We start from the raw sequence: 576,716 nt of genomic DNA, 5'->3' as shown, positions 1-576,716 counted from the left end.
TGTCAAGAGTCAGCACTGTCTTTCCGTTGGAAGGACAACACTACTTCTTGAAGACTGCATGGAAATCCACTACTTCCGTGTGCATTTTCTTTTACTGCTCAGACATTGAGAGAAAGACTGCTATTTTACTGTGATGAACGATCAGGACTGTCTTTATGGACTGTGAGAAAATTTTAGCTTTCGGCCAACATTGTATCAATAAGTGTGTGCATTTGATTTCTTTGTTACTGTAATTATAATTATGAAAATTTTTTTCAAATCTGTATTGGCCAGTGCCCAAAACAATTTGTAAAATTTTTTGTGGGGACCATGGGGCTATGTAAGTAGCCTGTTTAGGTTTTCTTATTGTTATCGCCACGTAGCGCTCTGTATGAAAATCACTGGCTGTGCTAGTTTGCATTGTTGTCTGCCATTGCAGTGTTGGGCAGCTGGATGTTAACAGCGCGTAGCGTTGCGCAGTTGGAGGTGAGCCTCCAGCAGTGGTGGATGTGGGGAGAGAAATGGCGGAGTTTTGAAATTTGTAAGACTGGATGTCAAGTACTGCTATGTATATTATGACTTTTGAACACTATTAAGGTAAATACATTGTTTGTTCTCAATCAAAATCTTTCATTTGCTAACTATGCCTGTCAGTAGTTAGTGCCTTCAGTAGTTTGAATCTTTTATTTAGCTGGCAGTAGTGGCGCTCGCTGTATTGCAGTAGTTCGAGTAACGAAGTTTTTTGTGAGGTAAGTGATTTGTGAAAAGTATAGGTTAATGTTAGTCTGGGCCATTCTTTTGTAGGGATTTTTGAAAGTCAGATTGCGTTGCGCTAAAAATATTGTGTGTCAGTTTAAGCACAGTCCTTTATAATTGTTCTAAGAGGACGTTTCAAGTTCTAAGTTCAAAGGGACTAATGACCTCAGAAGTTAAGTCCCATAGTGCTCAGAGCCATTTGAATCATTTGAAATCGTTACAGTTACTTTACACTAGCGACGGGATTTTATTTGAATGCCACTTACATTAGAGCATAATATTTGTAGAGTAAAGTACTGAAAACATACTTACGTAAACGGTAAGATTTTGTCGTCATGTATTTAATATTCTTGTAGATTTATACGTACATTAGAATATATTTGAAATCCAAAGTCGGATTAATTAGTTCTCTGGCTGTTATTGGCTAGCACCATACACTACATATTTCTGCCTCACTGCGAGCCTGGGAATTAGCTAGGGCTGATCACTGACAGAAAGGGCAGAGAGGCCTCGCGTTCCTCAGAAGCCACTATCGGTTAAGAAGGAGGTGGGAAGTGTCTTGTCGTATGCTGAAGGGCCAGACATTTGTTACCCTGAAAGAGAATAGCTCTTGGTGGTGTTGGTTCATGATGCTAGAAGCCGCAGATATCCCACAGCTAGGACAGAGCAGGAGGGAGGTGCTCTGTGGCGAGACGAAAAAATTTGAGAATAGCGTACCTTGAGAAGGAGCTTCGGGGGCGGAAGAATACGATAGGACATCCTTTTAGGGCGAAGGAATGCACGTGGTTACAAACGATGCTTGCGAGCAAACCTCTGTGGAATCTTCTCACGGGCAGCACCAGAGCACGCCCCAGCCGAAGAAAGCAGAAATGTGTTGGGGAGCGGAAATGGAGCCTTCGGGAAATTTTTCTGAAGGGAGTATGAGCTTCAGATGATTGTCTGGCAGACTCATAAGGCATGTAGTGAGAGGTAATGTTTTTGTAACGGCTGCTAGGATTCGTCGCCTGGAGCGCAAACCTAGATCTACATCCACAACTACATTTATACTCCGCAAGCCACCCAACGGTGTGTGGTGCAGGGCTCTTTACGTGCCACTGTCATTACCTCCCTTTCCTATTCCAGTCGCGTATGGTTCGCGGGAAGAACGACTGCCTGAAAGCCTCCGTGCGCTCTGGAATCTCTCTAATTTTACATTCGCGATCTCCTCGGGAGGTATAAGTAGGGGGAAGCAATATATTCGATACCTCATCCAGAAACGTACCCTCTCGAAACCTGGACAGTAAGCTACACCACGATGCAGAGCGCCTCTCTTGCAGAGTCTACCACTTAAGTTTGCTAAACATCTCCGTAACGCTATCACGCTTACCAGATAACCCTGTGACGAAACGCGCCGCTCTTCTTTGGATCTTCTCCATCGCCTCTGTGAACCCGACCTGGTACGGATCCCACACTGATGAGCAATACTCAACTATAGGTCGAAAGAGTGTTTTGTAAGCCACCTCCTTTGTTGATGGACTACATTTTCCAAGGACTCTCCCAATGAATCTCAACCTGGCACCCCCCTTACCAACAATTAATTTTATATGATCATTCCACTTCAAATCGTTCCGTACGCATACTCCCAGATATTTTACAGAAGTAACTGCTACCAGTGTTTGTTCCTCTATCACATGATCATACAACAAAGGATCCTTCTTTCTATGTATTCGCAATACATTACATTTGTCTATGGTACGAGTCAGTTGCCACTCCCAGCAGCAAGTGCCTATCCGCTGCATATCTTCCTGCATTTCGCTGCAATTTTCTAATGCTGCAACTTCTCTGTATACTACCGCAACATCCGCGAAAAGCTGCATGGAACATCCGACACTATCTACTGGGTCATTTATATATATTGTGAAAAGCAATGATCCCATAACACTCCCCTGTGGCACGCCAGAGGTTACTTTAACGTCTGTAGACGTCTCTCCATTGAGAACAAACTCTGTGTTCTGTTTGCTAAATCTCTTCAATCCAGCCTCACAGCTGGTCTGGTATTCCGTAGACTCTTGTTTATGAGGCGACTGCGGAACTGTATCAAACGCCTTCCGGAAGTCAAGGAAAATTGCATCTACCTAGAAGCCTGTATCTAATATTTTCTGGGTCTCATGAACAAATAAAGCGAGTTGGGTCTCACACGATCGCTGATTCCGGAATCCATGTTGATTCCTACAGAGTAGATTCTGTGTTTCCAGAAATGGCATGATACGCGAGCAAAAAACATGTTCTAAAACTCTACAACAGATCGATGTCAGAGATATAGGCCTATAGTTTTGCGCATCTGCTCGACGACCCTTTTGAAAACTGCAACTACCTGTGCTCTTTTCCTATCATTTCGAACCTTCCGTTCCTCTAGTGACTTGCGGTACACGGCTGGTAGGAGGCGGGGGGAGGGGGGGGGGCAAGTTCTTTCGCGTACTCTGTGTAGAATCGAATTGGTATCCCGTCAGGTCCAGTGGACTTTCCTCTGTTGAGTGATTTCAGTTTCTTTTCTATTCCTTGGACACTTACTTCGATGTCAGCCATTTTTTCGTTCGTGCGAGGATTTAGAGGAGGAACTGCAGTGCGGTCTTCCTCTGTGAAACAGCTTTGGGAAAAGGTGTTTAGTATTTCAGCTTTACGCGTGTCATCCTCTGTTTCAGTGCCATCATCATCCCGGAGTGTCTGGATATGCTGTTTCGAGCCACTTATTGATTTAACGCAAGACCAGAACTTCCTATGATTTTCTGTCAAGTCGGCACATAGAATTTTACTTTCGAATTCACTGAACGCTTCACGCACAGCACTCCTTACGCAAACTTTGACATCGTTTAGCTTCTATTTGTCAGAGAGGTTTTGGCTGCGTTTAAATTTGCAGTGAAGCTCTCTTTGCTTTCGCAGTAGTTTCCTGACTTTGATGTTCAACCACGGTGGGTTTTCCCGTCCCTCACAATTTTACTCGGCGAATACCTGTCTAAAACGCATTTTACGATTGCCTTGAACATTTCCCATAAACACTGAACATCGTTGGTGTCGTAACAGAAATTATCGTTTTGATCTGTTAGGTAGTCTGAAACCTGCCTCCTATTACTCTTGCTGAACAGATAAACCTTCCTCCCTTTTCATATTCCTCTTTACTTCCATATTCAAGGATGCTGCAACGGCCTTATGATCACTGATTCCCCGTTCTGCGCTTACAGAGCCGAAAAGTTCGGGTCTGTTGGTTATCAGTAGGTCCATGATGTTATCTCCACGAATCGGTTCTCTGTTTAATTACTCGAGGTAATTTTCGGATAGTGCATTCAGTGCTCTGTCCCTACCACCCGTCCTAAACATCTGAGTGTTCCAGTCTATCTGGTAAATTGAAATCTCCCCTAATACTATAACATGCTGTGGAAATTTATTTGAAATGTACACTCCTGGAAATTGAAATAAGAACACCGTGAATTCATTGTCCCAGGAAGGGGAAACTTTATTGACACATTCCTGGGGTCAGATACATCACGTGATCACACTGACAGAACCACAGGCACATAGACACAGGCAACAGAGCATGCACAATGTCGGCACTAGTACAGTGTATATCCACCTTTCGCAGCAATGCAGGCTGCTATTCTCCCATGGAGACGATCGTAGAGATGCTGGATGTAGTCCTGTGGAACGGCTTGCCATGCCATTTCCACCTGGCGCCTCAGTTGGACCAGCGTTCGTGCTGGACGTGCAGACCGCGTGAGACGACGCTTCATCCAGTCCCAAACATGCTCAATGGGGGACAGATCCGGAGATCTTGCTGGCCAGGGTAGTTGACTTACACCTTCTAGAGCACGTTGGGTGGCACGGGATACATGCGGACGTGCATTGTCCTGTTGGAACAGCAAGTTCCCTTGCCGGTCTAGGAATGGTAGAACGATGGCTTCGATGACGGTTTGGATGTACCGTGCACTATTCAGTGTCCCCTCGACGATCACCAGTGGTGTACGGCCAGTGTAGGAGATCGCTCCCCACACCATGATGCCGGGTGTTGGCCCTGTGTGCCTCGGTCGTATGCAGTCCTGATTGTGGCGCTCACCTGCACGGCGCCAAACACGCATACGACCATCATTGGCACCAAGGCAGAAGCGACTCTCATCGCTGAAGACGACACGTCTCCATTCGTCCCTCCATTCACGCCTGTCGCGACACCACTGGAGGCGGGCTGCACGATGTTGGGGCGTGAGCGGAAGACGGCCTAACGGTGTGCGGGACCGTAGCCCAGCTTCATGGAGACGGTTGCGAATGGTCCTCGCCGATACCCCAGGAGCAACAGTGTCCCTAATTTGCTGGGAAGTGGCGGTGCGGTCCCCTACGGCACTGCGTAGGATCCTACGGTCTTGGCGTGCATCCGTGCGTCGCTGCGGTCCGGTCCCAGGTCGACGGGCACGTGCACCTTCCGCCGACCACTGGCGACAACATCGATGTACTGTGGAGACCTCACGCCCCACGTGTTGAGCAATTCGGCGGTACGTCCACCCGGCCTCCCGCATGCCCACTATACGCCCTCGCTCAAAGTCCGTCAACTGCACATACGGTTCACGTCCACGCTGTCGCGGCATGCTACCAGTGTTAAAAGACTGCGATGGAGCTCCGTATGCCACGGCAAACTGGCTGACACTGACGGCGGCGGTGCACAAATGCTGCGCAGCTAGCGCCATTCGACGGCCAACACCGCGGTTCCTGGTGTGTCCACTGTGCCGTGCGTGTGATCATTGCTTGTACAGCCCTCTCGCAGTGTCCGGAGCAAGTATGGTGTCAATGTGTTCTTTTTTCCATTTCCAGGAGTGTATTCCAGATTTTCTCTCAGTTGTTCTGCCACTAATGCTCCTGAGTCCGGAGGTAGGTAAAAGGAGCCAATTATTAACCTAGCTCGGTTGTTGAGTATAACCTCCTCCCATAATAATTCACAGTAACTATCCACTTGTATTTCACTACAGGATAAACTAGTACTAACAGCGACAAACACGCCTCCACCGGTTGCATGCAATCTATCCTTTATAAACTCCGTTTGTGCCTTTGTAAAAATTCGGCAGAATGTATCTCTGGCTTCAGCCAGCTTTCCTTACCTATAACAATTTCAACTTCGGTGCTTTCTATCAGTGCTTGAAGTGCCGGTACTTTACCAACGCAGTTTCGACAGTTTACAATTACAATACCGATTCCTGCTTGGTCCCCACATGTCCTGACTTTGCCTCGCACCCTTTGAGGCTGTTGCCCTTTCTGTACTTGCCCGAGGCCATCTAACCTAAAAAAATCCCAGTCCACTACACACAACCCCTGCTACCCGTGTAGCCGCCTGCTGTGAGTAGAAGACTCCTGACCTATCCAGCGGAACCCGAAACCCTGCCACCCTATGGTGCAAGTCGAGGAATCTGCAGCCCACACGGTCCCAGAACCGTCTCAGCATCTGATTCAGATCCTCCACTCGGCTCTGTATCAAAGGTCCGCAGTCAATCCTGTCGACGATGCTGCAGATGGTGAGCTCTGCTTTCCTCTCGCTAGCGAGACTGGCAGTCTACATCAAATCAGATAGCCGCCGGAAGCCAGAGAGGATTTCCTCCGATCCATAGCGACACACATCATTGGTGCCGACATGAGCCACCACCTGCAGATGGGTGCCGCGTGTGTAGCTGGGAGTGGCATATGGTGGGAGAATAAAGAATTCCATGCCAGTAGCGATCGACGCACTAGCCTCTGAACATCGTTAGAACGAACTTCACTCGCGATAGCAATAGAGGAGTAGATGAGTGTCAAATTTTAATAAGTGTTGCTTTCTCACGGGGAGTGCGTGAGCCGTTCCTCTGAGACAGAGTAGTTATTCTGTTTCCTCGAGTGACGATTCTTAAGCTCTCTGTGGAATTTGAAAGACATTAAATTGCATCTTTACGGGAGAATACTTGAGTGGAATTTCTCTTCCCGTCTAGGGCGTACTCCAGTTTGTCGGACAGGGAAACAGTCACAGTGAATGTGTTAAGTTTCATTTGCTTGTCCTCCGAGCTTTTTTCTGAAAGTGCCAGTCGAGGTGTAGGTCCTCAGTTTCTCATCTCTTATAAGAATCAGCCTACTTTGTGTCCATCTAATCACAGGGAGACACAGTCGAAAGTCAAACATACGTTCTGCCAATTTCGAAATTAGATGTAGGGTAGGATTCGATAATGCGTATTACACATTTGCCTAACTTTTGCCTTCTACCCGTCTTTTTAAGAATTAGCAAGTTATAGTATCCCGCTGTAATTCATTCCAGTAGCACCCCGATAAGAATGACTGGTTTAATATGTTAAACTGAAGTGAGGTGCAATCGCAACCCGATACTTAGTTTTACCGAAGTTCTAAACGAAGCTGTCAATGGCACGGTCAATTTAATCATTTGCAGGCGTGAGAATTCCAGTGCGGAGGCCACATTATGCAATTACACATGCACACGTCATATTTTATACACATTAGGGGTTTACACTTATTTATTTTCAAAGTACATATTGGTACATGTACGTAATTGAGTATACTCACGAGGATAACGAATTTCAAATTGCATGGGATTTACGTATTTAAAAGAGACGACAATTAGACATTTCATGCTGACTCTGCTGACGTTATGAAGTTGGTAAAGGTTACAAATATTTTAAAATTCATATACAAATAAATTAAAATATCCCTTCTTTCAGTAGTTGACTTACTTCTGTCGTATCTCTAAAGGCTCATTAAAATGACTAAGGACTACCTTCAACTAAATGTATATGACAGAAGAAGGCTAATGTTGCGACATGATTCGTCAAAAAATTAGTTTATTAACCCTCGCAATTCAGTGCGTGGACTGAAGGGGTACTTTATGAAAGCTCTTCGAAATATTGTAATGTAGTCTTTTACGTCGTATTTTAAAACTGTGTAAAAAGTATGTTTTAAGGATTTCCTACGCCAGATTCCACAATTGTTTTCACGTTTTCAGTAAAGATTCAGTAGAATATTTAACTCTTTGTAATGAATGTGACTTATTGCAACAGATGACATATTCTTATTTTTAATGTTCAGGACCCTTCTCACTCATCTATATATCTTTAAAAAGTATGTTGAGAATGAAAGCCAACGATAATTTATGAAAGTTGTTTCCTTTTTTTAAATTTTTTATGATTGTTCTAAAGTACCTCTTGCCTCGATATATATATTACACAAAATGTGTTGTTTTCATGTTCTGGAACTTACTTGTACATGAATGCTTATTTGAAAACTATATTGTTAGCAAAAGATAACAACACTTAACGAAATGTGTTTGATTTTCTTTATTTTTTGTGGTTGGTATAAAGTACAACACTCACTTTTAGTATTACACATTATTGTAAATGCTTTGGTATTCCTACAATTAAGATTGAAGAACGTAAGAAATTTAAAATTACGACACATGAAATTTTCGCATTTAATCAAGACTGCAAACAGACCATTCATTTTAGGAACGATAACACCTTTGTGTTCGTGATGAGTCACTGCTGTTACGCGTAAGAGGCCACATATCTAAAACTAAGCACTGTTCCAACGTGACATAGACAATAAAATAAAATAAAATTACCATTTTAACAGTAGTTAAGGTGGCAAGCCCAAAATACCTGCGCTCGTTGAGATACTTGTTTTAATAACAGCATTTATTTTCATTACGAATCTGCATTTTATAGTTTTCGAAGCTACTTATTAAAAAATTCTTTTCAGATCCTGCCCCAAAAGGTAGAGCAGAATGTTAAAGTAATTACCTGTTGTAAAGTCAGAGACTTTTCAGCCAAATACCAGGCAGTTGGTAGTGAGGCAGGAGAATGCGACATTGAGCGAGATGCTGCAGTGGTTAGCACGCTGTACTCGCATTCGGGAGGACGACCGTTCAAACCCGCGTCCGGCCATCCCAATTTAGGTTTTCCATGATTTCGCCAAATCGCTTCAGCCAAATGCCGGGATAGATCCTTTGAAAGGACGCGGCCGACTTCAATCCCCATCCTTCCCTAGTCTGATGGGACCGTTGACCTCGTTGTTTGGTCCTCTCTTTCAAATCAACCAACCAATGCAAATTGGCGACATTAGGTAGGAAATTCAAAGTTCTGGCGTTTGCCTTGCAACCAAGGGAAAGATCCCGAATACCTTTATCAGAACAGGGGGATAAGAATTACTTTTATTTTTGGGACGATAAATTCCAGACAAAAAATTTGAAGCCTAGTCTACGTGCATTTGTGTATGTGTATATAGAGTGAAAGTCAACGACCTTCTCACGTTGTGCAGCCCATCTACACTGCAGATGAATTGTGGTCTGCGCTAGATGTCGTTCGTTATTCATTTACAAAATAGCAGAACAGGCCTGCTACTTGCACTGTCTCATTTCCTAGTCTAACGCCCCTAGCAGCGTCGTATTTAGTGCACTGAATTCCATTAGCCTACACCAAGCAGATAACCATTCGTTTACTAAATTATCATCCCTGCTAACATCAGAATTTCATACTGTGTGTTCCTGTCAGTATCGTCAAAAGCCCTCCTTAAATCTATAGATGCTGTAAATGTATGCTTGCCTTTTTTTAAAATTTGTTCAGTGATAAGCCTAAGTGTCAGTATTGTTTCAAGTGTTCCGGAGCCCAAACTGATCCTCTCTGAACCTTCTACCAGTCTCACCTTCTTCTGCAAAGAAATCATGTTAATATTTCGTAACTATGGCTTATTAAATTGATGGTTTGATAACGTTCGCACCTGTCAGTACCATCCTGCTTGGAATAGGGATTGTTACATTCTTCTCGATGTCTGATGGTCTTCCGCCCCTCTCATATATCTTGTATACCGGTGGAATAATTTTGTCATGACTGATTCTCCCAAGGATCTCAGTAATTGTCAGAAAATAACCTCTACGCCAGGTGATTTGTTTCTACGTAGGTCTTTTAGTGCTCTGTCAGATTCTTCTCTTAGTATCGCATCTACTATCTGATACCCATGTACTTTCTCCTCTCTTTCCATGAGACTGACTACAAGTTCCTCCCCTATGTACACTCCTTCCACCTTTGTGGTTTCCCTTCTTTGCTTAGTACGGCTTGCATCTGCACCCTTAATATGCATGCAGCTGTATCCCTTGTGCCCAAATTTTTCTTTAATTTTCCTATAGACATGCATGCTCCTGCAGCTTCTCATTTCTTCTTGTTTCTACATCCAGTGTTCAGCCTAGGAAGATACAGGGTTTGCCATCATAATGCAATGAAAACAGGTAGCTCAAAATATACATAGGCACAGCATAAATAAGTATAAACTTTAGATGTTTAGTGCTCCGTACATTTTAGATATTTGTTGAAGGACGTCATCTAAGAATCGTGAGCTGCGCTCATATCCTATCGTTTAATGTATACATAGTTGTAATTGGGCAATGCGTATCTGCATGCTAAACATCATAAAGAATGAATAACTGACACGCATTTCATTGATATAAAAATACATAACGTTAAGTGGGCTTATGTTCTTGCTTTTATGTGTACTATTGTTACGCTGTAGAAAGTGGTGTACATAGAGTTGCTGGTACCTTGCATCACATGTCACTGATGATGAATTGTGTAACTGATTACTAGTTCGGCTAACAAATATTTTAAGTGTGTCTCATGGGGTCTACAGTAAGTCTATTAACAAATACATACGTATATTTTATGAAGAGTGGATAATGTGTAGAAGATAGATATATATTACAGCATGATTCGAGGCCTGTCCTAATTTTCCTAAAATAATTTCACTTTTAGACAGTTGTCCTATGTTGTAAACAAACGACTGTGATACAGTCCAATGTCAATTGCCTTAAAACAGTCTGAGACTACATGATTTCACAACATTGATAAACAGCTTTGTATTCAGAAGGTCTGGGTTTGACCACTGGTATATGTAATTTTCATAAATATCAATCAATTACAACGAAAATTTTCTTTGGAAGACCTGCACATACCAAAGTGCATCCTATTGTACTAAGCTCTGTAGATGTACATTTGTTGCTTTGACGCTCAACGATGTCTAACTTCCGTAAATCTAAATGAAAATTTCACAATACCACAGGGTATATGTTGAGACGTGTTATAAGAACCTTTAACTTCATTCAACTTTCATTTTATTCAAGAACTTTTACGCAAGCGTGACATGTAAGACACTCATCTGGTACAGGACACAAAATATTCCCCAGTTCTTCGACAAGCCTATGGAATATACTTCGATCATAAGCTGCCTGATGCTATGTACACTCCTGGAAATGGAAAAAAGAACACCGGTGTGTCAGACCCACCATACTTGCTCCGGACACTGCGAGATGGCTGTACAAGCAATGATCACACGCACGGCACAGCGGACACACCAGGAACCGCGGTGTTGGCCGTCGAATGGCGCTAGCTGCGCAGCATTTGTGCACTGCCGCCATCAGTGTCAGCCAGTTTGCCGTGGCATACGGAGCTCCATCGCAGTCTTTTAACACTGGTAGCATGCCGCGACAGCGTGGACGTGAACCGTATGTGCAGTTGACGGACATTGAGCGAGGGCGTATAGTGGGCATGCGGGAGGCCGGTTGGACGTACCGCCGAATTGCTCAACACGTGGGGCGTGAGGTCTCCACAGTACATCGATGTTGTCGCCAGTGGTCGGCGGAAGGTGCACGTGCCCGTCGACCTGGGACCGGACCGCAGCGACGCACGGATGCACGCCAAGACCGTAGGATCCTACGCAGTGCCGTAGGGGACCGCACCGCCAATTCCCAGCAAATTAGGGATACTGTTGCTCCTGGGGTATCGGCGAGGACCATTCGCAACCGTCTCCATGAAGCTGGGCTACGGTCCCGCACACCGTTAGGCCGTCTTCCGCTCATGCCCCAACATCGTGCAGCCCGCCTCCAGTGGTGTCGCGACAGGCGTGAATGGAGGGACGAATGGAGACGTGTCGTCTTCAGCGATGAGAGTCGCTTCTGCCTTGGTGCCAATGATGGTCGTATGCGTGTTTGGCGCCGTGCAGGAGAGCGCCACAATCAGGACTGCATACGACCGAGGCACACAGGGCCAACACCCGGCATCATGGTGTGGGGAGCGATCTCCTACACTGGCCGTACACCACTGGTGATCGTCGAGGGGACACTGAATAGTGCACGGTACATCCAAACCGTCATCGAAGCCATCGTTCTACCATTCCTAGACCGGCAAGGGAACTTGCTGTTCCAACAGGACAATGCACGTCCGCATGTATCCCGTGCCACCCAACGTGCTCTAGAAGGTGTAAGTCAACTACCCTGGCCAGCAAGATCTCCGGATCTGTCCCCCATTGAGCATGTTTGGGACTGGATGAAGCGTCGTCTCACGCGGTCTGCACGTCCAGCACGAACGCTGGTCCAACTGAGGCGCCAGGTGGAAATGGCATGGCAAGCCGTTCCACAGGACTACATCCAGCATCTCTACGATCGTCTCCATGGGAGAATAGCAGCCTGCATTGCTGCGAAAGGTGGATATACACTGTACTAGTGCCGACATTGTGCATGCTCTGTTGCCTGTGTCTATGTGCCTGTGGTTCTGTCAGTGTGATCATGTGATGTATCTGACCACAGGAATGTGTCAATAAAGTTTCCCCTTCCTGGGACAATGAATTCACGGTGTTCTTATTTCAATTTCCAGGAGTGTAGAAATGAATCCAGCATGATAGGAAAAATTCCATACTACTGTATCGTGACCTGTCACACAGCTTTCTGCAAACTGCGATTTCTTATTATACAAATCAAAATATGTAGTCTTGTATTAATACCCTTGGTCGACACAATTCTCGATTCAAATACCACCACATTAATGAAACTTTGATAGAATGCTAGAGTCTGACAGAACCACCATGCAGAAAAGAACTGTCTAAGACTTTATGAAATCATACTTTAAGTTCAGACATCACTACTGAACCTCAGGAGTTCACAATGCAAAATAACATTTAGATATTACCACCAGTTTAGCACTTCCGCTGCTACGAGGAACCCCGTTGCAAACTGTCTTCACAGGCGAAACCTGTCTCACCTGGTACTGTTGTATATGCTAACCACATCCTGGAGAAACATTGTATTTACACGTCGAAAGTCAGTCTCACCCAGTAATCGATGTGTTAGCTGGTGAGGCTAAGCGATGGGGCTTAAACCTCGATATAACAAACATGATGTTTCAAGAGTTCAAAAATGCATTCTTGAAAGAGTATTGGTCAGAGCAGAAAGAAGAATGTGTATGGCGCGATTTCGTAGTGTCGAGGCCATACAATGTAAACACGCACGGCTCCATGAAAGAATTTTGTGAAAACTGGATCCGCAAATTTGAATATTTGCGCGATCGGAAAACTGAATCGGAGATTGCCTGGGGGCTATGGCAGAAGCTTCCAGATGACTCCAAGAGATACATCAGCGGTAGTTCGATACGATTGCAGCGTTTTTAGAGATAGTAGAAGGCGAAAACAATTGGCGGAATAACAATTACCACCACAGTCACAACCTGAACAATAACAATAACCATGGCAATAATGGTAGCAACCACCATGGTAATAACAATCCACAGCACTGTAACAATAATGGTCATACTAACAATGACCACAACTGTAGAAATTGTAGGGGCCAGTATCAAGTAAATATGGTACGTGGTCCTTGGAGGAATGATAGTAGAAATGAGCGGAATGATACATCAAGGCAGTCTAGTTGCAACAGGTCTGTCGAAATTAGGGAAACAACTCGCCGCGCCGGTTAGGTGCCCACCGGGCATGGGGAGACCTTGGTGGCCCAAACGAAAACCTAGACAATACCGCTATGATAAATATGAAAGGATAAATAATTCAGCGATGGGAGAATGTGCGAGAGAGTAAAGAGAGCGACGCACCTAGAATAATGATAAATGACTGGAAACGGCAGGCGACGCACATGCCACTGCTTGCAAAAGTAATAATGATGTTAGTGTACCGGTAGGGGATAATTCACACGGATCACAAGGCTCTCGCTTATCTAAAGGATTGTCGTTTACTGCATGAAAGACTGACACGGTGGACTCTTTTCTTGCAGCAGTTTTACTATGACATTTGTTACGTGAGAGGATCAGACAACTGTATAGTAGACGCACTGTCACGGTTGCCTGAAATCGATCATCGGCTTGTGGAGGACGAGTCTGAAGTCGTACTGAAATTGTACTGCTTTCAAGATGTAGAAGGTCGTAAAAGAGTAGAGAGCATCGGTAAAAACATGCCAGTAACATGATACATTGTGTGTGCTGTAAGTAGTCAGTGATATACAGTTGATTAATATATGTGTGAATTTAGTCAGCCCAGCTGGGACCCAGCCCCATTGGCATGCGACACTTCTTGTGTAGTGGATCATTTTAGCACATGGACACACCACACACAGGCAGCGAGGTAATATGTCCAAGTAACAACAGTGCATAGCTGTAATTGTGAAATTTGTAATTTGCTATAGAGGCAAATAACAGTAAGTAGGAAGTGAACATACATACGTCGATGAAATGAAGTGAAATGTCGTGTGGCTAGGACCTCCCGTCGGGTAGACCGGTCGCCTGGAGCAAGTCTTTTGAATTGACGCCGCTTCGGTGACTTGCGCGTCGATGGGTATGATATGATGATGATGAAGACAACACAACACCCAGTCCCTGAGCGGAGAAAATCTCCGACCCAGCCTGGAATCGAACCTGGGCCCTTTAGCATGGCATTCCGTCACGCTGACCATTCAGCCACAGAGGTGGAGTCATACGTAGATGCTGACAGCAAATTATAAGCCAAATATAACTTTTCATGGCAGAACTTATTCATTGTTCAGTTCCTCGCATTATTGTCTACATATTTTCGATGTACAACGAAACAGGTGGTTTGTCACCCACACTCAGAGCAAAAATGACGACGTGTATGATTCCGATGGAGTGACATCTTTGAGAACTGAACACAACAAAACTTACTGAGCCAGGCAAAAATAACCTACACACAAAATTCACAACCACGCGAGGTTTCTTATCAAAAAACACTAAAACACACACACACACACACACACACACACACACACACACACACATACACAAAAGCGTGCAGCCTATCCAAAAACCAGGGTGCAACATTATAAATACTCTAGATAAAAATCAGTATGAGCTATCCACTATCATAACGCAAAAAAACCTTTAACTTGCATACAAAATCACAACCATTATGTGTTTCTAAAATGCACACAAACAACGCCCAATCAAAATACGCTGAACAAAACAAAATGCTCAGTCACGTGAGTTTCGAGATAGAAAACATTTAAATCCAAAACCAATATTTGGAGGGTTCGATTTAATTCAAAAGTTCCCAGTCATTTGTCACTCCTACGCAACCGTCATTATGTGACTAACAACAACACCTAAGTCTCTTGAGATCAGGAAAAGAAAGTAAGTCCAGTCATCCAAAGCCCGCTGTCACACAGCCAGGACAACAGAGCCATAAGCATGCTCAACAACAAAAATCAACCATTCACTTCAGAAAGTAATAAACAAGATAACTGCTGCTTGTCAGATCAACATACTGCACAAAGGTCACATTAGAAAACTAGCAGTAGGGCCAATAAATCTCCTTCTTACTGATGTCACGAAGAAATATAACCAAAAATTATTCAGTATGTGAATGAAAACCGTGATACTACAACACTAAACACCAAACCATCAACAGTTGAAAGAACAGCCTGCTCTGACATAAATGTTCCGTACATTAAACATACACTCCTGGAAATGGAAAAAAGAACACATTGACACCGGTGTGTCAGACCCACCATACTTGCTCCGGACACTGCGAGAGGGCTGTACAAGCAATGATCACACGCACGGCACAGCGGACACACCAGGAACCGCGGTGCTGGCCGTCGAATGGCACTAGCTGCGCAGCATTTGTGCACCGCCGCCGTCAGTGTCAGCCAGTTTGCCGTGGCATACGGAGCTCCATCGCAGTCTTTAACACTGGTAGCATGCCGCGACAGCGTGGACGTGAACCGTATGTGCAGTTGACGGACTTTGAGCGAGGGCGTATAGTGGGCATGCGGGAGGCCGGGTGGACGTACCGCCGAATTGCTCAACGCGTGGGGCGTGAGGTATCCAAAATACATCGATGTTGTCGCCAGTGGTTGGCGGAAGGTGCACGTGCCCGTCGACCTGGGACCGGACCGCAGCGACGCACGGATGCACGCCAAGACCGTAGGATCCTACGCAGTGCCGTAGGGGACCGCACCGCCACTTCCCAGCAAATTAGGGACACTGTTGCTCCTGGGGTATCGGCGAGGACCATTCGCAACCGTCTCCATGAAGCTGGGCTACGGTCCCGCACACCGTTAGGCCGTCTTCCGCTCACGCCCCAACATCGTGCAGCCCGCCTCCAGTGGTGTCGCGACAGGCGTGAATGGAGGGACGAATGGAGACGTGTCGTCTTCAGCGATGAGAGTCGCTTCTGCCTTGGTGCCAATGATGGTCGTATGCGTGTTTGGCGCCGTGCAGGTGAGCGCCACAATCAGGACTGCATACGACCGCGGCACACAGGGCCAACACCCGGCATCATGGTGTGGGGAGCGATCTCCTACAATGGCCGTACACCACTGGTGATCGTCGAGGGGACACTGAATAGTGCACGGTACATCCAAACCGTCATCGAACCCATCGTTCTACCATTCCTAGACCGGCAAGGGAACTTGCTGTTCCAACAGGACAATGCACGTCCGCATGTATCCCGTGCCATCCAACGTGCTCTAGAAGGTGTAAGTCAACTACCCTGGCCAGCAAGATCTCCGGATCTGTCCCCCATTGAGCATGTTTGGGACTGGATGAAGCGTCGTCTCACGCGGTCTGCACGTCCAGCACGAACGCTGGTCCAACTGAGGCGCCAGGTGGAAATGGCATGGCAAGCCGTTCCACAGGACTACATCCAGCATCTCTACGATCGTCTCCATGGGAGAATAGCAGCCTGCATTGCTGCGAAAGGTGGATATACACTGTACTAGTGCCGACATTGTGCATGCTCTGTTGCCTGTGTCTATGTGCCTGTGGTTCTATCAGTGTGATCATGTGATGTATCTGACCCCAGGAATGTGTTAATAAAGTTTCCCCTTCCTGGGACAGTGAATTCACGGTGTTCTTATTTCAATTTCCAGGAGTGTAGTAACACCAGACAAGTGAAACTATAGTAACGAAATAAAAATGGGGCAGTGCGTATGGAAGACTACTGAATATCTGTGAAGAGTCAAACGTCAGACCTCAAGCTGTTTTCATACGATACTGAAAGCCTGTACTAAATAGAAATGGGTCTGCATTCATCTCTCAAACCAACACCATTGAGCACTTCAGTGCACGATGTATGTGACATCAGATACTGTTTGTTAGTTCAAAGATGTAGTCATTCAATCAAAGGAATTGATAATTTTTGGTCACAGTATGTGTTCCAAAATCCTACTGCAAATCAACGTTCATCTATGGGTCTGTAATTCAACGGATTACTTCTATTTCGTTTCTTGGATATTGGTGCTACTTCCCCGGATTTATGTACAGATCTTTGGATGAGCGAACGGTTGTATGTGATTACCAGTTATGGGGATATTGTATCAGCATACTCTGAAAGAAAATTAAATGTTATGCAATCTGGACTGGAAGCCTTGCCTTTATTAAGTGATTTAAGCTGCTTTGCTACATAGAGGACATCTACCTCTACGTTACTCATGTTGGCAGTTATTCTTGATTCGAATTCTGGAATATTTGCTTCGTCTTCTTTGATAAAGGAATTTCGGAAAAACATGTTTACTAATTCCTCTTTAGTAGCACTATCATCAGTAACATTACCATTGCATTAGCACAGAGACAGTATTGGTTCCGTCTTTCGCGTAATTATTATTTTTCTTTTTACGCAACCTTCCCTTCTACAATAACCTATGAAACCTTTCCTTAGGATTTCTATCTCTTGCTTAATAATAACAAATGAAATCTTCCCTTTGAAATTTATTCTCTTTCTCAATCTTCGCATACAAATTTAATTGCTGCTTATTAAAAGTTACTTTCGGATTATTTCGACGTAACATAGAATGTGTCGACGTCGTGTGGCCCTCAGTCCTTATCTGCAATAACCCAAAACTGTTCCTTAACTTTTTTACTGTTACTGGATCGCCATGTGACTGCTACATAGAACTGCGACATGAATATATTTACTCTGTTTTACTCTACTCTATTAGCTGCTGGTGGACTTTCATAATAAGTGGCTGTATTTATTACCAAAGCTGACGTTATTCTTTAATAGCAAAGCTGACGTTATTCTTTAATTAATTTGACTGAAGTTACATAATTCATAGTTAAACTTTTTCTTGATAACAATAACATTTTGCGAAGTTTTACGTTGATGGTTTTTGAGATGGACTGCAATATTGCAATATTGCTGGCAAAAATTAGTTATATTCTGAATGAAATGATTTCACAAACTTTTAAATGGGACTTACTTTTTACAATAATCTTACAACCAGCATTGCGCAAACATACCTTCAGTAGTCTTGAGTTTCTCAAAAATTAATGATTCAATAATATTAGTTCCTCTTATGATAATAGTTAGCTGATGTCTCTGTACATCCGTTTATAATTTCTTATAAATCATAGCAGGTGGCTGGCAGGCACACTGCTCCTCGCAACCCTTCGCTTCAGACCTGCTACCAACTCGCTTCACATCTCGCTTACTACTGACTTCCCACGAACGCTAAAATGCGGTCTCTCCTGACAACAATGCTTTCTGGTGCAGACAATCCCTGCTACCATTACAAAATGTATCAGTGCGCGGTCTTTCCCCCTCTTTTCTTAAAATGTATCCATACGCGGTCTCTCCCGCCCTTTTTAAAATTATATCAATTTGCGGTCTCTCTTGCCAACAATACTTTGGTGCAGACATTCCTTGCTGCCACAGTTATTTCCAACATGACAAATATTAATTATTCCTACATAATCCTATTAATAAAATATAAACATTTTTCATAAATTGTGGTTTCACAATAGACAATAGAAATATACACGCCTTACAACAGTTAAATTTGCGGTATCACCTACTGTGAAAACTGGAGATAAAACTAAATTAATTTACTTCCTGATATCTTCATATATGCTTGCTAATAATATCTGCTTTTGCAGGTTCCAGTGTTTCACAGTAATGTGGAATCCATGTAATGTGTCCACATTCCAAAAATAAAATATATAGAATATGGTATGCAATCGAAATCACCTACTTCTCGTGAAGACATATATGTGACTTATTATTATTCTCGTATGGGCCCAATAGGACAATGCGAGATACAATCCATCAATGTCACTCTCTCTGGTTGGCCTTCCTTTGTGTCCAAATTTGTTCCCTCCTTTCAGAATGAATTCTCTTTCTTACATCAGACCACAGTGTTCCAGTCCGTTTTCTAATTTCCCTCTAACAAACTTTCCAAGGAAATATTTTTGCCTGAACATTTTCCTGTCTGTAACGTTTGCCTGATTTATACTGGCTACTTTAAGATTTTCTTTAGTCGCAGCGATAGATTTAATAGACTCAGTTTTGGCCTTACCTCCGTTTTCGTCGAATTCTACTATTTGTTTTGTGAACCTAGTGGATACCATTCTTTTAATGTGGCATTAAAATTTAAGTAATTTAAGTCTTCGTTTTCTCAAGTCACCATGTATGTCTGTGTATTCTTCTATTTCCTTATTACTTCTCAGTCTATAAGTTTCTCCATCAGTAACTTTTGGCCTAATATTTTCCTGATAATCTTTCTTTCTTTCTTTTGCATTTCTTTATTATCCCTCTTTCTATTTAAAATTGTCCTCCCTGAGGACATTCAGATTTGATCACAATGCTTTAATGCCTAAATTTACTGATTTTAGAATGTGATTTTTTATTATAAATATTTTATATTAATCAGAATGCAGTTGCCATTTTTTGACAGCCATCTTCGTTAGCAGCTTTCTCCAGACCATTTTCTTGTATTATTTCCCGCAGGTATTTAAACTTAGAAACCCTTTTTATTTCTGATATTTTGTGTTCAAAAACTTTGGTCTTGTCTGTTGCATGGCAAGTATTCCGTTCTTTCAAATGATATTTGTAGTCCTCCTTTTTCTCAACTTCTTTAAGAATTTCAATTTGCTTTTTAGCTGCATTAACGTCCCTAGTTAAAATTTCCAGATCATCTGCAAAGGTGAGGCAATCTACTCTAATACTACTCCTGCCTAGCCTGATTGATTGATCTATATTTTGACTCAATTTTTTCTCTCACCGTTCTGTAATCACATTTTCCAAAACACAGTTACAGAGTAATGGGGAGAAACCATCTCCCTGTCTAACACCATTCTCTATATCAAATGGTTTAGAAATTTCTCCCATGAATTTAACTTCAGAACTGGAATCAGTTAATGTTTCCTGTATCGGTGTTAGAGTTTAATTATCTAGCCTTTGCTCCTTTAAGATTTGGGAAAGAGATTCATGATAAACTAAGTTGTAAGCCTTTTTAAAATCCAAAAAGTACAAACAATATTGTTACCACAAATCCTTTGTTGCGTACGCATTAGTTTTAAATTAAGAATTTGTCTAGGACAGGATCTGTTTGGTTTAAAGTTTTCTTGGGATCCATAAATTTTAGGTTCTAATTGTTCTTGAGAATTTCTTATGTGACAAGGAGAACAGAGATTCCTCAATAATTGTTAACATTGGCTCTACGCCCTTTTTATGCAATGGATAAATCAGGGCAGTTTTCCAGTTCTCAGGTATTTTCTCAGTTTGCTGGATATGTCCTATTAGTTAAGTGATCTCTTTTAAAGTGTTAGGTCCATCTCATTTGAGTAGTTCTGTAATTATACTATCTTCTCCAGATACTTTATTGTATTTAACTCTCGTAATTTGTTTAATTATTCAGATTTCGTTAGGTTCTTTAGAGTTAGGTTTGGTGTTATTAGCTTGCTGTGGTTGGAAATCATTCGCTGGTTCTGGACAGTTTAATGGTTTTTCAAATTAATTAACAAGTACCTTACAGTTTTCCTGGTTCTTAACAGCCAAACAGCCATTTTCACTTTTGAAGCAAAGACTTTGAGGTTTGATAACCAGTTAGTTTAATAATGTTTTATAAAATTTTCTTGTATTGTTCTTTTGGAAGTCTTTTTCAGTTTCTAAAAGTTGGCAATTTTCGTAGTTTCTTTTAGTCTGTCGGATTAATTTAGATGTTTCTTTTCTTACAGTTATAAAGATGTTGTACTTTCTTTAGTTTTGTTACTATCCCAGTTTTTGAATGCCTCATGCCTAGACTTAACTGCTGTTTCACAATCCGCTTCACACCAATAGTGTTTTTGGTTCTTTCGAAGCGGAATTAAATTTTGTGCTGCTGTGATGAACTTTTCTTTTGCACATGGCGAACTGTTGGATTTTTGCCATGTTTGCTTGTTAGAGTTGGGGTTATTTTAGCAGTGTCAAATTTTGAGATTTTTTGTTTTGTTTTGAAGAGTTTTTGAGTTCGAAGTTTTAAATTTATTCGTGTTAAATAATGCTCAGAATCTGTATTACCCCCATTTCCTAAATAGGTCATGTAAAATTTATCTGTAGCTAGGGTATGAAATTGCTACATGGTCGACTTGAAATTCCGCAATAAATGTGTTGGTTGGCCGCCAAAGATTTTGTTTAGAAGGGTTCTTTCTAAAATGTATTGACATTATTTTAAAGTTAAAATTTTTGCACATTGCAGCAAGCCTTTGGCCAGTTTGGTTTGTTTATTTACGTGCAGGAAATCCACCCAACGTTATCTTATATTTTTTCTCTTTACCTAATTGATCATTAAAATTAACCATTAAATTTTAACATGGTCTGAGGCAATTTTTGAGATGGTGCTTTCTAACATTTCCCAAGCTTCATTAACTTCTTAAGGTTCTTTACGGTTATCTTCATTGACTGGCATATGGGCATCAATTAAAGCATATGCCTTATTTGCCCATTTAAGAGAAATTGTCATTAGTCTATTATTAGAGGATTTTATCTCCATTATTGAATTTAAAATATTTTTGGAGACAGCAAAAGCAACTCCCAGATCTGGTGTATTATTAAACATCCTTTTATCGGTTTTGTTTTTTAAAAAGACAATAATTACAGAAATCCATGGTATTATTGTTTGTCATTCGTGTATATTGAAGTTCAAAAATGTAAATCTTCTGTTCTTTTCTTTTTTCCCAGTTTGTGGAGTTCACCTGCTTTCAAAAGTGTTTGTACGTTAAGTGTTGCAAAAAACGTATTTGTTTTGGTTTCAAGTTCGACAGGGGACTCCGACTTCCTCTGTTGAATCACACTGCACTTTAACCTGGCCGCCTCAGACTCCGAAAGATCTGTTGTGGCAATAATAACGACGGTGGATTATCCACCTTGGGTAATATTGTGATTATCAAAGTGCTCCATGATGATTGTGCTTGGAATCAGGTGGGATTGAGTAGACTCATTGAGTGAACTTAAGTGTTAAGACTGGAGGGGTTAGTTCCAGAACACAAATTTCACCCGCACCGCTGGTGAACAGACACTGGTCACTTTGGCGGTTGCTACAAGACCAACGCAAAGTGAATTTGGTTTTATTTTGTCTTGGTCTGGAAGTGCTTATTCTGTGTTCACAGCTGTCCATCATATCTGGTGGAACGTCCACTATCCATCATGATTTTTCTCCTATTTAAAGTCCAGAACAAAAACAAGTACCTTCTAAGCCCACAGAAAACATGTACAGTAATAGTTTTCAGTGACAAAGAAAAGGCTATAAATTTTTAAGCAAGGAAAGAACGCTTGCACATAATGAGAGTGCAAAGCCAATTTCATTTCGTAAATTCAGAACATGGATTGTATAAATCGAACAAGTATTTACACGAAGTACGAAATATGTGACAAAATGATTCTCGTAAAAGGGTGAAAGTAAAACTAATCGAAAAATTAGAAGTGCTTGTGAGAGTGAATGCACCATTACCGAAGGAGATCTACAATACTGTGCGCTCTGATTTGCAGACTTTTTCGACCTGGCTAAACACACACAGAAATTATACAGAAAAGGAAGTCTCACAATTACGAAGTTTATATGAAGTAAAGTATCGAAAAGATAGTACAGACAGATAATACTTCAGAGAAATTCGTAGCTGACGTGCACACGAAGCTTCTTGTTATCCCCTAAAATGCTGCATATAAAGCAACCAGTCCAATTTCGTGCAAATCGCACTTCATCATTCCAAGCGAGAAAAGACAGAGCCACTTGTACAGCTGCCGAGATCTATGAGCTGTGACATATTCATGTTCGTCAATAACGGTCATAAGTATCAGTAGATTAGTTTCCACAGCTCTATGTCTGCCTTCAGGAAATCAAGCTAAATCAGGACCAAAAATTAAAACCAAAAAGGACTGTTTATTTGAAAATGTCTAGTAATCGACGTAGCAAAATGTGGGAAGAATCGGAGAGAATGATTTTCAATGTTATATTGGAAACGTCATATTACCATTAGTAGAAAATGATTAATTTCTCTTATTGGAATTTTGGTCTGGAGATAAAGACACCTCTGTCTTTAAGAGTACGATGAAAAGACTGCTAATATAATATGGATTCCACCTGGTACTAGTAGTGTGATTCAGCCTCACGATAAGACAATTTTTCAAAAGTCTAAAGGATTTTTCGTAAAACTGTTGGGAAATATAATTTCCGTCAGCTCTTTGTCATTTCAAGTATATCAGTCAAGTCATTTCAAGTATATCACCAGAACAGTAAGTCATTTAATCAAGTATGCCTAGTACATAGCACAGTGTGTTGAACAACGGCCGCAACCATATGTTATTCCATTCCAGTTCTGTCTAAATAAAGCCTGTACTTACAGTGAAGTGCCCGAATGTATTAATTTTTCTTTTATCCGGAGTGCCTGGTCTAAGGAAAATTTTTGTTTTCGTCTTCCAATACACGCTTCTCATTCTTTGTGACTAATGCTGGGAATAAACGAGACACAGTTTCGCTGTTAGCTAACAATACGTCATTAAAAATTATCATAATAACTCTGCTGCAGGAATTGTTATAAAACATTTAACGCCAATAAATTGAAGTCCCGATTGATGGAAGTCGTCTGCAACGCAACATCATCACTTCCTTGGTTTTCTTTTATCTGCTAGTCGCTAGTGCAACAATTACATTTCCAGTAGTTTACCTGTCGATATGAACTGCAAGTTATTCAAAAAATTAATGATTTCAGACATTTTTGGCATGGTTGGAGTGATTCAAATTCATGTATGTGCTTTATGTTCTTCGCACTACACTCCGCTACTTCCTCTTGTCACCACTGCGTCTGCTTATTTGCCGACTCAGACACTAGGCAGGAAAAGCTGTACAAACGGCATTTACAAGCAGAGCTTCGTGCGGCAAAAAAGAGTAACTTTACCACTCAGACAAAAAAAAAGTACTTTCAGTGCACCTTCAGTCACAATTTTGACAGTGCATATCTTTCGGTGTTTCCCTCCTGTGTTAAAAAGTTCAGGGTAGGACTCCCTTGTGAATTCTTTTGTCCACTGGGCGTTTATGAAAGACTACAGCCTTTCGGCTTTAGCTTTATGACCTGTCACTGCAAAGTGATATTCTGCGAATTTCAATAGCATGACCACCACGGTTTCTTAGCGAAGGTGGAGCGTAAACTAGCTTTTCTTCGCACTTGCGTATCTACACGGTGAGGTGTGACCCTTGAACATGATGATAAGGGGTGGGTTTGCATCAGCTGATCCGCACATTCTAATCTGATTTCCTCACTCTGCACATAGCGTGGTTGGCACGTTGTGTATTAGGTTCGGTCAGCCTATAAGGATAGTATAGGTCTATCTAAAAACATTTTGACATACCTTCTTATTCCTCTGTATGTGCTTACATCGTTGGCTTGGCCTGGGCGACAGTACTGAGTGCGCTACTTCATCGCTGAAAAGCCTGACAAAAGCTGGAAAGGCCGAGATTGTAAATATTTGGCCAGACGTGACCGTAAAAAGATAAACTGTTCGAACATTTGAAGTCCTTGATACGGCGCGTTGGAAAATGAATTTTAACGACGGTAAATTCACATTTCCTTTATGACGAAACAATGTGAATGCCGTTGTATCACGTAAATACGAAATGATTTGCATTACAATGTAATTCATCAAACCGCAAATACCTCTCAAAATTATTTGGAGTTAAGTTCAGTGCACATTTAAATGTGTCTTTCAAAACAACAACAGAATTATCATCAATTACAACGTCCACATTATTTGTATTACTTTGTCTACGCAAATATTGTATTTCTCTAGCTCTTCGTCTTTAACTCCGACCCACTAGTGTTCTTCTTCGAGGCATAGACTAACAAACATATACTTTCTGTATAATAAGCGAAATAAAATAATAAGCAAAATGAAGAAACGGAAAACCAGGAACGTTTCAGATTTTGTGGTGACGGCGGTAAACGAACGCAAAGCTAGTTCCATTTACTCTTAGACAAAAGTAAGTGAAAAGAACTACGCTAAGAAACAACGTGTTTGCCCCAGTGGATTCGTTACTACGTTTCGTTTTCCACTGCCGATAACGCCAACGACGTAGCAGTTGTGGCGCTGTAGCTCCCTGGTATCACAGTGTTGCCACAAATGAACTATCTGCAACATTTAAACATGAACGTCCATAGAATGCAATTTCACGAAAATTTCTTAGTTTAGTTTGTCATTTCTACCACAGCACCCGATCGGTACGCTTGGTAGAAGTTTGTAGCAATGTGGGAGACAGAGGAATACTTTTCTCATGCGCATATGTCTACTTCCTTTTATTTCTCTTAATGCCTATGTAAAGACATGATTATTTTGTGCAAATCTATGGAAAAGTTCCTCTACAATTATATAAGCTTCATTGACCTGCTTGTCTAATTAATTTTAAAACTCACTACTTCAGCTTTCAATGTTCATGTATTAATATTATGATCGTTCAATAAAACAATTGCATCATCGTTATGAATGTCCACATTCCTATTACTTTGTCTACGAAGAAATTGTTTCTGTCCAGCTCTGCTCTCTCACTCCGATCATCATCAACCTAGCAGTTGTCGCAAAGTAAACATGAAGGTCCCTACAACGCGATTAAGCAAACCGTGGTTACTTCCGTGTGTCATTACTACAATAGCAGCTGATCGGTTAATGAGTCAGAAGTTAGCAGCACTAAGTTTTAGATATTACATACTGGAGATTTTAAGGCGTGATAGAGAAGGTGTCATCAGTGTTCCGAATGAGAAAGTATTTGCTTCCTTTTACCACTCGTAACAGCTTCATACACTTTTTATTTTTGTGCAAACTTATGTCCCAGTACCTTTCGAATCATAAAAGTTTCATTGGCTTCTTTGTATAACTAATATCAAAAACCCGTGCTTCAATTTTCATGTTAACGTATCAGTACACTACTGGCCATTAAAATTGCTACACCACGAAGATGACGTGCTACAGATGTGGAATTTAACCGACAGGAAGAAGATGCTGTGATATGCAAATAATTAGCTTTTCAGACCATTCAAACAAGGGTGACGCCGGTGGCGACACCTACAACGTGCTGACATGAGGAAAGTTTCCAACCGGTTTCTCATACACAAACAGCAGTTGACCGACGTTGCCTGGTCAAACGTTGTTGTGATGCCTCGTGTAAGGAGGAGAAATTCGTACTGACTTTGATAAAGGTCGGATTGTAGAGTATCGCGAATGCGGTTTATCGTATCGTGACATTGCTGCTCGCGTTGGTCGGCATCCAATGACTGTTAGCAGAATATGGAATCGGTGAGTTCAGAAGGGTAATACGGAACGCCGTGCTGGATTCCAAAGGCCTCGTATCAATACCAGTCGAGATGACAGTCATCTTATCCGCATGGCTGCAACGGATCGTGCAGCCACGTCTCGATCCCTGAGCCAACTGATGGGGACCTTTGCAAGACAACAACCATCTGCACGAACAGTTCGACGACATTTGCAGCAGCATGGACTACCAGCTCGGAGCCCATGGCTGCGGTTACCCTTGACGCTGCATCACAGGCAGGAGCGCCTGCGATGTGGTACTCAACGACGATCCTTGGTGCACAAATGGCAAAACGTAATTTTTTCGGATGAATCCAGGTTCTGTTTACAGCATCATGATGGTCGCATCCGTGTTTGGCGACATCGCGGTGAACGCACATTGAAAGCGTGTATTCGTCATCGCCATACTGGCGTGATGGTATGGTGTGCCATTGGTTACAAGTCTCGGTCACCTCTTGTTCGCACAGACGGCACTTTGAACAGTGGACGTTACATTTCAGATGTGTAACGACCCGTGGCTCTACCATTCATTCGATCCCTGCGAAACACTACATTTCAGCTGGATAATGCACGACCGCATATTGCAAGTCCTGTACGGGCCTTTCTGGATACAGATAATGTTTGACTGCTGCCCTGGCCAACATATACTCCAAATCTCTCGCCAATTGAAAACGGCTGGTCAGTGGTGGCCGAGCAACTGGCTCGTCACAATATGCCAGTCACTACTCTTGGTGAACTGTGGTATTGTGTTGAAGCTGCATGGGCAGCTGTACCTGTCCACGCCATCCAAGCTCTGTTTGACTCAATGCCCAGGCGTATCAAGGCCATTATTACGGCCAGAGGTGGTTGTTCTGGGTACTGATTTCTCAGGATCTATGCACCCAAACTGCGTGAAAATGTAATCACATGTCAGTTCTAGTATAATACATTTGTCCAATGAATACCCGTTTATCATCTGCATTTCTTCTTGGTGTGGCAATTTTAATGGCCAGTATCGTATTATGATTTTTCCCTGCGTAGCGCGTCAAGTATTGAAGTGTGGATGCGTGGACGCATAGTGGTTAGTCAATGCTGACAGGAATATTGTACGTCACGGCGCAGCTACGACCATGCAGAAAACATTAGGTAGTTAACAATGTCTTGCGTTTGCGGGAAGACTGCTAGACACAAAGAAAAACCAACCAACAAACTGAAGTGGGTACATATAATGGTACCAATGAACACAATATCTTTACCTATACTCGTAGGATGTTGTACATTCACATCCTTGAGAATCAACATTGTATGACTACGCAGTCAAACTAGCCGGGTGGGCAGAGGTAGTGGTGCAGGTGTGGCACAGCATGTGCGCTGCCTGCCTAAAATCGACTGCCTGTTAGACTGACTGTAGCGTCGATCACAGACTTTTACATACTTGCCACTTACGTTACTAATCTTACATCTGTGTGTGCTATTTGTTTCCGAAACGGAGAGGAGTGAATCGACTTACTTAACCTCGAACTTTTCCTTGCGCTTCTCTTCGCCTTCTCCGCCGGTACGATGCGCTCCCATCTCCTTCTCCTCATCACCCACATCATTAACGGCAAGTAACCGCCCCTGTCCGTGAAGAATTTCCTGTCTGCACAGCGAGGTGACAACACCCGCGCACTGCTTTCAACAAGGACGTGGCTGCTCCTATAGTAGAGGGACCAAATCAGTCCTCACCACAGTAGAGCACTACTGTGGTTAATAAAGTATTTACGGTTTTCTTGCCACATAAGATCTAAGTGTGGGGGAGCCGTTTCCGAATGGCTGCTCTTTCTTTCCATCTTCTGGCGAAGACACAATACTAACCTTGTCATAGATGATGCTGGAAGAAGTACAGTAGACTACAGGTTGCACTGTTGTGTTTAACCATGAACAGCATCTATGCAGTGTTCTCAGTACCGTACGTTAAATGTTTCAGTCGTGATCAAAATAGTGTTCTGTGTAGTTGTGGGTGCATTATGTCGAAACTGTCCGTCCCCGGTAGCTGAGAGGTCAGCGTGACAGACTGTCAATCCTAAGGGTCGGGGTTCGATTCCCGGCTGGGTCGGAGATTTTCCCCGCTCAGGGACTAATCATCATCATTTCATCCCCACCGACGCCCAAGCCGCCGAAGTGGCGCCAAATCGAAAGACTTGCACCAGGCGAGCGGTCTACCCGACGGGAGGCCCTCGTCACACGCCATTATTATTATGTCGAAACTAATTAAATTTAAACGTAGGAAAGTTATTGGTTGTCATAAGGTGGATGCATCTGTAATCAACGTAGCCGAAGCTTTTTTCCAAGGGGCACCGTATAGAGATACGTACTGCATACAGGGAGAGCGGACAGACATCATCCGCAAGTCACAACGCGGATGAAAATGTGTGATGCGAGATAATGACAGACTCTCGTTGAAGAGAATTTGACTAAAAATAATAGGCTGAGAGCTGCAAAAGTCACAGCCGCACTGTCACACTCATGAACCCTGCCAGCTCAAAAGCAAAATGGAGACAGCTCAGTAAGCAGGGAATTGCAGGGTAAGCCTGAATTCCAGAACCAGTCATCAGTGATGCAAAAACCGTAACAGGGAAACGTGGTTCCGGTGCCATAAAACGTGAACTATCGAGCAATGGAAGAAAGTCACTTGCTCGGATTCAGTCTTGTTTCACACTGTTTGCAACTTCTGCTTGAGATTACGTCCGAGAAAAAAAAAATTGGGCTCGATGATGATTTGGTCAGTCATATCGAAGCATTCCGTGGGCCCCTTGATTAATGCGCAAGGTTGCACTACTGCCAAGAATAATGTGACTGGTTTGGCTGATCAGGTCCATCCCATGGTACGATGTTCTGTTCATCAATGGTGATGCCGTGTGATGACAGTGCCCCTGCTCACACAGCTCACAACGTTCATGACTCGTTTCATGGGCACGAGTATGAATTGTCGTATCCCCTTCCCCCCGGCCACCGCAGTCAACAGATCTCAATATTATTGAGCCTTTGTGCTGAACTGTGGAGAAAAGGGTCCGCGGTCGCCGTATACTTCCACCATCGTTACCTGAACTTGTCACTTTTTTGCGGAAATAGTGGTGTAAGCTTCCCTTGAAAACCACACAGGACCTGCATTTATCCGTTCCGAGACGACTGAAGCGTTATGAATGCCAACAGGTTCCCTACAACGCATTAGGCAGAGTAATATGCTGTGTTTTATGTTTTAATATTTTTGCACAGCCCCTGTATATAAGCGGAAACAGGATTACAGCTTGGCAAAATGAAGTTTGCGCCTGGAGGCAGCAGTGTGCCGAATGGAGCTACGATGAGAGGGAGAAAGAGATACTCGAGAACTCAGCGCAAACGGAAAACTGGGCAGTCAGTATTATTCTCCTTCGCAGAGAGGAAACACAATTTTTTAACGAACAAAGGGGTATATGTATTACTGTAAACAATGTATTGGTGAGAAAATGTCGTATTACGTATACACTAACACTAAAGTTAAACGTTTAATTCTTGTTGCTTCAAGCTAAGATAGTTTGAAACACCCAAAAATGATGCTCAAATAGGTTTCTGTAAAGGTGGATGGTGCACGGACTGCTTACTCATCATGCCTCAGCTAATAGAAGAACACAGATAGTATACACGTACACATACATACATTCGGGCGGACGACGGTTCAATCCTGCGTCCGGCCATCCTGATTTAGGTTTTCCGTGATTTCCCTAAATCCCTCAAGGCAAATGCCGGGATGGATCCTTTGAAAGGGGACGGCCGACTTGCTTCCCCGTCCTTCCTTAATCCGATAAGACCGATGACCTCACTGTCTGGTCTCCCCCCCAAAACAACAATAACAACAACATACATACATTTTTTATTGACAATGTAAAGCATTCTAGAGAGAAAGCAGAGTAAAGCCATTTCAAGCGTTAGTGAGCACGGCTCTTCCACAACATCTAGTAAGAAATATGTACGAGGAAATGAATAATACAGTTATAGACGATCCCAAACAAGGTGAGATAATCCGTGACCTTAAAGGAGGGTCCCACTGTCACCCACTCCATTTATTATTTATACTGACGTCGCTAAGGAACAGTAGAAGAAAATTCCTAAACATTTTCAAACCAATATAAACGCAATACTCCATGCTGATGACCAAGCGATTTTAGCAGACTCAGAAGACGATCACTAATGTAGGCTGCACATACGTATGAAAGCAACACTGACATGCAACTTGAACATCTTTACAACAAAAAGTCCAAAGCGGTGCCATTCAAAGAAAATGTCCCAGTCGGGACCAGTACAGGTAACAACAAACTATCGAACAGGTCAACAACTTCTGATGTCTGACGATAAGTTGCGATTTTACATACACATCACAGCATGGCATTACTTCAAAGCTACAAAAGTTTCAGATTTTCTTTGAAACTTGGCAGTGCAATCATGCTTTGTGGAAGTGATTGCTGGATTGACATTAACGCAAGAGGCGAGGAAAATAGACAGTGGAGAAGTGAGATACCTTTGAAGTCTGGATAGGAGGTGAAATGAAGACTTAAAATACAATTGAAAGCATTTAAGTTCAATGAAGAAACAATAAAATACAGAAGGGAATGGAAGGAACATGTGTCAGTAATTTATGGGGCAAGAACACTAAAGATGTTGCTTCAGTACAAGCGGAAGCCCGGAAAAAGGAACCATGAACGAATGTAGAATAGATGGCTGGCCACACCAACAGTTTTGAGAGCGGAATGTTCCAACAACACTTCAGTTCTTGAGGATCGCTGTGTTTCGCATCTGTCCTGTCGTGTGCACACACTTGGTAATTGTCGAACATAACATACTCGTACAGAGTGCAAAGCGTTCTCTGGGACTGTTGATATTTTTAAAATTATTGATTATCTGGATTTCGATATTTAAGAAATTTCACTATTGGGGATAGATATACCGAAAAAGTATCGATGCATCCTCAGTGAAAGTATCGACTTAGCGACCAATAAAAATATCGGCTGCACATTGTAAATATACTGCAGTTTTTAGAACTGTGTATTTAACTGTTGATTTATTATTAGATATTCTGTACATCAACAAGATTGCGACCTTCCTATTCCCCTTAGAGCAAGAATTGAAAAGAAAACGATGCGCGTTCACGTTTGGTGATAACCACATTACTAACAACTTTGTTAACTGCATGTATGGGAAATTTGGGCATAGTGGCCACTGCGGGCACAGTGGCCACTGGCTGTTACTGCACTGTACGGTGCTGCTACACAGCGGTGGCCGCGCCAACCATTCAATTGGTACGCCGTCTCAGATGTGTTGAAGGTGGATGCTGTCCTGATGACTTGTTTAAAAGTTATTGAATATTTTCCTGTTTTTCCTGATATAAGATAAGTGTACTTAATTAACTATTGTAACCAAACTTTCATTCATTATACAGGCAACTGATAGTAACATCTTAAAAGAGGTGTATTTAGGCTACAAAATGATGTGTCTCTGTAACGTGTTTCTCGATTCGTTAAGCCGGTTGAGTGGCATTTATGTAATGATGGGGAAGAGGGTTAAGCAGCCATGTCTGTGGCCACTATGCCTGACCGTGGCCACTTTGCCCGACATAAAGGAAAATATATTTTCACTGAAGAATAATAGTATTGTATGTAGTTTACAAAACTATTGAGGGTTTCAAACAGCCAACCCAGCCCACTGTCTCATTGCAGTACTTCATGTGATTTAATCAGCATCTTCAAGGCTAATAGACCCTATACTTTTGCTGTGAGCCCACTGGATATTGTTCCAATTCCTAAAGCAAATATTATGAAACGAGAAAGTAACCTCAAGCCCTTTCAAGATGGAATTAGTAGCCACAAAAGCAGAAAAAGAAGAAAAGGAAAGACTTAAGAAAATAAAGCTGGAACTCAAAAAAGAAAAAAAAGAGTAAGAAGAGGAATGAAGGAAGCAAAGAAAATGTAAAAGGATAGCAGAAAACGAAATCAAAATCAGCGAAGTGTGCTTTGCTTAATGACTCAGACAGTGACTTTGTAAGTAGGCTATGTAAGTAGGCTGTTTATGTTTTCTTATTGGCAACGTTACGTAGCACCCTGTATGAAAATCACTGGCTGTGCTGTGTGTAGTCTGTGGCCAGTTTGCATTGTTGTCAGCCATTGTAGTGTTGGGCAGCTGGATGTGAACATCGCGTAGCGTTGCGCAGTTGGAGGCGGGCCCCCAGCAGTGGTGGATGTGGGGAAGTGAGATGGCGGATTTTTGAGAATGGATAATCTGGAAGTGTGTCCATCAGAAACAGTACATTTGTACGAATGGATGTCATGAACTGCTATATATATTATGACTATTAAGGTAAATATAGTGTTTGTTCTCTATTAAAATCTTTCATTTGCTAACTATGCCTATCAGTAGTTAGTGCCTTCAGTAGTTTGAATCTTTTATTTAGCTGGCAGTAGTGGCGCTCGCCGTATTGCAGTAGTTCGAATAACGAAGATTTTTGTGAGATAAGTGATTTGTGAAAGGTATAGGTTAATGATAGTCAGGGCCATTCTTTTGTAGGGATTTTTGAAAGTGAGATTGCGTTGCGCTAAAAATATTGTCTGTCAGTTTAAGCGTAGTCTTGTATAATTTTTTTAAGGGGACGTTTCAACTTGAGTGATACTGATTGCTTTTTCTGCAGGGACTTATATTTCAAGTGAAGGGAAAATGAAGGATGGATAAGGTGTTTGGGCTGTTTATAATGGGTTCCAAATGGTTGAAAAGGCTCTGAGGACTACGGGACTTAACATCTATGGTCATCAGTCCCCTAGAACCTAGAACTACTGAAACCTAACTAACCTAAGGACATCACACAACACCCACCCATCACGAGGCAGAAAAAATCCCTGACCCCGCCGGGAATCGAACCCAGGAACCCGGGCGTGGGAAGCAAGAACGCTACCGCACTTTATAATGGGCACATGAGACTTGTGCTTAGTGTGAAGAAGAAGACAAAGACTTTATTTGTGACGTTTGTAAATAAACTCAGTGTGATACTTTCTTTTTCTACGATGATAATAACACTTTTATTTTGAAAATACACTTTCATTTAGCATACAAATTCAGTTTAAATTTTATATTTTATATCAGACAAAGTGGTCACCTCTTGGCCACTTTGCCCCACCCTGAAGGACAAAGTGGCCATTTGGTAGGGATGGAGTATATATATATATATATATATATATATATATATATATATATTGCCGAGATAAAGTCAAAATAAAAATTTCCTTATGTAGCTAAATATGTAGGATATCGTATGTTAATTTATAGTTTATTTCTTATTGATTTTCTTCAAGATAAAAAGAAATTCCTCAGTATGGCCACTTTGCCACTTTGCCCACCCTTCCCCTAAGTGGCACAATAAATGGTGTCCGATGGGTCCGTCGTTGGGTTGCGTCACACATCGGATTTGTCCGGAACACTTCATGTCGACTTTCTTGTTTTATCATTTCTGCCAACGCCAGCGACCTAGCTGTTGTAGTGTCAAAATTGCGCGGTGAACTTAAACGTTGCAGTGTCTGTTGGTAGCGCCGAGTGACGATTACGTCACCATTTCCCCACACACCTCTCCTCCCATCTCTAAGACTAGTCTTGTCATTTTCGGCAACTGTTTTTGAAGAATGCCGATACGAACAAACAGCACACCAGTTACGTTAAATTTTTTTTTAACACAACTGGTGTGCTACTTCTTTGTGCCACCTACACTTGCTTCGCCCAGTCAAAGATAAAGACTGGACATCATGTAACCTAAAAAAGTAGTAAGACTCCTTGACACAGTGAAAGTAAAATTATGTTCTACTGCAATTTAAAAAAATATTTACCGAAAACTGCGAAAAAATTTAAATAAAAATAGGGGCACTCGATGCTGTCATTTCGATATCGATGTATCAGGTAAAAAACGCAGTTATATATATCGATATTTTCTGTAATAAGTTTTGATATATCGATATCTTGATCGGACTGTACAAAATATAAATCTATTTCAGAACGTGTCTGTCATATTAAATCTCTTACTGCAAAACTTGCCTTCAAATTCTATAGTTCAAGGATAGCGATGTTAGTTATGCGTTAGTTGTGTTTCGACTACGAAACCAGAAATCGGAGGCGCTTTCTTGAATATTTATAATTGGCAATCTTAATGGCAAAATTAAAAAGAAACAACGATGACTTCCGTTCATTTCGGAAATGAAAATATTATCAAAACTGTAAACTGTAACAGCTGACATTTCATGGCAATAGAGAGAGCATCACTTCCTGTCCCTAGCCAGATCTGACCTCTAATAAAGAGTGCGTGTTAATAACAGTAGATTATGGGGGAGGGGGGTGCAGGCAGGGGAAGGAGGCGGAACCTTGCAAACTTGTGCAGTAATAGTAAGAAGGGCAAAATGCCTGCACGTCGCTACCTTTTGTTCATTGTAAGCTGAACATGGATGCCAACAATGCGCTACATAATCCTCTGCGTGCGTTACATCGCTGGATTTTCGTCTTCGCGTACAGTCGCTTGCAATTATGAAAGTTCATGCTACTGCTTCGTTGCTGGCGCATGGCGGTGTGGCACGGTGGAGATAAAACCAGTTCACTAATATGCAACACATATGACATGCAACAACCTTTCCTTCTTGCTGCGGTCTGCTCGGATACGCGCATTCTAAAGACACTTCCATATGGGCAAGACTGACTGGCACATCGAAACCCTATGGCCAGTGAGATTCGGTGCAAGAATTACAGGGGTTGAAAGGTTTCACATGGCGATTAGCAAAGAAACTTAAGACTTGCGACGCTTTACCTTACGTCAGAGTTCGATTCGCGTTGGAATAAAAACAAAATACCTACTGCGTATGTAAGATTTGTTTGTAGTGGTCTTACGACACCGAATTCTTGCGCAATGCAGTCGATGACCTCTAGCAAAGAGTGCGTTTGTTTACATGAGGTTTCAACGTAGATGAACAGAATAAGCACAACGAAGCACAACTATTCCCCTAATAAGATAGCTGTTCAATAAAGAATGACCACCTTTACTCAATCCCATGATTGTCACCGTTCTTTTCAAAATAGGCTCCTTTGAATGCGGTGCACTTGTCGCGGTGTATCTGCTATTCTGTAAAGACATGCTGGGAACAATTTAAAAAAAGTGCTTCTGATGATGGAAAATGCCTCCATTGAAGGTGTTTCTTCAGGTTAGCGTACAGGAAAATGTCGCACAGTGTTAAACACGGACAATAGGGAGGGTAAGGGGCACACTTACGATTCAGTTTTGCAAGACGTTCAGTAACAACGTTTGCAGTATGTGGACGTGCATTATAGTGGTACAGTATCCAGCTTGCTTCATGGACGTGTCTTTGCGCATGATACGGGCTTGCAAGGCTTTCAGGGCGTCCCTGCAGTATTGTCCCGTTATTTACGCGTGTGCAAGTTCAAGATGGTAATAAAACAACCCATGATTATCAAAAGATGGGGAGGGGGATCGGTGATGAAGGACATTTCCACTCCGAACTTTTCTGTTTCCTCACGGGATCAAAGTGACTAACCTTGAAAAAAACTTGGGATCTTCCTCTGAAATCAACTTCAACTGTGTCCAGACCTGCACGGTAATGTCCTTTCTGTTCGGAAATTGGTCGTCTTGGAACCTACCCTGCACAGACACGTCTCACGTAAAAACCAATGAAATTCTGAAAATTTCAGAAACTCTTTGTAAAGTTATTCAACGGTCCATCTATCACAACGACAGCGGTGGTGTTGACGTTCCTGTCCATAAGAGAAGTAACCGGAGATCCGAGTCCACCTACGTTTGAAACTGATTGTCTCCCTTATTTAAACAATTTATATTATGAACCATAAAATTTCGGGAGTGCAGCCACATAAATTCGACTTCTTCTTCTAGTATTTTGGCTGAATACCGTGCAACCATCTTCAAAGTGAGCCGAGGTGACCGACGCTCCACCACTTGCTCCATCTTTTTAAACCCGCGGACCGCACCAAAACGCGTGCGGCCACAGAAACACAAGGCGTCAGAGACGTTGATCGGCGGCAAAGAGGTATGGCATATGCATGGAACTAAATCTATGGCTGCACAGTCGATCCACAAGGTGATATTGATGTATCACTGGAAGCTGCAGCGTCGCGACGTCTTTGTGATTTTATTACAGAAATTGCCGGATTCCATGTTTTGTCCAAGCTGAAGCCTCTATCTTTATTAACTAGTCGCCAAGCGAATTTCAATTGCTTCCTTTATTACTGAGACCCAGAAAGATAGAGTCGAGGCAGAAATTTCCACGTTAGAGTGCACCATAGAGTGCCCAGTGTCAATACAGTGCTCTGCCGCCCCACTTTTATTAGGTTGTAAGAGGCGGGTGTACCTGCTACGCTCTGTGCTCCTCTCCTAGACAGTACGTGTCGCCTGTGGGATGTATGAACGACCGCGTTCACAGGGGTTCTTGTAAACCCCAGGCTTCAGAAGCACCAATTCATCCCTAACGGAACCCAGGAGTGCTGGTATCTTTGGAGGATGGCGAAAAATCACTTTCACTTTGTGCTTAACTGAGAACCAATCGTATTTCTGGCGACAGGCTTCTCAGGTATGGTAGAAAAGCGGTAGATTTTAAACATTCCGTGCCTTCTTCTGCTTTTCTTACACCCACAGTTGGTTTCATTTGTAGTGTCTTACGTATCTGCTGTGGAGAGCACCCATTGGCTTCAAAAACTCTTGTCAGCTGTAGAAGCTCGTCCTCCAGACTGCTCTCGTCAGCAGTGATGTGTGATCTGTGTACCAGACTTCTGAGTACACTCATTGTTTGTGGAGGATAGTGGCAGCAATTTGTACGAAAATATACATCCGTATGGATCGCTTTTCGATATAGGGGAAGGCGAGGCAAGACGGGGAGGTGAGGTAAGACGGTGAAGGGCTATAAGCTACAGTGTTTACCCCAGAACAAGAGGCGAACTTAAAGACAACTTAGCACAGATAGAAGGAAAGTATTTTGGCCTAACACTTAAAGAACTCTCATCTGTGGATAGCTACGTCAACATCATCAATACACAGGTCCCAGTGTGTTGACTTTGCTGAACCTTAGATTAGAGGCGGTTTCTGTGAGCTTTGCAAGGTACGTACAATTGTTATACCGATTTGCAATGTTTTACACCTTTCGAGGTCCTAAAACATGTGTTTCGTGAACATTTGTCCAGACTGTATATATAGCATTGAATAGTACGTCTTATTAACAGTAAACTGCTGTGTCAGTAATTAATGTTCACCAAATAGTGTAGGCGTAACATAAACTGGCAGCACGGTAGGGGGCCAAACGGGTGGGGCAAGATCCCCGTCTTGCCCCTACTATTTGTCCAACCATTACGTTCTTATCGTCTCATGTGCTTACCTCGCTGCAGGTTTTGAACACGTACATTATACGTTGAATGCAATTGTAAGTAGAATGGTATTCGTTATTCCAACGTTTCCTAATTAATTACAAAGTATGCCTTAGGCTATATGGTGAATAAAAATACACAAAAAGTGCAAAGTCAGTATTCTTGCTATGCTTTAACGACTGACTATTGGAAATATGGTATTTACTATATAATATAGATTACCAGGAATGATCTGACTCAATAGTATGTTCTACGTGTTTTATTTCAGCTGGTTCGCAAGTGTCGGCGACAAACGTCTAGGCAAGATTGGTCACTGGAGTCAATGGAAGGCGCTGTAAATACTATTATAGAAGGTCATATGGGTTCTTTCAGGGCTGCTCGACAGTTCAACGTGCCACAGAAAACGATTGAACGACATGTGGCAAAGAAACGTGCTAATCCTGCCTATACAGTTGTGAAAAGGTTAGGACCAATCACTAGTGTGTTTACCCCAGAACAAGAGGCGAACTTAAAGACAACTTAGCACAGATAGAAGGAAAGTATTTTGGCCTAACACTTAAAGAACTTCGTGAACTTGCTTTTCAGCTAGCTGAATGAAACAACATCAAACATCCATTTCATACTGCAGCCAAATCTGCTGGAAGTGATTGGTTAAATGGGTTACTTGCACGAAATCCTACGTTAACAATACGAAAATCAGAGGTCACATCAATCGCACGAGCAATGGGGTTTAATCGAGTGGCTGTAGATCGGTTTTTCGATCTGTTAGAAAGTCAATTAGACACATTCAAGTTTACGGGAGACAGAATTTTCAGTTGCGATGTGACTGGCTTAACAGTCATTCCAAACAGTCACACAAAGATGGTTGCTTTGAAAGGGCGCAGACAGGTGGGAGCAGTTACCACAGTTGAAAGAGGCCAGACTGTGACTGCAGAAATCTGTGTTTCAACGTCGGGCTGCTACGTACCACCTATGTTAATTTATCCTCGAAAACGAATGCAACAAGCGTTTGAGACTGGCCTGCCCCCTGGTGCCTGGGCAGAAGTCCAAGAAACTGGTTGGATGACGAAAGAACTATTTTTGACTTGGTTTAAGAAGATTATTGCATTTATTGGAGCGTCAAAGGAAAGACCAATACTTCTCATATTGGACGGCCACAAAACGGACACCAAGAATTTAGAACTGATAGATGGGGCCCGCGAAAATGGGGTTGTCTTGCTGTGTTTGTCACCACACTGCTCACACCGTCTTCAACCATTGAACGTGGCATTTATGAATCCTCTCAGTAAATTTTACGAAGATGAAGTAAGATCGTGGCTTCGCACCCATCCTGGAAAAGTTATTACGCTGCATCAAATCGCAAGTTTATTCGGCAAAGCCGTCATTCATTTACTTACAATGTCCACAGCAGCGAACGGGTTTCGGAAAACAGGCATTTGGCCTGTCAACAGAAATGGGTTTCAAGAAAGTGATTACCTTCCCTGTTCTACTACAGACATTCATCAAGCTCACACATCTGAAGTTACAGAAACGGAAGACCAAATACCAGAGATGTTGTCAAGACACCTGAACAATTAAAACCTGAACAATTAACAACTGACGATCATGCCTCTGTTTCGTCTAACTTTCAGGTTACCACCCCTGAAATGGTGTTAGCTATTCCAAAGGTGGATAAAAAACCCAAAAGAAAACCATCTAACAGGCGTGGAAAACCAGTTGTTTTAACCGAATCTCCTTATAGGAGTGAACTATCTGAAGAAATTAAACGAAAAGGAGTCCCCAAACGTGCTGCATGTAACGAAAACTCTTCTCAAAGACGTTTAATAAACCTGGGATACCACCAAAAGGACATAATGACAACGAAAAAGTGACGAACGTTATTGACGTCTTAACCACCCTTTCATGCTCAAGGGATAAGAAACTGAGGTCGAATGACAACGAGGAAGAGAGTGAAGAATCTTTATACTGCTATGACTTCTCTGAAGGAGGCTGAATACGGTGTGTTACTGCCGACGCTGGGCCCACGACACTTGTGCAGGGATAGAAAGTGATGATGGCGAGGCTGTCCACACTTGTGTACTACGTGAAAGTAAGAGGCCTAAATAAAACGTAATACCTGATTCTACAATTCTCAGAATCATGTTTCGAAACCTTATCGTCACATCATTTCGTTTTTCCAGTCCTTGTTTAAGCTTTAGAGATGATTTCATGGTAGTTCCCCTACTTACCCCGCATATGGGGCAAGACGGGGAAATGGTAGTTTATGTTTCAAATCGAGATATTTCTAACTAAATGTAACAAGTTTGCAGGTCTCTTTGCATGCTATTGTAATTCAGTGGTTAAGTAAACAAATGATAATCAAAACTACTTGAATTTATTTATTTTTATCCCTTCTGTAAGGGTTTAAAGTTAGCTTCCCCATCTTGCCCCACCTTCCCCTACTGCGTGTCCCAACAGGCCATCATCGATGCGCCAACCAGTACTTCCAAAAATGGAAGCCATCCACCTTTTTCGATTCCCATCATGAACTGAATTTGTCTGTGAATTAAATGCAGGTTATTTAAAAATCATTTTCACTTGCCTTCACCATGGGGCATCACTACAAATGTGACATCACCTTACATCCAAAAGACTGTGGGCTTCAAGCTAGCAGATTCCAGCGCCTTCTCCTCAAAGTCCTCCACAAAAATAATCTGAATTACTGTTTTATTTTAACTGTATATCACTTTTTTAACTGTCCCTCCAATGAACATCCCTGTGTGACTGTATATTTTAACTTCTATTGTCTCCGTTCACTGTGTTTTTGCATCCCCCTTCTTCCTCCTTTTTTTCCATATAAGTTTGCTCTTTTATTATTTGTATGCCACTCGGCTGAAGAGTGGCGGATTGTGCCGCTGCCAGCCCTTCCCTGCCCATGTGGGGCAGGGGAATGAAATTACAATAAAAAAAAAAGTTGGAGTGTCAGTCACCTTGGCTCACTCTGGAAATGGCTGGACGGTATTCAACCAAAATTTTAGAAGAAGAAGTCGAATTTATGCAGCTCGAAATTTTATGGATCAGTGTTTGTGCCATGAAAATATGAAGATGCACATCAATTTATACCATCTTCAGGCATCCAGTATCATAGCATAGATCGGAGCTGAAGATTTGCTGTGATGAAAGCAGAATTCAGAGTCACATATTGATCATCACCCGGCATCTCCGCTTTTTCTGTAGGTGATACTAAACATGTTTCAGCTAGCCCACCTCTCACAGACGGGAACCAGAAGTGTCAATAAAGAAACCATTAATGTGTGTTTGTTACAAATTGAGCAAAGAAATAACATAACATTAAATTCTAGTGCAAAAAATTCTGATCATTTTTTAATATAACAGTCTTCATATTGTGCATCAGCCAACCACACAAGTTTTATTATTGAATGCTATAAGGGTGAAAGCTGAAGCATTTGAATTCAGTTACCATCATAGCCCAGACTTGAACCCAGGTCTCCTGTTACAAGCCTGATATGATAAACACTACACAACCATAGCATTGTGGCTAGCACAGCTGAACAGACTATCCCAGTCCAATGCCCTCCCTAACACAAACTTCAATAGTCACTTTCAGCCTATTTTCTCCTTGTTTATTTGTGAAGAAGTTTGTACCAACCAAAACTTGGGAACAGTAAAAGTATTGACTGGAGGTACAAGTAAATTACGGGACATATCCCCTCTACTTTTTGTGCTTTACTTGTCGCTTGTGTGGCAAAATGTCCTCGAATCGGCCTGGTCCTCATCGGAAGAAATCTTCAAACATCGGAAACCTTCGTTCAAAAGGCATATTTGCTTCAGCACGCGCTCTCCTACCTTTGAAATCCTACAATACTGTAGCGAAGTAGCGGCAACAACAACACCGTTGTTGGACATGAGTGAGACTTGTATGCGGCAGCTGTGTAAACAGAGCCAAACCACGTTAGCGACAGACTTCTCTCCCGAAGTAGTCTTTTCTTTATGATGCTACATGAACGAAGTCACACTGTGAAAGCAGCGTGAGTTTAAAACCGTGGGTCGAACCAAAAAGGATTCCTCTCGTAGTCAGCTGACAAGAAAACCAGGTGAAAAACTCACATACCTTAAATCTTAAAGCAGTGGTCGTCAAACATTTTTTGCTCAAGAGCCAATAGTGACATTGTGGGTTGACACCTGGGGCCGCATATGTGTGTACCAATTTTATTATTAACTGGTAACTTTCATAAATTAATATGTTGTGAGCCCCCATTACGTTAGCTGCAATACGAGAGCGATAACCTAGCCGCGGACCCCAAAGTACTGATCGTTCGGAACAATTCATGCCAATTGTCGCTCTTCCAAACCGCTGCCAACTACAGACATATGACATTTGTGACGCTACAATTGCTTGTTGAAGTCTTGTTGTTGTACCGTATGTGCGTATGAATGCGATTAATAATAGTATATGCACTTGTAGAGTGCCAAAACCGCCTTCAGCCCGAAAAAGGCGCATCACTTGATTGTATCGCCTCAAATTATCATCGATTTTTACGTTCTAGGAGAATGAAGAGATTGTTAAATTATTTGTATAGTCATCTTATATTTATGTGTTAAAATGTTGTAGATATGTGACACCTGATGGCCACGAAAAGATGTGTCATGTTAAGTCAGCGAGTTTGCAACGCCCAGCCGATTGCTGAATCGCGGCCTGCGGAAAAGATAACAACTACGATGCAGCTGGACAGTACAAACGTTTGCCGGCGACGGCTAAGAAGAAACACTTATTGTTAAAGACAAAATTAGCGTGCTATGTTTGTTCGCAGAGAATGATTCTCGGCATGTCCTTTTAGAATTTCAGAGTAGTATCCAAGTATTGTTCGAATAGTGAGCCTCGAGATTACGGCTCACACGTACGATAATGTGAACTAGACTACAATGGGGAGAGAACTTAAGTGTGTTTAATGCACTTACAAGTCAAGATATTTGAGAAGATTATCGGCTTCAGTAGAAAATGATAATTTCTCCGATTTTGGCAGTGTGTAGACACGCCAGGTGTAGGAAGAGCTCCGATTAATAGAAATGTGAGATTAGTTTCTCCTAATTGTGATTAATTATGCGGTTTGCTGCATAATGTAGACGAGTTTATAGGTGAAACGTGTTTCAATATTATTGGGAGGTTCTCCGTTGGATGGTGTATGCGAAGAAATATGTTCAAGCGAAGTCGTTCAGTTATTTTGTGGTTGAGGATTAAGGGACGCACTAAGATGTAGTAGCATTGCATTGTGTTATAGTGACTGTATAGGTGTTGAAGTGTCGGCAGAAGTGCCAACACTGTTTTGCTTGAGGAATGCACGCTAAGCTCACGCAGGCTGGTGTGAGATCTGAAACAGGATACGTAATGAATGCTATAAAGAAAAGTACGTAGCTTCTGGAATACTTAACTTTAATCCACATTTGTAGAATATCTCTCGTTACTGTACAGGCTTTATAATCACAATATCAATTGGTAAGGGCGCCTTGCTAGGTCGTAGCAAAAGTAGCTGAAGGCTATGCTAACTATCGTCTCGGCAAATGAGAGCGTAGTTGTCAGTGAACCGTCCCTTGCAAAGTCGGCTGTACAACTGGGTCGAGTGCTAGTACGTCTCTCTAGACCTGCCGTGTGGTGGCGCTCGGTCTGCAGTTAAGGTCGGGACACACACGTCCGGGTCGTGTCAGGGCCGAGCGTCGGACGAGCGACGGCCGTGCTCCGGTCCGTTCCTGCAGGGGCCACACATGACCGGGGCACGTCCGTGTCTTTGTTGTTCCTTGTAGTGACTCGGACGCGGTGATCTGTGTTTCTGTTTGTGAAAGCTGTAAAACATGTTCACTAATTTTCGTAATAGTGAATTAGGACTTATAGCACTTGCTTTAGACGAAGAGGAAAAAGAACCAAGGCAAAAAAGAAGAAAATTATGGATCCACTGTGCCTGGAAAATAAGACCAGTACAGGGAGAGTTTCGAACATTATTTTCTCATCTCATAGATGCTGAGACTAAGTTTTATGAATATTATAGGATGACGCAGTACAGCTTCTGTGAACCAAGACTGAGAAAATAGGACACTTTCTGGAGAGTCTCAGTTTCACCGAAAGAACGACTGGCTGTTTTTTTAAGGTAGGTTAAAGAAAAGTACACAGAACACAAATAAATATGAAGTTTTAAGGACAGCATTTTTATTTTATTACTTTGGTAATTGAAAGATAAATACATAAGTTAGTAAACAATACAGTTAAATATCTACTACCCTAAGAAAAACAAATGAGGATTATTCAGTGAATTAGTTTCTGAAGCTGATGAGGATGCAGGGGAACTTGGAGGATGATCGCTTTGGTTATTTATATACGAATTGTGGGAATCCCTTTGCAGATCCAAAAGCTGCTGTGTAGGTTCTGTTGACTCGTTTTCCACAGGTGAAGGATATGGTGTTGAAACAGATTTTGCTGAGGAATTGGAGGATGATGAAGTGAATTGATGGACTGATACGTCATTCATGAGTTGCTTCATCTCAAAGTCTTGTACAATTGAAAAAATCCTCTTTTAGCTTGATGACAAACTCTGTCTTTGTATTCGATATTCCTGTAGTTTTCACTTCCCTGATCGTAAAGAACAGACAACTTATGAACTTCTTCAATTAGTCGTTCCACATCCATGTTTTGTACACAGAACAGTCTTGCGCAGTTGCACAGCTCACAAGACTGAAGACAGTTCTACCGTCAGGCCGTGTCCGTCACGTGAAAAATTAAACACGGCGAATACCGCCCGGCCCGGCCCCGGCCCGTGGACGTTCCCCGTGCACGGCCCGGTCATGTGGGGCCCGCTACATTTGTTCTAATGATGTATTTCGTTGTCCGGGTGACGGCCGATACTCGGACGTGTCTCGGCACGGCCACGGTCCGGGCATGTGTGTCCCGACCTTTACTGACAGTGGCGACACGCGGGTCCGTCGTATACTAGCGGACCGCGGCCGATGTAAAAGCTACCACCTAGCAAGTGTGGTGTCTGGCGGTGACACCACAGGTGTACGCAAGCATTGAGGAATAGTGACTGAGCGATATTTGGTTGGTATTTATTGTGTGGCTTCGGCGTGAGCGTCGTAATATAGTAAATTCCGCAAATATCGTTTGATGCACTGAATGTGCAGTTCGCATGAAAGAGAACGGTCGCCCTACGTAATAGTTACTTATTGAGAAACAATTGGAAGTTTAAAGAGAATTTGATAACATTTCCCCTTGTCCCTAGACGAAAAATCAAGAACCGTTTATTACAGAACGCGCTAGTTCTCTCTAAAAGAGATCTTCAAGTTCTGGGTTTTGAGTTTTAAATATTAATGGGCCGCGGAAGTCAACTGCTGAAGTGGCTTAGTTTTGTTCGATTATTTAAAGCTCATGTAATTGAAAACTGGTGGTGACATTTTGTTTTTTTATTATTATTATATTTTCGCTTAGTGGGGTTTTGAATAGAGCACCAGCATTCGTAAATTAAAATGCTAACTTGTTCCTGCAGGAAATAAAGAATTAACGCTTGTAAACTGAGAAAGTCAGTACCCGACTTGTCTTTTATCCTCAAAGTATGTAAAAAAAGTCAAAGGCTTATTTCAAAGCAGACCAGGACCTTGAATATACATTTTCGGATCAAAGTAAATATAAAGACATTTCGGCTTAAAGTAAATCTAAAGGCAATAAAGTAAAAGACTGGAATATCAGTAAAAGAAAAATTCAAGGAAATTAAAGAGATTGGATGGAAGGAATAGTATTTTTCAGGTAATAAGATAATTAATCCTTACTTAGATATGAAACGCAAGTTTACGTTTTATTGAAAACTGATTAATTATAAATGAAAAGTTACTCCATTTAATTCCGGAATGTTGAGATTAACATAATAGTTTATTATGATAAAATTTCAGTAGAGTCCAGGATATTGTTGTAGCAAGGCGCTACATATAGAGGTTATCGTTGATTGACAACGATAGATAGACAATATAAAATTATACCTTTGCCTTGTGAACTATTCTTTGATTTAGGTAAAAATTTATAGCCTTCACAGTGACTGAGTGTATATACGATTATTCGTTGAAGCTTTAAAAGAGGAGCAACTACAAGAGGCAACGCATCTATATGACGTATTTATGAGTTATATACGAAAGCTATCATTTCTGGTGCCTACATTGTTCAGAAAGTGTTTAGTTGTGTTATCTGACTACACGGAGTAAGCTTCACTATAGGTAGCTGTTACTGGTAAAGTTCATTCCTACTCCTCGTAGACTCTCACATTTAGTATTTTTCTGTTGATTGATACTTGCTTTGGTTGATGGTAGTTTGTCTTTCGAACCTAGCGAACTTTGATAGTCAGATGAGTTGTTGTAATTAATATCGAGATAGCTACCACTGACCCCATTATACCACGAACAGTGTTATTATGTCCACACTTTAGTACATAGTGATGTCGTAGGGAGCTGTAGTGTGATTTATAGCGTGAGAAGCTGAATATCAAATCTTACGTGACGTCGTTGCTTCAGTACAGACGATTATTTCAAGTCACAATGATTACGTCGTTGAGTGTACATTTACATGGATACTCTGCAACTCTGCAAATCGCATTTAAGTGTCTGGCAGAGGGTTCATCGAACCACCTTTACAATTCCCTATTATTCCAATCTCGTACAGCGCGCGGAAAGAACGAACACTTTTGTCTTTCCGTACGAGCTCTGATTTCCTTTATTTTATCGTGGTGATCGTTTCTCCCTACGTGGGTCGGTGTCAACAAAATATTTTCGTATTCAGAAGAGAAAGTTGTTGATTGGAATTTCGTAAGAAGATTCCGTCGCAACGAAACACGGCTTTCTTTTATGATGTCCAGCCCAAATCCTGTATTATTTCAGTGACACACTCTCCCATATTTCGCGATAATACAAAACGTGCTGCCCTTTTTTGAACTTTTTCGAACTACTCCGTCAGTCCTATCTGGTAAGGACCCCACACCGCGCAGCAGTATTCTAAAAGAGGACGGAAAAGCGTAGTGTAGGCAGTCTCCTTAGTAGATCTGTCACATTTTCTAAGTGTCTTGCCAATAAAACGCAGTCTTTGGCTAGCCTTCCCCACAACATTTTCTGTGTTCCTTCCAATTTTAGTTGCTCGTAATAGTAATTCCTACGTATTTAGCTGAATCTGCGGCCTTTAGATTTGACTGATTTATCGTGTAACCGAAGTTTAACGAGTCTCTTTAAGCACTCACGTGGATGACCTTATACTTTTCGTTATTTAGGGTCAAATGCTAATTTTCGCACCATTCAGATATCTTTTCTAAATCGTTTTGCAATTTGTTTTGATCTCCTGGTGACTTTCTTAATCGGTAAACGACAGAGTCATCTACAAAAAACGAAGGCAGCTGTTCAGATTGTCTCCCAAATCGTTTATATAGATAAGGAACAGCAGAGGGCCTATAACACTACCTCAGGGAACGCCAGAAATAACTTCTGTTCTACGCCGGCCGGTGTGGCCGAGCGGTTCTAGGCGCTTCAGTCTGGAACTGCGGATGTGTGTGATGTCCTTAGGTTAGTTAGGTTTAAGTAGTTCTAAGTTCTAGGGGACTGATGACCTCAGAAGTTAAGTCCCATAGTGCTCAGATCCATTTTGAACCATTTTTGCTGTTCTACGCAATGACATTCCGTCAATTACTAGGAAATATGACCTCTCTTACAGGAAGTCACAAATCCAGTCACGTAACTGAGATGATATTCCATAAGCAAGCAATTTCACTACGAGTCGCTTGTGTGGTACAGTGTCAAAAGCCTTCCGTAAATCCAGAAACCAGAAATACGGAATCGATCTGAAATCCCTTGTCAATAGCACTCAACACTTCATGCGAATAAAGAGCTAGTTGTGTTTCACAAGAACGATATTTTCTAAACCCGTGGTGACTGTGTGTCAATAGACTGTTTTCTTAGAGGCAATTCATAATGGTAGAACACAATATATGTTCCAGAATTGACGTTAATGATATGGGTCTGTAATTAAATGGATTACTCCTACTACCTTTCTTGAATATCGGTGTGACCTGTGCAACTTTCCAGTCTTTGGGTACGGATTTTTCGTCGTGCGAACGGTTGTATTTGATTGTATGGAGCTACTCATGCTAATGCATCAGCGTACTCTGATGGTGCGTCCACACTACTCGTGTGGCTCGTGTTCTTGTGAGACTTGCGAGACTTATGAGTAATGTGGACGGATGTAGGCTGCGAGGGCTCCCCGCGAAACAGGATTGCGAGCCGCCGGAGCTCATGGCTTGTCTGGCTCCGGCTGTTGTCTGTACATCAAAGGGATGCGCGGCGGGCTCAGCGAGTAGTGTAGACGGCAACAAAGCACTTACCATTTGGATCGTTATACTCTTACAGTTTGGCCTTGGTATTATTCTTTTTCTGTGCTGTGGACATCGGTTTTTCTTTTGAAGTGTAGTGGACCGATGATTTTGTCATTAAATTCTTAAATACTTATGAACAATACCCTGTGCTGTGGGATGCTACAAACTCCCAATATAAAAAAAAAATTGTAAAAGTGAAGCATGGGATTCAATTGCGACAGAACTCGGCGAGGATGTGGCGGAATTAAAAAGGAAATGACCAGCTTATTAGCCACTTACAAGAAGTCCGTCAAAAGAAGACTGAGCCTGGAAAGTCTGGCGCTGGGGTTGAGGAAGTGAACGCTCTAAACTGGTTCACTTTCAAAGCATTTGAATTTCTGCACTGTAAACATCAGCAGCGGAAGACAATCAACACAGATATAAGTAAAATATATTAATTTTTGGAAATGTTTAAACAGACTATTAACAAACTCAATGGAGTTCAGTTCCTTTTTAGTTCTGTCTCCACGGCTACCTAACTTTTTATTTTTCTCAGCTTACATTTCGGCAACTGCTCACTTGTTAATTTTAAATTTTTTGGTGTTATTCCCATATATACCATTAATCATATCATTTCTTAAGATATTTTTTCATATTTATTTTAGCCTACTAGCATTTCTATTAGGAATATACCTAGTGACTGCCTATAGCTTTCAAATTTGAAAATTAAAAAGAGTTCTAATTGTGATAAAATTATAAAGTTTATGGCAAAACGAGTTCTGAACATCACAGAGGGAAAAGGAGGAAATGGAGTAACAGGATTTTGATACATACTGGGACAACGCTTGGTACTCAATTAGTAATAAATAAATAATAATCAATAACATTTATTTTTCTAACACATTACATTGAAGTACATGTACATTTAAATGTATTTTATTTGTATATTATGTTGTTGGAAGAAATAAAAATAATACAATAGGAAGAAATAAAGGTAAAACCTCACGTATATAGGTAGTTGAAATGTGTGCAGTCAGGCAGTCACTAGTATGTACATAGCTAGTAGCTGAAAATTCTTTAATAACTTATTGGTAATCATCTTGCCACGGCAGTCTTCCCTCTCCAGCAATGAAATAAGCAGCGAATTCATCTCTAATGCCTTGGGCAGTCTGCATCGGACGTCATTTAATGTTCGCTAATTGTGTCAACGTTGTAGCAGGAGTGATCTCATTTCTCCAAGTTCCTGGCTTTAAATGCCCGTTCTCCTCACGATCCACTGCTCCTACAGGGGTATAAACTTGTCTGGAAGCAGAACTTTTTCGCAAGAAATTATGGAGGTATATACAAGTCATAATAACACTTTGGGCTTTCTCAGGCTGTAGTAATATAGGCTTTCTTAGTATCCGGAATACTGAAGTAAATCTTCCGGACGCATTTTCCACCATCCGCCGTGCTCTTGCAAGTCTGCAGTTAAAAATTCTTTTCATTGATCTCCGTGGTTGTTGTCCACTATACGGCTTCATGATATGATTGTTGAGGGGAAACCATCGTCTGCGACAATAACGTAGGGTACTTTTTTCTCTCTACCTGGGAGGGTACCATCGTCCTCATATTCTTAAAAAAAAGATGTATTTCGAAAACAACCACCGTCTGAAATTTGACCTTGGAAGCCGACATCAGCATACAAAAAACAATAGTCAGCATCCACTAGACCAATGCATAGACAAAAATAGATATTCTAATAATTATGAACATTAATAATAATTAAAATCAGTAATTTTGCGGAATAATAGGTAGTAATTATTATAACAAATATTCTGAATTTCACTTATCAACTTGACATTGTTCCCAGTTTTTTACGATTATTATCGTGTATCTCCCTATTCCTACACCCATTCATTCATTTTTTATTTTACTTGTTTTGCTATTGTTTATATCAATCTTTTGTCGTCGCTTTGTTTTAGGAGGAATTTAAGGAGGATTTGGAAGAACAGAAGGTTTCGGGCATGCATACAAACGAAGGTACAGCGAGCACTTGCGAAGAAATTAGTAGTCAAGATGTCGATCATCAAACAACGCAAGGCAACAAGCTACCACCCACACCAAACAAACGCACGTAGGTATTTGCTTCACCTAAAAAAAAAAAATTGAAAAAGGGCCGAAGATCCTCGTATAGGAGAGGCATATAATGCACTACAAACTGCTTTATCTAAAACTAGAGACGAGTTTGACGCCTATGGAGAGTACATAGCGAACGTTCTACAGTCCATGGACAACAGAACACGTGCTTTTGTTAAAAAAGAATTTTCCGACTCGATTTTCAGAGCAGAAAGCGGCTGTTTCGAACATTCTAGACCACGTTCAGCCAACAGCGACTACAGTTGCTTGTCGCATTTACCGATTCCTTCAACTCAACAAGTTCATGACCATGAGCAACTTCTAACAGACATCTACTTCTAATTCTGACAATACCGAACAAGGCTCACCACATTCTCTGGATCTGCTTGATTTATAATAATTAAAAGTAATAATCTTAACGTTTAATTGTTTCGCATTCTTAAGGCTCAAAATCATGAAAAGTTCAATTTTTACTTTTTTGTGTTTTCTGAATCTGCAGACTATTACCTTTTAATAGATATATAATTTATTCAATTCCGAAGACTACAACTATTTTTAAATTTTTTTTGAAATGTGTTCTACATGGGCGAGACCCACTGTGGTGCTGTTAAACTGCTGTCAAATGGTGTTATTATTAACGTCCGTGTTCATCAGGTACATTTTAGTGATGTGAGATAAAGTATGTGTTGTGGCTAACCTGTGATGGTTCAATATATATCGCTGGTGTGATTGTCGATTGTTTCATGTTTATTTACTCTGTCGTTATCTCGAAAATATTCGTAATTAATTGTGTTTCTTGAGTCTCTGTTTTGTTGAAGTATAATAATGAGTAAAAGTAAAGTTGCTGTTGCGACTTTCAATGATGGCAACATTGTAAGGTGCAAGGTATTTAGAAATATGGGAATGAAGATAGGTTCTAACATGGTACGAGCGATGCTTGCTTTAAACAAGGAACGCCTTCGGGCTGCAGACAGGGCTGTAAAGAGTCTAGAAATACAAGCAAGAGTAAACAGGAGGAGGAACAAGAGGAAGCTGGAGGAGGAGTTTGCAGAGGATAAAGATAATCCATCCTATGGACCTGGAATGCACTAAAAAGTTAATCCAATCTTTGTCGCTCGATTCCCAAAACTTTTATTTTCTCATACTAATTACATGTTTTCTAAGGATCTTCCAAACATATTTGTTTCAAACTTTCAGTAAATGTTACACAGTACCTTCTGCATAATTTAACACAGCCTTTTTCCTAAAAACTGTATATTTTTGAATATATAAATAAAAAATTGCAAAAAATGTCGTGAATTTTCATTACAATTGAAAAAAAAATCATCTTTAATAACTGAACTAAAATTTTGTAAAATCCCTGTGTTAAGTTGTAGCCCATATTCCAATAAATAATCTGTAAAAAGTTCAACTTCCTACCTCAAATACTTTGTGATGAAAGATGTAATTTATAAGCGTTATTTTAACATCGCAAGTATAGGGCGTTCCGGAGCCCCTTAAATCTAAACGTATTTATTTCTTTTGCTTATTACCTGATGAATAAGAGTGAATTAATAACAAAATTAGTATAATTTATTAACTTATCTTTACAAACTCCTACAAGCTGACAGTAGGAGCTGCACATACTTCAGGAACAATGTTTGATATCACTTGCTTGGATACTTTAAATAGAAAACTGAGGCTGGTGTAGGAATCGCCAGTTGCTAAGTAACTGAGCGTGAGTGCCAACCGCTCAGCAACTGGTATAGGTTTCCGAAATTTGCTGTCAGCCTTTAATATTTTCGGTCCTCCCAAATTTATCAGATATTCAATATATGATGCGGACATATGGCAAAAGTCTTGCAATTTCATCTTTTCAACAACCGAGTCATCCATCAAATCACTCCCACTGTATCTTTTTCTGCTTCTGAAAACTGTGGTCATCCACCACCTGCGTGTTCTTGGGACTTTGTAGCGACTTTTTCTACCCTCTTCCTCAGCTAAAGGGCGCATCGCACTCCCACTGTATATTTTTCTGCTTCAGAAAGCTGTGGTCATCCACCACCTGCGTGTTCTTGGGACTTTGTAGAGACTTCTTCTACCCTCTTCCTCAACTAAAGGGCGCATCGCAAGAAATCTGGCACTTGCTATAACCACTTGCTCCATTTTTAAATTAGGAAACTGGCAGTCACGACTGCGAGTATGGCGCGGATCCTCCCAAGAAAAAGCCTGGCAAGCAACTGTAGTAGCGTGGACAAAGATAGAAGCAGCACGAGCGCAAGTCAGACAAGTTTGACAAGTCTTCCGACAGACTAGTACGACAAGCACAAGTCTGGCGAGGACGAGTAGTGTGGACGCACCTGAAAGGAACCTAATTGGTTTACAATCTAGACCAAAAGACCTGCCTTTATTAAGTGATTTAAGTTGCTTCACTACTCCGAGAACATGAACTTCTACGTTACTCATGTTGGCAGCTGTTCTTGTTTCGAATCCTGGAATTTTACTTCGTACTCTTTCGTGAAGGCATTTCGGAAGGCTGTGTTTAGTAACTCTGCTTTGGCAGCACTGTCTTCGATAGTACCTTCATTGCTATCACGCAGAGAACGCGTTGATTGTTTCTTGTTGCTAACATACTACAAATACGACCAGAATCTCTTTGGGTTTTCTGCCAGGTTACGAGACAAAATCTGCCAAGGTACGAGACAAAATTTCGTTGTGGAAACTCTTATAAGCATCTCGTATTGAAGTTCTTCCTAAATTTCGATCTTCTGTAAAAGATCGCCATCTTGGTGGTTTTGCATCTGTTTAGATTTGTCGTGTTGGCTTCGTTGTTTCTGCAACAATATTCTGACCCGTTTTGTGTACCAAGGAGGATCGTTTGTTAATTTATTTGGTATAAATCTCTCAATTGATGCCGATACTATTTCTTTGAGTTCAAGCCACATCTGGTCAACACTTACATTATTAATTTGGAAGGAACGCAGATTGTCTCTCAGGAAGGCGACCGGTGAATTTTTATCTGCTTTTTTGAATAGGTATATTTTTCGTTTATTTTTGGAGAATTTGGGTGTTAACAATAATCAGTCTCGCTGAGACAACCCTGTGTTCACTAATCCCTGTATCCGTTTTGATGCTCATTGTTTGTCGCTAAGAGGTGAAGTGTGTTTTCACAACTGTTTACTATTCGTGTGGGCTTATGAACTAACTGCCCGAAATAATTTTCAGAGAATGCGTTTAGCACAATTTCGGATGATGTTTTATGCGTACCTCGCGAATTAAACGTGTATTTTCGCCAACATTTCGAGAGTAAATTAAAGTGACCACCCACTATAATAGTGTGAGTCGAGTACGCGTTTGAAATCAAACTCAAGTTTTCTTTGAACCTTTCAGCAACTGTATAATCTGAATCGGGAGGTCGGTAAAAGGGTCCAGTTATTATTTTATTCCGGTTGCCAACAATAACCTCTGCCCATATTAACTCATAGGAACTATCTACTTCAATTTCGCGACAAGACAAACTGCTAACAGCAACAAACACGCCACCGCCAGTGTGTTTAGCCTATCCTCTTGGAACACCTTTAGGTTCTCCGCAAAAATTCCGGCTGAGCTTATCTCCGGCTTTTGCTAGCTTTCAGTGCCTACAACGGTTTGAGCATCCGTGTTTTCTATTATCTCTTGGAGCTCTGGTACTTTCCCAGCACAGCTACAACTTACAACTGTTATACCAATGGTTCCTGTGTCTACGTTCTTCCTGTGTTCGGGCTGCACCCTTTGTGACTTAAGCCCTTCTTATGTCTTCCCGAGACCCTGTAACATAAAACACCACCCATTCCACGTCACACAGCCCCTGCTACTCGTGTAGCCGCCTGCTGTGTATAATGGACACCTGACCTCTTCAGCAGAACCCGAAACCCAACCACCCTTTGGCATAAGTCGAGGAATCTGCAGCCTACACAGTCGCAGAACCGTCTGAGCCTCGGCTTCAGACCCCCATTCGGCTCTGTACCAGATGTCCGCAATCGGTCCTTTCGACTGTGCTGTAAATGTTCAACAATGCTTTCATCTCGATAGCAAAACTGACCGCCTTTACAACTTCTGTTAGCCGCTCGAAACCAGAGACAATCTCTTCTGATCCAAAGTGACACACATCATTGGTACCGACGTGAGCAACCATCTGCAGTTGGCTGCAGCCTGTGCTCTTCATGGCATCTGGGAGGATACGTTCCACATCTGGAATGACTCCACCCGGTACGCACACGTGAAACTTCCCCGTTGAATGAATAGAATGACAGTTCTGGTAAAACTTCAACGTTACTTGATACTGAAAAATCCGAGTAAAATTGAACGTACTGAGACTATTTTCTCTTTACTTATTCTGACCACTTCTGAACTGACACACAATATATTAGTGCAACGCAGTCTGACTTTTAATAATCCCTACAAATGAATAACCCTGACTAACAATAAATTACTTACCTCACAAAAATCTTCCTTACTCGAACTACTGCAATACAGTGAGCACCAATACTGCCAGCGAAATAAAAGATTGTAACTACTAAAGGTATTAACTACTGATAGGCATATAGTCAGCAAATGAAAGATTTTGATAGAGAACAAACAATGTATTTACCTTAATAGTGTTCAAAAGTATATCCAGATCGTCCACGCATATTAACATCTCAAAACTCTGGCATCTCTCTCCCCACCTCCTCCACTGCTGGTGGCTCACCTCCAACTGCCCAATGCTACGGGCTGTTCAAATCCAACTGCCCAACACTACATTAGCGGATAACTTCCAACAACGAGTCCAAGCAGTCACAGACTGCACACAGTGCAGTCAGCGAATTATCAACACATGTGCAAGCACTAACAGTCTGGTTTTTTTTTATTTCTTACATATTGTGCATATATTATGACTTATGACCAACAGAAATGTGTGCAGTGAAATTAATCCCTACTATTTACTTAATATGATGAACTGGTGTCAATTACAATTTTATAACATGAGAATACAATTACAAAGGTAAAAAAAAGCATCATTTAGAAACAGAATGATAACATTAGTAGTACACCAGGCGTTACAAAAGAATAGAAATAAGCAAATACATGAGTATTATCGGAATTGTGACATAAATAAATAAATGAAAACATGAGAATATTAAGTAGAACATCTAGTTAACTAGAGCATAAAAAAGAAAATATAACAGAATGAGTAAATCTAAACATTTTCCCAACGTAAAGAACAGGTTGTACAGGAGGGTAACAGTACTCCTGCAGCTTACTATTAGAAAAATTCTACAACAAAACTCTTATCAGATAAACACATAAAGACAGGAAGAACATAGACACACAAGAGTTCACATAAAACATAGTGGAATAACACAAAAGGAAAGAACGGTGTTTGTTTTTAGTATAACATTTGGTACTGCAGTATCTGTCATATTCCATTTTCAAACTAAACTTTCTTTACTTCTCAGAGATCTCCCTTAGTTCATCATTAGTCCCAAAAAGTCTTATCTATGCATGCTTTTGGTATTAGTATTTTCACATATTCTTTACCTCCTTATTTGTTTTCAAGAAAATCCTACCTATATCTCTTGTCTCTAAACCCTACTTATCTGTCTATTTCCTTTTTCAAAACAATTATTCGTCATTGTATAATACTCATTTTGGCCCAAATCTTTTTCATACAACTTCTCAATGCATTTTTTCCCTATTCTTCATAGTTAGTTTCTTATATAGCCTAACCCCTCTTAAGTAACTTAAATCTACTGAGCTATGATACATAAACTAAGGGACAAGGCAATGCAGCAGCACAAACATTAACACAAACAAGAACAAGAAAAATGCAAAGAGGCAAAGCACGTAGCAATAAATACAAATTAGCAAAGAAAATGCAAAATTACAACTAATATTAGCCGATGTGCAGCAACAATAAAAATAAATCAGTAGTAAAACTGCCTTAACAGAGTAATACAAAGTGAAATTCAGTAGGACAATGCCTCACAAACAACAGCAGCAAAAGCAATAAACTATACCTAAACATGACAAAGCTCAAGCAGAAAAAAATGTTACAGTAGAAGTAGCAATGCAGATAAAGGAAATATCTATTTACACCTTAATATGTATGTCATATCTCAACTCTAGAGTGATACATCATAATAACTTACTCTACCAAACAAGTTACCAAGTTGTCGAAAAAATTTATGTATGCAATTCCCGTGCAGGGAAATGTCTGTTTACATCCTAATGTCTATATCGGTTTTCCTTCCCCTACTTCTTTCATTTCCTAGTTCTCCCCCTTTTTTAAGGAAAGTAATCATAAAATATTATTTAATGGATCTGTAGACAGAAAATATTTACATTAGTACATTTATTAAATTTGATATTAGCAAATGCTTCAGTGAGGCTAGACAATAGCCAAATATATACATGGCAAAGCATGAAGATGTCATTCACTAGCCATATGTCATTTCATAAGGCAGTAGAAAAAAGAAGTCATAAACAGGTGTGTAGGTGTAAAATATATCTCATAATTTCATAGGCATTTCAGTTAATATCAGAAAGTACGAGCTCCAAAGTGTAATCATATGTTTTCAATTATGAGCGTGTCATGTTTCAGATGCTTTCTACATATAAATGTTAATAGCAAGGTTAATGGCCTCTTTTTTTTCTACACCTGTGCCTCTGAAAGGCACATATTAATAGTTTTCTCGAGGCGACTGTCACACAGCTGGGCACCAACAGCACGCCACGTCAAGGCCACTTACCTTCTTTAATGAAATATTCATGACAGCAGTTTCTGCTACAGTAACAGTTTCATAAATAAAAATTTTTACAGCTTGAAAATTTACGTTAGAAGTCTGTAGAAACAAAATCTCATACATAACAGTCTCCAAAAAGTTTTCCATCGGCATTGTGGTACTCACATTCACGCACGCACTCCCCCTTCATAATGATCACAACCACATCTCGATGTCACAATACACATCGTCGTCGCAAAAATAGCATCATAACACCTTAATCAAATCTCAAAAATGTCGTAGTTTTCTTGAATAATTTCAAAGTCTCTAAAAAAAATGCTCTCGTAGTATCACAGTGGTTTCTCAAGTAAATATCAACAGTTCTCAAAATGCAGACAAAATACAATTTCATAAGTGTGAAGTTATCCAACTGTGTAATTACATAAACGTGTCACTGATGTAGTAAAAAAAAATCTTTGTCTCTCTCCGTTAAATGATCAGATAGCTGTAAAATTTTGTGTTAGAGAAATATGGTACTGATGTGTAAAACTGAATAAGCAAATATTATATTACCTATGGCTCCTAGCACTTGCCACTCGCTTAGCACACAAAGTAAGCATATTCCCCTGAGGTTTAATGTAATAATACCCTCTGGTGTTACAGATTACAGCAACAGAAGGAAATGTATCAGCGAAAACCTTCTCTTTATCTTTGTAATTCAAGAATCTTTCCAAAAATTGTTTTAAGTACTAAAATTTATCACTCAAATGCCTGCCCTTTAGCGCTAAACTGTTCTTCTTATTGTAGTATAATTTCTGTCACAGCTTAACGCTAAAAATGTGTGAAGTGTCGTAGTTATCGTCATACATAAGCAAATTTCTGTAGAAGTCAATGTACTTACCTTATCATTTACGGAAGTAAAGTGCTACACGAATTGATTTTGTAGTTATTACGTTCATTACTGTAACCAAGAAAGTACTGTACTGTAACGTATTGTTGGATTACAGAAAAGGCTATCTCATTGTAGCTATACCACAGATGTTACTGCTAAAAGATGTTTTAATTTTCAGAAGAACACAGAAAACTGTGCAGACATAAATAGGTACAGCGCAAAAGCAATAATGACGATTGTGTCACTCATTAGTAGCGTCGTAATATAATCGTGCAGCTGTCGAACAAACCCAATACTATGTCTTTTATAATTTCATAGAAAGTACTTTTAATACAAAATGTGTTTTTGTGTAAACCAAAATGTTGCATTAAAATCTCATTAGCAGTATATGTTCCAAGTATGTAAGCATTATAGTCGTTATGTAACCCTGTAACCGACAAACAAAATGTATGCACACTGAGACTGTGTCGTCTGTTCCCCATAAAAATGCACTCGTAATTACTGTCTAAATAAGTTCCTGAGGTTCTTGATGTATAGTTAACTTCAACACATTGTTGCATGTTAACAGTTTCTAAGTGTGACAAAGCATATGTGAAGTGAAAAATTGTATCGCAAAGACTAAGTTAAAAAGCAGATTATCTTTCAATAAACGGTTTTACAAGTGAAATGTGGTGTAGTTCTTTGCTTTTCTTAGTATGCAGAGTTTCAACTTCAACGCAATTATCATGTGGTATATATCGGACCCGAAGACCCATTGTAATCAGAAAGAATTTGGGACGCAATTTTTTCTTCTTATGTGACAATGACTGAGCTTTAATGAGAACTTCCTGACAAATATATAGTTTCTTTGCATTTGCTTTAATGTTTAGTTTTCTCCTTTCGTCTACAGCAGAACTTATATTTTTAATAGGCAAATCAATTATGTCTTTGTGTCGAAGTTTACGTGTATTCGGGAAAGGTACAAGCTCTCTTATTCTGTTCGGTGGTTCTTCATTCTTTAGTAAAAGAGTAGGTCGTAAAGCAGTGGAGTCATGAGGCATTTCATTCAGCACGTTTTGAAATAGGTGTAAATATCTGTCCCAATATTGATGCTTCCTATGACAATAAAGTCTACAACGCTTATTGATTTCTTTCATAATCCTTTCAGATGGGTTACAATGTGGTGAGTACAATGAAATAAAAAGAGGTTTGATTTTACAATTCCGAAGCATGCGTGACCAAACAGCAGATCTGAATTGTGGTCCATAATCTGAAATGACTTTAGCAACGTGTCCAACTTCACGTAAGAAATTTGTAATAAGGGCGTTGGATACAGACCGTCCAGCGGCTTTACGTACCGGTGTGAAAGAAACAGATTTTGAAGTAAGTTCAACAGCTACTAGAATGTATGAAAATCCATTCGATGTTCTGACAAGGGGTCCCAAGAGATCAACAGCAGCAAATTCCTTTAATTTAGTAGGAACAATAGGAAAAAACGGAGCACGATGTGAGATGGTAGTTGGTTTAGCTTTTCACAACGTTTACAAATAGACAAGGCTCTCCGAATTCTCTTTCCCATATTGTTAAAATACCAAGTCGTTCGAAGAATATGATAAGATTTTCGTGGACCAAAGTGTGCATAGCTGAAACGAATGCACCAGATAAAGTTATTAACAAAATCATCAGGAACGCAAAGTACCCATAGCTCGTCATCAACAGTGCAACGTTTGAAGAGTATGTTGTTTCTAACCAGATAATAATGCCAAAACTGTGTGTGTCTTTTCATGCCATTTACTTTTGATATCTTTCCTAATCGGAGCTTTATCTCGTTCATGAGCAACGTCCATTAAAGATGTGGCGATGAAATTTTCAAAGGCTACTCTCTGAATGTGAAGAATACTGAAATTTTTCTCGAAGTTGGCTTTTGTGTTACTTTTCTCAAGCACAGCCAGTGCACGTGATAGTGCGTCCGCAAAAATGTTCTCCTTGCCGGGAATGTAGACTATTGTGGTGGAATTCTTGCAGAAACAATGCCCAACGTTATAGAGTGTCATGATTTAGTTTTGAAGACATAAGAAATTGTAATGCACGATGATCACTGTATACCTTTACGTGTTTACCAGAAAGAAATTTGTTAAATGTCCAAACGATAGCTAAAACTTCTAATTCAGTAACGGAATATTTTCTTCAGATTTTGTTACCACGCGGCTAGCAAAACCGATGGTTTTCTGAACGGTAGTGTCATTTTCTATGGCTTTTTGAAATAAATGGGCACCAGGACCGACTTTAGAAGAATCCGTGCTGAGGCAGAAATCTTGTGACAGATCTGGGTGAGCTAAGATTGGCGAGTTAAGTAGTGCTTCTTTCAAAGAATTGAATTCCAACCGTGCCTGTTCGGCCCAGTTCCAAATACACTCCTGGAAATGGAAAAAAGAATACATTGACACCGGCGTGTCAGACCCACCATACTTGCTCCGGACACTGCGAGAGGGCTGTACAAGCAATTATCACACGCACGGCACAGCGGACACACCAGGAACCGCGGTGTTGGCCGTCGAATGGCGCTAGCTGCGCAGCATTTGTGCACCGCCGCCATCAGTGTCAGCCAGTTTGCCGTGGCATACGGAGCTCCATCGCAGTCTTTAACACTGGTAGCATGCCGCGACAGCGTGGACGTGAACCGTATGTGCAGTTGACGGACTTTGAGCGAGGGCGTATAGTGGGCATGCGGGAGGCCGGGTGGACGTACCGCCGAATTGCTCAACACGTGGGGCGTGAGGTCTCCACAGTACATCGATGTTGTCGCCAGTGGTCGGCGGAAGGTGCACGTGCCCGTCGACCTGGGACCGGACCGCAGCGACGCACGGATGCACGCCAAGACCGTAGGATCCTACGCAGTGCCGTAGGGGACCGCACCGCCACTTCCCAGCAAATTAGGGACACTGTTGCTCCTGGGGTATCAGCGAGGACCATTCGCAACCGTCTCCATGAAGCTGGGCTACGGTCCCGCACACCGTTAGGCCGTCTTCCGCTCACGCCCCAACATCGTGCAGCCCGCCTCCAGTGGTGTCGCGACAGGCGTGAATGGAGGGACGAATGGAGACGTGTCGTCTTCAGCGATGAGAGTCGCTTCTGCCTTGGTGCCAATGATGGTCGTATGCGTGTTTGGCGCCGTGCAGGTGAGCGCCACAATCAGGACTGCATACGACCGAGGCACACAGGGCCAACACCCGGCATCATGGTGTGGGGAGCGATCTCCTACACTGGCCGTACACCACTGGTGATCGTCGAGGGGACACTGAATAGTGCACGGTACATCCAAACCGTCATCGAACCCATCGTTCTACCATTCCTAGACCGGCAAGGGAACTTGCTGTTCCAACAGGACAATGCACGTCCGCATGTATTCCGTGCCACCCAACGTGCTCTAGAAGGTGTAAGTTAACTACCCTGGCCAGCAAGATCTCCGGATCTGTCCCCCACTGAGCATGTTTGGGACTGGATGAAGCGTCGTCTCACGCGGTCTGCACGTCCAGCACGAACGCTGGTCCAACTGAGGTGCCAGGTGGAAATGGCATGGCAAGCCGTTCCACAGGACTACATCCAGCATCTCTACGATCGTCTCCATGGGAGAATAGCAGCCTGCATTGCTGCGAAAGGTGGATATACACTGTACTAGTGCCGACATTGTGCATGCTCTGTTGCCTGTGTCTATGTGGCTGTGGTTCTGTCAGTGTGATCATGTGATGTATCTGACCCCAGGAATGTGTCAATAAGGTTTCCCCTTCCTGGGACAATGAATTCACGGTGTTCTTATTTCAATTTCCAGGAGTGTAGTATTTTTGCAGAGAGAGAACAAAGTTTTGGTGTTACTAGAATTTGCTTGTTCAGAAAACGACTGTAAAAGTTCACGAGACCTAGAAAACTGCGGATTTGTTTTTTTGACGATGGAACTGGAATGGCTCTGATTGCTTCTAACTTTTGAGGATCCAGCTGAATTCCTTCAGAAGAAATAATGTGTCCCAAAATCTTCACCTTTATCCTCCGAATTCAGACTTTTCCAAGTTAACTCTGATTCCGGACACACTGTTGAGGATGCGATTATGTTGTTCCCATGAGGCTTCTGCTATTAGAAGATCGTCCACATATAAGGTGATTGACATTTTAAGAACTCAGGAATTTAGCCCACGAATGAATGCTGCTGAAGAAATGTTCAAACTAAAAGGAAATTTCCGAATTTGATAACAAATGCCGAAACAGACAAAAGCTGTGTATTTTCTACATTCTGGCTGAAGTTCGATCTGATAGAAGCTGGATCTAAGATCAATAGAGGACAACACTTTTACACCATTAAAATTTTTAAGTTCTTTCAACGTTTGCAGTCTGTCTGTTTCAGGAATGATGATAGTATTTATTTGTGTAGAATCTAAGACAAGCCTCATCGATCCATTTTTCTTCTCAACAACATGTAAAAGATTTTTGTATGAGCTTACAGCATGTTCAATAATGCCCTCGTCAGGCATAGTTTGTATTTCCATTCTAACACAGTGCTAACAATGTGCTGGAATTACATAAGGTCTGACGCAAAATTTAGTATGCTCACGAACACGAAACTGGTACTGAAATACTTTGATTCTTCCTGTTTTGTTGGTGAAAACTGTGGAATGTGCTGGAAATGGGACTGCCAGAGTCAAGTAGTGCCGTAAATTTTTTGTCATTTACTGTAATGTGAATTACGGTATATGCAATGTTGTCCTGTTTTACGCCGTGTTCCTGGAGTAAGATGTCCCTAATGTCTTCCATTTTTACGTAATTAATAGCCACGGCAGCTACATCGTCAGCTTCGTAAGTATGTTTTGTGCCTGCCAGCACTGTGAGCCATTGTTTACCGTCTCTTTGTTGTCGCGCATTGTTATTGTGATTTGGAGATCTAACCTCTACAATTTCAACGTGTCGAGATTGCCCTGCCATGTTTGAATCACGCCAATTTTGGTTAAATTCTGGTCTGTTGTTAAGATTATATCGTCTGTCGTCTTGTCGGTAGTTTCCATAGGTTCTTTCTTGTTGGTCATGTGGTGGAGAATTTCTCCTGGAATTGTAACTGCGCGATAGATCGTTGCGTCTGAAATTATTCTGTCTCCCTTGATAAAACTTGTTTTGGTTCCCATATTCCCTGTTTCTATGATTGCCTCTACCACAGTCATTACTGCGGAGAGGTGATCTTTCCCTGTAATTATTATTATTTTGCAACGGTTATACGGTTGGTGTCTGTTTCGATCACGATTTGTGTTATGAAAGTAGTCTTCTCGTTTCCAGTTATTATTTATGTCGTCATGAAATTGTGACAGATATGACCTGTAACTGTTTTGTTCCTTTTCGCATTCCGCGACTGTCAGTGTCTATTTCCATTTCTTCCAACAGTCCCTGAAAAGCTTCAATGTCGTCTTTGCAACGACCGGCCAAAATAATATGCCTTAAATGTCCAGGCAGTTTAAGTAAGCAAATCCAGAAGAGCTCCGAGGAACTGTACGGATTTGTCAAATACTGATTTTTGTGCAACATGTCTTCAAAATATTTTACCATCATCATCATCATCATCATTTAAGACTGATTATGCCTTTCAGCGTTCAGTCTGGAGCATAGCCCCCCTAATACAGTTCCTCCATGATCCCCTATTCAGTGCTAACATTGGTGCCTCTTCTGATGTTAAACCTATTACTTCGAAATCATTCTTAACCGAATCCAGGTACCTTCTCCTCGGTCTGCTCCGACTCCTCCTACCCTCTACTGCTGAATCCACGAGTCTCTTGGGTAACCTTGCTTCTCTCATGCGTGTAACATGACCCCACCATCTAAGCCTGTTCGCCCTCACTGCTACATCTATAGAGTTCATTCCCAGTTTTTCTTTGTTTTCCTCATTGTGGACACCCTCCTGCCATTGTTCCCATCTACTAGTACCTGCAATCATCCTAGCTACTTTCATATCCGTAACCTCAACCTGAATCCACCCAGCTTTCGCTCCCATACAACAAAGTTGGTCGAAAGATTGAACGGTGCACAGATAACTTAGTCTTGGTACTGACTTCCTTCTTGCAGAAGAGAGTAGATCGTAGCTGAGCACTATGTTGCCATCCTGTGACAATATGCATCCTAAGTACTTGAAACCGTCCACCTGTTCTAACTTTGTTCCTCCTATTTGGCACTCAATCCGTTTATATTTCTTTCCCACTGCCATTACTTTCGTTTTGGAGATGATTATCTTCATACCATAGTCCTTACATTTCTGATCTGTCTCTGAAATATTACTTCGAAAACTTTCAATCGAATCTGCCATCACAACTAAGTCATCCGAATATGCAAAACTGCTTATTTTGTGTTCACATCATATCTTAATCTCACCCAGCCAGTCTATTGTTTTTAATATATGATCCATAAATAATATGAACAACAGTGGAGACAGGTTGCAGCCTTGTCTTACCCCTGAAACTACTCTGAACCATGAACTCAATTTACCGTCAACTCTAACTGCTGCCTGACTATCCATGTAAAGACCTTTAATTGCTTGCAAAAGTTTGCCTCCTGTTCCATAATCTCGTAGAACAGACAATAACTTCCTCTTAGGAACCCGGTCATATGCCTTTTCTAGATCTATAAAGCATAGATACAATTCCCTGTTCCACTCATAACCCTTCTCCATTATTTGCCGTAAGCTAAAGATCTGGTCCTGACAACCTCTAAGAGGCCTAAACCCACACTGATTTTCATCCAATTGGTCCTCAACTAATACTCGCACTTTCCTTTCAACAATACCTGAGAAGATTTTACCCACAACGCTGATTAAAGAGATACGTCTGTAGTTGTTACAATCTTTTCTGTTTCCATGTTTAAAGATTGGTGTGATTACTGCTTTCGTCCAGTCTGATGGAACCTGTCCCGACTCCCAGGCCATTTCAGTTATCCTGTGTAGCCATTGAAGACCTGACATTTCACTGTATTTGATGAGTTCTGACTTAATTTCATCCACCCCAGCTGCTTTATTGCACTGCAATCTATTGACCATTTTCTCCACTTCCTCAAATGTGATCCTATTTCCATCATCATTCCTATCCCATTCTACCTCGAAATCTGAAACATTACTGATCGCATTTTCACCTACATTGAGCAACTCTTTAAAATATTCCCTCCATCTGCCCAAGGCATCCACAGGATTCACCAGCAGTTTTCCTGACCTGTCCAAAATACTTGTCATTTCCTTCTTACCTCCCTTTAGAAGACTGCTAATCACACTCCAGAATGGTTTTCCAGCAGCTTGACCCATAGTCTCAAACCTGTTTCCAAAGTCTTCCCACGATTTCTTCTTCGATGCTACAATTATCTGTTTGGCTTTGTTTCTTTCTTCAACATAACTTTCTCTGTCTACCTGGGTTCTGGTATGTAGCCATTTTTGATACGCCTTCTTTTTCCTTTTACAGGCTGCCTTGACTGTATCATTCCACCAAGCTGTTTGCTTCATCCTACTTTTACACACTACTGTTCCAAGACATTCTTTAGCCACTTCTAATTCTGTGTCCCTGTACCTTGTCCATTCCTTTTCCAATGACTGTAATTGACTACATTCAACTAACTGGTACCTTTCTGAGATCACTGTTATGTACTTGTGCCTGATTTCCTTATCCTGAAGTTTCTCCACTCTTATCCTCCTACATATGGACCTGACCTCCTGCACTTTCGGCCTCACAATCCCAATTTCACTGCAGATTAAATAATGATCAGTGTCATCAAAGAATCCCCTGAATACACGTGTGTCCCTCACAGCCTTCCTGAATTCCTGATCTGTTATTATATAGTCAATGACAGATCTGGTTCCCCTGCCATCCCAAGTATACCGGTGAATGTTCTTATGTTTAAAAAAGGAGTTTGTGATTACTAAGCCCATACTGACACAGAAATCCAAGAGTTGTTTCCCGTTCCTGTTGGCCTCCATATCCTCTCCAAATTTACCCATAACCTTTTCATACCCTTCTGTTCGATTTCCAATCCTGGCGTTAAAGTCACCCATGAGCAGAACACTGTCCTTGTCCTTTACTCTAACAACTCTATCACTGAGTGCCTCATAAAAACTATCCATCTTATCTTGATCTGTCCCTTCACAATGCGAATATACTGACACAATCCTAATTTTCTTACTAGACACTTTCAAATCTATCCACATCAGTCGTTCGTTTACATACCTTATTGCAACTACGCTGGGTTCCATTTCTTTCCTGATGTAAAGCCCTACACCTCATTGTGCTATTCCTGCTTTGACTCCTGACAGGTAGACCTTGTATTTTCCCACTTCCTCTTCTTTCTCACCCCTTACCCGAATGTCACTAACAGCTAAAACGTCCAGCCCCATCTTACTTGCAGCCTCTGCCAGCTCTACCTTCTTCCCAGAGTAGCCCCCATTGATATTAATAGCTCCCCATCTCATTACCATTGGTTTGCCAAGTCGTATCTTAGGAGTCCCTGGTTTGTCAGTTAGAGGTGGGATTCCGTCACCTCCAAAGGTCCGAGGCATTTTGCTCTGATTATTGCCAGCATCATATTTAAAGTACCAGGGAAGCAGGTTGCTAGCTTTACTTGCCCCGAGTCCCATTGGGTTTTACCCCTAACGGCTGAGGGACTAACCGGTGGATTTGGTAGTCTTTGCCGTATGAGCACAAAGGTGACCACGATTCAGAATATGTCCGAGATGCCCAGCCTTATTCCAAAGTAACTGGTATCCCGACTGTCGGGACCACTTACTTGGCCACTCATACGTTGCCCGTGGTTCATGAACTAGGACATGACTACAGGAACCCACACCATGAATATTTTACCGGACTGGAAAATTCACACTGTTCAAAATGCTTCATCATAAAATTCTCTTTCACTGTGACAGTCGCGAATGACCGATCATATTCTTACAGCCACACATAAATTCTAATCTGTGCTCTAATGACTAGTTGGGAGGAAACTACTGAGAGAATTGATGAAGCTACGCTTGTGGATGAATGTTGTTGCCCGAATTCTTCAATGTTTTGAATTTATGTGTAGTAATGAACAGCTTATTGTCAAAGTCATCGTGTCGGCGGGTCACAAATCGGCCATTGTTACGTCGTGTCGGTGGTTCCATCTCCAAATTTGGTGCACCTTCCCAGTATCTTTCAAAGTTTTCGAAATTCCCTGTGTTATGACTCTGTCGCTTTTCCGTATTTCTAAGTCCCTCTTCCCGTGCCGGAGCGCAAATACCCTCTGAAATATGTAATTCTTGCATTATCTGTTTCAACTGATCTTGTACCTTCCGCATTTCTCTTTTGTACTGTATATTAACTTGATTATGATCTTGTTTGAATTTCTTAATTTGTTCATAGTCTTCTGTGTCAGTCAAGGATACCGGTCTTGTGCCATTCAGATTATCACCTACCTTTGTAGATAAGTTAGTGAACCGATCCGAAAGTTTGGCTACTTTCTCCGATAATGAACTGATTTCCTCCGTGTGTTTTGTGAACCAAGTTTTAGAGTATCTACTGTGTCCTTTAAGTTTTCCTGAGTTTGTACAAGTTGCGTAACCGTATCGTTAGACGCAACTGAGTCAGTTTTAGCATGCAAGGTGTTGTGATTTTCGTGAACAACAGTTTGAAGTTCCTTTATGGCGGCTTCGTGATTCTGTAATGCATTTTCATGACGTGAAAATATGGATTGAAAATGTTAAAAAATTTGTGTTCTTACGTCATTACAGACTGTCTGACATTTCGATTCGATTTTAAGTAGCTCAGTGGTTAAACCTTCACGTGTTAGTTCATGCGTTTGCTCAATTGTGTCTAACTTTTGAAGCTGTTGCTGTGTTCGTTCCATTTGTTGGTATGTTTGTTTGTGACTTTGTTCCGTTTGTTTTTCATATTTTTCATTTGTTGCATTAATTGCAATAATAATGTATAAGTATCTGGGACTTGTTCCTCTGTGCTTTTGGGCAGTACATTTTCACCGGCAGCATTCACATTCTGAAAAGCAGAAAAGTGTTGATTGAGAAAAGGGTAGTGATACAAAACCTGAATCTACGGTATTTGCAAGAGTTTGTTCTGTCATTGCGCATTCCTGAGTTGAGCTACTGCCGACCGATCGATCGACAATACTTCCCTCTTCACTAATTGTTTCACTGTCTACGCCATTATTTAACTGTCTGGTCCATGTCCCTATGCACAATTACCAAATTACTACTTTGAATATTTGTTAATTCATTACACGGTGGTGCTGACAAGCTACGCTCGTCGTCACTATCATTTCTCAATTTAATTCCGTTCCGTTTTTAACACGCCATAATTGTCACGTATTTCACATGATAACACAGAACACCACAATTTGAAGAGCAAAATAAGAAAACACATTAAAATAGCACTGAGAATAATATCTAATTAATTGCAAGCGTGGCAGCGAAATACTTGTTGCAAATCTGCCTGCATGCCACAACTGTTTCACTACACAACAAAGAAAAACTACTACAAAGGAAATTATCTCGACAATTACGCGCTAGCAATAAACAATAACTACACTAATTACACAAACTACAAGGAAAAATCAGAAGATTCCAGTGAGGTATCCTCTGCTAAGGGTCGATATATGAAACTTCTCCTTTGAATGAAAAGAATGACAGTGCTGGTAATAAATAATTCTACGGTACTTGATACTGAAAAAGCTGAGTAAAACTGAACGTACTGAGACTGTTTTCTCTTTACTTACTCTGATCATTTCTAAACTGACACAATATTTTAGTTCAACGCAGTCTGACTTTTAATAATCCCTATAAAAGAATAGCCCTGACTAACAACAACCTATACGCGTCATGAATCACTTACCTCTCAAAAATCCTCGTTATTCGAACTACTGCAATACAGCGATGGCCAGTACTGCCAGCTAAGTAAAAGATTCTAACTACTGAAGGCACAGATTTCCTTTCCTGACGGACACACGTCCAGATCGTCCACAAATATTAACATCTTAAAACTCTCCCCACCTTCACCACTGCTGTCGGCTCACCTCCAACTGCTTCGGGCTGTTCACATCCAACTGCCCAACATTACACTAGCGAATAACTTCAACAACGAGTCCACCTAGCCACAGACTGCACACAACGCAGTCAGCGTTTTTAATACGGAGCGCTACGTGGCGTTACCATCATAAAAAGCTAGACAGCCTACTTACACACGGAGTGCATACTGCTTTTCTTTCCCTTCTTGTCAGCCATGCCCCTGAACGGTTCCATAACGCGCCTAACGTGGGAGCTCCCAAATATCAGTAATGCCACCCTCTTTGACTGTCCGGATCTTGCAGGCTGAGAGGTTTCCTCTGAAACAGGACAGGCGACAGCATCTGGCTCAGCGACAGTGTCAGCCACAGAGAGCAACTGGTACCTGTTTGTCAGACAAACCGGGGAGGCCTTCCGTGAGGCCGCCTGAGAAGCCTTTCGCCGCCTGCTACGCCCTGGGGCGACCTTCCACTCGACCATAGATGAGGGGTCAACCTCAGCGCAACTGAACTGGCCACCGGTGAGGACCGATCGGAGGACTCGGACGCGCCGAACGTCCGATAGATCCCAACGGCCGGCCCACAACAGTGGTGCCCATCCACTGCAGCCTGAAGCTGTGTAACCGAAGCCATCACAGCATGGAGCTGAGAGTGAAGTGTCACCAACTCGGCTCCCATCCGCAGTCCCTGTCCATATTAAAGACCGTGGAAAACTAAACTGTGCAGATAAACGGACTATCAGCACGGGCTTCACAACTGTACTGTAGATCCTGACGGAAACGTAGGAACTGTGTCTAATAAATTAGATTATTACGCAGAGATTTAAAAAACTAGCTACCGAAGCACTCAGCTGAAAATGAATAATTCGCACCTTGGCAATATATTGACACAACTTATTGCAGTATTACGAGAGTGAGCTACATTGCCCGATTCTGCAATGCCGTTAGAGCTTGTTCATCGGTATGTCTCCTACGAGTTAGTGGTATCTAAACGGTGGCACAGTACCTACTCACGTTTAAAAGCACTTTTGAATATGAGACATTATCACAAAACTTAGTACATGGTTTAAAACTCCGATGCTGACGCCTCTAAATTCACACGGATGTTGGCGCAGGATCTGTGAGATCCATTCACTCAAATTAACAATACTTTTAAAATACCACGTATGGATGAGCTCCAGGTTTGTGTAAGGTACTATATTTATTTTTAATAAATTAATTAGAGAATTACTTCATAAACATACAACATAGAAGTAAGGAGCAACGCTTGTAAAAATATAATGTTCAGGAAATGTTTTACATAATGTGTACGACGTACAAAGTCCTGAAAAGTAACTTACAACTAAAAATATAACAACTAAGAGACTTTTCAAGTTTCTTCTGGAGGAGCACAGAATTCACATCCTTCACGGCAAACAAAATACACAGTGAAACTTCCTGGCAGATTAAAACTGCGTGACCGACCGAGACTCGAACTCGGGACCTTTGCCTTTCGCGGGCAAGTGCTCTACCAACTGAGCTACCGAAGCACGACTCACGGCAGGTACTCACAGCTTTACTTCTGCCAGTATCCTTTCTTTCAGGAGTGCTAGTTCTGTAAGGTTCGCAGGAGAGCTTCTGTAAAGTTTGGAAGGTAGGAGACGAGGTACTGGCAGAAGTAAAGCTGTGAGTACCTGCCGTGAGTCGTGCTTCGGTAGCTCAGTTGGTAGAGCACTTGCCCGCGAAAGGCAAAGGTCCCGAGTTCGAGTCTCGGTCGGCCACACAGTTTTAATCTGCCAGGAAGTTTCATATTAGCGCACACTCCGCTGCAGAGTGAAAATCTCATTCTGAAAATACACAGTGTTGAAGACACAGACATTGTCCGCACTATATACACGAGTATTTCGTCAGTCGTCTTGTACTAGTTGTGAGGCAGGGTTTGCAACGCTTTCTTCTTCCTTGTTTGGTATCGGCATTGTCGGTTCCCTCACCTAAAGGTCGGCGATTTTGCGGCAGAATTTCAGTAATGCGCGTAGTCAGAATCCGAGGTAGATTGGAAAGCAGGCTCTGTTTCACAAATCTTTCAAGAGTTTCCATGCTAGCTGACGAAGAAACAGCCGTCGGCGGAGACTTTCGTTGCCATTTCCCATAAAAATTATCTGGGTATTAATACCAGCAACATTCAGTATCGAATAAAATACTACCATGCGTAATCGTCGTGTACCCCTCTGAACGTTGTAGGCAGAGCACAATTGGGTAACCATATAAACTACAATTTTTTGTGTGTTACTGTAAGTTATCATAATAGGTTTTCTTTATCTCCTGTGTTTTCGTCAATTTCAGCGTCAGAATGCATACGCGAGATCAATAAAAAATTTTTTGTTGTTTTTGTTTTGTGGGACGTAAGAAACGATCGTACCTTCTTTCCTGTAAGCAAATATGCAAGAATTTGCAGCCCTGGTTTTCACGTCCTTCATTTCTTCCGAGATCTCCCATTTATTTTTTTTCAGGGTTCCAACCTCTGTGACAAATCATGGAGCTGATTTACATCGCTGAACCAGTTGTCAGCACAGACATTGCGTCCTGAATTTGTGAGAGGGGCACTAAACGTTCAACCACGTCACTGCTTTTATTACTAAGCTGAAAATGGCCATCTGGCTGCCTGCCAGCATTGATCTCCAAGTTGCAGGAGTAAAACAGTTTGGGATCAACTGTAGCAAATATTTTTATTCCATAGTTTGCCGGCTTCGACGGTAGATATTGGATAAAAGAGCAGCGTCCTCTGAAGTCGTCGAGTTTCTCGTCAGTTGTGACGTTTTGGCCTACAACGTAACAAGGTTGGCAGTTCGTCCCAAACTTTTGAAATAAATCTCGAAATGGCGCCAGGCGGTCCACTACTCTGCGTTCAGCACGTGACTGTCTACCATCAAATCGCAGAGCTTGTAACAGAAAACGAAACCTGAACTCACTCATGGTCAACCCAAGTATCTTGAAATCACACAAATCTTGAAGACTTTCCTTTCCCGCCTTGTGCATTCTGGCTATGTATAGAAGTCCAATGAAGGCTTTTATCGCGTTTATGTCCGTTGGGTGAGCGTTTCATTCGCACTGGTAATTGCTTCGGATAATTTCAATGTATTGGTTCGTGTTCTTTAGGATCATTTTCAGCATTTCCTGATCAAATGAGAATTCCCATGTTTTTGAAATTCTTTCAATATTTTTTGCTTTCCCAGTGACACCAGGAAGTCTTATGCGGAGAATGTTGTGATTTTGGGTTTTCCTGCGGTTTGTGCATGGTGTCTTTTTCCAGTCGAATGATTCGATTATTTTCTTCTTATAACAACGATACACCTCACCATATTCCTCACCTGAACTTACACGCCTGTGTCACTCTGTTCGGTCTCTGAGTCGTAACTTTGTTTATGATTTCTGAGGCGTCAGTATCGATCTCTTCATCTCCCAGATCGAGAATAGAAGTCCTGTGTGCAGCATGTTCGCCCTTGTCATCGCTGAGACCGGGTGCTAAGGAAAAGGCAAGATTTGGTGTGGACGGGGCCTTAATCACTTACCGTTGGTTGCTTAGTTTTTTTTAAAAAAAATTACGTACAGTTTATTTGGAAACGATTACAAATAAAGTTCACAATAAGGAACAATTATCAAATCTGACTGTTAAGCCACAATGTCTAAATAGAAAAAATTTTTAAGCAAGTTGCACTCACGGTTGAAGGCTTTGTTAACCAGAAATTCAAATTATTTGTCGGCTGAAGGCCCCAATAGTAGTAACTCAAAAAACAACCTGACAGCTGAAGCCCTGGACAGAAAATTCTTAAAAACCAGTGAAACTTATCCAAGAGATACTAAAATATTTTTGAAAAAGGCAATCATCAAAATTTCACTATTAAGAGACAGTATCTAATTAAAAATTCTTAAGACCAATTGTATTCATGGATGGAGGCCTTATTGACAACAAATTCAAATTATTTGTCGGCAGAAGACCCCAATAATAGTAACTCAAAAAACAATTCAGACGGTCGAAGGCCTGGATAGCAATTTTTGAGAAGCAATTAAACTTCTTCCAGAGATATTGAAAGAACAGTCATAAACATTTCAGTCTTAAGACATTTTGTCTAATTAAAATTTCTTACGTTACACTCATGGATGAAAGCCTTATTATCAAGAAATTCACACTCTTTGTAGGCTGAAGGCCCAAACAGTAATAATTCAGAATTAAAATATTTTTAAAAAATCATCACAATCTGACCAAATCAAGAGAGAAGTGGACCTCAGACAGTGCTCCAAGGATCGACCTGGAAAATCGGTCAACTTCGTAAACGATGAGGCAGCCAAAAGTTGTATTCACTTAACCGGATGGCAACTCAAACTAGTGACAGTTTATATGCAGACAAACACTCCTGAAAAATCTACCTAATGTCTGATAATCAAAACAACGATGGAATAACGCAGGCAAGGCGGAACCGGCGGATAGCACTGCGTCTTCAGTATCCAGTGTTTAGATCATCCAGAAGCAGAAGAAACCACTATGACCAAAGTAGTCCAAAAGAAACAAAATATCTGAATCACAATCAAGGAGGCTGTCGAACTATACGCCTTACGGACAGCAGCGGCAAGGTGAGGAATGGCACACTACCGCGAAAATACGCTAACCCTCCAGAGCAGGTAACTTGGGTTTTTGCGGCCACTAGGCAGAAAAATACCGCTGGTTGAGCTTCACCAATAATAACACAAGGAATTCAGTGAATAATAATAAGAAGTGGCGGATAGCTAATTAATTTCGCTAACTCCAAATACTCCACTCGTTGCTCTTCGTCTCAATGACCCTGTGAGCAGCAATGCTCGAACAAACAGCATGATCTCAAATATTGGAGGTTTCACTACAGGGTTAACGTTCACTCAACTCAAACATCCTGGCTCCAGTGGACAACGAGGCAGTGCCTGCATGCTGCCAGCAGTCCCGGCATGTCCTCGCGCTGCTGGACCTCACTGCTGCTCCATCCCAACCAAACTCCCTGACACACTCCGACACGGAAAACACTTGACATCCCTCCAAAGATAGTACCACAGTGCTAGATATCGATAACTGCTGCTTCTGCCACTCGTGGGCAGACAGTGCTAGCAAACGTAGTGGCGTCAGGAAACACGTGAAGAAAACGAGACGCCACTATCCCTATTACAGGATGCCAACCTATCAATGGCACCAACGCAAGCTGCAACACATCTCAGTCGCTGTCATCAAACAATATTTGTTGAAAATCTGTAACTTCTGGATTGTGTGTATCCCGAATTTTATTTGAGCCCATCTCCAGACAAAAAAAAAAATGGTTCAAATGGCTCTGAGCACTATGGGACTTAACATCGGAGGTCATCAGTCCCCTAGAACTTAGAACTAATTAAACCTAACTAACCTAAGGACATCACACACATCCATGCCCGAGGCATGGTTCGAACCTGCGACCGTACCGGTCGCGCGGTTCCAGACTGAAGCGCCTAGAACCGCTCGGCCACTCCGGCCGGCCGACAAGCAACAGACCTGTAAACATTCTATACTTAAAAAACAAAGTAAAAATAAAAAGAGTAGTTGAGAACATTGTAAAAGAACGAGGATTACTAGAACGTAAACGCTGGCGCTGGATCGAAGAGATCCAGTACCAGTTTCTATTATGTAAGTGTACAATAATAATTTCCACTTCACATACAGAATACTTGACTGGAAAAGACAGAGAGACATGTGAGACTTTACATTGAGGAAAATTCAGTGAATCAAGAATACTTACGGGGATGCTGGCGTGGTATCTGTGCGATCTGTCGCTCCTCTGTAGCTAAGGTATTGCTCTTGCGGAAGTAAACACACTGTTGCCTGTAGTGAATACCCGAGTCAAGGGGATAGACGAGAGTGGGTAAATAACACCGCAGTCATTGAGACGTAGGTTACAGAAACACTACCTAGTGGATCTGTGCTATCCAGCGCCAGCATCAGAATCAAGCTTCTCTGTTAATTAACGGAAACAGCGGAGCGTACTGAATTTTTTTCTTAACAATTACACTCCTGGAAATTGAAATAAGAACACCGTGAATTCATTGTCCCAGGAAGGGGAAACTTTATTGACACATTCCTGGGGTCAGATACATCACATGATCACACTGACAGAACCACAGGCACATAGACACAGGCAACAGAGCATGCACATTGTCGGCACTAGTACAGTGTATATCCACCTTTCGCGGCAATGCAGGCTGCTATTCTCCCATGGAGACGATCGTAGAGATGCTGGATGTAGTCCTGTGGAACGGCTTGCCATGCCATTTCCACCTGGCGCCTCAGTTGGACCAGCGTTCGTGCTGGACGTGCAGACCGCGTGAGTCGACGCTTCATCCAGTCCCAAACATGCTCAATGGGGGACAGATCCGGAGATCTTGCTGGCCAGGGTAGTTGACTTACACCTTCTAGAGCACGTTGGGTGGCACGGGATACATGCGGACGTGCATTGTCCTGTTGGAACAGCACGTTCCCTTGCCGGTCTAGGAATGGTAGAACGATGGGTTCGATGACGGTTTGGATGTACCGTGCACTATTCAGTGTCCCCTCGACGATCACCAGTGGTGTACGGCCAGTGTAGGAGATCGCTCCCCACACCATGATGCCGGGTGTTGGCCCTGTGTGCCTCGGTCGTATGCAGTCCTGATTGTGGCGCTCACCTGCACGGCGCCAAACACGCATACGACCATCATTGGCACCAAGGCAGAAGCGACTCTCATCGCTGAAGACGACACGTCTTCATTCGTCCCTCCATTCACGCCTGTCGCGACACCACTGGAGGCGGGCTGCACGATGTTGGGGCGTGAGTGGAAGACGGCCTAACGGTGTGCGGGACCGTTGCCCAGCTTCATGGAGACGGTTGCGAATGGTCCTCGCCGATACCCCAGGAGCAACAGTGTCCCTAATTTGCTGGGATGTGGCGGTGCGGTCCCCTACGGCACTGCGTAGGATCCTACGGTCTTGGCGTGCATCCGTGCGTCGCTGCGGTCCGGTCCCAGGTCGACGGGCACGTGCACCTTCCGCCGACTACTGGCGACAACATCGATGTACTGTGGAGACCTCACGCCCCACGTGTTGAGCACTTCGGCGGTACGTCCACCCGGCCTCCCGCATGCCCACTATACGCCCTCGCTCAAAGTCCGTCAACTGCACATACGGTTCACGTCCACGCTGTCGCGGCATGCTACCAGTGTTAAAGACTGCGATGGAGCTCCGTATGCCACGGCAAACTGGCTGACACTGACGGCGGCGGTGCACAAATGCTGCGCAGCTAGCGCCATTCGACGGCCAACACCGCGGTTCCTGGTGTGTCCGCTGTGCCGTGCGTGTGATCATTGCTTGTACAGCCCTCTCGCAGTGTCCGGAGCAAGTATGGTGGGTCTGACACACCGGTGTCAATGTGTTCTTTTTTCCATTTCCAGGAGTGTATTTCTCAGCACAACCTATGCTGAAACACCCTTACAAGTTTCTCAGACAGTTTAAATGGCTCTGAGCACTTTGAGACTTAACATCCGAGGTCGTCAGTCCCTAGAACTTAGAACTACTTAAACCTATCTAACCTAAGGACATCACACACATACATGCCCGAGACAGGATTCGAACTTGCAACCGTAGCGGTCGCGCGGTTCCAGACTGAAGCGCCTAGAGCCGCTCGGTCACAACGACTGTTTCTGACCAACTTTTATACATGTCAGCATACTGCAACCAGAGAGAGGAGTCGAAAGGCTCATTTCACAGTACACCCACGCTTTCACACCAGCTGTGCACTAGGTCAAGGTTGCGTGGATGGTAGTTTCGTTCTATCCACTACTTTCTATTACAACAGACCTCACTAATTTAATGTTCATTGCCGCAAAGAAGTATAGCACTTGAAGACGTGCATTCACACTAATCCATGTTACTTCCATCTCAAAATTTATACTATAACAGCTGATCGCTACGAGTCGCGCGCGAACAGAAGTTACCGGTAATGGAAAACACAATACAACGTTCCCCTCTCATATCTAACGCGACATTGGCCGCGCTACTTACCCCTCTGTGCCTGAGGTAAGAGGCCTACTTATCTTAACTGACGCCCGAATTCACCGATGTCAATTTAAAAAAAGCACATATAAAAATATGAGTCTCTTGAAATACCTTATTTTAATTTTTTATTTTTTTGTTACTGAGCAGGAAAACTGTCTTAGTTCGATCTTGTCCACTGGCAGTCGTGGCAGTCACGCATAATCACTGAACAACTAATAACATCGCGACACGTTCCGCCTACAGTCCGTCAGCATACAAAGCTACGTTTGCTGCCCCTGGCGTGGTCTAGCGGCTGGCGCCAAATTCAAAATGTTTCAGATGGCTCTGAGCACTATGGGACTTAACATCTGAGGTCAGCAGTTCCCTAGACTTAGAACTACGTAAACCTAACTAACCTAAGAACAGCACACACATCCATGCCCGAGGCAGAAGTCGAACCTGCAACCATAGCAGCCACGTGGTTCCGAAATGAAGCGCCTAGAATCGCTCGGCCACCCTGGCGCCAGAGCCTATAAATTCGACTCTACACGGGTTCGATCCTCAGTTAGTTTCTCACGACACAGTCTACAACCCCTCGACGTTTGCCGTTATAGTTCCGTAACACCCTTTATATGCTCACGAAGGTAATTCTTGTCGGTGAACTTCAGGTTTACTTACTACCACAAACCACATACGAGTAACAGCTTGCTCTCACGTGTGTTTCGACTTGTCGGCATGTATAATGCACGCATTGTAGAAGTACTGTTGCAAATTCATGATGAATACAAGAATATCTAGTTTACATGCGAAGAATATCACACTTACTCACAGACAGGCACGCAGAGATTTCGAGAGGAGTAGCAGAGAATCCCCTGAATGAAATCTGACACTTTTGCGGCATATGTTTCCTTTGTTCATGAAATGTTTCAGTTTGTTTGCCATGCTGAAACTCTCCGAGAGCGCCGAGGTTAGGAAACGTTCATTCATCTACATCTACATCTACATCCATACTCCGCAAGCCACCTGACGGTGTGTGGCGGAGGGTACCTTCAGTACCTCTATCGGTTCTCCCTTCTATTCCTGTCTCATATTGTTCGTGGAAAGAAGGATTGTCGGTATGCCTCTGTGTGGGCTCTAATCTCTCTGATTTTATCCTCATGGTCTCTTCGCGAGATATACGTAGGAGAGAGCACTATACTGCTTGACTCTTCGGTGAAGGTATGTTCTCGAAACTTTGACAAAAGCCCGTACCGAGCTACTGAGCGTCTCTCCTGCAGAGTCTTCCACTGGAGTTTATCTATCATCTCCGTAACGCTTTCGCGATTACTAAATGATCCTGTAACGAAGCGCGCTGCTCTCCGTTGGATCTTCTCTATGTCTTGTATCAACCCTATCTGGTACGGATCCCACACTGCTGAGCAGTATTCAAGCAGTGGGCGAACAAGCGTACTGTAACCTACTTCCTTTGTTTTCGGATTGCATTTCCTTAGGATTCTTCCAATGAATCTCAGTCTGGCATCTGCTTTACCGACAATCAACATTATATGATCATTCCATTTTAAATCACTCCTAATGCGTACTCCCAGATAATTTATGGTATTAACTGCTTCCAGTTGCTGACCTGCTATTTTGTAGCTAAATGATAAAGGATCTATCTTTCTGTTTATTCGCAGCACATTACACTTGTCTACATTGAGATTCAATTGCCATTCCCTGCACCATGCGTCAATTCGCTGCAGATCCTCCTGCATTTCAGTACAATTTTCCATTGTTACAACCTCTCGATACACCACAGCATCATCTGCAAAAAGCCTCAGTGAACTTCCGATGTCATCCACCAGGTCATTTATGTATACTGTGAATAGCAACGGTCCTATGACACTCCCCTGCGGCACACCTGAAATCACAGTTACTTCGGAAGACTTCTCTCCATTGAGAATGACATGCTGCGTCCTGTTATCTAGGAACTCCTCAATCCAATCACACAATTGGCCTGATAGTCCATATGCTCTTACTTTGTTCATTAAACGACTGTGGGGAACTGTATCGAACGCCTTGCGGAAGTCAAGAAACACGGCATCTACCTGTGAACCCGTGTCTATGGCCCTCTGAGTCTCGTGGACGAATAGCGCGAGCTGGGTTTCACATGACCGTCTTGTACAGTGCAATCTTCCTCTGTGAAACAACTTTGGAAAAAGACATTTAGTATTTCGGCCTTTAGTCTGTCATCCTCTGTTTCAGTACCATTTTGGTCACAGAGTGTCTGGACATTTTGTTTTGATCCACCTACCGCTTTGACATAAGACCAAAATTTCTTAGGATTTTCTGCCAAGTCAGTACATAGAACTTTACTTTCGAATTCATTGAACGCCTCTCGCATAGCTCTCTTCACACTACATTTCGCTTCGCGTAATTTTTGTTTGTTTGCAAGGCTTTGGCTATGTTTATGTTTGCTGTTAAGTTCCCTTTGCTTCCGCAGCAGTTTTCTAACTCGGTTGTTGAACCACGGTGGCTCTTTTCCATCTCTTATGATCTTGCTTGGCACATACTCATCTAACGCATATTGTACGATGGTTTTGAACTTTGTCCACTGATCCTCAACACTATCAGTACTTGAGACAAAACTTTTGTGTTGAGCCAACAGGTAGTCTGAAATCTGCTTTTTGTCACTTTTTCTGAACAGAAAAATCTTCCTACCCTTTTTAATATTCCTATTTACGGCTGAAATCATCGATGCCGTAACCGCTTTATGATCACTGATTCCCTGTTCTGCGTTAACTTTTTCAAATACACTCCTGGAAATTGAAATAAGAACACCGTGAATTCATTGTCCCAGGAAGGGGAAACTTTATTGACACATTCCTGGGGTCAGATACATCACATGATCACACTGACAGAACCACAGGCACATAGACACAGGCAACAGCACATGCACAATGTCGGCACTAGTACAGCGTATATCCACCTTTCGCAGCAATGCAGGCTGCTATTCTCCAATCGAGACGATCGTAGAGATGCTGGATGTAGTCCTGTGGAACGGCTTGCCATGCCATTTCCACCTGGCGCCTCAGTTGGACCAGCGTTCGTGCTGGACGTGCAGACCGCGTGAGACGACGCTTCATCCAGTCCCAAACATGCTCAATGGGGGACAGATCCGGAGATCTTGCTGTCCAGGGTAGTTGACTTACACCTTCTAGAGCACGTTGGGTGGCACGGGATACATGCGGACGTGCATTGTCCTGTTGGAACAGCAAGTTCCCTTGCCGGTCTAGGAATGGTAGAACGATGGGTTCGATGATGGTTTGGATGTACCGTGCACTATTCAGTGTCCCCTCGACGATCACCAGTGGTGTACGGCCAGTGTAGGAGATCGCTCCCCACACCATGATGCCGGGTGTTGGCCCTGTGTGCCTCGGTCGTATGCAGTCCTGATTGTGGCGCTCACCTGCACGGCGCCAAACACGCATACGACCATCATTGGCACCAAGGCAGAAGCGACTCTCATCGCTGAAGACGACACGTCTCCATTCGTCCCTCCATTCACGACTGTCGCGACACCACTGGAGGCGGGCTGCACGATGTTGGGGCGTGAGCGGAAGACGGCCTAACGGTGTGCGGGACCGTAGCCCAGCTTCATGGAGACGGTTGCGAATGGTCCTCGCCGATACCCCAGGAGCAACAGTGTCCCTAATTTGCTGGGAAGTGGCGGTGCGGTCCCCTACGGCACTGCGTAGGATCCTACGGTCTTGGCGTGCATCCGTGCGTCGCTGCGGTCCGGTCCCAGGTCGACGGGCACGTGCACCTTCCGCCGACCACTGGCGACAACATCGATGTACTGTGGAGACCTCACGCCCCACGTGTTGAGCAATTCGGCGGTACGTCCACCCGGCCTCCCGCATGCCCACTATACGCCCTCGCTCAAAGTCCGTCAACTGCACATACGGTTCACGTCCACGCTGTCGCGGCATGCTACCAGTGTTAAAGACTGCGATGGAGCTCCGTATGCCACGGCAAACTGGCTGACACTGACGGCGGCGGTGCACAAATGCTACGCAGCTAGCGCCATTCGACGGCCAACACCGCGGTTCCTGGTGTGTCCGCTGTGCCGTGCGTGTGATCATTGCTTGTACAGCCCTCTCGCAGTGTCCGGAGCAAGTATGGTGGGTCTGACACACCGGTGTCAATGTGTTCTTTTTTCCATTTCCAGGAGTGTAGTTCGGGTCTGTTTGTCACCAGAAGGTCTAATATGTTATCGCCACGAGTCGGTTCTCTGTTTAACTGCTCAAGGTAGTTTTCAGATAAAGCACTTAAAAAAATTTCACTGTATCAACCCTATCTGGTACGGATCCCACACTGCTGAGCAGTATTCAAGCAGTGGGCGAACAAGCGTATTGTAACCTACTTCCTTTGTTTTCGGATTGCATTTCCTTAGGATTCTTCCAATTAATCTCAGTCTGGCATCTGCTATGTGAGCTCAAAATGGAGGCAGAGATCCGGCAAAATCTTAACTAGAGTCATTTAAAGGGCAGGGTGGGGACAATGGAAACCTCACATCAACTTTTTATTTCAGAGGACGTATATTGTTATATAACATAAAATTTCGTTTCATATAATTAAGTGCCCAACATCCTTTAGAAGTTCTTAAAGGTAGCTAACGTTTTGCGATTCTGACCTTAGTTAGTAGATTCGTGTTATTATAAAGCAGGATGAGAAACGCGAGCCGCACCAATGGGCTACTACATTCAGCAACATGTCGCGCGCAGGTCTCAATTTGACAATAACTGTCTTAAACTGTCTTTTATGTGGTCAGTTTTTGTGCCGTCTTTGTGCCTGCTTCCTTGGTGGGAGCATGTATTGCCACGCACTCGTTACGACGTGTTAAAATCTTGCCCTAGCTTCAGACTTTCTATTACCTGTATTCGTGAAGCGACAACGTTCTACTGTTTTCGTAACTATTGCATCACATATTAAGTCTAGAATTATGTTGTTATGAAATGTACACTGATGACGTTTTCGTGTTTTTGCGGTAAGTACGGCTTTTCCCCACCAGAAACGGCCACTGCTCATGAAAATAATTGTACTGTGCGCTGGAGTCAGTGGGCGAAGAGCGCGAATTTATAACAGCGTGTTCTGTCGCCAAGAACAGGAGCGGCGCTGTGCATTGTTCAAGGCAGCGTCGCAGGCCGGCCTACGGCTGCCCTGCCCCTAGTTCCGTAGCCAAATTGAAATTTACGCCCCCTAATGAGGGGGTGATACTGTGCATGCAGCGGAGCGCGAGCTGCTTGCGAACTTGGCTGCCGGAAAGACGGCCGAGGAATGTGGATGTGGTCCGCCCGCGAGGAGCCGCTGCGGGCGTCGCGATATATTCCAATTAGCGTCGTGCAGGTTGGCAGCACTGCGTGTAGACCACGCCAGCCAGCTCCGCAGTGTTGGCGGCTCCGTTTCTGCTGGGTGTACGCCGGTCCGCAGCTCGTGGTCGTGCGGTAGCGTTCTCGCTTCCCGCGCCCGGGTTCTCGGGTTCGATTCCCGGCGGGGTCAGGGATTTTCTCTGCCTCGTGATGACTGGATGTTGTGTGATGTCCTTAGGTTAGTTAGGTTTAAGTAGTTCTAAGTTCTAGGGGACTGATGACCATAGCTGTTAAGTCCCATAGTGCTCAGAGACATTTGAACCACACCATTTGGTGTACGCCGCTGCTCCAGTAGTGCCAACTTGTATGATCACAAAAGTCTCTGTACCAAGTGAGAGTAGACGCTACAATATGGCTTGGTGTAACGCACAACTAAGAAACTAACAGGAACTTCCACACGGAGTTTGTGATGTTTTGAAACTTACTGACAAATTAAAACATTGTCGGAATGGGATACGAACCTGAAGCCTTCATAGTGTGAGCAATTCTCTTACAGACTACACTGTTGAGGTACGACTCACGTCCCGTACTTACATTCTTATAGTACCTTTCTGCTACTTTCAGAATTTCAGAGTTCTTTGACACTGCTTACTGGAGTAATACACCTGCAAGAGAGGATATGTTTGGTATGTTGGAGACATTTACTGAAGTACCACCCTAAGGCGAAGATTCTACCAGTTCCTCTACGTCAGCTGGTGAAACTGTTGCTCTGAGGGTGGGTTGTTAGTTGTGAATGGATAGCTTAGTTGGTAGTTTATAGCCAATTAAAGCAAGACAAGCCCCTCGTACAGTTTTAATCCATCACGTACTTTAAAGAAACAATCACTTTTCACCACAGTCCAAAAAGGTGAGGAATTTGTAGAAATATTTATTGTGAATTTACCTTGAAAGGTGCCTGTGTATTTGGCAGTTTCATTTCTTCCTATTATATGTTGTTTCTATATTTATCTTTGCTATTCTCTTATGCGGGTCTCCTATAGTCAGTTATGATTAATCGATACAAGCACTGCAGTGACCTCTTTGCATAGTAACTGCAGTGATTTTAAATCTTTGGGTGATTTCGAGAGGTTAGTCTAGACAAGTGGCTCCCAACGTGAGGGTAATTACCCCCTGAGGGGTAAACTGAAATTTTCTGAGGGGTAAAAACTAAACGATTCGATTCCGTTTCAGTCATGAAACTAAATTATTTTCTAAATATCATTACTATTATCACTATTTTGAAAGACTTTGACACTGATTATGTAAGTTTTCAATAGTCACTTTCCCTCAATTACAAGCATTAATGCAGTGACGGTTACAGGTTCCTCACATTGTCCATCCCCAACACACACATGTTGTGCTTTGTTCCATTCATTGCTGACGATATAAGTGTGGTAAAAAATGCTAAATATTTTAAGAGAATGTCTTCTCTAAGTTGTAGATAGTACCTGCAGTAGTCTAGAAATTGCTTCATTTCTCGCTTCGAAACAGATAAATGAATTAATTGACAGCATGAGACAGCAGTAACTACATAAGGGCTACTATAGTGCTGTAGGCAGTTTCATTGTTATTATTATTACTAGTTACGCAAAAAGTAATAATAGCTTCAAGTCATCCAGTTGAAGCTTCTTTATTTAAATGAGTGTGGCTGTACTCAAATTGCTGAACGATTGAGAAGATGAAATTTGTAAGTTATATAATTCTGAAACAGCTGAGTAAAACTGAACATACTGCGCCTACTTTCTCTTTACTTTTTCTTATTATGTCTACACTGACCCACAATGTTCTAGCCCAACGCAATCTGACTGCTCAAAAATAATTACAACCTAAGAAGCAATCCTTACAATAATCTAAACATATCATTAAGCACTCACCTCACAAAAATCTTCATTATGCAGACTACCAGTTAAATAAAATATTCTAACTGCTAAAGCCACTAACTCCTAATAGGCATGTGGTTAGCAAAGGAAAGATTTTGTTGCAAACCAAATTATGTACTTTTTTTACCTTAATAATGTGACATCCAGTTCAGACACGAATATAAATCGTCATTGACATCTAGTACATAGGTATATAATCATGAATAATATTCAGTCTCCAAGCCGAACATGTACAGATCGTTAGTCTACGCTAACACTTCAGATCTCTACCCTCCACCAATGCTAACTTCTCACATATAACATCCATCACTGCTGGCTGTTCACCTCCAACGCCCAACAGTCCCTCCTGCTGGCGGCTAATTTCCAACTGCCCAACAGTACTGGCGATTAACTTCCAAAACCGAGTCCAACTAGCCACAGAGTCTCTTACAAATAAAGCGCAGTCAGAGATCCAATGCAAAGCACTACACAGCGCTGGCAACACAGAAGCAGCCCACTTACACAGTTTCTGCCATTTCAGAAGTAAGGAGTGCAGCAGTGAAGTGATTTACAAACAGCAAATTTAGAGGAGTTGTGGGTTGCACTTGCGATGCAGCAAGAATTGCTTCGTCATTCATTCTAAAGCCCACCCAACCCCTTCCCCCCTTCCCCTCACACATACACACACTAACTAAATAGCACCCACATTTCATCATTTAACATTATAAAATTGTTCCTAGGAAAGTCTTTCATTCTGCAGTTTAGATAGGTGCTAAAGCTGATGTTAATGTGAGGGGGGGGGGCAAGAGATGGCTGAGGGGGCGGGGGTCTAGCTAATGTATGATTGCACTCACGGATAATGGTCTAAGAAAGGTTGAGAACTACTGTTCTAGTCTGTGCTGTATTCTGATGATGAGAGAAACAACGCTGTTGTCTGTTAAAGATCCATACTGCCTTGGAAATTGGGAGAGGCTATGGCGATTTATTTCCCATGCTAAAACTCTCTGAGAGTGCCGAGGTTAGGGTACGTTCATTAATCATGTGAGCACAAAATAGGGGTAGAGATCCGGCGAAATCTCAACAAGTCTCATTTAAAGGGCAGAATGCGCACAATGGAAATCTCACATAAACTTTTTAATTCCAAGGACATATATTGTTTCATAGGATAAAATTTCGTTTCATACAGGGTGGTGCACGAAATGTATTACCAATTGTTTCTTTCACAATTTACGACGCAAATTAGATATCCCGCTGGGATCTATACAGCAGTACCAGCAGAGCTTGTGAAAACAAATGAGTTACGAAATGACGTGTAATTCGCGATACTGCCTCTAGGAGACTAGTAAGAGCAGCAATGGGTGACAATGGAAGACTGACGACACAGCAACGAACGGCTATTGTGTTACTTTTTCATGAAACGAAAAGCCTTGTTGTGACTCAGAGACGTTTTCGACAACAGTTTAACACACGATGGGTCACTTGCAAGAAGACCATCCACAGGTTGTACGATAAATTTGTACAGGCAGAAACAGTATTGGAAGCGAAGCGACCTCGGCCTAAACCTGTTTGTTCGCTGGAGAATATGGAAGTGGTACGAGTTGCTCTACAGAGAAGTCCCGGAAAATCGTGTAGAAAGGCAGCAATGCAACTGGAAATATCCAGACGCTCCGTTCAACGCATTCTTACAAGTGACCTCCATATGTAACCACACAAGACGACCTCTGCACAGAAGGTCACTGAAGAACACAAGCAGCAGAGACTACTGTTTGCTCAGTGGGCGGAAGATAGGGAAGAAACTCTCAACAACGTTTGGTTTTCAGACGAGGCGCATTTTCATTTAGACGGTGTGGTTAACAAACAAAATGTACGCTTTACGATTTTGGGCCACTGAAAACCCACAAGTGCTTCATGAACGACAACATTGTGCTCCGAGGATTACAGCGTGGGCAGCAATTTCCAGTCGCGGACTTATTGGACCGTTTTTCTTTGAAGACACTGAACAGCGAGCGTTATTTGAGCATGGTTCGCAATAGCTTCATTTCACAGCTTCTTGCTACTGCCTTGCCCTTCAGCACGCAGTGGTTCATGCAAGATGGAGCAAGGCCACATACTGCAAACACTGTGTTGGAGTTTTTACCCGAGCATTTCGACATGCGGATCATTTCACTCAGGTTTACAGGTCGCTCCAATGACGGACGAAATGGGCCCCCCATTAGTCCAGACGTCACGATCCATGTGACTTTTTTCTTTGGGGGTACCGAAGGGAAAAACTTTTCCCGAAACGTCCACGTGATTTAATGGACTACAGAAGACTTATTCTTCAAGCTTGCAGTGAAATTACGGAAGACATGTGACGTAGGGTAATCACTAACTTCAGTGATCGTTTGAAGCAAGTTAGGAAACGAAATGGTGGACATATTTAGCATGTGCTGAGTTAGAACAAATCTCCATGGACGGCTCTTCATTGTAGTATATGTTCTTTTCAGATTGTATTGACAATAAAGTTTATATTCAAAAACAAAATGGTAACACATTTCGTGGGCCACCCTGTATGATTAAGTGGCCACCAGTCTTTGTTTTATGTAATTAAGTGCCCACCAGTCTTTATGGCCTCTCTGAAATGAACTGAATGCTTTACATGTGTGCATACCCGGGAGTCTCCTATTTGAATCACATGAGCCACACAAGTGTCAGATTTCATTCAAGGGGTTCTCTGAGGCTCCTGTCGAAGTCACTGCGTGCTTGTCTGTGAGTCAGTGCATATAAAACCGATATTACTGTATTCAACATGAATTTGTATCACTACTTCTACAATTCGTGCATTATGCATGCCGACAAGTTGAAACTGACAGGAGAGCAAGTAGTTGCTCGTTTGTGGTTTGTGGCAGGAAGTAAATCTGAAGTTTACCGACAAGAATGATCTTAGTGATCATATGAAGGGAGTTACGAAACGACATCGACAAACCTCGATGGGTTGTAGACGGTGTCGTGAGAAACAAACTGAGGATCGAACCTGTGTAGCGTCGAATTTACAGGCGCTGGCGCCAGCTGCTAGACCACCCCAACGGCAGCAAACGTAGCTTTGTATGCTGACGGACTGTAGGCGGAACTTGTCGCGATGTTGTTTGTTCAGTGTTGACGACTGACTGTCACGATCGCCAGTGGAGAAGATCAAACTAGCTGCAGCGTAGACATACCTCGTCTGCTATGAATGCAATGCTCCTTGCCTCATTGGATGACAGTTTCGGATACGGGTTTCCATCTGCAGTTTAATTTAAGTACATAAAACGTGTTTGAAATAGTAATTTATTAATTCCATGAAACGGTTTTCGAACATTTTCAGAATATTCTGCAGGTGGTATACAGGAAGCTAATAGCCATTTCAGGCATAATGGGGGGGGGGGGGGGGGGTGCTGGCTCTGTGAAAAGAAGACAGAACGTCCTTAATGCATCGCTATGAATATTGTTTATCCGGCGATTTACATCCAAAATTTAGTTCGGTACTCACTGTGACAGTATGGGTTGCTTTTGTTGTTAATATTCATCTTTCTGTTTTCACTGTAATGGCCAGTTGGTACCACAGCAATCACTTTGACAGAACATGTACGCATATACACTCTGATAACGAAACGTTTGCCAGCATCGGGCATATGCTATACAACTGTTATTTATTATAAAGATCTTGACACAGGCAAACTTTAGTCAGAGATATTATTTTTCTTTGTTTGCATGCATTAAAGTCGATGTATGGGCAAATAGTTTAATTAAAATTAAATTGTTTTTGTTTGCCCTTACATACATTAAAGTAATGTGTTTTTAGTAGCGTGTTAGAAACACTGTTTCATACACTTTATACACTGGTGTCCAAAATTAAAGCAACAAAGAGAATTTTTACAAGGTTGGTTTATTTTGCCGTAAAACGGCATAAACAGGTGATAGTAAAGTAGGAACAATGTAAAGAAAACAGAGCGCAAACAACTACAACATGCGTAACGGTAGACAAAAATGCCCTTTGTTTTTTTCCAAATTAACTGATTTGCACGCACATTCCGACAACTGATTAATGTGCTCAGTATGGGGTGTGACCACCTCGGGCAGCCATACACGACGGACAACGACGGGTCATGCAGTGAATGTCATTAATCTCATGTTAGGCTATAACGCCCATTCATCCTGCAGAGCTGATCCCCGGTCTTGGGAAGTGGTTGGTGGATGCTGACGTGATGCAAAACGTCTCCGCAGTGCATATCAGACACACTCTATGGAATTCAAATCGGAAGAGCAAGTAGGTCACGCCATGCATGCATTATCTTCAGTTTCCAAGAAAACATATGAGGTCGAGCATTATTGTCCGTCAATGCAAAGTCCGGGCCCACAGCACCTTAAAACACACATGAGATCTCGTCACGATACCTGATAGCAGTTAAACCGTACCGATTCACCCGCACAATTGCATGAAGAACTGTTCCAGTTGTCACCATAACCGCTACGCACACCCTTGGGGACCCTCCTCGATATCGGTCTCTTTCCACAATGTTTGGGTCCAGAAATCGTATTCCATGTTTCCTTGAGAGGCGAAGCCGTCGAGAATCACTCTCCAGACCAAATCGGGACTCATCTGTGAGATGAGAATTGGACCGCTGTTCGACGGCACAAGTGGCATGTTGACGACTCCGCTCTAGCCGTTCCCCTCCTCGCTAGAACGCGTTCAGTGGATCCTTCGAGGTCAGATGCCAGTTGCCGTGCAGTGCCAAGGCAGTTTCGGTCTCTAAAATGTCACCACATCTGAGAAACAACAGAAGGATTAACTTCAAGCCATCGGGCCACATGAGTTTGCGACTGTCCTGCTTCCATTCTTCCTATGCCCCCGACCGCAGAGAATCTGGTAGGCATCTTCTCTGTGCCATATTGAACCGTCTGGAACTGCACACAGCGATTGTGGGTGTGGGACTACCCGACAAATACTATCCAGTTTGAAACTTCCTGGCAGATTAAAACTGTGTGCCCGACCGAGACTCGAACTCGGGACCTTTGCCTTTCGCGGGCAAGTGCTCTACCAACTGAGCTACCGAAGCACGACTCACGCCCGGTACTCACAGCTTTACTTCTGCCAGTACCTCGTCTCCTACCTTCCGCGAAAGGCAAAGGTCCCGAGTTCGAGTCTCGGTCGGGCACACAGTTTTAATCTGCCAGGAAGTTTCATATCAGCGCACACTCCGCTGCAGAGTGAAAATCTCATTCTGGCCACTATCCAGTTTGACGGGTGCCCTGTCGTCATCGCTGGCGTTGTTGTCTGTTGACAGGAATGCCCTCTCCCGTGCAGAGCACATTCATACGGACATCTGTTGGCAGTTTGCATGATTATATCGTGACTTAGACACAGGAAGTGGAAACAGCAATCTGTTGCTCTAATTTTGGACACCAGTGAGAGTAAAACATGTTTTTATTAAAATGTTTTGATTAAAGTTTAAAACAAACAAAAAAAATCAATTTTAGCTATCTTTATCTGACAGTAGGATAAACCTCATGGGAGGGGGCAGGGCGTTCTACCACATCTCACTAAGGTGGTGGGGTCAAAATCTTAAAGAATTAATGGACGTCCCCTTACACGGCATTGGTTAGTTGCTATTATTCCCTGCTTAGGCTTGGTGCAATGTTCCTGAGCATTGTATAATGGATGTCCATGTGTTGCTTGTATTTAGTTGAATGGGAGCTGCTTATAGAACTCTCAATCATCTTTCCTCTTCGCATGTAGAAAACTCAATGTTCTTTTCCTCATATAAAGCATAAAATACATTTTTGGTTGTTGAAGGAGCATGAGGTGCGAACATGATATTTTGTTAGCTTGTCGTTAATATGAATGTTGCACTTGTAGGCTTCAGTGCCTATGTCGCTTTGTATGTTTGTTTATTTGTGTGCTGAGAGAATGCTAAAATCTGTATTGCTGTAAATGTTTCGCGATTAGAAGCGTTTTGTTGATTGTTGCTGTTTGTCAAACATTGTGGTATATGATCTTGTCGACTACTGTGGTGTTATGTAGGAATGAGAATCAGCATTTAGTTGCACACTCTGATGATTTAATTACTTTTGTACATCATTGGTGAAACAGGGTCATAGTGCAGCTGCGTGCTACAACCTGAAGGCTGACACATGTATCAGTCGCCGGCCGGGGTGGCCAGGTGGTTCTAGGTGCTGCAGTGCAGAACCGCGTGACTGCTACGGTCGCAGGTTCGAATCCTGCCTCGGGGATGGATGTGTGTGATGTCCTTAGGTTAGTTAGGTTTAAGTAGTTCTAAGTTTCTAGGGGACTGATGACCTCAGAAATTAAGTCCCGTAGTGCTCAGAGCCATTTGAACCATGTAGCAGTCTGGTTCACTGTCCTTGCAAGTCAGTACTTCGCAGTATACAAGATATGCAGGCTCCTCTCATTCTGTTGGACTGACTGCGTGAAAATATGTGTGTATGTGTGTGTGTGTGTGTGTGTGTGTGTGTGTGTGTGTGTGTGTGTGTGTGTGATTATTTCCATTCGGTTTTATGAGTCAGGTAGCGTTTCCAAATTGTTTCTCTGGGATATCAGAATCATACATTTTGCATATCATGAAAGTGTCAGTCCTTGATTATCACTACTTATGTAAATAGTCTTCCTTTTCTAAACTCACACATATCTTTCAACCTCTGCTCTCTAATGTCACAGCATTTGACAAGAGACCTAATGTTTGTGTTCCTGATATATTAACCATGCCAGTTGCTGTCGCGAAGATAATATCATATGCCAACAGTGACGATAGTTGTATTTTGAAAAACTAAGCATCGTCGCCATCTGTGATTCACTATAGTTAATCAAAAGACAGGATTTAATTACGTTCATCAAAATCGATGTTTTTTGTAGCCCTGCAACTGTGTCATTCATGGTTTAAATAATGAAAAATGGACCACTTACTTATTTTTTCGTGCATATCACAACGAGTTATGAGAATTTATTGTCATTTCAAAGGACATTTGATTACATAATTTTTGTGATGTTTTCATGTCTGATTTCCTACCTGTGCTGCTGCTACTGAACATCCTGTTAACTGCTTAATTTTTATTTGGCTCTATGTCTTTCAGAATAAAACTTATGTCGTCTGAAAGGAGAAATCTTTTTTAGTGTTTTGTCATTTGGCAACCATTAGTGAGTTGTTTCAGTCGTTTCATAAACTTGAAAAGAGTTAGTTTTTTGTATTGTTCACCAGTCAATAAATTAAAAATTTTACCAAATTATTTCTTTGTGTCTCTGGATGTTCTGGAAAATAACTGCAAGTGCACACCTGGGACATATTTTATTAGATTCACCACATCAATAATAACAACAAAATAAATGGAAATCGTGCTTTACTTTAACCTCGTACAGTTTTGCGGCAGCTTCATACTAGCGAAGTTGCTAAATTTCAGGCAAAATCGTTCATTAGACGTAACTCCGTAACTAACCTTTTGAAGACCTATATTTATATGAAATTTTTTCGTTAGTTTTACTTGTAGAATAACATATTAAAATATTTGCATATCTTCAGGTATCAGCCTATATAGAAAAGAAATGTACCCAGAACAAAACCCTGTGGCACTACCAACTTTACATAACCACAGACAGATTCAAGACCAGGAGATAAAAATGGCAATCAAACTTATGACAGGCAGAGGACAGTAGAGAATTTCTAGGAGTAACTTTGAGGTCTACTCGTATAAATGAAGTAAATAGTACTAGTCTCACGATCAGAGTTTTATGCAGCAATAGACGTCTCACTTTTGATCAAAATTGGGCTTTTTCAAATAGGGGAAATCCAAGTTTGCGCGTTATGCAAACAGCTTATGTTTCTAATGCCTAAACATGTCTCTGCACCTTTGGTCATCGCCAGTGGGTAGGTTGATTCAGTTCTAAATAGAGGAAACATTTTAAGCAATAATTATTACACCGGAAATTAAGCAAAAAATTAAATTTAGTACACTTTGTAAGGAAGCACACTCTTATGTTAAAAATCTCAAAGTCATAATATACGTTGTTTGCATAAAAGGCGAACCTAAATTCCCATACTGACACTGTTTGCATAATAGCCAAACCTACAGTCTCCTTATTTAGTATGCAAACAGTAATTTTATATGTTCAGATTAATACAGGTTTCCCAATGTACGAACTGTATCAACTTTCACTTGTTCACTAGGGCGTACACAGAAGATAGCATCATGATGGATTTGATGTTTCTTCTTTGGGAAATACTCATCGTTGTGGTATCTTGAGGACTACAGGAGTCATCCTGAACACTCGGAAAATTACTGAAACGTGCTTGGGAAAGGATGCGACTGATATTGCTGGTTGTAGACATCTTGATTTCTAAAGCCTTTCGTTACTGGAGGTAAAAATAGTTTCTAAGGGACCCAGAAGAAGCATGAGACATTAACGATAAGCCAGACAGGCAATTCTCCAATTTATTACAGCATCGATTTACCGCGGCATCACATCGACATGTTATGTAAACAGGCGTTTCCATTAATATGTCACTTCGCACTGACTTTCTGATGAACAGGTGAGTATATGAAATTACTGACTTGGGATACAAAATAATGAAACAGGTGGGCTGCTTGTCAGTCTTATGAGTACTGTTTACTAAACATATAAAGTGCTTCACGCACAGATTGTGCCGTATTTACAAGGCTGTAGCAGGAAATTCAGTAGCTGCCTTTATCAAATACAGTCGCACTACCTGAGGGTAGCCCAGCGAGGTGGCGTAAGTGGTTAGCACACTGGCCTCGCGTTCGGGAGGACGATGGTTCAAACCATCGTCAAGCCATCCTGATTTAGGTTACCCGTGACATCTCTAAATCGGTCCAGGCAAATACCAGGGTGGTTCCTTTTAAAGGGCACAGTCCGACGTTCTTCCCTATCTATCCGTAATCCGATGGGACTGATGACTTCGCTATTTGGTCCCCTCCTCCAAATCAATCAACCAACCAACCCACCTGAGGTGAAGTCACTCCCCTGAGGTCGAAGAGATTTTATAAGTCCCGGAACTTAAGAAAACGTCAACAAATAATCGAACCACACTGCACACATTTAGTCCAGACCGCACTGCGTATTCCCTTCTATACAAATTTTCTGCTTCTTTTTTGCGGAGAAGACTCAGTTGTTGGCAATTCAGATTAATTCAGCAGAGAATAACTTTTGAATTTTCCTAAACTCAAGTATGGTATGGTGGAGGTACGTATAACGTGAGGAGCAATAGGCGGAAGTTGCTGAAACCAACTCTATACTCGAGGGATAGCACTTTCTTATCGCTCTGCCGAGATGAGGTCGCTGCCTATACCATGTGGACGAAAACACTTTTAATCTTACCACTTTAGTTTGCATCTCTTTTCTTACCTACATGATAGCTTGAAATTTTTAGAATGTTACAGAGTTTTTTCTCTATATATTTTAGCTGAACGTCACAAAAATAGAATCATTACGGGTATGATCCATTTAAAAAGAAACAAAAGTGGTATAATAAAATACTAAGCAAATAAATCAGAGCATAGAACTTCTATGCATAATTACATGTGGATGGATACGTTACGTACTAACTGTTCAACTTAGTAGAGTTGGAGAGTACAATGACCCCGCTCCCCTTTCACTAGACTACCTTCAGGTCTGAGTTGTTTCTTAGGAAATATGAAAATACCTAAAATGCCCTGTTATGTGTAATACAATAAATTGATCTTCAGAAAGCAAACCGTGTGGGCTCTTAAGTACTCGGAAAAATAAGAGGGAGGGGAAGTCACTTCAATGCCTCGCATTACAAATATAGCACATGATAATGATTATTAACACTTATGAGGAAGTAAATGGTAGCCAGCAGTGTGTAGCCTTAACTTGTTTTCGGAAGCATTCAGGTAACTCATAAGTGATGCGCATATGCCCTTAACCGTAAAATCCTATGATCCCAGAAACACTATACAAATGCATATAATAAAAACAAGGCCGGTAAATATCACTTTTCCCACAGTAGAACATACTCCAAATATTATAATTACTATGAACAAAACACTGGGGCATTCACAAATAAACGCTATAAACTTTCAATGCATAGATCATGTGTACAATTAATTATTTGTTGTTACTCTTTATCACTTCTGCAGTAACAATACTTCTACAAAAAGCAGCACGTGCAACATTTTGTAAAAAGAATAACAGTTGTGTTACTGGGGAAAGCAACATTAACTTCACTTTAAATGCCTTTGACAACTGCAAAAGAAACCAAATGTATCTGAAATTCCGTTTGTGTAACAACTTGCAATGTAAGTTTAAATTGCATCAGTGTTAGTTTCAGGTCGACTTACATTAATATCCAGTCCAATGTCAAACAAAATAACTTGCAGTTACTAGAAATTTGGGTTGAAGCTTTTGGATGTAAGAAATAAAGGATATTGACTTAAAAATCAGGGATTTTTCACAAAAAAGGGTCAGTTCATAAATACTTCGAAATGAAACGTTACGTACCAATTTCAGCTGCATTATAATTAGTTTCATTTAACAGAATGAGATAATTACTGAAATTCATAAAATAAACTAACTTACATACTTTTAACAGTACATGCATTAGATGTGACAATACGTGCAAATAACTTTTAATAGAACTACCTTATTTTCTCCACCCATACTTCACATTTTACCTAAGAAACTTTAAAACTGCACTGTCTAATTTTACCTCGCAATGGAACTCTCTGCAAGACATGTTCACATTTACAGTAATTAGGAGCTCACTTTTAGTCACATCTACTGAACACCTGTTTCTGAGCACTTGTTAGACATTAAGGAGGAAATGCGTTCAACAAATGCATTTGATCCAGGAGTGCTCATTACAAAAGACACACATTATTCTAATTCTATTAATTTCTGTTTTCCTTTATGACTAGTAAACAGTGACGATCATTTGTTTGAAGCATTATCTATACTCTCCAAAATACTAGCAAGACAGCTGCCAACAAGGCAAAACCACTGATACAGTTCCTCTTTCTCTAGATCTTCGCAGTGGTCTGCAGATCTAGAAAAATGATTAGGCATTTTCAGAATAACATTTTCTTTGTCTGCATCACGGCAATTATTTCCACGGCTCATTCTATTACGGACTATATAGCTGAGCAATTTGAGTTCACAATTCCTCAGCGTGCGTCATGAAGCAGCTTATAAATACATTTGCGCTTATCGTAATTGACATCAGTTTGGTCTGCAGTACAGGCAGTAATCTTATCTAAAGGGAAGCTAGCTTCATTAACTACCTTAATGACACACTCATGAAATGAACTTCCGGTTTCATTGGCACTTTTATAAAAGTCCAACAAATTGCTTTGTTCACCACATGTAGCTGTGAAGTACCGTATCTCACACACAGAGGAAAGATTTTACGATTATATTGCTGGCATCTGCTGCAATTGAAAATAAATAGTTGTTAGAAACCAGTTGGGTCAGGACATCGTTTAGAGACTTTGAAGTCAGTACAAATTGTTCCAAACTTTCCCCCTTCGTTTGTCTCTACACAAAACACTGTTAGCAACACCGTAATTCACACAAAAATGAGATATTGTTAGGAGTGGCCCCCAGGGAAGTGTAACAGGACCACTGTGGTTCTCTGTGTACATAAATGATTTGGTGGAGAGTGTGTGCAGATATCTGCTATTGTTTACTGCTGATGCTGTGGTGTACGATAAGGTGTCGGAGTTGATTGCCTGTAGGAACATGCAAGATGACTTAAACAAAATTTCTAGTTGGTGTGATGAATGACAGTTATCTCCGAATGTGAAAAAATGTAAGTTAATTCTTTTGAGTATACAGCGTTAGTAGCGTCTTGCTTGATACAGTGACGTCGTTTAAACATCTGGGCGTAAAGTTGTAAAGCGATTTGAAAGGGAACGAGCACGTGAGGACTGTGGTAGGGAAGCGATTGGTCGACTTGGGTTTATTTGGGAGAATTTTAGTGTGGTTACTTTGTACATGAGACCGCGTGTAGGACGCTGGTGCGACCTATTCTTGAGTACTGCTCGAGTGTACGGGATCCGTATCATGCCGATTAAAGGAAGACATTGAAACAATTCAGGGGCTCGCTGCTAGATTTGTCACCGATAGTTTTGAACAACACGCAAGTGTTACGGAGAAGCGTTGGGTAATCCAATGGAATCCCTGGAGAGAAGGCGACGTTCTCTTAGAGGAACGCTACTGAGAAAATTTAGAGGACCAGCATTCGAAGCTGACTGCCGAACGATTCTACTGTCGCGAACGTATATTGTTCGTAAGATAAGATATGCAAAATTAGGGCTCATATAGAGAAATATAGTTAGTCGTTTTTCCCCCGCTTTATTCGCTAGTGGGACAGGAAAGGAAATGACTAGTAATGATACCGGGTACCCTCCGCCATGCGCCGTACGGTGGATTTCAGAATATCTATGTAGATGTAGATGCAGATAAGTTTATGCGAACAATCCATGCTGGTGTAACTGTGGTTATCTTTTACTGCGTGAGACACAATAGTTAGTTCTGCTGCAGGCACCTCACCTCGCTGTGTTTGAGAGGTCACTTGATTAGAAAAGTACGAATCTAGATGTTTCTTTTTACTTTGTGATCTTGTATTTCTTTTATGGATTTCAATTCTAGCATGTTGCTTAAGATGTGATCCACTGCCATGAGTTACAGAGAATTCACACGGATAGATGGAACACAGGGTCTTATGGCGTTCTACGGTAACAGATTTCACCCACGTGTATGACGATTCCCAGCTATTTTGATAGAACGTAACTCGTTGAACTTTCTCCAGAGAAGTTGTATCGACTGTAATTTTCTCAGAACCTGACATCTTAACACACCCTGACATTGGTTTGGGTATTTAAATAGGACCCTTTGAGCACTCTGTAGCAAGAACTTTTTGATGCACTCTGAAGAGACAAAGGAACTGTTAGGGCACCCTCGAGCACGCAGAAGTGCCGCAGCACTACGTGGCACAGACTTGACTAATGGTTCAAATTGCTCTAAGCACTTTGGGACTTAACATCTTAGGTCATAAGTCCCCTATACTTAGAACTACTTAAACCTAACTAACCTAAGGACATCACACACGTCGAAGCCCGAGGCAGGATTCAAACCTGCGACCGTAGCAGCAGCGCGGTTCTGGACACAAGCGCCTAGAACCGCTCGGCCACCACGGCCGTCCTTGACTAATGTCTGAAGTAGTGCTGGAGGAAACTGACGCCATGAATCTTTCAGAGCTGTTCATAAATCCGTCAGAGTACCGGGGGGGGTGGAGGGGGGGAGGGGGGAGGGGGGTAGGATCTCTTCCGAACAGCATGTTGTAAGGCATCCCAGATATGCCCAGTAATGTTCATGTCAGGAGAGTCTGGTGGCCAGCGGAAGTGTTTAAACTCAGAAGACTGTTCCTGAAGTCACTCTGTAGCTATCCTGGACGTGTGGGGTGTCGCATTGTCCTGGTGGAATTGGCCAAGTCCTTCGGAATGCACAAAGGACATGAATGGATACAGGTGACCAAACAGGATGCTTACGTAGGTATCACCTGTCAGAGTGAGTCTTATATCACTCCAACTGCACACGCCCCACACCACTACAGAGCTTTCACCTGGTGACAAGCAGGGTCCATGGATTCATTAAGTTATCTCCGTACCCGTACACGTCCGTCCGCGCGATACAATCTAAAACGAGACTAGTCCGACCAGGCAACATGTTTCCAGTCATCAACAGTCTAGTGTCGGTGCTGGCGGGCTCAGGCGCGTCGTAAAGTTTTGTGTCGTGCAGTCATCAAGGATACACGAGTGGGCCTTGGGCTCCGAAAGCCCATGTCGATGTTTCGTTGAATGGTTCAAACGCCGACACTTGTAAATGGCGGCAGCATTGAAATTTGCAGCAATTTCGGAAGGGTTGCACTTTTGCACTTGGGTCACGTTGAACGATTCTCTTCGTTCGACGTTGGTCCTATTCTTGCAGGATCTTTTTCCTGCCAGCGATGTCGGAGGTCTGACATTTTACTGGATTCCTGATATTCACGGTACACTCGTGAAACAGTACCACGGGAAAATCCCCACTTCATCGCTACCTCGGAGTTGCTGTGTCCCATCGCTCATGCGCCGACTATAACACCACGTTCAAACTCATCGTAGCAGCAGTTACCGATATAACAACAGCGCCAGACACTTGTTGTCTTATATAGGCGTTGCCGACCGCAGCATCGTATTCTGCCTGTTTGCAAATCTCTGTATTTGAATGCGCATGACTGTACCAGTTTCTTTGGCGCTTCGGTGTACAATAAAGTTAGAAAGCTGAAATAGGTCTGCATTAGTGTAAGGATACTACAGCAATTAACATTCACATCTTACAACAAATATTTGCTACACTTTTATGACGAGAGAGAAGAGTCAGTTGCATTAACTACTCCAAAGATTTTTATCAACCTCTGAGAAAGTCTAACTGTAGGGGTTTTGTGTACCTACGTCGGAAAAGCTGCATACCAGAATCGTATCTCGGTATATGTGTGGCTACTATGTTGACGTGTGCTTTAGCACCTCTTCATGACCTCCAATCAACTTAATAATAATCGCAAAGATTATTTATTAGCACATAAAGATAAGCCATGTTTTCCATGTCATTTTGTCGTTACTATGTACAGTAGATTATAAACCTTTTGCCCACCACACAGCTTCTAAAAATTTCCATTTCACATACGTCGAATTTAAACGTACAATACATACATAAAGATCGGTCAATACCGTATTATACTGTGCCATAATATTGTTCAATAACCACATCAATAGTCACGAACTAGAATGGCTTGTCAGCTCCAACACGTCACCTTGTCTCGTATGAATGCTCTACAATAAGCCGGCACGCCCCAAACCCTACCCAAACTAAACATTTACGCTAATGCTTCTTAGGTCTCTTGCCAATAGTATATAAAGAAACTACTGTTACCTTTACGTAATTAGATTCTTAGCTAAAACACTCTGCCTCGTGGCGATACATCCGTTTAGATATCACAAAACACATTTCATACAATTAACAAAAATCTTGTACCTTATCTACATTAGTTGACAAGAGTTATTTTCTCTTATTGTGATTATTGACATGTACTGCACATAGTGGCGGCTTGTGGTAAATTACTTCGCAGTTGCACTATTCAGCTACCAGATGGCACGAGCATGTGCATCGTCACATTAGCGCAGTTGTTACTGTGGCTGTTACTATTACTCGCGCCCGTTTGCATGTTGCACTCTGCTGTGCACAGATGGCGCGCTCATGCGTTTGCAGTGCTTAATGTGATGCGACATACTGAGACATTACAAGAGGCACACACAGCTAAAGATAACTGTGCTCACATTGTTGGAACTGAAGTCCATAGATAAGAATGTAACAGTGTAAATCACAAATTGTAAGATTAAAAATACTGACAATACAAAAATTCATTTTGAAGGAAATCCTTTAAACGGTGATAACTAGTAAAAAAAGGTTATTCTCAACCTTTAGTGTAGATAAGGTAGCCATGTACTTGAAGAAGAGTAAATGAAGTCCGCATGTAGATAAGATCCGCGTGCAGGAAACTAATAGCTATCCGTCGCGAGTGTACATTGCAATGCCAGAATGAAACAACTGCTAAATCAAGCAACTATTAGACAACAGCGACCTGGCATAAAAAGGAATCCCAACAAATGGAAAGGCAAAAAGTAAATAAATAGAAATTAAATGCTATGTAGTTTATTCAAAGACATTGTAGTCGAAGCTTGCACAAAAATTATGTGGTAGAACAACCGGAAAGGAAAAAGTAAGACAGACAAGTTGGTGGGATGATACCACAGTCCAAACAGTCAGAAGAAAAAAATGGAGCATGGAGAAAGTGGTGGAAAACTAAAAATGACAAGGACCATAAAAGATATATAGAGTAAAAGAAGAAGTGCAAAGAAATAGTGGAAACAGCAAAGAAAAACGCATGGGAAGAGTTTACAAAAAAATTTGAAGAAGATGCGAGGAGGAATAAGAAAATGTTCTATAAAATGATGAAAAATAAAAGGAATTCTTCGGAAATACCAGTAAAAATGGAAACAGAGCATGGTACTGTGATTGAAGATCTAGGGAATATAAAAGATCTCTGGAGAGAACAGTTTAAGAAACTGTTAAACGCTGAGGAGCAGGTACACGAGGCAACAACAGATAACAGAGAAACAAAGAGAAGTTTGGAAGCAGAATTAGAACAAATTACACGGGAAGAAATGGAAATAGCTGTGAAGAAAATGAATGGGGGGAAAGCCCCAGGAGGACCTGACGAAGTATCAGTGGACACGATAAGAGCAGCAGGTCCATGGGAATGCAGTGGCTGTACAGAGGACTATCCAGTGTGTGGAGAAATAGTACAATAGCTGACGATTGGAGAAGAGGAGAGATTGTTTCCATCTTTAAAAAAGGCAATAAAAGACCCTATAAAAACTGGAGAGGAATAACCCTTATGAGTCATACAGCCAAGATTTTTTAAAGAATTTTACAAAATCGAATAAGTGAAACGATAGAGAAGGAGCCGAGTGAAAAACAGTATGGGTTTAGGAAAGGAAGAAGCACGATCGACCTGATATTTTCTATCCGTCAACTGATGGAAAAAAGATGGGAGTATAACAAAAAGATGACAATGGTTTTTATACACATAGAGAAGGCATATGACTCAGTCAACAGGGAAATACTCTGGGAAGAAATGAAGATAGATATAGAAGATGGGTACATTAATCTAATAAAGACAATGTACAGAGGACACAATTGTCGAATTATAACACCATTGGGGAACTCTGAATACTTCGAAATAAGACAAGAACTTCAACAAGGAAGTAATCCATCTCCTGCACTTTTTAATGTTGTGATGAAGGGAATGAATAGCCTAGTAAAAGATATAGTAAAAGAAAAAGACAAAAAGATTATTTTTGCAGGTGATATGATAATATGGGGTGATAAAGAGGTAGATGTGCAGTTAAAACTTGATGCGTGGAAGGAAATAATGAAAAGATACGGATTAAAAATAAATAAAGATAAGAGTGAAGTAATGGTATTTGGAAGAGACAAAGGGATCAACAGAAATATTACTTTGAATGGAGAACCCCTCCAAGTGGTAGACAGTTTCACTTATTTCGGGAGAAATATCTAATGATGGAAGAATAACCAACGAAATTAATAGGAGGTTACAGAAGGGAGGCAATTTCTACCAAACAATAAAACACCTGATTTGGAATAAGGAAGTTTCAGAAAAAGCAAAACTCCTTATGTATAAGAGCTATTACTTCCCTATTGTCACCTATCTAGGAGAAACATGGACAATGACAGAAAGGGACTAGAGCAGACTGCAAGCAGGGGAAATGAAATTCCTCAGAGCAGTTAAGGGAAAAACAAGAATGGACAGAGTAAGGACAGTGGATAATAGAAATGAACTTGAACAAGAAAGTATGAGAGAAGAAATTGAAAAAAAAATATTAAGATGGTACAGGCATATTAAGAGGATGCGTGGGCAGAACACGGTGGAAACGGGAGTGAGAATATCTGTGGAAAGGAGAGGTGTGAACTGGCAGCAAGTGGAGGAAGAAAAGTGGTGGGAGGACCGAGCCAAACGGAGAGGACTCGTCAGCACTCAGACCTGGCAGTAGCTGGAGCGGGATCCGGATATAGATAGATAGATAAATAAAAGAGCAGGGATAAGAGACATCATAAGGCATCTGAAATTTCTTGGGGAAATATATATATTAATGGAAAACGGTCTGATCATTTTGCAACTATTGGGGATATTTTTTAAATTATTAAAAATGTCAATGTCTTCAAGCATACAAAAACGGCATACATTAGGAATATGATAACAGATGCTGGGATTTTGATCTGTGCATCCTAATGTATGTTCACAGGCTTTTAAATGAGAACCAAAATCCCTTTTATTACAGCTATGTTACATTATTGTCTGTAGCAGAGACCTGCGCCACTATTCGTTTTGTGAGCACCAGACTTGCTCATCTGAAGAGTTACTGTGTAATGTATTCAGGTACTTATTTAGTTGTATTCAGCAGTTATTCTGATTTCTAAATTGTTTTCCTAGTATTATACTATGTACTTTTCCCTTCTTCTTAAACTGATGAGTTGGTGATGAGCTCTTTTAATCACTCGAAACCGGCAACGACAGCACCTGAGTGACCATAGGCCGAAATACACTGTAAAAAAGCTTTACAAGGCGGTCCTTGAGTTTGCTTAAGAAAGTACGCCTAATCTGCGTGTTACAGAGTAGCTGGGTCTTTATTTTTATGCCAGTGGTCATTCAGCCACACGTGTTTGGTGCTGTTTACGAGTTGTTTTTAAAATTTTCTGTTTCTGCAGTAGAATTTATAAAATGACGTTTTCAATAGCTACAGTGATCTTAACGAGAGTCTCGTAATATTTTAAGGTAAGTGATCATCGTCGAACTGTATTCCGAAATAGGACTGATAACAACAATGCAGTAATAACAGTAGTTAGCAAACATAATTCATGAAGTTGTAGAAAATTCGATGCTAAAGTGAAATGAATGGGAAAAGCCTCAGACAATCAGAATTTGAAATAAAAACTGGTGTAAGACAAGGAGGTGACTCCACCGTTTGGTTGAGTTTTAGAAAAAAAAATTGCAAGCACATGGACTTAAGAGGTCATATACCACAAAACCTTTCCAAAATTGTTCCAAAAATTTCCAGGGTTTAAAGGGAGATGTTCAGTATTTTCAGAAAATCTGACAAAAGTCGTTACTCAAATAAATCTTATGTAAGAAATAGCCGTTCGAACGGGTCTCGGAATATAGGCTGAAAAACAAAGATTATGAGAAACACAAAAAATTTACCAAAACACACAGGAATACAAACAGGAAAATAGGGCAAGTAGATAAATTTAAATTTATAGGAGAAACCGTTGAGCAGAAAGGTGTAGAGACATAAACGATAGGTTTGGAATGACCATTCGTTTCAAAAAATACTTTTTGCAACGATAAATACCCCTCGAGAAATATAAAACTGAAAAAAGAAACTTCACAGTCTGTATAGATATGTAAATGCTCAACAGTGAACTCTCAATCTAAATACACAGCAAATGCCAGAAGTAATGGCAAGGCGGAAGAACTTAAACTGCTTTGGACACCTACAACGAATGATGATGACACACCAGCAAAACAATTTTTTCGCGACCTTTTTTCCCGAATCTGCCACGTAACTAATATGAAATCAGAGTTAAAAAGTCTTATCATATAAGAATAATTAATCCTCATGGAGTGATGAGGTGTGCTCATATATCAGTACCAGTGGCCGAAAGTGCCTGATGAACGTAGTTTACATTGTAATACGAATTATCGTGGTTCCTCTAAATAAAAGGCCACTCTAGAAGCATACTGAGTTGAACTGCAAGTGAGCGATAGAGCATCAGGTCACGTAGGCCAACAGGAAGGCCCACCTTCAGAGCGAGCTCCGAAATAGTGATAACTGACAGCTGCTCAGGTCAATGCCACTTGTGCATCTGATCTGTCTTTGAGAAGACACCACTGAGCACTGGGTGCTAAAGTCACAATACAGAAGATAAACACAGCTGTTCTGTTAAGGACCTACCTCACTGGCCATAGAAAAATACATCGAGAGAGAGAGCAGGATTGAGTTATTCAGCACCAAATGTTAGGGAACTTTGTAATGGTTAACTGCCTGAAATTGGAATCGCGGAGGGTACCAACTTCTTAGCATCTTTTTACTGGTCGATGATCGGAATATCCATAGTGAAGTCAATCAAAATTACTTAAAGGATGGAAATGTGAAAACACGAGTCTTCCCTTTCGGAAGTAGTAGGAACGAAATCAGTTCTTCACCGGGAGACTTCTTCTCAGGCAGAGCACTTCTGCGCCAAACTTCTTCATCGCCAGCCTCCACCTCCAGGAGCTGACCTCACCAGGCGAGCGACTCTTCATGGAGACGAGATGAGGGACTTAGAAATATTTCAAGCTAAGCTGCTGATGCAAGTTATTGATGCAAAACCAGTGACTGGTTTTGCGGCTACTTCAGCCGCTATCTGCAGAGTAACAGGGTGCGATCTAGCTGCGATAGCGAGACGAACAATAGGGATATTCAAATCATTTCTACTGAAGTTTAGTAACTTTCAAGCGTCATTCTGAAGACTCGCTTGAAGATTTTACAATCAATATGCTTTCAATAGCGGCCACAGGTAAAAACACAAACTCTTCTGTAGCACTTCCTGCACATTAATAGTAACAGTTCATCAATCACAATACAACTTTGAGAATATTGCTCTTTTATACTGAGACGCGGTTAACAGATTCAGATCCCTAACTCTTTACCCAAATTTTCCACGGTGACATAGTGTTTGTCAGGTGATTTATTGCACACTTTCACGAAAAAAACTAAATCAATTGCGATTCTTGTTTAAATTCATAGTTAATGAATTCTTTGTTCATTATTTTGGAGGGCCTACGTTCTATTTATTTCAAATTAACAGCGCCAATCTATATGGATCAAAACTTTAAAAATTCGCTAGCAAAATATTCCTCTAGTTCTTATAAGGCAAGTCAACAAAAGCATAGAGTACAGAAAGGAGAAGAAATTAGAAAGGACCATTATCAAAGAATCAGGTATATGACAACGAATATTTTGAAGAGTGAAATGAATAATTTAGGATATTTTGAAGACATAGGAAAATCAGGAACAGCAGGCAGAGAATATGAAAGATCTTAAAAAGTGGATAACATCAAGGAAAGAAAAAATGGAACTGAAGTTGTAATGCGATCCCATTTTGTCGGTTGGATGACAAATTAATAACAATATGTCTCCAATAACAAGTTAGGTAACGTAGACTATTTGCACTCAAGTCACTTTATGGGCTGCGCTGCGCTTCTTCTGCTATTTTACAATGGCTTTTTTGTATACTACACATATACTTGAATGTGATATTAAGGTAGCATTTATGTTAGTTAATATCGTAATTAATTGCTGTAATGGTAATTAATCCTGGTAAATAATTATCTTTGGTATCTTCCTTCCGAATGCTCCTTACTGTATGCCACAAATTGGATTGCAGTTGCTTCTGAATTAGCTTTGTCTTTCTTGCCATGAATCCCATGCTTCACAACAAAAGGTCAGGATTGCTACCCACGTTGTTTTGCTTTGTCTTACTCAAATTCACCAAAATGTTTCAAGTTTTTGTTTTTGCACCATATGTACTACCTAAATTTATCAATTTTGTTACACGTGGGAAAGTCAAGTAAGCTGACAGACTTCAAATCTCTAGCAAGTAGCCACATGTCAAGCCTAAATGTTTCATCGTGCCGTTCATATAATTCAAACCACCTTTTTGCACCAGTTTGTAAGCAAAAGTGCGCGCGGCCTAACTACCTTCTTCTTCTGTAGCTCCTCAACTACTGCTCAGACCTCATCAGTTAAATTATAATATTGTGTTTTGCGATAAGTTAAATTTCTGGAATGTTATTCGATTTCAAAATACCAATGTCAGTTAAGATGACAAAATGCATGGAAAAGGGAGATGACGAGCGTCAACTTCTCTATCAACTTCTATTAATGAATTTATCAATTCATTCGAATATTTAGTCAAACCCTCAGACTTTTTAACAAATATTTCGCGTTTCTATTGTGCTATAATTAAAATTTCTGACACCCTGAAATCTTTGCATATCAGCAAAATGGGAAGAGCGAAGAAAAATAAAATCGAAGAAGGAGAGACATAGCAACAATAAAAAAATAAAAATAAACATCGAATTTCAGAGCTAACTCTGAGAGGACAAGCGCAGGAAGGTTTTTGAAAGAACTTTAAAACAGATGGTAGGCCAAGTTTTCTAAGAGAGTAAGTTGTTTAATTGCCTCAGTTACTGTTCTATTGACATGCCTTCCAGTTTGAGTGACTGAGTGCTTCCAAAAGTGGAATAAAGAAACTATTTCAAACAGTGCAATATTTTCGATGCATCGCTAACATGTTTACATGCTATATTACTATATCTTTAATGATGCTTAAATATAAAAATTATATTATTTGTTGTTGAGGTATATCGTTTGTTATCTTATAGGATCTGTTCGTCACAATATATGCATTATATTTTCTAACAAGCTCAGCTACTGAGCTCGAAACTAGGAAAAAATATTGTTGTGTTTAACAGGATAGTTCTTAGAAGATTCTGCCAATATTTTATTGTTTAAAATGTCGAAACGAAATATTAGTAGCCATGAATATACATATATTTATTAGTGGTTTCCTCCTGAATCACCCAAGTTACTAAAGAAAGTATGATTTTTATTGGGACGGTGTATTTCTCTTTAAGCAGTCTTCGAAAGTCTTTGTGGTGACTTTGTTGAGTTTTCAATCCCAAGATTGTGTGGTATCAATTCTTCGTATCCATTCCACTCTGTTCCCTCATAGTCTTTTATCCATTTATCCATTTTCCAATTTGAGTCAGCTCCTGCATCATATCTGATCTGTCTCGAGGACTGCAGTCTAAGTTGTCCATCTCCTCTCTTGTCTTATTCATTCTGTCCTTTACATTAACAAGAAAACTAGAAGTGGCCAGTTAATTGATCTATTCTTACCCTTATGTTTGTGATAGAGACATTTTTTCACCTTTTCTCCTAAGAATTTGCTTATTTATTAGCTTTACTACCTACAAATTTTTTATTATCCTCCATTACCAAGTTCCAAATGCCTTGTAGCATGCACCAATAGTTCATGTTTCCGAGTCAGAGAAGACCTGCCTGCAGTCACAACTCTTAATAAATCTTTTTTCTTTTTTCTGTAAGTTTGGATTACTTGGTGAAAGTAACATCTTTTTATTGCGATAGGCTGTATTTAACTGTGCAACTACATTTTTATGTAGGCTGAATTTTTAAATCTGTGATGATTTTACTTCCTACGTAGTTAAAGTGGTACATTAGTATCTCTAATGTTCACCGAGATATGTTAGCACTTCACACCACTATATCAGTCTTCTCTGTATTAATTTTCATGTCGTACTTCTGTTTCAAGTTAATGTCATTCTTCCTAAGTTTTTGATCAGCTGCACTTTGTTTTACTCAGTGACAGGTATATAGTCAGCAAATATTGTCGTTTTGATTCCCACTTCAGTAATTTGTACCTTTCCTATATCCTCTTTACATTCCTCAATGACTTTCCGATACAAAGGGGAACGACGCTGATGAGAACTTACGCCCAAAATTACTTCTTTCTGTGTGAAGCCTATTAGTCAAGTTAACGAGGACCAAGAAGTGTCGACTGGACGAAAAAATAACGCAGTCGCAAATTTTTGTACAGTGGTAGGACGAAGTGTCATGAACAACATACAAAATACTCTGACTGGTAGGGTGGAAGAGTGAGGGTTAAAGAGGATTTAAAGGTAACTTTCTATTTTAATTCATTTTTTAAATTTTTTTAATGTATCCGGAACTGTTGCTTAGAGTGAAAAATTTTCACAGTAGAAATTACACCACTTGAAAGTCCCTACAGAGATAGGTGACATTCATTATTTTCTAGGACTGTTAGTTTCTGCGTTGTTGGGGATGTAAGAATGGCAGATTTTAAAAATAATGTTTTACTGGTATATAACTAATGTTTATTGTTAAAAATGGAGTGGGTTAATAACAAATATTAAAAGTACCACATTTAAGTGAAGTATAGCCTCTATTAACGAATAAATTGTGTACTAGTGGTGTAACGGGGTGGAAAGGCGAAGTGAAGATTAGAAGCGTGAGGGAACTAGGTCGCCGGATTGTGTAGGTGTACTTCCCTCCTTACTAGATCTGCAAAATGAAGAGCTAGCAGGGAATTCCCCATTCTCTCTGCCGCACTACGTCACAAAAGCCACTATAGGGTATATCATAAAATTATACCGACCCTTCCGCCGCTTACCTTGTGAATCATGCAGGCTTACCACGGATTGTTTATTTTCCACAAAGTGCATTAAAATTACATGCAATAAAGATATGAATGACTGATAATAGTGAATGGGCAGAATTCACGTAAATTAATGTACACTGTTCCACAATTCTATAGGAAAAATTGATTCCCAGTCATCCTGTACGGCAGCTGTAGCGATATTTCAGGAAAGGCGATTTACCCCACCACGAGCGCTGCCCATTTGTCGGTTTATCGTCAGCCTGTACCTGCTAGTGGAATTATTCTCCGTTTATTAGATGAGTATTTAATTCATCTTGTCAGTATTTTCGACCTGTGCAACAAAGTCTCAGAGTGGGATGTTCTCTACTTGTAAGGGTTCCGGCTACATTTGTTGTAGGGATTATGGCATACTTTTTAAAATCTTCTGGAATTTCTCTGGTTTCATGTATTACCGAGATCAGTTTAAATATGCAGACGTGTCTTTCGTCACCAAATACCAGTATCATGTCTCCAGTCACTTCATCAGATGCTGGTGCGAAAAAAGCTTTCGCAATAGTATACGATAAACAGGCTGGCAGCAGGTATCGACTAATGCGCCAAACAAGGGAAAGCAATCCCCACATGCCAGCCTTCCAGAATTGTGACTATATGGTGATTTGGATCGGTTCCTGAAGGCGTGCTCGTATAGCGATAAGCAGGAAATACTGGTTCGAGTCTCGGTCCGTCACAAATTTTCATGTGTCGCAAACAGCTGATGTCAATGCATAGTCACGGAATGTGGAACTATTTTCTTATAGAATTTTTTATTTGTTCGCGATCAGTTACCCTATGGAGCGCGGGAAGAACGACTGCTAAAATGCCCTGTGCTTGTTGTACTTAGTCTTAAGTTGTAATAGCCGATTACTCCTCTAATTTATTTCTACATTCCTCACCAATTTTTGAAACTTTGAAAGCGGGATTTCATGGAATAGTTGGCGTCTGTCGTCAAGCATCCGTCATCTCAGGTGTTTCAGCATTTCCGTTACACTCTCCGTAGTCTGTGACGATTCGTGCTGCCCTTCTTTGGGTATGTTCATTGTCCTCCAATAGAATGTGTCCCACACACTTGAGAAATAATCTGGGACGCGTAACACGAGTGTTTGCAAGCAGTCATCTCTGTAGACTGACAGGAAGTTCCACTGTCATACCAATTACACGAAGACTGCCAACTGCTTTAACTGCGACTAAACGTATGAAATATTCCATTTACGTCCCTGCAGTTGTTCCACTCAGGTATCTGTGCAAGAACCGATCAGAGAGCTTCCATTCGAAGACCGCACAGTCCAGAATGATTATGTCAATCAGGCAAAATCAGTTTTGGTAAAACATCGTGTCCTCCTGCGTGAAGAGGTCCGTAACTGCCTGCGGCACATCGTCTTGCTATAGGAACCGGCTAGCTTTCAAGGACTTTTTTAAGGGACAGAAGGCTTGATAATCACATGAGGAGAGCTTAAGACTATAGATCGAGTGCCCGAGTGTGTACCACAGGAGCTGGCGTAGTGGGTGATGCTGCCTCCCTCCCGCCCCGCCACCCAGGTCGACCGGTGCCTTGTATCGAATCCCGATCAGAACGGAACTTGCCTTAACATTTCACAACGGTGGTTTTGGGCTTACATGGTGTTCTACACACATTCTTCATTCTTCGATTGATGTTTACCGGTGTTTATCCTATGGCAGCCTAGAAAAAAAAGAACAACAGCACTTTGGTCCCGTCAGGGCGAATTTGGTAATAGATTTGCCAAAGTTCACGTTTTACCGCGTCGGAAAGACATGAATGCCATACGAACCATACATGAAGGTGCTTCCATACCAGCGATGGAGTCGCGCTACATTGCATATACGCTGCTGCAACGCCCTCAAACGGAAACTTTGTAATCGCCCCTTGTAACTGACTGATCCTAACTGTGACTCCCTGTTATTAAAGTCATATAGTATTTATCGAAATAATCAGCAAAAATCAGCATAAAAGAAATATAATTTCCTTAAATGATTTCAGGTGCTTCTTGCCCTTCTTCAGCAGGCCGTACAGAAAAATACACCACAAACAAGTAAAAGTTAGATAAGAATATTAAAATCGAGGACGAAAAGTTTTAAAAATTTTAAAAACTTAAAGATGGTACAAATTTATAACCGTTGTATTATTTGCGAGTGTCAATAATAAGATACATGCAACATACTGCAGTGTTCCTCAAAAACGCAAGAACAATAAGTAATACAATAATGAATCCATTAATACGATAAGAGCTCAGAGATACTTACATAGTGCCTGAACAAACATGGTATAAAGAGCCAAACAACAATAACAGATCTAGAGCGAATTACCGTACGATACGCATTTATTGAGGTTGGTCTCAGGGTGAGGGTAAAAATATGATTAAATAATACTACAAAATCTTACACAACTATATTTGTCTTAAGGCATAAAGAAAAATGCAAGTGCGTATAAGCAGCGTAATAAGCAATATATGACGATGGAGGTAATCGTCGAAAGCTTCGTTCTCATATTACTTTCCTCTACGGGGAGGACATCGCACGCCAGGTTCGTCAACTGGAGAAGCTGCGCGTCAAATATGCACAGTTGCGGAGTAATTTGGCATTCCTGCAACGCTGTCGCGATAAGGAGATTGTGCCTAAGTTTGCTGTGGTTAAACACCATATCAAGTCGGTTGGAATGAAGAATATATTACAGAAGACAAGTCGGGCGATCGTCAGAGAAAGATTACGGCACACAAGGTACGAGCTGGATCTTAATGCACGAAGCTTATACAGTTGCCATCTTTTGTTATCTACAGTTCTCTCGCCGTTTGACTGGGAGTGGGTCGATATGACGACGGCTGCTCATCAAAGAGCTCATCTTAGCAATACATCTGCTAGACAAGTAAAGAAATTTGAGCGTCTTGTAGCTGTGCAAAGATCAGTCAGCGCATGAAACAGCACGCATTGTTGTCAACCTGTCGGGCAAGAACCTGGACAAAGGAGCCATCTCGGCCCTTAATAAAGGTTTGAACTTTGCTCCTACACCACGTACTATACCCATCGTGGATCTTATCAGTGGAGTAGAACAGGCTGTGCGGCATCTTGCACAGGACGACGCCGACGAAGTGAGACTTGTTACCAGTCGCTTTTTGGCCTCAGCTAAGCCTCCCAGGTCTAACATCAGTAGAGAGGAGAGGGAGGGCCTCTGTTTACTTCAGAAGGATGAAGATCTTGTCATACTACCAGCTGACAAAGGAAATGCCACCGTGGTCCTTAATACTACCGAATATCATAGAAAAATGACTTCACTGTTGGAGGACAGTACGTATAAGTGTCTTGAACGGGACCCAACTTTGACGTACAGCAGAAAAACCATGAAGTTACTGAAGAATTCCGGGCTTCCAGACGATATTACAAAAAATCTCAGAGTCCGAGCTCCTAGACCGCCCAGGTTGTACGGACTACCGAAGCTCCATAAGGATAATGTTCCCATGAGACCTATTGTCAGTGCAATTGGTTCTCCTACTTATAAGCTGGCCAAATACCTAACAAAGTTGATGACTCCTATAGTTGGCCGGTGTGAACATCACATCAGAAACTCCCAGATGTTCACTGAGAAAATCAAAGATATTAGAGTTGGTCCAAATGACATTTTAGTCAGCCTGGATGTGGTGTCGCTGTTCACAAAAGTTCCTGTGGAGGACACTTTGAAAATGCTGGCGGATCTTTTTCCTCCTGAAACTATAAAGTTGTTCCGGCACGTGATGACGACCACCTACTTCTTGTATGGTAATAAATTTTATGAAATGGCAGACGGTATGGCAATGGGCTCTCCGTTGTCTCCATCACTGGCTAACTTTTTTATGGAGAATTTTGAAGAACGTGCACTAAATTCGGCTCCCCTCCGTCGATCCTTATTTTATCGTTACGTTGACGATACATTTATGATCTGGCCACACGGCGAAGAAGCTCTCGAAGAATTCACTGAACACATGAACAGCATCCATTCGAACATCCAGTTCACTGTCGAGATAGAGAAGGAAGGGAGACTGCCTTTCTTAGACGTTTTAGTACAACGACAGACGGACGGGCGTCTTGGCCACTCTGTATACCGTAAGTCGACGCATACCGATTTATACCTGAACGCACAGAGTTTCCATCACCCTGCTCAGAAGAGAGCCGTTTTGAACACTTTGGTATATAGAGCCAAAACTGTTTCTGACGAGGACCACTTAAGGTCCGAGATTAATCACCTGAAGAACGTGTTCCGAAAGAACGGCTATGGTGCACGCGATATAAAGGCAGCGTTCTCCAAAAGAAGGAAACGTGATAATGCTGCTACCTCACAGGATGAAACACCGGTTGCGGTTCTTCCTTTTTGTGGCGCAATTTCCAGCAAAATAGGAAGAGTCCTGCGTAGACGTGGTATAAGACCGATTTTTCGTCCTCCTAAGAAAATTAAGGAGATGATGCGCCCTGTTAAGGACAATCTCGGCCTCAGGGTCCCTGGAGTTTATAATATACCCTGTGAGTGTGGAAGCAATTATATAGGTCAGACTATTCGTACCGTTTCCGACCGCTGTGCAGAACACCGACGCCATATTAAAAATAGAGAGCTGGAGAAATCGGCAATTGCGGAGCATAGCCTCACGAACAAACACAAAATATTGTTCGATGAAACTAAAATTCTGTCCCATGCCTCCACGTACTGGGATTCTGTTATTAAGGAGGCTGTTGAAATAAGAATGAGCCAAAAGAACTTTAACCGCGATAGCGGATACCATCTGAGCTGTGCGTGGAAACGAGCGCTTGATGCAGAGAAGCAGCAGAGGCGTTCCTTCCAAGGTTTACGTTCAAACGGAAGCGGTGGCGCCACCGGCGCACACAGTGACACCGTCTGAGACAGCAGCACGTAATCGCCGACCAATCAGAAGCCGACCAATCAGAAGCCGTCTTCGGGCTATATAGAGGCTACCATAGCAGCAGTGGAGACAGTCAGCTCCTGACGATGACGATGGAGGTAATCGTCGAAAGCTCGAGATTTTATCTAGAACTGACGCGGCAAGAATACCGAGAATATTTTATACATAAGTGCCGCCGCGAAAAACTTCGTTCTCATAATATATAAAAAGCCTAATGATAGATAAACTAAATTAATACAATGACAAGTGGCGTTATGGATGGGAAATGTGGAAACTAATCTCTAAACAGTAGCAGTGAGGCCAGTAGAACGCTAGCAGGGAACCTGCCAGAAGAAAAGAAGAGGCAAAGAAGCGTGGGCACAATTTATTATATTATACACCGATCGGCCAGCACATTATGACCGCCTACCTAATAGGCGTATGTCCAACTTTGGCACAGATAACAGCAGCGACGTGTCGTGTCGTGGAAGCAGTGAGGTCTTTGTAGGTCTCTGGAGGGAACCGACACAATATCTTCACACACAATTCACCTAATTCCCGTAAATTCTGGGGAGGAGGGCGATGAGCTCTGACGCCCCATACAATCACATCCCAGTTTTTTTTCGATCGGGTTCAGATATGGTGAGTTGGGGTGCCATAACATCTATTGGAGCTCCCCACAGCGTTCCTCTTGCCATTCCATCACACTCTTGGGCATGTGGAATGGCGCATTATCTTGCTGGAAAATGCCACTGCTGTCGGGAAACATGATCTTATTGAAGGGGCGTACGCGATCTGCAACCAGCGTGCGATACACCTTTATCGTCATGGTGCCTTGCACGAGCTACACTGCGCCCATGTGCAGGTCATAACGGAGCTACCGCTAAGATGTCTCCGTCTCGTATCGGCATGATGAAGAAGGTATCGGGAGTCATCAGACCATGCAACGCTTTTCCACTGCGCCAATGTCCAGTGCCGATGGACAAGTGCCGTTTCAGTCGTAGTTGCCGATGTCGTAGTGTTAACATTGCCACATGTACGGGACGTCGGCTGCTGAGGCCTATCGTCAGGAGTGTTCGGTGCATTCTGTGCTCAGGCACACTTGTATCCTGCCCAGCATCAAAGTCTTATGTTAGTTCCGCCACAATTGCAAGCCTGTCCTGTTTTACCGGTCTGTCCAGCCTACGTCATCCGACATCTGTAATGAGGTTGTAATGTTCTACACTCCTGGAAATTGAAATAAGAACACCGTGAATTCATTGTCCCAGGAAGGGGAAACTTTATTGACACATTCCTGGGGTCAGATACATCACATGATCACACTGACAGAACCACAGGCACATAGACACAGGCAACAGAGCATGCACAATGTCGGCACTAGTACAGTGTATATCCACCTTTCGCAGCAATGCAGGCTGCTATTCTCCCATGGAGACGATCGTAGAGATGCTGGATGTAGTCCTGTGGAACGGCTTGCCATGCCATTTCCACCTGGCGCCTCAGTTGGACCAGCGTTCGTGCTGGACGTGCAGACCGCGTGAGACGACGCTTCATCCAGTCCCAAACATGCTCAATGGGGGACAGATCCGGAGATCTTGCTGGCCAGGGTAGTTGACTTACACCTTCTAGAGCACGTTGGGTGGCACGGGATACATGCGGACGTGCATTGTCCTGTTGCAACAGCAAGTTCCCTTGCCGGTCTAGGAATGGTAGAACGATGAGTTCGATGACGGTTTGGATGTACCGTGCACTATTCAGTGTCCCCTCGACGATCACCAGTGGTGTACGGCCAGTGTAGGAGATCGCTCCCCACACCATGATGCCGGGTGTTGGCCCTGTGTGCCTCGGTCGTATGCAGTCCTGATTGTGGCGCTCACCTGCACGGCGCCAAACACGCATACGACCATCATTGGCACCAAGGCAGAAGCGACTCTCATCGCTGAAGACGACACGTCTCCATTCGTCCCTCCATTCACGCCTGTCGCGACACCACTGGAGGCGGGCTGCACGATGTTGGGGCGTGAGCGGAAGACGGCCTAACGGTGTGCGGGACCGTAGCCCAGCTTCATGGAGACGGTTGCGAATGGTCCTCGCCGATACCCCAGGAGCAACAGTGTCCCTAATTTGCTGGGAAGTGGCGGTGCGGTCCCCTACGGCACTGCGTAGGATCCTACGGTCTTGGCGTGCATCCGTGCGTCGCTGCGGTCCGGTCCCAGGTCGACGGGCACGTGCACCTTCCGCCGACCACTGGCGACATCATCGATGTACTGTGGAGACCTCACGCCCCACGTGTTGAGCAATTCGGCGGTACGTCCACCCGGCCTCCCGCATGCCCACTATACGCCCTCGCTCAAAGTCCGTCAACTGCACATACGGTTCACGTCCACGCTGTCGCGGCATGCTACCAGTGTTAAAGACTGCGATGGAGCTCCGTATGCCACGGCAAACTGGCTGACACTGACGGCGGCGGTGCACAAATGCTGCGCAGCTAGCGCCATTCGACGGCCAACACGGCGGTTCCTGGTGTGTCCGCTGTGCCGTGCGTGTGATCATTGCTTGTACAGCCCTCTCGCAGTGTCCGAAGCAAGTATGGTGGGTCTGACACACCGGTGTCAATGTGTTCTTTTTTCCTTTTCCAGGAGTGTATTATAAAGTTTTGTGTTTTTTTTTGTTTGAAAATGAATATGCAGTGCGTAATGTTTCTCTTACGCAAATTTACTGTGTGATGTGTTGTTGAGCAATCCCTCTGAAATTTACGCACGCTCATGAACACCGAGTTCTATGGCCCTGTACAAGAAAAAAGGTCAAAATTCCCTGTGCAAATAAACAACCAAATAAATTTTCCTTAGCTCTTGAGTCGCAACAAATGTAATCTTAGTATTCTGTTCTTTTCACCGCACATCGAAGTGGAATGCCGGCCGTAAAATAGGTTCTTACTAATAATATCAGTAGATTGGTTGATAAATGAATAACGTTGCAAAGGTTCAGTGAAAATACTGGATATTGGCTCAGCGCTGTGCAATGCCTCCCGCATTGAAGCTGTTACAATGCTGATTCCAGCATATTAATATTTTCCTGACTCTGATTGAAAAAGGATTTCTTTAAAAACTATTTATTGGATTTAAATCAACACGACATGGAAGACGATGAGGTACTGTTAAGGGGGTATCCTAAGGCCAAATGCTTCAGTTTGAAAATTGTATTCAAAGTAAAGTTTGTCCTTCACAAAATCTGATATGAAACGTTTTACGATAACTTCAAAATCGGTGAATTTCTCAACTGTTCTACAATTTTCACTTACTGTCGTAATTAAAAACATTTGGATTGTTACATGACAAAATTTCATTACTTTACAAGTTTCTTCCAATTGCTTTACCTTTGAGTTAGAGTATCATTCATCACTTCACTTTATAAAAACTGTATTATGCTGCTTCCATAGACCAACAACTACACTCTCACAGATGGCCACTAGCTTTAAGCCTTACATACTACGTGCAACAGAGTGAAACGGCAACTGCTACTGCACTCCGCGCGCCCCTACTTAACAATCGATTCTGCCACTCAGGCAACATCTTTGGCTCAGTAGTGTAAAAAATGCAATCTCTTCTGCATATGACAATCGTTTCAGGTAATTTTTTTTTAAGCTTTGTTAGAAAATCGTACTCCACGTACAAGTGGGCCCCTCACAAGGTGTGGTCGCCTAACCTCACGGCGTCTGCTCGTAGCTTCACCTTGCTTTCGACAAGTGCTGAAGACCTCCACAACACTCCTCGAACACCCGACAAGTCGCGCAGTTTCCGAAATGCTCGTGCCGAGCCTCAGGGGAATCACAGTCCGTCCTCGGTCAAACTCAGACAGATCGCGTGTCTTCCCCATTCTATACACGGACATAACGCTGACTGATACACGCGCATTGTGCGTGAGTCTGACTAGAAGGCATTCTTCGCCTGGATGGGTTTATATCGATAGTACGTCAGTGGCCATGATTTTCTGGGTGATCAGTATAGTAGAACAAGTAGAAGGGGTTCAAAATGGTTCAAATGGCTCTGAGCACTACGGGACTTAACATCTATGGTCATCAGTCCCCTAGAACTTAGAACTACTTAAACCTAACTAACCTAAGGACAGCACACAACACCCAGCCATCACGAGGCAGAGAAAATCCCTGACCACGCCGGGAATCGAACCCGGGAACCCGGGCGTGGGAAGCGAGAACGCTACCGCACGACCACGAGATGCGGGCTAGTAGAATATATACGTTTTGTGAAATAACTGTAACTAGTGGAACTTACACTGTTGTGTAGAACTGTTTGTTTCGTAACACGTCACTGAACTAGTGTAAACACGTCCACGGCATGATAGCAGGAAATAAACAGCGCGCGAGATGCACACCGGGCGAGAAACAATTACCGCAGTAAAGGGAGAAGCTATATGGGGTCAGTAGCTAAAACGAAGAACTGTTGGAGAAAGGAAACGTGAACATCGTTGTATAGTTTTGTTATAGTGGTACAACTAGCACAGAAATGCATACAAACCCCTAAATACTCTTCCAGAAGGAAGTACAACTAGCGACATTCACATAAGCTGTGTGAAATAAGTACAGTAGATATGACTTTCTGACCGTGAATGACTAAAAGTGCTTATTAACCGTAAATACCACTTGTAATTATAGAGTACAACATTTCTAATTTTAAGAATGGATGTATGTAGGACACTGCAAATCCCCACCTGAGGCTTGTAGATGGTCTAGTATCTGCAACAATAAACGGTTAACTACCTGGAAATGTAAATGGTTATACACTTAAAACTGAAAATGCTACGCTATTTAGAATGGTAAATGTCTAACATCCTAAAATTATAGATGATCAGCTTACTAAACATCTGTGTGAAGAAGTTAAAAAAACTAACTATATGTAAGAGATGTACCAACAGTAAAATGCTGACTAATTGTAGCTGTGAGCAGCTGTTTAGACGTGACTGTATAAAGCTAACAAAAAGCAACTAAATGCAGTACTGTACAGCCAAGATATAGTGTGTAAAATACTACTACAAATTATTAGTTATAAATAGCAAATTAGTGACCATCTCAGTACAGCCACTTACTAGAAATTATCGAAACTAACGTACCGACTGCAACCTACTGACTGCAACTTGCTGAATATAACTGCAAAAATGTTGATGTAAGAACGACTTTAACTTACCAAACGACAATATTTTACCCAAGAAAATTAATAGGCTCATACAATCAACTGTCTACACCTAGGAAAACCAATTGTATACCAGAGGCTGATTGTTACGGCAGTGCAGCCCTAATTGACCAACTGTCAGAAAAACGTGAGCAGGTGGAGTTTTGAAATTTCGGAGGAGGGGAGGGAGGGTGGCAACGAAAGTGAGGAGAACTGGGGGGAGAGAATGGGCAGATTACTTCCAAATAAAAAGAAAGGGAGGAAGAAAGAGATAATCTAAACTGTATATACTAAACTGTGTGAACAAAACATAACTTGTATGTGTGATTGGTGGGGATCGGGTGGGGAGGGGGTGGGGGGGGAGGAAGAGGTGTGACTCGGTGGTGAACCGGGTGAGATGGGACTGATGGAGTGGGATGTGGGGTGGCGGGGTAGGAGTGAGAGACGCGGGAAATGTGATGAATCCGAAAAAATTGGCTTATAACAGCTGAATTATTACTATTGATAAGGTGTAACAATCATAATAATTAGTTGCAACATGACAATACCAACGTTCTGCATATGATTGAAAACAACATACTAACTGTAATTTGTGAAATGTAACCTACTCATTATAACTGTAATGTATTTATTGTGGCACCAATTAATTCTATCTATGAAGGTTGACAGGTCCCTAAAAGCAATTATATGCACGAGAGGAATTAATTGTGTGATAACAAAGCACCAATTATGAAAACAATACAAGGAAAAAGACACAAAACTAACTGATGAAACTGTGTGAGCGGTAACAAGACAAGCTTCATATTTGTGTTATGTGGAGTGCACAGCTTTACTCGTACATTTATGAACATTGAGAGCTACTATTAAGGCTTTGTCTTGACTTGTAGACTTATCAGTATCTCTTTGAATATTTGTGCAGCTTTTTAAAGACATAACTTTATTTTAAATAGCTGCATAAGCAGCAGAAAATGTGCGATTGCTGTTAACAAACACTGCCATTTCATTAATACACAACATGAACAATAAAGATCGCTGGGGTACGCCTGAGGAACACTTCTTACATCTGGCAACGACCTTCCGTCTTAGATAACTTGCTGCGTCCGCCTGTTTCTTAACGCAGTCACAAATTTAGCTTTGTGTGTCATATATTCACTCTTCCGTTAAAAGGAAACGGTGTGGTACCGGGTCAAATGTTACTAGGAAGTGAAGAAATACAATATCTTATCTAACTGATTTCTTTGATCCATGGCTTTCAGCGTGTCATGTGAGAAAAGCGCGTGTTGACTTTTGCATGTACCAATACTTTTGGAATCCATGCTGGCTGCCATGGAGGAGGTGTTTCTATTCGAGATTATTTATTTCGTTCTAGTAGGCAGTATCGGCCGTTACCTGGTCGACCGCACTTTCAAAATACGTGAGCCACCGCGTTTAGCAGAGCCGCCACAGCGGCGCGAGGGCGCTGCTACTAACGATTACGCCGCTGCCAATGAGATGCAAGCGTCCGCTCTCTGGAGATCCAGCAGCGAGTCTACGTTCGAACATTTATGGCTGAACCGTTTTTGTGTGTTTGAGAACTGAATAACATTTACAGACTTCCACTGTAGCCAGGGATAGGGTCTTCCGAATAACATTGTATTTAAGAGGGACAGATTTATAAATATTTTTTATCTTTATATATTTTTACATTCAAATCTAGTGTTAGCAACTGCCGCTGCTACTAGAGCAACGAAGTTATGTATTATTTTTACTATTTTATATTAGTTGTAGAATAAATTAATGTTTGAGTTCTGTGCTCATGAATGGCGCCCACCAAAGCCCCAAACAGCGTGCAAGGACGTCATAAGAGAGTTGCGACGAGTAAAAGGAAAGTGTAACAAGGAGATTTGGACACAGAGCAGAAGAATTTCTTTCTTTCTATTGAGTTCTTCTATGTGTGTGAACGTATATTAATTTGAAATACATATGTTGGTATATGTAAGTTGTGATATTTAAGTAATCATGACAAACCAGGGGGAGCAATATGTAAGTACTGAGCGGCGTCTAAAATCTCATGTTCAGTTTCAGAGTCAACGAACAACAGAACTACTCTCAGCAGTCTCTTACTTCGTACAAGAGGAAGCAGCCCAGCAGTAAAAGGCGCCAAAACCTAAAGAAGGAATTCAGGTGCCACCCACGCCATAATGAAGGTTCGATGAGACGAAGGAAATATGGAGAGAATACATAACAGCCGCGCGGGATTAGCCGAGTGGTCTAGGCGCTGCAGTCATGGACCGTGAGGCTGGTCCCGGCGGAGGTTCGAGTCCTCCCTTTGGCATGGGTGTGTGTGTTTGTCCTTAGGATAATTTAGGTTAGGTAGTATGTAAGCTTAGGGACTGATAACCTTAGCAGTTAAGTCCCACAGGATTTCACACACATTTGAACATTTTTTGAATACATAACACAGATGCATCAACATTTCCACACCTATAGAACCACAGGTGATTCATGTCGTATATTTTCCTTTCCAAGTGTAGGAGTGTACTCTTAACGCTCCTAGTGAAACTGTTTCCACTCAGTGAGCCCCAAACCAACCCTACAACGTCATAATTGCTAGATTATAGGAATTTGTATGAGCTTCAAATACACGTTGCTGCTGCACTGTGTCAATTTTTTCGCACGGACATCATAGTGATCAGTCTTATAAGAATGAATTGTGGATTGCAGAGCATGACTAGAAACGGAACATTCAGCTGTGTCTGTGACGCAGGTTGAAACGCTTCCTGAGGCATTTATTCAGCATCTATCACACGAGAGATCGAGGGCCGAAATTCTAAAGCATCGCAAAGCTAGCCTCAGTGAAAGACTTAAAGTTATCCATGCATGCGAAATTCAAGACTTAGCCGAGCCAGATTTCTAACAGTTATTGTTTCACTTGAGACAAACAACCCGTGTGCCAACCACAGTCTCTGCCCAAGCGCTCGCAAGTCACCACCGTATAAACAAGGTCAGACAAGCTACATACAGCGTTTGCCGCACTGGCGCAGCGCTAATAACACCGCCCCAGTTCCGCGCAAAGCGAAGTCATGTGTGAAATGCAATGTCACCCATGATCGGAAGAATAACTTCTTCAAACAAGCTGAATGCAAATTTTATCATCGCACGCGACATACAAAACTGCTCTGCTGCAAAAGACTAGAAAACGCTCCTCTTTTGCACGCGAGAATAATGAAAAAACCGGAACCGACGTAAATCAGTGTCATTTCATGTTCGGATTCTGCGCCTTCTGATTCCCAAAAATCAGACAAGCGAAGATGCAGAAAATGCACACAGTCGTGTTTAACTCTAATCCCACACACTAACAATAGGCTCTGTGAATGTCGAAATTCACGAAAGCGCCCTAGTTCGCAGGTGGAAACAAAGCAGTCTTACACAACATGGGATGGACAGATGTATTCAGAAAACACACCGCAAACTGGGGTATACAAAACAAATTTGTAAGAAGTCAGTGCTTTTTCAGCGAAATACCATAACTTTCGTCACGTTGCTTAACCTAGATACATATGAAAAACTGAGCTAAGCACCTTTGCAAACATCAAGTCTGCATCTCACCACCTTCAACCGCAACAGCATTTCAATGTTTGGAACGTGCCACTTACCTCCAAAATACAAGAACACGATTAAGGAAGTCCCTACCACTTTAGTCCGCTCACGCCCGAGCGCAAATATTTTCGTCATCGATGCATTTGATTCCTTTGGGTTAGACACACCAGACAATGTGCAGGCCACTAACACAAAAGTGTTCCATGCACCAGTTCAGCAACTCTGTGACAAGTATCAACATTTCTTCAACAGTACTCTGAGAGGTGGAACAGATTTTTACACTCACATTAGGCTGAAAGCTAAGGCACATGCCAAATTTAGCCACGCACACTCTGAACTCCATGTATTACATGATTACATGGTTACAGAAATTCAGAGAAGTCAATAGCCTTCACCCTTAGTCATCATTCGTAAGTCAAATGGAAAGATTTGTCTTTGTGCGTATTTCAAATGCACAGTAAATTTACAAACTGTCATTGGTTCCTACCTGCTTCCACGTATAGAGGAAATGTTGAATCGCCTTCTTCTCAAAAACTGATCTTGCAGAAGCCTATCTTAATTACGATTGAACCAAGAGACAAAGAAATTTTTTTTAGTTCGAATACCTTTCGGGAGGGCTTCCGCGCCTGCATTAATTCAAAAATTTCTCAAACAAGTAACGTCCTAGGTGCTTCCTTGTCTTTATTTTCTTGATGGCATAATCGTCTCCAGGCAAACACTGGAACAGCACCTTAAAAAATTCGTCTATCTGTTTCAAGTTGAAACGTCCCCTTAGAAAAATTTATGAATTACTGTGCTGATAACCTCTTACATTATTTGATTTTCAAATAGCTGAGCAGAACTGAACGAACTCAGACATTTCTCTCTTTACTTATTCTGATCAACACTAAACTGCCACACAATATTTTTAGCGCAAAGCAATCTGACTTTCAATACTCTCTACAAAAGAATGGCCCTGACTAACAATAACCTATACCTTTCATGAATCACTTACCTCACAAAAATCTTCGTTACTCGAATTACTGCAATACAGCGAGCGCCAATACTGCCAGCTAAATAAAAGACTGTAACTACTGAAGGCACTAACTACTGATAGGCATACTTAGCAAATGAAAGATTTTGATAGAGAACCTACAATTTATTTACCTTAATAGTGTTCAAAAGTCATTATATATATATATATATATATATATATATATATATATATATATATATATATTCCTGGAAATAGAAAAACGAACACATTGACACCGGTGTGTCAGACCCACCATACTTGCTCCGGACACTGCGAGAGGACTGTACAAGCAATGATCACACGCACGGCACAGCGGACACACCAGGAACCGCGGTGTTGGCCGTCGAATGGCGCTAGCTGCGCAGCATTTGTGCACCGCCGCCGTCAGTGTCAGCCAGTTTGCCGTTGCATACGGAGCTCCATCGCAGTCTTTAACACTGGTAGCATGCCGCGACAGCGTGGACGTGAACCGTATGTGCAGTTGATGGACTTTGAGCGAGGGCGTATAGTGGGCATGCGGGAGGCCGGGTGGACGTACCGCCGAATTGCTCAACACGTGGGGCGTGAGGTCTCCACAGTACATCGATGATGTCGCCAGTGGTCGGCGGAAGGTGCACGTGCCCGTCGACCTGGGACCGGACTGCAGCGACGCACGGATGCACGCCAAGACCGTAGGATCCTACGCAGTGCCGTAGGGGACCGCACCGCCACTTCCCAGCAAATTAGGGACACTGTTGCTCCTGGGGCATCGGCGAGGACCATTCGCAACCGTCTCCATGAAGCTGGGCTACGGTCCCGCACACCGTTAAGCCGTCTTCCGCTCACGCCCCAACATCGTGCAGCCCGCCTCCAGTGGTGTCGCGACAGGCGTGAATGGAGGGACGAATGGAGACGTGTCGTCTTCAGCGATGAGAGTCGCTTCTGCCTTGGTGCCAATGATGGTCGTATGCGTGTTTGGCGCCGTGCAGGTGAGCGCCACAATCAGGACTGCATTCGACCGAAGCACACAGGGCCAACACCCGGCATCATGGTGTGGGGAGCGATCTCCTACACTAGCCGTACACCACTGGTGATCGTCGAGGGGACACTGAATAGTGCACGGTACATCCATCATTCTACCATTCCTAGACCGGCAAGGGAACTTGCTGTTGCAACAGGACAATGCACGTCCGCATGTATCCCGTGCCACCCAACGTGCTCTAGAAGGTGTAAGTCAACTACCCTGGCCAGCAAGATCTCCGGATCTGTCCCCCATTGAGCATGTTTGGGACTGGATGAAGCGTCGTCTCACGCGGTCTGCACGTCCAGCACGAACGCTGGTCCAACTGAGGCTCCAGGTGGAAATGGCATGGCAAGCCGTTCCACAGGACTACATCCAGCATCTCTACGATCGTCTCCACGGGAGAATAGCAGCCTGCATTGCTGCGAAAGGTGGATATACACTGTACTAGTGCCGACATTGTGCATGCTCTGTTGCCTGTGTCTATGTGCCTGTGTTTCTGTCAGTGTGATCATGTGATGTATCTGACCCCAGGAATGTGTCAATAAAGTTTCCCCTTCCTGGGACAATGAATTCACGGTGTTCTTATTTCAATTTCCAGGAGTATATATATATATATATATATATATATATATATATATATATATATATATATATATATATATATATATATCAGTTCATGACATCCAGTATTACAAATTCACTGTCTCTGGCGGACGCACGTCCAGATCGACCGCTCTCAAAATTCTGCCACCTCTCTCCCCACTGCTGGCGGCTAACCTCCAACTGCACAACGCTACGCGCTGTTCACTGTTACCAATTTAAAAACCTTACAAAGTTTTAACTGAGGTGGGCATCAAATGTAACTTGCAGAAATGTTCTTTTGCAGCACAATAACTGAATACTTAAGACATATCATAGGTGCCATTGGCGCTCTTCCGTCGAGGAAACATTTGCGAGCAATTCTGTAATAGCTATCTCCTAAGAATTTCCGTGAACTGCAAACTGTTCATGGAAAACTGACTTCCCACGCACAGCTAATGCCTAAAACGGTCCAAACTGCCACGCCTCTGAGCTGTCTCAGACATAAAAATGTTTCTTTTCATTCGGCAAAAGATTATGACCAAGCTTTTCTTAGACTGAAAAATTCATTGCTTCGTCAACCTTACCTTATGCACTACGACCTACTGAAACCACTTGTGCTTGCAGTCAATGTCTCATTCCATGGCATCGGGGCACTTTTATCCTACAAAGCTGCCAAAGCTGAACGCCTCATCGCATTTGCTTCCAAACTGTTGAACAGTGCTCAAATTAATTATTGTCAGCCATAGAAGGGATCCTGAATATAATATATATGGTGTCATCCTATTTCGCCATTAACTCTATTGCAGGAAATTTTTTCTGGTCACGGACCATAAGCATTGACTGTACTCTTTCACCCATCGAAACAAGTTCCTGACGCACCATCTTCAATGTTGTCGCTATTATATTAAAATTACCAGTATAAAATTCTGTATCGCGCGAAGACACAACACGCGAACGTCGAACCATTTTCTCGATTACCTGCCGACACGGACGCAGCGTTTGAAGCAATGAGAGCTTCTTGTTTCCATATTGATTTCTCTGATTCACAAGCACTGCATTCTTTTCGTATTGATTCATGGTGAAACGTACCAGCTATGATGCGTGAACAGTCACTACGATTGCTCAAAAGTTGATAGGCAACCCTAGTGGGACTATTTAAATGATTGAGAATTTTGGCATAATTTTAATGTTCTAACAACACTTAGTTTAAAAAAAAAGACATAAATTATGCTAAAGAAGTTAGTGATTGAATACCTTAACAACTAACGGGTGATTTAAGACTACGCTGGACAAGGATCCTGGGTGGCAGATCACTTTAACTAGATGAGTGAGTCAAGTACTCTGGCCCTAAAAATGTGGATAACGTAATCTGCATTGATCTGACACTGAGCAGACTTTGATTGATGAAATCTACTGAAGTTTCTCTACGTAGGTGCAGCTGAGAGAAGCAGCGATTGAGATCTGTATGCCCTGGCAATGCTGGAGTGGCAATACGTTACCCTGTTTGCTTTGTGCAGCGATGCAACTTGCAGTTGGCGAGAGGTGTGCGGTGGAAGCGAGGCGTAAGGCGGCACCTGTGAACAGTTCGCAGCCACGATAGAAATGCAAAAATCTCACTACCTAGTGATCAGGCAACGTATCGCAATTTACTCTCTACCAGAGCTCTGAAATCGCGGTACACATCAGTGTGTAGCACACCCGTTTGCTGGTCGTACCAAGGACCAATTTGGCTCACTTACACAACAGAGTGTACAAGGATACCAAACGTCAAGACTAATAAATCAAAAAAGAATAAGTGGGCTCTCAGCAAACGAGTAGTCTGAGACGTTTGAAGTCACACTGTCGGTACAGTAAGAACTTCGCCACAGGCTCTCTAGTCTGAACTACTCTCAAGTGAAGTCAGTCTTATGACAGGTTCCAAGTATCAACCACACATACCAGAGCTTCGACCAGAAGTGCTTACCAGACCAAAGTCCCACACCTGAGTGCCTCGCGCCTCTCCAGAAAAAATTCTGTTTTCCTGCAAAGTGCACCAACGACACGTCCTTCACGCCATCTTGAGCCAATCGCAGGGCTCTAAGACCTTAAATCTCACCTGTCACATGACAGCACGAACTCATGTCGAACCAGGGTGAGTGTTAAGAAATTTGTTTCTCTGGAAAAAAAAGAAACCGCCAATTACTGGCATTTTTAAGTTTTCGCAGAGGGGCAAGAGATAATTTTCTCTGAAGTAGTGTCACTTCCTACAGCAACAAGTGAACAGATACAATCTTAAAGATCCATATCTAAATCGCCTGTGCCTTGGAGCTTGTTAGTCCCAGCTAATAGGTGTAATAAAGATTCTATCTCCAAACGTTTCTCAGATGACGGATTTTTCTTATACCACCAAGGCTGCCGGGGGAAGTGGTTCACTGGCCTATGTGCATTTTTGGCGAACATGAAAACTTGTGAATTTTTACTATGCGTAGCTCTGCGACAGTGCCCAGCTTACGACTCCACTGCGTAGACGTTTTCCTTCAGTCCACCACCTCTAGCTCAGGCATCCGCTGGCACCATGGCAGGTAGCTCAGCTTTGTTTTGCTGGAGACCTGTCTCGACGAGGGGCTGCCCTGTCTGCTCTGTACAGCTGTGGGCCTGGCTGGCAAGATTTACTAAGGGATGGGCTCGCCGCCAATTGTTTTCAACTCCCAACATGCCGTTTCTGCGAGCTAACAACCATGAAAATGCCTCATTCTTTTATCACCCTACCAGGCTCCATCAACGTCTGCTCAGGCCGTTTACTTTCTAACGTCTCGCTCAAGGTGCATCAGGTTGTAATGTAATCATTAATAATTTCCCGTGTGTGAAAAATAGGTGAGAAAGTAACTTGTCCTCTCTCAAAGCTACATTCACGAAGGTTGGACACACTCAGAAAGGTATTCCCAATATCTTTGTATAAAGATACTTCATGCACTGCAACAGTTTGTCTCTGCTGAATGCTGAGATTCTGATTCATACGCCTAACGAACAGACAACAGTCTTAATCCCTATGCCATTGCAACAGCAGGTGTTAAGTCTTCGACATAGAGGTCATTGGGGAACAGTCCGCAGAAAGTAGCTGATGTCTCAACATTCTGCATGGCTTGGTTTAGATAAGCAAATAGAGTGTGCAACGGCACAATGTCGCTCCTGCGTGAACAACCACGCCGCTGCGTGCCAGCAACTCATTCAACGAATGCCGGAAGCACCATCAGGGCGGTCGCTTCTGTATTTTCTCTTGAAGGTTTACCGCAAACAATTGTTGCTAACGTGGACCTTCTTGAAAGGAGTCTACTGGGGTACACTTATATGTGGCGCCCGAATATTGTAATGTTACTAATGTAAACTAAAATGAAACTTATATTATAAACTATGTATGTCTCTGATGCTCTATAAAGCGGATCGCAGTCTGTGCACGATGCAGAGCCACAGTAACTGCATCTGGTCAGAGGTTGTAGTGTTGGAGTACGAGAGCACTTGGCGCACTGCAGTGGGTAGCTGTCTGTGAGCGAAAGAGGATGGACTGGACAGTTTTTGTGGTTTGCTCTGTGAAGTCACCAAGTGTTAGATTATAATGTAGGAATTACGAGTACATGTATTATTGGAATTACAAATGTGGAAGAAGAATTCTTCTCGCAAGCAAGGTTATATATTTATGACTTTGGTTTTGCTAGCGTGTTAGTGTAGATGAGCTATCTGATAATTCGCAGTTGTTGAGTAACCGCAGAATGTACGTAAACAGATTTGATGTAAAGGCTACTTAGAAATATCCGTTTTCTAATGTTTCTAAGAACTGTTAACGCAGGTCTATGTAATTTGATGATTTGTCTTTATACCTTTTAGTGAGGTTAGATAACTCTTGCTGTATAAATGTCATTGTTTGTGACTCAATTAGTAAAACGGATGTAATTTCCCTAAGTAATATAATTTCAATTGTCAATGGAAAGCCAAAATTAACTTCGAATACAATTTCACTATCGAAAACGTCTGTGTTAGTAATTTATCCAAATCAGGACCGCCTCCCTGCCCTGGTCATATGTTTTTCAAAGACATCAATTTTTTTCTTAAACGTTTTCATGTATCAGCCAAAACAAATCCTTGTACGTTTCAAACTATTACGCCCAGAATTGCACACCACTGACCCTGTAGCTAGTATACTTTATTCTTCTTCATGAAAGACCAGAATGTACCGCGTTCCATCGCTGCTGCCTTATAGGTAAGACGATTTTATTTATTTGTTATTTGCACAGGGACCAAAATTACCAGTTTTGAACAGGGCCAGAAGATTTAGTGCCTATGGGGCTGAATGTATTTTGCAGTGAGTGTATTTCTTTAGTAGTACTGGGAGTTGTATTGCCCAATCAATGCGTGTAAAGCTTTGGCTAACAATAAAACAGAGTAAGTACAGCTCTTGCAGTTACAACACGTGTAATATTAGTAATTTTCGCCTCACAAACATTAATAATCGCTCAATAGTAAACGCCTGATGGCCTAAAGTTATCGAACAATTGTTAAGTAAAAGAAATGAACCATTGCGTAGCAGCGACAGAATCTATTATTCTTTATCTTTGCCGTTCTTGCGCGGCGCCTGTAAACCTCTATGTACATTTATCGATTAATGATATAAAAAAGAATTCTGTTGTTTCAAGATAAATGAGGCATTGGGTGCCTCACCTTTTACTGTTTGTATTCCATAAAAGGCAGACGCGGACTTTTATATGAAAATATTCAGTAAATGTGCTAGTTGTTATTTTTCCAATCAGAAAACATGTAGTTTCTTGTAATTGGTTACGAACAGACAGCCTCAAGAGGACATTTTCACTATTATGTATAAAGTATTTAACCACTATCGTCATCTATTGTAATTCAATATGAAAAGGTACGTTGCATTAAAAAAACTTGTGTTAAAGATAAGTGTGGTTATTTTAGTAAATTAACCTTGATGATTTCCATCTCCTCATTTACTTGGATGATAATTATTTTGTGTTAGCTCATCACCAGAAATTACGATCACGCTGATGGGCCGAACGCAGCATGAGGCAGAAGGAACATTATCGTTTTCCTATTATTTCTGAATCGACGTTTTTTTTAATTGCGTATTGTTGCATTTCCGTTAAAGTCTATAAATCTTCTGGTCCCTTAGTGTTGTTCCGGGCATGACTACATCGCGACTATAAAAATGCACAGAAATGATAATATTTCTTCCAAATGATCTCAAATAAATCAATCTGCTGCTCTTATTCAGGTATTTAATGCTCAACGTATGTTATTATAATAGTGTAATCAATCCCTGATTGCCGCTCGGGATTAGCCGAGCGGTCTCAGGCGCCGCAGTCATGGACTGTGAGGCTGGTCCCGGTGGAGGTTCGAGTCCTCCCTCGGGCATGGGTGTGTGTGTTTGTCCTTAGAATAATTTAGGTTAAGTAGTGTGTAAGCTTAGGGACTGATAACCTTAGCAGTTAAGTCCCATAAGTTTCACGCACATTTGAACATTTTTTTCAATCCCTGATTCTGTTGCCAAGTGGCCCACCAAAATATTCACTTTTTCGACATTTTTCAGAAAAAAATATAAAATAACAATTCTTTTTCTTTTCGCCCCCCAAAGAGCAACGCTACACTTGGCGCCCGAACAGGGACTTGATAAAAATCATGTTATGAATGTGTTAAAAAACTAAATTCTGTGCTTGATCTAATAACTGTTTCATTTTTTCATGAGGATGCAATTCAACCGAGAAAGAGAAGTGGGACAAACCTTTAATCAATTCAGAAGAACGACTTAGGATAAGGCTAAATTACGCGAGTATCCATCCGTAGAGCCATCAAGACAGCCAAAAGTAAGTGAAAATTTCATACGCATTAGCCAAGCTTTCGTAGTGACGTAGCATCTTTCGAGTTGATCAGAATGTAAACCTGTCTTTCCTTGCCTTGAAACAGCTTTATTTTAATTTCTCCATGGTCCATTCTTCTGTAGTTAAATTCAGTGAAAGTGTACCATTGTTGTCAGTGCATCAAAAAATTTTTACAATATGGTGGATAATTACCCTCAAAACTGGTAAGACGTATGATATTTCATTTGTTTGTAATTAGTAGGAACCATCTTGTCTTCTTGGAGTACGTGAACGTCAGTTGTTACCCAGAGTTAAAATTTCATCCTAGGTCCCATTAAGCTATAGCACTACGTCACAGACAAACGACTGACGGCAGTGACAAACAATGTTTATAGTATTTTGACGTTTGACAAATAATTCATGAACATGTCTGACGGTAAACAGCGGACACAGACAAATGCAGATGACAGCGGTGATGCGAATAGACCTCACCATCCATTACGATCACGCGCGATAGGTACACAAGTGGAGGCTGAAGCAGCCTAGACCGAAGTTTTAGAAGCAGGCCCTAGTGTGCAAACTATTCCCGCTTTTGAAAAAAATGACTTGGCCGCAATGATCGAAGTAATCATGGAACGCAGGTTCGAAAGTCAAAGACAGAGAGGAACACAAAGAAAGGAACGTGAAAAGCAGAAAAAGGAACGTGAAAAGAAGGAAAAATTAGATGAAAAGGCCCGCGAAGAAGAAGAGAAGGCCGAAAGACGGCATAATAAAGACCAGATCCATGCAAATCTTAATGAAAACATAAATTCAGTAAAAACAGACATAAATTCAGTAAAAACAGATCTGCAAACGGAGATAAATGACCTAAATACACCGTTAAATTCAGTAAAGGCCGTATTAAAAGCAGACATAACAGCTGATTTAAATACCCCGTTGCGTAATGTCCAAAACCAAATCAGTAGTCAGATCACGACCTTGAGGTTAGAAATTGACAACAAGTAGAGTCAAAAAATAGAGGATATCTCAAAACGGTTAGATGAAAAAATCTAAGCAGCCAAGAGAGATATAAATTCAAAAGTGATGGAATATCATCAACAAGCTGCGACCTTAAAAGAAGATTGTATTGCAATCTCTGATGAGGTCAAGGGAGTTAAAACCGCAGTAGACACGATGATCTTCCCAAACAGATTGAGACTTTTAATGTAGAGGATCAAATAAAGAATACTTTTAAGGCACACGCTGAAGCATTGTCCGACCACTACCAAGAGTGGATTAAAAACAAAGACGAATTTATAGAAAACAAGGTCAAGAACGAAATTAGAGAAACTGTCAAAAATGTAACCTTTGAAATATTGGCAGCCCCTGGAAAAACAGGAGACACGGTCATGTCAGAATTAGGCCAGATAAGACGAACGTTAGCTCAAGATTTACCTGAATGGCGTCAACAGATAGTTGATGTAGTTCGTACTCTAAAATGTCAAGTTGAAAATTCCCCACATACCACGTCAGGAGAGTGGAATAATTCACCCCCATGTGATGAACAACAGCAGGTACATTACCGTTCACCACTTGATAACGTTCAAACCCATAGTTCTATAGAAGCACAATTTAATCAGAGTACCAAGCCACCCACTTTTGTCAGTTTGATGGAGGAGGAAAGCGTGATGAAACATCGTGTTTTCCCTGCCTTTCACCCGCAGAAAAGAGAAATTCATCCTATAGTATTCCTCTGAAATTTTTCAGGAATTTTTCTGAATGGCTGGAGTGACCGCCATCGAATTCAATTCGTTACTGGATTTACCGTAGGCGATGCTGTCTTATGGGGAACCGAAATTGTCGACTCTTGTAAAAGTTACAAAGAGTTTGAACAGATGGTTTTAGCTAAATTCTGGAGTTCTGGTGTGCAGCAGGGCCTGAGAAAAGAGGTTTACAACGCCGAAGTATTTAACAGTAAGCGCGGTAGTCTGAGGAGATATTTTGAAAAGTATTTGGCGAAAATCAAGTTCTGGAATTCGCCGATCACCGCCAAAGACGTTATAATGATTCTAAAAACGAAGCCACCGATTGCGATCAGAGAAAAGTTAGTAAACGTGTCTGAGGACGATACGGACATTTTTCCTATCTGTGTTAGACTCGTTACATCTGATTTACGCTAGAGTTGATGTTGGCAACGCTCACTTTAGTGTAGGCGGCCAGCACAATATTGAATACGCAGGCAATAATGATGGCCGAGCGAAAGCGCGCCACAGCGACGGCCAGTATCAACCCCACAACGGTTTCAAAAATAAACACACTACGTACTCCAACAGTAAATACAAAAATAAGTACAATAACGGCCAGAGATGCAATCCATTATATATTTCATCACCGCATCAGTACGGAAATCCACATTATAATACACAGCCCCAGCAATATGGAAACAGGCAACCGACCAACGGTAATTATCAAAACGATCAGTCTTACGATTCAAATCGTCAGTGGAAAGGAAATAAAAGGCATAATCAAGGTGGAGACCAACGTACACCTTTCAGTAACGGTTACAATCAACACAAGCCACAGCAAAATACTTTTCAACCACAAAATATACACTTCACGCAACAAGCGAACGGACCTTCGGGAAGTCTGAAGCCTAAACGCCCGCATAATACGCAAATTTATTATGCGCAAGCGAATACGCCAGGACAACAAGATACATTTCCACCCGAGATCGTACCACAAAACCAACACCAGCTCGAGACGGAAGAAACTTTAAGAAATATAAATCAGCAAGGAAGTAAGCGTCGAGCGGAAAATTAAAAGCAGTACCTTTGAGCCTCCTAGAGGATACTGCAGGTTTGAATGGGGGCACCCTGTCCATTAGTCCACATGAAATTAAAACAATTAGGTATGACAAAGAGACAAACTTACAAGATGATCTAGTGGCAGACACTGAGACGGGAGACAGTGATGACGCATGGGACGAAAAGTTCAAGCTTCCATGTTGCTGTTGTTGTTGTTGTGGTCTTCAGTCCTGAGACTGGTTTGATGCAGCTCTCCATGCTACTCTATCCTGTGCAAGCTTCATCTCCCAGTACGTACTGCAGCCTACATCCTTCTGAATCTGCTTAGTGTATTCATCTCACATGTCCTACCAACCGATCCCTTCTTCTAGTCAAGTTGTGCCACAAAATCCTGCTCTCCCCAATCCTATTCAATACCTCCTCATTAGTTATGTGATCTACCCATCTAATCTTCAGCATTCTTCTGTAGCACCACATTTCCAAAGCTTCTATTCTCTTCTTGTCCAAACTATTTATCGTCCATACATGGCTACACTCCATACAAATAATTTCAGGAACGACTTCCTGACACTTACATCTATACTCGATGTTAAAAAATTTCTCTTCTTCAGAAACGCTTTCCTTGCCATTGCCAGTCTACATTTTATATCCTCTCCACTTCGACCATATCAGTTATTTTGCTCGCCAAATAGCAAAACTCCTTTACTACTTTAAGTGTCTCATTTCCTAATCTAATTCCCTCAGCATCACCCGATTTAATTTGACTACATTCCATTATCCTCGTTTTGCTTTTGTTGATGTTCATCTAATATCCTCCCTACAAGACACTGTCCATTCCGTTCAACTGCTCTTCCAAGTCCTTTGCTGTCTCTGACAGAATTACAATGTCATCGGCGAACCTCGAAGTTTTATTTCTTCTCCATGGATTTTAATTTCTACTCCGAATTTTTCTTTTGTTTCCTTTACTGCTTGCTCAATATACAGATTGAATAACATCAGGGATAGGCTACAATCCTGTCTCACTCTCTTCCCAACCACAGCGTCTCTTTCATGCCCCTCGACTCTTATAACTGCCATCTGGTTTCTGTACAGATTGTAAGTAGCCTTTCGCTCCCTATATTTTACCCCTGCCACCTTCAGAATTTGAAAGAGAGTATTCCAGTCAACATTGTCAAAAGCTTTCTCCAAGTCTACAAATGCTAGAAACGTAGGTTTGTCTTTTCTTAATCTAGCTTCTAAGATAGGTCGTAGGGTCAGTATTGCGTCACGTGTTCCCATATTTCTACGGAATCCACACTGATCTTCCCCGAGGTCGGCTTCTACCAGTTTTTCCATTCGTCTGTAAAGAATTCGCGTTAATATTTTGCAGCCGTGACTTATTAAACTGATAGTTCGGTAATTTTCACATCTGTCAACGCCTGCTTTCTTTGGGATTGAAATTATTATATTCTTATTTAAGTCTGAGGGTATTTCGCCTGTCTCATACATTTTGCTCACCAGGTGGTAGAGTTTTGTCAGGACTGGCTCTCCCAAGGCTGTCAGTAGTTATAATGGAATGTTGTCTGCTCCCGGGGCCTTGTTTCGACTTAGGTCTTTCAGTGCTCTGTCAAACTCTTCACGCAGTATCGTATCTCCCATTTCATCTTCATCTACATCCTCTTCCCTTTCTATAACATCGCCCTTGTATAGTCCCTCTATATACTCCTTCCACCTTTCTGCTTTCCCTTCTTTGCTTAGAACTGGGTTTCCATCTAAGCTCTTGATATTCATACAAGTGGTTCTCTTTTCTCCGAAGGTCTCTTTAATTTTCCTGTACGCAGTATCTATTACCCCTAGTGAGATAATCCTCTACATCCTTACACTTGTTCTCTAGCCATGCCTGCTTAGGCATTTTGCACTTCCCGTCGATCTCATTTTTGAGACGTTTGTATACCTTTTTGCCTGCTTCATTTACTGCATTTTCATATTTTCTCCTTTCATGAATTAAATTTAGTATTTCTTCTGTCACCCAAGGATTTCTACTAGCCCTCGTCATTTTACCTACTTGATCCTCTGCTGCCTTCACTACTTCATCCTCCAAAGCTTCCCATTCTTATTCTACTGTATTTCTTTCCCTCATTCTTCTCAATTGTTCCCTTATGCTCTCCCTGAAACTCTGTAGAACCTCTGGTTTAGCCACTTTATCCATAATAGTATCAATTGCCAACATACCAGTAACAGACATTGTTGATACAGTAGCTAGTGTAAATGTCTTATCGTTATGTTTATTTAAGAAAATATCCTCTCTATGCAAAGTTTTATCACTTCCAATTCAAGGTTGCACCGTTTCGGGAGTAATTGGTCCACTAACACCACGTGTAAGTCTTCAGACTCAGCTTCAAATCCAGATAGAGTCTATTTCAGTAACATGCATTTTTCTTATTGTCAAAAATCTGTCAGTGTCATGTATCCTGAGTATGGAATTCTTGAGACAGACGAAAGCTAAAATTGACATCGAGTGTGGAATCTGTACTCTGCTAGCAGGTCAGCAACAAGTAACAGTAAATTTGTTAAGAAGTGAGGTGAAGACGAACTTTGATATGCCTCAAATAGCAGTACGGTCACGGACTAAAAGACAACAGTACTGTCAGACAGGAGACATGACAGATCTTGAAAGTGTTAAGGACGATGAGTATAAAGACCTAATTCCCGGTCAGAATGAATTATACGTTAAAGCTAGTGAGTCCATTGAATTATCCAAACAACAGAAGAATGAGATTTACAACTTGTTAACAGATTACGTTCAAGTATTTTATAAGAAACGTGGACTAATAAAAGGCTTTGAATATCGAATGGATGTCCTGCCCCCTTCACCATACTGTAGAACAAGCTATTCCATTCCGTATGCGAGACGCGAAGCTGTCGAGTGCGAGCTCAGGAAAATGTTACGCTGGAATGTGATGGCAGTATCTCATTCACCTTATTCGAGTCCTTTATTGTCTGTACTAAAATCAGTTGGTAGCGTAAGGCTAGTCATAGATGCAAGATTAACCAATAAAATTACAGTACCCATAAGAACGAGACCTGAGGCTCTTGAAGAGCATCTGCAAAAGTTTCATGGAGTTAAGTATATGAGCACCTTTGATTTGAAAAACAGTTACTGGCAAGTAAAACTTGCGCAGGAGTCTAGGAAGTACACTGCGTTTATATTTGCAGGTAGATCTTACCATTTCAAAGTTGTACCGTTTGGACTAAATATGAGTTTCACCATTTTTATTTCAGCCCTTGACTATGTACTAAGTCCTGAACTTTTACATGAGATATCAGTCTATGTGGATGCCGTTCTTGTAGCATCGAAAAATGGGGAAGATTATGTGGCCCTTCTGCGAAAGGTATTTCAACGATTCAGAGAGTATTGTGTTACAGCAAATCTTAAGAAATCCAAGTTTGGAACAAGTGAAATTAAATTTTTAGGACACATCATCACCCCTGAAGGAACTAAACCTGACCCAGAAAAATTGTCTGCTATAAAAAACTTTCCAAACCCTGTTACAAAAAGGCAACTGAGAGCATTTACCGCTATTACGTCATTCTTCAGAAGTTTTGTTTCCAATCAAGTATTGAACAATCCCGCCCTTCACAACTTTTGAAAAAGAACTCACATTGGAATTGGACGCCGGAATGCCAAGGCGGATTTCAGAAAATTAAAGACAGTCTGGTTAACAGTAACATTCTCCACCATCCTCGGATGGATGAGGAATTTTGCATTACTGCAGACGCTTCCTTTGTAGGTATCGGTTCTTGTCTTTTCCAGATTCAATTAGTAGATGGACACCAGCAAAGTCCAAGTGATTAGCTTTGCGAGTCGAGAGTTATCTGAGTGTGAAAAGTCTTATTCGGTTACGGAGTTGAAGGCACTCGCCGTTGTGTGGGTTTTAGTCGATTTTAGGCGATTTAACTATTATATCTATGGAAGAAAAATTAAAGTCTTATTATTTCTCCTTACATGCTAGTTGCAACATCACCGTCTTACTCGATGGTGCTTATTCCTACGGAAATATGACTTTGACATTGTATGTATAAAAGGTAAAGATAATGTTATAGCAGACGCACTTTCTCACTCACCTGAGGGCTTACCAGAAACCAGCGAACTGGTGGAACAAACGTCTGATTATCAAATTTTGTTAATGAAAGATCCAATTCACAGAAAGTATTTTCTTCAGTTATGTAGGCAGATTCAGATTCTTCAAAATACAGATCCAAAATGGAAAAAGGTTAAACAAATTCTTCACGAAAATCCAGCCCACAAGTTGTCAAAGTTTTATAAAGTTCATAACCAAGTGCTATTTCATAAGACGTCAGAGTCATCTGAGAGGTGGTGTGTTTGCATCCCTCGAAATTTCATTGAACATCTTCTGTGGTACACTCACATTTCATGGGGTCACTACGGACCAGAGAAATGTAAAAGGAAAATCTCGACTTACTGTTATGTTCCGAATCTACATCAGAGAATCCATAAATTATTGAGAAACTGTGTCATTTGTCAGAAGGCAAAATCCTTAAACATTTCCACTTCAATCCCACTAAATCCAATAACTGGTGAAAGGCCAAACCAGCTTCTTAGTATTGATTAGGCAGGTCCACTACCCACCGGTAGGGTAGGCGCTAAATACGTAGTAGCAATCCTGGACAATTTTTCTAAGCACATAAGACTGTACGCAGTAAAATCTTCTTGTGCAAATCCGATAATTCGTCACATTGAAAATGATTATTTCCCACGGTTCGGGGTTCCTGAGTCAATGTTGTCCGATAATGCTTCAAATTCCACATCACGCCCGTGGCGTGCATTTCTAGCTCGCCATGGAATCAAACAAATATTGATATCCCGTGTTGGGCCGCAGTCTAATCCGACAGAAAGAATCTTCAAATAATTTAACAGATTTATAAGGACGTACGTTCCGAATAAGCAATCTAAGTGGGTGGACTTCGTAACACCTTTCGAACAGATTGTGAACCACCTTCCTCATCTGTCGACTGGATTCACGCCACATGAGTTAATGTCAAGATCTAAAGAAAGGAATGAGTGGATAGACCCCCTTCAAAAGTTACAAGACAACGAATTGGACCTAGACACAAAAATAAGGCAAGCTCTCATATAATTGACAATGTATCCTAACCTCCGAAAAAAGGCATTAGATAAGAAGGTAAACAGAGTTACCGATTTCAAAGAAGGAAAAAGGTATTAGTCAGGACTCACTTGAAATCGTCCCTGTTGTTAAAGAAGAATCGTCAGTGGCAACACATTTATGAAGGTGCCTTTGTGATAATGAGAAAACTACACATTGGTAGCTATTTGTTATCTGACCCTGCCACGAATAAAATCAAAGGATTGTTCCACCATCATGATTTAAGAAAATTTTATTACGCCAGGAATTAAGTTAATTTAAGCTGTAAGAAAATTCTAAGGTATTGGAGATCAGGATTAACCAATGACTGACAAGAACTGAACTGAACTGACTCCGGACGTTAACCGGTGCTAAAAGGAAACCTTATGTATTAAAACAATGTGTCTGGAAAATAAAATACAGAATAAGTTGTAGGCAAGTATATATATGAATAATCTTAATGTAAACAGGAGGACATGTCCTAGAGGCGATTTCCAATTTTAGTTATAAGTTAGTATGTGAGAAAAATGATGTACTCAAGAGGTATTAATTAGCCCCGAGGTACTAAGATGAGAAAAGAGGAAGGAGAGAATAATGCACTTCTCTCACTAAATAGTAATATGAAAATGAGTAGGAAGGAGCGAATAATGCACTTTCTTGCTAAATAGTAAATATAAAAATGATTATTATATGCTCTTAGTATTAATAAGTGAAATTTAATTGAGGACAAATTAGTGACCTGTTATGAAAGAAAATACTTAAAGTCCAGACCAAGGAGGAAAGTAGTGTGGAAAGATTCGATTCCATGAAGTTATTCCCTAATTTCAAATGTGAAGTAAATAAGGCACCACTTGTTAGCGCAAGCCAGTCAGTAGATTTAACTTGTAAGTTCCAGCACAGTGCTGTGCCAGCGATAAAATAACATCTCTTTGAAGTAAACAGATACCTAGGATTATGCATGAACAGAGTGATAATGCAGCACAATTGTTATAAAAGGATCTGACGTTAACCTTAAGTAAAAGCGTGATGGAATAAAATGGAAGCGCAAAGTAAGATGAGTCCAGACTATAAACAAGCTGAGTAAAAAAAACATATGACTAACTTGGTTTATTCAGGGTGTATATGTGCACAAGGAAAAAAAAATCATGAATTTGTCCCGGATTTCCCGGTTAAAAATACACTTTCTCCCAGGTAAAAATACACTTTTTCCATGTTAAGTGACAGTATACTCTTCCTTGACACTGTAAAAGTCATCAATCCTTTGATTGCTTATAGTTTTATATACCATCATAGAATTTCCCGGCACTTTAGAAAACGAAACTCAGGGGAGAAAAACACGTTTTGAAAGACCTTTGATGTGCAGCAACATGTACGCTGCATATTTTCGTATTACGAAGGTATAAATTTGAATTCCACGAAACAACGCATGTCACTTTCTGAAGCATTAAAATCGAGATTGCGATGTTCTTTTGTAAGCGTCATAGCTCATTCACGTGATCTCGCCAGCTTTGACAGCAATAGGACACGTGATGTAGTCAGCCAATAGCAAGATCACTCTTAAGTAGAACGAATACAAAACTAAGAAAAGTTAATGGCTTAAATTAATATACATAGCATTCACATATAATATTGGTCTCGAAGATTAATAAGTTGGAAGAGAAGCTAAGCTTCCACATACAATGTTGATCTTTTTTGCGCGTGTTACACTTTAAGATACATCACACAAATGTGCCAGTAAAATTTTTAATAACGACGCCAATGTCTCATCTTCTGGGCTCGAAATTCTTCTAAATGGTCGTCCTCCAAGAGTTGATTTTTAAATGAGAGTCAAACGCTTTGTGATTAAAGAAATTCATCGTACATTCTCGCACATTGTTCATCTTGCGTAAAAGGAAATCTGCTTTGAATGTAACGCTTTTCAAACAACTATTCGCAAATATTTTCCCGCGACCTGTTAGAAATAGGTTCGTTTCAGCAGTTGCAAGAAAGCGCCAGATAACTGGCGTCACCGCGCTTGTGCAGCTACGATGACGCAGGAAGCCCATATGTTCGTAAATGTCAAACATTACAATATCTTACATTATGTCATGAAAGAAACAAGACATCAAAGGAAACTTCAAGAGCGTCGGGATTTCGCGAACCATACTAAAATGCATAATTCGGCTTAAAATGCACATCCGTATGTAAATTTTCTTGGAGTACCAGTACTCATGTATGGTTCTTTATTACAGCATAATGCCATGCGCGCACTTAGAATGCAGCGAACAGTCGAAAATAGCCAATAGTGTGAAATTAAACACTTCGATTCAAATAAATTGACTGCCTCAGTAGAAAGGATTAATAAAAGCCAAATCTATTTAGCAAACCGGCAAAAATAACTTCATTGTTTTGTAAGGCGATTAATGCTTGACTGTCAAGGGTGGAAATAAAATCTGAATCTATTAACATATTTTAGCCTACTGTAATTATGAGAACGTATTTTAATTCATTTGATAGCTCCCAGCCACAAAAATTCGTTTTGTTACCATTTAACGTGAGAGCAATAAACGAAGAGGAAGCAACAAAATCATTGAACGTAAACACAGGTCACGTGCAGACGACTCACCTCCCCACCACAACACGGACTGCTCTGTGCATCAGCCCCGGATCTACGTTATTTCCGAACAGGGGCAATATTAAGTAGTGGCGCCCAGCCACACTTCCGTAACCAGAAGCGGGAGAAGGTGCTACTCGAATGCGACTCAATTGCGCATGCGCAAGAGCCCGCCCGCAATTGCTCAAACGAATCTAATTTAAACAATTGTTACGCTACGCTCATCGGAGGCAATTTGTTGTTATATAGCATTGCATAGTGTTTCTAAAGCCTTTGACACACTTTACTGTTGGCAGACGCTTGTATGAGCACTGTTTTGTTGTTGTATACCGGCATGTCCTTTGCAACTTAAGTTTTATTTTCTTTTTTTCTCTCCCATTCGTGTTTTGTTGCTGCAGTATTATTCTGCAGTAGCGGGATACAGTAATATCCTTTGTTAGAGTATTGGTTCTTACCAGTCAAAAATCACAAAAATTTAACTGAAAACTAAAACAATGAAAAATTCGCGGAATTCTAAACAATTCCCGGGTTTTTCCCGGTTTTCTCCCGGATGAAAAAGTTCCCGAGTTTTTCCTGGATCTCCCGGTTGTCCCGGGTCTTATACACCCAGTTTATTATGGCAACTTCACGGTACTATAGAGCATTAGCGATATTGCAAATTCACAAGCTAGCAGCAAATACGTAGAATAAGAATCTCGCCCAAGCTTCACAGATCGCCACAGCAACAAACAATAACACTCTAGTGAGAGGATATATACACAAATGATAATTAATACCCAAATGCGTAATGCATAAACTTGACTTAGTCTAAGAAATGAACTAAGAGCAGTAATCAAGCTGCAGCAAGATACATATTAGATATACATATAGATTTTATTTTAAGTGCGCACTGCAATATTTAGTGATTTCTCTGTGATTATGTGAATATTGAGTCCCTTTCCTAAGCGCAAATCCTTTAAGATCCTTGAGCCTATCCACTCCCCAGGATCAACTTGTAAAGATGCACGTGTGCTTGGGAAGTGAGGCACTACGTATAAAAATGAGAAGTTTCACGACGCGCAAGTTGCTTTTGTATTGGTCAATGTAAATTAAATTTTCTACCTCGTTGAGGAGTATTTTAAATTCTGTCGACATTCCGCGATTAGGCCCGCTTTGCCCACTATTCTTTGTCAACTGTTTGTATTTCGACACGAAATCCAGAGGCGAATTTGCTGTCTTCAAATCTGTCCTCGAATTTTCTTTAAAGACAAGCACATACGAGCGAAACTTTGACTTAAATGAATCACCAGTCACAAGTCACTAAATTAGATGAGCATTAAAAAATGTACTGGGCCTACAAAATGAATAAGCAAGCGTGATAAAGATTACTAAGAATGTAATTAATTTGTAAAGGAGATTGGAATGAATTTGGTCAAAGAAAAAGGACTTTTAATAGCTTACCTGTGACCGTAGGCATAAATGGTAAAAGAAAAGACTAATTAAGAAACAATTGTTCTGATTCAAAGTGGTCCATTAAATTATTTCTCGATTTAAATGAACTCTTGGAAATATTAGTATGTAAATCAACTTGTAAACACAGTGTGATGTTGTGAAGTGAGAATTTCATCAAATACAACGTTCACGCAGACGCTCAACACAGTGCAAGTGAAGTTGTAAAGTTCGACGATTTTCAGTGGCAGTATTCTACTGCACCATATGTGTGAAAAATTCATTGATGTGTGCGGTGTGTCATAATCAGTGTCATTCCACACATGCAGTTGCTACCACTTACTTGTGAATCCGTAACTGGATAGTGGACAGGGAGTGATGTGAGGCAGTTTCGGTGGCAGAAGCTCCCTTCAGCAATCTAAAAAGCACAAAGTCGCGATCCGACGAACAAAAGCGGCGCACGGCACCTCAAACGCGAAATCAACGCTCTGCAAGTAAGCTCCGGTCACGTGCGCGCGCAGACAATTGCAGGACTGCTCTTAACACTGGACGTTCAACCGCCAACACAGTTACTGTGCGCTACATCCTGTAGCAAAAACATTGACACCCAGTACTGAAAACATTTTTGTATGTATTATAAACCTTCTGAGAGACTCTAAGAAAGAGAAGTTAGCGTATTTAGTATAACGACTGATTATACACGGAGATAAGTCACAAGGTCATCTCAGAACACTGTTGAAATGTAAACTTTGACGAGAGGTCACCATTCTAATGAAAATAACCACCGAAAAAAAAGAAAACGTCAAAGGATCAGATCCTTCCTATATTCCATCCCATATGCATATAAAATTCGTTTTGTAAGCTATTCTAATATAAGATATTTTGTCTGTTTCATATGTGAAATAATTCGGAGACCCACTCTCGAGCCCTGAAAGTGAAAGATACGGACTTCCTTGTCGAGACCATCACCAGTGGCCGCTCTACAATCCAGGTCTATCATAAATAGTGTATGTGGTGCGACGAAAATAAGTGTATAATTAAGTACGATAACAGACAAAGCAATCAACTGACAAGACGATAACAATGTAATGAATACAGTCAAAACAGAAAGTTGTGTACCAGTTGTAATAGTCAAATTACTTTTACAACGACGAAAAATGAAGTGTGACTCTTTTTCCTCATAAATTTTGTAAATATGTGTGCTTATATCCTCAATTTTAAGAATCATCAATTAAGACTGAATCCATACAAGGACTGATAGAAACACAGAACAAATTCACAATGATCTACCGTCAGTAATTACAAATTGTAACGTTAATTCTTTTATTATGGAATGAATGTAAAATGAAAACATTCAATAAACTGCATGTTACACCCAAAAATTACAAATATTCCAATGGGCATGAGGATGGAATGAACCATTCCAGAGCAGCTACAGAATCCATCATTCTTCATCTTTGCCGTTCTTACACGGTGCCTTTAAATCTCTATGTACATGTGTCAATTAATGATATAAAAAAGAATTCTGTTGTTTCAAGACAAATGAGGCATTTGGCGCTCACCTTTTGCTGTTTGTATTCCGTGAAAGGCGGACGCGGACTTGCTGCGTTCCGCATAGGTATTTTATATTTTATGTGCAAATATTCAGTAAATGTGCTAACTGTTATTTTCCCAATCAGAAAACATGTAGTTTCTTGTAACTGATTACGAACAGACAGCATCAATAGGATATTTTGACGGTTATGTATAAAGTACACTACTGGCCATTAAAATTGCTACACCACGAAGATGACGTGCTACAGACGCGAAATTTCACCAATAGGAAGAAGATGCTGTGATATGCAAATGATTAGCTTTTCATAGCATTCACACAAGGTTGGCGCCGGTGGCGACACCTACAACGTGCTGACATGAGGGAAGTTTCCAACTGATTTCTCATACACAAACACCAGTTGACCAGCGTTGCCTGGTGAAATGTTGTTGTGATGCCTCGTGTAAGGAGGAGAAATGCGTACCATCACGTTTCCGACTTTGATAAAGGTCGGAATGTAGGCCTATTGCGATTGCGGTTTATCGTATCGCGACACTGCTGCTCGCGTTGGTCGAGATCCAATGACTGTTAGCAGAATATGGAATCCGTGGGTTCAGGAGGGTAATACGGAACGCCGTGCTGGATCCCAACGGCCTCGTATCACTAGCAGTCGAGATGACAGGCATCTTATCCGCATGGCTGTAACGGATCGTGAAGCCACGTCTCAATCCCTGAGTCAACAGATGGGGACGTTTGCAAGACAACAACCATCTGCACGAACAGTTCGACGACGTTTGCAGCAGCATGGACTATCAGCTCGGAGACCATGGCTGCAGTTACCGTTGACGCTGCACCACAGACAAGAGCGCCTGCAATGGTGTACTCAACGACAAACCTGGGTGCACGAATGGCAACAAGTCATTTTTTCGGATGAACCCAGGTTCTGTTTACAGCATCATGATGGTCGCATCCGTGTTTGGCGACATCGCAGTGAGCGCACATTGGAAGCTTGCATTCGTCATCGCCATACTGGCATATCACCCAGCGTGATGGTATGGAGTGCCATTGGTTACACGTCTCCCTCTTCTTCGCATTGACGGCACTTTGAACAGTGGACGTTACATTGCAGATGTGTTACTACCCGTGGCTCAACCATTGATTCGATCCCTGTGAAACCCTACATTTCAGCAGGATAATGCACGACCGCATGTTGCAGGTCCTGTGCGGGCCTTTCTGGATACAGAAAATGTTCGACGGCTGCCCTCGCCAGCACATTCTCCAGATCTCTCACCAATTGAAAACGTCTGGCCGATGGTGGCCGAGCAACTGGCTCATCAGAATACGCCAGTCATTACTCGTCATGAACTGTGGTATCGTGTTGAAGGTGCATGGGCAGCTGTACCTGTACACGCCATCCAAGATCTGTTTGACACAATGCCCAGTCGTATCAAGGCCGTTATTACGGCCAGAGGTGGTTGTTCTGGGTACTGATTTCTCAGTCTATATGCACCCAAATTGTGTGAAAATGTAATCACATGTCAGTTCTAGTATAATATATTTGTCCAATGAATACCTGTTTATCATCTGCATTTCTTCTTGGTGTAGCAATTTTAATGGCCAGTAATGTATTTATCCACAATGGTCATCTATTGTAATTTAATATGAAAAGGTACGGAACATTAAAAAAAACGTGTGTTAAAGATAAGTGTGCTTATTTTAGTAAATTAACCTTGATGATTTCCATCTCCTCATTTACTTGAACGATAATTATTTTGTGTTAGTTCATCATCAGAAATTACGATCACGCTGATGGGACGAACGCAGCATGAGGTAGAAGGAACATTATCGTTTTCCTATTATTTCTGATTAAACTTTTGTTTTAAGTGTGTAGTGTTGCTTTTCCTTTAAAGTCTGTAAATCTTCTGGTTTCTTAGTGTTGTTCAGGGTATGACTACATCGCGACTATAATAATGCACAGAAATTATAATGTTTCTTCCGAACGATCTGAAATAAATCAATCTGTTGCTCTTATTCAGGTATTTAATGCTCAACGTATGTTATTATAATAGTGTAATCAATCCATGATTCTGTTGCCAAGTGTCCCACCAAAATATTCACTTTTTCGACATTTTTGAGTAAAAAAATATAAAATAACAATTCTTTTTCTTTTCGCCCCCCAAGAGCAACGCTACACACGCTACACGGTAACTCCAGTTTTGTACGCATTCCCAGTTGTGGCAATCATTCAAAGTATTACAAAGCAAATTTTTTAAAAGAAAGTTACACTTACATTCAATGTATTAAAAAAGAAATTATTTAAAAAACGTTACATCATTTTTCTTCCAAGGAATTTGCATCATTTTGCAAACACAATGGAACACGTTATGTGAGGACAGCACCAATCTCGCTACAATCTAACGGCGAGGCCGAACGTTTCGTTCGAACGTTCAAGAAGCGGATGTCATAACTTGAAACCTCACATTCATATCGTACTTTTCCCGTTCCTGACATTTCGCCGGCTGAACATCTCTGTGGGAAGCGCGTTGTTCTTACTGAGCTGCTCCAACTTCAGAATTCCTCTGAAAGCGTCATCGGAACGTCAGAATTCAATATCGAGTGTACAAGAAACCAAATTTATGGGAATCCGGCTCTGTTCTCAGATCAGCTGGCAGAGCGCGTTTAACTATTCGCTGCAGAGCGGGCACGCATCACTCCCACCAAAACCAGCAACGCTTCCGTGAATTCAGTGATCCTGCCATAGATCAAAGTGTTTCAGATTTCTTCACTCCACGACGCCCGGCCGCTGTGACGCAGCCACATCCATCCTCCGCAATGCAGCCTCCTCTTTCCGAGCGGGTGCCTCCTCCTGCGGCCGTCTCACCTGCGACACTCTCCACCTGTGACACTGTTACTGACAACGCCGCAGGTGGCCTCCCTCGTGGACTTCGACGCCGTCACCGTCGGCTAGTTCCCGACATCCTCTGCAGCCCACTCCATGCTCCTACCTGTGCCTGATTTCCCGGGGCAGTTCCTCTGGTGCTCTCAAGACGCAATGTCTGAATGCGGGTTGACATGCTGTGCCTCCAGCAAAAAGACAAGCCGCATCACTACCCGTGGCACAGGCCTTCCCCCGTGCCTTCCAACTTGGGCGAGGAGGGTAGCGATATCGGCCGCTATCCTATCTGCCGCACTTAGAAATAAGCGCGCCACCAGTTACCTGCCACGTTTCCTACAGCCGTCACCGCGGCATAAGGGCGCTGCCACGAACGACGAAGCCGCTGCCAATGAGAAGCAGCTCCAGCGGCGAACACTCATGGATTGAGCCCACATCCGAGTAGGAGTACCACAGTGGTCCGTCCTCGGACCCCTAAAATACTTAGGAGTTACTATCCGGAGCGATCTGAAGTGGAATGATCACATAAAACAAATAGTGGGAAAAGCAGGCGCCAGGTTGAGATTCATAGGAAGAATTCTAAGAAAATGTGACTCATCGACGAAAGAAGTAGCTTACAAAACGCTTGTTCGTCCGATTCTTGAGTATTGCTCATCAGTATGGGACCCTTACCAGGTTGGATTAATAGAAGAGATAGACATGATCCAGCGAAAAGCAGCGCGATTCGTCATGGGGACATTTAGTCAGCGCGAGAGCGTTACGGAGATGCTGAACAAGCTCCAGTGGCGGACACTTCAAGAAAGGCGTTACGCAATACGGAGAGGTTTATTATCGAAATTACGAGAGAGCACATTCCGGGAAGAGATGGGCAACATATTACTACCGCCCACATATATCTCGCGTAATGATCACAACGAAAAGATCCGAGAAATTAGAGCAAATACGGAGACTTACAAGCAGTCGTTCTTCCCACGCACAATTCGTGAATGGAACAGGGAAGGGGGGATCAGATAGTGGTACAATAAGTACCCTCCGCCACACACCGTAAGGTGGCTCGCGGAGTATAGATGTAGATGTAGATGTATTGTACTGTCTCTATACAGCCGACATCCCAAAAACGCCGAGGGTAAACCTTGCAAGTAGGCTCTTTAGGTTTTCTTATTGGTAACGCCACTTAGCGCTCTGGCTGTGCTGTGTGCAGTCTGTGGCTAGTTTGCATTGTTGTCTGCGATTGTAGTGTTGGGCAGCTGGATGTTAACAGCGTGTAGCGTTGCGCAGTTGGAGGTGAGCCGCCAGCAGTGGTGGATGTGGGGAGAGAAATGGCGGAGTTTTGAAATTTGTAAGACAGGATGTCATGAACTGCTATATATATTATGACTTTTGAACACTATTAAGGTAAATACGTCGTATCCACTACTTCCGTGTGCATTTTCTTTTACTGCTCAGACTTTGAGGGAAAAAAACTGCAATTTTACTGTGATGACTGATCAGGACTGTCTTTATGGACTGTGAGAAAATTTTAGCTTTTGACCAACATTGTATCGGTTCGTATGTGCATTTGATTTCTTTGTTATTGTAATTCTGAAAGATTTTTTCAAATCTGTATTGGCCACTGCCCAAAACAATTTGTAAACTTTTTTGTGGGGAGCATGGGGGCTATGTAAGTGGGCTGTTTAGGTTTTCTTATTGGTAACGCCACGTAGCGCTCTGTATGAAAATCACTGGCTGTGCTGTGTGCAGTCTGTGGCTAGTTTGCATTGTTGTCTGCGATTGTAGTCTTGGGCAGCTGGATGTTAACAGCGCGTAGCGTTGCGCAGTTGGAGGTGAGCCGCCAGCAGTGGTGGATGTGGGGAGAGAAATGGCGGAGTTTTGAAATTTGTAAGACTGGATGTCATGAACTGCTATATATATTATGACTTTTGAACACTATTAAGGTAAATACATCGTTTGTTCTCTATCAAAATCTTTCATTTGCTAACTATGCCTATCCATAGTTAGTGCCTTCAGTACATCGAATCTTTTATTTAGCTGGCAGTAGTGGCGCTCGCTGTATTGCAGTAGTTCGAGTAACGAAGATATTTGGTGAGGTAAGTGATTTGTGAAACGTATAGGTTAATTTAGTCAGGGCCATTCTCTTGTAGGGATTACTGAAAGTCAGATTTCGTTGCGCTATAAAAATATTGTGTGTCAGTTTAAGCACAGTCTAGTATAATTTTTCTAAGGGGACGTTTCAACCAGGCGCTTTACGTGGACGACTCAGCGCTGTTCGCGAAGAGCGAGAACGCACAACTGCTGCGTCGCCGCCTACAGCTCGCCTGCGACGAGCTTGGAATTTGAGCCGCCAAACATTGTGTTAACAGACCAATATCGAGGGGGACCCCTAATGGCGTGGGCTGGGATTATGGTTGACCAGTCGAACACCCCTTCATGAAACTGCATGGGTGAATCAGCAAGGCTTAACTGCTGTCAGGTATCGTAAGGAGATTTTGGGACCTCATGTGCGGTTGTTGTGAGGAGATGTGGTCCCAGACTTCGTATTCATGGACAGTAATGCTCCTCCTCATAAAACACATGTGGCTGATGTTTTCTCGGAAACGAAAGATACCGCAATCTCGGCGTGGCCTGCTCGCTCTCCCGATTTGAATCCCACAGAGCATGTCTGGGATGTACTAGGAGTACGAGTTGCCACGTATCAGCATCCACCTACCACTCTCCAAGACTTGCGAACATCTCTGCAGAAAACCGGGAGGTATTGACTCTAACTGAGAATGAAGACGTCATGAACAGCTTGCCCCATCGTTGTCAGACCCATATTGCACTCAGAGGTGGTCACATCCCAAACTGAGCACATTAACCAGTTGTATGAAAGTGTGTGCAAATCCGACAAATTGGAAAAATGAAAAACATGATTGTCTACCACTACGCATGTTTCAGTTGTTTACGTTCTGCATTATTTACATTATTTCTATTTCACTATCATCTGTTTATACTGTTTTGTGGAAAAATAAACGCAACATAGCAAAATTTCCGTTTGTGCTTTAATTCTGTACATTAAATATCCTACAAATTAGGTCTCATGCATTTTTCTCTAGGAACAACAGTTTGTGTGAAGAGAGCGAGAGAAAATTGAAGATATCACGCAACGGTCATTTGCTCTACGATAGGTGGTCGTTGTACGCCAGTTTGAGGTAATTTCTCGAATTGATAGACCCCAAGTGTCATACGTACATCGAGCTGTTCCTCTCGACTTCCGCCACACCACTATGGTACTGGCCCACATCCAGGCTCACCACTAATCGTTTCTCGCGCGAGCCATACGCGTCTCAAACATACACAAAGTACCTTCTGCTACACACTTAAGGTGATTTGCGGACTATAGGTGTAGATGCAAACAGTTATCGTTTACCCCAGATTCCGTATATAAATAATCATCTAAGTCTCCTACTATACTGTAAATGCGCTCTACACTAATAATAAATCTGTAAAACTATGAACTTTGAACACGATTATCCACAACTGCTTGACGAATTTCGATCGGGTTTCCAGAGGAAACTTCAGTAAAGCTTGGAATATCGTATAGTCTTTATTTAATAAAAATCGGATCATGAAAACAAAGAAGATACCGTGATTCAAAGTTGTATCTAAAACCGTCGTATGTATATGTTTCTCTGTTTCAACTCTCTAATCTCCAAACCTACTAGAAGAGTTTTAATGTGATTTTCACAGGCAACTTGAGAATAGCTTGGGGAACCGTAAAGGCTTTATTTTGTCAAAATCGGATCAAGGAAACAAAGGTACCGTAACTGAAAATTCTGTCCAAACTAAAATTGTAAATGAAAAAGTAGCTCTGTCTGTTACATTTTCAATATTGACCTGATCAACCGCTTTCGATGAAATTTGATATGAATGCAGGGTGAATCCTGAGAAAGAACAGGATACTTCAGACAGTGTGTAGTACAAGCTACTTAATGATTTGAGGAATACCATGTGAATTAGGGAGAAATATTTGCAGTTTGGAGAAGTTATTTTATCTTTCACTTTTCATCTTCATCACATTTGTGAAAGTGCCTTTATTGATTGATATATGCTACATGATATGATTCAAAGTGATGAATACAATACATATACAATCTTCAGTTTTTATAATCCAAACTTCCACACTATGTGTTGCATAATGCACACGTTGTGTAATGTATAGATAATTCAATGGCACCATGCACACGCACGCTCTTCTGCCCATGCCCCTTTGTACACACAGCTAGGCAGCGCCGCTGCGCGTGTCTAGGCGTTGTGTGTTGGTAGAGCTCTGGAGTGGAAAGAGTGAGGCGCACATCGCGAGCTGTGCTTACCTGAAGAGGCAGACACGTAGGGGCACATGATGTTATTGCGCGTACAGTAGCTTACTTACTCAACATCACAACAAAACTACTGAAATGCGAGGAGAGCCACGGGTAAAAGCTAATAAGTAATACGAGTATTTTATTATTTATTATCCCTTCTGGAGTTGAAAGTTTAACAGAAAGCAATGTAATACTTTAAAGAGCAATCACCGAGATGTTTCTAATACACTGTCAGAAGAAAGAATAAATTCAGAACACACACAGATCTTACTGTACGAAAAAAAAAAATCTAACCAATGAATCCTACTCCATAAACACACATCAAAATACGTTTTGCGTCACCTCGGTTCCCAGAACTCCTAAAGATAGACGTTGACTGTGGATACTGTACCACGAACACAGTCCCTTTGGCTGTTCAGAGATGTCACTAAACCCGCCCAAGGATTTAAACAACCATGCATGAGCAGCACCCATTAGAGGGAGGGGGTCCGACAGTCGATCAGTTCCAGTCATTTTGGTGTCTGTAGTTCAACCACGCTTAGACAGTCAATACTCAAAATGGTTCAAATGGCTCTGAGCACTATGGGACTCAACTGCTAAGGTCATTAGTCCCCTAGAACTTAGAACTAGTTAAACCTAACTAACCTAAGGACATCACACACATCCATGCCCGAGGCAGGATTCGAACCTGCGACCGTAGCGGTCTCGCGGTTCCAGACTGCAGCGCCAGAACCGCGCGGCCACTTCGGCCGGCCACAGTCAATACTACGGTTCGATCGCGTCCGCATTGTTATTGTGTATTGGAACTTTTCCTTCGAAAAGAAAAGCATTGTAGTCGTCTGTTTAAGTTAAAATCCATTATAAATTTCTATATTTCTTTTCATGTAGAAGGTATGATATTGTTAAGTCTGAAGATGTTTTTGACACATCTTGTAATTTGATGGAACAACCATTTCGGATCGTTTTCACAGAGTTTACTGTTGACTATACGTGTCCAGAGGCGCCCTGTGTGCTGGCGCCGCGAGCCCACACGGCAGTGGGGCCATGCAGAGATCAGGCAGCGCCTCGCGGGACCTGCCAGACTGCATCACGTGCCATCCCACGTGGTCGACACGTACTCTCTGAGACGCGCTGCATCGAACTTCCTATCCCGTTCGTAATATTCTACCAACGATTACAGGCTACACCTCCTATTCCCGAACGACAGTCGATAAATGTTGTTGACAGAGGTAAACTACACTTTCGCACAAAGCTTTTACGACTGATTGATGACTGGCCGAATTTATTATTCCGAGTTATAGTGTTCCTTCTTGATCTCAACGACAATCAATCAACAATAATTAAAGTAACAACGCTAAAAAGGCTGAATACGGGGAAAAAAATTTGTAGTCAATAATTTCAATACACTAGTAGGAGGGAATGACGTGAACAACGTACTACAAAATCCGACTGAAAGAGGGGGGGGGGGGTGAGTGTGGATTGGGTATGCACTTGAAGGTCACTTTTGTACGTTCTTCTTGCCTAACACGGAAACCACGGCTTCTAGGGAAAACGTATGTCTGTAGAAAAGTAAATTACACTGGTGTCCAAAATTAAAGCAAAATCGCTATTTCCCCGTCCTATGTTTAATTCACGACATAATCGTATAAACTGTCAGCAGATATCCGTACAATTGTATTCTATACCGAAGACGGCACTCCGGTCAACGGACAACCACGCCAACCATGGCGTCAGGGCAACTATCATATAGGATAGTGTTTGCCGACTAGTCCCACATCCATAGTAGCCGTCTACGCAGTCACAAACGGTGCAATGCGGACAGAGAAGGCGCCTACCAAACTCTCTGTGGTGGAGGGCCACAGGAAGAATAGAAGCAAGACAGTCGCAAACTGATGTGTACCAATGGCTTAATATGAATTGTTCTGTTGTTTCGTGGATGTGGCGACACTTTATAGAGATCGAAACTGTATCCCACAGTGGAGGACAGGGCTGACCACGTGTGACATCAGAGAGAGAGGACCGTTTCTGGCTATAAGGGCACGACGGTACCGCCTTAGTACTGCACGGCAACTGGCATTTGAACTCGCAGCATCCACTGGACGCGTTGTGTCGAGGCAAACTGTGTACAGAAGGCTTTGGCAGAGGGGCCTTTATTGTCGGAGAGCTGCTGCATGCGTAACTCTGACGCGTCTTCTCAGAAGGGAACGTCTGGAGCGGAGTCGTCAACATGCTACCTGGACGGTCGAATAGTGCGGCAATGTTCTTTTCACAAGTGAGTCGCAATTTGATCTGGTGAGTGATTCTTGACAGATGTGCATCTGGATTGAACGTGGTGGTGGTGGCTCTCAGCACTATGGGACTTAACATCTGAGGTCGTCAGTCCCCTAGAACTTAGAACTACTTAAACCTAACTAACCTAAGGACATCACACACACCCATGCCCGAGGCAGGATTCGAACCTGCGACCGTAGCAGTCCCGCGGTTCCGGACTGAGCGCCTAGAACCGCTAGACCACCGCGGCCGGCCTGATTGAACGTGGAACACGTGGAAGTCGATTTTCTGAGACTCCTAAAAGGTGATCCCCTGGATTCAAGTCGGGACTCTGGGCAGGTCAAACCATTCCAGGAATTAAACTCAAACCATCCAACGGATTTCTATAGCGTATAGCTTGATTGATCACTCAAAAACAGTCGTTTTCAGTCATCTACTGTCCAATGGCATCGCATTTTAGACCACCTCAATCGTCGCTTACCATCGACTAAAGACATGTTTGACTTTCAAGGAGATGCTCGACCACTTCGCGCCATTATTTTTAGACTCCAACGCCAAGTTATTGTGCTAGCTCGACTGATGGTAGCAGTTAGGAACTCACGAGTGATTCCTTCCGCGAATTTCATGTAATTTGTTACAACCAATCTGCGCAGTGATAGATAGTCCCTATCTGTCAGCACACGATGTTTGCTTGGTACAGGTTTAACTTTAGTTACTGCCACTTCACAGTCATATGACCAACAGTCGACTTGGGCAGCCTCGGAAGGGTAGAAATGTCACTAAGGTAAGAACCGGTTCCCAGCCCACGTTCGAAGTCACTGAACTCTCCAGACAGACACATGCAGTTGGTTGGTTGGTTGGTTGGTTGATTCAGGGGAGGGGACCAAACAGCGAGGTCACCGGTCCCATCGGATTACGGCCGAATGGGGAAGGAATTCGGCCGTGCCCTTTCAAAGGAACCATCCTGGCATTTGCCTGAATCAGTTTAGGGTAATCACTGATAACATAAATCATGCGAGTCCAGTGTGCTAACCATTGCGCCACCTCGCTCTGTGACAGATTCAGTTGATACTGCTTCTTTGCTGGCAAAACAATAATCCCCACCATCCTTTATACTGTGGCCGGCCGGTGTGGGCGAGTGGTTCTAGGCGGTACAGTCTGGAACCGCGCGACCGCTACGGTCGCAGGTTCTAATCCTGCCTTGGGCATGGATGTGTGTGATGTCCTTAGGTTAGTTAGGTTTAAGTAGTTCTAAGGTCTAGGGGACTGATGACCTTAGAAGTTAAGTCCCACAGTGCTCGAGCCATTTGAACCTTTATAGCCGGCCGCGGTGGTCTAGCGGTTCTAGGCGCTCAGTCAGAAACCGCGCGACTGCTGCGGTCGCAGGTTCGAATCCTGCCTCGGGCATGGATGTGTGTGATGTCCTTAGGTTAGTTAGGTTTAAGTAGTTCTAAGTTCTAGGGGACTAATGACCACAGATGTTTGTAACCTCCCCACAGAATTTTGAAAAAAGGGCAATAACCTCCCAAGAAATAATAAAAAAAGGAAAATATTTAAATGCTAATAGTCATCGTGCTCAGTGTAACCTCCCCACAAAAATTTTGAAAGGACAATAATTAAATGTTAATGGGAATCGTGTTAAACGTAACCTCCCAGCAAATTCTAACAAGACAATACAAATGTTAATGTGCACAGAGCCAAGTGTGATTTCCCAGCAAAAAATAAAAAGAAAAGTCTATGATAATGAAAACGTGCCAAAAGTTATTTCCCCACAAGATTACTGAATAATAATGACCCTAATGTTGTTGAGCTCCCACAAAACATCGTTAAATTGAAATAAAAGCGACTGTACCTTCGCTACAAAAATATTGAAAAATAATGGCCTAATGTAAACTCGACACAAAAATTGAGAAATGAACATTCAATTGTAATGATTTTTTCTTTTTAATAACGATTGCTTTGAAAACAGAATTATTATTGGGGCATTTCTTGAACAAGTTAATTACAATTACAATACATTATTAGCTGAGCGCAATGCTGCTTCATTACCTTATTTAACAATATACCTCGTCCTAAATCGTGACCAGAGACCCATGTCGACGCCCGCCGACTCCTCACACACAACTGTACTGACTGACTACTACTCTCGAACTGAACTAACTCGCAACTAAACTACATGCTCTCGCGACTCGTACCACCACTGCGTCCAACTCGGAACTGCACACTCGCGCGGTCAAGCGCAGACTAGCAACGATAAAAAACTCTCTGGTCAGAGATTCTGTCATGCCTCGCCATCGCTGTATTGAATACACTGAACACATACGTGTTTCATAACCCTCCACTGGGGGGGGGGGGGGGGGGGGCAAAAATTTGGCAGCGATGGTGAGTCATTTGGACTTGCCATGAGCAACAAATTTTTTCTTAACTAATTAACTTTACAATTACAGAGAATATACAGATGTAGAACATGAAGTAAATATGGTGCACATGCACCAAGTACAAAACATATCAGACAAAGACAAAATATATACAATGAGTACAAAACATATTCACAAATGGCAACGGTGCACACGCACAGTAGTACAGAATATATCAGCAAATGACGAAATCTATACACAATGAGTAACAAATGATATAAGTGCATACGAACTGAAGTATTGAACATATCAGGAAATCTCAAATGTATAGGCAACGAGTACAAATCAAATTAAAAAATGAGAAAAGTGCACAGGCACTGAAGTTCAGTAGAAAACATATTAACACATGACATAAGTGCACATGCACTGAAAAATTCTTCAAAGTTTTCACAACAAATCTCATTGACAGATGACATAGGTGCACATGTACTGTAGTTTAGAACATATCAGCAAATCAAAATGTACATGCAATGAGTAGTAATTATGTTATAAAATGACAAAAGTGCACACGCACTGAAGTAGTGAACATATCAGGAAATCACAAAATGTATACAGAATGAGTACAAATCATACTAACAAATGACGAAAGTGCACAAATGCACATACAATGAGTAGAAATCATGTTAGAAAAATCAGCAAAAGTGCACACGCACTGATATTCAGAATATATCAGCAAATCGAAAAAAGAAATGTATAGGTCATGAATGCAAATCATGTTAGCAAAAGAAGATTTTCACTGTGTTACAAGAATTAGGATAGGAAAGGGAAGGATTGCATCATGGCTGTAGCACTTTAGGTAGCACGCAGCTGCACTGAAAGTCCATATCTTTCCACAGAAGTACAACACCAGGTGAGACAATCTGAAGTTCTTTTCCCATAAGTGTTTATCAGCGTAGCCAAGACACTGAAATGTCGTAGTAACATTCCATGTTGTCACTTTGGCAGTACATTCGGTTCACCAAACAGTGGGATCATAATAACGTCTCCATCACTCACGCTGGTGGACAGCATGTCGTGTCAACACCACGCGTTTACAAGGCACACCAACGTAGAATTAGTGCAAAACCAAATATAGTGCTCCATGATCAAGAGGATATACAGGACAAATGGATATTGCAGTAATTCAGGGTAGTCAGGTCAGAAGGTAAAGGACATTAAGTCACATATTAGTATTCAATGAGAATTACAATAGTAGTTTGCGGCATTCATAGCGCAGTTATTGAACATTTCTGTACCATGTATGTAATATTACAGAAAAATGTTCATTAATTGATTTACAGACAACATTGTCATTGATCATTTCAAAACCGTAATCAGTAGCGTTCATTTTCCAGTTACAAAGCATAATTAGTAGCACTCATCTCCTTGTTACAAAGCATAATTAGTAGCATTCATTTCCTAGTTACAAAGCATAATTAGTAGCATTCATTTCCTAGTTACAAAGCCTAATTAGTAGCATTCATTTCCTAGTTACAAAGCATAATTAGTAGCATTTATTTCCTAGTTACAAAGCATAATTAGTAGCATTCATTTCCTAGTTACAAAGCATAATTAGTAGCATTTATTTCCTAGTTACAAAGCATAATTAGTAGCATTCATTTCCTAGTTACAAAGCATTATTAATCATTGGTCATTTAAATACCGTAATTAGTAGTATTCATTATTCAAGTGACATATTATTTATAGCTGATCAGCATTACTCAGAACTCTCTTAAACTGGTATCATTATTTGGGACTGGTATACATTTCTTTTTGGTTAGCAATGCATTGCTTTGGGTAATTATAGGGGAAAGCAAGAAAAAGTTGCTTCTGGGTTGTTGCTGTAAATGAAAATGTGTAACGTCATTCGTCATGAGTCCGCTGTTGCAAGATTATGAAACAAGTAGAGTATATGTAGTCACATTCATAAATGATATAGATTTAATGAACAACTGCTTATAGCACATTAACCTCATAAATAATTTCTCCTGCGAAAATATATAAAAAAATGGATTATTAAGCTGAAAGAAGAAATGCATTTAATGCTGAAAAGTAGTGAACTTCGAATTAACAGGTAGTGAAATGTGTATAAAAATGTGTTCCATAGCTGTCCTTTCCAAAACCTTCATTCATCCTACCAAGCAACAAAATACCTACTGTCAAAACGAACTGCAACAAATACTTAAATAACTACATAGCATAAATACATAACTTCAACATTATCCTCATCTGTAAAGAAAAAGACTTCATTATTCATCACTTCATTATCTATATTATCATAACTCCATTATTATCATCACCTGTAAAGAAAAAACTTTATTATTCATTGTAGCATATTCTTCATCATTATTCATCACCACTCATTATCATCTGCAAAAAATCACCTCATTATTCATTATACAACTATTCCTTATCTCTAGCATATTTCATTACTAACACTAAGATGTGTAGTTCTGTCTGACAGCCTGCATCAATTGCTTTGTATTCTGAAAGAAAAAATTAGTTAAGACTGCTATTCTGCGATGTGTATAGTATATTCTTGTTAATCCTGATCCATTTACTCTTCCTCATAAGGTTTTTGTATCTTCTTTCGTCTATTCCGTAGGTGGAATTCCCATTTCTGTTTAATTTAGTTCCTTTACACGCATCATTTCTTTCTGAAATTGATGAACAAAGATTAATGTCTTGCATTTAAATCATATACCCATTAGATAAAAACTGGTTTATAGTAACATAACTGAGCATACAGCATAACATGACAGAAAACGTAATATGTCAGAAACGTAGACAGTGTTCAAAAGCAAAATGTACACAGAATATCATAATGCAGCAGCAAAAAAAAAAAAAAAAAAAAAAAAAAAAAAAAAAAAAAAAAAAAAAAAAAAAAATGTAAAACAGTCACGATGTTGAGATATCATAGGGCAAAAATGTCAAAGTCAACTGGTGTTTGCTATATGTTAACTAATTCATAGTGCATACAAACAAAACAGGAAAACAATCATACATACAAAAATTGGAAAATGTGCACAGTCTGATGTGTAACGACAAGTAAAGCGACCCGCTAACCTTATCTTGCCGGGTACTTGCCAAGAAAAAATACGACAGTCATCAGTAGGTAATCACATAAATATAACTTCATAAGTGGTCATAAAATGTGTAAGTTCGTCTGGAAAAATATGCACGGTCTGATGTGTGACGACAAGAAGAGCAACCTGCTAGCCTTACCTTGCCGGGCACTTGCCAAGAAAAAATACGACAGTCATCAGTAATTAGTCATGTGAATATAATTGCGTAAGTGATTATAAAAATTAGTAAATGGCATCATAGCATGTTAAATCATAAAGTGTCTTCATTCAATAAAGGGTTTAATATTGGAGACATGGTGGTTGCCTTTACTTTTTCTGGTTCTCAGAGTTTCGACGTGTACTACATTGGGGTGAGGAATGCTGCGAATCCGATATGGACCTGCGTATAGAAGCTCAAATTTACTGCAGTTACCTTTTATTTTGTTGGATAAATAGTGTGTACGTACTAATATCTTCTGTCCAACGTGAAAGTCACGGCGTGTACAAACCTGTTTTTGTTGTCTTCTCCGACGCTCTGCGGCACGTTTGATGTTCTTCAGCGCAATGTCAATTATTTCACGGTGTCGTAGTCGACGAGACGTAGGAAAGTTTACCAATTCTTTAATTTTGGTAGGTGTTTCGACGTTTTTCAATATTACAGACGGAGATAGCATAGTGGATTCATTTGGTATGGAGTTAATTACATCCTGGAATGAGAATATGTGTGTGTCTGTTGTCGAAAACTGCAGCTTGCTGTAAAAAAATTTTTTGTGTAGTTGCATGCGTTCGTCGTCTGTATTTGCACTGCTTTGTTTAACTTTATCAGAAATCATCTGCATTACGTTGTAGTCAGCTTCGTCTGCAGTATTATAGTTATGTACGTACGTATCCGTGAACAATGTGGAATTACAGTCTATGTTACGTGATGCACAAATGACCTCTGTACGATTAATTGTTTGTTCTTCTGCAGATAAAGAGTGCTGGAATTCTCGTCCTTCAACATTAAATAGGAATTTTGAAAATCAATAACTGCGTCGTGTTGTACCAGAAAATTAGTACCTAAAATAACGTCTGTTGTCTATAAAGGAACAATCCAAAAATTTGAGTGAAATGTATGACCTGCAATACAAAATGATAAATGTGTCTGTAATTTAACATCTACTCCTTTACTCGATACTGCTCCTTTCACTTTCGTTTTGCCTAATGGTAATGTAGGATATGTATTCTCTTTATTACACTCGTTGAAAGTTTCTTCATTAATAACTGACATAGGTGAGCCGGAATCGATTACTGCTGAAAATTTCGATGAACCAATTTTAATTTCGATGACAGGATGTGAAATGGATTTTTGCACAATTGGTCTTTCCTGCAAAAGAGTGTCTCTGATATCGTCGAAAGTAATTACATTTTCGTGAACAACATTCTGCGTGTCAAAAGTAGTGTTTGTGTTACTGGAAGATGCGACCTGTACAGTATCTAGTCAGATTCTATCTGACGTGTTATTATTTTCACGAGGATTCTGTGGCATTTCCATTGTTCTGTTATTTCTTCCAGACGTATTACGCTCTGGATGATATCTACTGTCGGGTTCATTCATGAGAATATGTTCTTGTGGATGATTTTGCTGTTGGTAGAACCGACTGTTATTAAACGTACGCTGAAAATTGTGTTCATTATTTTTACGTCTGCCATGATAGTCATTTCTATACGGCGCATTGCAATAAGAATTGAAATATTGTGTTTTCTGTACGTAGTTATTTCTTTGCTGCCGTGCGTTACTATTTGTTGTACCAGGGACTATACGTGCACGCGGCGAAACATTAAAGCTTGGTTGACCTTGTAGACTGCATTGTTGGTTACGTATGCTAAGCGGCTGACTTTCATGCTGTTGCGGAGAAAAACCTCTGTTGTTACAAAAAAAAAATGCGTTTGCTGTTAATTTTACACATACTGATGATTACGATTTTATCTGTTATTATAATTATGGAGATAGTTGTCATTACGGGAGTGTCTAAAGAGAAGTGTCACTTTCGGTAAAAAATTGTCGTATCGGGTTTTCTTGACTTATTTCTTAATTCTAGGTAGAGCAATAGTTAAAAAGCTGTTTTGATAGATATAAAGGATAGTAGAAGAGAAGGCAGCAGTGCAGAAAACTAAAGATGAAACAGCACTACTACGGCTCGGGACCCTATGCACGCTACGGCACATATTCATTAAAGCGTAATGAATCCCCTGGGGTCAATTACGCGCTGCAAATAAATTTTAGCTTTTGCATTACAGGCAATGGCGGTAAAAATGCACAAACAAATTGCTGTATCCCTGTTAATTGTAGTTTCTGTATTACACGCAATGCTGTTGAAAATACATAAATAAATTGTCGTATCCAGTTCAAAGCGTGTACCTGTGCTCTGTCATTATTAAATTCCTTAGATTTTCTTACTGATAAAAATTGCTTTTAATCATTATCGTCTCTGAATTTGAGAACACGTTCAGGTTTGTGTGAGAATCTGTTTGTCTGTGTCATTTCGGATTTCAAGTCGCGTAGCTTCTGTAAATTACTCAAGTTACACTGGCTGTACGAGTGTGAGAAACGATCGGAGTGTGCCGTACGCTGTGCTGTGTTATTCAGTGAAATATTTTTCATTTCTGTTACTTTAATACCTTCGTCATTCTGCTTGGTATGTTGTTCACATTTCTTATCGACTTCTGTATCCGCAGTGTGTGAAAGTTCTGGTGACTTTAAATTAAACTCGTCGTATGCCTGTGCTTTGTCATTTTCGAATACTTTAGATTTTCTTATGGATAAGAATTGATCGTGATCAACATTATCGTCACTCAACGTGTGAACAGGTCCACGATTGTAAGAGAATCTATTTGTCTGTGTCTGTTCGGAATCTAAGTCCCGTACTCTCTGTAGATTACCCAAATTATACGCGCTGCGCGAGTCTGAAAAATGTTCGTAAAGTGGCGTCTGCTGTGATGTGTTATTAACTGAAATATTTTTTATCTCTGTTACCTCTTGCTGTAAACTTGACAATTTTCTACGCAATGTATTGTTAGACGAATCGATCGCATTAATTGTCTGCTGTAAATTTTGGAATTCAGGTGTTTGGTTAAATGAAACCGGTGAGGTATCGTCTGATTTGCTGTCATTATTACTTTCAATAACATCAATACGACTGGCCAATTCATCACATTTTTCAGTCAGTATTTTTACCTGATCATAGTTCTTACTGTCAGAGGCATTAATCTGTTTTTGCATTTTACGTGTGGTTTCCACGTCAGCTTTGATGTCATCGGAATCCTGTGTTAGTTCTAATTGTTCGAGTCTGTCGGTCATGCGTATCTGTTTTTGATTTAAGATCAGAAATTTCATCACGTAATTCGGTGTTCAACTGTTCGATGGTATTAATTTTGTCGGACACTGTAGTAATATTGTTGTCTACATATGTTTTTGCTTTCGCGAACAGTTTACGTTTGTCTTCTTGTCTCCGTGCTGTGATTGTTTCCATTACTTGTCGTTTTGCTTTATTCTGATCCTGTATAAATTTACGGAAACGCGTATTACTGTTTTCTAGGTGGTGATTAAAACGCTCGTCAATTTGACGGTTCTGTTGTTCGAATTTCGCGTCTATCTTTGCATCCATTGTGCGTGAAAGTTCTGCTGTAATTACTTTAAACTCGTCGCGTAATTGTGTTGCTTTTTCAGAGCATTGTTTACCGACTGCATTAATTTCTTCTCTAAGTGATTCTGTTGCAGTTGTTTGCATATCTCTTAATTCTTGCGCAACAGATCTAATTTCTTCGCTACTTTTCCTAGCACAAGCCTCAATTTCCTCGCGTAATTGTTCCTTAGTATCATGACACTGCGCGGCAACGTCTCTAATTTGTTCACTAAGCTGTCTGGAATTGTTATCTAATTTTTCATTTAACTGTCTGGAATTGTTGTCTAATTTTTCATTTAACTGTTTGTTCTGTTCACTAAGTTGTCTGTGATTATTGTCTTGCCTTTCATTCTGTTGTTTGGAATTTTCATTAAGGTTGTCTAATTTTTTACTAAATTTGTCTTGTTTTTCACTCTGTTGTTTGAATTCTTCCCTAAATTGTAGCAACACTGCCATAATTTGATCCAAGCCAAAATTAATATTTCTATTCTCTGTGCTGTATGATGGTGTATCGAAAATTGTCACGTTTTGTGTATCCATCTGGATATTTTGTGACAATTGAAAAGGTTTACTGATCGGATGTGCACTTTTAGTGCCTACCTCGGAATTAAATAAATCCGACGCACTCTGATTACACTGTTCATTTTCATTAGAAAGATTCGTCTGTCCGTTACGTGAATTTTCCAAACCGGGTGTGTTAAGCTGAGCAGCGCTCATTACAATAGAGCGCCCCGCGTCATCAATTGTCGTCAAATTAACAGAGGAGACAATCGAGTTCGTTTGTTCATCATTAAGATATAAATCATCATTAGTGGTTGGAACACACTGATTGTCTGTGAACGCATGATTGTCATCATTACATTGCGGTCACAGTTACTATCGGTCAAGTTGTTTAATTCGGTTATTTCACTCATTATACCTCGCGATGCACTATTAATAGTCTTTCGCGGCATTTTTACACTAATCACAATTATTCACAAATGAAACAAAGACAATGCAAAATCCAACAAATACAAATACAACAGAGAGCAACGAATTGCCGATGATCTGAGGGAAGAAAGTCACAAAATTAGTAAAAGCGTTGCGCCAAATGCTAATTATATTAAGTATTAAGAGCAGATATCTGACTACTTTACAGAAGATTCCCAAAGAAATACGATCCTGGTCCGGATGTCGTCAAGTGTAACCTCCCCACAAAAATTTTGTAAAAAGGGCAATAACCTCCCAAGAAATAATAAAAAAAAGGAAAATATTTAAATGCTAATAGTCATCGTGCTCAGTGTAACCTCCCCACAAAAATTTTGAAAGGACAATAATTAAATGTTAATGGGAATCGTGTTAAACGTAACCTCCCAGCAAATTCTAACAAGACAATACAAATGTTAATGTGAACAGAGCCAAGTGTGATTTCCCAGCAAAAAATAAAAAGAAAAGTCTATGATAATGAAAACGTGCCAAAAGTTATTTCCCCACAAGATTACTGAATAGTAATGACCCTAATGTTGTTGAGCTCCCACAAAACATCGTTAAATTGAAATAAAAGCGACTGTACCTTCGCTACAAAAATATTGAAAAATAATGGCCCAATGTAAACTCGACACAAAAATTGAGAAATGAACATTCAATTGTAATGATTTTTTCTTTTTAATAACGATTGCTTTGAAAACAGAATTATTATTGGGGCATTTCTTGAACAAGTTAATTACAATTACAATACATTATTAGCTGAGCGCAATGCTGCTTCATTACCTTATTTAACAATATACCTCGTCCTGAATCGTGACCAGAGACCCATGTCGACGCCCGCCGACTCCTCACACACAACTGTACTGACTGACTACTACTCTCGAACTGAACTAACTCGCAACTAAACTACATGCTCTCGCGACTCGTACCACCACTGCGTCCAACTCGGAACTGCACACTCGCGCGGTCAAGCGCAGACTAGCAACGATAAAAAACTCTCTGGTCAGAGATTCTGTCATGCCTCGCCATCGCTGTATTGAATACACTGAACACATATGTGTTTCATGTTGAGTCCCATAGTGCTCAGAGCCATTTGACCCATTTTGTTTTGAACCTTTATAGTGGTGGGTCCACCTCTCGCGGTGTATAGTGGCCATTTCCGCATTACGTAGATACTGCATGTGAAACGATGAGGACTTAACAAGGTGTGGCTTGAGGCACTGACAATAGTAACAGTCGGTCGTGTCTGGGACTCCACTGACGAAAAGAGATCGGCCTGCAGGTAATACAGCCATCGATTTTGGCGAGCATGTGCTGTAGTCACAGTATATTTCAAATAAGACGAGCCCAATAGAATTGAAATAGTCTTTAGTTTGTTTCGAAGCAAACTTTAAACGGTGAACAATGCATTTAAAACTGACTTCCTCACTGTAAACTTAACTTCTGTCGAGACCATGTAAGAACGCGTACGCCCTTATGCTCAGCTTGCATCGTTTCACATTCGTCTGAGTATACACCGTTGGTGATCATATGGTTACGGTACAGTACAGCTTGCGAATAAGTACTGTTGTTTCAACTACGTGAAGTGAAATTTTTTTATAGCAGGCGCAGTGTTTCGAACGTTTTTCACTTTTCTTGAAACACACGTGTGGGAGACGAAGTATTTATAGCGTTGTATTTTCATGAAGAAGTATTAATGCTCGCAGTTGCAAACATAATACGTTCTGCGTGTATGAGAACATGACACGCAAGCCAGGCAATACGAGTGATAATTACTCAAATTTCGCGCCAGTCGCAAAGAGTCACGTCAGCAGCGCTACTATAAGGATGAAAATCAGGTTTGCTTTAAGTAAACGCCTTATGATTGGACGCGGTGCGTTGATGTTAGTCAAGAACGCATTTAAGGTGACAAAGACACCATTATCAATACCTCACTCAGTTCTAATAAGATTGTGTGATAGGTCTACGAGAAGCTGGATTTCTTTCTGCAATACTGCAGAAAAACCTGGCAGGAATGTAGCCACTGTACATGTTTACTGGCAGCGATTGTCAGGAGAACAAGAGGACCGGGCTCCGAACGGGCCGGCCGCAGTGGCGGAGCGGTTCCAGGCGCTTCAGTCCGGAGCTGCGCTGCTGCTGCGGTCGCAGGTTCGAATACTGCCTCGGGCATGGATGTGTGTGATGTCCTTAGGTTTAAGTAGTTCTAAGTCCAGGGGACTGATGACCTCAGATCGTAAGTCCCATAGTGCTTAGAGCCACTTGAACCATTTGAGCTCCGGACGGCCACGGGGCACTGTCAACAGGGAAAACTATCATGTTCGGAGTATGGCCCTGGCCCATCGTACTGCACTGCAGCAGCAATTTGAGCAGCAGTTAGCACCACCGTGACACAGCGAACTGTTATAAACCGCTTACTTCAGGGACTGCTCCGAGCCAGATGCTCCATAGCGTGCATTCCACTGACGCCAAAGCATTGCCACTTGCATCTTCAGTGGTGTCAAGCGAGAGCTCATTGGAGGGCATTGTGGAGGTCTGTTCTGTTTTCTGATGAAAGTTGGATCTTCCTCGGTGCCAGAGATGGAATGTGTGTTGGTCAGAAGGAGGCCAGCTGAGGGCCTGCAACCAAACTCTCTGCTTGTTAGACACACTGGACCTCCACCTGGAGTTTGGACTAGGGCGACATTCCGTATGACAGCAGCAGCACTCGTGTGGTTATCCTACGCACTCTGAATGCAAATTTGTCTCTACCTGTTGTGTTGCCATTCACGAACAGCATTCTAGGCGGTGTTTACCAACAGTATAAACCTCGCCCAATCGCCGTTGTAACCGAACGTATTCTACAGAGTAGCATCCTTGGTCCGAAATCCACTGATCATGCTCCTCTGGACGCCGGATAAATCGCTTCGTTTCCGCATTACGACGACGACTACACTATTTCTCCGCGTCGCCCTGACACGCTTTATTTGCCGAACACTGGTAGTGCTACCATCTGCAGGCTGTCAGCGGTTATTGCACGTTGACATCGAACATAGGCGATGGTCACATTAATGTGACCAGACTGTGTAGATGCAAGAGATTTTACTTGTTGTTGTGAATTGCATGGACCAGTAGTCGAGTTCTCTTCTCTTCATAGGAGGCGGTCGGCCGAAGTGGCCGTGCGGTTAAAGGCGCTGCAGTCTGGAACCGCAAGACCGCTACGGTCGCAGGTTCGAATCCTGCCTCGGGCATGGATGTTTGTGATGTCCTTAGGTTGGTTAGGTTTAACTAGTTCTAAGTTCTAGAGGACTAATAACCTCAGAAGTTGAGTCCCATAGTGCTCAGAGTCATTTTTTTCTCTTGATAATAATGAGAATTTCTACGAAGGTGAGTCAAATGAAAACCTTAAATTTGTAATAACAAATCGAAATTTGGCGCCGTTGTCCTGTAAGTTGGTAAGTGTGCTACAAACAGCGTGCAGAATGGCCTGTAGGTGGCAGCATAGTGCAGATGCACACATACCGTCGCTGTACCAGTATAAAAATGGCTGCCCCACTTGCGATTTGCACCAGTGAAGAACAATGTTCTGTTATTCAGTTTTTGCGTAGTGAAGGTGTGAAACCTACTGAAATTCATCGACCAGTGAAGGTTCAGTACGGTGATGCATGTTTGTCACAGCAGCAAGTCTACGAATGGAGTAGGAAGTTCGCGAATGGTGTGACTTCAGTGGAAGATGCTCCTCGTTCAGGTCAGGCACAACGAATTGTGATTCCACAGAACATTGCAGCAGTTGAAGCCATAGTGAAGGAAAACAGCCGAGTGACATTGAATGACATTTGACATTGCAGCATGTTTACAGATTAGTCATGGGTCAGCACACCACATTGTGCATGATGTGCTCCAGTTTCACAAAGTGTCTACAAGATGGGTACCACGGCAGCTGACTCCTGAAATGAGAGAACGACGTGTTGATGCTTGTGAAGAACTTCTTCGGCGCTTTGAACGAGAAAGTGATGCTTCCTTGCAAGAATCATTACTGGGGACGAAACCTGGTTTCACTTCCACCAACCGGAAACTACAATCACAGACCTGCATTTTGAGTGTCTTTGTCATCCACCATACTCACCAGACCATTCAAAGACGCAATGGGAGGAAAAAAGTTCCATTCTGATGAAGAGGTACGCCTAGCGGTGCATGAGTGGGGTTGCGCGGACTACCAAAAGAACTTTTTTCTAGAGGAATTTATGTACTTTGTAAGCGCTGGAGGACTTGCATTGAGCGTGGGGGAGATTATGTTCAAAAGTGATACAGCTTTGTACCACTTCTGCACAATAAATAATATTTAAAAAAATATTTAAGGTTTTCATTTGACTCACCCTCGTAAAACCTTGTTCGCAAGTTGCAGGGCTGTCAAACTTGAGATTTCACCCGTCCATGCTATCCTTAATAGCCCTCGATTCGCACACATTTCAGATGCCTCCACTTCCCTATGTAATACTGCGATGAATGTTCATGACTCAACTCCACACAGTACGATACTGCACGCATAGTCAAAACTTCCTTCATTTGTCGGAAAGAACTTCTTGCCTGTTCAGTTCTACAACCAATTTATTCAGAAAAGTTCCAGTTATCGTTGATCTGACACCCCAAATATTTATACCGTATTATGAATATATTTGGACCCTACGTTCACAGAAATGCTAGAGTGCCCTGAATTTCATCCCGGTTTCTGCTGACAACCATACATTTTGTCTTCTTGACTTTAAAACGTAGCTCCATCGTATTGCTGTCTTCAGTAACAGTGTTCTGAAGTAAGGCAGATTATTCAGTGTGATTTGCAAGTAACACAGTGCTATCAGCGTGTCTGATTTCGTTGATGATAACTTCATTAACCATCACTCTTGATTCTTTTCAGCAAGAGCATCTGGGAAACTCTTTTCGGAATAGATGGTGAAAAGTGATGGGGAGAGAGTACAGTCCTGGCAAACTTCTTTCTCAATTGACATTGCTACTAACAGGTAGCACAGCAGCAGTTTGATTCTGGAACAGATATCAGATAAACTGGATGTTAGAACCATTCGTTTGTATTCCTCCTTAAATAAACACCATGGCTATAATTAAACTTTTGCTACATGTGAGGACCCATACGGAAAACGAGTGACAATTAGAATTGCTGGAAACTTTTTTAAGGAAATGAAGAAGATCATTGAAGGAAATACATTTTAATTTCCACATGAGGCACTAAAATTTGTTAATTGCAGTTACAAAAGTTGCTCAGTGTGATGACTATCTGTATCCACGACATCCTCGAACCGCACTACATATACCATTCCCCAACTGTCCACAGCACTTTTCGAACGGTGGTCTTTGGAATGTTCAGCTGTCATAGCACAGTCCGTACATTGCTTGGAAAACGCACAATGCGTCCAGCCCACTAAGTCCTGACAGTAGAAACTTCTTCAACAATTTGTGATGTGACTGGCCATCGGTGTCTCCCAGGAGCAATTCCAAAATCGCCAGCTAATTCGGACTTCCGAATCATGTTAATCGACGCTGGGGCGAAAGAAGACCTCTCCGTATTCCTTCAATGCTTCGATACTCGCGAAGAGCAGTAGCACTATTGCTTTTGCTTTTGTAAAATAACTCAACAAGTAAAGCCAAGCTGATCTAGTCCAGATCCATGTTGACTGTCTGTAACCATAACGTTCACTGGTGCTTGTTTTACAACTTACGTCTCTATATCAATGATGGGGCCCAACAGCGAGTCATGACAATAACTCTAAAAACGATACAATTCGTGCAATGCACAGTCAGAATATCATTCGTATAAAATTGCGTGCCAGTACGTAAATAGTTTGCTGTCGACACTGATTCAAGCAGCGAAAGTTTAATTATAACCACACTTTAAATCAGTTGTCAAGATGTACGGCGTCAGTTCGTACACAATAGTAAGGAGAGGCAGGCTACAGAGTGGCATGGCCACTGTTGTAGAAAAGCTGGACAGAAGCATAAATGATTAGGGAACAAGTTACCACTGTGAACAGAAGATTTACTTAACTGGTATTTATTCAAACGTGCGAACACACATTGCAAATGATGCAACAAGATATAGCGTCCAGCTGTCAGTGTCACGAAGGAGAAGCACGATCGAAGGTGTCGCAGTGTAATGGCTCCAAGCATAAGTGCGACTAAGTCGCTGCCACAGGCTGTATCTCGTAGCTGCAGAGGGCGCTCGTGGTACAGAGCCACTGTAGGTGTGGCTCAGCAGTAGTGTTCAGTTGGGTCCATCCGATCCCGAACGATCGCTATTGGCGTCCAACAAAAACTTGCCATTCTCTTACCAATGTAACGACGCCCGGGGGGGGGGGGGGGGGGGGGTATCGATACGTGACATCACAAGAAGCTTTTCCATAATCGACGAAACAAGCAGAAATGTCAACATGAACATCACAGCATCGTTTGATCAATGTCTGAAGACTTAATAATGTGTCCCTTGTCCCGGAACCACTCCTGAATCCAAAGTGTCTCCAATGCTCTTCTCATGTTTACGGTATATTCTCAAATGTAGTATTTTAAGGAGTAACTTGAGGACCTGTACACATTGCAGCACTTTGCTGTTGGCATTTTGGGAAGTGCTGTATGGAGCGTTTCATTCGAATCAGTCTATAGTAGCACCTCCTCAAAGTACGTGCTAATCCTCCTGCAACAGCTTGTATTTGGTTGGTGCAAAGCGTTTTTGTTTTGGCTGGTATCCCAGTTGCCATGGGGTTTTATTTATTATACCATTTATATATGTAGTTCCTTGCTGCTATTTAGGTTAATATTTTGTCATTTGGAGATAGTAAGTGGAGCTGTGTACATTAGGAAATGAGGCAAGTGAAAAGATCGGAACATTTCCGACATATTCTTCTGTTTGAGTTTCATAGAGGGATGACAGTAATGGAGGCAGCCAGGAGCATTTGCGTCGAGCATGAGAATAACGGCATTGGACAGAGCACGACAAGAAATTGATTTTCTCTTTTTAAGGAGGATCGTTATGACTTTAGTGACTCTCCACGTCCAGGAATAACTTTGGGGTCTGATGATGATATTTTAAATGCATTAATCCACAATGATGGAGGTCAGAGTTCTAGAGAACTGACAAATATGATGATCTGTCTTCATTCGACGATAGTGCGCCATTTGCATTCAGTGGGGAGAGTTCAAAAATCGGCTCTAAGTCAACAGCACAAGAATCAACGGATGGCCGTATGTTATCTCTGCTTGCTCGTCATCCATTGGCTCTTGAACAAAACCGACCACTCCCATCCTGTACCGTTACATGTAATAAAAAATGATGTCTTTATGCTAACGTAGTGAAAAGAAAGGAATGTTTTAGCCCAAGCAAAGCAGCAGCTCCCCGTACAAAGACCTGCGCGCATCTACAGAAGATAATGTTATGCATCTGGTGGCATAGCGACGGTGTAGTGTACTACGAATTGCTTCTCCAAGCTGTAACCATCGCTACTGCCATTTGTTGTCAACAACTGAGGCATCTTGAGGTCGGAGACCAAGAACAATGAACAGGAAGTCTGTGTAAAGCGATACTATTCCAAGATAACGCCCGCCCTCGTTCTGCTAGATTCATCTACGTCTACATGGATACTCTGCAAATCACCTTTAAGTGCCTGGCAGAGGGTTCATCGAACCACCTTAAAAATTCTCTATTATTCCAATCTCGTACAGCGCGCGGAAAAAATGAACACCTATATCTTTCCATACGAGCTCCGATTTCCCTCATTTTATCGTGGTGATCGTTCCTCCCTATGTAGGCCGGACTCAACAAAATGTTTCCGCATTCAGAGGAGAAAGATAGTAGTGACTGGAATTTCGTGAGAAGATTTGGTCGCAATGAAAAACGCCGTTTAACGATTTCCAGCCCAAATCCTGTATCATTTCTGTGACACTCTCTCCCATATACATAACGTACCGCCTTTCTTTCAACTTCTTCGATGTACTCGTCAGTCCTATCTGGTAAGGATCCCACACTGCGCTGCAGTATTCTAAAAGAGGACGGACAAGCGTAGTGTAGGCAGTCTCCTTAGTAGGTCTGTTACATTTTCTAAGTGTCCTGCCAATGAAACGCAGTGTTTGGTTAGCCTTCCCCGCAACATTTTCAATGTGTTCCTTCCTATTTATGTTGTTCGTAATTGTAATATCTGGATATTTAATAGAATATACGGCTTTTAGATTAGACTGATTTATCATGTAGCCAAAGTTCAACGGAATCCTTTTAGCACTCATATGGATGACCTCACACTTTACGTTATTTAGGGTCAACTGCCACTTTTTGCACCATTCAGATGTCTTTTCTAAATCGTTTTTCAGTTTGTTTTGACCTTCTGGTGACTTTATTAGTCGATAAACGACAGTGTCATCTGCAAACAACCGAAGATGGCTGCTCAGATTGTCTCCCAAATCGTTTATGTAGATAAGGAACATCAAAGGTCCTATAACACTACCTTGGGGAACGCCAGAAATCACTTCTGTTTAACTTGATGACTTTCCGTCAGTTACTATGAACTGTGACGTCTATGACAGGAAATCACAAATCCAGTCATATAACTGAAACGATATTCCATATGCACGCAATTTGACTACGAGCCGGTTGTGTGGTACAGTGTCAAAAGCCTTCCGGAAATCCAGAAATATGGAATCGATCTGAAATCCCTTGTCAATAGCACCCAACACTTCATATGAATAAAGAGCTAGTTGTGTTTCACAGGAACGATGTTTTCTAAACCCATGTTGACTATGTGTCAATAGACCGTTTTCTTCGAGGTAATTCATAATGTTCGAACACAATATATGTTCTAAAATCCTGCTGCATATCGACGTTAACGAGATTGGCCTGTAATTTAGTGGGTGGATTACTCCTAGTACCTTTCTTGAATATTGGTGTGACCTGTGCAACTTTCGAGTCTGGGTACGGATCTTTCGTGGAGCGAACGGTTGTATATGATTGTTCAGTATGGAGCAAATGCATCAGCATACTCAGAAAGGAACCTAATTGGTATACAGTCTGTACCAGAAGACTTGCTTTTATTAAGTGATTTAATTTGCTTCACTACTCCGAGGATATCTACTAGTAGGTTACTCATGTTGGGAGCTTGAGAAAAAACGCTGTACAGGAGTTGAGTTGGGGAGTAATTCCGCACCCAGCTTTGCTCACCTGATCTTGTATCTTGAGATTTTCACCCTTTCCCACTCTCTATCGAACAACCTTCAAGGAACTTCCTTTCCGGATCAAAATGCCATCCGAATACGGCTCGACGAGTTCTTCGCCTCAAAACTACGTGGTTTCTACAGTCGGCAAATCGAAAAGTTACCGACAGCATTGGTAAACTGTTGTAAATAGTGAACGAGAATGTATTATTGATGACTAAATTCTCTGTTGTGTTTATTAAATTTGCGGATAAACGCTACGAACATATATACCAACGTAATACTCGTGCTTGCTGCATTTGTACATCCACCACTGTAAGAGGGACACTTATGCTATAGCGAATGGGCAGGCCGGGCCATTTCCATGAGCAGGAAATTAATTTTCCTTCGTGGCGTGGCGGAAGGCAGCAGGACGTCCTTTTCAGGAGTGAGCCCGTTCTCTCCGGCGCGGAGCTGCGCCGTTACTACGCATCCGAGGTTCGGCGGGGCGGCGGCGGCAGCGGCGGCTGCGGTGCCCGGCGACCCCTGCGATGGGGCGGCGCGCTCTAAATATTAATTAACCGCCCTCGATGGCCAATTACTGGACGGGCGGCGTCGGCCGCGGCCGCTGTGACGCCCGAATTAAACAGCGGCCAGTGTCCGGCGCGGCCCTCCTCCCCCGGCAATTAACGGAGACGAAAGTTCCGTAATTAATAATCGAGCGTCCGGGTAGCGACTCTCGCAGGACGAAGAGGAGGTAGTGGAGACACCGGGTCCAGGCGCGCTCCCCTCTACCCATGTTCGCCTCTCGATATACTCGGCGAGTGGTCGCGAAGTTGGTCCCGCCCTGAGTGGACATTCACCGTCGTCACCGCGCAGTGGCGAGATGGCTATCGGAAATATTAATGTTGAACTTGTCTGTACTACTGTGAAACTACTTATACTACACTCCTGGAAACTGAAATAAGAACACCGTGAATTCATTGTCCCACGAAGGGGAAACTTTATTGACACATTCCTGGGGTCAGATACATCACAGGATCACACTGACAGAACCACAGGCACATACACACAGGCAACAGAGCATGCACAATGTCGGCACTAGTACAGTGTATATCCACCTTTCGCAGCAATGCAGTCTGCTATTCTCCCATGGAGACGATCGTAGAGATGCTGGATGTACTCCTGTGGAACGGCTTGCCATGCCATTTCCACCTGGCGCCTCAGTTGGACCAGCGTTCGTGCTGGACGTGCAGACTGCGTGAGACGACGCTTCATCCAGTCCCAAACATGCTCAATGGGGGACAGATCCGGAGATCTTGCTGGCCAGGGTAGTTGACTTACACCTTCTAGAGCACGTTGGGTGGCACGGGATACATGCAGACGTGCATTGTCCTGTTGGAACAGCAAGTTCCCTTGCCGGTCTAGGAATGGTAGAACGATGGGTTCGATGACGGTTTGGATGTACCGTGCACTATTCAGTGTCCCCTCGACGATCACCAGTGGTGTACGGCCAGTGTAGGAGATCGCTCCCCACACCATGATGCCGGGTGTTGGCCCTGTGTGCCTCGGTCGTATGCAGTCCTGATTGTGGCGCTCACCTGCACGGCGCCAAACACGCATACGACCATCATTGGCACCAAGGCAGAAGCGACTCTCATCGCTGAAGACGACACGTCTCCATTCGTCCCTCCATTCACGCCTGTCGCGACACCACTGGAGGCGGGCTGCACGATGTTGGGGCGTGAGCGGAAGACGGCCTAACGGTGTGCGGGACCGTAGCCCAGCTTCATGGAGACGGTTGCGAATGGTCCTCGCCGATACCCCAGGAGCAACAGTGTCCCTAATTTGCTGGGAAGTGGCGGTGCGGCCCCCTACGGCACTGCGTAGGATCCTACGGTCTTGGCGTGCATCCGTGCGTCGCTGCGGTCCGGTCCCAGGTCGACGGACACGTGCACCTTCCGCCGACCACTGGCGACAACATCGATGTACTGTGGAGACCTCACGCCCCACGTGTAGAGCAATTCGGCGGTACGTCCACCCGGCCTCCCGCATGCCCACTATACGCCCTCGCTCAAAGTCCGTCAACTGCACATACGGTTCACGTCCACGCTGTCGCGGCATGCTACCAGTGTTAAAAGACTGCGATGGAGCTCCGTATGCCACGGCAAACTGGCTGACACTGACGGCGGCGGTGCACAAATGCTGCGCAGCTAGCGCCATTCGACGGCCAACACCGCGGTTCCTGGTGTGTCCGCTGTGCCGTGCGTGTGATCATTGCTTGTACAGCCCTCTCGCAGTGTCCGGAGCAAGTATGGTGGGTCTGACACACCGGTGTCAATGTGTTCTTTTTTCCATTTCCAGGAGTGTATTTCTTTTTCGAATAATTACTACACAGGCTATCTAAGGCTCGTCAGGCAATTTCGTTTTTGCAATATTTAGCTGGAGACATCCCAGAAAAATACTGCCTATCTCGTCTTTTACGAGACGTACAGTGTCGACGATAACCGTCTCTTCCTTTCCAGTAAAAACAAAAGTTTTAATCTGCCAGGAAGTTTCATATCAGCGCACACTCCGCTGTAGAGTGAAAATTTCATTCTAGAAACATCCCCCAGGCTGTGGCTAAGCCATGTCTCCGCAATATCCTTTCTTCCAGGAGTGCTAGATCTGCAAGGTTCGCAGGAGAGCTTCTGTGAAGTTTGGAAGGTAGGCGACGAGGTTCTGGCGGAATTAAAGCTGTGAGGACGGGGAGTGAGTCGTGCTTGGGTAGCTCAATCGGTGGAGCACTTGCCCGCGAAAGGCAAAGGTCCCGAGTTCGAGTCTCGGTCCGGCACACAGTTTTAATCTGCCAGGAAGTTTCAAAAACAACACTATTTTTAAAGAGGAATTTTACGCGCACATTCGATGGAGTGGGACGAAATCAGTCTGGCCCAAAATTTGTGTTACTGCTACTTGTTAGCAGGGACAGAACAAATACCACTCGCATGTATATTTTACTGAAAAAAAAGAGGGAAGGACGGCTCCTCGAAGTTTGTTTCAGTGCTAGTGCACAAATACCGTCCGAACTGCTACGGGAACCAGGATCTGCTACGAGTGAGTTTAATGGACGAGGGACGTTGCACTACAGCTTGCGATAAGTAGAAAATTTGAGTATTCCAGGGACCCTGTCCTGATTGGTGAAGTGGTTAATTCAACCGCTCATTGATAGCGGCAAATGCGGATTCGAGTCCCGATCCGGCACAAATTGAGGCGGTGCCCTGTGCGGCTAGTCGTCATGATTTCACACCCATCCTTTCCATTTCTTTCCCATTTCTACATTTCATGTTTACGAGTTCTCTAACAGCTACAGCACCGCCCTCGCCAGCGATGACTGCTACCGCCATGCAGCAGCGCTGCTAATTTGCTGCTGGAGTACCGGTTACTCTTCCTGTTTTACTGTTCCTTTTAATAAATACTAATAAAACAAATGTTGCACAAGAGTAATTTGGGACCACTCTATCGAATGACCATATCAAAATGCACTTGAAAAGTCGAGTTGTTTGTAATGGGAAACAAACCGACTCTTTTCGTCGACACACCTCACTAAATTTGCGATAAGAAATATTTGTTTGAGCTGACTGCAGCTACTCACTGCAGAAAGAGAATTCAAATATGTGAGGAAAGACAAGAGAAAATGCACCTGAAGACTCTCAGGACTGACAACCAGTATATCGACCAAAGAGAAATACGTCGATAAACGTGGACTCTAAAATGCATACAGTGAAACAGATATTTTTCGGCTGCAAACTCTTTGATTTGGGTGAGGAAGTATGGAGTAAAACAAAAAAAAAGTATTCGATACTCATGGGCTCTAAATGGATATTTTGAATGAGATGAACACTTGTTGTTTACGAGAGATGTTTCTCAAAGTAGTGCAGATAAAGAGATTCTCATAGCTGTTAAGGTATCCACGTTTTACTGGCTTTCGAGACGTGCCCATTCAGCCATGTGGACATAAGTCTCACTTACGACGATACGAAAGTAAGGGCAACGCATTACCCAGTCACCGACCGGAAAAATCTCCGACCCCGCCGGATTCGGACCCGGACCCCTTCTCTCAGCAAACGGCAGCGCTGACAGAGCAGCTACCGAAGCGAACAGCTATGCACTTAGCAGTTCATTGTTTACTTGTCATTATATCCTCATTTTTGTGCATGCTAACAGCTCTGCAAATTTGTCGGTGGAGCTCTAGTTCTCAATTTTATGTCGTATGACAAAATGAGGATAAACTACAAATACACACATCAAATAAAAGTTCCCAGAACTCCTGAAGATCGACGTTGACTGTGGATATTGTACCACAGACACAGTCCCTTTGATTGTTCACAGATTTCACTAAACCCGCCCAAAGAAGTAATCAATCATTCATGAGCAGCGCCTATTAGACGGAGGGGGTCCGACAGCCGATCAGTTTCAGTCATTCCACCAGGAAGGAGGTACACGGCTTGTGTTGTCTGTAGTTCAAACATGCCTAGACGGTCAATACGACGGTTTGCTCCAGTCCACATTGTTACTTTGTGCCAGGAAGGGTTCTCAACAAGGGAAGTGTCCAGGCGACTCGGAGTGAACCAAAGCGATGTTGTTCGGACATGGAGGATATACAGAGAGACAGGAACTGTCGATGACACGCCTCGCTCAGGCCGCCCAGGGCTATTACTGCAGTGGATGTCCGCTATTTACGGATTATGGTTCGGAGGAACCCTGACAGCAACGCCACCATTTTGAATAACGCTTCTTGTGCAGCCACAGGAAGTCGTGCTACGACTCATACTGTCCGCAATAGGCTGCATGATGCGCAACTTCACTCTTGACGTCCATGGCGAGGTCCGTCTTTGCAACTACGAAACCATGCAGTGCTGTACAGATGTGCCCAACAACTTGCGGAATGGACAGCTCAGGATTGGCATCACATTTTCTTCACTGACGAGTGTCGCTTATGCCTTCAACCAGACAATCATCGGAGACGTGTTAGGAGACGACCCGATCAGGCTGGACTCCTTAGACTCATTATCGGGCGAGTGCAGCAAGGTGGAGGTTCCCTGCTGTTTTGGGGTGGCATTATGTGGGGCCGACGTATGCTGCTGGTGGTCATGGAAGGCGCCGTAACGGCTGTACGATACGTGAGTGCTATCCTCCGACCGACTGTGCAACCACATCGGCAGCATATTCGCGAGTCATTCGTTTTCATGGACGACAATTACCGCCTCCATCTCGCACATCTTGTGAATGACTTCCTCCAGGATAACGACATCGCTTGACTAGAGTGGCCAGCATGTTCTCCAGACATGAAACTTATCGAACATGCCTGGGACACATTGAAAAGGGCTGTTTGTGGACGACGTGGTGCACCAACCACTCTGAGAAATCTACGCCGAATCGCCGTTGAGGAGTAGGACAATGTGGACGAACAGTGCCTTGAGAACTTGGGTACAGTATGCCACGACGAATACAGGCATGAGGCCGTGCTACTGGGTATTAGGGGTACCGGTGTGTACAGCAATCTGGACCACCACATCTTAAGGACTCGCTGTATGGTAGTACAACATGCAATGTGTGGTTTTCATGAGCAATATAAAGGGCGGAAATGATGTTTAGCCGGCCGGAGTGGCCGTGCGGTTCTGGCCGCTACAGTCTGGAACCGAGCGACCGCTACGGTCGCAGGTTCGAATCCTGCCTCGGGCGTGGATGTGTGTGATGTCCTTAGGTTAGTTAGGTTTAATTAGTTCTAAGTTCTAGGCGACTGATGACCTCAGAAGTTAAGTCGCATAGTGCTCAGAGCCAGCCAATGATGTTTATTTTGATCTCTGTTCCAATTTTCTGTGCAGGTTCCGGAACTCTCGGAACCGAGGCGATTCAAAACCTTTTTTGATGTTTGTATTAATATCTTACAAAAACTCTTTATATGATACTTACAGATCACATTGTAGATAACGTTTTGATAAGGTAAAATTTAAGATCCAGTCTTTTCTATTGGTTCACTACGTGATCGGCGGTTCTGTGTATTTCTTGTATAGTTCCATCAAATTCATTCATGTATATTTCTTGCACAGTTCCTTCAAATTACTTTTTGGACCCTTCATGGCCATGTGTTCGTTTTCCTGCCCCATATTGTAACAGTTTCAGATTGGATTTTCATTTTTTCCCCACATGTGCAGCCAGAACGTAGATATTCTATGATTTGTTCTAATTCTGGTTAAAGACACCTATTCCTCTGAGGGTAACTGTAGCAAACGGGAACTCTGCATGGATTGTTGATTATAGCTAGGTGGTCGGGATCTGAGGAGCCCAATTTTTCGTGTCACGTCAGATCAGTGTCGGAATTTTATTTGACAAGTTTCTCATCAAGCTTCCATGAAATGTTGCTGAATTTCAGTGTTTCTGATTTCCGGAGATTACAGTACTGATGTAAGGGCACTCGAGAGTTATTTCGGCGTCTCTGTCAATCTCTTAACAGGGCTGATCCTCTTGAAATATGACGGGTGGATATTGGATAACAATGGAAACCATTTCAGAAGTGTCGATTTGATGGTATCTAATATTGTCCTCATTGCACAATTCAGCTGGGTTTTAACTTTGGCAGTACGTGCGCTTTTAAGACACACTAGGCAGTAGTCTTCTAAAGCTTCATAGACCAAGGCAAAGGCTGCTGCTCATTGAGCATTTGTAGTTGCTCCCCAACGTGTTCCACTGAGAATGTGAGAGATGTTATACCTTGTTTTCTATTTTTGCTGCAGAATTACTCAAATATTGTTCATAATACAACAGTGCTCAGTCCGTGGTGATACCCAGATATTTTAGGCAACGATTATATTTTAGGCGTTGGCCCCTGAATTCCACCTGAGGTACGTACTTCGTTGCTCAGATGGAAACAGTGTACTTCAGTTTTGCTCATGTTGAGGTAGAGTCGCCATATACTGAAGTATTTGTTTAATAGAAATTGTGGTGCTGTTCCTTTATTTCGATATACGTAGATACACCACGTAGAGGTAGTGTGCTCGTCTCAAAACTTTCTGAGGTCCTAAAAAGATTTAGTGGTACGTTAAATCAATAAACGAATCAAGTCCATCCGTCTAGCATCCGTCTGGCATCGAAAGGTGGACGCCAGATAAAAGTCTGAAATACTGCATTTCTGATTTATTGAAATTCTGGCGCGCACTTGCAGAAACCCTAATTTCTCACTTGACACTTCGCTCGTATGCCTCTTCTGAATGACCTGAGAGACTGGAGCTACAGCACTCGAGCAGCTACGTCCGCCCTTTTAAACCCTGCGGCCGTGCCACTGTGCATACGGCCACAGATACACAGTGCCCGGAGACCACGTTCCTCTCACCAGACAGGAACTAAGCATGGACTGAATCTACTGCTACGCGGTCGATCCGTACTGGAATATCAGTGTGTCATTAGGAGCTGCATTTTAGCACGTCTTCGCGAATTTATTAAAGAAAGCGCTGCACTCCAAGATTTGTCCAGACTGAAAAAGTTATGCCTGTTAATTAAATTCTTCGCCAAACTAACTCCCACGGTTGCTTTCATCGCTGAATCCCAAAGAGATGAACTCGAAGCAAGAATTTTCATATTTTTCATACGGTATAGAGCGACCGATGTCGGTGCAGTGTCTGCCAGACGCGATTCATTGGTCTGTAAAAAAATCGGTTCTGCCTTTGGTGTTCCGTGCCTTTCACGGACTGTGCGAGTCGTCTGCCCTATATACATGTGAAGATCCACAATCGCAAGGGATCTTGTAAGCCCCACCCTTGCGGAACAACAGGTAATCTTTGACAGGACTAAATAAAGCAAATTGAGGATGCATATTAAATTCCACCTTCCAAAAATGCTTCATCGAGGAAGATCGCATTCCAGTTCCTACATTAAACCTAGATTATTAAACCCTCATAAAATTTAAGATTGCACCTGGTACCAATACGCGGTTTCCTCCAATCTGGTATTCTCAGTATTTGATGTAAAACAGAACGTTTTGTACTTATTTTGTATTTTAATTAACTAGTACATAAACTGTAAATTATGGATTCCTTTGAAAAAGTATGGAATAGTAAATTTACGATGGTTTAGTAATAATGTAAACCCCCCACCAATGTTCTTTAGGGTTAAACCGCCCGACGAACGCCGAAACGACGTGTCAGTGGGACAGACAATCTACTGCAATCAATCAGCAGAAGAAATATGGCTATGCTTGATTGGATACCTATACGATTCGACAGACGACTGCACTTGGTTAGATACCTATACGATTCGATATAGAGTATGCAAATGTCCACGATTCTCTTATAGCAGCAGTGTGCCGTAGGTCGCTGAGGGAGCAAAGTTTCTTCATGATTGAAAAATGCACGGGTCATTCTCGTTCTCAATACGCTTCGTCTAATAGAAACACAAAACTACAGGCTTCTGTCGCTAACTTTAGTCTGTTATAGAACAAGTTTAATGCTCTCGTTTTTGGAGATCGAAAACCGCGTCTGTATCCATCAGCACAACTTTTCCAAACAATGGTAGTGTGAAACGCAGCACACTAGGACTGTTCACAAGACCCAGAAAGTAGTAAATACCGGAGCCCGGGTTGACGCCGTGCTCATTGACATCCGGAAGGTGTTCGATACTGTTCGGTACTTTCCGCCACTGAACAACATACGTGCGCACGTAGTGCGAGACCAACTGAGTGTTTGGACTGAGAGGTTCCTTGGAAATAGGAGATAGCATACCGCTCTTAACGGAGAGATATCTTCATACATAATAACAACTTCGAGCTTACCGTAAGGTAGTGTATAGGAGAATTATTTTTCACAACATTTATGTTAGTGACCTAATGGATAGCGTGGGAAGCTACATGAAGCATTAGACGGATGAAGCTGTTATATGTAGAGAACTCGAATCGCAAGAAGGTTGTAGCGAAATGCAGAAAGATGTGCCGAGGACCAGTGTTTTTTTTTCAGGAGTTGGTAATTGGTAAGCAAGATAAACAAATGGACGGAGGATCCCGTTACTGCATGACTATATAAACAGGGGACAGTCACTGGAAGCATTCATATACGTTAAATGTCTGGGGGTGTGCATACGGAGAGAGTTCATGTGCAATGCCCTCATAAAATAAATCGTTTTTAGAGGCAGAGGCCAACCGGAGATTCATCTGATGAATCCTCAGCAAGTCTATTCCATCCACGAAAGGGTTAGCTTATTATACCATCATTTAAGCTATTCTGAGCACTGATAGCATGCTTCTGAGTCTTGCTAGACAGGATTCATGGATAAATTAGGAAGATCCAAATAAAAGTAACGTGTTTCGTTATGGCTTCGCTAAGCACTCACCAAAACATCGGAGAAGTGTTTACCAACACCAGTTCAAAAATGGTTCAAATGGCTCTGAGCACTATGGGACTCAACTGCTGCGGTCATCAGTCCCCTAGAACTTAGAACTAATTAAACCTAACTAACCTAAGGAAATCACACACATCCATGCCCGAGGCAGGATTCGAACCTGCGACCGTAGCAGCAGCGCGGCTCCGGACTGGAGCGCCTAGAACCAACCAACACCAGTGTCAGACGTTATGACGACATTGTGCCTAACAATATGGTTTTATGTTGAAATTGGGAAAAGCAAGATTAGAGCATAACACTCCATCAACGTCAAAGTCATTAGAGACGGAACACAAGTTGGGATTAGGGAAGGATGGGAAGGAAATCGGCTATGCACTTTTTAAGGAACCATCTATGAATTCACAATATAGGCAATTTAGGAAAACCGTCGAAGTTATGTAACAAAGCCAGTCCGACCACAATGATTTATGAGAACCTTTACCAACCTATCACTTGCAAGATCACCCATAATCCTCCTGTTTAATTAAGATCAAATTTATTTCCCATTTATTATCCTTATTGCTACAATTTATTACCCAATTAGGGCAAGCTGTGTGTGTTTAGTTAGTAACCAGTTTATGACACGGTATGGTTACCAACTTCAGACACGACTGCCCAAGATAATGGATTGTATTTTTCGGATCAAAACGAGATTTTGAACTTGAAGGTCACGTGATCACCTGTGCCGTCACAAAACCCACTCTCCTTATCTGGGATGTTATCATTCTCATCAGTGACATCATTATCCTTATTAGTGACGTCATCAGTCAATAAAGAAACTCAACCAAACAACAAATTAAATTTAAAAGAATCGAACTAGTTCCATTGCGCTTTATGCCCTACGCCACCTCCCGTTCTCTTTTCGATCAATCAGAACATTCCATTAAAATGAGGCATATAAGTGACGCCAGAAATTCAGTAAAAAATTACTTAGTCTCCATTCGAAAGTCATAAATGTGCAGTATTTCCGTACACATACGTTCCTCTGTCTTAAAAATGGTGTACAGAATTGTGTCATATGACACTATTTCTGTACACATTCTCAGTTCTAAACTGGTGTCAAGTTACATTATTTCCAAATATCGCGTGACGCAAGTGGGATGGAATGTGATAATGGTAACGCGGTTGTTTGAAGAAAAGAAAAAAAATCCGTGACTCGCGATACATCACTGGATTAGCTCCTCATTCGAAAAAGAAAACTAAGACAAAGGTAACGTAATGTAGTTGAATTCGCTCAGTCGATGTTAAGAGGATTAGATTAAGAAACGATACATTTTGGGGAGCAAAATGTGTGACCATTGCCAAAGTAGAGAGGACATGAAATACAGATTGGTAACATGGAGAAAAAGAAGAGTTTCTGTGAAAGAGAATTGGTTAATATCGAATATTAAGCGTTAGGAAGTAAATACTGCAGGTATCTATCTCGAGCGTAAATTCGTACGTCAGTGAAACGATTCAGTCAAGTAGAGAATGGAAAGTTCCGAAGTGTGGTGTTACACATGAAAGCTAAAATTTAGGACAGCAGATCGGATAACTAACGAAGATGTACGTAATCTGGAGATTAGTATTAAACCAGTCTTCGAGCTAAAGGCCTTGACAAAAACAGGAATGAAATCTTGCTGTGGGAATGTGAGGGGCAGAAGGTATTTAACAGCTGTGCTACTCTAGGGCCTAGAGCCATGAACATTCACATGCTTTGTCTTATGCAAATATACCTTTTTCCTGGGGAAGGTGGTTCGAGGATGAGTAATATGTAAATTAACTGTAAATAATTACACGCAGAAAGGCAACCGTAACATCTTGGTATGCAAGTGCAAGTAGTGCACGATTCTTTCTACAGAATCACCGAGGGAGGTGGCGCAGAGGTAAGAGACTTGAGTCGTTTTCGGGAGGACGGAAGTTCAAATCCCTGTACAGTCATCCACATTTAGGTTTTCATAGTTTCCTTTAGTCGCTTACGGAAAATAACGGGATGGTTCCTTTGAAGACGAACACGGCGAATGTACAGTCGTACTCAAAAGTATCCGAACGACCATAACTGCATTTCGCCTGATTCGCATGCAATCGGTATAACGCGGCTGTCTAGCAGGTCCTCTAATCGCTCCTTGGTACAGTCGTTTGACAATTGAAAATGGTTCCAACATGTCACAACTAGAAAACACTGCTCTGTATCGCAACAACTCAAGATGTAAAGTAATACCAGGTTACTACAAATAACAGGGAACATCTTATCACAGATAAGACGGTTCTTCAGGCTTGTAAGCTCACATTTATTACAATAAATGACATACCTGACATGTTACCACTCTCATTATTACGTCAGATAGGTAATTCACGTAGTAAGTTCGTCGTATTCATGATTTCCTCTTCAAAGTAACATACAGTACTTATTACTTAACACAAACTGACTTTAAAAATTTAAGTTATCCACGAGCACCTAGTTGAGAATTTGTATGAACTTCAAATGACATGACGAACCGTCTCGTTCTGTGTATGGATTAAAACCCAGGTCAGGCAGACTAAGCAAAGATTTCGTGACTGACGCAAACTAACAGTCATTCCTAATTAGGCATACAGAGAGTGATATACCTCGATTATAGACAGTATCAGTTAGCAAATATCAACTTTAAATGACATAAAGCAAACATTTTTCACGGACGCGAATTCCTGCCCAGCATCTATTGTCCCTGCTAACGAACTACGAGAGATGTTAAATATTGCTTCTTCACAAGTAACTTACATGAAAGGCCGTGAGGTAAAGCTTTGTGTAGGACAGGGATTCGAACCCAGAACCTAATCGGATTGATATCGAAGCACAACCAACTGTGAGATATCGGATTTTCTCGGCAATAGCTAGATGTTTTAACTGAAATGACGAGACGAAACATTAATTTTTTCCTTCCCAGGACTCCAATCCGGCACCTATCGCTGTTATATTCTAGAGAAAACAACCGTTAAATATGGGGTTGTTGCACCAGCAGCGACATGTGAGCATGTTTCAACTAGAAATAATATGACGAAGAGTTCAGTGCTCACTGGGAATAGAGCCCCACACATATCGTTGTTGACTACACACAAAGAGACGTTAGTTACCGAATTTTTCTCCACCAGCATCTCGGAATAACATCTTGACCTTACAGAGGTCTCGCAAACAGGTCTGTGTCCCACTGGGAGTCAAAAACGTCAGATATGAAAAAAAATTAAAATTAAACATTATTATCCACCAGCAGATAAGTGTTCTCATGCTAGAGCTTGATAATACATAATGAAATCTTTAGTGCCGGGCCAGGATTCGAAACCATTCACACGTAATTTGTGGAGATGTTGAGGAATCTGCAGTTTTAAACAAACAGCAAATTGTAGTCGAGCTGTATTGTCACGAAGGGATCAAATTGCGCGTTAAGGGCGGTCTGAGTTGCATTCTCAGTTCAGAACCAATTTTATCGACATACAGAAGCTCAGATAAAAGATGGAATAAGTGTCCTGTGACCCTACATAGAGTTTGTTTCGTCACTAGAAATAAATAACTAGTATAAGACAGGTTACTGGTGACAGAGTTACTATATATCGCCACTCCTGACTATTGTGGTTCAACCTAACGTCTACTTGGCAGAGAAGGAATATCAACTTTAATATGAATTTCAGACCACACTGCCATTATACATTCTTCACTTGGTATAGTCAGAAGAGAATGGAATCTTTCTCTCCCTATCTAAAATCATTGACAGAAGTGGGAATCGAACCCAGACCATAGGTATAAGAACCTACCATCAGTCCAACAGACCACCAAACCCACTTTCCTGTGGCTCATTTTTCCATCGTAACGCCGTTGCGCCACACTGGATGAGAATTCTGACACACAGGCTCCCTGTAGTAAATTGCAGCATGTTCAGTAAATTGACCGAATCACCATGAACTAGCTGCCTCGGCTACCCAGTGCATACATTCGACTCTATTTTGTAATCACCGAATTAAATCAGGTAACTGCCACATACACAGAACTGCCAACAGTGTAGGATGCAGAAATTTAAATAGGAAGTGTTCCTTTCTACCTGAGCTACTCTACTGCGCTATCTGTTTGTAAAAAACGTGGTGCAGCGCAAAAGAAAAGTTCTAACTGTTTCTCTGAGAAGTCTAGACCCGGCTATTTGCATTATCTCGCAGCGCTGTGGTATGCAGAAATTGTGGAGGAATTGTTGTTCAGCTCTGGAGGTGTTGTAGCTATGTGTCAGCTAGTAGCGTAATGGTAAGTGTAGTACACCTTAGATAAGATGTCGCGAATTCCGATACATTTACTGCTAAATTTTATTAAAACGCAATTCTGCTGCCTGCTAAAGTTACTAATCTAATGGAACTTTAAACATAGTTGCCTTCACTTCTCAACCCAAAGTAGTCGCATGTGGAAAAAGGGCTAACTTCTGTGACAATTTGTTCTTTTCAGGTTTAATAACAGCCAGGCAGCAGACGCATCTCGGAGCTTTTGTATTAAGTATGGGGAGAGCGCATCGTGTCCAAATACGACAGAGAAGTATTTTCTACATTAGCTGTCGTGTGGTAGTGGCATTTTATTCTTCTTCAAACATTGTTTGACAGCTTTAACTCAGAACAAGTTTTCTACATGCATGTAATCAATAAGCTTCATGAGCATCGGCAGACTGTTATAGATAACATCTTAGAATTCGCATATATCGTTGATGATTAATTTGAGTCTCATGTTTACTATTGTTTCAACGACACTAAAGGAAACCTTACGAAAATTTCGCACTGTATTATAAGAAATGAAATAAAACTACCCACGATAACCTTACCACGAAAGTCTGTTTTAATAAAACTGAGTATCTCTACACAAGCATGCCTCTATCGACACGAATTAGTAAAATACTACTCACTTAAATTTTGATTGGGTCTCTGTGTGAACACAAAATAAGCAGTCTTGCATATGCGGATGACATAGCTGTGATGTCAGATTCGATTGAAAGTTTGCAAAGTAATATTTCAGAGCTAGATCAGAAATGTAAGGACTATGGTATGAAGATTAGCATCTCCAAAATAAAAGTAATGTCAGTGGGAAAGAAATATAAACGGATTGAGTGCCAAATAGGAGGAACAAAGTTAGAACAGGTGGACGGTTTCAAGTACTTAGGAGGCATATTCACTAATGTAGTGATCGCTCAGCTACGATCTACTCTCTTCTGCAAGAAGGAAGTCAGTACCAAGACTAAGTTATCTGTGCACCGTTCAATCTTTCGACCAACTTTATTGTATGGGAGCGAAAGCTGGGTGGATTCAGGTTACATTATCAACAAGGTTGAGCTTACGGATATGAAAGTAGCTAGGATGATTGCAGGTACTAGTAGATGGGAACAATGGCAGGAGGGTGTCCACAATGAGGAAATCAAAGAAAAACTGGGAATGAACTCTATAGATGTAGCAGTCAGGGCGAACAGGCTTAGATGGTGGGGTCATGTTACACGCATGGGAGAAGCAAGGTTACCCAAGGGACTCGTGGATTCAGCAGTAGAGGGTAGGAGGAGTCGGGGCAGACCGAGGAGAAGGTACCTGGATTCGGTTAAGAATGATTTTGAAGTAATAGGTTTAACATCAGAAGAGGCATCAATGTTAGCACTGAATAGGGGATCATGGAGGAACTGAATACGGGGGGCTATGCTCCAGACTGAACGCTGAAAGGCATAATCAGTCTTAATTGATGATGATGATGATGACTGTGTTTAATTGGTATGCTGTGTCATACTCAAGAGGTATGCAAATGTGGTAAAAAAAGTGGCTCTGAGCACAAAGGGACTTAACATCTATGGTCATCAATCCCCTAGAACTTTGAACTACATAAACCTAACTAACCTAAGGACATCACACAACACCCAGTCTTCAGAAAGGCAGAGAAAATCCCTAACCCCGCCGGGAATGGAACCCGGGAACCCAGGTGTGTGAAGCGAGAACGCTACCGCACGACCACGAGCTGCGGATTACGCAAATGTGGCATTTCATAAATATAGTTATGTATTTCTAGAAACCCAAAATTTGCTTGTCAGCAGTGGAAAGAGGCGTTACCTGTTGTGCAGCATTGTAGGTTTTTCACCATTGCACTATGAGCCGAAAGTATTTCCTTAAGACTTCCTTATTGATGTTTGATCTGACTGCTTGTAGCTCTTTCGCAGATGGGGCAAAAACGTTGAGGTCAGTGAGACTGGAACCTCAAACCATAACATACGCTTTTTCAGAGGTTAGCACGTTACCACACGGCTGGGGAGAGGCATGCTCCTTAGCTTCTTCTTACAAGGCCAATAGTGGGTGGAACTCATAAACCGCTATTTAAAGGACGAGATTAGTTCTGATTTCCACCTGCAATTACTTTCCTGCGCTGAAAACCGTACGTTTACAATCTTTTGTTACACCTCAAGCGATAATAACTGAGATTATTCAATGGAAATGACAGATAAAATCAAGTGAACTTTGAGGCTTAATTCCGTGCACACAAGGAAGTAACTCGTCGATCACAGAGTTGCCGAACATACGTTGCCTTGTTGCCAAATCTCAGTTACAGTACCAGCAGGAAGAAGACGAACCGATGCGATCCTACAGCGGACTGGGAGGTGACCACAGCTGGTGTCTCCAAGTCGCAGCTGCTGTGGCCTGGAATATGTAATGCGACTGATTCGAATTTCTGTAACTAGGTTTAGGGACTAGAGTGTAGTTACTAATAATGCTCAGAATTAACTGCAAACTAAGCATCATAAATCAATAACTCTCATAGTTGCTTTTATATTTCTTTCGTAAGTGTACTCACAACCAAGAAACTCATTCACAGGCGTTTTCATGCCTCGCCGATAGTCGAGCACAACAAACAAATAAAAAAAAAAGAATGTATGTGTGTGTGTGTGTGTGTGTGTGTGTGTGTGTGTGTGTGTGTGTGTGTGTGTGACAGTAGAGAGAGAGAGAAAGAGAGGGAGAGGGAGAGAGGGAGAAATTAAAGAAAATGAGAGAGAGAGAGAGAGAGAGAGAGAGTGTGTAAAAAGTTGTAAAGGATCCAGTACAAAAATATTCATAATTACATTTCAAGCTCTATCAAGTGCACACCCACCTGCTAGTGAAAATTAATGTGCATTTTTAATGTCTGTTCATGTGTTGCCAACAATCGCAATAGGTGTCGTTAATTCTGGTCAACACGCACATATCTTATTGTTGGTGAGTAAGCAGCTGGTACTTAAGCCATATTCGTGGATGCACGATAGGTGTGCCGCTCGATTGTCGCTTAGGCACAAAGGTTTGTATCCTTATTTTAGATTCAAACACCTAGCAGCTCATAAGAAAAACCAATGCGTAACATTTGATTGATCTTAGTTAACAAACCGATTACGTGTAGGCTTCGTATCTCTGTCACAGAACTTCACATCTAGCACTTCATCTTTAAATGCATGCACACTTTGTTACTTCAGAATGGAGGTATATCAGACATCTTTCGTGGTTAGCTAAAAGGGACGGAAGGGTCTTGATAGTAGTCCCGGTTTATTACAGAAATTGTCGTCTTTTATTTTCAAGTTTAGATTTGGTTACTGGTATTGGAAAAAAATTCGGTAATTCATGACTCTTCATGGATAGTCATCAGTATGATGTGATTAGATTAGATAAGACTAGATTAGATTAATTATTGTTCCATAGATCATGAAAACGACATTTCTTAATGATGTGGAACGTGTCATTTTAAATGAAATATTTCTTTACATATCATGATTCAATTTCTTTACAACAATTTGTTACCCACTCTCTCCCTCTCATTCTTTTTTATTTCTCCCTCCCCCTCTCGCTCTCTCTCTCTCTCTCTCTCTCTCTCTCTCTCTCTCTCTCTCTCTCTCTGACACAGACACACACACACAAACACACACACACACACACACACACACACACACACATTCTTTTTTTTATTTTTATTTGTTTGTTGTACTCGACTATCGGCGAGGCATGAAAACGCCCATGAATGAGTTTCTTGGTTGTGAGTACACTTACGAAAGAAATATAAACTCAGCTATGAGAGTTACTGATTTATGATGCTTAGTTTGCAGTCAATTCTGAGTATTATTAGTAACTACGCTGCAGTCCCTAAAAGTATTTATAGAAATTCGAATCAGTCGCGTTACGTATTCCAGGCCATAGCAGCTGCGACTTGGAGACACCAGCTGTGGTCACTTCCTAGCCCGCTGTAGGATCGCATCGGTTCGTTTTCTTCCTGCTGGTACTGTAACTGAGATTTGGCAACAAGGCTACGTATGTTCGGCAACTCTGTGATCGACGAGTTACTTCCTTGTGTGCACGGAATTAAGCCTCAATGTTCACTTGATTTTATCTGTCATTTCCATTGAATAATCTCAGTTATTATCGCTTGAGGTGTAACAAAAGATTGTAAACTTACGGTTTTCAGCGCAGGAAAGTCGTTGCAGGTGGATATCAGAACTAATCTCGTCCTTTAAATAGCGGTTTATGAGTTCTAGCCACTACTGGGCTCGTACGAAGAAACTAAGAAGCATACTTCTTCGCCAGGTCTGTGGTAACGTGCTCACCTGAAAAAAAGCGGCTGTTATGGTTCGCAGTTCCAGTCTCACTGACTTCAACATTTTTACCCCATCTGCGAAAGAGCTACAAGCAGTCAGATCAAACATCAATAAGGAAATCGCAAGAACATACTATCGCCTCTTAGTGCAATGGTGAAAAACTTACAACGCTGCACAACAGGTGACGCCTCTTTCCGCTGCTGACAAGCAAATTATGGGTTTCTAGAAATACTTAACTATATTTATGAAATGCCACATTTGCATACCTCTTGAGTATGACACAGCATACCAATTAAACACAGTCCTAATCAAAATTTAAGTGAGTAGTATTTTACTAATTCGTGTCGATAGAGGCATGCTTGTGTAGAGATACTCAGTTTTATTAAAACAGACTTTCGTCGTAAGGTTATCGTGGGTAGTTTTATTTCATTTCTTATAATACAGTGCGAAATTTTCGTAAGGTTTCCTTTAGTGTCGTTGAAACAATATTAAACATGAGACTGAAATTAATCATCAACGATATATGCGAATTCTATGATGTTATCTATAACAGTCTGCCGATGCTCATGAAGCTTATTGATTACATGCATGTAGAAAACTTGTTCTGAGTTAAAGCTGTCAAACAATGTTTGAAGAAGAATAAAATGCCACTACCACACGACAGCTAATGTAGAAAATACTTCTCTGTCGTATTTGGACACGATGCGCTCTCCCCATACTTAATAAAAAAGCTCCGAGATGCGTTTGCTGCCTGGCTGTTATTAAACCTGAAAAGAACAAATTGTCACAGAAGTTAGCCCTTTTTCCACATGCGACTACTTTGGGTTGAGAAGTGAAGGCAACTATGTTTAAAGTTCCATTAGATTAGTAACTTTAGCAGGCAGCAGAATTGCGTTTTAATAAAACTTAGCAGTAAATGTATCGGAATTCGCGACATCTTATCTAAGGTGTACTACACTTACCATTACGCTACTAGCTGACACATAGCTACAACACCTCCAGAGCTGAACAACAATTCCTCCACAATTTCTGCATACCACAGCGCTGCGAGATAATGCAAATGGCCGGGTCTAGACTTCTCAGAGAAACAGTTAGAACTATTCTTTTGCGCTGCACCACGTTTTTTTACAAACAGATAGCGCAGTAGAGTAGCTCAGGTAGAAAGGAACACTTCCTATTTAAATTTCTGCATCCTACACTGTTGGCAGTTCTGTGTATGTGGCAGTTACCTGATTTAATTCGGTGATTACAAAATAGAGTCGAATGTATGCACTGGGTAGCCGAGGCAGCTAGTTCATGGTGATTCGGTCAACCAAGTAATTGAATTTACTGAACATGCTGCAATTTACTACAGGGAGCCTGTGTGTCAAAATTCTCGTCCAGTGTGGCGCAACGGCGTTACGATGGAAAGATGAGCCACCGATAGTGGGTTTGGTGGTCTGTTGGACTGATGGTAGGTTCTTGTACCTGTGGTCTGGGTTCGGTTCCCACTTCTGTCAATGATTTTAGATGGGGAGAGAAAGATTCCATTCTCTTCTGACTACACCAAGTGAAGAAAGTATAATGGCAGTGTGGTCTGAAATTCATATTAAAGTTGATATTCCTTCTCTGCCAAGGAGACGTTAGGTTGAACCACAATAGTCAGGAGTGGCGATATATAGTAACTCTATCACCAGTAACCTGTCTTATACTAGTTATTTATTTCTAGTGACGAAACAAACTCTATGTAGGGTCACAGCTTCTGTATGTCGATAAAATTGGTTCTGAACTGAAAATGCAACTCAGACCGCCCTTAACGCGAAATTTGATCCCTTCGTGACAATGCAGTTCGACTACAATTTGCTGTTTGTTCAAAACTGCAGATTCCTCAACATCTCCACATATTACGTGTGAATGGGTTCGAATCCTGGCCCGGCACTAAAGATTTCATTATGTATTATCAAGCTCTAGCATGAGAACACCTATCTGCTGGTGGATAATAATGTTTAATTTTAATGTTTTTTCATATCTGACGTTTTTGACTCCCTGTGGGACACAGATCTGTTTGCGAGATCTCTGTAAGGTCAAGATGTTATTCCGAGATGCTGGTGCAGAAAAATTCGGTAACTAACGTCTCTTTGAATGTAGTTAACAACGATATGTGTGGGGGTCTATTCCCAGTGAGCACTGAACTCTTCGTCATATTATTTCTAGTTGAAACATGCTCACATGTCGCTGCTGGTGCAACAACCCCATATTTAACGTTCGTTTTCTCTAGAATATAAAAGCGATAGGTGCCGGATTGGAGTCCTGGGAAGGAAAAAATTAATGTTTTGTCTCTATTGCCGAGAAAATCCAATATGTCACAGTTGGTTGTGCTTCGATATCAATCCGATTAGGTTCTGGGTTCGAATCCCTGTCCAACACAAAGCTTTGCCTCACGGCCTTTCGTGTAAGTTATTTGTGAAGAAGCAATATTTAACATCTCTCGTAGTCCGTTAGCAGGGACAATAAATGCTGGGCAGGAATTCGCGTCCGTGAAAAATGTTTACGTTATGTCATTTAAAGTTGATATTTGCTAACTGATACTGTCTATAATCGAGGTATATCACTCTCTGTATGCCTAATTAGGAATGACTGTTAGTTTGCGTCAGTCACGAAATCTTTGCTTAGCCTGCCTGACCTGGGTTTGAATCCATACACAGAACGAGACGGTTCGTCATGTCATTTGAAGTTCATACAAATTCTCAACTAAGTGCTCGTGGATAACTTAAATTTTTAATGTTATTTTATGTTAATTAATAAGTACAGTATGTTACTTTGAAGAGGAAATGATGAATACGACGAACTTACTACGTGCATTACCTATCTGACGTAATAATGAGAGTGGTAACATTTCAGGTATGTCATTTATTGTAATAAATGCGAGCTTACAAGCCTTAAGGACAGTCTTATCTGTGATAAGGTGCTCCCTGATATTTGTAGGATCGTGGTATTACTTTACATCTTGAGTTACTGCTATACAGAGCAGTGTTTTCTAGTGGTGACATGTTGGAACTATTTTCAATAGTCAAACGACTGTACCAAGGAGCGAATAGAGAACCTGCTAGACAGCCGCGTTATGGCGATTGCATGCGATTGCAGGCGAAATGCAATTCAGGTCGTTCGGATACTTCTGAGTATGACTGTACATTTCTACACTTCCTCCGATACGAACTTTTGCTGTGTCTCCAAGGATCCCACACATGAAACCCGTAATGTTCGAATACAGCATTAGTGGCGTGCTGCTTGAAAAAGTCACGTCGGTTAAATATCTAGCCGTAATGTTGCAAAGCCATATGATATAAGACGAGCATGGAAGGACTGTAGCAGGGAAGGCGAATGGTCGACGTCATTTTATTGGGCGAATTTAAGAATGTATGCTTCATCTGTAAGGGAGACGGCGTATAGAACACTAGTGTCATCCAGTCTTGAGTAGTGTTCGATTGTTTGGGATTAAAGGAAGACATCGAAGCAATTCAGTGGTGGTCTGCTAGATTTGTTCCCGGTGGGTTGGAACAACGCGCAATAATTACGGAGATGCTTCGGGAATCCCTGGAGGGAAGGTAACGTTCTTGTCGAGAAATACTACTGAGAACGTTCAGAGAACTGACATTTGAAGCTAACTGCAGAACGTTTCTACTGCTGCCAAAGTACATTTCGCGTAGGGACAACGAAGAATGTAAGAGAAATTAGGGCTCGTACTGAGGCATATAGATTGTTTTTTTTTCCCCTCGATATGTTTGAGAGTGGAACAGGAAAGAAAGTACCTAGTAGTGATACAAGCAACTCTACGTCACGCAGCTCGCGGTAGCATGGTTGGTTGGTTGTTTTGGGGAAGGAGACCAGACAGCGAGGTCATCGGTCACATCGGATTAGGGAAGGACAGGGAAGGAAGTCGGCCGTGCCCTTTGAAAGGAACCATCCCGGCATTTGCCTAGAGCGATTTAGGGAAATCACGGAAAACCTAAATCAGGATGGCCGGACGCGGGATTGAACCGTAGTCCTCCCGAATGAGAGTCCAGTGTCTATCGGTAGCATGTGAATTATGTATGTGGATGTAGGCGTTGATGTAAATCTAGTCGTCGTCGGGACGTTGAATTGTAATCATTCTTTCTCCTTCTGAGTACACATGTATAATGGCTAACTACTCGTAAGATTAAAAAAAAAAATAAGGGAACTTACTCGTTTTTTAAATTCTCGTTAGTTCAGCTGCATTATGGAATATTTTTGCTTTGATCAACGGGCAGTAAATAGGATAATTCACATGCTACCGATAGACACTGGACTCTCATTCGGGAGGACTACGGTTCAATCCCGCGTCCGGCCATCCTGATTTAGGTTTTCCGTGATTTCCCTAAATCGCTCTAGGCAAATGCCGGGATGGTTCCTTTCAAAGGGCACGGCCGACTTCCTTCCCTGTCCTTCCCTAATCCGATGTGACCGATGACCTCGCTGTCTGGTCTCCTTCCCCAACGATAAAATTACGGTGTTTATCTATAGTAAAATAACACACTTAATCGTAAACGAAATTTGTTGTGGATTATTTGCTTTTTTTTAGTTAAATATATCCCAGACTATATTATTAACTATGATGGAAACATTCCCCAACCCCGTTACGCATATAAATCTGTCGTAACTCAACTTGTGAGTCAAAGTAAAGAGTAACCGCCAATTTTTTTATTTTCTTTACTATGCAGTTGAGAGCATCTATAGATATTCATCACCCGATGCCAAAACGTTGATACGCTCAGTATCATCGTTCATAGTCAAACATTCGTAGCGTGCTCGGAACTAGTAATAAAAAAGGAAATTTGTTTTTACGTTAAATAATAACGGTCGCTATGTCCGCTGCAAGCGTTCTGTGTGTGTCCTGCTTAGTAATGACTAGCAACTTGTATCCTGGGGAAACATGCTGCCATCTGTAACTTACGAATACAGGACGAGTCTCTTTATTGTTTCGAATGCTTAGGCCTCTAACGTGCCGACAGGTTTCCTAGCACGACGCACATAAAGCCCCCAAAGACTATAATAAACTGAAGGAGATCTGCGTATCTCGAGAAATGTCTGGTATCTGGTAGACTTCATGTTCTATACACTCTTTCCATCGGCTTCGTGATCGTTGTTTACTTCCTCTCACAGCGACGTTTATTAATCAAGTCAACTCTTGCAAAGGATTTGTGCACTATGTCTTTGATTCTGTGTTTGCACACACAGGACTATGACCAGCAAAGTTTGAGAGACTTTAGGAGCTTTCTTCTGCTTGGACTGGCAATAAAATGTAACCGAAGGAAAACTCTCTGTTTCGGAACCAACGGATGTAGTTGCCCACCTTACCGCTAAGAATTTAGTAGATGTACAGTCTGAATTAAAAGACATGAGCTACTCTAGACAGATATCCATGACACTAAGATGTTGATGAGAAATATATCTACTACCATAAAACATAAAATTTATAATACAGTATACTGAGTTTTACGGTAAGAAAAAGTATGCCAAATATGGGAAATCATTTGATGTTATCTGATTACAAAGTATGGCGGAACAAATGACAGAATAGCATTAGATTGACTTCGTGTTGTTACCCGTAGGAAAATACACTCCAGTACAATTAAGTTTAGATATGTAGACATCATACAGAACGGAACGTCCAAGTGCCAAACGTTTGGATCACTGATGACTGCAAAAATAGTGCCCCTCGTTTCACGAGCAGAAATTTAAGCTACTTTCTTGGGTTCCTCCCTAACCATCTCGGACATCGCGGTATGTTCTGAAAAATAGCGCCAAAAATGCCGGACACTGACGACTTCTTATACTATGTAGGTCTACCGTTTAACAGCTTCCCCTCAAACTTCAGTTTATATAAAAGCTCTTGATCAACTGCTAATTGCTTCTTACTGATACAAATCACAGAAAACATGGCTGATAATAAAAGCAGCGTTCTGAAATTCTCGAAAGTTAATACCAAACCGTAAGTATACATCAGTGCATTATCTTTGGAAACAGGATAATAGTAATTGCAGTTGCATAAAACCTACCATTCATTTCTGAAAAGTCAGCTAACAAGTAAAACGTAATTCGACTAATACACATTATAAGCCCAAAAACGAAAAAAGTAGATCGAAACAAAACCTACATAATTAATTTTGTATTTCATCGCTGAACGTTTTAGAATATCCGCTCGCTGTGAGACAAAAGCACATCGCAAATAAATCAGCTGTGGTTAGTTAGAGCAAAATCCGCAAGAGGCGCTACCGTAACTCTCAGTTAACAATACAGATTATCCTTCCGCCGGTATTAATAGTGAAGTTTAGCCCATCTTACCTCATTGCTGTTTAACACTGCATGAACCCTGGTTCTCTGTCAATCGGCAACACGCTTTTGGAATCTTACACTGAGGAAGATTATGCTCCAGACAGTTTCCAGGCAACGGCGTGGCCCCCTTTGCGTCAGAATACATTGTTTAAAATGGCACGGCAGAATTAGCAGCGTCATAAGCTGAGGAGGATTTTTTTGTGGTTTTAGGGCGCACAGCTACAGCGCCCAGACAAAGTTATGAATGCACTGTGAGGCACAAGGTTAAAACAGCAACTAAAAAGGACAACACTATAAAAGGCACATTAACAGGCATGAGATTAAAAGAAAACAGCATAATCAAATGATTTTAGACATGTTTGTCAAGTGGATAAAACGAAGAACGCGAGCAGCAGCTCCTGCGCCATCCGCTAAAATGTCATCCAGAGTACAAGGCAGGCCAAGATCAATGCGCAGTGTATTGAAATTCGGACAGGACGTTAAAATGTGGCGTACCGTCAGCATTTGCCCACATGGGCAGAACGGCGCCGGCGCAGCCGTCAGCAGATGGCGATGGCTGAACCGGCAGTGTCCAATCCGTAACCGGGCCAAAAGACCTCCTCCCGCCGAGAAGGGCGTGAAGAGGTCGTCCAAGCCGTGGGGAGAGATTTCAAGGCCCGAAGCTTGTTTTCAGTAAGTGTAGACTAATCGGCATGCCACAGCGATCAAACGCGCTGACAAGTGACCCTGCAAAAATCAGATGAAGGCACACAACAACAAGCAGTCCGAGGTGTCGAAGTCACTCGGGATCGTCGACGCTCGTGCACTTCATATCAAACCACACAATTTGTTGATATCATAAAGTTTACAAGTATTTCTAAACAAGCCAATCTATTAAAAATATACAATTATCAAATAACTGTACAGAGAAGTCATGAAATGACTTCACAATAAGCAGTGCAACCTTCCGTGACAGAAAATTGCACCTATTGTTCAACGAAAATTAAAATGTCCCTAATAAATACACAATGAACAACAGTAATTAAAAGTTTATTAATGACTAGACAGCGAAACTTAACAACTTGTCAGGTGACAGCGAATGTATATAAATCCCTTCCAGAAATTTAGGTTTTCTTAGGGAATCCATAATGAAAAAAGACAGAACTATATGAGGGAAGAGCAAGTACTAACGCTAGAAAAAAATAATCGGAATAAATTAAACGTGAAACCTCGATCACACAATGTACAGAATAAATGAGCTCTAGTTTGTCTTGCTCCAAGCTCCTCAGATAAGCAATGAAATTAAAGTTTAAATTAGTAACGTAACTATCACTATTAGATAAATTTTCCCGAAAACACCTTCCTAGTGACGTCGTAGCAATCCTAGATTTACTTCTGGAAGAGGCCGAGGAGAAACTTTAATACACACAAAATATTTTAACACTTTATTATAACTTAACCAGGTAGAGTACTTAACTTCGAAACAATCCACGCTCACAGGAACTATCTCTGACCAGTTAAACTTTTCACCTCGTTCGATACAGAATGGCAGCCATATCTCAATGTACGTACAATTGACCATGAACTTTGATACATAATTCTGACTTCTAATACAACTCGCACTGCCAGATCTGAAGTAAGACGATGAGGCCGTCATAAGTGATGATTAACGAATGGACTGAGCGGCGCTGCTCTCTGACATAAATAAGCATCCAGCAGCGGTGGCGAATGGAGCCCCTTGTGGAGGGGATCAATTCCGACGTCTCCCAAATCGCCACCACAGCCGATGTTCTTCAGGAACAGCAAGGAACAAATTTATGGGCACCGAGACTACACCGGTCGACCGGTACGTCCGTCTTTCGGGGCAATATATTAATCTATGTTTACATGTACATCTACAGCTATGCTCCACAAGCCACCTTTCGGTGTGTGGCGGAGGTACACCAAAGCGCAGATGTAAACAGGCAGAACACGACGGTACGGTCGGCAACGCCCACAGAAGACTGGTGTCTGGCGCAGTTGTTGGATCGGTTACTGCTGATACAATGGCAGGATATCAATATTTAAGTGAATCTGAACGTGGTTCTATTTGGCGCACAAGCGATGGGACACAGCATCTCCGAGATAGCGATAAAGTGGTGGTTTTCCCGTAGGACCATTTCACGAGTGTACCATGAATATCAGGAATCAGGTAAAACATCAAATCTCCGACATCGCTGCGGCCGGAAAAATATCCTGCAAGAACGGGATCAACGACGACTGAACAGAATCGTTCAACGTGACGTAAGTTCTACCCCCTCGCAAGTTGCTGCAGATTACAGTGCTGGGCTATCGACAAGTGTCAGCGTGCGAACCATTCAACGAAACATCATCGAAATGGGCTTTCGGAGCCGAAGACCTACTCGTGTACCTTTGACGACTGTACACAAGGCCTTACGCTTTGACTGGATCCATGAAAGCCGACATTGGACAATTGAAGAAGGGAAAAATGCTGCCTGGTCGGACGATCTTGGTTTCCAATTGTAACGAGCGGATGGACGAACACGGTTTTGGAGACAACCTCATGAATCCATGGACCCTGCACGTCATCAGGGGACTATTCAAACTGGTGGAGGCTCTGTAATGATGTAGGGCGTGTGCAGCTGGAGTGATATGGGACCCCGGATACGTCTAGTTACGACTCTGACATGTGATAGTTACGTAAGCATCCTGTCTTATTACTTGCATCCATTAATGTCCATTGTGCATTCCGAAGGACTTGGGCAAGTCCGGCAGGACAATGCGACACCCTACACGTCCAGAATTCCTAAAGAGTGGCTCCAGGAACACTCTTCCTAGCTTAATCACTTCCGCTCTCCACCAGACTTCCCAGACATAAGCATTACTGAGCATATCTGGGATGCCTTGCAATGTGCTCTTCAGGAGAGCTGAAGAGATCTCCATCCTCTCGTACTCTTACAGATTTATACAGGGTGTTACAAAAAGGTACGGCCAAACTTTCAGGAAACATTCCTCACACACAAATATAGAAAAGGTGTTATGTGGACATGTGTCCGGAAACGCTTAATTTCCATGTTGGAGCTCATTTTAGTTTCGTCAGTTTGTACTGTACTTCCTCGATTCGTCACCAGTTGGCCCAATTGAAGGAAGGTAATGTTGGCTTCGGTGCTTGTGTTGACATGCGACTCATTACTCTTCTTAGGGAGCACGGAACATTCCAGCCTATGACTCGCGACTGGGGAAGACCTAGAACGACGAGGACACCTGCAATGGACGAGGTAATTCTTCTTGCGGTTGACGATAACCCTAATGTCAGCGTCAGAGAAGTTGCTGCTGTACAAGGTAACGTTGACCACGTCACTGTATGGAGAGTGCTACGGGAGAACCAGTTGTTTCCATACCATGTACAGCGTGTGCAGGCACTATCAGCAGCTGATTGGCCTCCACGGGTACACTTCTGCGAATGGTTCATCCAAGAATGTGTCAATCCTCATTTCAGTGCAAATGTTCTCTTTACGGATGAGGCTTCATTCCAACGTGATCAAATTGTAAATTTTCACAATCAACATGTGTGGGCTGACGATAATCCGCACGCAATTGTGCAATCACGTCATCAACACAGATTTTCTGTGAACGTTTCGGCAGACATTGTTAGTGATGTCTTGATTGGGCCCCATGTTCTTCCACCTACGCTCAATGAAGCACCTTATCATGATTTCATACGGGACACTCTACCTGTGCTGCTAGAACATGTGCCTTTACAAGTACGACACAACATGTGGTTCATGCACGATGGAGCTCCTGCACATATCAGTCGAAGTGTTCGTACGCTTCTCAACAACAGATTCGGTGACCGATGGGTTGGTAGAGGCGGACCAATTCCATGGCCTCCACGCTCTCCTGACCTCAACCCTCTTGACTTTCATATATGGAGGCATTTGAAAGCTCTTGTCTACGCAACCCCGGTACCAAATGTAGAGACTCTTCGTGCTCGTGTTGTGGACGGCTGTGATACAATACGCCATTCTCCAGGGCTGCATCAACGCATCAGGGATTCCATGCGACGGAGGATGGATGCATTTATCCTCGCTAACGGAGGACGTTTTGAACATTTCCTGTAAAAAAGTGTTTGAAGTCACACTGGTACGTTCTGTAGCTGTGTTTCCATTCCATGATTAACGTGATTTGAAGAGAAGTAATAAAATGAGCTCTAACATGGAAAGCAAGCGTTTCCGGACACATGTCCACATCACATATTTTCTTTCTTTGTGTTTGAGGAATGTTTCCTGAAAGTTTTTCCGTACCTTTTTGTAACACCCTTATACAGCCCTGCAGGATTCATGGCGTCAGTTTCCTCCAGCACTACTTCAGATATTATTCGAGTCCATTTCACGTCGTGTTGCGGCACTTGTGGGTGGTCGCGGGGGCCCAACACGATATTAGGCAGGTGCACCAGCTTCTTTGGCTCTTTTGTGTATTTTACTCCCTCTTTATTTTGTTACAGTTGCGCACGATTCGCGGGAGGGACGATTGCTGGTAAGTCTCCACGTGATCTCGAATCTCTCAGTTTTTATCTACATAGCCTTTTCGTGATATATACGTAGGAGGAAGCAATCTATTCGTTGAATATTGTAGAAACGTACGCTATCGGAATTTTAACAGTAAACCACACCGTAATGTAGAACGCCTCTCTTGCAACGTCTGCCACAATAGCTGCTGAGCATCTCCGTGAAGTTTTCACACTACAAAATGAACCTTTAACGAAATGTGCTGCTCTCCTCTGGATATTCTCTATCTATTCTATCAGTCCTATATGGTACGTTCCCCGTACTAACGAGCAATATTCAGGTATGTGTTTTATAAGTTATTTCCTTTGTTGATATGCAGAGGACGGCTATGCTACACATTGGGAAATCCATCGTCAAGGGGGGGGGGGGGGGAGTGGATCTTCTCAGGGAAATATAATTACGGTAACGAAAAAGACAGTATGCACTCATTGTCCTTGTCGGGGAGTCTCGTCTTCTATGTGGATGATGCCCTTCCGGCGGCTGTCAAACCCACTAGATACAAACGGCTACAAACCGTAGCAAATGTCTCTACGAATGATGCCTGCCGATTGAGTTCTTTCAGCGGATGTCTGAATTGATGAAGGCAATTAACATCGCACACGAATTTCAAGCTATGTTGACTATTTGTAGGGTCGATCGCGGTCCTCTGGTTTGGAGCAAAGTGGAAGGTCTAAATCAGAGGCTCAGACGTCTCTGCGACGGTATCGGATGGTAATTTCTCGACCTCCGCTTATCGGGTACAGTTTTGTATTGTTCCCCTTAATAGATATGGCGTAGACAATGTGCAGAAAGTGGCTGTTTTTTTTTTAGGTTAGAGATAACCCCCCACCCTTTGGGAAAAGAGACGAATTACCTGCCAAAATCGAAGTTACATCAGCCGCGAAGTTCTCAGAGAAGACTCGTCCTTGCAGATCGGGTACATAAATGGTTAATATGGCATCAGTAAACTGCAGTAGCATCCAGGGAAAGGCCTCATAATTAGTATAGCTTCTGAATATCATAATGTCCAGACAGTATTAGGAACAAATCAAATGGTTCAAATGGCTCTAAGCACTATGGGACTTAACATCTGACGTCATCAGTCCCCTAGACTTAGAACTACTTAAACCTAACTAAGCTAAGGACATCACACACATCCATGCCCGAGGCAGGATTCGAACCTGGACCGTATCGGCCGCGCGGATCCGAACTGAAGTGCCTAGAACCGCTTGTCCACAGCGGCCGGCTATTAGGAACAGAAAGCTGGTAGGAACCGGAAGCGAACACAAACAAAATCCTGAATTCGGATTGGAATATTTAACTTAGTCACCAATAGTAGCGGCCTATTTACTGCAGTTAAGTACTCGATATGTCTCGCGAGCTTATAACGGATTACTAACGTAAATTAATGCGCGGCAAGTTAAACATCAAAGAGATGGAGAACTAATTCGTGAAGGTAACGTCTTAGATCTTTTAAAAACAAACGGACCTGAACTTTGAGTATCAGTTACAGCAGAGGGAGATATGAGCGATCATAAGATTGTGATAACCACAATGACTATGGGGTTTACAAGGGATGTTAAGAAAGAAATGACAGGATACAAACTGCAGAGTTACTGAGTAGTCAGTTGGCAATATTCAGTGATGAGGACGAAGATGTGGGGCACAAATGGAAAAAATTCAGAAGAGTCATTCTATATGCGTTACACATGTATGTTGCAAATAAGGTCTTAAGCGATGGGGAAGACCCACCATGGTTCAATTGCCGTGGCAGAAAACTACTCTGTAAACAAAGAGAGCTTCATCACAGTTTCAAGACAAGTCAAACCTAATTGACAAATAAAAGCCGAACGAAGTGAGCACGTGTGAAAGGAGAGTAACGAGACAAGCGTTCACTGACTCTGAGAGTAAAATTATGGAAATCGAAGTGAGTAAATACCCTAATCGGTTTTGGTCTTTGTAAAATCAGTAAGCCATACCTAATCCTCTATTTGTTCATTCAGTGACCGTACTGGAACCGAAACGGAAGACAGGGAGAGAAGGCTGAAATACTGAATTAAGTCATCCTAAACTGTTTCAGCGGAGGACATCGTAAAACGGTTCTTCCTTTTCATCATGGTACAAGCGTCGAAATACACTCCTGGAAATTGAAATAAGAACACCGTGAATTCATTGTCCCAGGAAGGGGAAACTTTATTGACACATTCCTGGGGTCAGATACATCACATGATCACACTGACAGAACCACAGGCACATAGACACAGGCAACAGAGCATGCACAATGTCGGCACTAGTACAGTGTATATCCACCTTTCGCAGCAATGCAGGCTGCTATTCTCCCATGGAGACGATCGTAGAGATGCTGGATGTAGTCCTGTGGAACGGCTTGCCATAACATTTCCACCTGGCGCCTCAGTTGGACCAGCGTTCGTGCTGGACGTGCAGACCGCGTGAGACGACGCTTCATCCAGTCCCAAACATGCTCAATGGGGGACACATCCGGAGATCTTGCTGGCCAGGGTAGTTGACTTACACCTTCTAGAGCACGTTGGGTGGCACGGGATACATGCGGACGTGTATTGTCCTGTTGGAACAGCAAGTTCCCTTGCCGGTCTAGGAATGGTAGAACGATGGGTTCGATGACGGTTTGGATGTACCGTGCACTATTCAGTGTCCGCTCGACGATCACCAGTGGTGTACGGCCAGTGTAGGAGATCGCTCCCCACACCATGATGCCGGGTGTTGGCCCTGTGTGCCTCGGTCGTATGCAGTCCTGATTGTGGCGCTCACCTGCACGGCGCCAAACACGCATACGACCATCATTGGCACCAAGGCAGAAGCGACTCTCATCGCTGAAGACGACACGTCTCCAATCGTCCCTCCATTCACGCCTGTCGCGACACCACTGGAGGCGGGCTGCATGATGTTGGGGCGTGAGCGGAAGACGGCCTAACGGTGTGCGGGACCGTAGCCCAGCTTCATGGAGACGGTTGCGAATGGTCCACGCCGATACCCCAGGAGCAACAGTGTCCCTAATTTGCTGGGAAGTGGCGGTGCGGTCCCCTACGGCACTGCGTAGGATCCTACGGTCTTGGCGTGCATCCGTGCGTCGCTGTGGTCCGGTCCCAGGTCGACGGGCACGTGCACCTTCCGCCGACCACTGGCGACAACATCGATGTACTGTGGAGACCTCACGCCCCACGTGTTGAGCAATTCGGCGGTACGTCCACCCGGCCTCCCGCATGCCCACTATACGCCCTCTCTCAAAGTCCGTCAACTGCACATACGGTTCACGTCCTCGCTGTCGCGGCATGCTACCAGTGTTAAAGACTGCGATGGAGCTCCGTATGCCACGGCAAACTGGCTGACACTGACGGCGGCGGTGCACATATGCTGCGCAGCTAGCGCCATTCGACGGCCAACACCGCGGTTCCTGGTGTGTCCGCTGTGCCGTGCGTGTGATCATTGCTTGTACAGCCCTCTCGCAGTGTCCGGAGCAAGTATGGTGGGTCTGACACACCGGTGTCAATGTGTTCTTTTTTCCATTTCCAGGAGTGTATTAGATATTGAAATAACCGAATGTACAAATGTGGGTGAAATCTTATGGGACTTAACTGCTAAGGTCATCAGTCCCTAAGCTTACACACCACTTAACCTAAAGTATCCTAAGGACAAACACACACACCCATGCCCGAGGGAGGACTCGAACCTCCGCCGGGACCAACCGCACAGTCTATGACTGCAGCGCCTAGACCGCTCGGCTAATCCCGCGCGGCATTGAAATAACCGACAGCGGAACAGAACAGCAACTACTAAGATTCAATAATGATTATGCGAAAGAACTCGGTACCGTTCTAGCAGCAGTTTATCGTAAATTTTTGAAAGAAGGAAGGGTACCTAGCTGCTGAAGAAAAGCTCAGGTCATTCCAGTTTTGAAGTAAGGTCGTAGGACAAATGCACATAATTATAGACCTATATCGTTGACGTCAGATGGTTGTAGAATTATGGAACACGTTTTATTCTTGAGAATTATGACGTATTTGGAGATCGAAAATCTCCTCTATAAAAGTCAACGTGGATTCGGCAACCAGACATCATAAGAATACTTAGCGAGTATCAGACCAGATATCCAACTGGATTCAACACTTTCTTGCGGACAGAGCTCAACATGTCGTTCTTAACGGAACAGAATCGACAGACGTAAAGGTAACTTCCGGAGTACCCTAACTGAATGTGATAGGATTGCAATTGTTCACAACGAAAATAAATAAAAATGGTTCAAATGGCTCTGAGCACTATGGGACTTAATATCTGAAGTCATCAGTCCCTTAGAACTTAGAACTACTTAAACCTAACTAACATAAGGACATGACACACATCCTTGCCCGAGGCTGGATTCGAACCTGCAACCATAGCAGTCCCGCGGTTCCAGACTGAACCGCTCGGCCACCGTGGCCGGCCAAATATAAATGATCTAGTAGAAAATGCTGAATGGTCTTTCATACTGGCGGTTGCCTACAAGAACGTAGTAACGCCAGAAGACCGTATCGTTTAGCAGAATGACTTGCAAAAGGAGTGACGAATGGTGCAGGCTCTGGCAGTTGACCCTAAACACAAAAAAATGTAACACACTGCACATACATATGAAAAGAAATCATTCACTGTGCAACGACACTACCGATAACAAATTGAGGGAAACAGTATCTACCGTAAAATGTCTAGGATTAACGAGCTTCCGTGGAGGACCACATAATGGAAATAGTAGGGTAGCCAGATGCCAGACTCAGATTCATAGGAAGAACTTTAAGAAAACGTACCTCGTCCACAAAGATAAGTGGCTTACATAGTGCTTGTTTGTTTGATTCTTCAGTATTGTTCATCAATGTGGGGTCCTTACCAGCGAAGACCGACGAAATAGATGGAGAAGATCCAACGAGGAGTGGCACGTTTCGTCACGGTATCGTTTGGTCGGCGCAAGAGCGTTATATTGATGCTTAAAAATCTCCAGTGCCACAAGCCAGAAGAGAGAGCACTTGACGGGAAGAGTCAGACAACATGTCACATACGTCTCACGAATCGATCACAACGAGGAAATTCGGGAAATAGGAGCTAATACAGGGGATTACCGACAATCACTCTTCCCACGCGCCATTCTCAAGTGGAACATGATAGAGGGAACAGTTAGTGATACCAGGAATACTCTCCACCACACACATCTTAAGACATATCGGGACGTGAGATGCCGTCTCACCATAGCAGTAAAATATGCCGATGCTCCATCATGAAAGGACCACAAACTCTGGTGTTGCTCTCAGGGAACTGTTGTTGTTGTTGTGGTCTGTAGTCCAGAGACTGGTTTGATGCAGCTCTCCATGCTGCTCTATCCTTTGCAAGGTTCTTCATCTGCGAGTACCTACTGCAACCTACATCCTTCTGAAACTGTTTAGTGTATTCATCTCTTGGTCTCCCTCTGCGATTTTTACGCTCCACGCTGCCCTCCGGTTCTAAATTGGTGATCCCTTGATGCCTCAGAATATTCCTTACCAACCGATCCCTTCTTTTAGTCAAGTTGTGCCAGAAATTTCTCATCTCTCCAATTCTATTCAATACCTCCTCATCAGTTAATGTGATCTACTCATCTAATCTTCAGCATTCTTCTACAGCACCACATTTCGGAAGCTTCTTTTCTCTTCTTGTCTAAACTATTTATCGTCGATGTTTCACTTTCATACATGGCTACACTCCATACAAATAGTTTCAGAAACGACTTCCTGACACTTAAATCCAGTCTACATTTTATATCCTCTCTACTTCGACCATCATCAGTTATATTTCTCCCCGAATAGCAATACTCATTTACTACTTTAAGCGTCTCATTTCCTAATCTAATTCCCGCAGCATCACCCGATTTAATTCGACTACATTCCATTATTCTCGTTTTGCTCTTGTTGATGTTCATCTTATATCCTCCTTTCAAGACACTGTCCATTTTGTTCATCTCCTCTTCCATGTCCTTTGCTGTCTCTGGCAGAATTACAATGTCATCGGCGGACCTCAAAGTTTTTATTTCTTCTCCGTGGATTTTAATTTCTACTCCAAATTTTTCTTTTGTTTCCTTTACTGCTTGCTCAATACACAGATTGAATAACATCGGGGAGAGGCTACAACCCTGTCTCACTCCCTTCCCAACCACTACCTCCCTTTCATGTCCCTCGACTCTTATAACTGCCATCTGGTTTCTGTACAAATTGTAAATAGCCTATCGCTCCCTGTATTTTACCCCTGCCACCTTCAGAATTTGAAAGGGAGTATTCCAGTCAACATCGTCAAAAGCTTTCTTTAAGTCTACAAATGCTAGAAACGTAGGTTTGCCTTTCCTTAATCTATTTTCTAAGATAAGTCGTAGAGTCAGTATTGCCTCACGTGTTCCAACATCTGTACTGAATCCAAACTGATCTTCCCTGAGGTCGGCTTCTACCAGGTTTTCCAATCGTCTGTAATGAATTTGTGTTAGTAATTTGCAACAGTGGCTTATTAAACTGATAGTTCGGTAATTTTCACATCTGTCAACACCTGCTTTCTTTGGGATTGAAATTATGATATTCTTCTGGAAGTCTGAGGGTATTTCACCTGTCTCATGGAATCGTGATCACCAGATGGTAGAGCTTTGTCAGGACTGGCTCTCCCAAAGCTATTAGTAGTTCTAATGGAATGTTGTCTACTCCCGGGGCCTTATTTCGACTTAGGTCTTTCAGTGCTCTGTCAAACTCTTCACGCAGTATCACATCTCCCATTTCATCTTCATCTACATTCTTTTCCATTTCTATAATATTGTCCTTAAGAACATCGCCCTTGTATAGACCCTCTATATACTCCCTCCACCTTTCTGCTTTCCCCTCTTTGCTTAGAATTGGGTTTGGCTCTGAAAACTATTGGACTTAACATCTATGGTCATCAGTCCCCTAGAACTTAGAACTACTTAAACCTAACTAACCTAAGGACATCACACAACACCCAGTCATCACGAGGCAGAGAAAATCCCTGACCCCGCCGCGAATCGAACCCGGGAATCCGGGCGTGGGAAGCGAGAACGCTATCGCACAGAATTGGGTTTCCATCTGAGGTCTTGATATTCATGCAAGTGGTTTCTTTTCTCCAAATGTCTCTTTAATTTTCCTGTAGGCAGTATCTATCTTACCCCTAGTAAGATAAGCCTCTACATCCTTACATTTGTCCTCTAGCTATCCCTGCTTAGCCATTTTGCACTTCCTGTCGATCTCATTTTTGAGACGTTTGTATTCCTTTTTGCCTGCTTCATTTACTGCATTTTTATATTTTCTCCTTTCATCAATTAAATTCAATATCTCTTCTGTTACCCAAGGATTTCTATTAGCCCTCGTCTAACCTCTGTATAACCTCTGGTTTAATCAGTTTATCCAGGTCCCATCTCCTTTAATTCCCACCTTTTTGCAGTTTCTTCCATTTTAATCTACAGTTCATAACTAATAGATTGTGGTCAGAGTCCACATCTGCCCCTGGAAATGTTCTACAGTTTAAAACCTGGTTCCTAAATCTCTGTCTTACCATTATATGATCTATCTGCAACTTGTCAGTATCTCCAGGCCTCTTCCATTTATACAAACTTCTTTTATGATTCTTGAACCAAGTGTTAGCTATGATTAAGTTATGCTCTGTGCAAAATTCTACCAGGCGGCTTCCTCTTTCATTTCTTATCCCCAATCCATATTAACCTACTACGTTTCCCTTCTCTTCCTTTTCCTACTATCAAATTCCAGTCACCCGTGACTATTAAATTTTCGTCTCCCTTCAGTACGTGAATAATTTATTTTATCTCATGGAATATCCATAAGCAGTTAGCAGTTCTGCAAGAGGATACAGCAGATACTGAAGGTAATTCTGTACACTGGGTTTGTTTAGTAAGATGGATGGTCCAATAAAACGGTCTTTTAGTACCCCTAACAAGACATTCAATCAGAAACGCTGCTGATTTGGAGACTCCTGCACAGCATGTGGACTGGGGCTTAGATGAGTCCAAAAGGGAGAATTGTGAGAAGTTAACAAACCACTACCAGTCAACCTTGCTTGATCTGTAAATAAAATGTTATTGTCAATTGTATGGTTGCCTACAGTTTGTTGTTGCATCCACTGACAGAAATTTAGCCTAGAACCAAAGTCCTTCTCACTAAGACACTGAATTCGTTGAAGATCTTAGGGGCACTTTACACTGTGTTGCATTATTTTCCAAACAACACTGTGGCTCATTCCAGAAATTTGCTTTGCAAGTCTAATTGTCGAGTTTGCTGGACACTGTTCGACTGTAACAGATGCAACTCGTACGGGCCTACCCACTCCCACGGCATGTGCGAAACTCCCTGTTTCGTGCAGGCGTTGATGCAGCCTCGTAAACGCTCGACTCTCGCGGTACCTTCGAGCTCGGTGTGCTTATCAGCATAAGGGCGCAGACATTCATCCATTTCCGTTAGCCATATCATATGTGAAATTTATATACTCCTCCTTACTGTATTGTTCTATGTTACTACCACCACTCGTACAATACAACTGACGCTCTAAAAACAACAAATATAAGTTCAAAATGGTTCAAATGGCTCCGAGCACTATGGGACTTAACTTCTTAGGTCATTAGTCCCCTATAACTTAGAACTACTTAAACCTAGCTAACCTAATGACGTCATACACACCCATACCCGAGGCAGGATTCGAACCTGCGGCCGTAGCGGTCGAGCGGTTCCAGTCTGTAGCGCCTAGAACCGCTCGGCCACCTCAGCCGGCCAACTGAGATAAGTGAGTACTGTACTCTCGTATTCATTCTTTTCATATTTCCAAATCTCTAAAATGTAAACAAAAACCACACCACGGAATCATTCAGTAGTGGCTGGTAACTATAAAGTCTCAATTCTCTCGCAAACGATTCGTTCGCTGATCTATGTTTACCAAGATTTTTTTCTTCTAGTATCGTGTACTACCAACTGTATGATATATGCGATTAATGGCGATACAGGCTATATAAAGGATCGCAATAATATGCCACTCGTCTACTCAGTACAGGTGGCAAAAACTAACTTTACAGGTCGAAAGAACTGCTTACTGAGAAGTATCAGTTACTGTTATAAGCTCTCATCTACTAGTAGCAGTTACTCTAATATTTGGCAATGGTGCGCTTCGCCATCTATTTGCAGAGGCGCGTACTACGCCTTCGTTTCATTTTAGATTTGCCCATGGAAAAATGAACAGAGCAGATGAACCGACTATGTAAGAGATATTATGCAGGATGACGCGAAATTCGCTCACTAGGGCTTCGCAGCGCGACTCCTCACATGCCAGCGATAAAAAAGTCTCTCACAAACTTTCGTCCAGTGAGTACATACCGCAGAAAAAGGACTTTAAAGAGTGGCAAACTGGCTATGCTGTAACAACATGTATGGTAATCACTTCTGCAGGCACATATTAGACGTGCTGTACAGTTGATACAGTCTGCCGTTGGCAAGGCAACAGAGCGGACGCGTCCGTGTTTACCGCGTGCGGAACTCGACCTCGCCTTGTTTACATTCTGACGGCCGTAGCTTAAGTGCCGGCTTACCGTATACGATCCATGGCGAACCGTTACCGTAAATCTACACTCCGATTTACTTTCTGCAACGATTATCCCCGACCCAAAGCACTCGAAGTGGAGAGTTTTCTGAAAGAGGAAGTGAAGATCCCTGCGACCTATATTATCGGCATACATTTGTCGATCGTGAACAGCATGGTCTATGTTAAAATCATTAACGACGCAGCGTGCGAACGCATCCTACTTGAGACCAAACAGGGACTCCGCTTCTGTCATGCTGATGGCAATGTGGGGGCAGTAGCCGTCGACCACGTGGGCTTAGGTACGCGCACGATACGCATTTTCGAAATGCCATTCGAACTTCCTGCTGAGGAAATTGTCGCGGCACTCCGACCATACAGCACAGTCCATGGCCACACTGCGGAGAAATGGACACAGTTTCGGATCTATCCCGTCCTAAACGGGGCCTGAAAGTGTAAGTAGGCTGTTTAGGTTCTTATATTGGTAACGCCGCCGCCACGTAGCGCTCTCTGTATGAAAATCACTGGCTGTGCTGTGTGCAGTCTGTGGCTAGTTTGCATTGTTGTCTGCCATTGTAGTGTTGGGCAGCTGGATGTGAACAGCGCGTAGCGTTGCGCAGTTGGAGGTGAGCCGCCAGCAGTGGTGGATGTGGGGAGAGAGATGGAGGAGTTTTGAAATTTGTGAGACTGGATGTCATGAACTGCTATATATATTGTGACTATTAAGGTAAATACATTGTTTGTTCTCTATTAAAATCTTTCATTTGCTAACTATGCCTATCAGTAGTTAGTGCCTTCTGTAGTTTGAATCTTTTATTTAGCTGGCAGTAGTGGCGCTCGCTGTATTGCAGTAGCTTGAGTAACGAAGATTTTTGTGAGGTAAGTGATTTGTGAAAGGTACAGGTTAATGTTAGTCAGGGCCATTCTTTTGTAGGGATTATTGAAAGTCAGGTTGCGTTGCGCTAAAAGTATTGTGTGTCAGTTTAAGGACAGTCCTGTATAATTTTTCTAAGGGGATGTTTCAAAAGATCACCATTGATCTCCGAAGCCACGCCCCGTCCTACTTACAGATCGGCGGATGCCGTGCGATAATTATATACGACGGCCAGCCTCGGGCCTGTTCCGGGTGCAGCAAAGAAGGCCACCTTACGTCCGAATGCCTACAACGGCGTGTTACGCAACTTCCAGTTGCCAAAGGACCACCCACGTCGCAACCTACGGTGCTATCGGTGACCTACGCCGCTGCTCTAGCTTCTCCTAGCGCTTCGCAACGCCGCCAGCGCACCACTAGCGACGCCACCAACGAGACCGACCAGACACTGACGGAGAGCGCCTCGGACGGCTTACCGCCTCGGCCGGCCATCGAAGCCGCTCCGACGATGCCGAAACAACTGGACGCTGACCCTACCCTCGGCAACACGATGGAGATCGACTCGCTCATCGTCCCTAAGGCGGCCTTCTTGCCAGAGCGACGCGCCTCCCTTCCGTCCTCGGACACAAAGGGTCGTACAAGGAAACAACTTGTAAGTGGTCCGAGCAAATGTAATTTCGATGTATTGCTCATGCGCTGCCTGTGATATGCAAGGTATAAGAGAATCTCTGACCAGAGAGCAGTGTTGACTGCAGTAGGAACTGTGTAGCTGTAGCAGTAAGTTGTTGCTAGTCTGGAGTCTGCTCTGGTCTGGTATGGTGTATCGTGTTGTCTGGCCGGTAGCGGTGCAGCGATGCCGGAGCCTGAGTATTATTGTATAAGGTAAAAAGCAGCCTCGCGCATGTGTAGTAATGTTATCTCAAGTCGCATGTAAATGTTTTAAAACTCTCGTAATAATAATCTTCCTCATAAAAAGTAACTTTTAACAACCATTCATTTCAATTTAAAGAATTTACTAATTTCTCCCATCCATGATCATCCCGATTATTTCAGTAGAATATTCAGTTGCTCCCTTTCATAAATGACAGATAGGTCGGCCAGCATTGCACAGAGCTGTGCCGGAAAAATTTATTGTAAGAGCAGATATATACGGCGACTTCATTGAGGTAGGAATTTTTCCTTTTTTCATTCAGAATGATCTTTCAGGGCCATGACGCAGCACTGCTTTCGTCCAAAATTTACCAGGTTAAATTCACAGTGAATTATTGAAGACTCATAAGTGAGTGACAATTTAACTGAGAGGTTAGTTACATTGTTTTATTACCAGGTTACTGAATGGTTTTTTTTATGTTATACTGAATGTGAACGACATAATTATAATTTTTACTGTTGAGAGGTTTAGGAATTTTTCTGTTTTGAGGTTATGCTGAATGTGAATGATTTTTGAGCTTAGATTAAATGAGAAAGAATTTTGTAGGGAGGTTACAAATGGGAAAGAATTTTGTTTTGAGGTTACACTAAAATTAGAATCTTATGCATTTTATTTATTTTTAATTTTTGTGGGGAGGTTACACTTGGCGACAACCGGCCAGGATCGTATTTCCTTTGTGAATTTCTGAGAAGTAGTCATATGTCTGCTCTTATTTACTTAAATGTAGTTTGCATCTGGCGCAACGCATTTACTAATTTGTCACTCTTTCTTTCACAGATCATCGGCAATTTATTGCTCTTTGTTGTAATTGTGTTTGTTCCATTTTTGCTTCGTCTTTGTTTCATTTTGTGCTTAATTTTGATTTGTGAAAAATGCCGCGAAAAACTGTTAACAGTACATCGCAATGTGCAATGAGTGAAATAGCCGACTCGAATAATATGACAGATAATACTTCCGACACTCAGTGTAATAGGATAATCCCCTAATTACAGATAATCAGTGCGTGCCGGTCACTAGTATTGATTTTGATCCTAATGATGAACAAACAAATGCAATTATGTCCAGAGTAAATGTAACAATTGATGATGCGGCACGTTCCGTTACAATGAACGCTGCTCAGCTTGACACACCCGATTTGCAAAATTTACGTAACGAAAAGATAATTGTTTCTAATGAAGGTGAACAATGTACTCAATGTACATCAGATTTATTTGATTCCGATGTAGTGACCAACAGTGCTCATCCGAGTAGCAAACCTTTTCGTGAATCAAATAATGGTTAAATGTTTACACAAAACGTGACACATTCAGATACACCATCACACAGCACAGAAAATAGAGTCGCTAATTTTGGCTGGGATCGAGTTATGGCATTATTGCTACAACTTAATAACGAAATAGACAATCAGCACAAACAGTTTAATGAAAAACAAGACAACTATTTCAAACAACTGAGTGAAAAACTAAACAACAGTTTCAAACAACTTAATGAAAAACAAGACAACAGTTATAAACAATTTAATGAACAGAACAAACAACTTAGTGAACAGCCTACAGCCGTTGCCGTGCAATGTCATGATACTACAGAACAATTACGTGAGGATACTAAGACTTGTGCTAGGAACAGTAGTGAAGAAATTAGATCTGTTGCACAAGAATTAAGTAGTACACGTGTAGCCACAACGAAATTACTTAGAGATGAAATTAGTGCAGTCACTGAACAATGTTCAGAAAACGCAACACAGATACGCGACGAGTTTAAATTAATGTCAGCAGAAGTTTCACGCACTCTGGATACGGAAGTCGACAATAAATTTGAAGAACCGATCAGCCAAATTGACGAACGTATTAAAGTAACAGAAATGAAAAATGTTTCAGTCTCTAACACGTCACAGCATATGCCAGATTCCGAACATTTGTCACACTCACACAGCCAGTGTAACTTAGGTAATTTACAGAGATCACGCGACTTAGAATCCGAACAGACACAGACAAACAGATTCTCATGCAATCCTGAACCTGTTCACACACTCAGAGACGATAACGTTGATTATAAGCAATTTTTATCGGTAAAAAAATCTAAGGTATTTAAAAATGACAGAACACAAATACATCCTTTGGACTGGATACGACATATTGCTTTTGTAGTTTTATCATCTTGGCCTGTAATGCAGAAACTAGAATTGGATTGGATACAACAACTTCCTTTTTAATTTTCACTGGCATTGCCTGTAACACAGAAACCAAAATTTATTTGCAGTCTGTAAATGACCTCAGGGGATTCATTACACTTTGATGAATATGTGCCGTAGCGTGCACAGGGCCCCGAGCCGTAGTAGTGCTATTTCATCTTTAGTTTTCTCCACTGCTGCCTTCTCTTTTACTATCCTTTATATCTATCAAAACAGCTCTTCAACTATCGGTCTATCTAGAATTAAGAATGAGTAAAGAAAACCAGGTATGACAAGTTTTACCGAAAGTGACAGTTTTCATTAGACACTCGCGAAATAAAAAGAAATACGAGCATAATTTTAATGAGACAAAAGTTTAATCATCAGTATGTACAAAATTTTCAGCTATCGCAGACGCATTTTGACAACAATAGAGGGTTTTCTCCGCAACAGCATCAAAACCAGCCGGTTAGCATACCTAACCAACAATGTAATATGCAAGGTCAACCAAGCTTTAACGTTTCGCCGCCTACACGTATAGCGTCGGTTCCACCAAATAGTAACGCACAAGCAACAAGGAAATCACTACGTACAGAAAACACATCATTTCAACCCGTATCGCAACGCGCCGTATAACAATGATTATCATGACAGACATAAAAGTAATGAGCACAATATTCAGCGTACGTTTAATAACAGTCGGTCTTACCAGCAGCAGAATCATCCGCAACAACAGACAGTAGATATCATCCCGCACGTAATACGTCAGGACGAAATAACAGAACAGTACAAACAGTCGAAATGCCACAGCATCCTCCCGCAAATAATAGCGTGTCAGATAGAATTTGACTAGATACAGTACAGGTTGCATCTTCCAGCAACGCAAGCAATACTTTTGACACACAGAATCTTGTTTACGAAAATGTTATTACTTTTGACGACATCCGAGACACTCTTTTGCAGGAAAGACCAGTTATTCAAAAAACCATTTCACACCCTGTCATTGAAGTAAAGATTGGATCATCCAAATTTTCAGCAGTAATCGAGTCTGGATCACCTATGTCAGTTATAAATGAGGAAACTTTCAACGAATGTAACAAAGAGAATACGTATCCTACGTTACCATTAGGCAAAACTAAAGTAAAAGGAGCAGTATCTGGTAAACGAGTAGATGTAAAGTTACAGACACACTTATCATTTTGTATTGCAGGTCATACGTTTCACTCAAATTTTTGGATTGTTCCTTTATTGACAACAGACGTTATTTTAGGTACGAATTTTCTGGTACAACACGACGCAATTATTGACTTTCAAAATTCCTATTCAATGTTAAAGGATGAAAACGTACAACTGGCATTAGAATTTCAGCACTCTTTATCTGTAGAAGAACAATCAATTGCTCTTACACAAGTCATTTTTGCTTCACGTAACATAGACTGTCACTCCACATTGTTCACAGATACGTACGTACACAACTATAATACTCCAGACGAAGCCGACTATGACGTTATACAGATGATTTCTGATAAAGTTAAACAGAGCAGTGCAAATACAGACGACGAACGCACGCAACTACGCAAAATTCTTTTACAGCAAGCTCCAGTTTTTGACAACGTCCCTGGTTTTATGTCCGGTTTTATGTATGAATTTCAAGTTAAACAGCACGACACATATAAAGCCAAACATTATCCCATTCCGTATATTCACAGAGACCAAGCTATGCTTGACCAAGGAATTATTGAACCGGCAGTTAGTCCGTACATAAACCCACTCCATATTGTTAAGAAAAAGGATGGTTCACTTCGCCTCGTACTTGATTCGCGCCACATCAATGACATTATTATTAATGAAACAGATCGCCCACAGACACTAGAAAAACTTCTACAGAAATTTCATGGTACTGCTATTTATTCCACATTAGATTTGAAATCGGGATTTTGGCAAGTTCAGCTCCATCTGAACTGCAGAAAGTACACCGCTTTTCTCTGTTTTGGTGACTGTTATCAATTTTGTAAATTACCGTTCGGTTTATCTATTTCTTCAGCAGCATTTATTCGCGAATTGAATACTATACATCCGACAGAATTAAAAGACAGAATCACAACGTATGTAGACGACATTCTTATTGCAGAAGCTAACTGGTCTGAACACAATCTGATTCTTGAACAACTGTTACAAACTTTTCGTGCACAAGGACTCACAGTTAATCTTAGCAAATCGCACTTTGGCAAAACTTCCATAAAATTTCTTGGACATGTAATTTCAGCAGAAGGCATTGCGCCTGACACGGAAAAACTTCAAGCTTTACGTGACATTACTGTTCCTACGACGAAGAAACAACTACGCAGCTTTTTGGGTTTAATTAACTTTTTTCGTAAATGTATTCATTACTCTGCTTTAGACACCCCTAGATTATGTCAATTGACGGGTAAAAACACTATTTGGTCCTGGGATACCCAAGCACAGTCTGAATTTGTCAATCTGAAACAAGCTTTGTTGAATGCACCACTTTTATCACATCAAGATCTTACTAGAAATTTTTCCATTGCCACCGACAGTTCTAACACCGCTTTAGGCGTACACATTTTTCAGAAAATTGAAGAAGATGGTTCTACAGTAATTAAAAACATCGCCTTTTCGAGTCACATTCTGTCACCTGCTGAACGCAATTATTCTGTTACAGAACTTGAAACATTATGTGTTGTATGGGCATTTACGAGATTTCGGCATTTTCTTTATGGAAGACATACTTCCGTTTACACAGACCATAGAGCTATCCAGTTTTTACTTTCAGCAAAATTTACACATGACAGGATAAGCAGATGGAAACTTTATTTACAGGAATTTAATTTTACAATTGTTCACATTCCCGGTACACAAAATGTTGTAGCAGACGCACTATCCCGTTCTCTCAGCAACAATCAGCAAGACATCGCAACCAACTTCTGCCAAGCAAATTTTAGCGTCATGTATATTCACCAAGTTGCATTTGAAAATTTCATTTCGGTGTCATTACGAGACATAGCACAAGAGCAGAGTAAAGACAACGTATGGAAAGAAATTAAACACCTTTGGCAAGATAGGAATTATGTTACCATTAGAAACCATTACACTGTACGCAATAATATTCTGTTTCGCCGCTCTCACCCTGACAGCAACAATTGGTTACTATGCATTCCTGACGTACTTGTTAACAAATTAATTTGGTTTACTCATTTAAGTTACGCACATTACGGAGGCAGAAAACGTTTTCTTATACTGAGACAGAACTGTTACTTTGCCAACATAGAGAAACGTATTCGACGAGTTTTAGCGTCATGTAAAATCTGCCAGAAAGCTAAGTCAGATACGACTTCACATATTCCTCCATTACATCCCATTGTACCTGTTAAATTGAGACACATGGCCGCTGTAGACATTTTTGGTCCGATTCCCAGATCTAATAGAGGTCTTTGCTACATCTTTGTAGCTGTTGAACTCACTTCAAAATTTGTTACCTTCACACCGTTACGCAAAGCTACTGCTAAATCTGTTTCGAATGCATTTGTAAAACATTTTTTATTCCATTTAGGGCATGTATTGAAAGTAATTTCCGACAATGGATCAAAGTTTCGATCTGCTATATGGACACGTATGTTACGAACAAGAAACATTTCTCCGATTTATATATCCAAGTATCACGCTTCTTCGAACCCTTGTGAACGACTAATGAAAGAAATTGGTAAACTATGTAAAATATACTGCTATAAAAAACATATTGATTGGGACACACACATACTGTCATTCCAGGATGTAATTAACTCGATACCAAATGAATCTACTATGCTATCTCCGACTGTTATACTGAAAAATGTTGAACCACCTAACAAAATTAAAGAATTAGTATCCTTTCCTACATCTCTTAGACTACGACACCATGAAATAATTGACATTGTGCTGAACAACATCAAACGTGCCGCAAAGCGCCGGAGAAGACAGCAAAAACAGGTTTGTACACGCCGTGACTTTCACATTGGACAGAAGATATTAGTACGCACACATTATTTATCCAACAGAGGAAAGAGTAGATGCAGTAAATTTGAGCTTCTATATGCAGGTCCATACAGAATTCGCAGCATTCCTCACCCCAATGTAGTACACGTCGAAACTCTGAGAACCAGAAAAAGTAAAGGCAATCACCATGTCTCCAACATTAAACCCTTTATAGAATGAACATACTTTATGATTTATCACACTGTAATGCCATTTTCTGATTTTTATATGACTAATAATGCAATTATACACTCCTGGAAATTGAAATAAGAACACCGTGAATTCATTGTCCCAGGAAGGGGAAACTTTATTGACACATTCCTGGGGTCAGATACATCACATGATCACACTGACAGAACCACAGGCACATAGACACAGGCAACAGAGCATGCACAATGTCGACACTAGTACAGTGTATATCCACCTTTCGCAGCAATGCAGGCTGCTATTCTCCCATGGAGACGATCGTAGAGATGCTGGATGTAGTCCTGTGGAACGGCTTGCCATGCCATTTCCACCTGGCGCCTCAGCTGGACCAGCGTTCGTGCTGGGCGTGCAGACCGCGTGAGACGACGCTTCATCCAGTCCCAAACATGCTCAATGAGGGACAGATCCGGAGATCTTGCTGGCCAGGGTAGTTGACTTACATCTTCTAGAGCACGTTGGGTGGCATGGGATACATGCGGACGTGCATTGTCCTGTTGGAACAGTTCCCTTGCCGGTTTAGGAATGGTAGAACGATGGGTTCGATGACGGTTTGGATGTACCGTGCACTATTCAGTGTCCCCTCGACGATCACCAGTGGTGTACGGCCAGTGTAGGAGATCGCTCCCCACACCATGATGCCGGGTGTTGGCCCTGTGTGCCTTGGTCGTATGCAGTCCTGATTGTGGCGCTCACCTGCACGGCGCCAAACACGCATACGACCATCATTGGCACCAAGGCAGAAGCGACTCTCATCGCTGAAGACGACACGTCTCCATTCGTCCCTCCATTCACGCCTGTCGCGACACCACTGGAGGCGGGCTGCACGATGTTGGGGCGTGAGCGGAAGACGGCCTAACGGTGTGCGGGACCGTAGCCCAGCTTCATGGAGACGGTTGCGAATGGTCCTCGCCGATACCCCAGGAGCAACAGTGTCCCTAATTTGCTGGGAAGTGGCGGTGCGGTCCCCTACGGCACTGCGTAGGATCCTACGGTCTTGGCGTGCATCCGTGCGTCGCTGCGGTCCGGTCCCAGGTCGACGGGCACGTGCACCTTCCGCCGACCACTGGCGACAACATCGATGTACTGTGGAGACCTCACGCCCCACGTGTTGAGCAATTCGGCGGTACGTCCACCCGGCCTCCCGCATGCCCACTATACGCCCTCGCTCAAAGTCCGTCAACTGCACATACGATTCACGTCCACGCTGTCGCGGCATGCTACCAGTGTTAAAGACTGCTATGGAGCTCCGTATGCCACGGCAAACTGGCTGACACTGACGGCGGCGGTGCACAAATGCTGCGCAGCTAGCGCCATTCGACGGCCAACACCGCGGTTCCTGGTGTGTCCGCTGTGCCGTGCGTGTGATCATTGCTTGTACAGCCCTCTCGCAGTGTCCGGAGCTTGTATGGTGGGTCTGACACACCGGTGTCAATGTGTTCTTTTTTTCATTTCCAGGAGTGTATTTATGTGACTACTTACTGATGATTATCATATTTTTTCTTGGCAAGTGCCCGGCAAGGTAAGGTTAGCAGGTCGCTTTTCTTGTCGTTACACATCAGACCGTGCACATTTTTCCAGATAAACTTACATATTTTATGACCAATTATGCAATTCTATCTAGTGACATATTAATTTTATCAAATTCTTTCTCCATTAAAGTCTTCAACTCTCGCCTCTATCAACTACACAACATACAAGCTGAACACAAAGAAAGTCATTTCTTGTCTTTATATATCAAACCATGTACATTTTCCATTTTTCGTGTATGTATGATTGTTTTCCTGTTTTGTTTGTATGCACTACGAAATCTTTAAGATATAACAAACACCAGTTGACTTTGACATTTTGCCTTATGATATCTCAACAGCTTGACTATTTTACATTTTTTGCTACTAAATTATGATACTCTGTGTACATTTTTTTTTTTTGCACCTGAACACACTCTATGTTTTTGACATAATACGTTTTCTGTCATGCTATACTGTATGCTTAATTATATCACTAGAAACCAGTTTTTATTTAATGGGTATATGATTTAAATGCAAGATATTAATCCTTATTCATTATTTTCAGAAAGCAATAACGTGTAAAGGAAATAAATTAAACAAATCACAGTGGATTATTATGAAATGGGAATTTCACCTTCGGAATGAACGAAAGGAGATGCAATACCTTGTCATGAAGAGTAAATTGATCAGAATTAACAAGCATTAACAAGAATATACTATACACACCGTATGATAGCAGTCTTAACTAATTTTTTCTTTCAGAATACGAGGCGATTGATGCAGGCTGTTAGACAGAACTACACAGCTTAGTTTTAGTGATGAAATATGCTAGAAATAAGAAACTCTATACTATGAATAGTTGTATGAAGTAGATGGTAATATGAATAATGAAGTGTCTTTTTTGCAGCTGATAATGAATGAGACTGATGAGCTTAGCTGTTAAGTCCCATAGTGCTCAGAGTCATTTGATAATGAATGATGATGAATAGTTATGTGAAGAATATGCTAATACGAATAACGAAGTTTTTTCCTTGCAGGTGATGATAGTAATGAAGTTATGATAATATGAATAATGAAGTTTTTCTTTGCAGGTGATGATAGTGATGAATTTTGTATGGCCACTTAACGTACCACTTTTAAGTTTTTCTTTGCAGATGAGAATAATGATGAAGTTTATATATTTACTGTTAGTTAAGAAATGCTATGTAGTTATTTAAGTATTTATTGCAGTTCGTTTTGACAGTATGTCTTATGTCGCATGGTATAATGACTGAATGTTTTGGGAAGGACAGCTAGAGTACATACATATTGAGTACACGTTTCATTACCTGTTCATTCAAAGTTCACTACTTTTCAGCATAATATGCGTTTCTTCTTTCAGCTTAATAATCCATTTTGTATTTTTCCAGGAGAAGCTATTCATGAAATTAATGTGCTATAAGCAGTTAGTTATTTAACCTGTTATAGTACTTGCATTTCTTTTTACCCATTTGTGGTGTTATTCATGAATGTGATCACATATATTCTACTTGTTTCATAACCTTGCTACAGCTGACTCATGACGAATGACGTTACTAATCCTTATTTGCAGCAATAAGTCAAAAGCAAATATTTTCATGCCCTAACAATTAATTATCGATCCCAACGCAATGAATTGCTAGCACACAAAAAAATGTATTACCAGTCCCAAAAAATGCTACTAGTTTAAGAGACATTTATAGTACTAAATATAATGCAGATTTGTCAGATGTATTGAATCCATTATATCTATGTATTATTGGACCACAGACCTTGAGTAATAGTTATAGTGTGTTACATTTTAAATATGTCTTATGTCACTTGAATGATGAGTTCTGAGTAATACTGAATGATGTTTTGTAATAATACATAAATGCTATGCCACTAATTTCTGTAAATAATATTTTTGTTATACTATATAAATGCTATGCCAATAATTAACTCTCATTTTGAATGATGACTTCTGAATAATACTGAATAATGTTTTATAAAACTATATGAATACCTTGTAATTGGCCAATGAATGCCACTGTTTCTTATATTTTAAATTTGTCTTATGTCACTTACGTGATATTATATATGAATACCAGTAGCTTGATGCTACACTCATTAACTCTTGTTTTGAATGATGACTTCTGAACAATGCATAAAATGGTTTGTAACTGGCCAAAGAGTGCCAATGATTACTACAACTAGATGAATTATGTTAATGCTATGCCATTAATTAACTCTTGCTTTGAATGATCACTTCTGAATAATGCATAAAAATGGTTTGCAACTGGCCAATGAGTGCCAATATTTAGTGTAATCAGATGACTTATGAATAATGTTCTGTAATACTCCATACATATTACAGAAATGTTTAGTAACTAGGCAATGAGTGCCAACAATTACTTAAATCGGTTAATAGACTAGTGTAATTCTGAATGATGACTAGCATAAGACTTCACCTTCTGACCTAATTACCAGAAATTACTTCAATATCCGTTTGTCCTGTCTATCCTCATGATCATGGAACACTATATTTGGTTTTTGCACTAATTCTACGTTGGTGAAAGTGTGTGGTGTTGACACATCATGCTTCAAATGGTTCAAATGGCTCTGAGCACTATGGGACTTAACATCTGTGGTCATCAGTCCCCTAGAACTTAGAACTACTTAAACCTAACTAACCTAAGGACATCACACACATCCATGCCCGAGGCAGGATTCGAACCTGCGACCGTAGCAGTCCCCCGGTTCCGGACTGACACATCATGCTGTCCACCACCGTGAACGATGGAGATGTTATTATGGTCCCACTGTTTGGTGTACCTAATGTACCACCAAAATGATAACATTGAATATTAATACGACATTTCAGTGTCTTGGCTTCACTGATTAATACTTCAGGGAAGAGAACTTCAGATTTTCTCACTTGGTGTTGTGCTTCTGTAGAAAGATATGGACTTTCAGTGCAGCTCGTGCAACCTACTGTGCTACAACCATGATGCAATCCTTCACTTTCCTATGCTAGTTCTTGTAAAATAGTAAAAAATATATACAGTGCGTGTGCACTTCATCTCATTTGTTAATATGTTTTGTACTTATTGCGTATACTTTTTGTCATTTCTTGATATGTTCTGTGCTCAGTGCATGTGCATTCTATTTCATTTCATGTTCTGCACTTATATATATATATATATATATATATATATATATATATATATATATATATATTCTGTGACTGTAGACTTAGTTAATTGAGAAAAATTTGTGGCTCATGGCAAGTCCAATTGACTCACCATCGCTGCCAAATTTTTGCCCCCCCCCCCCCCCCCAGTGGAGGGTTATGTAAGAGGTCCGAGCAGATGTAATTTCGTTGTATTGCTCATGCGCTGCCTGCGATTTGCAAGGTATAAGAGAATCTCTGACCAGAGAGCAGTGTTGACTGCAGTAGGAACTGTGTAGCTGTAGCAGTAAGTTGTTGCTAGTCTGGAGGCTGCTCTGGTCTGGTATGATGTATCGTGTTGGCTGGCCGGTAGCGATGCAGCGATGCCGGAGCCTGAGTATTATTGTATAAGGTAAAAAGCAGCCTCGCGCATATGTAGTAATGTTATCTCAAGTCGCATGTAAATGTTTTAAAACTCTCGTAATAATAATCTTCCTCATAAAAAGTAACTTTTAACAACCATTCATTTCAATTTAAAGAATTTACTAATTTCTTCCATCCATGATCATCCCGATTATTTCAATAGAAAATTCAGTTGCTCCCTTTCATAAATGACAGATAGATCGGCCAGCATTGCACAGAGCTGTGCCGGAAAAATTTATTGTAAGAGCAGATATATCCAGCGACTTCATTGAGGTACGAATTTTTCCTTTTTTCATTCAGAATGATCTTTCAGGGCCATGACGCAGCACTGCTTTCGTCCAAAATTTACCAGGTTAAATTCACAGTGAATTATTGAAAAGTCATAAGTGAGCGACAATTTAATTGAGAGGTTAGTTACATTGTTTTATTACCAAGGTACTGAATTTTTTTTTTGGTATGTTATACTGAATGTGAACGACATAATTATAATTTTTACTGTTGAGAGGTTTTTGAATTTTTCTGTTTTGAGGTTACGCTAAATGTGAATTAATTTTGAGCTTAGATTAAATGAGAAAGAATTTTGTAGGGAGCTTACAAGTGAGAAAGAATTTTGTTTTGAGGTTACACTAAAATTAGATTCATATTCATAATATTTATTTTTATTTTGTGGGGAGGTTACAAACATTCTCTGAAACGTAGCAAGAGAAGGTGCCGCATCGTTTCCGGCCAAGAGGAGACGTTACAAGTCGAGGATGACGCAACCTTCGACCAGCACGACGCCCCAGAACCCGCTACAGCTGACGAAGACGTAATGAGCGCGGAGACATCCACCGATGTGCCTGCGCCAGTCTCCCCGACGCCCCATGCGGACGCTGAACTAATTCATGGACATTTCGCAGGCTACACTACACCACGCACCATTACATCATCTTCTGAAGACAAAATGGACGATACACCGGTGCCCGCGTCCACGGCGTGGCACGAGGAGGAGGTCGAGGAGCAGGACCCGTTACGGGACCCTGCGCCGTCGGGGCCGATCCACTGATCACACTCTCCCCAGAATCCCCTGCAGGCGAGCGGGATAACGTTCCACTGCGACACTCACGCCATTGCGCTGACGGCAGAGTGCAGCAGCCTCCAGCAGTCCGCCACCAGGCCTACCGGACAGCAACCGTCTACACCAACAATATCCGTTCCACAGTGAAAATCCGCCGTATGCAATAGATGTTGTGGGGCTTCTGATATTGATTTCGCCCTTCTGCAGGAAGTTCACTTGGCCAGTCTCCCGGATATCAGTGGATATACCGCCCACGCCTTCGAGAGTGATCCTAGGGCCGCGGAGTGGCCATCCACATCCGCTACGGGATTTCTGTGATCGACGTCGCTTTCCTTCCATCAGCTCAGGGTATGGCACTCACTGCCATGGGGACACACATCATTAATGTCTACGCTCCGTCAGGCACCGACCGACGACATGAAAGGGCCCAGTTTTATTCCAATGAAATCGCCCCCCCTGTTTTTAGAGCGATATGACCACTGTCTACTAGGAGGTAATTTTAACTGCGTTCTGCACCCCAAAGATCAGATTCCACACTATACTACACGCCACACTATACGTATAGCGGTGCGGGACCTCCTGCTTCACGATACCTGGGATGTTCAACACGGCGACCGTTCTGGCCATATCTTGCTTACTACTCATTCCGCAAGCCGACTAGACAGGATATATGCCTCACAAGCTCTCAGATCTTCGATACGGGGCGCCGAACACTGGCCACTGGTCTTTTCTGACCATTGCGCTTACATCTGTATGGTCTTTCTTCCGCCGCAGTCTGTATGGCGCAGCCGTGCGCCATGGAAACTAAATACTGCTCATCTGCATGACCTGCCATGTCGCCAACAAGTCACTGAGACGTGGACAGCCTGCGAACGACACCTTCCCCGCTACCGCTCGACATTGACATGGTGGATGGACTACGCCAAACCAGCGACCCGGAGGACATTGATGAGATACGGGAAGGACATGGCCGACTGCCATCGCAACACTGTTGACTTCTATTGTGCGATTCTCTGAAATCTGGACACTCAGCCGCCAATCCCAGACAACCAGTTGGAACGGCAAAGAGGTAAGGCGAGGATAATTGCGCTGGCACGCTGGAAATTGCAAGGGATTGTGATGCAGACGCGGCGCCACGACCACGCGGGTTTAGAAATTCCATCCTTGCATCGTATAGTGTTCGACGAACGACGGCATCGTCGGCAGATTATCAACACTCTGACCACGCTTCATGGCACCCCGGTGACCAATCAGAATGACATCGTCCACGCATTCATCGAACACGACCGTCGTACTTGTAGTGAAGAAGACGCTGATACTGAAGCAGACGACTCCACTTTGCATTACGTCACGCACACCCTCCCCCACACTGAGGCGAATGCTTTGACAGTGGTGTTCACGCGAGACGAAGTCGACAGCGCAATCGACAAGGGTGCAGTCAACATTCGACAAGGGTACAGTCAACAGATCGCCCGGCATTGACGGCTTACCGATTGTGTTTTACCGTACCTTTCGGGAGCTCATGGCACTGCGGTGGACTACTATGTATCAAGAACTGATGACATCTGACCAAACAATCCCACCCGCCTTTGCTGAGGGCATCATCATTCCGGTCCCCAAACCAGCCTGTGGTTCGATGGTCACAAGTTACAGACCACTCACCCTACTCAATGCCGATTACTTTTCGCTCAATTACTGGCAATGTGGCTCCGAACAATACTTACTCATATCCTCTCCCCAGAGCAAACGACGCCTGGGGGACAGGTTAACATACAGACTGCCACAGGGGAATGCTGTGACTTAATTGCGATGGCGGTGGCCTGCAGACTCCGTGCAGCGGTCGTCAGTATAAACTTCGACAGCGCCTGAGATAAAGTGCGCCATTGTTTCCTCTTTTCGGTGGCCGCCCGAATGGGCATCCCCACTCCGTTCCTCGACGTCCTGCGACGTCTTTACAACAGTGTCAGTACACGTGTCCAAGTCAATGGACGTTTAGCAGGTCCGGTACCCATCTGCCGTTCCATACGACAAGGGTGCCCCCTCTCTACACTCCTGTATGCCATTGCCCTTGAGCCCCTCATTGGGGGCTTCACAACCAAGATCTCTGGCCTCACCCTGCGCCAACACACTTTTCGCTGTTGGGCATATGCTGATGAGCTCCTCCTTATTCGCTCCGGCTCTGAGATTAGAGCTGTTCTTGAACTGATTACCCGTTATGGGGCTGCCGCTGGCAGTGCCATGAATGTCGCCAAATCCTCTGCAATGCACATTGAACGAGGCCTCCAGGAATGTGAAGTTGCACTCCTGCCGCTTGTGCACACTTTCCAGGACCTGGGCACTACCTTTACCCCCACAGTCTCACGCACAGCGGTGACGAATTTCCGTTGCCTGTTGCACGTCATCTGCAACGACGTCCGCCAGAACCTCTTGCGCCGCCAGGACACACTTCAACGCGTTGAGTTTCTTAATCTTAACGTGGCATCAAAATTGTTCCACGTAGCGGAAGTTCTCTCTCTAGCTGCTACCTGACAGACTGACCGCACACCGAGTACTGTGCGGGATGAGCACCAGGCAGTTCGGCTTCAGGCCGGGGCGATCGGCAACTGACGCAATCGCTCTGGCGGCCGAAGTCTGTGCCTCTACCCCGTACAAGTACGTTGTTGGCATCACGGTTGACATCAGTGGCTCCTTTGACAACCTTTGGTGGCCTTCGCTCTTCTCCTGCTTGCTTGAGAAAGAGTGTCCACGGCCGTTTTATGGTTGCCTGAGGAGCTATTGTGAGGGTCGGGAGGTCTGGCTATCATCCCCTAGCGGTAAGGTTGGAAAAACCTTAAGTAAGGTATGTCCACAGGGTTACGTTTTAGGTCTCCTATTCGGGGATATCCATATGGAACCACTTCTAGACAGTTTGCAACAGAGTGAAGAGGTGCTAGAAGTAATAGCCTACGCCGATGACCTCCTTCTGCAGTTGGCGGCCGGAGCCACGAAGACATTGAACCAAAAATAGAAAGGGCCATGGAAAAATTGCAACTTGGGATCCGTAATGCTAAAATGGCTATTTCACCAACTAAATTAACACACCTTTTGCTGAATGGACAACTAGAAAGAAATCCTACAGTGAGAATTGGGGGCTCACCAGTTTTCAGGCGACATGAGACACACTACTTGGGAGTTATCATCGATGAAAGGTGGAACTTCGGTAAGCACATTGAATCCGTAATCCTAAGAGCATTACAAGTACTCAATAACCTCATCTCCATAGGACACAAAAGATTTCACCTTCCCCCCCCCCCCCACCTGATAAAATTGTACCATCACAGTATACTAACTTCAATAGCACGTTACGGCTCGGGAGTCTGGGAACACAGGCTCACAAGGGTGGTGCCCGCCATGACAGTGAGAAAAGTACAAAGGAACATGCTGTTAAGATCTGTGGGGGCTTATAGGACATCTCCAGGGGGTGCCCTATTAGTGAAAATGGGGCTCTGTCCTCTGGACATCAAAATTAGAGAGCAAGCAGCATCTTACTGGGCTAAGAAAGGGAATGATATGAAAAAAAAATATTCTGGGAGTTCGGGCTAGGGACAAGGGTGAAATAAGGAAAAGGGGCGAGAATCTATGGCAGGAATTATGGGAAGTGGATGAATCTGGCAGAAGAACCTTCAGACTCTTGCCAAATGTTAAAGAAAGGTTAGGCATGAGGTATTTCGAGCCAACCCGGGGTGTAATTCATTTTCTCATTGGTCATGGGCCCTACCCGACATGTATATGCCAGTTTGGGAAGAGGGCTACACCTGAGTGTGACTGCGGCGCATCGGAGGGTACTCCCGACCATGTGATTTGCGAGTGCTCCCTTTTCGATGATGTAGTAGTTACATTACGACAACAACTACCAAACAATGATACATACGACCTACTGAGACACGAAGAGACTTTCGAAACTTTGAACAACCTGGCAAACGAGGTATCACGTAAAGTGCTGACTGCATACCTGAGGGACATTCGCGATTAAAACCAACTACTGAACGTGTCCTAGTACCCTAATCCTGTACCGCCTGTGCGTGGACAGGTCGACTCGCTAGTTGGAATCGGCCACGTGCAGGGCTAGGGGGACTGGGGTACATTAACTTCACGATTATGACAGCACCGGATTTAACGTAGGTTAGTTAGTAGGATTAGAAGTACATACCAAAATAGGAACCTGCAGTGACTAGTAATTTTGGCCTGCCTAGTGTCAGGGGCACGCTCATCGGGATTAGCTCGATGAGCAAGGCATTGCAGTAGGTTTGTATCCACACTGACGCACCTGTTATGCTGCAGGCAGTTAGTATTACTAATAAGTAAGTAGTAGTGTATAGTTTAACAAAAATCGTAAGTTTGCCCATTAACTTGTACTGTTTACACTGTCTGTAGTTTACAAATTTACAAGTTAACTGTAATAGCTGCAAATAACATACAACATTGTATCATTTAGGACCTACTATCCATTAAGATGGTGGGTTATATTGTATAATTATAACATATTCCAAATAAAGATTTTTTTTAAAGTTCTCCCTCTGCCGACTGCGATTGGGCACAACCTTCAGGCGGCTTTTGGCTATTATGCCACAGCTGGTTCCATGTTTAAAGTCCGTTATGAGACACTTACCCTTGTAATGTTGTTGCTTTAATTTTCTATGAAAGCGGTGCTGCTGTCTATAAAAGCGGGTTAAAAGCTGTGAGCTGTCTGGGGAAGTTAACCTAGCATTACTGAGCAACTGTTTCACCAGGTATCCAGTCTAGCTTACCAAATTCCCAACCAGCCTAACATTAATTATAATCTTTTAATAGTCATACGACAACCGGTGATATATATACATAAAAGAGAATTTAAATAAAAAGAAATAAATCAGTTTATATTTGGAAATTTATTTTAACATTGATCATTGAAATTTCAGCATATTAAACTTGATTCCTAACTAAACTGGTGCCTTATTTAGGATTGTAAAAATGTGAGATTGTAATCTTACGGAACACATCAAATATGGAGCCAAGATTGGGAGACTGCATACAACACTGCATTCATAAAACAACACACAAAGAACGTTGAAACATATGCAAGAGAAAATTAACCACTACCAACCGATTCAATTTTCACCCAAAGAAGTTACGTTCGTAGCACAATCCTGTCCGTCATGTAATTACCACACACTGGTATACTAAATTCATATTAACTCTTTGTGAAATCTTCCCGAAAAGAATAGCTGAGGGCTACTTTGATGATTACACCACATGCTTCACGTGGCCAACTTGGTTTACACAAAGAGTGTAACTCCACAATAATTTTGATAATTAAAATAAATTAGATCGAAAAGCAATTTACAAAAGAAAAACCTCGAACTGGTTACTATCGTCTTACTATTAACCTGATGGGTCAAACAATTGTATAAGCACGTGGTACTGGTTTCACAAAGTACACCCCACATGGGTTGAACATAAAGAAAAGTTGCTATATTGAAAAATATTGTCAAGACGAGACGTTATAATCTCACACACATTCGCATTTAAGATTGATGAACTTAGTTAGAGTTACTGATCAACACGTGATTCCACTTTACTCACAAAGTAGTGACAAGGCAACTACCGGAATATATTCTGAACTTCACACGAGAATTACACTGCGCTGCAATTTAAGATAACATTAGATATTTTAGAGCTAAACCTGAAATAAAGGTGATTAAATTTTCATTTAGGCTGAACTTAAGAAATCCATTGTCATACGGACTTAGCAGAGACGCGCTTAGCCAGAGATCTTACCACTTCAGACGCTCGCCACTGACAGACTGACCTGGTCCCTTTCTGAGGGTGGCTCACAAATACAAACGGAAGTGGCCAGAGGGGCAGCTTCCTATACCAACATGACAAGAGACGGACAGGACCATACTAGGGATAGAAAACTCTTTGCTTTTAGAAAGGGTAGCTACCTGTTCCGACGTTGGTCCTACTGTTCTCTAGCAGACAGGCTTGTCTGCTACCCTCAAGCATGCAACTAGAAATACATTTGCTCATTCATCCTCATATTCCCCTCTTTGTCTCCTTTGCCAGCTACTGGACACTGATGACCATCGTCTGACATACACCTCTTCGCAAGATGTCTGGCGCTTTGTGCAGCAAATAATTGCCTGCTATCTCCGAGTGCCATCAGACACAATCGAAACTCGAATGTATCTATACCCAGAGGACAAACATTTTCCGCCGCCAAACGTCATGCTATTAACTGGGCCAAAGAGTGGGCGGTCGCTTATCTCTTTCCTGAGGGACCTAAATCCCGCCTCGACTTCTGGACCTGTTTACGAACAGCCCAAGCAACCCTCGAAAACACGCCACGTTACCGAACTTTATTTGCTAACTATCTTCGAGGGGTCTTTGTTAGAGCTCCACTAAGTTGGGGGTGCCTACAGCTGAGGGCACCTACCCCCCTCCTCCTCCCCTCCCCCGGCGCTGCCTATGATCGATTCTACCTCTGACCTCCTCGGATGTGAAAGCGCGTCGTAGATTGAGCGGATTTTATTCCTTTTTTCTTTTCCTTTTTCTTTACCCAGCATTTATATTTTTTTCTCTGTCGCCGGTATGTTCCACATAATTACACGATAAAAGTGAATATTACAAAAACACGATGCAAATAAATAAACAACAGCAACGCCGTCCACTTCCGTTGACTCCTGTGTCTCCCACTTCCCTATGCCCCACAGGCTCGGTGGTGGTGAGGGGGACACTGTGGCCAGGCCTCGCGTTTCGACCCCTGCCCACTTTGCCCCCCGAGCCCCCACCGATCCACTATCCCTGACAAAAAAAAAAAAAAATGCAGTGGATAGAGTTTCAGGTCAGCATGCAGGAGGTCGAGGATTCGATACTGGGTTAGGGTGCATTTTTTATTTGCTAATTTGATTCTGACATTTCATAGTGTAATAAACACCGTTTCTTAGGTCACATGTATTCTGAATTTACAACATTTTGTAACGCTGAACATAGCAAATACATGGTCAGACAAATAAGAAACAGACAGTTGAAACTAATGACCTGTCGTAGGAAAGAATAACTAGTACGAGTTTCGATATGCTAAATGTGACAGCACAGTACAATAACCCAACATCTACTTGTCATTTATACTACATGTAATACGAGCGCTCAGATGCCGTGCATTAGCAACCAGTGACAATAATAATGTCCATACTGATGACCGCATGACCTCCACAACACAATACGTTGCCCTCAGAACAACAGATGCTCAAAGTGACCTCCCTGCACGTCCAAACATTGCACAACCCGCCGGATCTTACAGCTCTGGACCCTTTGCAACAAAGCTCTGTCTACAGTAACAAGAGCAACATGATCATGCGCTACCAATTCTTCCACATTCGGCGGCAGAATAGAGTACATATGCTCCTTCAGGTGTCCCCACAGGAATAAATCCAGGGGATATAGGTCAGATGAACGCTGTGGCTATACAACTGGATCTCCTCGTCAGAGCCACTTCCCTGGAAGTGTTCCGTCCTAATACTGTCGCACATTAATTCCAGAGTGTGGAAGTGGATCATCGTGTTGGAACCATATACTCTGCGGAACAGGTAGTGAAACATTTTCCGGCGCATCAGGCAGATAGTTTGGGAGGAATGCATGATAACTTCTTGCAGTATACCAATCAGGCAACATGTAGGGGCCCAGACACCTGTCACCCAGTATTCCCGCACAGACGTTGATACCAAAGCGAACTTGATATCCATGGTCGCTGGTGACATGCGGGTTAACCTCACACTAATGGCGGGCATTGTGTATATTGAAGACACCCTCACGAGTGAATGCTGCTTCATCGGACCATATAACGGTGTTCACAAAGTCATCGTTGGCTCCCTGTTGTTGTTGGAACCATTCACAGAATTGCATCCGTTGATGGCGATCTGCGGGATGCAGGTGTTGCGTGGAAGCATAAAGACGGGGAGCTGTCTATATTCGTGTAGCACGTTAACGACCGGGCATTGCGAGACATGCAGCTGCCTTGCTACGCTACGTATACTTCACTGAGGTTCTTGGTGTATGAACTCCAGAATAGCTTCCTCAGTAGCTGGAGTACGGCGAATCCGTGGACGACTTCTGTCACACGATGGTGGAAGGAGAGAACCTGACTCCCAAAGGCGCAGATCCAGACGACGAAACACATTTTGATCCGGATAGCGTCGACGAGGATACCTAGCAGCATATTCACGAGCGGCAACACCAGCCCGGTTATCAGATGAACCAAGGACCAGAAGCATATCCACTTACTCGTCATTTACGTCTGCCACATTGTTTTAGAGGTTTACAATAAGAAAACTCTATACGTGTACACTGGAGTCTGTCGCGAGCGCGTTACTCCGCTCGCAACTAGACCCTGTCTGGTGGACAGAGGATACAGTATAAACACGTCGTGAGTCCTGCGCGTTGTACCGCCTAATGCGCATTAACCCTCTGACAGATACTGTTCTACATAATTCATCCCGATACCGCTAATTGTGAAATGTTCGGTTTCGAATTACACTGTTTCCCTACCGGTAATAGAAGTGATGTTTCCACAGTCCCATCGATATAATAATAATAGTAATAGTAATATTGCATTGAGATACGTACTAAATAGCATGCGATTACCACACTCAATGTTGAAAGGCACAATTAGTGGGATCATGGTGATCACACATACAAATAGTAACCGAGTTTGGACATTATTCGCAAACCCCGTTGGTGCTCCCACTGGTAACGTAAAGCCCTAACGAAATGTAATGGACCAGAACGGGGCAAGAATAATAGTTGGTACAAATCTATGGGAGCATTGGAGGGGGTTAAAAAGATAACAGGTTTTGTATCTAGTTGATGAAGTAGTGCGAATAAATTCACGCCCACGATGTGGAAAAGGCTTCTTTCAAAACTGACCGACCTACCATTTCTACGACTTTAGTATGTAAGTGCAATAATGGACTCGTTGCAATCGCTGTTGACGATTAAGATGCCAGATAACGTACCACCTGGACTACATTTACCAAATTAAAAACATATGCCTCAACGCAGGATCGAACCATCGACCTCCTGCATGATAACCCAAAACTCTATCTATTGCACCAGCTGTACAGCACAGTTCAGCTTTACGGTCAGAGGTAGCTGCCAACATGTGATTACAGCGTTGCCAGATTGCCACTTTTTAACGTCCTTTTTCTGCATGATGTACTCGCCGGACGAAATTTTGTGAGAGACGTTTTTTTATCTCTGGCACGTGAGGAGTCGCGCTTCGAAGCCCGTGTCCGCAAATTTCGCTTCACCCTGTATTGCTTGTGTAAATGATAGTCAGGGTGCACGCCATCTGTTTATCGAAGTGTGTACTTCGGTTTCATGCCATCTGATTACGTAGAGTGACCATAACAAATTCGTGCGACAACTGAAATAAGCGTCAATAGAAGCGTATACCCGTAAGTTATTTTTCTGTGGAAGTTTTTTTTCGCACAGTTACTTTGCTAACCTGGGGGTTGAGAAACGTGTTCCCAACTCCAACAGCTCATAGCAGACGAAGATATTTCCAGAGAGGAGAGGTATTTGATGGAGCCGCCCGGAGTGGCCGCGCGATCAAAAAACGCCATGTGACGGACTGCGCGGCCCCTCCCGTCGGCCTCCCTCGGGCATGGGTGTGTGTGTTGTTCTAAGCATAAGTTAGTTTAACTAGTGTGTTAAGTCTAGAGACCGATGACATCAGCAGTTTGGTTTCTTAGGAATTCATTCATTTTATTTGAGGGAAAAGAGTATTTTCTAACATATAAGGAAATAACTGCCAGCCGTCAGCGGGCTTCGCGAAAATAAATAGAGTATTATTGCCCTTAATTATTACTAAGGTTTACTATCTTTTGGTTAAAAAATCGATTTTTTTTAAATTGCATTTTTGGATCCATAAAAGCGTTTAGAATCCACCCCTGAAACGGAAATGTTCTTATTCGCGGTTGAAAAAAATATGCACCTGCCTGAAATCGGCTTTTTTCAAGCGCCAGTTTTTTCTTTCGGAGGACGAGTTATTGTACCGGTGCTTGGGAGGAAACATACAAAATTGAAATGAAAGTTTGAACGCGTGATTTTGGAAGTTAGCACCCCAGTATTTGCATTCTGGTACGAAGACTGTGGAGATTGCGACTTTCCTGGCAATGAGCAGCTTCAACGAAGGGTATTCAGCAATTCTGAAGACCATGACAACGATGGACGTCACCCTGGAACTCTATTCGACGCAGTCCGCCAAGCATTCGGACGACCACCAGATTGAAGTGGCCGAAAACCGCTTATCACCGGCCGTACGAGCGGCTCTGGAGCAGTGCAGGATGGCCCAGATCGAGCAGAACGCCATGTGAAAGAGAAAGGACTAGTTTATGGAGCCGGAATAGCAGATTGAACGTACGTTGCATAATATTGCATTTATATGTAGTCAAAACTTCAAATTCGTTTTTCTCGGAATTTTTTTTTTAATCGCGTGGTGTGGTAACTTCAAATCTACTGAACCGATTGGCGAGTTGTACCACTTTTATTCCGATCCATCAACTGAAAATATATTTACTTGGCCGATGAAGTCGAAAAATCGATGAAACAAACACTATTTTTTTCCAAATGGCCGCTATTTTGCTTCCTACGGTCCAAATAACTTAAGCGAGGTACAACTCCTAAAGAATCTTATATACTTCGCTAACGTCAACTCAATTTTGATTTCAGACGAGTCGACTGTCCTGTGACATACGGCGCGTGGAGGTCTACATCGACATTTTGTTTCTTTCCGACGGTACTTCCGCCCTTGCTCTTCGACATTTCTGGTTTGTAGAGGAAATATCAATAAACATTTTGACGAAATTTGACATTGATATCTATAAAACACCCCGAGAAAAAAATTCTCAAAAAACATGCTTTTTTCGGGCCAAACTCCCCTTACCGCGACACTCATGGCGCCGCACATGCAACTGCCGTTAGCCTTAATGCAGGAGCTGTTGCCTGGAACTGTACCCGAGAATAAGAAAATTAAATATCTCAGCGGATTTTTCGCAGATTTTACTAAAAGGTAAATAAATGGTAATTAACAATAATGTTTGAAAATGGCCTGTGAAGTTTCACATCAGTGCTTAAAGTAAAGATTCACTTAGCTTCCTTAAGAGACCAAAGTACCAAAACTACAAAGGGATTAAGCGACGGAAGTTAAAGTCCCACCCACAAGAAATACAGTGGATACGATTATACCGAGTCCTAGTTAGCGTGCACGCGAGCGGAAGGAAATGCAGCCGCTCGCGTTTCCAGGACGATCAGAGTTAACATTCCCCCCCCCCCCCCCTCCGGGAAATTTGGTCATAAGTGATAACTGATATTTATAAGTAACTGTTAAAAGTGACTGGTATAAAATGTAACTGTAAAGGCGATAACTGAACCCTCGAAATAATCGTTTGGCCCACCATCAGTACGCAATTACAAGCTCCCCGACTCAGCTGTTGCCTAACTAGCTTACTGCCATATTGTGTGACAACACCGTCCGGCACCCCAAGTTGACCAATTACTTCCCGTATCGAATACATAGAAATAAGCAGATACAGAAGTAACGTCGTATGAAACAAACGACCCCGCGCGGAATCCGCAGCTGTGGTGCATGTTATGTAATTGAAGGTGGTGGCGAGGAGAAGGGGGGGGGGGCGAAGGAAAGAGAAGGAATTCATGATGTCTGCTGCATCGGGACTTTACGCGGAGTGTGATGGTCTGGGATTCGAACCTGGGATCCTCTTCTTTCTAAGCAGTTGCGTTAACCACTGCACCACCACAGTGTTTATCGCAATTGCGCAACTATCTCGGTATGCTTCCGGCCGACCCACATTCCCACCAAGGGCTACCTATCCACAGTCCCTGACCATTTACCCCTTGCTCACTACTCCGAGATTCCCAAAGGAGGTCGAACGTGACTGTGCATCTGCTGGGTTCATAGCCCATCGAGGCGAATCAATGACATAAATATCCGAAAGAACAGATACCACACATTCATATAACTGTAGTTTTATCTTGAAAGTCTTCTGATGATCCGTGTTTCCATACACAAACAGCAATATGGGATTGTGGGTGCTTCCTGATGCAAAACGCTTTTATTATTTATTTGCTAATACCCAAAGTATTTTCAGTGACAAATATCACCATCATCAGTGGGTTCTTTGATTCTAAAACATGCAGAAATAGCATCCTTTTAAAACATTGTACAACATTGTTACATACGAGGTGCGACAATAAAGTAATGAGACTGACGTGAAAAAAAATGTTGCCTACCGTTTTAGTCAAGTTTAGTGTTGTCTCCTTCAAAGTAGTTCCCTTCTGATTGGACACACTTTTTGCAGCATTTCTGCCATTGATGGTAACATTTCTGGAACTCATCTTCTGTAAAATCCTCCAAGATCCTCTTCACAGCTTTTTGGACATCTTATGTTGTTTGAAAATTGTGTCCCTTCACCGCCGTTTTGACTCTTGGAAATAGGATAAAGTCGCACAGAGCGACATCTGGTGAATAATGCGGCTGTGGTACTACTGAAATTTGTTTTGACGTTAAAAATTTCTGTACTGACAGAGCAGAATGGAATGGCGCACTATCGTGATGCAGAATCCAATTATCGGCAATGTTGGAACGGACACGAAGAACTCTTTTATAAAGTCTTTCTAAAATTTCTTTGTAGTACGAGGTGCATTCAAGTTCCAAGGCCTCCGATTTTTTTTCTAATTAACTTCTCACCCGAAATCGATGAAACTGGCGTTACTTCTCGACGTAATCGCCCTGCAGACGTACACATTTTTCACAACGCTGACGCCATGATTCCATGGCAGCGGCGAAGGCTTCTTTAGGAATCTGTTTTGACCACTGGAAAATCGCTGAGGCAATAGCAGCACGGCTGGTGAATGTGCGGCCACGGAGAGTGTCTTTCATTGTTGGAAAAAGCCAAAAGTCACTAGGAGCCAGGTCAGTTGAGTAGGGAGCATGAGGAATCACTTCAAAGTTGTTATCACGAAGAAACTGTTGCGTAACCTTAGCTAGATGTGCAGGTGCGGTGTCTTGGTGAAAAAGCACACGCACAGTCCTTCCCGGACGGTTTTGTGACAGTGCAGGAAGGAATTTGTTCTTCAAAACATTTTCGTAGGATGCACCTGTTACCGTAGTGCCCTTTGGAACGCAATGGGTAAGGATTACGCCCTCGCTGTCCCAGAACATGGACACCATCAATTTTTCAGCACTGGTGGTTACCCGAAATCTTTTTGGTGGCGGTGAATCTGTGTGCTAGCGTTCAGCTGACTGGTGCTTTGTTTCTGGATTGAAAAATGGCATCCCCGTCTCATCCATTGTCACAACCGACGAAAAGAAAGTCCCATTTATGCTGTCGTTGCACGTCAACATTGCTTGGCAACATGCCACACGGGCAGCCATGTGGTCGTCCGTCAGCATTCGTGGCACCCACCTGGATGACACTTTTCGCATTTTCATGTCGTCATGCAGGATTGTGTGCACAGAACCCACAGAAATGCCAACTCTGGAGGCGATCTGTTCAACACTCATTCGGCGATCCCCCAAAACAATTCTCTCCACTTTCTCGATCGTGTCGTCAGACTGGCTTGTGCGAGCCCAAGGTTGTTTCGGTTTGTTGTCACATGATGATCTGCCTTCATTAAACTGTCACACCCACGAACGCACTTTCGACACATCCATAACTCCATCACCACATGTCTCCTTCAACTGTCGATGAATTTCAATTGGTTTCACACCACGCAAATTCAGAAAACGAATGATTGCACGCTGTTCAAGTAAGGAAAACGTCGCCATTTTAAGTATTTAAAACAGTTCTCATTCTCGCCGCTGGCGGAAAAATTCCATCTGCTGTATGGTGCTGCCATCTCTGGGACGTATTGACATTGAACGTGGCCTCATTTTAAAACAATGCGAATGTTTCTATCTCTTTCCAGTCCGGAGACAATCGGAGGCCTTAGGACTTGAATGCACCTCGTAATATTGGTTAACTTCTAACATTCTGCGTGGTTTCTGTTTGTTCTAAGTCGTGTCTCCCTACCACTTTCGCGCAACGACGCTCTGAGCGTGTTTTTTAGGGAATTGACTAGTTTGAACCTGGGACCTGTTGCTGGTAAGGAGACGCCAGACCACACATGACATGTAGAGTTCAGAAGAGTTCAGTGAGACTACCGATGATATAACCAAATACTTAATGATTTCAGCGTCAGCTCCACTGCACTCCCTGTAAAAGTATCTTAATACTAACTAAATTTAGTGGAAGGGGTTCAAGGCTTTCCTATTTTCAGTTAGCTGGTAAAATAACGTCGAAAAAGCAGTTAGGTTTACCATTGGAAATTTTATTCTACTCACAAAACATTGTTTATAAATTGAACTATTGATAAAAGGAAATGTTTTAATACAGGATGATAAAAACCAACTGCGTTCAACAAAAATGTGAACGAATGTTCCCTGAATGGGTTTACAAGTTCTACAATGGATCGAAGGATGACCTATGCCATATCACATCTATAATCAAGGTTTAAATTAAGTTTCACAAAAGAGAAAACTATAAAAGTGGTCTATAGTGACCCTCAGTTATGTTTAATTACTTATCTAACTTGTCGTAAATTACAGTGGCTGATGTGGCTTCTCAATAATTATATAACAGAAAAATCATCGCGTTTCAGATTTTAACTTACGTAGGAAATGTGAATACCATGAGCTTTAATTGACGATCGACACTAGTATTACGCAAAACGGGGGTGTAACAGATGAGACTTCTGCAGTTCTGAGTGAAGCTTTATGCACTGTTATGCGGCATCGCGTGCGTTCATTACCTTGTCATTGGTTAGGTAGCTTCAGGGGGGCAGCGGGCGGCGCAGCTCCACCTTCGCCGTCTCGGAAGAAACACCTCCCTAATTTCTCGTTGCTACAATTTACCGAATTTGGTTTAAAAAAAAACTATCTGACTGTGTTTTCATCTGACCAATCGGGGTCTCAATGTTAACCTTAAGCTCCGCCTACAAAAATTCTGTCTATCCATTGAGAAACGTTATACTTTTCGTGGCAGGGCAATGCTTTTAAAGTTTGCAACGTAACAGAGACGCGAAAAAGTCTCACGCTAAAACTTGCAGCTGGTGTGGGCCTTTTAGTGTTATTGTAAGATCTATACTGTTCTTCTGGAGGGCTCTATCTTTTAACATGGGCTGGAGGGTAGTCCTGGCGGTTACTTTTCGTGGTGGGGCAATGTTTTTGACGTTTACAACATAACAGAGTCGCGAAAAAGTCTCACGCTAAAACATGCGGCTGGTGTGGCCCTTTTTGTGTTATCGTAAGATCTATACTGTTCTTCTGGAGGGCTCTAGCTTTTAACATGGTCTGGGGGTGGTCGTAGCGGTTAGCTGGCGACGTGGGTGTCCATCCCTTATCGTAGGGTCTTCTAGCTTGACACGGTTCTGCTCTCGGCTTCTGTTCTCGTTTCTCCCCTCAGAACTGCGTCTGTATCACGGTGGGAAGGTAGGACATGCATTTAGGCATTCTTGTGTTAGTCTGTGGTATTCCATTTGCTCACACGTTACTCGTATTACTTTGGTTAATTTAATGCCACGAATTATTCGGAGCTATGTGACATACTACTGGATTTGCTTATCATTTCAGGGTTTTCATGGAAGGTGCTGGATTTGCCTGACACCTTATATATCACCACCCTTCGAATTTAATTTTTGAACTGAATTTAGGCAATGATTGAATTGTTGTCTAAGTCAGTCAAAAATTGTTCCTTTTTCTAAATTTTGTTGCCTACTGTTCAGCCACGTTATACTGGTTCTATGCTGGTTTGTATTACTAATTTGTATTTTTATATCCTTCCACATTATTCTCAAAAATATGTTTCTATTGACAAGAGAAGAATATTTTATTCTATTATAATAATTATTTTTAATTATTTTCTTTCTTTACTTAAGTATGAAGTTTGTTTTTTAAGAAGTTTGTTATCGAAAGTGAGGAGTCTTTCACATCGATTTTCTTAGAAATATTTTTTTTTATAAATGTAGTAACTAAGTAAAATCTATTCCTAACACATTTTCTAAATATCATGTACAAGTAAATGTTTTTGTTTCTAGACACTCATTTCAACATTGTTACACTAACAAATAAGAATTATTTCCAAGAATTGCTTTGACAAAGAAATATACATACGCAAGTATTGAGATATTATCCTAACAAATGGTACAACTGTTAAAAATAAGGGAAAACATCCAATTAGATAATTTTTTATTCTTTGTTTAGGAGGAAATAAGTAAAATATAGTTATTCTTTTATTATTATGAGGAGAAAATAAGTGGCATATAGTCTTAGTGTTTATTATGCCTTACTTTTGGTATTTATATAGAGTCCATTTCAGAACTAACGACTTATTTTTATCGATGGTCTATTTTTTTACATAAGTCCATAGTCAATGACTGTTATTTTGTAATTTGTTAGCTGTCTGATGTGCGTAACTTATTTAGTTTTTCACACATTTCTTTTGCACAATTCCTACATCACATAATTTGATTTCACACATTCACACAATCCTATGAATGTTTAAGCATGAGGTTGGCAAATGTTTTTCCACAAAGGTGATGGACTTGAGCGAGATGGATGTGGCCAAGTATTTGATGTACAGCTTCGTTCGTCGTTCCTTATTAGCTTTGCAAGTGTGTGTTGCTGTTGTGGAGGTCCCATAATGGAATGGAGCTGTGATTGCAGAATCTTGTGGTTTACTGGCTTTGTATGTGTGAAAGTCATCGTTATGTGTCGCTGAAAACGGTCGTTTTTCGTTGTAATACTTCTCAGACGACTAGTTTACAACAGGATAGAGATTTGGGAAGGTACGTCGTCTATTCTTCACCCATCTTCTTTTTTGGTCTCAATCTTGCGAATCTTCAACTTCTGTTCTTCCTGCTTTTTCTCTGCTTCTTACTTGATTCTTGGTTCTTTTTTGGGCAGGATATGGAAATATTTATTGATAACTACTCGCTTTGAAGTTCTCCTCTTAGTAACAGTTTGATAAATTGTTTGGGCATGTCATTTTCACTTTGTGGAAGTTTTCTTCAGTTTCGTGGATCAGTGTGCTCTTTATAGCAGTAGTGTGACTTTTACACATATTTTTGCCAGTGGTGGCTTGCCCAAGCCGTCTTCTTGTCAGGCCGTTTTTTGCTCACTCCACTGAGTCGGGGCGTCCTGGGGTTTACGAGCGGTGAAAGTCCAGTGTTTGCTTGTCAGTCCCTGCACCGGTCCCTTCAGCAGTAGATTTACAAGTGCCCTTTGTTGGTCTCACTGTCCTTTCCCTTCTCTCGATGCTTCTGCCTTGTAGGGATCGGTGTCTTGCTAATTATGTCCTTTCCTTTCTTGATACTTCTCTGGTTGCAATTTGTGGATCGTTGCATCTGGTTTTTTGCTGGAGTTTTTTACAATGGTTCTTACAAAAAGTTTTACTTATAATCATCTAACATATATGTAGTACTTACATTGTTTTACGCCTTCTTAAAAAGCTTTACAAATTTCGGCACCCTTTCCATGTCACAATTCTAAGATATTTTGAGTCTTAACTTCTACAAGAATCCTCAAATTCGTTTTTTATTTTTGTGTAGTGTTGTGGTGTATAGCATTTTAGTATTTCATGCTGTTAGACTATCTACGCTTTATCCCTTCACCTTAATCTATGGTACTATTAGTGTTATTTTTGTTTTTGTTTTTATTGAAACTACTTTCTTTTTCCCACCTTCCTCTCTCTTCAGTCTTCTCTCTCCTGACGATCTTATCTGCAACATAATCTTGAAATATTGTCCTGATTATTTACCAGTAATAAAATTTATCTTCAAGTCCTAAGGTTTTGCCTGTTTTTGGGTTCATTAGTTCCACAGCATGTTCATGAGCAATTCGGCTAATTGTGACAGGTCCTTTGTATGCTGTGTAAAACTTATGTACTTTGTGTTTCTGTTTGCTGGAGAGATGGTGTGTTTTTACAAATACTTTCAGGCCTACTGAGAATGTTCTTTTAATTGCTGTTCTATCTCCTCTTTCTTTTCTTTTAATGGCTGCCTTTCTGATGTTGGAGAGTGCTGTTGCTATGACTTGTTTGTGCTGTCTACGTGGTACAATAGGAAATCTAACATTTTCTCTGGTTATGTTTGGGGGTTCAATATTTTAAGTACAGTAACTGGAGGTAGTAGTGTAGTGCTATGTGGCATTTCATTTATTACTTCTTGAAAATCTTTAAGGTATATACCCCCAGTGTTGTGTCTTTTGCCTACATATAATCGGCATAAAGTGCCTACGTCCTTCATAGATCGTTCTGCTGGATTTCCGCTAGGTTTGTACTTAGATATGTAGATGGGTTTTATTTTGTGTTGTTTTAACATGTTCTGCCATTGCACTGATTTGTATTGTGGACCATTATCCGAAATTATTCGTTCCACTCGACCTACTTGTCTGAGAAAATCTTGTCTAAATGCTTTACTTATAGTAAGACCTGTTGCCCGTTTTAATGGTGTCAAGGTAACATATTTAGAAGTAAGTTCCAAATCGACAAATATCAAATTATATCCATTTTTGTGCGTGGGAGGGGCCCTATCAAATCTGTTGCAGCTATTTGTTTTAATTTTTTAGGGATTATTGGAAACATAGGTGGTTTGGTTTGGAAAGTGACGTCTTAAGCCCTGATACATTTTTTGCATTTGACTGATACTGTTTTAATTCGTCTTTCCATATGAGGAAAATGGCTTGTTTGTTTTATTTTTAAAAAGCATTTCTTTGGTCCAAAGTGGCCATTACTTAAATGTGTATACCATATGTACTTATTAATTAGTTCATCTGGGATATAAATTAACCATTCATTCGTTGCAACATTTCGTCTAAAAAATAAATCATTGTTTTTTACGATATAGTGCTGTCGAATGTCTGGAAAATCCTTACTTCTCCGCTTGTGTTTGATTCCTAGTATTTTGGGATCCTTGTCCTGTTCTTTGCCTATGTTTTTCAATGCTTTCCTAATGTAGTTTTCGAAAGGTACTTGTTTCATATAGCACATTGTAAACAAGTCTTCTGCTGCTTCCAAACCTATGTTATTGGATGCACCCTGTGGACATCGTGATAAAGTATCTGCTAATACATTTGCTGGTCCTGGTATGTGTGTGATAATGAAGTCAAATTCTTGTAGTATTAACATCCATCTGGCTAACCTCAGATGAGTTATTTTGGCGGATAACAGAAATTCTAATGCTTTGTGGTCAGTGTATACTTTTGTTTTTCTTCCGAATAGGAAGTATCGAAAACATTGGAAGTACCATACAATGGCCAATGTTTCCAGCTTCGTGACTGAATAGTTTTTCTCGGTTTTTGTGAGTACCCGACTGGCAAATGCAATTGTTCGACATGATCTTAGCTCTGCCTGTTCGTATTCTTGGAATAGACAACTCCTAAACCTGTTTTCGCGCTAGCAGTGGCCATACAAAAATATTGTGTTAGATCAGGATGTGCTAAAATCAGTGCTGTTGTTAGTGCGTTTTTCACTTTTAAAAATTCTTCATTGGATTGTTGATCCCATACCCAAGGCGTGTTTTTTCCGGTCAATGCACATAGGCATGGTGTTGCGAGAGAGTCGATCCAAATAATTTTTATATTGAATCCGGTGAGACCAAGAAATCCTCTGAGAGTTTTCTTATTATATGGAGTACAGAATTCTTTGATTGCCGTTATTTTTTCTGGGTCAGGCATTACCCCTTTCTCTGAAATTGTGTGTCCTAGAAATTTGACCTCTCGCCTTCCAAATTTGGATTCTGTTATATTTACTGTGACCCCATGCTCTTTCATGACCTGTAAAAACTGATTTAATGTGTCGTTGTAATGTTCCCAAGAGGGTTCTGCTATAATCAAATCATCAACATAACAAGTAATTTTTTGTAAAATTTCAGGACTGGCTATAGTATTAAATCCCCTAATAAACGCTGATGATCATATGTTTAAACCAAATGGCAATCGTTTAAACTGGTAACATCTACCGAATACGATAAATGCTGTAAATTTTATACGTTCTGGGGCCAATTCTATTTGCCAGAAACTACTCTGTAAATCAATTTATGAAAATATCTTAGCACCATGGAAGTTTTGTATTAATTCCTCTAATTTTTCTGGGCGACCTGTGTCAGTGATTATGATTGTGTTGATGTCTGAAATCAAGCACTAACCTGATGCTCCCATCTCGTTTTTGTACCATATGGAGCGGGCTGTTATATGTGGAGGTAGCTGGTTCAATAATATCATCATCTAACATTTTAGATACCTCCTGGAATACTTTATTCCTGTAGCTTAATGGGATTGTATAGGGTGGCACTCTAAATGATTTGTGCTGTTTTACTTCAAACTTGTTCTGAAAGTGTTTAATACTGCCAGTATTAGGTAAAAATACCTCTGCTTTATCTCGTAAAGTACCCTCTAATTCTCTTTTACTGTGTTCCGAAATACCTTGAACTTCTTGCAATTTTTCGTCGGGACTTCTAACATGAGTTGAGGCGATTCCCCCTTTTGTGCTTACCATTCTAATTCTTCATCCTCTTTATCTCGCATCATTCTTAATTGTTTGTTTATAACTGGTATTTCTTCTAATTTTAGCTTTTTGCTCAAAGAGAAGTGTGACATTCCCGAATGTTACGCTACCTTTCCCCATATTTATTATCGCTCGTCTCTCATTTAAAAAATCTGCACCTATAATCAAATCTACAGTTAGTTTAGGTATAATCACGAAGTTGGCTTCGATCTTTTGACCTTGGCACGAAAGATTTAACCTTGTTTGTCTCGTAACTTCCGCAGCATTGTTTCTAATAGGAAATCTTACGTGTTCTCAGAACTGGAAATTCCTCATTGGCATTACACTGCATGAATAAATTTTCTGAGATCGCGGTCAGTTCACTTCCGCTATCAATTACAACATTGACTGGGATATGCTTTACCATGGCCTTCACAATTGGTTGAATTTGAAAGGGTTGGTTCTGTTCTTCTTCTTCTTGCATCAACGAATCCTCCACTGAATCATACTTGAGTCTTTTCAGGAATTTCCCTTGTGAATTCGAACTTTCTGTAGGATAAAGTTCGACTGCTACTTCTCTCTCTTTTATTTCCTCTTCTCTATTTCTTCCTTAATTTACGCTTTCTTCAACATCCTCTACTTTTTCCTCATCCTCGTCTATCTTCTCCTTCTTCGTCGCTACTTCCACATAATCGCATCTAAATGCTCTAATTATCGCTTCATAACTTCCTTCATTATATACGTTGGGTTGTGTGCCCACTAGTAACTTATTTTGAACTTCTGTCGACTGCGCATTGTCCTCATTGAATTTGCTTTCCCTGGTTTCCATCTCAAATAGCTCTGCAATACTCATTATTTCGACCTTTCTTCCTACATTCGTTGTGCATGCTGTAGCGTTGCTCTTGGGGGACGAAAAGAAAAAGAATTGTTATTTATATATATATATATATATATATATATATATTTAAATGTCGAAAAAGTGAATATTTTGGTGCGCCACTTGGCAACAGAATCAGGGATTGATTACACTATTATAATAACATACGTTGAGCATTAAATACCTGAATAAGAGCAGCATATTGATATATATATTTGAGATCGTTCGGAAGAAACATTATCATTTCTGTGCATTTTTAAAGTCGTGATGTAGTCATACCCGGATCAACACTAAGGGACCAGAAGATTTATAGACTTTAAAAGAAATGCAACACTACACAAAAAAGTTGGTTCAGAAATAATAGGAAAACGATGATGTTCCTTCTGCCTCATGCTGCGTTCGGCCCATCAGCGTGATCGTAATTTCTGGTGATGAACTAACACAAAATAATTATAATTCAAGTAAATGAGGAGATGGAAATCATCAAGGTTAATTTACTAAAATAAGCACACTTATCTGTAACACACCTTTTTATTTAATGCTACGTACCTTTTCATATTAAATTACAATAGATGACCATTGTGCTTAAATACTATATACACAACAGTCAAAATGTACTCTTGATGCTGTCTGTTCTAATCAGTTACAAGAAACTACATGTTTTCTGATTGAAAAAAATAACATTTAGCATATTCACTCAATATATTCACATAGAATATAAAAGACTGTTGCGGAACGCAGCAAGTCCGCGTCCGCCGTTCATAGAATACAAACAGTAAAAGGGTGAGGCGCCAAAAGCCTCATTTGTCTTGAAACAACAGAATTCTTTTTTATACCATTAATCGGTACATGTACATAGAGATTTACTGGCACCGCGCAAGAACGGTAAAGATAAAGAATAATAGACTCTGTCGCTGCTATGCGATGGTTCATTTCTTTTACTTTACAATTGTTCGATAACTTTAGGCCAACAGGCGTATATAAATGTTTGTGAGGCGAAAATTACTAACATTACACTGCCTCCCATGAGGAGGGAAGGAATACCGAAGGTATTACTTTCATCCTCATACCCATTGGAATATTTGTAATTTTCGGGTGTAACATACAGGTTATTAAAAGTTTCATTTCACATTCATTCCATAATAAAAGAATTAACGTTTCAATTTGTAATTACTGACGGTGGATCATTGTGAATTTGTTCTGTGTTTCTATCAGTGTTTGTATGGATTCAATCTTTCTAGATGATTGTTAAAATTAAGGCTGTAAGTACGGGAATATAAGGAGATGGAACCTGGATAAACTGTAAGAACCAGAGGTTGTACAGAGTTTCAGGGAGAGCATAAGGGAACAATTGACAGGAATGGGGGAAAGAAATACAGTAGAAGAAGAATGGGTAGCTTTGAGAGATGAAGTGGTGAAGGCAGCAGAGGAGCAAGTAGGTAAAAAGACGAGGGCTAATAGAAATCCTTGGGTAACAGAAGAGATACTGAATTTAATTGATGAAAGGAGAAAATACAAAAATGCAGCAAGTGAAGCAGGCAAAAAGGAATACAAACGTCTTAAAAATGAGATCGACAGGAAGTGCAAAATGGCTAAGCAGGGATGGCTAGAGGACAAATGTAAGGAAGTAGACGCTTATCTCACTAGGGGTAAGATAGATACTGCCTACAGGAAAATTAAAGAGACCTTTGGAGAAAAGAGAGCCACTTGTATGAATATCAAGAGCTCAGATGGAAACCCAGTTCTAAGCAAAGAAGGGAAAGCAGAAAGGTGGAAGGAGTATATAGAGGGGCTATACAAGGGCGATGTTCTTGAGGACAATATTATGGAAATGGAAGAGGATGTAGATGAAGATGAAATGGGAGATATGATACTGCGTGAAGAGTTTGACAGCGCACTGAAAGACCTGAGTCGCAAAAAAGCTCCGGGAGTAGACAACACTCCATTAGGTACTGACAGCCTTGGGAGAGCCAGTCCTGACAAAACTCTACCATCTGGTGAGCAAGATGTATGAGACAGGCGAAATACCCTCAGACTTCAAGAAGAATATAATAATTACAATCCCAAAGAAAGCAGGTGTTGACAGATGTGAAAATTACCGAACTATCAATTTAATAAGTCACAGCTGCAAAATACTAACACGAAATCTTTATAGACGAATGGAAAAACTAGTAGAAGCCGACCTTGGGGAAGATCAGTTTGGATTCCGTAGAAATATTGGAACACGTGAGGCAATACTGACCATACGACTTATCTTAGAAGCTAGATTAAGGAAAGACAAACCTACGTCCCTAGCATTTGCAGACTTAGAGAAAGCTTTTGACAATGTTGACTGGAATACTCTCTTTCAAATACTGAAGGTGGCAGGGGTAAAATACAGGGAGCGAAAAGCTATTTACAATTTGTGCAGAAACCAGATGGCAGTTATAAGAGCCGAGGGACATCAAAGGGAAGCAGTAGTTGGGGAGGGAGTGAGACCGGGTTGTAGTTTCTCCCCTATGTTGTTCAATCTGTAAATTGAGCAAGCAGTAAAGGAAACAAAAGAAAAATTCGGAATAGGTATTAAAATCCATGGAGAAGAAATAAAAACTTTGAGGTTCGCCGATGACATTGTAATTCTCTCGGAGACAGCAAAGGACTTGGAAGAGCACTTGAATGGAATGGATAGTGTCTTGAAAGGAGGATATAAGATGAACATCAACAAAAGCAAAACAAGGATAATGGAATGTAGTCGAATTAAGTCGGGTGATGCTGAGGGTATTAGATTAGGAAATGAGACGCTTAAAGTAGTCAATGAGTTTTGCTCTTTGTGGAGCAAAATAACTGATGATGGTCGAAGTAGAGAGGATATACAATGTAGACTGGCAATTGCAAGGAAAGCGTTTCTGAAGAAGAGAAATTTGTTAACATCGAGTATTGATTTAAGCGTCAGGAAGTCGTTCCTGAGAGTATTTGTATGGAGTGTAGCCATGTATGGAAATGAAACATGGACGATAAATAGTTTGGACGAGAAGAGAATAGAAGCTTTCGAAATGTGGTGCTATAGAAGAATGCTGAAGATTAGATGGGTAGATCACATAACTAATGCGGAAGTATTGAATAGGATTGGGGAGAAGAGGAGGTTGTGGCACAACTTAACGAGAAGAAGGGATCGGTTGGTAGGACATGTTCTGAGGCATCAAGGGATCACCAATTTAGTATTGGAGGGCAGCGTGGAGGGTAAAAACCGTAGAGGGAGACCAAGAGATGAATACACTAAACAGATACAGAAGGATGTAGGTTGCAGTAGGTACTGGGAGATGAAGAAGCTTGCACAGGATAGAGTAGCATGGAGAGCTGCATCAAACCAGTCTCAGGACTGAAGACCACAACAAGAAGTACACATATTTACAATAGTTATAAGGAAATAGAGTCACACTTCATTTTTCATCGTTGCAAAAGTAATTTGAGTATCACGACTGGTACACAACTTTCTGTTTTGACCGTATTCATTATATTGTCATCGTCTTGTCGATTGATTGCCTTGTCCGTTGTCGCACTTAATTATACATTTATTTTCGTCGCACAAGCACTATTTATGATAGACTTGGATTGTGGAGCGGTCACTGTTGATGGCTTCGACAAGGAAGTCCATACCTTTCAGTTTCAGGGCTCGAGTGTGGCTCTCCGAATTATTTCACATATGAAACACATAAAATATCTTATATTAGAATAGCTTAGAAAACTAATTTTATATACATGTGGGATGGGATATAGGAAGGATCTGATCATTTGACGTATTTTCGTGTGCTTATTTTCATTCGTATCGTGACCTCTCGTTAAAGTTTACTTTTCAACAGTGTTCAGAGGTGAACTTGTGACTTATCTCTGTGTACAATCAGTCATTATACTAATTACGCTAACTTCTCTATCTTAGAGTCTCTCAGAAGGTTTTTGATACATACAAAAATGTTTTCAGTACTGGATGTGAATGTTTTTGCTACATAATGTAGCGCACAGCAACTGTGTTGGCGGTTGAACGTTTACATTATTTCGTCACATGGCGGCTGTCCGCCTCCACTGTTACGAGCAATCTGTGCGCGCGCACGTGACCGGAGCTTACTTGCAGAGCGTTGATTTCGCGTTTGAGGTGCCGTGCGTCGCTTTTGTTAGGCGGATCGTGGCTTTGTGCTTTTTAAATTGCTGGAGGGAGCATCTGGCACCGAAACTGCCTCACATCACTTCCTGTCCACTATCCAGTTACGGATTCACAAGTAAGTGGTAGCTACCGCTGCAACTGCATGTGTGGAATGACACTGATTATTACACACTGCACACAACAATGAATTTTTCACACATATGGTGCTGTAGAATACTGCCACTGAAAATCGTCGAACTTTAAAACTTCACTTGCACTGTGGTGCGCGACTGCGTGAACGGTGTATTAAAAGAAATTCTCGCTTTATAACATCACACGGTGTTTACAAGATGATTTACATAGTAATATTTACAAGAGTTCATTTAAATCGAGAATTAACCTAATTCACCACTTTTAATCAGAACAATTGTTTCTTAATTAGTCTTTTTGTTATTTATGCCTACTGTCACAGGTAAGCTATTATAAGTTCTTTTTCTTTGAGCAAATTCATTCCAATCTTCTTTACAAATTAATTTCATTCATAGTAATCTTTATCACGCTTGTTTATTCATTTTGTAGGCTCAATACATTTTCTTTAATGCTCATCTTATTTAGTGACTTGTGAGGGGAGCTTCATTTATGTCAAAGTTTCTCTCGTATGTGTTTGTCTTTAAAGAAAGTTCGAGGAAAGATTTGAAAATAGCAAATCCGCCTCTGGATTTCGTGTAGAAATACAAACAGTCGAAAAAGAAAAGTGGGAAAAGCGGGCCTACTCGCGGATCGTCGACAGAATTTAAATTACTCCTCAACCAGGTAGAAAATTTAATTTACATTGCGCATTACAAAAGCAATATGCGCATCGCGAACCTACTCATTTTTATACGTAGTGCCTCACTTCCCAAGCACACGTGCATCTTTACAAGTTGATCCTGCGGAGTGGATAGGATCAAGGATCTTAAAGGATTTGCACTTAGGAAAGGGATTCAGTAATCACAGAGAAAACAATAAATATTGCAGTGCGCACTTAAAATAAAATCTATCACTTCAAGCATTTATATCTAATATGTATCTTGCTGCAGCTTGCTTACTACTCTTCGTTCATTTCTTAGACTATGTCACGTTTATGCATTTCGCATTTGGGTATTAATTATCATTTGTATATATAAGCTTCTCACTAGAGTGTTGTTGTTTGCTGCTGTCGCGACCTGTGAAGCTTGGGCGAGATTCTTTGCTGCTAGCTTGTGAATTTGCAGTATCGCTAATGCTGAATAGTACCGTGAAGTTCCCATAATAAACCATGTTACTCATATGTTCTTTTACTCAGCTTGTTTATAGTCTGGACTCATCTTACTTTGCGTTATATAATAAACTTCCTTTTTATTCCATCACGCTTTTACTTAAGGTTAACGTCAGGCATTTTTAGAACAATTGCACTGCTTTATCAATCTGTTCATGCTTAATCCTAGGTACCTGTTTACTTCAGAGAGATGTTATTTTATCGCTGGCACAGCACTGTGCTGGAACTTACAAGTTAAATCTACCAACTGTTTTGCGCTAACAGGTGTTGCCTTATTTACGTCAGATTTGAAAATAGGGAATAACCTCATGGAATCGAATCTTTTCACACAACTTTCCTCTTTTGTCTGGACGTTTAAGTATTTCCTTTTAAAACAGGTCATTAATTTGTCCTCAATTAAATTTCACTTACTAATACTAAGCACATATAATCATCATTTTCATATTACTATTCAGCGAGAGAAGTGCATTATTCTCTCCTTCCTGCTCATTTTCAAACAACTATTTAGCGAGAGAAGTGCATTATTCGCTCCTTCCTCTTTCCTCCTTTTAGTACCTCGGAGCTAATTAATACCTCTCGAGTACATCATTTTTCTTACATACTAACTTATAACTAAAGTTGAAAATCGCCTCTACGACACGTCCTCCAGTTTACATAAAGATTATTCATGTAAATACTTGTCTACAACTTATTCTGTATTTTATTATCCAGACGCGTTGTTTTAATACATAAGGTTTCCTTTTAGCACCGGTTAACCGTAATCAGTTCGGTTCAGTTCTTGTTACTCATTGGTTAATCCTGATCTCCAATACCTTAGAAATCCTTTGATTTTATTCGTGGCAGGGTTAGATAACAAATAGCTACCAATGTGTTGTTTCCTCATTATCACAAAGGGACCTTCATAAATGTGTTGCCACTTACGATTCTTCTTTAACAACAGGGATGGTTTAAAGTGAGTCCTGACTAATACCTTTTGTCCTTCTTTGAAATCTGTAACTCTGTTTACCTTCTTATCAAATGCCTTTTTTCGGAGGTTAGCATACGTTGTCAATGATATGAGATAATCTTGCATCTAAGACTAGCCTTACGCTACCATCTGATTTTAGTACAGACAATAAAGGACTCGAATAAGGTGAATGAGATACTTCTATCACAGTTCAGCGTAACATTTTCCTGATCTCGCACTTGACAGCTTCGCGTCTCGCATATGGAATGGAATAGCTTGTTCTACAGTAGGTTGAATGGGGCAGGACATACATTCGATATTCAAAGCCTTTTATTAGTCCAGGTTTCTTAGAAAATACTTGAACGTAATCTGTTAACAAATTGTAAAGCTCTTTCTTCTGTTGTTTGGATAATTCAGTGGACTCACTAGTTTTACCGTATAATTCATTCTGCCCGGGAATTAGGTCTTTATACTCATCGTCATTAACACTTTCAAGATCTGTCATGTCTCCTGTCTGACTGTACTGTTGTCTTTTAGTCCATGGCCGTACTGCTATTTGAAGCACCCCAAAGTTTGTCTTCACCTTACTTCTTAACAAATTTACAGTTACTTTTTCTGGCTCGCTACTAGAGTACAGTTTCCACACTCGATGTCAATTATAGCTTTCGTTTGCCTCAAGAATTCCATACTCAAGATACGTGGCACTGATAGGTGTTTAAAAATAAGAAAAATGCACGTTACTGAAATAGACTCTATCTGGATTTGAAGCTGAGTCTGAAGATTTACAGGTTGTGTTAGTGGACCAATTGCTCCCGAAACGGTGCAACCTTGAATTGGAAGTGATAAAACTTTGCACACAGAGGATATTTGCTTAAATAAACATAAAGATAAAACATTTGTATTAGCTCCTGTATCTACAATGGCTGTTACTGGTATGTTGGCAATTGATACTCTTATGCAAGCTTGAACATGTTCGTCCCATACGTCATCATTGTCTTTCGTCTCAGTGTCTGCTACTAGATCATCACGTAAGTTTGTCTCTTTGTCATACCTAATTGCTTTAATTTCGTGTGGACTAAGGGACAGGGTGCCCCCATTCAAACCTGCAACATCCTCTAGGAGGCTCAAAGGTGCTGCTTTTAATTTTCCAATCGACGCTTACTTTCCTGCAGATTTATATTTCTTAAAGTTTCTTCCGTCTGGAACTGGTGTTGGTTTTGTGGTACGAACTCGGTTGGAAATGGATATTGTTGTCCTGACGTATTCCCTTGTGCATAATAAATTTGCGTATTATGCGGGCGTTTAGGCTTCAGACTTCCCGAATGTCCGTTCGCTTGTTGAGTGAAGTGTATATTTTGTGGCTGAAAGGTATTTTGCAGTGGCTTGTGTTGATTGTAACCGTTACTGAAAGGTGTACGTTGGTCTCCGCCTTGATTATGCCATTTATTTCCTTTCCACTGACGATTTGAATCGTAAGACTGATCGTTTTGATAATTGCCGTTGGTCGGCTGCGTGTTTCCATATTGCTGGGGCTGTGTATTATAAAGTGCATTTCCGTACTGAGGTGGTGACGAATTATATATTGGATTGAATCTCTGGCCGTTATTGTACTTATTTTTGTATTTACTGTTGGAGTACGCAGTGTGTTTATTTTTGAAACCGTTGTGGGGATGGTACTGGCCGTCGCTGTATCGTGCTTTCGCTCGTCCACCATTGTTGCCTGCGTAATCTGTATTGTGCTGGCCGCCTGCACTGAAGTGGGCGTTGACAACATCAACTCTAGCGTCCTCTTAAATCAGATCTAACGAGTCTAACACAGATAGGAAAGTGTCCGTACCGTCCTCAGACACGTTTACTAACTTTTCTCTGATCGCAATCGGTAGCTTAGTTTTTAGAATCATAATAACGTCTTTGGCGGTGATCGGCGAATCCCAGAACTTGATTTTCGCCAAATACTTTTCAAAATACCTTCTCAAACTACCGCGCTTACTGTTAAACACTTCGGCGTTGTAAACCTCTTTTCTCAGGCCCTGCTGCACATCAGAACTCTAGAATTTAGCTGAAAACATCTGTTCACACTCTTTGTAACTTTTACAAGAGTCGACTATTTCCGTTCCCCATCAGGCAGCATCGCCTACGATAAATCCAGTAACGAATTGAATTCGCTGGCGGTCACTCCAGCTATTCGGGAAAATTCCTGAAAAATTTCGGAGGAACACTATAGGATGAATTTCTCTTTTCTGTGGGTGAAAGGTCGGAAAAACACGATGTTTGATCACGCTTTCCTCCTGCATCAAACTGACAAAAGTGTGTGGGCTGGTACTCTGGTTAAATTGTTCTTCTATAGAACTATGAGTTTGAGCGTTATCAAATGGTGAACGGTAATGTACCTGCTGTTGTTCATAACATCGTGGTGAATTATTCCACTCTCCTGACACGGGAAGTGGTGAATTTTTAACTTGACATTTTAGTGTACGAACTTCATCAACTATCTGTTGACGCCATTCAGATAAATCTTGAGCTAACGTTCGTCTTATCTGGCCTAATTCTGACATGACCGTGTCTCCTGTTTTTCCAGGGGCTGCCAATATTTCAAAGGTCACGTTTTTGACAGTTTCCCTGAGTTCGTACTTGACCTTGTTTTCTATGAATCCGTCTTTGTTTTAATCCACTCTTGGTAGTGGTCGGACAATGCTTCAGCATGTGCCTTAACAGTATTCTTTATTTGATCCTCTACATTAAGAGTCTCAATCTGTTTGGAAAGATCATCAACAACATTCTCGATTGTGTCTACTGCGGTTTTAACTCCTTTGACCTCATCAGAAGTTGCAGTATAATCTTTTAAGGTCGCAGCTTGTTTTTGATATTCCATCACTTTTGAATTTATCTCTCCCTTGGCTGCTTCGATTTTTTCACCTAACCGTTTTGAAATATCCTCTATTTTTTACTCTACTTGTGTGTCAATTTCTAGCCTCATGGTTGATCTGACTACTGATTTGGCTTTGGGCATTACCCAACAGGGTATTTAAATCAGCTGTTATGTCTGCCTTTAGTTCGGCCTTTACCGAATTTGACCGTGTATTTAGGTCATTTATCTCCGTTTGCAGATCTGTTTTTACTGAATTTATGTCTGCTTTTACTGAATTGCACAGATTTGTAAGTACCTGATTTTTATTATGCCGTCTTTCGGCCTTCTCTTTTTCTTCGCGGGCCTTTTCATCTAATTTTTCCTGCTTTTCACGTTCCTGTCTTTGCGCTTCTCTCTTGCGTTCCATTATTGCTTCGATCATTGCGGCCAAGTCATTTTTTTCAAAAGCGGGAATAGTTTGCACACTAGGACCGGCTTCTAAAACTTCGGTCGAGACTGCTTCTGCCTCCGCTCGTGTACCTATCGCGCGTAATCGTAATGGATAGTGAGGTCCATTCGCATCACCGCTGTCGTCTGCTTTTGTTTGTGTCCGCTGTTTACCGTCAGCCATGTTCATGAATTATTTGTCAAACGTCAAAATGCTACAGATATTGTTTGTCACTGCCGTCAGTCGTTTGTCTGTGACGTAGTGCTGTGGCTTACTGGGACCTAAGATGAAATTTTAACTCTGGGTAACAACTGACGTTCATGTACGCCAAAAAGACAAGATGGCTCCTAGTAATTACAAACAAATGAAATATTACACGTTTTACCAGTTTTGAGCGTAGTTATCCGCCATATCGTAATTTTTTGTTATGCACTGACAACAATGGTACACTGTCACTGAATTTAACTACATAAGAATGGACTATGGACAAATTGAAATAAAGCTGCTTCAAGGCAAGGAAAGACAGGTTTACGTTCTGATCAACTCGAAAGGTGCAACGTCACTAGGAAAGCTTGGCTACTGCGTATAAAAATTTGACTTACTATGGCTGTCTTGATGGTGATATGGCTGGATACTCGCGTTTTTTAATAATTTCATCAATCGTTATTCCGAATTAATTAAAAGGTTTTCCCACTTCTCTTTCTCGGTTGAATTGCATCCACATGAAAAAATGAACCAATTATTAGAAAAAGCACTGAAAAATTTTTAAACACATACATGAAATGATTTTTGATCAAGTCCCTGTTCGGGCGCCCAGTGTAGCGTTGCTCTTGGGGGACGAAAAGAAAAAGAATTGTTATTTTATATATATTTTTTTTTTGAAAAATGTCGAAAAAGTGAATATTTTGGTGGGCCACTTGGCAACAGAATCAGGGATTGATTACACTATTATAATAACATACTTGGAGCATTAAATAACTGAATAAGAGCAGCATATTGATATATATATTGGAGATCGTTCGGAAATCGTTCAGAAATAATAAGAAAACGATAATGTTCTTTCTGCCTCGTGCTGCGTTCGGCCCATCAGCGTGATCGTAATTTCTTGTGATGAACTAACACAAAATAATTATAATTCAAGTAAATGAGGAGATGGAAATCATCAAGGTTAATTTACTAAAATAAGCACACTTATCTGTAACACACTTTTTTTTTAATGCTACGTACCTTTTCATATTATATTACAGTAGATGACCATTGTGGTTAAATACTTTATGCAAAACAGTCAAAATGTCCTCTTGATGCTGTCTGTTCATAATCAGTTACAAAAAACTACATGTTTTCTTATTGAAAAAAAAATAACATTTAGCATATTCGCTCAATATTTTCACATAGAATATAAAAGACTTGCGGAACGCAGCAAGTCCGCGTCCGCCGTTCATAGAATACAAACAGTAAAAGGGTGAGGCGCCAAAAGCCTCATTTGTCTTGAAACAACAGAATTCTTTTTTATACCATTACTCGATACATGTACATAGAGATTTACTGGCACCGCGCAAGAACGGCAAAGATAAAGAATAATAGACTCTGTCGCTGCTATGCGATGGTTCATTTCTTTTACTTTACAATTGTTCGATAGCTTTAGGCCATCAGGCATTTACTATTGAGCGTATATTAATGTTTGTGAGGCGAAAATTACTAATATTATAATGCCTCTGGTAATTCATCTTCCTCGTCAGTATTCTCCCAATTAATTTCGTCCTAACACGATATTGTTATTTTCCAGCCTTCGTTTTAATCTGGTCCCTGCGGATTTTTTTTCTTCCTCCTTCTCTTCTCGTGATAACGTATTTACTTCTCTGTTCAAGGTGCTGCAATTGTCCTGGGTCGGTGCGACATTCTCTTTGGCATGGGCGCTTAGCTGTCAATTCGAACGTTTATCGCGGTTTGGTGGTCTTACCTCCACCTCTTCTATCTGTATTCTCTTTTCTTGTTCAGCTTGTTGATAGTGGTTTCTGTGTTGATAATTTGTCGGTCTGTTGGTTATCCAGTACCCGTTCCGGTTGTCGTTATTCCCTCTGTAATAGTTGTTGCCGTTCCTGGGTGAATTGTAGTTATTGCCATATTCTCTTCTAAATCCATAACCGGTTCTTTGTTGAAATCTATCACGTGGTTCGTAATTATTGTTTCTTCGTACTGTGTCTTGTGGATTCCACTGCTTTTTGCTTTCGTTTTCAAGTGCGCTTCGTCTTTTTCTTGCATCATCTTCCGAAAATATGAACTCTAGTTCCCTTAGAATACCTTTAAATGCTTCGACGTCATTGCCTCCGCGACCTACTAATAACTGCTGGTATTTCAATGGTAACTTCATCGTGACTAATTTAATCAACTCTCCGTCACTGTATGGTACATCTAAGCATTGATTTTTCTTTGCCATTAATTCGAAAAGTTTCACGGGACTCCTCTCTCTTGAATTTTCAAAATATGGGTTCTGTAATAATTCGTACTTCACTCTGTTCTGTGCTTCGCTGGACCAATATCGTGAGAGAAACTTCTCTCTGAAATCTTCGTACGATCGGCATGTCGCTGCAACATTTTGCATGGTTTCTGCGACTGTTCCTGACATGTGTGCACATATAAAGTCTAATTTGTGTGCTAGCGTCCAGTGTTCTGGTAATCCTACTCGGAATTGATCAATAAAAGTTCGTGGATGTAATGAGTTTCCTTCTCGAAGGTGTTGAAATTTTCTGACTGTGAGGAAATGATCGTTGTCGTACTTCGTCATAGTCCCATATGAAATTCGTGATTCTTCGCCACTTTTGTTTCTGATCATTTCTCCCGTCGTTCTTTCCGGTTGTGGTAGATCGATTGGATATTGTCCACTGTAACTTTGCGTACCCGCGGTGCAGGCTGTCTGATTTCACGTATGTTACTTTCTGCCTGTGATTGGAATCGCAAATGCATGATATCTTCGTTAATTGTTTGTTTTTCCGGTGCTGTTACAGATACGGATGTGCTTGCAGACTTAGTGCTTGTTCGATCCTGTTCACTACGCTCTTCAATGGTTTGCAACAACTCTGTTCGCAATTTCTGAAATTGTCGCTTCGTTTGCGCTTATATTTTGACTATGCGGTTTTCATATCTTTTCAGCGCTGCTTTTGTGATACGTTTGTGTAACACACTGTTTTCAACAATTTCACGCGCTGTATCTGCTGCTTGTCTAGTAATTACGTTTATCTGTTTCTCTAGTTTCTTGACTTCTCCCTGGGTGTTGTTACGTAATGTTTTGATCTCGTCATGAGTGTCATTACGCAATGTTTGTACGCCCGCTTGTAGCTTGTCAATGTCTGTTCTCAATTGATTGTGACCTGTTACTAAGTTTCCTATCACTTCTAAAGATTCTTTTGTCTCGTCTTCAATATGACTTAGGTGTAACTGAATTTTTTTGTTGTGTTCTTTAATCTCACGCATTTGTTTCGTCGTTTCTCCATTCTGAAATTTAATTTGGTTCGCTATGTCTTTATTTTGCCTTGTCATGGTTTCCGTAATTTGTTGTAATAATTCTGCCAGATTGGTGGGTCGTTTTCTTCCGACGTCCTACGCTCTGTGTTTTCGCCCAAGTGTTGGTTCGCAACCATTTGCATTGAACTGTGCTGTGACACATTTTTACTCGCATTCCTTGTACTCTGTGGTGAGGGAGCTCTGATTACTTGTACTATGGGTTCTACGTATTCAAGACGCAAGTTAGAATCCTCATCGACTGTCTCTCTACTTTCCTGCTCCTCTGTCGTATGCTGACTTACGTTTCCTATGCCTTGACGTACATTATCCTCGTTATGGTGCGTTATATGTCTTATTTCTCGCGATACTGCATCGTCTGTTGTACTGTCATCTATTCTCTGTCCATTTTCATGCTCGGTCTCTACCTCAATTCGGTCAAGGTCTCGATCTGCCATTTCTAATCTTTCCGAATCCCTTATTTTCTGTTTTAAAAGCAATTCACGCGATATACTTCGAGTCAACATGCGCTTATACGATCTCACGCGTTTCATAAACTTTTTGTTCACACGACTTGACACTTATTATACCCAAGACTGACAATCCATTCACTTACTTGTTGGGTCAGAACCAACTTGTCAACGATGTATCCGCCACCTGTGCGCTTGCATTGAGGAGAAAACATAATTCTAACAATTTTTAAAATTCATAACTTAATTATGCTATAGTCTCTGCTATAATATCTCAATTTCGATTGAATACTTTATTACTATCTATCGCTGCAGCTACTGTTTTCAACTATTTATGCCTTTCAAAAAAAAAAAATTTTATTACGAAAATTTTTCAACAGGATATTATTCTGACCTAGTTAGGCATGTGGTCGACCTTCAATCATGGTATTTTACCATACTGGCAGGGTCGCCATTCTCGAACATTCTGCGTGGTTTCTCTTTGTTCTAAGTCGTGTCTCCCTACCACTTTCGCCCAACGACGCTCTGAGCGTGTTTTTTAGGGAATTGACTAGTTTGAACCTGGGACCTGTTGCTGGTAAGGAGACGCTAGACCACACATGACATGTAGAGTTCAGAAGAGTTCAGTGAGACTAGCGATGATATAACCAAGTATTTAATGATTTCAGCGTCAGCTCCACTGCACTGGCTGTAAAAGAATCTTAATACTAACTAAATGTAGTGGAAGGGGTTCAAGGCTTTCCTATTTTTAGTTAGCTGGTAAAATAACGTCCAAAAAGCAGTTAAGTTTACCATTGTAAATTTTATTCTACTCACAAAACATTGTTTATAAATTGCACTATTGATAAAAGGAAATGTTTTAATACAGGATGATAAAAACCCACTGCGTTCAACAAAAGTGTGAACGAATATTCCCTGAATGGGTTTCCAAGTTCTACAATGGATCGAAGGATGACCTATGCCATATCACATCTATAATCTAGGTTTCAATTAGGTACACAAAAGAGAAAACTATCAAAATGGTCTATAGTGACCCTCAATTATCTTTAATTACTTATCTAACTTGTCGTAAATTACAGTGGCTGATGTGGCTTCTCAATAATTATATAACAGAAAAATCATCGCGTTTCAGATTTTAACTTACGTAGGAAATGTGAATACCATGAGCTTTAATTGACGATCGACAATAGTATTACACAAAACGGGGGTGTAACAGATGAGACATCTGCAGTTCTGAGTGAAGCTTTATGCACTGTTATGCGGCATCATGTGCGTTCATTACCTTGTCCTTGGTTAGGCAGCTTCAGGGGGGCAGCGGGCGGCGCATCTCCACCTTCGCCGTCTCGGAAGCAACTTCTCCCTAACTTCTCGTTGCTACAGTTTACCGAAGTTGGTTTAAAAAAAAAAACTATCTGGCTGTGTTTTCATCTGACCAATCGGGGTCTCAATGTTAACCTTAAGCTCCGCCTACAAAAATTCTGTGTATCCAATGAGAAACGTTATGCTTTTCGTGGTGGGGCAATGTTTTTAAAGTTTGCAACGTAACAGAGACGCGAAAAAGTCTCACGCTAAAACTTGCAGCTGGTGTGGGCCTTTTAGTGTTATCGTAAGATCTATACTGTTCTTCTGGAGGGCTCTACCTTTTATTATGGGCTGGGGGGTAGTCCTGGCGGTTACTTTTCGTGGTGGGGCAATGTTTTTAACGTTTGCAACGTAACAGAGTCACGAAAAAGTCTCACGCTAAAACTTGCGGCTGGTGTGGCCCTTTTTGTGTTATCGTAAGGTCTATACTGGAGGGTTCTAACTTTTAACATGGGCTGGGGGGTGGTCCTAGCGGTTAGCTGGAGACCTGGGTGCCCGTCCCTTATCTTAGGGCCTTCTAGATTAACACGGTTCTGCTGTCGACTTCTGATCTCGTTTCCCCCCTCGGAACGGCGTCTGTCTCACGGTGGGAAGGTATGACATGCATTTAGGCATTCTTGTGTTAGTCTGTGGTATTCCATTTGCTCACTCGTTACTCGTATTACTTTGGTTAATTTAATGCCACGATTTATTCGGAGCTATGTGACATACTACTGGATTTGCTTATCATGTCAGGGTTTTCATGGAAGGTGTTGGATTTGCCTGACAACTTACAAACTGTTTGTCCAGGAGGCACCCACTCTTCGTTAGAATTCCCTTGGAATCAAAGAAGCACACAAGCATGCATTTTACTTTTGACTTTGACATGCGAGCTTTTTTGTTCTGCCTTCACTAAACATTTTATACCAATGAAAAACTTTAGCTCTTAACATAACCCCCTCTCCAAAAGCCTTCTGAAGCTTACTGTGTCGTTGCATTTTCACTCAATTTAATGCAAAAAGAAATTGCACACTGTTGCACAATACTATGCGGTTCCATTTCCATGATGAGAGACCCAAACACATGTTAACTTATTACATCACAACTCACGACTGAGCAGTTGCATCGATGTGCCGCTTGGACTAGAAGCAGCAGATATGGTGCCTACGAAAACCTGCAGGGTTGCCACATCTTACAAAGAAAATTAGTCTCATTACTTTATAGTCACACCTCTGTTCTATTCCAATATTGTTTTCTGTCACTAATTTATATCTTGTTTACTACATGTCACAGTATGGTTTTTACGATTGCTATCGCTGTTTCCAGTATATTTTCTGCATTCTTTTGTTCACGACATACATTTCTGTGTCTAACAGTAGCTGCAGGCCGTCCAATGAGCATGAGCTCATGACAAGCTAAGTAACAACCTAGTACACACCAAAGATGTGCCCTCAACACTGCCGCAATCTAATTGTGTAACGTAACATGTTTTTCTATTTGTTAACAAACAGGCACTCACATAGTGATGTATGCCGAGAAAAGCGACAACAGAGAAACGTAAAAAATACGCTGGAAACAGTGGCAACAATCGAAAAATCAATGATGTCAGGTTAGTAGATAAGGTATTATGAAATTATTCACAGAATACGATATTTGGGAAAAAACTGTGCACATATATTAATATTTTACAATGCTTTATAAGTATACTATTTCTGCATGTTTGTAATCCAAGAACCCACTGATGATGGCGATATTTGTCGCCGAAACAATAAACAGTTAAATAATAAAAGCATTTTGCATAAAGGCGGATCGAAAATCCCACATTGTTGTTTTCATATAACTGATTCGCCTGATGGCTATCACCGTCTGTGCGAATGCACAATTACCTTCGACCTTCTGCAGGAATCTCGAAGTAGCGAGGAAGGGGAACATGGAGGAGGACTATGGATAGGTGGCACTAGGTGAGAATGTGAGTCAGCCTGGGGGCATACCGAGATACCCCGCGCAGTTGCGAAAAACACTGTATCTGGGCAGTGCAGTGGTTAACGCAGCTGCTTGGTAAACAGGAGATCCCGGTCCGGCAAACGTTTTCACTCGTCGCCGCATACTTCGTGTAAAAACCCGATGCAGCTGACATCATGAATTCCATCCCTTTCCTTTCCGTTCTCCCCACCCTTCTTCTTCACCTTCAGTTGTATAATAGACAGAGAATATACGTAGAGAGACTGTGGCACAATATTCAGCGCTCCCAGCTGTACGTAGCTATACTGATAGCCGCCTTGTTTTGGGAAATCATTTTGAGGTTCTTTTGAAAGCGAGAACGCTAGTGAATGGTTTTATATGCTACACAATTGCTGAATTTCTTTTCGGAATCGTACCTGTCGTGTTCTTCGAGTATAAATTCACACACTTATCTTGAAAAAAAGATCGAACACAGGTGTAAATATTTTTAAATACGTTCTGTAACTTTACTGTGTTTTGTGTACAGTAATATACTTGTTTACTTGGGTAATAAAGCTTGTTTCATCAAAGTTTTCCATTGCAAATACCTCAAGTCACATGATACACCGAGAATTTTCTGATGATGCAGAAGCCTGACAAACGCTTGTAACGTCCTATTTCCAGATAAAATAGGAGCATAAGATCGTAACTTGTTTGTGACTGAAAACTTAGTTACTGCATGGCAGGTATGCTGAGTTACTTCTTTTCTGTATGATTCAGTATGATGCAATACCCATTACTCCAATAATTGTTTTTGTCATTTTCTGGAAACCTTTAATGAACTATGATTTCACATAAATAAATGTAAATGTCATGTGACTAGGGCCTCCCGTCGGGTAGACCGTCCACCGGGTGCAAGTCTTTCGATTTGACGCCACTTTGGCGACTTACGCTTCGATGGGGAAGTTAGACAGCATCTATTACAGACATAAAGCCCTGTAATTTCCTGTGAACAGATAGTTACTTTCTTCCAATAACAAGTTCAGATTATAATAGGAACCATAATTATAAATTTAAATTACTCTTTTAAGCAATCCTGGTATCGCTTTTCTACATGGACAATCATTTTCCAAATTTTGGATCTGTGACACTTAGGTACATATTTTAAATTAGAACTTCAGACTAACCTGCAGAACAGCCTAATATTAACGTCCGCCCCACATTTAACCGCATTTTACCGTATTTAACGCACATTTCGTCATAAAAACCGAAACTGCAAAGTAAATTCAGGAAACGTACAGGGTGTTCCATTTATCTGATGGCCGCGTGTGCGGCGCAGTAGACGCCGGGCAGCGAGCGTTCCTTTGCCTGGAGATCAGACGCCGTGTCGCCCGTCTGCTGCTGCTGTACCACATTACTACGTTTAAAATATAAGCAAATAAATTTTGTACCCACCCATGTCAGCAAGGAGATGCAGGAACTGCCTGCCATTATTTTTCTGGCAATTCTGACGTCTACTCAAGAAATTATTAATCACACGATGTAATTCTCTCTTAGATATTGCATTAATCGATTCGCGGATATTCCCTTTGAGTACGTCTATCGTGTGAGCATTTGTTGTGTACATTTTGTACTTCGGTGCACCCCACAAATAACAATCGCACGGAGTTAAATCAGGATTTCTAGTGGGCCAGATATTGTTACTAATCACTCTTTCATCAAAACATCTCGAATTGAATGTAAAGAACCGTTGGCCCTATGAGCCCTTGCTGAATCCTGTTGAAAAAATGCGAAGCTTCCCTCTCTTTCACCCAGTTCATTAAAAAACAGTCGTTTTGGGAACTAACACACCCGTGTAAATGGAAGCAAGCCTCGTCTGAAAACAGAATGGGTAAGGATCCATTTCACCGTCATACACTCGTTTTAGAAGCCTTTCATAAGACTTACCCCTGTGCGCAGGATCACCAGGTTAAGTTCTTGTACTACTGATACTTTATAGGGCCTTAGCTCAAGCAGCTGAGCACCTGTTTGTACACGGGTGCACGATATTTATGTTTGCTGCGAAATGCCTTTTAGGGGAATTTTCCAGGCGGTGTGCAATGTCACCGAGACGACCTTCTGTGAGCGCGTACGTTGTCGTTTACGGTTCTTGTCTTGAACACTTCCCGTTTCACGATATTTATTCACTAATTTGTGAACTGCATAACGACTCGGAACTCGAACACTTGGAAACTTCTGTTCATACAATCTCCGAACACTACGAGCGGACTCTGCACGCCCATATGAATCGTAAATGAACACTCGTTGTGGAATTGAATAATACGCTCTTGCCTTTGTTGCGTTCGCAAATTTCACTATTACACTCATGATGCCTGTTTCACTGCTCCAATGACACTGGCCGACAAGGCGCGTATGTCTGTAAGGCCTTCAGGCTGAAAGCCATAAAAAAAACAGGAGGAACATAGTGCGGTCCCGCGAGGCCCATTCTGTCGGCATGCGCGGCTTCCGTGACCGGCCTGCAATATCCCTGGCAGGTGACCATCAGGTGAATGGAACACCCTGTGTGTAAGATATTGGTAAATCTCCAGGTGTTCCGATGGTTCTTAAGTATTTATGTCGTAAATAAACTACCAAAAACGCAAAAGAGGAGGCAATAACTGGATCCACAAGGAAACACATTAATGTAACCCATGAAAGACAAGGTAGTGTGCTGGTTTTTATTTTAATAAACTTATAGTCAACCAAAAACATTATTCCATATTCGATTGGCTGAGTAGCTTGGATCGTAATACACCTGCTGTGTGGCCTAGTGTTTCCTTGCTCAGTGCAAGACAGTTTTTTATTTGAATTTGATGTGAGTGGTATGGTTATTACCTGACACTGTCGGCTGCATTGGTGGCCATCTCAGAATCTAAACACATTCTTCTTATTACGGAAGTTTATTAGACAGATCGCAGAAGAATACACAAATGTTACTAGTTTCAGTAAAATTAAATCGCCACCGTCTTCAGACCATTTGCATAGAAATTTTTTTACAAAGCCAGTCATTTCGTCCACTCATATTGTGCACCGAACCGGGGACATGAAACGACGGGGAGGGTGCATACTGCCATAGTCCTCAGTGGTTCACAACCCACAAGGGGCCACAGCAATTCACCCACCCCACCGCCGCCCCACACCGGACGCAGGGTTATTGTGCGTTTCGGTTCCGTCCCCAGTGGACATCCCTCCTCCTCCCCCCCCCCTCCCCGGGAACGTCTCATACCAGACAAGTGTAAGCCAAATGTTTGCGTGGTAGAATAATTATGGTGCACGCGTAGGTGAAGACAGTGTTTGTGCAGGCGGAATAAGGGGAACCAGCCCGCATTCGCCAGGGTGATGTAACTGTTCACATTAACTGGATACACCTTACAGAGACGACTATCCATCTCGTCAGTCTGTTATTTTATAACGATATGCAGTACTATGGAATGTCGTCTCTATAAGTTGTGTCCAGTTAATGTGAACAGTCGAAGAAATGGATTGGCCCAGTAAAAGAAAAAAAAAGTAATGAAAATGATCTGAAGATGGCAATTTAATTTCGCTCAAACTAGTAAACACTGTACAGTTTAATGCAATCTAGGTGATAAACAACCGTGTTTAAATGAATGGAACATATAACAGAAATTAACGTATTCTTTCAGTAGAACGTTCGCTCTGAGACCTTTGTCAATTTTCGGAAGTTTTCTGTAAAAAACTGCCTACTAAAGAAGATGGATCCTGAACTAAATTTTACAGACTATATCTTTTATTTGTAAACGGTCTGCTATGTGGTAATAAACTTTGGGTGAACAAAGTTTATTACGACCTTTCTTTAATCCGATGTGTATTTCGCCAAATATTCCGACAAACAGTTTTAAATGGCTCACTTCGGGTATATATATAAAGTGCAAGCGCGCTATGCTTAGGTGTAATATCGTTACTGGCTGTAACTGCTAAACGTCCCTTTTGTTCTACTTCCAAAGATATGGCGGGGGGAGGGTTAATTTGCTTCACTCTGGCCGCGGTGTTGCCACCTCCAAGTTCAAAAAATGGTTCAAATGGCTCTGAGCACTATGGGACTTAACATCTGTGGTCATCAGTCCCCTAGAACTTAGAACTACTTAAACCTAACTAACCTAAGGACATCACACACATCCATGCCCGAGGCAGGATTCGAGCCTGCGACCGTAGCAGTCGCACGGCTCCGGACTGAGCGCCTAGAACCGCGAGACCACCGCGGACGGCCCACTTCCAAGACCAAGCGGTTCCCGCATGGATGATACAGTAGTAAGCATCACTGGCGCAGAGTGAAACGTCCCCTTAAAACAATTGTACATATGAAACGTCCACTTAGAACAAATTATACATGACTGTGCTTAACCTGGCACACAATAATTTTAGCGCAACGCAATCTGACTATCAAAAATCCCTGCAAAAGAATGGCCCTGACTAACTTTAACCTATACCTTTTACAAATCACTTACCTCACAAAAATCTTCGCTGCTCGAACTACTGCAATACAGCGAGTGCCACTACTGCCAGCTAAATAAAAGATTCAAACTACTGGAGGCACTAACTACTGATAGGGATAGTTAGCAAATGAAAGATATTATTAGAGAACAAACAATGTATTTACCTTAATATTCATAATTGACATCCAGTCTTACAGATTATCAAAACTCGGCCATCTCTCTCCCCACGTCCACCACTGCTGGCGGCTCACCTCCAACTGCCCAGCGCTACGCGCTGTTCGCATCCAGCTATAGCAGTTCATGACAACAATGGCAGACAACAATTCAAACTTTTCATATAGAGAGTGCTACGTAACGTTGCCAATAAAAAAACATAAACAGCAAACTTACATAAAGAAAACATAAACAGCCTACTTACATAAAAACATAAACAGCAAACTTACAAGAGAAACAACAGAAAGAATTGACAACAGATAAGTAGCCATGTCAGGATGGAATAACAATTCGGTTTTACAAAGAGTACTTTATGTCATTGGTCCCTTACGTAGCTCGCATTTATCGCGCATCTCTCAAATGGTTCAAATGACTCTGAGCACTATGGGACTTAACATCTGAGGTCATCAGTCCCCTAGAACTTAGAACTACTTAAACCTAACTAACCTAATCACATCACACACATCCATGCCCGAGGCAGGATTCGAACCTGCGACCGTAGCGGTAGCGCGGTTCCATATTGAAGCGCCTACAGCCGCTAGGCCACTTCGGACGGCTCTCGCATCTCTCACCCAGCGCAAAGTCCCAAGCGACTGGGAAACAGCGCAGGTGATTCCTGTAGATAAGAAGGGTGAAAGAGCGGATCTGCAAAATTACCAACCAATGCCCTCAATATTTGTTTGCTGCAGTATTCTTGAATACACTCCTGGAAATTGAAATAAGAACACCGTGAATTCATTGTCCCAGGAAGGGGAAACTTATTGACACATTCCTGGGGTCAGATACATCACATGATCACACTGACAGAACCACAGGCACATAGACACAGGCAACAAAGCATGCACAATGTCGGCACTAGTACAGTGTATATCCACCTTTCGCAGCAATGCAGGCTGCTATTCTCCCATGGAGACGATCGTAGAGATGCTGGATGTAGTCCTGTGGAACGGCTTGCCAAGCCATTTCCACCTGACGCCTCAGTTGGACCAGCGTTCGTGCTGGACGTGCAGACCGCGTGAGACGACGCTTCATCCAGTCCCAAACATGCTCAATGGGGGACAGATCCGGAGATCTTGCTGGCCAGGGTAGTTGACTTACACCTTCTAGAGCACGTTGGGTGGCACGGGATACATGCGGACGTGCATTGTCCTGTTGGAACAGCAAGTTCCCTTGCCGGTCTAGGAATGGTAGAACGATGGGTTCGATGACGGTTTGGATGTACCGTGCACTATTCAGTGTCCCCTCGACGATCACCAGTGGTGTACGGCCAGTGTAGGAGATCGCTCCCCACACCATGATGCCGGGTGTTGGCCCTGTGTGCCTCGGTCGTATGCAGTCCTGATTGTGGCGCTCACCTGCACGGCGCCAAACACGCATACGACCATCATTGGCACCAAGACAGAAGCGACTCTCATCGCTGAAGACGACACGTCTTCATTCGTCCCTCCATTCACGCCTGCCGCGACACCACTGGAGGCGGGCTGCACGATGTTGGGGCGTAAGCGGAAGACGGCCTAACGGTGTGCGGGACCGTAGCCCAGCTTCATGGAGACGGTTGCGAATGGTCCTCGCCGATACCCCAGGAGCAACAGTGTCCCTAATTTGCTTGGAAGTGGCGGTGCGGTCCCCTACGGCACTGCGTAGGATCCTACGGTCTTGGTGTGCATCCGTGCGTCGCTGCGGTCCGGTCCCAGGTCGACGGGCACGTGCACCTTCCGCCGACCACTGGCGACAACATCGATGTACTGTGGAGACCTCACGCCCCACGTGTTGAGCAATTCGGCGGTACGTCCACCCGGCCTCCCGCATGCCCACTATACGCCCTCGCTCAAAGTCCGTCAACTGCACATACGGTTCACGTCCACGCTGTCGCGGCATGCTACCAGTGTTAAAGACTGCGATGGAGCTCCGTACGCCACGGCAAACTGGCTGACACTGACGGCGGCGGTGCAGAAATGCTGCGCAGCTAGCGCCATTCGACGGCCAACACCGCGGTTCCTGGTGTGTCCGCTGTGCCGTGCGTGTGATCATTGCTTGTACAGCCCTCTCGCAGTGTCCGGAGCAAGTATGGTGGGTCTGACACACCGGTGTCAATGTGTTCTTTTTTCCATTTCCAGGAGTGTATATTCTGAGTTCGAGTGTACTAAAGTTCCTTGAGACCTAAAAGCTTACGTCCAAGATTCAGCAGGGTTTTACAAAGCGTCTCTCGTGCGAAACTCAGCTTATCCTCTTCACATATGATATGCTGCGAACTGTGGATGAAGGGCAACAGGCTGGTACCATATCTCTGTGTTTCCGAAAAGCATTTGACACGCTGCCCTGCTGTAGACTATTAACGAAGGTACGAACATGTGGAATAGTTTACAGATATGAGAATGGATCGAAGACTTCTTATGTAAGAAAACCAAATGTGTTGTCCGCCGCGGCGAGTGTTCACAAGAGACAAGGGTACCGTCAGGAGAGCCCCAGCGAAACGTGAGATGGCCGCTGTTGTTTTGTATATACGTAACTGATCTGGCGGACAAGGTGGGCAGCAGTCTGCGGTTGTTTCCTGTTTGATGCTCTGGTGTACTGGAAGGTGTCTTAGCTGGGTGACTGTTGCAGGATACAAGATGACTTAGACCAGAGGAATGGTAGCTAGCTCCAAATGCAGAAAAATGTAAGTTAATGCGGATGAGTAGAAGAAACAAACCAGTAATGTTCGGATACAGCATTAGTAGTGTCCTGCTTAACACAGTCTCGTCAATAAAATATCTGGGTACAGCTCAGCAAAGCGATATTTTATGGAATGAGTGTGTGAAGATATCTATAGAGAAAGCAGATGTCGTCTTCGTTCTATTGGGAAAATTTAGGGAAAGATTGGTACATCTCTAAAGGATAGCGCGTATAGGACACTGCGGTGACCTATTCTTGAGTGCTGCTCATGTGTTTTGAATATCCATCAGGTGAGATTAGAAGGAGGCATCAAAGCAATTCAAAAGCGGCCTGCTAGATTTGTTATCGGTAGGTTCAAACACCACGCAAGTATTACGGAGATGCTTTGTGAACTTAAATGGGAATTCTTGGAGGGGAGACAAAATTCTTTTCGAGAAACAATATTTGGAAAATTGAGAGAACGGCATTTAAAACGGATTGCAGAACGATTGTACTGCCGCCACCATACATTTCGCGCAAGGACTACGAAGATCACGAGAAATCAGCGCTCATGCGAAAGTATATAGATAGTCACTTTTCCCTCGGTCTCTTTGCGAGTGGAACAGATAAGAGAATGACTAGTAGTGATACAGGGCACTCGCCGCCAGGCAGCGTACGCTGACATGCGGAGTATGTAGATGTAGATGTAGATATAGCGCTGCTGGTCGGCCAACCCAGGGATTAGCGATACCGGGAAGAAGACAACCACAGACGGAGCACCCTCCACGTGTCTACGATCATTCTTTCAGCTGCCACCCTCGGCCACGGCATTGGCTTCGGACTGTGGCTGCTCCTGGTTCGTGGTCACGCACTAGACTCTTTCCTGCTGTCACTCTCGCTCGCTGGTCGACTCTCAATGTCGCCGTTGTCGTCTGCTTTGACGTTATGCGTTGTCCAATCCCAAGAAAACAAAAACAAATTAATAATGATTTTATTAAGCAATACTAGTCAGATAAAATGAGCGGAGGACAACTGTCACTTCATGAAGTTAAAAGCCTCAGAGTTTAAGCATTGAGAAACCCTAGTGGAGGATATTTGTGAAAGGAAGAGAGATAAGACGCATACGATCAAAACACGCACATTAAGACATTATTTGAAACGCAGTTGGGCGACAACAGAAGTTTTGCATATGTTATGTAATGTAGGGACCTCTAGTATCCCGTCAGATCACGGAATAAACACGTAATGGGACTATTTGAGACTGCGCCAAGGGATACAAGCCCTGACTTCAAAGGAAGCTTTCCAGTATACGTAAGTGGTAACATCAAGTGGAAACCTCTAGGAGAAATCTGACATTGAAGTATTTACGTGGCAAGGGAGCCAGGTAATGGAAATATGGCGAAAGGCTATTATCGAGAGTCAGCCACGACTTACACGGTATATAAGCAAGAGATAAAATGACAAGAGTCAGTCTGATGGAGAATTCTGAAGGAGTAGTCTGACTGAGGAGTCCGACAGCAGTAGTACGCCAGTCCGCCGCAACCTCAGTATACAGAAGTAATATTCGCAGCGAGAAGTAGTTGATCAGGTCTGGGGACACACACAGCAACTGCAAGATAAGTAACCATTATCTATTCTGAGGAATAGCTCTGAACAGAGACGATCTGTCTCAAGGAACAGCTAGCATTGCAGCTTCGTAATTAACGAGAACAATTTACGGAACAGTAATTGTCTCTTGTAAGCTTAGGTGAGTGGCCTCTTTGATAAGTTATCAAAGAGAATAAAGATATTACTTAAATAAATACTGAATTCTTCAGCATACCCATCCTGCCATTAATCCATAAAGATTACCTCTGTATCCAATAACCACCCAGTTGTACCTCAGAGAGCTCTCTCCCTCTCATCTCCGACGCTAAAGGTGGACACTCAGACAACCCTCAGATTGTCGTCAACGTTCCGATCGCACTACAAAACTGTGCTGGGATGCGACAGCGTGCCATCTACCGTGGCAGGAACATATCTCCATACCATTGTCAGCTGCTGGTCCTGTGGGACTTTTAACTGTACCGTGTGCCCCTAAATCGTGGCACACAAATTACATCACAGCAGAGGGGCCGCAAGTGAGGCAAATACTTAGGCGCGTTTCTTCTAGATCCACAAATGGCTGTCGCCAAAGGCCTGGAGAGGCAGGCCGCAGATGGTCGTATCACTGAAAAGAGTGCTGCTGAGGGGGCAGAATCCAAATCTCTTCTTCCGAGAACCAAAAGAGGTTAAATCCGTGTACAAGTATCCATAACTGAGATCTTATCGAGTACAGACAATATGGTAGGATCACTGCGTGCTTCAACCACACAGGCTGATATACTCGCAAAATTCTGTAATATCGGATGAATATCAAGCGTGTCTGTGTTCATAATATGGTACTCTACGTCATCTGATATGTCTCTGAATGTAATATCTTTGTGTGCATGAAGAAAAGTTATATCCATTTCTAAACATTGAATATCGCACATTTTCCTCTTTACACAAATATAAATAAATATTAGTTTTGGATTAGAGCTTTTTTTTAAAAATGCATTTTTAACTTCAGTTATAACACAGTGTGTTCCACGAAGAATGGTAAATATTCGGGAATATGGCAGGAATGATACTTCGACGCAAGAAGTCGAGTAAACATGGGATCTAAACTGCATACCTTTAGAGCTTGAACAGTTATTCATAGTGTGAAACAAATATCTTCTACTGCAAGCTCTTTGCTCTCCATGTTTAGAGAACTGATATTATGGAGTGAAACAGGAAAAACTGACCAGTAATCAGAGCTCCAAAGCGGGTAGCTGAAGAGCTACGAGCACGTGTTAATCTTCCCTCCCCGGAAACACATCTCTTCTTCTGAACAATTAGTATACTTGAATAGCCTGCCAGAACTCTGCAGTAGGAGATGGGTGGAAGCAAATGGAAATGAATGTGATACCGAGAACTCGTACAATAATAAAGCCTCGTTCTGCTCTTGAGTGCTGCTGATGGAGGACGTTCTAAAAATCTCTACGTTAACGTTCCAGGTTAATGAAATGGAATTGTGGGAAGCTTCACGGAAACATGTTAGGTTACCCTTCAAAATGAAATAACGGAAAAAACTTACGACTACTAAATGAGATTCAAATAACACTCAATTTGATTTACTCCAATAAAACTATTGATAAACAAATTGCAAACTGTGCCAAATTTAATATTATTCCAACAAAATCACAGAAAAAACAAATGGCAACATTAATACAGGGTGTTAAAAAAAGGTACGGCCAAACTTTCAGGAAACATTCCTCACACACAAATAAAGAAAAGATCTTATGTGGACATGTGTCCGGAAACGCTTAATTTCCATGTAGAGCTCATTTTAGTTCTTCTACCTACGCTCAATGGAGCACTTTATCATGATTTCATACATGATACTCTATCTGTGCTACTAGAACATGTCCATTTACAAGTACGCCACAACATGTGGTTCATTTCAGTCGAAGTGTTCGTACGCTTCTCAACAACAAATTCGGTGACCGATGGATTGGTAGAGGCGGACCAATTCCATGGCCTCCACGCTCTCCTGACCTCAACCCTCTTGACTTTCATTTATGGGGGCATTTGAAAGCTCTTGTCTACGCAACCCCGGTACCAAATGTAGAGACTCTTCGTGCTTGTTTTGTGGACGGCTGTGATACAATACGCCATTCTCCAGGACTGCATCAGCGCATCAGGGTTTCCATGCGACGGATGGTGGATGCATGTATCCTTACTAACGGAGGACATTTTGAACATTTCCTGTAACAAAGTGTTTGAAGTCACGCTGGTACGTTCTGTTGCTGTGTGTTTCCATTCCATGATTAAGGTGATTTGAAGAGAAGTAATAAAATGAACTCTAACATGGAAAGTAAGCGTTTCCGGACACATGTCCACATAACATATTTTCTTTCTTTGTGTGAGAGGAATGTTTCCTGAAAGTTTAGCCGTACCTTTTTGTAACACCCTGTATAATAAGACCTTGACATATATGACACAGATGGTTGGGGTGAAAGATGCTGATGATCGAGCAAGTGAAATAATTACAACAGCAAAGTTTCCAGATATTGTCGTAATGTTACTTCAGAACAGATATACTACAGAAAGGAATACACCACAGCTGTGGTTGGAGTTGAAAGCAAACTGTTCGTTGGTATTTAAATACAAGTTTTCTGAGTGGAGCTAGAAGTAACTCGATTACTATGAAATAATTTTAATGTACCTACACATTAGGTAATGGGTGCGTATCAGTCTCATCATGATACTGCAGGTGGAGGCTGAAACGCCTGCAGATTCAGTCATGGGCAGAACCAATTACCCTCACGAACGGACAAGTGTAGAACAGCCCATACATTTTGTAAGTCCCCTATATATCAGCTCAGTTGGTACGGCAGGCCGATGGAGTCCATATTGCAATGAAGAAATCTTGCGGCGGAGGCCCCCAAATATGTAGGTGGAGGTGAAGCTGGAGATAAAGTGAATTCTGACTGAATGTTAATTAGAAAAATACCTCGCTTTGCCATGTTTTTCGTCTCTTACTGAATTCTGATTGGCTTGGCTCCGGATATTCTAAGTGTCAACCAAAAAGATTTCTCGTCTACCTGGTTAACATATAACCCTCCTCCATAAGAAAAGGTTGCGTCACTTCGTCTCTCTTCTCTCTGTGACAAGTTAGGTGCTCTTTGTCGTCGCCATCCAGTCTCTCTTCCTTTACTTTACGTCGTCCAATGCTGGCAGTTTTTACATTGATAAACATTTATTTTTTTGCTGATTCAAAGCTCTTTGGTCCACCTCTGACCTTTATGCAGTTATTCTGCTTGGCACTGACTGACAGAGTTGCTGGATGTCTTACTGAGGGATATCGTGACAAATTTTGTCCAAGTGGCGCGTTAGGTCATCAATATCCGAAGCAGGTTACAGGGCCCTGTTCATAATGCTCCAAAAGTTGTGCATTGGGGAGAGATCCAGCGACCTTTCTGGCTAAAAACGGGTTTCGCAAGCACGAAGACAAGCAGTAGAAACTCTCTATGTACTTGGGCGGGCTTTATCTTGCTGAAATGTACGCAAAGGATGGCTTGCCATGAAGGGCAAGAAAATGGACCATGGAATATCGACGTATCACTTTCCCCAAATGGTGCAGCAGATGATATACAAAGGAGTCCTGCTGTGAAAATAAATGGTACACCGAACCATCACTCCTTGCTGTCTGGCCGTATGGTGGGCTCCAGCCAAGATCGTATCCCACTGCTACCAGGACCACTCCAGACATGTCTTCGGGCTGGAATCTAATTGAATTGAATTGGACTGTCTTCAGCGCTGATTCCTGCTGCGAGCTAAGCCCCAATTACCAGCGAAGACGTGTCTCGAGAACCCAGTCAGCGGTGGAATACCAAAATAACCATCGGCCGCCATACGATCGAACAGTCAGGAGTGATGATCTGGGGTGCCATTTCGTTTCATAAGCGCATCCCTTTAGTTGTTATCCTCAGCAACCTTACAGCAGAGTGGTACGTCGACGATATACTACGCCCTGTTTTGATGCGCTTCATGGCAAGCCATCCTGGGCTTAGACTTCAGCAAGATAACGTCCACCCGCACACGACAAGAGTTTCTACTGCTTTTTTTCATGCTTAACGAACCCTAACTAAGCCAGCGAGTTCGCCATATCTCTCCCCAATTGGGAAAGTTTAGAGCTTACGGGAAGGGCCCTTCAACCAGCTTGGGCTTTTGACGATCTATCACACCAATTTGACAGATTTTGGTACGATGTCCCTCAGGACCACATCCAACAACTCTGTCAATGAATGCCAAACGAATAACTGTTTGCATAAGGGCCGTATGTGGGCCAACGCGTTAATGATTTGCTCAATTTGTGAAACTCTTTGTCGTAAATGAATGATCCAATTTCTCTGAAACAGTAATAATTTGTTTGTCTGTAGATCTGCGTTACATCTACCGATTTCGGACAGAAATTGGATAATTCCTTCGTTTTCCGTCATATTTGGCTTGGCGAAGGTGAAATATTATCCCACCAGTAAGCAAGTTCTAAACCAGTTAGTTGATTACTATTGACTCTAAGGAACCCTTAACCCGCATGACGAATAGTATTATTACCCACTTACAAAATATCTGCAGTGATCAGTCCGTATAAACGTAACAACGGGGAAAAGTACAGCAAAGCAGATGCCGAAGCCTGAAGAGGTTTAGCTTTGGTAAGACCTGTTTCATTCAGGGTCAAAGTGATGGTGGCTTATTAGTATACATTTATTTATTTTTCTTCTTGATTAATAATCCAGGATATTGACTGGTTTGGTGGTTCGCGGGCATTCGCACTGCAGCAGCGCATTGTCCGTATCTGGCTATTTTTAAATAAACCGTATTCTTCGTGGACGTTCGATAAAGAAAATAAGAGACCCGATTTATTATTTTAGCTGCCCAAAATAAATAAATATTTTGATAATCCAATTCTAATTTCAAATAAAAAAGAAATAGAAAAAGGGAAACAGAATAATGTCTTACGAAAGCATCAGTGTTTACGAATTAACACGCTTTCAGCGATAATCTTTAACATAAGAGGCAATATAGCAATCAAAGACCCTAATATATAGAAAGAAATAAAAGCCAAATAATATTCATGATATTATCAGAGATTTATATTAATTACTGATATAAGTCTAGGGAATTTGTTTTAAAGTACAAAAATTTGCATTAAAAAGAAAAACATGAAAAAGGGATTTTATTGGTTTACGACCAAAGAATTACTGCATCGCAGACTGGTCGACAGATGAATTTCTGTTTAGAAGAAATTTTAAGCTAGGAACGTATTCAAACTTTATTGAAAAGGAGGTGCTGGTAAATAAATTTTCATGTGAATATCTTTGATTTTTGAATATAAAAATGTAAAGGTGGACTTCTCACCCTTGATAATTAAAGTTTACTACTAACTTTTAGTTACATATCAGTTTGAGAACAGCTTCCGCCAGCGGTACCGTAGTGACAACTGACTAACAATACGATACAGAGTCAATGTTATAGATCATTTGGCCTATTATTTGCCCACTGCACAATGATTATCTGTACTTGAAAGTACAAGTTTAACTTTATAGCACACTACTGGCCATTAAACTTGCTACACCACGAAGATGACGTGCTACAGACGCGAAATTTAACCGACAGGAAGAAGATGCAGCGATATGCAAATGATTAGCTTTTCAGAGCATTCACACAAGGTTGGCATCGGTGGCGACACCTAAAACGTGCAGACATGAGGAAAGTTTCCTACCGATTTCTCATACACAAACAGCAGCTGACCGGCGTTGCCTGGTGAAACGTTGTTGTCATGCTTCGTGTAAAGAGGAGAAATGCGTAACATCGTGTTTCTGACTTCGATAAAGGTCGGATTGTAGCCTATCGCGATTGCGGTTTATCGTATCGCGACATTGCTCCTCGCGTTGGTCGAGATCCAATGACTGTTAGCAGAATAGGGAATCGGTGGGTTCAGGAGGGTAATACGGAACGCCGTGCTGGATCCCAACGGCCTCGTATCACTAGCAGTCGAGATGACAGGCATCTTATCTACATAGCTGTAACGGATCGTGCAGCCACGTCTCGATCCCTGAGTCAACAGATGGGGACGTTTGTAAGACAACATCTATCTGCACGAACAGTTCGACGACGTTTGAAGCAACCTCGACTATCAGCTCGGAGACCATGGCTGCGGTTACCCTTGACGCTGCTTCACAGACAGGAGCGCCTGCGATGGTGTACTCAACGACGAACCTGGGTGCACGAATGGCAAAACGTAATCTTTTCGGATGAGTCTAGGTTCTGTTTACGGCATCATGATGGTCTCATCCGTGTTTGGCGACATCGCGGTGAACGCACATTGGAAGCGTGTATTCGTCATCGGCTTACTGGCGTATCTCCCAGCGTGATGGTATGAGGTACCATTGTTTACACGTCTCGGTCACCTCTTGTTCGCATTAACAGTGGACGTTACATTTCAGATGTGTTACGACCCGTGGCTCTACCCCTCATTCGATACCTGCGAAACCCTACACTTCACCAGGATGATGCACGACCGCATGTTGCAGGTCCTGTACGGTCCTTTCTGGATACAGAAAATGTTCGACTGCTGCCCAGGCCAGCACATTCTCCACATCTCTCACCAACTGAAAATGTCTGGTCAATGGTGGCAGAGCAACTGGCTCGTCACAATAAGCCAGTCACTACTCTTGGTGAACTGTGGTATCGTGTTGAAGCTGCATGGGCAGCCTGTACACGCCACCCACGCTCTGTTTGACTCAATGCCCAGGCGTATCAAGGCCGTTATTACGGCCAGAGGTGGTTGTTCTGCGGACTGATTTCTTAGGATCTATGCACCCAAATTGCGTGAAAATGTAATCACATGTCAGTTCTAGTATAATATCTTTGTCCAGTGAATACCTGTTTATCATCTGCATTTCTTCTTGGTGTAGGAATTTTGATGGCCAGTAGTGTAGTATAATATTAAAGCGTATTTATCTAGTGTTTTAGCGCTGTGGTGTATAAAGCAATAACTGGGTACCAACGGACGGATGATTGAAGCAGGCTCTGGCAGTTGACCCTGAACGAGAACAAGCGTTACATATTGCCTAGTCTTAGGAAAATGAATCGACTGCTGCACAACTACACTATTGATGAGAAAGTACTGCAAACACTATTGACAGTAAAGTACCTAGGAGTAATTTTCCAGAGCGACATTAAGTGCAATGACCACATAGCAAAAATAGTTGGAAAAGCAGATGCCGAAGTAAAATCTATACGTAAACTTAACGAAATGTATCTCATCCAAGAAAGAAATTGGTTAGGAGGACATGTTGGTGCTTATACCTGAGTATTGTTAATCTGTCTGGGGCCCTTGCCGGGTAGAACTGACAGAAGAGATAGAGAAGTTCCAACGAGGAGCGGCACGTTGCGTCACGCGATCGTTTACTCGGTGCGAGAGCGGTACAGAGGTGCTGAATAATCTCCAGCGGCAGACAATACAAGACAAGCATTGTGCGTTGCAGAGAGGATTACTATTCAAATTTCGAGTGAACACTTTCCAGGAAGAGTCGGAACGCATATTACTACCTTCCACCTCCAACATGCATCACACGATATGACCAGTACGAGAACAATCTAGAAATTCGAGATAGTACAGAGGTTTACCAAAAATCATCCTTCCGACGCGCCATTCGCGAGTGGAATTTTGTATATGTGTGTGTGTGTTTGTGTGTGTGTGTGTGTGTGTGTGTGTGAGAGAGAGAGAGAGAGAGAGAGAGAGAGAGAGAGAGAGAGTGAAGGAGAGAGTTCACATGATAAGGAGTATAGTATTTGAAGTATGGAAACAGATAAAATAAAGAAATGTGTGTGTTTGTGATCACGCCGTTTCATGGAATTCAGAGCAAATGCCTTTGAACATGACGGCAGTTCAAGGGAAGTTTACGTAATTTCTTCGGAAATGCTATGCATCTTAGTACTACGTGCCATTTTTACCGATTAAAATGAGTCTTGAATAATTTCACAGCTACATTCTGATTGACTGCCTCATTTTAATGTCCCCTAAAATACTGTCCTGCGATTGTTTGTTTCGTTTTAACGGCAGAGATAGAAGGATGAGGAGGAGTGAGTGGGGGTGGGGGGATATGGCTTGTCACATGATGATGATGATGACGTCATTAATAAACAGTAGAATATTTGCCGTCATTTTGTATTCTGACGTCATTGAGCCCTACATGTAAACAATACGCACTAGCACTTGCATTTGAAGTCAATGGTATCACATGGTCCACTACGGCTTTTAAGTGCAAAGTGCTCCTGACAGTACGTCTATATGCTACTGTCATACATCACATTCCTTCCTCCGGCATCCACCTAGCAAAACGGTTGTCGCGAGAAAATCAGAGATATTAGAGTAGATACGGAAGCGCACAACAGTCGTTCTGTCCACGCACTAGTGGCACCGGGTAGCGAAGGGAGGAGATCACTGCAATTGCCTAGGGATGGTGGCTATCGCTAAAGGCACTGGTTTTCGGTTATATCGTTTTTTCCTCGCTAGTTTAAAACTACTGAAAACAACCAAATTTTGTTTTTTTTTCATGTTCTTTCCTGTAATAAGTGTATAAATCGAGCGAAGATGGAAAATTTTGACTCATTCAGTTTCAAGATACGTAGAATCAAAATATTAATTTAAAAAGGCAAATGAAGGAAAAATTAGTCCATCCGCCGTTCGCTGCTTTCCTCGAAAAGTGATATATGTTTGAATACTACAAAAAATCACTGATTCTAATTTTCCTAAGCTTGTTCAAAAATCATTTTGTAATCGGGGATCGCACCACTATTTGAGCATTGCGAAGTGTCAGTGGTAAAGGGTGAAAACTGAGGGTGAAAACCTGTTTTCCGTGTTAATTTGGCCGTTTTCAAGGGCTCTAAGCAATTAAACGAATATTACGTAGACACAAGCAGCAGACCAGCTACTTTCAAAATAGAAAGTATATTACGACCCAGTTGTTTATTATTTCATAGAAAAGGCAGACAAAATTTTCAAACGTGTGTGAAATCTTATGGGACTTAACTGCTAAGGTGATCAGTCACTAAGTTTACACACTACTTAACCTAAATTATCCTAAGGACAAACACACACACCCTTCTTTTAATCAAGTCGTGCCCTAAATTTCATTTCCCTTGAGTCCTGTTTAGGATCTCTTCACTACTCATTTGATCAGCTTACCTAATCTTCGGTATTATTATACAGCACCACTATGATTATTCAAGGGTTTCACCTGCTTTTCTTTTGCTTGTATTCGTCAGAAGTCAAACATTTCTTTCTCTCCTCCATGAACTTCACTCCCCTTTCTGACTTTCTCCTTGTTTACCTCAGTGATTGCTCAGTTTGAAGATTGAGACACAATGGAGACAGGCTACAGCCCTACCCCACTTCCTTTTAAAGATGTTCCCTTTCATGCCTTTTTACTCTTATAACTTTAACCGAGTTCTGCACAAATTACAGATAACCATTCGCTCCCTGCATTTTATCCCTACAAACTTCAGAATGTCAATGACTGTGCTCGCCGTCCGGAGTGGCCGAGCGATTCTAGGCGCTACAGTCCGGAACCGCGCGACCGCTACGGTCGCAGGTTCCAATCCTGCCTCGGGCATGGATGTGTGTGATGTCTTTAGGTTAGTTAGGTTTAAGTAGTTCTAAGTTCTAGGGGACTCATGACCTCAGCAGTTAAGTCCTATAGTGCTCAGAGCCATTTGAACCATTTTTGACTGTGTTCTATTCACCATTTTCAAAAACTTTGTCTTAATCTACAGATATTATAAACTTAGTTTTGTCTTTCTTCGGTTCATTTTTAATGTAAGGCGTGTAGCCTCTATTGTTCTCTTGGCCCTAGCTCCGTAACCTGAACTGACTTTACACAAGGTCAGTTTCTATAATTCTTCCCATTGTTCCGCAAATAACACTTGTCAGTGTGTAGCGATCATGACTTCCTAAGCAGATGGTTCACATTGGCCCGTGTCTATGTTCTTTGGAATGAGGCCTATTACATCTTCTTCTTCTCTGAACTGCTTACCACCCACATTCTACTTCGTACAAGGCTAAACTCCAGGCAAATACCTTCAGAAAAGACTTCCTAACACTTAAATTTATATTCGATGTTAACCAATTTCTCTCCTTCAGACACGATTTTCATGTCGTCACCAATTTGCATTCTATATATTTTACATCCTCTCTAGTTCTACCATCATCAGTTAGTTTGCTGGTCAGCTAGCAAAACTCATCTACTACTTTTATTGTGTCATTTCCTAATCTAATTCCTTCACCATCGCCTTATTTAATTCGACTACATTCCGTTATCATTGTTTGCTTTTGTTGACGTTCATTTATGTCCCCCTTTCAAGACACTGTCCATTCTGCTGAGCTGCTGTTCTAAGTTCTTTGCTGCCTCTGACAGAATTGAAATGTCACCAGCGAACGTCAAAGTTTTTATTTCGTCTTCCGAACTTAAATTCCTTTTCCAAATTTCTCCTTGTTTTCCTTTATGCTTACTCATTGTACAGATCGAATAACGTCGGAACAGTTTACAGTCCTCTCTCATTCCTTTCACAATCTGTTTCGCTTTCATATCCTTCGTCTCTAGTGACTGTCGTCTGGTTTCTGTAAATAACCGTCCACTTCCTGTATTTTACTCCTGCTACCTACATAATTTCAACATTGTGAAAAGTTTTCTCTAAGTCTACAAATGCTATAACTGTATGTTTGCCTTTTTTTTAACCTACTGTAACGACCGCGCGTGGCACACGATACTCATTAAAGCCAATACTATGGTAAGTTGACGGGCTTCACCTTATGAGAAAGGATTTTTGTATAGATATTGACCGCGTGCACCTGAATGGAGACAAATCAGACTTACACCCACTCTGTAATAACAATGATACGTCAAGCAAGTCCGAAATGCAACTACACGTCAGTACGGACAAAAAACAACACTGGAGATGCTACCAATTTGTTAATAATACGGTCTCCAGCCTAATTAGGCATTAACTGAGTTTCTTTCCTGTACAAGTCGGTGTATATTCATGCAAACCAACACGTAGTAACACTGCATAATCTAGTAAATTTTAGAACCAGAAAATCTATTGAACTGATAATTTCACTTTCTGTACTGATATGGATAAACCATAAATACGTAACACCACACTATAATGTTTACTACAAAACTTCGTACTGTCTATTGATCTGATTAAAATCGGGCATAGGTTACCCTAGAAATAGCATTTTTGAGTCACACATACAATGTCAATTTTGATAAAGATAAAACACTGATAAATGTTGGTTTTTATATTGACTTTAACTTTTGCTGGTCCAATCAATTTAGAACACTTCAGAATTCAAATGAATAAAAAAAGGGGGGGAACCTGAAACTATTGTGATCACTGTATAAAAAAAATTTGATTACTGAAATCATTATGCGCTCAAGATCTCCAATATATGAGTTACTACTCTTTTCATCTTATTTCCTGCTCATTTAAATACCATTATATCTATCTCGAAATAATTAAACTTCATCACTAAATCAATATCAAAGTTATCTTCCAACTTTGTCAGACCTTCATTATTCATTTACTGGTTCATTAACAAAACAGTTCTTTAAACACCATTCTTACATAGTTAGGTCTGCAAGTAATTATTATTAACACAAAATTAAATTTTTCATTTCGGGACACTCGGATTGCACAACATTTGGAAAGGACCCTGTCTAGGTTAATTGTGAGGATAATTAAATGATAGGACAGTTCTGGTAAAATCTGAGTTGTTATTGAACAGTATAGAACAACAGTAACACTGGTCCATACGAATACAGTACTAAAAGTTTCAACCTGTTCGTATCAATGCGGCGGTTGGCGGGCGGCGAGATGGCGAGGCACAGAGCACACATACAACCACATCCATGGCTCTTGACGTATCGGCACTTTAATACTTCTTAGCGTCGCAATGCTTTTCCATTTAGTGCCTATGGAATTTTTCCATGCTGTATAGGCGTTGGAACGGCATATCTGAGGCTCAAGGAAACTACGTCTTCCAGGATGGCCTCCTCGCTCCAGGACGTGTTGCTCAGACCAATACCCAACTCCGACTACTACTGCTGAGCCCGTTGTGCCGTGCAGCGCCCGTGCGCATTTTCCCGCGCTCCCCTGCCATCCACCTTTTACTGCTCCCTTACAGGCCGGGTATTCACCCAAGGTTTTGCATTCTACATATTCTAACACATTGCCTACGTATGGACCAGTCGCACAGATACAATCTTAAACATCTTACAACAGTTCCAAAATTTGTTACATTTTAATTCAATCACAATACTACTTGACATTTGACATAAACATTAATATTCACACTGAAAATTGTTTACAGTTATCTTAACACAGTGGCATGAAACAAAAAAGAAATGCAATCAGAACATCAATTACACTAGTTTATCGAAAAATCAGATGGAAAAAAATTTACTTAACTGTACAATAGTACAGCGTTGTTGTTGTTACACTACCCTCTAAGATACGCCATACGGTTAATATTGAATCTCGTATTCCTACTCTCCCAAGAATGCTGCTAATTGTCGCAGAGGGCGGATTCTTCTGTAAATAATTCATGTCAATGTTTCGAAACCATGACTTATGAAAGAGACAGTTCGGTAATATTGGCATGTATAAGCACATGCCTTCTTTGGAATTGGAATTTGTACTTTCTTCCCGAAGTCTGCGGTTGTTTTGCTCGCATATATCTTGCCTACCTGGTGGCATACTTTATTCGCTTGGTGCAACCAGTGGTTCCTCCATATCAACCCCTCCAAGACCCAGGCGATCATCATAGGCCGCAGCACCCGCTCCTTCCGTCTCCCTGAATTCTACCTCACCATTTATGGCCGTCCTATCCACCTCACTCCTACCCTCAAATACTTTGGCCTCACCCTTGACTGCCACCTCACCTGGATTCCCCATCTTCTTACCACCCAACACAAAGTTCACAACAGACTCCATCTCATGGAACTCGTGTCCGGCCGGACGTGGGGTCTGCATCCTTCCGCCATCCTTCACGCCTACAAATCCTTGATCCGCCACATCCTCTGTTATGCCAGTGTAACTTGGATTTCCGCCCCTCCCTGGTTCTATAAACCCCTCCAAATCCTCGAACCCCATACGCTCCGCCTCGCCTTCTGCATCCGCCTTCCGTCCCCCACGCGCATCCTCTACGACCTGATCCCCTTCCCCCATCTTCTCCTATTCCTTGAACACATCCGCACACCATATATTGTCCGCCGCCTTGATCCCCCTCATCCCCTGGTGTCTCCCTTCCTCTCGATCCCCAAACCATTGCCGCACCTTTACTGCTATGTCCCATTCTCCATCTCCACACTCTCCACCTCCTTTCCCAACGCAACTTACACCATCTACCCCTCCTGGATGATGAGTTTCACCCGGACATCTACCCTTCCTACCAACTCTAACCCCATCTTCCTGCCTCCTCCTCAAGGCTCTCTCTCCTCCCCGTCCCTTCTCCTGAACGGCTTTCCCCTCCTACTTCTCCTCCCTCTCTTGTGCTCCCCTTCAGTGTCTCTGCTCTCTCTCCTGCCTTGTCTTCCCTCTTCATCTCCTGCCCCACCAGTCTCCTGCTCCTTAGTGTACCTGCTGACACCCCTACTCTCTTCATCCCGCCGCCTCCCCTGCTGCCCCTTGCTCTCCCCTCCTTTTCCATCCTCTCTGACCTCTCCCTCGGCAGGCCCCACCTGACAGTTTTATACTTCACCCTGTGTGCTCCAAGTGGGTTTTAAGTGTGTTGTTATGGAGTGTTTTTAATACTATGGCCGACTTTTAACCTGTGCATATGCATTCTGTGCCCTCTTTGTGTTTTAGGATTCGCCAACTGTGTTTTTTAACTTTATGGTGACTTTTTTAATTGTCCCCCCATGAACATCTCCCTGTCATGCATTTTTACCTCCATTATCTCCCCTTACTCTGTTTTATGTTCCCCTTTATTATCGCCTTATATATGTAGCATTTTATTCTTGTTTTATTTGCCATGTCACTCGGCTGAAGAGTGGCGGAATGTGCTGCTAACAGCCCTCCCCTGCCCGTATGGGGCAGGGAAATGAAATCACAATAAAGGAAAAGAAAAGGCATACTTTAGTCATGTATGCTCTCTCATGAATACAAGCAGTTTTGAGGAAATGTCGTCTACTCCAGGAGCCTTGTTTGGATTTATGTCTTTCAGTGCTCTGTCAATGTATTCTCAGAGTATCATACCTCTCATCTCCGTGTACTTACTCTTCCCCCTTCCGTAATACTGTCGTCAAATTCGTTCCCTTTGATATATTCCTTCCACATTCAGCTTTCTCTTTTACTTGTAGTACTGCTTTGGCGCTCGAGCTCCTCTATCCAAAAATTTGATATCCCTATAGTCATGCATATTTCTACTGCTTTATAACGTTACTTTATTAATTTTGCTTTGCCATTTTGCCCTTCTTGTCAATTACCTTTCCCAGTCGTCTGTTTACGTCTATAGTGCTTCATCTGCTGATTTTTTTTTCATGCAGTCATTGTACGCGCAAAAGAATCAAGCAGTCTCCGTGTAGTATAATGTAAAATTCCGTTTATTGATGTTGGAAAATTAAGTTCAGAAGCACAGCAAAACACCGTTGTTCATTTAATTCATCGTAAAAAATTTCAGAAGTGGCCTCCGTTCTTTGAGGTGATGCTGTGTCGTTGTTGGAAACGTAAAATTCATTTTATAGTTTTTAGTAATTGCAGGGGTTCCAGACGATTAGTGTTTAACACAGTTGCATTTCATGGATCAAAACAAGACTGGAACGGGTACATACCCAGGCAACGACGAGTATTTAGCTAGTTGAAAAATACCTGCTATAATGTAATTAGTAAAATTATCACTTGTAAAGTATCGAGCAAAACAGTACCGGTGTCGAGCGAAAGTAGTCGACATCAAGAAACATAGATACTTTTCCCATGTCACTTCTTGTATGTTGCACTACACAAAAGATTCACTGTAGCCAAACATATTCTGTGCGATAGGATTCAACAAGTGTGCTGATGTTAAAAAAAAAAAAAAAAAAAAAGACTTCCATTCGTGGCCTTCAGCCCAAGTTGCTCGGTTATTAGTGAGTGAATAGTTTAGATCACACTCCATTAGAGTCATAGCTAAAATAGAAAGTAAAAAAAACTAACTATATACTTTGTATTATTTTTCAACTAGCTAAATATTCGTCGTTGCCTGGGTATGTACCTGTTCCAGTCTTGTTTTGATCCATGAAATGCAACTGTGTAATAAAATGACGGCAATGAAAATTTATGCCGGATCGGGGCACTAACCCAGATTTCCCTCTTTACACGAGCAGTCGTTTTAACCGATTTGGTTATCTGCGCACGATTCAAGGCTGGATCTAAACATCCATGCATCGTACCTCTTAATAACACAGTCATCGTACTATACAATTTATCCGCTGATGCCAGGCAGCGACTTTCAGTTAAAGTGTGCTCCCCTGTACTGGGGTTACATAACGTGTGTACGAGTACACATTCTCACGCAGGACCAATGATATTCGGAGGTTTTGGACACGCCGCGAGTTGTGAACGGATAGCCACAGCGACCAAGACGACAGCTCGCGTAAAGTGGGAAATCCGTGTTCGAGTCCCGATGTGGCACAAATTTTCACTGTCATCATTCCCTTATACAGACGATGGTCCTTCGTGTTCGCAACTACGAATACATTTCATGTACTCCATAACGACTGTAGTCGCTGCAGTGCCTGTTCCTTCGGACATGCATGCATACCTCAAGGGACATTGTATCATTCTCCCTAACAACACAGGATATCATATCTATCTGACCGTCTACTCCTTCCTCCTCTCACTGTTCATCTCCTCCTTCACCCCCTTCTCTGCTCATCTCCTCCATCTCCTCTGTCTATCCATCTCCTCCTCCTCTTCCCTCTTTCTGTCCATCTGCTTCTCTTCCTCTGACCGTCTGCTCCATCTGCCTCCACTTATCTCCTCCTCCCCCATTCTAATTTCATGTTCTACTCCCCTACTTTGCCTACCTCCTCTATCCCTTCTCTATCAACCTCCTCTCCCCCCATCCCTCTCCTGTCCACCTCCTCCTCCCCCTCTCCTTTCCAAGTAGTCAGGCCCACCCCAACATGACTCTAGTGGTTCTTCTCCCCACACAGTGTGTACCAAATTTGGTAGAAATGTGTCTAGGGATTTAGGGTAAGTCTTTACTCATGGCATTGTCCACGTACGCTGTTGTCGAATATATTTCACAAAAAAATGGTTCAAATGGCTCTGAGCACTATGGGACTCAACATCTTAGGTCATAAGTCCCCTAGAACTTAGAACTACTTGAACCTAACTAACCTAAGGACATCAGACACACCCATGCCCGAGGCAGGATTCGAACCTGCGACCGTAGCAATCCCGCGGTTCCGGACTGCAATATATTTCACATATTTAACATATTTTACATGTATTTCACCTGGATCTCTAGCAAATTTCGAACTGCAGATTCACTTTGACGCAGCTCAATTTTATGACGTTGTATCTCCAGAATTGTGTGCTGTTTTATGATATAGTTTTATATGTGCATCCAGTCATACATGTGGCTACTATCTATGAAATGTGTTGTGAATAGAGTTGGTAGAAAGATGTGCTTCATGCGACACTTTTATTGCATGAACAGCGAAAAAGTAGTAAACTATAACTTTTTTCCTTTCATCATTTTTTGGGAATTTCGTAAAGGTTAGAAATTACGTGTGAAGTTCGTTGGCCATTTTATAGGTACATGGTTCTTAGCCTTCGGATGAGATGCTGAACATACAAATATACATAGATATATCAGTACATCCATTTTCATAATACATACGGTTGAGTAGGAAAGTACTGAACATGACTGCTGAATCTGGGTTACGTAGCTATATTGTACAATTATGTACGTACATGTTGCGTATGTAAGCAGCTGTATCTCTACAGGACCCACATGTCAGAATAGTGGGGTATGCAGATCTGATCTATCCCTTGTGGGTAGTATGCCACGACGAATACAGGCATCCGTCAATGCAAAAGGTGATGCAAAACTCTTTTTGATGCGTTAACCATGCAACAATTTTATTTGCTGCATGCATACTATGTATTAGAGGTGCCAGTGTGTACGGCAACCTGGACCACCGCCTCTAAAGGTCTCGCTGTATGGCGGTACAACATGCAAATGCAATGTGCCGTTTTCATGAGCAATAAAAAGGGCGGAAATGATATTTATGTTGATCTGTATTCCAAATTTCTGTACATGTTCCGGAACTCTCGGAACCTAGGTGATGCAAAACTCTTTTTGATGCGTTAACCACGCAATAATTTTATTTGCTGCATGCATACTATTATTTGCGATTAACTCGTTTCGAATTCGTGAACCGTTCACGAAATGAAAGGGTTGTTAAAGTCTCTCGTGGTTCACTACGGATATGTGAGTGTTTATTTTCCACGTCTACCGAGTCTGCGTTGCACAAACCCCTTCGGCTGCACTTTATGCCAGTGACTGTGACAGAGGACTTTCATCACTGAGGGCGATGACTGATAGACGTCCAAGACAGGACAGGATTTTAGCTCTTGGCTAAGACTATGCCCACGCACCGGTCTACTTCTCTCTGCAGTTCGTTTCTTGTGTCTTAGTCCAATTAGTAGCGTCTGCTCGGCATATTACACATTTTTCGTTCATAGATCTGCTTAAATAATTAAAGAACGCTAAATATCAATTAATTAGATCTTAAGGAACATAAAGTAATTTCACCTTTTACTGCTCTTCGACCTCGAAGAAGAAATTCTGCGAAATGAGATACAAACTAATTATTATTTCACGATTTGTTTTATTTACCATTTTTGGAAGCAGTACAGTTCCATCTTCTCTCGTAATTAGAAATTTCTGGCTCACTTAACATCTGCTGTGTTCATCTTTCCTTTTTCCTAATATTCCGAAAGTTTTATGTAGGTATTATGTGTGAATATGGCTTTGAGACTATTAATAACATTTAGTAATGATAAAGAAAGGTCATAAGTTAAAATAATCTAATATAGTAGAAACATTAACAATCTTTAAACATTAATAATCTACCCGAAAAACGTAATTGTAGTATACTGATACTTTAACATTAAGCTCCTATAAGGAATGAATATATAACTAAACGTGCTACACATGCTTGGCAGTTTAAACCTAACTCTAAGTGGAACAATACACACACTATTTTAAAGCTTTTTTCACTGAACGATATTTCAGAAGCTGCAACACAGTCGCGAATAAAAACAAAAATTCAGAGGTACAGACTTTCTTTCTTTAATTCCAGTCGATGATCACATAAGTTAGTGTTATATATCTGATTTCAGTTCATTGCGATCATCTTCAGATCTATCAGGAAAAGGGAAACCGAATATTACTACTTAAAAATCTACATCTTGTAAACAATGAATTAGGAAATAATGTGAATACACTTATTTAATGTAAGTTATATAGAAAACATGAGCTTGTAAATGTGATGAAACATACCTGAATAATACGTACGAAGTCTTATATTTTCCTAATATAATCAAGTGAATGTGGCATCCTTGAGAGATACAAAGGAGCTTAGCTGGGGTTGTCTAATGGAAATAATAATATAGTGCAAACTAGGCCATAGTACCGGGTGAGACATAATGTGGTATAAGTATTGACAGTCTAACGGTAATTTCTGTGAACTTTAACTGTAATTAAAGAAACAAAATCTGTATCCCCTTGAACACTATCTTTATTCGCCACTATGTTGCAGCTTGTGAAACACTTGTTCAGTGAAAAAAGGTTTAAAAATTATGAGCATAATGTTTCATTTACAGTTTGATTAAAAAAGTCAAACGTGTGCACCACATTTTAATTAATAACTTGGGTATACAATATTAAATCCACGAAAATCATTATTTAATAGTTGTTGTGAACCGGCTTACGGCTTCTTAGGTCACCGTCAGATAACGTAAGCTGTCTGACGACCGTCTAAGAAGCCGTAAGATGGTTTATAACAACCTACTAAATAAATATTTTTGCGGAACATTAATACCATGTATTCAAGTTATTAATATGTCCATGTTCCTCCAAGAACCGACGACTATGTCATAAATATGTCCACAGTTATTTAGAAATACATTATTGATAAATGCTTAATACTGAAGTATCAGTAAACTCCAGTTACGTGTTTCAGTATAGAATGTTAATGATTTTACTATGTTGTTGTTTGGTCTTCAGTCCTGAGACTGGTTTGATGCAGCTCTCCATGATACTCTGTCCTGTGCAAGCTTCTCCATCTCCCAGTACGTACTGCAACCTACATCCTTCTGAATCTGCTTAGTGTATTCATCTCTTGGTCTCCCTCTATGATGTTTACCCTCCACGCTGCCATCCAGTGCTAAATTTGCGATCCCTTGATGCCTCAGAACATGTCCTACCAACCGGTCCCTTCTTCTTGTCAAGTTGTGCCACAAACTCCTCTTCTCCCCAATTCTATTCAATACTTCCTCGTTAGTTACGTGATCTACCCATATAATCTTCAGCATTCTTCTGTAGCACCACATTTCGAAAGCTTCTATTCTCTTCTTGTCCAAACTATTTATCGTCCATGTTTCACTTCCATACATGTCTACACTCCATACAAATACTTTCAGAAATGACTTCCTGACACTTAAATCTATACTCGATGTTAACAAATTTCTCTTCTTCAGAAACTCTTTCCTTGCCATTGCCAGTCTACATTTTATATCCTCTCTACTTCGACCATCATCAGTTAGTTTGCTCCCCAAATAGAAAAACTCCTTTACTACTTTAAGCGTCTCATTTCCTAATCTAATTCCCTCAGCATCACTCGATTTAATTCGACTACATTCCATTATCCTCGTTTTGCTTTTGTTGATGTTCATCTTATATCCTCCTTTCAAGACACTGTCCATTCCGTTCAACTGCTCTTCCAAGTCCTTTGCTGTCTCTGGTAGAATTACATTGTCATCAGCGAACCTCAAAGTTTTTATTTCTTCTCCATGGATTTTAATACCTACTCCGAATTTTTCTTTTGTTTCCTTTACTGCTTGCTCATTATACAGATTAAATAACATCGGGGAGAGGCTACAACTCTGCCTCACTCCCTTCACAACCACTGCTTCCCTTTCATGCCCCTCGACTGCTGTAACTGCCATCTGGTTTCTGTACAAATTGTAAATAGCCTTTCGTTCCCGGTATTTTACCCCTGCCACCTTTAGAAATCGAAAGAGAGTATTCCAGTCAACATTGTCAAAAGCTTTATCTAAGTCTACAAATGCTAGACACGTAGGTTTGCCTTTCCTTAATCTTTCTTCTAAGATAAGTCGTAAGGTCAGTATTGCCTCACGTGTTCCAATATTTCTACGGAATCCAAACTGATCTTCCCCGAGGTCGTCTTCTATCAGTTTTTCCATTCGTCTGTAAAGAATCCGCAGTAGTATTTCGCAGCTGTGACTTATTAAACTGATAGTTCGGTACTTTTCACAGCTGTCAACACCTGATTTCTTTGGGATTGGAATTATTATATTCTTCTTGAAGTCTGAGGGTATTTCGCCTGTCTCACGCATCTTGCTCACCAGATGGTGGAGTTTTGTCAGAACTGGCTCTCCCAAGGCCGTCAGTAGTTCCAATGGAATGTTGTCTACTCCCGGGGCCTTGTTCGACTCAGATCTTTCAGTGCTGTGTAAAACTCTTCACGCAGTATCGTTTCTCCCATTTCATCTACATCATTTTCATAATATTGTCCTCAAGCACATCGCCCTTGTATAGACTCTCTATATTCTCCTTCCACCTTTCCGCTATCCATTCTTTGTTTTACTAGATTAATATTAAGATATGACCTTTGTTAATTTGGCAGGCAACTGGGTCTACAGCAAGAATATACTCCGTCTCGTGATTGCAAATCTTTTATTACTTTTTCGTTGCATTAGCCTAATTTTGTAAAATCTAAGTTTTGTCCAGGTGCAGTGGCGCAACTGAAAGACAATGGTCTCATTTTCGGTAGAACAGCCATTCTAATACCCGTCTAACTGTTGAGTTTTATGTATTCAGTAATTTTCCTCAATCGTTTAAGGCAAACGCTTGAACTGTTCCTTTGAAAGGAAACAGCGTATTTCCTTTCGTATCCTACTCCAATTAGAGTTCATGTTCCATCTCTAAAGACCCCGTCGTCGACGTTAAAACCTATTCATCTTATTTTCTAATTTTTGTTATATTGAATAGAAGTTATGGAGAAATCGAGACTCACATAGATAACGAGGATGGAAAGGGATTACATATTCCTTAGTACTGCGTGCTACAAGTTTTTCTATAGAGGACTTTAAAAACATGCATAATGGAACATTCAATTTCATGCCGTGAATGGTGACAAACAATATGTCTCTTTCTTCAAATGAAGTGTATTTCTTTATTGTCTTCTTCTATTACGTTTAATCTTAAGATTCACTAGTGGAGGATGTTTATTTCTAGTACATAGCGAGTCATCTCCAATCTTTCATTTCCTTCACATGAGACTCACACAAATTGTAGTCCGCTACAGGCTGTTTCATCCAGTGCCTTTGAAGTTTCAACTTTCTGTAAAGGATGCTCATCACTGTCAGCCGGCGTACATCTGCAGACTCTGTGGACAGATACCACGTAATGTTGCAGACAGAGCATATTTACATTTACATCGTGTGAATCTACGGTCCTGGTGGTGGTAAGATGTAGAGCACTTGGCTCGTTACTCAAAATGGCCAATTTTTGTCGAGAAGGTCTTCCTCTGCCTTGCCACTGTATGCATTTTGTTTACAGATTTTGCAGTAAGGAGAATACACCAGTGAAGAGTGATTCTGAAAGGTCAATGAAGCACTGAGGCTCTCTTAACCTCTTCATTGGAATAAAACGTTTTTCACCAGCCAGGTTTTTTAAATGTGGAAACAAGTAGAAGGGACAGCAATTCTAGAGTACAGGGTGGATGTTTCAGCATTTCGTACAGAATATCCTTGAATCTTATACATACGAAAGTGCCTTTGAAAAAATACGAATTTCATATCCTGGTCACAGCATTTTTTCATTACATCGAAAGTGTCGCGGTCAGAATTTAGCATACAGTCCGAATTGTATATACTACGTAAAACGAAAAGTAAAGTCTCAACTACTGAGAGTAACGAATTTTTCCCTATAAACTATTGATACGAAACATCACTCGTAGCTGAAAAATGATGAGCTGCAGATTCGTGCTATGGTATTGTTGCCTGGATAGATAGTCGCTAAGGTAATTGCCGTGATAGCTAATGTTAAGCATTCTTTTTCCGCCGGACAAACAGTTCAAATCGCCCAGAGAGTTTCGGTTCAAAATGGTTCAAATGGCTCTGAGCACTATGGGACTTAACTGCTGTGGTTATCAGTCCCCTAGAACTTAGAACTACTTAAACCTAACTAACCTGAGGACATCACACACATCCAAGCCTGAGGCAGGATTCGAACCTGCGACCGTAGCGGTCGCGCGATAGAGAGTTTCGGGCACTATGTCATAATGAGACAATAATTATCGTTAAATGTAATTACTTGACCAAAGTCGTCCATTCAAATCGCCACTAGACTAAGTACAAATTTTCCTAGCTTTACAAGAGTAATGGTTGGGCAGTTTCCAGAGCGTAGGTGAGTTGGCTGCAAATGTTCAAATGTGTGTGAAATCTTATGGGACTTAACTGCTAAGGTCATCAGTCCCTAAGTTTACACACTACTTAACCTAAACTATCCTAAGGACAAACACACACACCCATGCCCGAGGGAGGACTCGAACCTCCGCCGGGACCAGCCGCACAGCCCATGACTGCAGCGCCTGGGACCGGTCGGCTAATCCCGCGCAGCAGTTGGCTGCAGATGAAGGGTCAGATCCGTGGTCACGAAGCCAATACCCTTGCTCTTTCGTTCTGTAGAAAGCAGGGTGGGCGATGAAGACACGGCCACACACGTTCAAAGGTCATACTCACCGCCTGTGGCCTTTCACTGTTAGCATTTCTAACATTTATCTGATTAAATTCTTCACTGTTCTTTGCGTTCTGTCAGCTAAACCAACTCTTCGTATTTGTGATTTACACAGGGTAAGATACTGTCAGTTCAGTGTTTGTTCAGTGGTACGACGACAGATTAGTTTGTCTACTCTACTCGCGGTGCAGAGAAACATGAAACATCTCATTACTGAATACATACACTGAAGAGTCAAAGAAACTGGTATAACTGCCTAATATCGTGTAGGGCCCCCGCAAGCGCGCGTAAGTGCCGCGACACGACGTGGCATGGACTCGACTAATGTCTGAAGTAGTGCTGGAGGGAACTGACACCATGAATCCTGCAGGGCTGTCTATAAATCCGTAAGACACGACTTGTTGGAGGTCTTCTGAACAGCACGTGGCAAGGCATCCCAGATAAACTCAGTAATGTTCATGTCTGGGGAGTCTGATAGCTAGCGGAAGGTTTCAAACTCAGAAGAGTGTTCCTGGAGCCACTCAGTAGCAATTCTGGACGTATGGAGTATCGCATTGTCCTGCTGGAATTGCTCAAGTCCATCAGAATGCGCAACGGACGTGAATGGGTGCAGGTGATCAGACAGGGCGTTTACGTACGTGTCACCTGTCAGAGTCGTATCTAAATGTATCAGGGGTCCATCATCACTCCAACTGCACACGCCCACACCACTAAAGAGTCTCCACCTGCTTGAACAGTGCCCTGCTGACATCCAGGTTCCATGGATTCATGAGGTGGTCTCCATACCCGTACACGTCCATCCGCTCGATACAATCTGAAACGAGACTCGTCCAATCAGGCAACACGTTTCCAGTCATCAACAGTCCAATGTCGGTATTGACGGGCCTACGCGAGGTGTAAAGCTTTGTGTCGTGCAGTCATCAAGGGTACACAAGTGAGCCTCCGGCTCCGAAAGCCCATATCGGTAATGTTTCGTTGACTGGTTCGCTCGCTGACACTTGTTGATATCCTAACATTGAAATCCGCAGCAATTTGCGGAATGGTTGCACTTTTGTCACGTTGAAAGGTTCTGTTCAGTCGTCGTTGGTCCCGTTGTTGCAGGATCTTTTTCCGGCTACAGCGACATCGGAGATTTGATGTTTTACCGGATGCCTGATATTCACGGTACAATCGTGAGATGGTCCTACGGGAAAATCAGTACTTCATCGCTATCTCGGTGATGCTGTGTCCCATCGCTCGTGTGCCGACTGTAACACCTCGTTTAAACTCACGTAAATCTTGATAACCTGACATTGTAGCAGGAGTAACCGATCCAACAACTACGCCAAACTTTTATTGTCTTATATAGGTGTTGTCCGACGGCAGCACCGTATACTGCCTGTTTATATATCTCTGTATTTGAATACGCATGCCTACACCAGTTTCTTTGGCGCTTCAGTGTAGTTCAAAACGCATGTGACAGCAAGCAAAAATGTTGCATGTGAAACGAAACGGTAGAAGGAAATTAGTAATGTTTCCTCATTCCTTCGAAGACTTTATTAGCTTACTAAGTGGGTTCCCTCCGAATTACGTAAATAGTCAAACTTTAATTCAGTTTTTGTTTCATATTTCGTGTTTCTGCTGCGTGAAATATGAGAGACAGTCTCGCAGCATCGTACAGCAGTAGAAACCTCAGAGCGTACGAGAGTAACATTTAGTCCAAAAAAACTGTATGACTACTGCTGAAGCTGACATATGGTGATTTCAGTTCAACCTAATTGGAACACAAGTGCCGTCGTTCCATCAATGAACTCGGCTGGCATCTCCTCAGATAAAACAAAGTTTCAGACTAATTGAATTAACGAAGTGTAATGAGATCCAAAAGCAGCTCGAAGTCATATTAGGTATACTTAACTTTTCGTTCCTATGTAACACTACAACGAAACTCCAGTCACGTTGAACTTACTCAAGTAGTTTGCGAAGACTTCCTTGGGAACGAAATACACCGATATGAAAACTTAAGGACGAAACTAACTTTCCCATGATCTGCCTGTGTCGATTAAAGTAGCTCGATGAAACTTAGACAATAGATGGAAAGATAAGCTATAGTACAGTACAAGAAGTACACACTGGGACGAATAGAAATTACCTTTTATTGAAATACAGCAATTAAACTCAAATCACTGAGCTTCACGATGGTCCCCTGGACATGGCAGAAGGCAGTGTGTAGTCACCATTCGCGGCAATGCATGCTCTGCAACGCGCGCTCGTGCCAGACACAAGAATGCTATGGAGTTCTGGTGACAGGGCGTTCCATTTCTTCACCAGCACTGTCGACAACTACTGGATCGTCGTTTGTGGATATGGACGTACTGGTACGTCTCCCCAACGCATTCCACACGTGCTCAGTACGATATAAGTCAGGGCAAAGGGCAGGCCAATCCATTCGCCGAATATCCTCCCGTTCCATTCTTCTAAACCCGAACCACAGATCTTCTACTTGCATCTCTCCAGAGCTAAATGTGTACAGTCTCTTTTTTAAATACAAAATACCTTGTTTGAAATACAAAACTGCTGCCCACGTATCCAGTTGGCAGAAAGTATAAATCCTTCTACATGATTTATTTGCCCATTGTACTTTCTTTCGCTACAATTCCCTCATTTTCACTGAAATCAGTTTCTATCAGGAGAACCAGAAACTGGTCAAGTCTATTTGGCCCGATATATATTCGTCAAGACTGGGTTTCCGAACAGTTCTAGCTAGTGCTCATAAAACAAATTTAGTAATTTTTCGCTTTATGTCTTGTCATGCCGAACACTTACAAAACTGTAATTATACCAATAGACTGCTGGATGATTAAAGTCGTCTCCAGTGATGACAATATGATTTGGGAACTTGGATACTAGGGAACTAAGGTTTGCTCTAAAGGTTTCGGCTACATCCGGAGGCGAGTCTGATGGTCGACAGTAGGAGCTGATTAAGTTTATGCTCACTCTTGACACTGGCTCTTGGTCAGACAGTGTTACAACCAATTTTAAGTTCTCTCACAGTGGATTTGAGTTTCATGTCTATTGCAACAAATACACCATCTCCCTTTACCACACCGAGCGAGGTGGCACTGCGGTTAGCACACTGGACTCGCATTTGGGAGGACGATGGTTCAAACCCGCGGCCAGCCATCGTGATTTAGGTTTTCCGTGATTTCGCTAAATCTCTTCAGGCAAATGCAGGGATGTTTCCTTTGAAAGGGCACGGCCGACTTCCTTCCCCGTCCTTCCTTAATCCGATGGCACCAATGACCTCACTGTTTGGTCACTTCCCCCAAGCCAACCAACCAACCAATCCCTTTGCCACTAGCTATCCTTTCAATATGCACTTCAGTTTTCCCCAGATATATCACTGCTATCAATTTCGGGTTTTAGCCGTCTTTCTGTGCCTAGTATAATGTTGACGTCAAGGCTTTTTCAGAGCGTTTCTAACTCCGGCACTTTCTTGCGAATGCTTCAGCAGTTAGTCACCAGGATATTAATTCTTTTGCCTGTAGGTATCATTCATTCGGATCTTATACTGTCACTTCCAGGTCCCTCACAGCTGTCGGTAACTGGAATGGATAGTCACTTAATTAAAAAAAATCTGTATGCACCCCAGACGCAGAAAGCTTCCATGGTAGCAGATACTGATGTGTAGTGTACAAATGTCTCATTTAGGGGGCAGTACAGTTCTCTGCCCTATGATGGAAGTCCAGGAAGTCTCAGTGTAGGTTTTCATAGAGCCCTCATAGTCTCTTCTTCAATCGTTCCCGTCGAGCAAGAGCCATAATCAGTTCTAATGCTGCAAATTGTGAGCTTTCTTGAAACTCGGCGTGCACGCCTATTCTTCTCAACCTTATCTGCCACTCACTGAAAGATCCAAGTATGAGCTCGAAGACCAGACAGTAGGCATTGTCTGTCCTAACGTGTGGCACAACCTGCTCGAGAACTCATCCTTGGTTCGAGAACACCATTCACAGACGGGCTGTATTCTGACTGCTGCAATGTTTTATACAACAGTGAAAAGGTAACTTTAAAGGAAGCCCGCTATTCTCTTTTAATCATTTAAGCTAAAGTGTTACTAATTCCCTTTAAGAACTGAAGATTTACTACAATGTAAATTTCTATTAAGGTAACAGAAAACCCGTGACGAAGGTGCTTAGCTTCCTGAAGCATTTTGTAGGTTATAGCCACTAACAAGCTCGAGAATAGTGTTAATTTACGATAAGTGCTGACAATATACACTTCTGTTCAAAAGCAAAACTAGATGTAATAGGTTCATTAGTTGTAATATGTGCTATAGTAAATGAATCAAACAAGTCGATTTTGTACGAAATGGATTATGCACGCAACAATTGTAAGTTTGGAAAATTCTCAGAAATTCAGTTTTATTCAAACTGATATACACTAACATTCAAGGTGAACTGTACTCTAACAGTAACTGTAAATCACAAACGTTGATTTGCAACGAAATAAGGTATCCATAACTTTCGTCACTTAGGAAAACTATGAAATATAGCAAGCGTCCGAAAATTCCCAAAAGCATACATATCTTTTCACGTATTTAAACAATGAAACTAAAGAACCACTGATTTGAATGTGGATACTGTTCACAAAACTATCAAAGAAGCACAATTTAGGTTTTGAGCCAGCAACTAACGATAACTTGCTCGTTCAAAAAGTAACGAGGAAAGTAACTGCTGCATGATGTGTCACTGCCAAGATAAACAGGTCGATAAATCTTGAACCATACATAGAGGAAACAGCGACACTATAGTACAGTACAGTACAGTACAGAAGATAACTGAAAGAAATACGGAATGATACTGAAGTCACCCCGAATCATTGATGGTCCTGTGGATATTACAAAAGGCTGCAAGTGTTTCTTAACAGGATGTGTGGTCATCACGGATGGCAGTGCATGTTCTACAACTTCAACCTTTGATAGCTACAAGGCTGATAATGGGTTCTTATGGTAGGGCGCCCCATTCTTCCACCACAGCGAGGGACACCAGTTGGGTGGCCGTTCGTGCATGCGGACGTGCTGCAGTACACCTTCCTGCGTATACCACACGTGCTTCATGGGATTTAAGCCGCGGCGGGGGGAGGAGTGAGCGGGAAGAAGATCATTCCATTCGACAAATTTCTAGTTTCAAGACCTCCTCCAACTGCAGTGTTCGATATGGTCGCTGACTGTCTGTCATCTCTCATCCGTATAAATGAAGTCAGGGCCAGATACACCCCTGAAAAGACATATATGGGGAAGAAATACAGTGTCACAATAACACTGACCGTGTTCAAGGACTTGAAGGTCAGTACTCAGATGCAACGTTGTGCCTCCCCACACCATAAGACGTGGACCATCAAGACGATCATTACCATCGAGCAGTTGTCACGCGCTGGTGGAGGTGTGAAACGCCTTACCAAAGGGACCACTTAGCAGGCTAGTGGCTAGCATGGGGGCACACTACAGAGCATGTAATCAGGCACCTTATTAACAGTCGTAACCTGCCTATCTTAGTGTCCTGGGAACCATCACAAATAGCGGTAACTCAACTGTATTGTCTTCATATCACCTCTTGTGATCTCACACAAAGGTAAATTCGGAAGTCAGCTGATGCAGAATGTGACGTGTATAAGTGGAGATATTATTACATACGACACCTTGATATATACACACATTAGAGTGTTGACTGTTTTTCTCTGTGTCTACATCTACATCTACATTTATACTCCGCAAGCCACCCAACGGTGTGTGGCGGAGGGCACTTTACGTGCCACTGTCATTACCTCCCTTTCCTGTTCCAGTCGCGTATGGTTCGCGGGAAGAACGACTGTCTGAAAGCCTCCGTGCACGCTCTAATCTCTCTAATTTTACATTCGTGATCTCCTCGGGAGGTATAAGTAGGGGGAAGCAATATATTCGATACCTCATCCAGAAACGCACCCTCTCGAAACCTGGCGAGCAAGCTATACCGCGATGCAGAGCGTCTCTCTTGCAGAGTCTGCCACTTGAGTTCGTTAAACATCTCCGTAACGCTATCGCGGTTACCAAATAACCCTGTGACGAAACGCGCCGCTCTTCTTTGGATCTTCTCTATCTCCTCCTTCAACCCGATCTGGTGCGGATTCCACGCTGATGAGCAATACTCAAGTATAAGTCGAACGAGTGTTTTGTAAGCCACCTCCTTTGTTGATGGACTACATTTTCTAAGGACTCTCCCAATGAATCTCAACCTGGTATCCGCCTTACCAACAATTAAATTTTATATGATCATTCCACTTCAAATCGTTCCGCACACATACTCCCAGATATTTTACAGAAGTAACTGCTAGCAGTGTTTGTTCCACTATCATATAATCATACAATAAAGGATCCTTCTTTCTATGTATTCGCAATACATTACATTTGTCTATGTTAAGGGTTAGTTGCCACTCCCTGCACCAAGTGCCTATCCGCTGCAGATCTTCCTGCATTTCGCTACAATTTTCTAATGCTGCAACTTCTCTGTATACTACAGCATCATCCGCGAAAAGCCGCACGGAACTTCCGACACAATCTACTAGGTCATTTATATACATTGTGAAAAGCAATGGTCCCATAACACTCCCCTGTGGCACGCCAGAGTTTACTTTAACGTCTGTAGACGTCTCTCCATTGATAACAACATGCTGTGTTCTGTTTGCTAAAAACTCTTCAATCCAGCCACACAGCTGGTCTGATATTCCGTAGGCTCTTACTTTGTTTATCGGGCGACAGTGCGGAACTGTATCGAATGCCTTCCGGAAGTCAAGAAAAATAGCATCTACCTGGGAGCCTGTATCTAATATTATCTGGGTCTCATGAACAAATAAAGCGAGTTGGGTCTCACACGATCGCTGTTTCCGGAATCCATGTTGATTCCTACATAGTAGATTCTGGGTTTCCAAAAACGACATGATACTCGAGCAAAAAACATGTTCTAAAATTCTACAACAGATCGACGTCAGAGATATAGGTCTATAGTTTTGCGCATCTGCTCGACGACCCTTCTTGAAGACTGGGACTACCTGTGCTCTTTTCCAATCATTTGGAACCTTCCGTTCCTCTAGAGACTTGTGGTACACGGCTGTTAGAACGGAGGCAAGTTTTTTCGCGTTCTCTGTGTAGAATCGAATTGGTATCCCGTCAGGTCCAGTGGACTTTCCTCTGTTGAGTGATTCCAGTTGTGTCGAACAATCTACCAACAAAAAAATCACAGAATTTATGAATTGATGCTTTCTGATCAATCATAGCTACATCACTAAGTGAAATATGCCTCTCAGTATAAGCTAACCGTTTTAGGTCCACGTGTCCAAACTGCAACGCAAGACATATTGCCCAATGGAAAATAAGCATTAATGGCTTGCTCCTGCCTCATGTACTTCGAGGTACTAACCTGGACACATTTTACTCATAGTAGCTATAATTACCAATCTGTAAATGTCGTAAATATCGATGGAATGTTATTCAGTGCGATGTTGCCATGTACTTAGCCACCAATAGAAATATCTGTTCAAGGACGTAGGAAGTGTGTCGCCCCCCCTCCCCCCGCCCCCTCTTCCGGCCATCTTAATGAAATTACATGCGAGCTAATTCCCGTGTAGTGCACGTGAAAGATATCCAGTCAAAAGAGGTACGCCCTGGTGATCCTTAACAGAGCCATCGATAGATTTGAACTCTCTATACAACGATAGCAGCACCAGCTATCGCCCATCCCTAATTTAGCCAAGAACAGCTAATGTACATTGTTGGCCGTACTTAAGCTCTGTTATCACTTTGTTAATCAGTCAGTTTCTTACTTGCAGTTGATTTTAATCTAAGAGCTGCCGTTTAATGTTTCTGTTGCAGTGTGCTGTTGTGATAGCTCCTTAATTATGGATACGTTTGTGACAAGGAAGAAGAGGAAAACCCATTTTGATTTGTCCACTTGCGTTACAATAAGTTGAAAATGTGTACACACAACTATAATTGCCTAATTACCTACCTACAGTTGTGTAATATCACCACTGGAGTCGTCATTTGGGACTGGCGGAAATTAGAAGTTACAATAACTCATTATTTCACAAGAGTGTGGAGGGGTACAGAATATTACAAATAACAGTATATTAGAATCAGTGCCTTAAACTACACTTCGATTTGCTTATGTCGCCCAAATATCGCGTTGATCAACAAAAATATTGACCAAACATAAATGGTTGAATTTCTTTATAAAATTGTTCAAAATTCTATCATTATTAGCCCAAATGGCAAAATAAAGCCCTGTCTGTTCCAACCATTTCTGATACGGAACGATGGGGGGCTTATGGAGAGCGGAAGGTTATGTAATGACAGCAGATTCTATAGTCTGTTTGTCTCGAAAAGAACTTTTCAGCAGACTGTTTGAATCCGTCCGAGCCTACTACACACTGCATCTTACCCCCCCCCCCCCCCAAACTCATCCCTCTTTCCTCGGACATTTAAGTTAATGCTAAAGTAACTGAAGCTAATAATTTCATTACCTTAAATGTTAAAACATGCATGCATTCATGCACTATAAATGACCAGACATCCACTATTAAAATAACCAATATCGTAATTCGTTACTTTGTTGTATTGCACTTTATTTCATTTTAAAATAATATACAACATCCAGTTTTTCCAATTCTCCGACAAGTGGGGTAGATACACGGGTTGAGGCACTGAAATAGAAGTCCCTGGATTCTTGAGGCGAGATGACTCGAATTCATCCGCCGGCAACCTTGAAAATCGGTTTCAGTGGTTTTCCATTCTCAATTTAGGCGAATGTCGGTGTTGGCCCCTTACTATAGGGCACAGCCAATTCCTTCCGAATTCCTTTCTTCCCTGACAGGTTTCGGTTCTCTTAAAGATGTAGCCTCTCTCCTGAAATGAAAAGAGCTGAATCGAAGGCGAGCAGAACATCTCATCCGAGATTCCCAGTACTAATAGCTCTACGATGAATCGGTACGCATGCGACAGTGTGCGCTACCTACTGTGTTACAGAACACCGCGCATTGAAACAGGATTCTGCCGTGGCTTATACCTCGGGTTCTGTTGGCGACAGAATGGTAACGTCAAGTGTTTCGCATAGCGCTTGGGCTGGTGAACGCTTGTATACCCAACACGAGGATCGTCTTAGTCTCACTATCCTTCAGTAGGGGTTCAAAATATGAATAATACACACATACTCTTGCTTAGGCAAATGGAGCACATGGATTTGTTCTTTCTGTATTTGATGGCGTCTAGGTAGGCCTTGAGAGGCTTATGGAGGCGGTTCCTTTGAAATCTCCACAAAGGGCTTGTTACTAAGTTTTCACACCATAATCGAGATGCGGATTCGAAGACTGCTACCCACGGCAATGGTTCTGGGAACCCCATGTTGTAGTAATGAAGCACAAGCAAAATTTTTGTTCACTTAAAATCCGGTATGAATTGTAAAATGAGTTTTGTATTATTTCAGTCTCGCGTCTGTAAACTATCAAAATTTTACTGACCCATACTGTTCTTTCCATATGAGTGATATGCCCTGCTGTAGAAGGGCAAAAGCGGAAACCAGCAGAAAAATACTCGTATGCAGCACGGAAAAGGTGAATATGCTCATGTTTAAAAGGCGCTGACAGTAAAGGTCAGGTATCTGCTGTCTCATTCTATCTTCCTCAGCATCTTCAAAATTTTCTCCAAAAATTTGATATGTGATCGTATTCGCACTTTTTTTTCGAGAAAGAAGTAAATAGGGGCAGTGTTAGAGAGACGGAAAAGAAATAATACTGGACGGTAGTAGACAAAGGTTGTGGTATAGCAAAAGCGAAGGAGGCGATGGCAGTATGAGAGAAAGAGAGGGACTTAGTAGCAGTGGCACGTAGTTCACACTGACAGAACAGTTATAAGAAAAGAGTTAAAGAGACAGTGCCAGTGGTAGACGAATAAAGAGATGCAGGAGTTCGGAGGGGTGAGAGATAGTGGCAATGGGAACAGAGTCTACGACAATTACAACGAGGAGGAGAGAGATAATGAGAGTGAGAAGAGACAGCAACAGTGGGAAGGAAAAAATAAGTTAGTAGCAGTAAGAGACAGCAAAAGGAAGATAATGACAGTGAGAGGAGACTATAGTAGTAGGACAGAACGACGGAGGCCGTGGCTACGAGACGGCAGGCAGACGTGACAGAGAGACACACAGAGATAATGACAATGAGATGGGCTGAATGAGTGAATGAGGATGGGAATTGGGGGTGGGTCGGTATGAGCGACGTTGAGCGATGGACTAATGGGTATGAGCGAGGTACAGTTGGAATTACAGTAGGAGATTTCATGGGAGTCAGACGTAAGTTGCATGTTAAAAAGAGTGCGAATATGTTTGCATCCAAAAATGTTTGGGCAATTTTTTAAAAGTGCTGAGGACGATGAGTGAGGTATCTGTTATCCCACTTTCCAGTCAGTCTTTTAAAGATTAGTAAACGGCATTAGCCTTTTTTGCGTTATGACAGGATCATTTTTCCTGGTAAATAATAATCCGAATTCTCCTCTTTTAGGCTGATGTGCTCATCTGTAGAAAATTATCTTCCTGCATTGCAAGAAATGACACGTGAATAATTAAATGAGGAAATCAGGGAAAGTATAAGGTTGAATAATTCCTGATGTTTTCAATTTTTGCCGCCAGAAATTGTTCTTGCTTCTGTCTAACAAAACAATATCAGATCTGTTTATTACAATAACCCTATCGGTTACAATCATGGTGTCTGGAAAATTCACGTTAGTTGCTTCCTGATAACGTCCTCAACTCAAATCGACATTGAAAGAAGAAGAGTGTAAAATAACCTTTGAGGATGAAGGGAGATTAGAGAATGACTGCTTCTCAGTTGTTTGCCAAATTCAGCACTAGTAAGGAACGAGGTAATATCTCTGCTTGCTGAAAACTCCGAAATCATTGTCGAAGAAAATTATTTAACTTTCTTTACGGAAATTCCACTTTTTATAGAGAATAATTGAGAAAATGCAGTATTATGCACAGTAGAGGATTATTATGCACTAGAGACACGAAAAGTTGCAGGATTAAAGTGTAAAACATTTCTTATTAAGCATAAAAAACCAACGTATCCAATATGCAAGAATTTACTTCCTACAAGATAAAAAAAGCAAACATCCATGAGAAAATCGCTTACGGGATTCGGGAACGTAATAGCGAACATAATATTAGAAGACTGAGCTGTTTTTGGATAGCAGAGAGGCAAATCATTATAGTAGAACTATAATTCTGTAGGCAATACCAAATAAAGAAGGATTAAATTGTGTCACTTTTTTTAACAAAGGCTTTTGTTGCTTATTTTATGGACCAATACCATTTATACGTAGCCCCCCCCCCGCCAAAAACGCAAATGATCTACATAACATTAAAAAAATAAATAAACGTGTCTTCAGAATAAATGAAGAACATGATCCCTATTAATTTCCTCTTCAACAAATCGGACCCACCCCTCTCTTTGTCAAAATCCTGGCTACGTCCTTGACCCGTTACACCCTCGATATGTAAATAAACACACGAACAGCACGGATTATTTCCTTAGCTGAACCTCTGACATATTATACGAGGGTTGGAACTTAAACAGTGGCATCTATTTATTCACAACCGCTACTAAAGAGTTACACGTTTGCACCTGTTACTGTCCTTCAAAACAGTCACCAGCGTTGTGTAGAACCCGTGGCCAGCGATGTGGAAGGTGTTGTATACCGGTAGCAGAGCCTGTTCTGTTGATGGTGCGAAAGGAGCAGTCTACTGCCTGTCGAATCTCTGGAACAATTCTGAAGCGAATGCGACGAAGCCAAAACTGAAACACCAATCCAACGAATGCCGTCATTATGTGTCGCCGTGAAAGTCGAAAGTGCGTCAGAGCCCAAGTATGGTGCCGGCCGCGGTGGTCTAGCGGTTCTGGCGCTGCAGTCCGGAACCGCGGGACTGCAACGGTCGCAGGTTTGAATCCTGCCTCGGGCATGGGTGTGTGTGATGTCCTTAGGTTAGTTAGGTTTAAGTAGTTCTAAGTTCTAGGGGACTTATGACCTAAGATGTTGAGTCCCATAGTGCTCAGAGCCATTTGAACCATTTGAACCCAAGTATGGTGAAAGTTACGGTGATTCTCGTGTACGACTGCGATGGTGTTACCCTAACGCATTACATCTCTCCACGGCAGACCGTCAATGCACAGTATTACTGTTCGTTTTTGGAGCATCATCTGCGGCCAACTTTGCGAAAGAAGCGGCGAAACTTTCTGCGCAACCCACCCATCATTTTGCACGACAATGCGCGGGCGCATACAGCGCAAGCTGTGGCTGCTCTGTTCGGTCGATGGGACTGGGAAGTTCTGTACCATCCACCATAATCCCCGTACTTAAGTCCTTGGGACTCTGATTTGATTCCGAAGAAGAAGGATCCAGTTCGTGGCATTCGCTTCAGAACTGTTCCAGAGATTCGACAGGCAGTAGACCGCTCCATTCGCACCATCAACAAAACAGGCTCTGCTAACGGTATACTACGCCTTCCACATCGCTGGCAACGGGTTCTTCACAACGCTGGTGACTATTTTGAAGGACAGTAACATGTGCAAACATGTAACTCTTTTGTATCGATTGTGAATAAATAGTTGGCACTATTTAAGTTACAACCCTCGTATACTGGCGTGCTAAAGATGAACAATGGAGCGTCAGTTTATCATAATCAGAAGTGCGAAAAGTGCGAAGCACCAACAAAGCTCGTTTTCGGCGTGGGCAGCTAACAAGACAAGTAACTTCAAAGCCGAAAGTGTCACTCAGAAATAAACCGAGCAGCCAGAGTCCATATAAGAGACGGTTCTCTACGATGTTTGACGGTAGTTTTGTGGATCCATTCTGGGAGACGTGTGACCTGTGCTCTCTTCCAACCACTGAATCCTTGTTTTTCCTGCAGTGCTCTTCGGTGGATTATGTTCAAGACAAAAGGTGAATCAGCGGTAAATTCTGTATAGAATCTAACAGAAATCCCATCGGACCCAGGGACTTTTTTCTCTTGTCTTCCACCTCCATAATAATACGCTCGCTTCTATCCTAATTATCCTTATCGCAAATCTCACTTCTCTTACCAACCACTCTCCCACAAACAACATTACCCTCATATCCCTCACCCACCTCTGCTGTAGGGACTGTGAAGACAGAACAGACTAACTGCAGCATGCGCAGGGGCATTGTAGTCGTCCTCCTTCGCTTGTGCTATACGTGATTTGAACGCGAACGAAGTCTATTGTGCGGTGCCATGTTAAGTAACTTTTGCCACTCACTTCAAAGCGGTTGGCAAAGTTTATACGTATATTTAGACAGATAAGAACCTATCTACTGCAGTACGATTAACCAGCGAGGATTATAACATGCGGTGCAGTGAAATGAAGTGGTATGGCCTTGTTAGAAAGACTGCCTAAAAAAAGAGAAAGAAAGGGTTTTCAAGTCGCGCACTGTAAAATAAAATTTTTAATAATTAAACTGTACATTAATATTCTATGATTTGAATATTTAAAAACTGTGCTTGTATACTTTTATAAATGCTCTCGGCTCAGCGATGAATATACCGCTGCCAACGAAGCCTCGTCCTAATGAAATTACAGTACCGAAAAAAAAAATTCTGGGTTTACGAAGTCGGTGACTGAATTCAAAAATGCTTTGTCCTTGTTGAAACTAAGTCACATGAAGTATTCACAGAACTCCAGCATGTAATTAAAGCATCGAGTAAGTGCGGACAACAATAATGCTGTATGGGAAGCTGTTTAGAATAGCTGTCGTCACAGGTGTAATAAGATACAGAATACGGTACGTTTTACATGAATAAATAACAAGGAGGACGTCTTGTACATAGGTGCCGCAATCATTCAGTTCTAACCAAAGTTAGATGTGAAAAATGATTTTCTCTGGTATTTATTTTAAGCAGTTAGACGGGCGTTCATCATTGAAAGCCATAAAATAAAGCCAGAAAGAAGCAGCAATGAAATCGGCTGTAGGAACCTGGTCGTCCTGCACCCCAAGTATGCGATTTCCATTTCAGGTTATACAAGTGTTTGCTGAGGTGGAAACGCTATTCCTCCTACCTGTTATGTTGTGAATGGAAAACAAATAACTGCGCGAATACTACACCAGTGTTCATAATCAGTCGAGGAAGAAACATACCCGAGAAGACGTATGTAAATTACTAGAAGATAATGGATGGCCTATGTCGAACCAAGGCACCTAAAGCAGTGACATTTCTTCAGAATTGCTAAGGTACTTGGGAGAAGAAGCAGCAAGGAAAAAATTGTTCAGCCGGCCGGAGTGGCCGTGCGGTTCTAGGCGCTGCAGCCTGGAGCCGAGCGACCACTACGGTCGCAGGTTCGAATCCTGCCTCGGGCATGGATGTGTGTGATGTCCTTAGGTTAGTTAGGTTTAATTAGTTCTAAGTTCTAGGCGACTGATGACCTCAGAAGTTAAGTCACATAGTGCTCAGAGCCATTTCAACCAAAAATTGTTCCGCCTACTACAAGGACTCTCAGAAATGTATTAACACGAATACCATTATTAAGCCACACACTTAAGTACTAAATGAATTAATACACAGAAGAATGGGAGACTGTCAGAAGGCGACGTATGGGGACGATCAGTTCGCGGTCAGAAGAAATGTAAGGATGAACAAAGCAATCTGGCCCAGCGACTTACATTAACGGTTTCACTGACGGAAGGAAAATATTCTTTTGTAGCATTTGTAAATGCAGATAAAGCCTTTGACAATGTTGACTGGCATCCACTCCTTACATTTCGAAAGTTGTCCAGCACAAAACAGAGAGAATGATAAGTTATCTGCAAGTTGCACAGAAACAAGACAACCGTCGAACATGAAAGCGAAGCAGTAGTTGAGAACAGAGTCAGACAGGTTGTAGTGTGTCGCTCATAGCATTGCATCTGCAAACTGAGGAAGCAGTAAAGCAAAACAAAATTGAAGTTAGAAAGGGAATTACAATGCAGGTAGAAAAATGAAATTTTAAGTTTTCCCAATGATTTGGTAACTCTACCACAGATTCCAAAGGATTGTACAGATCAGGTGAACGTGATGTGGAGCGTTTTCAAAAAGAACATGAATTGAAAAAAGAAAAACGAAATGTAGTTGAATCAAGTTAGGTCTTGCTGAGATAACTATAATAGGAAATGAGACATTGAATGTAGCAGACTTGTTTTTCTATTTTGGAACCGAGATAACTGTTGACAGAAGGTGATAGGAAATGAAACTGGTAAACGCAAGAAAAGTTTTCCTGAGAAGAAAAATATAAAAAGAAGTGTTAAACTCGAAGTTTACGTTTCCTGCAAATTTTCGTTCGATATGAAGCTTCTTGTGATAGTGAAATGTTGGACTATATAGAAAGTGCACACAAGGAGACATTAAAGGCTTTCGAATAATGGTGTTACAGAAGAATGTTGAAGATTAAATGTGAAGATTGAACAACTAATGAGGACCTACTGAACTTAAATAAGAAGCAGAGAGTTTTAGGATACAACTTAACCCATTGAATGCCACGATCCCCATTTGGGGACCGGATAGTATTTGTCTCATCAGTTGGCAGCAGTGTCTTTGTTTTAATGCTGAATAGCTTATAATATTTGACAACAGTCTAACTGAAGTAAGTGACAGAGCAGAATCAAAATATTCCGTTTGGTTTCTTATGTGAAGTTGAATAAACCATAAATCGGTAGGTAAGTCATGTAAGACGAATATCATAGATTTTCAATTGTGTTATTTTTGCATTATTTTTATTATTCCGTCAAATGATACGATCATATTGTAAATTTGTAGGTTACAGTAGCTCACAAATGTTTCATCGGTCATTTATTATTAGTAAATATTGTTTTATTACACGTTTTAAGGTGATACCCATTTGGGGATCGTGGCTGATAACGAAGTGCTCTCATACAATCACAATCATTGTATCTTTTATTTTATTTTATTATTATTATTTTTTGTATGGGAACCAGAAAGTTCCTCACACTAGCCGAAGTAGAAGATATGATAAATGATCCTAACTTTCTCATCGAAAATAATGATAATGGTGTGATAGGTATTGTAGAACATCCCCCTGGCAATGTAGATCTTGGTTACACCGCTGAAGAATTCGATGACGGCATTTCGGAAGGCATTTATCCTAACGATGTTCGTGGTAGGCTGTAAGTTCATTCAGGTACAATTTCAGTTGCCGATACTGATACAGAACCTCTGGCCAAAAAAGACCATAGTACTTCAAAGCCCAAACGGTCAAAGAAATGTGACTTGAAAATGGTTAAAATAGTTTCCGATTGGCAAAAATTTCAGCCTGATTACGAAAAGACAATTGGGCATAATGACGAAATAAACAGAACCATGGAACACGTAGCTCCTCTCAAAGGTGAATCAGCGATCGAAATTTTCGAAATTCTATTTGATCAAGAAATTACGAATTTCACTGTCAAAGAATGTGTCAGATATGCTGCACGGAATAACAGGCATGGATTTACGTTTTCGGTAGACTGTCTTCGAAAATTTGTAGGCTTTTTATGCCTTACAGGCTACCATTCTGTGCTTCAGGAGCAAATGTATTGGTGCTAAGATGAAGACTTCGACACTAGAAGTGTCAGAAAATGTTTCTCAAGAAACAGATATTTAGAAATAAAGAAAAAATTGCACTTCAGCGACAATTCTAAACTGACAGATAATAATTTGGCAACCGCAGATTACACGATACGCCCCCTCGTTCACTAAATGAATCAGAACTATATGAAGTTTGGTGTTTTTCCGAAAAATATTAGCAGTGATGAGCAGATGGTCAGATATTACGGGCATCATAATTTCAAATAATTTATTCGGGGTAAACCCAAACGGACTGGGTTCAAACAGATGAAAATGTTCTGTGCAGAAAACTGGATACTGCTTTCATACAGAATTGTACACTACAAAAAGGAACGATGTCAATTAGGTACAAAGTTTGTGTGCATCAGTTATAACGAGCAAAATATCTATGGTAAACAATCCCTCTAACTACATTTTATTTTTGATAATTTTTCACTAGTTTTGATCTAATGAAAACCTTACCAGACCGAAACGTAGCAACAACAGGAACACTTCGATGAAACCGGATAAATAAATTCCCTCTCAAGTCAGATAATGAATTCAGAGAGGAACCTCGTGAAGCTATGGGTTACAGATTTGATGTCAAAAAAAAAAAAAAAAAAAGATACGGGAATACCCCAGCCTCACTGTATACATCTCTACAATAAATTCATGTGTGGAACAGAAAAACTTGACTGGTATATAAATGAATATAGAATAACAATACGTGGAAAGAAATGGTATTTTCCCATATTCACAAACATAATCGATACTGCAGTAGTGAATGCTTATGTATTCTATCGTCATGCTAACAGCAATTTAGAGTTTGGGAGGCAAATAACTAGAGGCTACCTACAAACACAATCTATTTCTAATTTTAAAAGTCTTGGTAGACCATCACTGCAGAAAAAGACCCAGAAACGTGTTTCAGAAACAGTGAGAAAAAATCCATTGGCACATTATCTAGAAAGAACCTGCAAAGGAAAACAAATAAAATTTGTAATATGCAAGAGGAACGTAAGAAAACAATGTAGAAAATGTAATGTAGGCTTACATATGGAATGTATGGAACAGTGCCATCAATAAATTTTTTACTTACACAAATGTAAAACATGAGTTCATACGAAATGTAATGTAGTTTATGTCCAAATAATAAAAATAAACAGAACTGTAAAATATTATAGCAAATAAAATTTGTTTCCAATTATTCCTTTTCTTCACGTCATCTACCACGATCCCCATTTGGGCCTTTCTGAAAAAAAAACTGCTATACTTTTGAAAAACGTATTTTGTACATAAAGTTGGTATGTCAGGTTCAAATCTCTTACATAAATAAACAGAATTTCTCAGGAAATTAAAAAAATTGGCAGTTAATGGGTCAGCCAAAAGAATGGATATATTGATGAAACAGAGTGTGAGCTGTCAGTGAATTGTTAAAATTTGTAATACAATGAAGTATAGGTGATAAAAGTTGTAGAGGAAGATCAAGGCTTGGATTCAGTAAGAATATTAAAATAGTTGCAGGATACAGTAGTAATGCAGAAGTGAAAAGACTTGACTTTTTAGACTACTGTGGAGAGCAATATGAAACCACTTTTCCGATGGATTGAAACAAGTGCAACGACATGTTTATGTACACTACTATTGTTCTTTTGATTTAGTCACCCATCCCCTTGGCTTGTTAAACTATTACTGAAATTAACCAAAGCCTCACAGCACATTTATTCGTTGATAAGATTTTTTTATCCACAATCAGCCTATGAAAGTAACAGAGACGTTCACTAGTACACCCCTAAATGAAAAGTAATCTGCATTACCTTTAATGTACACTCCTGGAAATGGAAAAAAGAACACATTGACACCGGTGTGTCAGACCCACCATACTTGCTCCGGACACTGCGAGAGGGCTGTACAAGCAATGATCACACGCACGGCACAGCGGACACACCAGGAACCGCGGTGTTGGCCGTCGAATGGCGCTAGCTGCGCAGCATTTGTGCACCGCCGCCGTCAGTGTCAGCCAGTTTGCCGTGGCATACGGAGCTCCATCGCAGTCTTTAACACTGGTAGCATGCCGCGACAGCGTGGACGTGAACCGTATGTGCAGTTGACGGACTTGGAGCGAGGGCGTATAGTGGGCATGCGGGAGGCCGGGTGGACGTACCGCCGAATTGCTCAACACGTGGGGCGTGAGGTCTCCACAGTACATCGATGTTGTCGCCAGTGGTCGGCGGAAGGTGCACGTGCCCGTCGACCTGGGACCGGACCGCAGCGACGCACGGATGCACGCCAAGACCGTAGGATCCTACGCAGTGCCGTAGGGGACCGCACCGCCACTTCCCACCAAATTAGGGACACTGTTGCTCCTGGGGTATCGGCGAGGACCATTCGCAACCGTCTCCATGAAGCTGGGTTACGGTCCCGCACACCGTTAGGCCGTCTTCCGCTCACGCCCCAACATCGTGCAGCCCGCCTCCAGTAGTGTCGCGACAGGCGTGAATGGAGGGACGAATGGAGACGTGTCGTCTTCAGCGATGAGAGTCGCTTCAGCCTTCGTGCCAATGATGGTCGTATGCGTGTTTGGCGCCGTGCAGGTGAGCGCCACAATCAGGACTGCATACGACCGAGGCACACAGGGCCAACACCCGGCGTCATGGTGTGGGGAGCGATCTCCTACACTGGCCGTACACCACTGGTGATCGTCGAGGGGACACTGAATAGTGCACGGTACATCCAAACCGTCATCGAACCCATCGTTCTACCATTCCTAGACCGGCAAGGGAACTTGCTGTTCCAACAGGACAATGCACGTCCGCATGTATCCCGTGCCACCCAACGTGCTCTAGAAGGTGTAAGTCAACTACCCTGGCCAGCAAGATCTCCGGATCTGTCCCCCATTGAGCATGTTTGGGAGTGGATGAAGCGTCGTCTCACGCGGTCTGCACGTCCAGCACGAACGCTGGTCCAACTGAGGCGCCAGGTGGAAATGGCATGGCAAGCCGTTCCACAGGACTACATGCAGCATCTCTACAATCGTCTCCATGGGAGAACAGCAGCCTGCATTGCTGCGAAAGGTGGATATACACTGTACTAGTGCCGACATTGTGCATGCACTGTTGCCTGTGTCTATGTGCCTGTGGTTCTGTCAGTGTGATCATGTGATGTATCTGACCCCAGGAATGTGTCAATAAAGTTTCCCCTTCCTGGGACAATGAATTCACAGTGTTCTTATTTCAATTTCCAGGAGTGTATTTAACCATGGCACAGAAAGCGGTGAAATACGCACCTGCAAATGTCTTTGGCAATCAACTAATGGAAATAAAAGGTCTGTCAGATAGCAGAGGTGTTTTCAACCGTAGATTAATGATCTTTCCCCTTAACAACTCGATCCATAACATAGAGTAATTATGGAACAGAGGTAATCGGTCATTAAAGAAAACTGTAAATGGCGCACATAATTTTTCTACGCTTACCATTTACTTATTGTGCATGGTCTTCTTCGAAATGCTCTCCTCCACAATTAATACATCACTCCAAACGCTGTTTCCACTTCGGGAAGCAGAGTTGGTACGCCTCTTGCAGTATCGCGCGAAGCGCCGTCTGCGAATTTTCTTTTGTCTCGTCTGTCATTGCAAATCTTCGTCCTTTCAACGGAGTTTTCAGCTCTGGGAATAAAAAAAGTGATTGCAGGGGCCAGGTCTGGAGAGTGCAGAGGATGAGGCAGCACGGTGATTTCGTTTTTTATGCAACAGTCACTCAGCAACAGGGATGAATGTGCAAGTGCGTTATCGTGGTGCAGGAGCCATGAATTGTCTCGCCACATTTCAGGCCGTTTCCTTCTCACATTTTCTCGCAGGCATCGCAACACGTCCCGAAGGTACCACAGATCAAGAGTTTGTCCCCGTGAGACGAATTCACCATGAACTAATCCTTCAAACTCAAAGAAAACTATCAACGTGGCTTTGACATTTGACCGGACTTCACGAGCTTTTTTTGGTCTTGGAGAACCTTTCCCGACCCATTATGTAAAATGAACCTTGATCTCAGCATCATATCTGTAGAGCCACGTCTCATCACCAGTTACGGTCCTCTTCAGGAACGTTTCGTTCTCATTTGCGCGATCCCAAAGCTCTTCGCAGATTTCGAGGGGAAGGTTTTTCTGGTCTTGACTCATGAGCCGTGGGACGAACATGGTGGCAACACGATGCATTCCAACCTGCTGGGTCAGGATTTCGTGACATGATCCAACTGAAATGTTACACTCTTCCGCTTTCTCATTTTAAACAGTGTGAACGATTCGTAACACCGAGTATGGCTTAAGCACTTATCACCGTAGGCTTTCTGCATCATCTGGTGTCTCCATGTAAAGGCGTTCTTGAGTTTCGCGCAAAATTTAACGCATACTTGTTGCTCCTTTGACTCTACCATTTCGAGTTTGGCAAACTGTGCGACACAACGTTCTATCCACTACAGCACTGAACAATAACTAACTGACATACAGAAGTGAAACTTCCGACAGTTACGCATTAAACACATGCGTGCGCAGGGAAGCAAGCTGCATTTTGCTCCAACACACTATAGCCTCGAAATTACGAATATTGCGGAATTTTTTGAACAGATCTCGAAAATATTTTTTTAAATTTTTTATTTAGTTGATATAAGTATTCTGTGTTTGACCTGTTGACAAGTACCACATCATAACGTTAGTGCTGAATTTGATGTACAGAAAAATTAGCTAACTAACTATCTAAACACCCTTGAAACTTGATTCGAACCTAATGTCCAGTTCTGGTAAGATACCGTGCGTGTGCTAACCGACCCAACCACCCTACACGTACAAGCTGTCTTGATTGTCTCCCTAAGACTTTATAAAGACTCCTGCTACCCGGCAATTAAATACACCCTGACATTCAACCTTCCTACCAAATTTAAGTCACTCCCTACGCTTCACTATATCAGGGTTCCCTGTTCTCATCCGGACTTCCACTTTCCTTCTCATAAGCATGGACTGGCCTCATCCCTAGTTCCCCTTTCCTCAAATATCACTTTCCCCTACAATCCACAGTCTCTCATTGCAATCGTCCCCAAATACCAACCCTCCTACGCTCTCAAAAACCCGTACCTTACACCACTAGAACCACTGAATCTATTTTCTCCAAAATTATTACCTCCGAGAGCTGATCCTTCCAGTGATATTGCAATGTAATGCTTCATCGGTTTTTTATTCTAATGTTTCGAACGGAGGTATTTTTTTAAAATAGTCGTGGCTCAGGAACGGCGTATAGTATCACAGCTGATCTATCCTAGCCTACGAGAAGCTAGGGAAAAAGAAATAGAAGCAGGCTACGCTGAAGCTTCTATGTTGAAAATGATAGGGAGGTTACTTGGTGAAATAGCAGAGGTTTTAGACAAATTTACCATGTCGCTTTCGCACGAATTACTAAAATATTTTTTACGGCCGTAAAAGCCTGAAGTATATGTCTACTTTGATGTTTAAACATTACTATGGTGCAGTATGGACAACGAGACAGAAATATCGGCATCACTTTACGTTGAGGCGACAAGTAATTTTTGAGCCAGACGTGTGCAAGTGAGGGTGGAAGCAAGAAAAACAAGTAACGCTGCAGTTTGTGCTTTGAAAATGGTGTTGGGGAGGAAGGGGGTTGGGGAGAACAGTTCTCTGGATCATATTCCTGTGAGCTATGCCAAGACTTTAAACGCCGGGAAGGTTTGTACTTCACACACATTTTGTTATTTGACCAATAGTATGGAGCTGTATCGGTTGTTATGCTGGGCAAGTAGGATAATGGAATTTAAAACACGTGAAATGTAAGGCTTGAGCTAATTTCTGTTTGTTTTTGAATAAATACTTGTGGCTGGAGAGCCTCATGTTGTACCACTGCCAGCCCTCACTCGCCTGTGAGGAGCGAGGAAATAAAAATAAAGGAAAACAGATTATACTTCCGCTCGTGTGCTGAAAATGGTGGCGAAGTTACATGGCAAAATAACGGCGGTTTCCGACAGGTTTACCAGGACGCATTCCCACTAGTTATTCGAAGATCGTACTCGGCGGAAAAAGCTCGAAGTCCACGTGCACTTTCTTATTTCAACGACTGCATTGACCGCTAGACAGGCGTAGCGCCACCGCGTTCAGAAGACGCGACATGTAATCCTGGCTCAGCGCGAAGCGGAGCGCCCAGTTTGTGGAGGCCGCGAGTGTTGGCGTGGCAGGGGGTGGGGGCGCTGGCCCGTGGGGCGGCTATTGGAAATTCTTGCCGCGCCGCCCCGGCCGGTAGTCTGCGGTCGCGGCGGAGGGCGGCGCTTTTAATTAAAAGGCGGCCGCAGCCGAAGGCATCGGCACAGCGCGGGCTGAGGCGGGCTCAGGAAACAAAGCGGGCGGCAGCCGGCGCCGGGTTGGTGAATGGACGTCGCCGCGGAAACCGAGGCAGTCACAAACCTACGCCGCCGCCGCTCTCGGTCACCGAGCAGCTCCACGACACGTGCGGACAATGTCGGCACTGACTACCTTTTGGTATGTTACCAGTTGGTTACATAAGTCAGCGCATGGTTAACAGAACACACGATACGTGTCAAGCGCAGATTTGCTGTGGGGTAGTGACGTCACCGCTGACAATGCCGTCAAATCGTATCACATAGAAATTCACAGATATACTGTGGGTCCAAGTATAAGCGGCGTCAGTCCTTGATGATTTACCCCAACACCCGGACCGAATCATTATTATTATTATTATTATTCCCGTGTCTGAAACATACATAAGACCCAGTTCATATAATTACTGATAAATCAGCACAGTTTACATAATCTTTGAACAAAATTTGACCACATCCAGTGCATTTTCCGTTGCTTTGTGATGGTTATCTTCTGCGCACGTGGCTGGACACAGTCGACACTGAAGTACATGTTGAACAGTCTGTTCTTCTAAACAGTTACATTGCGTTTTGATTTCTTTAATGTATTCCCATTTTGTCAGGATAGCCCGTGACCTGCCCACCCCTGACCTCAGCCTATACAAGGACTTCCAGAGTGGCCAAATCTCATGATGACCAAGGAGTAAATATTCTGAAAATGTTTTACAACCAGGAGGATGGAACGTCTCAGCCTTTAATAATTTTGTGGGATCAAAAATTTAAAAACCTCTCTCACACCGGCCTGATTTAGCTTCACTGATCAGGATAGTAAAAAACATGCGTATATTAAGGGAATTTTCATTCACAAAGCAGGCTTATCACATTCACACAGTTCAATACTGTTCTATCCTGATTAAATTGAGCTTAACTTAAATTCCATAAGGCAGTGAAGCAATTTCTAAGTCTCGGTGCGACGAAAATGGTCAGTCGACCTCCTGAAAACATTTGTAATAATTATTAACTTTCGGTGATCACATGGGGAAGACGGGAGATCTGCTGGTAAGACCGTGTTAGCCTATTTATTGAAAGTAATAAGCTGGATATCTTGAGCATACAAAACGGCAGGTTCGACTAGTGTAAATCAAACGTTCCCCACTGATCCCGTGCAACACAGCGTAGTAAGCAAACACTGTCAATAATAATCAGTTAAATAATACGCGAACACACTTACTTTAGTTTAGTTCATGTATTAAATTCCTTCTCATACAGAATCTCATCAAGATGGCGACTAGCTCAACAATACATACATATACATCTTCGTTCTTTCACGGCTAATCGGCAAGATCTCCTTCATTCTTTTCATAAGAGAAAACACAGATAGCAGAGAAGCTATTCCATGGAGTAAATGGACGCTCCAAGGAGTAATAGGGCTTGAAACTACTTTGCATTGATAATCATCGTATATTAAAGTTTAGGAGTCGGTAAGATAAGAAGAGATATTTCGAGATATGTACTGAGTTATATAATTTATAAAATTTCTGAAAATATCGCGGAGAGACCGCTGCAAGAGACATTACAAACCCTCCATTGTTGCAGCCTGGCTTCTTTATCAGTGGTTGTTACTTTCTCTGATGTTCTGAGGAACTTTTCCTTGACGATATATTATGTTATATTAACCGGGGTCCTAGAAACGACGGAGAGGCTCCGTCCCCGCTGCAGCCGCAGTGGTCCGCGACCCCACGACGACTACGGCAGTCCACTTCACCCCTCCGCCGTGTGGTTCGGCCCCCTGTGGACCCCATTAGGGAACGTCTCCCACCAGACGAGTGTAACTCTTACGTTTGCGTGGTAGAGTAAAGGTGGTGTACGCGCACGTGGAGAACTTGTTTGCGCAGCAATCGCCGACATAGTGTAGCTGAGGCGTAATAAGGGGAACCAGCCCACATTTGCCGAGGCAGATGGAAAACCGCCTAAAAACCATCCACAGACTGGCCGGCTCACGGTACCTCGACACAAATCCGCCGGGCGGATTCGTGCCGGGGTCCGGCGCTCCTTCCCGCTTGGAAAGTTCCTTGACTCTAGCTCTCTATCCTGCTCAACTTTCGCTCTTTCCCTGTCTGCCGCTAAGCAGCCTCTTATAATTCTGCATCTGTCGTTTAGGGCAATATTCCCTGTTTGGAATGTGCTGACTTATACCAAACAGGACAGGCATTCTCTGCAGCCGAGTAGCATTACGCCATTTCAGAAGATCCGATGTTTTTAGCTTGGCTGCATCACTATGATCCGGCAGTATGTTGTTCCTGGTGGAGATATTTGATTTGACATTCATGCAGTGTTTTTTGAATGTTAGAGATCTGACGAGTGTTATTCCTAGGTATTTTGGAGTGCCACAGAGTTCCAGTTTAACTCCTGACCATCCTCTCTTTAACTTGCGGGTGGTTTCCCTATGTCTCAGCTGTAAAGCACACATTTGTGTCTTTGATGGGTTTTGTTTAAGCTGGTTCATCCTGTGATATTTTCACAGATCTTCAAGAGCACTCTTTAAGGTGATTTCTATTGAATCGGAGATTATGCTTCGGGTTGCCAGAGCGAGATAGTTAGCATACAAGAAACTCCTACAGTTGGGGCCTGGGTTGGTCATTAGTATACATGTATATATTCAAAATCATACTCTCTAGCAGTTTGTAAACTGAAGTAGCAAATGTCACCCCAATCCAGTACAATTTCAATTGTCTTCCCCTTGCAGACGGTCTTGTCGTCCCAGTATCCTTCCTCATAGAGCCCTGCAGTGATATAACAGATTTTTTGCGCTCTCTGCTCCGTACGAACTAATATATTTTGTGTTGGTGGTGCCCCACAGCCCATAAAAATTTGTCAAGAAAGTAATTCTACGGATGCTGCGTATCGTGCTGTTACAGTTGTTAATACCTTGAGGTATTTTTAAAACAGAACCTCAGCAGGTTGTGCTGAATAATCAACCAATGTAGGAAGCATAGAAAATTATAGTGTCTGGAGAGAAATCACGAAGGGAGTCCCACAGGCTTCAATTTTGGGTCCATGCTGAATCTATGTTATTTTCTCTCTTGTATATCGTCAGTTTATACCTTTCCTTTTACTAAGAAGAGATGACATGAAAAGAGGGCAGTGATTTTTACCAGACGATCCCGTGAAAGGTTTAGTGGTTGGATACTGTATTTCGGAAATAGCGATTGTAACAAAATTTAGCTCAAATTGGTGGATCAGATATAAAGAAGCAGCTTACTTACTCAATGGCGTTAGCGCAAGGGACTGGCTGGAACACCTGTAATCTTATTGAGAAAATATTACCAATTGTGCCATTCCCTGTTTAACAAAGGGATGCCGTGACAGTGTTATTTGAAGCTGAAATAATGACAATAATTTTAAGGCATCGGACTTTGTAATCTCTGAACTAAACGCTCGAAAGGACGAGCTTCTTAGATATTTTGGCCGTGAAATTTGCACCAACAGCATTGACAATTTCTACTGGCCAAACGCAACTTTGTGATCGGCATATGGCACAGTCTCACACACCATCTAAAGCTGTAATGAGAAATATGGATAATTATTTAATATAGTGGTGATTTAGGTTACTTAAATTATTAGAGCAACGGATTAAATTAACTTAAATATATTTTACGAAATTTACATAAATGTTACGCATTACAAAATGGTTACCGCACCTGAAATAGAAAAGGCATCTAGTCATAACCAGACGTAAAACAATCATTCATTTATCTAAACAAAATACACCACAGATAGTAGTTAAAGAATCTTAAACGCAGCCCTTCGCTGCTTTATCCATGGCGGAATGGCAACTCCTATTCCTAATATATACATGAATGAATATCTTGCACTTCAGTAGGCCGTCTGGTACAGCAACCATATGTAGAATATTTGAACTGAAAAATTGTCTTGATAGCAATTTACTCTTTTATTAACAATGCCTTCGTGGGATATCATCAAATTATCCATAAGGATAGCAAAAATAATCAAAAATTACGGTATAGTCCTAGCCTGCACGACTCTAAATGTGAATAAGAAATTGTTCCTAACCTTAACGTTTTCCTTTTAAAACATTTTAAAAATCATAAAGAGGTTCAGTGCTAGACTGAAGCACACGTCAACCGGAAAAACCCGGAGAGGACTAGTCAGAAACAACTAATGTTGTAAAATACTTAGGAGTTACTATCCGGAGCGATCTGAAGTGGAATGATCACATAAAACAAATAGTGGGAAAAGCAGGCGCCAGGTTGAGATTCATAGGAAGAATTCTAAGAAAATGTGACTCATCGACGAAAGAAGTAGCTTACAAAACGCTTGTTCGTCCGATTCTTGAGTATTGCTCATCAGTATGGGACCCTTACCAGGTTGGATTAATAGAAGAGATAGACATGATCCAGCGAAAAGCAGCGCGATTCGTCATGGGGACATTTAATCAGCGCGAGAGCGTTACGGAGATGCTGAACAAGCTCCAGTGGCGGACACTTCAAGAAAGGCGTTACGCAATACGGAGAGGTTTATTATCGAAATTACGAGAGAGCACATTCCGGGAAGAGATGGGCAACATATTACTACCGCCCACATATATCTCGCGTAATGATCACAACGAAAAGATCCGAGAAATTAGAGCAAATACGGAGACTTACAAGCAGTCGTTCTTCCCACGCACAATTCGTGAATGGAACAGGGAAGGGGGGATCAGATAGTGGTACAATAAGTACCCTCCGCCACACACCGTAAGGTGGCTCGCGGAGTATAGATGTAGATGTAGATGTAGATCATGCAACGGCGGGATAAAATACTGATAAGTTGTCGAGGCTTCGGCGGGCTTAACTAATTCACGCGTGCTTCAATCAAGCACAGCCACGTTTTATGGTTTTTTTAAATCTTGTAAACAGAAAATTTGAATATTACTAACAATTTCTTGTTCATGTTTAGAATCGTGCACACTAGGACCGTTCCTAGCTTTTGCTTGCCTCTGTTATGCCTGCAGGTAATCTGAAGATGCCCTAGGACAGCGAAAGTCGTTCTTAACAGAAGAATAAATCACAACCAAGACTCTTTTGAACCCAAATGTGTGAACTACCTTGCACGTAACTTTCACCAAGGAGAACTGACACTTTTTTCAGACGATGCTAGTGTTATAATAATTCCCATTGGAAAGAAAGGAATAGAAGAGATAGTAAATGATGTTTTCCAAGGAATTACATCTACATGGATACTCTGCAAATCACATTTAAGTGCCTGGCAGAGGGTTCATCGAACCACCTTCACAATTCTCTATTACTCCAATCTCGTATAGCGCTCGGAAAGAATGAACACCTACATCTTTCCGTACGCGCTCTAATTACCCTTATTTTATCGTGGTGATCGTTCCTCCCTATGTAGGTCGGTGTCAACAAAATATTTTCCCTTTCGGAGGATGAAGTTGGTGATCGGAATTTCGTGAGAAGATTCTGTCGCAACGAGAAACGCCTTTCTTTTAACGATTCCCAGCCCAAATCCTGTATCATCTCTATGACACTCTCTTCCATATTTCTCAATAATACAAAACGTGCTGCCTTTCTATGAACTTTTTCGACGTACTCCGTCAGTCCTATCTGGTAAGGATCCCACACCGCGCAGCAGTATTCTAAAAGAGGACGGACAAGCGTTGTGTAGGCAGTCACCTTAGTAGGTTTGTTACATTTTCTATGTGTCCTGCCAATAAAACGCAGTCTTTGGTTAGCCTTCCCCACAACATTTTCTATGTGTTCTATGGTTCTTAGAAAATGGAATCTCCATAATTATGAAAAAGCACATTATGTTCAGTACTGTGCACTGAAAGACCTAAGTCGAAACAAGGCCCCGGGATTCGACAACATTCCATTAGAACTACTGACAGCCTTGGGATAGCCATTCCTGACAAAACTCTACATCTGGTGAACAAGATGTATGAGACAGGCGAAGTTCCCTCAGACTTCGAGAAGATTATAGTAATTCCAATCCCAAAGAAAGCAGGTGTTGACAGATGTGAAAATTACTGAACTATCAGTTTCATAAGACACACCTGCAAAATACTAACGCGAATTCTTTACAGACGAATGGAAAAACTGGTAGAAGCCGATCTCGGGGAAGATCAGTTTGGATTCCGTAGGAAAGCTGGAACACGTGAGGCAATACTGACCTTACGACTTATCTTAGAAGAAAGATTAAGGAAAGGCAAACCTACGTTTCTTGCATTTCTAGACTTAGAGAAAGCTTTTGACAATGTTGACTGGAATACTCTCTTTCAAATTCTGAAGGTGGCAGGGGTAAAATACAGGGAGCGAAAGGCTATTTACAATTTGTACAGAAACCAGAAGGCAGTTATAAGAGTCGAGGGACATGAAAGGGAAGCAGTGGTTGGGAAGGGGGTGAGACAGGGTTGTAGCCTCTCCCCGATGCTATTCAATCTGTATATTGAGCAAGCAGTAAAGGAAACAAAAGAAAAGTTCGGAGTAGGTATTAAAATCCATGGAGAAGAAATAAAAACTTTGAGGGTCGCCGATGACATTGTAATTCTGTCATAGACAGCAAAGGACTTGGAAGACCAGTTGAACGGAATGGACAGTGTCTTGAAAGGAGGGTATAAGATGAACATCAATAAAACCAAAACGAGGATAATGGAATATAGTCGAATTAAGTTTGGTGATTCTGCGGGAATTAGATTAGGAAATGAGACACTTAAAGTAGTAAAGGAGTTTTGTTATTTGGGGAGCAAAATAACTGATGATGGTCGAAGTAGAGAGGAAATAAAATGTAGACTGGCAATGGCAAGGAAAGTGTTTTTGAAGAAGAGAAATTTGTTAACATCGAGTATAGTTTTAAGTGTCAGGAAGTCGTTTCTGGAAGTATTTGTATGGAGTGTAGCCATGTATGGAAGTGAAACATGGACGATAAATAGTTTAGACAAGAAGCGAATAGAAGTGTCGAAATGTGGTGCTACAGAAGAATGCTGAAGATTAGATGGATAGATCACATAAGTAATGAGGGTTATTGAATAGAATGAGGGAGATGAGGAGTTTGTGGCACAAATTGACTATAAGAAGGGATCTTTTGGTAGGAAATGTTCTGAGGCATCAAGGGATGACCAGTTTAGTACTGGAGGGCAGCATGGAGGGTAAAAATAGTAGAGGGAGACCAAGAGATATACACTAAGCAGATTTAGAAGGATGTAGGCTGCAGTAGGTACTGGAAGATGAAGAAGCTTGCACAGGATAGAGTAGCATGGAAAGCTGCATCAAACCAGTCTCAGGACTGAAGACCACAACTGTGCAATAAATAGTCGTACCAAGAACTGATGAAGCACATGAGAAGGAATCAGCAAATAGGACAGAATGCTCCCAATTTTTGGTGTACATACTGATGAAACCTGGAAGTGGAAGAAGCTCATTACTGAGCTTCTCAAATAATTAAGTGTAGTTACTCTTGCTCTTCGTGTGGCAACTAATCTTAGAAACAAACCAGTCTAACACTAAATAATATTTTGCACGTTTCCACTCTATAATATCTTACGGGAAAATTTTCTTGGGTAACTCATCACTTAAAAAGGGAGACTTATTGGCACATAAGAGAGCAATAACAATAATATGTGGTGTTCACCCATAGACGTCTTGTAGGTATCTTTTCAAGGAGCTTGGCATTTTAAATACGCCGTCACATCACGTATATTCGCAAATGATATTTGTGATAAATAATACTCCATCAGAATTGTAGAAGAACAGTGATGTCCATACTAAGGACTTTATAGGAAAAAAATGACTTGTATTATCCATTATTAAAGCTGTCTGTGGCTCAGAGGGGAGTTCAACATACAGCAACAAAAACGTTGCCCAATTAAAAAAAAAGAAGAAAAAAATCAGACAACCTTGTAGATGAGGCAGCCACAGCTATGAGTAGTAATCTTGGGTATTAGTAACCGCTTCAGATGTATTCAGAGCATTGTTATTGGATCACTACCGATTTCGGGACACAAAAAGCCACCACACATACGTCTTTAACGGTGGTTTGTTTTGAAGGACAACGAATGTTGAGTAAAAAGACTCCGAGCTTTCCCGCTCTAATATTTTAGTCGTATGTTCACCTGAAGACGTTGCTTTTTGTGCCACGAACCCGGCAGTGATCCAATAATGAAGGACTAAATACAGCTGAAGTGGTTATTAATACCCAAGATGAAATAAACATCTGACAGCAGTTTTAAATCTAACTTCAAATCATATCTCCTGGACACGCCTTCTATTCCATTAATGAGGTTCTACTTACAAACTGGAAGCTAGTAAAAAATTCCGGTTTTTAGGTGTAATTGCAATAGTAGGACTAAAATAATGTGTTCGTTAATGTTAACAGTAGTGATATATACATATACGATAACTTGACTCTTTCCACATCATTTCGATAACAGAATCTTACATATGATCTATGGAACATGTTACTAACTAAGACTTGTCAACAAATCATTTAATTTCCGAACACCTTCAGATGATCTGCAGTGAAACTCTAGGTAGAGTCGTCTGTTTGAGTAACGATCCATTGCACATTGGACTTTTGAACCAAATACGAGGCACACTGATAGTGGAAACAGCAAGAGTTGCAGTTGAGAGAATTTAGGTGCAAATTTTCAGTCCCAGCATTTGTCTTACAATCAAGAGAAGTCACCACCTTACAGTCGCTCTGGGGACGGGAACTATTTTAAATTTAATTTTGGGATATATCGGAGATAAAAAAGTGAAGGCTTAGTGTATGAGTAATGTGTATTTGTATGTGTGTGTGTGTGTGCGTGTGTGTGTGTGTGTGTGTGTGTGTGTGTGTGTGTGTAAAGAGTAAAGTTGATGATTTGCTCGGTATGTGCAGATTACCTATGACGTTGCCGGTTGCTGGTACGTTGCGTTCCAACACAAGAGCGATTTACATCAGTAAAAACAACTATTCTTTGAAGATACGAACGTGTAACAAATCGATATACTACAATAAGCAAAAGCGTATAGGACCTCGCCGAATTTTATGGTACACATGATGCCAAACCTCGTGATGGAGAACTAGCAAGTGCACAAGCCACTGCAGGATGAACAGGAAGAGCCTAAACGGAGCTGACTGTGCATTCTACAAATCCACAAGGAAGTGAGGAACGACGCTTGGCGGTTGTGCACGTAGCGTTTACGTATCAAGCTGTAGGCAAATTCCCAATTATCGAGATCCTTGATTGTTTTTGTGTTATTTGACCACACAAAGAATACACTTCATTTCGAATTCGCAGTAATTCTCATAAGCACTTCTTATAATTACTATTTAGGAAAGATTTTGTCATCTCATCGTTTATTTGAAACAGAATAGGTTCTTAAAGCCAAAAAGAAAGACTCATTTAACTTTTTTTCACTCTAAGTTTCGTTTAAGGTAAACTGCTAATTACACAATGCGCCAGTTACGAAGTTGTAACAAAATCAGATAACTAATTTCTGCGAAAATCATGCTGTTAAAGGAAAAATCATACATGCCGTAAAGTAAACAAAATCATATACTCCGGATTTTTACCGATCATGAATTTGAAAGAGATTTCAACAAAAATAATTCTTCAATTTGCAACAGTAAAATTTTTCGTTGACAAAACGTATTGTCATACGGAACGCTTAGTTCTAAATTGTTGTAATTAGGGAAATATTTTGTGCTAGACTGTTCTTTCACAGGTGAATAGGTCAAGAACAAAAATTAAAGAAAATAAAAAACCACAGACCACGGTGGAATTACCCGAATGAGACGGAAATCGTTATATATGATGTACATGTGCAGAGAAACAAATGATTATAGTTTCCGAAACATTAGATGATTTGTTCAAGAGAAAGAGTTTGACAAATTGAGCAAGTCAATGAGGCTTTGGATCACCTGTGGCCTTATACACATAGTTATTTGGCTTGGTATTGATTGATAGAGTTCTCGGATGTCCTCCTGAGGGATATATATCTTGCCAAATTCTGTCCAATTAGCGAGCCAGACAGTCAAAATTCCGAGCTAGTAGGAGGGCCCTGCCCATAATGCTCCAAACGTTCTCAATTTAGGAGAGATCAGACGACCTTTGCTGGCCAAGAGAGAGTTTAGCAAGCACGAAGACAACCGGCCACGAGCCACGATGCCGTTAGGAATCCGTGCGCAACGTGTGCTGGAGTCCCTTAGTGTGGAGCCCGTACGTCCCCAAATTCAGGGTTTTAACCGCCTGTCACCCTGGTTACTGGGGAGGCCCAGAGTGATTTTATATTTGATGCATTACAAGACAGATTGCACTCCTGCCATTGTTTTTAATGCAACATTTTCTGCCATTTTAACCGAGTACCAAGACTATGTAGCTGTTTTTACGATGGGTCGAAACGGGAGGATTCTGTTGGTTGCTGTGTTGTTTTTCCATATCGTGTCCTCAAGGTCCGACTGCCTCAAGCATTTACTGTCTTTGATGGAGAATTGTCTGCGATCTTGCGGGCACTGGGGCAGATGAGATGCTCTTCCCGTCCTAAATTTCTTGTCTGTTCCGTTGCACTAAATGCCCTTCACTCACTGCAACGTTTTTATCCAGACCAGAACATCCAGGATACCCTCCTCCAACTACAACTACTGGGGAAGGAGGTGGTAGTCTGTTGGGTTCCAGGGCACGTCGGCATTGCTGGGAACGAAAGGGCAGATCTCGCAGCCAAGGACGCATGTCTCGATCCGCAAGTATTTCAGCGTGCCATCCCCCTGCACACACTCACCTCGCTGTTGAGCTCACGAGTCATGCGTCGGTGGGAGGATGAATGGTTGGAAATGACTGACAATAAGCTGCGTTTAGTTAAGCCTACAACGCGATCGTGGTGTACTTCTTTCCAGCCCCGTAGGAGGGACGAGGTTTTCATCGCTCGTCTTCGGATAGGCCACAGTCCTATGACTCATGGCTTCCCGCTCTGGTGAGAGGAACCTCCAATGTGTGGTACTTGTGACGTCCAGATCACTGTGCGCCACGTTTTATTGCACTGCGTTTTATTTTCTGACCAGCGGGCCGTGGCTGACTTGACGGCGCATATACCATCACTTTTAGAAAATACTCAAACGAATGTGGTTAAATTTTTAAAGTTCTGTGACTTGTCCAATGTCTTTACCAACATTTCAGGGAGAGAGTCTTAATTTGTTCACAGGATGACTGGCTCGCCCGTATTTTACGACAATTGCCAGCCAGTGACCATTTCTTGTGGCATCCTTGACGCTGTAAGCTTATCAGTCCGTCGCTGACATAGAAGACTGCTAACCTTCTTTGTTTCCCGTCTGGGCAAGCTGTGCAGTGACTAGAGTATATGTAAAGCTTACTGGGACAGGGTAAATGCTAGCTACAATGAAGTCGATAATTCGATCGTAATATTGGCATTTAACATTGGCACAAAATTTACAAAAAAAAAAAATGTGAATCTCTTTGTCCACCCACACACTCCTGAGAATGGCCCATTAACAATATGCAATTTCGCGCCCCTATTACCGGCAGCTGCGTTGATAAATACTCGGCACCTCGCAAGGATAGCTTGTAGATCGAGAATATTAGGTAAGTTGTTGGAAGTGGTTAGGCGTTAGTGAAAATCTCGCTTCTGAGCCCACAAAGAGCTCTAACCACAGAACTCTGAACGGGACACGCGTTGGTACAATGCTGCGATACAGACCGTATATCACCCTTCGAGGACGATGGCCAAGTCGCCGTCTCCAAGTCCGTACCGCTCAATGGCTGAAGGCGAAGTCCCTCCACAATTCTGTCGTCTCCCACGCGTACGAAAACGCGGCGGAAGAATACTCAGTTTCGGCCAATGTCAAACGCTCTATCATCGCCGAAATCCCTCCACTGAGATCTACCCAATGATCGAGTAGGTCATGACGACCATAGGCAAACGAAATTCCCGTCTTCGCCACGTGTTGCCCAGCACAGGTGGCTCCGGATACCGGGCTACCCCCAAAAGCAGGTATTGTCCCACGTTTCCGGTGACCGCCACCTGCCGCCCACGGCGGCCCGGCGAGCGACGGCCATCTGCAGACTTTACATTCCACAATTCTCAACTTCCAACGCTTTTCACCAACGCTTTAAGTTAGTGGCTCAATCCTGCAGACATGCAGGGAGTACTGCTCGAGAGATTCCCTTATTTATCATAATTCAATAGTGTCATGATCTGATGCCCTTGCCAGTCCCTTTATTATTAATACTAAAGGTGGTAAGCTAACGTGTAAGTGCCCATGTTCTGGCACCTTACAACGCTCCTTTCTCGTTTGCCTTACGTTTTATTTTCTTATACTGCATTTTGCATCTTTTCCCGCTTTCTTTGCGTGTATGGTTCCATTTTACTAAAGTTGTCCACATTCGTTTCTTTTAATGTGTGTCAGGGCGCTGATGACCTCTACGTTGAGCGCTCGTAACCCGCAACTCACACACGCACGCACACACACACACACACACACACACACACACACACACACAAACACGACAAGCAGTAGAAACTCTCACCGTGTGACGGCGGGCACTATCTCGCTGAAATGTAATCCCAGGATGGCTTGCCATGAAAGGCAATATAAAGGGGCGTAGAATATCGTCGACCTACCACTGTGCTGCTAGAGTTCCGTGTATGACACGCAAAGGACGGACGACAGTCAGGTTGGTATCCAGCCACTGTCTGGGGCGCCTCCAGAAACGTCTTCACTGGTGGCCGGGGCTCACTTCGAAGCTGGTTTCGTCACTGAAGGCAATTCTACTCCAGTCAATGAGATTCCAGACCGAAGATATGTCTGGTGGCGCCCCCAACAGCGGTAGGATACCAGCCTGACTCTCGCCCACCATACGGCCGGACAGCTAGGAGTAACGGTCTGGAGTGAAAGTTCTTGTCATAGCAGGACCCTTTTGGTGTCATCCGCGGCACCCTCACAGCACAGTTGTACGTCGACGATATTATACCCCCTCCCACTTCCCCCCTCCCCCGCCCACTCTACTGCCCTTCATGGCAAGCTTTCTTGGGCTTACGTTTCAGCAAGATAATGCTCACCAGCACAACTTAGGAGTGTGTGTTGGTTGTCTTCGTGCTTGCCAAACAATACCTCGCCAGCAAGCTCGTCAGTTCCCTCCTCCGATTGAGGAGGAGGAGAAGGAGGAAATTAGTGTTTAACATCCCGTCGACGTCGAAGTCATTAGAGACGGAGCACAAGCTCGGACTACGGAAGGATGGAGAAGGAAAGCGGGCGTGCTGTTTCGAAGGAACCATCTTGGTATTTGCCTTAAACAAATTAGGAATCCGCGTGGGATGGCCGTGTGGTATATGGCGTCTTGTCACGGTTCGCGAGGTTCCCCCCGTCGGAGGTTCGAGTCCTCCCTCGGCCATGTGTGTGTTGCCTCAGCGTAAGTTAGTTGCAGTTAGATTAAGTAATGTGGAAGCTTAGGGACCGACGACCTCAGCTTTTTGGTCCCATAGTCCTTAATAGAAATTTCCAAATTTACAAATTAGGAAAACCCCAGGAAACCTAAATCAGGATGGCCGGACACGGGTTTGAACCGTCGCTCTTCCCAGGTGAGAATTTCTGGAAGAGTATGGGCATGGTCTTCAAACCAGCTAGGTCTTTTGATGATCTGACACGCCAATAGGACACTATTTGGCACGATATCTCTAAGGGGACATCCAAAAACTAAATTACCTAATTTTTATGAAATTGTAATAATTTGTTTGGCTGTACATGTACATCACATATGCCGATATCCGTCCTACTCTGGTAATTCCCCCTTGGTGCGACGCATTCTTTTTTTTGTGAAGGGTCTAAATACACTAAAAGGGATGTGACTGCGTCTAAGTTATTCTTGTATTTACAATGCTTTGGGTAGTTCCGTTGCGTTAACAGTTCAGTTGTTCCGATGCTGTTGAAGGGTCATGTCACGTGAAGTACAGTTGTTTCAGAATGACTTACGTAAAATGAAATCCCTTAAGGGCTGTGTTTTTGTAAGGGAATCGAAGTTGTGTTTCAGTCTAATACTAACCAACGATGCCATAATGGACAATGATGATACTAATCAGCTGCAGACTTCAAATACAGTTCGAATATTTAATATCTGTAAATATTCCCACCAATTTCGAGTAACGAAGTGCAACATTAGTGTGTTTAACACTAAGAGCATAGTTACATCGATTGTGGTTAGTAATAATTGTGAAATGAACATTGCAGTTTACGTAATGTCGTTGTTTATTACAAAAGTATCAGATGATTTAGATGAGATATCCCGGCAGTGTTACTAATTTTAGAAGGGAGTATACAAAGAGAAAACAAAGCTATACACAAACAGTGCTCCACGGCAGAAAACCAAACAATATAAAATTATTATTTGACTCAGGTCTTCCTGTTGAAAAAGGTATATCGATTTTAAAGTTCTTCTAATCGAAGATAGTACACAGTACAAGAAACCATTTTGTAATTTGCCTAAATACGGAAGAAATTACGGACGAAAGAGCAAAGACAGCATACACAACTACATTCGCAGGTTTTAGTCACACAAAATTATTAACCACCAGTCGTGATGAAACGATCATCAGGTACCAAAATTTGCATACATCACCCTGTATGGCAAAGTTCTTTTATGGCGTCTAAAATAAAATGTACGGAAAAAACGTTGTCACTGAAGTAGTAGAATGCGTTACTACACTAAAACTGTCATATTCAGCACCTATTATCCTGTGATTCCACAGTAAAGAACATTATCATACAGATAGACATAAATAACTTTATCGTATTTGATAATGATCGGTTGATGTAATGAGAACATCTCGGTAGTTCTGAGCTATGACTTTCCCGCATACGAACTACGTTTGGTGAACGAATGGTATGAGGAAAAACAGCAATTAAGAAAGAACAGTTAGGAGCATACCTGGTCAGCCGCTTCCTCAGTCAGTTTCTGGCCGCTTGTCGGTCGTTTTCAGCTCTATTTTGTGTAGTCTTTCCACGTCGCGAAAGAACTAAATTGGTACCTTTCACCAGGAGCGAGGGTGGGTCTGCGGTATTTGTGATTTATTATTTCTATCTTTGATATTAAACTTGTCTAACTACGCAGGAAATGAAGTTGCTGATTGAGGGAAATAGACATTTTAGATATTTTTCATTAAGATGCAAAGTTGTGCATCATGACACATTCCAGTGTTGCCTACGTGAACACTAATTACGAGTAACTTCTGGGTAGCATTCTGTGTCGTTATCATGTACTGGATGCGTCAACGATCTCGTGAAAGAACAAAGTAATACATTTCAGATTTCCCACCAGCAGCTTTAAAGATTCCCTTATATGAAGGCGAGACGAGATCCGTCTTATCATATGCTCGAGGTAGAGAGCAAAGTCCCTGTGCGACCTTATGACGGTCGGAAAGTGACAGAGTGGGGTGACAGAGACGCTAGGGTTCAGACGAATATTTCGTGGGCGCGCGTCTGTGCGTTATGCAGACCTTTATAACAAGGAGACATTTTCGTTCAAACGTCTAAATGGTTGTCACGACTCCAAATAAATCTAACGTCTGTGAATTTCGTGTTCGATTTTCTGGATAATTATCATGATATCCATAAGTTAAAAAATATAGTGACATCCTATAAAAATTATACAACTGATCATTGTCAGTGTGGCGTCAAATAGCAACCTAATTCTTTTATCATGAGAGGTGAATGAACACGCAAAAGAGTTTACAGCCGTACGCTACTTCTGTCATAAGGGACGAACATTACAAGGTTCGAGGCGAGTGTCTACTTATAGAGCAACCTGACAGCCCTTCCATATCTTTGACAGTAATTAAGAGCAGATAGTGATTCTGCAGACTTATACTGATCTCACAAGATTGAATTTATCCGGCACTACACCATGCTTGAATGTACATCAAACGTTCAAACACAAGAGGCAGCAAGCGGTGACACATACGGAAACCTAACTTTCCAAATCACAGTAAACAAAAATGTGTGACACTGATGTGCAGCTCAATAAAAGCCTACGCACTTAGTGTTGCTCTTCGTATTACACGGTAACTATAAAAATATGTGGATAAAAATCCTACGTCAAGACCGATAAAATACCTTTACAGATTACTAGATTCAGCTTTTTGAAGAGCCATCTTCAGATCAATAAAAATTAGCCTACTGTTTATTTGAGTGTGTATCAGCTACCAGGTATTACAAACAGTCATAACTGATTGAGCTGCATCATTCTCGTTGCCATGTGCGCAAGAAAGTAGGTCGTCACGTTTATAAAATTTACAACGTTAGCTGTATACACTGAAGAGCCAAAGAAACTGGCACACCTACCTAATATCGTGTAGGGCCCTCGCGAGCACGCAGAAGTGCCGCAACACAACGTGGCATGGACATTAATTATGTCTGGAATTGCGCTGGAGGGAACTGACACCATGACCCTGAATGGCTCTCCATAAATCCTTAAGAGTACGAGGGGTGGAGATCTCTGCTGAACAGCATGTTGCAAGTTGTCCTGCTGGAACTACTCACGTCCATCAGAATGCACAATGGACATGAATGTATGCATGTGATCAGACAGTACGCTTACGTAAGAGTCACCTATCAGAGTAGTATGTAGACGTGTCAGGGGTCCCACATCACTCCAACTGCACACGCCCACACCATTACAGAGTCTCCATCAGCTTGAACAGTGACCTGCTGACATGCAGGGTCCGTGGATTCATGAGGTTGTCTCCATACCCGCACACGTCCATCCGCTGCATACAATCTGAAACGAGACTCGTCCGACGAGGCAACATGTTTCCAGACATCAACAGTCCAATTTCAGTATTGACGGGCCCAGGCGAGGCGTAAAGCTTTGTGTCGTACAGTCATCAAGGGTACACGAGCAGTTCTTCGGCTCCGAAAGCCCATATCGATGATGTTTCGTTGAATGGTTCGCACGCTAACACTTGTTGATGGTCCAGCACTGAATTCTGCGTCAATTGGCGGAACGGTTGCACGTCTGCCACGTTTAACAAGTCTCTCCAGTCGTCGTTGGTTCCGTTGTGGCAGGATCTTCTTCTGATCGCAGCGATGTCGGAGATTTGATGTTACACCGGATTCCTGGTATTCATGGTACATCTAAATCTAACATTACCGCAGCCAACGTGAAAGACGTCTCTTGGGAGGACACATCAGTTGTAGTAGGGGGAGGGGGAGGGGTTGGGGGTTTACACACAACACCCTGTCTCTCCTGGGCGACATTGTAATGACATGGTGGCTTTCGGGTGACACAACTCGTCTCCACCGCTCACACTGACGACTGCCACCTCCATAGGGGGCGAACGAGAGTCGTATAGATTCGTGAATATCAACATCAGCACGATGCGGTCCGCGCGAAGCTGTCTCTCAACTCTTTTAATGAGGCCGATATTGACGTGGCCCTGTTGCAAAAGGGTATACGTTCTTGGCTTGCTGTCCAACTCTGGGTACACGACATGCGTATATCTTGCGTCGGATGTTGGATGTGGTATCGCAGTTCTTCTCAAAGAAGGTCTAGTAGTCCACTGATGAACATTACCTACCGCATGCACTCATGAGTGCGAGTCACGTTTGCGCTTGTGTGTGTGTGTGTGTGTGTGTGTGTGTGTGTGTGTGTGTGTGTGTGTGTGTCTGTATGTCTGTCTGTATGTCGTCTGTTGTTGACGAAGGCCTTTATGCCCGAAAGCTTTAATTGTGAGAGTCTTTTCGTTGTGCGAATCTGCGACTCAGAATCTCCGCTACATGGTGAGTAGCATCTTTCTTTTACACGTTTCCCATTCTTAGTGTCGATTATTCTCTGGTAATAGGAATGTTCTTCTCCGAGAAAATATGCATCGACAGTCCCTGCGAGTGGACGAATTGACGCACCCTCCTCCTCTCGATGCCGGTTGCCTGCGACGCATGGCTGTGTTAAAAACCTGAAATGAAGAACCTCTGCCTCGTTGATGTGTTTTGTACCTCTATTATTCCTCGTTCCCCACGCTTTCCTTGGTTGCTGTGGGAGGTAACGGGATGTGTTGGTGATGCCTCAGGTTGCGACTCCTGCCTGCTCTGCCGCCACTCCTTCATTTGGGCACCGGGACTGTTCTACTGGAAAATAAATAAAAGTAAAAAATAAAAAAGAAGAAAGGGGTTTAGGTGACCACTCTCGTTAAGAGAGATATCCGGATTCGAGTCCCTGTCCGGCACAAATTTCCGTATGTCCCCAATAAATTGCGCTGCTTAAGTATTATAGTTTTTGCAATTGCAAATACATTTTTTCTGTATATTAATAAACTATTTGAGTACCCTGCGATGCCGAGGCATGTATTTATTCAACCTTCTAGTGGTCCATCTCCTCCTTCCCCCTATCTCTATCCATCTCCTTCTCCCCATCCTCCCTACCCTATGTCCGTCTGTTCCTTCACCCTCCCCCTCTCCCTTCCCATCTGGTCCTTCTACCTCTGTCCATATCCACACCTCCCCCGAGGACGATCTCCTCCTCCCTCTCTATCTTCTGCTAACCCCGTCTACGTCCGTCTCTTCCTTCACTTCCCTTCGTCCATTGCCTCTTACCCCCTCTCTCTGCCTATCTCCATCTGTACATCTCCTCCTGTCTCATTCTGTCTCCACGTTGTCATCGCCACCGCTATAGCAGGTAGCTGGTTCTTACCGCCAAAGTATTTCTTTCCAGATAGTAAATAGTGTACGTACAAAGTCTGGTTAAAATCTATCCAGGTGCTTAGCAGCTATATACCTTGGCTTTCCCCGGATACGCACACGCCACGTATATTTACCATATTTCACACATATTTGCGCACAAGCGAATTTTGCTCTGCAGTTTCGTTTTAAGGCAGATCAACGTTTGTGACGTCGTATCTCCTGAGGTATTTGTCGTGAAGTGATATACACTCCTGGAAATGGAAAAAAGAACACATTGACACCGGTGTGTCAGACCCACCATACTTGCTCCGGACACTGCGAGAGGGCTGTACAAGCAATGATCACACGCACGGCACAGCGGACACACCAGGAACCGCGGTGTTGGCCGTCGAATGGCGCTAGCTGCGCAGCATTTGTGCACCGCCGCCGTCAGTGTCAGCCAGTTTGCCGTGGCATACGGAGCTCCATCGCAGTCTTTAACACTGGTAGCATGCCGCGACAGCGTGGACGTGAACCGTATGTGCAGTTGACGGACTTTGAGCGAGGGCGTATAGTGGGCATGCGGGAGGCCGGGTGGACGTACCGCCGAATTGCTCAACACGTGGGGCGTGAGGTCTCCACAGTACATCGATGTTGTCGCCAGTGGTCGGCGGAAGGTGCACGTGCCCGTCGACCTGGGACCGGACCGCAGCGACGCACGGATGCACGCCAAGACCGTAGGATCCTACGCAGTGCCGTAGGGGACCGCACCGCCACTTCCCAGCAAATTAGGGACACTGTTGCTCCTGGGGTATCGGCGAGGACCATTCGCAACCGTCTCCATGAAGCTGGGCTACGGTCCCGCACACCGTTAGGCCGTCTTCCGCTCACGCCCCAACATCGTGCAGCCCGCCTCCAGTGGTGTCGCGACAGGCGTGAATGGAGGGACGAATGGAGACGTGTCGTCTTCAGCGATGAGAGTCGCTTCTGCCTTGGTGTCAATCATGGTCGTATGAGTGTTTGGCGTCGTGCAGGTGAGCGCCACAATCAGGACTGCATACGACCGAGGCACACAGGGCCAACACCCGGCATCATGGTGTGGGGAGCGATCTCCTACACTGGCCGTACACCACTGGTGATCGTCGAGGGGACACTGAATAGTGCACGGTACATCCAAACCGTCATCGAACCCATCGTTCTACCATTCCTAGACCGGCAAGGGAACATGCTGTTCCAACAGGACAATGCACGTCCGCATGTATCCCGTGCCACCCAACGTGCTCTAGAAGGTGTAAGTCAACTACCCTGGCCAGCAAGATCTCCGGATCTGTCCCCCATTGAGCATGTTTGGGACTGGATGAAGCGTCGTCTCACGCGGTCTGCACGTCCAGCACGAACGCTGGTCCAACTGAGGCGCCAGGTGGAAATGGCATGGCAAGCCGTTCCACAGGACAACATCCAGCATCTCTACGATCGACTCCATGGGAGAATAGCAGCCTGCATTGCTGCGAAAGGTGGATATACACTGTACTAGTGCCGACATTGTGCATGCTCTGTTGCCTGTGTCTATGTGCCTGTGGTTCTGTCAGTGTGATCATGTGATGTATCTGACCCCAGGAATGTGTCAATAAAGTTTCCCCTTCCTGGGACAATGAATTCACGGTGTTCTTATTTCAATTTCCAGGAGTGTAATTTCGCTAGTATGTTCAGTGATACACTACTGGCCATTACAATTGCTACACCAATAACAAACGCAAATCATAAACGGGTAATCATTGGACAAATATATTTACTAGAGCTGACATGTGATTGCATTTTCACACAATTTGTGTGCATAGCTCTTGAGAAATCAGTACCCAGAACAATCACTTCTGGCCGTAATAACGGCCTTAATACGCCTGGACATTGAGTCAAACGAAGTTTGGATGGCGTGTACAGGTACAGTTGCCCATGCAGCTTCAACACGATACCATAGTTCATTAAGGGAAGTGACTGTCGTAATGTCACGAGCCAGTTGGTCGGTCACCATTGACCGGACGGTTTCAATTGGTGAGAGATCTGGAGAATGTGCTGGCCAGGGCAGCAGTCGAACATTTTCTTATCCAGAAAGGCCCGTACAGGACCTGCACATGCGCTCGTGCATTATCCTGCTGAAATGCAGGGTTTAGTAGGGATCGAATGAAGGGTACAGCCACGGGTCGTAACACATCTGAAATGTAACGTCCACTGTTCAAAGTGCCGTAAATGCGAACAAGAGGTGACCGACACGTGTAACCAATGGCACCCCATACCATCACGCCAGTATTACGATGACGAATACACGCTTCCAATGTGTGTTCACAGCGATGTCGCCGAACACGGATGCGACCATCATGATGCTGTAAACGGAACCTGGATTCACCGGAAAAAATGACATTTTGCCATTCGTGCACCCAGGTTCGTCGTTGAGTACACCATCGCAGGCGCTCCTGTCTGTGATGCAGCGTCAAGGGTAACGGCAGCCATGGTCTCCGACCTGATAGTCCATGCTGCTGCAAACGTCGTCGAACTGTTCGTGCAGATGGCTGTTGCCTTGCAAACGTCCTCATCTGTTGACTCAGGGATCGAGACGTGGCTGCACGATCCGTTACAGCCATGCGGATAAGATGCCTTTCATCTCGACTGCTAGTGATACGAGGCCGTTGGGATGCAGCACGGTGTTCCGTATTACCCTCCTGAACCCACCGATTCCATATTCTGCTAACCGACAATGGATCACGACCAACGCGAGCAGCAACGTCGCGATACGGAAAATGTTCAAATGTGTGTGAAATCTGATGTGACTTAACTGCTAAGGTCATCAGTCCCTAAGCTTACACATTAATTAACCTAAATTATCCTAAGGACAAACACACACACCCATGCCCGAGGGAGGACTCGAACCTCCACCCGGACCAGCCGCACAGTCCATGACTGCAGCGTCTGAGACCGCTCGGCTAATCCCGCGCGGCGTCGCGATACGATAAACCGCAATCGCGATAGGCTACAATCCGACCTTTATCAAAGTCATAAACGTGATGGTACGCATTTCTCCTCCTTGCACGAGGCATCACAACAACGTTTCACAAGGCAACGCCGGTAAACTGCTGTTTGTGTGTGAGAAATCAGTTGGAAACTTTCTTCATGTCAGTACGTTGTAGGTGTCGCCACCGGCGCCAACCTTGTGTGAATGCTCTGAAAAGATAATCATTTGCATATCACAGCTTTTTCTTCCTGTCGGTTAAATTTCGCGTCTGTAGCACGTCATCTTCGTGGTGTAGCTGTTTTAATGGCCAGTAGTGTTTGTTTAAAACGGTATGCAAAAAGTATAGCGACTATAGTTAGTAGTAGAGAAGTAATAAATTTATACGTCATGCTTCATACGGCAGCTCTACTCCTTTAAGAGTGAAAATGTAGCAAGTAATAAACATTTTTCCTTTCATCATTCTCTGGGGGTCGCCAGCGAGATAAAGTTTCGTATAGATTAGAAGTAAAATCACTAAGTGCTCTCATTCTGAAATGTAGGCCTCGATACGAGATTAATTGCTCACTGCGGTCGCGACATTAATGTATCTCTACGATTCCTCTGGATCAATAACCGCGCACATTAATAGAAATAGAAATGCTCTGGATCAAAGAGCGTCGTATTGATCCCACTGCAGGACTTGACAGAATTCGGTGATCATGGATCGACTAAAGTCCAGCAAAGTGAGTGGGAGCAGCTGTAACGTCCCCTTAGAACAATTTTACATGTGAAACGTCCACTTAGAACAATTGTACAAGACTGTGCTTAACCTGACACACACAATGTTTTTAGCGCAACGCAATCTGACTATCAAAAATCCCTGCAAAAGAATGGCCCTGACAAACATTAAACTATACCTTTCACAAATCACTTACCTCACAAAAATCTTCGTTGCTCGAACTACTGCAATACAGCGAGTGCCACTACTGCCAGCTAAATAAAAGATACAAACTACGGAAGGCACTAACTACTGATAGTCTTAGCAAATGAAAGATTCTAATAGAGAACAAACAATGTATTTACCTCAAGATTCATAATATATACAGCAGTTCATGACATTTTTCAAAACTCCGCCATCTCTCTCCCCACATCCACCACTGCTGGCGGCTCACCTCCAACTGCCCAGCGCTACGCGCTGTTCGCATCCAGCTATAGCAGTTCATGACAACAATGGCAGACAACAATGCAAACTAGCCACATACTGCACACAGCAGAGCCAGTGATTTTCATACAGAGTGCTACGTAACGTTGCCAATAAAAAAACATAAACAGCAAACTTACATAAAGAAAACATAAACAGCCTACTTACATAGCCCCCATGCTCCCCACAAAAAATTTTACAAATGTTTTTGGCCAGTGGCCAATACAGATTTGAAAAATTTTTTCATAATTACAGTAAGAAAGATATCAAATGCACACACTTATTAATACAATGTTGGTCAACAGCTAAAATTTTCTCACAGTCAATAAAGACAGTCCTGGTCATTCACCACAGTAAAACTGCCATTTCTTTTATCAAAGTCTGAGCAATAAAAGGCAATGCACACGGAAGTAGTGGATGTCCATGCAGTCTTGAAGAAGTAGTGTTGTCCTTCCAACAGAAAGACAGTGCTGACTCTTGACATGCTGACAGGTAATGCGCCACAATGGAGCAAACCCACAGCAGAGTCAGTCGACGTGTTGAAGAGTATTGGTAGGTAGGTCATCACAGAGCAGACCCACTGCAGTCCTGGTAGAGAGTATTGGTGGGCCACCAGAGGTGCAGACCCACTGTAGTCCTTGTAGAGACGGCCAGCAGCCATCTGTTGCGACTGTGCGGGTGCACAATCACCAGTGAAGAGTCTTGCAGTTAATATAACAAGTCCATAACCACCACTTGTGCACTCACAAAGTTTTTGGAATTGTCCTTAGAACCAGCAATGCTGTTATCCAGTCCCTTGCTGAATTAGTAACACACGTGCAAACACTAACAGTCCCTACTTCTCACATATTGTCCATATACTATGACCAACAGAAAAGTGTGCAGTGAAATGAATGCTTACAAGTTAATAATAAGATGAACTGGTGTCAATTACAATTTTATGACGTAAGAATACAATTACAAAGGTACAAAATACATCATTAAAAACATAACAATACAGATAACATTTGTAGTACAGGCTTTACAAAACGTCCCCTTAGAACAATTTTACATGTGAAACGTCCACTTAGAACAATTGTACAAGACTGTGCTTAACCTGACACACACAATGTTTTTAGCGCAACGCAATCTGACTATCAAAAATCCCTGCAAAAGAATGGCCCTGACAAACATTAAACTATACCTTTCACAAATCACTTACCTCACAAAAATCTTCGTTGCTCGAACTACTGCAATACAGCGAGTGCCACTACTGCCAGCTAAATAAAAGATACAAACTACGGAAGGCACTAACTACTGATAGTCTTAGCAAATGAAAGATTCTAATAGAGAACAAACAATGTATTTACCTCAAGATTCATAATATATACAGCAGTTCATGACATTTTTCAAAACTCCGCCATCTCTCTCCCCACATCCACCACTGCTGGCGGCTCACCTCCAACTGCCCAGCGCTACGCGCTGTTCGCATCCAGCTATAGCAGTTCATGACAACAATGGCAGACAACAATGCAAACTAGCCACATACTGCACACAGCAGAGCCAGTGATTTTCATACAGAGTGCTACGTAACGTTGCCAATAAAAAAACATAAACAGCAAACTTACATAAAGAAAACATAAACAGCCTACTTACACAGCAACAACACCATCTTTTATTTGGTCTGGTCATGTAAACAGAGGAAGCCCGATAAAAAAAACTGCATGTATTCTTAATACTTTTCAGTGCATATTCTACAGTCATAGAAGTGAACAGAAGCATGATGGGCCTGGGACAAAGCAAAGGAGTAACAGCACCTGGATTTTGCTACGCACAGCGAATTCACCTGCATACTGTAACGTATTCTGCTGCAGCGACAGCGGTCTCTATGGCGCACAGGGCCCGTCGTCAGTGAACAATGGCCCATTCTTCATACAGGCGGCCGCACGACACGTGTCGTCTCTCAAGGCGTCATCTCTTGGGACGTGAAACGTTCGCGGACGAGGAGTTGGTGACGTCACAGCGTGGAATTCTACGTTGCACTATATTGCGAAGCTTGAAAAGAAGAATCTGACACCTCAGTGTTTTGCCTCATGCAGAGGAACGTGGCCAGTGAGATGTTGCATCCATTTTACGTCACATACAGAACGTAGAGGACATCATATTATATTAAGTCATACTGTGATAAACTTCGTATTTTGTGGGTTTTACATTATAGCGTACTTGGTATGAATATAAAATGTGTCAGTCACCAGTGCAGTCATAAAACGCGTCGTCTTAGACACAGCTTGTTATGACAAAATGACAAGAAGCTACATATCGATCGTTAAAGGCTTTTCGTATTTGATGCTTTTTGTGTTACAACTTACCAGCTATGAAAGTGTACGAATGGCTCTGAGCACTATGGGACTTAACTTCTGAGGTCATCAGTCCCTAGAACTTAGAACTACTTAAACCTAACTAGCCTAAGGACATCACACACATCCATGCCCGAGGCAGGATTCGAACCTCCGACCGTAGCAGTCGCGTGGTTCCAGACTGTAGCGCCTAGAGCCGCTCGGCCACGCGGGCCGTATGAAAGTGTAGGGTATCAGTATTACAGCATGATGATGTTTTATTAAACGATCGTCGTGTTTGGTACTATTTTCGATAGTCAAATATCAACTAACAACTTCTGTAGTTTGTGCCTTTATACATTCTGTACCATACAAGTGTTGCTCTCATGCTGAAGCTGTAGCTTAGATGTTGACGTCCTAGACTATGAATACGAAAGGTAGTGTGTTCACATGTAGCTATTTACAATGTTTCTTCACTGTTTACTTTCTAAAAGATTCGATGTTTATCTGCAATAGTCGATTTTATTACTATTAATAATATTTTTCTCCATAGGCCAAGGACTAGAATGTTTCCCTAGTGACCAGAAATCTTAACGCGACTGCTAGTGTATGTCAGAAACCAAACACAAGTTACTCCCTGGTAGTTTTTGTTGTTATGAAATTTTGTGTAGTTGATATACAGACTGGCTCAACTGTCCCATCTATGGGTTTTATGCAACCCACAACTCCTTCGAACACAATGCATGATATTTTCATATTCCCTCTCTCGCTACATTCAAACAATTAGTCGTACAGAAACAATTAACAGGACCTTTTTGAGGGAAACTTAACACAGCTTAATTTTATGCTGGGATACGTTCTTGATTGATGTAGCGGGTTCCGCGTTGTTCAACAAAAAAGTGCTTGAATGTCACTTTTGTATGTTTATCTTGAATGGTTCGGAAACTACAACCTATAGTGAAAACGTTGTTGTTGTTGTTGTGGTCTTCAGTCCAGAGACTGGTTTGATGCAGCTCTCCACGCTACTCTACCCTGTACAAGCTTCTTCAACTCCCAGTACCTACAGCAACCTACATCCTTCTGAATCTGCTTTGTGTATTCATTTCTTGGTCTTCCTCTAAGATTGTTACGCTCCACGCTGCCCTCCAATACTAAATTGGTGATCCCCCGATGACTCAGAACATGTCCTACCAACCGTTCCCTTCTCCTAGACAAGTTTTGCCACAAATTCCTCAGTCCTGTTTAGTACCTCCTCATTAGTTGCGTGATCTACCGATCTAATCTTCAGCATTCTTCTGTAGCACCACATTTCGAAACCTTCTATTCTCTTCTTGTCCAAACTATTTATCGTCCATGTTTCACTTCCATACATGGCTACACTCCATACAAATACTTTCAGAAACGACTTCCTGACACTTTAATCTATACTCGATGTTAACAAATTTCTCTTCTTCAGAAACGCTTTCCTTGCCATTGCCAGTCTACATTTTATTTCCTCTCTACTTCGACCATCATCAGTTATTTTGCTCCCCAAATAGCAAAACTCCTTTACTACTTTAAGTGTCTCATTTCCTAATCTAATTCCCGTAGCATCACCAAACTTAATTCGACTATATTCCATTATCCTCGTTTTGCTTTTGTTGATGTTCATCTTATACCCTTCTTTCAAGACATTGTCCATTCCGTTCAACTGCTCTTCCAAGTCCTTTGCTGTCTATGACAGAATTACAATGTCATCGGCGACCCTCAAATTTTTTATTTCTTCTCCATGGATTTTAATACCTACTCCGAACTTTTCTTTTGTTTCCTTTACTGCTTGCTCAATATACAGATTGAATAGCATCGGGGAGAGGCTACAACCCTGTCTCACCCCCTTCCCAACCACTGCTTCCCTTTCATGTCCCCCGACTCTTATAACTGCCATCTGGTTTCTGTACAAATTGTAAATAGCCTTTCGCTCCCGGTATTTTACCCCTGCCACCTTCAGAATTTGAAAGAGAGTATTTCAGTCAACATTGTCAAAAGCTTTCTCTAAGTCTACAAATGCAAGAAACGTAGGTTTGCCTTTCCTTAGTCTTTCGTCTAAGATAAGTCGTAAGGTCAGTATTGCCTCACGTATACCAGCATTTCTTCGGAATCCAAACTGATCTTTCCCGAGGTCGGCTTCTACCAGTTTTTCCATTCGGCTGTAAAGAATTCGCGTTAGTATTTTGCAGCTGTGACTTATTAAACTGATAGTTCGGTAATTTTCACATCTGTCAACACCTGCTTTCTTTGGGATTGGAATTATTATAATCTTCTCTAAGTCTGAGGGAACTTCGCCTGTCTCATACATCTTGTTCACCAGATGGTAGAGTTTTGTCAGGAATGGCTATCCCAAGGCTGTGAGTCGTTCTAATGGAATGTTGTCTAATCCCGGGGCCTTGTTTCGACTTAGGTCTTTCAGTGCACAGTACTGAACATAATGTGCTTTTTCATAATTTAGGGAGAGTCCATTTTCTAAGAACCATAGAACACATAGAAAATGTTGTGGGGGAAGGCTAACCAAAGACTGCGTTTTATTGGCAGGACAGATAGAAAATGTAACATACCTACTAAGGTGACTGCCTACACAACGCTTGTCCGTCCTCTTTTAGAATACTGCTGCGAGGTGTGGGGTCCTTACCAGATAGGATTGATGGAGTACGTCGAAAAAGTTCATAGAAAGGCAGCACGTTTTGTATTATTGAGAAATATGGAAGAGAGTGTCATAGAGATGATACAGGATCTGGGCTGGGAACCGTTAAAAGAAAGGCGTTTCTCGTTGCGACAGAATCTTCTCACAAAATTCCGATCACCAACTTCATCCTCCGAAAGGGAAAATATTTTGTTGACACCGACCTACATAGGGAGGAACGATCACCACGATAAAATAAGGGTAATCAGAGCTCGTACGGAAAGATATAGGTGTTCATTCTTTCCGAGCGCTATACGAGATTGGAATAATAGAGAATTGTGAAGGTAGTTGGATGAACCCTCTGCCAGGCATTTAAATGTGATTTGCAGACTATCCATGTAGATGTAATTCCTTGGAAAACATCATTTACTATCTCTTCTATTCCTTTCTTTCCAATGGGAATTATTATAACACTAGCATCGTTTGAAAAAAGTGTCAGTTCTTCTTGGTGAAAGTTAAGTGGAAGGTAGTTCACACATTTGGGTTAAAAACAGTCTTGGTTGTGATTTATTCTTCTGTTAAGAAAGAGTTTCGCTGTCATAGGGCATCTTCAGATTACCTGCAGGGATAACAGAAGCAAGCAAAAGCTAGGAACGGTCCTAGTGTGCACGATTCTAAACATGAACAAGAAATTGTTACTAATATTCAAATTCACTTCTATTCACTTCTTGTCTAAACTATTTATCGTCCATGTTTCACATCCATACATGGCTACACTCCATACAAATACTTTCAGAAACGACTTCCTGACACTTAAATCTATACTCGATGTTAACAAATTTCTCTTCTTCAGAAACGCTTTCCTAGCCATTGCCAGTCTACATTTTATTTCCTCTCTACTTCGACTATCATCAGTTATTTTGCTCCCCAAATAGCAAAATTCCTTTATTACTTTAAGTGTCTCATTTTCTGATCTAATTCCTTCAGCATCACACGACTTATTTCGACTACATTCCATTATCCTCGTTTTGGTTTTGTTGGTGTTCATCTTATACCCTCCTTTCAAGACACTGTTCATTCCGTTCAACTGCTCTTCCAAGTCCTTTTCTGTCTCTGACAGAATTACAATGTCACCGGCAAACCTCAAAGTTTTGATTTCTTCTCCATGGATCTTAATTCCTACTCCGAATTTTACTTTTGTTTCCTTTACTGCTTGCTCAATATACAGATTGAATAACATCGGGGAGAAGCTACAACCTTGTCTCACTCCCTTCCCAACCACTGCTTCCCTTTCATGTCCCTCGACTCTTATAACTGCCATCTTGTTTCTGTACAAATTGTAAATAGCCTTTCGCTCCCCGTATTTTACCCCTTCCACCTGCAGAATTTGAAAGAGAGTATTCCAGTCAACATTGTCAAAAACTTTCTTTAAGTCTACAAATGCTAGAAACGTAGGTTTGTCTTTTCTTAATCTAGATTCTAAGATAAGTCGTAGGGTCAGTATTGCCTCACGTGTTCGAATATTTCTACGGAATCCAAACTGATCTTCCCCGAGATCAGCTGCTACCAGTTTTTCCATTCGTCTGTAAAGAATTCGCGTTAGTATTTTGCAGGCGTGACTTATTAAACTGACAGTCGGTAATTTTCTTTGGGATTGGAATTATTATATTCTTCTTGAAGTCAGGGTATTTCGCCTGTTTCATACATCTTGCTCACCAGTTGCTAGAGTATTGCCAGGACTGGCTCTCCCAAGGCTGTCAGTAGTTGAAATGGAATGTTGTCTACTCCCGGGCCCTTGTTTCGACTTAGGTCTTTCGGTGCTCTGTGAAACTCTTCACGCAGTATCATATCTCCCAAAAACATATCCAAATACAAAATTTAACCACATTAAATTTACCTCGAAAAGGTCCAGTTCACTTTTCAGTAGGACTAATAGTTTGTATGTAGTGGGCGAGAGAACATGAGAATCTTGTGTATGCTATTTGAAGATGTTGTGGATTGGATAAAACCCTTAGGTATGGTCAGAAGAATCATCCTGTATGCGTGAAAGGTGGCAAGCCACTCTCTCACTTTGTTCCTTAGATTAACAGCATATTCAGATTTAAGGTCATGATCTCTGTGTTCCCCAATACTATATTTGGTACGTGTGGGCTGTAGTGGAGGCCACAGAGACAGGGAGGAAGATGGATTGTAGGCAATAAATATTCTTTGCAAGGACCTAGCTGTGGAAGTGATTCTGGGAAGCAGTGCTCTGTGAATTGTATCTGTAGAGGGCCTCGGGCCATGGCACTCCACTCTTCCCACTTACCATCATAGCAGGAGGGCAGTGGCTCGCAAAACATTTTACCTTGGCCAGAAGACAGACAGTCACGAAGGCGACCAGATTACGGAAAGTGGATGGAGGAAGCCATTTAAAAGAGACTGCCGTAATCTGAGTTTTTGTGCAAACGGCAGGATGCTCATAAAACTTAAAGCATTCTCATGTTAGAAGCTGGGACGATACGATCAGAGTGGGTGGTGCATGTGTTTAGTGGAGACAGACTGTAACTCCCCTAAAGTCAAGATGTCACCAGATTTTTTTAGCGAGCAGAAAAGAAACATATCTTCCACAGGCTCGACCGACTGAGAAGCTTCAAAGCCTTCCATCAGAAATTTGAAATGACCGGCCAAGAAAGATTAGATCTCTTCATAAATCAGGGACTGTGGTCCCATCTAGGTAGATGCTTTGTGCCGAAACATGGCCATACTTACCTTGAGAACGGTGTCTCCCTGGTCTACAATCTTCTTTCTTCAGATAAGAGATATCTTGAGTCACTCATTGGCTCCCCTCAGCATATACAAAGCAGAGGCATGCTCCTCCAGTGTGAGATGCCTGGTGCTGTTTCTGGATTGGCTACCAGGCCAGCAGAACGGTCAAGTGGGGAGATTCAATGAATGGAGGATAATTAGGTTGGTTTCTACAACGTGGAGGCGAATTTTTTCTGCTAATTCAGCTCCAGTATGAGGCTTGGTGGAAATTGATTATGATTCATTGCCTTCTTAGTCTTCTGGTCGTCCCCTGATGGAGAACTTGAGGCCTTTCCATAGTGGGTGAGACTTGCGGCATGCATCTTGTGGTGGATTAAGAGCCAGCGGCAGTTTCCAAGTGTACTGACAGTGGAACTGCGTATCATCTCGGACATATCGTGTGTCACAAGGGTGAATTTATTCATCCTGAGTCGGTCGTCTGACGTTAGACAATTCCAGAATGCTCCGTCGTGCCTATGAGTCAAACTGGCTGGCCAGACCAACGAACAGATGCACCTGACACTATAATCTGCCTGAATTTTAGGGCTCTGATGCGGAAGTCTCCCGCGTTCGAATAATCAGAACGCCAGTCCGGGTTGTTTGCAAGTTTTCGTGGACGCATCAGAACATTACAGCTTCCGCCACGCTCCGCCCTTCGCCCACAGCGTGGCGTTTTCTGCTGCCGCCTGAATGAAGGTGAAAGGGTAAAATGTTGCTGGTCTAGGGTTGTTGAATGATATTTACAACTCCCTGTTCTCCGCGAACCATAGTTTGTGGTGTACTTGCTCGTAGGTTACTCCATTTGAATAGAATTTGGACTCACGGTGGACGCTTGTAAACGAAGTCTGATTGCATAGTAAGAGGGATTAATCGAGGGGAGAACTTGTATAGTTTCCATCCCAATGAATGCTTTGACAAGCAAGCACTGATTTATTTTTGTCATTTTTTTGTATGAGTTATCAGCTGTGTTGTAGTTATAAAAGGATGAATAAAAACTTGCCATTATTTTTGTAAACTTAAATACGGCACTGTTCTTATTCATACTCCTACAGCCATTCACTGTTTTCATTTTGTTGTGGTAGTACATGGCTACACCAGCAATTCAGAATGCATCAGTACTAAATTAGTTAATTTGATGATGAATTTGAGTTCTGAAAGTGACTGCAGACTAAGGCAAAAAAAGTGTAATGAGTAAAGTCACTAATATCGTATATAAGAGTTAACGACGTAGCTCACGATTTGAAGAGTGTAGAGAAGACAATTCTTCTCTAATGTAAAGATTAATAACATTTAGCATTACTTGGGCATATATTTATGATAAAGCAAGCGACCTCTTGCAGCTGGCGACCCTTGGCCAGGATCTCAAATCATTAGACTTTTGTGAGGTAGTTAGTGCGTTATCTTGCGGAACAGGAGCGTGTTTGCCTTTTTTTCCAAAGTGAGGCTATGGTCCACTGAGAACATTTAGACTCGGTTTTGTATCTCAGAAATTTGTAGTATGAAGTATTCATTTTATTTCAGTGTACGTACTGTCTGTGCCATGTAATTTGTTTTCCATTGTATCTTCTCTGTGACTTCTGCGTAGCTTCTTGTCCCATGTTGTGTCCTTGGTAACAGCATTGTGCAACCTTTTGTGGACCAAATTTATTTATGGGGACGTGTACGACATTTTAGAGTAGGATTTGTTTCAAGGGCTTTGGCATAAATGTGTGCATATTTAGAAAAAGTCAGAGTAGAGTTGTTGGGCGTGATGCATTTGAGTCGGAAGCTTACGGAAGTAGCTATTGATCTGAATGCTTACGAGAAAAATGTTCGTGTATGTAGTGAAAAGGGCTGCGCACTATTGTCGACCAAAATGGAACACGAGCCAGTCATTGATGCAGAACGATATAGGATGGTGGAAAAAGCTCATTTAAATCACTCTGCAAACGGGGCACAAATGTCAAATGCAGAGTATTCCGATGATGAGGGCTCAGTTCACTCAGGAAATGAAAGTGAAAACGATGCCTCGGCGGCAAGTCACGTTGATTCTGTAAATACGGAGAGAGGAACGGTCAGGGAAAGTAACAGTCCGATTTCGCAGGTGACGCGCCACAGAGCAGTTGAGTCGCAAGCGTCTAGTCCTCGGGACGTTACTGCAAGTGCACAATCAGAAAATTAGAACCGATCATTCAATTTACACAACAGGCACAGACGAAATGACAGGAAAGGGAAGGAAAGAAACGACAGGAAGAGAACCAGAGACAGGAGATCCTCATTAATGAGATTAGAGAAATTCAGAAACTGTTCCATGTATATGCCTTACTTTTATGAATTGCCTAATGTGTGTATCTTGTTGGTACACCTCTTTTTCAATGAAATTGCGAAATGGGTCTCTATCTTGAAACCGGTGTGATGAAGTACATTACTCAGAGTGTTAGTATCAACATATCACCGAGAATATGGATATTATGCACCCACAAACTGACATCAGAACCTATACTTTAACTACATTCAGTTTAAAACCGAAAATGTGATGGAGAGTTAGTTGAGTTAAAGAATTACTTCTACTACTATGTATCGCAGATCGTTGTGTAACGTATGAGTGTTCCTTTGCTAGCATTGGCGTGTTCAGGGTCCTCTGCTCGTTTTTCTCCGCCATTCTTCGATGATCGCTGACACAGTTAACGCAACATTTATTTTAATAACCAGATAAAGCACCAGTTTACAAAAAAAATTATTAAAATGGCTTTAATTTTAGATCAGTCATCAGGTTAGCCAAAAGAAGAACAACAAGAGCCGCGCGGAGTGGCCGCACGGTTTGAGGCGTAATGTCACGGACTGCACGGCCCCTTCCGCTGGTGGTTCGAGTCGTCCCTCGGGCATGGGTGTGTGTGGTTGGTTGGTTGGTTGCTTTGTCAGGGTTGAAGGGAACAGACTACAAAGGCCATCGGTCCGTTGGGTGTATGTTGTTCATGGAATACGCTAGTTTAAGTTAGTTTATGTAGTGGGTAAGTCTAGGGACCGATGACCTAAGCAGTTTGGTCCCTTAGGAATTCACACACATTTGAACAACCGCAAGAATTTATTACCTAGGTAATGCTTCCTCCATAGCGGCCAAATGAAAGAGACACTAGCAAACAATTAAAATGTTTATGTTATGGAGTATTTGTCTGCTGCAGTGAATATAAAAATATTTTTGATTAAATCAGTTTAGTAAATGTATAATTACCTTACTAATGTTTTCTGATTTGCACCCCGAGTGCACTGGGTGCTGGCGCAAGCTGTTGCCAGCACACCGGTCGGCAAAGACGAAGCTAAGATCGATAGTAGGCGCAGGATCACGACAGAGGCCAGAGACACACCGACAAGCAACGCTCTCTCGACTGTTTGCATTTAGTCCGCCGCCGCTCACTGAATGGTTGCAATGAGTCTCATTCTAGTTTGGCTTCTGTCATTCACTCGCAGAGACAGGGTACGACAGTGTATAGCGACCAGATTGGTGACTATAGTGAGACTAAAGTTTGTAACAGCAAGATTACTGATGTTGTATACAAGAGGACTATTACTAATGAGCTTGTACAACAAAACATGGATTCTGTTCAAGATAAGTAACTGATTCCTCTTCTTGTAAAGAAAGAACAGTATTCGTCTGGGTGTGCCTTTGTGTTGTAGAAAGAGAATGCCGGCCACCCATAATAACTTCCTCTCCCTTGCTTCCTTGCGGTACAAGACGCTACTGTGGCGATGAGGGTAATACAGTGACGATCGAAGTTAATCAACTTGGCCGAAGATTCTGCTTCTTTGTCTTGTGTTTTAGCCTGCATAGGTGATCGTGTTCAAGTGTTTCTATTTGCTCACTTGTTGTTGTGTTGTTGCATGTATTCCAGGAGGGGAACCACAGAACTAATCAAAATTTCCTTTTTCTGCTGCTTTTCTTGCTTTTTGCTATAACGTATTTGTGTAAACCATGAATTCTCCGCTGTCTTCAACCCCTTTCCCAGCGCATCACCTGCAGACGGGCAATGTGGTGGATCTAACACAAGCTTTTCAGTTTCAGAACCAACATATTGCTACCCTACTAATGATGGTACAACTACTGGCTACACGCATTGCGTCGGCCACACAACCACAACCAACCAACCAACCAGCCAACAAGTGCCGTCGACCAGTTCACCAACGTTCCTGCAATTTAAGGAAACAGAGGAAGGACTGAATACTTGACTCACATTCAAGCACATTGTCAGGTTCATCGTGTTCAAGGTACTGTAAAGTTACAATACTTCCTTTCGACTGTGGTGACCCAAAAACTATTAATACTCGTACAAAAACTATTTCCAAACGCGTCTCCCGATGAACTCAGCTATGACCAAATAATCACTGCATTAACTCAATACTATGACCAGAAAATTCAAGTAGCTGCTACTAGAGGGCAGTTGTTACCTTTCAGTTTTTTCCCTTTACTATTATTTTAATACCTTGCATAACGAAGGCTGGCAGCGGCCTATCTACACCACTCTTCGGCCACAGAAAAACAAAACATGGAGACAGAAAAACAGACATACATGAATGGTAAAAAACAGAAGACATACATAAGAAATGACACGAAGGCGTTTGCGGAAATCACTGGTTATACAAGTAAGTTCAGGAGTGCACACAAACATAGACAAACAGTTTCACACACAAACAAAGGAGCACACTGAAGAAGAAAACTGACGCACTTCAAAGAACAGAACTATAGCGCATTGGTGATGATCTTCGGCGCATTGGACACACTGAGGAGATTGGGAGGGGGGGGGGGGACTGTCAGTTGGTGCAGGAAACGGTCAGGAGGGAAGGAGGGGGCGAGAAGCCAATGGGAGGAAGGAAGGGTGAGGGGAAGGGAGAGGGCACGGTGGGGTGTGGAAGTCTGGGGAGGAGGGGAAGTGGGGGAACTGGGAGTGAGGAGGGGGAGGGAGAAAGGAAGGTGAGGAAGGAGAGAGGGAGCCCTTGAGGAAAAGGGAGAAAGGTAGGAATGGAAGGGGAAGATTAGAGGTGATAGGAGGTGTATATGGATGGAATGAGGACATCTTCAGGAAGGGGGAGTTGGCAGAAGCCACCTTGGGCAAGGGTGTGGAGAGTGTGAAGATGGAGAGCAGGTGGGATGCAAGAGTATAGGCACGGCAGTGGGATGGGGTGAGGGAGGATGGGAGAGACTAGCAGGTAGGGAGGATCGAGCTTGCGGGAGGTGCAGAGGATCCGTATCCGTTCGAGGAAAAGGAAGAGGTGCGGGAAAGGAATCAAGTCGTAAAGGATCCGCACATGGGAAGGGAGACAGATGTGATAGGCAAGGCGGAGTGCATGGCGTTCAAAGATTTGAAGGGACTTATAGGAGGTGGGAGGGACAGATATCCAGGTGGGGTGGGCATAACAAAGGATAGGCGGGTGAGGGAGTTATACGTGTGGAGGATTGTGGAGGTGTCCAGACCCCATGTTCAGCTGGAGAAGAGTTTGAGGAGATGGAGCCGGGTTTGTGCCTTGGCTTGGACTGCCCAGAGATGGGAGGTCCAGGAAAGGCGGCAGTAGAGGGTGACGCCAAGTTACTTGAGGGTGGGGGTTCACTTGCAGAGAAAGCCCGAACAGACGTACTGCCAGAGGTACACAGAATTAACGGGCGTGACTAGGAAACGTAAATTTGAGTGTAGTTTTGGCAACTTTTACAGTGATTTAATGATCTGCGATGCAATAACATTCAGTGTCCCAGACAGTAGGATATGCCAACAGATCTTAAAGTACGCTGATCCGTCACTTTCCCAAGTATGGCAAATCAAAGAGCAATATGATTCGGGTGCCATAGCGGCCGATACTTTTGACCAGGCCCCGATTCGTAGGTTCGAGTCGCCCCTTGCTCGCTGCCGCCCCTAGCAGCCACAACAACGAGCGCGTACACAGCTACGTGGACAGCAAGTAGAGATGTACGAATCCTGTTCGGAAAGAAGGTCCGATCGGTCGTAAAATGGAAATCACTGTGAAAATCAAAAATAATTTATTTGCAACAGTTAGCTATAGCTTCCAGCTACTTTTCTACACAGTCGCCACTCCGATTTACACATTTGTGGTAGCTTTGTACCAACTTTCCAATACCCTCGTCATAGAAGGCACCCGCCTGTGCCTCCTGCCAATTCTTTACTCTAGTCTACAGCTAGTTGTCTGTGCCAGAAAATTGTCCTCATAGCAAGCGGTTCACGTGAGCAGAGATGAAACTCAGGGAGAGTCAATTATGGGCTCTGTTGTAAGTGATCAAACACTTCCATCGAAAACACTAAAGGAGAATCTTCATTGTCCCTGTAGAGTGCGGCCGAGAATTGTCACGCAGAAGGAAAAGCGTGATAGCTATGTTATGTCGGCCGCATGGTATAAGGCGAAATCTCACACCAGGCCCTCATACTTGGCAGGAGACACTATTGTTCTAAGATCTTTACGGACTCACTGTGTGCTCATAACTGAAATGAGCCACTTGACACGATCGATGGGCGTACTAGAGGAACTGCCCAACACATCTGTGCAACGATCCATAAAATTATCAGTGCTTCCCATTTTGCACCCCACCTGACCTTACTTTCCGAATAGCCCTCGCAAAAAAGGCCAGAGGTACACAGAATTAACGGGCGTGACTAGGAAACGTAAATTTGAGTGTAGTGAAGTCTTGCCCTAGATGTTTTGCCTGCCATAAAAGACAGGATTGTCCATCATGTAATGTAACATGCTATAGGTGTGGAAAAGAAGGCCATATCCAAGCAGTTTGTTTGCAACGGCACAAAGACGCCAACTTGTCCCGCTCCCAGAAAAAATAGCTTCGTGCACAAGCAGTGCACGCAGTGTTTTCAAAACCTACAACAGGTTACGACAAAAGCAAGATTAAGGCTATGCTTTCTTCTCGCCCAGTGCTGTGCAACGACGTTTTAACAAACTGTTTGTCTAACTAGGAACTGCTAACTTTCAGTTAGACACAGGTGCCTCAGTAACTTTCCTTAATCGTGCCACGTACGAACAGTTAGTCTCGCCACACCTTTCTAAATTTAGCAAGCACCCCACTGTTCACAACGGACAGGAAATTCCCTTGCTTGGGCAGTGTAGTTTACCTGCCACTTACAAATCTCACACTAGGACAGTGAATTTTACTGTGTTGAAAACAAGAGACACTGAGAGCATATTCGGTTTAGATGACTTTGATTTATTTGGACTTAGCATCCAAGACAATGTACTTTCAGTACCTGCTTTTAATGCAAAAGCTTGCTTAAAGAATTGCCTGAACTATTTTCTGAACACATGGGAAAAGTTAATAACTTTGTAGCGCATGTTACATTGAAAGTCAGCGCACAGCCTAAGTTTGTCTAGGCCTGCTCCGTTCCAATTGCCTTAAGTGACAAAGTAGCCAGTGAATTGAAAGAATTGCAAGATAATAGTGTGATCGCTCCCATTCAAGCGAGTGAATGGTCAAGGCCACTCGCTCTGTTACCTAAGGCTTCCGGTCGCATTCGCCACCGACAGTAGTTGACAGTTACCGGTGACCTCTCCCGGAGGAACTGATGGACGGGCTTGGTGCAGGACGTCACTTTTCTAAGAAAGATCTGCGTGATGCCTACTTGCAAATTCCATGGGATGAGGAATCAGCCCGCATCTCGTGGTCGTGCGGTAGCGTTCTCGCTTCCCACGCCCGGGTTCCCGGGTTCGATTCCCGACGGGGTCAGGGATTTTCTCTGCCTCGTGATGGCTGGGTGTTGTGTGCTGTCCTTAGGTTAGTTAGGTTTAAGTAGTTCTAAGTTCTAGGGGACTGATGACCATAGATGTTAAGTCACATAGTGCTCAGAGACATTTGAACCATTTTTTTTTTCTTTTGATGAAGAATCGCAGAAAGCGTTTGTTGTAAATGCACACTTAGGACTGTTGAAGTATTTGTGTTTTCCCTTCGGCAGTGCTTACGCACCCACCATTTTTCAGCGTTACTGGGAACAGCTGACTGTAAAAGTGCCATTTTGTTCAAACTATCGTGACGGTATTGTCGTCTCAGGTCGTACACCAGAGGAACACATTGCAAAAGCGCGTACTCTCTTTCGAGTGTTTTCAGAAAAAGGATTCAAGTGTGTCCAGACTGTCAGGACGCATTTCAGAAACTCAAAAATGCGTTGTTAAGTGACACATGTTTAGTGGATTCTGTAACGTCTAGAGAAACAAAAACAATATATTATGTAGTAATTAGAGAATTAGATGTATCATATTGTGTCATTGCATAAAATTATGTATTTTTTTTTTTATTATTTATTTTTGAAAACGTCTGCGTCGGCGAGTAATAAAACCGACACAGAAGATAAATGTTAAACAGAGATAAAAGAAATGAACTAGTATATAATACGTGATGTAGATTAATGTCTTTGTCTTCTTAGTTTGGAAGTTGCGCGAGTAAGATCTCCTGTTGTTGTCGTAGAGAACGCGAATGTAGCACTCTTTTGTCGAAACTAAGCATTTGACGCCATTATGTCTGAATTCACAAAGGTCTGTAATCACTGAGATATTTAAAGGTTTTAATAGAGTTGTTTAAATGAAAACTTGTATCATTTATTGTTAAGCTTGCTTGCATATTATCCCATCCTGTTGAAACATTTTTCAGTTATATAAATATTATCTGTGGTGCTGAGCTGCGTGGAGAACGAAAAGCCGCTGCCGCGGCGTATTTAAACGACTTACGATATAGTTGAGCATACCGCAAGGAAGCGGTAAAATAATAGTAAAATAATATTATTTCTTTTAGCTCCCAGACTGGCAGTGAAGATCAGCGGATTTTATGATGTGTTGCAGATTGACGCGGGCTGCTGATAGGATATAATTTACAGTGCAAATAATTTAATGTACCTTCAGAATCTGATAGGAATCTTGCTGTGCTCCGTTCTGATCTGGCAAACTTTATAGTGACAACGTATTTTTTAATGAGTGTCTCATGTTCTTGGGCTAGTCGTGGTGTGAAATAGCATTTTAACGAGAAATAAAATCCACTGCGAACTTGTGTTTTTGAACGATCATACGAACTGTAACATCAGTGTTCATAACAAAGTAATTTCAACTTTTACTCATTATGAAGTAGGGAAGATATATTGATTTCTAGCATAAGTTGCAGTTACGAAAAATCGTTCCTTAAATTGTAGGCCAGATCCAGAACAATCAAACTTCCATATATACATTTTATTCCGCTAAAAGGTAATGATGATAATGAAAAGCAAAGCACAGCATTGATAAAAGTATTTCGCGTAACTCTTTCCGTAAATGTGTTGTTACAAAGAGAATAAATAAACCAAAGAGTAACAATTTAACAATTCGCGAGAGAGAACTATTTACGCGAAACTGGCGCCCAAAAACGCGGGGCCCGAATTTGCAGTGGCCACAAATATAAAATTTTATGTATTTTTCTTTCAGTGTTGATTGTTATGTATGTATAGATATATATGTATTTAGTGATGAATGTATGTATGTATATCATGATCAATGCTATGTATTAATGAATGTGTAAACACTCTTTCATGACAAAACGTACTACTGCAAACGAGTCTGAGAAGACGATCCTGATAGTACTGAGAAGCTGTAACGACTACGTAATCCGGGGGCAGCCGAACCCCGAGATAAGATAAACTAAAGGTAAGACTACAGTGTAGTTGTCCTGTTTGTAGAAGTCGAGCTCCAGTGAAGTGATCTCATTTCGCTAGTGGTATGCATATTGTATGTAGTTTGATGTTAGTGTTTGTGACAGGACAAAGTTGATGGTAGATAGTAATTTTTAATGTGCAGTTAGTGTAGATAAATTAACGTATTTTGTGGACAAGGGGCAAAACTGTCAGACTTTGTGTTTTAGTAAGCAATTTAGGAATATGGTTAAGTTGCGTAGTCAACGTCCGAGCAATATGGATACTGAGGAACAACAATTAGTTAGTGCAGGAAATGTGGAACCGGGTACCTCAAGTAGTACTAGTACTCTCTTTGAGGATATAACATGTGAGAATGTGGGGGCAGGGGCACAGGAAGTGGTGCCACCGCCCACTAGTCCTCAAGGAGATGTAGATAAAGAAGTTGTACCACCACCAGAAAAGCAGGAACCAGAGAGTGGTAATCTGCCTGGTGGGTATTCGCTTCAGGCTATATTAGAGCGCGTGCTGGATTACCAGGCAAAGTTTGCGCAACAACAAGCTGAAAAGGACGAAAAAATTGAAACCTTTATTGAACAGCAAGTCGAGCGAGACCGCCAGCAAGCTGAGCGAGATCGTAGGCTAGCAGAAAATTTACTTGCCCAGCAAGCTGAGCGAGATCGCCAGTTAACAGAAAGTTTCCTTGCCCAGCAAGCTGAGCGAGATCGCCGGCAAGCTGAGCGGGACCAGCAACTTGTGCAATCGTTAGAAAACATGAAAAAAGAGATTGCAGATATGAAACAGAATTATGAGTCGATACCTAAGGCCGTGCAGGAGCTGACTGAACAGGTCAACAACCTGCAAGTAGCAAACACTAACAGGGTAGACGAAATAGGTGTATTAGCCAATCGAGTAGAAAAGCTAGAAATAGATTCCACGCAGCTTGTAGAGCAGAAGTGGAACGAACAAGCAACTAAAATTGAAACAGAATTCAACTCATGGCTAGAAGTGAAGGAGTGTGAGATTGACAAGAACATTAATTCCAAAGTACAAGCAGCCATAGCAAATAGAGATCCCGAAACGTTCAGTACCGCAGTAAACAGTCAGGTACAGAACGACGTGCAAACCATCAAACAAATACTCAGTGAGGATATTCCGCAGTGGCAAGTGAATATGAACAAACGGATATCCGACCTGGAGAAGGGTTTAGTACAAGGCAGAAAGCATTTGGAACAGGAACCTCTGTCGCCAACAGCCCACGGTTTTGGCAACGCACAAACTTATACGCGATACAACAATGAGGAATCTGTAGTCGACAATGCGAAGAGCTGTAGCTTCGGTTCGGAGCACACAGCATATGTCCCAGGAGCAAAACCATGTAGTTCAAAAATATTAGTGGAAGAAAGTTTAATCAAAAATAGACAATTTCAAACGTTTACTACTGAACGGAAATCAGTACACCCAGTGGTATTCATAAAAAGCTTTAAAAATATCTTGCCCAGTGTGTGGAATGAAACACAGAAAATTCAATACGTAATGTCGTACATTCAAGGTGACGCAGCGTTGTGGGCTACAGAAGTAGCAGACAGCTGCATGACATATGAACAGTTCGAAAGGGCATTTCTATCGAAATATTGGTCGCCTTGTATACAAGAGCGGCTAAGAAAAGAAGTATATAATCCCGAACCGTACTCACCTCGTCTGGGGAATTTGAGACGGTATTTTGAAAAATATATAAACAAAACACGCTACTGGGACGAACCTATATCACCAAGAGACATAATAAGACTACTAAAATCACATTTACCCATTCATATCAAAGAGAAATTAATACACGTACCAGAAAGCGATATGGAAAACTTCCTGTCTGTTCTAGATTCTATAGACTTGATACAGGAAGACGCAAAATCAGCGTGTGATCACTCGCGGAATAATGGGTCAGGATGTAAACATGACAGAAATAGTAGTGCACAAAACCACAACCATGGAAATAGTGGGGGTGGTAACAAGCGGCAAGAACATTCGCAAAATGGTAGTAATGGTAGAGGCCAGAACGGGTATGGACAAACAACTTATAACAAAAAGCGTCGATTTGACGACCGGTACGAATCCGGAATGTCAGGGACCAACCGCTGGAAAAATGCGCGAGGTCAGTGGCAGAGCAATTATAGTGATAGTAATCGAAATTGGCAGCAAAATCATCGAAGAAGCCCAGAGCGACAGGGTAATGACCGGTATGACAACAATAGACCACCACCGCAAAACGCGCCTATTGCGCAGCCGTGGCGGCCGACAAATCAGAGTGTACATATAGTGGAGGTCGCGGACAATAGCCGTCCAAGTACTTCACAAGTAACTAATCCAACAAACTAGAATCGGCCTCGATATGCTCTCCATCGATGGCCGAGGGATGGAGTGAGAGCAACACGAGTGATAATAATAATATACCTGGGATACGTATGCTGCGATACAACGATGGTGTCAGTATGGATAAAGATCTACTGAACGAACCGCACGAATGTAAGAAAGATAATAACGAAAATGTGCAAGCTATTATCGAAGCGAAAATCAATGATGTTGCAGTGAATATAATCATCGACACAGGTGCCTCAGTAAGTGTAATGAGTATGGAGTTATTTAAGGCACTGGGAAAAGGACATAGCATTCCGACTTTCCCGGTTAATAATTGTAAGGTGTCTGGAGCCATTAGTGCACAGAGCCAATCAGTTAAGTACCAGGTGCAGGTGGAGATTTGTAAGGAGGGCGAAGCCATAGTGAGCTCGTTCCTCGTTGTAAAAGGATTGAAGGTGGCCTGCATTCTGGGAGTAGATTTTCTCCGCGAGAGGGACGCATTGATCGACCTCTCCTTGGGGAAATTAAGCATAGTTAATAGGGGTAGAAGGATTGAGTTATCTATGATGAAATCGAAGGAGGTACTTGTGCCGTGTTGTAATCGAATCAATATCAAGGGTAGGAACCCTTGGGTGCTACACCTTGATGATTTTTCACATGCAGCAGACCTCTATTATCCGAATTTAGAGGATCGAAATTTTGAAATAAATGTTCAGGCATTTAAAACCAAAGTGCAGGAATCTGAAGGGTTAAGCGATACACAAAAGCAACAGTTGACGCAGCTGCTATCGGAATACACTATGGTATTTACCGACCGACCAGGAATAGTCAAAGGGTACCACTATCACATAGAGGTGATGCCCCATAAAACATACTGTCGCGCAACTTACTCCATCCCTTGGTCGAGGAGGGAATTGGTAGCTAAAGAGATTCGGAAGATGTTAGAGTGGGATATCATTGAGCCCTCCTTCTCTCCATATAGTAGTCCTCTTGTAGCAGTGGCGAAAGCCAATGGAAAAATCAGGCTAGTGTTAGATGCGAGGGACATTAACAAAATTATCATACCTGTCCGGACTCGCCCTGAGAATTTAGATGAGCAGATACAAAAATTTCATGGAGTACAGTACTTGACCTCGGTCGATCTTAAAAGTTCATATTGGCAAATTCCCCTTACACCGGAATCCAGGAAGTACACAGCTTTCATATTCGGAGGGCGAAGTTACCAATTCAAGGTACTTCCCTTCGGATTGAATGTGAGTGCTGGAGTGTTTATTACTGCATTAGACACGGTATTGGGTCCAGACTTATTAGAAAAAATCACTGTATATGTTGATGATCTGGTAATCGCTACTGCTACTTGGGACGAACATATGGAATTGTTGCGTAGAGTACTAGAGAGATTTAAGCAAGCAGGTGTGACAGCAAACCTAGAAAAGTCAAAATTTGGACGAAATAAAATTAAATTTTTAGGCCATCTTATTACACCACTTGGTATCCGCCCAGACAACAAAAAACTAGAGGCGATCCGAGAATTTCCAAGCCCCCGCATTAAGAGACAATTGAAAGCGTTCCTTGGGCTCACGTCTTTTTTCAGAAGGTTCGTGCCCAATCAGTTGTTAAATGACGCGTCGCTACTAAATCTGCTACGAAAAAATGTGCAGTGGGTTTGGACTGACAAATGTCAACAAGCTTTCGAAGCGATTAAAACCGCCCTACTGAATGCAAATATTTTGCAGCACCCAGATCTGTCAAAAGATTTTTGTCTTGCGACGGATTCATGTTCCTATGGCCTGGGAGCGTGCTTGTTTCAGTGGGGGGAAGGAAACGACCCGACAACAATAAAGATTATCGGCTTCGCCAGTAGGACTTTAACTAGCTGCGAGAGAGCCTACTCGGCAACCGAACTGGAAGCACTTGCAGTAGTCTGGGCTGTAAAAAAGTTTAATTATTATCTACAAGGGAAGGAGATTAGAGTGTATAGTGACCACCAGGCGTTAAGTTTTTTGATGTCATGCAAACTATTCCATACCAGACTGAGGAGATGGATGCTTGTCTTACAAGAATACCGGATAAAGATTATGTACATAAAAGGCCAAGATAACGTGATAGCGGATGCTCTGTCGCGACTGCCGGTAGGATTACCGGATTTAGCAGAATTGTTAGAGCAGTCCGCGGAGTATAAAGTGCTGTTAGTGCGTGACAATACTTACATGAAGGATTTTTTATATATATGTAAAAACATGTTCGAGTTACAAAGGGCAGATCCGATGTGGAAAAAAATCATTAATAATATTGAAGAGGGTGTTAACAATAGAGATGAGCAAGGTTTTAAAATTGTGAACCGTATTTTGTATCATAAACTTAGTACGAAAGAAGACTGCTGGGCAGTATGTATACCTAACCAGTCGGTAAAAGTTATGATATGGCACACGCACTTGGCATGGGGCCATGCAGGGATTGGAAAGTGTGCAGAGATCATGGCGAGATACTGCTACTTTCCCCGTATGAAACACCAGATTCAGGCAACAGTTAGAACTTGCGTGATATGTCAAAAAGCAAAACATTATAATAGATCCACTAAGTTTGAACTACATCCCATAGTTCCACTCAGGCCGCTTCAAATAGTATCTGTGGATGTAGCCGGTCCTTATCCCATGGCCAGAGGAGGAATGAAATATATACTGGCCATGTACGATATTTTTTTCCAAATACTTGGCAATTTATTGCATAAAATCAGCTACTGCCAAAACCATGGTCAGGCGGATCAATCAAGAATACTTGCCTCAAGTGGGAAAACCCGAAGCCATAACGACTGATAATGCTTCTTATTTCACGGGTCGAACTTGGAAAAATTACCTACGGAAACAAAATATACAGCATATTCTGGTATCCCGGTTCCATCCAGAAGCAAGCCTAGTAGAAAGAATATTCAGAGAATTGAATAAGTTCCTTAGAATCTACATAGGGAACCGACATACAAAATGGCCAGGGCTAGTACCGAAATTTGTAGAAATACACAATTTAACACCCCATTCAAGTACAGGCTATCCACCGGTAGAGATATTGAATGGATTTAATGAGACACCGAATGAATGGCTCACGCCTTTGCCGAGACTACCAGTCAAGGCAGAAACAAGGGAGGAAAAGATGAAAGAGATATGGAACAGACTAACCAGCTGTGCGGCAAAGAGGAAAAGGAAGTACGACCGAGGTGTAACTAACGAACAGAAATATAATGTAGGAGATCTAGTACTTATTCGTAACCACCCTAAATCCTCAGCCACCTTAAAACAGAATAGTAAGTGGCAATTGCTATATTCAGGGCCCTTTGAAGTAATAAGCGTGCCACACGAATGTAGCTATTTGTTAGCACATCCCCATACGGGGAAGATCAAAGGATTGTATCCACGTAAGGATGTGAAGTTATTTATTCAGTGACATATCACATATAAAGAGTAATAGTTGTAAGAAGATTTTAATTGTGTTTTAGAATATAAGTATGTTAGTATTAAGAAAGAAATTTGTGTGTAATGAAACTTGGAGGAAGTGGATTCAGAAAGTAGGTAATAGCTTACACAGGAAAGATTTTGCTTACAGACAATTAGAGCCATTTAAAATATTATATGCTCCTTAAGCAACGAACAATCTTCTTGTTGATAAGTGAGGATTAATTTCTTGAATCATTATACAAAGGATTAATTTCTTGAACCATTTTTTATGTGTAGTATGTAAGTGCAATTATTGATGCAATCTAATATAGTAAAGTAACTGTTGTAATTGTATTAGAATAAGGAACCCTGAGAGAGAGAGTTTTGACTAGCCAAACATGGACTCTGTAATATGCAACAATTATGTGATGTTTGCTGCCAGTAGTGATTTGAGAACGACACTGGAGCATAAGCTAATCAAAAAACAAGCCGGTTCCGTGGAAACTCCGCTTTGTATATAACAATGCTTCAATTGAAGCCTGTGTACTTGGTACACGCCCTTGAATATTCATTACGCGATACGCGAATTAAGTCAACCAATGTGGAACCTACACTGTAGTCATATAGGAAAAATCATTAAAAATAATGCTAGTCCTAAATGAAGTATTTATTGAGCAATATGCCCAAGTCAAGCTGTCATGCACATGGTAAAATCTGTTTGATAGATGGGTGATAACCAGGCAAGCTACACTGATAAGAAAATTAAAAAATTTTACAAAAGGGCTATATACGCCTAGTAACAATATGAAAAGTGTGTTGTGATAAGGTAAAAACAAATAGACGCCATGTAGATGAGAGTGAGTATGCGAAGAACAGTTAAAAGGTACTAAAAAATAAACTGTGCGTATAAATAATGGAGGAAAGGACGCAATATTGAGTGTAGCAGGGACAGAAAATGACTGTTGTATCTGCACCAATATATACGTCGATAAGTCTAGTGTTGAGTGACAGACTGTCCTAGTGCAGTGCTCAACGAACAATAGACAGTGTATAAAAACAGTAGTTATTGATCCGTTCGGAGTCGATTTAAACGAATATCGCTCGACGGGGACATTTAGTATGTGTGTTACGAAACATTTTCACGTGTTGAAAGACGCTCTGGCAGTGTACCAACCGTGGAGTGAGTGAAAATGTGTAGTACAATGTGCGTGTGACGAACCTTGAATACCAGTGTCACAATGCCACAAGAAACCTGTTATCACGCCAAACCATCCTGTGCATACCAGTGAAGCGACGGCTTACTGAACAATAAACGCTTTTAACCAGTTGCCTCTTCTTCCACAGCTAGTAATCTGTGTTCTTAAAGACAGTACACCGTTGTGGAATGTTTGTTTCATGCGCTACGACGGGGAGCCATGCGGAGAAGCCGAGACGAGTGCCGTGTCGCCAGCCAGCCGGTCACGGTAAACCACTACCACTCGCCGACATCGGCGAATGGTTCAGCGCGGTTCGTGACTGCTTGGGCGCCATGTCAGCACGACGTCGCTGTTACTGAGAGCCGGTCGTCGAACCCAGCGGCCGTCGGCACGCGGCGTTCCAGACGACGCTACTCAACAATTGCTTCGCGCCGCCAGCTCCGTACAACATTGTTGTCATTCAAATGAACTATCACATATGTGTTTAATGCACTAACATGAATAGGGTTTAGTGGACACTAGATGACGTGACAAACAGTTTTTTTTTGAGTTATTCAATACGGACTCAAAGTATTCATTGGTTCAGTGATATATAGATATAATATGTTTTCGTCATGTTAATGAAGTATACTCGCATGAATGCTAGACATTTTAAACCAATTGTCGCGAGTAAATGCAAGGACGATTCATGATACTACGGTAAAAATGTGTAATAAGTGACTTTCATTACAATCCAAACCACAAATATTATATGGGTAACAAAGAGACTAAAAGTTTAACATGATCTCACAAATAGCCTTTATGATATGTGAACATTGGATAGAATCTGAACTTTTTGTGATCAAACTGGGTATTAAAACAAACCAGGCGAGATGACCATGGCTCCGGCGCAGTTTTCCCAGGTTTTCTGATCGCACGTAGCCCGAATGGGGGAGCCAAATAAATGTAAGGACCCTGGGACTAGGTTGACGGTCACCTCGCAAAGTGTAAGAACAGTATAAAAAGTGTAATTAAACCTACAGTGTAAAAGAACTAAGAAGGGTATGGTGAATGTTCCAACCAAGGTAACAGACAATAACCAAACAGACGTTAGTGGCAGCATATTGCCGAACATTTCCAACGTTAGTCAATTGCTGCCAGGGGGCATTGTAACGTCTAGAGAAACAAAAACAATATATTATGTAGTAATTAGAGAATTAGATGTATCATATTGTGTCATTGCATAAAATTATGTATTTTTTTTTTTATTATTTATTTTTGAAAACGTCTGCGTCGGCGAGTAATAAAACCGACACAGAAGATAAATGTTAAACAGAGATAAAAGAAATGAACTAGTATATAATACGTGATGTAGATTAATGTCTTTGTCTTCTTAGTTTGGAAGTTGCGCGAGTAAGATCTCCTGTTGTTGTCGTAGAGAACGCGAATGTAGCACTCTTTTGTCGAAACTAAGCATTTGACGCCATTATGTCTGAATTCACAAAGGTCTGTAATCACTGAGATATTTAAAGGTTTTAATAGAGTTGTTTAAATGAAAACTTGTATCATTTATTGTTAAGCTTGCTTGCATATTATCCCATCCTGTTGAAACATTTTTCAGTTATATAAATATTATCTGTGGTGCTGAGCTGCGTGGAGAACGAAAAGCCGCTGCCGCGGCGTATTTAAACGACTTACGATATAGTTGAGCATACCGCAAGGAAGCGGTAAAATAATAGTAAAATAATATTATTTCTTTTAGCTCCCAGACTGGCAGTGAAGATCAGCGGATTTTATGATGTGTTGCAGATTGACGCGGGCTGCTGATAGGATATAATTTACAGTGCAAATAATTTAATGTACCTTCAGAATCTGATAGGAATCTTGCTGTGCTCCGTTCTGATCTGGCAAACTTTATAGTGACAACGTATTTTTTAATGAGTGTCTCATGTTCTTGGGCTAGTCGTGGTGTGAAATAGCATTTTAACGAGAAATAAAATCCACTGCGAACTTGTGTTTTTGAACGATCATACGAACTGTAACATCAGTGTTCATAACAAAGTAATTTCAACTTTTACTCATTATGAAGTAGGGAAGATATATTGATTTCTAGCATAAGTTGCAGTTACGAAAAATCGTTCCTTAAATTGTAGGCCAGATCCAGAACAATCAAACTTCCATATATACATTTTATTCCGCTAAAAGGTAATGATGATAATGAAAAGCAAAGCACAGCATTGATAAAAGTATTTCGCGTAACTCTTTCCGTAAATGTGTTGTTACAAAGAGAATAAATAAACCAAAGAGTAACAATTTAACAATTCGCGAGAGAGAACTATTTACGCGAAAATTCCGATCATGCCAAACGAGTAGTTTTGCAGGCCGACCATTCTTCCTACGGAATCGGCGCTGTGCTTTCTCACAGAATTGGTGCAAAAGACAGACCTATTGCTTTTGTCTCAAAGTTGTTAACTCGAACTCAGAGCAATTATTCTCAACTTGAAAAAAAGCTCCGGCTCTTGTGTATGGTGTGACCAAATTCCCTCATTATTGGTATGGTCGCAAGTTCTTTTTAGTGACAGATCACAAGCCTTTGCAGTCCTTCTTTCATCCGTCAAAGCCGGTTTCTACACGCACTGCTCAAAAATTGCAACGTTGGACTTTGTTGCTTTCGCAATATCTGTATGAAATTGTGTACAGACCTACGGTAAAGCATCGCAATACAGTAGCCCTATCTCGCCTTCCGATTGGCCCAGACTCTGATTTTGATACATCTGCCTCATATTGTTGCCAAATCGATGCGCAGGACTCTGAATTCCTGGAATCTTTTCCTCTCCTCTACAGAAAAATAGCACAGGCCACGGAAGCAGACTCAGATCTCAAGACTTTGTGGCATTACATTGGCACGCCTTGCCTCGTTCAATGAGTAGCATCGAGGACTCAGTTGTACGCAGATATTTTGGACGTCGGCATAACCTTTCAGCTCAACAGGGTGTGATTCTACATGAAAATGACAGTGGTCAAACGCGAGTATTCATTCCCAATGTGTTGCAAAAGGATGTGCTGCGAATGCTCCTCCAATGACATTGGGGATTGTTAGCACTAAACAGTTAGCGTGACGGCACAGTACTTGGCAGGGCATGGACGCCCATACGTCACAGTGTCGACTTTGAGCGGAAAACCAAACCGCTCCGCCACAGACATCCTCAGCTTGTCCTAAGACTCATTCCCCATTGTAACGAGTGCACATCTTCGACCATAGATACTAGTAGACTGGCCTCGCTGTGCAGAAGCTATAGGGCTGGTGTGGCTCCAACATAAACCACGTGACTGTTGGCAAAACGTGGCGGGATTTCAAATGAGCAGTCTGCCATCCTGTGTTTGTATCGTATTTTACCCACATTTCTCAATTGACTGCCAAACGCTTCCAACAAAAGTTACTTTTTTATTTGCGAAAAATTATGTCAGAACTACATTTGACCCGGATTTGTTCACAGTACCATTTATAAAATCTAAAATATGTATCGAAGGCCCCTCTGGTGGGCAGCGGGACTAAATTACTATAAACTATCAGTTAAAGTAAAACGTCGTTAAAATTCTTTTAAACAATAAGAGTGGGCTCGTGTCAAAACTTTAAACATTGGATTCGCCGCGTTTTGAGCTCTAGTCACTTATAAAAGAAAATGGGATATGGGAATTATGTCAACTATAGGTCCCAAAATTGTCGACTTTAGGAGCAAGTCCATTTTAGAGTATCAATTTTAGGTGCACTTCAAAGGTTCAGTTCCTATTATTTTTACAAAAGTTTAAACTATCAGTTTTAAAAAATGATATTTTAAATGAAATGGAGACTCTGAAGTTTCAGAAAATAATTTTGGAACCTACATTTATTTAATAGTATTAGAATGTAGAAAAAAATGCTCTTCATGTGTCGACTATAGGTGCTCTTACCTTATTATAATCTCACTTGTATATACAAAAAGGCGCCTATGTGCAGATGGCTTAAAGTTTTTCCGTTGTAGGGCCTGTATCCAAAGCTGTCTTCGGTTTTCGTCCTTAGGGAACCTATGAGTAGGAACGAGAAACAGTTATACTTACTTCTGTAACCGAATTATCACAGATACTTTCAAAAATGTAATATGAGTCTGACTTTACAGGCATCACTTTCAACGCTTCAATTTAGGTGATACTCTATTTCAAGTGTAAAAAACATATAAAAGTCACTTCAGCAGATTTCAATAAACGCATCTGCATTATCATAGAAACACACGTGAAATGTAATGCCATTTCCCCCGACAAAACGCTGAGTACAGCCATAAGCGCAACACGAAACAACCATGTTTTGCCAAGATTCACGTGACTTTAGCCCAGAGATGTTGGAGCCACGAAAATGACGTCAGGGCCAGTCTATTATATTTATGGTCGAAGGTGCACATAGACTTTGCAGGACCACTTTGGAACACTTGTTGGGTCATAGTGGTAGACTCTTTTAGCGAGTTCCCTTTTACTGTGGCTATAGCTTCTACCACATCACGTAGCAACATATTTTGCACAGAAGGTTTGCCAGAAGTACTTGTGTCGGACGACGGACCACAGTTCAATTCACATGATTTTGGACAGTTTTGTGAACGAAATGGTATTCGTCATCTTGCAAGTGCTCCGTTTCACCCCCAGTCCCACTGAGAAGCTGAAAGCTTCCTAAGCAATTTTAAGCAACAGATGGCCACGATTCGCACCACCCAAGCACGGGAACAGACGCTGCAACTCATTTTCGCCTCTTATCGCTTCCACCCACGGGACGGACCATCACGGAACTTCCGCATGCACGTCGCCATCGGATGCTGCTACTCTACTGGCCATTAAAACTGCTACACCAAGAATGAATACAGATGATAAACGGGTATTCATTGGACAAATATATTATACTAGAACTGACATGTGATTACATTTTCACGCAATTTGGGTGCATAGATCCTGACAAATCAGTACCCCGAACAACCACCTCTGGCCGTAATAACGGCCTTGAAACGCCTGGGCATTGAGTCAAACAGAGCTTGGATGGCGTGTACAGGTACAGTTGCCCATGCAGCTTCAACACGATACCACAGGTCATTAAGAGCAGTGACTGGCGTATTGTGACGAGCCAGTTGCTCGGCCGCCATTGACCAGATGTTTTCAATTGGTGAGATATCTTGAGAATGTTCTGGCCAGGGCAGCAGTCGAACATTTTCTGTATCCAGAAAGGCCCGTACAGGACTTGCAACATGCGGTCGTGCATTATCCTGCTGAAATGTAGGGTTTCGCAGGTATTGAATGAAGGGTAGAGCCACGGGTCGTAACACATCTGAAATGTAACGTCCACTGTTCAAAGTTCCGTCAATGCTAACAAGAGGTGACCGAGACGTGTAACCAATGGTACCCTGTACCATTACGCCGGGTGATACGCCAGTATCGATGACGAATACACGCTTCCAATGTGCGATCACCGCGATGTCGCCAAACACTGATGCGACCATCATGGTGCTGTAAACAGAACCTGGATTCACCCGAAAATTTTTGCCATTCGTGCACCCAGGTTCGTCGTTGTGTCTACCATCGCAGGCGCTCCTGTCTATGATGCAGCGTCAAGGATAACCGCAGCCACGGTCTCCAAGCTGACAGTCCATGCTGCTGCCAACGTCGTCGAACTCTTCGTGCAGATGGTTGTTGTCTTGCAGACGTCCCCATCTGTTGGCTCAGGGATCGAGACGTGGCTGCACGATTCGTTACAGCCAGGCGCATAAGATGGCTGTCATCTCGACTGCTAGTGATACGAGGCCGTTGGAATCCAGCACGGCGTTCCGTATTACCCTCCTGAACCACCGATTCCATATTCTGCTGACATTCATTGGATCTCGACCAACGCGAGCAGCAATGTCGCGATACGATAAACCACAATCGCGATAGGCTACAATCCGACCTTTATCAAAGTCAGAAACGTGGTGGTTCGCATTCCTCCTCCTTACACGAGGTATCGCAACAACGTTTCACCAGGCAACGCTGGTCAACTGATGTTACTGTATGATAAATCGGTTGGAAACTTTCATAATTTCAGCACGTTGTAGGTGTCGCCACCAGCGCCAACCATGTGTGAATGCTGTGAGAAGATCATTTGCATATCACAGCATCTTCTTCCTGTCGGTTAAATTTCACGTCTGTAACACGTCAGCTTCGTGGTGTAGCAATTTTAATGGCCCGTAGTATACATTTGCTACACCCACTGCAGCATCCGCCACCGCCAATGGTCCGCAAGTATCGCTTTGCACCACGAGATCTTGTTACTTTCAGGGTTTATGGGAACCAAGGACGCTGGGAAAGAGGCGTGATCCAGGAACCCATTGGCTCTTTTATGTTGATTGCAGGTCGCCGTCCGCTGTGGCCGAGCGGTTCTCGGGTCTTCAGTCCGAAACTGCGCCGGTGCCACGGTCGCAGGTTCGAATCCTGCCTCAGGCATGGATGTGTGTGAAGTCCTTAGGTTAGCTGGGTTTAAGTAGTTCTAAGCCAAGAGGACTGATGATCTCAGATGTTAAGTCCCATAGTGCTTAGAGCCATTGTAGGTCCCGTTGAAAACGCGCCACCACCATAACCAAATTCGTGCGTGTCAGTTTCCCCGTGATTCTGCTGCTTTTGTTCCCCCCGATTCACGGCCTCACGGGACCGCGCGGTCACCGCAGCTCCCCTCTGGTGCCACCAGGGCACCCCAGGAGGAGCGGATGGATGATGCGCCCTCGCCTCCGCCGTCCCCGCTCACCGACTCGATGCACTTGGACCCGTCATCGCCGTCGTCGTCATAGCTCCAGGACACGCCCTCAGGCCTGGACGTGTGCCATGGCAGCAGTTTTCCGGTGGATGTTCCTGTTGCCTCACAAGCCAGATGGTGGTGTACGGGCGGGACTATGCAGTCCTCCTCAGCCAAGGCTCCGGCTCATCTCTACGTCCAGCGTCCTGCCTCCCTCCACGTTGTCGTTCTCATCTTCCCTGCAAGAAAACGGTGCGGCATTTCGGGGGGGGGGGGGGGGAGTAACGTGTTGGCGAAAGCTGGCGCCTGCACGCCGGTCGGCAAAGGTTAAGCGATTAAGCGATGGATCACGCGCTCCTATCACGAGAGAGGCTAGAGACACACTGACAAGCAACACGTCGCAAAGACTTCTTGACAGCATGGACTTAGGCCGCCGCGTCTGACCGGAGAGCCGGACTGACTCACTCATTCTAGGTCTGCTTCTGTAACTTGCAGAGCGGCCTTGCTTACTAATAGGCTAAGACGTGCATAGCGACCAGGTTAGTGACTATAGCGAGACTAAAGTTTGTAATAGCAAGATTATCGATATTATCTGCAAGAGGACTATTACTAAAGCGATTGTAACACAAAACATGGACTCTTTTCAAGACAAGTAACTAATCGCTCTTCTTATAAATAAAAAACCGTATTAATCCACGTGTGGCTTTGTGTTGTAGAAAGAGGATACCGGACACCCTTAACAACGTCCTCTCCCTTGCTTCCCTGCGGTACAAGACTCTACACACTGTAACACATTTGGTTTCGTTACTTAGGAAAATTGCTCTTCTGACAGCTGTTGGTCAAATAGCCACTCCAGGGACAGACGGTATCCAATACTACCACCTTCGTAAAATGGTAAGAAAGTGAAATTGAAATTCAGAAAAATTTCAGTATTTTGCTATCATTCACTGCTGTTATTCATGGAGAAAAAAAAAACACAGGGAAATATATGTTTCAGAGTTCAGGCAACAAAAGGCTAAGTGTGGACCAGACTGAAATTTTGTTTTACTCCATACATCAAATCTTCCTTTGTTTAGTACAAAAGTGACCAAATTTACACATTTCTTTCCTAATTTTACATCGTTTCGGACTAATTTCCTCCTTTTGTTGCCTGTATTGCTTTCTTGCAGAACTTCGCTTGCAGCTCTTGGGTTGAAGTATTCCGCACTTGTCTGTCCCGTCAGTCAACATTTCTCCTAAACTCTAGAAGTGGAATCCATCCAAACAGCTCACATTAAGTTACAAATTCCCATTCCATAAGCGGATCTAAGTATATCAGTACGGCTCACATATCCCATATCCCTTTAGTCATTTGCTACAGGAAATCACTCAGTGTTGATTTTAATACTGTCCTTCTGCTTACTGGAGACTATTACTTTTGTTCCAAGGTAATACATAACCAGACACACTTTATTTCGGGCTTTCAACAAAGTATCCCAATTTCAGAGGATGACATCCTACACTGAAAATCTCCTCTATCCACTTCCGTAAAAGATGAAATGCATGATAAGAAACGTTTCCTATTTGTCTTCGTTATGGCACAAACCAAAATTTTCTTTACGCTTCCCCTCCAGGCAGGTAAAAGTAAAACGTTTGTAAAGTCTTGTCTCCTGTTTTTGTTCCAAAACTTCTTTGAAGAACGTAAAACTACATGAACACAAAAATTTCAAATTCTCTTCAAAAAGTCTTCATTTTTCCCTTTATGAAAATTCAAGGCAAGATTGTAACATTTAGGTGTGCAGTACGGAACAGTTTATAAGTGCGTTGTACAGAGTACATTTCATTGTACTGTTTCACCGAATTTCTTCGATATTTTTCCACCTTCTGTCTATGTTAGTCTCAGATATCTTTCTACTTCTGAGAGGGTTTTTATATGAGCAGTCATTTATAGCTTGTGTTAGACGTTACTATACAGTTTCAGATATACGTTTTTGAGATCCACCCGTGCACATTCTATCAAAGTTCTGTCTAAAATTATATCAAAATCTAAAGCTTTTTCCAAAACCTCGTCAAAACCAAAACCTGATGGATAATTATGATCATTTGCACCAGTATCACTGCCTTCATCATCTCATCTTTCGTAACATCATTATCATTAGGTAAATCTTTTAGAAAACTGCAACAATCTCGTTATCTTTTAGGTTGACAATGCCCAAAATGACGTAGCTCTCTGTGCAAAGCAGTTACATGAGAACCGTACTAAGACTAACAAGAGCCTGGCCCTTAGTCAAGTAGATCGGCAGAGCTAGTAAAATTCAGCGAATAATATCAAAGAAGGACTACAGTTTAGCAAATAGCTGCAAGAAAAGAAAGTAGGACCTTACCTTCATCACATCTGTGCTAGTAAACACAAAAATTGCTATAAATTGTATGAAAGCAAACAAAACAAATACGGGCCCTCCAAACCAAACCTTCACCTGTCACCAAAGATTATGCAAAGATACTCGTCGACTAGCAAACGAGATATACTGTAGGATGCAGTTAAATGTTTTAGACTCAACATAAACATGTACTTAAACATACCATCAGCCCAGGATTTGAGAAATATGTATACAATCAGTATAAACAAGGATCGAAGGAATCGATACCTAGATGTACCAACAGTGATGAGCTAACCCGAAAGAATAAAGCCAGTAATAACCATAAATCTTAAAAGCAGGGAATAATTGTACACTATTTCACTCAAAGAGTATAAATATCTGTGGAGCAAGCATTAAGATGAACTGAACGAGAAATCTGCCCAAACATCTCCTGCAGCTGAACTCGCGAGATTTTGAGACGGCGCATTTTAGCCTGTGTAGCGCTTAGCGTATTTTGAATGTTATTACTTTGCTTTTACAGATGATCACCTTCAAAAGTACCGTGAATCTTTGTATACACATTTTACAGACATCTTAACAAGTTGATATATAGAACTGAAGTTGGGTTAAAGATGTGAAGAACAATGATATTGGGCTTCTCCGTTACGGCATCGTACCTCAGATGCCACTTTCTTCACATTTTTTTCGGTAACGTGATAAGAAGTGACAGCCAAGCTATGTTTTTTAAATTTTGCTATTACACTTATTCCTATTGTCGAATCTCTGTTCTAATTAATTAAGTAACAATGTCGCTGTATAAGGCGTCGAAGTGTCACGAAAAAAACAACGCAATTACAGTAAACACGGTAATCGATTTGTATCGTCTTCTTTTCCATTATTATTTTCAATTTCCCTTGATTTCCCATTTGCTTTTGATAGACAACTATAATGCCTATAAATTGTCTTCGCCGCCTCATCGGAAAAGTAAAACCATACACCATGCACAAAAAATTAAAAAATAAATGATCAATGCCCGCATTTTGGAGTAATAAAAAGTCCGCAGCTCGTGGTCGTGCGGTAGCGTTCTCGCTTCCCACGCCCGGGTTCGATTCCCGGCGGGGTCAGGGATTTCCTCTGCCTCGTGATGACTGGGTGTTGTGTGCTGTCCTTAGGTTAGTAAGGTTTAAGTAGTTCTAAGTTCTGGGGGACTAATGACCATAGATGTTAAGTCCCATAGTGCTCAGAGCCATTTGAACCAACCATTTGAGTAATAAAAGAAGTGACAGCCAACAATATTTTGTTTAGGTTTTCTATTGCACTGTTTCACAGTGTCGAACCTTTCTATGTTGCAGTGACACTACAAGAAGCTCTGGACGCAGTCGTCTGCCGGGAATGTTTTGCTGACTCTCTTTTGGGATGATCGAGGCGTTGCTCGGAACACTAAACGACTAGGGGAAACACTGTCACCAATGTGTCGTATTATACATAAATACTTAAGTACACACATGTTGTTTTACAACCTGCATGAATTGGAGGAAATTAATCAGACTATCATGCATAAATTTTATCTGCATATGAACATAGCACCAACATATATACACTGACTAGCAGTTCACTCACACACACTTACAAATTTATCTAGCACTTGTAAATACATGGTAATAAAATCGCAGAAATTATCTCTATATGATACTGAGTCTCGATAGTTTTCAGTATATAAAGTTCCTCATATGGATACGACATTTACAACTATACATTTGTTGTACATATCCATTAAAAGAAACTGGTCCTCCTTTCACATACTTCTCTTTACACCTGTAGCTACGACAGTACTGCACCATACCCATTCTTAAGACTCAAACGTGTAGAAATATATATAAAACAAGGCGAATACGTGTAATATTCAAGTTTCGCTATTACTGCAAATTCTAGACAAGCAGCGTCGTCGATAATCATGGGACTAGCTCGGTTTTATGTTGAGAATATGCACAGGAGACTAGGTTCACTCCATAGTTATGCATACTCTGTGATTACACCCAAAGTCAATAAAAGCAAAGATCCAGATAAAATTATTCTAAACAAAATATATAAGAAGTTCAACTTTATCTAGAGGAGACCACAGCCCTGTTGAATTACTCACTGTCAATTAATTAAAATTACCAAAATGCCTGATACATGTGTAAGAGTGTATTATCCAGACACATACGTGTCAGCAAGACACTCTAAATTTGATTCTCCAGACATATACGTGTCAGCAAGACAAACGCAATTTGATTCCCTGAGCACCGTTACGTAAACCATCAACTCGGCTTTAACCTTGTACTGAAAATCAGTTGTGATCAGTCATTCATATAATCGTTTGCGAGTTGTGCAAATTAATACAGTCAAGCTCGCACAGAACGATGGCGTGTACAACCCGCACACACTACCACTGTTTGCTTCCTGTAAATACGATACTATCCGTGCAACGGGCAGACTTAGATCGTCACTGGAGCCTGCAAGCGAAACGGATGCACACACACACACACACACACACACACACACACACACACAAACGCAAACACACACACACACACACACACACACAAACACACATACACACATACACACACACACACACACACACACACTCACACTCACACACACACACACACACACACACACACACACACACACAGAGCGCAGTTCACACACTCCTGTAAGCACACAGGACAGACTGCTTTACTGAAACTGCGCAGGACGTGCTGTACTTGTGTCCATCTAACAGCACGCTCTTATAGGCAGCCGTCTGCAGCGAATGCCTGCCCAAGCGTGTCTCCCAATACCTCATGTTTGACGTTCTAGAAGATTCTGCCCTCTGGTGGTCAGTATTCTTCTCGATGGTACTCACCATTCTTTTCTGCCATCACAGCGGCTTCCCGCGTTGGATCGGGATGGCGCTGGTCCAGGGGTGCTCCCACTGTCAGTATTCTCGCGCTGTAGCGTTGGCGCAGCTCTGTTCTGGTGGCCTTTCAATTTGCGACGAACGTTTGACGTCTGGTGACGACTCAGTAATGGCTAAAGAACAGCAGCTAGATTGCTGCCCAGCCATCTCAAATAGTAGGAAAGTACGAGGATAAGACAAATGAAAAATCTTAAACGTGTAATTAAATATCGTCAGTTTTGGCCATTGTTTCGTTAGTTGGCAGTACTGCTACCAATGGCGTAAGGAACGGTCTGCAGGTGGCAGCATAATACGGACAGGCCACAATGCCAGTTCAAACGTTGCCTCGCTTACGATGTACACCGAGGAGGAAGAGCGTTATGTTATACATTTTCTGAGCAGTGAGGGTGCGATAGCTATAGAAATCCATCGGCGAGTGAAGGTCCAATAAGGGGAAGCATGTCTATCACTATAGTATGAGTGAAGCAGAACATAAATGGCGCTACTAGTGTGACGTATGTTCAGTAACCGGGTCAGTACACCTGGAAGAAATAGCCGCCGATCTGAATATTAGGCATGGCTCAGAATATCACACCATTTATGAAGTGCTTAAGTTTTGTGAAGTATTTATAACGTAGGGGCCACGGGAGCTCACTCCAGGTCTGAAAGAGTGGTGTATTGAGGTCTGTAAAAAGTTACTGCACACGTTGAAGTTGAATATGTTGGCTTCAGCTCGAGAATCAGTGCAGGAGACAAATCATGCGTGCACTACCACCAACCTGAAACAAGGAGAGCAAGAGCAAGGAGTGACACCATCCCTCTTCAACAAAACCCAAGAATCTCTGGACGCAGTCGTCTGTTGGGAAGGTTTTGTTGACTCACTTTTCTGACGATCGAGGCGTTGTCTCGGAACACTAAACGACTAGGGGAAACACCGTCACCATTGTGTCGTATTACAATACGTTAAAAAATCGGCTGCAGCCTATGACATGATGAAAGCTACTTGGACTTACGACTACAGACATTGTTTTGCAACGTGATAATGCTCAGTCTCATACTGCCTGCCCAACACTTGCAACCATCGATGGCATGCACTTTCATATCATACCACAGCCGCCATACACATTACACGTCGAAATGAATGATTAACACATGCCTGAACCACTCAAAAAGGCCAAGGGAGGAAAGAAATTTCGTTCTGATGAAGAAGTGCAGCAGGCAGGACACGAGTGGCTGCACACACGACCAAAAGGAATTTTTGGAGGAATTCGTGCGCCTCCTACGTCCTGGACGAAATCTGTTGAACGACAAGGGGACTATGTTGAAAACTGATATATTTGTTTTCCAATTCTGCTCAATAAAAAAATTTAAAAATATTTGACGTTATCATTTGACTCCCTCTTTTAAATAACGAACAAATAAATAAAGTAATGAAGTATCAATGGACTTTCCCGTCCTCAGTTCGGCGACAAAATCTCAGGGCACTGAAGTTCCATATGTTACACTGCAAATTTATCTCAGAATGTTTATTACATCGCGATCTTCTGTGACGTTAACTTAAGTAACTTACTCAATAATTGACAAATAATATGTTTTCTGCCATAACTTTCAATAATTTTCTTTATTTGGTCGCTACTAACTGGGCTGTACATGTCAAGTAGCCCCTGTTACTAGATCATATGCCACTATGTATCTCAGGTCTTAACAACAGTACTCTGCCGGGAAGCGGAATGTTCTTTTTAACATCATGCGAAACTGCATACGTTGACAGAATGCTGGTGTCATCTATCACATTTATGTTCCGATTGGTGAGAACATTGGTGTTGGGTGGGTATATCTATGTGGTGGTTCAAACGGCTTTTTTTCTGTTTTTGTGTGATACTTACAACTGTGCAGAATGGAAATACTCCCATATTCGTCTCCAGAATCAGTTTCAAGATGCAGTTCAACATGTTATGTGCTGGAGACTAAGTTAGATATATAAATACAGAACGTACGGTGGTATTCTCTATCTTTCAGCGCTAAAAAAGAATCAGGATTCTTCAAAGGTGGTCAGGAGATGTTAAGATCACGGCGTAATCATGGCTATCATATTAAGAGCAATCCTAAGGGTGACTGATGTAGGAAAAAACAAGTAAAGAATGCTTCTTAACCATAATGCTATCCTTTTCATAAGGTGTGTCAACTATGTATAAAAATATATCAGAAAACAATAATATTTCTGCATTCGGCAAAAATGCTGTTACTATAGCTAAAACAAGTCTGTGCGTAAAGCACTCAAAGAAAGAGGACGTCCACACTTAATGCAAGCATCAATAAACCTGCAGAGAAAGAATAGTACTCTCATTCTTTCTCATATGTAGATTTTACACAGATGAGCTTCAGAAGCTCTCACAGTCACATGGCGTTCTGATGCTGCTTTCGAAAGATATGATGGACGTTTAATATCAGCCGCATCCTTTGCAGTAATTTTTGCGTTATTGTTCTGACAAATATAATCCTATATAATGGAGTAGCTCTTTTGCAGAATAATCATGTACTTCGAAAAACACACAAAATGGTCAGCTCATTGTTTGTGGGACTGATCCTACTGTTTCAGCCGACCACAACAAAGGAAACACATTGTTTCATCTCCGTCAGCGCTATAAAGGAACCCATCGTCACTTAGTTTGTCAGGACTTCGCTTAAAAGCCGAGAGACCAACTATTCAAAGATGCCAGCGTCACATCATATTTTCTATGCTTAGGGTGAGCTAACGCAATCTCTCACACATCGCACGCTGAACTGCACAGCGTTGCTGGTTCCGGAGATGAGTGTAGGAGTACTTTCATTCTCCGCAGGTTACAAATATCGTACAAAAAAGAAATGTTTGAAGCTCTACAGAGGCACTTTCACAGATACACTTGCCCATCACGAACAGACAACCCACTATGTTACAGAGCGACGAGATTTCAAACCTTCCTGTTTATGTATATATTAAAGATACACGATGCTGCTGACACTTCGCTCACGTGACCATGACGTCCTCTGCCTCGTGCTGACTGGGTGTTGTGTGATGTCCTTAGGTTAGTTAGGTTCAAGTAGTTCTAAGTTCTAGGGGACTGATGACCATAGATGTTAAGTCCCATAGTGCTCAGAGCCATTTGAACCATGACGTCAGTTGTCATCAAGTATTCTATATTTACTTGTAAATGTAGTGCAATTGTAAACTTCTAGTGCAATTGCGCCATTTCTCTCTCTCTCTCTCTCTCTCTCTCTCTCTCTCTCTCTGTCTGTGTGTGTGTATGTGTGTATCAGTCTGTCACTGGGTACTTCCACAGTACAGGGTAGATCTGGAATAAGATTCAAAGGTGGATCCACCATACCTTATGACCAGGATAGATCTCAACTGTGGATCCACCTCGCGTTACATTTGGGTTAGGGTTCAAAGGCGGATCCACCATGCAATATGGCCTGGGAAGATTTCGAAGAAGAATCCGTCCAAAATACATCCACAACAGTGTATAAAGGTGTACCCAGCAGCAGTCGGTCTGTGATAGGGTCTAGGGTCCCCAACGACAAACCATACACAGACATACTGGAAAATAAAGCAAATGTAATAGAATTTTACAGGTGTACTTCATTTACAAGCAAATGTAGAATATGTAACCAGAAGTGACGACGTGATTACATCAGCAGATGTGTCGGTATGTTCTATTACAGTAGGCTGTATGTACCCTACTATAAAGACATATTTCAAGTACAAGCACATCTGTGTTCAGTAAACTTCCTGAGGTTTGAAATCAGTTTTAACTATATTTATATGCATGTCAAACTTGTTGAGTAGTTTGAAGTGATCATTCTAACTCTTGTTTGAGCGCATGTGACACTGTTGGTAAAGTTTGCACACATCTAATTTGCCTTCTGAGCTGATTCATAATTGGTTAAGGTATGCAGCTTCCTCACCGTTTTAATGCTTGTGCATTGTAAAATAAATAAATAAATAAATAAAAAGAATTCTTTGGATTGATTCCAATCAAGCATAATTCAATTTATTTTCGAAAGAATGACTCGTATGATCATTTATCGTGTGTAAAGTGTTAATATGATCTGTTGTTATTGTGTGCATTTCAAGGTTACTTTACGTCTGTCTCTTAGAGTCAGGTGCTGTCTTAGTGGCTTGACCAATCTAGAATGAGAAGCGTACCGATTAACCGGCGGCGTCGGAGCAGAAACTTATTCTTTTGAACTTCACCCGACATATTTTTTTTACACTGTTAATTTTTATGTTGTCAAGGAACTTGGTGATTTTAGTAACCGTTATTACAAAATGAATTTGTGTCACGAATGTTGTTCAAGCTCTGTTTCCCTAGGCCTTCCATTCCAAAGGCGAGCAAGCGACAGGAGGCCGACATCGATGTTGAGATCGATGGTCAGTTTCAGTAGTGTGCTTTCATTAGAATCCTCATGAAAGAGGGAAACGCCTGCTGCTGGAACAAATATTACACTTCAATGTGCATTTGGAGGGCGTTACATGAGATGAAACCTGGTTCTAAGACTAAATGTGAAAAAAAGGTCACGGCATATAATGGTATTATTTTGATTCGTCCCCCTAACCCCCACCCTCCCTTAAAGAAACAGGACAGTTGGATTCTTGGGATAAATCATATTTAAAGAATAAAAATGATTTATCATTACAAAATCATTGGAAATGTAGTAGGGGAAGACCATAGGAAAAGCTTGAAAAACCAATTTTATGATCTTTGAAAGCTGTCTGAAATAAATAAATTCTTGATGCTACTGATGATGATGCAAGTTAACCACAACTACATCAATGCAAGCGGTTGAATATTGTTGGAAAATATTTAAAAAACAGCGATTCTTAACTAGCGAATTACCTCCACTGGGCGGTATTTACCCAAAAGATTTCAAGCCAGATTGGTACTTCATTCTGTTTTACCTTAGAGTCTCACAACGGAGGTAAATAATCAACCCTCACTCTTAATTGTTGATCATGGTCAATGCAATAGATCGAAGTAAAAGAGACTGTCGTACCTAATGCCAATATATGCCAGTGGACTGTGTACTCTAGCTATTTACATTACTACATAGAAACTGGCAAACATATTGATTGTTTAAAGGAGCAACAAGAGTCATATCTCCCACTATTTCGGAGTTAACCGATACTTTATAGTGGAGGCAAACCTTGCCGTGCTGTACCTGGTGCTCCTCTAGCGCGCCCCAGGCAGAATTTATTGATGTCTATTGATTTAATTTTTACATACTATGCATTAACATTTGTTTTCATTATATGTAGGGGCTAATTATTTGCACACATCATAGATTTATATACCAATTCTCTTGCTTGCATTGTGACGCAGCATTCAGTACTGCTTATGTTAATAATACGGTAACGCATTCTTCATCAGTATTTCAGAAGAGAAAACTACCGGTAGCATAAAGCAAATCGAACCAAATCACCGTGGCAGCCATTTGCGTCTAGCGACTGACATGAAATCAGTTGTTCGATGGACACAACCGTATTATTGCGTCCTTTACGGTACTGTTAGATCTACATCTATACTCCGGAAGCTATCTTACGATGTATGTCGCTTGCTCCTTCCCTGTTCTTCTCCTGACTGGTGAAGAGGCGGAAGGGCTGTGGAAATTTTACGTCCATAATCTTCTCATGCGATACATGTACGAGGAAGCAAGCTGTGGGGTGTTACTTCCAGGAACGTATGCTTACGAATTTTTAACAGTAAACTGCAACACGATGCACAACATCTCTCTTATGAAGCCTTCCAGTGTAAATGGATGAACATTTCCAATGCACAATCGTACATACTGAACGAATGCATTACGGAGCGCGTTGTGTTTCTTCAGATCTTCCCTGTTTCTTTTACCAGTCTCACTTGACAAAGAGCCCAGACTGAGGATAACACGAGCAACGGTCAATGAGAAGTTTGTAAGCTATCTCGTCCATAGAGGGGACTAAACTTGATTCTTCCAACAAGCCTGGCATATGTATCTCCTAACCAATAGTTCAGTGGTGTCGTTCGCTTTTAATGGATGCGGCTGTATCCAATGATTGCTCGACAGCCATGTAACCAAACAATAACGGTAAGCTCGTGCTTTGTGTAGGACTGTAAGGAATACCATCCGGCACTCAAGATATACCTAATCAACCTGGGCGCCGTTGTCTATATTTCAAGCGAGACACTGTTAGTAATACACACTTTATATATACACTCCTGGAAATTGAAATAAGAACACCGTGAATTCATTGTCCCAGGAAGGGGAAACTTTATTGACACATTCCTGGGGTCAGATACATCACATGATCACACTGACAGAACCTCAGGCACATAGACACAGGCAACAGAGCATGCACAATGTCGGCACTAGTACAGTGTATATCCACTTTCGCAGCAATGCAGGCTGCTATTCTCCCATGGAGACGATCGTAGAGATGCTGGATGTAGTCCTGTGGAACGGCTTGCCATGCCATTTCCACCTGGCGTCTCAGTTGGACCAGCGTTCGTGCTGGACGTGCAGACCGCGTGAGACGACGCTTCATCCAGTCCCAAACATGCTCAATGGGGGACAGATCCGGAGATCTTGCTGGCCAGGGTAGTTGACTTACACCTTATAGAGCACGTTGGGTGGCACGGGATACATGCGGACGTGCATTGTCCTGTTGGAACAGCAAGTTCCCTTGCCGGTCTAGGAATGGTAGAACGATGGGTTCGATGACGGTTTGGATGTACCGTGCACTATTCAGTGTCCCCTCGACGATCACCAGTGGTGTACGGCCAGTGTAGGAGATCGCTCCCCACACCATGATGCCGGGTGTTGGCCCTGTGTGCCTCGGTCGTATGCAGTCCTGATTGTGGCGCTCACCTGCACGGCGCCAAACACTCATACGACCATCATTGGCACCAAGGCAGAAGCGACTCTCATCGCTGAAGACGACACGTCTCCATTCGTCCCTCCACTCACGCCTGTCGCGACACCACTGGAGGCGGGCTGTACGATGTTGGGGCCTGAGCGGAAGATGGCCTAACGGTGTGCGGGACCGTAGCCCAGCTTCATGGAGACGGTTGCGAATGGTCCTCGCCGATACCCCAGGAGCAACAGTGTCCCTAATTTGCTGGGAAGTGGCGGTGCGGTCCCCTACGGCACTGCGTAGGATCCTACGGTCTTGGCGTGCATCCGTGCGTCGCTGCGGTCCGGTCCCAGGTCGACGGGCACGTGCACCTTCCGCCGACCACTGGCGACAACATCGATGTACTGTGGAGACCTCACGCCCCACGTGTTGAGCAATTCGGCGGTACGTCCACCCGGCCTCCCGCATGCCCACTATACGCCCTCGCTCAAAGTCTGTCAACTGCACATACGGTTCACGTCCACGCTGTCGCGGCATGCTACCAGTGTTAAAGACTGCGATGGAGCTCCGTATGCCACGGCAAACTGGCTGACACTGACGGCGGCGGTGCACAAATGCTGCGCAGCTAGCGCCATTCGACGGCCAACACCGCGGTTCCTGGTGTGTCCGCTGTGCCGTGCGTGTGATCATTGCGTGCACAGCCCTCTCGCAGTGTCCGGAGCAAGTATGGTGGGTCTGACACACTGGTGTCAATGTGTTCTTTTTTCCATTTCCAGGAGTGTATATAGTAGTTTCTTCAACTTGAAGCAACTAAACATCTCAAAAACTGCGCTTCGGATTAAAAATAATTTTTTAAAATGCTATCCAGTGATACCAAAGTTAACAACCTTGCCCCACCACCAGGAAGCCGGCGGGGGATGGAGACAACTTTGAAGTCTTAAATACGAGCATTCTATGCTTACTGTAGAATTGGATTCTGAGCGGCAGGGAGGGGGGGGGGGATCTTAACTTCTGTATCTAATACTTCTGTATTAGCGCTGTAATCGATAAATAATACAATTGAGTTCCAGAACGCTATTATCCTGAGAAAATACATTGTGTCAAGAATAGAAAACCAGATGTGTACAGAGCGTGTTTGATGCGTGTCCTCTCACCTCGTTCATGGGGGCTCTGGTCTGACGCCTTACCAATGGGGTTGTTGTTTGAAAGAATTATTTCACAATAAGTGCTCAGAAATGCAGCTCCACACATCGATACACTTATTTCTCTACACTTATTTATCTGCGCATCGAATGATTTGAGACAACTTATTCTGATGTGATCTGCTGCCGTACATAGGTGATAAGCGGAATCACGTTTTCTCGCGATGCTGGGACTTAATGATAAATTTTACTTTTTAAGTAACCCCACAGACAAAAATCAGGCCAAGTAAGATCTAGTGATCTTGCAGACCACAACACTCGACCGCCTCTTCCTGTCCACCGACGACTCCAAATGCAATCTAATACCTCCCTTGCTGTTCCAGAATAACATTCTACACAACCGTCGTGTTGAAACCATATTGTGTGTCGCAAGTTCAACGGGAGACCACCAAGGATAATGGAAGATTGTCCTCCAAGAATGTTCGATATTGATCACCATCGTCGTAACTGCCGTCTGCTTCACGTCTGCTGTGCAGCGAGCTACGTTAATTTAAGTATTAACTGTATTTTTCTTACTTGTCACTTCTTCCGTGTGTTTTTGCTTTTAGGAAGCTTTAATTGTCGAGTGCTAGTAATAGTGTTCCATAGATTTCGTGTTTGTTTTGAATACAGTCAGAGAGAGTCCCTTTGGTGAGCCATAGTTCCAGTATTGCTAGTGTTTGTTTTCAATACAGTCCAGAGACAGGTAGTGCTATTTTCATTGTTTCCTGCAAGAAGTGTCTAGCATCCACAGTTTAGTCAACTATCAGCCGCCTTTAGTGAATTAGGAGTCTAGTTAAAAGTTGATTAACTCTCTACAGTAAATTGATTTCTTAGGATGTATAGGATGTGTGACTGCTGTGTACGGACGCAGGAGGAGCTGGCCAATGTTCGCGAACAGCTGAGCGTGTTGATGGCCGCGGTCAGCCGTCTTCATGCTGCTGCCTGGGAGTGTAGCGGCAGTGGGGAGTCTGGTGCGTCGCATGGTACACCCCAGGTGTTACATGCTTCACCCACTGTCCCTGCTGTCGAGACATCTTCGCGGGTACCGGGCGCGGTTGGGCCACCAAAGGGGAGTGGCGGGTTCAACGGCGTGCATGGCGCACGAGGCGGAGGGTCAATGTGGAAGCTGGCCGTGTGGCATCGCCCGCTCTGCCTGTGAGTGAACATGTGGCCGCTCCTTCAGCAAGGTCCGATCAGGCACACGAGGGAAGGGGTTTATTAGTTATTGGGAGCTCCAACGTTAGGCGGGTGATGGAGCCCCTTAGGGAAATAGCGGAAAGGTCGGGGAAGAAGGCCAGTGTTCACTCTTTCTGCTTGTCGGGGGGTTTCATCCGAGATGTGGTGGAGGCCCTACCGGCGGCGATAGAGAGCAGTGGGTGCACTCGACTTGCTCATATCTGCACCAATGACTCCTGCCGTCCGGGTTCAGAGGTCATCCTCAGTTCGTACAGGCGGTTGGTGGAATTGGTGAAGGCTGAAAGCCTCGCTCGCGGGGTGGAATCAGAGATAACTATTTGTAGTATCGTTCCCAGAACCGATCGCGGTCCTCTGGTTTGGAGCCGAGTAGGAGGCTTAAACCAGAGACTCAGACGATTCTGCGGAGATCTGGGGTGCAAATTTCTCGACCTGCGCTATCGGGTGGAGAAATGTAGGGTCCCCCTGAATAGGTCAGGCGTGCACTACACGCCAGAAGCGGCTACAAGGGTAGCGGAGTACGTGTGGAGTGCACATGTGGGTTTTTCAGGTTAGAGAATCCCCTCCCTAGGCCCGACAAGACGCCTCCTGAGACGCGGCAAGGTAGGAGTAGGCGAAATGCAACAGGGAATAACAATATTAATGTGCTAACAGTAAACTGCAGGAGCGTCTATAGAAAGGTACCAGAACTGCTCTCATTAATAAACGGTCACAATGCCCATATAGTACAAGGGACAGAAAGTTGGCTAAAACCAGACGTAAAGAGTAATGAAATCCTAATCTCAGATTGGAATGTATACCGCAGAGACAGGCAGAACAGTGAAGGGGGAGGCGTGTTTATAGCGATAAGAAGTGCAATAGTATCGAAGGAAATTGACGGAGATCCGAAATGTGAAATAATTTGGGTAAAGTCAGGGTTAAAACAGGTTCAAACATGGTAATTGGATGTCTCTATAGGCCCCCTGGCTCAGCAGCTGTTGTGGCTGAGCACCTGAAGGATAATTTGGAAAATATTTCCAGCAGATTTCCCCACCATGTTATAGTTCTGGGTGGAGATTTTAATTTGCCGGATATAGACTGGGAGACTCAAACGTTCATAACGGGTGGCAGGGACAACGAATCCAGTGAAATCTTTTTAAGTTCTTCATCTGAAAACTACCTTGAGCAGTTAACCAGAGAACCGACTCGTGGCGATAACATATTAGACCTTCTGGTGACAAACAGACCCGAAATATTTGAAGCAGTTGACGCAGAACAGGGAATCAGTGATCATAAAGCGGTTACTGCAGCAATGATTTCAGCCGTAAATAGAAATATTAAAAAAGGTAGGAAGATTTTTCTGTTTAGCAAAAGTGACAAAAAGTAGATTACAGAGTACCTGACGGCTCAACACGAAAGTTTTGCTTCAAGTACAGATAGTGTTGAGGATTAGTGGACAGAGTTGGAAACCATCGTACAGTATGCGTTAGATGAGTATGTGCCAAGCTAGATCGTAAGAGATGGAAAAGAGCCACCGTGGTACAACAACCGAGTTAGAAAACTGCTGCGGAAGCAAAGGGAACTTCATAGCATACATAAACATAGCCAAAGCCTTGCAGACAAACAAAAATTACGTGAGGCGAAATATAGGAGGGCTGTGCAATAGGCGTTCAATGAATTCGAAAGTAAAGTTCTATGTACTGACTTGGCAGAAAATCCTAAGAAATTTTGGTCTTATGTCAAAGCGGTAGGTGGATCAAAACAAAATGTCCAGACACTCTGTGACCAAAATGGTACTGAAACAGAGGATGACAGACTAAAGGCCGAAATACTAAATGTCTTTTTCCAAAGTTGTTTCACAGAGGAAGATTGCACTGTAGTTCCTTCTCTAGATTGTCGCACATATGACAAAATGGTAGATATCGAAATAGACGACAGAGGGATAGAGAAACAATTAAAATCGCTCAAAAGAGGAAAGGCCACTGGACCTGATGGGATACCAGTTCGATTTTACACAGAGTACGCGAAGGAACTTGCCCCCCTTCTTGCAGCGGTGTACCGTAGATCTCTAGAAGAGCGTAGCGTTCCAAAGGATTGGAAAAGGGCACAGGTCATCCCCGTTTTCAAGAAAGGACGTCGAACAGATGTGCAGAACTATAGACCTATATCTCTAACGTCGATCAGTTGTAGAATTTTGGAACACGTGTTATGTTCGAGTATAATGACTTTTCTGGAGACTAGAAATCTACTCTGTAGGAATCAGCATGGGTTTCGAAAAAGACGGTCGTGTGAAACCCACCTCGCGCTATTCGTCCACGAGACTCAGAGGGCCATAGACACGGGTTCACAGGTAGACGCCGTGTTTCTTGACTTCCGCAAGGCATTCGATACAGTTCCCCACACTCGTTTAATGAACAAAGTAAGAGCATATGGACTATCAGACCAATTGCGTGATTGGATTGAAGAGTTCCTAGATAACAGAACGCAGCATGTCATTCTCAATGGAGGGAAGTCTTCTGAAGTAAGAGTTATTTCAGGTGTGCCGCAGGGGAGTGTCGTAGGACCGCTGCTATTCACAATATACATAAATGGCCTTGTGGATAACATCGGAAGTTCACTGAGGCTTTTTGCGGATGATGCTGTAGTATATCGAGAGGGTGTAACAATGGAAAATTGTACTGAAATGCAGGAGGATCTGCAGCGAATTGACGCATGGTGCAGGGAATGGCAATTGAATCTCAATGTAGACAAGTGTAATGTGCTGCGAATGCATAGAAAGATAGATCCCTTATCATTTAGCTACAAAATAGCAGGCCAGCAACTGGAAGCAGTTAATTCCATAAATTATCTGGGAGTACGCATTAGGAGTGATTTAAAATGGAATGATTATATAAAGTTGATCGTTGGTAAAGCAGATGCCAGACTGAGATTCATTGGAAGAATCCTAAGGAAATGCAATCCGAAAACAAAGGAAGTAGGTTACAGTACGCTTGTTCGTCCATTGCTTGAATACTGCTCAGCAGTGTGGGATCCGTACCAGATAGGGTTGATAGAAGAGATAGAGAAGATCCAACGGAGAGCAGCGCGCTTCGTTACAGGATCATTTAGTAATCGCGAAAGCGTTACGGAGATGATAGATAAACTCCAGTGGAAGACTTTACAGGAGAGACGCTCAGTAGCTTGTTACGGGCTTTTGTTGAAGTTTCGAGAACATGCCTTCACCGAAGAGTCAAGCAGTATATTGCTCCCTTCTACGTATATCTCGCGAAGAGACCATGAGGATAAAATCAGAGAGATTAGAGCCCACACAGAAGCATACCGACAATCCTTCTTTCCACGAACAATACGAGACTGGAATAGAAGGGAGAACCGATAGAGGTACTCAAGGTACCCTCCGCCACACACCGTCAGGTGGCTTGCGGAGTATGGATGTAGCTGTAGATGTAGATTTAAGATGCTACCGATAATGAATAGAAAAATGGGGTTTTCACCAATTATTCTCTACGAAAAAATCACATTCCACGGACGCTGATGTTCAACTCGGCGTAACGAATGTTGGTTTTCCACATTCGAACAATGCATGATGTGTCGATGAATCTCTTGGTTCGTGAAGATCGACTCGTCTGAGAATTACACTAAAGCAAAGAAATTTGGGTGTCTCTGCACTTGCTGAAGCGACCACTGGCAAAATGCTTCTCAATTACGGAACTAATTCCCTTAAAGTTCCAGATGGAAGGAACTACGAAACGGATGATATTATCTACGATTCAAAACTCGTTAAACTTTGGTCTGACTAATTCACGACTTAATTGCCGAGTGGTAAATTCGTAATTCAGTTTTTCTATCAAGCAGTCTCTCTTCGACAATTACTTTCTCGTGGTTGTACAGTTACCTTGATGGAGAACTGTTGAATAAGAAGCGCTTGATCGCACCACGCCTGGGAAACTTAGAACGTAAAGAGTTACAGCGCTATTGATGTTCCTACCACATTCTCCATAAGCAATAAACCATTCAAATTATTTCTTCTATAGCAGTAGACTCCATTCTAATTAATAACTCAGTCATGTTTTGAAGTTAGGAAGTGAGGGACGAAGGGCTCCCAATATCTAGTCATATAAATGAATGAATGTTTCAAAACAGCTACGCTGAGAAAAGACATTGAGTCGTTTGCCACACACGTCTGTTTTTATGTTTTTCATCCAGTTCATTTTTCTCGGGATAATACCGTTTTCGAACTCCATTGTGTTACTTGTCGTTTACAGGGCAGTCCACCGCTCAACGACAAATGTGTTAAGTACAAAAGTTAATTAGTGTTTCCGGTAGAATCAGAACCTACAGCTCACATTTCTGGGCGTGGGGCAGGGTGGGGGGTGGGGTTCAACACTGGTTTATTATTAAAAAATACTGAACACATATTTTTCTGTTTCTTTATCGGAAGTATAGTCTTTTTAGACATTTCTTTGTCTTAATGTAACAGACCCACCATCTATATATCTTCTTACATTTTTGTTTGAACGGAGTAATTATTTAATCACATTGCCACGAGTTGTGTTCCATACAGTCCTGCATGCGGTCAGTAAAGCAGGTTGGTGTGCTGCGTATCATCAGTTCATGCCCAACTGTCACCAATTATTTCTTATTTAGTATGCTATTTTTCATTTCTGGAAGGTTAACGATGTTTGTTTAAATATTGGTATTTTCTGTGCATGAGAAAGGTCTATTCTGGCTGGATGCTGATGTTCGAAATAAACACGTTTTGAGTGCTAAGTGCCGTGCTTCATTGATGGCCCTGCTTTCGAATTTGGATTTGACTGTGTTTACGACATGAAACTCTTTCGTGGAGACAGAGGGTCTTCAAAACAACGACGTCGCCCTGGCTCCAATTAGGCAATGTAAAAGTCGTCGCCTTCGTGGACAAGAAACGGAATACAAGCAGTACAGCCTTCCCAAGATCAATGGATTCCAAAACAACTGAAACTATCAGAGTCACCAGATACAATTGGCGTGTTTGGCAAATGTGTACTTTTAGTTGGACGGCGCAGCCCGTCCTTGGTTCGGAAATAACGAAGAGCGAAGCTCGTTAACTGGAACAGACTGCTGGCAGAACTGAAAAACATTCGGTGATATTCAGCAGCAAGTCCACTGAAGCAGAATAACAACTGAAAAATTTATCTCATCGTCATGGGGAAACGGCAGTCTTACATGCAAAATTTTTTCTGAATCCGAATATGACACAATCTGACAAAATCTAACAAAATATGACAGGAAATGCGGTACATGTGTACCAAGAACTGTCACAAAAACTGATAAGTTCATCAGATTGAGCTAGAGCACCGCAGAAATTCAACAGAAGAGAATCGGACGAAAAAAGCTGTGCTGATATCTCACCTTACTCCCACCCAGGAATTGATGGGAAATTAAATGTGGTAGTACCTTTTCTGGGACTCAAACCCTGCTCCTTCTGGACAGAAAGCTCAAGAGCACCTCCCAACTCATGGAAACTCCTCAGACACAGTACAGCAATGTTAGGTTAGTGTTTTTTATTTATTTTGGTTGGAAAGCTGAGGAAAAGATCGGGCCTAAATATGTAATTAATCACTAAGATAGGTCCCAATTACATCACTATATGCATAGTGCTACACAAGGTCTGCCTAAAATCACCATACAGCTCCAAATTGGCTACGACACGTAACTGGTGTTATCCTGCTGGGGAAAAATTTCAAAATACCACTGGAAACTAGTGGCAGGCCCACTCATACTCTGTTCTTCACCTACAAGTTGTCGGTAAAATAGCTGGAGTGTAAGATGCTATCTTTATTTTTTTGGTGGGAAATATATTAAACTGACAAGATGCTGGTGTTGGACAGTGATAGGCTTTAATAAGCGTATCAACTGTAAGCATACAGCTGAGGAACGTGTCTGTCGCTGTTTGAGATCAGAGTTCACTACACATGCCTGCTCGACAATCACCTTGCAGCCCAGATAATCAAAGCCCATACACACTACCCCAATTGATAGAAAATGCATCACTGGTCTGATTACGCATCGAAATTGACGTGGAAAAACCCATCACTTGTAATGAATGTGTCATAGTGCAAGACATGTTTTGGGGAAAATCAACATCCGAAAATAGTTAAAGTGGAGGCGGTAGTTGAATGTGTGTTCTCCTCAATCGGCACTCACGAACTAACCAACTTGCAGATAATCTGAAACCGCACCCACCGTCCTTCCCTCCCTCCATCCCTCCATTCCTCTGTCCCTACCTCTCCACACTGCAGTTAGAGACAGAGGCCAGTTCTATCTTACTGCTGGATTGCACAAAGAGACACTTCTGGTGGCATAGATATACAGTGTTCAGTATACGGAAAGAAGTCACAGATCGACCAAAGATAAGAAGAGGATGCTTCTTGCAACGTGTTGAACGTACAGGGCGATTATAATGAAAGTCAAACATTCAAAACAAGTCAGAATGACGTCAAATTGCAACGGAATATTATCGGAGAAGGGGGAAAAGGTACGGCAGAAGACAAAGAACAGTGTGAAAATTGAACCAATAGATGGCGCTGTATCTGTCAGAGTACATGAATGAAAACACCTGTCATGCACATGACCCATTGAAATTGGTGTAAACGCGTCGCGTACACGGCTTTTCCTCCTTTCACGTCTGTGACGTTCGTCATTACTGTCTCTATGTAGGATAGCGCTCTCTTTGTAAACCTATATTACAAGAATGACGTCTGTGCACAGCTCACCCTGCAAAAGTTCCGGACACTGAAGGGTTTGAAAACAGGTTGGTTCGATGAGTGCCGTGGGTCTGGAGAAAATGATTCGGAAATTTGAAAATATGGATTCTTTTGGTGTGCAACCTGGTAGAGGGAGGAAACGAATTGCTTCGACGAAGCAGTGGCCACAGCAGTGCAGGAGCAGACGAGTGGTGGTGTGCAAACGTGTGCTGCACAGAGAATTGCCGAACATAGGACATACCCCTGAGCAAGGTGCGTAAAATCCTACGAAACATCCTTATTTGCTATCCATTCAAAATTACCCATGTGCACGAGTTGCTTCCTGTACACCTGCCACCAAGAGAGACCGTTGCTTTAGAATTTCTGGCTCACATGGGTAATGATTGCCAATGGAATATTTTGTGGACAGACGAAGCCCACTATCATCTGATAGGATATCTCCGTACACAGAATTGTCGAATATGGGCAACGGAAAACCTACATGCAAATCAACCATACCACTTCATCCTGAAGTCACTGTGTGATGCTCGTTTACAGCATCATTTATCATAGGGCCATATTTTTTCGAAGAGACAGGTTATAACACCAGCTTCATTATATATCACTCTTCCCTAACTACCAAACATTGTCCTGTCACGGAAAAAGTCACGTATAAGATTAACCTAATGTAACACGAGTTAATGTTAACCTGTGAGAGGATTTGAGAAATTTGAACGTACGGGTGTCGAATGGATGAATAAATCACTAGTTCATTAGAAACAGGAAACTCGGTTTTCTAAACACTTAGGAGGGGATCCTGCATAGGTTCATGATTAGGATAAAAGATATGGTTCTAAACACAGGTGTATAGCACTTGGATTACTATTAAATCTCTCACACAAATTAACTGGTCCACGTTCTGATACATATCTGTATGCATGAAGTTGGAGGAGAAGTGGCGAAGTTGTGGTGGCAAGTGGCATTCCGGCTAACTGAACTTACGGCTCTTGGTGTTTGAATGCTCTATAAAATTCCTTCTTGGCGACGGATTTTTAACAAGTTAGAGCCATTCCTTGTTGCCAAGAGTACCTTGCAACAGCCAAATCCACATCCGAGAAAAAATTCCTTGCAAAGCGGCTTCCAGCAGCCTCCCTTGGCTCCATTGATGTGTACCATGCCATGGCTAGCCACTGATTGCCTACTGTTCCCACCAAGTAGCCGCCCAGTGCGTCCACCAAAACCAACTTTTACATCGCGCCGAGCCACTTCCATTGCGGAGGGACATCCCTACATCTTTTACATTTTACAGTACAAGTGCCCTAAGCATGAACCAGTTTCCAGTATACAATATTTTCTTTCTAAATATACATATATTATAAAATTTCATTATTTTAAAGATCATTTAGCTTTTTCCATATATATATATATATATATATATATATATATATATATATATATATATATATTACAATACTTTAAATTTCCTGTCACACATCAATGACCTTAATCAATAAAGAATACACACTTTGTAGTTACAGATACATAGTTACATAATATAGACCTACTTCTAATCGATATGTGTTACAAAGGCCATATATTTCATTGAGGTTTCCTGACAGGGATACTTCAATGAAACATCAGTAACACTTCAAAACAGTGTTGGGCGATAAAAAATTTTTTGCAAATAAATTACACAACGAACACTTTACATAACTGTACACATAAAACACCATTACATCAAGTGTTAACAAAAAAATGAAGTTGTGTTGCATTCAGAAAGTATATACTATTTTAGATATGAGTTCATCTTGTAAAAATATCTATGAGGGATTTACATATTGCATGGACATACACACTTTTCATTACACATGGTTAAACTCAACATGTTTGTCACTGTATGATCATTAAGAAATTATGTTTTGTGTGCTGGGAATGCACATACAGTTCATTAAGAAAACACAATATTCATTACAATATATCAATGTTTCACCCTTTGTCTGATTATGTAATTTCTGGCAGTTCTTTATTATTTTTACCATCAACACTTGTCTGCTGATTGATACTTTTCGTAGTCCTTTGATAGTTTCAACATCATTACTTTATTGCCTATGGACACATTTGGCAGGCCTTCTGATCATACTGCAATATTCCATTACTGCTGTTCTTATACAAGTCATAGCCTGTTGTTTACATATAATACATATCCCATTATGTTTTATCGAATCTGTAACTTATAGACATGCATCAGTAGTGTGATAATAGAAAAGTTTTTTCCAACATAACACTTGGCAATACAACATCAACGACAAGAACATATAGAGTAAATTACATATGCATGTTTTCGGTTTTAAATCAATTCCTTGACTTAGGATAAACAAGATAATAGGCATTATTGTGCGGAGTTCCTTGCACTTCAAAGGGACAAATCAGCAATTTCGAATTTGGTCCCTCTAAGGTCCTTATTGTGCCTTTTGGATCTGACTTCCCCATTTTCTTTCATTTATTTTCTTATGTGTCTTTTTTCTTCTTAATATCTTGTTCTAGATAGGGTGGAAATTGTAAGGTTTCTTCAATTGTACTTTTGCTCTTACAATTAAGTAGAATTTCCTCAGATGTAAATCCTGTAGTGTCATGATGAAGGGTATTCATTACATTTTCAAAGTCTGCAATAAACATGTCCCATGCCTTTTGAGTGTGGTGGCAGTAAGTTTGATACAACCTACCTAGTTCTCAGATATAAAGTTCCACTGGATTACTTGCAGGATGATAGGCCAAAGTATATTTCACTTGGATAGCATTCTGTTGTAGTCGAATTCAGCCGGGTGATGCTGAGGGAATTAGTTTAGGAAATGAGACACTTAAAGTAGTAAAGTAGTTTTGCTATTTGGGTAGCAAAATAACTGATGATGGTCGACGTAGAGAGGATATAAGATGTGGACTGGCAATGGCAAGGAAAGCGTTTCTGAAGAAAAAAAATTTGTTAACATCGAGTATAGATTTAAATGTCAGGAAGTCGTTTCTGAAAGTATTTGTATGGAGTGTAGCCATGTATGGAAGTGAAACGTGGACGATAAATAGTTTAGACAAGAAGAGAATAGAAGCTTTCGAAATGTGGTGCTACAGAAGAATGCTGAAGGTTAGATGGGTAGATCACAGAACTAATCAGGAGGTACTGAATAGAATTGGGGAGAAGAGGAGCTTGTGGCACAACTTGACTAGAAGAAGGGATCGGTTGGTAGCACATATTCTGAGACAACGAGGGATCACCAATTTGGTATTGGAGGGCAGCGTGGAGGTTAAAAATCGTAGATGGAGACTAAGAGATGAATACACTAAGCAGATTCAGAAGGATGTAGGCTGCAGTAGGTACTGGGAGATGAAGAAGCTTGCACAAGATAGAGTAGCATGGAGAGCTGCATCAAACCAGTCTCAGGACTGAAGACCACAACAACAACAACAGCATTCTGTTCCGTCCCAACCTTTCTTATTTTTGAAATAAATTGAGGCCCATTGTCTAGGACTGTCTTTGGTTTTCCTATCGTATTGAAATATTCAGTCATTCTATTAAATACTGCTTTTGCAGTAGATTTTCTAATGGGAAACAGTGTAACAAATTTCTAAAAGATTTCAAAACCACTATTATGTACGTACAATTTCGGGAAGTTTTCGGGAGAGTCCCATACAAATCTACTGATAATAAGTGAAGAGTGTCTTCCGATTCATTGTTCTGTATATAACCTAGGTTGGTTTGATTTGTAATTTAATTCGACCTGTTATTTTCTTTGTTGCACTTATATTTATTACTATTACATCAGAGAGTTTTTGAATACATTTTTTCGGACCACAGTGTCCAAAGGTGAGGCGGAAATAATCAATTAGTTCGGTCTGAAACTCATATGGTCAACATACTTTCCACACCTCTCTATTCGCATCTTTGCTTTTGTATCAAATATCTTTAAAGATCTTAGAAAATGTACATATTTGAGTATACATGGTATTATTAAAATTTACTTTAACTGACTTTCAGGTTTTATCTTTGTTTTGGTAGTACCACATATTTTTGCAAATTTGTTCTATTTTCTTTTTCCCCTGAATCTCTTTTAATAAATTTAATATGAGAAGTGTCATCTTCTTTATTTTCCTCTGGCATGCTGTCTATTTCTTCAGGTAGTCTGGATAGAGCATCTGCTACTTAGCTGTCGTTTCCTCTAACATAGAAAATTTCGTAGTGAAACAGCTGGAGGTACAGTGCCCAGTAGCTTAATCTGCCAATAAATAAGTGGCAGTCCTTAAGAAACTTCAATGCTTTATGATCAGTATGTATGATAGTCTTATGCCCCATAAATAATTTTGCAACTTTTCCAAACTCCATATGATAGCCAGAGCCAGAGCATTTATGAAATGGGGTAATTTCTTTCGTACTTAGTCAGAGTTCGACTAGTAATTTTGGTTGCACTGAGCCTATGTTCTCTTGGAAAATTTCTATAGCTTTCGTTTTATATTTTTGGCAGCAATTTCCCTAACGTCGGCAGTTCGCGTGCTTTGCACAGTGCCTTCCTTTCTCTTACCAACCTCTTCTAAAATTGCTCCTCGCTCATCTTGCATGGCCCTAACTTCTTCCACCTCGTTTTCATTTTCGGACAACGTTCTCTTTCAGACGTTTCCACTTTCGTTTCTCTCTTTTATAACCATTTTCAAAGTTTTTCCACTCATATTGCTTTATACTGTAAAACAAACATGCCCATCTGTGATTCCTCAAGACTCCCTTCTGCACAAATTGTCTGTCTTTCCACATTTACTTAATAACATGTCCGATTCTGTTTTCATATCGGTGAGATTCTCCACTGAAACAGGTTCACTGAATTCCTTTGCAACCTCATCTCTTCCTACTGCCGCTGCTACAGCCTCATGATGGGCAGCTGATCACTCCACCAAGTTCAACGCATGCAGTGATTTAGTTCACACAATACCGCCTGCTGCATATTGTCCCATACGTGACTCACACAGGCCAGCACCTAACGTTCTGCACACACCGCCTTGTGATGCAGCTCTGCCGTTTGCTCGTGTCTTAAATTCATTTTGCTTCAGCTGGTATATTTTCTTTATTTTCGGCCCGTAATACTTGTATCCACGAATCTGGCTCGTAAAACAAGGGAGATATAGTTTTCCGCGTCATTTCGGTACGATAATTTCGCGGTGCAAATCCTTTAACGCGAAATGACATGTTACCACGACCCCTACCTCTACCTCTTTGTATTATTTTTACGCTGTAACGTTCGCTCTCATTTTGATCATTATGCTCGTGATTTTCCCTACTCTGGATGTTATTAGTTAAATGATTATCACGGCTTCCTCTCCAGTGGTCTTCGTCATCCACTCTTTCCAAAAACCATGAGAAGCTTTTGTGGTTACTTCCCATGTAACATTTTGAATCCTCCGGGAGCTTTTCCCATAGTTCCCACACTATTTTGGATTCATTTTGTCTTCTGTTTCTCAAGTGTGTCAATTTTTGATACCACATCTCGCAAAAATCTTTCATTGAGTTTCTGCCTCGGTTGTCATACAACCTTGTTGCCATGATGAACTTTTGCCATAGATAGTCCTGTTTTTGTTCTGACCAGTATTCCTCTATAAATTCGTCAAATGACATTCGTTCCGCATCCAAATTTAGGCCCCATCTCTTTGCATCATCAGTTAAGGCAGTAATGACCACATTGATCTTCTTTTCTTGAACTAGTTCATAATCAGGAAAATTCCTTTCACAGTTTTTCAAAAACTCTAATGGGTGCCATAGATTATGGTTTTTAGCCAGATCGAATCGTTCTTCGTTCTCCAGCTGTTTGCTACAAATTATTCAGTCAGACGCATAATTCGGTTTTTCTCTTATTTTGCATTCGTGATCGCTCACTTTACCTTGAATCTGTGAAGTGTTCTGTTCACACTTCTTTTCGCAAGTCGCCACTTCTTTACTCAGTTCTTTTTCGGAATCATTCACTGTTTGTCTCAACTGAGACATATTGGTGTTACATTTGTTTATAAATTGGATTTTGAGGCAGAAAACTTTTTTATCAACCTTTGTTACAAACAAAGGTTCTACAGTGTCTTGGATATTCATTATTTCGGTATCGAATCTATGGCTGATGTCATTTATTTGCCCCTGCGTATTGTTGACATTGTTATTGATACTGTCTGTCTCAATTTTTAAGTCCCTGATTGCATTGCTCACATCACCTACGTTTGAGTTTACTTCTCCTATCTGTTTACTGATTTTAATCCTTTGCATTTCAATTTGATGACCTTGTGCTTTAATTTGGTTGTTAATATTGCTACCTTGTGCTGCAATTTGTGCAGACAACATTTCTCACAAATCTTTCATGCTCAGTGGTTTCTCGCTTTCTGGTTCGAATCCGTCCTCATATTCAGATTCTACTTCTCGTGTTTCACGCTTCACTTTCGACTTTTGATAAATTGAACATATCCATCGAGTCGTTAACATAACCACTGTTTTTGGTCCTGTCGTCTTTCCTACCTTGTTTCATTTGCGACGAGTTCATCATTTGAATTTGATCGCTGACATGCATATGGTATTCCACTTAAGCCTGTTGCCGTCCCAAGGCGTCATCTGTGTTCCTATCTGGTGAACTACTGCCACTTAGTACACTAAGTACCTTTTCGTCTCGCTCGTTCTGACCTACTGTCGTCTTTGTATCCATTTTAATTTTGTTAATAATTTATATTTTACCTTTTAAAGGCCTCTGAAGCTTTCTACTAATTATTTTACCTGATCTATTGCAAGTTCGCGCTGCTGGATATTCAATACTCGTCTTATAATTGTTTTACACCCAATAGTTTGGTTCTGAACTGTATTTTTGTGAATAAAACTTACGAATGTTCTGTCACGCGGCGCCACATATAACACTAGCTTCGTTACACATCGCTCTTTCCTAACTACCAAACATTAGGTCCTGTCTCAGAAAAAGTCACATATAACACTAACCTACCGTGACACGAGCTAATGTTACCCTCCAAGAGGATTTGTGAAATTTAACCGTGCGTGTATCTAATGGATGAAGGTATCAGGCTATAATTTTGATTGCATTGCAGTTACCAAAGAACTAAACAGGCTTTAACTTTGGGGCTAAAGAAAGTAGTAAAATCCATACTCAAATGAAAAAATGAATGGTCACCAGCCAAATTAGGCATGTGAATTTGGAAATATATCTTCAAGGAAATTAAATGTTAGTTACTTTCATTAATATTTCACTTTGAACAGTAAACAGGATGTAAACGGACACAGGGCACACTGAGCTGTGTGTTGCAGCAGTCACCAATACAGCACATACTAATAATAATAGAAAGTGTAAGTAGTACCAAACTCACATGAATAAGAGCTACATTCAAGATTGTTACTTAGATCAGTGCTGAAATGTTACTGCAAGAAGTGCAGAACTAAAATTGGCCAGGAGGGTGTTCTGACTTAACTGACATATAAATACCATAAATAAAAATAAATAATACCACAATTCCACTGTTTATACTCCCATTTATAGAAATGGATCAGATTTCCTTAGTAGTAATAATAGTCCATTTATCGTTTTAATATGTAAAGAATATGATAGGGATCCATAAACTGGTATGGTATCACTAGTCGAATTCTATGATTATTTCAGTAGCAAATTTGATATCGACTAAATTTAATCCTTAGCTTCACTTGGAATAGTTAATGTTTTTACTCTTTTCAAGGCAAATTATTCAACAATGAGCTCAATTAACTTAAAAATTTCGATCATGACACTAATCAAAGTTAAATTAAGTTTAAAATGAGTATAACTTATTTACATTTTTACCTGTGAAACAGGTATTTTATACAGTTATTTTTTGTAAAACGATTCTTTGCAGTAAGCTAAAAGCACTTTAGCAACATTCAACTCTTGCTAATCCTTGCACATTTGACAGTCATAAATAAATCACTAGTTCAATAGAAATAGGATACTCTGTTTTCTGAACACTTAGGAGGGGATCCTGCATAGGTTCATGATTAGGATAAAATAAGTCGTTCTAAACACAGGTTTATAGCACTTGGATTATTATTGAATCACTCACACAAATTAAATGGTCCATTCTCTTATACATATCTGTACGAATGAAGTTGTGGTTGCAGGTGACATATTGGCTAACTGAACTCATGGCTCTTAATGTTTGCATACCCTATAAAATTTCCTCTTGGGGACGGATTTTTACCAAGATAGAGCGATTCCTTGTAGCCAAGGAGTACCTTGCAACAGCCAAATCCACACCCAAGGCAAAATTCCTTGCAAAGCGGCTTGCAGTTGCCTCCCTTGGCACCATCGATGTGTACCGTGCGACATATAGCCACTGACTGCACCATTCTCACCAAGTAGCCGCCCAGTTCGACCACCAAAACCAACTTTTACGTCACGCCAAGCCACTTCTGTTGCAGATGGACTTCCCTAACTCTTTTACATTTTACAATACAAGTTATAACACTGAAACAGCATTTACGTAGCTTATACATTCAAATGCCAAGTTTGGCTTATTACGTATTATGCCACAACAGAACAAAGTCCTGTCACGGAAAAGCCATGTATAACACTACTGTCTTCTTCTGCTATACCATAACCTTAAAGTTGGAGGCAGGTTGTGGAATAAAACTATCTTGTTAAAGCAGTATATACAGTAAGTTTTGTCTCCCTCCAATTGGGACAAAGAATTTAAATGACAGATATACTACATTGCGTAGAATCAAACCATGACATCAAGGTTTTTACAAGGAGAGGAGTATACAATTTTGTGTTATCGATTCAGTCCAACAACATTTACAGAAGCTCAACGATGTAACATTAAATAAAACAAAAGCAAAATAAATTAGTAGAGTATTAGAGCTACGTTGTTACAAAGTGCCCTAAGCATGAACCAGCTTCCAATATACAATGTTTTTCTTCTAAATATACACATATTATAAAATTTCATTATTGTAAGCATCATAAAATAAGTCGTTCTAAACACAATATTACAATATTACGATACTTTAAATTTCCTGTCACAAATCAATGACTTTAATCAACATAGAATACACACTTCATAATTACAGATACACATTTACATAACAAAAACCTACTTCTAATCGATATAAGTATTACAAGGGGCTTGCAGTCCTGTTACCTGTACCATCGCTGGTTAGCGCTATGAGTGTCTTTTTGCGCAGCCATGTCATTCCAACTCTCTAACAGCGTGAATGTGTGGATGGGATCATTTTTACTCAAGATGGCGCACCTCCACACATTGCAAATCCAGTTAACCAGCTGCTGAAGCGCCATTTCGGAAATGCTGGAATTATCAGGCGACATTTCCCTTCAGCCTGGCCACCCCTACCACCTGATCTTAATCCGTGTGACTTCTGGCTGTGGAGCTGTCTGAAAGGTGTTGTGTTCAGCGCTCCAATGCGAACTTAGCTGCATTGAAGGCATGCATTGCGCAACACATTCTGAATGTGACTCCGGAAACACTTCGATCAGTTGCGGACGTGCTGTTACTCGATCTGAACTTGTTGCAGAAAATGGTGGACAGCATATGAACATGTTTTGGCAAATCTCACGGAAAATGATGATCCGATTTGATTTTGATTGATGCTTTTTATGCAGTTTCTGGCGTACGTTTTCCTCTTCTCTTATAGTCCTCCATTGCAATTTGACATCATTCTGATCAGCGGTGTTATTTTTACATTGGTTTGAAAGTTTAACTCTAATAATAATCACCCTGTATTTCTCGGAAAAACTGGACCCCCTGGAATAACAATGAGTTTCTAGAGAACTCTCCAGATCGATTTTTCAAACTTCCACTGCTTGAAAAAAGCAGCTCACCACCTCTGATGGCTACAGCCCCTGAGCCCCTGTCCTACCTAGGAGCAAAGTTTTTCCCAGCTGTGGCGGGAGTATCCTGCAGGGCAGGGCACATGACCAGATGCTCAATTCGACAGTTCTTCACTAACAAAAAAGGCAAATTTAGCAGCACCACCCCACCCTACATGCCACCACCCTGGTCGGGCGCAGCTGCATTTGTGACCTTACTTGTACTGGAGTGAACCCCCCACAGCCTTGCTCCAAGCGACCACCTTTGTTCGATGGAGGACACTGCACTGTAACATTTGTATTTAACGTCAATGCATCTCTTATAATCAAGCATTTTTTAAAAAGGGAAACACAATCACGAGAATAGTAAATGCTCTCCTTCCAAGAAAATAGGAGCAGTCCAGTTTATTTTAGATTTATGAGCAAAATTCGTATAGTGTTTATGTTGACTGCAGGATACAATTCGCATCTTATTATTTAGCAACATCCAATGAAGTGCACTGCCACGATTACATATGACCAAAATTGAGAGGTCAGGCTATACAACTCCAAACATGCCCATGCTGTCTAGAATTGGGAAAAAGAACTTTCATTGTTTTGTTGCAAAAACTACCTATCACTGCAGAATGTTGGTATTATATCGAAACCATCATCATAGTAAGGAAAAAAGCGAGAATTTAAAGTCAGAAGAAAAAAATCTATATTAAACAATTTATTTAAGTTTGATGTACAAACTACTTGAACTGAGAGTGTCTCTCACATTCAGATCAGCGTCTGCGAATAAACTTTCATGCACGTGCATATTAGAAACATTTCAGGCATATGGAATAACATTAGAGAATACAATCTTTCGTGCCATTAGCTTACATGTCAGAAAAATCGCAATCATTTTACATTCAACAACAATAAGCTATAATTCAAAAGGACAGTGCTGTTTTGTACACTATTGCAGGTCCTGTTTTACCAATGTGAAAATATATCACACCTGTGTTTATGAAACAAATTGTGAGAGCCTATCTTGTAATAGAACCTCCTATAAGATTTTACCACGTCTCTCCTTCATCTTTTACATCGAACCAATTACTGGATGCGTGCTTAAATTTGACATTTTTGCTCTATGACTCCACTCAACCGATATAACTGAAAACTTCCTTTATTACAGCAGATTCTTACATTCTACTGTTGTAAGCAATTTTATCATCACAGCCTGTTTCACGCTATCTACTCTCATGTTGGGAAAGAAAACACTATCATTCCTACTTTCGACAACGAGCAATGATGCAGTCGGTATCTACTTCATAATTAGAGGTTACGAAGTATGAAATAACACAGAACTTGCGGTAACACCTATTTTTTAAACATGCAGTCATGATGATAACAATAAACAGTCATGTATCTGTGAGAATAGGTACAGCCGATTGCCATTAGTTTTATGAGCAAAATCGGAGTAGTTTTGTGGGCACTATCGGCGTCTAAAATTTAACCAAGTTTATCACTCCTTGTAATAGAACCTCCTGTAAGATTTTACCGTCTCTCTCTTCTGATATTTAGAAAAATGATATTCCTTCTGCATGTTGACATTGACCATATTACATATACACGTATCACTCCATTGGAGCATGTGATCCATGCTCAAAGTCACTTGCACAGATCTACATAAAGTTTTGGGGAATCTACTGGAGGATGACCATATTCAACAGACTAAAAATCAAAAGAATGTGTTCCCGTAATGGTCTTTTATAAGCAGTTTAATACATAGTTGTTTCGGCTGTAACACATCCAAGCAGCGTACTATTATGGCTTTGTATGCTTCCATAGAGTTTGTTTTTCTACCATGACTTTGAGGTGTGAGTCAGCTGCTAAACCGACATTAACACTTTTGAATCCTTAGGCTCTCACCGAAAGCTGAACAGTGCATGCTGTAAACTATGCAGCAACCACAATACACAGGTTGGTAGAAATAAAACACAGAGGCGATGTTTCTCATTGACAAAAATGTGGAACACCTCACAACATATGGAATCTGGAAGCTTTTGCAGGAGTAGAGCATTTCTAACAGCTATCTGAAGGGTGATGACCTATACAGTTAATCTCATATTCCACAGCGATTGGTAGTAGATGTTCCAGTGTTCCATTTCAAAGAGCATTATTTCCCCATTTTGCATTCACGTACATGATTACTGTTTTGGTGTTACCATCATTGGAAAGTGCTACTCACAACATATGCAAGTCAGTAGAAGAAAAAGAAATATTGTTATCTTATTGGTAAAAGAATTAAGAAAAGTAAATACAAGCAGAGGTCATCGCTGTACATGGAAATAGAACGACTTTGTAAATTTGAGGAACGACTCCAAACAACTGTGTGAGGGCGATGACCTCTACTTTTCATCCCATGCTGCACAGTGATGAGTAGCAGATGTCCAGATGTTCTCCAAGGCTCCCTCCATCTCAATCAGGTGGTGTTAGTCAATCATTATCCTGTAATCAAAAGTGAACCAGTGGATGGATGGGATGGGGAAGACACTGCTGATATGGGGTGATGTATGGTAAGACACACCGCAGATAAAAGTGTGAATAGTTTTAGCAATTTTTCGAGTTCCTGGAATTCGAATGCAGATAGATGACTGTACACTGCGTCTATTCGGTCATATACATCAATGTATACCAGTTGTTCCGTAATTTCTGCTAAAGGTTTTAACACATCAGAATTCTTCACAGTATCAGCATCATCACTAAATCACCCCACCACTAGTTTGCTGAGACCATGAGCTAGATTGCGAATCAAGATAGATGATTGGGAAGTACGTCTGTTTGGTCATATACTTCAAAGTTTACCAGTTGTTCTGTAATTTCAGTGCCAAGAAATGACACAGCAGAACACTTCCAAATTTCTGTATCATCGCTAAATCATCCTTCCACTACTTTGCAAATACCATATCCTAGATGGCGAATGCAGATATCTGCGCAGTACTCCCATTTGGACATAAACATCAAAGTATACCAAATGGTATCCTATACTGATGCAATTTGGTTATCTGCATATTTCCAGCTCGTAGATCATAGCGCAGAATTTAGGATTATAACTGACAACCTTTCCCTGTGTCGACGGGAGTCACAGAGTAGTCTCGCATTCTTAGGATACAGACAGAGAATTGTAGACGCCTACCAAATTACGGTTGAAGTTTCCTCCCTGCAACACCAATTTTATCCACGGCATCCATCCAAAAGCAAGAGACCCCTCCAGATTCAAGCTTGTTGTGGAGGGTTGCACCTCTTCTTGGTGTATAGTAGACATGAGACTATTGCACTGACATAACAGACGGTTAAGATGAGACGTTTATAGATGATGAAGCTCCAGACGGATTGAGTTTGAAACATTTCACGTAAATCAACGCGAAGCATTATTCCACTGTCTGGGCTCAGAACCAGGACGTTACTGGCGTGAGAGAAATAGTGATACAGCATGAGCACACAAAAATGCTTTGTTGACATAGCCATAAGGTTTAGAAGTATTAGTCGTCCGGAATGCAACGCTCTTAATACTCTGATGCAGGAGACATTTGTACAAATAACATCAGACATACTCGTATGATCACCTTACAAGTTCCCAGAATGAGATTTTCACTCTGCAGCGGAGTGTGCGCTGATATGAAACTTCCTGGCAGATTAAAACTGTGTGCCCGACCGAGACTCGAACTCGGGATCTTCGCCTTTCGCGGGCAAGTGCTCTACCAACTGAGCTACCGAAGTCGTGCTTCGGTAACTCAGTTGGTAGAGTACTTGCCCGCGAAAGGCAAAGGTCCCGAGTTCGAGTCTCGGTCGGGCACACAGTTTTAATCTGCCAGGAAGTTTCACCTTACAAGTTTCCAATCTCAATCACTACAGTGACAAACTTAAATATGTCAAAACTACTTCTTTCTAAACTATTATGTTGTTCTAGGAAGGCATCGTCAGCGCATATCCACCGCTCGTACAGCTTATAAACCAGCTAGAAAAAAAGTCTGGACACTGCTCTGCTATCTCTTATGAAATTAATGGATTTTGTCTTATTAAGTCGTGAACATATGTACCCTCAATAATGCCTACTGTGTCGGTCATGCTTACCATATGTAGCAGGAGTATTGATTTTAATGGGTTCGGCTATGTCTCACCAGGAAATAGAGTGAAAAAAAAAAACCGACAAGAATATTTTCAGTAGCAGATACATTGAGGAACTATCCCCACTGTGCACACAAAGAAGCAACAACATCTAATGTGTGCATAAGCACCACAATCAGTATCTAATGGAGACATAACAGTCTTTTACAGTAGCATCACCACGGCTCTGGTAGCATTCCTTTTGCACAAGAAGTCTTGGTCCGATGATAGGTAGTTTTGGTCCTGTGTAGGATAATATAGCAAATTCGCCCTAACATCACGTCTCTGGAGTACACCCGCCCCCCTTCCCCACAGTATTAAAGGTGAAATATGTGATATTTGTTCACTCTCCTGCAGAACACTCTATAGAACTGCTTAAGTCTCATAAAAGCATCGTTTCTCTCCTAAATACTTAAGGTATAACATTGTTTGCGAGAACCAACCGTCATTTCTATATTCGACAGCATGTGTGAGAACACAGTTATGGATTGGGATACACATATTTTGCCTCCTTTAATATGGTGACTCTGTGTAATACTTATGTCGCCTCTGTTGGAGTATTTACTACGAAAACGCACATAGTTTACAGGGGTAGAGGCAGAGTTAAAAGTGAATGCAGCCAGATCATAGTTTTAAAGCTTTTCTCGGTGCTCAGTGTCCATTTATGCCCAGCTCATCTCTATCGCCGCATTTCGTGGTACTTTTTGTCTAATTTTATGAATTATCTCCCAATTTAAGTAATTTTCGAAGTTTTCTCGCGATTTTAGGTATATCGTCGTATTTCCCTCAATTTTACGTATTTTTCACTAATTTGTCATAATTATAGCAAGTTTTCCTCGATTTTTACCAATTTTATGTCATGTTTTCGTATTTTTTTGATATTTTTCCCTAAGTGTATGGTCATATGGCCGTCATACCAAATCATTATTTGATTTTATAACAGGATATTTGCCTGTGCTATACACCAGCCTAATAAATAACCGTAAGAATTCCCATCATCCCTATGATCTACATGCATGCATTTTGGATAGGAAGATCATGAAAAGTATAGTAACGCTCGCCTCATACGTAGAGGCTCTGCGAGTGGTGCAGATTGGAAACTCATAGTCTGGAATCAAATCAGTGTACTGTTATAGCACGTCAGAGAGCTTGTCTGCAGACTCATGTAGCAACACACCTGATGGAAACTCGAAGTCTGGCACAGTTCTAAACGTTCATCTGACATTCACTCTGATACATAGGGATCTGCAACAGGGAGGTGACATGTGTGCAGAGTTGATTTCTGCTGCTGCTCTGTCTTGTTTTCTCATAAGTATGTGCTCTTATTGCTTACCAAATGAGCTTTGCTGCTTTTGTTTAGACCTTTCAACTCTGATATGTCCGTCAGGTCATTTACAAACTGTAGATTTATGGTATTTTTTTATCCTAGTAATAAGTAATTCTTTAGTTCAGAGCGTGTTGGATAGCACTTAGCATAGTGGACTGTGAGAGTATCCCCTCCCCATACCAGGCAACATAATTTACAGACGAACAGTTAAGAAGTAAGGTATTCAAACCAAGCCCACCCACTACTGACAGCTCTACACACACACATATTGTCAATCGTGAAGTCTCGATTTCTACCGCTGGTACGTTATTTTCGACATTGGTACGTCCCTGCAAATAGCGAAAACTCTTCGTAAAACGATTCTGTAGGGGATGTGAACACTTTTAAATTCATTCTACTACAGAGTATAATATCATCGATGCAAGCTATATTACCGATATTACATAATAATATTGTCTAGATTCTCCAGTAATAATAACAAACCATCATATCTTGCTGAGCGTATCACTTTTCCTCTAAAGGATCCACGATGACGGCACATAATCGTCCCAGTTCCGTTATTTTGTGTGTTAGATGTCCTTCAGAAGGACGAAGACAGTTTTTCATGTTGTATTTTTCTTATGTGCACCACAGAACAACACATTAGTTGGTCGGTATAGCACTATACTCGTCTGCACCCAGTGCTCACAACCATATAATCTATAAATACAGAGCATTTGCTCTGTTTCTTTGTATGTCTACGCCCATGCGAGTCTAATGAATGTCTGCCATAAACCTCACCAAGTCCTCTCGCTGGTGGATTCATCTGCGAACACTATCCCAGGCTTACTGCAATTTGCATTATCCTCTAGACACAGTCCCACATATTATGTGCAGTGTATCCACCAGGTGGAAGACTGTCAGGTTTATTGGAGCGATCCACAACGGATGGATGAGCATGGACGTAAAAATTAGACCAAATGCATTGGATGTATATTATATTTGCTTGTGAATGACCGGGTGCATCTTGGTACAGTACTATACCGTCTGACAAATGTGATGTTATGTACTGTACATAACAATAACACTCAGGAAAGAGTGTCTCCATCCTTCTGGCGGACATTTAACACACTCAACAGCGGGATTCGAATGATTATGTTCCGTCACTGTGGATCTTTAGGAGTTGTCATGGTTCGCACTTCTTTGTCAGCACAGTGAGTGTACCAATGTGTGCAAACTTAGTTTACCACTTAGCGCGCAAATGGACAAAACATATGAACTGTTTTCTCAAGCCTAGGGGGTTAAACATACATTCTAAATAAATATAAACTTTTCCCTGTAGGGTAGCTAATATGAAGTGCAGATTGTAACAAAAATCATTAGAAATCCTCTGTCATGTAAGTAGATTCCTGAATTAATAAAGGTGAAATTTTGGGGTCTATTCTAGAAAGACAATACAGCTGTTCCCTTTTTTATTCTACATATAATTTATCAACTGCACTTTCAGAGGTCAATTGATACACAACAGTCATGTTCAGTTACTGTTGACAGTCAATAAAAAAATATTTAACTCTTGGACTTAGTGAACTAACAATTATTAAAATCGTTATCTCTACATATGAAAAAAATTTTATCATAGGAAAGAATGATTGAAAATCTTCATCAACTCATTTAATTCTACGTTGTTGTAGCTAGTCAATGCATTGAGTTGGTGGAAAATAAATTTACTTTTTGTACCAATGAAAAAACTCTCATGTACTCAAGGTGAGGGTACGTTAGTATACTAGCTTTTGATTTTCGATGGTCAAAGTGTACACGAGTTGGAGTGAACAAATTCTAGATTCAACATTTACTCTGCCCTAATGGGTGATGGTACTTTACCAAGCGGCATCTGCAATGGTGTTGTCTCCATGCTGAATCTGAAATGCTAATTACCTACTCTGGCCTTGACTGAATTCATTCTGTTTCCACTTTCCTGCTTTCTGTAGAACGTTAATTTTTCCCTAGTCGAAATATTAGCTATTGCACACTCGATAAGGGTTGGAGTGACGTGCACAATTTGTATGCCCACAAAAATAACCACAGGAATAATTATCTAATGCTTTTATAAAATTCTTTCATATAATGGGGATCTTCCCACCGTGTCACGTCTGCATCGCCGAGTATGGCTTCAGCCAATCACTGTCTCGCCAGAGGTGAATTTTATTTTTCCTGCTGGATCGCAACCTAGCCCCATTAACGCCATGCAGCCACTTACCCTCGGTCCCGGCCGTATTTACATTAAAGGGAATAATGTATAGTTCTGGCCTTACCCCTTTCTGTCCTGAAGTTCATGTTAAATAGGGTTTTCCCATCTCATTACCCACCTGCTCGGTTCATCTCCAAAATGCGTTTCACTTTAACTTATTTATTCATGCTTCCGTCCATATATTGGTAGATATTGTTTTGCTAGTTTTCGGTACATGAGATTAACAGCAACTGACTTTTGCTGATATAATATAATTCATATTTTATAAGGGTCTCATACTGTATGGTATTGTCATTATGGACCAAGCTCATGTAAGGTCCGTAAAATCCAGAGCCTTACAGAGTATAAAAATAGGCGTGATAGGCACAGCAAGATACCATTGTTTGTCGTTATTACTGGAGAATCTAGACAATATTATTACAAAATGTTGGTAATATGACTTGCATCGAAGATGTTATGCTGTTTTGCATGATGAATTTAAATGTGCTTACATGTCCTACAGAATCGTTTTACAAGGAGGTTTTCACTATTTGTGGGGATGTAGCTACTCTGGAATGAAGAGACCGGTACAGTAGAGGAATTCGTCGCATGTTCCATCAGACCAGCCAAAAGTCTGATGACTCAAAGAGAAAAAAAAGGAAGAGAAAAAAGATTGTCGAAAATTATGAACCAGCAGTTGAGATCTAGACTTTGTGATTGGTAATATACATACATACTTTCTCTATTTATGTGTGTAGAGCTGTCAGAGGTCGATGGTTGCAGTTATAATGCATTACTTGCTAACTGTTAGTCTATAAATTACATTGCCACAGGTGCACACTCTCTAGGTACGGGGAAGGGAAACTCTCATGGTTAACGATGCTAAGTGCAGTCGACACACTGTCAACTAACGCATCTTCAGTTTTTAGAAGTCCTAACAAGTTTCGATGGTCATATCAGAATTGTAAGTTGCAAACAAAAGTATCAAAGCTCATATGGTAAGCTTATAGAGCATTTTTTATGGGAAAGAAAACAGAGCAGCAGCAGAAATCAACTCTGCACGCATGTCAACTCCTAGCTGCAGATCCCTATGTTGTAGAGTGGAAGTCAGATGAACGTCTTGAAGTGTGCCAGACATCGAGTTTCCATCAGGTGTGTCGCTACATGAGTCTGCAGACAAGCTCTCTGATGTGCTATAGCGGTACACAGATATGATTCCAGACTATGAGTTTCCAATGTACAACACTCGCTGAGTCTCATCTAGGTACAAGGCGAGCATTACTATACTTTTCATGATCTTCCTATCTAATATGCATGCATACAGATCATTGGGAAGATGACAATTCTTAGGGTTTTTTTTAGGCTGGGGTGCAGGACGAGCAATTATCGTCATATAAATTCAAAGAGCACTTAAGGGTGTGGTAGTAATATGACATTATACTTACGGAAAAATATCTAAAGAATACCAAAGATGACATAAAATCGATAAAAATCCAAGAAAACCTGGAGTAATAACGACAGATTAATGGAAAATACGAAAAATGCTACGAAATACGTAAAATAGCGAAACAACCTTTCAAAATTATTAATTGAGAGATAATTCATAAAATTAGGCAAAACGTACCACAAAATGAGGCGATAGTGATGGGTTGGGTGTACATGTACACTCAGGACCGAGAAAAGCTTAAAAATTACGATATGGCTGCATTCAATTTTAACCCTCCCTCTCTCCCTGTGAACTGCATGGGTTTTCGGAACACATACTCCAACAAAGGCGACATAAGGAAAACATAGAGGCGCCATATTAAAGCAGGCAAAACATTTGTATCCCAACTCATAAGTGTTCTCACACATACAGTTGAATATAGAAATAACCGAGTTACAGCTGGTTCTAACAAACAACGTTATTCCTTAAGTTTTAAGGAGAACCATAACTGAGTTTATCAGACTTAAGCCATTCCCTAGAGTGTTCTGTTGGAGAGTGAATCGATGTAACACATTTAACTTTTAATAGCGTAAGGGGAGTGTACTCGAAAGATGTGGAATTAGGAAGAATTTCCTATATTGTTCTACTCATGAGTAAAACTGCCTAACATCAGAGCAGGGTTTCTTTGTGCAACAGGAATGCTACTGGAGCTGTGGTGATGTTACAGTAAAAGACCACTACATCTTCTTTAAATACTGACTGTGATGCTTAGGGACGCATAAGAAGATTCTGCCTGTTCGTGTGCATTTTGGTACAGCAGTATACAGGTGGTACCTCAATGTATCAGCTATCGAAAATATTCATGTCAGCTTTCCTTCAATCTATTTCCTGGTAAGACTTAGTCGTGTCCATCAAAATCGATACTACTGCTACAAGTGATAAGCGTGACTGACATGGTTGGCGTGATTGGGGCTACATAAGTTCACGATTTAAAAAGACAAAATCCATTAATTTCCTAAGAGACAGAACTGCAGTCTCCAGACTTTGTTCTAGCTGGTTTATAAGCAGCTCGAGCGGTGGATGTGTACTGACAATGCCTTTCTAGGACAGGAGAGAAGTGTAGAAGAATGTAGTTTCAACATATTAAAGTTTTTAACTGTAGTGTTTGAGGTTGGAACTTGTGGGGTGATTATATGTCTGATGTTAGACAAATACACTCCTGGAAATGGAAAAAAGAACACATTGACACCGGTGTGTCAGATCCACCATACTTGCTCCGGACACTGCGAGAGGGCTGTACAAGCAATGATCACACGCACGGCACAGCGGACACACCAGGAACAGCGGTGTTGGCCGTCGAATGGCGCTAGCTGCGCAGCATTTGTGCACCGCCGCCGTCAGTGTCAGCCAGTTTGCCGTGGCATACGGAGCTCCATCGCAGTCTTTAACACTGGTAGCATGCCGCGACAGCGTGGACGTGAACCGTATGTGCAGTTGACGGACTTTGAGCGAGGGCGTATAGTGGGCATGTGGGAGGCCGGGTGGACGTACCGCCGAATTGCTCAACACGTGGGGCGTGAGGTCTCCACAGTACATCGATGTTGTCGCCAGTGGTCGGCGGAAGGTGCACGTGCCCGTCGACCTGGGACCGGACCGCAGCGACGCACGGATGCGCGCCAAGACCGTAGGATCCTACGCAGTGCCGTAGGGGACCGCACCGCCACTTCCCAGCAAATTAGGGACACTGTTGCTCCTTGGGTATCGGCGAGGACCATTCGCAACCGTCTCCATGAAGCTGCTGGGCTACGGTCCCGCACACCGTTAGGCCGTCTTCCGCTCACGCCCCAACATCGTGCAGCCCGCCTCCAGTGGTGTCGCGACAGGCGTGAATGGAGGGACGAATGGAGACTTGTCGTCTTCAGCGATGAGAGTCGCTTCTGCCTTGGTGCCAATGATAGTCGTATGCGTGTTTGGCGCCGTGCAGGTGAGCGCCACAATCAGGACTGCATACGACCGAGGCACACAGGGCCAACACCCGGCATCATGGTGTGGGGAGCGATCTCCTACACTGGCCGTACACCACTGGTGATCGTCGAGGGGACACTGAATAGTGCACGGTACATCCAAACCGTCATCGAACCCATCGTTCTACCATTCCTAGACCGGCAATTGAACTTGCAGTTCCAACAGGACAATGCACGTCCGCATGTATCCCGGATGGGACTGGATGAAGCGTCGTCTCACGCGGTCTGCACGCCCAGCACGAACGCTGGTCCAACTGAGGCGCCAGGTGGAAATGGCATGGCAAGCCGTTCCACAGGACTACATCCAGCATCCCTACGATCGTCTCCATGGGAGAATAGCAGCCTGCATTGCTGCGAAAGGTGGATATACACTGTACTAGTGCCGACATTGTGCATGCTCTGTTGCCTGTGTCTATGTGCCTGTGGCTCTGTCAGTGTGATCATGTGATGTATCTGACCCCAGGAATGTGTCAATAAAGTTTCCCCTTCCAGGGACAATGAATTCACGGTGTTCTTATTTCAATTTCCAGGAGTGTATATCCTGCATCAGAGTATTAAGAGCGTGACATTTCGTACGACTAATACTTTTAAAACCTTATGGCTTTAACAATATAGCATTTTTATGCACAGAAACGTGTACCTTCAGAGTGCGTGTTCATGCTGTATGATCATTTATCTCATGCTCATACCATCCTCGTACTGAGACCAGACAGTTGAATAATGCTTCAGAATTGATAGCGAAGTTGATTTACAGGAAATGTTTTAGACTCCATCTATCTGGAGCTCCAACATGTACAAACCACACTTTTCTCTTAACCATTTGTTATGTCACTGCGATACTCTCATGTCTACTATACACCAATAAAAGGTGCTGTATTCCTCCACACGCATGCGTTAGGAGAGGTCTTGTGCTTTTTGATGGATGCTGTGTGTAAGATTGATGTTGTAAGAAAGATTCGTCAAGGACAATATGGTAGGGATCTACCAGTCTCTGATTTTATCCTCCGAATGCGAGAATACTCTTTGACTCCCATCCACACGAGGAAAGATGGTCTATCATAATCATGAATTCTGCGCTATGATCAATGAACGGGAAATATGTAGATAATCTAATTGCTTGGGTATGGGACACTGTCTGGTATACTTTGGGGCATATGGCTGAATCGTCATACTGAACAGTCATCTATATGCATTCGTAATCTAGTAAATGGTTCTTGCAAAGCAGAGAAGCGATGATTTAGTGATGAAGCAGAAATTGGGAAGAATTCTGCCATTTTAATGGCTGGTATTGAAATTACAGGACAACTGGTATATTTTGATGTATATGACCGAATTGACGTACTGCACAGTCATCTTTCTGCATTTGCAACCTAATTCATGGTATCTGCAAAGTACGTGGTGGAGTGATTTAGCAGTAATATGGAAATTTGGAAGTGGTCCGCTGTGGCATTGGCTGGCACTGACGTTAAGGAACAACTGGTAACATTGGTAAAATTAATTGTGATATCAACTATGATGTGCATTACATTACATCTACCCATATCAACAGTGCCTTTAACATAAGGCGTGTCCACCGGTATGTTGTTGATTACTGCATAATAACCGATTGACACCACTCGGTTGAGGTGGAGAGAGCCTTGGCAGAACACTGGATATCTGCTACTGGTCACTGTGGAGCACGGGATTGAATGTAGAAGTCATTATCTTCAGACAGTTGTTTGAGGCGTTTCTCAATGCTCCAGACTCATCCTATTTCCATTTGCAGTGAAGCCCTGTACATGTTTTGAATTTTTAAAATTTGTTAGTTACTGCCCTGTGCATGTTGTGAACTGCACGTTTCGGCGACTGTCAACGCCGGAACAGTAATCATGTACATGAGTATACAGTATGCTCTTCGAAATGGAACACTGAGACATTCTGTACCCCATCGCTGTGGACGATAAGATAAACTGAATAGGTCATCACCTTTACATAGCTGTTGGAAAAGTTCTACAATGCCCAAACAGTTCCAGGTTCCATATGTTTTGATGTCTTACACATTCTCCTCAATGAGAAACGTCGCCTCTGTGTTTCATTTCTACCAGCTTATCTGTGTTGTGGGAGCTGCATAGTTTATACCATGCATTGTTCAGCTTCCAATGAGAGCCAAAGAATCAAAACGTGTTAATGTTGGTTTAGCAGCTGACACAAATCTCGAAGTCATGGTAGAAAAACAAACTGTATGGCAGCATATAAAGCCATAATCGTACGCTGCTTGGATGTGTTACAGCCGAAAAAACTACGTATTAAACTGCTTATGAGCGATCAATACTGGAACACTCTTTTTTGATTGATAGTCTGTTGGATATGGTCTTCCCTCAGTACAGTCGTCAAAACTTTACGTAGATCTGTGCAAGCGACTTCGAACAGTGGCCACATGCTCCAATGGAGCGATACTTGTGTATTTAATGTGTACGCTACGGTCTCAAGTTCGAATCCTACCTCGGTCATGCATGTGTGTGATGTCCTTAGGTTAGTTTGGTTTAAGTACTTCTAAGTTCTAGGGGACTGATGAGCTCAGATGTTAAGTCACATAGTGCTCAGAGCCATTTGAACCATTTTTAAATGAGGACAGTGCCAACAAGCAGGCAGATTTCTTTTGTTTTGACATATTGGAAGATAGAGGCGGTAAAATCTTATAGCAGGTTCAACTCTCCTGGAATGGAAAAAAGAACACATTGACACCGGTGTGTCAGACCCACCATACTTGCTCCGGACACTGCGAGAGGGCTGTACAAGCAATGATCACACGCACTGCACAGCGGACACACCAGGAACCGCGGTGTTGGCCGTCGAATGGCGCTAGCTGCGCAGCATTTGTGCACCGCCGCCGTCAGTGTCAGCCAGTTTGCCGTGGCATACGGAGCTCCATCGCAGTCTTTAACACTGGTAGCATGCCGCGACAGCGTGGACGTGAACCGTATGTGCAGTTGACGGACTTTGAGCGAGGGCGTATAGTGGGCATGCGGGAGGCCGGGTGGACGTACCGCCGAATTGCTCAACACGTGGGGCGTGAGGTCTCCACAGTACATCGATGTTGTCGCCAGTGGTCGGCGGAAGGTGCACGTGCCCGTCGACCTGGGACCGGACCGCAGCGATGCACGGATGCACGCCAAGACCGTAGGATCCTACGCAGTGCCGTAGGGGACCGCACCGCCACTTCCCAGCAAATTAGGGACACTGTTGCTCCTGGGGTATCGGCGACGACCATTCGCAACCGTCTCCATGAAACTGGGCTACGGTCCCGCACACCGTTAGGCCGTCTTCCGCTCACGCCCCAACATCCCAACATCGTGCAGCCCGCCTCCAGTGGTGTCGCGACAGGCGTGAATGGAGGGACGAATGGAGACGTGTCGTCTTCAGCGATGAGAGTCGCTTCTGTCTTGGTGCCAATGATGGTCGTATGCGTGTTTGGCGCCGTGCAGGTGAGCGCCACAATCAGGACTGCATACGACCGAGGCACACAGGGCCAACACCCGGCATCATGGTGTGGGGAGCGATCTCCTACACTGGCCGTACACCACTGGTGATCGTCGAAGGGACACTGAATAGTGCACGGTACATCCAAACCGTCATCGAACCCATCGTTCTACCATTCCTAGACCGGCAAGGGAACTTGCTGTTCCAACAGGACAATGCACGTCCGCATGTATCCCGTGCTACCCAACGTGCTCTAGAAGGTGTAAGTCAACTATCCTGGCCAGCAAAGATCTCCGGATCTGTCCCCCATTGAGCATGTTTGGGACTGGATGAAGCGTCGTCTCACGCAGTCTGCACGTCCAGCACGAACGCTGGTCCAACTGAGGCGCCAGGTGGAAATGGCATGGCAAGCCGTTCCACAGGACTACATCCAGCATCTCTACGATCGTCTCCATGGGAGAATAGCAGCCTGCATTGCTGCGAAAGGTGGATATACACTGTACTAGTGCCGACATTGTGCATGCTCTGTTGCCTGTGTCTATGTGCCTGTGGTTCTGTCAGTGTGATCATGTGATGTATCTGACCCCAGGAATGTGTCAATAAAGTTTCCCCTTCCTGGGACAATGAATTCACGGTGTTCTTATTTCAATTTCCAGGAGTGTATTACAAGGAGTGGTGTAACTGGTTAGGTTTTAGACGCAGATATTTCTCTCAAAGCTACACCTATTTTGCTCATAAAACTAATACAAATCAGCTGTATCCATTCTCACGGAACCTTGCCTTTCTTATTAATATCGTCATGATTGCGTGTTTAAAAAATAAGTGTTACCGCAATTTCTTTGTTATATCATACATTATAACGTCTAATTATGAAGCAGATACCACTTTAATTATTGCTCGCTATCGAACCTAGAAATGATAGTGTTTTCTTTCCCGACATGTGAGTAGATTGCGTGAAACAGGCTGTGATGATCAAATTGCTTACATAAGTAGATTTCAAGGATCTGCTGTACGATAGAAGGTATAAAGACATTTCAGTAGAGGGGACTGACTGAGCAAAAATGTCAAATTTAAGCACGCATCCAGTCATTGGTTTGGGTGTAACAGATGAGAGACAGACACGGTAAAATCTTATAGGAGATTCTATTACAAGGCAGGCTCTCACAGTTCGTTTCGTAAACACAGGTGTGATACAGTTTCACATTGGTAAAACGGGACTTGCCATAGTGTACAAAACAGCAACGTCCTTCTCAATTTTAGCTTCTTGTTGTTGACTGTAAAATGATCGTGTTTTTCTGACATGTGAGCTAATAGGATGAAAGATTGTATTGTCTAACGTTATTTCCGATGTCTGAAGTGTTTTGTAATACACATGTGCATGACAGATTATTTACAGACACATCACGCTGAAAGAAATTTCTTGATGTATTTTTTTCTTATGAGTATAAATTCACACTTTTTCGTTCCTCTGATGACTGTTTCGAAATGACGACATTCTGCAGTGATCGGTAGTTTTCGCAGGAGAATACTGGAAGTTTTTTCCCAGTTTTGCACAGCACAGACGTGTTTATGGATGTATAGGTTGACCTCTTAATTTTGGTCACATATGATGGCAGCGATGCTCTGCATTGGCTATTGAAATATAATTACTTGCGAATTGTATCCTGCAGTCGAACATCAAAACTATGCCAATTTTGCTCATAAAACTAAAAGAAAAATTATCAGTGAAACCGTGTTTCCCTTTTTAAAAGATGTTTCATTATAAGAGACGCACTGACATTAAATACACTTGTTAGAGTGCAGTGTCCTCCACCACAGAACAGCGCTCTGTTGCAGAAAGGCGATGTGGTGGACAGTCCATTGTGTTTGAGATCGTCGATGCAGCTGCGTCCGACCAGTGGAGCGGCGTGTAGGGTGAGGTGGTGCCTTTTCTGTTAGTGACGAACCCCCCACACAGAGCATCTGGCCATGTGCCTCAACGTGCAGACTGCTCTGGTCATAGCTGGGGAAGACTGTACTCGCAAATAAGGCAGGTGTTGTGGCTGGTAGAGATGGTGAACCGCCTTTTTCCATGCAGTGCACATTTGGAAAAGCATTCTGGAGAGTTCTCTAGAATCTCTTTGTTTTTCATGGGGGGTCCAGTCTTCCCAGAAATATGGTTAATACATTGCAAGAAGCATCCTCTTCTTTTCCTTTGGCTCTCTTTGAGGACTGCCAGCAGCAAGATGAATAGGCCTCTACCCCTACCCATGATGAGGAGAGGGAGGGAGGTGTCATAGGGGGATAACTTTGCCTCCAAGTTGGTTAGTTTGTGAGGGCCCATTGAGGAGAACACATTCAACTACCGCCCCCTTCTTTAGTCTTTTGGGATGACGATTTTACCCAGTACATGTGTTGCATTATGATCCGTTCATTATATGTAATTAGAAGCGTGATGCATTTTCTATCAATTGGGGTAGTTTGCATGGGCTTAGTTTACCTGGGCTGCCAGGTGATTGTCGAGCAGGCATCTGTAGCGAACTCTGAAGTCACACAGTGATAAATACATTCCTCAGCTGTATACTTACAGGTAATACACATGTAAAACTCCTTCTGTCCAACACCAGCACCTCATCAGCTGAATATATTTCCCGCCAAAAAAAATTAAGATAATACCTAACACTGGCTCCCACCAGATTGCAGGTGAAGGTTAGAGTGCATCTACTACTAGTTTTGAGTGGTATTACGAAATTTTTCAGCAGGATAACACTAGTTATGTGGCATCATCTTATTTGAGCTGTATTGCGATTTTAGGCAGTCCTTGTGTAGCGCGTTGTATATAGTTGTGTAATTGGAACTGATCTTTCTGATTAATTACATAATTAGGATCGATCTTTACTTCAGCTTCCCAAGCAAACCAAATAAAGTATAATAAACAGACCTTCCTCTTCTGCATCTGGACAGATTCCATTTGTTGTAGGGTACACTTGAGCCTTCTGTCCAGAAGGACTAGCGTGTGAGTCCCAGAAAGGGTACCGCCATTTTTAAATTCGCACCATTTCCTGGGTAGGGCATGGGGTGGAACGTCAAAACTGTCCTGGTACAAGGAAATTCCCACCAAAATTCGTAATTCCCGCCAAAATTCGCAATTCCTGGCAATATTGTAGGTGTGGGACAGGAGGAACCATAAGGGGGGGATGGCATAGGGCAAGCTGAGGAAAACACATGACATCATCTGGTGTGGGGGTGGGGGTTGGCGTGGTCCTGGAGGGTAACTGATTGATCCATTTAATTAATTTGCATATGAGCTTCATATCAAAATTGCATCCACAGTGCCCTTACGCTACTATTGACAGCCACTGATTCTGATGTGTGAGAGTTCTGTGCCCTACATTTTGCATCTTTTGTACCCCTGACTCATCTACGAATTTAGTTACGTGTTCTACCTGCTACAGTGGAAGGAAATTTCTGTCCAATACCAGGAACTTATTACAATGTTTATTCCACAGGTACCCAACATTGTCTGTTCAAGATATTCCTCCAGGTACTCCATTCTTGTTTACCACGATATCCTGAAATCACTGCAGGTTAATGTCGGGATGGTTCCTTTGAAAGGGCACAGTCGATTCCCTTACCTCTCCTAGAAACAATCTGAGTGTGTGCTCCATATCTAATGACTCCAACGTCAATTGGAGATTAAATCCTTATCTACATACCTTCCTTCCCTTAATCAGGTAACTTGTTTTCATGTATCCTCTTCTTATGCTCCAAATCTGGTCACAGTCATCTGAATGTTCTGAAACCATGCAGTCATCTGCCACCTTCTTCTTCACTAAATTATCCACTCTTGGCGGTTTTGGTATTCATGTTACTTCCATGCTTTTTACATTCAGCACAAGATCTGCCCTTTTGGCTGCAAATAGGCCAAATCGGGATCGACCGACCAACATGCATCAGTGGCGTCATTTGAATGTTGTATAGTGGTGTTTGCGGTCAGGACACCAATACCCCTTTGACACCCCGGAGGTGATGCTTCTCATTCAAGAAGCTCCTCATTCGGCAGCATGAGACTTCTCCCTCCAAGGAAAATCACAGCGACCACAGAGAATTGAACCCATCAGTGGAGAGGTGTAAATACGAAATAAAACTGATCTTTCAGTAATAATTTTAGACATGGAAGTACAGTGCCTATCGAAAAACAATTTTTAAAAGTAAAGTCTTCTGTCTATAAGCCTACATTTCATCAGAATGTCGACAGTCCTTCCAGCCATTACTGCCAGTAGGTGACGCCTGATAATGCCGCTGCTTCTTTATTCAAGCAGCTTCACATATTGCCTCACGAGGCTGTGTGGACCACACCTCCCTACCCCTGAGGTACGGAGACTGAACCCAGGTACTCCTGTGATGCTAACCATGTGGCTATAGAGTCAAAGTAACTTTCTTTTGTATACGCTAGATCACCCATGTCAGTTAAGCTACCTTCAGATTAGAATTTTTATGTATAGCTAGCTATACCCAGCGACGCTTTGCTGTGGCACAGTCTGCTGAAACTAAATAGAAAGGAAAGCGAAGGCACATGTTTCTAATATGTATGGGGATTGAATACATGTCCTAATATTCTTCTCTCCTTTGTGTCTTTCCATCTCCTCCTTTCTTTGTCCATCTCCTCTGTCGATTAAATCCTCCCCCTCTCTTTGCCCATCTTTTCCACCCTCTCTCACTCTCTCTCTCTCTCTCGATCTCCTTCTGCCCCCTATTTCTCCCCCTCTCTCAGTCCATGGCCTCCTCCTCCTTTCTCTTTCCACCTTCTGCTCTCCCAACTCGCTCCATCTCCTCCCTCCCCCTCTCTCTGTCAATCTCCTCCTTCCCATTTCCCATTTCCCATTTCCTCCCATCCCTTTGTCCATCTCCTCTTCCAAAGGCTTTCAGACATTGAGCCTTGTTTATTGTTATTGTGAAGTCAGATTCTGTAGCAGTATTCTAAATATAAACATAAATACAGTTCCCTTTAATGCTAACAAAAAAATGGCTCTGAGCACTATGGGACTTAACATCTGAGGTCATCAGTCCCCTAGAACTTAGAACTACTTAAACCTAACTAACCTAAGGACATCACACACATCCATGCCCGAGGCCGGATTCGAACCTGCGACCGTAGCGGTCACACGGTTCCAAACTGAAGCGCTTAGAACCGCACGGCCACACCGGCCGGCCTTAATGCTAACAGCCTTTCTCTATTGTGTACTATTATATTTACATAAATTTATGTAGTACATATATCAAAAAAATTGGCAAATAAATATACGCATGTATACCAGTGGAAGATTGGATTGCGCTTCCAAAGCAGTCGGTCAAGAACTGTCGGAGATTAACGATTTTGAACAAACTAGCTATCATTTTATAATGATTCCCCCTGTAATACATATATGGCAGATGTTCCAGTAGGTATGTAAAACGACGATAATGGAATGTAGTCAAGTTAACTCGGGTGATGCTGAGGGAATTAGATTAGGAAATGAGACACTTAAAGTAGTAAAGGAGTTTTGCTATTTGGGGAGCAAAATAACTGATGATGGTCGAGATAGAGAGGATATAAAATGTAGACTGGAAATGGCAAGGAAAGCGTTTCTGAAGAAGAGAAATTTGTTAACGTCGAGTATAGATTTAAGTATCAGCAAGTCTTTTCTGAAAGTATTTGTATGGAATGTAGCCATGTATGGAAGTGAAACATGGACGATAAATAGTTTGGACAAGAAGAGAATAGAAGCTTTAGAAATGTGGTGCTACAGAAGAATGCTGAAGTTTAGATGGGTAGATCACATAACTAATGAGGAAGTATTGAACAGAACTGGGGACAAGAGGAGTTTGTGGCACAACTTGACTAGAAGAAGGGATCGGTTGGTAGGACATGCTTTGAGGCATCAAGGGATCACCAATTTTGTATTGGAGGGCAGCGTGGAGGGTAAAAATCGTAGAGGGAGACCAAGAGATGAATACATTAAGCAGATTCAAAAGGATGTAAGCTGCAGTACGTACTGGGAGATGAAGCAGCTTGGACAGGATAGAGTAGCATGGAGAGCTGCATCAAACCAGTCTCAGGACTGCAGACCACAACAACAACAACAACAACAACAACAACAACAACAACAATGATTCCCCTGTAATACATATATTGAAGATGTTCCAGTAGGTATGTACTCGTAAAAACATAAGAGTATTCGAGGGCATTAATCTGTCAAAATTTCAAAGCAGTCGATCAGGATCCTTCGGAGATGAACGATTTTGAACAAAGGAATGTTTGCAGTTTTATTTAGATAGTTACTGACTGGTGCTTAGTATAGTGTAAATAACTCCTTCATTAGTGCTGCCAACGCAGCCTCCTTATCATGCACGTTTTCATCTGAAGATCGTCCATTTGAAACCATTTAACAAGTTTAACTAAAGGAGTGACCTCAGTGTCTGACAATACGTTCCCAATATTTCATTATGTGACTGGTTCCGTATGATTCATGTATTCAACATTTAATTAAACTGGATCATAAATTGAGGTGTCTGACTACTGCTTTTTCTTAGTAAGTGTGGTCAAGTTGGGTACCTTAATAATTATAGAACGAGTACAGCTATGTTACGGGAAGATTGGAAGTTAGTAATGGTTTATGATGGCATTGAAAGTAATGGGACAAGTTTCTATTCCCCACAATGCCAAGAATGGCATTTATTCATTTGCAAGTCGAGTCTACCTCACTATTTCCACGTTTCGTTTGCACAGCACATCATTCACCTAGCGATGGAAGGATGGAATATCCTCTTAATGCCCTGGATTTACATTCCACTCTTCCTCTCAACGACTCCGTTTCGCTAATTAAGGTTCATTCTCAATTTTTTAAGTACAAACGGTTAACAGCTCTTCTTCTCGTCTTGGAGCACACACGCACACACAGACACACACACACACACACACACACACACACACACATGCATGGCAGAGAGAACTGCGGGATGTTAACGAGAAGAAAGGATGCAATGGCAGAGAGGGGAGTCAGGGAAAGCGTAACAAAAACACATTCGAGTCACAGTCGGCGAATAAACAACTGCCAGCCAAGGCGGCCTGCTACGGATGCTGCAGCATATGGAGTGGCGAATGCACGACAGCGATGCTGTAGTTCCAGAGAAGCCCGGGCGCCGAGCCACGGCCGCTAACGTTTCGCCTCACGTCTGCTGCTCTTTTATTATATATTGCCAGGACCGGAAGTCGACGGCGCTGTGCGTCGGCCAATTTGGACACTTGTCAGCACGTTGGCGCCAGGCGTCGTGCCGCGGTAATAAAGGCGACTAAATACGGCGCCATGACAGTCTGAGGCAGCAGCAAAGACAAATGCCTGCCGGATCGTGCTCCGTGCAATGAGAACATTGGCACTGCAAAAAGAGAAAGAGAAGTGGTGGCCGACGTCTGTAAGAGACAACTGCAAAGGAGGGAGGACAGCGAGAGGTACCAGATGAGGAAGACTACAAAGCAACCGAAAAAGGGGATAACAACGCTGCAAGGAGGCGAAATACCGAAACAAATTTGGGAACGTGTATGAATAAATTTACACAGCTTGGCGTTCCCGCAGTTCTCGCTTTTGCTTCTCTCCTTTTTTTTATTCCTGCTTATTTTTAAACCGATGCAGGCCCCAGTAATGGATTGGGCGCGCGAGAGGGGAACGGCGGTGCAGAAGCGAAGGGAATTCTGCCCAGGAAAAGTTTGGAAATGGATGATGAATGCGCGGCGCAGAATTAAAGTAATAAGCTGGAGCCCATCTCAACTGGATTACGAGCTCCGGCGCGGTTCCCTTGTCTGGCACAAATTGCGCAGAAGCGACGCAACGACCTCGCCCGTCGCGAATTTGTTTGCAGTGGGTGGAAGTTTCCCGTGAAACACAGGTTCCACGAATTTGTGGTGTGTGTGTGTGTGTGTGTGCGTGTGTGTGTGTGTAGTTGTGTGTTTATTTTTTTTTAGTTTACTGTCAATTGAGCAATCATAACGTATTTGAAAGGTACCATCATGACCCAATATTTAGAAAAATTAGGTATCGAGAGAGGATGTTATTTATTTATTTGGTATATGGCTAGCATGTCACACAAGGTAACATTTTCTCTTTAACAATACATACACTGATGTTTAGCACTTAGAAAAAAAGTATTGATTGTAAGTTGATTACATTTACAATATTTACAAACCACAAGCTAAATTCCAACAGCTGAACATACACTATTGATGTCTTAATTGCTAACAGGATCTCCTCCAGATCGCCAAGACAACATCTATTTTGGCACGTACAGGTATGTATTATGTACTGGACGGTTTGTAGTTCTGCACCACAATCACAGTTGGGTGAAGTTATTAATGCCCATTTGTACTTTGAGTCAGCACGGGTTCCACTATTTGTCCTTATTATATTGAGTGCAGACCAGATCTTGCTATGCTCTTGAGACCATGATGGCCTCGTCGAGATTCAGGGCATCTTGAGCTGTTCCGGAGTAGTGTTTTTCTGCCATATTTCTGCCCATCGGTTTGCTGTTGTTGCTCCGTTATCGTACACATATTTTGAACTTGTACCGATGGGTGACGGGAACGAAGTCTGTTTTTATTTGGTACAGGAATGTTCTATTTTCTTGGGAGGTAAGGATCACCATCTATTTTTGTAAACTGCCGCTAGAGGGCCGCTTCACGTCGGAAAAATGTGGAGCTATATGGTTGAGAATAGGCAGCCAGAAAGTTAATAGATCTAAAAAATGCAAGATGGTTCGTTCAAAAACGCCAACACTAACTTCTTTCTTCTGAGCCCTTCTCTCATTTAACACATCGAAATATTATTACTGATAAGTACTTTTCCGTAACACGCGTAAACTACGTTTCTATAGCAATAAAAGGCATGGGTACGAGAAAGAGAGAGAGTCACTGAAATGTTTTTTTTCTTATTATTTCTGGTACAATGTCTTGGTTCATGATTCCTTCAAGCTAATGACGCAAGGAGGTATCCGGAATCGGTTTAACCCTACGTTAAGTAAGTAATAACATGGCCCAGGAATGTCTGTTCTCTTCCAAATTATTTTGTTCCATCTGTTGCAGTTTTCACAAACTAACATACTTTTTGACGTGAAGTAGTAACTTTCAACATGTGAACATAAAAATGGTTAACTTCCAAGTATATCGCGCCAAAAACAGTAAAACACACACACACACACACACACACACACTCCAAGGGAAGTAGAATAGAAAATTACGAATGACTGACGTTTCACAAAAACAAAATGTAATTTAGTATCTTAGCGATTTTATCTTACTGACCAAATGTGAAAACAATTTATACTATATTAACAATGTATAACGAGAGTTATATCTTTAATTTGTGTTGTATCGTGTACTTCAGTACTCCCGAAAAACGAGGTGAGTTGAGCAGGTTTTTTACATTCTCCATGATTGCCCTTGTCCAGTTCAAGCACGCTCTCTAGTAAGCTTAACGTTGCAAGCAGTTCAACAACGTGTTTAAACAACGTGACTATTGCCTGTATGACGTTTGAATCTTTGAAGAAGGAAAGAAGAAAACAGAAGTATTAATTTGTATCAGTACCAACTCTCATTCTTCAATATTGTATTAAAATGTAGGGGCTTACATTTGCTTCTGTATAGACTAACAGATCCTACGTAAATTTTTGTACACGGGGATGTTGGCGAGAATTCGTCATTCGCAACAATATTCGTTAATACTTCGCAGGTAAGGTCAATCCGGCTGTGTATTTTAAGACGCTGATACTTTGCTCTGTAGTAGCTCTGACGATGGCAGAAATTTTTACCAGATGTATATGAGCGGCAAGGGAAGGCAAGGGAAAGTGACCAGTCGGTCAGATGGGGACGTTTGCCCTGTCCGTCAGCTTGGTGCTGTTCGAGACTTGGGTATTCCCTAAATCGCTTATGTCAAGACACCAGTGTCATACACCGAGTAGAACGTATGCACTATGTATCAAGGAAGAAGCCCCTTTCCCTCAAGGCAGTTACACAACCCCTCGGAATGTCGGTGCCATCGGTGCTACATGGTTCTTTTTTCATCTCTTCGAAAAATCTGATTGAAGACGTACACTAATGACCCAACACACTATGAGCACCAACTTAATATCGTGTTGATTCACCTTCGTAAAGCAATGCAGTTACGATTCTGTATGACATAAAGTCTTGATAGGTTTACGCAACTTCCATGAATATTAAGTCGGAAGATTGTGGGCAAGGAGATAACCCAGTTGTAGTACAGTATTGGGTTGGCGAATAATATTCTACATTTTATACCGTCTATCTGTCGTCACATACACTGAAATTCGACTATGAAATCATTGGCATCAACTTGCCATAACTAAGGTAGTTGAATATTCTGGCGGCAACGGTGTTATCTCCGAATCGAGTTTATCGTGACACACCTTTAGCTGTAGCCAGCGATTCAGATACCGACTTCGAGACTGAAACAATTTACTTGCTCCCACATATCCGTAGCAGGCAGTAAACTCACAGCCGCACTCCCTCGTTCAAAAAAATGAAATGAGCATCTGGTATTGTTGGCCGGGAGGCCCCATCCGGGAAGCTCGGCCGCCGAGTGCAAGTCTTATTTCAGTCGACGCCACATTGAGAGACTTGCATGGCGGTGATGATGACGGAAACACAACACCAAGTCCACCAACGGAGAAAATCTCCAACAGGGGCGCGAATCGAACACGTACCCGCTGCATGGTACGCAAGCTCATTACCGCTCGGTTAAGCAGGTAGACGCCCTTGTTGAAGACGGCAGTTCACATTCTGTGATACCTTGGTCTCTATAGCGAGATAATGTTCCCCGCACAGTGACACCAAGCCAGTGTCGTATTTATTATACCCTCTGACTACTCTCGTGCTGACGAACTTCTCGGTGAGCCTTCACTACGTGTGATATTTACCTGGATTTCTCCTAACAGTACGATGGACCTTGGATTTTTTCACGGAATTGTAGTATTTCACAGTGTTCGTAACCTGCGTAACCACAGGTGGGTAGAATATATTGCTGTGCGTGGAATTCATAATCCATCGGATCTTCTAACGGTATTTATGTTCAAATAAAGGGAACAAAAACAACAATTCAACACATTTGATGAGTGACGCTTGAACCGCACAGTGTTTCTCAACGTCTGAGAGTAAGGATACAGTTATCTATAATAAAGCAATAAAGTGCACAAGAATTCAGTCAGGTGTTGATAAGATTTCAAAGTGGTGCAAAGATTGGCAACTTGACAAACTGCCTATTGGCTTCTGTCTCGGGTTCTTCGGCCGAGACAGAAGCCAATAGGCAGTTTGTCAACAAGTGGCCACGAAAGACTTAACAATTTTGGATTGGCAACTTGTTTTAAATGTTGAGAGATGTAAAGTTCTACAACTCACAGAGCGAAAAAGAAAGTAGTATCTTAGAACTTCAACATCAGTGAGTCACTAACGTAAATGTTGAAATCATACAAATACCTGTGAGTAACACTTTGTAGGGACATGAAATGGAAGGATCACATAGGCTCAGTCTGGGGTAAAGGATGTAGCAGACTTTGGTCTACTGATGGAATAGCAGGGAAATGGAATCACCTACAAAGAAGACCCATACTAGCATAATGCTGAAGTGTGTTGGATTCGCACCAGACCGGACTAATAGGTGATACTGAATGTATACACAGAGGGTACGTTTGTTTGACCTGTGGGAGAGTGTCACCAAGGTGCTGAAGAAACTGAACTGGCATACTCTTGACGATGTATGTGAACTACCTCAAGAAAGCGTCCTTACAAAGTTTCAGCAAACGACTTTCAATGATAACTCTAGGAACATGCTACAACCCCACATATATCGCTCTTATAGTGATCGAGAAGACAAGCTAAGACTAATTAAAGTATGCACAGTGACATTTATACAATTAGTCATACATGAATGCAACGGGAAAAAGCCCCTACAAATTCACAACGGGACTTACCCTCTGTCATACACTTCACAGTGATTTGCAGTGTATAGATGTAGATGTAGATGTAGATGTAGACAAGTACGTGCCTCTGGGCTGTACTGAGCAGCAGGATTGAAAGGGTGCGACCGAGTGATTGATTTGAGGTACAACTTCAAGGGTTGAAGGATTTATTTACAAACCCTTAAAAATCCAGAACATGTTACAATAATTTGACAGAGGATTTTCGGCAAAAAAACATTTAATTTGAGTTGAAGTAAGTAATGAGTTAAACAAGATAAAATACATTGTTGTTGTTGTGGTCTTCTGTCCTGAGACTGGTTTGATGCAGCTCTCCATGCTGCTCCATCCTGTGCAAGCTCTTTCATCTCCCAGTACCTACTGCAACTTACATCCTTCTGAATCTGCCTGATGTATTCACCTCTTGGTCTCCCTCTAGGATTTTTACCCTCCACACTGCCCTCCAATACTAGATTGGTGATCCCTTGATGCCTCAGAACATGTCCTACCAACCCATCCCTTCTTCTAGTCAAGTTGTGCCACAAATTTATCTTCTCCCCAATTATATTCAATACCTCCTCATTAGTTACGTGATCTACCCATCAAATCTTCAGCATTCTTCTGTAGCACCACATTTCGATAGCTTTTATTATCCTCTTGTCTGAACTATTTATCGCCCGCGTTTCACTGCCATACATGGCTACACTCCATACAAATATTTTCAGAAACTACTTCCTGACACTTAATCTATACTCGATGTACACTCTCAACCTTGTTTCCTTGCATAGCCGCGTCAACTCCTTTGGGACCCATCTTGCACATGTTTTGCGGCACTTCAGCTTGTTACAGATAATGTTATGAACTGTACCAGTACTGACTTGAGCCTTATCAACTATCATATCCACAGTCAAACTGCGGTCGGCACGAGTAATGTCGTCAATTCGACTTTCAAGTGAGTGAGTTGTAACTACATCTGGTCGGCCAGAACGGTGTTCGTCAGTCACTGAGTCGCGACCGTTTTTGAACTGTTCTACCCACTTGTCAAAATTTGCAAAATTCATACAATCTTCACCATGAACTTTAGACATTCTACATTATATATTCACTAGTTTCTCGCCTTCAACAAGTAAAAAACGAATAATAAAACGTTTTTCAGCTAATGTGAGCATTTCAAGCGGACTCGCCATCTTGAAATGTATTTTTGAGGTTATAAACAAAACGCTGATTAGATTAGATTTACTTTCATTCCAATTGATCCGTAGTGAGGAGGTCCTCCAAGATGTGGAACATGTCAGAAAAACAACAATACATGACAAATATTTACAACTAAAACAAATAACCTAATGTACCATTCCACAGGTCCCAAATGGAATGATCGTCATTTTTTAATGAACACTAAGAGTCATTTTACAAATACTAATGCACTGAATTTAAAATAAAAAAGTTTTTTATTTATTTATAAGGTAATAAACATGTAATACAACTACTGTAATACTTATTTACAATGAACACATTACTGCACTGAAATGGTGCAGAAGTTAGATTATACTTACACACAACCACACACACACACACACACACACACACACACACACACACACACACACACACACACACACACACAAATTTTCAGTGAACACATTACTGCACTGAAATTGTGCAGAAGTTATGTTGTACTTATATACAAATCAGTTGGTTTTACTAAGAAATTCATCAATGGAGTAGAAGGAGTTGGCCACCAATAAATCCTTTAGGCTTCTCTTAAACTGAATTTCATTGGTTGTTAAGCTTTTTATGGCTGCTGGCAAGTTATTGAAAATGTGTGTTCCTGAATAATGCACACCTTTTTGTACAAGACTAAGTGACTTTAAATCCTTGTGAATTATTTATATTTCTAGTATTGATTCCATGAATTGAGCTGTTGGTTTGAAAAAGTGATATATTTTTAATGACATATTTCATTAAGGAATAAATATATTGGGAAGCTGTAGTTAGTATCCCTAGTTCCCTAAACAGGCTTCTGCCGGATGTTCTTGAGTTCACACCACATATAATTCTTACTGCACGTTTTTGTACCCAGAAAACTTTAGCTTGGCTTGATGAATTACCCCAAAAAATAATCCCATATGACATTATGGAATGAAAGTAAGTATAGTATGCCAGCTTTTTCATTTTTATATCCCCTATGTCTGACAAAATTCGCATTGCAAACAGAGATTTGTTAAGACGCTTCAGCAGTTCTGTGGTGTGCTCCTCCCAGTTGAATTTATTATCAAGCTGTAATCCCAAGAATTTAACACTGTCCACTTCTTCTATCTTCTTGTCATCGTATGTTAGACATATACTCTTGGGACATCCCTTACAAGTTCTGAACTGCACGTAGTGTGTTTTTTCAAAGTTTAGTGACAAATAATTGGCTAGGAACCAGTGATTAATGTCCACAAATATTTTATTGGCTGATCTTTCTAAGACTACACTTGATTTGCTATTTATTGCAATGTTTGTATCATCGGCAAACAAAACAAACTTGGCATCTGGTAATGTTACAGATGAAAGGTCATTGATATACACAAGGAAAAGTAAGGGCCCCAAAATGGAACCTTGTGGGACCCCATATGTAATTAGTTCCCAGTTGGATGATGCCTGATAGCTTGATACATGTCTCTTACCTAATAACACCCTTTGTTTCCTGCCAGAGATATAAGATTTGAACCATTTTGCAGCATTTCCTGTTACACTATAATATTCTAGTTTATTTAAAAGGATATTGTGATTTACACAGTCAAATGCCTTTGACAGATCACAAAATATACCAGTTGCCTGCAATTTTTTATCTAATGAATTAAGCACATTTTCACTGTAAGTGAAGATAGCCTTCTCAATATCAGAACCTTTTAGAAATCCAAACTGTGACTTTGACAGTATGTTAGTTGAGATAAGATGGTTATAAAGACGACTGTACATTACTTTTTCGAAACTTTTTGAGAATGCTGGCAACAGTGAAATTGGACGGATATTTGATGCTATTTCTTTATCTCCCTTCTTAAACAATGGCTTAACTTCAGCATATTTCAGCCATTCAGGAAATATTCCACTGATAAACAACTGGTTACACAGATAGCTTAATATGTTACTTAGCTCAGGATCACATTCTTTAATTAACTTTGTTGATATTTCATCATACCCACTAGATGTTTTTGATTTTAAAGATTTTATGATGGACATTATTTCTGTTGGGGTAGTGAGGGTCAAATTCATATTATGGAAGTTACTTGAAATGTCTGGTCTAAGGTAATCCATAGCAGCATCTACCGAACCTGATTTTTTACATCAGCTGATCAGGGCTCATCGCAGTGATGAGAACTGAAAGCAGTAAAAGTACCAATCTTGCCCTACTAACAGATTTTTTCACCGACCAATTTGACCCTGTAGTTTTTGAATGGCACTCGTATTTAATGTGTTTCTGATTATGTTTTAGGGAATTGCTCAGCTGAATACTGTGGTGTGATTTTAAATGTTGTCAGTCCGTGGTGTTGTTGCTTGGAGTGAGATCAAGTTGTTTACTCAGATCTATGACTCAGAGTAAGAGTACTTCCGCTTGCCTCTGGTCTTACCCTCTCTGCAGTGAAGACGTGCGCGTCGTCATTTGCCACCACCGCCACGCCGGTCCGGCACCTGGCTCACAACAAGGAGGTCAGGCGTTTCTAACTGACATCTCATCCGGGGGATCACTGATGAAATTTGAGAAAAAAGAAAAAGAAAAGAAAAACATTAAGAAATAAAATTTTCGCCGGCCGCGGTGGTCTAGCGGTTCTAGGCGGGCAGTCCGGAACCGCGCGACTGCTACGGTCGCAGGTTCGAATCCTGCCTCGGGCATGGATGTGTGTGCTGTCCTTAGGTTTAAGTAGTTCTAAGTTCTAGAGGACTGATGACCACAGATATTAAGTCCCATAGTGCTCAGAGCCATTGAGTCAGCCATAAAAGTTTCAACACAACCGTCCCGCAGTTGCAAACAACCCAGCAATCTACTCCCCGTCCACACTCTCTGCCATCTCATTACTTTTAAAAGTATTCGAAAAGAAATAAATACGGGAAACATACAAAAATAGGTTGTTTTCAAACGTTTTTACGTCACCCCATGTGATCCACACCGCCACTGCTAGCACTAGTGGGATATCTTACTCCATCAGTATTGTCATACGAGTAGCAAAATCAGTCCAGAATGAGATTTTCACTCTGCAGCGGAGTGTGCACTGATATGAAACTTCATGACAGAGTAAAACTGTGTTCCGGACCGAGACTCGACCTCGGGACCTTTGCCTTTCGTAGGAGAGCTTTTGTTAAGTTTGGAAGGGAGGAGACGAGGTACTGGCAGAAGTAAAGCTGCGAGGACGGGGCGTGAGTCATGCTTGGGTAAGTCAGATGGTGGAGCACTTGCCCGCGAAAGGCAAAGGTCTCGAGTTGGAGTCTCCGTCCGGCACACAGATTTAATTTGCCAGGAATTTTATTAAGTCCTGTCCCTAACAAATCTGGTTGATACTGCGCCATGTGTTCCTGAGTTATATTCCAGTATCACCCTCCTTTTCATTCCAACGCCTATGGGATGTTGGTGTTATTAACCCCACAATGCTCCTTTCAGGTAGTTAGTACCCATTAAGATAACACAGAAAACAGCTGTGGGAGAAAATAAGGATGTTACGAATAACGAAGATTATAAACATTGTAAAAGTTACACTGAATGGCTCAAAAGGGTTAGGGTAAATGGAAGAAGAATATTCCATGGCGTTTGTCACAAAACAGATATCAGGCATGGAGACGGACTGGCTGGCTCTGAGCACTATGGGACTTAACATCTATGGTCATCAGTCCCCTAGAACTTAGAACTACTTAAACCTAACTAACCTAAGGACAGCACACAACACCCAGTCACCGAGCGAGGTGGCGCAGTGGTTAGGCACTGGACTCACATTCGGGAGGACGACGGTTCAATCCCGTGTCCGGCCATCCTGATTTAGGTTTTCCGTGATTTCCCTAAATCACTCCAGGCAAATGCCGGGATGGTTCCTCTGAAAAGGCACGGCCGACTTCCTTCCCTAATCCGATGAGACCGATGACCACGCTGTCTGGTCTCCTTCCCCAAACCAACCAACCAACCAACAACACCCAGTCATCACGAGGCAGAGGAAATCCCTGACCCCGCCGGGAATCGAACCCGGGAACCCGGGCGTGGGAAGCGAGAACGCTACCGCACGACCACGAGCTGCGGACAGGAGACGGGCTACCACCAATCTTGTTCAGTGTAGTAACACAGGAAGCACTTGATGAAAACAGTGAATAAGAAGAGATAATTACCATAGGAGTAAAAATGAATGTAGGTGCCTCTGCGGATGGTGAACCATTAATATCTGAAAATCTAGAGAACCTGAATGTCTTGAAAATATCGGGAAGAAAGCTATGTTAATGAGCAGGGGAAGGAAGGCTAGAGGTAAATAATGAGAAAACAAAATTAACGATGGTAGAAATTACAAGACAGGAAGGTGGGAAACCGTACAGACTGATAACCACATGTTTGAAGAAGCAGAACTGTATCAACAACAGAAATGAGGAGAAAGAAGACGTAGAAGAGACGATAAAAGCGGCTTACAGAGCATCTGGTTCGCTCAACAAAATATTGTCATACAAAATTTTATCAAGGGGAACAAAAATAAGGATATATAAAACTATAAAGAGACCAGTATTATTATATGTGGCAGAAATACGGGACCGGATAAGTACACAGCAGAAAGATGAAGATTTTTCTCTAAATAAAATCCTACGGAAGATGTTTGGACCAATTTGTGACGGAGGAGAACGGCGAAGAAGAAGAAAATACATTCTTACAGGAGCAACAAAGAGGAAGACGATGCTAAGCACAGAACCTTAAGGAAGAGGCTACTTGTTGAAGGGAAAAACCGATGGCGTTTTGTGGGGTCAGAAGATTAATCTCGTGTGTAAAACAGCTTCAAACTTTCGATTACTTTACAAATGAGCTAATCTGTTAAACTGAGACGCGTGAAAAACTGCCGCATCATGTGCGAAGTTTCAATTTATTGCTCATTTACTACTTCTCTTTTCTCAACATATTCCGCTGTGTTGTACAATGATATAAATTAGCAGCTGGATTCAGTGGTATATGCGGACGCCGTCTGTGAAATATGTTGCGAATAAAGTAAGTAGTAATGTAATAAATTAAAACGTCATTAATGATGCGGCTGTTTTTCTCTATACATCTCACTGTTTATGGCGCCATATCTCCTAAACTATGTGTCATACGGTTGTATAATTTAGCAGATACATGCAGTTGTATACGTTGATACCGTAAGCTAAAAGTGTTTTGATTAGAGGTAGTAGTACGGAAGTAATAAGTAGTGACATCACGCCTGATTCGGTAGTTTTTCACGCATCACAATGTTTATGACGTCATACTTCCTAAACTATGTGTCGTACAATTCTATAATGTTACAGATACGTTTAGTGGACGCTGTCTACAAAATTGGTTGCGAACAGTGTTAATAATAAATTGCAACCTCTTGCTTGAAGTGACAGTTTCACTGCCTGAATAGTCAAAATGTAGCAAGCGATTAACTTCTTCCTTTCGTTATTTTGTGGGGGGTGTCAGCGAGAAGAAGATTCTTATATACTTGAAATTATGTGTAATGTTCGTTACCAGTCGCCAAGTGCTCGCATTATGAAATACTAGATGAATATAGTCTGGATGTAGGACACTTCTTTTTACCCCTTCCTTTTACTCCCATCTTCATACCTGTGAGAAGCGTGTGGCGTTTCTCCCATAGCGCTTAGTTCCAGATAACAAGTTGAAATCGATCCAGTAGTTTAGGAGGAAATGTTGAACATGCCCATATTTTTATAATACACTTTAAGACAAATGAAAACGACACACCAAGAAGGAAGTATCCGAACTGGACGGAAATCGAAAAATGTGATGTACGTCTGCAAACTAAAAATTGTTTGCAGTTTCAGAAAAACTGGATAGTTTATTCAAGAGAAAGAGCTACATAAATTGAGCAAGTCAATAAAGTGTCGATCCATCTCTGCCCCTTATACAAGCAGTTATTCGTCTTGGCATTGACTGATAAATTGTTGGATAACCTCTTGAGGGAGGAATATGGTGCCGAATTCTGTCTAATTGGCGCTTAAGATCGTCAAAATCCCTGGAGGGCGCTGCCCATAAATTCCAAATGTTCAGAGTTGGGGAAAGATCTGACGACCTTGTAGGCCTAGGTGTGGTTTGGCAAGCACAAAGACAAGCAGTAGAAATAGCGCCATGTGCGAAATGTAAGAATATAAAGGCTTGCCATGAAGGCCAACAAAACTGGGCGTAGAATATCGTCGAAGTACCACTTTGCGGTAAGGGTGCTGCATATTACAACCATAGTGGTCCTGCTATGAAAGGATGTGCCACCCAAGATCATGACTCCTGACTGTATGGCCATATGGTGGGCAACAATCTAGTTGGTATGTAATCGTTGTGTAGGACGTCTCCAGATATGTCGTCGGCCTGGAATCTCATTGAATGAACTAGAATTTCCTTCAGTGACGAGTCCCGCTTCGAACTGAGCCCTGATGACCAGCGGAGATGTGTCTGAAGACGCCACAGACGGCCCGACAGCCCAGAGTAGTGGTCCGAGGTGCCAGTTCTTTTCATAGCAGGACCCTTCCGTTGTCATCAGTGGCACCCTTACCTCGTAGCGGTACGTCGATGATATTCTACGCCTCGATTTGTTGCCCTTCAGTTCAAGTCTTCCTTGGTTTACATTTCAGCAACATAATGCCCACCCACACATGGTACGCATTTCTCCTGCTTGCCTTCGTCCTTGCCAAATCCTGCTTTGGCCAGCAAGGTTGCCTGATATCTCCCGAACTGAGAACGTTTGGAGCAATATGGGAAAGACCCTCCAACCATTCTGGGATTTTGACCATCTGACGCGTCAATTCGAGAGAGTTTGGCACGATATCCTCCTGAAGGAAATCCAGAAACCCAGTTAATCAATGTCGACTTGCATAATAATTTGCTCAAAGGCCAGATGTGAACCAAGACGTTACTGACTTCCTTAATTTGTGAGGTTCTTTCTCTTGAATCGGTCATCCATTTTTTTCCGGAAACTGTTTGTCTCAACGTGTACTACACATCGATCGATCTCCGTCTCATTTGGATAATTACTTGGTGGTATGTCTCTTTTATTTTGTCGTACAGTGTATACAGATATATGCAAGGTTATTCGTAATACCTGGACGCACCAAGGTAGCCAAGAGCGCTAAATGCGCTGCTTCCTAGGCGCGCTGGCCCCGGATCGAATCCGCCTGGCGGATTAACGACGATGGCCGGTGTGCCGGCCAGTTTGAATGTGGTTTTTAGGCAGTTTTCCAAATCCCACTAGATGAATACCGAGTTGGTCCCCACGTCCCGCCTCGGCTCGTAGACATTTGAACATGTTCACACTTTTCCACGGATTACAATAGTCGCGAGACAGTTGGGGTACATTAATTCCATTTGGGGGGGGGGGGTTGTATGGGGTTTCAGCAGGAAGGGCATCCAGCCGCCCCTTAAACTGACCTTGTCAAATCCGATTAACCCTGCCGACCCTGTGTCACGCGGGAAAACAGGCAGAAGCGATAGATAGATTGAACTCGTAATACCTCTGGGGATACAGAAGACGACTGTGCGCAATTATTAAACATACAGAAAAGAGATATGAATGAATAGAGCATTCCTGCAAGTTGTAAGCTCAAATTATAGATGCTCAAAATGGCAACCTTTTATGATGTGGCAAATGTCAGTAGATTCGTTCAGTACACTGAAATCGCCACCACGAATTCGCTTGGAAGATAGCGCGACAGCAGCATAACCGACACGATACGTGTACTGACGTTGTCAGTTCACAATAGCATAGTCTCTGTTGCTAATGGCTCTAAGGGACAACTAGCGAAGATGCAGGCACACATAAAAGTTGAGTTTCAGAGCAGAGCGGTACCATGCAATGTTCCCTGCTATCGGATGCCTGAGTGTGAACTGTTTAATCGGGATGGATTTCATGCACGAATGGGAAGCTATGATCAGCCTTCCGAAAGGCCATTTAGTTTTATGCCATAAGTGTTTACTTTTGAATCTGATATCAATTAAAACACATACTGGCAGACACTGCAAAAAAGTAAAAGTAAATATCTTAAAAGATACGGTGCTGTGTATTCAGAGCGACCAGTGCAAATCATATGGCACACCTGTATCGAAAAACTCAGAGGACGATCAGAATACCTTGACCCACGTCCACCTAAACACAACAGAGTCAGAATATTTAGCTTGATGACAGAAAACTGAACTCGCATATTTGTTATTAAAGTACGTCTATGTATTTTACCAACTATCAGTTTAATAAGCCACAGCTGCAAAATACTAACACGTATTCTTTACAGACGAATGCAAAAACTAGTAGAAGCCGACCTCGGGGAAGATCAGTTTGGATTCCGTAGAAATACTGGAACACGTGAGGCAATACTGACCTTACGACTTATCTTAGAAGAAAGATTAAGGAAAGGCAAACCTACGTTTCTAGCATTTGTAGACTTAGAGAAAGCTTTTGACAATGTTGACTGGAATACTCTCTTTCAAATTCTAAAGGTGGCAGGGGTAAAATACAGGGAGCGAAAGGCTATTTACAATTTGTACAGAAACCAGATGGCAGTTATAAGAGTCGAGGGACATGAAAGGGAAGCAGTGGTTGGGAAGGGAGTAAGACAGGGTTGTAGCCTCTCCCCGATGTTATTCAATCTGTATATTGAGCAAGCGGTAAAGGAAACAAAAGAAAAATTCGGTGTAGGTATTAAAATCCATGGAGAAGAAATAAAAACTTTGAGGTTCGCCGATGACATTGTAATTCTGTCAGAGACAGCAAAGGACTTGGAAGAGCAGTTGAACGGAATGGATGGTGTCTTGAAGGGAGGATATAAGATGAACATCAACAAAAGCAAAACGAGGATAATGGAATGTAGTCGAATTAAGTCGGGTGATGTTGAGGGTATTAGATTAGGAAATGAGACACTTAAAGTAGTAAAGGAATTTTGCTATTTGGGGAGCAAAATAACTGATGATGGTCGAAGTAGAGAGGATATAAAATGTAGACTGGTAATGGCAAGGAAAGCGTTTCTGAAGAAGAGAAATTTGTTAACATCGAGTATAGATTTAAGTGTAAGGAAGTCATTTCTGAAAGTATTTGTACGGAGTGTAGCCATGTATGGAAGTGAAACATGGACGGTAAATAGTTTGGACAAGAAGAGAATAGAAGCTTTCGAAATGTGGTGCTACAGAAGAATGCTGAAGATTAGATGGGTAGATCACATAACTAATGAGGAAGTATTGAATAGGATTGGGGAGAAGAGTAGTTTGAGGCACAACTTGACCAGAAGAAGGGATCGGTTGGTAGGACATGTTCTGAGGCATCAAGGGATCATCAATTTAGTATTGGAGGGCAGCGTGGAGGGTAAAAATCGTAGGGGGGGACCAAGAGATGAATATACTAAGCAGATTCAGAAGGATGTAGGTTGCAGTAGGTACTGGGAGATGAAGAAGCTTGCACAGGATAGAGTAGCATGGAGAGCTGCATCAAACCAGTCTCGAGACTGAAGACCACAACAACAACAACATGTATTTTACGGCGTAATCAAAGAATGCCATTATTATATGCAAGTAGGACCTCATCAAACTTACTCTTATATGACATGCTCCATCCCCTTTACCAGAAAAGAGGCGATAAAGCAGGAAGTCAGAATAATGTTGAATTGCAGTCAAACTGAGACATCACTTACACACTAAATTTGCATGTTTCCCATTTCATGTGTAACGTTTTGTGTATTTAATTAAGTATATCTGCATCAAATAATCTGTTGGTACATTGAACCACAAAGAACAGACATTGTTATGAGTGGAAATTTTGTATGCTAATATCCACAGCAGAAACTTCGCATGTTAACAGCAGGCTATTGTGGACACATGTATATTATAGTTAAGTGTGTTAAGGTTCTACAACTAAATCTACATCTACATGGATACTCTGCAAATCACATTTAAGTGCCTGGCAGAGGGTTCATCGAACCACCTTCACAATTCTCTATTATTCCAATCTCCCATAGCGCACGGAAAGAATGAACACCTATATCTTTCAGTACGAGCTTTGATTTCCCTTATTTTATCGTGATGATCGTTCCTCCCTATGTAGGTCGGTGTCAACACTTTGGAGGAGAAAGTTGGTGATTGGAATTTCATGAGAAGATTCCGTCGCAACGAAAAACGCCTTTCTTTTAATGATTTCCAGCCCAAATCCTGTATCATTTCTGTGACACTCTCTCCCATATTTCGCAATAATACAAAACGTGCTGCCTTTCTTTGAACTTTATCGATGCACTCCGTCAGTCCTATCTGGTAAGGATCCCACACCACGCAGCAGTATTCTAAAAGATTGACAGTAGGTTGTTCGGTGGTACAGCTACAGGACATTTTATACGTTCAGAATGAGATTTCCACTCTGCAGCGAAGTATGCGCTGATATGAAAGTTCTTGGCAGATTAAAACTGTTTGCCGAATCGAGACTCGGATTGGGAACGTTAGTCTTTCGTGGGCAAATGCTCTATCTACTGAGGTATCAAAGCAGGACGCTCGATTTGTCCTCACAGCTCTATTTCCGGCAGTACCTGATCGTACCTTCCGAACTTCACAGAAGCTCTCCTACGAAACTTGCTCGACGAGCACTCAAGGCAGGCAGGAGATGAGGTGCTGATGGAGTACGGCTGTGAGGAAGTATCGACAATCGTGTTCGCGTAGCTCAGTCGGTAGAGAATTTGTACTCAGAAGGCAAGGGTTCGGAGTTCGAGTCGGTGTGAGACGTGGTTTTAATCTGCTAGAAAGTTTCAATTCACGTGTTGTTTCGTTATTTAGTGCTTATTGCAAAGCAGAACAACTCTGAGAGCTATTCACCGATCGCTTCTCCATTCTCGCGTACAGTCTTATGTTAGACTTTTGTTAAACTGGTCTGTCTTCACGTAACAATGACGTCATGAATCGCCTCAATGATCTGATGCATCCCGCCTCATAGTTTAATTTTGGCGATAAATTATTTCTGAAATGAATTCTGACTTATGACTACTCAGTATTTTACGGCATTTTGCCTAGAAGGAGACTACCTTGATTCAGCATTATTGGAGCTTTCTCTTTCTCGTCGCTACGTTCACATTATACAAAATCTCAGAGTGTTCATAGCTCTTCATATAGTGATCTCCTGAGAAAATATTTTACCTGTATATCTTCGTCTTCAGAAAGACAAGGAGGAAGGCTTCCAAGTTCCAGAGCTCAAAGCCGTCGTAGGTAACAGTCACCCTCACATTAGAAACTAAGAGTTAGTTGAAAGCCGAAATAGAGAGTAGGAAAATTTTCGGCAGTACGTGTAACGTAATTGGCGAGACAGACTCACAAGAAGCCTTATCTGTAATGAAATCGAAATGAATCCGGTTGAGAAGTAGTATGAGCAAGAGAAACCGGTGGCCCGTGGACATTAGTAATCACGTATGTCCACCGATCACCAGAGTCAGATACGTCGCAGGCAGAATCATTATAACATAGTCTAAACTGTACCATCCGGAATTCCCCCGACTATACTCTATTAGTTGTAAGTGATTTTAAACTGCCCGAGTCCACAAGGAAAACTACGTATACGTTATCGGCGGTAAGGACAAACATTCTTGCGAACTAATACTAAAATCTTTGTCCGACAGATTTCTGAACAGCTAGTCCAAAAACACACATAGGGAAGAAATAAGTTACATTTCTTAGTTAAACAGACTGAATTACTTTCAAGACTGTCGCTATTGAGGAACTGATTAGCGACCATGATGCTATTACAGAAACAACGGTCACCAAAGGAAAAACTTAGGTCTTCCATAAAGCTACAATAAAAGGTACAACCAGAATTTGGCAAAAGGTTTGTCAGAAAATTCTGGTCGTAGGTAAAGTCAATCAATGGGCCTAAACCTTCCATTCAACCTCTCGTCCATGCGTCTGGTGTTTAAACTGAACTCTGAAATTCCGCATCTGAAAATGTATCTTCTCCTGAGGATACAAGCGTAATAATATTTGACCGCCAGTCAGATCCACGAAGAGCAGATGTCACTATTAGTACCGCCGGTGTTGAAAAACAATTACGACGATTTAAACCGAAAAAGAGACGAAACAGTGATGGAATTACAGCTAGATTTTACATTCAATACGGCACGGAATTAACTCCTCTCCTAGTTCATATTTATGGAAATTCGCTTGTGTAACGACCAGTCCCGTATGGCTGCAAGAGAGAGACGGTCACTTCTGTTCACAAAGAGGGCAACAGACCGTATATACAGAATTACAGGTCATTGTCGCTGATATCTGCCAGTCACAGGATCCTGAGCATATTCCAGGGCTCGAAAAGTATGACAAACTTCTCTCAAAGAATAAACACATGTTGGAAAACTAATCACTCATGTTAAACACAGCTTACTTTATTTGCACACGTCATCTTGTAAACACTGGATGCAAGTGAGAGAGCAGATTCTATGTTTCTAGATTACCGAAAGGTGTTTTGGCACTGTACCACATCGCCAGTTACAACCAAGACACCATCATACAAAGTATCTCAGAACACAGAGGAGAGTTGCCCAAGTTGTACGACTTTTTAGATTTCATTTATTACAGCCTAAACATTAAATCACAAATTTATTTAAACAATGCCATCTACAAATGCATGATATGCATGATATTGTTGTTGGCATCGGATTTAAGGATTGGTAAATCTGAAGAAAACAAAAACATCTTATACTTTATTTTCTAGACGTCTGCAAGTTGCACAAATTAGGAATCTGGTTTCCTAATTTGCACCAGTGACTGCATACATTGTGTCACTCCTATTATCTACGTCCCTGATCTCATTAAAATGCACTAGTCTAAGTTTAAGGAAAGTTTCTTATTGTAGCTGTAGGCCTCGCAGTACAACATTTACGCGCCTCTACCCCCCCCCCCCCCCCCCCACCACCATCTCCGTCCCCCCTCCTCACTTTGCATGGATCCACCACATCTTGCATTTGATGATTTTTTCATTTCTTCCTCGCACAACTCGCAACAATGTCTTAGGACTGAATTTCTGTGGAGGATTCCACGCAGAATCCTCAAAACACTTCCTTTAGTCAAGTCGAGCCGTGATTCTGTATTTCCTGTCTTTTGCTTCCGCTAGCTTTCTATCCATTTTAAATCGAGTTAGTCGTCACCTCACGGGCGCCTCGGCTAGGCCTTGAAGTTTTGCTTGGAGATTTCGTCATTTCCCTTTGGTGGGACACCTACAGCCCAATTCTTGCCCGCCCATGGCTTCTTCTGAATTGCAATTATGGGTAATCCGTTTTGTTTCGCAATGCTGACGCTAGTGTTCATACATCCGAAATGAATAAATCGAACATCATATCAGGAAATTTAAGGACATGCTCTTCCAATTCGTTTCTAACTTCGTTGGAAACACTACGGAGCAGGCAAAATGTTTTATTTCAGCATATGCATTTTTTGTTTTACTTTCTGAATGACTCTTAACTGTTTGTTTAGCCACATTTCAAATGTGTGCCAATTCAGTTAATCCACAATCCTCAATAGGTATACTCTTACAGATAAATGAAATTCATTTCTGCTCCACTTCCGACAACACGTTTCTGTTGCCATACTTTAACACGAAATAATTATTTAATTAATAACTTACGGGTAAATACCTCTTTAGAAAATTCACCACATCATTTCTAAACAGTAAGTTGCACTAATCGTGCTAAACGCCTTTTTTTAAAGCTTAGTATACTAGCAAGTTTCTTAAACCATACTGGTACGTGTGGGAAACTTATAGCGATACATTACAAGCAACGTGGCCAGTTTCCACAACCGAACAACGATTACGGATTTATGGCCTCCTGAAAACCAAAATTATTTTGTGTATATTCACCCACAAATTAAACACAATGTTGGCACTTACATTGTAACACTATTTCTCTTCCCCATGTACACAAAAATTGAGATGGAAACCACTACAAAATCATTACCGCCTTCAGGCAATTTGCTTATCAACACATAGACTACATCTACATCTACATGAATACTCTGCAACTCACATTTAAGTGCCTGGCAGAGGGTTCATCGAACCACCTTCACAATTCTCTATTATTCCTATCTCGTATAGAACGAACACTTATATCTTTCCGTATGAGCTCTGTTTTCGCTTATTTTATCGTGATGATCGTTTCTGCCTATGCAGGTCTGTGTCAACAAAATATTTTCGCATTCGGAAGAGAAAGTTGATGACTGGAATTTCATGAGAAGATTCCGTCGCAACGAAAAACGCCATTCTTTTATTGATGTCCAGCTCAAATCCTGTATCGTTTCAGTGACACTCTCTTCCATATTTCGCGACAGTACAAAATGTGCTGCCCTTCTTTGAACTTTATCGATGTACTCCGTCAGTCCTATCTGGTAAGGTCCCCACACCGCGCAGCAGTACTTTAAACGAGGACGGACAAGCGCAGTGTAGGCAGTCTCCTTAGTAGATCTGTTACATTTTTTATGTGTTCTACCAATAAAAAGCAGTCTTTGGTTAGCTTTCCCCACAACATTTTCTAAGTGTTCCTTCCAATTTAAGTTGTTCGTAATTTCAGTTCCAAGAAATTTAGTTGAATTTACGGCCCGTAGATTAGATTCATTTATCATGTAACCGACGTTTTAATTCCTTTTAGCACTCATGTGCATGACCTCACACTATTCGTTATTTAGGGTCAACTGCCAATTTTCGCACCACTCATATCTTTTCTAAATCGTTTTGCAATTTGTTTTGATTTCCTGATGACTTTATTAGTCGATAAACGACAGCATCATCTGCAAACAACCGAAGACGGGTGCTCAGATTGTCTCCCAAATCGTTTATATAGATGAGGAACAGCAAAGGGACACTACTTTGGGAGACGCCAGAAATCACATCTCTTTTATTCGATGACTTTCCGTCCGTTACTACGAACTGTGACAGAAAATGACAAATCCGTTCACATAACTGAGGCGATATTCTATAAGCACGCAATTTCACTACAAGTCTCTTGTGTGCTACAGAATCAAAACCCTTCCGGAAATACAGAAATACGGAATCGATCTGAAATCCCTTGTCAATAGCACTCATCACTTCATGCGAATAAAGAGCTAGTAGAGTTTCACAAAAACGATGCTGACTGTGTGTCAATAGACCGTTTTCTTCGAGGTAATTCATAACGTTCGAACACAATATGTGTCCCAAAATCCTGCTCCATATCGAAGTTAACTATATGGGCCTGTAATTAAGTGGATTACTCCTACTACCATTCTTGAATATTGGTGTGGCCTGTGCAACTTGACAGTCTTTGGGTACGGGTCTTTCTTCGAGCGAATGGTTGTATATGACCGTTAAGTATGGAGCTAATGCAAAGCATATTCTGTAAGGAACCTAATTGTTATACAATCTGGACTGGAAGACTTGCCTTTGTTAAGTGATTTAAGTTGCTTAACTACTTCGAGGATATTCAGCTCTACGTTACTCATGTTGGCTGCTATTCTTGATTCGAATTATGGAATATTTACTTCGTATTCTTTTGTGAAGGCATTTCAGAAGGCTGTGTTTAGTAACTCTCCTTTGGCAGCATTGTCTTCGATAATATCTCCATTGCTACCGCGCAGAGGAAGTTCAAAAATGGCTCTGAGCACTATGTGTCTTAACTTCTGAGGTCATCAGTCCCCTAGAACTTAGAACTACTTAAACCTCACTAACCTGAGGACATCACACACATCCATGCTCGGGGCCGTCATGCAGAGGAGGCATTGATTGTTTCTTGCCGCTAACATATTTCACATACTACTCGAATCTCTTTGGATTTTATGCCAGGTTTCCAGACAAAGTTTCGTTGTGGAAACTGTTATAAGCATCTCACATAGAAATCCGCGCCTAATTTCGAGCTCCAGTTTAAGATCGCCATTCTTGGGGATTTTGCGTCTTGTTAGAATTTGTCATGTTTGTTTCATTGTTTCTGCAACAGTGTTGTGACCAGTTTTGTGTGCCAAGGAGGATCAGCTGCGTCGCTTGTAAATTTTTTTGGTATAAATCTTTCAATTGCTGCCAATAATATTTCTATGATTTCAAGCCAAATCTTGTCTGACTTTTATTATAAATTTGAAAGTAGTGGAGATTGTCTCTCAGAAAGGCGTCAAGTTAATTTTTATCTGCTTTTTTGAATAGATATATTTCTCGTTTATTTTTTGAGGATTTGGAGTTTAGAAAATTCAGTCTCGCTACGACAACTCTGTTTTCACTAATCCCTGTATCGGTTTTGAGGCTCGTTATTAAATCAGGATTATTTATTGATAAGAGGTCAAGTGTGTTTTCACAATCGTTTACTATTAGCGTGTGCTCATGAACTAACTGCTTGAAATACACTCCTGGAAATTGAAATAAGAACACCGTGAATTCATTGTCCCAGGAAGGGGAAACTTTATTGACACATTCCTGGGGTCAGATACATCACATGATCACACTGACAGAACCACAGGCACATAGACACAGGCAACAGAGCATGCACAATGTCGGCACTAGTACAGTGTATATCCACCTTTCGCAGCAATGCAGGCTGCTATTCTCACATGGAGACGATCGTAGAGATGCTGAATGTAGTCCTGTGGAACGGCTTGCCATGCCATTTCCACCTGGCGCCTCAGTTGGACCAGCGTTCGTGCTGGACGTGCAGACCGCGTGAGACGACGCTTCATCCAGTCCCAAACATGCTCAATGGGGGACAGATCCGGAGATCTTGCTGGCTAGGGTAGTTGACTTACACCTTCTAGAGCACGTTGGGTGGCACGGGATACATGCGGACGTGCATTGTCCTGTTGGAACAGCAAGTTCCCTTGCCGGTCTAGGAATGATAGAACGATGGGTTCGATGACGGTTTGGATGTACCGTGCACTATTCAGTGTCCCCTCGACGATCACCAGTGGTGTACGGCCAGTGTAGGAGATCGCTCCCCACACCATGATGCCGGGTGTTGGCCCTGTGTGCCTCGGTCGTATGCAGTCCTGATTGTGGCGCTCACCTGCACGGCGCCAAACACGCATACGACCATCATTGGCACCGAGGCAGAAGCGACTCTCATCGCTGAAGACGACACGTCTCCATTCGTCCCTCCATTCACGCCTGTCGCGACACCACTGGAGGCGGGCTGCACGATGTTGGGGCGTGAGCGGAAGACGGCCTAACGGTGTGCGGGACCGTAGCCCAGCTTCATGGAGACGGTTGTGAATGGTCCTCGCCGATACCCCAGGAGCAACAGTGTCCCTAATTGGCTGGGAAGTGGCGGTGCGGTCCCCTACGGCACTGCGTAGGATCCTACGGTCTTGGCGTGCATCCGTGCGTCGCTGCGGTCCGGTCCCAGGTCGACGGGCACGTGCACCTTCCGCCGACCACTGGCGACAACATCGATGTACTGTGGAGACCTCACGCCCCACGTGTTGAGCAATTCGGCGGTACGTCCACCCGGCCTCCCGCATGCCCACTATACGCCCTCGCTCAAAGTCCGTCAACTGCACATACGGTTCACGTCCACGCTGTCGCGGCATGCTACCAGTGTTAAAGACTGCGATGGAGCTCCGTATGCCACGGCAAACTGGCTGACACTGACGGCGGCGGTGCACAAATGCTGCGCAGCTAGCGCCATTCGACGGCCAACACCGCGGTTCCTGGTGTGTCCGCTGTGCCGTGCGTGTGATCATTGCTTGTACAGCCCTCTCGCAGTGTCCGGAGCAAGTATGGTGGGTCTGACACACCGGTGTCAATGTGTTCTTTTTTCCATTTCCAGGAGTGTAATTTTCAGAGAAAGCGTTTAGCACAATTTCGGATGATGTTTTATGCGTACCTTTGGAATTAAACAGGTATTTTCGCCAACATGTCGAGGGTAAATTAAAGTCACCACCAACTATAATCGTATGAGTCGGGTACGTGTTTGAAATCAAACTCAAGTTTCCTTTGAACTTTTCAGCAACTGTATCATCTGAACTGGGAGGTTGGTAAAAGGGTCCAATTATTATTTTATTCCGGTTGCCAACAATAACTTCTGCCATACTCACAGGAAGTATCTACTTTAATTTCTCGACAAGATAAACTACTTCTGACAGCAACGAACACGCCACCGTCAATGTGTTTAGCCTATCCTTTCGGAACACCTTTAGGTTCTTCGCAAAAATTTCGGCTGAGCTTATCTCCGGTTTTAGCCAGCTTTCAGTGCCTATAACGATTTGAGCATCAGTGCCTTCTATTAGCTCTTGGAGCTCTGGTACTTTCCCAACACAGCTACGACAATTTGCAACTGTTACACCGATGGTTCCCGCTTCTACGTTCTTCCTGTGTTCAGCCTACACCCTTTGTGACTGAAGCCCTTCTTGCGTTTTTCCGGGACCCTCTGACCTTAAAAAACCGCCCAGTCCACGTCACATAGCCCCTGCTACCCGCGTATCCGCCTCCTGCGTAAAGTGGACACCTAAACTATCCAGCGGAATCCGAAACCCAACCACTCTTTGGCGCAGTTCGAGGATCTGCAGACTAGAATTGACAATATGGCTACAACGTGCAAGTTATTCGCGTTGACCACACGAACTGTCAGATAGTACGAGAAGTACGATACAATAGTACTAGAAATTAGGAGGTGGTACAATATAGCCAGCTGTCCCCTTTGTGTCTGGCTCGAGTGTATTTCATTAATAGCACCCAGAAAGTTATACTGGACCGAGCATTATACTGGACCAAGAACGTTACGCTGGACGACGAAATATTCCGGAAGAACGAAAGTAGCATCGGGTGTATCCCAGGGTAGTGTAGTGGGACCTCTAATGTTTTTAGTATCCTCAGAACATTAGATGGATTAGATAGCGTGAGCAGCAATACACGATTGTTCGCTGACGATGCTATTATTTTCATGAGAGCGTTATCGCTGATCAATTTTAAGGAAACACAGAAAGATCTGGAGCAGATTTCAGATTGGCATAATGAATGGAAACTCGTTTCAAATATGGATAAATGTAAGATAACACCCACAAAAAATAAAGAGAACTGTATAGCATCTGATTAAAAGAATAGTGACGAACGTCATAAGCGCCTCACGTCGTATAAGCATTTAGCGATGTACCAAGAAGCGAAATGAATGAGTGTTAGGGAAGACAAATGTATAAAGATACATTTGTTGAAAGGGTTGTGGGAATGTACGGTATATTTATGGACGGACTCGCATACAAGATGCTAGTGCTAGCGATCATAAAATATCGGTTCAAATGGCTCTGAGCACTATGCGACTTAACTTCTGAAGTCATCAGTCGCCTAGAACTTAGAACCAATTAAACCTAACTAACCTAAGGACATCACACACATCCATGCCCGAGGCAGGATTCGAACCTGCGACCGTAGCGGTCCCTCGGTTCCAGGCTGTAGCGCCTAGAACCGCACGGCCACTCCGGCGGGCTCCTAGAATATTGTTCCAGCATTTGGAAACCTTATAAGCAGGCAAGACAAGTCATCGAACAAACTCAGAGACGTGACACTAGGTTCGTAAAAGGTCTGTCATAGGCTATACGAAAGTGCAACAGAAATTCTCGGGAAAGTTAGGAGGAATCCTTGGAAGAAAGAGGACGTACTTCACGGGAAACCATGTTGTGTTAATTCAGAGAATCTGTGTTCGAAGAAGGCTGTGCGAACATTATGTCACCACAAACGCACATTCCATGTAAGAATCATAATGTGTACGGAAGCATACAGACAGTCATTTTTACCTCGCTAAATATGCGAACAGAATAGGAAAGGAAATCAACAATACTGGTACGATATACGAACTGCCATGTCTGGGTACGGTGCCTTATTGTCTGCTTGCATGTTCTATTGGTGAACGAGGACAGTGTACACAACAACATTACATTATTATTTATGTCATTGTGGCATTTGCGGACTAATAATTATATCTACTGAAAGTCATACATTTTTAGGTTGGCTCGTACCTCCAAGTATGTCGCACGAAAAAGCGATTAATGCTTGTTTTCCTCTGAGCGGCAGGTCAGGTGTTGAAGCGTAGACACATGGACGCAAAATGGTCAGTTAATACTGACAGGCGTAGCCCTCTTAGTTGTGACGTTACAGCCATGTGGAAAACATCAGGCCGTAAAGTTTGTGATATCTTTGTGGGCTGACTATGACGAAGAGAAAAAAAAAACTATCAACACATCAGTGTGCCTAGTATTAAGGTACAACACATAAATTTTTTTCTGGACTTATAGCCGTACACCCGGTATGTATGTAGACCTGTTGTTTAAAATCCCAATTATTCATCCACACTCAAGCTCATAAACTAAGGATAATGCTGTTACATTGTAAAACAACCTCTGGTGGGCGGTTTTCGGGTTTAAATCACCTAGGGGTATGACCATGTGGTACATTTGACCTGCGGTCACCGCACGCTGACGCTGGCACCAGTCTACATAAGTAGAGGTGTGTTGGTGCATGTCTGAGTTCAGTGCAGCGAGTAAGTTTGCAGACGTTTTCAGATGTGCTAATGGTGACTGTGTGTTGAAAATGGCTTATAAACCAGTATTGATGACGTTATGAGGGGTAGAATACCAGGTCGAGTGGAGGCCGGTCAAACACAGCAGGTTGTAGAACGGGCCCTCCGTGTGCCACAAAGTGTGATCTCAAGATTATGGCAACGATTCCAGCAGACAGGAAACGTGTCCTGGCGCTACAGTACGGGACGTCCACAGTGTACAACACCACAAGAAGACCGATATCTCACCATCAGTGCACGCAGACGCCCACAGAGTACTGCAGATAGCCTTGCTCAGGACCTTACCGCAGCAACTGCAACAGTTGTCTCCAGACACACAGTCTAAAGACGACTGAACAGACATCGTTTATTCACCTGGAGACCTGCTAGGTGAATTTCACTGACCCCTGGTCACAGGAGAGCCCGTAAAGCCTGGTGTGAAGAACGCAGTACCTGGGCATTGGAACAGTTGTGCCAGGTTATGTTCACGGACGAATCCAGGTATAGTCTGAACAGTGATTCTCGCCGGGTTTTCATCTGGCGTGAACCAGGAACCAGATACCAATCCCTTAATTTCCTTGAAAGGGACCTGTATGGCGGTCGTGGTTTAATGGTGTGGTGTGGGATTATGATTGGTGCACGTACACACCTGCATATCTTTGACAGAGGAACTGTAACAGGTCAGGTGTATCGGGATGTCATTTTGCACTAGTATGTCCGCCTTTTCACGGATGCAGTGGGTCCTACCTTCCTCTTGATGGATGATAACGCACGGCCCCACCGAGCTGCCATCGTGGAGGAGTACCTTGAAATAGAAGGTATCAGGCGAATGGAGTAGCCTGCCTGTTCTCTAGACCTAAACCCCATCGAGCACGTCTGAGATGCTCTCGGTCGACGTATCGCTGCACGTCTTCAAACCCCTATGACACTTCAGGATCTCCGACAGGCACTGGTGGAAGAATGGGAGGCTACACCACAGCAGCTGCTCGACCACCTGATCCAGAGTATGCCAACCCGTTGTGCGGACTGTGTACGTGTGCATGGTCATCATATTCCATATCGATGTCGGGGTGCATGAGCAGGAAATAATGGCGTTTTGTAGCACATGTGTTTTGGTAGGATTTTCTCAACTTATCACCAATACCGTGGACTTACAGATCTGTGTCGTGTGTGTTCCCTATGTGCCTATGCTATTAGCGCCAGTTTTGTGTAGTGATACGTTGCACCACTTTCTGCAATTATCCTTAATTTATGAGCATGAGTGTAGATAAACTTTCAAATGATAGAGCACAGCAATGAGTCGTCCTTTTCTTTCAGGTTTTATTAGGCAAGTCTAGATTTCGGCTAGTGTCTAGCCATTATCAATGCACTACTTCATAGTATCAATGCATGTCCTAGAACGTCAGTCCCCTGTTGTTTGGGCTTCTGTCACAGTTCATTCAGTCTGACATACTACGGCATGTACTGATACTATGAAATAGTGCATTGATAATGGCTAGGCACTTGCCGAAATCTAGATTTACCTCATAAAACCTGAAATAAACGGACGACTGATTGCTGTGTTCTATCATTTGAAAGTGAAATCACAATCATTGAGTTCGCCCACATTCCTAATGGAGGTTAACTTGATTATCTACATAAAGGTTTTTCCATCCCTTCATCTAGATACAAGTTAAAATCCAACAGCTATAAAGTCTATGTTGGTGATGAAATATATTCAACACGAGAGTGTCTATCTCGATTTAACACTTCTGTTATTCCCATTTAAGTTTAATACATGATGAGTTAGAAAACAATGGTAGCTTACAGCACGCAATAAAATTTATAGAAATTAAAAAAGAATTGTCTTAATTGCAGAAAGATTTTGCAATTATATTAAGATGTATTAAGAAATAAGAGTACTGACTAACGTTTAGTGATATGAAGTATAAAGTTCAGGCCGCTTAACGAAAAATTTGGCTACGTATCTCTGCAGTTAAAGCGATGACAACATTTACTTGAGAAAATGAAACGTTGCAACAGGCGCCGAATGTAAATAAAATACTAGATACCTTTCATTCTGCAACGAATAGCTTTTTTAAGACACTGTTTTTTCCACAGGCAGTTATAAGACTGGCGACGTAAACTAGATTGGTTTATGGTGTACGGAGGATTACGATGCCTGTATACCGAGCGGAGAAATGTACGGCAGTAAAATCCTTTTTCCACCCTACCCACGAAATATAAATTTCAAAACGTGAGATAAAATTTAGTAGCGTGGAAATCTCTTCTGCGTCATGGTCACATCATATGGAAATACGTCAGCTATAAAACGCCTTTCTGACATGTGCAAAATAAAGCGCGAAGACACATTCGTCGTCAGTCCGGTGTAGATGACACAATACCTTTTATGTCATAAGTTGACGTCATACGAAGAGCTTAATTTAAGTCCTAGACGTATACAGGTACAAAAATGTTAGAAAAAAGCTGGCCGACTTAGCCGATTTGAATAAAGTAGCCACTGCAATTACTACGACTGAATTTTACAGATATCATTGCACGTATCACCCTAAAGTTAAAAATATATTGACACAACTGAAATTTGGAGTAAATATTATTACGCCTACATTCCAGATACTGACAGATCTTTATAAAGAATAAAAGTTATTCAGGTTTGAGCTCCACGGTTTTGATAAAGAGACACATTTCTGTTTGCACCAAAAGCTGCTATAAATCTTATTACGGTTGCAAACGCCTTCTGGTAGACCGGGTGTTTGCGTAGCATCATCATTGGGAGCAAGATTATGTCGTGCCACACCATGTCTGCCAGATTGGCGGTGAAACTATTTACAGCTTAATAAACCGTTACCAAATTCAATAGTATTCCAAAATACGTTGGCAAATGGAAAGAAGTAGAATTCTGCAACTTTAAGTAGCCGGTTTGTTTATGCAGTTACGTCAAACTACCATTATCCTTAACAGGAATCAGTTCACGGCGTACGGTGCGGTTGGATGTGTTCAGTCTTTATCAGAAGGAATGAATTTACGTTGTTCCTACCAGTACTCCAGAGCTTGTTGTGCATCTCTTGTGATACCAGTGTGGGGGCTTATGTCGGACTTTTAATGTAGGACTCCATTGTAGCCCCAGAACTGGTTCAACTCTTACGTTGTTTCTGGATACATGGTGAGCGATTTGCCAATTTGGAATAGCTGTCCTCCCTCATATGTAACAGATTTTTATAACTTTTTATGTGGGCTCTTTTCTGCCCTCTTTTAGTGAATAAATTCAACGTCCACATCTCGCAGCAACAGCCCAGCAGTGGACAGTTCTGTATCAGATGTCTTTCTCTCCCACGACTCGTCGAAAGACTTTTCCTCCTGTCTGGTGTGCGTAAGACACAGAAGTACTGAAACTTCCTGGCAGATTAAAACTGTGTGCCGGACCGACACTCGAACTCGGGACCTTTTTGCCTTTCGTAGGCAACTGCTCTGGTTCGAAGGAGAGCTTCTGTAAAGTTTGGAAGGTAGGAGACGAGATACTGGCAGAAGTAAAGTTGTGAGGATGGGGCGTGAGTCCTGCTTGGGTAGCTCAGAAGGTAGAGCACTTCCCTGCGAAAGGCAAAGGTCCCGAGTTAGAGTCTCAGTCCAGCACACAGTTTTAATCTGCCAGGAAATTTCGTATCAGCGCACACTCCGCTGCAGAGTGAAAATCTCATTCCACAGAAGTACTACCTTACAAGGAGAGACCTTACCCTACTACCCACCAGGAGGAAACATCAAAACATTCAAAATAAGCAAAATTAATTTGTACATATCGACTCTACTAACTAAGAGTTTCTGAGCGATAGACTACTTGTGATTAACATCTCCCAGCGTACATCATGAGCAAGTAGTTCGCGGGTGAATGGCTAGGTGGCAATGTGCAACGGACACAATATTTCGAGAAGTGACCTTGTAGCAATCGTCAGATGAGCTGATGGTTTTGTTCATCAGCTACCAATGACGGCATTATGCTCGATTACTGAAGCGTTCTTCCTACTGGACATCCAGTCTTTCTCCAATGAACTATCTCGATAGCATAATTAATGACATCGATTCGTTTGTGATATACATGGTTCAGTCACATTAATGTGACCACCAACTACGTTCGACGTCAACGTGCAATAATCAATCACAGACTGCAGGTGGAAACGCTTGCAGTGACGGGTGTACAAAGTGCTCTGGGGAGAGGGGGGGGGGGTGGAGTTGGACACGGAAATGGCACTATGTAGAACTGGCGGCCAGGCATCTGTGGCGCACTAACGGTCTACATGTGACAGAGGTGAACGACGGCTGTAACTGTTGAGCAACAGACCACCGAGATGAACCAAGGGAGTATCAACACCGCCTCTTCAACGACCGTTCAGCGATCATTGTTGTGTGTGTTGTGTGTGGGTGTGCGCAGCAGCAGCCTGATTCACCCGTCCACGCTGACATCTGTTCATCAGCGACGAAGTCTGGAATTTTCACAAAAAAATGGTTCAAATGGCTCTGAGCACTATGCGACTTAACTTCTGAGGTCATCAGTCGCTTAGAACTTAGAACTAATTAAACCTAACTAACCTAAGGACATCACACACATCCATGCCCGAGGCAGGATTCGAACCTGCGACCGTAGCGGTCGCTCGGTTCCAGACTGTAGCGCCGAGAACCGCACGGCCACCCCGGCCGGCGAATTTTCACACAAATACCGTAACCGGACGTCCACTGCGTGGCAACAGGTGATCTTTTCTGATGAATCATGTTCTACGCTCCAGTAGGGATATCATTCTCGAACCCACACGGAATCACTACAAATACGCATCTATTCTTGGGGACAATATCCACCCCTACAAGCAGCTTGTTTTTCTTCAACATGATGGCATTTTCCAGCAGGAGAACGCAACGTGTCACACAGCTAGCAACGTACATGCATTGTTCGAAGAGCACCAGGCTATGTTTGCCATACTCCGTTAGCCAGCAAATTTCTCAGTTTTGAACCCAATAGAGCCTGTGTTTGGACCACCTCGATTGAGCTGTTCGCGTCATGGATCCTCAACCATTGAAAGTCAGCAGCTGGCCACAGTACTGGAGTCGTCACGCTTCCCTATCAGTACCTTCCAGAATCTCATTGACTCTCTTACTGCACGCGTGCACTGCAAAAGAAGGTTATCTAGGGTATTAACAGGTGAAGGGACTGTGTAGTTGAGAGAGAAACCTCTCGCTAACTGGGGCGCCAGTCAAAAGATACAAAGCCGAGCTCTAACTACAGGATACGTCTATTTACCTAGTTCATGTTGCGATCGGTGCAATACTTTTTAAGTCTTTGTCAAGGGAATGAAGCAGTTGCAGTGTTTTCGACTGGGCCATGAAGACGTAGGGAGATTCGACGTGGTATCTCTCTTCACAAGAGTGTCACTAAAAGACTTCCTAAGCCTCATACGAACCAGCGCTAGTAAAGTTCTTTGAATTCGTGTTTACATCAACTTACTTCCTATTCAACATCAAATTCTCGATGGAGATAGAGGAACACTATTAACTTCTTCCATTTCGGGATGTGTTCGTCCGACGTATACCAGTCGGTACGCTAGAACACAGCATCTATCGTAAACAGACACATTCAGATTTGTACTATCATGCCTCCAGCTGTTATGTCCCTGCGTAAAAGATGAAGTGCTAATAACACCAGTGCACATAGCTCGCGAAATCTCGGACCGTGACAGTCTAGCAGATGAATTGCAACACTTACACGCCGTGTTCCACACTAATGGTTACAGCAACCACCACTTACAATGTGCTGTAAAACCGAAGAAGCGAAGATCACAGCCTGCTGAAGGCGAAGAGAAAGTGGTTGCGGCGGCGATTATTCCGTACGTCGGGAACACAACAGCAAAAATCGGAAGAGTACTTCGCAAACAGAGCGTCAGCTGCGTGTTCTACGAGCATCCAAAACTAAAATCAGTGAAGTAGGACCTAGGACTCCGGAAACCAGGAGACCACCGCATTCCTTGTAGTGTGGGAAAATGTATGTATGTCAGACTATCCAGACAGTATAAATCCATTACAGTCCTTTAAGAAAAAATAACCCAAAACCTAATGATAACTGCTGCTATAACCTATTTATGATTACTTTTTAATGAATTTTTCAATTTTTTAGTAATTTGCCTGCATTTTTTATTAATTTTACTTTTTCCTACATTCCCATTCTCCCTAAGAAAGCAAAGTTTTCCTAAGGAATGAAAATCAAATTTAAGAAAATAAGGGACAAGAATTATTTCGTCATTTAATATTTACATTACATTTTACTAATTTTTGCTTCTTCAGCAAAACTTAAGATTGATAAGAACTGTTGATTTTTCACGTTGTTTGAGTACACACTTGGCAACAGTTATATCAAAAGCACATGTAAAATAAATTTTTTGGTATATCTTACCACATTCTTTCATATATTACGATACTCGTCTTTTCGATGTTTACCATTATAGACTTCTTCTTCATTTTTTATTTCTGTACAGTGACTACACTGCTTGGTGTAGGGCATACGTATTAAGAAGAGTATCAAAACTTCCAAACTAGAGATTATAGACCATGAAATTCTTTGTTATTATTATTATTTTCAGCTTTCTTTGTTCCCTTATATCAAAATTTAATCTCCAATTGAAAACCCCATGCAGTTATTAATTTAAAATATCTGTTTGTTAAAATAATCTTAAGCTCATTATTAAGCTCCATACAAACTTTCTCCCCCCCCCCTGACTAGTACTCATATATTTACAGCCAGTATTGTTATACAAAACATTTACCTGTAGCTCGTAATGTTATTGAGCAAATTAGAATTGCTAACGTTGTCAAACTTCTTGTGTGGAACCTCCATTTACAAAGAAAACATTTTTATGAAAGAAATTAAATCATTGTTAAAAATTACCACTCAACATAATTTTTTTTCTGCAAATCTCCCATCTTGTATGCAGAAATCCTGACCTTCGATACCCAGGATTTAAAAAAAAAAATGCTCAGTACTTGGGAATCATTTGGCCAAGGAAAAACACCTATGAAACGTTTCTTGCTTTGTATCAGATTCACTGTAACCCTAAGCAGCCAGTGTAAAGCTATGGAAGCTGATTTTCATTCATAAGTCATGTAGCATTCACTGGTGGATCGAATTAGTGATATCTGGTAATCAGAATTTAAAACACTTTCTTGTGTGGCAACATGGTCAGTATAGCTGTGTGGCAGAGTAATAGCTATTGTGGATAGGAGATAGATGAGGAGGTAGAGCAAGCAGGAAGGTAGAGCTTGATATCGAGGAGCCAACACTCTCATGGACTATCAGTGACACACACTTCCTGAACTGACCAGTCGACTCAGAGCTGTCATGCAGACAAGATCTGTATACTAGAGAACCGCTCCGAACTCCACAATACATCGATAGAAATTTGTAGTAAGTGAATTAAATAATTTTCATTTAAAAATTCTCTGTTAATATCCTTTGGTGTGCATCATATGTGAAATTCTTTTTATGATATATAATTACACAAGGAAAGGTATCTGTCGGCATTTTATTACTAAAAGTTGCAAATAATTTCATAGTACACTTTTGAGTGGCAATGATATTCACTCTGCAAGTTGAGTTAATCTCATAGATAGGACACTTCGTTATGAAACTAAATTGAAAAATATCTACATCATAAACTTTGAGAAAATTATGTGGTGGTTGTAAATTTCACATATTCTAGAGCAAAATTTCATTTATCCCATTTTAAAATAGATATTCTGTAGTTTACCAAGATCAAACAGTGATTAATCAAGCAGTTGATTATTTTTACGACTAGTTCGAAACACAAAGAAAATAAAATAACTAATATCAGATTTTCCTGAGTCATGGAAATTCACGATATCTAATTCAGATTTCTTCTTACCATTCAATTGAGAGACTTTCACTGTTTGTAGTTCACAAAAATATATTGTAATTCTTGGATTTCTTTTCTCCATCTTCTAGCTTACAATTTGGCTCATATTTAACAAGTAAACGAATTTTCATAGATTGTATAATTTCCCATCTTTTGGAAGAGTAATTTGGCTCATACTTAACTAAAAGTACATGAATTTCCACAGATTCTACAAATTTCCTTGTTTTAGAAGAGAGCTTGCATTTCAATTCGAGCTTCATTATAGTTAACCCATCTAACAACAGAATCTCCACCACATGAACTCCAAGTAAAGATAGGAATTACATCTCCTTCCCAAGGAATTTCTTTATAATCTCTAAAGCAATCACAGAACATATCCAGCAGGCAGAGCACTTCATTTTTCCTGTACTTTATTTTTCGATTGCTAAGTATTTTCCCTTCCATCCCTATTTCATTTCCAAGAGATAAAGTCAAATGAAACAAAACTGATAATGGAATAAAATGATGTTCCATCCTAAACAGAATATTAGTTCCTTTCATTATGGTTATAAAGTCAAAAATCTTTGTTATTTTAATATTGATTCATTTTTTACTAAATTTTCCATCACATGTTGGGTAATCTGCTCCATCTGCTGTAGCAATTCTGAAGATCACGTAAAATTGAGCATGATCAGGATTAATATGGATATTAATCTTAGTATCCTTTTTGGAACATTTAGATTAATTTATTTTCCCAATTCACAGGAGCAAGTAAAACAAAGATAAAATGTTGGTACACCATTTGTAAAATAACTGTCACAAAATTATAGTGAAGGCAATTAAATTATCATTTTCATCAGTCACAGTTATTTCAAGATCTTGTGCAGTATCAAAAATTGGATATATGCAGGATATATGCGGGTCATGAATTAGTGGTCCACCAAATTCAGCATAATGCTTGACTGAAGCAGTAATATTAGTTTCTTGATAAAAATGCTTAGTACACTTTACAACCACTATATCTGCCAAATTAAAATTAATGTTATTAAACTCAAATGAAGCAATTTTAGAAACATTGTCAGCAACAGCCTTTTCATAAGCATGAATAGTTTGGCCACAAAATCCAAGAACACTTCCATTCCTATCATCTAAATCCATATACAACTTAATGTCACATTCAATAATAACTCTTCAAAAATGCATCTTCAATAATGTGTATATTTGGCTTCTTTATATGAATAAATTTTTCTAAGCTTTACAAAGTAAACTGACCAACAGGAATTTTTGTTATCTCTTTGTCACAATACAGTTTTTTACTCTTTGACATTATATTCTGAGTTAGAAATGTATAAAAAGTAACCAGTGCAACATTGCTGTAACTTTCTTGTATAGGTGTAGTCAATCTTTTTTGAGAACAGGCAAGTTACCACTCAATTGAAATAAGCAATCCATTTAATATTAGTAAGAATTATTCACTGAATAAAAATTGAATGGAAACCAAAAATAGGAATTCCTTAGAAGAGATGAAATAATAAGCATGGTAAGCTCTTGCATTGCTCTATTTGATGTGCAGTAATAAGGCAGTGAAAGATAAAAATGGGAAATAAGTATCTGATACTTTTGAAAAAAATATGCACCAGCAAGAGAATTCCAGGAATCTACAGACAGATAATTGTGAAGAATTGTGCAATAAAGAATTTCAAGAACTTATAAAAATATAATATTAATCATTATTCAACTTTTACAGAATTAAATCATCTGTTGTTGAAAGATTTAATACAATATTGAAGGTAAAAAGTATTGAATAGATTTACTCTTGAAGGAAATTATAAGTGAACTGAACAAGTATCTAAATAAACATTCAACAGTAAAAATGTTGCCATTATTAATGACAGAAATGAAGGCTATAGTTAAATGACAAAATTTATAAGCTAACTGCTGTCGTATATAATGATAAACCAAAATTTAAAATAGGAGATAAAGTTAAAGTTAGTAAAGTGCAAGAAATTTTTGGAAGATTACGCACATGTAATTGGTCGACAGAAAGTTACAAAACTGAAAATATTATTCTATATAGCCCATTCACATACAAGCTGAAGGCACTGGATGGAGAAGAGAAAGAAAATTTTTATGAGCAAGAATTACAAAAAAAAAAAAAACAAATTAACCAGATATCATGCTGAAAATTTTTGAGAAAGAAAGGAGATAACGTGTATGTGCATTGGCTAGGTTTTGATAATTCCCATAATAGTTGCTTAATTGAAGGAAAAATTATTTTATGTAAGATTTATTGTATCTCATAAAAGTTGTTGCTCTGTGTATCCAGTAACTAACGAAAAGTAATTTCTTGAAGAAAATAGACCTGGTTCATTGATAAATGTAGTGTGTGGATGCATCTTTCTTTGTTCTTTTCTACTGTAGTCTAGATTCATTATAATCTACACCCATTAATGGGTGCACTATGAATGAGGTAATTACTATCTTCTACATGTATTTTATGACTAGTCTGAAGTTACATTTTCATTCATAAATCGGTTAACCGAATTGAATGTGAACTATTTATTCAATTAAAATGTAGATAAAATATAGATGCAAGCCATAAGGCTGCTTCAGTTACCACTGCATTGTTTATAAATTCTTAAAAAACGATTACCCGTACTTAAGGTTTGAATTAACTGCTTTTAAAAATGTTATTGCCCCATTCTGTACCTTACTCTAATGATTTATAAACCTGCATATAGTTTAGATTCAAGAAGTTCTTCTAATTCGGGGACTCATTCATATAGCCGGCAATACCTTGAAACTTACCGTCATCATATATTTGGTTTCTGGAATACTATTAACTATCAATACATTCTTTTCGATCTTCTCAGCGTCTTGTTTCCTGGAACCTGCAGTAGCAGTAACTCAATAATGAAACAAAATATATAAATTTTCAGTCTATGAATCTTTGCACTTTGGAATCATATTTTTATATTACCTCAGTCTAACAAAGTTTTATTATTTTATTAATGAATTGCTCTTGTGGGTAGACATATAAATAATAAAATATTTATAAAAGTAGACAACAAATTTTCTTTTATTCTCTAGTGTATGTTTACTGAATTTTTATCATAATTAATTCTTAACATTCCTTCACAATATGAATGCAGATCTTGAATAATGAGCAATTGATTTTGCAAATTTGATCTCTGTATTCTAATTACATTATAATCATATTCACAGTCAGCATCAAATAATTGTTGCAGAACAAACATGTCTGAAATTTATATCTTTATTTCTTATAATGACATGGGGTTGTATTTCTTTAATTACTTCATCTTCCTCTTTGAGTTTTCCTTCATCTTTTTGAGCCTCTATTATCAATTTGTTAATCTTCAATTTATTCTTGTAAGTTTTCTATTGTTTCTTGTATTTTGTATACACCACATTTTAAAATTGTAGCAAAACTTCAGTCACAACCCATTTCCTAAATTATTTTGTTTCTACCATTTTCGACATTAAAATTAATTAATATAAACCAGAGTCATTGATAAATATTGCGATTTTTTTTCGTTATGGGCTGTGGGGCTGGGAGTTTCCATTGATACTTACAAAATTTTTGTGTCATTTACATCAATAATTTCTCTGATGATCTTTTCAGTATCTTTATACTCCAAAATATCAGCAAGATTTTGACCTCTGTACATCTGTAGCTCTAAACTGAGGGTTACACTCATTACCAGTAATTATATTCAAAGGCAAGAGTATCAATACATATAATTCCAATATAATCAAAATTATTATTATTTAAAGTCTGAACTAAAGTTCTTTGTAATTTTTGAGTAATTTTCAGACAGTATGCTCATTCTGGCCAAAATACGATCGTAAATAAAACGTAATTAACTTTCTTTCATTTAAAATTTTCAGTGTTAAATTTATGACCTTTGAAATACCATGTAAGAATGCTATATTTCATTAGTTAACAATACGTTTTTGTGTTCAAATATCTTTGTATCAGTACATATTTTCTCTTCTGAGTGAAATCCTGGAAATCGAGAGTTGTTAATTTTCTAATTAAAAAATAATTATTACAAATCCAGAACCTTAAAGTTATTAAATTAAAATATAGTGCAAAAGTATTAAGATATAAAAGATGTTCTACAATGAGAAAACAACAACTTACTGGTCTCAAACAAAATGATAACAACAACAATAAAGAACAGAATAGTAGTTTAAAAGACCTAAAAGCCATAGTAAAAGAACTAGGATTTAAAGACATACTACATTAAAAAGACCTACTTGTTGCATTGACTGGGTGCCTTTTCAAAAATGTGTGTTTTGAGAAATTGTATAAATTGTATTCAGTAACTGAAATACGTAAAAATGGAGTTTCTGATAATATTAAAAACAGTGCTCACACTTATGATGAAACTGGAGGAAATATTATATCAAGATATTACACATTATCTTAAGATTTCAAGAGATAATTTAAAGATAAAATTAATTGGAATGTATCAACTGAACAAGATTTAGCTACAGATTTCGTAAGGATACTTCTAGGCAAAATAAATTAAGATATTATATCACATCAAAACTCGACTGTAAACATCATAACTGAATTTGAAGAAGAACTTAATTGGGATATGATATTGCAACAATACATCACTAGAAATTTGCCAAGAGAATGTCAAAAATAAATTTGATTGTTAATATACATCAAAGAAAAGCTATCTAAAAATTTTATGAGAGAATTTCAGGATAAAGTAAATTGGAAAAATGTATCATTCAGTCAAAAATTATCTGAAGAATTTATAAAGGAATTTCAAGACAAAATATAATTGGGTGATACTTCAAATTAACAAGATTTATAAGAAGATTCTATGGGAGAATTTCAAGATGTAATAAACCGAAGTACTGTATCAAGAACCATGGACCTTGCTATTGGTGTGCAGCCTTGTGTGCATCAGTGATGCAGATAGCTGAACTGTGGGTGCAACCATGATGAAGAAGTATCTGTTGAGAGGCAAAACAATGGTGGTTCCTAAAGAGGGGTAGGAACATTTCAATAGTATCTGGGGGCGGGAGTCTGGACGATTGAGCGATCTGGCTTTGTAACATCAACCAAAAAAATTGCTGTGCTGGTACTGCAAATATCTGAAATCAAGAGGAAATCATATCTGTAATTTTTTTGAGGGTATACAGCTCTACTGTGTGGTTAAATTATGTCATCCTCTTGGGTAAAATATTACAGAGGTAAAATACTCGTCCATTCAGGTCTCTGGATGAGGGCTACTCAGAAGGATGTGGTTATTAGGAGAAAAAAAACTGGCATTCTAAAGAACAGAGTGTGGAATGCCTGAACTTTTAATTGGATGGGTATGTTGGAAGGGTTAAAAAGGGAAACCGATAATTTAAAGTATGATATAGTCTAAGTTAGTGTAGTTTGCTGGCATCTGGTCAGATGAATACTGTGTTATAAATACAAAATCATTCTGGGATAATGCAGAAATAGTTTTAATAATGAATAAAAAATTGGCAACACAAATAAGCTACGATTAATAATAAAGTGAAGGCATTATTGTAGCCAAGATAGACATGAAACCCACACCTACTACAATAATACATAATTATTTGCCAACTTCCTCCACAGATGATGAAGAGATTGATGAAATATATAAAACAGAAATCATTTAGATAGTTAAAAGAGAGGGAAAATTAATAGTCATGGGGACTGGAATTGGACGGTAGGAAAAGGAAGAGAATGAAAAATAATAGGTGAATATGGACTGGGAGAAAAGACTGAAAGAAGAAGCTGTCTGGTAGCATTTTACACATAAGGTAATTTAATGATACCTAACATGGTTTAAGAATCATGAATGAAGGATGTATACGTGAATGACACCTGGACACACCTGGAGGTTTCAGATTCATTATACAATGATAAGAAAGAGATTGTGGAACCAGATTTTAAATTGTAAGGCATTTCCATGGACAGATAAGGACTCAGGCCACAGTTTATTGGTTATGAAATACAGATTAAAACTGAAGAAACTACAAAAAGGTCGGAATTTAAGGAGATGAAACTTGGATCAACTGAAAGAATCACAGGTTGTTGGGAATTTCAGAGGGAGTATTAGAGGATTGACAAGAACAGGGGAACTGAACACAGTAGAGGAAGAATGGGTAGGATTGAGCGATGAAATAGTGTACGCAACAGAGGATCAAGTTATTGTTGTTGTTGTGGTCTTCAGTCCTGAGACTGGTTTGATGCAGCTCTCCATGCTACTCTATCCTGTGCAAGCTTCTTCATCTCCCAGTACCTACTGCAACCTACATCCTTCTGAATCTGCTTAGTGTATTCATCTCTTGGTCTCCCCCTACAATTTTTACCCTCCACGCTGCCCTCCAATACTAAATTAGTGATCCCTTGATGCCTCAGAACATGTCCTACCAACCGATCCCTTCTTTTGGTCAAGTTGTGCCACAAACTTCTCTTCTCCCCAATCCTATTCAATACTTCCTCATTAGTTATGTGATCTACCCATCTAATCTTCAGCATTCTTCTGTAGCACCACATTTCGAAAGCTTCTATTCTCTTCTTGACCAAACTATTTACTGTCCATGTTTCACTTCCATACATGGCTACACTCCATACAAATACTTTCAGAAATGACTTCCTGACACTTAAATCTATACTCGATGTTAACAAATTTCTCTTCTTCAGAAACGCTTTCCTTGCCATTGCCAGTCTACATTTTATATCCTCTCTACTTCGACCATCATCAGTTATTTTGCTCCCCAAATAGCAAAACTCCTTTACTACTTTAAGTGTCTCATTTCCTAATCTAATTCCCTCAGCATCACCCGACTTAATTCGACTACATTCCATTATCCTCGTTTTGCTTTTGTTGATGTTCATCTTTTATCCTCCTTTCAAGACACTGTACATTCCATTCAATTGTTCTTCCAAGTCCTTTGCTGTCTCTGACAGAATTACAATGTCATCAGTGAACCTCAAAGTTTTTATTTCTTCTCCATGGATTTTAATACCTACTCCGAATTTTTCTTTTGGTTCCCTTACTGCTTGCTCAATATACAGATTGAATAACATCGGGGAGAGGCTACAACCCTATCTTACTCCCTTCCCAACCACTGCTTCCCTTTCATGTCCCTCTACTCTTATAACTGCCATCTGGTTTCTGTACAAATTGTAAATAGCCATTCGCTCCCTGTATTTTACCCCTGCCACCTTTAGAACTTGAAAGAGAGTATTCCAGTCAACATTGTCAAAATCTTTCTCTAAGTCTACAAATGCTAGAAACGTAGGTTTGTCTTTCCTTAATCTTTCTTCTAAGATAAGTCGTAAAATCAGTATTGCTTCACGTGTTCCAGTATTTCTACAGAATCCAAACTGATCTTCCCCGAGGTCGATTTCTACTAGTTTTTCCATTCGTCTGTAAAGAATTCGTGTTAGTATTTTGCAACTGTGGCTTATTAAACTGATTGTTCGATAATTTTCACATCTGTCAACACCTGCTTTCTTTGGGATTGGAATTATTATATTCTTCTTGAAGTCTGAGGGTATTTCGCCTGTTTCATACATCTTGCTCACCAGATGGTATTGTCAGGACTAGCTCTCCCAAGGCCGTCAGTAGTTCCAATGGAATGTTGTCTACTCCGGGCGCCTTGTTTCGACTTAGGTCTTTCAGTGCCCTGTCAAACTCTTCACGCAGTATCGTATCTCCCATTTCATCTTCATCTACATCCTTTTCCATTTCCATAATATTGTCCTCAAGTACATCGCCCTTGTATAGACCCTCTATATACTCCATCCACCTTTCTGCTTTCCCTTCTTTGCTTAGAACTGGGTTTCCATCTGAGCTCTTGATGTTCATACAAGTGGTTCTCTTATCTCCAAAAGCCTCTTTAATTTTCCTGTAGGCAGTATCTATCTTACTCCTAGTGAGATAAGCCTCTACATCCTTACATTTGTCCTCTAGCCATCCCTGCTAGCCATTTTGCACTTCCTGTCGATCTCATTTTTGAGACGTTTGTATTCCTTTTTGCCTGCTTCATTCACTGCAATTTTATATTTTCTCGTTTCATGAATTAAATTCAATATTTCCTCTGTTACCCAAGAATTTCTACTAGCCCTCGTCTTTTTACCTACTTGGTCCTCTGCTGCCTTCACTACTTCATCCCTCAAAGCTATCGATTCTTCCTCTACTGTATTTCTGTCCCCCATTCCTGTCAATTGTTCCCTTATGCTCTCCCTGAAACTCTGTACAACGTCTGGTTCTTTCAGTTTATCCAGGTCCCATCTCCTTAAATTCCCACCTTTTTGCAGTTTCTTCAGTTTTAATCTGCAGGTCATAACCAATAGACTGTGGTCAGAGTCCACATCTGCCCCTGGAAATGTCTTACAACTTAGAACCTGGTTCCTAAATCTCTGTGTTACCATTATATAATCTATCTGATACCTTTTGGTATCTCCAGGGTTCTTCCATATATACAACCTTCTATCATGATTCTTAAACCAAGTGTTAACTATGATTAAGTTGTGCTCTGTGCAAAATTCTACGAGGCGGCTTCCTCTTTCATTTCTTAGCCCCAATCCATATTCACCTACTATGTTTCCTTCTCTCCCTTTTCCTACACACGAATTCCAGTCACTATTAAATTTTCGTCTGCCTTCACTACCTGAATAATTTCTTTTATTTCATCATACATTTCTTCAATTTCTTCGTCATCTGCAGAGCTAGTTGGCATATAAACTTGTACTACCGTAGTAGGTGTGAGCTTCGTATCTACCTTGGCCACAATAATGCGTTCACTATGCTGTTTGTAGTAGCTTACCCGCATTCCTACTTTCCTATTCATTATTAAACCTACTCCTGCATTACCCCTATTTGACTTTGTGTTTATAACCCTGTAGTCACCTGACCAGAAGTCTTGTTCCTCCTGCCACCGAACTTCACTAATTCCCACTATATCTAACTTTAACCTAGCCATTTCCCTTTTTAAATTTTCTAACGTACCTGCCCGATTAAGGGATCTGACATTCCACGCTCCGATCCGTAGAATGCCAGTTTTCTTTCTCCTGATAACGACGTCCTCTTGAGTAGTCCCCGCCCAGAGATCCGAATGGGGGACTATTTTACCTCCGGAATATTTTACCCAAGAGGACGCCATCATCATTTAATCATACAGTAAAGCTGCATGCCCTTGGGAAAAATTACGGCCCTAGTTTCCCCTTGCTTTCAGCCGTTCGCAGTACCAGCACAGCAAGGCCGTTTTGGTTATTGTTACAAGGCCAGATCAGTCAATCAAATAGACTGTTGCCCTTGCAACTACTAAAAAGGCTGCTGCCCCTCTTCAGGAACCACACGTTTGTCTGGCCTCTCAGCAGATACCCCTCCGTTGTGGTTGTACCTACGGTACGGCTATCTTTATCGCTGAGGCACGCAAGCCTCCCCACCAACAGCAAGGTCCATGGTTCATGGGTGGGGGGGGGGGGGAGGATCAAGTACCGTAGTTAAAAAGAGGTGTGTCAGTAGAAATACTTGGGTAACCTAAGAGATATTGAATTTAATGTATGAAAGGAGGAAATATAAAAATGCAGTAAATGAAGGTAGCACAAATGTCTGAAATATGAGATTGAGAGGAAGTGCAAAATGGCGAAGCAACAATGTCTAGATGGCAAATGTATGGATTTGTAAGTGTATATCACTACGGGAAAGATAACTGCCACCTACAGGAAAACTAAAGAGACCCATAGAGAAAAGGGAAACACGTGTACGAATATCTAGAGCTCAGATGGAAGAGCAGTCTTAAGCAAAGACAGGCAAGCAGAAAGGTGGTAGGAGTATTCAAAGGGTCTACAAAAAGAAGATGCACTATAGGGCTATAATATGGTAATAGAAGAGGAGGTAGATGAAGATGATAGAGATATGACACTGTATGAAGAATCTCACAGAGCACTGAAAGACCTCAGTCGAAACAATGCCCTTCTAGTAGTCGTTCTGTTTCAACCATTGCTAGCCTTGGGAGAGGCAGAAATGACACAATTCTTCCATCAGTTGGGCAGGATGTGTGAAACAGACGAAATACACTCAGACATAAAGAAGAATATAATAATTCAAATTCTAAAGACAGGTGCGAAAATTACCGAGGTATCAGTTTAATAAGTCATTGCTGCGAAATACTAACACAAATTCTCTACAGAAGAATGGAAAAGCTTTTAGAAGCTAATCTGGGGAAGATCAGTTTGTATCCCAGAGAAAGCTAGGAAAGTGGGGCAGTACTGACACTACGTCTTCGCATAGAAGATGGGTTAGGGAAAGAAAACTTACGATTATAGCGTTTGTAGAGCTAAAGAAAATCTTTGACAAAGCTGACCCGAACGCTGTCTTTCAAACTCTAAAGGTGGCACGGGGTGAAATAAAGGGAGTTAAGGCTATTTACAGTTGCATAGAAACCAGATGGGAGTTATAAGAGTCGAGCGCCATAAAACGGAAGGGGTTTTTGAGAAGAGAGTGAGATAAGGTTGTAGCCTATCCCAGATGTTATTCAGTCAGAACACTCAAGAAGCAGTAAAGGCAACCGAAGAAAAATTTGGGGTTGGAATAAAGTCCAGGGGATGAGATAAAAACTTTAAGGTCAGTCAATGACACTATAATTCTGTCGTAGACAGAAAAAGACTTGCAATAGCAGTTGAACGGAAGGGATGGCGTGTTGAAAGGAGGATATAAGATGAATATCAACAAAAGCAGAAAGAGGATAGTGGAAAGTAGTCGAATTAAATCAGGTTTCTTACCATTATCTGTACCCACGGACGTGTCATGGCATTAACATTACTAATAAGGTCAGTCCTGCAGCGCACAGTCTTAACACTCTGGGTAAATAGTTTTCCGTCTCTACTGACTCAAGCAGCGAAATTTTAATTGCAATATAGCCACAACGCACATTTTTATAGGGTATCGGGAAACGATTAGGAAAACTGTATCAAATGAGTGAACTTACTCAGGTTTCAGCGAATAGCGTTTGTGGAAACATATAAACAGCTTGATTTAACGACTCAGCTTTCTATAAGAGGCCAACATAGCGATGTTTACACCTCAGTAGCTGATTCCGACCAACCTACTTTTTTATTTTAGTGCATTTTCCGGATATTATTTCGAAACGTTTCAACACTAACGTTAGCTGGCGCTATACTCGTCTTTTCAAGGGCTTTAGAATCCCATTAAAATGTATACAGTTCCATAGGAAAACCTGCTTTAGTGTCTCAGCTGATACAAGGGTTGAAAGGATGAAACTTGTATCCCTCTGGGTTTTAACGTTCATCGGAAGCCTCGTTTGGATATCTTCAATCATTTATGAAACAGTAGAAGTGATACGTCTTACGCGATTGAAACAGAATATTGAAGCGTAGATTACGAAGCGGAAATCTTCCAACTCATCACGCCAGGATGGCATGCATATAGGAGACAGTTGCTTTTTGAGCCCCCCATGAACCATGGACCTTGCTGTTGGTGGGGAGGCTTGCGTGCCTCAGCGATACAGATAGCCGTACCGTAGGTACAACCACAACGGAGGGGTATCTGTTGAGAGGCCAGACAAACGCGTGGTTCCTGAAGAGGGGCAGCAGCCTTTTCAGTAGTTGCAAGGTCAACAGTCTGGATGATTGACTGATCTGGCCTTGTAACAATAACCAAAACGGCCTTGCTGTGCTGGTACTGCGAACGGCTGAAAGCAAGGGGAAACTAGGGCCGTAATTTTTCCCGAGGGCATGCAGCTTTACTGTATGATTAAATGATGATGGCGTCCTCTTGGGTAAAATATTCCGGAGGTAAAATAGTCCCCCATTCGGATCTCCGGGCGGGGACTACTCAAGAGGACGTCGTTATCAGGAGAAAGAAAACTGGCGTTCTACGTATCGGAGCGTGGAATGTCAGATCCCTTAATCGGGCAGGTAGGTTAGAAAATTTAAAAAGGGAAGTGGATAGGTTAAAGTTAGATATAGTGGGAATTAGTGAAGTTCGGTGGCAGGAGGAACAAGACTTCTGGTCAGGTGACTACAGGGTTATAAATACAAAGTCAAATAGGGGTAATGCGGGAGTAGGTTTAATAATGAATAGGAAAATAGGAATGCGGGTAAGCTACTACAAACAGCATAGTGAACGCATTATTGTGGCCAAGATAGATACGAAGCCCACACCTACTACAGTAGTACAAGTTTATATGCCAACTAGCTCTGCAGATGACGAAGAAATTGAAGAAATGTATGATGAAATAAAAGAAATTATTCAGATAGTGAAGGGAGACGAAAATTTAATAGTGATGGGTGACTGGAATTCGAGTGTAGGAAAAGGGAGAGAAGGAAACGTAGTAGGTGAATATGGATTGGGGCTAAGAAATGAAAGAGGAAGCCGCCTGGTAGAATTTTGCACAGAGCACAACTTAATCATAGTTAACACTTGGTTTAAGAATCATGATAGAAGGTTGTATACATGGAAGAACCCTGGAGATACTAAAAGGTATCAGATAGATTATATAATGGTAACACAGAGATTTAGGAACCAGGTTTTAAATTGTAAGACACTTCCAGGGGCAGATGTGGACTCTGACCACAATCTATTGGTTATGACCTGTAGATTAAAACTGAAGAAACTGCAAAAAGGTGGGAATTTAAGGAGGTGGGACCTGGATAAACTGACTAAACCAGAGGTTGTACAGAGTTTCAGGGAGAGCATAAGGGAACAATTGACAGGAACGGGGGACAGAAATACAGTAGAAGAAGAATGGGTAGCTTTGAGGGATGAAGTAGTGAAGGCAGCAGAGGATCAAGTAGGTAAAAAGAAGAGGACTAGTAGAAATCCTTGGGTAACAGGAGAAATATTGAATTTAATTGATGAAAGTAGAAAATATAAAAATGCAGTAAATGAAGCTGGCAAAAAGAAGTACAAGCGTCTCAAAAATGAGATCGACAGGAAGTGCCAAATGGCTAAGCAGGGATGGCTAGAGGACAAATGTAAGGATGTAGAGGCTTATCTCACTAGGAGTAAGATAGATACTGCCTACAGGAAAATTAAAGAGACCTTTGGAGATAAGAGAACCACTTGTATGAACATCAAGAGCTCAGATGGAAACCCAGTTCTAAGCAAAGAAGGGAAAGCAGAAAGGTGGATGGAGTATATAGAGGGTCTATACAAGGGTGATGTACTTGAGGTCAATATTATGGAAATGGAAAAGGATGTAGATGAAGATGAAATGGGAGATACGATACTGCGTGAAGAGTTTGACAGAGCACTGAAAGACCTGAGTCGAAACAAGGCCCCCGGAGTAGACAACATTCCATTGGAACTACTGACGGCCTTGGGAGAGCCAGTCCTGTCAAAACTCTACCATCTGGCGAGCAAGATGTATGAAACAGGCGAAATACCCTCAGACTTCAAGAAGAATATAATAATTCCAATCCCAAAGAAAGCAGGTGTTGACAGATGTGAAAATTACCGAACAATCAGTTTAATAAGCCACAGCTGCAAAATACTAACACGAATTCTTTACAGACGAATGGAAAAACTAGTAGAAACTGACCTCGGGGATGATCAGTTTGGATTCCGTAGAAATGTTGGAACACGTGAGGCAATACTGACCTTACGACTTGTCTTAGAAGAAAGATTAAGGAAAGGCAAACCTACGTTTCTAGCATTTGTAGACTTAGAGAAAGCTTTTGACAATGTTCACTGGAATACTCTCTTTCAAATTCTAAAGGTGGCAGGGGTAAAATACAGGGAGCGAAAGGCTATTTACAATTTGTACAGAAACCAGATGGCAGTTATAAGAGTCGAGGGACATGAAAGGGAAGCAGTGGTTGGGAAGGGAGTAAGATTTGGTTGTAGCCTATCCCCGATGTTATTCAGTCTGTATATTGAGCAAGCAGTAAAGGAAACAAAAGAAAAATTCGGAGTAGGTATTAAAATCCATGGAGAAGAAATAAAAACTTTGAGGTTCGCCGATGACATTGTAATTCTATCAGAGACAGCAAAGGACTTGGAAGAGCAGTTGAACGGAATGGATGGTGTCTTGAAGGGAGGATATAAGATGAACATCAATAAAAGCAAAACGAGGATAATGGAATGTAGTCGATTTAAGTCGGGTGATGTTGAGGGTATTAGATTAGGAAATGAGACACTTGAAGTAGTAAAGGAGTTTTGCTATTTGGGGAGCAATATAACTGATGATGGTCGAAGTAGAGAGGATATAAAATGTAGACTGGCAATGGCAAGGAAAGCGTTTCTGAAGAAGAGAAATTTGCTAACATCGAGTATAGATTTAAGTGTCAGGAAGTCGTTTCTGAAAGTATTTGTATGGAGTGTAGCCATGTATGGAAGTGAAACATGGACAGTAAATAGTTTGGACAAGAAGAGAATAGAAGCTTTCGAAATGTGGTGCTACAGAAGAATGCTGAAGATTAGATGGGTAGACCTCATAACTAATGAGGAAGTATTGAATAGGATTGGGGAGAAGAGAAGTTTGTGGCACAACTTGACCAGAAGAAGGGATCGGTTGGTAGGACATGTTCTGAGGCATCTAGGGATCACCAATTTAGTATTGGAGGGCAGCGTGGAGGGTAAAAATGGTAGGGGGAGACCAAGAGATGAATACACTAAGCAAATTCAGAAGGATGTAGGTTGCAGTAGGTACTGGGAGATGAAGAATCTTGCACAGGATAGAATAGCATGGAGAGCTGCATCAAACCAGTCTCAGGACTGAAGACCACAACAACAACAACAACTACTACACTTGTGTACAAAACTTCAGAACGAAGGTAAATTTCGTATGATGTGTCAGAGCCAAGTAACATATCTTGATGAGACTTGGACCTTAGATAAAAAGGAACTGATGCAATGTTGTACAGAGGGAATCTGAAAGAACTACACACTGAGACCAACAGAAATTGCATTTCTATTCAAACAGAATAATTACAGCGAAGTCACCGTGTTGGTGTTCAATACAGTGATTGTGAAACCTAGTAGTCAAGGGAAGGCAGGATTCGGTTACGATTCTGGACGGGGCCGTGATCAGTTACTAGTGGTTGCCTTTTACAGCAACAGACAATTTATTTTAAACTAGTAACTCGAGACTCAACAATAAATAAAGTACCACACATTATTAATGAAGGAATAAACAACTGTGCAAATAATAGTGTCTTCAGTGACCTACAATTTAGTAAATCACCATTAAAAAGAGATTCAACAGATAACATTAAAAAAAAAACACAAGCCACTGTGATCTGGTAAGAAGGCATTACACGCCAGGAATTGCAATAAATTAAGAACTGTTTAAAACTCGCTGCAACTTACAAATTACAGGTATTGACATATTAAAGGCAAGTCGCCACAAATACAGCAGAAGGCATCAGACGCCAGGAATGGCAGTAAATAAGATTTTAAGGCTTACTCCGTAAATATAAATACCAAATTAAAATTTTAGGGCAGGTGACCACCATCACGGCTGCAGGCCTTACATGCCATGAACGGCAATAATATTGATAAATTTAGAAACATGCTGCAAAACAGTAAATACAGTTAATTTAAAAAACAAGCAACTGATCACCAGACGGGTGAAATAAGACGATGGTAAAGTTTGTAACACAAGGGGCCACCGACGATGCTTCAGGAATCGACCTCTGCGAAGGTGCAGCAACAAACACTTTGGCGAACGATGAGATAGGCAGCCAAGAGTTCCATTCACTTCACAAGATGGCAACTCAGACTAGTGGCAGTCTAACGAATGACTAATGATAATCTTGCAGAAGTTATCTCACGTCCGATGAACCAAATGCAACGATGGAACAATACGACAAAGCCGGAACCGGCGGTCTGCAGTACGTCCCCAGAATACCGTGTTTAGAGCGCCCGGAACGAGAAAGGAACCACTACCAACAGAGTAGAAAGCACTCCACTTGTTGCTCTTCGCCTCGGCGATACTACGAGCAGCAACACGAACTCAAGCTACTGGAGAATCGTGAGATCTCACAATGGTGGAGGTTTCTCTACTTGGATTGTAATGCACTCATCTTAAGGCTTGCTGGATCCGGTTTACGACGAGGTCGTGCACCCTCGTGACCACAGAACTTCCATCCGGCAGTCCATGCGTGCCGTCAGCGGTCGCGGTGTGTTCTCGCATTGCGCGGACCTGGCTCCTCTTGAGTCCCCAGCCGAACTGACCCACTCACACGACCCGGAAAAACAACGGCGTCGACCCAGAGATAGGGCAACATTTACTACATATCGATAACCGCCGCTGCTGCCACTAGCGGACAGGCTACGCTTGCGAAATCGAGTGGCGCCAGTCAACACGAGAATAAGACAAACAACCGCAACCGTGCCAACCAAATGATACCGTCTGGTCTCCTACAGAGGGTGGAAACCTACAAACAGCACCAACGCGAGTGGTAGCACGGCTCAGTTTGGTCACCATGAACGACAATGCATGCTCTGGAACGTACTTCCATGATGGCCTCAAAGTCAGTACCGAGCGAGGTGGCGCTGTGGTTAGCACACTGGACTCGTATTCGGGAGGACGACGGTTCAATCCCGCGTCCGGCCATCCTCATTTAGGTTTTCCGTGATTTCCCTAAATCGCTCCAGGCAAATGCCGGGATGGTTCCTTTGAAAGGGCACGGCCGACTTCCTTCCCCGTCCTTCCGATGACCTCGCTGTTTGGTCTCTTCCCCCAAACAATCCAATCCAAATTCAAAGTCAGTAAAGAGTTCTTGCAACAGGACGTTCCATTCCTCCACCAGCGGCTTTGAAAACTCATCGTTGTTGGTTCATGTGGCCGTGCAGCAATATGTTTGACCAACGTATTACACATGTGCACGATAGGATTTACGTTGGCGGATCGGGAAGGGCAGTCGAATCGCTGAAAATTGTCTCGTTCCAAGAGCTCCTTCACCTTCGCTTTTCTATGTAACCGCACATCGTCATCCATAAACTTTAAATTAGAGTCCAATGCAATCCTGAAAGAACTAGCTGGGGGAAGGATTACAGTGTCACAAAAAACGTTGACTGGTGACACGGTGTGTACCTGTACATGTTTTCGGAGTTCCCAGGCAATATTACGCCTCCACACATTATGACCTCTGGCCCAAGAAACCATCACGTTCGACAATGATGGACGTCTCCTAATATAGCGAGAGGCGTAAGCACACGATCCACAAGGGAGCGTTGCCGAATACGATAGTTTTGATGGTTTAGGTGTAACGGTGAGAGTAGGTATAATATTGGATGGACGTACCGACCTCCAAATCTTCGAACACACTTATAAGAGTATGCACTTATGTTTATTGACATATTAATTTGATTTATTTATCCTATCGGAAGATCAAAATTTGACAAGAAAATCCACAGATTTCAATAATATTTCATAAAGGCATCGTGTGGCACCATTTCAGTAAGGTAATTTGTGAGATAGCAACTCTGTCAATTTGACATGTTAGTCGGAGAGGAAAACTGCAAACGAATCGCCTAAGCACAGAGCCACACCTAAAGGCATCGTGTGGCACCATTTCAGTAAGGTAATTTGTGAGATAGCAACTCTGTCAATTTGACATGTTAGTCGGAGAGGAAAACTGCAAACGAATCGCCTAAGCACAGAGCCACACCTATGAAATGAGTTAGTAAAGGAAATAGAAGCTGAAGATGACACGTACAGTTATGGGTGATAATACCTCGCACCTGTTGTGGCCTTTGGAAGCAAACATTTCGTGATTTGTAAGACAAATCGTCAGAGTGGAGTTCTGAGATGTTACTGGTTTCACTGTCCCTACGTCCCACGCAGACGCGGCCCGGTCTCGCCATATTACTGCTGGTGGTGCAGAAATTCTGCGACCCCAATATGCGCTAGCACAAGCATCCTTCTAAGTTAGCGCCATAACGAGAAGCTCTGCGAGGCGAACAGGCGGAGGGAAGAGTCAGATGAATTCTGTTTGTACTGTGCGGCTGCGTCCGTTATGGAAGCCTCGCACTAGCGTGTATTTCGGTACGAGCTAGCCCTGATTAACTGGATTCTATTTCTTGCGAGCTGCGACCACTAAAAATGCACCTCTGTGAGCGCAGGTCCCCTTTCCAGGACTATTTTTAACTTTATCAACTAGCGAAATTCTTCGTAGTAGTGTCCTCTGAGAAAAGTAGTTGCTCGTCGTTTCTGTCGCTTGCCACAGCAAAGAAAGGAGTTTTCTGTCAGCACTGCCGTGCTATCAGTCAACCAATGTACGTCCTTCTAATCTAATTAAATAAAGTTTTTGTGTAGGAGTTGCTCATTTAGTGTCGTCACATAGTTTTCAGAGAGCAGGGTCTTTGTTTTCACCTGCCTGGTAGCAACTGCAAGGGTGTATCACAAAATTTGTGTCAACGGGTGGCCAACAATAGTACTCTCTGCTAAGGTTCCTCCTCATTCCCTATCATAAAACTTTTTCGCAAGTGGTCACTGCATGAAGCTCTTCCTGTTGCAAAATCTGGCCGGTGGTGCCGAAAGAAGTCAGAGATGGCCCTGCTAGCCCATAGCCATTCTGTGACCGCCATCCCAAGGGATCCCTTCTCGTAAGAAGCGCAACGGGGCACCTGAGCATCGCGGTTTTCAGTTCACTAGCCATGTAGTCCAGTCTGCTTCAAAAGTATTTGCTTACTTCCCGATAACATGTAAACCCATTTTTACGCTACTGCAAGTAATGATCACTTGTATATTTAGGATTAATTAATTATGCAGATCGAGGGTGGGTCTCTATCCTGAATATGCTGACTTCGCACGTGTGTGTTCTGTTATATCGCGCACTCATTGGTCAACATTGTTGTCCCATTGTACTCTTTTCCCATGTGTGTCTCTTCAGCATTCTGTCCTGGCTTCATTTTTATGGCTGGCAGTGCTAGACGCATTCGGGCAGTGCAGCTGGAGGAGCTACTGGAATGGCAGGATATTCAACGAATAAACTTAACATAGGAAATTAATTACTGTAGCAAAAAATTTGTCAAGCAGATGATTTTTGTAGCAAACATCTAATAAAACGCCACATGAAACTTCCTGGCAGATTAAAACTGTGTGCCATACCGAGACTCGAACTCGGGACCTTTGCCTTCCTCGGGCAAGTGCTCTCAAGGGGTAGAGATCCCGAGTTAGAGTCTCGGTCCGGCACATAGTTTTAATCTGCCAGGAAGTTTCACATCAGCGCACACTCCGGTGCAGGGTGAAAATCTCATTCTGGAAACATCCCCCAGGCTGTTGCAAAGCCATGTGTCCGCAATATCCTTTCTTCCAGGAGTGCTAGTTCTGCAAGGTTCGCAGAAGAGCTTCTGTGAAGTTTGGAAGGTAGGAGACGAGGTACTGTCGGAATTAAAGCTGTGAGGAGGGGTCGTGAGTCGTACTTGGGCAGCCCAGCTGCTGGAGCAATTGGCCGCGAAAGGCAAAGGTCCCGCGTTCGAGTCTCGATTCGGAACACAGTTTTAGTCTGCCATGAAGTTTCATATCAGTGCACACTCCAGTGCAGGGTGAGAACCTCATTCTGAAAACACCACGTTATCTTTGGAAGCAGCAACCGTAAGAACAATGATTCAAATACTTATATGATTTCTGTAATTGATTAGTTTGTTTCAGAACAGTAAAATAGGAATAAAATGACACAGTCTAGTTACAACTTTTGTTTCCTCTACCAGACGAAAAATATCCGGTCTACACAGAAATACAAAACATTTTATGTTATAGACAGCTTAACTATGAAACAAAGACACTTTCAATATAATCACCTCGCCTCAACTGCGATAGCATCAGCTATACGGTACCGAACAGAGCCAAAGCGGCCCACATGGTAGCATTTGAAACTTCTTGACAGTACATATAGCTTCATATTTAGAGGAAAGTTATAGCATTTAAATGACGTGAGCAATACATTACCCTATAAATGCGTATTATTGGTTGAAGTTATTTGCTTAGCCAGTTACTAGAGTCAAGTTTTAAATAAAGGAAAATTCTCTGGATAATAATCGAAAGTGAATATTATCAACACAAATCCGAAAGGCAATGTCTAAGACTAAAACGATAAATTAAAAAGATGAAGTATACGTACGAATCCGGTTGTACATCCCTTTTGTGTATCGTGTTGTGCAATACCTGACATTGGCAACAAAATTTAAACGGTATATTGATTTGTGTTCTTCTGGGTCGCCACGTGCCCACTTAAATCCTCATACTGAGAGCGAGGGCCGTGGTTACTGAAATGGCTCGGCAAGAGCTCAAATCATTTTTATGTTAGGCCTATGCATGCAAGACATTATATTGAGATAGCAGACGTGTTCCACAGTCTTACTCAGGTTCAGGTGTTATATCTAAATCTATGTCTCCACCGGCATCTATATCTGTCTAACTATTCTGCAATTGATTTTTCAGTACTTGACAGAGGGTTCATAGAATCTGTTTCAGACTATCTCTCTGTCGTAGCTCTCTCGAATAGCTCAATGGAAAAATGAACATCTAAATATTTCCTTGCGAGTGCTTATTTCTCTTATTTTATCACAATAGTCGTATCTTCCTTATCAGGTGGGAGTCAATAAAATGTTTTCACATTCGGACAACAATGGTGCTGAATGAAATTTTGTCATAGATCCCGCCACAATGAAAAACTTATTTTTTTTAACGGTTGCCACCTTCTCATGCAGTTTATTATATTTGTGACACTCTTTCGCCTATTCACGATATTATAAAATGAGCTGACTTTCTTTGGACTTTTTCATTGCCCTACGTCAATCCAATATGCTAAGTGTCCCATACTGGACAACAATGCTCCAGAGGAGAACCGGCGTGCGTAATATACGCAGTGTCTTTAGTACATTTGTTGTATCTCCATTTAAAACTCGGCCTTTGGTTCGGCTCCTCCAGAACAGTTTCTATATGATAGTTTAAGTTATTTACAATTGAAATCTGCAAGTATTTAGTTGAAACAGAAATTGATATTGACATGATTTAAATTCGTATGATTCGTCGCATGTCCGAAATGTAACGGAATTTTGTTAGTACTCATGCGGAGAACCTTACACGTTATTGTTCAGGGTCAACTGCTGCTTTTCGCGTCATCCAGATATTTTACTGAATCATCTTTCACTTCGTTTTGATCTTCTAGCAAGTTTCCTAGACGGTAAACGAAAGCATCATCTGCAAGCAATAAGGGGCTACTCAGCTCCTAAAGAGCTTATGGAGATTAAGAAATATGACTAATAAATATGCCCGCATCTCGTGGTCGTGCGGTAGCGTTCTCGCTTCCCACGCCCGGGTTCCCGGGTTCGATTCCCGGCGGGGTCAGGGATTTTCTCTGCCTCGTGATGGCTGGGTGTTGTGTGCTGTCCTTAGGTTAGTTAGGTTTAAATAGTTCTAAGTTCTAGGGGACTGATGACCATAGCTGTTAAGTCCCATAGTGCTCAGAGCCATTTGAACTAATAAATATGGTAAAATTTCATGAATAGACGCTCTGAAATAATACGGTAAAGAGTGCCGAAACACGTGTTTTCTGCAAAGAGGAACACATAAATCATAAATTGGTGTTACAGTAGTTGACAAATCTGGAAAGATGTAAGTGTAAGTGTATTCCGATTGCTGTGGGAATAAGGTTAATCCTTCGTAAGTTACCGCAATTTGATGTTAGTCGTTTGCTATTACCCTTACTTCTGATAAAGCAAGACACGTGCGTGTAACGACTGCAATATCGTATGCTCTTTATTAAGTAGCACAGTGTCTATACTAACGGGACAGGACGTAATTGATAATTTCCATTCAAACCCACACCTTGAAAGTAACAGATTACTGTTTATAGTGTCTGCTACGGCTTATTGACGGACTAGACAGTAATTCGCAACCGTACTGCCATAACGGCAGAAGATCTAATCAGCCACCGCGGTTAATTATGTGATGGTGCAGCAAATATTTACCCTACTGGAGGATCATAAATGTTTAGATACGGAGCGCGACACAAATGCTGTGCAGTGACAACAGAAGCAGGTAGCTCAACATAGTCGAGAATAGCCGATCCTGTACACAACGTAATGAGATTGCTTCCCACAGTGGGGCATCTCTTTGACCTGCTGTTAATGCCCAGCATCAACCTACCTACCTGGCTAATATTTGTTAGACTGCACTGACGCTTGTAGTATTTTCAACGCATTTGATTTTAGAGCGTAGGTAGGGTGATTACCCTAGTTGAGTGTAGAAAAAGAACACCCATCTCATTATCAGACCACCCTTTGTCCGATCAGTGGTGAAAACAGGAAAGGAGAATAGAAGCACAAAAAGAATTTTTCACTTTTCAGCGGAAATGCGTTTTTTTATCTTTCTTACAGACTGAAACTGTATGCCGTTTCGGGACTAGAACCCAAATTCATGACGTTCCCATCGAATACTCTTAGCCTCTGACAAGCAGACGTTCCCAGCAGTGGGTTTGTTGAAACCAAATATAAGGCTATATAGGTTAAGATCCCGGGTATCAAACTCTGCAGCCATTCACCCTTGTGAGTGGTCGTTTGAGAGTAACTGACGAAAGAATTCGGAATTTTACGTGATGCTCAATAAAGTTAAAAAAGTCTGCTTAGACATACCGGTTGCGTGGTGCAGTGATCGACTAGTCATCACGTGTGTATCTCCATTGTCAGCCTCGAGACTGGACAGATTTTATACCACAACAGGAATAGCTGTACAGGGCTCTGAAATAATCACCGTCAGCTTTTCGGACCGCCATGCAGTTGTGGTTAAAATAAAAGGCTTACGCCGACCCACCGTAATTGAAAAAAGGTACTGGAAGTTAAACTGCCACCTGCTCAACGTTGAGTGCGCAAAAAAAGAATTCAGCTAATGCTATTGAACATGGATTCATTGGGAGCGGTTGTTGTAGTAGCGTTCTTGAGTGGTAGGATAAACTGGTGAACATAAAATTAGTAAACTGTTCAGAAACGCAGTGCATGGTTTCAGTGGCACTACGAAAACATCGAATTCTATTATGCTATTGTTCGAGAGCCCCTGGAAAAAGTGGATAGTGGAGAAGACCGATATTGTGAACTGAAGAAATTCAAAAAGGGGATGTTAGAACTACAGGAAAAAGAGCTCGAAGGCAAAATACTCAATAGTAAAGATATGGGATGTACGCCAGACGGAAAATGGGGCACCAGTAGAGAACGGAAACGGTGCAGGCAGAGATATATCGGAAATCCAACGTCCTCCGACGGGAACGACACCATTAATACGGACAATATTAAGGACTATTTATAGAGACTGTTCGGAGAAGAGCCATCAGATCCTAAATGGTTCAAATGTCTCTTAGCACTATGGTACTTAACTTCTGAGGTCATCAGTCCCCTAGAAGTTAGAACTACTTAAACCTAACTAACCTAAGGACACCACACACATCCATGCCCGAGGCAGGATTCGAACCTGCGACCGTAGCTGTCGCACAGTTCCAGACTGAAACGCCTAGAACCGCTCGGCCACACCGGCCGGCCATCAGATCCCAGCATGACCGCAAATTTGTTACAATGCTGCATGACTTTCCTCTCCAAAGAAGGTGTCAATACGTTGATAGAGCCCACATCCGAAGAAGAAATTGCAGACATTGTACAGCAATCACCCCGATATAGGAGTCCGAGCATTGACGGCATGCGTTACAAAGTGTTCGGGTCGGTTATCAAAGCGGAACGTAGGAACGTTATGAAAGAGAAACAAAGACTGGGTTAAATGCATTCAAAAAATGAACGATGAATTATAGTCCTTGTACCCAGAACTGCGAAACCAAGGAAAATAATTGTAGGCCAATAGCTTTGTTAAGCGTCGACTCAAAAATAATGGTGCGCATAATAGTTGCAAGACTAAAAGAGACTCTTTCAGAGATAATCGGGCCTGGGCAAAGGTGTAGTGCTCCCAATTTGCTCTCTGAGATCCACGACCTTCTTCTCATAGATGTACCAAACCGTAAAAATGGGATTGTTGAACCTAGAAAATGCCTTTGACAACGTCAGTCACCAATATCTAAGCAATGCGTTGCAACGCTATCACTTCCCACAGGCCACAACAGATCTGTTACTACCGGAATTTGAAAAGAATCTTTCGTGTTCGAGGATAAGTTTTCAATCACTAATAATTCAGTTTTGATAAATGAAATTAAGGCTACGCCTATCGCTGACGCGACCCGCTTAGAATCTCTAGACATTAAAAACCTTTATGCGAATGTGCCGGTAAATGAGGCCGTTAAGGTCATCAAAGAAAATTTGCTTAAGTACAAAACACTGTCTCAGCATGAAACAGTCGAATTCATCGAACTGTTAGAATTCGTTCTGAAATATAATTATTTTTCTTTTAACAATAAATTTTATATGAAAAAAGATGGACTGGCTATGGGTTCCAGTATATCTGGAACCATAGCAGACATATTTATAAATGATTTGGAAAAAAGACTCCTTGTTAAGCCGCCACATCCCGTGGATACAATTGTATATTACAAACGCTATGTAGATGATACGCTGCTTCTTATTGATGGACAAGAAAAAGAAGTTGCAGAAATAGTAAATAAATTTAACGAGTTACACGGTAAAATTGAATTCATTGTGGAAGAAGAGAACAATGGTGAACTGCAATTTCTCGACATAAGTATTAGGAAACAAAATGGTAGGCATGTTTTTAAAATATTTAGGAAACCAACCACAACTGATGTGTTGATACGAAATAATTCCTGCCTTCCTAATAGCCAGAAACTTTCTGCTTTTAGATCTTTGACAGATAGAGCCTTTGGAGTCCCTATGAATGAAGAAGACAGAATGACTGAGCTGAACATCCTGAAACAACTAGCCAGAGCTAACGGATATTACCAAAACGTTGTCAATAAAATAATACGACAGAAACAGCGCGCGAATGCAAGGAAGAAAAAGTGGCTAACATTTTCAAACCGTTTAAAGTTGATACCGCTTTTCAGACCAATAATACGCTGCGATTTAAACTAAGAAATAATTTACAGCAGAAAAGCGATAAATATGAGAGAGCTGGGGGTCTATAAAATTCAGTGTAACACGTGCAAGGCAAGCTATGTAGGCCAAACTGGTAGGTCCTTTAAAGTACGTTACAAAGAACATAGCGATGCTTTCCGGCTTAATAATTTCGAAAAGTCAGCTGTAGCCACGCATATTTGGGAAACGGGACACCCCATGTTGGGAATAGATCAGGATCTCGTTATTTTATATAGACAGGACAAAGGCAAAAAGCTGTATCTACTAGAACAGCTGGAAATTACGATACATAGCGTCGATAATCATAAGACACTGAATGAACAGCTAAGTTGTGATACAAATAACTTTTTCAAACATTTCACTGGTTTCTTTTAGTAACTACATTTTTAGCAATTGGCAGGATACCATCATTTCATGAGGTCCTTGGAACATGTTTGTATAGACATCTCTGTGACTTCCTTGTTTACTTGCGCGTGAGCTCACTCGCGTTTCAGTGTCCTGTTTGGCTACGTGGTGTGTGGTATCAACGAAGACGCACGGGCGGTTTGTGACGATAGGGGAGAGAGCCATGTGGTTGGACGTTGAACACCATAGGCGGCACCATTTTAGAGGTTTTTTATATTTTGACGACTATGTGAAGATGCACCTTGGAAGACACGGCTGCAACAATGGAAGTAGCCACGATGTTTTAATTATATTACCAATTTTTTTGTGCCTGGTGCATGTTCCATTTTAGCGAGTTTTAACAGGTTCTTTTACTTTTTATTATTCTGATGATGGAAGCTTGACTTCCGAAACGCGTCAATCTTAGTGTTTTACACTATAAACAAGTGGTTGAGCCGACATATTTTTTAACATTGACATTCACGACCACGACCTCTCATCCAGCATGGATAAAATCAAAGCTATATGATCATTTTCATTGGTTTCTTTTTCTCTTCGTATCATTCTTTTTCCAATCAAAATTTTTGTGAATATCAATTTAACGATATCGTTCTATTATAATTTTCAATTATTTGAAAATTCCGATCAATGAGTGCAAAAGCAAAAAAGGAAATAATTTATTTACATTGAGCATGCAATGGTGTGAAAAAGTACTAGATGTTGATTTCCTTTTTTTTTTTTTTTTTTTTTTGCACTGAAATTGTCATACAAACATATAAACGTAACCTAAATACTCTTGCACTACGGAAAAATGTGACACAGATGAATATTTAGATGAAAGAAGGGTATATAAGTAGAGCGAAATTCAAGCAAAATGAGAAATAGGTATAATGAACACAACAGAGCAGACGAAAAACCAAGGGATCAAACGAAGAAATTAAATCGAAATTAATACATGAAATTGATTAACAACATATGAGCAATTATATCAGGAGGAAAAGGAATGACAAGAAGAAAAATGAGAGTAAATGATAAAGTTGATATAATGATTAAAACTATGTGACAAGGGAATGGAAATAAAATATTACATTTAAATCAATTAGCTGAATAAAAATGGTGATAAAAATCAAAATAAATAGAAATTACCCCAAGTGACAAGATTTTGTCCCACCTCTTTCATACGAAGCTATTATCATACCTACCATACCACAAAACCAGACCATGCAATTCACCCTCTTGTGTCGCACAAGATTGCGAAAGGGTTTCGTCAATTAGTCGCAAACTAGGGCCACAATGGTGAGTGGCTGTAGTGTGAGTCACCCGGGATCGTAACTTACATGACAGGATAGACGATTTCAAACTGTTGAGATCACACCGCTTGGGACGCCTGCTTGTCATTGTCCCAAGTACGACTAGAGACAAGTGGCGTGGCTTACCTTCCCGAAACAGATCAGGAAATCTTCGGTACTGACAACCGAATTTGACGGCTGCCTGTGCTTTACCCACTCCTAAATACGAGGTTTTAGTCTTCATCAAACTGTTCTTCGTACCTGAATGCTCTTATTACATATTGCTGAGATTTCGCAATGACATTTGACGCCTAGCCAAAGAACCATTTCTGCACATCTCTCCTACTTTCTAGACTCAACAGACGGTCCCATACATATCTCGCTGGGGTAGTGGTCGTAGAAATGTTGCCGAGTAGAATGTTGTAAGTGAGTCTTTACTTTGCAACGAAGTGTTCACTGTTTTGAAACTGTCTCATATAATGACACGGAAAACAACAGTTTCTCCGCGATACTTCTTCTTACAGCAGTGCCATACGTTATCGAAGTATACACGGTAGCTTGTGCGTGGTTTGTAAGACAGGGAGGAAAGTACAGTAATGACACATATGATTCTCTAACGGCAGGCCGTTAGTCGCGTCCGCATAGCTCCGCCAGCGACAGCACTGTCCACAAAAGACAACACACCCTTTCCGGCCCAGCACTATTTTTTTTCTCTTAGGAAAAGAGAAAGTTTTATCCAGTTTCTGACCGCCCTAAGTTTTTAGAAGTTGTCAGGAGTTTTCTGGCTTCACTATTTGAGCCTTCTTAAAATAGTGTGCAGCACGGATCTTTAACTCAGATCTCTGACCTCCGCTGCCAGTACGCGACCATTTTTGCTATCTTTCTACGTAGAGCAGTGATTCCCAACCTCTCTGGGAACATTACTTCTGAGTGCACTCAGATTTTAGCTGATATCTGCCCCCTTCTCCCACACCTTGTCCCACACGCCCCCTCAGTAGTGACTAACTGAACTTTAGAATGAAAAGAAAAATTTTTAAAGTTACGAAAGGTAAATGATAGGTTTTACGGGTGTTTCATTAAACGACGATCTAATGCGTCAGTGAAACAACTCGAACTGCCATTTTTTCCCCATTCTCAGTGCATCGCGAGTGATACCTGCAACACTTTCTCAGGAAAGAAAGCTAACTATGCTCAGTGACAAACACCCGCAAAACGTGCCTCCTTTGCACCACTCCTCTGGCTAGCGACTCTTGCTTCAGCCACACCCTGCACCGCTATTTAGAACCAGCCAAATTAAATGTGTGTGCTATCAGCCTTGTTTCAAAGTTATTTGATTATTGGACTCCTTACTTCTGAAATGGTAGGAAATTAACACTGCGTAAAAAAAGTTAAGACACCCTTTTGCAGATTTACAATTCACTCAGTATTTATTGTCTAATCAGTGCTTATGTACTGCATGAAATGATTCCATTTCTAGATCAAAAGCACAAGCGATTTCGAGGTACAAAGAGTCGACCCATACTGAAACCTCCGCATTAGTACGTTGTGTAGTCTCCACGTGAGGCAATGTAGGCGCTACCACTGGCATCCAGTCGATCGTTCAGATGGCGAATGCTGTCCTCGGATACGTTATGCCACAACTGCTCGATCTGTTCCCCTAACAGCTCTTGGTTGACAAGTAACTTCTCGTTGCATCATATTCCGCATGTGCTCGGTTGGAGACAAGTCCAGAGATCGTACTCGCCAGCAAAATTGTGCCCGTCTTGCAGATCACGTTGAGTTTCACAGGCTGTGGGTTGGCGAGCATTATCCTGTTGGAACAACACATCGGCTTCCTGTTGCAAGAACGGCTCTAACAACATTTTGCACGTACCGAGCGCTGGTTAGAGTCCTCTCCAGAAACACCAAAGGTGAACGAGAGCTGTAGCTTGTCACACTCCAGACAATTAGGCTTGGGAAGGGGCCAATGTGTCTTGGACGAATGCACTCTACCAAACAGCGCTCATCAGGTCTACGTTTTGCGTGCAAATGACCATCCGTTGAATGCAGACAGAATCCGATTTTATCGCTAAGGATCATGGAGAACAATTTCATCTTCCAAGCGATCCTCTGAAAGCACCTGTCGAATAGTGTACCTCGACGCTGTGGTGCTAGTGGAAGATGGGCTCAAGGTGTGCGTAGTCCAACAGCTAATAACTACTTCCCGACAGGTCCTGTTGACACGTCTGGGTTCACAAATCCTGTTATCCGTGTAATGGTAGCTGTACGATCTGCCACTGCTAACCTGACCATGCGGCGATCCTAGCAGGCGTCTGTACTGCGTGGACATCCAGAACCCCGTCTACGGGTGAGAGAATGATCATGTTTCCACTGATACCAGCATCGTTGCCCAACTGACGCAGCATGTCCAACTTGTGTGGCAGTACTCCGAAGAACTAAACCGCCACTCGAAAGGTCACATTCTCGCTTCTTTCAAACTCGCACAGTTGGCTTTAGGAAGTTCCAAGTGCGTCTCCGTGGCATGGTTCCCTACTTGCTTCACACTTTTGCACCACATTGAGTCTTCTGCCCTGAGCATTCCCTATTGAAGAGTAGACACAGATCGCGCTCTGGTTGCTATGTCACGGCTCTATCTGTTGGCGCAGGATGTTAAAACCATTATCAGCACATCTACTATCCCGCAGGTAGCATTTGCCGTCATCGAATCAAAATCTCTGTATTTCCAGCTGCACTATTTTTTTTTTTCTGGCAATGTATTTGTAATCCTAAATTTCCATTTGCTTTTCGTTTTCATGTGTTTTGCGAAAGTATTAAAATGCAATATCCTGAGAATTAGTTAGGTTTATTCGGAGTGTAAGTAAAGAAAAACTTGGAAAAAAGAAGAAAAATACCTTTCCGCTTACGGAATAGACACCATGACTCTCAGATTTTCATTCTGTACTCATTCAGGGCGTCAACCACTCCCTCCTGGAAATCACGCTAACACAAATGGCACCTATCGTGCACGACACACGCCGAATTTCTATGTTTTTTTTTTTTTTAAACGCTTGGCTCCTACTCCCGTCACTTTCATTTCTGGCCAAACCATGCATGTACCATGAATTTGGGAAAAATCGCTGATGACGAGTAGGCGCGGTCCCCTTGTAAGTTATATCAAACCTGCCAATTTCAGAATCTTGCTCTCTCTCGAGAAAATTTCTGGCGACGGCCAGGGCTCATATATGCACACTAATCAGATCACAAGTCTACGTTTCATTCCCGTCAATCCACTACCAGCAATGATTCTTGCAGCTATCTGTAATAGTCTTAATCACGTAAGACACATTCTGTGCAAATCACTTTCTGGTTTCCCTCCGTGCCATCCACAGCCTATGGCGATATTTAGCTGAAAAGAACCGCGATCCATCGTAGGGGCACAGAACGAAAAATAAATCGAGATATCAATTCCTCTCTCCTCTGTTCATTTACTTTTTATATTCATTCCCTTGTATTAAACCGACCACCCTCCCTGCGATATTATTCTGATCTCACAGTGTAGAGGGTACGCACTATTAAGTCAACCGATGTCTACTGTCCGCAGTAAGAGTGACAAGCTTGTTTCACTCCAAGCGTACGGATAAGCGACATCGAAGTGACGGCTAGTGCAGAAGTCGACTGCTAAAGAGCCCTGGAATTGACGGAAATGAAGTGTGTGGAAAGAGGTTTGTTCATGAATCATGGGTTTAAATCGAAGCTGACTCGTTACTGACTAGGTCACCCCTATAACGATAAAGGCACTGCGATCCCGTTGACGCAACGCCAACACGAAGGGATCGTTTTTGGAAGGAATATGTTAGCCTCACACGAAGATTACAATTACGTATCAGATAATGACATGTCGATAGTAAAAACCTTCGGGAGATCCTAAGATGATAGACAACTGGCGGAATTTTTGCGAGTTCACGGGTTTCATTTTGACGTCGATTCAAAAACAAAAACAAATGGCTGTCACGGGATGAATCATAAAACGTTCTGTTTTGATATTAGAACCAATTACGATGTTTCTTTTATTCATTGTTATTGCAAACTCCACTCTATAAATGTCTTCGAATTACATTAACAAAATATTACACACCCTCCATAACTGAGTAATAAAATGTTGTACTGGAACACGTGCTCCAGATACAGGTCATTCAAAACCCAAAATCGCCCATCGTAGCTTTGGCAAAAAAAGAAAAATAGGCAATTTGTTGCAAAGTATACACTTCAATCACATTAATAGGTGAAAGCTGTCAAACAATTCCAGTTTTTATACACTGTCCAGTCACATTAATGTGACCACAAAAAAGCTTAGATAAGCAGATTTTGCAGCGTGGAGATGTGCAGAAAGAGAGGCGACAAGGTTCTGGAAGGTACTCACGGGGATGTGTAACTATGCCGACTACAGGGCCGTGTCCACCAGCGATAGGTTTCTCGGTTAAGGATCAATGCCGCGAACTGCCCAATCGAGCTTATCCCAGAGATTCTGTGACCGAGCGAGGTGGCGCAGTGGTTAGCACACTGGACTCGCGTTCGAGAGAACGACGGTTCAATCCCGCGTCCGGCCATCCTGATTTAGGTTTTCCGTGATTTCCCTAAATCTCTTCAGGCAAATGCCGGGATGGTTCCTTTGAAAAGGGCACGGCCGACTTCCTTACCCACCCTAATCCGATGAGACCGATGACCTCGCAGTTTGGTCTCCTCCCTCAAAACAACCCAACCAGAGATTCTCGATTCGGTTTAAAAGTGGAGTAAATTCATCCCGGTGCTCTTTAAACCACGCACGAACACTGCGAGCTGTGTGAAACGTTGCATTGGCCACTGGTAGATGCCTTCGTGCTGAGGAAAAGGTATCTGCATGTAGGAATCGACATGGTACACAATGACATTGTGTTGAAGCATTGTGCCTGGCAGAGTGACAAGACAACCCAGGGAATCCCACGCTTCTTCCTCAGGTTTGGACCCTTCCGACGATTGTTGCAGGGCCGTACACGCCAACGGCTACCTGTCAAATGGAGAATAAAATGCCACTCGTCTGAAAAGACCTCATACACTACTTACTGGACGTTCGGTTGCTGTACTGCTGTGGGAATTCCAGCGTTCGTCGCTAATAAACAACCGTCAGCAAGGGTGCATGAACCAGGCGCCTCCTGTGGAGAGCCATTCGCAGCAGCGTTCGGTGAACGATCGTTGAGGAGACACTGTCAGTAGCCCCTTGGTTCACCTGTGCCGCCAGTTGCTCAACAGTACCACGTCTAATCGCCCGTACTCATCTACGCAACCGTTGTTCACCCCTGTCGCCTCCTGCAAGTGGAGCACCATAACGTTACCTCGGAGCCAGTTTCGGATAGCGGCATTTTGCCATGCACAGCGTACTTTAACCAGAACAGCAGCCGTTTCGTAAATGTTTCCACCCGTGGTCCGAAAGCTATTCAGTAAGCCCTCTTGAACGTCAGAAAAATCGCTCTGTTTCCGCATTACGACAACGACTGCACTGTTTTTTCCACGTCCCCTCTTACGTGCTCTATATACCTTCCACTGCTAGTTCTGTGAGTGGTTATTTCACGTTGACGTCGAACATAGGCAGTATTGACATTTATGTGAATGGACCGTGTATATTGGTGTCTCTCCTAAGCTTACTCAGGCGCATTTTCTCTGGTGTTTTGGCAATTATTTGCAATTTCTTGGAGTCAGCCTAACCAATTACTGCTGTTCACATTGTAAGTAGGCTGTTTAGGTTTTTATGTTGGTAACGCCACGTAGCGCTCTGTATGAAAATCACTGGCTGTGCTGTGTGCAGTCTGTGGCTGGTTGGCATTGTTGGAATATTCGCTATTGTAGTGTTGGGCACTTGGATGTGAACAGTTGGATGTGCGCAGTTGGAGGTGAGCAGTCAGTAGTGGTGGGTGTGGGGAGAGAGATGGCGGAGTTTTGAGAGCGGATGATCTGGACGTGTGTCCATCAGAGACAGTAAATTTGTAAGACTGGATGTCATGAACTACCACTATTAAATACATTGTTTGTTCTCTATCGAAATCTTTCATTTGCTAACTATGCCTATCAGTGGTTAGTGCCTTCAGTAGTTAGAATCGTTTATTTAGCTGGCAGTATTGGCGCTTGCTGTATTGCAGTAGTTCGAGTAACGAAGAGTTTTGTGAAGTAAGTGATTCATGAAAGGTGTAGGTTATTGTTAGTCAGGGCCATTCGTTTGTAGGGATTATTGAATGTCAGATTGCGTTGTGCTAAAAATATTGTGTGTCAGTTTATTGATGATCTGAATAAATAAAGAGAGAAATGTCTGTGCACGTTCAGTTTTGCTCAGCTGTTTGATAATCAAATAACGTAAGGTGTTTATCAGCACAATCATTCATAAATTTTTCTAAGGGGAGGTTTCAACGTTTTAGATGCGCCCTCGAATGGCAATACAAAGCGTCGGTTTGTTGCTCATTACCAACAAAATAATTTTTAAATCGAAAGTTTATTTGCCCATTTGATTGGTTGGTTGGTTTGGGGAAGGAGACCAGACAGCGTGGTCATCGGTCTCATCGGATTAGGGAAGGATTGGGAAGGAAGCCGGCCGTGCCCTTTCAGAGGAACCATCCCGGCATTTGCCTGGAATGATTTAGGGAAATCATGGAAAACCTAAATCGTTCTCCCGAATGCGAGTCCAGCGTCTAACCACTGCGCCACCCCGCTCGGTTTTGCCCATTTGACAGAGGTCGCCCAAATTAGTCTAGCCCGATATTCCCTTTACCGATATGGATTAACAAGGACAGAAGGATAAACAGCAATGCAGCAGCGACTCAGCAGTGCTGTTTGCTTGGCGGTAGCAGTCAGCGAGGGCGAGGGCAGTGCTGTTGCTGTTGAAGTAATGGTTATTTTTCGAGTTTTACTATCCCTGTTAATACATATCGATGAAACAAATATTGCACTAGACTAATCTGGGACCAATCTACCGAATGGACACGTACAATTCCGCTTTAAAAATCATTTTGTTTGAAACTGGGCACAAACCAACACTTTCCGTCGACACTGGGCGTAACAAAAATGGCTCTGAGCAGTATGGGACTTAAAATTTGAGGTCATCAGTCACCTAGAACTTAGAACTACTTCAACCTAACTAACCTAAGGACATCACACACATCCATGCCCGAGGCAGGATTCGAACCTGCGACCGTAGCGGTCGCGCGGTTCCAGACTGAAGCGCCTAGAACCACTCGGCCACACTGGCCGGCCTTGGGCGTAACATATTTAACTGATTAATATTGCCAAATCACTGATCAATTTAAGTGCGAGATAAACCACTGCAAATGTGAAACGCTAGTTAACCCGTCCGGTGTACCTGCTATAATGTTGAACGCAAGCATCTAAAAAACATGCGTACGTTGCATTGTACAGGTGGCGGATGTCAGTTTGTGGTACAGAGTTACGTGCCTTTTACACGTGGTCGATCAATACAGGGATGATTAATGCTGTTTGTGGATCACGCTGGAGTGGTCATTCGACAAAGTCCAACAATACCATGTGTGCTTGACTGACTGCATGTCTGGTGGTTGAACAGGCCAAGGCAAACATCGACACTCTGTAGAGTACATTGGGCTACAGTAGCGGTATGTAGACAAGCGTAATACGGTTGGAAAACATCCCCTGTAATGATGTTCATGAGTGGCAGTAGAACAGATCTAATCACAAGACTGACATACAAATTTGCAGTCACTGTACATGGGATAAGCACAAGAATGCTCCTGCTGTCATATGACATCGTGCCCAGACCACAACTCCAGGTGTAGTTCCAGTGTGCCCATGTCACTGACAGGTTGGCTGCAGGCTCTCACTTGGCTTCCTTCTAACTAACACACGCCCATCAAGGGCACTTCAGCGGGACCAGCTTCCATCAGAAAACACAACAGAGATCTACCCGCCCTCCAATGAGTTCTCGTTCGACATCACTGAAGCTGTAAACGGCGATGGTGTGGGTTCAGTGGAATGCACCCAATAGGACATCTGGCAATGAATTGTCCTTGAAGTCACCGATTTGTAACAGTTCATTGTGTCATTGTGGTGCCAACTGCTGCTTAGTTTGCTGCTGCTGATGCAGTGTGTTCTGTTAGATCCACACACCGAATGGTCTTCCCTCTCGGTGGTGCCACGTGGGCATCCGGAGTCTGCCCTTCTTGTGACAGTACTTACCAGGGACCACTGTAGGCTACATTCCTGCCAAGTCTTTCTGGCGTATTGCAGAAGGATCATTCAGCTTCTCATAGGCTTATTACGTGTCCTCGGCCAAACTCAGTGACGATAATGGCGTCTTTGTCGCCTTAAAGGCATTCTTCACTGATATCAACTCGACACATCCAATCTTTGAGACTGGACGCAATTACCATTACTTATTTTCGTACTCATAGTGACGCTCCTAGTAGCACGCTTATGCGACTGACGCGAAATCTGAACAGACATCGTTTTGAAGATGTAGAAGTACACCTTCAAACTTTCATTTACATCACACAGCCCCTTCTCTGTGCTGAGATTTATTTTCTGTTTATGTATTTGTTTGGGGTGCTCCAGCTACAGAATGCAATACGAATACTGGAAATAGCTACTTACACAGCAGAGGAAATTCGTCTCACACCCTGTATGCAAGGTGATCACAAACAGTTCCGAAAGGCTGTAAGGAAGTTGCAGAGTAGGCAGCGACATCATCGGCTAACTGCAAATGTAATGAAATCGTGAATTGCATAATGTATCGAATTTGTTTCTTTCAGAGATTGCAGGGCACTCTCACTTTTGATATGGTGACATGCTGCTTAATGTTCATATGGAAGGTGATCTTCATTGCTTGGTTGCTATATCTGATACATCTGATTTCATTCATATGATGAAATGGTTGGCAGTAGTTTACGCTGTTGCTTGTGAGCTCTAGTGAAGGCATAGCAGTAGGCTTTACCTGCATTCGAAGGAAGAGGGTGCCGAGTTAATAGGCTGCAGTAAAAGCATACGGCGGCTAAGAGCTGAGGGGAGCTTTTTTTCCTGTGGAACCTGGGTGAAAATGTTTGCCGACAGCCAAGCCCCCGGTCTCATTGTGCAGACACATTGGGTGGCGCCGGTCGGTCAGCGGCCACGTCCAGGTAGGCTGACTAGCGCCGAGGAGTCACTGCAGCTATGAGAGGCGCATTGTAAGATCTGATGGCCGGCAATAAAGCACAATATGGGCCCTTGTTAGATAGAAAGCAGATTAAATGGCTGAGAGTTTTTGCGAATTCTGTGGGACAGAGCAGTGGCGCCCAGGTATCCAGGCTCCGTGCTACAAAACGTATTTGTGAAGGCCTGAGGCTTTTAGCGAGTTTACGGCCGTTCTTTGGAAAGTTCGAAATGGACGCAACAGAGGAGATAACGATCTTTTTATGGAGAAATGTGGTTCTATCCATGTCATGCTTTTAGCAAAGACATGGTGTAAAGGCATGGGAAAGAGAGCGCGAGGCTCAATCTTTTTTCGTTCTGTCCCAATTAATTTTTAAAGTAGCTGGTCGGTCAAATCTGAGTATCCAGAGCAGGGGGACGGTCTCCCAGCTTCGAATGCCGTGCTCCAGCTCGTCATTAGCTTGGTGGCTGTAGTCTAAGCATGCAAATGTGCTATGCTACTGAGCTGCGGAAGAAAGCTGTAGAGAAAGAGAAGCTCACTCTTGTACTGGTGCTTCACTAGTAAAGAATGGCAGGTCTTTACCTAGACGGTGATACTTGTGTCCTTTGCTACAGTGCCACTTACAGCCAGTGCCAGTCACCATCTGAACCGTCAGAGGTGCCGCTTCTTGCATCACGCATACAACTAATTACGTGTGGGTGTACTTATTTGTTTTGAGTCAGCCGTCTACACATATGACACATTCTGTCGCGCCTGGTCATGTCACTGAGTCAAATTGGTTCGGTGGACCAGCAAACGGGTCCCCCTGCACACTGGAATCCACCGACGTTTCAGAGGCTCATGGGGAAGTATCTGCACTCCGAATCAGCCGAACTCGAGACCGCGTACTTGCATACTTCCGGGCGCACGCCGTTTGTCGCTGTATGTAACTCCAGTCCGCGATGGCGTCGTACTGTGCTGCCCTCACCTGCAGAAGAGTAGAGTATTCGTTGCTATAGTTCCATATTCTTTGGAACTATATTTTTCTTTATGGAATGGTAGAGTGTAGGTGCTTGATAGTAGCGTAGTTTGTGGGCCATACCACACACTCACATTTATGAAGTCTGATAAAGCGATTAGTTCTAGTTAGTGTGGTGTGCTGCTCACTTGGCCATACCACAGATTCACATTTATGAAGTCAGGTAAAGCGATTAGTTGTGGTTAGTGTGGTGTGTTGATGCCCAGCTTACCACTTTGTTAACCATAGGCCGCATATTATTGAAAGCATTTGTCTGATAAAAACGTTTTCTTTCTGGGATAGTAGAGTGTAGATGCTTGATAGCAGTGTAGTTTTCGGGCCATACCACAGATTCACATTTATGAAGTCAGAAAAAGCGATTAGTTCTGGTTAGTGTGGCTTGTTGATCCACAGCTGATCACTTTGTTAACCATAGACCGCATGTTATCGAAAGCATTTGTCAGATTAAAACGTTTGTGTGGAGTTTCTTTAGCCATCTTTTGACATGTGATGTTAAGAATGAATAAATGGCCGGCCGGAGTGACCGAGCGGTTCTAGGCGCTTCAGTCTGGAACCGCGCGACCGCTACGGTCGCAGGTTCGAATACTTCCTCGGGTATGGATGTGTGTGATGTCCTTAGGTTAGGTAGGTTTAAGCAGTTCTAAGTTCTAGGGGACTGATGACCTGAGATGTTAAGTCCCATAGTGCTCAGAGTCATTTGAACCATTTTGAATGAATAAATCTTTTGTTATTTAAACCAAAACGCCTGCAAATATTCTGATTTAAAGTGTTAGTTCCAAATTAAAGAGTAGGAAGGTTGCATCTTAACAATTGTTTTCAGCACAACTTAAGCTACAACATCCTTAGAAAGGTTAAACTGTTTCTGACAACCCTTACAGACGTCTATTATAATACTGTGATTCTTCAGTTACTCCCGGCGTACTTCTTGCTCGAACAGTCCACGGGTGTACTGCCGGTCCATAGCGTCCAGCGGGCACAATATTTCGGAGATCAGACATGTCGCCATCGTGAGGTGCGCTGACGAACTGAGCTCCTGAGAGTGGATGGCACTCTTAAATCCCCTCCCCTTGCGAGGCGTTCTCTCCGTGGTCTGCGGCCGCGCGTCAGCGGTCGGTGAGACGCTGGCGTCGGCATCTGTAGTGGCGTCGGTGTAATTGCCTCGTCCGCCCTAGTCGCCCGTTCGTTTCCTTTGCTGAGCGTCTTTTTACTTAGACTCAACGCTGGTTCCCATGCCCTACTGAGGCTGTAGCCGCAATCTCGGTTGATGAGTCCGTCCGTCCCTGGTACGAATTTGTAACGACGCTGTCCCAGTATTTAGATGTCTGTGTCAGGACCCTGGTATGTTGGTAGTCCATTTCGTGATTTTCGGACAAACAGTGCTCTGCGACCGCCGACTTGTTAGGGTACAAGTCGAGTGTGCCTCTGATGTTCTCGGCAACGATCTTCGATGGTGCGAACTGTCTGTCCAATATAAGTCTTCCCACGTTGACACGGAATCTGCTACAGGACGAATATTGAGGAAACACCGAGTAGGACTGTGTTTTGCCCACCAAATAAAACGCGAGCGTTATTGGGAAGTGTCAAAGACGATCTCGGTGTGCGGAAGGCCGAAATATTGTGCCCGTTGGACACTATGGACCGGCAGTACACCCGTGGACTATTCGAGCAATTATAATATTATCACGTTATACCCGATATTTTAGCGATTAATATGAATGTATGTTAGATGAACTTAGAACAACCTAACTCCTGAGAAAGAGCGCTAGTAAATGCATATAACATCGAATATTACAGAACATACAGCTAATAAACTGATAAGAAAGCCCCGTATCGTTTACAAATGTGAAGATGTATACAAAAATATTTGAATGTAGCAGAATACGAATCAACTCTTTTCTAACTGCGTGGTTCTATCTACTATCCTACTGTGAACTCATAAAATTTCCAAATTTGATGTTTGGATTTCATCTTACACGTTCATGTTAGGATCTCCAGAAGGCTTCTACCACAGCTGTTTCATTAATTAACATGTAATTATAACAAATAGTACCAAGAGTAACGCGTTTGTGACAGCATATCTCCATAAGACTTAAGCAAAAAATGACGAAATCCAATATGGCATCACCGAAATTCTTCATTTGTCGACTGCTATCCAGTTTCAAGGTCGCATATAGTGTTACGGAAGATGGGTTAATTTGACAATGGCTCACAGTAAGACAGCAAGCTTCGCGTGCCACTAGTATCTGCTGCTCTAGCGCGGCTTCAGTTCACAGATGATCAACGGCGAATGAATGGAAACACTGCCTGTGGCTAAGGTGAGTGGTACGCTCACAACCGCTATTGGCATTTCTCCTGGAACGTCATGATTTTCGTTATTAACTATGTTTCTGATTCGTCGCCTGGAGTGCATCATCATCATCATCATCACTTCAAGCATTAGGTCTGTTTGGTTTGGTTTGCCTGTTACTGTAGCCATCACTTCCTCAGTGCTCCTTGACTTACTTCAACCAACAGGCGGATATTGTTGGGTACAGCTTCGTACGCAATGGTAAGGAGCGTGGGCTACACAACAGGGCGGCAACTATCGTTGTGGGAAAGCTGTACAGGAGCAGTAGCGGTCTCTGGACAAGTAGCACAGCAGACTAAACCTTTGCTTAGCTCGTATTTCAGCAAACGTGTGCAGATTCAATACCAAGAGTTCAGCGAGAAACGGAGTCCCGATATTGCAACAGCAACAACGATGGTGACGGAGCCGCGACTAGGCAGGTCTGCGTAGCTTCCTGTGGTGTGTACCCCAGGAGAGTGTGATAGAACCGCTGATATTCTCGATATACATAAACCATTTGGCGGAGAGGGTGGGCAGCAATCTGCGGTTGTTTGCTGATGATGCCGTGGTGTACAGTAAGGTATCGAAATTGACTGACTGTGGTGGACTAAAAGACGCCTAAGACAAAATTTACAGTTGGCGTGATGAATGGAAGCTAGCTCTAAACGTGGAAAAATGTTAGTTAAGTAGGAAGAAGAAACCTGTAATATTCGGATACACTATTACTAGTGTCCTTCTTGACACTGTCAAGTCTTTTAAATATCTGGGCGTAACGTTACAAAGCGATATGAGATGCAACGAGCATATGAGAACTGTGGTAGGGCAGCCGAATGGTCGACTTCGGTTTATTTGGAGAATTTTAGGAAAATGTGGTTCACCTGTGAAGAAGACCACACATAGAACGCTGGTGAGACATATAATTGAGTACTGCTCGAGTGTTTGGGATCCGTAGCAGGTCGGACTGAAGGAGGAAATCGAAGCAGTTCAGATGCAGGTTGCTACATTTGCTACAGGTAGATTCGAACAACACCTGTTACGGTGATGCTTTGGGGGCTCAAATGGGAATCAATGGAGGAAAGGCGATGTCTTTTTCTTTTTTCGAGAAACACAATTAAGAAAATTTAGAGAACAAGCATTTGAAGCTGACCGTCGAACGAATCTACTGCCGCCAACATAAATTGCTCGTAAGGGCCAAGAAGATAAGACAAATTATGGCTCATACAGAATCACAAAGACAGTCGTCTTTTACTCGATGTACACTCCTGGAAATTGAAATAAGAACACCGTGAATTCATTGTCCCAGGAAGGGGAAACTTTATTGACACATTCCTGGGCTCAGATACATCACATGATCACACTGACCACAGGCACATAGACACAGGCAACAGAGCATGCACAATGTCGGCACTAGTACAGTGTATATCCACCTTTCGCTGCAATGCAGGCTGCTATTCGCCCATGGAGACGATCGTAGAGATGCTGGATGTAGTCCTGTGGAACGGCTTGCCATGCCATTTCCACCTGGCGCCTCAGTTGGACCAGCGTTCGTGCTGGACGTGCAGACCGCGTGAGACGACGCTTCATCCAGTCCCAAACATGCTCAATGGGGGACAGATCCGGAGATCTTGCTGGCCAGGGTAGTTGACTTACACCTTCTAGAGCACGTTGGGTGGCACGGGATACATGCGGACGTGCATTGTCCTGTTGGAACAGCACGTTCCCTTGCCGGTCTAGGAATGGTAGAACGATGGGTTCGATGACGGTTTGGATGTACCGTGCACTATTCAGTGTCCCCTCGACGATCACCAGTGGTGTACGGCCAGTGTAGGAGATCGCTCCCCACACCATGATGTCGGGTGTTGGCCCTGTGTGCCTCGGTCGTATGCAGTCCTGATTGTGGCGCTCACCTGCACGGCGCCAAACACGCATACGACCATCATTGGCACCAAGGCAGAAGCGACTCTCATCGCTGAAGACGACACGTCTCCATTCGTCCCTCCATTCACGCCTGTCGCGACACCACTGGAGGCGGGCTGCACGATGTTGGGGCGTGAGCGGAAGACGGCCTAACGGTGTGCGGGACCGTAGCCCAGCTTCATGGAGACGGTTGCGAATGGTCCTCGCCGATACCCCAGGAGCAACAGTGTCCCTAATTTGCTGGCAAGTGGCGGTGCGGTCCCCTACGGCACTGCGTAGGATCCTACGGTCTCGGCGTGCATCCGTGCGTCGCTGCGTTCCGGTCCCAGGTCGACGGGCACGTGCACCTTCCGCCGACCACTGGCGACAACATCGATGTACTGTGGAGACCTCACGCCCCACGTGTTGAGCAATTCGGCGGTACGTCCACCCGGCCTCCCGCATGCCCACTATACGCCCTCGCTCAAAGTCCGTCAACTGCACTTACGGTTCACGTCCACGCTGTCGCGGCATGCTACCAGTGTTAAAGACTGCGATGGAGCTCCGTATGCCACGGCAAACTGGCTGACACTGACGGCGGCGGTGCACAAATGCTGCGCAGCTAGCGCCATTCGACGGCCAACACCGCGGTTCCTGGTGTGTCCGCTGTGCCGTGCGTGTGATCATTGCTTGTACAGCCCTCTCGCAGTGTCCGGAGCAAGTATGGTGGGTCTGACACACCGGTGTCAATGTGTTCTTTTTTCCATTTCCAGGAGTGTATTTGCGAATGGAACAGGAATGGAAATGACTAGTAGCGGTACAGGGAACCCTCTGCCACGCATGTTTCGGTGGCTTGCACAATATCTGTGTGAACCTAGTTACAGATGTGGCTCCGAGCGCCGCAGCCAGCTCTCCTGTATTGCGGCGGCAGACGGCACTCGAGCTACTGATCAGCTGGAGACGTGGCTCAGTGGCGTACTCCATTGGGTCCGATGGATCCTGCGCGACCGCTGCCGGGGCTGGACGGAAACTTGCAATTCCGTTGCCAGCTTCACGCCCGTGGGTTGTCATCGATAAGTGATACGTGATACCTCAGATGTGGTTTACGTTTTCTCTGCTAGAAGTGCTAAGACTATCCCTGCCGTTCTGGGAAGCTGCAAGAGTCTTATCTCGGATTTAGTAGCAGTGAATTGGACGTCCTTTACCTCGTTGTGCCAGTTTGCCCCCCAGAAAATTCTCATTCGGATAATGCAGCTGATTCTTTACGTTCTTTCAGATGGCATTTTCAGTTACATGGCTCGCTACAGTTTCATTTATGTTTTAGCGAGTTTGCTTAAAGGAATTCGAAGTGATTAACTTCGCAACTACCAGATTACCTATTTTTTATCGAGGTTTCAGTTCGGTTTAGTGTGGTTCTCTCTCTTTATAAACTACTATTTGACTCGTGTGAAACATTTTCTGTACACAGGCATGGACTTTACACAGTATTAGTTTCTATTTGATTTATTGTGGCTCATTCATTTTACCATTGTTTCTTGGTTGCTTGCTAGTTTGTGAGGATAGGTAGCTACTCTATTTACAACTCTTTTCATTGATTACATTCAAAAAGTCCTAGCATATACAGTTTTGTAACTCAGGCTGTTTTTTCAGAGTGCATTGGTTACAAAAATGCCTGAAAATGCGTGTATCAGAAGCAGTCGCAATATGCAGATGATGGAGTAATTGTTCTCTGAAGATTCTGACTCTGAAGTTGACTTACGAAAACGATCTGTCAACGACAGAATATGAACCAGGCTCAGTAGTAACAGAAGTCGAACTGGCTCAGAATGTTTACTATGAAGAAAGTGCATCAATTACTACAAAGTTCTGTCATTATTACCCAGCTGAATAAGCGAGTCACCTCAATTCTGATGATAATGTGCAAGATACGATAAACATGAATCTTCATTATTTCTGTATAGGTAAAATATTGCACAATACTGATAAAAGCTTGTTTCAGACTGGTGGGTTTTCTTTCTGAAACTGCATAAAAAGTTAAAATCGAATTTGAACACTTCATTAACTTTAAATTTTCGGAAAAATCCCAGCATTCAACAGTGGCTTAATATAATTCAGAAGAAACGTACATTCGCCCCACAAGGGAACTGTCCGTCTCCAAATGCGCCTCCCAGGTATGTCTTCCCCACACCGCACTGTAAAACGTTGTTCCTAACTACGTAGATTAAATCTTGTTATCTATAAGGTAATCTTTCCCCACTCGTTCGTTAGAGATATCATTTCGGTTTGACCTGTCTTGTAGTATTTTATTGAGGGTGTTAAATGCATGCTGTTTTTCCCTAACTTCGAGTTTAAAAACCTTACAGCTCTTTTGCATCCATTTACTGTCCTCCGAAATCTCACCTCTCTTGCTTGTATGCGACTTTATATGCCTGCTAATCTCAGGAACTGCTGTGGGGTTTTTGATTGATTCGGTTTTGACTAATAGATACATTGATCCACGAGGCAGATTCTTGTACATAAAATGTAAATGTTTCACAGAAATTATTAGCGTTATGATGAATGAAAGTTAAGTTGTGAAAGCGATGTCATTGCCACCTAGCGAACAGGTGCCGTAACACGAGAGACCGGCGGTGCCTCGAGAATGCAGAGAGCGCAATTTACTTCGCATCTCGTGTACTGGTGTAGCGGTATACCTCATGGTTGGAAACATGTGGATTGTGAGATCGCATTCTGGTTGGGTAATTACTTTTAATTCTGCCTTTTAACCTAGCATTTACGTCTCATTTATGTGCAGATATGCATTTCGAAATATGACGACAGTTTCAGATCGCCAACTTTCTCTCAGATTGGCAATCGCACTTAAGGCACTGCAAATTCATCGAACAACGGGCAATGAGTTACTCAGATTTCATGTTTGGTGATACAAATGGCCAATTATTGAAAGATAATCACCTCATTATCAACCTGAGATGTGTGACTTAGAATTTAAAGTAATCAACTATTTTAACATTATTCTCCGGCAATTGCATAGCGAAAAGAGCTTGCGAATCCAAAATATGGGGTATTTTATTTTTTATGCTACAAGTAAAAAGTTTTCCGGTAAAGCCACTTTGCTTCGTTTACGTACAGAACGTCCTTCCAGTAGTGTATCAGAGGACTCATCTTTCAGCTTCCTGCCTTCCTTAATGAAAACTAGATGTGGACACGATTTTTTGCCTGGTACAGCGAGGAAGTCTGCTGTAAAGAGCCTAATGTGGCAATGACTCAACAATGCATCACGCTGCGTACTAAGCTTCACAAGCTGAGTGCTGTAACACGAACTAAACATGTAGTTCATGCATGTTTTTTCTTATTTTGTCTTTGATTTGTTCCACCTTAGCCAGCATCCGATACAAGCTGAATCACGCACTCAGACATACCTCCATGATCCGTATTCAGTATTACTTAATTATTGTACTTACATGACGACGTTCTCCCATCATTACCATAAGATGTAACTCCAAAAGCCAATTCAACTGGTAACACATAACATTCTTGCTTTCAGACAAGTTTCCTGCCGTGCGCTGTTTACATCGCGTAAAATGTGCGGAAGTGATGATGTAACTTACTTAACGTTGTTCTCTGAAATGTAGTCGTAACTCGAAGCAGTGAGCTCCAAACAAAATCGCCACGCCACACAAGTTGTCCAGCTGTAGATGATACCCGTCTCAAGCAGGACAGGGTTTCAGTTGTGTAACGAAATTTTAGTCTTGTTCTTTTCCTTGTATTAATTTTTAGACTTCTGTCTCTTGTTCCACACATATCCACAAACTTCGCTAATTTGTTCACTATATCTTCGTCATACACAAAAGTGACGTCGCAACCTAAGTACTTAAGTTGTTGGAACTGTTATATTGTTAACTGCAATCGAACGAATGCTAAAAATCCACTGAAAACGGTATTGATCGCGTTTTCAGATTTTTATTCGTTAGCAACCGGTTTTGTCCCTTTCCTGAGACCAATTTCAAGCTTTTCCCTGCTGCAGTACAGTAACAATATGTATTCATTACAGGGGGATGAACTATGGCTAAAAAACGTCTAAAGTATAAGCCACAATAATTAAAAAGAACGATGATATATCCATTATGGCTGGTGGTGGTGGCGCCAGATGGAGCGAGATCCGTAGAAACAAGGATGCCACTGCTGAGTAAGGCAGCTACAGTCGAGATTATACTCTATACGATAATAAGTATCCGGACAAACGGCTGAAAATTTCTTACAAGTTCGTGGCGCCCTCCATAGTTAACGCTGGAATTCAATATGGTGTTGGCTCACCCTTTGCTTTGATGACAGCTTCCACTCACGCTGGGACACGTTCAAGCATGTGCTGGAAGGTTTCTTGGGAAATTGCAGTCCATTCTTCACGGAATGCTGCACTGAGGAGAGGTATCGATGACGGTCGGTGAGGCCCGGCACGGAGTTGGCGATCCAAAACATCGCAAAGGTGTTCTGTAGGAATCAGGTCAGGACTCTCAACGCTGTGTCGAGGAATGGGATTTGTATTGATGAAGGAGATTTGTATGCCGGGAGTGCAAAGATGGCGGACTTTGTGAAACCATAATGACAGAGATTTCACAGTTCATGTAGAAACTAAAAAGAGGCAGAGGAATCATGATAACTTAAAAAGAAACAAGTACATTACCATATTTGCACGACGATTCTGATGGTGTAATCAGATTTTCAATATCTTTATTAGTTTAAAGTTCAGTATCTGACGGTAAATTATACAAGTAACACCCAGCAACGAGTTTCCAGCATCTAAACGGTTCATCCGATTTCGTCGATCGATGTGTCTTTAGAAAGCTATTAGTGCAAACCTAAAGTGGTATGAATTACAGGCATGTATTTTTAATAGTACATGAGTTATTGAAGGCCATAATTCCCAATTACTATTGATCGTGTCAGGTCATAAGTACTCCATAGTTACACGAAAAAACGGTAGCAGCATGCTTATAAATATATTTATTCTTCTATATCTTCGTTTATATCCGATATATACTATTCATGAAGAAATTGGTGAAATATTTACTGTGTTTTAGAAAGCACAGAGACATTAGGCTACTGGCCTACTTTTGTTTCCATTTCTTTAAAATGATTATTTGATTTGTTTGTTTGTTGTTGTGGTCTTCAGTCCTGAGACTGGTTTGATGCAGCTCTCCATGCTACCCTATCCTGTGCAGGTTTCTTCATCTCCCAGTACCTACTGCAACCTACATCCTTCTGAATCTGCTTAGTGTATTCATCTCTTGGTCTCTCTCTACGAGTTTTACCCTCCACGCTGCCCAACAATGCTAAATTTGTGATCCCTTGATGCCTCAGAACATGTCCTACCAACCGGTCCCTTCCTTTTGTCAAGTTGTGCCACAAACTCCTCTTCTCCCCAATTCTATTCAATACCTCCTCATTAGTTATATGATCTACCCATCTAATCTTCAGCATTCTTCTGTAGCACCACATTTTGAAAGCTTATATTCTCTTCCTGTCCAAACTATTTATTGTACATGTTTCACTTCCATACATGGCTACACTCCATACAAATACTTTCAGAATCGACTTACTGACACTTAAATCTATACTCGATGTTAACAAATTTCTCTTCTTCAGAAACGCTTTCCTTGCCACTGCCAGTCTACATTTTATATCTTCTCTACTTCGACCATCATCAGTTACTTTGCTCCCCAAATAGCAAAACTCCTTTACTACTTTAAGTGTCTCATTTCCTAATCGAATTCCCTCAGCATCACCCGAGTTAATTCGACTATATTCCATTACCCTCGTTTTGCTTTTGTTGATGTTCATCTTATATCCTCCCTTCAAGACACCATCCATTCCGTTCCAATGCTCTGCCAAGTCCTTTGCTGTCTCTGACAGAATTACAATGTCATCGGCGAACCACAAGGTTTTTCTTTCTTCTCCATGGATTTTAATACTTACTCCGAATTTTTCTTTTGTTTCCTTTACTGCTAGCTCAATATACAGATTGAATAACATCGGGGAGAGGCTACAACCCTGTCTTACTCCCTTCCCAACCACTGCTTCCCTTTCATGTCCCTCGACTCTTATAACTGTCATCTGGTTTCTGTACAAATTGTAAATAGTCTTTCGCTCCCTGTATTTTACCCCTGCCACCTTTAGAATTTGAAATAGAGTATTCCAGTCAACATTGTCAAAAGCATTCTCTAAGTCTACAAATGCTAGAAACGTAGGTTTGCCTTTCCTTAATCTTTCTTCTAAGATAAGTCTTAAGGTCAGTATTGCCTCTCGTGTTCCAATATTTCTACGGAATCCAAACTGATCTTCCCCGAGGTCGGCTTCTACCAGTTTTTCCATTCGTCTGTAAAGAATTCGTGTTAGTATTTTGCAGCTGTGACTCATGAAACTGATAGTTCGGTAATTTTCACATCTTTCAACACCTGCTTTCTTTGGGATTGGAATTATTATATTCTTCTTGAAGTCTGAGGGTACTTTGCCTGTCTCATACATCTTGCTCACCATATGGCAGAGTTTTGTCAGGACTGGCTCTCCCAAGGCCGTCACTAGTTCTAATGGAATGTTATCTACTCCCGGGGCCTTGTTTCGACTCAGGTCTTTCAGTGCTCTGTCAAACTCTTCACGCAGTATCGTATCTCCCATTTCATCTTCATCTACATTCTCTTCCATTTCTATAATATCATCCTCAAGTACATCGACGTTGTATAGACCCTCTATATACTCCTTCCACCTTTCAGCTTTCCCTTCTTTTGTTAGGACTGGGTTTCCATCTGAGCTCTTGATATTAATACAAGTGGCTCTCTTTTCTCCAAATGTCTCTTTAATTTTCCTGTAGGCAGTATCTATTTTACCTCTAGTGAGATAAGCCTCTACATCCTTACATTTGTCCTCTAGCCATCCCAGCTTAGCCATTTTGCACTTCCTGTCGATCTCATTTTTGAGACGTTTGTATTCCTTTTTGCATGCTTCATTTACTGCGTTTTTATGTTTCCTCCTTTCATGAATTAAATTCAATATTTCTTCTGTTACCCGAGGATTTCTACTAGCCCTCGTCTTTTTACTTACTTGATCCTCTGCTGCCTTCACTACTTCATCCCTCAGATCTACCTATTCTTCTTCTACTGTACTTCTTTCCCCCACTGCTGTCAATTGTTCCCTTATGCTCTCCCTGAAACTCTGCACAACCTCTGGTTTAGTCAGTTTATCCAGGTACCACTCCTTAAATTCCCACCTTTTTGCAGTTTCTTCAGTTTTAATCTGCAGTTCATAACCAATAGATTGTGGTCAGAGTCCACATCCGCCCCTGGAAATGTCTTACAATTTAAAACCTGGTTCCTAAATCTCTGTCTTACCATTATATAATCTATCTGATACCTTTTAGTATCTCCAGGGTTCTTCCATGTATACAACCTTCTATCATGATTCTTAAACCAAGTGTTAGCTATAATTAAGTTGTGCTCTGTGCAAAATTCTACCAGGCGGCTTCCTCTTTCATTTCTTACCGCCAATCCATATTCACCTACTATGTTTCCTTCTCTCCCTTTTCCTACACTCGAATTCCAGTCACCCATGACTATTAAATTTTCGTCTCCCTTCACTATCTGAATAATTTCTTTTATCTCATCATACATTTCATCAATTTCTTCATCATCTGCAGAGCTAGTTGGCATATAAACTTGTACTACTGTAGTAGGCGTGGGCTTCGTGTCTATCTTGGCCACAATAATGCGTTTACTATGGTGTTTGTAGTAGCTTACCCGCATTCCTATTTTCCTATTCATTATTAAACCTACTCCTGCATTACCCCTATTTGATTTTGTATTTATAACCCTGTATTCACCTGACCAAAAGTCTTGTTCCTCCTGCCACCGAACTTTACTAATTCCCACTATATCTAACTTTAACATACCCATTTCCCTTTTTAAATTTTCTAACGTACCTGCTCGATTAAGGGATCTGACATTCCACGCTCCGATCCGTAGAACGCCAGTTTTCTTTCTCCTGAGAATGACGTCCTCTTGAGTAGTTCCCGCCCGGAGATCCGAATGGGCGACTATTTTACCTCCGGAATATTTTACCCAAGAGGACGCCATCATCATTTAATCATACAGTAAAGCTGCATGCCCTCGGGAAAAATTACGGCTGTAGTTTCCCCTTGCTTTCAGCCGTTCGCAGTACCAGCACAGCAGGGCCGTTTTGGTTATTGTTACAAGGCCAGATCAGTCAATCATCCATGCTGTTGCCCCTGCAACTACTGAAAAGGCTGCTGCCCCTCTTCAGGAACCACACGTTGGTCTGGCCTCTCAACAGATACCCCTCCGTTGTGGTTGCACCTACGGTACGGCCATCTGTATCGCTGAGGCACGCAAGCCTCCCCACCAGCGGAAAGGTCCATGGTTCATGTGGGGTTGATTTGTTTATGTATTTAATAATGGGTTTTAGAGCATGTTTATGGTCCAGACGTAGGAATTTTTTTTTTAATTTCAAGTAATTTAAATGCAAATCAAGTATTTCATATGTATTTCAACATGTTTGTGAGTACGCGTTGGTTCGGAGACATGGCGGGAGCGCTCTAGCCAAACACAGATTTCGTTACTACGGTAGACGACTACCGAAGTCAATGGAGAGACTGTATGGAAGTGGGGAGGAGCATGGGGTCGCATAGGACACGGGAGAGTGGGAAGGCACGACGGACAGTCACAGGAAATAACACCGAGTGTTGAGCAGTTTGCGCGTGGTCGTGGGAGATAGAAATTTTTCGTAGTGCCGACTTGTGCACTTGTGAGATTTCCGTGGCATCTGCAGTGAAGACGTAGCATGCTTTTAGAAGTGAATATCCCTCTAGCTATGTTGTTGCTCATAACTAATTACGTGAAGTAAGAAGCTATTATTTCCCTATTATTCAACTTATATTTTATCTGATCGCTGGAACATCGATACCGATAAGTATTTTGCAGTAATTAATGGCATTCGTAAAGGGACTTATGCTATCGTACTCATCATTTAAAGTCGTAAAAAATAGTACCTGCAGATTTTATTCAATTGCAATCTTTCATTTATAAATTTCTATGTTAAATTCAAAATTCGCAATTGCCGAGTGATAGGAACCCTTGACAAATCAATTAATGTGTATATTCATATTGTATGCTGTAGACGCAGCAGTATTTGGCACGTAATGTGGCAACTATACAGGGTGTTACAAAAAGGTACGGCCAAACTTTCAGGAAACATTCCTCACACACAAATAAGGAAAAGATGTTATATGGACATGTGTCCGGAAACGCTTAATTTCCATGGTAGAGCTCATTTTAGTTTCGTCAGTACGTACGCTCAATGGAGCAAGTTATCATGATTTCATACGGGATACTCTACCTGTGCTGCTAGAACATGTACCTTTACAAGTACGACACAACATGTGGTTCATGCACGAAGGAGCTCCTGCACATTTCAGTCAAAGTGTTCGTACGCTTCTCAACAACAGATTCGGTGACCGATGGATTGGTAGAGGCGGACTAATTCCATGGCCTTCTCGCTCTCCTGTCCTCAACCCTCTTGACTTTCATTTATGGGGGCATTTGAAAGCTCTTGTCTACGCAACCCCGGTACCAAATGTAGAGACTCGTCGTGATTGTATTGTAGACGGCTGTGATACAATACGCCATTCTCCAGGGCTGCATCAGCGCGTCAGGGATTCCATGCGACGGAGGGTGGATGCATGTATCCTCGATAACGGAGGACGAACGTTTCCTGTAACAAAGTGTTTGAAGTCACGCTGGTACGTTCTGTTGCTGTGTGTTTCCATTCCATGATTAATATGATTTGAAGAGAAGTAATAAAATGAGCTCTAACATGGAAAGTAAGCGTTTCCGGACACATGTGCACATAACATATTTTCATTCTTTGTGTGTGAGGAATGTTTCCTGAAAGTTTGGCCATACCTTTTTGTAACACCCTGTATATCCCAGCCCCTAGACAACGAAACCAGTCAAAACTTCTAATATTTCAACTCTGAGTCTGAGGGTACGTAGATGATGGCCAAATTTTTCTTTTTCTTTTTTCTTTGTTTTGTTTTGAAAGCCCGCACCAGACATCCGCTGCCTCCTCAGCGTTCCGTGCCCTGACATGGTATCTGTGGTAGGCCTCGCTGCAGTGCAACCATCGATAATAGCGAGCCACTGCTACAGCAACCAGACTGTAATTTAAATTAATTATGATAGGATCAGACACGTAAAATTATATGTACGTAGTTTTTGTGTTTATTTCTCTAGCTATTTTTCTTTTAAATACGACAGAATAATCAATGTAGCATATCTCACGGATGACTGCTGACAATGGTGTAATGCTGTATGCGATGGGGGGAGCTTATAGTATATAATCTCGACTACAGCTGCCTTACTCAACAGTGACATCGTTTCTTCTACGGATCTCGCTCCGTCTGCTGCCAGCCAGCAGCCATAATGAGTATAACACCGAACATTTAAATTATTGTAGCTCTTGTTTTAGACGCTGTTTAGCCATATTTCATCCCTCTATACTGAATATGTTTTATTACTGTATTGCAGCGGGGAGAAGGCTGAAGACGGCGTGAGGAAAAGGCCGAAACCGGCTGAAAACGAATAAAAATGTGAGAAGGCGATCGAGACAGTTTCTATTTGATTTTTATGCCGATAGCTGCTCAGCTGAATGCTTTCTAAAATTTTAATTTGAACGAATGCTCGTACTAGTACACATACGTAATTTTAAAAAAAAAAAGTAGATACCGTGCATGTTGTTTGTATTACGGACTGTCTCAAAACGTTACTTTTGCTCAGTAAATGTTTAACTTGTACCGTTTATGTGTGTGTATGGGAGGGGGGAGGCTATCTTGAATTTTATGAACTGCTTGTGGGAATATGGATTAATCTACACAATGTATCTGATATAAAATTACCGTATGTAGGGAAAGAAGAGGAAGGTGCTGATACGAATGTCACTGATGCGTCTGTGGTTCGCCGTTGTTTATTTCGCCCTGGGATTGGGAGCGCCGTGCAGACGGAAGAACAATGGCGGCTGTTCCTCATCCCGGCCGGCAAACATTTCGCCCGCCGGCCCCTGTGCGAGCCGGGTCCTTCGTGAATCAGCGAGTCTTTTCTTCTCGGACGCGAGTGGGAATTATTTTTCCCCGCGGCGCGTGATATCGGAAGGATGATCGCCGACCGGAGAGAGAGAGAGTAACGCGACGCCGGCTGATGGAAGGCCGCGCCCTAGCGGTCGCACGTGATGACGTATGCGCTGCCGGATCCGGCCGGGCTTACCGGGGGATGAAGGCGAGATTTATTCGTCCGTATTAGGTAGGCCGCACCCCGCAGCCCGCACCCGCGTTCCAGCCAGACGAGCGGCCGATGGGCGGCGCGGGGTGCGCATCTGTCGGCGTCGAGTTCTCGCGAAAGCAAACGCCGGATCCGTCTGGCCCCAGCTGACTGGGAAGTACCTGGCGTGTCCCGACTGGGAACGAGGATGTAATCTCTCCTACATCTGCGGCTACAGCCCTGCGCTGTACGAGCTGCATTACCACCTCGGTCAGGGACTCGAATACTGCGTTTCCTGTAATTTGTGCACTATTCGAAGCTTCTTGTGCCTTTTAGAGTTCAAACGGAAACCTTCTATGATCACATTGTTTAAATATTTTTAGCATTGTACAGTAGAGTCAGCAGCTGTAAAATGTAATTATACTAAATTTCAGCCTCCAGTTGCATGAGCAATGAAACTTTACCTAGGTTTCGGCTGAAATAATGTAGCATCCTTCAGAAACGTCGCAATATGTAATTAAAATTGAAGCATGCCAGATATTGGCCTTTTCAAACTTAAAATGTTAGTACTACAGTACATAGTCATAAGACTGCGTCACTTCCACTGATGTTTTGCCGGTAGGCCACACAAACGGGCCAGACGGGTGGGCCGCGGGCGCTGGGTCGTAACCGGGCGCCGCGGGCTGCGACGCAGCGAGCTCAAAGTATTCCCATGGCTCTGAGCACTATGGGACTTAACATCTGAGGTCATCAGTCCCCTAGAACTTAGAACTACTTAAACCTAACTAACCTAAGGACAACACACACATCCATGCCCGAGGCAGGATTCCAACCTGCGACCGTAGCGATCGCGCGGCTCCAGAGTGTAGTGCCTAGAACCGCTCGGCCTCAAAGGCCGGCGCAGCGAGCTCAGCTGGTGGTCGCGCGCATGCGCGTGCGGAGTAACACTGGCTTAAAACCTGAATATGGTAACTGAAATTACTATGGAAAATAGTTTATTACAATAGCTCGGACTATTAATGGCATGAAAAACCACAACTTACTCAAATTACCATTCCATAAAAGGCGAAAGACATAACAAGTGTACTGTAAATAAGTAAGAATAAACATTAATTGATAACATTATTTATTACAACAGCTAAAAACGTTACTGCCAAATAAACCATAATAACTGAAGGTTCATTTATATGAGAGGCAAGTGACATTATATAGCGTAAAGAAACCTTTTAAATCTTAGCTAAGTGAACCGTTCTCTATTTTCAAAGAATATTCTTAAGAATTTATTTCATTTACTAACGATTCATCAAGAACATTAACACATTTAATCACACTATGTAAGCTTGGAAGTAGTAGCCAGGGAGTAACTGATGAAATAATAACCAAACTCCGTTTAACAAATGGGAATTTCATTCACTTTAATAGTGCCTAAAAGCATTTTTTAAAAGAAACAGATTTAAACTCATAATCAGTAATCACCCTCTAAATATCAAACATACAATCTATTCAGAGGCAGAAAGAAACAAGTTTTGACTGTATGAGCTTTCGGGCAGAGAAACTTGCTGCTCCCATTCGACACGGCCGTAGTTACGACCGCTCACAACAGCCTCTGAAAGACTACACTGCTGCACATCTGCAACACACCAGATTACTTTAAACTAAGAGTTTTAACAATGTGCACAAGCACAGAAAGTATGCAACCCCCCCCCCCTCCAGTAGGAGGGATGGAAATGGTACAAAACACTAACAATTAAAATATTAGCCTTGACACCGCAGGTGCAACTTGATTTTAACTTCTAAGAAAAGTCTTACGGTGAAAGCGTGGCAACTTGATGTACTAAAATGATCATTTAAATAAAATCCCCTGAAATGCAATATTATACAAAATTCTACAAAGTTGACCAAACAATAGTTAAGATACTCTACAGTACACAGACACCGCCTCTCAAGATCATAGGCTATTATATCAAAGTTTCCAAACATCAAAACATATTACAGGTATTACGCCGTTACACTCCAAGCAATAAATTCGTTAGCACATCAAATGTGACAAACATGACAGAGGCAGCTACTAACGTACGGTAGATAGATAGGGAGATTACCGAAGAACCCAAACCGCAGGTTGCTCTAACCCTCCTCTACTCCACAAGGGAAAAACGGACCACCCAATTTATAAACAACCACTTTCCCGCGGGTGGGCAAACGGAGAAGAATGGTAGGACTACCCCAAAGCAAAACGGCTGGTGACCTCACCAAGAAAACAAGTAGAATTTAACACGAGTAAATCAAACAAACTTCTAATAAACTGCGATTTCTCAAGAACACCTGGCGCAGCCGTCCCGTCCCCTCCCCCCACCACCCCTCCGCCCAAATCGCTCTCCCGAACCGTCAGCTGTCAGTCGCTTCAACGGACGCAGGAAGGCGCGCCGATCTCCCGTCTGACGGCGTCGCAGCTCGCACCGGCCAGACTGATGTCATGGGTTGACGCCTGCTGCTCTCGTGTCGACCGCGAAGTCACTACCCCTCGCTATACGCCGCGGCCCACTGGGCTCACGTGGCGACCTCACATGAGCCAACGCTCAATACGGACAAGCCATCTTGTGTCTCGGTGGGCGACCGACCAACCGATCGATCCAACCGCCAATGACCATTGCCTGAGCAAACTCGAGCAGACGGGCGGCCTAACGCGCAGACTCAGATGCAGGAACTAAGTAAGCCCCGACCGGGCGACCAATCGCTGAGTTCTCTTACTGGCGGAGTGGAAAGACTCTCATATTGCCGGCTTTAAAGGTTGACCCGAACGGTGGACATACTAGCACTCCGAACGACAGACAGACACTAACTGCCTAACAAATGCGGACGAGAGACGAACTAGCAAGCTGGCGATGAGAGACTGACCCAGACTAACCGACTGGCGAGCTCATAGCGCACCCTTAAACGCACGTGAACAGGCAACCTTTCCCCTTTCCCACAAGAGGGAGACACCAAAACATCAATTGCCACAGCGGCGCCATCGTCAGAAACCGGAGGGCGACTGCTTCACACTACACGCTGCGGTGCGCTCTTCAAAACAGCAATTTTTACCACGGTTCACTAAGTTACACATATTTAAGGATCTGTTAACTTAGACTTAGGGCCTTTTCTTATTAAAAGGTTTCTTTACGCTATATAATGCCATTTGCCTCTCATAGAACTGTACCGTCAGTTATTATGGCTTATTTGCCAGTAACGTTTTTAGCTGTTGTAATAAATAATGTTATCAATTAATGTTTATTCTTACTTATGTACAGTACACTTGTTATATGTCTTTTGCCTTTTATGAAATGGTAATTTCAGTAAGTTGTGGTTTTCATGCCATCAATAGTGCGAACTATTATAATAAACTATTTTCCATAGTAATCTCAGTTAACATATTCAGGTTTTAAGTCAGTATTACTCCGCACGTACATGCTCGCGACCACCAGCTGAGCTCGCTGCTCGCTGCCCGCGGAGCCCAGTTACGACCCAGCGCCAGCGGCCCACCTGTCTGGCCCGTTTGTGTGGCCTACCGGCAAAACATTAGTAGAAGTGACGCAGTCTTATTACTATGTACTGTAGTACTAACAGTCTAAGTTTGATGAGGCCAATATCTAGCATGATTCAATTTTAATTTTATATCGTGACGTTTCTGAAGAAGGTTACATTATTTTAGCCGAAACCTATGTAAAGTTTACTTTGCTTATGCAACTGGAGGCTGAAATTTAATATGATCACATTGTTGTCGGTCTGTCTATCTGTCCGACAGTTAAGACCCATTTTTCTGACGAGGCGGTACAGGCGTAGGTTGGTAATTTAGGTAAAATACTAAGATCTACGGTCTCTGAGCGGTATAAGTTTGTAGCTTGTACGTCAAAAGATACGGTCATTTATGTTACATATTTTGACACTCAATAGCTCAATCGTCAAAACCAATAATCTACTTCGCCTTAACCTAAAATCATGACATTTGGCAACGAGCAAGATTTTACAGTATAAGTAAAGGGAAAAAAAACACGAAAAATGTTAAATTGTAATTTTATCATGTAGTATCCCCCTCGTTTCCTCCGAAAACCAGGCTGTGCGAGCAGCCGCCCCAAGAGGAGGACGTCGGTAAACGGCTTTCATCAACACCGATATACAGGCTGCTTCCGTACGAGCGTGCAAAATTGTAACAAGACAGACAATGCTGCACTGAACAAAAATGGTTCAAATGGCTCTGAGCACTAAGGGACTTAACATCTGAGGTCATCAGTCCTCTAGAATTAAAACTACTTAAACCTAACTAACGTAAGGACAGCACACACATCCATGCCCGAGGCAGGATTCGAACCTGCGACCGCAGCAGTAGCGCTGTTCCGGACTGAAGCGCCTAGAACCGCTCGGCCACCCAGGCCGGCTATATGTGGATATCTGAAACCACTTGTACCTGTAGCCCTAGTGGATACGGAGGTGCAATTAATTGCCAGAATTGTAGCTGCCTGTAATGTGATTCGTAACACACCAGGGATATTCGTCAGGTTACGCCAGAATCTTGTTCGCCGATGTCATGGATGCACTGAGGATGATGGCAGTCAGTGTTAGCACATTTTGGAAGATACAGTACAAATGGCACGTTCATTTTATCAATGATGGTATTTGCAGTTAACTAATGTAAATAAAAAAGCTGAGAGCAATGTGATTTTTTTTCTACTACCTTCTTAAGGTGGCTTCTCCGACCCCAGGTTCTAAATGGTTCAAATGGCTCTGAGCACTATGGGACATAACATCTGAGGTCATCAGTCCCCTAGACCTAAAATTACGTAAACCTAACTAACGTAAGGACAGCACACACATCCATGCCCGAGGCAGGATTTGAACCTGCGACCGCAGCAGTGGCGCTGTTCCGGACTGAAGCGCCTAGAATCGCTCGGCCACAGCGGCCGGCCCGACCCGAGCTTCCCTACCTCAAATTGTGCAGTGGAGAATCCTCTACGCCCTGTTAAATTTTTGCACGCTCTTACGGAAATAGCCTGTATGTGACTTGGGGTGTTTGCCGAGGAGTTGCACGTCGTCTCTACAGCGTCTGCGGGCGCCCTATTCGCTGCCGACCATTTAGGCCATTGCCGGACCGTGCGAAGTCAGTTACGGCCAATCCCTCAAGTTGGCAGTATCATGACTACTGTGTAGCCGCATCAGCAGTTCCATCGCTACCAGTTTGCAGTACCACCAGTTTCGGCTCAGTGCTCCACACCGGCACACCCGACGCATTTCATCGTGGTCTTCACCTGCAGCACGTCAGCCGTTAAATCCCAGCAGTACCACCCAGAAACGTCCCAGGTCTTCACTCGGTCGCCTACTGCCACTATGGTGTTTCTCACTTAGAAATATCACAGACAACGTCGAAGGAGAGATGTTTCTGTTTATGTAGTTGTGTGGATATTCATCCAAGGACATTATACGTGAGTTTCGTTTTATTAATAACTTCATTCTTCTGAAAGTGTCATCGATTACTTCTCAGTACGAGGACACTTTATACCACAAAAAATAATTTTTTTTCCATTTTTGTCCTTCCGTCCGTCTGTCTGTCTGTCCGTCGATACGTAAAACCATTATTTGTTAAGATCGTGTAGAGCTATCAATTTGAAATTTATGTCAAATGCTTAGGCCTGCAATCGCTTGGCGATGCAAAAAATTTAACCTTCAAAGTCAATGCAGTCAAAAGATACCGCTATATTTATGCCACATATTTCGCTTCTTGCTAACTTGCCACTCATTAGAACCTACAGAGGGACTAACTATATTCATAATTATGTATGGTACCTTCAGAGCGCAAGTCCTAATAGTACTTGTCCGGCTTTTTAAATACAGAATGATTCAGCTAAGCTGTTCGCTTCAGATATTTCCTGATCTGTTTAAGATGTCATAATTCTAGTTTCACCCAAATGAATTGTGAAAAAGTGCTCAGTAAATGACATAGTCACTTTTCATGGCTGTCTTAATTATAGAGATATCGGTATAAAATTTCTGATTCTTCAGTTTCTCCGGGCGTACTTCGTTGTGAAATAGTTCAAGGCCGATCGGCTGGGTGTCGGCGTCCAACGGGCACAATATTTCCGCAAGCCGCCACTTTGCCATCAGCAGGTGCGCTGGTGAACGGAGTTCCTAGCATCGTGTATCCGTGTTTTGTCTTACGTAACCACAAGAGGGCGTCTGACTTCCTCCGTGGATTTAATGGTGAATGAAAATGGTGATGTTTATGTATCTGAATGAATGTGTGCATGTGTCATTGATGTCTGTAATCAGCTACAGACTATACTGGCTGTTGAGTGTGGATGCAGGTCTCTGAAACATCGGTGTAATGTGTACCTAACTGACGAATAAGATTTTGGGGTGAAGTGGAAGCCTCCTCACAGAGGATTTCAGACTACTTCTTTATTTTTGTGAAAGTGAATGGTTCACCCGGTAATTCCCTATTATTTATGTTTGGCGTCTATCTCTGGGCTTCTGAAATGATACGAAGGGTTTAGCTTTGGGAAGACTGCAATTTGTTCAAATGCGTGGGTGGTGTCATGGAGCATACCTCCGATCAGTAGAGAACCTTTGTCAGGATGAAACGTTAAGTGGTACCTCAAGACAGTCTTCTCCCACCCCTTCCCCCCACCCTTCAACTTTAGGAGGGAATCCAGTTGGTTAAAGGCAGCACAACCCTCGCTTTTCTCGCGTATCGAACTGTAAGCCGAGGTGCACCGTCGAGTCGCTCCATTCGAACGGTCTGTTAGGAACAGAGAATTATCTGTGTGTGGGAAATGAAATGAGCGTATGGCATCGTTGGACGGAAGGCCCCTATTCGGGGAAGTTCGGCCGCCAAGTGCAAGTCTTATTTCAGCCGACACCGCATTGGGCGACTTGTGCGCCGGTGATGAAGATGAAATGATGATGAGGACAACACAACACCCAGTCCCCGTGAGGAGAAAATCTCCAACCCGGCCGGTAATCGAACCCGGGCCCGTTTGCATTGGAGGCAAGCACGTTACCACCCAGCTAAGCAGGCGGACTGTGTGTGGGAGTTATCTTCTTTATGAACATAACCGCGACGGTCTTTTCTGGGCTTATCTTAACTTTCCAAAAGTTGCACCAATAGGTAATAACATGCAGATGTTGCTGAAGTTCTCGGGCTATGAAGTTTAGGTTGCTGATGCTTTCACACATCGCCGTGTCGTCGGAGTATAAGGGAATTTCACTACCCGCCAGCTTTGGCGAACTGCTCATATATGGCCCAACTACTGTGGAAACATGGCATCAGCGTGCACATTGAACAGTACGGATGGTGTATTGTGCAACTCAACCCATAGCCGACGAATTGCCATTCATCTGTCATCTGTAGCCGATCCCATTTAGAGGCGCATACAGCATAATTTATTGGTAAATATTTGGTTAAATTTTGTTCTTTTTTTGTCCGTTACATTTCGCCCTGCGTATGTAATATGTTGTTCAAATCTGATGCCGTTCTGAGCTGTGATTCTCTTTCTACAGCGTTTTGAAATTGAAACTTAATTATCGATTGGTTGCGGATCATGAATGGTGTCTTATTTCGCTCACGTCCGAATGAACAGATACGACACATATGGATTGTATGAGAAGTGGGCCCGGAGATCCGAAATGCTTATGGCATTCCGCTCAGGATAAGCGGGAAAGCTGTACTAGGGTCCAGGTTTGGTACAAATATTCACATGTCGCCACTGGATTTATTTCAATGCCCAATTGCAGATAATATAGGAATTTCCCTTTCGTCATGCAAATGCGGCTGCAGGACCGTGAATGGTGTCTTTCCTTATAGAAATGTCCCGTAGGACAGACGGCACACTTATAAATACTTGTGCGTCGACAGCCAATGACGATACCTTCAGTGCGGATGCAGACTTCATTCGCCCTCTTGCGGGAATCAGGTAAAGCTGTGAGCAGTGAGAATAATGTACGGGGGAAACTACGTATGTAGTATGCAATATGTGGGAATTGGGGTTAAACGGGAAGCGAACTCAGGCAGCTGCGGTGGTTAACGTGACTGGTCGCGTTAGGAGGAAATTCGGATTCGTGTCTCGATCTGGCACAAGTTTTCACTTGTCGCCGCTAGAATTATGTCAAAGTCCAGTTGCTGCTGATGTCGGAATTTTCCTTTCATCACGATCTACGAACATTCAATTGTCTGTAAAAAAATAGTTGTATTGAGGTGTGGTATTGCATGTTCATATGCACAGCACCTGGTGTAGAGGTAGCGTCTTTCAATACTAATCAAAACGTCCTGCGTCCATTAAAAGTCATCTGCAGTGGCCCCGATGACTTCCATCATAAGTAATTTTCGTTCTACCAACGGCCTTCTCGAAGAGAGCGGTGTATTGGCCTGAAGTTCAGGGTACTCTATTGCCCTTGGGGTGGGAAACTGCCCCAAAAAGGTGGAAGAATCAGCATTGATCAACAGCATTAGGATGCAGAAGGCAATGGAAACCACTGCATTAAAGACATATAATGTGTATCCACAGTACATACGGCCTGTAATTGAAAAGAAAGTGCCAGGATGATCTCTCCATTGGCAAAATATTCCGAATTAGTCCCCATTAGAATTCTCCGGCAGGGAATTAACAAGGAGGAAGTGACCACGAAAGACAGGTGGAGTAACCAACGAGAGAGTAACATTTTACGATCTGGAGGATCAACCGTCACAATTCTGTACGTAGTAAGAAAGCTAGAAAACTTGAAAACTGAATGGTAAGGATCAGTCAAGATGTAGTGGGGGGTCACTGAAGTGAAATGGAAAGATGAAAAGGATTTCTGGGCAGATGAATATAGGGTAATATCAACAGCTGAGAAAATTATGTAACGGAGGTAGCAATCACTATGAACAGGATGGTACGGTGGAGAGTGAGCTTCTATTAGCAGGTCAGTAGAGTTGTTCTCATCAGATTCGACAGCAAACCAATGCCGAAGACGACAGTTCAGGTGTACATGCCAATGTCGCAAGCAGTAGATGAAGAGAGAGAGAGAAAATATTTGAGTATGCTGAATGGGTAGTTCAGTATAAAAATCTAATAGTCAAGGGGAACTAAAATACGGTTGAAGGTGCAGGAAAGGAAGAAGTGTTACGTAAGAACAGGGGATTGGCTGCAGGAATGAGAGAGGCGAACAAATTTCAGATGATGATAGCGAATACTCTCTTCAAGATTTACAACAGGGGAGATATACTTGGAAAGGACCGAGACACACGGGAAGGTTCCAGCTAGATAATATCATGGTCAGAGATTCAGAAATCTGATACTGTACAGCAAGGCGTACCCAGGCAGATTTAGACTGAGATCAACATTTAGTAATAATGAAGAGTGGACTGAAGTTTAGGAGAATCGTCAGAAAGAATGAATGTGGAAGGAAGTGCGACAATGAAGTACGGAGGAATAACAAGACACGTTTGAAGTTCGTTAAGGATGTGGATACTGCGATAAAAGCGCCATAGTAGGAATCTCAGTTGAAGAGTTGTGAACATCTCTAAAAAGGGCAATCACAGATGATGGACAGACAATCGTAAGTACAAGTAAGGAAACTGCAAAGAAAACTGGGGTAACAGAAAAAATACTTCAGCTGACGGACGAAAGGAAGAAATACAAAAATGTTAGGGAAAGACAGGGATACAGTAACATAAATCCCTTAGGAACGCAATAATTAGAAAATTCTGGACCGAAAGCAAGAGGGGTAACTTTAAGAGTGGAATGGTAATTCCGGTGCTAAGTGCAGAAGGAAAAATGGATATGATGAAGGAGTACACTGAAGCCTGGTTGAGGTAGATGACTTATCGAATGAAAATTTGAAGAATAAACTGATGCGGATAACATACGGGATACGGTATCAAATTGATTTTAGAAGAGATCTGGAAGACGTGAGATCAAATAAGACATAAGGGACGGATTACGCTCCACCTGAATTTCTGAAATCATTGGGAAATCTGACACCCAAACAACTATTCATATTGGTCAGTAGAAGTTATGAGACTGGAAAATATTGTTCACACAATTCCGAAGACGGCAAGGAAAGGTAAGTGAGAATGACATTGCACAGTCGCCTTAAAAGCTCGTGCATTCAAGACGCTGACAAGAAACATGTACAGAAGAACGGAAAAAAATTGAAGATCAGTTTGATAACGATCAGTTTCGCAGTGAGGCAGTTCTCTCGTTGCGCTTAATAATGGAAGAAAGACTGAAGAAAAATCAAGACATGCTCATAGCATTCGTCGACTTAGAAATGGCGTTCAACATTGTAAAATGGTATAATATTTGCGAAAATCTGAGAACAATAGACGTAATCTATAGGAAATAACGGTAAACAAGGAAACGTATGTAGGAGAACCAAGAAGGAATGATAAGATTGGAAGATCAAGGAGGAAGTGCTGGGATTGAAAAGTGTGTAAGACATGGATGGAATCTTTCGCTCATACTGTTCAATCTATATACAGAAGGCTCAATGACGGATATAAAAGAAAGGTCAAGACTGGTTTAAAATTCAAGGTGAAAGGTTATCTATGATAAGATTCGTTGATGACATTGCTAGCATCGGTGAAAGTGAAGAAGAATTACAAGATCTGCTGAATGGAATGAACCGTCTAATGAGTACAGAATATAGATTGTGAGTAAAACGGATAGAGATAGGTAATAAGACGTGGTAGAAATGAAAGCACCGAGAGACTTATGATCAACATTGGTATTCACGAAGTAGATGATGTTAAGGAATTCTGCTCGCTTGGAAACTAAATTACCAATGACGGATGAAGCAAGGAGGATATAAAAAACAGACTACCTCTGGCAAAGAGGGCATTTGTGACCAAGAGAAGTCAACTAGCGTCAAACATTGGCCTTCATTTGAGGAAGAAATTTTTGAGAATGTACGTTTGGAGCAAAGCTTTGTATGTTAGTGAATCATGGACAATGGGAAAACCGAAACAGAAGAGAACTAAGGCGTTTGAGATGTGGTGCTACGGAAGAAAATTGGGTGAACTGACGAAGATAAGGAATGAGGCTCTCCGAAGAACTGACGAAGGAAGGAACGTATGGGAAACACCGAGAAAGGAATAGACAAGACGATAGAACATGTTTTAAGTCACCAGGGATTGATGTCCGTCGTACACGAGGGAACTGCTTGGCATATAAACGTTAGGGGAAGACAGAAATATGAATACGTCTAGCAAATAACTGAGAGCAAGTGCTACACTGTAATGAAGATGTTAGCACGAGAGAGAAATTCGTGGCGTGTCACATCAAACCAGTCACAAGACTATGACCCATAAAAAAAGATATGGGAACAGCAACCCAACAACTTTTTATGGTTACAGTGATCTCCTGCAACACACCTCTGAGATCAACGACGATGGCAGTTCATGCCGCAACTGCAAGAGCACAGTAGTAATTTCATTTTTCAACAGGATGGCGTTCCACTGCGCTTCCACAATGATGTTCATCTTCGATGCTGAACAACTACATGATGAAACAGTCGTGCATCAGCTGGCAGCCTTCAGTTTCTGGTATGGCCCCACGTTCCGTGAACCTGATACCGCGTGATTTTTGAACTGCGGATTAACAGCGTAGAACTCTTTTCGCACCTTCACTTCCTCTGAACATGGCTGACTTACGAGGACGTATTAGTGCAGTTATGACCGACGTCGATGCGGGCACTTCAGGGCGAGTACGTATTGTAGTGGCCTATTGACTGGACGTGTGCTGTGCGTCTAGCAGTTCACACATTGCACTGCTTATAACAAAGTGAAAAGCCCCATTAGTATACGAGTAGAAAATGCCCAGTCTTTAGAAGCGATAACATCCGTCTATTATATGGGTGTGACTATTCGAAAAGATCTCAAATGGAACGATCAGATTACACAAGTAACGATTAAGGCGAACTCTAGATTGCGGTTTATTGGTAGAATCCTGAAGCGATGCAGTCCTTCAACAAAGGTAATTACTTACAATACCTTAGTTCGTCCAGTCTTAGAGTATTGTTCGTCTGTTGGGACCCTTACCAGTTCGGTCAGATTCAAGAGACTGAGAAGGTCCAAAGAAGAGCGGCAATATTCGTGACTGGTCCATTTAGCCATCACGAGTGCGTTACAAATCTCATAGAAAGTTTGAAGTGGGACGCACCTGCAGATAGACGACGCCCTAAACCGAAGGGACTGCTCACTTAATTCCAAAAATCCGATCTTCGCCGAGGATGTAGAGCATATATTATTACCACCAACTTTCATATCGCGCAATGATCATCATTCAAAGATAAGGGAAATTAGAGCTCGTACTGAGGCGTTCAGATTTTGGCGTGAATAGTGCCCTCCACCACACACCGCTTGGTGGCTAGCGGAGTATATATGTAGATGTAGATGTAGCTGAAAGTGCCTAGATCATTTTGCATAACCCTACACGTAGATATTTCATTGCATTACAGTTCTGGATATATTCTAAGACTCGATAACAAATGGACAGTAATTTTGTGTATCACTTCGGCTCCCTTTTTGTTGACGGGTGTGATCAGTGACATCTTCAGACCACTAGAAAAATTTATGTGTATTGTGAATGTATGCTACATTTATGGTTAATGACGGGCTAAATCAACAGCAAATTCGGTGTATAATATGGGAAGAATTCCACTGGACCCTGGAGCGTCACTCAATGTTAATGTGTTGAGGTGTCTCTCAACACCACTGACATTAATATCTATTTCATTCTTCTTTGTACTGATGCTAGGATTAAATTGGGGCAATGCTAATGGATGTTTGTCTTTAAATGGGAATTGGAAACCTGAGTTCAGGATTTTTTGTTTTGCTTTTGAACCTATTTCAGGTGCTGTCTCGTTACGACCGCTTTGATACCAGCTTTATTGCAACATTAGTTTCAATGTCATTTTTTCCGTTTTTCGTTGTCTCCCAGTTACTTCAAAATTCATGGGGCGATGTCCCGTCTTCGCAACTAAATGAAAGGCAGTTTGTTTTAGCAAAAATGATTTGCTTTTAACATTTTATACTCGTCTTCCTCTTTGTTCAGCTTCTTATATACCACATTCTTCCGAATTGCCTCACCATTAGTGTTCCAGTCCCACGGTGATGACACATAGGATAATACGCACAATCATAGGTTAATAAGCACGATAACTGATACCTAAAAACAATGTCAGACTTTTTAGCTGCACCGTTCAGTCGATATGTATCTGTTGTTTGCAAACGATACTGTTATGTCCATAAGCCCAAGGAACCAAAGCACATCCAAATCTACATTATTCATAGCTCGATTACAAGATTCAAAGTCAGAGTTGCTTCTTTAGAGCAATTAGTGTTTCTGAAATGTGCCAGAACTTCGGCAAGCGGCTCTGACTTCTTGCGTTTGGAAATGGTTGCACGATCAGCAGACTATACCTACGAAGAAAGATCAGGTTTTGACGATCTGTCGACAAGACGTCTGCTAAATACGGATCACAGTTTCTGACTATGAAGGATGGGAAAGGAAATCCGCTGTGGTCTTTTTCAAAGGAACCACTTCGAAATTATGGATGTAAGCAGTTTAGGGATATCCCATCAAACCTGCATCTGGATTTGAAGCGACGTCCTCCCGAAAGCCCGGAGACTATTGCCTTACCTTAGGGCCATGTTCAGTGCATCAGAGAACTACAGTGCGATCCATATAAACCTGAACTACTTTCATAAGTCATAACATCTGAACAAATAATGAGAAAAATTTGCAGTTTTTGGGAGATGATAACAAACGATTGGGAGTTTACACATATACGTACAAAGTTCTCACAGCAATTGTTGGAAGTGCCCTTCACCAGCATAGATGCACAAATGTACTCGTTTCACCATATTCCTCAACATTCTGTGAAAGAAATGTTGCTTATTTCGTGTGTAATGGCCTCACAGAGCTCTATAGTTGTCCGTGATCAGATCAGTTCTCGTACAATCAGCTTTTACGATACCCCACAGGAAAATATCCGGTTGGTGGGCGGGGGGGAGGGGGGGCGGGGGGGCGGTGGGTCGGTGGGGAGATCGGATGGGCCACAAATTTTTGGAGATTATTCGGTCACCAAAGAATATGATTACAAGCTGCATGGAACCGTTAGACGTTTGATGAGTTGCTCCTTCTGGTTGGAAATAACTTTTTGTAAGCTCGACATTATCCAGCTGCTTCATAAACGTATTGCAGATGCCCGTGTAAACTGTAGCGTCTACGGTCCTGTCAGAGATAATGGGGTCAACAATCCCGGAAACCGACACCTCCATCTGTATCATACTCCACAGGCCACTACATGGCGGGTGGCGGATGGTACGTTTAATACCACTAATTGAGCCCTCCAACGTTGCTCCATTCGCGAATAGCGCATGGGAAAAATGATAGTCGATAAGCCTCTACATTGGTTCTAATTTCTCGAATTTTCTCTTCATGGTCATTACGTGAGACATTTGAAGGAGGAAGTAGTATGTTGTCCGACTCTTCCCGGAAAGTGCTCTCTCAAAATATCGGTAGTAAATATCTCTGTAATGCACAACGCCTCTCTTGTATCTTCTGCTAATGGAGTTTGTTGAGCATTTCAATAACGTTCTCGTGTCGACAGAGGATCCGGTGATGAAACGTGCCGCACTTCGTTGGATCTTCTCTATTTCTCCCTGGTAGGGATCCTAGATAGATGAACAATACTGAAGAATGGGTCGAACAAACGCCTTACAAGACACTTCCTTCATGGATGAGTTACATTTCTTTAAGATTTTTCCAGCGAATCCGAGTCTTGCATCTGCTTTTCCCACTGTTTGTTTTAAGTGGTCATTACACTTAACGTTGCTCCAGATAGTTACTCCTAGATATTTTACAGCAGATACTCTATGTGGTGTCACCGCCAGACACCACACTTGCTAGGTGGTAGCCTTTAAATCGGCCACGGTCCGTTAGTATACGTCGGACCCGCGTGTCGCCACTGTCAGTGATTGCAGACTGAGCGCCGCCACACGGCAGGTCTAGAGACACTTCCTAGCACTCGCCCCAGTTGTACAGCCGACTTTGATAGCGAAGCTACACTGACAAATACGCTTTCATTTGCCGAGACGATAGTTAGCATAGCCTTCAGCTACGTCATTTGGTACGCCCTAGCAAGGCGCCATTTATCCTTTGCTATGTATCTAATGAAGCATGAACCATCATACCGATGTTCTCCAATTATGGAATAAAGTTAAGTATTACATCAACTACGGACTTTATTTGCTATATTAACTACTTTACACTGTTCCAGACCTCACGCAAGCCTGCGTGAGCTAAGCGCGTGCATTTCGGCATCCTCGCATAGTGACTTGGCTGTCTTGCCAAGTCACAACACTCTATCCAGCGGTTTGTCATCAATATGTGGCGAAACAAGGCCTGTATCATTTTAGACTTAGAGGCCAGCGAGTGTGCAGGGACTTACCACAGTTCGCTGCTAGTAGCGCCACCTCACCATAACGTGTCTGTGCGAAGCACGCAAGTATTGCACCATAATTAAGAATGAAATTAAAAGTTAAACTTGCTTTTCCGAACTTTGTCAACATATGCTTTGGGGTAATAGTGTTTAAACTGTCAAGTCTCAGATTGATTAGGTCAATATTTTTTTACCTAAATACATCGTTTTAAGAAAAAAATAAGTGGTGCTAAATAATAAAGCTAGGAAGCCAGAAATTGGTCATAATGTGCAGACGTGTGTCAGAATTACCTGGTACAAGTCTCAACGTGAGTGAAGCAATGTTTTAATCAGAATCCACGGTTTTAAGAAAAATTTAAGACGCTAGATATTAGACTTAGAAATATGAAAATTTATATGAGGCTTTAGTTCAAGATAAAAATAATAAATACGTAACCCCATTAAGCTACCTTTAATAGTTTTCGAGTAATTTGGAACAAAAATGTCCTTATTTGTAGTAGATTAAGTACGTGTTATATTAATGCTAGAAAGTTTTGGTTACAGCACGTGATGAAACCTGTTAAATAATACAGCTGTAACAAGTTTTAGGACCTTCATGTTAATAACAATCAATGCAAGGTCTTTTATAGTTGTAGTTCGGAGGTCATGCTCTACTGTCAGTTCCGTTCTAAAAAATTGTAGGAGGCAAAGTTTTAATCCAGGCGAGCTCTTATTTTAACCAACTTACCTACATGCATGCAAAAATTACGAAGATTCTAAATTGATTCATAGCATTGTTATCAAATATTGTGTGTCTTAAAAAGCGGCCGTTTAGAGAGTGATGCCGTGTGCATGGGGCAGATGACAGCAGATGTTCCCTTGGCCGTCCGCTGCTCCTCATATATAAATACAGCCCTAGAGGCAAGGCTAGGCTTCGCTTCTCACTCAGCCATCGTAAGATCCACGTCAGTCAAACGCCGGAGTGCGCGCTGCCTCGTATGACGTCAGAGACAGCCTGTTGCAAAACTCTTATTTTCATTAATAATTTTATACCGTCCTGGATCGCTTAGATTTCGCAAAAGTAACTGTTAATGCGCCACCCGTAATGTTAACAAATCGGTGTGGCAAGTGATGACAATGATTTTCCACTTTTATTGCGAACATTTATTTTCATTATCAGTAGTCAGGGCGAAAGACAATTTAGTAGGACCTTGTCATAGAGGTCGCCTCTCACTTGCTCATAGTGCTGTTTAAGATAGAGAGATATACTGTCATTATGGAAAATTGGAAATTTGTGGTAAGAGCTATGAGCCCAAACTGCTTAGATTATCGGTCCCTAGGCTTACGCACTACGGCAACACACACACCCATGCCCGAGGGAGGACTCGAACCTCCGACGGGGGGGTGCTGCGCGAACCGCTCATGGCGCCCTAGACCGCACGGCTACTCCGCGCGGCGTTATGAACATAATGAATATTACAGTGTTGTGTATGTGAAACTTTACCAGATGTATGTATCAATAGGAGCTCAAATTCTTCATTTATAATCATAGTCCTGATCTCGCTGAGTAAACAGAGAATAGTAAGATATCTTTCAGTGGCTGGACAGAATGTGGACTTGCAGACTGGGAACTATGTTCAGTATGTTCTCCATCGCTTTCTTGCTGACCAAAGAAATGTTTTCCAGGCTCTCCTAAAAGACGCCGAACAATATTAGCTACAATTCAAACAATGGCTCTAAGCACTATGGGACTTAACATCTGAGGTCGTCAGTCCCCTAGACTTAGAACTACTTAAACCTAACTAACCTAAGGACATCACACACATCCATGCCCGAGGCAAGATTCGAACCTGCGTTCGTAGCAGCAGCGCGGTTCCGGACTGAAGCGCCTAGAACCGCTCGACCACAGCGGCCGGTTACTACAATTCTATTTTGCTCCTATGATTAATGATTATTAATATCAAAATCAACCTGCTGCCCCACAAATAGCGTAGTTGTACAGTAGTGGATATCTTTTCTTATGTATGCTTAATATGCTACATTTATTTACATTCAGGGTCAACTGCCAGAGCCGCATCAGTCATTTCCTTGGAGGTCATTCTGTAAATCGTTACTGTCTTCTGACGTTGCTAAATTGTTATAGACAACCACTTCATCTAAGAATAGGCTTAGAGAGCATCCGACACTTTCTATTAGATCATTTACATATATTGTAAACAGTAACGGTCCTATCACACTTCCTTGTGGAACACCCGAAATTACGTTTATATCTGTTGATTTCGTTCCGTTAACAGCATATCTTTTCACCATCCAGTGGTGTTTCGTGGATGATATGGCGGTTTCCACCCGCCCCGTATCTGCTGTTTTTGTGTTGCTGTTACCTGGCAGAAGGAAACTGTCTCAGCTCTAAACCGACTTAATGGAGAGAATTTCTGTATGTTGAATAAGAGATCCCAGAAACCGTCGACAGTAACTTATCCTTCTCTCGTGATCTGTTTCTTACAATGCTTGATCATTTGAGCTCTGCGTGGTCGAGAGAGTTCTCCAAGCGTATTAGAACAATATCAATAACATCTGTACTCATTGATGGTCTGTGTTTACCACAGTCACAGTTTAGTGTACCAGTTGTCTCCTGGTTCTTTGCATTCGTTGAAATTGTTGGCGTTTTTGGAACATCAAGCAAATTTCATTCTCTTCGAATGCCCGATGTATTATAACCAATGCATCTGTCTTGCAATAGATTTTTATAACAAAAACCCTCTATCGAAGTATTAAATGTTTCGCCAGCTACAGACGGCGAATGGATCACTAAGCTGCACGTTATTGTCACGCGACCCGAAGTAAACTCTCACACACTTCACAAACCGCGACCGAGGCTACGAACGAACCAACACGAGCCCAACAAGCGCGGCTTAGTACCTAACAAAGGACTTCAGACGCAGAAACAACAATTAACTTGCCAACAACGGGCGGCACTTCTGAGCCTATCAGAGCTACTGCGGACAATAAAACAACTTTCCCATTTATACGAGCTTTCTGAGGGAAATTATGACCCACTGAAGTAGTTCGGACTCATATGGATCGCCCTGTACAAGCGTGCAGTAAGGTTTATGATAGCACAAAAAAAGAACGAGCTCATATCAACTCGATGTAAGAACTGTGCAAATAGACCGAGAGCTCAAGCAAAGACGTTGCAGAAGGGGAGGGGGTGGCTACCAGCGACACGTGACGTACGGCCGGGGCGGTACCCGCATATTTATGGACTTCTAACAGTGAGGACTATCCCACCCGCCCCCACTTTTAAGTTTCCGCTCCGCGCCTCAATGACCCCGTGCGTGGCTCCCTCCCCTCCCCGCCTCCTTATTCAAACTCGCCGGCATATATCCATAAACAGAGCACGTGGCCCCGGCATCGCTCCCTCGGTAACGGCAGTTAGGCTATGAAGATTTACGATCCTCGGTGCCTCTTTAAACCTCTAAGGAAGTGTGCGGAGTAAGGGAGCAGAAAGCTTCTGGGAGAAGCGTTCTTCTTCTTTCAAGAGGCGTTCCTCTCCGCGCCATATCACCCCTCTCGAGGAACACAGAAAGGAGTAATTGATCGCACAAGGAGATTCTAACACCACGTTACTTTGTTTATTTTTACAGTCAATAATTTTTCACGTATTTGCAATATTTTTACTGTAATTAGGTGTTGGTTTCTAATATCTAGCAGTGTCGCTAACTACATATGGTTCCCATTACAATGCGCCGAACATTATGCGCGTTTTTATAATTTCGTTGCAACTCCTATTTAATTTAGACGCGAGCTATAAAGTGCTAAGGAGTACGGGAAGGGAGCAGGGTTGCCATTGACAGGCATCATTTGACCGATCCTACAGGTATTCGGTCGTGCACTGGCGTCATCTGGTGCAACAAATGTTACAGCAGAAGAGCATTGGTGGAGTGAGAAACAGTGGACCTAACTATTTTTCAAGATTGGTTTGAGTTAATAATGCGACTGTGCAATAGACTTGGAATTTGGAGGCTAGATTGGAATACTGTAATAATAAATATGAAAAAATTGCAAACGGCCGCTGATTTGGACCATGATAAATCTTCTTACAGATAACATGTCGGATTTCTGCTTATAATCGCTTGCAAAGTATAATTTTGATAAAACAAACTTGATCACCTCGACCTTCACCTCTGATTCTCGTTATATTTAATAAGGAACTACAGATGTATCAGTATACATTTATTATGTCATGACTGTTTTCGGTCGAAAGAACGCCACGTGGTTGTTCTTATTGTTATTGTTGCAGCCTTAAGTCCGGAGACTGGTTTGATGCAGCTCTCCATGATAGTCTACCCTGTGCAAACCTCCATTTCCGAATACCTGCTACAACTTACATCTTTCTGAAACTGCTTACTGTATTCATCTCTTGGTCTGGCTCTACGATTTCTACCCCAGACACTTCCCTCCAGTACTATCTTGATGATTCCTTGATGTCTCAGAATGTGTCCTATCAAGTGATCGGCTTTTCTGGTCAGATTCTGCTACAAATTTCTTTTTTCCCCAGTTCTGTCCAGTACATCCTCATTAGTTACGTGATCTACTCATTTGATCTTAAGCATTATTGTGTAGCACCATGTTTCAAAACTATAATGTTTATCGTCCATGTTTCATTTCGATACCTGGCTACACACTGTATACCTACTTCCAGAAAAGATTAATAACATTTAAATTTATATTCTGTGTTAACAAATTTCTCTTACTCAAATATGCTTGTCTCGCTATTGCGTCTTCGTTTTATATCCTCCCAAATCAACCATCGTCCGGTATTTTACTGCCCAAATAGCAAAACTCATCTACTACTTTTAATGTCTAATTTCCTTTTATAATTTCCTCAGCTTCGCCCGACTTAATTTGACTATATTCCATTATCCCTGTTTTACTTTTGTTGATGCTATGTCAACCTTCCAAGACACTTCCCATTCCGTTCAACTCCTCTGTCAAGTCCTTTGCACTCTCTGACAGAATTACAATGCCATGGGCAAACATCAATATTTTTATTTCTTCTCCCTAAACTTCGATTCCTTTTCTAAATATTTCTTTGGTTTCCTTTACTGCTTGCTCGATGAACAGATTGAATGACATCGAGGATAGATTACAGCCATGTCTCACTTCCTTCTGAACCGTTTCTTCTTTTCTATGTCCGTCGACTCTTCTAACTGCGACTGGTTTCTGTACAAGTTGTAAATAGCGTTTCGCTGCCTGTATTTTACCCCAGATATCTTCAGAATTTCAAAAATGGTTCAATTGGCTCTAATCACTATGGGAATTAACATCTGAGGTCATCAGTCCCCTACAACTTAAAACTAACCTAAGGACATCACACACAACAATGCCCGAGGCAGGATTCGAACTTGCAACCGTAGCAGCAGCGCGGTTCCGGACTGAAGCTCCTAGAGCCGCTCAGCCACAGCGGCCGGCCCTTCAGAATTTCAATGACCGCATTAAAGTCAACGTTGCCAAAAGCTTCCTCTAAGTCTACAAATGCTACAAACAGAGGTTTGTCTTTCCTTAACCTACCTTCTAGGATAAGTCGTAGGGTCAGTATTGCCATGTGTATGCCCACATTTCTCCTGAATCCACACTGATCTTTCCGATGTCGGATTCTATCAGTTTTTCCATTCTTCTGTAATGAACTCGTGTTAGTATTTTGCAAAAATGACTTATTAAACTGAAAGATCGGCAATATTCACATCTGTTAGCACCAATTTCTTTGGAAGTCGATGATTACATTCTTATTGGGATCTGAGAGTACTTCGCCTGTCTCGTATATGTTGCACAACAGGGGGAAGAATTTTGTCATGCTGGTTCTCCAAAGTCTATCAGCAGGTCTGACGGAATGTCGTCTACTCCTGTGGCCTTGTTTCGACTTAGATCTTTCAGTGTTCTGTGAAATTCTTCTCGCAGTATCATGTCTCCCATCTCATCTTCATCTACGTCCTCTTCCATTTCTATAATATTGCCTGCAAGTTCATCTGCATTGAATATATCCTCTGTATACGGCCGCGGTAGTCTAGCGGTTCTAGGCGCTCAGTCCGGAACCGCGGGACTGCTACAGTCGCAGGTTCGAATCCTGTCTCGGGCATGGATGTGTGTGATGTCCTTAGATTAGTTAGGTTTAAGTAGTTCTAAGTTCTAGGGGACTGATGACCACAGATGTTAAGTCCCATAGTGCTCAGAGCCATTTGAACCATTCGTTCAGATTTCCGTTCCATGCTTAGGACTGGTTTTCCATTTAAGCTCTTGATATTGACACCGCTGCTTCTCTTTTTCCAAAAGCCTGTTTCATTTTCTTGTTGGCAGTGTCTATCTTTCCTCTAGTGATTCATGCTTCTAAATTACAGCCGTTGTCTAGCGATTGCTGCTTAGATATTTTCCACTTACTGTCAATCTTATTGCTTCATTTCCTGAATTTTTATATTTTCTCCTTTCATCAGTTAATTTTAGTATCTCCTGTGTCACCCAAGGATATCTCCTAGCCCTTGTCTTTCTACTTGTTTTATCTTCAACCTCCTTCACTACATCATCTCGCAAAGCTACCCATTCGTTTTCTGTTGTATTCTTTTCCCCTGTGTAAGTCAGTAGCTCCCTAATGCTCCTTCTGAAACTCTCTACCACCTCTCTTTCTTTCAACTTATTCAGGTCCCATATCATTAATTTCCTTACTTATTTCAAATTCTTTAATTTTAATCTACAGTTCATAACCAATTAATTGTGGCCAGAGTCACATATCCCACTGGAAATGTCTCACAATTTCAATATCTGTATCTGAAACCTCTGTATAACCATTATATAATCACTCTCAACCTGCTTGTGTCTCTAAACCTGCCTGTGTCTCCAGACCTCTTCCACGTATACGACCTTCCTTCATGATTCCTAAATTCAGTTTTAGCGATGATTAAATTACACTCCATGAAAAACTCTACCAGGCGGCTCCCTCTTTCATTTCTTTAGCCCAGGCCATATTGACCTATAATTTTTCCTTCTCTTACTTATCCTTTTATCTAATTTCAGTACCTCATTACAGTGAAGTTTTCGCCTTCCTTAACTACATCAATAATTCCTTTTGTCTCCTATTTCTCCAATCCCTTCATTACCTGCGGAGCTATTTGGCTTATAAACTACTCTGGTGGGTGTGGGATTTGTGTGTATTTTGACTACAGTAATGCGTTCAGTCTGTTCACAGTAGCTTACCCACAGCCCTATTTTCTTATTTATTAGGAAATCTAGTCCGGCATTATTCCTATTTGATATTGTATTTATAACCCAGCATTCACCTGACCATAGATCCCCGAACTTCCCTGATTCCCACTATATCTAACTTCAACGTGTACATTGCCTTTTTTAAATTTTATAACCTACCTGCGCGAGTGAGGAATTTAACAATCCACTCTCTGATTCATAGAATGCCAGTTTTGTTTCTTCTGATGACGACATCATCCTCAGTAGTCCCTGTCAGGAGATCCGAATGGAAGACTGTTTTAATTCCGCAACATTTTACGCCAAGAGGATGCCGTCATCATTTTACTATACAGCAGAGCTGAGTGCCTTGGGAAAAGTTAGGGTTGTAGTTTCCCCTTGCTTTCAGCTGTTAGCAGTACCAGCACAGCAACGCTATTCTGGATGATGATACAAGGGTAAATCTGTCAGTCATCCAGACTGTTGCCCCAGCAACTACTGAGAAGGCTGCTGCACCTCTTCAGGAGCCACACGTTTGTCTGGCATCTCACAGATACCCCTCTGACGTGGTTGTACCTACAATACGGCTATCTGTATCACTGAGGCACTCAGGCCACCCCACCATTGCCATGGTCTTTGGTTCACGGCTCTGGTTAGACTGCCAAAAGTCTTCAAAAGAAATTCCCGTAGAGCTGCACGAGTATCATGGCTTAAGACGTCCAGTCATCATACGTAATATTAAAGGCAAATTCTGCTACATGACGAAATATAAACCTAATGTCGTCAAACATTTTTGCTTAACAGCCAATAGTGACGCTGTGAGGCAGTAACTTAGGTCGCATACGTATCGATGTCGATTGTATTATTGATTGGTAACCCACATATATTAGTAAGTTATGAGTCTCCCATTACACTACCTATAGTAGCGACACAATCATTTAGCCGCCAGCCCAAAGTACAGGGCTATTACAAATGATTGAAGCGATTTCATGAATTCACTGTAGCTCCATTCATCGACATATGGTCACGACACACTACAGATACGTAGAAAAACTCATAAAGTTTTGTTCGGCTGAAGCCGCAATTCAGGTTTCTGCCGACAGAGCGCTCGAAAGCGCAGTGAGACAAAATGGCGACAGGAGCCGAGAAAGCGTATGTCGTGCTTGAAATGCACTCACATCAGTCAGTCATAACAGTGCAACGACACTTCAGGACGAAGTTCAACAAAGATCCACCAACTGCTAACTCCATTCGGCGATGGTATGCGCAGTTTAAAGCTTCTGGATGCCTCTGTAAGGGGAAATCAACGGGTCGGTCTGCAGTGAGCGAAGAAGCCGTTGAACGCGTGCGGGCAAGTTTCACGCGTAGCCCGCGGAAGTCGACGAATAAAGCAAGCAGGGAGCTAAACGAACCACAGCCGACGGTTTGGAAAATCTTACGGAAAAGGCTAAAGCAGATGCCTTACCGTTTACAATTGCTACAAGCCCTGACACCCGATGACAAAGTCAAACGCTTTGAATTTTCGGCGCGGTTGCAACTGCTCATGGAAGAGGATGCGTTCAGTGCGAAACTTGTTTTCAGTGATGAAGCAACATTTTTTCTTAATGGTGAAGTGGACAGACAAAATGTGCGAATCTGGGCGGTAGAGAATCCTCACGCATTCGTGCAGCAAATTCGCAATTCACCAAAAGTTAACGTGTTTTGTGCAATCTCACGGTTTAAAGTTTACGGCCCCTTTTTCTTCTGCGAAAAAAACGTTACAGGACACGTGTATCTGGACATGCTGGAAAATTGGCTCGTGCCACAACTGGAGACCGACAGCGCCGACTTCATCTTTCAACAGGATGTTGCTCCACCGCACTTCCATCATGATGTTCGGTATTTCTTAAACAGGAGATTGGAAAACCGATGGATCGGTCGTGGTGAAGATCATGATCAGCAATTCATGTCATGGCCTCCACGCTCTCCCGACTTAACCCCATGCGATTTCTTTCTGTGGGGTTATGTGAAAGATTCAGTGTTTAAACCTCCTCTACCAAGAAACGTGCCAGAACTGCGAGCTCGCATCAACGATGCTTTCGAACTCATTGATGGGGACATGCTGCGCCGTGTGGGAGGAACTTGATTATCGGCTTGATGTCTGACGAATCACTAAAGGGGCACATATCGAACATTTGTGAATGGCTAAAAAAACTTTTTGAGTTTTTGTATGTGTGTGCAGAGCATTGTGAAAATATCTCAAATAATAAAGTTATTGTAGAGCTGTGAAATCGCTTCAATCATTTCTAATAACACTGTACTGATTGTTTACAGTCGGCACCACTCGTTACGCACCGTGTCGATCGTTCTCTATTTCATATTGTTGGCACCCTCAGCAAATCCAAAGTTACAACGCTGTAGTTGACACACGAAGTACTACTGTGTTGTCTGTGTGAGCGGATAATTAACTGATTAATAACATTAACTGTAATTGTATTTACTGTCATTTTGCTACTATTCATTGCGTCGTATTATAACAGCTTTATATAATTTCCGATTCCCTGGCACAAATATGTAGCACATTTGAAGGTGACTGTCTCTAACAATACACATTCACTAATACGTATTAATTCTGTTTCAAAATTTATACCATTGTTACTGATAGTTATGAAGCACACACTCCCATCAGTTGTCAGCACTGGAAAACAAAAACAAAAGCATTCCCTCTTTCACACCCTCTAAGCCCGCAGCGGATACGATATTTACCCCTTTGCACCAGAAGTAAGGGCCCAATTTTCCGTAATTCACTGTCGAACTCACCAATATTATTTACATTTAAGCGAGTGTTAAACTATCGCTGTCTCTGTGCGACTTTTTGTTAGTATCAAGAAAATTATGCCCTTGAGAAGCTCTTCACCTAGCTCATAAATTTTGATTCGGTTTTTAGTTTCTGGGTATATGTTGTAAAATACGGCTGAGAACCGCAGACCGAACGAAAACTTAATTCGGGCCGCGACGACAACTGATACTCACACTCCATCGACCGCGCGATTGCCCGCATCTCGTGGTCGTGCGGTAGCGTTCTCGCTTCCCACGCCCGGGTTCCCGGGTTCGATTCCCGGCGGGGTCAGGGATTTTCTCTGCCTCGTGATAGCTGGGTGTTGTGTGCTGTCCTTAGGTTAGTTAGGTTTAAGTAGTTCTAAGGTCTAGGGGACTTATGACCACAGCAGTTGAGTCCCATAGTGCTCAGAGCCATTTGAACCATTTTTTTGACCGCGCGATTGAAGCACGTCACGTAGTGAGCGCAGGCAACTTGGCATACTGTGTAAGCTGGAGTGTCACAAGTCAATCTAGGCTAGTGCAGTAGTTCTCTAACTGTGGGGCGCGAACCACCAGGTGGGCGCGAATGGGGTGCGAGGGGTGCATGATATATTAGGAAAAAAATTCTTAGTAACAAGCCATTACGTTTATCTTTCCGTTAGTACAAAGAATATGCAGTTAATCTGGACTCAGTTTTGCCCAATGCCGGTGTTACGCCAGACATTTCTGACGATTTGCTCGAGCAGTTGAACGATAAAACTGTTTTGCACTTAAAGTGGACGAAGGGACTGATATGCATAAAGACGCTAGTTTTCTTGCTTATGTTTGTTTCATTGATGAGTTTAACATTCGTGATGAACTGCTTTTCTGTGAACGGATACGGAAAACAGCTGCAGTTGAATGTCTTATTGACATGATCGACACTTTTTTAATCAAAACAGAATACCGTGGAATACGTTTACTGGAGTATGCACACATGCAGCTCGATCCATGTACGGAATTCGTGTTGGATTTCCAGCGAAAAGTTAAAGCTGTAGCTCCTGACGCAGTATGGACTCATTGCATGAAACATCGAGTGTGTCCGGCCGCTAAAGGACTTAGCTCACCCTTTCCTGATGTGCTGCGAGCCGTTACAGAAATAGGTAATATTATTAAGGCAAAACCTACAAATTCAAGACATTTTAAAGAGCTGTTTGAGGCGATGGGTGTTGATCACACTCAATTGCTTATTTTAGTAATGCTCGATGTCTTTCAAGAATAAAGTACTAAAAAGAATGTTTGAACTGGGGAATAAGGTTTTCTGTTTCTTAAAGGAAAAAAGTCATTCATGGCAGACTATTACAGCAACGGAAATTTTCTACTGAAAACAGCTTAGCTCACTGACATTTTCGAGAAAGTAAATATTCTTAACATTTTACTTCAACGTAACAGTTCCATCCTGGAACGAAAAATTGAAGGCGTCATAATGGAATTAGAGCGGTGACAAATCCGAATAGAAAGATGCATGCTAGATATGTTCTCCACTGTAGTGTTACTGTGAGAAGACACAGATAATCCAATGAAGATAAAAGCTAAAGTTTCTTTATTATCTTGCAACACCAAAAGTTCACTTCGTTAAGTATTTCAGAGACTATTTTGATAAAATTTAATTGGAATAACATGACATTGAAAAATGCTCCTGGACCATCATATTTAAATACCGGATGTTACCGTAAGAGCGTTCGAAAGTTTAACAGGACATAGAGGATGCTCTAACGAACAGTTTGAGGTAGGGAACCTGGGGTCGGAGAAGGCAGCTTAAGGAGATAATAGGAATAGAATCACACTACTGTCTACTCTTTCATTTACATTAGTTGCAGTTAACTGCAAATACCATCATTGACAAAATGAACATAGTATCTGTACTGTATCTTACAAAATGTGCTGGAACTGACTGCCATCAACCTCGATGCAGGCATGACATCGGCGAACAACGCACGAACCCTGAGAAATATCATCAGAGGAAGGTTCAATTCTGGCAACTAATTCCCTCTGCGTTATCACTTGGTCCTCATACAGAAGAGATATCTCCATAGCAAATAATGAAGGGGATTCAGGTCAGGTTACGTCGCAGGCCCTGGAATAGGACCTCCCCTCCCAATCCAGAGACTAGGAAATACAGCACCGAGGTGGTTGTGGACATTCACACTGAAGTGAGGCGTGTTATAACATCCTCTCACGAACAGCAAAGGGTGCGTTTTTCAACAACTCTTTGCACGAACCTCAAGTACAGGTGAATATTCAGACGGCCACGTAGAAGATATGACTCAATGAGATTGTCACCTTCGCCTACAGTTCCGGCCCAGATATTCACAGGGAAACGTACTTGATGATGTGACTTTACTACATCTTGAGGGCTTTCCTCAGCCCACACATGGCTATTCCTGCTGTTCGAAATACCATCACGATCAAATGAGACCTCGTCAGAAACAGCAGGATTTAAAGGAAATCTGGTCGATCAATGCGTTGTTGGGGCAACTACCGACACAGTGTGACCTTGGTGCAAAGCACAAGCATTGCATGGACTCGTTGTGGGTGATATGGGCGTAATTGTTGTTCGTGGAGTACGTGCCACTCGCTAGTATGTGCAGCGCCCATTTAACGCGTAGTACGACGATTACCTGCAGTGGGGTCCGCTGCAACACGTTCCAGGGCACTCATGTTGCTGCCCGGTCGCACATTTCTTCTTTCTAATGAACCCGTCTCTCGCATTTATCGATCGAGAGAAATAAACACTCGTCGTGACGTATGATGCCCGTTCGGAAATCGTTCCCTGTACAGCTTTTCAGCAGCGAGAGCATTGTAACTTACTTACCCATACACAAGGCGCATGTCAGTGAGTTCTGCGAAACTGTACCTGTATTGCTCGATCGTATTGTACTGCACTTGTCTGAATAGCACTGAATAATGAATGGGCCTGTCGTTGATTCACAGCACGTTCTGTCAAGGGACAAAGTAAATACGATACAAAAAAAACCGCCTTGAGGACAAGTAAAGTAAAGAAAACCTGCATCATGACTTCCTAGTAATCAGGCTCGTCCTCCTAGTTCCTTTGCAGGAAACAAGCAATGTACACGTAAATGAACAGCACAGTAAGTGTAAACTTGTACGCTTGTTAGTTGTAAATAAGCTGGAAAACAGTAATGCCAGACATAGCGCAGACAAGTTTACTTCGATATCTTCTTAAGTTCGCTTCTCTGACTCCTGCTTCCCTACCTCAATTGGTTTGGTGGAGCATTCTCTATGTCCAGTTCCTTTTTTGCAAGCTCTTACTGAAACACTGTGTAAAAAAGAAAGAACAGCTTGCTGATGTCACTTGCGATACTTTACTGAAGACTCAGTTTAAGGAAGTGTCTTTGATGGAGTTTTGCATACATATTAATAAGAATTTCGAAACGTTGAGCCAAAATGCAATGAAGATCATGATTTCTTTTGCAACAACATACTTGTGGGAGACTGGCTTTTCATCGTTGGCAACTATGTAGTCGAAGTGCCGTTCAAAGCTAAATGAAGGCAAAGAAATTCGAGTGGTTTTTTCTGCTATTGCACCAAGTCTTGCAAAATGTTCTTGTCAGAAACGGGCTCATCCTATAACATTCAACTCAGTGATGCCTGTTTGCTGCATAGTAGATACTGTCCATTTCATAGTTTTTGAATAAATGGAAAAGGGGCTAAAGATACCAGTAGAGGAAATTTGGAAATTTGTGGTAAGTTCCTATGTTAAGAAGCTGCTGAGGTCATCGGTCCCTAAGCTTATGCACTATTTAATCTAACTTAAACTAACTTAAGCTAAGCACGACACACACATCCATGCCCGAGGGAGGACTCCAACCTCCAACGGGGACAGCCGCGCGGGCCGTGACAAGGCGCCCTAGACAGCGCGGCTGTAAGTAAAGTTCTTGTTTCGTATGTAGTTTTGGTTTCTATTGTGTAAAATACTTTTCAACTATATTTGATAAAACAGAATAACGCAAAGAAAATATAAGAGAATGAGTACTTTTATCAGTAAAATAGTATAGTCCGCAGCTCGTGGTCGTGCGGTAGCGTTCTCGCTTCCCGTGCCCGGGTTCCCGGGTTCGATTCCCGGTGGGGTCAGGGATTTTCTCTGCGTCGTGATGACTGGGTGTTGTGTGATGTCCTTAGATTAGTTAGGTTTAAGTAGTTCTAAGTTCTGGGGGACTGATAACCATAGATGTTAAGTCCCATAGTGCTCAGAACCAGTAAAATACTGTAGAGGGGGCTGATGCTATTTTATTGCGAAGTGGTGCGTGGGCAGAGGAAAAACGTTCGGCAACCAATGGATAGAGGACTAATACTTTCCTTCATTTTTATGAAATGATAATAATTCATACACACGTTGTATTGTGAGAGGGTCTTACATCGTAAATTATGGTAATAGTTGATTCAATTTGTCACGTAGGATGACACTGCTGGTGACGATCCTTTTGCTACGGTGCACACACCTCGAATGACGAGGCCCACGCAGATGCTATAGTAACAAAAAGGAGACTCGGAGGGGTGTTTGACTCCTATTGACCCAGAGAGATAGGGAAGTGAGGAAGGATTTTCCAGCAATTTTGTATGATGTAAATGCGCTAGATGCTTGGGCGAAATATCAGATTACATCCTGCAGTACGTGTAATTGCCTCAGGCGATGAAATTCCTCAGAGGAAGAGGCGAGGGATGTAGTCTTGAAGCAACAAGCCCAATTTCTTTAGGTGGAACCTGGTACGCCTTATCAGATAACTTGAGATAATATCGTTACTGGGACCAAAATCCACCCTTATTTCCTACAGGCAAATACAAAATATTTAAACTTTGATGACCTATTAGACTTATCATTATGTAAGATAACATTGCTTTCGATCTACAAGACAATTGTCTCTTTGTACAGCCAACGGCCTGATGTCCCTCTCATCTGTACCTATAACACATACACTCTTCATATGGTCTAAATGTTTATTTCTTACAGTCAGAAGCTCAATAAGGAGTTCTATCGCAATGGGAGATAAAAAGTAAAAACCTCCACAGAATAGGTGCTTCAACCACCGGGTACTCCACCATTACGATTTGCGACAGCGTATGGTCTACTTTAGTCAGGAATTTTTGGATAAAAACAAGATGCCATTTGCTCCCAACGCCGTGCTCACCAGACGGATCCGTATGACATCTTGTTCTTCCCTGAGGTTAATTTCAAGCTGAATGCTCTGCAATTTGACACAGTGCAGGAGATTCAAACGGATACGCAGAGAGTACTAAATAACCGTACAATGTTCCTGAAAGCACTTCAAAATTAGTAGAAGCGTTGAGATCTATGTGAATTCCTAAGGGACCAAACTGCTTAGCTCACCGGTCCCTGGACTTTAACACTACTTAAACTAACATATGCTAACAACACCACACACACAACCATGCCCGAGGGAGGACTGGAACCTATGGCGGGAATGGGGGGGGGGGGGGGGGGACCGTGAAAGTGATAATAAGGAGAAGGAGGAGGAGGAGGTTAGTCTTTGACGTCCCGTCGACAACGAGGTCATTAGAGACGGAGCACAAGCTGTGATTACGGGAGGATGAAGAAGGAAGGCGGCCTTGTCATTTCGAAGCAACTATCCCAGCATCAGCCTTAAGCGATTTAGGGAAATCACGGGGATGGGGCGAAATAAGATGTAGGCAATGTGTACTAATTTTAGCTAACATACACTGATGGAAGAAAATCACAGAACCAAGAAGAGTTGTGCGACATAAGCGAATATCGGTAGGCGTGTTTCAGCATCCGATAAAGTCTATAGAAGTTTCGCGCCAGTCGCGTAAGAGTGACGCTACAGCGCTACTATGAGGATGCAAAAAAGGTTTGCTTTACACCCTGTAGCGTTCGTTAATGTTAGTTACCTTTGAGATTGGATGTGGTGAGTTGATGTTAGCCAAGAATTCCCTTAAGGCGACATAGAAGTCATTATCAGGACCTCATTGAGTTTGAACGAGGTAGTGTGATAGAGCTACGAGAAGCTGGATGTTCCTTCTGCGATACTGCAGAAGCACTTGGCAGAAAAGTAGCCATTGTACGTGATCACTGGCAATGTTGGTCACGAGAATCGATAGTCGCAAGAAGACCGGGATCTGGATAGCCACGTGGCACTACCAGAGAGAGAGAGAGAGAGAGAGAGAGAGAGAGAGAGAGAGAGAAGACCATGGTCTTCGGCATATGGCTCCAGCGCATCGTACTGCATCTCCGTTGGAATCTGAGCAAACGTTGGCACCACAGTTGCACACCGAACTGTTACAAATCGATTAGTTCATGAGCAGCTGCGAGTCAGACGGCCTGTGGTGTGCGTTCGACTGACCCCAAACCACCGCCGTTTTCGACTCATTAGAGAGCAGGGTGGAGGACTGTTATGTTTTATAATGAAAGCTGGTCCTGCCTCGGTGTCAGTGATGGCCATATGGCCATGTACTGATTAGCAGGATACCAGCTGAGAGCCTGCGACCGATATGTCTGCGTGTCCGCAGCTCGTGGTCGTGCGGTAGCGTTCTCGCTTCCCACGCCCGGGTTCCCGGGTTCGATTCCCGGCGGGGTCAGGGATATTCTCTGCCTTGTGATGACTGGGTGTTGTGTGCTGTCCTTAGGATAGTTAGGTTTAAGTAGTTCTAAGTTCTAGGGGACTGATGAACATAGATGTTAAGTCCCATAGTGCTCAGAGCCATTTGAACCATTTTTGATATGTCTGCGTGCTAAACACACTGGTCGTACACCTGCAATTTTGGTGTGGGGTGCGATTTGTATGACAGAAGCAGCACTCTCGTGGTTACTCTATGCATCCTGACTGAAATTTATGAGTCAGCCTGGTGATTCGATCTGTCTTGCTGGCATTCATGGACAGTAATCCGGGGGTGTTTTCCAAAACAATACCGCTCGTCCACGTACCGCTGTGATACACGCGGACGGGTTATGTCCAACCAGGTGCCTCGCCACCAAATAACCAAAGGAACGGCTAGGCCGGCTTTTGTTCATTTGTACACAGTTGATGGGCAGGTAACAGGGACTTTATTTAACATTAAGTTAGCCTTTACAGTACAAGCTAGTCATATATAACAATTTATCAGTTATTTTAAAAACGCTGGGAACAACCTGGCCAGATAAACTTTTTCACACGCAGCCTGAAGGGCTAAAATAAAAAAAAAAATCTAAGACGGAAATATAACAAATACCGAAAGCAAAACGCCAGAAGGGCTGATTTAAAGAAATTGCCACCATCACAACCAATAACGCCTGAAGGGCTGATTTAAGAAAATTATAACTAACAAGCAATAACGTCTGAAGGGCTGATTCAGACAACAAACAGCAAATTGCAACCACTAACGCCTGAAGGGCTGATTTTACGAAATCTACAACTAATAATGCTTGAAATGATAATGAAAGAAATGCAATTAAAAATAAACAATTAACTAGTACTTGAAAGCTAATTTAGAAACAGGCCTGAAGGGCTATCTTAAACACAAACTATTTGACAACAAGTTATTTGACTGAATAATTAACAGGACACTTTAAACAGAAGCAAAAGACTTAACAAAGGAATCACAGTAATAGGTAGACTTTAAAATTTCCACAGATGATAATTACAATCGGCGATAAAATGACTGAAGATTTGGTTCTCAACTCTAAATTAGTGTGAGCTGCTTCTCATTTCGCTCATACGTGACCTGTCCGCTATACTACAGCCGGCTAGCAAACCACCTATTTACCGTGGGAGTGTCCACAAGTCTACAACAGACCAGAACATTCAATTACCAGCCGGTATTGACAATTAAATGCAATCATAACAGAAATGGGAATCTAAACAGAATTATGCTGGCCCCACTTTAATAAGTTAGCGCTGCAAGGAAACATTTTGTTACTGAAGTACAAGTTTGAGGTCTCAGCCGCCAATTAAACAAACACAAGTGAGATACCAACACGCCAGTCAAATCGTACACAGCAAATACTCTCTCCGTGAAGGTGTTAAGGAAACAGAGCACAAAATATCTTAATATAGGGAGGGGCAGATTGAGCCGACACAGAGATCACATCAATAACTACAGTCAGGCAAATCAAATTTCGTAACGACTGACTACAACGGCTGGCGATTACGGAAGAATCTTGAAGAGGTGGCGCACACTTTCGTAGTAGTCAGAAGTAAATAATTATTATGCTCACTGTAGCAGCAGGCCGCTGATTTCAATGCTGACCTAGCAAAACAGGAATGGATAGCCTCTAATGAATCTCCTCCCCATTCAGTCATTCCATAATTGGTTACGGGTCGCAACTAGCACGTTGCACCGTGCGAACAGCCCGTACCGAAAAACTCCACAAGCAGCGGCGTACGGTGTACTAGTTCCTCTCCAGCAATGCCGAGCGTGTTTACTTTCTGTTACCGGCCACTACTTCCCGCTTATTTTAACCTACACGGTATCACGTGGCAAGCCAATGCAGATCTACCTGCATGACCGTTCGTATTGACGGCCTAGGCGCGACTCTACAGCACAGCCCTCCAAAGACCTTCCCCGTGCGCTCGCTAAACTCTCTGGCAAAGAACACTTGCCATAAATAGGAAAGATAAACTAGCCGATCGCTGATGGCGATCAGCGATCCAGCTCACGCTGTTGTAACCAAACATGGTCTACAGTGTGTCGACATGTTGTCTTGGCGTGCTCAATTATCAGATCTCTCTGCAATGGAGCACATAAGGGACGTCATTGAACACAGCACCAGCGGCATCTACGAACAGCAGTAACCGACCCTTTATTAACCGACCATGTGTATAGACTTCCATCCCGAAAACTGGCACCCGGCATTCGTGCAATTCAATGCATCTGCGTTTGCATGCTTGCATTCAACATTGTTGCGGTTACAGTGGCTACTATTGTACCAGCGTTTCACAATTGCAATAGCTTATCTCGTGTCTACGTTAAGCTGTGATCTTGCAGTGTTAATTTCATAAATATGTATTCCTGAAATTTCATTACTCTACAATAATTACTTTTTGCTGATGCTATTTTCTTTACCGTCAGTGCATTACAGACACTTTTAGATACCACATCTATTAGAGATCATTGGAACTGGGGAACTTCCGACGGGACTGGAAGAAGGCCCAGGTCATAGCAATCTATAAAAAGGGTAGAAAATCGAATACATAAAATTACCGGCCAATTTCATTTCACTTGCTCCAAAAAGTGCGCCCTTACGGTCAATCCGATGACTTATGCGGTTGGATAGAAAGTTTTCTAACAGACAGAGAGCAGTATGTCGCCCTGAATGGGGTGACTTCAACAGAAACAAGCGTAACTTCAGGTGTGCCTCAGAGCAGTGTAATAGGTCCGCTGCTTTTAACGATTTACATAAACCATCTGTTTGATGGGATTGACAGCGGTATCAGACTGCCGATGACGCTCTAGTCTACAGGAAAGTAGTATCATACGAAAGCTGTGAACAAATCAATGAGGATTTGCTGAAAATTAATATGTGGTGCAATGACTGGCAGTTATCTCTCAATATTAGTAAGTGTAACGTACTGCGTATAAGAAGGCGAAAATCCCCATTAATGTACGAGTACAAAATACGAGGGTTATTCCAAAAGTAAGGTCCGATCGGTCGCGAAATGGAAACGACTATGAAAATCCGATAAAGCTTTGCACAGATGTGTTGGGTAGTGTCTCTAGTATAACCCCAGTTAGCATCACGTCGCTCTTCTCATTTCTGAGCTCGCAGTGAGTGCGTAAAGATGTCTAGAAAATAGTGTCTGCCGCCAAGTACGAGGGCCTGGTGAGAAATTTCGCCTGAAGCTATGCAGCCAACATTACATAACTGTCGTGCTGTTTCGTCTTCACGACAATTCTCAGCCGCATTCTGCAGGGGCAATGAAGATGCTCCTGCATCGTTTTCAAATGGAAATGTTAGATTACCCACAATACAGTCCGCAATTGTCTCCCCCTGAGTTTCATCTCTGGTCACATGAACCGCTGTTTTGAAGACAACATTTTGACACAGACAACGAGGTGTAGGCCAGCGTGGAGAATTGGCGGAAAGCACTGGCGGCTGCCTTCTATGATGAGGCTATTGAAAAGTTGGTACAACGCTATGACAAAAGTCTAAGTCAGAACGGCGACTACGTAGAGAAGTAGCTGAAAGGTGTAGCTAATTGTTACAAGTAAAACATTTCTGATGTTCACTGTGGTTTCAATTTGGCAATCAATCGGACCTTACTTTTGGAATAACCCTCGTAAATGCCCGGTCTTTGGAAGCGGTAACATCCGTCAAGTATCTGAGTGTGACTATTCGAAATGATCTCAAATGGAATCATCAGATTATACAAGCAACGGGTAAGGCGAACTCTAGATTGCCGTTTATTGGTAGAATCCTGAAGCGATGCAGTCCTTCAACCAAGGAAATAGCTTGCAACGCCATAGTTCGTATAGTTTTAGGGTATTGTTCGTCTGTATGTGACCCTTACCAGTTGGGTCTGATTCAAGACATCGAGAAGGTCCAAAGGAGAGCGGCAATATTCGTAACTGGTACATTTAGCCATCGCGAGTGTGTTACAAATCTCATAGATAGTTTGAAGTGGGACACAGTTGCGCATAGACGGCGCGCTAAACGGAAGGGGCTGCTTACTAAATTCCGAAATCCGATCTTCGCCGAGGATGTAGAGCATATATTATTACTACCAACTTTCAAATCGCGCAATGATCACCATGTTTCCCTCGCGCGATCCGCGAGTGGAACAGAGGGGGGGAATATGACTTTGGCACGAATTGTGCCCTCCGTGAAACACCGCTTGGTGGCTAGTGGAGTATATATGTATATGTCTATGTAGATGTATATGGTAAGTTGGGAAGTATCCTCTGACGTACCCTTCGGAGTAGTTTGTAAAGTGTAGGTGTAGCTGTAGCAGACAGCAATGGGTATTACGGGATGTGTTGCCTTTTTATACGTGCGTCTGCACTGGAGGGTCCGTACGGTCTGTTGGCAACCCTGTATCATTTCCTAGAGATCCAATAATACGTAATACACAGGCGGTGGCAGACAGGGAGTCTCGCCTCCCTACCTGCGACCCGAAGCCCCAGGGGAGCAGGGGACGGCGGGCCGTGCTGCAGCGAGGTCTGATTGAAAACGTGCCACGGGCTACACGGGATCTCGTAGCCGGTCGTACCGCAAGTGCCTCGGAGCGCCGTTTGGGCATCGCGTAATGGCCAGGGGGGACCCGAAACAAAGGCGGCCGGGCCATTCTCGCGTGCCGCTCATTTGTCGCTCGCCCCTTCCCCTGGACTGCGTCTGCCCCCGCGCCATTCCATTCCGTTCACCCCGCAGGAGTCGTGTGGCTGACCACACAGTAGCGCTGCGGTGGCTCCGGTCTGCGCTCCTGGGGGCGAAGCTCGCCGTTTGCTCGTTCTCCGGTACACCTGCACTGGAAGTGCAGTCGCGAGCGGAAATAGGTGTGCTGGCAAGAGGTGTCTCTAGTCTGTAGCACCAGAGGCTGCTGTCAGACAAAACGTTTCGGATACTGATACTCCTAACTCCTAAATCCTGCCTAAAGCGAGTTACACTTACGTGACAAAAGCCGTGCCGGCCGGAGTGGCCGAGCGGTACTAGGCGCTACAGTCTGGAACCGCGCGACCGCTACGGTCGCAGGTTCGAATCCTACCTCGGGCATGGATATTTGTGATGTCCTTAGGTGAGTTGGGTTTAAGTAGTTCTAAGTTCTAGGGGACTGATGACCTCAGAAGTTAAGTCCCATAGAGCTCAGAGCCATTTGAAACATTGTTTTGAGAAAAGCCGTGGGATACCTCCGAATACCGTATATTGCAGCATCTCGACGTGGCATGGACTCGGCAAGTCATTGGAAGTCCCTTGCAGAAATATCGAGCCATACTGCCTCTCTAGCTGTCGATAATTGCGAAAGTATCGCTGGTGCATTATTTTTCGCAACAATAGAGCTCTCGATAATGTACGATGGGATTACCGCCGGGTGGCCAGATCAATCCCTCGAATTGTCCAGAACGTTCATAAAACCAGTCGTGAACAACTGTGGCCCGAGACACGGCGCATGACCATCTATAAATGAAGTACATGAATGGGTGCAAATGGTCTCCTAGTAGCTAGACTTAACCATTTCCAGTCAACGAATGATTTAGTTGTACTAGAGGACCCAGTCCGCTCCATTTAAGCACAGACCTCACCATTATAAAGTCACCACCAGCTTGCACAGTGCCTTGTTCACAACTTGAGTCGATTGCTTCCTGGGATCTGCGCCACACTCGAACTCTATTATCAGCTGTGATGTCACCGCCAGACACCACACTTGCTAGGTGGTAGCCTTTAAATCGGCCGCGGCCCGTTAGTATACGTCGGACCCGCGTGTCGCTACTGTCAGTGATTGCAGACCGAGCGCCGCCACACGGCAGCTCTAGTCTAGAGAGACTCCCTAGCACTCGCCCCCAGTTGTACAGCCGACTTTGCTAGCGATGGTTCACTGTCTACATACGCTCTCATTTGCAGAGACGACAGTTTGGTATAACCTTCAGCTACGTCATTTGCTACGACCTAGCAAGACGCCATATTCAGTTACTATTCCGAACAGATAATATTGTGAATCATGTACCGTCAAGAGCGACGTTCATCATTAATGGATTAAAGTTAAGTATGAAACTAATTCCGTACGCTTTCTGAATTCTAATTCCTTTACATGTTCCAGACCTCACGTCAATATAGTTCTTCCCTCCTCACGCCAGCCTGCGTGAGCTAAAAGGCGATCATTTCGGCCTCCTCTAGTAACACGGTGTTGGCTCTTCTGCCAACACAACATCAGCTCTTAACCAATCAGAAATCGGGACATACCTGATTAGGCCACACTTTTGCAGTTTTCAGGGTCCAATTGATGTGGTCACGAGCGCTGGAGAAGCGCTGTAGGTGATGTCGTGATGTTAGCAAAGAATTCACGTCGATCGTCTGCTGCCACAGCCCATTAACACTACATTCGCCGCAATGCCTTAACGGTGACGTTCGTTGTACGTTCCACATTGATTTCTGTGGTTGTTCCATGAAATTCTACTCGTCTGTTCGCACTGACAACTCAATGCGAACGCCGCTGGTCTCGTTCGTTAAGTGAACCCGTCGGCCACTGCGTCGTCCATGGTGAGAGGTAGTGCCTGGGATTTGGTATTCTCGGCACGCTCTCGCCATTGTGGAACTCGGAATATCCAATCCCAAACTATTTCCGAAATGGAATGTCTCACGCGAATAAATCCAACTCCTATTCCGCGTTCAGAGTCTGTTAGTTCCCATCGTACGCTCGCAATCACATTGCAAACCTTTTCACATGAATTGCCCGAGTCCCAATGACAGCTCCGCCAATGCATTGCCATTTTATGCCTTGCGTACGCAATACTATAGCCATATCTATATGTGCATATCGCTATTCCATGACTTTTGTCACCTCAGTGCACACTAACAGTCTCGTGAAAACTTTTAATTTCACAGGGTGTTCCGAAACGACTCGTTCAAATCAATACAAGAGGTAGCGAACTTCAAAACCCTATGTATGTTGATAAGGAAGATACGGTCTCTAAAGTTAGCTTGTAATGTTAGGTGAAATTTTGTTAGTGGCAGTTAATTTTGAAAAAAAAAAAACCCTCACTATATCCAGTTCTGTACACAGAATAGAGTCTTACCGACAATTTATGTAGCATACGAACAGGGCTCAGTTAACAGGGTACATTGCTCCAAATTTTTGGTTGTTCACATTGATGACAACTGGAACTGGAAGAAGCATATTACTGAGGTTCTCAAATAATTAAGTTCAGCATCTTTCGTTATTTGTATAATCGCTAGTCTTGGTAATAATCAGATCAGCTTCCTAACGTACTTTGCATATTTCCACTAAATAATGTCTTATAGAATAGTTTTCTGGGGTAACTCACCACTTATACATAAAGTATTGATTGCACAAAAGAGAGCAGTGAGAATAATTAGTCGCGTTCACCCAAGGACGTCATGTAGGCACCTTTTCAAGGAGGTAGATAATTTAACTGTACCATCAGAGTACACATATTCGCTAATGAAATTCGTTACAAATAATCCATCTCAGTTCGCGAAGAACAGTGATGTTCATACGTACAACACTAGAGGGAAAAATTACCTTTCCTATCCGTTATTGAAGCTGTCAGTTGCTCAAAAAGGAGTACATTATTCAGCAACAAAAATCTTTGATCATTTGCCCAACAACCTAAAGTGTCTAGCAGGTAGCAGATCAAGTTTTAAATCTAGCTTAAAATCATTTCTTTTGGACAACTCATACCTCTAAATGTAGTTTCATGTGTAGAAATTTCAGTAATATTGGCACTAAAACGGCTCTGAGCACTATGGGACTTAACATCTGAGGTCATCGGTCCCCTAGAACTTAGAACTACTTAAACCTAACTACCTAAGGACATCACATACATCCATGCCCGAGGCAGGATTGGAACCTGCGACCGTAGCGGTCCCGCGGTTCCAGACTGAAGCGCCTAGAACCGCACGGCCACACGCGCCGGCAATATTAGCACTATATATATATATATATATATATATATATATATATATATACCTTGTAATGTGACTTGTTCCATATCATATGAATAAAATAATCCGGAAAATGCTCTAAGGAACATGACATAACTAAAACTTAAACTTACGTAATCTGTTGTGTCGACGTAGCTTACTGGGAATATGTACCGAGTTTCAAAACTGCTCTGCGTACGGATGATTGACTACGAGGTCTGCTTGGAAACACACCGATTCATTCGGAAGAATCACCACCTCGTTACAACAACGGTGACTTCCTTGTAAACACACCGATTCAGTCGCAAATATTACCGCATTGTGACAACGACAGTGAACATGGAGCGGTCTACGTATGCTGAAATGGCTGATATGCTTCTAGTCTATGGGTCTGTGAATGGAAATGGACGAGCTTCATTGAGAGAGTATCGACAGCGCTTTCCCAAGCGATGGTTTCCACAATACCCACGGATTGCGCGGCCCCTCCCGTCAGAGGTTCGAGTCCTTCTTCAGGCATAGGTGTGTGTGTGTGTGTGTGTTGTTCTTAGCATAAGTTCGTTTAAGTAGTGTGTAGGTCTATGGACCGATGATGTCAGCAGGTTGCTCCCTTAGGAATTCACACAGATTTTAACATTTTCCACAATACCAAACATTCAAAAACCTGCAGCACCTGCTACGTGAAACAGACATTTTTCCGTGCAAGTATGCATGACACCAGTCAGAAACGAACAGTGCAAATTGGAATACTATATCCTGCGACATGACGAAAACTATCTACAGTACGCAACGTATAGCACACATCCTTTCTGTTAGACATAGCCCTGTGTGCAATGCGTCACGTGACCAGCAGCTTCATCCTTTCCATCTTTAGTGCTTGGAAACTCTAGCAACTCAAAACTTTCCCCAATACGAGCAATGTGTTCAGGGGTTTCTACAGCAGGCTGCCCTGTATTTCTTATTTCTGGCCGACGCCCTGAATACCAACAAGGCTTTGTTTACTCGTGAAGTCTGTTTCGGAATTCATAATTCTCTTGTTTTACCACACGTGAATCCACCAAGTACTCGAGCTCGTGCACACCAACAGCGATTCGGCGTTAATGTGTGTGGCGGCATTCTCGGTGATAGATTGGGTGGACCATACATTCTTCCATTCAGCCTCGACGGACAGAAGTATCATTACTACACACACATTGAAACGTGAATTACAATATCCATGGAGTAACAACTTAATTTATTGCTAAATTTCAAAGAATAATAATGCTGTTATGCAACACGATCAGAGAAAACACTTTACAAACACATAAAAATACACACAGTAATTTGTCATGTTCCCACATCACCCTCTTCTCAGTAGCATAGTCAGTTTAGGATTTCAAGAAATTTTGCTGTAAATGGTTTACTGCAAAATCAGTATCATTTCACAAAAGTATAAAGTTTTACTGTTTTGTTCCTCTTGGAAACACTTTCTGGAGATAAAGAATGGCTTCGCTTTCTGTGGGACTTTTCAAAATGATGCCCTTTTATTTTTCTTTCATCATTTGGACTGCTGCTTGCTGATTTTTCAGAACACTTACTATCGCTGTCAGATGTTCTCGTATATGTTCCTGTGTTTAGAGTGTTTTAATACCTTCTGATGACCTATTACTGTTGTGCTTTTTAGTTTTCTTTGCTTTCTTACTACACTTAGTTTTGGCTCTTCATGTAGCTGGGCAAGTACACCGAGAACATCATCTGGCAAAAGCTCATGGGTTTTCCCATTAGGATTCCTGAAGCAGTCTTTTGCTAAATGTTCGCTACATTTTGTGCATGTGGTTTTTAACGTTCTTTCAAGTTCAATAAGTTTTCTTCTTGAGGAAGGGTCGATGGACATTTTTTGCAGTTCATCTTGGTAAATCTCAACTCCGTTAGGTATAAACTCCTTCCAGTGCCCTGATCCACTACTTTCATTGACAGTGAAATTTTCTTCCAGCACGATGGGGAGCCAGGCCATTTCAGCGTTGCTGTGGGGGATCATCTGACAGCATCCTTCTGGAATCGATGGATCGGCCGAGGTGGCTCTGTGGTGTAGCCACCCAGGTCACCTTGCCTCGCATGTGTGCGCAAGTTTTATGAAACCGTTGTGGATGCAGAAGAAGACCTCGACGCTAGAACTTCCATCGTAGTTGGTACCATTGCGGGCATACCAGGAATCTTCGAACAGACACGACAGTCAATGGTCCAGTGATGTACTGCATGCATACAGGCCAATTGTCGCATACTCGAGCAGTTACTGTGAATGGCACTGCTGTAATTAGCATGATAAACTGCCTTCCGCATAATCCGTCCTTCAGAACCTGCCACAGGGACTACATGTAGCACAACTAAATATGTCTTTTATTATGTTCACTACCTCCGGTACTAATCTGAACGAATAGTTTCGGACTACCCTGTATATAGGATACTGCGTATGATATCTATCAGTTGTAGAGGGAAACCCCGAGCAAACGTGAGTTGAATACTGCGCGGTCTGAAATCAGTGAACAGGAGGGAATGAGGCACTTAATTTGCCATGTGGAAGTCGTCTGTGTATACGTAAATTGTTGCAGTGGAAGACTATATCCGAACTAGTTACGTCACGCAGACTCTGTAGGTACTGCAACGGAAAAGTAATGACTCTATTTCGCTGCAACAGAGACACATTATTCTCAACTGGGAGAGACAGTGGATGGCCACTACTAGTTTTCTGAGCCTCCAGTTGTCAGGTCACGTAGGATTTGCTTGAACGTGTGAGAACCTAGAAAAAGTGCACGTTTCACTTCAACGCACTCCCAAACGTTCAGAAGGTGACATGCGCAAACATTATAGCTCTCGTGACGTTTACTGTGCGGCTTACGGGATGATCTCAAGTCCAGCCTCACAAACTGCATGTGTTCAAGTGTTGAGAGTCACTGACAGACACAACAGAGTCGTCGACTACATTGACACCCTTACAGTGATTAACCGAGAACCATTGTACGAGGTGCATTCAAGTTCTAAGGCCTCCGATTTTTTTTCTAACTAACTACTCACCCGAAATCGATGAAACTAGCGTTACTTCTCGACGTAATCGCCCTGCAGACGTACACATTTTTCACAACGCTGACGCCATGATTCCATGGCAGCGGCGAAGGCTTCTTTAGGAGTCTGTTTTGACCACTGGAAAATCGCTGAGGCAATAGCAGCACGGCTGGTGAATGTGCGGCCACGGAGAGTGTCTTTCATTGTTGGAAAAAGCCAAAAGTCACTAGGAGCCAGGTCAGGTGAGTAGGGAGCATGAGGAATCACTTCAAAGCTGTTATCACGAAGAAACTGTTGCGTAACGTTAGCTCGATGTGCGGGTGCGTTGGCTTGGTGAAACAGCACACGCGCAGCCCTTCCCGGACGTTTTTGTTGCACTGCAGGAAGGAATTTGTTCTTCAAAACATTTTCGTAGGATGCACCTATTACCGTAGTGCCCTTTGGAACGCAATTGGTAAGGATTACGCCCTCGCTGTCCTAGAACATGGACACCATCATTTTTTCAGCACTGGCGGTTACCCGAAATTTTTTTGGTGGCGGTGATCTGTGTGCTTCCATTGAGCTGACTGGCGCTTTGTTTCTGGATTGAAAAATGGCATCCACGTCTCATCCATTGTCACAACCGACGAAAAGAAAGTCCCATTCATCCTGTCGTTGCGCGTCAACATTGCTTGGCAACATGCCACATGGGCAGCCATGTGGTCGTCCGTCAGCATTCGTGGCACCAACCTGGATGACACTTTTCGCACTTTCAGGTCGTCATGCAGGATTGTGTGCACAGAACCCACAGAAATGCCAACTCTGGAGGCGATCTGTTCAACAGTCATTCGGCGATGTGGGGTACTATGGGTCACTTTTTTCAGGATGCCGTTGGACGTGTAGCAACAGTGAATGTGGAACGCTACTGCAAAATGTGAAGGTTTTCCTTATTTAGGAATTTCCGACAGGAGGGTTGCTGAATAAAATCTGGTTTCAGCCAGATAGTGCAATGTTTCACATAGTGCGCCGAAGTATGACTATACTCTAACATATATTTTCAATATACATTAGTGCAGCGTCTGTAAGGAACATTGCATCCAACTTTACAGTCACTGCACTAATTAGCAACCTGACGAGAGAGGTGAGGGAATCACGTTCGTACGAACGGTGTAGGAAGTAGACAATGGCACAGAAGGAGGTTTGGATCTGTCAATGAAGTGTGTGCGAACAGTCGAAGCAGTTGCGGCGGTCGCTCATGTAAAGCACAAAATCTGGTTTCGATTACTTGTCCGGTACAAATTTTCATTGGTTTCCAGTAAACTGCTTAGCTTTTGTGGTATTCGCAGTTTGTGAAAGTGTTTTTTCCAGTCGTTCGCAGATAACTGACGAACTTAAGACACTCATTAGCCGTGAAATAAGGACCATTTCACAAGATATGCGATACGTGTATTAACGACATCTTCTCGCGAGGTCTTATGTAGTTAATGACTTGATACGAGTGATTCACGCAAACGTTTCCTGTCTGTAATCAATTTTCTCTTAGTGCAATTTCACATTAGTTAGTGTAATAGTGCATCTTGAACGCAATTCCCCCCCTCTCTCTCTCTCCCTCTCTTCGGCCAGAATCTATCAGATAAACAGAACAAATGAAAAGTAAGATTTCTACAGGAAATACTATAATATATATACGATGACATACTGAGGGGACAAGGGGTTTCGCGGTTATTTGAAGGCATGTGTGGCTAGTCGGTATCATTAATTTTATAACTGTAAGAAATAATTGTGTTAGTGAGCGCATTAATATTTCGGAAACTACTTACTATCACGCTAACTTATCTGATTCAATGCTCGTAAGTAAACAACGAGAGTCGGCCTGAATACTTCATAGTATAATGGAGAACAATGTCCATTAATTAAAATATCTAGTGGCATGATTATTATCCACATATTATTGCTATGTAATTACTTATTAATTTAAGAATGTAAGATGACGAGAGTATATCTGCATGGAACTGAAATGTTAGGTGCATTAGAGGGAGTGAAATTACGAGCTTGAACAACGGGCTGGTATTTCTTGTTCAAATATACAACTTATTAAGAGCCACAGCACAATTTTTGGTGAAGGACAACCTAAACACAGATGATCTCTTAACCGATTTCAAAATTAGGGTTTAATGCGATGAGTGTATCAGGTAGGAAGACACGTTTCTAGCGGGGGTTAAATACGTCTGCATGCATTACCTTCGTACTCTTGCTGTACAGACCAAGAATTGTGGCCACTTTTGTTACTGAACATATATACGTGAAACGCAAGTAATGGGTCTTACCAAAAATTACCATAAAATTAATAGATAAAGGCTCACTGTTATGTAATGTCGGTGTACTCTAAATGTGCTGAAGGCTCCATTTAATTACGAACATTCAGCTGTTTTGAAATGAACACAATGGGCCCATTAGGAAACTAAGTCCGAATCAGTGAACTTATGTGAACAATTAGCTACAAGGGGGTTGCAATATTACCCTAAAAGAAACAGGCTTGAAAAAGAACGGATTAGTAATCTCAACTATGCTACACCTACCTCTTCTGACACTTCATCATTCAGCATGACAGATAAGCACAGAGTCCGTCCATTCCTATATCAAACAGGAACCTGAATGCCAAAGATGGCGGAAAATCGCCTAACGATGACATCGAGATTCCATCAAGGGATGGGGAGAGGAGGCCCTGCCGGCGCAGTAGGCCAGTCCACACTCAAAACTTTCCACTACAGAAGTATCCCTGAGTTAGACTGCCTCTCTGCCTAACATTTACTCAAAGTATTAAGTCGGCAAAAAAACTCAATTAATAGACGCATGCCTCTAGTGACGAAACCACAAAAACAAATCATGCACACAATAAACAAATAATAGCAACGTTACCAAAATGGAAAATTGGATATGTATCATAAAATAAAAGCACAGTTGTGTCCGTCCCGCCTCCTAAGGCTCTCGGTAGTTGTACAGATTACAAACGTGAGCAACGTGTCATTGATGCTAGAAAAGCAGTCTATCATGGATGAAAGTAGTGGAACAGTACTAACAGTAACACAGGTAACAGTATTGTCTCAGTACCATATTTAAAATTTCGATATACTATAGCTAGTTAATTGACATGTACACTTGTAGTGTGACTTGTGCTGTTTAGGTTGGGAGGCTACCTTAAAAATCTTTGGGCGTTAGGTGACGTTAATTACAATTGGACTTGTCATATAAAATTCAAGTTAACGTGTACAGATTAAGCAAACAGTCACTTAAAAAAAACTGAATAATAATAATGAACTGGAATCTATAATAATAAGGAATTAGAACTGTCGCACTGAAATTGAAGTTAAACAGCACACAGTCATTTTATAAGAGGTGATCGATAAAAATGAAATGAACAGCTGAGTTGTACCTAGACAAATGTATTCCCGACATTTCATTACTCTACAGGAATTTGAGGAGATGAGAGCTAGATAAACTGAAAGAACAAGAGGTCGTAGAGAGGTTCAGGGAGAGCATTAGGGAACGATTGACACGAATGGGGGAAACAAATACAGTAGAAGAAGAATGGGTAGCTTTGAGAGATGAAATAGTGAAGGTAGCAGAGGATCAAGTACGTAAAAAGACCAGGGCTCTTAGAAATCCTTGGGTAACAGAAGAGGTATTGAATTTAATTGATAAAAGGAGAAATTATATAAAATTGCAGTAAATAAAGCAGGCAAAAAGGAATAAAAACGTCTCAAAAATGAGATCGACAGGAAATGCAAAATGGCTAAGCAGGGATGGCTAGAGGACAAATGTAAGGATGTAGAGGCGCATATCACTAGGGGTAAGATAGATACTACCTACAGGAAAATTAAAGAGACCTTCGGAAAAAAGAGAACCACTTGCATGAATATCAAGAGCTCAGGTGCAAACCCAGTTCTAAGCAAAGATGGGAAAGCAGAAAAGTGGAAGGAGTATATAGAGGGTCTATAGCAGGGTCATGTTCTTGAGGGCAATATAATAGATATGGAAGAGAAAGTAGATGAAGATGAAAGAGGAGATATGATACTGCGTGAAGAGTTTGACAGAGCACTGAAAGACCTCAGTCGAAACAAGACCCCGGGAGTAGACAAGATTCCATTAGAACTACTGACAGCCTTGGGAGAGCCAGGCCTAACAAAACTCTACCATCTAGTGAGGAAGATGTATGAGACAGGCGAAATACTCTCAGACTTCAAGAAAAATATAACAATTCAATCCCAAAGAAAGCAGGTGTTCAGAGATGTGAATAATACCGAACAATCAGTATAATAAGCCACGGCTGCAAAATACTAACACGAATTCTTTACAGACGAATGGAAAAACTGGTAGAAGCCGACCTCGGGGAAGATCAGTTTGGATTCCGTAGAAATGTTGGAACACGTGAGACAATACTGACCCTACGGCTTGTTTTAGAAAATAGATTCTATCATTTGTAAACTTAGAGAAAGCTTTTGAGAATGTTGACTGGAATACTCTCTTTAAAATTTTGAAGGTGGCAGGGATAAAATACAGGGAGTGAAAGACTGTTTACAGTTTGTACAGTAACCAGATGGCAGTTATAAGAGTCGAGGGGCAAGAAAGAGGCGCTGTGGTTGGGAAGGGAGTGAGACAGGGTTGTAGCCTACCGCTGATGTTATTCAATCTGTATATTCAGCAAGCAGTAAAGGAAGCAAAAGAAAAATTCGGAGTAGGAATTAAAATCCATGGAGAAGAAATAAAACTTTGAGGTTCGCCGATGACATTGTAATTCTGTCAGAGACAGCAAACGACCTGGAAGAGCAGCTGAACGGAATGGACAGTGTCTTGAAAGGCGGATATAAGATGAACATCAACAAAAGGAAAACGAGGATAATGGAATGTAGTCGAATTAAATCGTGCGATGCTGAGCGAATTAGATTAGGAAATGAGACGCTTAATGTAGTAAGGGAGTTTTGCTGTTTGGGGAGAAAAATAACTGATGATGGTCGAAGTAGAGAGGATACAAAATATAGACAGCCAATGTCGAGGAAAGCGTTTCTGAAGAAGAGTAATTTGTTAACATCGAGTATAGGTTTAAGTGTCGGGAAGTCGTTTCTGAAAGTATTTGTATGGAGTGTAGCCATGTATGGAAGTAAAACGTTTACGATAAATAGTTTAGACAAGAAGAGAATAGAAGCTCCGAAATGTGGTGCTACAGAAGAATGCTGAAGATTAGATGGGTAGATCATATAACTAATGAGGATGTATTGAACAGAACTGGAGAGAAGAGAAATTTGTGGCACGACATGACTAGGAGAAGGGATCGGTTGGTGGGGCGTATTCTGAGGCATCAAGGGATCACCAATTTAGTATTGGGGGGCAGCGTGGAGGGTAAAAATAGTAGAGGGAGACCAAGAGATGAATACATTAAACAGATTCAGGAGGATGTAGTTTACAATAGGTACTGTGAGATGAAGAAGCTTGCACAGGATGAGTAGCATGGAGAGCTGCATCAAACCAGTCTCAGGACTGAAGACCACAACAACAAGAACAACATTAATTATTTATTTCCCTTGTAAATTTTTTTTCTGGCAGTGTGTGTAGCATGGGTTTTTAACGTAGAAACAGCTGTCGACTTCTGTATCTCGCGGCTGTTGTGTTTACCTGTTGTGTTGACACTGCAAAAAGTGGCCATATTTGCAGTGGCCCGCTCCCGATTGCGACGTAACGTGCACTTCCGCACGTCGATGGGGGTTCTGCAACATAAATTGTCCACCTACCTCGATACTGCTGCAGATCTGCACATGTAACTCCTGACTGCAGCTACTTAAGAGATCTCAGAAAAGCAGTGTTGAAGAAACTGAGATTTCATAACTACACGCCGGAGGCCGCTATAAGTACAAAAAGCTGAAAACAGTCTTGTGAACTCTAAAGAATAGATCAGAAATGGGTTGCTGTTTCTAAGTTCAAAGGTCCTTTCAAATTGCATTAGGACTTTTCTTATTGCTATTAAGCAAGATCATTAGCCCACATGTGTTCAAATCATTAAAGTACATGTTCACAGTCCTCATCACACTCAAACAGCCAGAACTTTTGCTATCCAATTCCGAAATAATTTATGAGAGTAACACAGTCAATAATCTGCTATTTACTTTTGCACACAGCATTCAGTGGTTGTCTTTAAATAAAGATTTTGTTCGCCATAAATACTCAGTAAAAAAAAAAATTACTTAGTACCGCCACGCTTTTAGTTCAAAGTTTAGACACGCGATTTTCTCCAGAAAAAAATATCTCTGGACGCTTAAAATTTCGCAAATAGTTGATGGTAAACACCAGCTACCTTTATCACTGTACCGAAACGCGGAATTCACAATAACACTTCATTTTACACATAATGCGTTCGATCACTTTCAGCATGACCGGCTCTTTCGAAAGCTAGTCCACCACTTCCTTCTTCTCTCTGCTCTACAAACACCTCTGTCTCATGCGTTAGGTGGCAAACCGTCTCACTTTTTATTGGCTATACAGAATTACGGCCAATCAGAACTGACTTTCAGGGCGCGGCTCGCGCCAAAATCTTGCAAGAACCAACCACTGCTCTCAGCTCATTGACGTCATTAAAATAAGCAATTCAAAACTCTCTTGTTAAACAAATAAAATGAAATAAAATTTAAGCTGTACTGTAAGTATGGAATTTAACTATATAGTTGCGAACGTTCTGGCTGTCTCTTACATATTCAAACATGCTTGGGAACCACTGTTGGATTCGTTCCCACTATAGAAAGCTGGAACTCTTTCAAGTTCCTATAGAGAATTACAAACTGAAAATTTAATGTTGGCGAATGTCCCACATCCACTCACACAAGTACTCTCTTTCACACTCACCCTAATACAAAACATAAGTATTTACTTGAAATTCTTAAAGTTATTACCACAGAAAAATTACGGAAGGTTTTCTAAAATGAGAACTTTCAAAATTTGAATCTAAATACTGAAGGTGTTATCATATCTTTTCAAATAGTCACAGCTGGTGAACTATATATACTGACTTTTCTTTTTTTTGCAAGCTCCAAATTATGACAGTTATTGACTTCAAATTTTGACAGGTTGTTCCTTTACACAACAGAAGGTTATGTACCTAATATGAAGTTCCTCGGGCTATTTCTAGATTAGTAATTAATTTTTATAGTTCCAGAGAATGTAACTACTCTGTAAGCGCCTCTCCGCTACTTTCACACGCTGCAGTCACGCCATATGGCCATGAAGCACGTCTGGAGACACAGCTCGCCCGTTGCAGATCGTATAAGATTCTGACCGCTTACACTGGAGCCCAGCTTTAATAGATAAATTGGCGATCGCGCCCTAGCTGCGACGCCTCACGATGAACTCACAATGGAACGACGGGCAAGTACCATCCTCTGGTCACCCCGTCCTAGTTACCACACTCTTAGACTGGTAGGCCTCGGAAGATGTCGAGGTAACAATTTAAGCTGAAATCATTTTGTTCATAAACAAGAGCTGTGATTACTTTTGCCATGAATAAAGTTTCTCATTTTTTGTAATACGCTTAGGGTGTAGCTTTTAGGTGTCTTGTGTAAAATTTCTAAATTATCTCGCATGTGGCCTATTTTATACTCACCGGTGTTCAGAGGATTCCGAGGGCATATTCATTCTAATTATGTGTGCGCTCTCTAAATCAGACTCCAAAGTTTCTGTTTGTTTCACCAACACCAAATCTATTACAGTCTTGGGACTTTTTTTATAGACACCCGAAACCATGCATTTATTACGTTTCTCGCCGATTTAATGGCGTAGCCTTGCTCCCAAGTTTTCTTTTGTGCGAAAGCAAACGTTAACTTTTAGTTTTATTTGAAGCTATGTGCCACTGTTTGTCATTGCTACATATTCGTTATCAAGAACATTCACGTTACAGTCATTAGTTTTTTTTTCTTTCAGCATGCTGAGCGCTTTCTTCGCATCATTCGCTTTATATCTGTTGGCCCTGGCTACTACCAAGAACATGCTAGTAAGTTCTTCATTGGTTTCGTAGCTTTCAATTGGAAGCTTAAGAATTCTACGTCTCGACATTTCACATTTGTAATTTTATCTGTGTTTTTCGGTTTTCTGAACAGTTAAGTAAATGTTTAAAATTTTTTTGGCTCACTGTTGGGTGGAGAAAATTGATGGTATCCTCGCTTTCGAGATCTAGAGTAAACTTAATTTTTGAGTGCTGTGCGCTTAGTTTATAGGCTATACTGCAAACCTCGCCCTTATCACCGAAGGGTATGTCATTTTCAGCGAATATTCCATAGCAGACAACTTTATGAAATATGTCTGGATTAGGCAATGAGTTCCATAGTCGCAAAACTGTTGCGGAGACTGACGTTGTCGTGTTGCAAATGGAATGTTCGTTTTCTTCTGTCCTGGAAATTCGGACTTTGAGCCTAGTCAGTTTTTATCTCGTATCGATCTGATTTGACAGTAGATATAGGCTCCAAGACATACAAAATTCACACTAACTATAGGAGAAGGCTACGCGTATGTCAGTATCTTGAAGTTCTTACATGCTGGAGAATTCGCACATCGCCTCTCCATGGACTGTCTTTTGAATTCCGTCTCTTGTCCGCCAATGATGATGTTCAGATAACTTTCACCGTCAGCTAAGAATTGCTTCATCAGTCCTCTACAAAGTTCCGTTCTTTTTTCTTTTTTTTCGGTCCTCTCTGATTATCCATTGGATCCATCTCCCACGAGCTTGATAATAAATGTTTGATAATCAATGCCGCTTAACATCTCGTCGAAAGCATTACAGCCGACGATATTTACCTGTAACACACACTTTCTTAGTCATATCCGCAGATCAAAACGGATGAGCTGGTAGAGAGTGAGTCGTCATTATGGGGGACAGTGGCTGAGCAACGTCGACCAGGTCGTGGTTTGTCGTTTACATCCTCTTCACCACAAGAAGCACTATACCCGCTGCCTGACTTTACTCACTTCTACTGTATCGTGTCCATACAATTCAACGAAATGTCGCCGGATTTCATTTGGCGCGGTTTCTTCGGCAGTGCCAAACTGAGTGAGACCCACCTGTTTTATACGCACTTCGATGACAAAAAGGTCGGCTTGAAACGCTCTCCTGTTACAGCTATCCGTTGCCTGAGAACGAACCAACAGCGTGAGAATTCACAAATTAGTACTGCGATGGCATAACGTGTCTTGGACACTCAAAATCAACACAAAAAATAGGAGGCATAAATTTCGAAGATACTCTCATTAATTGGTTTTCAGATGAACTGCCCTGGTATACGCAGTAACTCAGATGAAAAAGAGTGGAATTCACGGCGTGCTTCAAGCTCTTGTAGGAATGCAGCTTCCGTGAAATGAGCACCTAGAACATTTGTCACTACCTTTCTTTAACCAAAAAGAATCATGTTGATATTGAAGTTTTCATTTAAACTCACAGTCATCTTCACTAGTATTGCTGTTATCCAACAAATCAGAATATGACCACTGCGAGTGCACGTTAAAAAATCCAGAACAATGTGAGCGCCATTCGTTGGAGGAAAACGGTGGAAACAAAAGTTTCGAGGTGTGATTTCACGTCAGTAGCATTCTGATATGAATTTATAGCTAAACCGTCATTGTCACACGTTTGAAACTGTGAATTTCTTAGCGTTCTCGCTTCCCGCGTCCGGGTTCGATTCCCGGCGGGGTCAGGGATTTTCTCTGCCTCGTGATGACTGGGTGTTGTGTGATGTCATTAGGTTAGTTAGGTTTAAGTAGTTCTAAGTTCTAGGGGACTGATGACCATAGATGTTAAGTTCCATATTGCTCAGAGCGATTTTTTTGTGAATTTATTTTTATCTTGGAGCGACTCATACGTAAACCAGCGAAACCTGTGTCTTGATAAAAGCGTTCGGACTACCAGTCGATGAAAGTGGGAATTCAAATACACTAGAGAAACTTTCTCAGTTAAGTGAGTCAAAATCAATATGTGGTTGCCTGCTAATGTAAACTGTGAATGCTCTGTAGATGACACGGTATTGTAATAGCGTCATTGTTCTACGAAACACCACAAAGATGAAGGCGGTTGAGAGCAGTAGTATGGAGAATAACGTCTTTCTTGACATCAAACTAGCGAACAAAGTAAGAAAGGCAGACATGAATGGATTCTTCTTTGTAGGATACATTGCTGCGCAAGACATCTAAGGGATCGAAGATATTGGAAGCAGAATGACGCTGTAAAGAATACTGTCTTCAATCAAATCTAGTAGTATCACACATTAACACGGCAATGAGGAAGAATTACCGTAAACTATAAGCCTACAGCACAGTATGGCATGAAAGTAAAACGTCCATCACTGAGAGTAAGGACAAGGAAAACTGAAGCCCCTTAACATGTGCTGCTACTGATAATCTTAATAATTAATGAAATAAAAACAAATTTTTAATATAACAGGTTTTAAATTGGACTAAAAAGTATTAAATAATTTCTTCCAACGCCATAGAACGTCTCAGCCTCATAAAAAAACTCTGAAAATTTGTGACTGTGAAAATTTACTATGAAAATACTTTTGTAAGATTTGTGTCCTCGATGTCTTTCTAGGCGGCATGTCTGAACAAAATCTTCTCGGTTTTCAAGGCACGGCAATTCGAATAAGGGTCTCGAGCTTTCGATGGCTGCCTCTGCCATCGTCGTCGGACGTATTAACGTCTGACTCCCGGGGCAGCCACAGTATTCCGCTTACACGGGCACGACTGCAGCCGCTGGGACCAATCAGAAAGCGTCGAAGCGACGCAGCTCCGGACCGCTGCGAGATCGAGTGTGGTCAAGTAGCCCATGGGACCGACGCTACTTTTGAAACTGCGGCTCCCGCCTCTCTACAGAGTGTCAACAGCCCGTCTTTGCTTCCTTTCGATATCTGGTCTCTGTTGAAATTCTTGCTGTTTATTCTAACCTCAGCCGTCTCCTTTACAATGGAATTTCAATATGCTGATGCATGAGCCAAGACTCTTTGTTATGCCCGTTTTCCAGCCAATGCTCAGCTACGGCCGACAAGTTAGTGTTGTTTAAGATGTCGCTTGTGTTCGGTTCAAGGCTCCCCCATGTGAGAACTGTCTGACTACACACCCTGATGAGCCTAAATATTATGACCATCTGCTTAATAGATTGTTTGTCCGTCTTTGGAACGAAATATATCAGCAGAAACAAAACTGGATTCTACGGATCGGAGCGTGCAGTGTCACATTCCTTAATCGGGCAAGTAGATTAGAAAATTTAAAAACGGAAATGGGTAGGTTAAAGTTAGATACTGTGGGAGTTAGTGAAGTTCGATGGCAGGAGGAACAGGAGTTCTGGTCAGATGAAGACAGTGTTATATATACAGAATCAAATAACTGTAATGCAGGTTCAAATGGCTCTGAGCACTATGGGACTTAACTTCTAAGGTCATCAGTCCCCTAGAACTTAGAACTGCTTAAATCTAACTAACCTAAGGACATCACACACATCCATGCCCGAGGCAGGATTCGAACCTGCGACCGTAGCGGTCGCGCGGTTCCCGACTGTAGCGCCTAGAACCGCTCGGCCACCCGGCCGGCCAACTGTAATACAGGAGTAGGTTTAATAATGAATAAAAACGTAGGACCAGGGAAGAGCTACTGCGAACAGCATAGTGAACGAATTATTGCAGCGAAGATAGACACGAGGCCCATGCCTACAACAGCAGTACAAGTTTATATGCCAAATAGCTCCACAGATGATGAAGCGATTGAAAAAATGTATGATGCAACAAAAGAAGTTTATTCTCATAGTAAAGGGAGAAGAAAATTTAATAGTCATGGGGGACTGGAATTCGATAGCAGGAAAAGGAAGGGAAGGAAAACTAGTAGGTGAATCTGGACAGGGGGTAATGAATGAAAGAGGAATCCGCCTAACTTAATCATAGCTAACTCATAGTTTAACAATCATGAAAGAAAACTCTACATGTGGAAGGGGCGTGGATACTCTGGAAGGTTTCAGATAAATTATAAAATAGTGATACAGAGTTTTAGATACTAGGTTTTATACTGTAAGACATTTCTAGGTGCAGATGTGGACTCTGATCACAATTTATTGGTTATGAATTGTAGATTAAAACTGAAGAAACTGCACAAATGTAGGAATTTAAGGAGATGTGACATGGATAAACTGAAAGAAACGACAGAGTCTTAGGAACCAGGTTTTAAATTGTAAGACATTTCCAGGGGCAGGTGTGGTCTCTGGCCACAATTTATTGGTTATGAATTGTAGATTAAAACTGAAGAAACTGCAAAAAAGGTAGGAATTTAAGGATATGGGACCTGGATAAACTGAAAGAACCAGAGGCTGTAGAGAGTTCCAGACAGAGCATTAGGGAACGACTGACAAGTACAGGAGAAAGAGATACAGTAGAATAAAGACGGGTAGCTTTGAGAGATGAAATAGTGAAGGCAGCAGAGGGTCAAGTAGGTAAAAAGACCAGAGCTAGTAGAAATCCCTGGATAACGGAAGAGGTATTGAATTTAATTCGCGAAAGGGGAAAATATAAAAATGCGGTAAATGAAGCAGGCGAAAAGGAATACAAAAGTCTCAAAAATGAGAACGACAGGAAGTGCAAAATGGCTGAGTAGGGATGGCTACAGAACAAATGTAAGGATGTAGAAGCATGTATCACTAGGGGTAAGATAGATACTGCCTAGAGGAAAATTAAGGAGTCGTCTGGAGAAAAGAGAATGTCAAGAGCTGATATGGAAAACCAGTCCTAAGAAAAGAAGGAAAACCAGGAAAGTGGAAGGAGTATAAAGAGGGTCTATGCAAGGGCGATGTACTTGAGGGCAGTATTATGAGAATGGAAGAGGACGTAGATGAAGATCAAGTTGGAGATGTTATGTTGCATGAAGAATTTGACAGAGCAGTACAAGACCTAAGTCGAAACAACGCTCCGGGAGTAGACAACATTCCATTAGAACTACTGATAGCCCTGTGAGAGCCAGCCCTGACAAAACTCTACCATATGGTGAGCAAGATGCACGAGACAGGCAAAATAACCGCAGACTTTAAGAAGGTATATAATAATTCCAATCTCATAGAAAGCAGGTGCTGCCAGATGTGAAAGTTACCGAACTCTCAGTTTAATAAGTCACGGCTGCAAAATACCAACACTAATTCTTTACAGACGAATGGAAAGACTGGTAGAAGCCGATTTCGGAGAAGATCTGTATGGATTCCGTAGAAATGTAGGAACACGCGAGGCAATACTCGCCCTACGACTTATATTAGAAGGTAAGTTAAGGAAATGCAAACCTAATTTTATAGCACTTGCAGACTTAGAGAGAGCTTTTGACAGTGTTGACTGAAGTACTCTCTTTCAATTTCTGAAGGTGGCAGGGAGCAAAAGGCTATTTGTAATCTGTGCAGAAACCAGATGGCAGTTATAAGAGTCGAGGAGCACGAAAGGGACGCAGTTGTTGAAAAGGGAGTGAGACAGGGTTTTAGCCTATTTCCGATGTTATTCTGTCTGTATATTGAGCAAGCAGTAAAGGAAAAGAGAAATTTATAGTAGGAACTAAAATCCATGGAGAGGAAATAAAAACTTTGAGGTTTTTCGACGATGCTGTAATTCTGTCAGGGATAGCAAAGGTCCTGAAAGAGCAGCTGAACGGAATGCACAGTGTCTTGAAAGGAGGGTATAAGATAAATATAAACAAAAGCAAGACGAGTATAATGGAATGTAGTAGATGACTGGGTGATGCTGAGGTAATTAGGTAAGGAAATGATACAAAGTAGTAAATAAGTTTTGCTGTTTGGGAAGCAAGATACTTGATGACTGTCGAAGTAAGGAGGATATAAAGTATCGACTGGCTATGGCAAGGAAAGCGTTCCTGAAGAAGAGAAATTTGTTAACATCATATATAGATATAAGTGTCTGGAAGTCTTTTCTGAAAGTATTTGTATGGAATGTAGGCACGTATGGAGGTAAACATGGACGATAACTAGTTTAGACAAGGAGAGAACAGAAGCTTTCGAAATGTGGTGCTACAGAAGAATGTTGGTGATTAGACGGATAGATCACTTAACTAATGAGGAGGTAGTGAATAGAATTTGGGTGAAGTGGAATTTGTGGCACAACTTGACTATAATATGGGATCGGTTGGTGGGACACCTTCTGAGGCCTCAAGGAATCGCCAATTAAGTATTGGAGGGAAGCGTGGAGAGTAAAAGTCGTAGAGGGAGACCAAGAGAATGTACACTAAGCAGGTTCAGAAGGATGTGGGTTGCAGTAGTTATTCGGAGATGAAGAGGCGTGAATAGTATAGAGTAGTGTTAAGAGCTGCATCAAACCAGTCTCTGGACTGAAGACCACAACAACAACAGTTTGTTGGTAGATTTATGGAGGTATGTGGCATTAGACGTCTACGCACAGGTCATGGAATGTGCATAAATAATTGGCCTTTGCTTTGCGTACACGGTGATGGCGCCTGATAGCGAACTATATGGGTTCCATAGGACGTACATCAGGCGAATTTGGTCGTTGAGACATCAATGTGAGTTCACTGTGATGCTCCTATAAACAATCGTAGCACGGTTCTGGCACCGAGACATGGACAATTACACTGTTGAAAGATGTCATCGCCGTCGTGGAAGACATCAAACGTGAAGGGATGCAGGTGGTTCGCAGCTGTCAACGTGTCTTCGATTACTACCACAGGTCCCATACAAGTGCAGGAGAATGTCTCCCATAGCATAGTACTGCTCCCACCATCCTGCATCGGTGGTGCGCTACGCGTTTTGAGCCGCCGTTCACCTCGATGACGGCATTTGTGGAGACTACCAGCGGCCTAATGTATCAAAATGTGAGTCACCCCAAGAACCGATAAGTTTCCATTATTCAACGATCTAATCCCAATGTTGGCATGGCCACTGCAATTGTAATCGTCGATGTCACTGGGTCAACATGCGGTCTGCCGCCTAGGTCCATGTTCAACAATGTACGTTGAACGGTGTGCTCCGAAAAACTTTTGCGTGCACCACATTGTGTTCTTTTGACATAAATGCCACAGATCACCATCTGTCCTGCTTTACAGAGCGTACAAGCCTCCGTAACCCACGTTCTGTGAAGAGTCGTGGTCGTCCAACTATCTAGCGCCTAGTGGTAATTTCACTGTTCTTCCACCTTTTTGTGGACGCTCATGACAGCAGCATGTGAACATTCGACCAGCTTCGCTATTTTCGAGACACTCGTACACAGGTTGTGCTTAATAATAACCTGCCCTTCGCCAAAGTCGCTTATGTCAATGGGTTTCCCCATTTGCAGCCAGTATCTACTCACATACTATAGGGACACCATACACATCGGGAACACGAAGAGCTATGTCGTCTTTAACAGGGTGCAGCATATCTCGTACCTTTGGGGGGGAGGGGGGGAAGGGGGCAGGAACATTGATCTCAGTCAACATCTTTGCAGCACACGTCCTAAACTTGCTGCCCGTTGCCCCACGTTATAGCAGGAAAGCAGCCGGTTTGGCTTCTTCTGCCGATGCACAAGACATCAATCTTCGGTGGCACCTGAAAGCGTTTGCAATGTCTCTCTTGCCATATCCATTCCCCCTGAACAAGTGTGTCACTTGCTGCAGTTCATATTGCAGGTGGTCGACGTCAGAAATAACGTTTGCTCTGTGTTCTAACGTCTTCAGGGCAGCTTTCATGACTAAACGTTAGTGAAAACTATCGGCGTTCAGATATCGATCAGTGTGTGTCGGTTTCTGTACAACGAATAGCCAAGCCGGCCTCCCGCCTTCCGCTCAACTAAAACATATAAGAATGATAGCTTGCCACCCTTTTCCATCTTGATGGTAAATTTAATGTTGGGTTGGACACCACTAATGCGATCGACGAACTTCTGCAGTTCATTTTCAGTATGAAGCTGTATGAGGAAGATGTCTTCAACATAGCCAGGCGAGGAAGCCGCGCAGTCTATGGCGCCTCGCTATGGTTCGCGCTGCTTCCCCCCTCAGAATTTCGAGTCCTCCCTCGGGCATGGGTGTGTGTGTTTTCCTTAGCGTAAGGTAGTTTAAGTTAGATTAAGTAGTGTGTGTGCCTAGGCAGCGATGATTTCAGCAGTTTAGTCCTATAGGAACTTACCACGACCACTCTTCAACAACCCTTAGGAATAAGCCAGACACAACGCCGCAGAGTTCAGAGCCTGATCCTGAAAGTGCGCCTCAAAGTGTCCCCAGCAGTCGCGAATTTCATCATGGAGCAACGACAAGAGGGAAATGGAAGAGGCAAGGCAGAATTAAAAAGTTCAAACAAGTATTCCAAGATCAAAAACTCAAGCCAACAGAGTGAAACAGGAATGATCGCAGCGAACACACAATGAAGACAGAGCTGGGGGTGTGGCTAACTGCCGGCCGGAGTGGCCGAGCGGTTCTAGGCGCTACAGTTGGGAACCACGCGACCGCTACGGTCGCAGGTTCGAATCCTGCCTTGGGCATGGATGTGTGTGATGTACTTAGGTTAGTTAGGTTTAAGTAGTTCTAAGTTCTAGGGGACTGATGACCTCAGAAGCTAAATCCCATAGTGCTCAGAGCCATTGGAACAATTTTTTTGCGGCTAACTTTACAGTGCGGCGGCAAACACTAATGGCTGGGAGGTGCGGCATGGCTCTGCTAGCCCTGTGGGGCTACTACTCCAGAGGCCATACTAGCGTTCACAGATGTAATGCTGTGTAGCAGTCGTCAGCAAAATCCCCATGTGCTGCCTGGAGAGCATTCAGATACTATCTGTACAACACGACGGACGGGCAGGGCAGCGGAGATGTCAGGTGTAACCAGTGGCAAACACATAAGAGAGGCGCGCTTGGCGGTCCTCCCCTCCCCCCCTACCCCCCACCAACCTTGCGGGGCCGCCCGCATTGCCACCCACGCTGTCTCCGCCAGTCAGCCTACACGCTATTCGTTCGTTTCTTTCGTCAGTCGACTCGACTGAAACGAGTTATCGAGTAGTTGTACTTACCTAGGTAGCACGCGTGTCTGCATCACCATATTTTATACGTTTCTGTGTGGCTCATAGATAGCTAACACATACCTACGAGAAAAGTAGCGGCCGTTCTAGAAATTTCGATACGTTATTCTGTCTGGCATTTGTTAAAGGAAAGTAGCGAATATTCTACCGTTTTCTTGCACAGAGAACCTTCGATACATAGCGTTACATATACGGACTATTCGCCGAATATGAAGATAGTTTACGTTCAGAATCAGAAATATTAAGTCTGATGAATGAAAAAGTAAAAAGTCCTAGTTGTAGCAAGTGCAAGTGTGAAGATTATTCAAGAGTGAGAGGGATCAGTTGACTGTGAAGTATTAATAATAGTAATTCAAAGTAATTTCTCAGTAAAAATATTGTTACGAGACTTGTAGCAATATTTTTACTAATAACGTAACAATAGTTTCCTATACCTAACTCGTATTATGGTAAAAGTAAAGGTAGCTCAAGGTATCAAAAAGCACCCCATCCTTGAGGTTTTTCTATATCCGCCACTGGTTGTAACTAACCATTTTCATTCACGTTCTCACCCCCACAGGAGCTATGTGGATCTAACCAACAAAAAATCAAAATAATATTCCATTGTGATCCAGGTTCTCAGCTATATTTAAAATTTCAAGCCTCGGGCTCGTCGGGAAGTTAGTTGAAAATCACTCCTAAAAGTTTTACTGTACGGGAAGAAAGGAGTCTACTAAAGACCCTTACAAGGAGAATGTACAGGTTAGAGGTGCTCCTGTTATGGGTAAAATAATAGTTGAGTTGATGCTAACGAGAGAATATGTATTCTTTTCATTTTGTGAAAATCACATTTTTTTAAACGCTCTTCTTTTGTTTTGCTTTATGAGCCGGCCGCTGTGACCGACTGGTTCTAGGCGCTTCAGTCCAGAACAGCGCTGCTGCTACGGTCGAAGGTTCGAATCCTGCCTTGAGCATGGATGTGTGTGATGTCCTTAGGTAGGGTAGGGCGTACAACACTGAGTTTTACTTATGTTGGCGATTTTATCTCCACAGCTCATGTTACAATGGCTACTAGCAGCAGCATATGTCTTTACAGGAGTCGAGAACCCTTATGACGGATGCAGTGGTCAATTTGGTGACAGTTCGTTAAATTTTTGACGAGTGTCGCCAGCTTCATGGTTTCTCATAGCTTCCCCTATTCAACTGCGGTTTTTTAGAGAGAAGGCAAATACGACGGATACAGTGGTCAATTTGGTGACAGTTCGTTAAATTTATTGTCGAGTGTCGCCAGCTTCATCGTTTCTCATAGCTTCCCCTATTCCACTGCGGTTTTTTAGAGAGAAGACAAATACGATGGCATGCAAGAAACAAATGCAGTGATTTTCAGGTTCCTAGGTTGGCAGCAATGACACAACGACAACATACAATAATCTTACTGTTATTGTTGTGTGTTAGCCACTTCCATGCTTCACACGGGGCTGTTCATATTGATTTCAGAGTGAGTGCCCGTATGCACCAACGAAGAAATGTGGGGAATGATTCGTTTTCTGCACTCTTAAGGGACTAATGCTGAGAAGTTTGTCGCGGAATACAGCTGCAGTATGGGGGCAGCTGTCTTAGCGAACGAAAACGGTCGAGTGCATAAATCGTGTTACAAGTGGATATATATCTGTCTGAGACGAAGAGGTGGGGTCATCTACTTCGAATACGAATAGGAACATCGATTCAACTAAGCGAACGATTCGTGATAATCAATGTGTCACAGTTCATAATATTCACCTGGGCTGGACATTAGACACAATTAAACATTTGTGTGGCCGAGCGGTTCTAGGCGCTTCAGTCCGGAACCGCGCTGCTGCAACGGTCGCAGGTTCGAATCCTGCCTCGGGCATGGATGTGTGTGATGTCCTTAGGTTAGTTCGGTTTAAGTGGTTCTAAGTCTAGGGGACAGATGGCCTCATTTGTTGAGTCCCATAGTGCTCAGAGCCATTTGAACCATTTGAACTAATGTCAAGAATCACCTTTAGACAACGTAATAGTTCCACACAATATTTTGCTTGGCTATGCTGTAGGATACTTATATAAGCAAGCATCGTCGTCTACGTTTCTCACCTCATCAACAGTAGCGTCCTACTACGAATCATATCAACGACGGCGATAATTAGTACCGGAAGCTATAAAGACAGCCAATTACGCTGTGTTAGAAGAAGACATTGAGAAATATTTCACTTTCATTCACACGACTAATCAGTAACATGTCTTCAAGAAGAGACCGTCAAGAGATTTTATTTGGTTCTATCACGCAGTCATTTATTTCCATTATTCTCGTTATATTCACACGAAGACGGGAAAGAGGAACCACAATTTGACGTTTCTCAGTGAAACAATTTCTGAAAACAGGTTTAGTATTCTAAGCCGTGTTTCTTCCGTTCTTCATTTAAATGCCACCATTTAAACCAAGGAACTGAGCAGATGACTGTGATCGGCTTACTGACTTAATGTAACACTCAAACTTTTTACGATTTTTTTTGTTCGACAGAATTGTTAGTTGACAGACTTTACTATCGAATACTTTGGTCGCTCAAAGCATCTGTCTCGTTGTACTAATTTTTCTTTCGAAAAGGGCTGTATTTTAATTTGTGGTGATGTTCACTTTGCTGTCGGAGCCACTCCCTGATGAAAATGTTGAACCGCAACCATGGGAAACAGTTTATTCATCCAGAATCACTGTGTTAATCGTTCGACTCTTAAAGGGATGATCTACCCTAAATGTGTTTGTGTTTCGAAAATTCTCAAAAATAAACAGGTGCCTTATTGGTCACTAAATCACTTAGCCTTATATTACTTCCTGTGACAGAAAACGTCAGTTGGCTTTAGGTGTTGTTTTGGTCTATTGCTTTTTTTTGGCCTATCACTTTATTGTACATTTGATTTGAAATTTGGAATACTAAAATTATTATTTCTGATTAATGTTGACATATTGGGAGGCCGTTTACTATAAATTTTGATGTGTATGTATTCGTGTATGAGGCAATATTTACAGGTTTATAAGCAATAATATTAAGGTATATGTACTAACATAAACCGTATAATTTCTTTTCGCCGGCTCTCTGAATATTAGAGAAACTTTTAAGACAGCATTTAAAATGATCTCATCGATATGACAGAGTTTCTCAAGATTCACTTCAAGAGAATGTTAAGGACGTCCTCCGCTCTTTGCTCCATTGATTAAAACTCTCAGATACCACTTACTTTAATTTAATTAAGGTGAAGTAACTAGAGTGGGGCGCCCTTTCATGAAACCCCGGTAAACCTAAAAGAAACCTTAGAGAAGAAGAGGAACTTTACCGAGAAAAACTATTTCCTTGATTTTCATAGAGTTGAAGGTTGTCGCATATTCTGGAGTACTCAACGTTGTTTCTCTTTCCGCAACGTAGGGACCTAATTCTAGACATTAAGCGGTCCACTCACATTAACGTGACGACAGCCTATGCTGTACATCAATATGTAATAATCACTCACAGATGGAAGGTGGCAGCACTAGCAGCGGAAAATATATAAAGTGTGTCGGCGGGTGGGGGGTCGTTATCGTAATGCGGAAACGGAGCGATTTATCTGGCATCCAAAATGATATGATCAATGGCTTTCGGAGCAAGAGAAGAAGCATTTCCGAAACAGCTAAGTTTCTAAACAGTTCGCCTGCTGTCGTGGTAAAATACACCCAAGGCAAAATGGCACTACCAAAAACCGGCGCCGAGGCAACTGTGGCACACCATGGGCCATGGTTCTGAACGACGGCTGCAGAGGTAGGTACGGGCGAACAGACGTGCAAAAGTTGAGCAACTGACAGCCTAGATGAACCAAGGGGCTATCAACAGTCTCCTCAACAACCACTGAACGAACGTTGCTGCATACGGGTCTCCGCAGTAGGCGCCTGGTTCATGCACTCATGCTGACTGCTGTTCATCGACGACGAAGGCTGGATATTGCACGCCAGTGCCGCATCTGGGCGTCCACGTCCACGTTTCTGATGAATCATATTTTATTCTCCATAGGACAGATGGCCATTGGCGTATACAGAGTGAAACGTCTGAAAGCAAACACCCTGCAACAACTGTCGAAAGAGT

The 576,716-nt window shown here is 42.2% G+C and overlaps 1 pseudogene; it reads left to right on the top strand.

The window, feature by feature from the left end:
- The first annotated feature begins 40,060 nt into the window (after nucleotides 1-40,060).
- On the top strand, nucleotides 40,061-50,828 carry LOC126095617 (uncharacterized; annotated as a pseudogene).
- The last annotated feature ends 525,888 nt before the right edge of the window (nucleotides 50,829-576,716 follow it).

Source organism: Schistocerca cancellata, chromosome 8, assembly GCF_023864275.1.
Source record: "Schistocerca cancellata isolate TAMUIC-IGC-003103 chromosome 8, iqSchCanc2.1, whole genome shotgun sequence".
NCBI classification, from domain to species: Eukaryota; Metazoa; Arthropoda; class Insecta; order Orthoptera; family Acrididae; genus Schistocerca; species Schistocerca cancellata.
The sequence above is the reverse complement of the archived record's forward strand: the minus strand, read 5'-3'. Positions and strand labels throughout refer to the sequence as shown.